The 484,981-nt window shown below is 38.3% G+C and overlaps 14 protein-coding genes and 1 long non-coding RNA gene across 28 annotated transcripts; 7 read left to right on the forward strand and 8 right to left on the reverse strand.

The window, feature by feature from the left end:
• Positions 1-282: 282 nt before the first annotated feature.
• On the forward strand, positions 283-22,739 carry Etl1 (SWI/SNF-related, matrix-associated actin-dependent regulator of chromatin, subfamily a, containing DEAD/H box 1). The gene is made up of 15 exons (XM_028174327.2): positions 283-583; positions 2,741-2,955; positions 4,160-4,461; positions 4,712-4,880; positions 5,192-5,376; positions 5,705-5,898; positions 6,575-6,710; positions 7,112-7,247; positions 7,858-7,995; positions 13,050-13,286; positions 13,777-14,001; positions 15,528-15,736; positions 17,021-17,176; positions 18,600-18,730; positions 19,632-22,739. Exons 1-15 carry the CDS (start codon positions 460-462, stop codon positions 19,706-19,708), a joined length of 2,634 nt encoding a protein of 877 aa, XP_028030128.2. The 5' UTR covers positions 283-459; the 3' UTR covers positions 19,709-22,739.
• A 2,685-nt stretch (positions 22,740-25,424) lies between these two features.
• Positions 25,425-76,591, forward strand: LOC114247257 (uncharacterized). 4 transcript variants are annotated; one of them, XM_089729253.1, is made up of 10 exons: positions 25,425-25,565; positions 40,212-40,285; positions 45,411-46,136; positions 53,272-53,353; positions 56,801-56,948; positions 72,005-72,155; positions 72,886-73,144; positions 73,798-73,988; positions 74,384-74,581; positions 74,943-76,591. In XM_089729253.1, the coding sequence occupies exons 3-10, from the start codon at positions 46,002-46,004 to the stop codon at positions 75,162-75,164; spliced, it is 1,386 nt and encodes a 461-aa protein (XP_089585379.1). In that variant the 5' UTR covers positions 25,425-25,565; positions 40,212-40,285; positions 45,411-46,001; the 3' UTR covers positions 75,165-76,591. The 4 variants fall into 4 exon arrangements, with proteins under 4 accessions (XP_089585379.1, XP_089585380.1, XP_089585381.1 ...); XM_089729254.1 differs by having other exon boundaries at positions 56,813-56,948; XM_089729255.1 differs by lacking the exons at positions 25,425-25,565; positions 40,212-40,285; positions 45,411-46,136; positions 53,272-53,353 and adding an exon at positions 54,158-54,317.
• A 1,590-nt stretch (positions 76,592-78,181) lies between these two features.
• LOC114247283 (uncharacterized) lies at positions 78,182-81,795 on the reverse strand. 3 transcript variants are annotated; one of them, XM_089729258.1, is made up of 8 exons: positions 81,679-81,795; positions 81,062-81,166; positions 80,102-80,206; positions 79,951-80,028; positions 79,676-79,732; positions 79,573-79,608; positions 79,411-79,478; positions 78,182-79,074 (listed from the first exon to the last, which is right to left on the reverse strand). In XM_089729258.1, the coding sequence occupies exons 1-8, from the start codon at positions 81,744-81,746 to the stop codon at positions 78,992-78,994; spliced, it is 600 nt and encodes a 199-aa protein (XP_089585384.1). In that variant the 5' UTR covers positions 81,747-81,795; the 3' UTR covers positions 78,182-78,991. The 3 variants fall into 3 exon arrangements, with proteins under 3 accessions (XP_089585384.1, XP_089585383.1, XP_089585385.1); XM_089729257.1 differs by having other exon boundaries at positions 79,573-79,611; XM_089729259.1 differs by lacking the exon at positions 79,676-79,732 and having other exon boundaries at positions 79,573-79,611.
• A 2,615-nt stretch (positions 81,796-84,410) lies between these two features.
• Frl (formin-like protein) lies at positions 84,411-189,980 on the forward strand. The gene is given in 18 exon segments (XM_028180126.2): positions 84,411-84,762; positions 165,897-166,067; positions 172,380-172,459; positions 173,632-173,771; positions 174,352-174,575; positions 176,093-176,341; positions 177,095-177,238; positions 178,143-178,259; positions 178,692-178,820; positions 179,828-179,939; positions 180,441-180,567; positions 180,569-180,776; positions 181,265-181,469; positions 182,608-183,180; positions 183,473-183,633; positions 184,413-184,514; positions 184,944-185,045; positions 189,768-189,980. Coding segments are annotated over 18 exon segments (3,210 nt in total). The 5' UTR covers positions 84,411-84,609.
• A 6,079-nt stretch (positions 189,981-196,059) lies between these two features.
• Positions 196,060-197,787, reverse strand: Ppcdc (phosphopantothenoylcysteine decarboxylase). Its single transcript, XM_028180167.2, has 3 exons — positions 197,450-197,787; positions 197,004-197,207; positions 196,060-196,535 (listed from the first exon to the last, which is right to left on the reverse strand). Exons 1-3 carry the CDS (start codon positions 197,570-197,572, stop codon positions 196,263-196,265), a joined length of 600 nt encoding a protein of 199 aa, XP_028035968.2. The 5' UTR covers positions 197,573-197,787; the 3' UTR covers positions 196,060-196,262.
• Positions 197,788-198,944: 1,157 nt separating this feature from the next.
• On the forward strand, positions 198,945-274,867 carry LOC114247288 (GATOR complex protein NPRL2). 2 transcript variants are annotated; one of them, XM_089729267.1, is made up of 8 exons: positions 198,945-199,363; positions 201,723-201,879; positions 203,437-203,563; positions 211,967-212,103; positions 255,435-255,663; positions 258,339-258,508; positions 258,732-258,907; positions 274,804-274,867. In XM_089729267.1, the coding sequence occupies exons 1-8, from the start codon at positions 199,164-199,166 to the stop codon at positions 274,865-274,867; spliced, it is 1,260 nt and encodes a 419-aa protein (XP_089585393.1). In that variant the 5' UTR covers positions 198,945-199,163. The 2 variants fall into 2 exon arrangements, with proteins under 2 accessions (XP_089585393.1, XP_028036012.1); XM_028180211.2 differs by lacking the exon at positions 274,804-274,867 and having other exon boundaries at positions 258,732-258,924.
• On the reverse strand, positions 271,319-289,043 carry LOC114247287 (uncharacterized). 3 transcript variants are annotated; one of them, XM_089729265.1, is made up of 9 exons: positions 288,311-289,043; positions 286,829-287,004; positions 285,188-285,346; positions 282,506-283,342; positions 280,272-280,619; positions 278,103-278,204; positions 276,334-276,423; positions 275,428-275,634; positions 271,319-274,935 (listed from the first exon to the last, which is right to left on the reverse strand). In XM_089729265.1, the coding sequence occupies exons 1-9, from the start codon at positions 288,588-288,590 to the stop codon at positions 274,894-274,896; spliced, it is 2,241 nt and encodes a 746-aa protein (XP_089585391.1). In that variant the 5' UTR covers positions 288,591-289,043; the 3' UTR covers positions 271,319-274,893. The 3 variants fall into 3 exon arrangements, with proteins under 3 accessions (XP_089585391.1, XP_089585390.1, XP_089585392.1); XM_089729264.1 differs by having other exon boundaries at positions 278,103-278,207; XM_089729266.1 differs by lacking the exon at positions 278,103-278,204.
• Positions 289,044-290,738: 1,695 nt separating this feature from the next.
• Positions 290,739-306,604, forward strand: Cdk12 (Cyclin-dependent kinase 12). Of its 2 annotated transcripts, XM_089729263.1 has the most exons (18): positions 290,747-291,018; positions 291,482-291,618; positions 291,883-292,279; positions 294,077-294,231; positions 294,854-294,968; positions 295,521-295,643; positions 296,721-296,841; positions 297,259-297,387; positions 297,784-297,948; positions 298,943-299,074; positions 299,664-299,781; positions 300,391-300,509; positions 300,596-300,715; positions 301,422-301,649; positions 301,878-302,074; positions 302,762-302,966; positions 303,616-303,884; positions 304,386-306,604. In XM_089729263.1, the coding sequence occupies exons 2-18, from the start codon at positions 291,531-291,533 to the stop codon at positions 304,585-304,587; spliced, it is 2,883 nt and encodes a 960-aa protein (XP_089585389.1). In that variant the 5' UTR covers positions 290,747-291,018; positions 291,482-291,530; the 3' UTR covers positions 304,588-306,604. The 2 variants fall into 2 exon arrangements, with proteins under 2 accessions (XP_089585388.1, XP_089585389.1); XM_089729262.1 differs by having other exon boundaries at positions 290,739-291,018; positions 291,482-292,279.
• Positions 306,605-306,760: 156 nt separating this feature from the next.
• Myo61F (unconventional myosin 61F) lies at positions 306,761-379,507 on the reverse strand. 3 transcript variants are annotated; one of them, XM_089729260.1, is made up of 21 exons: positions 379,377-379,507; positions 378,792-378,926; positions 333,999-334,155; positions 332,807-332,922; positions 330,793-330,863; positions 329,880-330,271; positions 328,935-329,147; positions 324,984-325,246; positions 323,936-324,105; positions 322,513-322,667; positions 321,775-321,915; positions 320,523-320,664; positions 319,538-319,655; positions 318,647-318,760; positions 317,315-317,556; positions 315,940-316,209; positions 315,095-315,222; positions 312,835-313,053; positions 310,392-310,492; positions 309,299-309,401; positions 306,761-308,117 (listed from the first exon to the last, which is right to left on the reverse strand). In XM_089729260.1, the coding sequence occupies exons 2-21, from the start codon at positions 378,902-378,904 to the stop codon at positions 308,103-308,105; spliced, it is 3,243 nt and encodes a 1,080-aa protein (XP_089585386.1). In that variant the 5' UTR covers positions 378,905-378,926; positions 379,377-379,507; the 3' UTR covers positions 306,761-308,102. The 3 variants fall into 3 exon arrangements, with proteins under 3 accessions (XP_089585386.1, XP_089585387.1, XP_028035929.2); XM_089729261.1 differs by lacking the exon at positions 379,377-379,507 and having other exon boundaries at positions 378,792-378,934; XM_028180128.2 differs by lacking the exons at positions 378,792-378,926; positions 379,377-379,507 and adding an exon at positions 372,606-373,008.
• Positions 379,508-380,597: 1,090 nt separating this feature from the next.
• On the reverse strand, positions 380,598-390,221 carry LOC114247259 (uncharacterized). Its single transcript, XM_028180168.2, has 5 exons — positions 389,982-390,221; positions 385,080-385,735; positions 383,821-383,949; positions 381,368-381,541; positions 380,598-381,011 (listed from the first exon to the last, which is right to left on the reverse strand). The coding sequence occupies exons 1-5, from the start codon at positions 390,000-390,002 to the stop codon at positions 380,660-380,662; spliced, it is 1,332 nt and encodes a 443-aa protein (XP_028035969.2). The 5' UTR covers positions 390,003-390,221; the 3' UTR covers positions 380,598-380,659.
• A 7,695-nt stretch (positions 390,222-397,916) lies between these two features.
• LOC114247267 (kinesin-like protein KIF12) lies at positions 397,917-438,532 on the forward strand. Of its 2 annotated transcripts, XM_089729269.1 has the most exons (14): positions 397,917-398,512; positions 399,299-399,446; positions 409,280-409,372; positions 413,669-413,822; positions 417,374-417,505; positions 425,266-425,406; positions 426,198-426,339; positions 427,520-427,756; positions 429,385-429,500; positions 430,460-430,564; positions 431,504-431,615; positions 432,530-432,749; positions 434,362-434,403; positions 435,576-438,532. In XM_089729269.1, exons 1-13 carry the CDS (start codon positions 398,365-398,367, stop codon positions 434,381-434,383), a joined length of 1,770 nt encoding a protein of 589 aa, XP_089585395.1. In that variant the 5' UTR covers positions 397,917-398,364; the 3' UTR covers positions 434,384-434,403; positions 435,576-438,532. The 2 variants fall into 2 exon arrangements, with proteins under 2 accessions (XP_089585395.1, XP_028035979.2); XM_028180178.2 differs by lacking the exon at positions 434,362-434,403.
• On the reverse strand, positions 405,941-406,760 carry LOC149502581 (uncharacterized). The gene is made up of 2 exons (XR_016323439.1): positions 406,547-406,760; positions 405,941-406,348 (listed from the first exon to the last, which is right to left on the reverse strand). It is a non-coding gene; the product is annotated as an uncharacterized LOC149502581 (long non-coding RNA).
• Positions 436,901-439,426, reverse strand: Phf5a (PHD finger protein 5A). The gene is made up of 3 exons (XM_028180186.2): positions 439,223-439,426; positions 438,958-439,148; positions 436,901-438,532 (listed from the first exon to the last, which is right to left on the reverse strand). Exons 1-3 carry the CDS (start codon positions 439,272-439,274, stop codon positions 438,443-438,445), a joined length of 333 nt encoding a protein of 110 aa, XP_028035987.1. The 5' UTR covers positions 439,275-439,426; the 3' UTR covers positions 436,901-438,442.
• Positions 439,427-439,984: 558 nt separating this feature from the next.
• On the forward strand, positions 439,985-446,148 carry pths (probable ATP-dependent RNA helicase DDX47). The gene is made up of 8 exons (XM_028180184.2): positions 439,985-440,248; positions 440,417-440,675; positions 441,403-441,569; positions 442,094-442,330; positions 443,913-444,136; positions 444,856-444,988; positions 445,569-445,697; positions 445,986-446,148. The coding sequence occupies exons 1-8, from the start codon at positions 440,132-440,134 to the stop codon at positions 446,127-446,129; spliced, it is 1,410 nt and encodes a 469-aa protein (XP_028035985.2). The 5' UTR covers positions 439,985-440,131; the 3' UTR covers positions 446,130-446,148.
• A 531-nt stretch (positions 446,149-446,679) lies between these two features.
• Not3 (CCR4-associated factor Not3) lies at positions 446,680-469,096 on the reverse strand. 2 transcript variants are annotated; one of them, XM_028180129.2, is made up of 15 exons: positions 468,698-469,096; positions 467,543-467,775; positions 465,226-465,381; positions 463,171-463,350; positions 462,701-462,971; positions 462,009-462,106; positions 460,743-460,846; positions 458,822-458,895; positions 455,043-455,134; positions 453,968-454,083; positions 453,245-453,389; positions 452,464-452,550; positions 451,434-451,559; positions 450,622-450,831; positions 446,680-449,769 (listed from the first exon to the last, which is right to left on the reverse strand). In XM_028180129.2, the coding sequence occupies exons 1-15, from the start codon at positions 468,720-468,722 to the stop codon at positions 449,671-449,673; spliced, it is 2,016 nt and encodes a 671-aa protein (XP_028035930.2). In that variant the 5' UTR covers positions 468,723-469,096; the 3' UTR covers positions 446,680-449,670. The 2 variants fall into 2 exon arrangements, with proteins under 2 accessions (XP_028035930.2, XP_028035931.2); XM_028180130.2 differs by having other exon boundaries at positions 462,701-462,887; positions 468,698-469,093.
• Between the last annotated feature and the right edge of the window lie 15,885 nt (positions 469,097-484,981).

Below are 484,981 nucleotides of genomic sequence, written 5' to 3' on the forward strand. Positions count from 1 at the left end.
TACACCTATTTTTGCTTTTTTTGCTTAAACTGGAATGCTAGTTGCATAGTTTTAAATTGGATAACGAAGATGCCCCAAGACTCAATCATTTTGATCCTGATATAGCATTATATACATCAACAATTACCTTAAAATTGGTCATAAAGTTGGAATTTGTCCCTAATCGCCCCATTTTACCGGTACTGTACGGTAGATCATTAAAGCTGCTGTCAATAGTAAAAAAAAATTCTTAAAAATCATTGGTTGAAATTGATTTTGTCAAAATTGACATTGAAAAGTATTGGACTAAACTTTCTAGAGTGCAGACTCGCGGACAAAAATGGCTGAAAGAAATGTTGTTTCGTTACTGTGCTGTGGTAGTGCGATAGAATAGTGTAAAACATTTCGCTACTTTTAATAAAATAACTCTTGTGTTAAATTAAACGACAGTGTCGTATATATACCATTTATAATATAAAAATGTCTGAAAGTAACAGCCCTAGTGTGTTAAGTTATCTAAGACAATACAGGTTTCAGAGAAAACCAAATGAATCCTCAGGTTCCGGTAACCAAGTTACAATTAAGGCTTCTACATCGAGTTCTCGTAAGTATAGTTATTTAGAATCATGTCTTCATGTTTGTACCTTATAGAGCCACGTGCTGGTACCGTAAACCACGAGGAGTTGGATATATTGGTACTCGTATTCAAGGTCAGATTTCTACCGGTCTTCTGTTTTTTTCGCCATTAAAAACGACATTTATAAGAGTTAGTGAAGGTTCAAGTCAATTTTGAAATAAAAATGTCTGAAATGTCTTAAGCAGCTGTTTTTAGTTTACATGTTATGGATTCTGTTTCAACACGAGTGACAGTTTGTTCGTTAGAAGTTTAACGCTTCGATCGTTATAATAATCTTTCATATTACGACGTTCTTAATTAATTTCCACGCTCTTATCTTTTTTTAAATTTAGTTATCAGTGTTTTTTGAGAATTAATAATAGAAAAACACTGTGAAAATAAAATGCAGTCATTCTAAATAAAAGACTGGGCATGTTATTAACTTTCTCGTTTTTAACAGCAAACGTTTAACGCAAATTAAACAGAAATGGAAATTGGGCAAAGACTAAATAGGGTAGTGAAGTATTATAATATTATATGCATACATAAAATGAAGTTATTGAGACTGAGAAACTTAATATATACTTTAGTTCCATCTCTCGAGAGATTGAACTCTTCAAAATTGGCTTGTAATCATTGACATCTGAAAATGTTGACTTTCTTTATGTATGATATCTTCTCTTTTGTAGTCTTATTGACATTGAAGGAAAATATCATTACATCAACACAAATCATACAACACTTACTGGTACCTATTTCTACCATAGCAAGTAGATAACAGTATATAACAAGTATTACTCAAAATAAACAAAACAAAAAAAATGTATATTAACTGTAGATTAATTGGTAAGGAAAAGTGATGAAGTTAAATGTGCAGAAGCAGTAAGATGATATGTGCATTTTTAATGCAAAAGTTCAAAATGGATCATTGACCCGTTGTGGTATATTTAGTGTTAATTTTTTTTTCCTAAAGTCGCAACATCTGTATTATACAGTTCTTTATATTTCTTACATACTAGAGGTCCCGCAGTAGTTGAAATTCGACTATAATTAATTGGAATTGTAAGTTTGTACACTATTATGATTGTATTTTATACATCTATAATCACAAATTTCACCAAGACTACCATAAAAAATATTAACAAAGTCAAACAATATTTAATCTATTCTCAATTTGACAAAAGACGTCAAGAAAAAAGTTTGACAATAAATAGTATGCATGCGTGTGTGCATCAAATACATGGTATGTGTGTGTAATGTTTTCTTTATTGATTTAATGTATCTTTTATGCATTATTTTAAAAAAATATTAGCATTGTGCACTTCTCTATATTCTCTATAAATGTGGAAAATTTCATACTCCTCCTTCCGCGCAATTTTCGTAAAAAGGGATACAAAGTTTTTGCTTCACATATTAATATATAGATAAACACACATATATCTATGTAAATATAAATTAATTCTTATATAAATATTACTATAAAATAGATTGATACCCTGGAATCTGTATTAATTCAATGAAGGCCTGTTATTCACATACTCATAAGATTTACTGTGACATTCTTTTACATTCCTACATTGAACTTGTTTAGTATGAGTTGACCATAACTTCACTAATACCATGTGTAATATTTTTATATTCCTCACTACAATAACTAGGGATTATGTTATTCTCTTCCAATTTTTCTCCTCGTGTCTAAAGGTTGTGACCACTTCCATCTGTGACTTTCATCCTCACAATACTATGCCATCTCATCCTGTCCTATTCTCACGGAGAGCATAAATCTGATCAGACCAAACTCAGATTAAGCTGTGCCCCCACAATATTTTTTCTATAACTTTTTTAGTAATTAGCAGGTTGCCAAGATTGTCTGTCTCTTTATTGTCATTCATTCCAGAGTATTATAGGAATCGCAGATAGCAATCGCAGACAGATGCTAGAAACCACAACAAAAAATATTGGAATCGTGACTGTAACAAAAAAATACATAAATTTATATTTATATTTTATGCTAGGTCATGGTTACTAATACAATTTTTGTTTATCGTCTATAAACTTCATGGATCTGCTTGCATAAATTGTCAAGACGTAACTAAGAGTTTCAGGTCCATAGGTTAATTATAGACTTTCATGATATCAAAACAGAACCACAAATAATAAGGATGCCAGCTCCAAACCACACTGGCCAACGTCAAAACAATCCAGTTGTGGTCTACAAGAGGATCAGGTTACCAGATTCCGATTCTGATGATCCAGCATCGCCAGCAAAGAAAGCAGCCCTCCAAGTTGAACTTACTCCAGCTATCAAAGAGAGACGCTTTAGGAACATGCTAGAAATGTTTCCAGACATTTCACCATTGGTAAGGATCATCTTTGATAATTCCCTAAACCTTTCTGCCTATACTGGTACAAAACTATATTAAAAGTATATCTGTGCGTTGAAAATAAGAATACTTAAGCTCTTTAAAGATCTGTCCCAGTCGTAAAATAAAATTTTCTCTTTGTTGTCTGGTTGTTGTTTTTGAGATTGTTTACTAGCTTGCTTAACTTATAGACATCTTTAATTCTTCTTCCTTACAAAATTAATAATATGAATACAATGTGGAAAAATATTTGCATACTCTTTATAGGTATAATATATTTACTGCCACCAATAATACATTCTTAAGATTGTTCTAGGATTGTATTAGAGGGCATTAGAAAAATACAAAGCAAAAACAAAAATGGTCTACGTTAAAACCAACTACATGAACCAATTATGAATATATTTAATACTAGCGGCCCGCTCCGTCTCCGCTCGGATCTTTAACAAACATTTCAACGATATTTGACGTTGTTTTATTTTTTTAAATAAAAAAACACTTATTGCGGCATAACTATAATAGTCAGACGTATGCTGTCGCGACACTTTTTGTAAATTATAATGTGTTCTACAAAGTCGTAGTACATTCTTTTATTCTATCATGAATTGTTTTCGCAGGACACGCGATGTAAAGAATATTTTAGGTATTTTTTTTACACCTTGGGTTACATTATTGGAGTTTTAGGGAGGATCCCTATTTTTTTTCAAAAAAGGTTATAGCCTATGGCACTCGGGAATAGTGTAGCTTCCAAAGAGTGAAAGAATTTTTCAAATCGGTTAAGTAGTTTCGGAGCTTATTCAATACAAACAAACAAACAAATCTTTCCTCTTTATAATATTAGTATAGATAGTCGCCGACTCAACTAATCATTGGAATACGGTGCTGTAGTTTAGCACCCGTATCTTTAGACGTTCACACGAGCTTAACTCGACTCGACTCAACCTCCAACGCGCGTTTTGGTATGATTAGTCGTAAAAATAAACTCCACTCAAACGTCCTTGGAAAATTTTCCTAACCGGAGTGAAGTAAGCGAACTGTCAAGTCAAGGTACGTCGCGACGTATTAATCATACCAAAACGCGCGTTGGAGGTTGAGTCGAGTCGAGTTAGGCTCGTGTAAACGACTAAAGATACGGGTGTAAGTAGCAAACCAACGAAGTGATTAAACATTTTAGAGATACCTTCTCTTTTTGAATTTTCAGCTTGTCAAAAACAAATTGGTCAAACATGGCTGGAATGAAGAGCGTTCAAGAGATGAACTCCTGAAATACGACCCTGAGAGTAATGACAAAGGATCCTCATCCACCTTCTTCAGTGCACCATCTCATTCAAAAACTAATGGTAACATGACTATGGTGAGAGTGACTAGTGGTCCGAATAGATTTAATGTTGTTGTGAGGAAGCCAATAGTGTCAAAAGGCGGCAGAGCCAGAAGAGGCAGCAGTGGTAGCGAAGATGATGACTATGGTGTTAGAAAAGGGAAAGATGATTTAGTTTATGACAGGTGGGTGAATTTTCCATGTTCTTTTACATCAGAGCAGAATGAGATACAAGTTTACATTGTAATCTCGAAGCATCAACACCAAGAGAGCTGTCAATGTCAATGTTAATAATGTATTATGAATGAAATAAGAGGAAGAAATGTAATTAAAAAAGTTTCTGTAAAGTTAACAAAAAACAAACAGAATAAATAAAGAAAAATTCAGAGCCTCCCTCTTTTTGTTTGAGGTAAAAATGAATTGTTTTATTTTCAGTGATGACTCTGACAATGAAGTGACAGACGATTTAATAGGTGACAAAAAGAAGGTATTCGAGTTCCTAAACACAAGTAATATGAATGAACTATCATTGTTGAGTGGATGCTCACAAAAGAAAGCAGAGGCTATAATGGCACTGAGACCATTCAAAGGATGGTTGGATATGGTATGTCTAAAAAACTTATTTTTTAATATTCAACACTAAATGTATATTGGTCTACATGGTGTAAAGCAGTCACTGTGGAAATGTTCACCATGGTAGTACCTACTCGTGCGTGCAAATAATATTAATAAAATAATTGTGTTACAAATTACCAATTGTGACGGGTATCTTAACTGGATTTTTGTGTACTACATAAGCATCAACCCTGACAATTTCTGCTCATTATCGGTGTGGTTACCCTCATTACTTTTACTATAAAGCTTTGCTTGCTTTCATTGAAAATAAATTAATACACAAAATCATATTTGAAACAGGTAGAAAAATTTAATAGTAACAAAATGCTGAGCACGGATCTCTTAAATTCCACTCAAGAGCTACTAACAACCAGGAATAACATTCAACGGCTTATGAAGAAGTGTGTTGGTCTGGCGCAGCAGCTCGAGGCGGCTGTAGCTGCTGGCGCTGGACGTCTCAAACAACCCTCGATTTTAGATCCTAGGTAAGTAATCAAATAAAAAAATCAAACCTTGGCCCTCCTCGTCCCCCTCTTCCTCTCAGGAGGCGCCGGAGTCCGACCTAACCCGGTTCGTTGCCCACCCGGACCGGGTATCCGTAAATGGATTCCCCAGGGTTAAAAAAAATAATTGGATTTTCATGAAAGTTAAAAAGCTAAAAATAGCTTTATTCTTGATACTACTAAAGTTTCTCAATTTCAAATAAAAAAAAATTATAATATGTTGAGAAATATAACAAAATGGTAGATAAGTGTTTTGTCTTGGCTTATAATATATATAGACAATTGTATTGTATACATATTTCTGTTGCAGTTTAAAGCTAGCCCCATACCAGTTGGTGGGACTAAACTGGCTAGCAGTACTCCATAAGCAGGGCGTATCCGGGATCCTGGCAGATGAGATGGGACTGGGCAAGACAGTTCAAGTGATAGCCTTTCTTGCGCATTTGAAAGAGACAGGCCAAGCCAAGGGAACTCATTTGATTGTTGTTCCGGCTTCTACTTTGGGTGAGTTGGATTAGAGTATTAATAGTTAATTAATTGAAAAGTAGTTCAAAAACCCAGTTCGTTTTCCATATAATACATGAAGGCAATCACAGACCCAAGTTGACAAACTGCTTTCTATGTTACATTTAGTACTATTTACATCAATGTGCCTATTTATATTAACTGTGTGGTATGGGTCAATGCCCCATACATTTTACTGAGTGTACATAATACATATTTTATACATGATTTGTTTTAATTGTTTTACTTTTATTATTAACCAGCTGTACCCGTCCGCTTCGCTGGGCATTTAAAATTAACATTATTATTTCTCACCCCAACAAAGATTTCCATCATTAACGCCCCCGCAACTGGTGTAGGAAGTCCAACACTCATATAAATATTAGCCTATCCATTAAGTACATGTACTTTCTACATGGATACCAAGTTTCAAGTCAATCGGATGTATGGTTCAGTAGTTATAACGGAACATCCGTAAAAACCACTGTAGATTTATATTATATTAGTATAGATAGTATATTTTCTTCAGTTTTGGCACGTTACATCTACGTAATGAAAACTGCTTTTACGGTACAATTCCTTTATTATTGTCATACTCTTTCCGACGTTACGAATACTTCTGTACCGTTAAAATAGTTATCATTATTATTTAATTGATTTGTAAAATGTTGCTCAGACAATTGGAGCAGCGAGCTGTCCCGCTGGTGCCCGTCGCTGCGCGTGAGCAAGTACTACGGGCACCCGGACGAGCGGCGGCAGCTGCGGATCGAGTACGCGCGCGGGCTGCAGGACGTCGACGTCGTGCTCACCACGTAAATTGATACACACTGCTTATATTATACGGACGGACTTCCCACCGCGCCGCGCCCGTCACGCCACGCCCCGTCAGGTCACGCCCGACCGTCACGTCAGGCCCCGCCTCATCACGTCACGCCCCGCTCCGCCCCGCACTCAGGGCGGAGTAGACATCGGAGCACAACGTCTTAAATACAATAGATTGGGGGAAATCGGGACGCTTTCCAATTCCAACGCAAATTTGTAATATGTGTATTGACAAATAGAAAATGATCATGAAATAATAATAAAATACGTAGAGACTGTCGATTTGCTTACTTCTTAGTATCGAGTGTATTATTATTAGTACATTCGTAACTCAGTCAGTCAGTGTGATAAAAAAATATGAATGCTGATTAAATGAATTGTTGTATTTCAGTTACACCATGGTGAACAGCTGCCCTGAAGAGCGGAAGATGTTCAGGATAACTCCGATGCACTACGTCATCTACGACGAAGCGCACATGCTCAAGAACATGTCCACGCAGCGATACGATAATCTCCTTAAAATTAAGGTAAACATATTTACATAAAATATACAACGTTTTTGTTAGTAAAATACTAATAATAAGTAGGATTTTTATCAAGGTTTTTTTTTACCTAATCTGATAGCCTTGATAGACGCTGTATATATCTATGGACTCCGGTAACCACTTAACACCAGGTGGTCTGTGAGCTCGTCGAACCACTTAAGCAATTAATTATTATTTTTAAAAACAATGAAGATATCAGCCACTCTGCAACACATTCATTTTGTTATATTTGTGTATTAAACCTTCTCACCGGTCACCGTCTTCGTTGAACCCGTCGCTTGCGACGAAGGGCTCGACGAGCGAATTAACCCATAGGCACAGCCCGCTGAGTTTCTCGCCGGATCTTCTCAGTGGGCCGCGATTCCGATCCGGTGGTAGATTCTACGAAGCACTGCTCTTGCTAGGTTTCGTGTAAGCAACTTCGTCAGGTTTGAGCCCCGTGAGCTCACCTACTTATTAAGGTTATGCTGAAAGAATTTGGTAAACGTTTCTGATGTAAAGGGTTGACGCACGTTTCGCTTTAAAAAATGCAAAAACTTTTATGACGAAGTTGCTATTTTCGAAGCAATAAGGTTGAATTTTGAATCCACAGTCCAAACACCGCCTTCTGCTGACCGGGACTCCGCTGCAGAACAACCTGATCGAGCTGATGTCGCTGCTGTGCTTCGTGATGCCGCACATGTTCTCGGGGAAGACCGACGACCTGAAGAGCTTGTTCCAGAAGAATACCGTAAGTTCAACAATATCTTTCGAAGTCGTCATGGCCTAAACTGGCCTAAAGGATAAGACGTCCGGTGCATTCGTGTTGAGCGATGCACCGGTGTTCGAATCTCAGGCGGGTACCAATTTTTCTAATGACATACGTACTCAACAAATGCTCACGATTGACTTCCACGGTGAAGGAATAACATCGTGTAATAAAAATCAAACCCGCAAACTTATAATTTGCGTAATTACTGGTGGTAGGACCTCTTGTGAATCCGCGCGGGTAGGTACCACCACCCGGCCTGTTTCTACCGTGAAGCAGTAATGCATTTTGGTTTGAAGGATAGGGCAGCCATTGTAACTATACTGACACCATAGTAGAACTTATAGCTCAAGGTGGGTGGCGCATTTACGTTGTAGATGTCTATGGGCTTGGGTAACCATTTAACACCAGGTGGGCTGTGAGCTCGTCCACCCATCTAAGCAATAAAAAAAAGGTACTCAAAACAGTAAATCAAAACAGGTACTTTGCCTTTATCTGGGCGCCACCTAATGTACTTGGCGGTAGGCTAACGGAAGTGTACCTTTAAGAGATGACGAAAAAAGGACAGATCTTCCATGAAGCGAATGAAATTTGCTCGGTGAACCGACGTTTCTATTTGTTAGTGCTTGGAACTTGTTATATGCAATGCTATTGAGATTCAGGCATGTGTCAAATACCTTGTGTTCTATGATGGTTACCTCCACATATCCAAGAACAATACAGTTATCAGTTATCACCTACGATGGCACTTAAAGGAGATTGATCTTTGAATAAATAGATTAATTACCAACAGTTTGTAAACTTTGATCGCTTGTGAATACATGTTTAAGCATTTGAGCACCAGAACTCCAAACTGATATCTGAAGTTCCGATGCTATTTACAGCATCATATTTCAATTTGGTAGTTTTTCGAGGTCTTTTTTAACCGTGATATAGGGAAGAGAAAATATTTAAATTCCAGTACACTGAAATAATTTGAACGGGTTAGTGATTTCTGAGAAATACACGTTTAAAATTAATTGGAAGGGCTTGAGAAGAAAGTAAAACAAAAATGCATTTGAACAATGACATCATTATCTACTGTATATTCCTCTCATTTTTCTTTCTTTCTTTTTCTTTTCTTATTCTCTTACCTTTAAAACAGAGTTTAGTTTATCTGCCGGAATATACACCACAATATCAATAATAATATTATAATTAATAATTTATCCTCGATACTGCGCGCATTGTGAAGGAGGTTTCTCACTCTGGAGTCCTAACCACTGGTGGTTTATGTCGTAGACACCGCCATGAGCGGCAATCTATTTTTATATAGTGTATTTTAAAAATTGTATTTTTAGTATCTTTTTAAAAAAATATTGTGTAATTAATAAGATTTTATATCTATCTATATATGTGGGATGGTATGGCGAAATCTAGTGGATATTTACTTTAACAACAAAATCTTTTATTCTTTCAAAAAAATACTAGATATAGTAACCGGCAAACTTCGTGAGCAAATGACCTTGACTGCGCAGAACCGAATTTTAGATCACTTTGGTGGTGAGGGTGAGGCGCGAGGGCAGGGGAAATCGTATCGAGCGCGTTATTGGTAGATCAGTCGAAACTTGCGCCCCGCACCGCGCCTTCGTTCCGCTTGCTCCCAAAAGTACGCTTGCGTACAGTAAAAAGTCTATCGTTATTAATCGTTAAGTTATTTGTTATAATTGCTTGTTGACTTTGTTGCCATTGCTATATGTTGAGTGTTTGTTGATTTTTTATAAAAAATACACTATGGCGTAGTATTCAAAAGAAAGGGTAGAAAAATTGTGTACGACGTATATTGCTTCATTATAAAACAGGAGAAGAATGATATGGAAAAAGTAAAACAGACTTCGGAAGCAAGAAAAACATCAGTGAGTACTGCTAGGTGCATTATTAACGAAGCTAAAGACTCTGGCTTGCTCGCCGTGTTTTGGACTCCGGGTAAGAAAAGATCAGGGAAGAAGAAAGTTACCGGAATGGATAGTTTCGTTCAATCTGTAATAAAAAGATGTAATCATAATAACAAGCAGCGAAACTCCGTATCGTAGAGAAAGGCTTCGAAAAATTTAAAGAAGATATAAATTTTAATGGCTCGGAATGAAGAATGATGGAAAAAAAAACAGAAAGTAATCGGAAGCTGGTAATTGAAAAAAGTAACATTCGATTACTACGAATCGAATATCTTCAAAAAATAATTAATTATAGACAAAAAAGAAGACCGAACCGACCGAGTTGTAAACTACACCGATGAGCCCTATGTCGACTCATCACGATGATAGCGACTCGGGTGATGAAAACAGTGATGACGATGATGGTCATGATTATGATAACGAAAAAAAAATTACAAATACATACCAGCTTCGCTTCAATTGAACCAAGACCTGGCAACAGCTCTAGTTTTGACTAAATAGAAGGAATATCTATTTTACCCCAAGATTAAATTATTACAATTATTAACCTATATTAAATACATAATATGTTGATTTTAATAATTTAATAGCATTATGACGCAGAGTAAATATTGTTTTTGCACGTGAGTGTACCATGCGCGAACTTACCCCCACTACGTCGACAAATGCTCAAGAAGTTTGCCAGCTATTATACATATCCGTAACATCGTTATGTCAAAACTTCTATCTGTCATTAATATTTTCTTCTTTTAAAAATAAAACTTGTGTGCCAGTGTGAATTAACCAAAAAGTACCGATATCCCACTCGGCCATTCCTACCTATTCGTCTGCCTCAGACGAATCAATCCATAGTTTGATAAAATTAGCAAGACTAGTCGTATGTATCGGACCTCCTCCATTCACAATCTTCAACTTTTAGTCGTCCTCTCCGATAACTCTCTCTTCTAATTTATTTATCCATCTCCTTTGGTACAGCGATAAGTCCACTTCCATTCTTCTCTTTGTATAGTATTTTATTTTGTGTCAAATGATTCTGGTAAGGTACTTTAACCAACTTCTTGCAGTCTTCTTTCTCTAACTTCTTGTAATCTTCTTTCTCTAACTTCTTGTAATCTTCTTTTCTTAATTTCTTGTAGTCTTCTTTGACCTCGTCCTTCTCAACAACAATAGCACAAAGTGGTATCTTCTCCATTATAATTCAATTTCTTGTAAACTTAACTTCGAATTCACGCAGTATGGAGTTGCCAATGATCAGCTTTACAGGTATTATATCATCTTCCACAATGTAAAATTTGATATCCGTAACAGCATCATCAATCTGTAGCTGAGTAGTAAAAACACCTTTGATAAGTACTTCTTTGTTAGCAATGCCTGTAAGACGAACTTCTGAATTCTTGTCATAATGTTGGACATTATTCTCAATTTTTTCAAATTCTGATTGTATAATAAGATTCGCGTCACTACCTGTATCGATAAAAGCCACCATCTCTGTTCCATTCAATAACACTTTCTTGTAAGGGATTTTTTCTTCTTCGTTTTTCTTCTGAATAATTAAAGACTTTTTATCATCATTCTTACATTCGTTTCCCTTGTGACCGAATTCATTACACTTAAAGCATTTAATGCCCTTTGTACAGCCGGGGGATTGATGGTCTAAATCACCACAGTTATAGCATCTTTTAAAATGCGGTTTTCTTAATGACGTTGTCCCTGCATCTGTATTTACTTGCGGAACTACCTGGTGATATGATAGTGTACTCATTTTCTTTTGAAGATCACTGTAAACGTCCAGCTTCTTTCGAAAATCACTGTACATGTCTAGCTTCTTTCGAAAATCTTTCAAGTCTGTAGCTCCATATAAAATTGCTTTGTTAGATTCAGGATCATTGATACCATCTATGACGTATTCCATTAAAGCAGCATCATCTACTCTTCCATGCAGTGCTATTTCTTTCATAACTAAAAAATATTGTTGTAACGTTTCATCATTTTTTATCTTTCGTGAAATAAGGTTCTTGTGAATCTTAGCACTATTAAACTTAGGGCCAAATTCTTCAATAAGGGCTTCCTTCAAAGTAGGATAGTCTTTAACTCTACCAATAGATCTTAAAAATAGCTTTGCTGTTCCACCCAAAAGTTTCTTTGCATAGATCAATCTTTCCACTTTAGTCCACTTCATCAAATCAGCAACATCTTCAAATTCATCAAAAAACTCCGAAATCGGGTAAGTATCATCTCTGGTGAAAGGTTTGGACTGCTCCAAATCACGAAATGAGATATGCACCTCAACCTCTTCTCTTTCGTCATTATCATTATTCTTCTTAGGAGGCATTTTTTACTTTAGAAATAGATTTTTATAAAATAATAATAATAACAATCGTCTCGTTGAACTTGTAAATGGTCGTAGTAGTCGTTAATTATAATTTTCGGAATAAGTCTTCTTCTTCAGTAATCTTCTATAAATAATATTATGTAATCTTCATATAATAAGTCTGCATAAAATAACGTTACACAAAACTTCATCAATAATACTTCATCATAAAATCGTTATTTTTACACATCTCGAAGTCTTCGATGCACAACGAAAATGCGCTGGTAGCGGTCAACTTATCTTTGTAGAAATTCCTCAATCCACTGTGGTTTATCACCGAACGACATCCTGAACGGTATCCCGGACGAGCCCCCAAAAAGATGTGGGATGGTATGGCGAAATCTGGCGAAAGTGGATATTTACTTTAACAACAAAATCTTTTATTCTTTCAAAAAAATACTAGATACATATCCGTAACATCGTTATGTCAAAACTTCTATCTGTCATTAATATTTTCTTCTTTTAAAAATAAAACTTGTGTGCCAGTGTGAATTAACCAAAAAGTACCGATATCCCACTTATATATATATATATCCATCTATATATATATATATATATAAAAGAATTGCTGTTCGTAAGTCTCGCTAAAAATCGGGAACGGCTGGACCTATTTGGCTTGTTTCGTAGACACCGCCATCAGCGGCAATCTATTGTATTTTTAATAATTAAAAAAAAAAAGTGTTTTATACCACCATTAATATCACCATATAATATTTTCGATTCGGCTTTAGAAATCGAAGACAAAGAAGACGGACGGCGCGAAAGAGGACGACGAGCCGGCCTTCGAGCAGAGCCAGATAACGCAGGCGAAGCGGATAATGAAGCCGTTCGTGCTGCGGCGGCTGAAGCGGGACGTGCTGCAGGACCTGCCCGACAAGACCAACCACACGCAGCTGTGCGCCATGTCCGCCGCGCAGGGCCGCCTCTACAAGGAGCTCATCAGCGGGTTCGCCGACAAGGACGGAGCGGTTAGATACTGTTTTAGTTCTTAGGTGGATGGACTAGAGTTCACCCGGTGTTAAGTAGTTAAGAGCCCATAGGCATCTACAACGTAAATGCCGCTACCTACATTGAGATATGAGTTCTAAGGTCTCAGTTGGTACAGTACAATGGCTGCCCCACCCTTCAAACCGAAACGCATTACTGTTTCATGGCACAAATAGGCGGGGTGGTGGTACATACCCGTGCGTACTCACAAGAGGTCCTACCACCAGTAAAACCTGCCTTAGAGTTTTAAGATCTCAGTTCTTACAGTATAACGGCTGCCTCAGCCTTTAAACCGAAACTCATTACTGATTCATGGCTGAAATAGGCAGGGCGGTAGTACCTACCCGCGCGGATTCACAAGACCTCCAACCAGTAAAAAATAACAACAGTGCTATAACTTCGATTGCTGCACATATTCGTGGTCGCGTTTGAACGTGGCAATACTTGACCGTCAGTGTATAACGTATTCAGATACACGCGACGACAGAGCAGAGCGGCATGGCCATGATGATGGACATGAGGAAGCTGTCGAACCATCCCCTCCTGCTGCGCTACCACTACCAGGAGGCGCAGTTGAAGAAGATAGCGGCGCGTCTGGTCAAGGAGCCGAGCTATAAAGAGAAGAACGAACACTACGCCTTCCAAGATCTCCTGTGTCTGTCCGATTTCCAGATACACCAATTGGCTTTGCAGTATGTAAGTGAATGTTTGTTGTCTTGTTTTTTTTTTTTCTTAGGTGGGTGGACGATCTCACAGCCCACCTGGTGTTATGTGGTTACTGGAGCCCATCCATTCCCGATCCTGCGGAAAGAATGGAAAGCAGTCGACGTCGCCCTAAACACGTCATTTCGGATCCTCCCGATCCACTAACGGTGCTTTTAGGTACCTCAAGCAGCGGTCATCGTTATTGTCGAACCCGTCGCTTGCGACGAAGGGCTCGGCGAGTAAATTAACCCTCAGACACAACCCACTGAGTTTATCGCCAGATCTTCTCAGTGGGTCGCGTTTCCGATCCGGTAGTAGATTCTGCGAAGCACGGCTCTTGCTAGAGTTCGTGTTAGCAACGTCGTCAGGTTTGAGCCCCGTGAGCTCACCTACTAGTTAAGGCGACGCTGATATAGCCTCTCAAGGCTATCAGCTTAACTAGGATAAAAAAAAGGAGCCCATAGACATATACAACGTAAATGCCGCCACCCACTTTCAGATATAAGTTCTAAGGTCTCAAATATAGTTACAACGGCTGCCCCACCCTTCAAACCGAAACGCATTACTGCTTCACGGCAGAAATAAGCAGGGCGGTGGTACCCACCCGCGCGGACTCACAAGAAGTCCTACCACCAGTAATAAAGACCAGTGGTCTGCATGTGCTAGGTAGCGTCGTTGGTCTCAATGGGGTCCAAGTCTCAATTGCATGGTATAACAGATGACTCTCCCTTAAAATAGGCAGGATATCGCCGCCCGACACATGCCGCTCAGCTCTGGTGGAAGGGCCACGTGTCTATATATTAGTAGACCGTTAACATGTTAATAGCTACCGTTGAAGTGAATCTACCCGCATATATTGACCTATCTTTAAGTTCTTCCGCGCGTCAATACGTGTACGTATATTGAGTGCTCACCAATTAATGTGTATTTAAAAAAAAAACGCTTATACGAAAACAGAGTAAAAATTTTGTTAAACAATTATTCAAAAGTAATAAATATATTGTGTTTCCGCCGACTTTTGGTGCGTGAACAAATATTCTAATTAACGGACGTCTTGCGGTGAAATTTACTTTGAAAATTTCCATCACATATACATACATTTATGTAGATACTGGACGAGCTGACAACAGCATATCTATACATATAAACAAAATTGGAGTGTCTGTTTGTAATATTGAAATAACCGCTTTTTACTACATACATATGAACGTATATACGGTACATACACCACAATATATTTTTTTACAATTTTTGTCTGTCTGTTTGTCCCGGCTAATCTCTGGAACGGCTGGACCGATTTTGACGGGACTTTCACTGATAGGTATCTGATCATATAATCAACTTAGCTACCTTTTTTTAGACTAGCTTCGCCCCGCGGCGTCAATCGCGGTAAATAAATAAATCCCGTCAACGTTGACATAGTGCTACCGACGTTTAAGAAAAGAGCGAACTCCGCATGTCGCCACTGTCACTGTCACTGTCACTAGTCCGATACTAACTGCCGCCGCGTCTCCCAGTGCAAACAGCACACGATACCGGAGTCGCTGATCCTGGATTCTGGAAAGTTCCAAAAGCTGGACGAGATGCTGCCGAAGCTGAAGGCGGGCGGCCACCGCGTGCTCATCTTCAGTCAGTTCACGATGATGCTGGACATCCTCGAGCCCTACCTCACCATCAGGAGGTATCAGTATCTGCGCTTGGACGGTAGCACCGCCGTTACGGAGAGGTGCGTGTTAATACTTTTAGTCCAATAAAATATATTTTTTAATTTATTTATTTATATTTCTACACCAATAAAGATGATGGTTGTAGGACCTCTTGTGAGTGCGCGCGGGTAGGTACCACCGCCCTGCCTATTTCTGCAGTGAAGCAGCAATGCATTTCGGTTTGAAGGATGGGGCAGCCGTTGTAACTATACTTGAGACCTTAGAACTTATATCTCGAGGTGGGTGGCGCATTTACGTCGTAGATGTCTATGGGCTTCAGTAACCGCTTAACACCAGGTGGGCTGTGAGCTCGTGCACCGATCAAGCAATAAAAATTAAAAAATAAAATTAATGACAAACATAACAAACGAAATAATTAAATTAGTGTGATGTGGAGAGCTGGTACTTGAAATGGTATTAAACCTTTTTTAGGGATCACCAACAATTCAAACATTTAAAAAAATAAAAAAAATAAAAGATACTGGTAAAGTTGCAGTTTGAGTAATTACTCGTAATAGGTAGTCTTTTATGGACTTGTTTATCACTGGATTTTTTTAAAATTTCGATTGAGTCACGAGCTCACCTCGCACCTTTAGAATTATAGAGATACAATTCGAAATCTTTGGATTTCGTCTTTAATTCAAAAATGGACCTAGAATGACCCTTTTCAGCGACTCTTAGTAATCCAATGACTAGAAGTATCCTATAAAGGGACAAAGCTATCCATCGGTCTCTTTCACTCCGTCCCCTACCTCTACGTTTTTTCAATTTAAGAACTTTAATTGATGATTTCCAAAAAACACATTTTTTTGAGTTGGGTCTTTATAATTCTAAAGGTGCGACCTGATGTTCAGTGCTTACCGGATTCTATAGATATCAACAACGAAAATTAGTTAGACTAACAGTTTTTTTTTCTCATCCACACACAAACTCCATACATATTTGAGTGAATTTTTACGCGATCGAGAAATTAACAATCTCGCACTAAACACAGGTTGGGCCGTATGATCGTCTGCCTATACGGGGAATAAAAAAACAAAAAAACTGACACACCGCGCTCATAAAACTTTGGTTTTTATGCCTTATGACCGAAAATAATAAGATATGATAACAATAAGACAAGACATGGCTTCGGCCTTACGATCAAGAACAATGAAGACGTGGCTTCGGCCTTTAAAACTACCAAAAAAAAATCCAATTATTACCAAAAACAAGACCTGGCTGTATGGGCTAAAGTCCTTTGCCTTTCCCATTAGGAATAAATTAATATCATCATCATCATAAACCTCATTGTTTATTTTCAGACAAGACCTAATAGACCAGTACAATAACGAGAATATATTCGTGTTCCTGCTGTCGACGAAGGCGGGCGGGCTCGGCATCAACCTCACCGCGGCCGACACCGTCATCATCCACGACATCGACTTCAACCCATACAACGACAAGCAGGCGGAAGACAGGTGTGACTTTTTTTTTATTGCTTAGGTGGGTGGACTAGCTCACAGCCCACCTGGTGTTAAGTGGTTACTGGAGCCCATAGACATCTACGACGTAAATGCGCCACCCACCTTGAGATATAAGTTCTAAGGTCTCAAGTATAGTTATAACGGCTGCCCCACCCTTCAAACCCAAACGCATTACTGCTTCACGGCAGAAATAGGCGGGGTGGTGGTATCTACCCGCGCGGACTCACAAGAGGCCCTACCACCAGTAATTAACAGCAGGTGGGCTGTGAGCTCGTCCGCCCATCTAAGCAATAAAAAAAAATTTAGAACAGCCGTTGTACTGCCAAGTCTTCAGTGTGTGCTCAGTGCTTATTGCGAGTTTTTTAACGTTCTCGATCGCGTAAAAGTTAACTCTAATTTGTATGTACTTGGAATAAGTTCACTACGTTTGCCGCTGGGGGCGCTGTTCCAACTAGAGGCTGACGGTATTCGTGTTGTGATGTCTAAGAGCTCTACACCATGCGTGCCGTTTAGGTCATTCGCGGATTTAAACAAAAAAACAACCCCGAGATTAGCCACGTATGACGTCATTGTGTTAAATAATTTGAGCATAATAAATAATTGCATTACAAAAATAGTGACTACGTTTAGATTGTTTTGTGTGTTGTCTGTCGTACAGTGTGCTTAGTGCAAGTTTTTAACGTTCTCGATAGCGTAAAAGTTAACTCAAATTTTTGTATGGAGTTGGAACAGCGCCTCTAGCGGCAAACGAAGGGAAGCTATTTCAACTCCATACAATCAAAAAACTCGCATTAGGCGCACATGGTGGTACAGACTAACGACCAATGTTTTTTAATCGCGTACCCTAGTTTGAGAACCACTGTAACTCGATGAAGTATTGAGGGAGACCTCACGTTTTTGGAATGCAGGGACCGCTGGACGCGCCTGTTAATATCAATTGAGAGAATTGTTTACGATTGTACAGTACCCGATGATAGATATTTCGCATCGACCTTCGGAAACAGAGAAACAATTGACTCGTATAGCGTTGTCTCTGTCGCACGACTGACGATCGTCACGTAATGTGCGACAGAGACTACTAATGTGGATACTTCGTTTTTTTTACTTCGTTAAATTTTTAATTTTTTTTTAATTTTTTTTTTTTTTAATTATACAATTTGGAGGCTCGCTCGCTATGTACATTGTTACGGGTTTGCCGATATATCATTTAGACTTAGACTATCATTTAGATTTTGCAATCCAGACCAGACTTACGTACTATTTGTACGATTTAGTTAATAATATGTAATGTACCGTAATGATTGAGACTTTTTTGTGCATCAATAAATTTCAAAAAAAAAGAAAAAAAGAGACAACGCTATATGAAGTCGATATTAGCGTCGCAGTCTCGATTAACGAATTCCGGTTGCTTTGCCAGGTGTCATAGACTGGGCCAGACCCGCCCGGTGACAATATACCGGCTGATCAGCGCCGGAACCATCGAGGAGGGAATATATCAGGTCGCGCAGGAGAAACTTAATCTAGAGAAACACGTCACCGGAGAAGATGGTGAGTAGATTATTTATTTATAACTTATATGAGTGGACGAGCTCACAGCCCACCTGGTGTTAAGTGGAGCCCATAGACATCTACAACGTAAATTCGTAAATTAGTATACATTTCAAACAGATTCGAGTATAGTAATTACAATTAGAGAAGTAATTAAAAGTCTCTGTAATTAAAAGGTACGTTTTATTTAGTATTACAACGATTCGATGCTCTCAATTGAACCTTCATTAAGTTTACTCCATTCAAAAGAAGTTTTTTTATTATGTTTTTTTTTACATAATTTAAACTTTAAATGACTGTCCTGTAAACTCGCAAAAATGTCGCTTAAACCAAAATAACCTTTCACCCCTCGATATGTATAATATAGATATACATATTAATACTAATATTACAAATATGAAGGTGTGTTTATTTCATTGACATGTTTTTTTTTTCAAGTAATAGTTTTAGGTCAGGAGAGTGAGCATAATGTATCTTATATATAAAAAAAAATATTTTTTTTAAATCAGAAAATACACTGCGGTTATTTCATTTCCTAAAGACATCGTTTTTAGTGATACGACCGCCCATTGTACTTTTTTTGTAATTATAATTTTTAACTTTGATTATTATGGCTTACAATAATGCATACACTCTCTCTCTTCCCCCTCGCGTTGCCCTTACTCTCCCCTCTCGCCCCTCCCCCTCCCCCCATCCCCTCCCCTCCGCTCCCCTCTCTCCACTCTCTCTCATCCCCACGCGAATTACGCCGGCATTGTCTCTAGAGCACGCAGCGTAAAAGCCAATATACCTATGTATGTATACTGGCTTTTATGCTGTTGTATACAAAGCAGTTCCATTACCGTTTTTTTATGATCGACTATGTCGGGCGATTTAAAATAATCTTAATACGTTTTCACAGAGAACGAACCGACGGAGCAGAAGAACGTCGTCCGGCTGCTGTCCGCCGCGCTGGGCCTCACCTCGCCCAACAAATGAACAGACAACCTCACCGAATAAATGTGATCGTACATAGTTTACAGACGTAGTGACGAACGTAACGAGAGAAGATACGATATGAATGTCGCGTGTATTATCTATACTTAATATTATAAATCTGATGAGTGTTTGAACGCGCTAATCTCAGGAACTACTGGTCCGATTTGAAAAATTCAGTGTTAGATTCTTCAGTGTTAGATAGCCCATTTATCGAGGAAGGCTATAGGCTATATAACATCACGCTAAGACCAATACGAGCGAAGCACTAATAACCTCCCCTTTTAAAGTCGGTTAAAAAGCGTCATTTCGATACCTTAAATAGCTCCTTAACATTCTATTATTCAAAAATATTTGCACCTTCTACGTAAGTGAAGTCGCGGGTAAAATTTAGCGTTATGCTAAAGTAATTATTTCACGCGGACGAAGTCGCGAATAAAAGCTAGTATAATAATATAATATTCAAATTAAAAACATCTTAAGATCGACGTATCCGTGGTTCATTTAACATGTACACGTGTGTTGTGATGTTAATTTTCAACAGTCTTGTACAAATTATTCATATTGTTAAATGTGGTATTATTCATGGTGGCTAATACAAATCGCTAAATAAAATTTAATAATCACAATACTATTTCACGTCTAGAGTTTAATACGCTATTCGTAATGTATGATATCATATTGAGGGGCAAAAAGACATTTATCTTTGTAATTAAAGGTGCGTTTTATTTGGTATCAGCATCAACAACAGTTCGATGTTTTTAATTGAACTTCGATTAAGCTTACTCCATTCAAATAGCTGACGTTTTTTTTTGTTTCCTAAATTTAAACTTTAAATGGCTCCGCTGTGAAGTTGCAAAAATGTCGCTTAAACTACATAACCATTCACTTCTCGATATGTGGTTGATCGTTGTGTAACAGCCCGTATATTTTGACCACAAATGACGTCACGTATGATGAAGTTTCCCCGATAATTATGAATTCCTAATACATTGACGCTTTGCTTTCGTAACTTTGAGTACGCAATGTAACGCGTCATAGTTACCGGCGTGTTTGTGTGTAAGCTACTATTGATCATACCCACAAATACGCAGCTGACATTCAGCAAGACACGGTCTCTGCCTTATTATGAAGCTTTGTGATAATGAAATCGTTTTTTGGTCAAGTTTGATCAACTGGTTGGTAATGTTGGCCACAATGCCTTGTCGTCAAGAGTTTCCCATACGCTCCAAGATAAACTATTTGAATATTTCTTTACTAAATTCTCGATTTTTAAAATGAATGCCATCATTCATATTATGTTTATGGGTTCATTTAACTTCCGGCAACAACAGAAAAAAAAGGTAAGACCCAAAACCAAAACACCTTTTATCCCACCGTTGGGGACGGAATTACTGAATCTCATCGAGTCCCAACTGACTCTATGACATGAAGCCTGCATCAGCGCTGCAATCAAATTGCATCACCTCATAGGGCTGACGGACTTAACCAAAAATTTGCACCTACCCGCGCGGAATTACAGCCTGAAATTATCAGTGATTATCTAAAACTAGTTTCTCTATCTAGAGCTAGATCAACTATTAAGGATAAGTTCTTCTCTCGTTACGTTTCTATATGAAAGTTGAAGAAAAAAAGTTGAAGAAATTCTACAAGACGCGTTTAAATCCAATATTTGACCAAATGTTTGTATGTGTTGTATTTAAGTTTTTTTTTTTTTTTTTTTAAGTAGGTGATTGTTCCCAAACTTTCGTATTTCATTTCGTTACGGTTTGAGAAGCACTGCGATATTTTTATTTAAATAGCGATTACGTATTTATCTTATGAACATATATCGTCTTCTCGCATTAAAACTGTATAATCTCATAAGGTACTAATTTTACAGGAGAGTGTCTTAAAGGTTTAACATGTGATATTTTTAATATTAATCATCTTTGCAACGTTTATTTTTTATTTTTTTAACAGTTACATTATCTGTCTTTTAAAGTAAGATAAAATTATGTATTAATATTGTTAATAGTAGTCAAAACATAGATAAACAAAAAATAAAAAAAAATAAAACTAAACTACGCTCTTTTGACAGTATTTATTAGAAAAATACTGGTGATAGGTACCACAAATATGTTTCCGCATGTTAACTCAATTTCGAATATTTTTGGAAATTGTACACTTTTAATGCGAAAAGACTATATATGTTATTATTATATATCGGACGTCATTGAATGTTTTAAGGAAACGTCAATACGTACACGTATCGTCAGCATACGGCACTGTAATTTTGCTATTACATTTTTATTATGTAGCTGAGAATATATATTTTTTTATTCATAGAAAGAATTTTAATATTTTATTGCAAATATTCTTTTGTTTAGAAATATATATTACGTGCACGTACGTGAATGTAAACATTTAATTACGTCCTTTATTAAAAAGAAAAACAATGAGATGACGCGATTGTTCTTATATGTGTGTTCTAATTGCTCGTTTAACTGGTCTAATTAAGATTCCGGATTAGTTTTCGTAAGATTATAGGATTATAGTGAGTGGTACTGTCATCATGAATGTTACAAAATAATAAACGATTGACGCATATAAAGAAAAGTATCGAATAATAAATTGTAACATAATTATTTATAAAATGAATTTTAGTGTCGTACTTTGCGTTTTTTATAATGGCAACATTAAAGTATGTTACGAACGTAAAAGTTGCCAGACGAGATTAACTATTCCTCAATTAGTAGAATTTATTTGGATTTGTGCGTTCGTAATTATAGTATTAAAACTCGACATCGCAGTGCAGGTTCGATAATGGACAAGTATCGCTTACTTTCCAATCTCTAAATACGTTTGTAGCCTGTTAGAATGTTATAACACTGTTAATGTCATAGAAGACGATATAGAGAAAGTTAATTCTACCCCGAAAAAAATTAATGTATAATATTTCTTATAAAGTATACGTCAGCGAAGAATTAGTATGATAATAAAAATCAATTACCGAATTTGTAACAGATAAATATAAAAGTTGCCTCAATCTAAATGTTTTTGAATGTCGCATTGATGGGTCATGTGTACGGACTGGAGGTCGCCTTGGCTAGGAACCGAAGAATCCAGGCCATTCAAGGTAAGTGTCTATTTATTAAAAAGCACAGTAACTCCATAAATAACTTGCATCTAAACATCGAAAGATCTAAAAATGTTGTATCTTGTCTAATTATGTAAAATTAATATACATAAAGGTTACAGTCGGTCCGTGTGTTTGAGTAAACTCATCCATTGGAATCTTTAACTATATTTTCTTACTAATTGGTTAAAGTGGTCCCTGGAAATTTGTACATTTTAGACGCCTCAATGGTTTTAAGGGAGAAACGCAAAGGAGTCTAAAAACTACCACAAAAATTATAAATGGAATCTTAAAAACTACCATAAAAAATTATAAACCCGTGAGGATCAATGTTTAATGATAAAAAACGTTTATTAAATGTAACCAATTTTTGTTAATTATTTATATTTTTTCTTTTATAAGTAGGCCATTTTTAGTTCTTTTTTTTAGTTTAGTAACATTCCTCATTTGAATAGATTATATTGTATTTTATACGAAAAAACTTGTGTAGTAGTTTCGTGACCGCAATAAACTATTATTTTCTATTTTGTTTTTTTTTTAAATGTCATTCCGTAATTAATTATCCATTTTTTTTCATTTAATTATTAGCGTAATTATGGACAAGGCTAGCACACGGGGTTGACGTTGAGACAGTCTACTAAGGTATTTTGCGAAGCATACAAGAATTCCGGTATTACTGCTCACCTTTCGAAGTCTACGTGGCCTAACGGATAAGACGTCTGTTGCATTCGTGTTGAGCGATGCACCGGTGTTTGAATCTCAGGCGGGTACCAATTTTTCTAATGAAATACGTACTCAACAAATGTTCACGATTGATTTCCACGGTGAAGGAATAACATCGGGGTGGCGCATTTACATTGTGGATGTCTATGGGCTCCAGTAACCACTTAACACCAGGTGGGCTGTGAGCTCGTCCACCTATTTAAGCAATAAAAAAAAACCTGTTCTAAATAGTTACCAGAGTAGATCACAGAACCCGTCACCTTGAAATATGCAGTTGAAGTCCTCATATATAAAGACAATCCCATCATCCAACCAAGAAAACATGGCGGCTATCGCGTGCCGTCGCATCGTACAATAAATAGGCAAGAATTAAGAACATAGGTAGCTGTAACCACAATCATGTGTGTAAATTATAAAGAAAATTCCGTTTGAAAAGACGAAAAACATGGCCCCATTATCAGATCCGTCATCAAATGCCAAAAAATGTGCGGAACTCGTTAAACCAAACAAAAGGATCTCGCAGTTAAAGAATTCTATGCATCTGTGTGCTTAGTGCGAGTTTTTTGACGTTCTCGATAGCGTAAAAGTTAGCTCATATTTGTATGGAATGGGATCGTTTGCCTACGTTTGCCGCTAGGGGCGCTGTTCCAACTGCATACAAAATTGGGTTAACTTTTACGCTATCGAGAACGCTCAAAAACTCGCACTAAGCACACAGATGTCAGGAGTGCAATGGTGTGAGATCGGTATCCGAACCCGACGGAGACATAATTATACTTGTGACTTGTTAGGCACTAGAAGTATACAAGGAAGACTCCACCTTTTTGTGGTCGTATGAGGCTTTAGTAATAAAATTGAACTGCTATAAAATTGTGACGCTTGTAACTTAACCTAAATGGCCGATTTTGGAAGGATAAGCGTGACAAAGAGTAAAAGGATAAGACAATGCAGTAACTATTGTGTAAATATTCGTTCGAACGTGATCTTTAGTAATATCCAAAACTATTGATGGATGATCCTTCGAACTACTTATCTGGCAACAGAAACATGCAGGATAGTATGATTAACACGAGATCTATATTGAATTAACCTTCACGAACAAATATTGTATAAAATTATAGGTTTCCTTTCACTAACGTGACTGCCTTCGTCTACGATGTGGGTGGATGTTGGATTAACACGTCCTTAACACTTGTCAGGAATTTGAGGCTGTTCAAACTAGTGTTGCCAATGCGAATTACGTCATGTAGGTATTGCTATTCTATTGAGTGGGCAATGCAACTTCGGCACGGTTAAAACATTGATGAATGCTATTTATTCCCTCACTGTCTTATGTTATTGCAATTCTGGTTTAGTTCTATCTAAAACACGTAGAAAATTTCGAGCGCGCAGTCTTGTTTAAAGCAATAATATTTCAGCAAAGCTCAAACGCCAAAAATATACACTGCACTCGAATTTTAAAGGCAAATAAATGTGAACGTGAAAGTACGTTAGCTTTACAAGTTTTACAAAAAAGAAAAACTACTACTTATGACATTGGTGTTAGTCTGCTACTCTTCGAACAATGGTTACCAAAGCGGCACTATGTAGAGCGAACAAACATTGATTCAATGCTTGAGTAGTTCAGCGACTGCGTTCGCGACGTTTTCCAACTACGCTCTGTGTGTTACAATCGTTATCCAACCACAGCACAGTCTCGACACTGAGATACTTTGCAATCTTAAAATGATCGACACGTGTTAATGTTGTCGTAAGAAATACAGTTTTAAATGAACTACACGATTGATGGCTTAAACTAAGGTTTACAGTTTAAAGAAGGACACTGTGATAATGAGAGTTTTAACTCGGAGACGGTTAATGTGAGCGCGCGTCGCTTCGTCAGTCGGCAAACCGCCCGGGCGGGCGCCACACGACCGGAATCTGCGCGAGCGACGAGCGGTGCCAACGAATATAAATTTCAGTGAAATAAAACACGCATCCGCGTACCGCTGTAACGTAAAATGCGAGCGCAAGATTCTGGTGAGTATTACCCATCAGCTAATTTGTCTTAATCACCGTAAATGCGACGCACTGAAAATTATATATCCGAAACACCTAAATATAGTTACTGTATTTTCGGATGCTGCAACGTCTCTAATTCACGCCGCGCTTGCTTGTTTCACGTGAAAATGTCTATGTTTTGACACGCGATGACTCAAATACACGAACGCGGATGAAAGCCGAAATGTTCTAAGCTGTGAAATGAAAGTGCACGTTGCACATTATGCTGCCGTTTAAGGCACGAAACGAAATTTTCTAACAGATAATTAGTTGGCGCGATAAAAAATAGATTTCTTGTACTGCATACCGGAGCTCCCAACGGGCCAGTGGCGGCGGTGTCCTACATACCATGATTCCGCACCAAAGATCAATGCCTGGCTACAGTGGGTAATAATCATAATCGTAACGTACTATTTGAATATCGGCAAGTAAAAAGAATCTACATCTATTCGAGAGATTTCATTATTTTAACCGCTAAAGTACTATACAAAATTTTAACTCAACAAAAATTTCATTGAAAGATTGAAAGACCGCACCCACGCTATATTTAGTGTACAACTACAAACTTATAAAAACAAAAATCGTAAATTGTATTTTTAACATCTTCCGCCCGCGGACGCTAACAAACATCCTTCAGTTATTTACTCGTGTTAAATATTGAACTGCTGTTGATTGTAACCTAGTAAAATGACATTATAATTGGAATAATTTTATCCAATAGAATGTCGACATTGAAATTACTTTACATTTTAGTTGTTGTGCTGTACATACATATTATTTCCTCCATTTTATTTGAAAGTATATTAAATTGGTTCATTTGCACTCTTAATCATTTTTGCTTCTATTATTCATCGCAAACTTTGAATCCGAAATGACTCAAATACGTTATTGTATCGCGATTGGTCTAATCTGATTAAATAAAACTCAAAACAAATCTCAAGATATGTAGCAACATTTTAGGACGCTTAATTTTAGTTAACGACGGGGCAACCAAAAAGGTGTATCTTAATAAATATAATTCTTCTGTGAGTTAAAGGGCTGGACCGATTTTGATTTAAAAAAAGTTGGTGTGTTCAAGTCGAGAATAGTTGAGATTCACATTTCGCTCCACTGGAAAATGTTTTATCAATTATTATTTTTATAAAAACTTGATATTTTCCATACTGCTGTGCATTTCTGGAATATACAACAGTTACAAATAAATGAAATCCATAGGCTTTTTGGTGTTATCATATTCTACATGGACTATACTAAGGAATATGCGGGAAATCGTAATCGTATACCTAAGAAATGTTTTTTTATTTATTTTTTATTTTGAGTCCCCAATAGCTCAACTATGAGGGGTTTCAGGATTATCCATTCTTTCTGGGACACCCTGTGTATGTAATAGCTAAATGAGGATCTTCAACTGAGTGGACAATTTTGTTCGGATTTTTTTTTTTTTTTATTGCCTTTGTAGGCAGACGAGCATACGGCCCACCTGATGGTGAGTGGTTACCGTCGCCCATGGACTTCAGCAATGCCAGGGGCAGAGCCAAGCCGCTGCCTACCGCGAAGACTAATTGTCCCTATACTTATAGTTCGACATTCTTGATTGCATGATTTTCTTTTAAACTATTGTTGTGTAATTGCGATTCAAATTTTTTCCTATTCACGGCACAGTATAATGTTAAAATAACGTTTTTTATTTATTTATTTTTAATGTAAACGAAACTATTTCTTATGAAGGCTATAATAGACGAACGAACCCAAGACTAGCAAGGGCTTAGGTAATTAAGAGCATTTTAGCAATTATACTCATATCAGCCGATGGCGCTATCCACTTTGAGTATCAAGTACATTAGAACAACGGTCATCTTAAACCCGACGTCACGCCTGCAGCCGGTCATTTTATACCCCCCAAACCCGACGTCACGCCTGCAGCAGATATAGGCAAGACTTGCTCGTGGAATTAGAGGGTACTGTTGAGGATTATGGTAGAAAAATAACATGACCATACCACTATATCATGAGGTCTCACTGAAGCTGGGGTGTATATTGAGCCTTTCCTATTAACAACTTCCTGCCTATTCATTGATTTTCTCAATAAAAACTTCATCTACTTTTGTAACTATCGTCGACGTCTCCAAAAACGGACCTCCCGGTCCATTAACGGTGCTTTTAGGTACCACAAGCACTGGTCACTGTCCTCGTCGAACCCGTCGCTTGCGACGAAGGGCTCGACGAGCGAATTAACCCATAGACACAGCCCACTGAGTTTCTCGCCGGATCTTCTCAGTGGGTCGCGTTTCCGATCCGGTGGTAGATTCTGCTAAGCACTGCTCTTGCTAGGGCCAGTGCTAACAACACTTCCGGACACCTACACGTTAAGGCGAAGTTGAAATAGCCTCTCAAGGCTATTAGCCTAGGTAGGAAAAAAAGTAATTATTTTAAACAGCATTTAATAATCATATAAAAATTATAAATAAAAATAGAACAGTTTTCACAACTATGTATAATAAATAACTCTGTGAATAAAACTAAACATAAATTGTCTATTATTACTATATAGTTTGCGAGTGCGCGTTATCCATTGACGTCAGATATTAATGGTAGTCTTATATCGTTTAGAGAAATAACCGCAATTGTCATAATATATGAACACATAAACGGGCCCCGTGGTAGAATTTGTAATTCAGAAACAATGAAACACAGGATAAAGTGCTTATTATTAACGGATGGACTTTGAATCAGTGCAAGAATGGTCATTGCGTCGAAACATGGGGATTTATGTCGAGCAGTGGACGTCTGTGGGCTTATGGATGGGGATTTATGTCCAGCAGTGGACTTCTGTGGGCTAATAGTAGTATTGCTGGGCGCCTTAAGAGCCTGCATGAGTAGGTATCGCCCGCTTATATCTAAAGTGAAGCAGTAATGCGTTCCGATTCTCAGTGGTTCTACAATGAAAAGCGGTGACTTAAAATTCATGTCTCAAAGTAGGTGACGGCATTTACATTATTGATGTTCATGGGCTGTTCGTCTACCACACAATAAATATAATAACAATCAATAATATACAAGTTCACGTGGTTATCCTTATCACTCAAATATGTTAATGTCTTTTCAATGTTTTTTTTTTTTAATCAAAGTGTATCGTGAGGTGTTTAAATTTGTTTCAAATAAATTTATTCTTTACTTGTTAGTTACAATGGTATTCTAAATTACCATAGGAATTAAATACGCGCCAATATCTTATCTTTTTAATACGCACTATGATGTAGGTGTAACATTTAGAAGTATTATGGCGATCCAAATTTATTTATTTGATTGAGAATAACCATTTCCCAATAGGCATTTAATTAGGGATAGGTTTGTGTTTATTTATCTACGTGTTCAGAAAGAAATATATCGAAAAAAAAATACTATGTAAATTAAAGAATTGTCTTGAAATGAAAAGAAGAAAGAAAATGTATGTCTTAAAAGAAAATGAAGAAATTTCTTCCAACGTAGAAGAGTATCAGAGTAATACTGAAAAATGATAAGTGTACTTTATATAGATTTAATTTTAATGTATTTTTTATACCGACTTTTTTTTTATTGCCCTTGTAGGCAGACGTGCATACGGCCCACCTGATGGTGAGTGGTTACCGTCGCCCATGGACTTCAGCAATGCCAGGGGCAGAGCCAAGCCGTTGCCTACCGCTTAATACTCTCCACAAGCCTCGTTTGAACAAGGACATGTCATAGCGCTCGGGAAAACCGTGGAGGGGAACTCATTCCAAAGCCGAATGGTGCGTGACAAAAAAGATCTCTGGAAACGCACTGTGGATGACCGCAGTGGCTCCAGGTAGTATGGACGAACTCTACTCCGGTGGCGGGCGGTGCGATGGTAAAAACGAGATGTCGGTATCATCTCGAACAATTCCTCAGAGCACTCCTTTAACATTTTTGGTTTAAATTTAGACGATGTTAGTGACGACAACCTTTGATAAAATAATTAAAGATGCGTGATCTATATATGGGTACACATTCCCGATTGAACGCATTCCCAAAACAGAGACTGGGCGGATGTGCGTGATTCTAGTGACGGTATGTAGCTCTAATAATCACGTTATTACGAAAACTGTAAATTACGTCGAAAAGTCGGTAACAACAAAACGGAAATAGTAAGTAAGTAAGTAAGTTTTACTGGCGGTAGGACCTCTTGTGAGTCCGCGCGGTCAGGTACCACCACCCTGCCTATTTCTGCCGTGAAACAGTAATGCGTTTCGGTTTGAAGGCTGGGGCAGCCGTTGTAACTATACTTGAGACTTTAGAACTTATATCTCAAGGTGGGTGGCACATTTACGTTGTAGATGTCTATGGGCTCCAGTAAACACTGAACACCAGGTGGGCTGTGAGCTCGTCCACCCATCTAAGCAATAAAAAAAAAACTCGATACTAAACCGTAGTTTTAGTTGACTCATCGGAATATTTGTTGGATTCTACCTGGAGCCACTGCGTTCATCCACAGTGCGTTTCCAAAGATCTTTTTTTGCCACGCACCATTCGGCTTTGGAATGAGTTCCCCTCCACGGTTTTCCCGAGCGCTGTGACATGTCCTTCTTCAAACGAGGCTTGTGGAGAATACGTAATGGTAGGCAGCGGCTTTAGCTCTAGCCCTGGCATTACTGAAGTCCATGAGCGACGGTAATCACTCACCACCAGGTGGGCCGTATGCTAGTCTGCGTACAAGGGCAATAAAAAATTACAAAGATTTTTTTTTTTAATGCTTAGATGGATGGACGAGCTCACAGCCCACCTGATGTTAAGTGGTTACTGGAGCCCATAGACATCTACAACGTAAATGCGCCACCCACCTTGAGACATAAGTTCTAAGGTCTCAATATACAACTGCTTAAAACGGCTGCCCCGCCCTTCAAACCGAAACGCATTCACCGTGGAAGTCAATCGTGACCATTTGTCGAGTACGTATTTCATTAGAAAAATTGGTACCCGCCTGAGATTCGAACACTGCTGCATCGCTCAACACGAATGCACCGGACGTCTTATCCATTAGGCCACGACGACTTAAAGATGATACAAACCTGATATATTTTCATTGGGAACTTTTTTGTTCTTTACACGAGCAGACGATTTTGCGGTCCAGTTCGTGCTCATTGATTATCAGAGTCCAGAGAATTATGGATAAAGCCGCCTGTTCTCTGGATATATGTAGTCTCACTTTTTGTGCCACCAAGGCTTTTTATTGCTTCCATATTAGGGCTCACCCATTCGAAGCGAAACGCATTTTTTTGTATGTTACTTGAACTTGGGAATTTCGAATTATTTGGCAGCTTCCGTGGTTATAATATAATATATTTATTCATCAATACATGAGTATACCTAAAAGCAAGTTTATTAAAATGTAATTCGTATTATTACATTTTCTGAAAATTTATAATAACTAAAATATATGGAGTTCATCTTCATATTCTACATATTTATATTCATAGTATATTCTAATAGCTTCATTATACATATATTCTAACAGCTTATAACTATTAAGGAATGGAACTCGCAATGAAGAGTAAAATTATTCCGCACAGTTACTGATCTCGTGTTGATCTACATCTTTTGTGTTTCCACTGGTGCCTACAAAGATCTTAGATCCATTCTACGGCTCTATTTCGTCAGCGAGCTAAACAGAATAATAATAAAAAACAAAATCCGACTCCATACCTGGGTACCACGACACGGGCCATTGATTCAGGTCATTTACCCCTGAAATCGCTCGCAGACTGTACAGTAATCGTTCGTAATGTCTTGCACTCACACCGAGACTAATGAAATTCGCACGGCATACTTCGAAATCATTGGACGTAGAAGAGCATTATTAATTTTTTTGTTAAGATCGTTAGAGTACGGCTCGTGTGATAGACTTAGATTCATTCGCGAAGCAATTGCTCTTGAGTTGTTAGGTCTCCTCCGGAGGCGCTCGGGCAGTTGTTAGCAAATCCCACCCCTCCTGGCTGAGCATTTGCTCGCCACCTGTCCTGGTGAAACTGGAAAGGCCTTCGGCCCACCAGTAATCTTTCAATCATAAAATAAAGCGTGATAGACAGCAATAGAGATAACGTTATATGAATTTCAATAATATCATGACTGTCTTTGAATAACGGCCCCAGAAATTGAGCGTAACATCCCTAAGGATTTTCAAGACTCAAGATTGATGGGTATTGGTTTGTTAGATTTTAAGGACCAATAAAATTACCAATGCTCGATAATGAGTTACATCATAAGCAAGGAAACATTTATTTTCAATTAATTTGACAGTTAACCGTTTGGGTATGATTGAAAAATGTAATTACAGATTCTGCTCCTTTTTAGTCGGACACTCGTGTCAGAGTGATCGTGGTTGCGCTGACAGAAGTACAGTCAAACCTGGGTAAGTGATAACTGGATAAGTAAGAAAACTCTATAAGTGAGAGTAATAGCAAGGACCCGTCATTTTAAGCTCCCAAAACCTCTATTAGCGAGAAACAGAAACCTCTGTAAGAGAGAGTCGTTTTTTCCTCATGGACCTCCGTAAGTGAGACTGCTACCTATCTATACCTCTATAAGCGACAGCCGAGCTTTATTTATTTATTTATATTATTTAGGAGGAACAAATGACAAAACAAATTACAAATTTAACATCTGCTATTTTATGACTCATTTTTAACTTTCGTGGAACTTCCTATCATTGTTTTTGAATTGTTTTCTCGTCAATATTTAACCTATTCTATTTCGTGAAACTAAATAACGTTGTTATTTTATCGTATTCTTTTATCGCATTATTTTCGAATGGACACGTGTTCCTGTGTATCGTCCTGTTTGTCGGACTTACTCAGTTTATCGTTAATCAATTGCGAAGGAAAGTTCTGTTCTGCATCATGTAAAAACGGAAAATTAAAGTACTGTCATTAAAGTCATAAACTTAAAATAGTGAATGCGTTTGAATGGGGAAAATCGCGAATCGAAATTTAGAGGGAGCATTAGCGAGAATGCTCCCTCTATAGCGATAGATATAGATAAGCGAGAATGATATTGTGCTCCCTTGAAGTCGCGCTTATCCAGGTTTGACTGTATTTGTTAGGTAGGTCGCCCAATTTCGGGTTACAGATAAGGTTTTTTTTCTGGGCCGGAATATAGGACTAGACGGTCCGAAGATGTTGGGAGTGGACCGAGCACCCAAGAATAGAATTTAGGGCTCTACCTACTAAACGACTCTCCTGTACTTTCGCCCATGCGTCCGATCCCCCCTGAGATCAGAACCCGGGCGGTGTAAGGGGTAAAGTGGTCAAAACTAATAGATAAGATATCTAACCAACTAAAATATGTATGGAGTTGGAACGTTTACCTACGTTTGCCGCTAGGGGCGCTGTTCTAACTGCATACAAATTTGAGTTAACTTTTACGCCATCGAGAACGTAAAAGAACTCGCACTGAGCACATAGATCTCAATTCAAAACCCAATAAGATTCAGCATCAAAAATGAGGCGAATCAATAACTATTTTTATCAATAACGTAATGAAAAGTTATTCAGCCTTACTATTCAGACTTGAACGTGCTAAAATCTGCCGACACGGAAACCGTTTGTGCAATTTGTTAGTCTAGGCGCACTTGTAACTTGCATCTAGGTTAGGGTTGCCGAATATTTAATAGCAACTGAACAATGGGCAGAATGTATTTTTTAGTATTGATTTTTCCTGTTTCCTATTGCAAAATGAAACTCTTATTATAGGCAATCAAATCACAACTAAGATAAAAAATATTATTACTGTTGATACTGTAATAGCGTGACGAATTTACTACTCATCTGGAGGAAAGTGGTTAAGATAGGCCTTAGATATCATATTGTGAATGCCGTCACTAACCTTAACACGAGGTCGAAGTCTTCTTTGTATTGTATGAGTCAGCCATTCAATCTCCAAGTCGGACCGTATGACTGCTTCACGGTAGAAATAGGAGCCCACTGAGTTTGTCGCCGGATGTACTCAGTGGGTCGCGTTTCTGATCTGGTGGTAGATTCTGCGAAGCGCTGCTCTTGCTAGGGCCAGTGTTAACAACACTTCCGGTTTGAGCCCCGTGAGCTCACTTACACGTTAAGGCGAAGCTGAAATAGCCTCTCAAGGCTATCAGCATAGGTAGAAAAAAAACTTTTTTTTTTGCTTAGATAGGTGGACGAGCTCACACCCCACCTGGTCTTAAGTGGTTACTGGAGCCCATAGACATCTACAACGTAAATGCGCCACCCACCTTGAGATATAAGTTCTAAGGGTCTCAGTATAGTTACTAGAAGTAGGCAAGATGGTATATAGGTAATAGGTAACTAAATGCGGGAATACAATACGTCAACTAACCAACACCAACAAATGATGTTAATAAGCATACATACCTACAGTTCAACGAGGTTTTAATTTATACTGTGGCATTATATAAAAAAAATATCTAGCAACCCTATTTTAACGTAAATTAGCACCGCGTCACTGTGCTAATTTACAACATGCGTCACTGTATTGTGTCTGGCTTGTTTTCTTTATATTGACCTGAAAATCTGCAGCTTCTTTAAGAATTTTGGCATTTATTAAAATGGTTTTCTAGATGCTTCTTAACGTGTAGAACAATTAAATCTTTCTCACAACCTATTTAGTTTATTTATAGAAATAATATTAGGATGGAGTAATATGTTACAAAACTATAGTAATCTATACATCTATACATATAAATAAAATTAGAGTGTCTGTTTGTAGTATTGAAATAACCGCTTTTTACTACATGCATATGAATATATATACGGTACATACACCAAAATAACATTTTTTACAATTTTTGTCTGTCTGTCTGTTTGTTCCGGTTAATCTCTGGAACGGCTTTTGTTTGTTTTAAGTTTATTTTATACAAAAGTTTAGGTATTTTGTTTGTCGATTGAGGCACTACGAAATCTGCCGGGTCGGCTAGTACAATATAGAAACAAAATGTCGTACAGTATTTTCTTCGGTTCTTGTGAGTCCTAGACATAATTAAAATTATTTTTACGGTTTACATTCGCTTTTATATTATATTTCGCTTGCTTTTAGTTTTCGTCGTCCGTAAAAGTGGTTTTAATTAAAACTCTTACATTGGATTTAACACTTAATAAAATATATATAAGAGTATTGTGATCCAAGAATTAAAACTACTAGAAAAGCTCCGCGGTTTCAGAAGCGCTGAACTATTGATCTGAAAATATAATAATATTCAATTAAATGCTTTCGAGATATATTAAAAAATAACCGTCATTGTAACTCTTTTTTCATAATGAAATACTGTCCTGTGTCCATCCATCGCAGCTTTTCAGCTCTTTTTATTTATTGATGCTCAAAACAATTTACAACCTTAACCATACAAAGTATAAGTTTAAATATGTAAATGTTTAAATATTATGACACGTAATATCTGCCAATATCCATTTACCGCCATATTGAATCTAGCTCTTTTGATATCTTTAAGATTAGAACCTATTTATATGAAAACTTTTCCGTTAGCATATCTCCAGCAAACGAGAACAGTGGATGTGTACTCTCAACTTTAAAACCTAAATTCGGTTCACAGGCTTAGATCGTATATCTATACTAATATTATAAAGCTGAAGAGATTGTTTGTTTGAACGCGCTAATCTCAGGAACTACTGGTCCGATTTGAAAAATTGTTTCTTCAGTGTTAGATAGCCCATTTATTGAGGAAGGTATATATAACATCACGGTAAGACTAATACAAGTGGAGCACCAATAAAGAATGTTTCAAAATAGGAGTTTAAATGGCTCCTTAACATTCTATAATTCAAAAATGTTTTCACTTTCTACGTAAATGAAGTGGGGGGGGGGTAAAATTTAGCGTTATGCCAAAGTAACTATTCGACGCGGACGGAGTCGCGGGCAAACGCTAGTCATTTTATAATCTCATTACTAAATAAAATAGTCATAATGTCAATATATTTTAATATCCTACAGACCGCTAGCGACGACACGTAGCCCGCTGACCGAGTTGCCGGTCCATCCTTGTTTATCAACCTACGCACGTAATGCGCGGGCTGCATTGTGTGGGCTGCAAGAATGGCGTGACAGCAATGGAGCAGCCGTTTCATTATCCTAGTCTCTCTTAGGAAACAGATTTCTTAACATGTATATTTGGCTCTACGATAGTTATCTGTGCTTGTATTTATGCCGCAATATGCCGTCACGTCTTCCGGTCTAATACAGTGAGGCCCTCAAAGTTTTCTGCACATCATTAGGTACGATAAACAAAATTCATTTGGTACTGCCCGTGATCGAGTTCATAACAGAAATGCTTCTGATCAAAAAGTTTCGTGATCGACTCCTTCCATCGATCGATCCTTTTCTTCGCCTGTAAGATTTTGTTTCCCTGCTTATTCATTGGTAGCCTAAGGAGCTATTCCAGCTACGCTTGGACGGGTAGGTGAACTAACGGGCTCAACCTCAGAGAATTTGCTAACACAATTTCGCGACACACGGAGAAAATCAAGATTTTGTATATCTTCCACTAATAGACACTAGTGTACTTATAGTGACAGTAAGTATACTTATAAATATCTTAATAATGTTTTCCATGAGCGAGATCGTAGTATTTGTAATGACGTTTTGAAACTAAAGCTATCATTATCGACTGTTTCGTAAACAAGTCGTCAGTCGCATAAAATGTTTTACGAATGTAAATTTTTTAATATAATCATTCGTTTTGTTTTACATATTCGAACTGTATTATAATGGGTATTGCATTACTCATAAGTTGTTCATACCAAGTTGCAATACATGCTGTGCATTAATCAAGGTTATGGCATAGGATTACTGGTGGTTCGAAGTGTCGTGGGCCTCACTGGGTAGGTAGGTTGGTCCTCTTGTGTGTCCGCACGGCTAGGTATAGCTAGGCTAGAATTTAATCATCAGACCGTTATTTCAAAATATCATGCAATATGACGAGTTAAGTGAGAATTAAGACCTTTACTATGTACCTACTAGGACCCTAGGCGTTGTTTGTCTTGTCTACTGGTGGTAGGACCTCTTGTGAGTCCGCACGGGCAGGTTCCACCACCCCGCCTATTTCTGCCGTGAAGCAGTAATGCGTTTCGGTTTGAAGGGTGGGGCAGCCGTTGTAATTATATTGAGATCTTAGAACTTATATCTCAAGGTGGGTGGCGCATTTACGTTGTAGATGTCTATGGGCTCCAGTAACCACTTAACACCAGGTGGGCTGTGAGCTCGTCCACTCATCTAAGCAATAAAAAGAAGGCACCATTATCTTGCCACTTATGTTGTTGTTGTTGATCTAGGGTACCCCGCTGGTAAATAGGACCCTCACAAGTTGTCTCCATTTGACCCTGTCTTGAGTTTGCTTCTTGACCTCACTCCAGGTCGTGTCGGTAGTCCTCATCTCGCTCTCCACGGTGCGTCGCCAAGTATGTACAGGGCGACCAGGCCTTCTCTTGCCACGCGGTTACCATTCAAACGCGATTGATGCTGCGTTGACTCCGCTGCGCCGTAGAGTGTGCCCTATCCAACGCCATTTCTGATGAGCAATGCCTTACGCGATAGCGGTTTTGGTAACATTTGAAATTACTGCTACGAAATCCTTTCCGTTTGAAAGGCACTTAATCTAATGGAAACTTCGACGTCATGTCTCAAGGCCGTTATCATTGTGATGGTCACCGCTTAACACCAGTAGGCAGAAAGGTAGTTTGGTGCTAAAAAAAATCATTACACGAGTCTAGTATTTATTCTAGTATTAGTAGTATCTGTGGAAAGTTGTTCATTCAGGTTTCATAACAAATCTGTATATCTATCTCATAGATCATAGATAGGTATATCTGTACCAATAGCGTGGTATGGCCATGTGATGCGTAGAGAGAAGACGCATGTGACTAGGAGATGTGTGGAAATGGTAGTGCAAGGTAGACGGGGAAGAGGTTGACAGAAGAAGACATGGATGGAGTGTGTGAATGACGATATGAGAGAGAGAGGAGTGAGTGTTGAGATGACGGCTGATAGAAGAGAATGGAAGAGATAAATTAGCTGTGCCGACCCCACCTAGTGGAATAAGGTGGGGAAAAGAGAGTTTCATAACAAACATTTTTTTTTCTATTTGAAAAAATTAAATTAATTACGCGAATAAAGATTTTACACACACAAATCGTATTTTATCATTCTATAGATTACTTTTAACTGAAAACTGGCTTAGTGAGCTAATGGATTTAGTCAAATCACAATTCAGTTCAACAGTCCGTAAGCAAGCGGTCTCTACAAGAAAAATTAACTAAAAACAGCATTTGTCGTTTTTTGCTCGAACACAAGATACCGATTGGTTTTTGTTTGAGGTAATGACTCATCCGATGCCTTCGAATGTGCTGTAGTACTTCACTACTGTACTGCGTAGAAACTATTTTGTTATACGATATAATAATATCGATAAAACCATAGACTACTAACCGTAAATATCATCGTTCAATTTCGGAAGGTTATTCTGGTTAGGGGAAACAAGCATTTCTAAAATAAGGGATTTTGATTTCAAAATTAAATGACCTAGTACCATGGTAAGATCGACCTTTTATAGCATAAATACATACCTTAAATAAAAACTCAAAATATTATTTTGATAATTGTCGCAACTTGCGCTGTGACTGTCCATCTTAGGGAGGAAATGTTCGAAGCTTTTAAATAGACTCGATAATTTTCAATTCACCTATGAAACAAAACGAAGTCGGTAATTTTTGTTTCACAGCATCAGTGAAGATTCTTGGAAGGAGAAGCAAAAGATTAACAAGCTGGTGATACAAATACCGGAAAGATTCTTTGTTAATTGACATAGACTGTGCCTCTAAATAGCGAAAGCTCGAATCTATGTTCTGCTACGAATTTAGCGTTTATTACGCTGGTTCCTCTCATAAACCTTGGCACTATTTCCTTTGATATATAATAAACATAATCGGCGCACAAGCATATCCAACTAAACGAACCCATAATGGAAACAAAGTAATAATTCATTTATTACACATTAAACAAACGAATGGGAATTCTAAACTTCACCAGAACCAGAAAATGTAATTTAAGGAGACCTCTATTTTTTAATGAAAATTGAACTGTAAACTTAAAAAAAGCTACTGCATCGACTCCCGCATCCTATTATGATCGAGCTTTTAACGGACACGGTGCTCTAAGGAATTGTTTGAGATGATACCATCATCTCGTTTCTACCATCGCATCACCCACCACCGGAGTAGAGTTCATCCATACTACCTGGAGCCATGCGTCCATGCACAGTGCGTTTCCAGAGATCTTTTTTGCCACGTACCATCCGGCTTTGGAATGAGCTCCCCTCCATGGTGTGTCCCGAGCGCTATGACATATCTTTCTTCAAACGAGGCTTGTGGAGAGTACTTAACGGTAGGCAGCGGCTTGGCTCTGCCCCTGGCATAGCTGAAGTCCATGGGCGACGGTAACCACTCACTATCAGGTAGGCCGTGTGCTCGTCTGCCTACAAGAGCAATAAAAAAAAACACCAAAAGTCCAACACAAATCCAATGGTTTCATTGTCAAGTATTCATTCAATTCATTGTCAAGTAATGTCAAGTTTGACATGTGAAAAACGATCTACGTCAAAATAATCTGTTATGTCAACATCCTTCAGTAATCTGTGATGTTCATTGTATTCGATATCGATTAATTTCGATCAATCCACAAAGACAAGCCGGCTCGTGCCCAATGACCTAGAACTTATGTTGACTCTGTAATCATTGTACAGATGATTTAAATCCTTTTATTTTATTCCAACATCGTTTATGCCTCCAAGCAAATAAGCGCAACGTCTAAGGAAATAAAGGCTAATTTCCACTGACATTGAACTCGGATATGTTGCCTTGATTTACATAAAGTGTGTGTCAGAGACGAGTTAGCACTATGATGTCATAATAATCTACCTACACAAGAATCATCGATTCGGACTTTTTAAAATATACGTGAAATTTATTATTATTAGATTTTCCGTATCTTTTTCTTTCTTTTCTGTTACGAAGTTCTTTAGAACACCGTGACTGACTAGGCGTTCATTACTAGTTTATTAACAAGCATTTGGTCCAGTTGATGTTGACTGCAACTGATACTTGAGTTTGTTACATCTATACGCAGGTTAAAGGCATAATTTTTGGCAGCGGCTTGGCTCTGTCCCTGGCATTGCTTAAGTCCATGGGCGACGGTAACAACTCACTATTAGGTGGGCTTTATGGTCGTTTAGCTACAATTGCAATAAAAATAATAATAATAATAATATAATTTTGTGAAATCGTTTTAAAAGGAGATGTAATTTCATGGACCTGTAGTAGACCGAGGGAGTATTTCTATGCCTTGTCGCTCTATAGCAGAAAACAGCGATACTCGCGAGCACGCACTAATAGACGGTCATGATGATTTATCATTATTTTATCTATTGTGTGTCATAAACACACCACAAATCACTGAAGAATACATATATAAATAAATCCAATCGAGATTATTTTTTTAAAACAGCAACTCAACTTCGGAGAAAGCAATGTGAAATTGTAGTTACAAATACGTTAATTATAATTTTTGTTTCAGTGAATCAAATACGAGAAAAGTGAACGAGCCTCGAGTGCAGAGTACGACGCCACACGTCGCACTACGAGAGAGCGGTACGACTTTAATATATTACAACTACTGTGGGTGGGCATAGTACGAAAAAAATGTACTTGCTTCGGCAATACATATACTAGAATTGGAACGATACAGATTAGCATGGCTTCTGAGAACCCTCTCATCGTAGCCGCTGGAAACTACATACCTGACCCAATAGACCGAATGGTAAACCGTCGACGTCGCCCAAAGCACGTCATTACGGATCCTCCTGATCCATTAACGGTGCTTTTAGGCACCACAAGCACCGGTCACCGTCCTCGTCGAACTCGTCGCTTGCGACGAAGGGCTCGACGAGCGAATTAACCCACAGACACAGCCCACTGAGTTTCTCGCCAGATCTAGCGATAGATAGATAGATTCTGCGAAGCACTGCTCTTGCTAAGGCCAGTGTTAGCAACACTCCGGTTTGAGCCTCGTGGGCTGACCTACACGTAAGGGTGAAGCTGAAATAGCCTCTCAATGCTATCAGCATAGGTGGGAAAAAAACAATGTACGAGCTTTTTAACGTTCTCGATAGCGTAAACGTTAACTCGAATTTGTATGGAGTTGGAGCGTTTGCCTACATTTGCCGCTAGGGGCCCTGTTCCAATTCCATACAAATTTGAGTTAACTTTTACGCTATCGAGAACGTTAGAAACTCGCTCTAAGCATACCGCTATCAACATTCTTCGTTCTAAATTACATTTGACGTTAAAATATATGTATGTAGTTACAAACAAAAAAAGCACAAAAAATGTGAAATTAGAAATGTCTTTGTTATTCTGTTTTGGTCGCACAAATAAATAAATTGACACATTAGAATTTAATGATCAGACCGTTATTTCAAAATATCATGCAATATGACGAGTTAAGTGGGAATTGAGACCTTTACTATGTACTAGGACCCTAGGCGTTGTTTGTCTTGTTTACTGGTGGTAGGACCTCTTGTGAGTCCGCACGGGTAGGTTCCACCACCCCGCCTGTTTCTGCCGTGAAGCAGTAATGTGTTTCGGTATGAAGGGTGAGGTAGCCGTTGTAACTATGAACCTTAGAACTTATATCTCAAGGTGGGTGGCGGCCTTTACATTGTGCATGTCTATGGGCTCCGGTAACCACTTAACACCAGGTGGGCCGTGAGCGCGTCCTCCCATCTAAGCCATAAAAAAGGTACATTCTAAATGTATAAAAGTCGGCGTTAGACTGTCGGTAAGTGAAACAGCGAACACTTCGATAAAGCGGCACGACACGAGAACATCGTGGCCGCCGGTAACTACATTCCCGATCCTGCGGGAAGAATGGAAAGCAGTCGACGTGGCCCCAAACACGTCATTTCGGATCCTCCCGATCCACTAACGGTGCTTTTAGGTACCTCAAGCACCGGTCACCGTTCTCGTCAAACCCGTCGCTTGCGACGAAGGGCTCGACGAGTAAATTAACCCTCAAAGTTTCTCGCCGGATCTTCTCAGTGGGTCGCGTTTGCGACCCGGTGGTAGATTCTGCGAAGCACGGCTCTTGCTAGGGTTCGTGTTAGCAACGTCATCAGCTTTGAGCCCCGTGAGCTCACCTACTAGTTAAGGTTACGCTGGAATAGCCTCTCAAGGCTACCAGCTTAGGTAGGAATAAAAAAAAAAAGAAACAGCGAATTAATTACTTTTGGTCATCTGCCCTAGATTATTACATAATCAAAGCGAACATACCAACAAATTATTACTGTTAACATAATAATAGATTGTTATTGTTGTCAATAAAACTCTAAGAATACCCGCTACGACCAAAAACGGCTGTTATTTCCGAGCAGGCCAGCAAATCCCTCCCTTTCACACAAATTGTCCAGCCAATAAGCTTAAGTCCATTTTAATATGTACAATAAAATGCGTTTGTAATGTGTTTACGTCTAGGTTCTAGGCATTTAACCTAGTCCTGAAACATGTTTTTACAATATTTTTCTATTTAAATGTTTTTTTTTATTGTTTAGATGGGTGGACGAGCTCACGGCCCACCAGGTGTTAAGTGGAGCCGGAGCCCATAGACATCTACAACGTAAATGCCACCACCCTCCTTGAGATAAGAGCTCTAAGTACTCTAAGGTCTCAGTATAGTTACAACGGCTGCCCCACCCTTCAAACCGAAGCGCATTACTGCTTCACGACAGAAATAGGCAGGGTGGTGGTGCCTACCCGTGCGGACTCACAAGAGGTCCTACCACCAGTAACCAGTTTGTCTTTATTTTGTTCGAACACTAGTTACACAGAAACAGAAAATGTCTATGATAAAACATTTTGGTTAAAAATCTACTGTTACTAAAAAAAACAGTCTCCATTTTGTTATCTCGATACGACGCCTGATATTATAGGTATTTCCCTGAAAATAAAACCATTTGAAACCGATCATTTGCGAGATCTGGATCTATGGAGGGAGTTTACATCTCCATTTGTTTGATATCGTATGATCCATGGGGAGTTCTGAAGGTTTTTTGGAGATAACTCCGTCATCTCCAATTTGTAGGAGTGAAATCCATATTCTTTGGAACAAGTGAGTTCATCCACGGTGCGTGTTGACATTTTTTGGCCACGCAATATCTGACTTAAGGGATGAAATTAGTTCCTTGATGTTTCCTGTGCGTTGACTCTCACAGTCTTCTTGTAACGTGATTTGTGAATACTTGTAAGCGATAGACTGCGACTCGGCGGTGCCTTTAGCGTCACCATTGTCCATCACTATCTGTAACCATTAACCAACAACATTACAAAGGTCTAATATATTTTGACTTCTGTATCTATAGCTAATTATTTAAATACTAGCTTTTGCTCCGTTCGCGTGAAGTAGTTACTTTGGCATAACGTTAAATTTTACCCCCACTTCATTTACGTAGAAAGTGAAAATATTTTTGAATTAATAAATAAATAATAATAAATATTTACTAACAATCACGCCACGTTAACTGGTCCCGTGATAAGTTCGTAAAGAACTTGTGTTACAGGTACAAGATAACGGATATAAATGTAAATTTTTTATTATACACATACATATATTTAATATACATCCATAACCCTGGAAAAGACATTTATATTTATCATACAAATATCTTCCCTTGGCGGGATTCGAACCCGCGACCCCCTTGTGTAGTGACCACATGGTCTACACTTACCACTACACTTACCACTACACCAGACGGCCGTTGAATTATAGAATATTAAGGAGCTATTTAAACCCCTATTTTGAAACATTATTTATTGGTGCTCCACTTGTATTGGCCTTACCGTAATGTTATATAGCCTATAGCCTTCCTCAATAAATGGGCTATCAAACAAACAATTTTTCAAATCGAACCAGTAGTTCCTGAGATTAGCGCGTTCAAACAAACAAACTCTTCAGCTTTATAATATTAGTATAGATTTAACAACATATTTATCGCGAGATCCGTCATTGGACACACCGACCACGCTAGGGCATCGTAATGAGTATTCGACGTAATCGCCTATTTCCTCTTTTCCCTCTGTACATTGCAAAGCGTTGTTTTGTAAAACCGGTCCGAGGTCGACTGTAGAATCGATGATGCAACGGATATTATTATGTTTGGAATAAAAACACTTACCTGTTTAAATAGACAATGTTTGGAATTACGAGTTTAAAGAAGAAAGAGAGATAAACTCAAATTGTTGTTTTTAAACCGACATCGTGCATAGTTCATTAACAATGGACTTCAGAAATGTTAGGGTCATATCTACCTATAGCTTCGAGCTTGAATATTTGTGGTTTTAAAGATGAAATTTTGTGCAATAAATCTAACAAATAAATCTATACTGTAATCTATTCTGTAAACAACCGATCATGATGATGGTTAGCTTTGTCATGAATACATAGATTGTCTTTCAACCAGAAAAATGAGTACTGTTCCCAAAAGTCTTAATGGTAGTAGGGCATTTTGTGATCCCGCGGGGGCTGGTACAACCACCCTGCCGTTGTACTATAAAACTAAGACTAAGAAAACTAACTCATGTCGCAAGGTGAGTGACGGCATATGTGTTGTTGATGCCTATGGGCTCCTGTAACCACCAAACAACAGGAGGGCCATAAGCTCGTCTTCCCATATAAGCATTAAAAAAAGGCATGTAAAAGTATAATAGTATATAATATTAGCAATAAATTCAGTCAAACTATTTGCGATCCTTCTGGCGTTTAATTTATTTCCTTCCTCTTCTGATAGCCCTTAAAGGATGTTTCAGCTTCTCCTCGACGTGTAGGTGAGCTCACGGGGCTCAAAATGGGAGTGTTGCTAACACTGACCCTAGTTAGAGCAATGCTTCGCAGAATGTACCACTGGATCGGAAACAAGACCCACTGAGAAGATCCGGCGAGAAACTCAGTGGATTGTGTCTATGGGTTAATTTTCTCGTCGAGCCCTTCGTCACAAGCGACGGGTTCGGCGAGGACGGTGACCGGTGTTTGTGGTACCTAAAAGCACCGCTAATGGATCGGGAGGATCCGTAATGACGTGTATATGGCAACGTTTAGTCCTATTCACATACATACATTGATGTATCTGACATCAATGCCATTTCAACATTTCAACATCATTATTTTTCATTATTATTTTTAATTTTTTTTATTGTATTTTTTGACTTGTTTTTTCGGTTATATGTAAATATTTTTATTTATTTAGAAACAAAAAATATTTGAGAAAAAACAAAATAAAAAAGCCCGCTGAGTTTGTTTTACCGGTTCTTCTCAGGACTGTGGCTTTTTTTGGGAACCGGTGGTAGAGTTAACATTGTTATTTATATTTTGACATTCAACAAGTGTGTTATACTGACATCTAAGTTGAAATAAATGATTTTAAATTTGATCTTGAATTTGATCTTGGTGGTAGGACCTCTTGTGAGTCCGCACGGGTAGGTACCACCGCCCCGCCTATTTCTGCCGTGAAGCAGTAATGCGTTTCGGTTTGAAGGGTGGGGCAGCCGTTGTAACTATACTGAGACCTTAGAACTTATATCTCAGGGTGTGTGGCGCATTTACGTTGTAGATATCTATGGGTTCCAGTAACCACTTAACACCAGGTGGGCTGTGAGCTCGTCCACACACATAGGCAATAAAAAAAAAAAAACAATATAAATTAACGTATTCTCTGCTTTGTTCCAGATTAGGGTTTATATAACTCCAACGACGAAAACGATTCGAGCTTCGTGCTGCAGAAACTCTCAGCCCCTCGAAATATTGTATAGAATCGCTCGGTGACTGCCAGGCATTGACACATCACTGCACTGCTCTTGTATGATAAACGTCTTAGAAATAAAAGATTTAAAAAAAAAAACGAAAAAAATAATATAATACGAACTAACGCCCTCTCGGTGGCCACGAAGAGGGATATTTATTATACTTTATTATTATTATTATTATATATGCATATATAAATCGGAGAAAAGTGATCTCTAAAGTGACGTCACAATATTAATCTAATTGTGATCTTGTTAATTAGTTAGCCGTGTCGCATTTCGTATTGCCCGTATTTATTGTAGTTAATATTCTTTTATTACGTTGTAAATATCAACAATATTTATATGTTACATGTGACATCGCGTTATACTATAATACTAGTCATCGATCTAGTGTGTGTTTATTGTAAAATCATAATTTAATTGTTACTAAAAAATATATTTACGAAACATCAGTCGAGTGCACTGAAGGCAAGAAGGGAATTCGTGTTTGAGAGCAAGTTACGTAACTGTCAAGATGCAGACTCAATTAGGATCAGGCAATGATCTGCAGAGGAGCTACAGGATCCAGGACTTCGCCACGCCTGGCGTCATCATGAGGGAGCGGAGCTTCGTACGCCCCCAGTCGCATCACAACATGCATCATCACCAGGTAAACAGACTTAATAGAACTCAGCTTAAAAAGTATTTTCTTTGGTTTTCAGCAATCGTAGATATAATTAAAGCTGTTAAGGAACGCCAAATTAAATCGTAAAAATAAGCATAATTGTGTAGTTTAATTGTTTTATTTTGTTCTGAATTTTAGTGGTGGTAGGACCTCTTGTGAGTCTGCGCGGGGAGGTACTACCACCCTGCCTATTTCTGCCGTGAAGCAGTAATGCGTTTCGGTTTGAAGAGTGGGGCAGCCGTTGTAACTATACTTGAGACCTTAGAACTTATATCTCAAGGTGGGTGGCGCAATTACGTTGTAGATGTCTATGGGATCCTGTAACCACTTAACACCAGGTGGGCTGTGTGAGGTCGTCCACCCATCTAAGCAATAAAAAATAAAATAAAAAAAAGATATAAGCTCTAAGGTCTAAGTATAGTTACAACGGCTCAACTAGGTTCGAGAGAAAAGCTAACAAAACCTTCAACACATTAATTACTACAACTAATGTTGATACGATTATATACTGTAATAAAACTGCATGTTTTGCCAGGAAAACCTATTGCAATGCCTAATGCTTATAATAGAATAGAGTTATTATTTTTTTTACTTTGTTCTGTGTTCAAACTGGATTTCACCGGTTTCAATCGCGCCCTTGTGCATTTGACTATCGGCAAATATTCTGCTACAACATTCAATGTTTAAAATACAAGTGAGCGGCAATTGAATGCACCATTTATTTGTGCACCAATTATCTTTATGATTAATAAGTTTGATGAGCTGTTTTTCTTCAAATTTAGACTCTTCTCTCCCTGTTCAGAATAATTTTCAATGGCAAAGTCAAGAATTGTATAACAATTTCAATTTCATTAAACCTTAGTTCAATAATATGTGCTCATTAAAAATGGACATTATTTTTTAATTATTACCTTTTAAATTTTAATAAGATATAATTAGATTTATGCTTTCGTTCAATAGTGCGCGAACAAACAAAACAGAAGAGACAGAAAATAATCCAAAAATCGGTCATTAGTTTTTGGTCTATCACTGTTCTTTAATTAGCCCCTTTGTATTATTTACCATTCTTCATTGTATTTAGCCTAGCATTGTATCTAGCCGTAGTCTTTACCCCACGACACCTGCTTATAGTGTAAGTACTGTCTGTCATACCCAATCCTGTAGACCGAATGGTAAACAGTCGACGTCGCCCTAGATACGTCATTACGGATCCTCCCGATCCATTAACGGTGCTAGCTAACCCGTCGCTTGCAACGAAGGGCTCGACGAATGATTGAACCCATAGACACAGCCCACTGAGATTCTTGCCGGATCTTCTCAGTGGGTCGCGTTTCCGATCCGGTGGTAGATTCTGCGAAGCATTGCTCTTGCTAGGGCCAGTGTTAGCAACACTCCCACTTTGAGCCCCGTGCACTCATCTACACGCCAAGGAGAAGCTGAAATAGCCTCTCAAGGCTATCAGCATAGATAGGTAAAAAAAAGTACAGATAACATAAAGCTTTCATTGTGATCCTCATTGAACAACTTAGATCAGCAAAAGTGCTATTGCTGATCGAAGTTGTACAAACACACCCGTTTTTACTGGTTTTTTATATGTATTGATAAAAACATGAATGTTTTACATTGCGCGCTCTTGTTCTCCGAAATCTTCATTTTCACGAACGATTCTTTCGTAACCGTTAGACCGTAGCTGAAGTTGAGTAATTAATTCGTTCGAAAATGTTTTTGCTGCATATCCAAGCGATGCAAAATATGAATACTCAAAACCTATATTGACTTTTCAACATACTCTTTGTTGACAAATATCAAATATATATTTGCGTTGGATATGTGGGCGACTACCGCACCCAAAACCGAAACACGTAATCTAAGACCTTTTGAATGATTTGCGAAACGGTAAATTTTCAGGTATGGCTCAATTTTGTAATTTAATCTTTGGAAGTTTTTGTTATTTTAATATTTAATTTTGTACGTTCGAATCAACATCGGTTGTATCAAAATGTTTTGTGGTTTAATCTCGCTCGTTTATCATTTTTAATTTTATTATTTCCAACGTTGGGTATACCTTAGAATTTTCTTGGTGTCAGACTATTGGAAGTACATTTTGTCGTGTCATCAAAGACTTAGTGAGAATCGCTGGGTCACGCCGGATGCGGGTGGCAACGAACCAGCCACACTGGACATCAATTGGAAAGGCCTATATTCAACAGTGGACAGTGAACAGGCTGAGATGATGATGATAACGCGAAGACTGAAGAACATACGATACAGATCGCGTAGATTAATCATACTATAGTATCATCAGGGAAATGCGCATCGGCACTTATATGGTCGTGAGTTCGTCCGAAAGAGCTATGTCCCGTTGTGCGTTAGATATAACTTTTAGTTTTTGTGTATGGCAATCGGATTTTGACTGGATTTTCAACTGTATTTATTAGTGACATTTCCTAATCTAAGGAGGTCTGGAATAGTCTATATATATTATGGTAAATTTTCATCTTTCGCCTCTTCTGTTTGTTTTAACTCTAGGTTTATCATCGTCGAGTTTGACATTGTTTTCGTAAATTATTCTTATTCGTAAATTATAGGAACATATTGAGTGCTTAGTGCGAGTTTAAATTTGAGTTAACTTTTACGCGATCGAGAAGTTAAAAAACTCGCACTAAACACACTGATAGAAGTATTTTAAGTCTATTTATGTTTAACGATTCTCTTATATCTTCTTAATTTTATTTTATTAGTTGTGTTTGTTCATCAAACCTGACACCAGCCTGATGATGTTATTGTTAGTATATATTTGCGTTGTGGTTACTGCTGCCTGTGATGTGGTACTTACGAATCGAAAGGTGTTGCTACCTTCGTAGTCTGTGTGCTTAGTGGGAGTTTCTTAACGTTCTCGATAGCGTAAAAGTTAAGCCAATTTTGTATGCAGTTGGAATAGCGCCCCTAGCGGCAAACGTACGCAATTTTTTTTTTTTTTCCTACCTAAGCTGATAGCCCTAGCGGCTATGTCAGCGTAACCCTAACTTTAGTAGGTGAGCTCACGGGGCTCAAACCTGACGATGTTGCTAACACGAACCCTAGCAAGAGCCGTGCTTCGCAGAATCTACCACCGGATCGGAAACGCGACCCACTGAGAAGATCCGGCGAGAAACTCAGTGGGCTGTGTCTGAGAGTTAATTTACTCGTCGAGCCCTTCGTCGCAAGCGACGGGTTCGACGAGAACGGTGACCGGTGCTTGAAGTACCTAAAAGCACCGTTAGTGGATCGGGAGGATCCGAGATGACGTGTTTTGGGCGACGTCGACTGCTTTCCATTCTGTCCGCAGGATCGGGAATGTAGTTACCGGCGGCCACGATGAGAGGGTTCTCGTGTCGTGCCGCTTTATCGAAGTGGCGCATGGACGCCGACTGTATATACTTACTGATGGACTCTAAGTCCAGGTCGTCATGGAGGTCGACGTTCCTGACGAACCACGGGGCTCCGACGGCTATCCTGCAAAAACGGGATTGAATAATTTGAAATGATTTTAGGTGTATGCGGGCCGCGTGAGCGAACACTACACTTGCATAGGTCATGACGGGGCGTATGCAAGTTTTGTAGAGTGTCACCTTATTTCTAAGAGACATTTTACTTCGCCTACATATCATCGGGTAGAGACGTCCTAGAATGAAGGCGGCACGGTCGCGTACCGTCTTGATGTGGGGGCGGAATGTCATCCTACTGTCGAGGGTGACGCCTAAATATTTGACCTTCGGGGCCCACGGTATGGGCTGGTCGAACATCGTGATTGGGCGAACGGCGGGGGCGGAGGTATTGACGCGCCTAGTCGGGAGGGGGATGCTCAGCGTGGTGTTCGGAGGGCGACCCCTTTTGAAGAGCACCGCTGTGCTTTTCGTGGGGTTGATGTCGATGCGCCACTTCCGGAACCACTGTCCCATAGTGGTAGCTGCGGTCTGAAGTCGTCGATGAAGCAACGCTTTCTTCCTACACGAGTAGTAGATGGCGGTGTCATCGGCGAAGAGCGCCAGATGGGTCTCCGGAGACCGGGGTATATCATTGATATACAAACTAAATAGTAACGGGGAGAGGGCGGAGCCTTGCGGGACTCCGGCTGTGACGTGACGGGGCCGGGAACGCGTTCCCTCGACTCGATATCGGAACGAACGGTTCGACAAGTAGTCTCGTATGATGAGCACGAGTCTGTCTGGCACCCCCATGTTATACAGTTTGTATATCAAACCGTTGTGCCAGACTTTGTCGAACGCCTTCGCTATATCGAAGAAGAGGGCTCCTGTCGGAATGGGTTTCCGCCTGTTCAGCCTTAGTAAGATGTGCTCCGTGAGGCGGTGCACTTGATGGACGCACGAGTGTCTGGCGCGGAATCCAAACTGCTCGTCTATCAGAATTTTGTTCGCGGATACGAAATCCCAGAGGCGTTTACGAAGGAGCCGTTCGTATAGTTTGCCTATCGCCGGGAGGAGACTGATGGGGCGGTAACTCGCGGTTTCGTTCTTCGGTTTGCCCGGCTTGTGTATGCCGATAACGTCCGCTTCTTTCCACGCCGCGGGAAAGATGCAGTTCGTCATAGCAGCATTTAATATGGTGGCCAACATCGTTATCAGTTGGGCTGGTAACAGTTTAAGCGCGCGGTTGCGGATGCCGTCGGAGCCGGGCAAACGTACGCAAACGATCCCATTCCATACAAATATGAGCTAACTTTTACGCTATCAAGAACGTTAAAAAACTCGCACTAAGCACACAGACCAAAACAGATCGCTGTGTAATGTATCTTCTATCTATATATATCTATCTATCTATCTATATATATAAAAATGAATTGCTGTTCATTAGTCTCGCTAAAACTAGAGAACGGCCCGATTTGGCTAATTTTGGTCTTGAATTATTTGTGGAAGTCCAGGGAAGGTTTAAAAGGTACATAAAGATGAAAATGCTCGTAATTAAATAAAATAATAATTTTTGATGTGTCCCCCCCCCCCCGTCGGGCGGATTCCTTTTGTTTGTTTTAAGTTTATTTTATACACATGTTTAGGTCTTTTATTTATCGATTGAGGCACTACGAAGTCTGCCGGGTCAGCTAGTTCAGAATAAAGTTTCAAATACATTTTAGATGAATGTTGGAAGTTTTTAAAGTATGTATTTGAGTAGATACCGGTGAGTCATGAGATGGGTCATACAAATTTTATGCTACAAAGTCAAGAAGATTCCTCACAGATTCACACGATACATATTACTCACTTTTTGTCGATGAAATATTTGATTGCGCTACTGAGCTTAAAATAAACGATGACAGCTCATTAAGTCACCTTATTTGTTGGAAGCATTTTTACTAAATATATGCGTTTTTCTTTGTGTATGTACATCTTTTTACAAAGTAATTCGAAATACCAACTTAATGAATCGCTGTAGTAATGTGGAATGTTTATGTAAATATGTGCGCTTGTGACAGCTGACATTTCAATTGTTGTCAGACAGTAGATCAAATTTTTATTTCTAATTTTGCCGTTTCTAAAACCTATAGTCCATAGCCTATATAGCCCTACATACTTATTTTATAGAATATATAGTATACTTGTACATAAATTTACTAATTATTCGGTAGTTTAGTTTTGTAAATGTACTGACCGTCCAACAAAGTCCATCTAGAAATTTTGACTTTTATACACTAAAGCACATCATTACTAGACTGCACTGGTTCCACCAGCCTGATGATCTTCTGCCACGAAGTTCTCCAGCCTTCTTTCTTAGTACTTATTGCTTCCTACTTACGGCCTGGCCACGGGGATCGGCGGTGCGAACAGCGAAGCGGTGGACGAGGCGACCATTCGCGCAGCACCGTTTGCAGGCCACGGGTACTCACGTTCGCCGCCGCGACTAGTAAGGAAGTCCGACAGCGAAATGTCTATATCGAAATTATCTCGATATTGCTTACAAATTAATAGTTTTTTGGTTCAGGACCTATTATTTGGAAAAGATTGTGAAGTACATGATTTGAATAAGAATCGGAGTGTACCTATAGATGGAGAATTCCACAAGAAGTACGAGAAATACTTTGGGTGGCTAGACTTCCAAATAGCTGGTCTAGCTAGTATTTCAGCTATATTTTTTTTTATTGCTTAGATGGGTGGACGAGCTCACAGCCCACCTTGTGTTAAGTGGTTACTGGCCCATAGACATCCACAACGTAAATGCGCCACCCACCTTGAGATATAAGTTCTAAGGTCTCAAGTATAGTTATAATGGCTGCCTCACCCTTCAAACCGAAACGCATTACTACTTCACGGCAGAAATAGGCAGGGTGGTAGTACCCACCCGTGTGGACTCACAAGAGGTCCTACCACCAGTAATTACGCAAATTATAATTTTGAGGATTTCATTTTTATTACACGATGTTATTCCTTTACCGTGGAAATCAATCGTGAACATTTGTTGAGTACGTATTTCATTACAAAAATTGGTACCCGCCTGATATTCGAACACCGGTGCATCGCTCAACACGATTGCACCGGACGTCCGTTAGGCCACGACGACTTTAAAAATATAAAATAAAAAATAAATAAAAAATATAAAAATTTCGGTTTTAATTTTTCGCGGCGAAAACAACTAAACTCATTTAATCACTGTACTATTCGCCGCGACTACCGCTCGACTCCGTGGCTCGCGCCGTCCGTATTCATGCATTTGTTTTGCTCGCCCGCCGCATCGCGCGATTCGCTCGGTACATTTCGCCGGTCGCTTCGCCGGTCGCCCGTGCGCGTGGCTTGTTAGGTACATTTCTATGCTCTTATTTTAGTCGCTAGACGCTTCGCCGTTCGCACCGCGCGAATATTCGTATCGGCGAATGTCCCGTGGCCAGGCTGTTAGTGATTGAATAGTCGTCATCATAATATCTGTAACTCAGACCTCATCCTAAAGACTGCTGATATTTACTTTGTGCATTATTTAGGATCCAGTAACAACCCAATCAAGTAGCATGGATTTACTTTTCATCAGCCCAGATTAAAAGAGCATAAATTATAATAAGAGCACCAGATAAAAGGCAGTTCATCTTACATATTGTCTATATTTATAGATTAAATAAGTCCGTTTCTTTTGACAGTTTTCAAATAATGGGAAACGACGGAGTATGATCCTCACCAACGCAAAGGGAAAACCGACTCTAGAAATCTACAGGCCACCAGGTAATTGACCAAAAAGACTGAGTTAATTTTAAAATCAAAAACTACAGAGTAATGATACCTACTGGTAATTATAAAACTATAAACAAGTAAATTGTTCTCATAAATCTCATTGTTTTGTTTCCCAACAAGTAATATTACGATAACAATTATATTTCCCAAAAGTTTACCTACTTTTCAAGGTAAAATACGTAAAGTTTTAATCGTGTCAATTTGAATTTAAATACCTAATTTGTTTTTTTTAACTATTTTTTGTGTATTTTCTGAACCCCGCATCCTATTTGCTTAAAACATGATCCTTTTTTCATTTTCATTATATCTTGCACATTAATCCATTATATACTAGTTAATTTAAGTACCACATTATATTTTCTGTCGCGAAGCAGTCATGTGTTCCGGTGTGAAGGGTGAGACAGTCATCAATTAAGACTTCAACAGAATATCTGAACACCACGTCCACGGTCGCTCGTTCATAAAATTCGTAATTAAATACACTAAGTACCCAATTATAAGGTTCATTACATTTAATTTTACAAGCAGAATTGTATTATGTTATTATGTAAAATAATGAAATAAAAAGGCAGTACATAAATATCTAATCTTTTAAATAGATACAGGATCTTTTTGTATAAATTACGATCTCCTTTTACTGAAGCCGAATTGGCCGGCAAACGTCATAACGTAAATTTGGCGCCAAAATTAAAAATAAACATAATCTCGTATTTGGAACGGCACGCACGACAGTCTGATGTTTGTGACGTTTCTTGAAAGTCGGATTTTCTGAATTTTCTGTGGATAATAGAAAATTACTTTATTGTCGTAATGTCTCGTTGTATTGTGAAGCAGTCGTTAGCTCAGCCCGTGGTCGCGCCCGGGGGTCAGGTTACGCCGGTGTCGGTTACACAAGTGTCCGTGAGTTCGGTGTCTGTGACGTTACCTTCGGTTCCACCAGTTTGCGATGCTTCAGGTTTGAGACATTTGCTCTTATTAAAACGAATACTCTAAATTTAAAGTATCATTAGAATAACAAGCATAGATTTCAAGTAGGTTACTATATAAACGGATGGCATAATATTATATAGCCTGCCTCTAATTTAACTAAGAGCTCTGTAAAATGTACGTATTATATTTCACTGAAATCATTAGTGTATTACTGCGTTCACATTCCGTGAAACCACAGTCGTTAGTGAAGGTAACTTTTAGCTGCATCAGCTCGCAAAGTTCTCCTCCCATCCCGTAATAATAATTGTCCGTCTTTCAACTGTAAGCACTAGAAAACAGGTTTATTACGAAAAACAGGACATTCAACAACAACAAACAATTTCATAGGAACGTATTGATCAATTTGGGTCAGATATTCATCGAAGTGGGGAGTTTATTGATTTTCCTCACTAATTTCAATCCATTTATTATAATTATTTTTATTTTTGTATTAAATAAATCTCTCCGCATTTTTGTTTATAACATTTGAAAGGGATGCAACGGAGCGCTTACAATAAATTACAGAAATACAATAAGTTATTCATGAAAGTTTTTCTCCTTAACACAGCGAGACCATTTTTATACAAGCCCAAGCGTTTTAATATAAATAACGCCATTTGTATTGCTTCTTCATGGCCTTATTGTACTGTGTGAGGTCGACGCAGCATATCTGATATGGTCTCTTAAGACAATCAGCTAAGGTAGAAAAGAAAAAAACAAGCCCTATTTTCTATTCAAGGCCTACCATACGTCATCACTGCACTCACTCCCTTCTCCCGCATATGCTCTTTAGCACAGTCAGTCCCAAGTCTTTAGAAAACCTCAGTATTGCTATCGATTATAACGGGCAACATAAAAACTAGCTAGGTTGAAGTGAGATAATAGAATGGGTCTTTGGAGGAACAGTTTAGCCGTGTCCGGCTCGACAGTCTATTGATATGCACGGATCGTCACAAAGTCTCCCGATTATGTTTACTCAAAGGTAAACCTTGAAAACATTTTTAAAATATTAAAATCAAGTGCCTCATATTGCCCAGGCCTAGGCGTTAGAAGCACAAGCGGGTTTTTCCCAAGAAAATGCAATGTTTTATTTGTCAAATAATATAAATAAAACACTCTTCATATTAAAAAAAATATCATAACACATCACTGAAACGGTCAGTCATAAATAAAAATGTACACTATTTTGCGATCTATATATTTTGTTTGCATCATGTAATCAAAGTTAATAGTTTTTAAACTAGAATATTGTTCGTTTAAGAAGGAAATGCGTTTTTAATCACGTAATGAAAATGTGTTTATTATTACGCAAAACTATGTATACAAGTCGATTAGCTATTTCCTTACAATATTGCAAAAATGATTGTGATTAATTTACAACTGACGCAACTGCTGCTTATAGTAATTTTTATTGGACATTTTTTCCAATTTTCCAATTCACTTTGAGTTTTATCGGAGTCACTTCAGATATATTGGGTCATGATCCCGTTCAACCACGAAACTTTTTTTTTATTGCCTTTGTAGGCAGGCGAGCATACGGCCCACTTGATGGTGAGTGATCACCGTCACTCATAGACGTTATCAATGGCAGGGGCAGAGCCAAGCCGCTGTCTACCATTAAGTACTCTCCGCTTCGATCAATATTGATCGAAGACTCTCCGCAAGCATCGTTTGAAGAAGGACATGTCATAGCGCTCGGAAAACACCGTGGAGGGGAGTTCATTCCATAGCCGGAAGTCTAATGAAGAGGCTAGTTCTTAATGAGTAAAATGTTGTCAGCCTCAGAGACATTTTTGGTTGGTGTTGCTACGTGCTTGTTGTCAAACTTCTGAAAATAAAACACGTTTGAAACTCCAGCGTTGTTGTGTGCAACACGATTTCCAGCTGAATAAATCTGTATTTTGAGATATGTCGTGATCGTATCTGGCAATGTTCCATCATTATTCATTCATTTGAACCTCGTGCTCGTAGCTGTCGCTTCCGGTGATGGTGACGCGCAATCATGTACCGAAAGCCTTTTTATGACTACGTTTGCGATAGATGAATTTAGAAATTATTGAAATTTATCAAGGATGAATAATTAAAATTATATTTTACTGGTGGTAGGACCTCTTGTGAGTCCGTGCGGGTAGGTACCAGCACCCTGCCTATTTTGTGGCGCATTTACATTGTAGATGTCTATGGGCTCTAGTAACCACTTAACACTAGGTGGGCTGTGAGCTCGTCCACCCATCTAAGCAATAAAATAATAATAATAATAATTTCCAGACATTGTCATTCTTGCTTTTGCTTTTCAAATATCTATTTCCTAATATATCCTCTTATTCATTACAATCATACCCATATTCCAACTTCATCATTATATTTATTTGAATCATGAATACTTTAGCAGACGCACATCACTAGTAGTATCATTCTATCGATCTTTCCTATCACCCTCTTCTCTTGACGAGCCGCGTTGACCGCCAGGTGTCCGCACAGACGGCGTGGTGTCAACGAACGCTGGTGCCGCCTGTACGACCACCACGGCTGCCGGCAGTGGTGCTGCGGCCACCAACAAGCTGAATGTGCACGCAAAGGAGTTCACAATGGCGAAACCGATTGACCTACACAATAGGTAAGTTAGATTATTACCATAGCTGGCGTTACACTTATGATTTAATAAATAGTAGTTTAAAAAAACTAACAAAATACGCTTTTATAGAAAATCCAACTAAAAAAGTAGAAAATAAATTTGAATTATAATAAAAATAATGTAAGAAAAAATGATTTTATTGTAAAAAAGCGTGGTCTGCTTTTCAGGATATTATCAAAATAACTCTTCTACTCATATCTGTTCATAAAATATTTATAACTACTGATACCATGCACCCCATGCTTTTTTACAATAAAAGATTTTTTTTTATTGCCTGTGTAGGCAGACGAGCATACGGCCCACCTGATGGTGAGTGGTTACCGTCGCCCATGGACTTCGGCAATTCCAGGGGCAGAGCCAAGCCGCTGTCTACCTACACTATTTTTAATTCAAATTTATTTTCTATTTCTTAGTTGGATTTTCTATAAAAGTGTATTTTGTTAGTTTTTTTAAACTATTATTTATTTTTCATTTTTAGTTGAATTTCAAATTTTTCAATATTTTTTTTTCATTTTTTTTTAAATATTGAATTATCATCGCTCTGAGGACCGAAGTATACCAAATTTCGAGTTAATCCGACGTTTTGAAGGGGGTCAAAATCATGTTCAAAGATTCCGTTACATACTAACATACGAACGTCTGAAGCTAATAAAAGCGTATTAAAAAGTATTTGTGTCGTAGTTTTGAATTTGACAGTTTTGTAGTTTGTGTCGTTGTCGTGGCCTAAAGGATAAGACGTCCGCTGCATTCCTATGTAGCGATGCACCGGTGTTCGAATCTCACCGGCAGGTACCAGTTTTTCCAATGAATTTGAAGGGTGGGGCAGCCGTTGTAACTATACTGAGACTTTAGAACTCATATCTCAAGGTAGGTGGCGTCATTTACGTTTTAGATGTCTATTGGCTCCAGTAACCACTTAACACCAGGTGAGCTGTGAGCTCGTCCACAGATCTATGCAATAAAAAAAATATTAAAATTAAACTTTACTACTGCGGGTCATTTGACTCATAGAAGACATTTAAACTGTATACTTAGCTATTAAGCCCAGCCTAATAAGAATTAATAGGTATACCATGTATGTATATGGCATGGCTTGGAGTTCGGTCGTTTGGTCGGTGTGCAACGTTTATAGCGCCCACTCCATTTGTGATGTAATGCTCTCGGCGGTCAGTTCGTGCTTCGTCATCCATTGGCTTATTTCCCTTTTAGTGGACGGGACACTGTGAAACCTTGACTTTGAGTACTTGACCAATGAACTCGTTTATTTAGGCAAGTTGGATACATCGTGCAAACACATTCGACATAATTACATAGTTTTGTTTCTATTCATCAGATTAGATTAATCAAGATTGAACGTCTTAAATGAATGAGTAATAAATTTTTGATGTTTTTCATCTCGCGATGTTTCTGACCTTGCCCGGATAGTTGTTTCTCATCTGCTTTAGTAACAACGTAACGAGCTGTGATGGTTGCCGTTGGCCGAGATCCAATTGAGGCATAACAAAAATCGCATGGACGATGTGCGAAGCTGTGATGTCTGCTCAGCGTAGGTAGGTGCGTCGCGTCGTCGCGAACTTAGTATCAATTGTATAGTTTTTGTTATCACTTTGTTGTCGAGAGTGGCGCGGCTCTGACGCGATTACGCCCGCGCAATCGAAGCGGGCCGCAGAACGCCAGTCCGCGCACACGCCGGGAGACGCGCGGAGTTCTCGCGACCGCGACCAAACCAACACGAACAAACAATCGAACGCCTTCGAACGAACCTCAAAACTACCTCTCGCATCGCTGCCTGCGAATCTCTAGGCAAGAGCATTGACCACCGACCGACGCCTGATCACAAGCTATATCTGCCCTCTGGGAATCCTCAATCGAGGCTGCTTGCCGGATATACGGGCTATTTATAAAATTCCGCCGTCGAGAGAGAAATGAGACGTAATTTGTTGGTGGTTTTGCCAAGTTTGCACTGAGATTTGCAGTTTGAAGATAGTGATAAACGCTGTAGCTAAAGTGTATATAAGGATTTATTTTAGAAGTGAAAGAGAGGTGCTATTTAGCGATCTAGTGAATTCTAGAAGATAAACTAATTTATTAAAAATGGTGCGAGGACGTTATTCTACTTCTGATGTGTGAGTATACGAGAGATAATTATTAATTTTACATAAAAATTAAACAACAATATAAATAGATTAATTTAATAACATAAGTGTATAAATTTTATCCATGAGTCAGGCTGAAAATTTACCAACACATCTGTTCTTATACACGCAAATGCAATAATAAATAATATGATTGATAAAACACAAAACAATTAAAAGATTTGAAATTGTTAACTAGGTACAATATAAATTTTACAACTAATTTCAGATCTATCGACAATTTTAGACATAAACATTGCATTTAAGATAAATCTAAGAAGCACTGACCATTGATACAATATAGCATATCTTTAAACTATAATACACTGGGCGACAAAAATCATACAGATTCCATTGTGACATTATTTGCAGCGCATGAAACAATTTGAGGCGTTCGTGTATTAAGTTGATCTGTTGTCATGTTAGTCATTTCCTCATTATCTTCACTGAGGATGTCGACCTCTTAAAATTATACTTCATGCAGAAGCTTTGTTGATTCTAATAATGGAAGATTCCATACTTGAAACAAGCGGAAGGTTTAATAATTATAGCACTTCTCACGTATGAATAGAGCAGCAATCTTAAACCAATAAAGCATAAAATTTCGAATTCCATAGATAAGTCAAACGATTTCAGTCACGTGTTTGAGTACTATAGATTGTATACTCAAACAGCAATAATTCGTTGTTAGTTATATTTAAGACAACTAGAGGTCCCGAGTAGTCGAAATTCGACTATAATAATTGGAATTGTAAGTTTGTACACTATTATGATTGTATTTTATACTTCTATAATCACAAATTTCACCAAGGCTACTCTATAAAAAAATATTAACAAAGACAAACCATATTCTATTCTCAATTTGACAACAGACGTCAAGAACAAAAGTTTGACAATAAATATGCATGCGTGTGTGCGTCAAATACATAGTATGTAGTGTGTGTAATGTTTTCTTTATTTATTTAATGTATCTTTTATGCATTATTTTAAAAAAATATTAGCATTGTGCACTTCTACTCTATATCTATACTAATAATATTATAAAGAGGAAAGATTTGTTTGTTTGTTTGTTTCGAATAGGCTCCGAAACTACTGGACCGATTTGAAAAATTATTTTTCCATTAGAAGCCGACATTGTCCCTGATGAACATAGGCTACTTTTTTTTTTTTTTTTTTGGTTTCATGTGTGTTTTAATGTTTCCGAAGCGAAGCGAGGGCGGGTCGCTAGTTCTCTATAAGTGTGGAAAATTTCATACTCCTCCGTTCGCGCAACTTTCTTAAAAAGGGATACAAAGTTTTTGCTTCACGTATTAATATGTAGATTATGAAAAAATATATAAAAATTTGTGTGTTTATGTCTACATACGTATTGTGTTTAATGTTAATGTGTTCGACTTCTGAATGTGTTTGCACGTCGTGCATCCGAATCGGTTGAAAATTTGTACAAGTGTTGGTAATTGCGTGAAAGTTTCTGATATGGTACCGTCATTGTGCATTACTTATTGCTGGAGTCAGTTCAATAATAATCATCATCATCATAGTCGGTTATTCTTGGCAGAGCAGTTGTGTTCATGTGGATTTCTTGTTTATTATAGCCTTGACAGATATTCTCCATAATTTGCGAACCGAGGCTTGGCGCACGCACTCGTTAAGCGGGGTTTTGGTAAGGTCTTTGACCTGATCAGTCCAGCGCATGCGGCTTCGTCGAGATCTTTTACCATTGACCCTACCTTGAACAACAAGTATAAATAAAGTAATAAAGCTTCTTAAAGCTTAAAGCGTCGGATAATTAGAATGCTATACTCTTTTTTTTCCTACCTACTCTAGTAACCTCGAGGGGTTATTCTAGATTCGCCGAGCTTGTAGGTGAGCTCACGGGACTCAAACCTGACGACGTTGCTAACACGAACCCTAGCCAGAGCCGTGCTTCGCAGAATCTACCACCGGATCGGAAACGCGACCCACTGAGAAGATCCGTCGAGAAACTCAGTGGACTGTGTCTGAGGGTTAATTTACTCGTTGAGTCCTTCGCCGCAAGTGACAGGTTCGACGAGAACAATGACCGGTGCTTGAGGTACCTAAAAGCACCGTTAGTAGATCGGGAGGATCCGAAATGACATGAATGCAATGCTCTTTAAGCTATTCAGAGCTATAAAACGTAGGGCCATGATGACCCGATCATTCACCTTAATTCTCCTTAACTTCCCGAACAACTGGTGTAAATAGAAAAGACATGATAAAGCTAATAAACAAGAAGCTAATGTTGCAAGAACCTACATATTATATTAAGTAGATTGAATAAAGTCGTAACTAGCCAGAGCGCTACATCGGTTACCGGTTATTAATAATTTGCGGTAAATCATTGTAGCACGTCTAGTAGTGGAAGCCAACGAAGCGTGTACAGTGAAACTGCTGAAATAACAGTCGACGTCACGAATCCAATGCGCTCCACGATAGCCCGGTGCGCTCAACGGTCACTGTCTTTCAAAATCTAGAAATTCTTTTTCAGCTTTCTAGTGAAAGTTGGCGTTGTTTGACTTGATTTTAAATTTTGGGGATGGTCTTCTTTTGTAGATTGTTGAAATTGTTTATAGAATTGATCTTATAGTTTGGTTTATTTTAGATATTTACTTAATTGTACGTTGTGATCCTACTTGCCAATAAAATATAGATGGTGGGAATATACAATATATTATCTGAGATATAAATATAGATATTATAGTATAGTATTTATAATTTAAAACAATGGCCGCGTATGTATGCCTGTGTTTCGTTCTCAGTTCATTAACCTAGTTTGTAGAAAACTGCTGTCTCGTTTCAATGTGGCGTCTTTTTGTATTTCCATCGGCTTTCCGGAGTTCATTAGATCCATTTTGTCTTGCCTTAACAGACTAAACAAAATCCTTTCAATTGTCGACGCGTGCGTCACACTCGTCTAAGTTTAGCGATGTGCGCTGTCGTACCGTCCAAGTTGGCAAGGTCACTTTGAATTTTGTTTTCCGTCTGGTAAATGAAAAATAAAGGTCTCATACCTAAAATGTAAATACTGAAGGTAAACAAAACGATAATTTATTCGCAACGAGGGCCCGTCCTTTTGGGATGTTTGAAATGGTCAAAAAACTCTTTTTTTTTTAAGTTTTGTGGCCTGGTAACGAGTCCTTTAAGACAAGTCTTATTTTTTCTTATATTATGTTTTATGAAAAATGATGATACGAATAGAAATGAGATGAACTTGATTAATTTGAGACTTTAATCAATCAGGATAAAATCAAATATAACGAGATGAGATTACATAAATACATTACATAAAGTTTCAGGAAACCAGTGATTTTCAGTGGGCTTTTTAGAAAAACTCAAATAGTCTATCGGCTTGGTTCCCGCCAAAAATTCAACAATAAAAAATCTTGGGACTACAACAAAGTTTGTCAGAATAACTTGGGGGCTCTGTTAGAATAGTTTCAATAGAATATTGTAAGATCGAGGGAAGGAATATATTTTTATATATCTATACCCAATGTTTCCGAAATCAAATGTTATTATAGCTATGTAACAACTTTGAAGACGCCACAAGTGGCTTTACATTTTCAAACCGCTTGTAGTGATAGTGATATATAAGTAAGCGTAATAAAAAAGGTTGATTGGTATTTACGGGGGCCAACATAATCATGTTTTAATAGTATGAGGATACCTTATACAGGCGAAAATCTTTCAGTACATACTTAAAGTTTTCAGGACCTACTAAAAAAGATGATTTTTTTTTCAAGCAACTTGTATTAGATTACATGCATTTCACACACAGCGAATTTGAGATTTCACATTAACTCCACTAATATATATTTATTTCTATTTTTAATATAAATACTACATTTTAAAAGTCCCATGAATGTGCGAAACACAATGACAATTCGTAGTTCATAAATTTTAATTTACATTTTTTTTACAATTTTATTTAACCATTCTTGAGACCTTAGAACTTATATCTATCTCAAGGTGGGTGGCGCATTTACATCGTAGATTTCTATTGGTTCCAGTAACCACTTAACAACAGAGTGGGCTGTGAACTCTTCCACCCATTTGTTTCGAAAGCATTAAAAAATTTGAATGTCGATAAGTTGGAGGGCCCTTGAGACTTGTAGATTATAACACTATTTTTATTTTACTTCTTAAAAGTAGACTGCTCGAATGAGATTTTTGTATGACGTCAAAACTTATTGTAAGAATAGATTTTTTAACATAATAAACATTAAACTTGCTTATGTTAATACCGCAAAGTAGGTCACACGTTAACTGTCAACGTAAAGTTTGCACTAATGAAAAAAAGTGACAAGATAATTATAATGTACATTGGTAACAGTAATCATTTGTTATTGTTCTAGTAATAAGACTCCTTATCTGTGCTCTCGTTTAAAATTTTCATGTCTTCGGGTAAAGAATAAGGCAAACATGTTATTACCTAACATGCTAGATTTATTTCGATTCGTAATGTATGTTGTTACTGTACATTTGTTCTTCAATTCTTTTTTTTTCTGGTAATGGGCAGACGAATAGAGGAAGTCTGAAAGTGGCACCTGTGACAGAGAAGCTGAGAAGTGCGCGTTTGGGATGGTATGGATATGTGATGAGACGAAATGAAAATGAGGTGGGTAAGAGAATATTAACTATGAATGTGGAAGGATATAGAGGAAGAGGTAGACAGACCTAAGAAGAAATGGATGGATTACGTGAAAGACGATATGGGTAAGAAGGGAGTGAATGGAGAAATGGTATATGAAGAGTATGGAAGGAGAAAACATGTTGCGCCGACTCCAGGTGACTGGGAGAAGGGCAGGATAATGATGATGATGGGCAGACGGACGACTATAGATTCAATTTGATATTTGACGTAGCCCATAATTTTTGGGTTGGACTGAAATCTGCGGACTTTTGGGGAGCGGAGCTTCTCAATGCTGAACACATAAAGCCTCGCCCACCAAGTTTCCCCCGGATCTTCTTAGTGGGTCACGATCCAGTAGTAGATTTTGCCAAGCACTCCACTTACTAGGGCTAGTGTTAGCAAATTCTCTCAGGTCGAGCCCGTGAGCTCACTTACCCGTTCGAGCGTAACTAGAATAGCCCTCTAGTCTACCAGCAAATAAAACAAAAAGCCCCGTATCATTTAACAATACGCTTTCAAGCCTCAAATGTAACAGAACTCAACTGAAGTGGGCAGAAGGCAAGATGACATGTTAATTGCGGAGCGCATCTCTCTGCTATCTAGCGTGACGCCGAACGGAATTATTACGTAGCTAAAAATCCCTATCCTGGCTTTCAGTTCGAGTTAGTTGGTGCGGTGAGAGAAGAACGTTCTCTCGGACCTCCCGCCGCCCGTTTCGCCAGGATGGTGGTGTGGCGGTAGCCATCATACAACGCAAGATATTTGACAGATGTCTGACTCTCGCTTACGACATTATCAAGACAAGCCTGCATATATACAAGTTCCGAACAACAACATTTGGATCGTCGGTCTACCGAGCAAATACCACCCGCTCCGTGGAAGATCTTCCCTTTGTCGTTTAAGCTTTCCCACAGTGTTTTGTAGAAGTTAACATCGCCCGCCACGAGCCGTCGCTATCAAGCATCACACTGGGGTTCTTCAACTACGTATCACCTCGACATTTTGCGCGCTGGCCGATAGTTCGCTCAACCACCTCCAATACGGACCTCTGAGGTTGGACTTTCCGCGCTCGAATTACACTGGACGTTACCCACGCTTTGAGCACGGAGATCAGGCCACCACTAATTAGCAGTGAATATCTTCGCCACTAGGATCCAGGGACGCGTCCGCGTCAACACGCATAGCTTTTAAAAAGAAAATAGTACGGTAGTGGAACATATAGGAAAATAGCGGTACTTTTTATAATCGTTAGACAGCTGCTTGGCTGTGTCCCTGCCATTGCTAATATTCATAGGCCACGGTAATCACTAACAATCAAATGGACCGTATACTCGTGTGCCTAAAAGAACAACAAAACCAACTAGCCCAAAGTCACATACTCGTCTTTTCTCAAATATCGACACCGGCTATTAGCTAGCTAGCTATTATAATAGCTTTATATTTCGTTATTAAAGTGTGGGCCGCAAGTGACAAGATGAACAGACGACTTTACACAAGCCACAACATCACAATCAGGACACGAACACACTAGTAGGCCGCTTTTAGAACTATTTGGAAAACGGCCCTCGGTTTATACTAAAATAATCATTGATTACATTTATATTTGAAAGTCCCAGAATAACTTGACTCTTGATTTAGATCACGATCCCATGTATGTTGCACTTAATTCAAATACGGCCCAGGCCAGTTTGGAGTTTTAAAAAGCTGGTCGGAATAAATATCGCCAATCTAGGACTAGAATAATTCGTTGCTACCGAATCGATAATTGGATAATAGTCTGGTTATTTCAAACTTGGTCTATATTTAAATCTAGACAAAAAGGGCAGAAATTTTTCAATTGGAATTCGAGCAGAACTGTAAAAAAATATTTAGTACATTTAGGTTTTAATTGGTCACTTTAAGCGAATAACGCGTAGTTGAAGCGTTGTCAGTTTCACTGAGTTTCATTTGAGTATGACTCACGGAATTTGCTGCCACACGATACGTTTGTACCAATTTATATGTATTTTTATATGTTTTGTTTAGTGATTGTTAGTTGATTTAGCGCAATGCATTCTGCAATCTATTATACCATGATGAGGTAGAGTAGAATTTCCTCCTCAGTAGGCAACTAGTATGCGGCCATATTAAATGGTTATCGGCGATCGGCTACGTCAGCATCGCCAGACTCATAACTCACACAATATAGTTCTGTCCATATTACGGTATCTTCTCTGATAAGCATCAATACCTTTTCTTCAAACAGGCGGGTAGATTCAAACAGAAGTAGTCCTGGCCTTAAGATAAGCGCCCAGTGTATTCGTAAGGAGCGATACGACTGTGCCGGTGTTAGAATCGCGCAGGCAAGTACCAATTTTTCTAATTAAATATGTACTTAGCCAATGCTTACGAATGGCTTCCATGATGAAAGAATACCATCAAGTAATAGTAAAAATGAAACACCAAAAAATTCTGCGTTGAAGCAGTAAAGCGTTTCGGTTTAAAGGATGGGGCAGCCTCTGTACTTTAAAACCAACTCATGTCTTAGGGTGGGAGACGGTAATTACGTTGTTGAAATCTATGGGCTCCGGTAACCATTTAGCACTAACACTAGGTGTGCCCTGAGCTCATCCACCCATATAAACATTAAAGAAAAAGTATCATTATGATGGTCTTCTTACATATACGAAATCTGGACTATATTGAAGATATTACAGTAATTTAAACTAGCCGGATAGTCCCTCGTGGCTACCGGCGATTAAGTATAAAAAAGCTGGTAATACATCAATGTCTTATACCCTCTCCACCTATATACCACGTATACGATACGCCACTATGAAACTAGTACAAGTAACCAATGTTGTTTTGGATCCCATTTCGGTGTGGTTAGAAATCGATTTCCGTTATGTCTAGAAAATTCATTCATATTACTTGGGCTTTTTATTAACTCCACCAGCATTGAATAGGTCGGAAATGTGCTCGCGTGAACTTCGTTTATATTATAACATCTCACTTTTATAACAAACGTTGTACAAATTCAAAATATAAATGCTATGATTCGGTAATTATGAACATGTTTTGAGTTCTTTAATTTATTCAAAACTGAAAACATTAAGTCTTGAAAACATGCTTTTTTTTTTTTTTTTATTGCCCTTGTAGGCAGACGAGCATACGGCCCACCTGATGGTGAGTGGTTACCGTCGCCCATGGACTTCAGCAATGCCAGGGGCAGAGCCAAGCCGCTGCCTACCGCAAATGTTCCGCAAAACATTGCGATCTGATTTGAAATAGTAAAAATCGAAAGTTAAAATGTACACTTTTATCATTACACACTTATTTACTGCCACTGACATTGTGCAACTGACCTATCGTGTGTCATAGTAACCTTCCTTGATCTTTTTGCCACGAATTTTAACACATTGTGTGATAATACAATAATGTGATATTGAAATTCTGACACTTCGTTGTCTCTACTGCCTGTTGTTTGAAATACACCCAGCCAAACTGATTCATTATTTATTATTTTTCAATTACGTGTAAAGTACTGTTCTCTGAGCCATTCGCAGTATATAAATCGAAGAACGAGCGGTTATTACGTGCGCTAATCAACTACATACTTTGTAATGTTAGTGAATTTTACGTAAATTAAACATAATAGTTATTTGTGTTAAATAAATGAATTCAGTTTTTTCTTCGGTTTTTGCGAGGAGTATACAATTGTTTTTTTTTTGTATTCTTCTATCTATTTTAAGATTCGAATACTTTAGATTTTAGTGGTCACGAACGACTATCATTTTATCATATGAACGAATGATCGACATTTGTAAAAATAGCGTAAACGATTTTGAATAATCTATACATATAAATAAAATTGGAGTGTCTGTTTGTAATATTGAAATAGCCTCTTATTACTACATGCATATGAATATATATACGGTACACACACCAAAATAACATTTTTTACAATTTTTGTCTGTCTGTCTGATTGTTCCGGCTAATCTCTGGAACGGCTGGACCGATTTTGACGGAACTTTCACTGATAGGTAGCTGATGATATAAGGAGTAAATTAGGCTACTTTTTTAAGACTAGCTTCGCCCCGCTGCTTCCCCCGCGGTACGACAATAACCGCGGGTAGCATCGTCGATAATAAAATGTAATGTTTCCGAAGCGAAGCGAGGGCGGGTCGCTAGTTATAAATAAATTCACTAAAGAAGATGCCGAAACTTGAGCTTCACGAATTCAGCGAAGTCGTTACCAAAGATGTAAGTCACAACGTGAATGGCAATGGAAGGAAAAGTTAGTGGTTCACCCTCGTTGGGCCTACAACTCATCCTATAACCACTAAAGAAACACATTTTTTTTTGTATAATAAATATGTTTTTGTTGTTTACCTGTTATGGAATATTCGAAACTAAAGGAGAGGATCAAATTATTTACCAGTAATGGAATCAAAACTAAAGGAGAGGATCCAAGCGTTATCTTTTAAAATACTTAACTCGTGATAACCTTTAAAGGCAAACATAGATACTCGTGTAAGACTATAAGTGAAGGTCGTCAATAGACAAAGCCGTTTCACAATTAGCAGCAGAATCTAAGCAAATACAGCTGCGGTGGAATGCGTTACCTTGAGGAAATAGTGTGTTGTTTACATTAAGATAATTTATTGTGCCCAACTACTCGCGTTTTCTTTGGCGATATGACTTGACGACTGTGTAGGTACGTGAAATAATAAATACCCTGTAAGATTACTCATTTATCAGGAGGCTGAAATAATTCGTTTATTTGGTTGTTTCGTGGCACATCAAATAACATTTTCTTTGACATTGAAAACACACGAAGTCGCGAGTGCTCTGACAAATTAAAAATTAAGTAGATACACACAAAGGATAGAAATTAAGAATATGTAGTTTCATATTTCGAAATTGAATAAAGGAGAAGTTCTCGTATGAATCGGTTTTATTTGACTGCCTCTTCTAAGCGGTCAATCTTTTGTTTGTTTTTTATGACATTTGGTCGTAAATAACATGTTGATAATATGAATCGTATTACTCTACAGTTGTATTCATTCTCCCGGAATTGTGCATCGCGAGAAATTAAGTGTATTTAAAATTCATTCTTATTAGCAGTTAGAAAGTGATTATAATAATATGTATGTACATATGTGTATATGAGTAATTTGATAATTATCATACCAGAATTATTTTGTTGCATGTACATATTTTCAGTAGATTATTGCAGCAAGAAAGTAGGTAGCTCTCCTATTTTATGTAACTATTTATTTAATTGGCGGCCCCGGCAGACGTTGTCCTGTGCATACACAAAAAATTATTCAAGTCGATCCAGCCGTTTGATTGCAGTATAGATAAAGAACCTAGATACGGACTGCAGCGCCATCTGCCGGGCTGATTTGTGAATCTAAACCATTCAGAGCGCCACTCAAACGCATACAAAAAGAATGATTCAAATCGGTCCAGCCGCTTAGGAGGAGTTCATTGTCAAACACACGAACAGAAGAAATATATATATATAAAGTCTAGCTGACCCGGCAGACTTCGTAGTGCCTCAATCGATAAATAAAAGACCTAAACTTTTGTATAAAATCAAAAGGAATCGTCCGACGGGGAACACATCAAAGGAAAAACAAAATTGTTACTTTTATTTAATTCCGAGCATTTTCATATTTATCTACCTTTTAAACCTTCTCTGGACTTCCACAAATAATTCAAGACCAACATTAGCCAAATCGATCCAGCCGTTCTCGAGTTTTAGCGAGACTAACGGACAGCAATTCATTTTTATATATATAGATAAAGATTAGCTATATGATTATAAATAGTTGTTTAATTCTATTTACTATAATTGGTTGCATCCTTGGTTGAGCTGCACGGCGCGGTCAGCGGTCTCGTGAACTGTAAACCGTACAAGTGACAAGTGCGCTGCACGCCCGCGCCGGGAGGACGCGCCACTTGCCCTCGATCCCATTGAGCTCAGCATGACAGACACAGTTTAAAATAAGAGGGCTTTAACGTGTACTCTATTTGACCGACTTCCGAAAAAAAGGAGAAAGGTTCTCAATTCGACAATTTTTTTACGTGTTACCCCTGTTTTTCTAGGTGAACCGAAAGAAAGAAGGAAAGAAAGAAATCATTTATTCGCCAAGCATAGTGTAAATGAGTTATTACATGAGTTAAAAGCAGCGTGTATGCTTTGTGATTATTTAGCATGCGAATTTTAGTGCAGTGAAGAATTTTTTTTTTTTTTTTATAGCAATCACGCCACGTTAACTGGTCCCGTGCTAAGTTCGTAAAGAACTTGTGTTACAAGTACCAGATAACGGAAATAAATATAATATTTTTATTATACACATACATATATTTAATATACACCCATAACCCTGGAAAGACATTTATATTTATCATATATATCTTCCCTTGGCGGGATTCGAACCCGCGACCCCCTTGTGTAGTGACCATGTCACTTACCACTACACCAGACGGACGTTTATATTTTAATATTATATAAATTACCATTCATTCATCAATAATTTAGCTAATAATTAAAAAGTCCATTTATTTTCAATGTCGTCCCTAAGAAAATCATTTAAGTGATAATAATTTTCACTAATAAGATTATCTTTTAGTTTTTTCTTAAAATGAAAATCGTTTAGGTCTCTTAATTACTTTGGTAATTTATTAAATATCCTAACGCTCATACCTAGTACCATACCGACTTTGATGATTTTATGCAATTTGTGACATTAATGTCTCATTTGTTTCAAATTTGTACATACATTCTACTGGTGGTAGGACCTCCTGTGAGTCCGCACGGGTAGGTACCCCACCACCCTGCCTATTTCTGCCGTGAAGCAGTAATGCGTTTCGGTTTGAAGGGTGGGGCAGCCATTGTAACTACAATTGAGACCTTAGAACTTATATCTCAAGACGGGTGGCGCATTTACGTTGTAGATGTCTATGGGCTCCAGTAACCACTTAACACCAGGTGGGCTGTGAGCTCGTCCACTCATCTAAGCAATAAAAAAAAAAAAAATACAAAAACTCTTCAAAATCGTTTCGTTGCAGAAGCGGTTCGGGGCTCGAAAACTAATCGTAATTTATTTACTAGTGTTTAACACCACACCCACTAGTGAGATCATCAATCATTAATATTGATATATCTATTCATGTAGTTACGTTTCCGATCATTATTCGTGTTCATTTGCCTTCGCCACTCGGAGTTAGTGTTCCCTTTTTGGAACTACGTAACGGGTGCGCATTGTGCGACATGCATGTTAATTATTTGTTACACAAAATATATGTTAGTCTTTAAAGATTGTTTTAGTTTTAAAATTTAACACTTTTATAATGGTGACTATAGTTTTGTTTTTGAATAAAACAAATATGCTTGTTTCTAAACTGCAACGTCCATTAGGCAATCTAATGAAATTAATTCCCGTCAAATTTCAGTGAATTTGGCATTTGGCAAAGTAGCTCGGCTTTGTGTTTTTACCTATTTTAGTATAGGTAGGTAGGCTATTTCAGCTTCGCCTTAACGTGTAGGTGAGCTCATGGGGCTCAAATCGGAAGTGTTGCTAACACTGGCCCTAGCAAGAGCAGTGCTTCACAGTATCTACCACCGAATCGGAAACGCGACCCACTGAGAAGATCCCGCGAGAAACTCAGTGGGCTGTGTCTGTGGGTTAATATACTCGGCGAGCCCTTTGTCGTAAGCGTCGGGTTCTTGAGGTACCTAAAAGCACCGTTAATGGATCGGAAGGATCCGTAATGACGTGATTAGGGCGACGGGTAAACTACTTCTTGTTTGCATCTAATATAAGAAGTGGAGTCTCGGGCTTTAATAATCCCGGTCATCGTTCTCGTCGAACCCATCGCTTGCGACGAAGGTCTCGACGAGTAAATTAACCGTCATACACAGCACACTGAGTTTTTCGCCGGATCTTTTCAGTGGGTCGCGTTTCCGATCCGGTGGTAGATTCTGCGAAGCACGGCTCTCGCTAGGGTTCGTGTTAACAACGTCGTCAGGTTTGAGCCCCGTGACCTCACCTACTTACTAGTTAAGGTTACGCTGAAATAGCCTCTCAAGGCTCACAGCCTAGGTAGGAAAAAAAGTATATTCAGGATCGTCACAGTGAAGTGTATATTAGAGAATATATAGAGGGAGAAAAAAAATTAATAATCTTATAAGCGCTGTTATTTTGATGTTTTCTAAAGTAATATATCGTTACTCATTCGCTCGTTTTTTCATTCTACAGAGGGGCATTGGGCGTGGGGTACGCTAGTGTGGGACTTCAGCACTCCAGGTCGGCGGTGCTGCACGCGCAGGTGCCGCCCCACTACCGACCCGTGATGCCGCCTCACGCGCTCCTCAATAGCGCCTCCAGCGGGAACGTGCCACATGCACAGGTATGGACGAAAATTTCAGCATTACCATTTCGAAAATTGACCTATCTATAGTACTAGGTATTCTACTATGTACCTACTATACACCTATCTACTATGTATTTATCACGGGACATACTGTTCCATACATGAGCACAGTATAAGAGAGCAAATATATCTACACAATATTTTTCACGCAAGCAGTTCGTACAAAAGACAAGTATGTAAATCGTCTTCAGGTCAAAGTCCTTATCGCGGAATTGTTCGAGATCATTCCGTCAATACAACTGCATTACACTATTAAGTTTATTTAATATTATTGGGGTACTATTGTACGATTAGATACTGTCGAGTAAAATAAATCCACCTCCCGTGTGCATACTCAGGGCAAAGTCTTCATCCTAGAGAGGCTTAAAGTGTATTCTTACCGATAAAAATAGATCAGAAGGTTCTGTTATAGCCTTGGATCATAGACGCATAAACCCTAAAGACGACTAACTTAGTAGGCTCTTATTATATCGTTGTCCATAGAAAATGGTAAAGCATATAACTATTTCAAAAAAAATGTTGTCTATCTCAATAATACTGTGAGAAAAAGTTACGATATAAAAAAGTTACGATATAGACCTCAACAATATTGTATCACTGTCATTAAACATTTTATTACTGAAAGTACCTTGTATTACTTCTCTCTTTTTATTTATTTATTTGGTACCTTAATAAAGTAAAGGTCATCATTTTCAATAAATTACAGGGGCCACGCGTGCACTTCAAGCTGCAACCACAGACTATCATTCCTGAGAAGAAGAAATCTCCTCCGTCGTCGCTGACGAATGGTAATGGGAAGAGCATCCGTCCACAATCATTTACACCAGGATTGAAAAGGTCAAAGTCCTTAACGTCAGCGGATGCACTCGCAAGTGGCATGGCGGCCCTGGGTCTGGCAGCCGACGCCGGCGACCTTGGTACATTCCCGCCGGAGATTCAAGAGTGTATTGATAAAGCCCTGGAAGGTGAGACTTGCTGAGCTTTGATAAATTCTACAGAAACAGAAAATATCGATCTGGATCAATTTTATTTATTTCTTGTTGGTAAAATACTAGTAGCTTAAGGTCGTAGACTTAGAAAGTGTATATGTATTGATTCCTGGATAAGTAAAAAGCTTTTGCATGATGAAGTTGAAGACTTGTCGTTTTGTAAATGTCATCTTTTTAGTTACACCCTTCTCATTCCTCCCCCTGGCATATCCTCTTTCAAACAGTTCATCCAAATATTTTTGGACTCTACTTCACATTACCATCTACTTTCACATCCAGGATATTTTTGACCACATGCTCATCTTGTCTTTGCATAATATGCCCATACCACGATAAGTTTCCGACTTGACACAAAAAATCGAATTTTAGTAAGATTAAAAAAAACTAAAATCAAATTGCTATTTTTGCGAAATAATGATTATTTCATATTTCACACTTTGGAGTCGAGCCAAACACTAATAATGTGACCTAAAACAAAAATTACACTGTCTTGTATTGTGTGCTCTATGATCATTCGTCGTCATTAACGCCCTTTATTTTGGCCCCAAATGTAAAGTTTACACGGGTTAAGAGCTGTTTGGTACCGCATTGAGAGACTTTTAATTTTGATAGCAACGTCTAATTTTCAGATCCGAATGCCGTGTGCGCCCGTACTCTGATGGATGCTGTGGGGCACCTGGTCTCGCGCGCAGTGGAGTCGCCGCGGTACGCGCTGCCGGCCGCCCGCCGCTGCATCGCCGTGGTTGAGCGCGAGCAGACGGAAACCTTCCTCGAGTCGCTGCTTAACACGTGCCAGCAATGGTACCACGATAGGGACAAGGTACGGCCACATTCCATGTCTGGATATATCATTTCCAGAAGTTTCGATACACGAGCTCTCTTCCTTTCCATATCAAAGTTTTAATCACACAGAATGACAACGGGTCCTGCTCTTCAAACCGGAACAGATGACTGTGGAGACGAAGTTGAAATTGGCAAAACTCTGATGCCTATACGTGCGAAGTCTCAATATGGCGCATATATTATCTCCGCTAGCAAAAGAAGTCAATCGTCAATTTTTCTTATATGCCAAAATCTTCATTTTATTTAAAAGCAATGCACGTCAATGCAGTATCATCAAATACAAAGCTAACAATAAGCAGAACAATAAATAGCTTGGTATTAAAGTTTTATAGAAGTAAAAAAAAAACAAGGTAATTGTTAACTTTTTTCCAGCTGTTGGGCGCGATGATCGGCGGTGGACGACCTCGGTTGATGGCGTTCCTGTCGTTCTTGCTGGAGATGTACTGCCAGCTGCGGCGCCGGGCCATCCAGCGACGGGGAGCCAGCGCCCAGCCCGGGCACGTGCTGCTCGCGCTCATCTGCAAGTGCTGCGAGGACTGCATCAGGCAGCCGGTGCCTTCTGCTAGTGATGTATGTATCACTTTACCAATATCACCAGACATCAGTAGTTCTATGGAAATAATAATGAACTTATAACATGCTCTCGAACGACTTCCATGACGGAATAACATGGTGTAATAAAAACCAAACCTGTAAATTTTATAAATTGCATTTACAGCTGGTGTTACACCTGGCTTACATTGTAAATTTAAAAGGATAGGGACAACTATACTGCTTATTTCTACTACGAAAGCCATGCTTTGTATCTTCAAGGGCGCAACACATTTCATATTTTTCTTGTTCATCTACAAAAAGGTCTGAAATTCAACGAACGATTTTTGTTACGTCACATAATCTGACTGCCCTAATTTTTTTTTGTAAATCTTTGCAGACTGAGAATCTGTTCTTCGTACTGACGTACATAGGCCGAGACTTGGAAACTCAGCTACCTGGAGATTTGGAGCGATTACTTACAGCCGTCCGTGACGCTTTCCTCAATACTGCCGCGGCTCCTTCCATCAGGCGTACTTTACTGCAGCTCATAGAGCTTCACGCATCTCGGTGGCAGCTACCAGGATGCGCAGTTCTTTATTACTATCCTTCGTCCAAATAGCACGTTGTGCAAGGTGGTAGGTTGCAATGATATTGTCATCCATATAAACCTAGAATCGGATGTTCGTTAATATCTCACATTATGGATATTATTGCAGGGCATATCATTTTAAATCATCTTTGATGATTGGCCTTATTTTAGAGCTAAATAAATTAATATATTTAGACGGCTGAGGGTTTTATCGTGAGTATCTTGATGTGATGGAAGTCGCGAACTGAATTTAATCTTGTGGGATTTATAAATTCTTTATTATTCTCACTAAGAAAGGATCGTGTTTCAAAAAGCAAAGGTTACGAGCATTTCTTAATCGAGTGTTCGCTCGTGTTTCTTAGTACTGTTGCGTTAGTTAATGTACAGGAGGTATGGAATTGTCCTCTGTCGTAGGCATAAAGCTGCCATAAGCTCATATTAATGTGCCTTTAAAATAATTTAATGGATATATAACACTTTATCGTCACTTTCATGCAACAAATAAATTTAATAAAAATATTGAAAGTGTGGTAAAGTGTAGTATTTATAAGATTTTGTTAATTTAGCTTAAGGTGGATTCGAAAAAAAATCTTTATGCCTGGAAAGTATTAAAAAGGTACATTGTAGATTAATTTGTTTGGACAAATTGACAGTGTACACTACTGTACGATTCTCGCATAGTACTTTGTGCATTGTATCCTTGTCGTATTCTAATTTAGGTATACATTGCCATCTATTAATAGCACTAAATATCTTGCTTGTTGTATCGTTTGCATAGGATTCAATTATGTTTAGTAATTAAGTTACAATGCACTTATTCCCAACATGATTTAGTACTTCATTGCACTCAGGTATTTAATTTAATTTATGTTTCAAAAATGTTTTAGGATTGGTATCAAAATTAAAAAAATAAACGTTTGACTGAATTGTTTGTGGAAGTGAAACTATCTCTGTTTTATGCTTGTGATATTATAAATTTAAGGTTTCTGGTATATTTTCTGTCCTAACCAAAGACTGTAATGAATGGGATATTTCGTTTTTATTTTTTATTAACAAAAAAGAAAACTTGTTGAAGCTGGACCAAATTTCTTGTTTCGAGCTCATTATCTGAGGTTGTGTACGAGTGAGCGAGGAGACGTTCATCAACTTAACCTTAGATTGCTCTTATCAATATATAATTATCAAAGTAATTTAAATGAATAATATGGGAAATATATTATTTAAAAAGACCTTTGACTTTTCATAATAATGCATTCTTAGCGATTTAAGTTAAAAATACGTTTGTAGAAAAAAGTTGAAATTAAAAAAATGGTGCTAACAAAAGAGATATTGGTGTATTGTATCTTTATTCATTAATCTTATTACGGGCAATAACGTTGTTTTTTGTTACCGCTGTAGTTTTTGTATGAATAAAGCACTTAAAGGATTATAACAATAAAATATTAGAAAATAAAAAATCTGGTTTTATTTTAGGTTTACCACACACTAAAACGTTTTTTTGCACTAGGACGACTTGTACAAATAAACTACCTCAACTCAGTACTAATAATGTATGCAGGTGTCCTGATCGGAAAATAATGTGCAGGTGTCCTGATCGGAAATAAAACCTAAGTTACCTTTAGAGCAGCGTTCTTTCATTTAAATTTGGATACATGTATTTAACGGATACACCCAAAAGTTTCTGTTGTATACATATTCTATAGATGAGAAATATTTATTACCTATTGCACAACATTTTTTGTGCAATTTGCTACATATGGGCTGAATACTACGAATTTGACTCGTTGCTGTAATAGTTAGCACTCCTGAATATTGCGCCGGCGGTCGTCGGACAAACATGCGATGAATAGATTAATTTGCCTTTAACTATAAATGGCTCTCCTGTTAAGTTACAAGAATGTCACTTAAACCAAGTGGCCTTTCATCCCTCGATATCATCATCAGCCTGCGGCAGTCCACTGCTGGACATAGGCCTCCCCCAAAGCTCGCCACTGAACCCGATCTTCGGTTCTACGCATTCAGTTACTGCCAGCTGTCTTGCGCAGGTCGTCGCTCCATCTAGCAGGAGGGCGTCCTACACTACGTTTGCCGGTTCGCGGTCTCCACTCCAGAACACGTCTGCTCCAACGGTTATCGGTTCTGCCACATATGTGACCAGCCCACTGCCACTTCAGCTTACTAACTCTGCGAGCTATATCGATCACTTTGGTCTTTGCCTGAATGACCTCATTGCGTATTCGGTCTCGCAATGACAAACCAAGCACAGCTCGCTCCATAGCTCGCTGAGTAACTTTTAGTTGGTGGACTAGTCGCAGTCAGTGTCCACGTTTCGGCTCCGTAGGTAAGCACGGGTAGAACGCACTGATTATAGACCTTTGTCTTCAGACATTGTGGTATGGGCGACGAAAAGACCTGAGGAAGCTTCCCGAACGCTGCCCAGCCCAACTGAATCCTTCTGGTCACTTCCTTCTCAAAGTTGTTTCTACCTAGTTGTAGGGTCTGTCCCAGGTAGATATACTCTTGAACAACTTCGAGAGGTGTACCATCAACATCGATTGGTCTCGGAATGACGTTTCCGTTATTACAATTCCCTCGATATAATAATATATAATACATACTTTTACTGGTGGTAGGACTTCTTGTGAGTCCACGCAGGTAGGTACCACCGCCCTGCCTATTTCTGCCGTGAAGCAGTAATGCATTTCGGTTTGAAGGGTGGAGCAGCCGTTGTAACTATACTGAGATCTTGGAACTTATATCTCAAGGTGGGCGGCGCATTTACGTTGTAGATGTCTATGGGCTCCAGTAACCACTTAACACCAGGTGGGCTGATAGCTCGTCCACCCAACTAAGCAAAAAAAACCTTAAATACGTTAAAGTATAGATATAGTGAGAAAATATAGTTTTCATTCGTCATTTATCGGAAAAGTTCGTATTTATCTTGCTCTCTGAAATAGTTTCAGTACCCATTTTAGAGTCATGGGGGTAAATCGCATCAGCAGACCAATATAGGCATAGGTATATAGAGTAGTAAAACGCAATTCAAATATCCGCTATAATTTTAATCATATTTTCAAATTACTTACAAAAAGGTTGTATAGCCATGCCGAAACCTCGAAAACGGTTAAAAAATCAAGTCCAAGGAATTATATTTAATATTTACTTGTACTTCATATAGAAAAATAACAAATTCAAAAATAGCAACAAATCATGAGTATTTTGGCAAAGTTCAACAGCGAATTTCGGACGCAACGGGCATATCTAGACCAACAATAAGAAAATTTTTGAACCAGGAAGAAGAATATAGGAATAATATAATACGGAAACGGTCATACGACATTTGGGCGGAGAAGCCTAGTGTATAAAATATGTCTTGTGCCGTGCGCCAATACTCGGTCAGGCAGCTTTTGATGACCACCCCCATAGGCAGAATGATGGCAAAATACGTGTAAAGTTCGTATCTTGCCATCGAGTAATCCGGCTATGAGGGCGGATCGTCCCAGTCTCCAGCATGACCGTTGCCAGCTGCTGTGCGTAAATGTTGGTTTCCTCGACTATCGATTCCATTATTTCACGATTCCATATGGCAATGAATGCATCATACGGAGACGCGAAAGAAACCTTTGGACCACTAATTTGGGAGAACGGTTCTCGCCTTAAATCAGGTTCGATTGGAGGCAATGGCGCCGTTCTCCATTCAAAACTAAATTTATTAGTTAGCCCTACCGCCACAGAGGGCGAAAGAGCCGTCGGTGAGGTGGATGTGGATAGACGAAGAGGTTGAGGAGGTTGCTCTATATTAATGTTATCTCTCTCCCTGGTCTCTTCACCTCTTTCAATTTCCTCATCCTCTTCGTCTAACCACATCCTGGTCGAGTGCGGCACCGGCGGCGGCTGCATAATTTCTTCGTCCTCCCTTCCTCTGACTCTTCTTCGCTGCCTGAAAGGAAAAAGTTATAAGTTGTGGTTTCGATTGTAATAGGTATTTTACTTTCGCGATTATTGATAAAAAGGTTACTGGTGGTAGGATCTCTTGTGAGTCTGCGCGAGTGGGTACCACCACCCCGCCTATTTCTGCCGTGAAGCAGTAATGCGTTTCGGTTTGAAGGGTGGGGCAGCCGTTGTAACTATACTTGAGACCTTAGAACTTATATCTCAAGGTGGGTGGCGCATTTACGTTGTGGATGTCTATGGGTTCCAGTAACCACTTAATACCAGGTGGGCTGTGAGCTCGTCCACCTATCTATGCAATAAAAAAAAGGTTGATATCACTTACCGTAATTGAGCAATTCCAAAATCTCTTCGTCGCGAAGAGGTCGAGAGGACGAAGAGGACGGAGGGATTCTACAAAATAGAAAGAATATTTAAATCAATGCTAGTAATTATTTTTTATGGTTATTTTATATTCTATATTGGTAGTATACAGAGAGGAACTTACAATTCACGCCGAGCTTTCTTTGAGACGTGACCCAGACTTCTGAAAAATAAAACAAATATTTAATAACATATATCAAAAAATATTTATATGTATTTATATTTACGCAGGCCGCTCGGTGGTCGGCGTGCTTGCCCCGCTACTAGGCCCACATTCTACGTATCTACAAAAATTTTGATTTAAGAAATGGGTACAAAATACAATAAAAAAATCAAGTAAGGCACCTATCTCAAAATTCAAGTTTTTCTTTGATTTCGAACTAAGCAATAAATATTGAATAAAAATTTAATATAAATTTAATGGCTCAAAAATTTTGTTTCTCAAATATTTTTTTATTTATTTGTTTATAAAATGGGTTACATTATTGAATAATATAGTTACAGGGCAGGTGATGGCACCGGAGGCGTCTCCTGGTCCCTCCTGGCCGGGGACGGAGCGTTGGATCCCCACATTTCTGATCTGAAAACAAAACTAGAGATACTGTTTTGCTGTTAAAAAACCTAAATAAATTGAAAAGTACCAGAATACACACCTTGGGTTTTCCACTACCGGAGCGAGCACCCTTACCCTCTTCGGGTGCATCGGCGTCTCCATTGCTCGACCCGACGGCAACGCCTCGATTGGCATAGTGACGAGTCTGAAATGCGTATTGGCATTAAAAAAATATATCAAATGAGCTTGTGTAAAAAGCTGTAGATGTATCTGGGCTCCAGTAACCACTTAACATCAGGTGGGCCGTGAGCTCGTTCACCCATCAATGCAATAAAACAAACAAACAAAGTTGTAAATGTATCTGGGCTCCAGTAATCACTTAACATCAGGTGGGCCGTGAGCTCGTTCACCAATCAATGCAATAAAACAAACAAACAAAAAAAGTTGTAAATGTATCTGGGCTCCAGTAACCACTTAACATCAGGTGGGCCGTGAGCTCGTTCTCCAATCAATGCAATAAAACAAACAAATAAAAAAAGTTGTAAATGTATCTGGGCTCCAGTAACCACTTAACATCAGGTGGGCCGTGAGCTCGTTCTCCAATCAATGCAATAAAACAAACAAATAAAAAAAGTTGTAAATGTATCTGGGCTCCAGTAACCACTTAACATCAGGTGAGCCGTGAGCTCGTTCAACCATTAATACAATAAAACAAACAAACAAAAAAAGTTGTAAATGTGTCTGGGCTCCAATAACCACTTAACATCAGGTGGGCCGTGAGCTCGTTCACCCATTAATGCAATAAAACAAACAAATAAAAAAAGTTGTAAATGTATCTGGGCTCCAGTAACCACTTAACATCAGGTGGGCCGTGAGCTCGTTCACCCATTAATGCAATAAAACAAACAAACAAAAAAAGTTGTAAATGTATCTGGGCTCCAGTAACCACTTAACATCAGGTGGGCCGTGAGCTCGTTCACCAATCAATGCAATAAAACAAACAAAACAAAGTAAATAAAAATATATCTTAATTTAGGTTTTAGTTTTAAGAGGTAATTACAATTCAGAGGCCGAAGGTCGGGCTTGGTGACTACCACCGCGTGTGCGAACACGTTGACCGCCACCACCACCACCTCTGCCTCGACCCCGGGCTGCAGCACGTTGACTGGAAATAAAAAAGTATGAAAATGCAAAGAATCCAATCTGAACGGTCGAAGAGAACGGTCAATTCGTTCTTTTTCGTCTTTTTCGAAGTCAAAAAATGTACTGCCGTGCCGCTGGTCACGTACGCCCTCGTGCCATTTCTTTTCGAATTATTTTCAAATAACTTTATTGCCGTATCTTTATTAATTGAGCATCTGTCATTTTTTACATAAAACCCTGCGTGTATGAGTACGTAGTATGGACGCTTAGTGTGTTCACATCTTTGAAGTCGAAATTTTTACATTTGCGACTAAAATACACGTCCTTTGTAATACTTTTAATTAAGTTCATTAAAATATTGACCTCATTACAAAATCGTTTGGATTTTATTAATTTTTCTATTTAAAACGACCAACTAAAGATGACCGTTAGGTTCAAAAAATGACGAGGCCGTTACTTCAAAGACGTTTTTTTGTCATAAAATGCAAATAACATTCACTTCATGTAAGTAAAATATAATGAATAAATACTCACGATTCCATTATTAACAATAAAAAAAAATCACCACACTTTGATTTTCGTAAATGTTTAAGTACATGCATCCACACTAAAGTCGTATTTCACACTGATCCATAGATTATACACTTAATATATTCGACACTGATCCATATATTAAGTACCGTAAAATGGGGCGATTAGGGACAAATTCCAACTTTATGAGCAATTTTAAGGTAGTTGTTGATGTATATAATGCTATATCAGGATCAAAATGATTGAGTCTTGGGGGGATCTTTGTTGTCTAATTTAAAATTATGCAACTAGCATTCCAGTTTAAGCAAAAAATGCAAAAATAGGTGTAATCCCTATTTACCCGAAAATTGCGGTTAATTGGGATGAAATGAGAAATTTCCTAGGGTTGGCACTACTTTTATTTTTATATATAGTTTTAATTAATTTATTTATTTAGTTGCAACAACAAAGTGATCATCAATAAAAAAAATTGAAAAACTGACAAAAGTACATGGCAGACATCACCTCAATTATAGGTGCAATCGACAGTACTGATATTTCTATCTGGGTTAAGAGATTAGGTGTGTCGGTTATTCCATGGATTAATCAGATGAACTCTGAACAAATATTAAATATTTTATTATGTATTACTTAGACATTTTTGTCCACCTTGAGATTTCATTGATCTTGTTACATGTCTCTGCAAAATCGACTTACTTATATTAAATTGCTTATCTATTTCAAATAAAGACTTATTCCCAATTTCGCTTCGAATAAACCAGATTTTTACCAACAAATTTAAAAAATATTGTTATAACTACATAGACAACCCTACAAACCTGTACCTATTTATACTTAGGTCGTTTCCATTTCACGTATTCTCATCCCAATTGACCCCTTTTTCGTTGTTATTTGTACCTAAGACGTCCCCAATATCCCCAAAAACAACAGATTTTTACATGTATTTTTATTTAATCAAATACATTAAAACCAATAACAACTGAGACTTACCTTTAATATATATGCTGGTTCAAACACTAAATAACGTTTATAAATCATAGTCGTCTTCTATTATTATCAAATAAATAAAAGAGAGCAAAGTTTCTAGCACTAAATTAATGACCACCACAGGAAGTTAATTTGAAACGCGATTTTTTATAAGTTAGCAGCTATTATCATGCATATTCAGAGTTGTTTTGTGAACCTTGAACATTCTACTATTAAACTACAAAAAATGGAAGATTTTGCAACGAATATAAAACTTATATTGAGCGTCGAAAGATTTTCCCGGTTTTTTCCCGATTCGCCTGTCAATCCCTAATCGCCCCATTTTACCGGTATATAATCTATGCACTGATCATGTATAATCTATGACAGACTTTTTGGCGGGAACGCGAGGAGTGAAGTTGTGTAATTTGTTTTATTTTGTCTATTTAGTGTTTCTTCGGGTTTAAATGTGTAATAACGGTGGTTTATTAACTGTTTAATATCTGTGAAAGTGCACAAATGTGGGAAAATGAAACAAAGCCGCTGGACGCAACTTCTCGGGATCCTCCAAAAAGTCCACTGAAAAAATTTTAGTAAATGACCACCATTTTACTAAGATTATATTTCATTCCATATCATCTCATTTCATTTAATTTCATCCCAGTTGTGTAACGTTTCAAATTAATCAAAACATTTCATTTCACTCCATATTATCATTTTTCATAAAAATAAGAATATAAATTAAAATAAGACATGACTTAAAGGTCTTAGTTACCAGGTCATAAAATCACTTAAAAAAAAATCTATGACACTGATTCACAGTCACACAGTCCCCTTCAGCTATTTTTTCGTAAATATTGTGTGAGAGAGAAGGTAAATTCATTGGGTACAGTTTAAATGTATTAGAAAGAGTAAACTACAATGTTATAATGTATCGATTACAAATTCCAATTATTTATTATAAAAAAAAGAACACAATATTCCTAACCTAAAAGTACATGTTATTATCCGCAACTTGCTTCGTCAGATTACAGAAATAAAGTTATCAACAACATGCTTCGTCAAAAAGTACAATACTTACTTTCAGCTGCAAGCGTCGTCATAAGTAACATAAAGGTCCACGCTAATAGCAATGCGTGCGTAGGTATCGGCTAGTCAAACAAGCCACTCTGGATGGCACCCGGCCCGAAAGTACCCATTACGCTAGCAGCATTGCCACGCTGTATGGCAATGGATAATCTCTGAACCAGGTACGACCCAGACCTAGGATCGAGGGAGGATGTTATAATTATCTGTTAAGAGTCCGAAATCCGGACTACGCGCCGTCCAAGATTTGGACGGTCAATATGCAGGCAAAAATAACGCGCGAGAGGCTGGTTGTTACATCTCTAAATAAACAATGATATTATTCATTTTGACATTTGACACTAAACAATAAGTTCCATAATAATGAATAAAAAAATGCCACTGAAGTATGAAACCTAAGCAAGATTTTTTGCTTTAAATTTTTTAGAGTATGGTACCGCCAATGTTTCCATAAAATTATGTAATTTGATTGAGAAATTGAATAAAACGTCATGGATTTGCCCAAAAATTACATTTCATTAACCAACAATTATTACCGAAAGCGCTTAAAAATTAAAATACTAATGGCCGTAAAATATAGACGAAACAAATGGCTTGTCAACATTTGACAATGACATTTGCGATTTGTTCGTATGAAACGTCAGTTTTGTAGCCTACCTGTCACTTACGAGTTTTTCTTTTCCGGCACTTCATTCATAGAAGTTCGTTTGATGATTCAAAGTCGCTTTGTTGTTGCGTTTATTTGCTGGTTAACTCGATTACTTACGAAGAACGTATGTAATGTGACCTATTGATTAAAAACGCGCGTGTTTATCTGTGATAAATTAAATACGTCGCGATGTTTCCGAAAAGTGTGATTAGTGAAGTTTGAGTGTACAGAAAATGGGTTTGATAACTTCGAGGGAGCAGACGATGTTGGACGGTACGGGTGCGCCTGGAAAGAGTAACCATGTCCGGCAGGCTTCCACGAGGAGCCGCACGAAGCCACCGATGCCGGACAGAGATGAGCTGGAGAACCGTTTCGTCAAAGTCTTGGTGAGTGCAATTGAATATTCGCCGGTGATATGTTTACAAACATGGTGTCTTGTTTATGCTACAAACGGTTGTTGAAAATGTATAGAGCGCATACTATATTTGAAACATATTAATCGTATGATGCATCACCTTATTGTAACATAATCTGGAATTTATCGAAACATCTAGTTTCATTCATGATTTTATCTAAATTAAAACTCAAAAAAATTATCGCGAGATGGGCATTGTTAATAAATAGTCTTTCCAATCGTTTTGACATAACTGATACCAATACCAGCTACAACAGTATTTCCACTGTGTGTTTCTCATAATAAAAAGTCAAATAAGATATTTACAGTGTAAAAAAATCTCGCGTTCTAAATTTAGACCTGTTTAGTCCTTTAGAATTCCAGTAAAATTCCCTCAACATGTCATAAACTACAATAAAAATATATTTAAACAATTCAAGTAAGATAAAAACAAGTAACATTCTTGAGTCAGTAAGTTCTTCAGTAAGAAACATTTGTTGTGACTGTTTGTCAAATATTCAAATTAAATTAATTACACTGAGTCTATAGTATTCTGTTCCAGAACTTCTAAAACAATATAACTAATAATAACCCTTGTAATTGATTTACACTATTTACAAAAACCAATTAGTATTATTGAATAGCACTTGTGAACTAAAATGATAATGATACCAAAATTTAAAACATGAAATATTATTCTGTTAAGACCACTCTAAATATATTACTTTCTCCAATATTTGAATTTTCAAGAATTTTGTTGTTTTCCTTACTTTATATTCCTATTCATTAACTTATTTCTCATTATATGTATAGATTTAGACTAAGGACCATGAAACATTTTAAATGTGCATCATATTGAATAAATTTCAACATAACATTCTCTTATCCTGTTTGATAACGCATTAAATGCACTCAAAAAGTTTTCAAACTCGGAAACTATCTATCACAGGAAGTTGCAGATAAGGGATAGCACAGGAACACCATATCTGTTTCCTATTTCATCAGATGTGCTCCTTTATGAAACCATCCTTATTTAGCTTTAGATAAAAATAATTTGTTAATGTTAATTATCATGTTTTTGTCTGGCATAATTTTTCAAACAGCTATACTTGGAAAATAAAATATATTTTCAATTTACTTAAAACAAAGATTTAGTAGGATTAGTTATTATTACGTATCATATTACATATAGTGAATTCAGAAAACTTACTTTTTTCTTACTTCTTAATGATGTGATCTTATTCACAAATCCATACAATAAAAAAACATGAGTAATAAACATGAAAGTAATCATGTACTGTGCAAAGTTTCACAGAAAATAATACAATTTCATTGTTTTTTTATCATGAATTTATTTATTGATACAAATTGCCAATTCAGTATTAATATAATGTATGTATGTACATATGTGATAAGGACAATCAGATCAGCTAATTTAAAACTAATTGACATATAAAAATAACATATTAAGATTGATAAACCAATCGTTTGAATATACCTTAGTATAAATATTATTGATTGATTGAATTGATTGCCCTAATGCGAGTACATGTAATGGCCCATCTGATGACACAGCCATGCTACCCATGAGATGTGACATCGAAATCTCAATTGTATTGCAAAATGAATAATCCTTCAGGAACATTCGCTTTTCTACGTCAAAAATAAGCAGTATGGTGATGCCTTCCAGTAAGGACTCACACTAGTCACACTACACCTTACCAAATAAAACCGTAAAAGTACATTAATTTCCATAATAATAATAATAATACACCTTAAATAGCTTAATTATAATTGAAAGAATTTAACGTGGTACTGAAACCCATATCATGATAGTCCATTCATCACAATTTTATTTAGGGGGCGCGTGGTGTATTTGGGACTGGATGGTTTGCAGATGTTGGCAGCGGACCGCGGGCTTAAGGAGGGTATTTAGGGTATAACGGTATTTACCCACTAAACGGTATCGGCTACGGTAACGGTAACAGTATGCTGATTGCCTTGAGAGGCTATTTCAGCTTCTCCCTGATGTGTAGGTGAGCTCACGGGGCTCAAATCGGGAGTGTTGCTAAGACTAACCCTAGCAAAAGCCGTGCTTCGCAGAATCTACCACCGGATCGGAAACGCGACCCACTGAGAAGATCCGGCGAGAAACTCAGTGGGCTGTGTCTGTGGGTTAATTTACTCGTCGAGCCCTTCGTCGCAAGCAACGAGTTCGACGAGGACGGCGACGGGTGCTTGAGGTACCTAAAAGCACCGTTAATGGATCGGGAGGATCCGTAATGACGTGTATCATCTGGACAAGCTATTTGTTCTATTGATTGTTTTCAAAACGTCTTTATTATAATATTATTGTAAATGGAATATTATTATTTATTGTAATATACTTTTCGCAAAGTAATGTATTAAATTGTGGTTTGAAATTGTTACGTAATAACGGCAATAGATAACGGAACACTAAAAATAAACATTGGAAAAATAATTTTAAAAGATCTTACTTAAATTAAAACAATCGTCCAATGACTATTTTTGTATATGATTTACATTTTACATAACATTTTAAATCTAAAGCCTAATTAATATTCTAATAAGTATGTATTTTCAACAGTAATCACAATGCATGATGTCATTATGTGGTTTATTGTTATGCTTTAGTGTACACAGTCTGGCCATAAATATCGTTACAAAAAAATTACATTCGAATTTGGAACATGTCGTTCTCATAATCTGACATTCAACATGTTTTATAATTTTCGCGCCAATCATTTTATAAATATTCGATATTGAAATGGATTGGCAAGATAAATATGGATTGAGTCGAATGTTTGTGTGCCGGAGTATTGATGGGCTTAATCAAAGGTTCTCTGTTCGTGACAGAAAAATCTGGCCAGTGGCCGCCCGCTGTAGATCTAATCGTACGCACAAAATTCAATTATAGAACTGAAGGAAAGAACTTAAAGGATATCTCAAAGAAAAATACTTGAGAAAAAATAAAATGGCTCAAGGACTATGTTGCGTATTTTAAAAGATTGCATAGTACTTGCAGCTTTTAGATATGTACTTATTATTTACTTAAACGATAATTTATAGGCCAAATCAAAACTTCTTAGGCAATGGGTAAAGAAAGGGAAGTCACAAAAAAAAATAGTGGCGAAATTTTTTCAAATATCGACCTATATTATATTATATTGATGTGCATAATTGCCGAGTGCGTTCTAAAAGTTCTAGAGAAGTGTCTAAATTAGTCTAAAATACGGTACGACATGGGCGTTACCAGGTCTCAGTAATGGTACGGTTTCATGTGGACTGTTAACAGTTATTTATTAACACGCCAGACTAGAAATCATGTTTAGCTTAGTGAGCCGTGGCGGACACCTTGTGATCCCCAATAAGTCGGATCCAGGAGGCCGCGACGAGCATCGCGTTTTTTTTTCTTTTTCTTTGATGGGTGCACGAGCTCACAGCCCTCTTGGTGTTAAGTAGTTACAGGAGCCCATAGATACCTACAACGTAAATGTGCCACCCACCTTGAGATATAAGTTCTAAGGTCTCAGTATGGTTACAACGGCTGCCCCACCCTTCAAACCGAAACGCATTACTGCTTCACGGCAGAAATAGGCAGGGTGGTGGTACCTGCCCGTGCGGACTCAGAAGAGGTCCATTAATAATGTCTGTCATTTGACATCTCTCTGATAATAATGCATAATCACAGTTTCTGTAAGTCGCCATTATTTTTGAGTTATTTAATGAGAACATTTGCGAAAAAACATCTCAAAGATATTTGGATTATTCTTGATATATTGGTGCGGCGGAAAAGTTCGCAAGCCATTGTCCCAAGTGTATGATGATACGAGTCTGGAGATAGGGGCTAACTCTTAACAACATGTATCATAACCAAGAATGGTCCTTCGAGCACCGAGTCGTAAAGCTTGGTGGATCCTCACAAACGTGGCTAGACATGAAACCGCTCTGGCTTAATCTTTAAGACTGGTCGTCGTCTAGTGCAGATTTTAATCAGATTATGCTTAGTGGTCTCCCTAGAGAGTACGGGATGTTCAAAACATCACAGTAGTTTGAAGACAATTCAGAAGATTGGCGGTTGCGAGTTTCCTTAAGTCGAAAGTGCATGTTCGAAGGAATGTTTGAAAAACAAATATTTTATCTAACTAGTACTTACTTGCGCCCAAATTATTTTCCTTGCGTAACAACTTAGTGCAGTTGTCCATTATTGACCTGACATGTTTAAGTGATAATGCAAGACGAGACAACCGCGTAAACAGGAAACTGTCATTCACGCGAAGGTCGTTTGGTTACTTTTTAATGAGCGAACAACACAAAAATGACCCGATGACTCATTCGCCAGTTGCTTCCTTACGAATTAAACTTAGAAGAGTGCTAATTTAAACCGGTCCTTTTAAAGTTTGAATTGAGAATCTATACATATAAATAAAATTGGAGTGTCTGTTTGTAATATTGAAATAACCGCTTTTTACTAGATGCATATATGCATATTTATACGGTACATACACCAAAATAACATTTTTTGTTTATCTGTCTGTGTGTCTGTTTATTCCAGCTAATTTCTGGAACGGCTGGACCGATTTTGACGAGACTTTCACTGATAGTTAGCTGATGATATAATGAGTAACTTAGGCTACTTAGGCTTTTTTTAGACTAGTTTCGTCCCGCGGCGTCACTCGCGGTGCGACAATAACCACGGGTAACATCGCGAGACTCGGCTATTAATAATAAAATTTAATGTTTCCGAGCGAAGCGAGGGCGGGTCGCTAGTTGAGAATAAATCTATAACAAGATCGTTACGTTTAAAGTTGTGAAAGAAAAAAAAAAGTACTTTTAGTAGAAAAACAAGTTTTCAGAGAACTACTTACTAAGTCACTTAAGATCTGACTTAATGTAGCTAAACATTATGCGGAAGTAAGATTGTAAAGACTTTTCTAGATTCGCGGTGGCTTTTGAAGCTGAGAATTTTATGAAATACTAGCTGTACCCGTCCGCTTCGCTGGGCATTTAAAATTAAAATTATTATTTCTCACCCCCACAAAGATTCTCATCATTAACGCCCCCGCAACTGGTGTAGGGAGTCCAACACTCATATAAATATTAGCCTATCCATTAAGCACATGTATTTTCTACATGGATACCAAGTTTCAAGTCAATCGGATGCATGGTTCAGTAGTTATAACGGAACATCCGTAAAAACCACTGTAGATTTATATATTAGTATTGAGGGCGCAGCCCAATACGTTGGTCCGACCAGATCCGCTCCGCTCTTGATTCCACGTTTCACAACGCCCACCACACCGCCAGGGACAAGAATGGATGGAGAAAGATCGTGCGTGCGAAGGTAATACAAAAGGGTGGTCACGACCCTCAGCAATGAGGAATACGACGCAAGGAGGAGGATTGATTAATAATAATAATTTGGTTTAAATCAGGCCCCGTTAGAGCCAGGTAGAACGTACCGTGTAACTCTGCTCTTCCATGCGGCAGTGCGATGCGGAATACTCGACACGTACGGATTATACCAATTCCCGTTAGCTGAGGATAGTGGAGGGAGTACCTTATGGATTTCGTATGATATCCCGACGCATATCCACATTTACCTTATGGAAATATACCCAAAGGTCTTACTTAATACCTCTCGGTATCGGCCCGATTTCGCAGTGGGTCCCGATTCCGATCCGGTGGTAGATTCTGCAAAGCACTGCTCTTGCTAGGATTCGTGTTAGCAACAACGTCAGGCTTGAGCCCCGTGAGCTCATCTACTCGTCCGTTGACTCTGATTAGGTCTCACAAGACCATCAGCTTAGATAGGAAAAAAAAAGATATTTCACATACCGCGACCCCAACCTTTCCATATTGCAAATAATAATAACCGTATAAGTTATAGGTTGCAAGTGGGTAAAAATATAAAGGCACACGCGATTTGCGACTTAGTTGAATGCTGTTTAGATAAAAAATTTAATACAGGAAAATTAAAGAGTCACGTAACGTTATAATGTCCTATACAACATTTATAATAATCTAGATTACGTCGTAACGTTTTAACTTGATGATTTAACTCTAGAACGTTGAAATTACTATACGTCTGGAGACTTTGGAACGTAATACCAACAATTAAGTAATCAGGGTAGCAATCAGTGATACCGCCACTTGGCTATGAGACAATGAAATTGCGGAAAGCACACATCAGTCTAATAACGTCACCCACCAGACAGACTCACGGGCAACCTGTAAAAATCTAGATTTTTTTATTGCATATATGGGTGGACGAGCTCACAGCCCACCTGGTGTTAAGTGGTTATCGGAGCCCATAGACATCTACAACGTAAATGCCGCCACCCACCTTGAGATATGAGTTCTAAAGTCTCGGTATAGTTACATCGGCTGCCCCAACCTTCCCCCAGAAATAGGCAGGGTGGTGGTACCTACCCGTGCGAACTCACAAGAGGTCTTAGCACCAGTAAGCATATTTTGTTGTGTTTTGTGAACATATTCTGTTAAGTACGTATTTCATTAAAAAAAATGTTACACACCGGCGGGATTCGAACACCGTTGCATCGTTAGATACGAATGCATTGGAAGACTTCACCTTTCGGCCACGACGACAATAGACTGTTATCGGACCTTGCAGACACCACCTGACCAGATGATTTCTCCCCTCTTATCTCATATCTTGTCTCTCAAACTTATGTATTGGATTTATTTTGTAACATCTGTAAGTGGCACATTCCCTGCTCATATATTTTCGGTATTCAACACCCTGAATGTCATATAAGATCACAAATATCTTCGTGGGGTCAGTAAATGATCGTCATCGGCACACACAGACTCTGACATACGTTGACCACGTCTAACGCTCGCACTGGTCCCCCCATAAATCATTTTGCTGCGGTGAAGCGGAACTGGTCCCGACTGCATTCCAGACGTGAGCGCCCTGTCGTCGCACGCGTTATCTTAACTGTACTCATTCTAATTGAGAGTTTTACATTACCATTTAGGGAACCGGCTCAGATTGCCGTATTACTTAGCGAGATTATAGATGGGAGTTAACGAAGGCCAGTGGAAATGAAATAGACGGAGATGGAGTTGAATAGCAGTGGAACACAAAAGGCATAAAGGTTAACGTTAAGAATTTAGAAAAATGAATTGTTAATTGTTAAGACGTCGTCGTGGCCTAAAGGATAAGACGCCCGGTTCATTCGTATTGATGCGACTGTGCTAGTGTTTAAATCCCGCAGGCAGGTACTAATTTTTCTGATGAAATACGGTCCGCGTTCAAAGAATAACATCGTGTAATAAAAATAAACCCCATATAAATTATAATTTGCGTAACTACTGATGGTAAAGTGTCTTGTGAGACCGCACTGAAAAAAATACACTGATTTTTAGTCATATAGAAGAGATGTAAGTGCAAATGGCTTGCATATTGAATAAAATCCAAGATAACACAACGCGCATTTTTCATTTAAAATGTTTAATAGTACATCGATGGCGTGAGGCCAACTGTGCCAATGGTTAAGGGACACGAGAATCACGTCATCATGATTACGTGATTCTGAATTAATACAAACTTGAAAGTCTGTACTTACGGACAATAACTGCCCATTTTGATACAGTGAGTTCTTCTATCAATTTTGAAGATAAATTTTTTTTAGGGCGAGTGGCGCGCTCGCTACGGTTTTCCTGTGCCTAGGGAGAGGGATATGTAAGACTCCATGGCCAAAGATAGTAAAGCTAGAGCCGAAGAGGAAATTTTAGGATCCTAACCGCTTTGAACTCTGAATGCCCTGCTGAAGGTGAACTTCGGAATATGACCGGTCTCGGATCGGCATGGTCGTGATGACCTCAAACGCATAGCATACATTTTATTATCTTTCTCTAAGCGTTTGAAGGGTCTATCTAAATTCGGAACTTGTCCAGTAAAGAAAACAGGTACAATATGCATCAGGGCTTGTAATATAATCGTTCGAACACCATCGGGATTGGTATAAGTCAAACATACACCCTATACCTATCACCTATATTATACCATCTTATGTATGTAGTAGCAGATTTGTACTGTTCCGGGGTAGAAGGCAATCTCACGGGGGTTTCAGAATGTGATGTTCCATCGTGAGTGCCTGGATGGTATTCAGCCTCTCCTACTGATTCCGTTATCAGAGATAATCGGAATAATTATGGAGAAAGTCTATGTATTACCGATTTGTCTGCGAACTGCGTATACAAATCACCTAAACATTCGCTTATAGATAATTACTATAATTTTCATTACATACACCAAACTGAAGTATCATAATTAAGTGTCGTTTAGTAAAACCCATCTATGTTATAGGTAAATTGTAAAATCAATGTTATTTGTAATAAATATACTATTTTTTTCAATTATATCCCCCTTCAGCTGTCGACGTACATACGTACAAAGCGTTGTTATTGCTAGCTATACTTTTTCCTTGTATGCTTATTTATTTGTTTGTTTGTTCATACAACCTCCTCAACTCGACCTTTAGTATCGCATTTTGTGAAAGCCCAATATTTGAAAATCCATCTCAGGGAACTAATAATATGGTGATAAAGTGAAGTATAATTAATGCAAGCAGCCTGTATAAAGATGGAATCAATAAAAATAGTTTTAAACTTTAATAAAGTCCCTAATGTACGTCCATGACATCTGCCACAGTTTTCCAACTCTTTTTAACGCGAGCATTAGAGAAGAATGAACGATCGATAGTACATGAAAATATAAAATGGATATATGCAGTGTTTTCGGCCAGTATCTTACTAGACTGGTGCTCAAAATCTACGGACGAAATCCATTTTGTGCTTTTTTTTTTATTGCTTAGATGGTTGGACGAGCACACAGCCCACCTGGTGTTAAGTGGTTACTGGAGCCCATAGACATCTACAACGAAAATGCGCCACCCACCTTGAGATATCAGTTCTAAAGTCTCAGTATAGTTACAACGGCTACCCCACCCTTCAAACCGAAACGCATTACTGCTTCACGGCAGAAATAGGCAGAGTGGTGGTACCTACCCGTGCGGACTCACAAGAGGTCCTACCACCAGTAAAAAACTCTCTTTAACGCGAGCATTAGACAAGAATGCAGTGTTTTTACTCGATATCTTATGGACTGGCAACCAAAATCTACGGACGAAATCCGTTTTGTGCTTATTTAATATCAAAAATTATGTTACAATATCTCCTCTCTTCCCCGTCAAACTCGTGGTCTATTCTTGCCACAAATGGCATCTATTCCTGAGATCATAACCAAAATCATCAGAGGGATTTATTAATTTGTCATTCGTTCAATTAGTGTCGCAATGCGAATGGTTATAATCATGACGCAATGTTTGCATTGCGGTCTGCTGATCTCGTTTGAGAGCAAAAAGTGCAGTTTATTAATGAGTGCCTTATAGTGTCGAGGTTGATGCAAGGTCGACCCCAACGGGTTTATTAAGGCAAGATACAGTTGGCACATTCGGTGAAGGAACGCAATTAGTATTCTAGATTCGACTCACCGTCAGCATATTCATTTGCTATGCTATTACTTGTGGTCAAAAGATATATAAAGGCAACCAAACTCCGAATGTCAAATATCTTTAACAAAGATTCTCTAACTGGAAATCGACCGGCGGAGCAGTACGGCTTCCGGGAGGGCCGTTCGACCGTGGATGCAATTCTTCGCGTGCGGTCCCTCTCGGACGAGGCCGTTTCTCGGGGTGGGGTGGCGCTGGCGGTGTCTCTTGACATCGCCAACGCATTTAACACTCTGCCCTGGACCGTGATAGGGGGGGCACTGGAGAGGCATGGAGTGCCCCTCTACCTCCGCCGGCTGGTTGGGTCCTATTTGTGGGCCAGGTCGGTCGTATGTACCGGGTACGGTGGGACCCTTCATCGTTTTCCGGTCGTGCGTGGTGTTCCGCAGGGGTCGGTTCTCGGCCCCCTCTTGTGGAATATCGGGTACGACTGGGTGCTGAGGGGCGCCCTCCTCCCGGGCCTCCGCGTTATTTGTTACGCGGACGACACGTTGGTCGTGGCCCGGGGGGATGATTTTAGGGAGTCTGCCCGTCTCGCCACAGCGGGAGTGGCCCTCGTCGTCGGAAGGATAAGGAGGCTGGGTCTCGACGTGGCGCTCAGTAAATCCGAGGCTCTGTGGTTTTACGGGCCGCGGAGGGCGCCACCAGTTGACACCCACATCGTGGTTGGAGGCGTCCGGATAGGGGTCGGGGTGCAGTTGAAGTACCTCGGCCTCGAGTTGGACAGCCGGTGGGCTTTTCGTGCTCACTTTGCGGAGCTGGTCCCCCGATTGATGGGGACGGCCGGTTCTTTGAGCCGGCTGCTCCCGAATATTGGGGGACCGGATCAGGTTGTGCGCCGCCTCTACGCGGGGGTGGTGCGATCGATGGCCCTGTACGGTGCACCTGTGTGGGCTGAGCCGCGCAACCGGGCCACTATGGCTCGGTTCCTGCGCCGGCCGCAGCGCACCGTTGCCATCAGGGTCATTCGCGGATATCGCTCCGTCTCCTTCGAGGCGGCGTGTGTTTTGGCGGGGACGCCGCCATGGGAGCTGGAGGCGGAGTCGCTCGCTGCCGACTATCGGTGGCGCAGCGAGCTTCGTGCTCGGGGCGTGGCGCGTCTCCCCGAAAGTGAGCTGCGGGCGCGGAAGGCCCATTCTCGGCGGTCCGTGCTCGAGTCGTGGTCGAGGCGACTGGCCAACCCCACGTGGGGGCTACGGACCGTCGAGGCGGTTTACCCGGTCTTTGATGACTGGGTGAATCGTGGCGAAGGACGTCTCACCTTTCGTCTGGTGCAGGTGCTGACCGGGCACGGATGCTTCGGGAAGTACCTGCGCCGGATAGGGGCTGAGCCGACGACGAGGTGTCACCATTGTGGACACGACCTGGACACGGCGGAGCATACGCTCGCTGTCTGCCCCGCTTGGGAGGTGCAGCGCCGTGTCCTGGTCGCAAAGATAGGACCTGACTTGTCGTTGCCTGGCGTCGTGGCGTCGATGCTTGGCAGCGATGAGTCATGGAAGGCTATGCTCGACTTCTGCGAGTGCACCATCTCGCAGAAGGAGGCGGCGGGGCGAGTGAGGGAAAGCTCTCCTCACTACGCAGAAACCCGCCGCCGCCGAGCAGGGGGTCGGGACCGGGGTCGTATCCGTGACCTGGCCCCCTAAGAGCTAGGGGTCCCACCCGTTTTGTGCGGGGAGGGACCCAAACGTGGGGTGGCGTGCTCTGCACGCTCATCCGCAATAGGAAGCCGGGTGATGGTAGACCGCGTTCCCCCGACCGCTCTGGGGGAAGGTGTAACGCGGCGCCATCAAAGCGGGCTCTCGGCCCGCTGAACGAGGGAACCGGTGGTCGTGTCGCTGGCGGCCACCGGTCCGGCGTCCGTGGGACGGTGGGATGGATGTAATGTGCTCTGCGTCAACCCTGTCCCGCAGTTTCAATAGCCCCGACTGGGCTCCGGCCCGGTCCGAGGTAGGGCGCCGGTTGTGAGCGGCAGGAGTTTTTAGTGAGGTTCAACTCCCACATACCCCACCTGCCGCGCGGGTGGGGATCCGGCGATTTTCTCCTGTGGAAAAAAAAAAAAAAAAAAAAAAAAACTGGAAATCGACGGAAATGCAAGACGTTGATGAAATTGTTTAGAATGTGATAATTATGCTAGTTATGGTCATGAAATTTATGGCCTTTGATACACTTTCGAGTATAGTGGGGTACAAAGGAAAGGGCGCAAAAAGCTTGGAGCCAAGGCCAAAGCTCCTTAGAGTGGGGAATTTAGAATTGAAACTCTGAAATGTTCGAAAATTAAATACATTTACCCAAAACTTGCAGTAGTTGTTGTGTGCGTCTGCTAAATCCGAGACTTTAGAAGCGCAATAGACCTGGTTGCGACTTTTAGGCAGTGGATTGGTGTGCCATTGGTATTGTTGGTGTCATTGACAGTGACTACTTACCTACACTAGAGTGGTCCATATGTTCTTGTTTGTCTACAAAAATATTTTCAACTGAACAGTATCGTGTATTTCTAAATAATTCTAAATGAGCGATATCCACATTGCCATAATCGTTCTCCTGCCCTACTCGCAGTCACCTGGGGTTGGCGCAACATGTGTCCACTTTCCATACTCCTCAATCATCTGCCATTTCTTCGCTCACTCCTTTCTTCACATATTATTATCGTCTTTTCGCAAGCTCTCACACTCGCATTCTCTGTCACAGGTGCCACTTTCAGACTTCCTATAACATATTCATTCCTTATTCTATCCACACTCGGTTCCACGTTGCCATCTGAAAAAAATAAAGTCTGATGCCCCCATTTTAAAACTCAAATTTAATAGATAATTAGAAAATACCTAGTAACGAAATCGGCCCAGAATTGCAAAATCTTTTCTCACTACACGTGTTTATTACGAAGAACTGAATCCAGACGACCCGTATTATACTACATACATAATTTAAATTATGAACGAGTAATGACTTGTAATTTGATAGGCGACCCTTCTGCATACCGACCGAACATCCTTTGGCCCTATCAATAACCGCTGACTAAGATGTCGAAGCCACGCGTCGTACATAACTGTACGTAATTGCTACACGAGGATTCAATTACACACCATGTGCCATATTTGAAAAGGTTAAATGTCAATATTTTATCAATTTTGGATTTGCAACTTTTTTGTTTTCGGTTTGTTTCGCATTTATTGGTAGAGTAGGGCGAGGGTAGTAGGGCACGCCCGAGTAGTACGTAATTTCTGTTCATCCCTGCCACGAAGTCCGACATGCGTGCAACTGGACAAACAAACAAAAAAAAACGTTCACAACAAATCTAAAAATAATTAAAACTAAGATGATTTGTAAATAAATAAACATTTCTAGGTAAATAGTTGTGTGGCCTTCGGCACGTCTAGGCCGTCACGGATCGCGAACTCTCGACGAGTTTAAGAACTATTACGAGCGTGTTATTGTACAGATCTGGTTAATCGGTGTGGGAACGTGACGGGATTATCGCATTAACAAAATAATTAAATTTTATTAGACGAAGTATTTATCGTGCCATTTTTGTGACATTGACGTATGGGATGCTTGTTATTTTTTTTTTTTTTTTTTTTTTTTTTTTTCTGGACCTATCTATAGCAAATAATTATAAATTAATGTACAAAAAGTACTCTCTCTCTAAGAAGTTAGGGAGAAATGTTGTAAATAGTTTTATAGTTAAACTGAAATGTCAAAAACGATATCCGCCATTGTCACTACAAGGTTCGGTCCTGTGGTCATACCACGGATGTTTGAATACAGTTAAAAGTCTTCAGCCTGATATCTCAATGTGGGCATTCCTTTTTCGAAATCATCTGCAGAGTCCAGCTGTCCCTTGCGCTGGTCAGTCTTATTAAACAATTTGAACAGGAATATTGATGATATGGCATCTTGTGAACCAGCATATGTAGGCATAGCATAGCAATAATGCGTATCGGTTTGTCCCACCATGCAGTCTTTGTATTATAAAACTGGACTTAGAACTCATGTCTTAACACGTTAGCGTCGTTCAAGCTGTTGAGGTCTATGGGCTACTCAACATCAAGTGGGCCGTGAGCTCATTCATCTGTTTAAGCAATTAAAAAAATGTGTAACTAAATTATGTTTCTTAGCTAATTATTGGATAGGTTATTGTTTTTAATTATGTACCATTTGTTTAAATAATTCGAGACGTGTAATATCCGTTGGTCCCCATAAACCAATCGATAGTAAATTACCATAACGCTTTATTCATATTGAGCAATGTACGGATCGGTTTATTACGCAAAGAGCCCCAGCGTATGTTGTGCAAACTTCTTAGTTCATTCACCATTTTTTTCTTAGATTATAGCAAAGGTATCAGCAAATTATATTATTAAGGCCGATATAATGTTCTGCTCATTTAAGTATATGTTCAGTGGATGTTGCGATTTTCTGCTCTTCCTACTTACGGATGAATGAAACGCGTGTGGTGGCTCGAAGTTTTGCTCAAACACAATAGGTGCTCAAACACCTATTTCAATGAAGTTGAAACTTCAATCTTGTACCCGTAAACTAACATCTACTAGTTATATTAGCTATTTATTTAAAAAGTGGGTATGCACATCATTTTCGCTCAAATGTTTTTGCGTCTGCCATGATCCGGGAAAGATTTGGCGGCGCGCCGGAAGCATGATGCATTTTGTTTCAGAACCCTGAAGCTTACGATAGCACGTTTGGCCATTCTGGCTGTCGTATTAGACAGAGAAGCATTTTGTAGTGCCTAACAAATAATATGCCCTAAATCGGTTTGTTTGTTCACAAGCGAAATCTAATTGGAAACTGGGAATATCATTATCAAGAGAACATTCTACTTCACAACCGACAAACACTCTTAATTGGAATTTACTGGGCACCGTAAACTAATCGCACACTGGCCTGTGCTCTGCCCACGCTTGTTACACGTGGAAGTCTTATGAAATGTATTTGAGCGATTTCTTGAGCAAATGTACACAGAGAGAGTACCGCAAGTAAGAGCGTAATAAAGCAAGTCCAATTTGAAGTTGCTCATTTTACTTCAAAATAACTAGAGCTAAGATTGTAGTAAACTGGCATTTCCGTACATGTTTTAGGAAATTTGAATAACGAGCGAAATAAAATTTAGTTTGTAGGTATGCATCACATGCTCGAAGTGTAATGCCCTACCCAGGACGAGAATGTATATCCGAACCAATATATCCATGTCTATTCGTGCCAGCGATATTTGGACATGAAGATTCGAAAGATGGGGAAACAAAAAAATACCTTTTTTTGATTGACGGATTCCTGGTGGCCCGGAGGTCTTTTTAGTTTCACCACGACAGGTGGGCGAGCAAGGGCTCAGCCTCAGGGATAGGATTAGCCAACAGCTGCCCGAGCACCTCCGAAGGACACCTATCAACTCAAGAGCAGCTACTTCGCGAATGAATCTACTACCGGATCGCGATCGCGACCCGCTGAGAAGATCCGACGAGAAACCCAGCAGGCTGATGTATGGGTTAAGTTGCACGTCGAACTCTTCTGAGTTCAACGAGGATGGTTACTAGGTCTCTAAGTCTGCTCCTAGTGTTAAAGCTAAAGCCGTCTAATCCAGGAGTTATTGGATCTGATCAATCCGTTAGGACGTGTCTAGGGCGTCGACTGACTTCATGTGTTTTTGAATCGATTCGAGGGCCAGGTCGTCATGTAGTTCAATGTTCCTTACGAACCACGAAGCTCTGAAGGCTAACCTGTAAAAAAAGGATTGTAGGGATTGGAGGGTGTCTATGTGTGTGCGGGCCGCGTGAGCGAACACCACACTCGCGTAAGTCATGACGGGCCTGATACAAATTTTGTATAGCGTCGGCTTGTTCCGAAGGGACATTTTACTCTGCTTACAGATCGTGGGGTAGAAAAATCCCAAGAATGTGCAGGCTGTTCTGGCCCCTGGTGGATTATATAACTTTGAGTTTTATAAGCCCCATACCCGAATCTATAAGGCTCGCCCACACCCAATCCTTAAGATTCTTGTGGTACTTGATGTTAGAAACTCTATATTTGTTTGTGTTCGTTAATTAAAAAAATATAAATAATAGTTGAGATTGTGCCAAGTAAGGACGCAGTTAGCGGTAGCTTGTTTTCCTATCAAGAAGAGCTGATGATGTATTGCGATGGAATGATGATAGTATTTGCAAAATTGCGTAAGTACGTATACAAAAGCAACGTAAATGTTGTTTAGAACGCACACGACAAGTGGCCGAGTGATTCACTGTCAAGTTGATCGTCAAAACGATTACTTCATCGATAGATGATTCAAAATGAAAAATACGTCAAATAACATCGACGCATCTGTAGAATTGTTGTGGGATAACGTCATGTTGTGAAATTTTTATATCCTCGTCGAGCTCACAGTCCACCTGGTGTTAAGTGGTTACTGGAGCCCATAGACATCTATAACGTAAATGCGCCACACATCTTGAGATATAGTTCTAAGGTCTCACTATTGTCACAACGGCTGCCCCACCCTTCAAACCGAAACAACGACGAACGAGGCACGAAGAACACGAAACGATTATAATTTTAATTAATAGTATTGTAATAAAACGTGAAAGTAACCGCATCAAAATAATGTCTTTATATAACTTATGTCGTTTTCCACGACATATTTTTTACTAAATCGTTGGTAGCCTACGGGGCTATTCCAACTTGTTAGGCAACGGCTTGGCTCTGCCCCTGGCATTGCTGAAGTCCATGGGCGACGGTAACCACTCACCAACAGGTGGGTCGTATGCTCTCGTCTGCCTACAAAGGCAATAAAAAAAAGGAATGTGAGCTCACGGGTTGAAACAGAGAGGATTTGCTAACACTAGCCCTAACATGAGCAGTTCTTCGCTAAATCCACTACCGGATCGGAACCGCGACCCTACTGAGAAGATCCGGCGAGAAACTCGTTGGGCCGTCTATGGGATTGATTTTAGTTATGATCGTAATCTCAGAGTAACATTGATGTGTAGCGTTATTTATAATTTATTTATGAACAACAATGACTCGTCTATATGCAACGAATTCCATGAATAATGTTTTGAAGAAAATAAATAAAGAAATATATAATTTTTGGTGAAAATATTTTTTTACCTTCCTATGCTGATAGACTTGAGAGGCTATTTCAGCTTCACCCTAACGTGTAGGTGAGCTCACGGGGTTCAAATCGGAGTATTGCTAACACTCGCCCTAGCTAGAGCAGTGCTTCGCTGACAACCGAATCGGAAACGCGACCCACTGAGAAGATCCGGCGAGAAACTCAATTGATAGGTTCTTAGTTCATTGTATGAATAGGTTATGGTATTATATATTACTCGTTGCCTAAAATATATTTTTTTCCAAGTTGTGAACTTTATACTGAAACTTGCACATTAATATTGCTACACAAAGCTCCCGAAAGGCCTAAGTGCCTTGTAAGCTGTGTTATATCTCGACAAACAATAATATACGTGCCATGTAAATTTTAGAACAATTAATGACTCACTAGAGGTCCCGCAGTAGTCGAAATTCGACTATAAATAATTGGAATTGTAAGTTTGTACACTATTATGATTGTATTTTATACTTCGATAATCACAAATTTCGCCAAGGCTACACTATAAAAAATATTAACAAAGACAAACAATATTTAATCTATTCTCAATTTGACAACAGACGTCAAGAACAAAAGTTTGACAATAAATAGTATGCATGCGTGTGTGCGTCAAATACATGGTATGTAGTGTGTGTAATGTTTTCTTTATTGATTTATTGTATCTTTTATGCATTATTTAAAAAAAATATTAGCATTGTGCACTTCTTCTCTATATTCTCTATAAGTGTGGAAAATTTCATACTCCTCCGTCCGTGCAATTTTCGTAAAAAGGGATACAAAATTTTTGCTTCACGTATTAATATATGACTCATATCACTTATCAACGAGAAACGAAAGGAATATAATTAAATTTAATTTAATATTAATATAACTACTAATGACCTTGAAAAATGTGTTATTGCAGTGATCGTAAATGTAATAATTATTCAACAGCACTGTGGTTTCGTATCAACACGATGACTCAACGTTAGGCATTCAATTATTTTTAATTATATACACCATGGCCGCGATAGTGTTGGTAAATACGTAAAAACAATAATATAGAAACATATTTTTTGTACTGATTCCAAACGCAACGCGATACATGCAACGGTGTACGAATCCCGCAGGCGGGTACCAATTGTTCTACTAAAATACGTACTTGACAAATGTTCACGATTGACTTCCACGGTGAAGGAATAATATCGTGTAATAAAAATCAAACCCGCAACATTATAATTTGCGTAATTACCGGTGGTAAGACCTCCTGTGAGTCCGCGCCTATTTCTGCCGTGAAGCAGTAATGCGTTTCGTTTTGAAGGGTGGGGCAGCCGTTGTAACTATACTGAGACCTTAGAACTCATATATCTTAAATGTCTATGGGCTCCAGTAACCACTTAACACCAGGTGCGCTGTGAGCTCGTCTACCCATCGAAGCAATAAAAAAAAAGTAAGAAAATCGTCGATTATACCGAAGAGTCCGACGACTGAACTAACCCATAGACACAGCCCGTTAAGTTTCTCGCCGGATCTTCTCAGTGAGTCGCGATTCCGATCCGGTGGTAGATTCAGTGAAGCACTGCTCTTGGTAGCACTAGTGTTAGCAAATTCTCTCAGGTTGAGCCCGTGATCTCTCCTATACGTTTGCGCGAAGTTAGAATAACCCCTTAGGCTACCAACGATTATGTGGGGAAAAAAAAGAAATCCCAATACATACAAATAAGTGTATATTGAAAACGTTTAAGTTTCTTGTGTCTAAGTGTCAGAACATAGACCCAATTAAATAGTAATTCAAAAAATACATCTCTCCCTTTACTAATAAATCGACTCCCAAAGATTGACGTCACTCGTGCATCTTAGGATAACATCCCAGATAATGCCCGTAACATTCTCGTTGCAAAGGTCAATGCACCCATTAAACCAACAAAAAATGCGTGTGCACGTAATCGAGAGATGCACGGATTTATTTGTGGTTCCGCTAAAGTTAGTGATTTTATTGATTGAGTAACACATCTAGTGAGTTGTATGTATGAGTTAATAATTAATAAAAAGACAGTTGTTCAAAATGTCTCCTATATTTTCCAGCATTAGAAATCATCAAAGAACTGTAATAATAATGTTTTCATATTATAAGTTTAAAGGTATAAACAGATGGCCTTTGAATTTCTCACTGAATCTTCTCAGTGGGTCCCGATTTCGATCCGGTGGTAGATTCTGCTAAGCCCTGCTCTTGTTAGGGCTAGTGTTAGCAAAATCTCCAGGCTGAGCCCCCGTGAGTTCTCCTACACGTTCGGTGAATCTAGCATAGACCCCCGGATTTTTAGAAGTCGTCGTGGCCTAACGGATAAGACGTCCGGTGCATTCGTATCGAGCGATGCAACGGTGTTCGAATCCCGCAGGCGGGTACCAATTTTTCTAATGAAATATGTACTTAACAAATGTTCACGATTGTATTCCACGGTGAAGGAATAACATCGTGTAATAAAAATGAAAACCGCAAAATTATGATTTGCGTAATTACTGGTGGTAGGACCTCTTGTGAGTCCGCGCGGGTGGGTACCACCACCCTGCCTATTTCTGCCGTGAAGCAGTAATGCGTTTCGGTTTGAAGGGTGGGGCAGCCGTTGTAACTATACTTGAGACCTTAGAACTTATATCTCAAGGTGGGTGGCGCATTTACGTTGTGGATGTCTATGGGCTCCAGTAACCACTTCACACCAGGTGGGCTGTGAGCTCGTCCACCCATCTAAGCAATAAAAAAAAAAAAATACTAGCAATATCTATGCATAAATAAAGTACAAATTATTTTGTTTTCTTCATTTTAATCGTATTTTCTCGTCTGTTACGCGATGGTACTGATTAAATAAAATTTGCGGAATTTCAAGACGCATTACTGGAAAAATAGCAAACAAGTTAGAATTCGAACTTCGAACCAGTGATACGAATGAGATTTGGTGTAGTTTTTAATGTATAATTCCTAATAAAACAGTGCTTACGAATATATATCGTCGCTTGAAAGGCAAACGTGTCTAAGCGACAATAACTGCTTTGTACATAAATGATAGGCAATAACCATATTCGATGCGCAAAAAAAATATATTTCTAGGTCTATTAAAATCATTTCAATCCTACAGCTACTAGCTAGATTCTGCTACAGCTAGATTCGTTAAAATAAATTTTGTTTTCAGGTATTTCAACTTTAAATTAGTCTACTGTAAAGTTCACGCATTGTCGCTTAGTCACGTTTGCTATTCAAGCGTCGATAGTTATATGACCACGTGCCTGTTGTCATGATAACAAATTTACTTTACTTATAATAATGGTAACATTTAGGTTATGAGAATAAAATAAAATAACTCTCTTTTGGCCCCAAATTTGAAAACGGCCCAAGTATGCAATAATTACGTGGTATACTATAGCTGTAAGCTGAAAATGCCGTAAAATGTATTTGTCAACCTTTAAATATCGCTTGGCGGCTTCCCTCAGGGCGGCGGAAAAAAAGTCTATAAGTGGGTTAATGTTCCTGACATTTTGAACTATGTACTACACCTTATATATTCGCGACCGCATTTTATGTGTATTGTTTTTATTTGTTTGCTCTAATATTTCACTCGGAAGAATGTAGAGAACGTGATATTAATGATATGGAAGGGTATTAAAGTCTGGACCTATTGTGGAGAGTATTAAACGGTAGGCAGCGGCTTGGCTCTGCCCCTGGCATTTGCTGACGTCCATGAGCGACGGTAACCACTGAGCATCGGGTGGGTCGTATCCTCGTCTGCTTACAAGGGTAAGAAAGAAATACGCATTGTAATATGGAATAGATAGCGACGTATCACCATTTAAACTCTCAACCGTTATCAATCCGAAAAAAACCCGAACTCTAGCTCCGGAATTAGCTCCGGAATACGTCAGCGTAATCAAACCAATAAAAATACATTTGACTTTAATCTACTGCTTATCGGATAGTTTATGGAAACCTCCTTCAATTCCGAAGGGTATCATGCCTGTACGTGTACACCATTCTTCATCATTATCCTGCCCTTCTCCCAGTGACTTGGGGTCGGCGCAACATGTTTTCTCCTTCCATACTCTTCTATCATATACCATTTCTTCGCTCACTCTCCTCTTACCCATATCGTCTTTCACGCAATCCATCCATTTCTTCTTAGGTCTACCTCTTCCTCTATATTCTTCCACATTCATAGTTAACATTCTCTTACCAACCTCATTTTCATTTTGTCTCATCACAATGACATGTCCATACCATCCTAAACGCGCACTTCTCAGCTTCTCTGTCACATGTGCCACTTTCAGACTTCCTCTAACATATTCATTCCGTATTCTATCCATTCTCGTTACTCCACACGTCCATCGCAACATTCGCATCTCTGCTGCATGCAATCGCCTTTCATCTGTGTACACGATTCTTCATCAATCAAATAACCATTTTTACAATTGCCCAGTTGATAGAACTGTATAGAGCATCAAAGATAACCGCGCATCAAACACAGTCGTGTCTATTTAACGTTATCTCTGTGGCATCGGAGCCAGCTGACTGCCGACCGTCTTATGACGTCACTCCACATGTGTTCGCGTTGAAGTTTTCGTTTTGTACCCCCGATGCAGTTGTCTGGACTTTGTTGTTTCTATATCAGTGGGAAATGTTGTATTATTATTTTTTTGTCTCTGAAGTTGATCGTATAATTGTGTTGCGTGTTGAATGTGTCTTCTTTTGTTTCGTGTCTTATTATTGTTAAATTGGTTTCGTTTTGTGATTACACTGAAGAATTTCATTATTCAAATCGGGCTTTTTTTCCTACCTATTCGCTGGGAGCCTAAGAGGCTATTCTAGGTACGCCCTAAGTACGGACGGGTGAGCTCACGGGCTCAATCTCAGTGAATTTGTTAACACTAGCCCTAGCATGAGCAGTGACTCGTAGAATCTACCACCTGATCGGAATGGCGACCCACTGAGAATATCCGGCGAGAAACTCAGTGGGCTTCAAATCGTGTAATGCTTTAAGATCAAACTCTTGCATTTAACCAAGGAGTAAGGATTTTGATTTCATTTAATTTTATTACGTTTTTTGATAACCATAGAACCAAACTAAATAAGTATATTTTTAACTAAATATATTTTTTAATCTGTAATCTCTATCTATATATACATTGTTGTGTTTCGACTCATCGATAACTTCATCTCATTCAGTGATTGGTGTGTCTGTTGCAGATGTAGTACCTAGTATGGATGTTTTTTCAACAACAACATTGCGTATCACATTCCCGCTATGGCTATCAACGTTTGTCGTCATGAAGTTAAACAATTTTACGATTTAATCTCCGCTTCTAACTGCATACGTCTAAAGTAACAACTTTATATATCTGAAATAAATAGTATGAACAATTGCAGATGAGAGTATCTTAATATTGTTGAATCTTCTCCTGATTTTAGTATAGAGCAGCCTTTCCCAAAGTTGTGGGGCGGTAAGCGACCCAGAAATAAAATGGGGGCGTTGTGTAGAGGCTTGGGAAGCGATTTGTAATTTCATCTAGGAGGACTCTTAGACACCGATTGAGCTCTCGATATAGTGGTTTTTAAGTAGGTGTAAAAATGGGGGCGCTAAAAAATAATCTATTCTCGGAGTGGGCAGTAGACAAAATAAGTTTGGGAACCCCTGGTATAGAGTAATATAAATCACAAGAAGGCAGAGTTGTCAGTCAACCCGCAGGGTACGTACCGTATTTGTGCTCATTTTAATAGCTACGTAGTCAAATGGTCTTGTTTTAAAGAGTGAGATAACTGGTACCAAATCTAATTTAGCTTGACCTCACGCGTCAAAGTGGACGATGAGGATCATGACCACATGGCTCTGGTTGCGAAACATTTTGATGAATCACACTGTATTTCACTTTCCCCGTGGGCCCATGCTCCGTAAACAATGAACCTAGCGTGACTGATAAGCATGATCATTTTTAAATTATACATATATATGTATTGTATACATGTATGGATAGACTTGATTTTTTTTTTATTTTTTTTTTTTCAATGGACATTATTCCGCAACAGCGTCAGCGCAACGATGCATTTTGTCACGGTACGTTAAATTCTTTTCGTTATAATTTCCATAGCGATTGCGTGTTTCACAATAAACATTCGTGCTTCTGTGTGGACTATGAAAATGTTGCCTCAACAGGGGGCCATGCGGTTCATTCGATGCCTAAGTAGTAACTTTGTTTCTTCTTCCTATGCTGGTAACCTCGAGAGGCTATACCGACTTAACGGAACGAGTAGGTAAACTCATGGGGCTCTAACCCAGAGACGTTGCTTACACTGGCCCTAGCAAGAGTAGTGTTTCGCAGAATCTACCGCCGGATCGGAAATGCGACCCACTGAGAAGATCCGGCGAGAAACATAGGTCTGTTGGTTCACATAACAAACAAACCATTTTTTTTTATATTGTATTTGTGTGGATTAGCAATTGACCTCTCGCTTACTGATGGTAACTTCATGTTATTTCAAATAATTTCACGCGTTCAAACTTGTAACCTTTAATGAGCGAAGTTAATGTAGATTTCTGCCTCTGCCTACGTTCGGTGCCATGGTAATTACTAGGAAGCCCTGCTAATTGAAGTCGCTCTCGTAATGTCTGAAACAATTAAATTGTTAGCGTAATAAAATTTTATAAGTGGAAATAATTGAATCGTTTCTAGTATATGGTGACAATATGTATTTTGTAATGTTTCTCTGCTCTAACAATTTGCCATGAGCTGGGAGAGAAAGAGAGAGAGAGAGAGAGAGAGAGAGACTTAGCGTTCCCTATAACGTTTTCTTATTGGAACGAAATTCCTTAATGTGTGGTTTGCGGTAGGGGTTTATATCATTAAAAAAACCGTCACGTAACGAAATAATGAACAAACCTTTTGCTTGCTTTTATAAAAAGCATATAACAATAAGCGTGCAAAGGTTTGAACTCTGTGTACTGCTTACTGTAAAATACATACTTACAAATCTCGACCTTATAACAGGAAAGTTAAACACCATATTTAAAAATGAAATGCTATTCAGTAGTTTGAAAATTCACAATTAAATTTTTGATTAAAAAAATCGATAGTAGTAGGCAAATATGTGAATTTAAATATAGCTATTAAAAGAGCAGCGAAAGCAAAATTCCGATACGTCATAATTCTTGAAAGAATTTTGGTAGCAGTGATGCATTTCGGTTTGAAGGGTGGGGCAGCCGTTGTCTATACTTGAGACCTTAGAACTTATATCTCAAGGTGGGTGGCGCATTTACGTTGTGGATGTCTATGGGCTCCAGTAACCACTTAACACCAGGTGGGCTGTGAGCTCGTCCACCCATCTAAGCAATAAAAAAAAATGGTAAGACGAAACGAACATGCCATGAGATACCTACAGAAAATAAGAAACTACATTCCTGTCGGGGGTTCCCCGGTACTGTACTTTTTTTGTTTAATTATAAAGGCGTCCATTATGAGCATCGGTCGAATAGTCTCACCGGTGTGCTTGGCTCCACTACGATTGCCGCTAGGGGCGCTGTTCCAACTCCATACAAATTTGAGTTAACTTTTACGCGATCGAGAAGTTAAAAAACTCGCACTACGCACACAGAAGTGTGTACAGTACAGTAGCCGATAAACATCACGTTGTTTCGTGCAGTCGAAGTTTTTTTATTTATTGCTTTGCTGGATGGACTAGCTCACAGCCTACCTGTTGTTAAGTGGTTACTGGAGCCCATAGACATCTACAACGTAAATGCGCCACCCGCCTTGAGATATAAGTTCTAAGATCTCAGTATAGTTCCAACGGCTGCCCCACCCTTCAAGCCGAAACGCATTACTGCTTCTCGGCAGAAATAGACAGGGCGGTGGTACCTACCCGTGCGGACTACTGCGGACTCACACGAGGTCCTACCACCAGTAAATTTAGCCGATAAACATAACGTTGTTTCGTACAGTCGAAGTTTCTATCGCATTAACATGCCATTCTAATCTTCAAGCCTGACTTTGCGGAAGATATAGGCAGGAATGGTCCAATCTGCGGGTGCTCACAAGACAACCAGCCATTCCTACGTAACGTTGTAACGAAAAATGCTATCACACGAGTTCTAATATTCAATCGTGTTTGTAATCCGGCGCTTGCTTTTCAGTCAATAGAATGTATCAATTTTTTCACTGGTGGTTGGACCTCTTGTGAGTCCACTCGGGTAGGTACCACCACCCCGTCTATTTCTGCCATGAAGCGGTAATGCGTTTCGGTTTGAAAGATGGGGCAGTAGTTTTAACTATACTTGAGACCTTTAGAACTTACCTATATCTCAGGGTGGGTGGCGCATTTTCCTTCTTTTTAAATTTTTTTTTTATTGCTTAGATGGGTGGACGAGCTCACAGCCCACCTGGTATCAAGTGGTTACTGGAGCCCATAGACATCTACAACGTAAATGCGCCACCCACCTTGAGATATTAGTTCTAAGGTCTCAGAATAGTTACAACGGTTACCCCACCCTTCAAACCGAAACGCATTACTGCTTCACGGCAGAAATAGGCAGGGCGGTGGTACCTACCCGTGCGGACTCACAAGGGGTCTTACCACCAGTGATTACGCAAATTATAATTTTGCGGGTTTGATTTTTTTTGCACGATGTTATTCCTTCACCGTGGAAGTCAATCGTGAACATTTGTTAAGTACGTATTTCATTAGAAAAATTGGTACCCACCTGCGGGATTCGAACACCGATGCGTCGCAACAACGAATGCACCGGACGTCTTATCCTTTAGGCCACGATGACTTTACGTTGTGGATATCTATGGACTCCAATAACCACTTAACACCAGGTGGGCTGTGAGCTCGTCCTCGCATCTAAGCAATAAAAAAAAACCTAGCTCGCTTTGTCCTTTCCTTCTCTCTACGGTCGAGTGGTTCACGAGACGTTCAGTCTATTTTCTCACTCTCGCTCTTCCTAAATTGTATCTTTTCTCTCTATCCGTAACAAGTCTGTCGCGAGTTAAATTTTACCCTCAACGCGAAAGAAGCTTAACTTCAAAAATACATATATATTGACAGACCGTAAACGAATTAAAAACTATCAATTTTTTTTATGTATATTGAAGTCTACGTCATCAGAAAATTGGTTTAGATTCAATTACAAAAATCCTATCCGAACAAACATAATAATATGCGAATTAATAAAAACAACATTTTTAATCTAACCGTTCTAGAGCACAACAAACGAACTTATGCATTTGGAAATAATGTTCATTTTTCAATATCGTCGCGCATAAAATTTAATATTTCCTCATTTGCCATTCCGATTCTAAGCAGGACGTTGTTACAACTGATTGTTCCTGGTCACAGTTACATATGTACATAACGTTTTAATGGTACGGTGATTTAAGACGATTTACTGGTGGTACGACCTCTTGTGAGTCCGCACGGGTAGGTACCACCGCCCTGCCTATTTCTGCCGTGAAGCAGTAATGCGTTTCGGTTTGAAGGGTGGGGCAGCCGTTGTAACTATACTGAGACCTTAGAACTCATATTTCAAGGTGGGTGGCTACATTTACGTTATAGATGTCTACGGGCTCCGGTATCCTCTTTACACCAGTTGGACCGTGAGCAAAATAAGGCTTTTTTAGTATTATGATCCCGCCCGGGTCATTTCGACCGTCTTTCGTATTTCATCCGCCAAGTAACCACAGGCTCTGATTCCAATGCATCCTAGACTCGGACCTCTTATCTCCAGCGGGCATTTATTTTCAGACATGTATGACGTTCCGGTGACCTCTTTGAGTGTTAAATGCAATCCGTGAGGTCGTTTGCCCGATTCCTCCTCCTTCAGTCATGCTCATCACGCTTGAGGATCGTGACCAATTCCATCCATGAATTTCGTCTTCGCGTAGTTGTGCAATCCCGCCATATCTTCGACTACTCGGAGAGCATCTATTGCCCGAATAAAAAATATTTAGTTTGCATAATATTCCTGCGTCTCTATATGTAAATTTATTTTTATTGCTTAGATGGGTGGACGAGCTCACAGCCCACCTGGTGTTAAGTGGTTACTGGAGCCCATAGACATCTACAACGTGAATGCGCCACTCACCTTGAGATATCAGTTCTAAGATCTCAGTATAGTTACAACGGCTGCCCCACCCTTCAAACCGAAACGCATTACTACTTCACGGTAGAAATAGGCAGGGCGGTGGTACCTACCCGTGCGGACTCACAAGAGGTAACGTAACACTTGTTAAAATAGCTTAGCATTAATTTGTTACAATATGGACATTGTTCACGTTCTAATTGCCACGCCCGGACTTAACCAGATGCTATCGATGACGCGAATTCCCGAGAAAACCTCAAAACCACATTAACGTAAAATACGTACTGGTCATGACGTCATAATGAACAATTGAGTGATCGATCACTTTATGCGAATAAGCGGGACTGCTCTATTTATTAATTACGGCTCCGTTTGGATATGTGTCGTTCACGATTGATCGAATCAAGGCTATAGGATCGTAAGAGTAGAGTTGCGCAAACGATCACTACAGTGATGTGTTCATTGGATTTTGAATCCTTGAGTTTTCAAAACAATCTGGCAAGCTGCGGGCTAGTTAGTCGTCTTAAAGCGTAATTGACTTTTTTTATTGCTTAGTTGGGTGGACGAGCTCACAGCCCACCCGGTGTTGAGTGGTTACTGGAGCCCATAGACATCTATAACGTAAATGCGCTACCCACCTTGAGATATAAGTTCTAAGATCTCAGCATAGTTACAACGGCTGCCTCACCTTTCGAACCGAAACGCATCACTCCTTCACGTCAGAAATAGGTGGTGGTACCTATCCGTGCAGACTCTTTTTTTTTTTTTTTGCCCTTGTAGGCAGACGAGCATACGGCCCACCTGATGGTGAGTGGTTACCGTCGCCCATGGACTTCAGCAATGCCAGGGCCAGAGCCAAGCCGCTGCCTACCGCTTAATACTCTCCACAAGCCTCGTTTGAAGAAGGACATGTCATAGCGCTCGGGAAACACCGTGGAGGACCTCACAAGAGGTCCTACCACGAATAAAAAAAGTGACTGACTACCCACTGAATAATTTAGCTCGATGCTATGTGCTTTGTTCGTAAGCCTCAGTGAACCAAGTGCATGATCTTCGATCGCCACAGTATTGATCGACAGAACTGAATTTTCTCTACCAGATAGTTCATATAGACGAAGACATAGACAGTAGTAGACATGTCTAGTTTCGTCGAAGCTCAACATTACTATGTTGATTTGTTAATACTCCCCAGCATAGAGCTAGGGTCTCTATCATAGGATAGAGTTAGGGCTTCCGTTGTAAGGAATTGTGGGTATATTCTGATCATAGTTTATCTATCTGCAGACTTTTCACCCAGTCTGATAACGGAGTGAAAATTATTACTATTGCGAACACAGAAACCTATGATTATGCGACGATTAAATGCCTTTCCACAGCAACCAAAAGACTGGCGAAACTAAACATGTCGCTTTTTTTTCCTACCTATTGTAGTAATCTCGAAGGGTTATTCTAGATTCACCGAACTAGTAGGTGAGCTCGCGGGGCTCAAACCTGATGTTGTTGCTAACGCGAACCCTAGCAAGAGTAGTGCTTCACAGAATCTACCACCAGATCGGCAACGCGACCCACTGAGAAGATCCGGCGAGAAATTCAGTGGGCTGTAAGTATCGCTAATAAATCTCCAAAGACATATAAAAGTGTTGTGCCATATTATCGTTGTTTATATCTATTACAGATAAGCCAACTAGTGTCTCAGTATGTCCAAATCTAGCCTTACGTAGCGGGAAGATTCTAAGATCTTTACTTTTGCTCTTGAATTTTGGTAATTCTAGGTGACCAGTCTAGTACCTTCTAATTATTCAAATTTGAATCCTAAAGTTTTATTTACCGCGTATCCTGTATGATCTGTATGCGATCTGTATGAAATCTCCTCCTCGCGTCGTTTCCCCACTGCTGAGGGCCGTGACAATCATATTTTGACAGGATTTACTTCTTGCAATGTCTCTCCAGCGCCTCCGATCATTGGGCGCATAGGCTTCGTGGAATAGGACTCTTAGTGTGGTGCGGTAATGATCGAACCGCCTTGTCGGACTGCGCCCGCGCGGTCTCTTCCCCTCGATCTTCCGATCTCGATCATAGAAATATCAGTTGCAAGTGTTGAGTCTCTATATCGGGCAAGGATTAATAAGACACGTGTTCAGTTAAGTGACTAACGTATATTGGGATTACAACCCAACGTGCTATCGACAGCCCGACAATCCCGAGACTGACGTGACGTAGCATCATTGCAATATCAATACCGCTAACACAAACATATGTCGAGCTTAAGGGTAGATATTATCTTGTTGAACACCAAGTAAAACGAAGTCACCTTTGGTTTCTGATTTAATCAACAATATGTTAACTTGACAATTCACTTTAACACTTGTCCAACTTTAACCAGTACGTACAACAGTCACTGAATCACACAACGTAACAACGATATAGTAAGTGCACCGGGCAAACGCAGTCGAACGAATGTTCATTTCAAGGCACGTTCCGCCTTTTTATACTAGCCGGCGCAGCTGGCTTATGAGTCACTTCTGTTGCAGCTGTTGTTTACGAGTGGAACGACACGGCCGGCGCGCCTGGCTTGTGTGAGTCACTCCTATTGCACGTGCTGTATAACATAAATATCGTTAACGCCGTCACGGCCATACTGACGTGCGCTCGTCCTCGTGCGCGCATTCTTATGGTATGTCTGTGAACAACAAACGTGTTCGTTCATCCTGACATTAACGGATGCAACTTAAAACGTGGTCTATGATATTAACAATCTAGTACGGTTCGGTTCGCATAATTCTTCAGAAAATCCTATACTGGCTATAAATAACCTTCAGACTGCTTACATACCTGGGCTAGTTCATTTAAAACTCTTCAGGTATGTAAGTATGTCCCTTTTAACTTAGACCGGAATTGTTATCCCTTCAGTTTTTCGAACTGGACCGGATAATGCTAGACCGAATCGCAATCCCTGTAGCTAATTGTTGTGGCTAATCTGGATGAAAATCCCTATAGCCAAGCCATTGGACCGGACAGACCCTTCAATGACTTCACACTTTTTTTTTTTTTTTTTTTTTCTCTTTTTTTTTTTTGCTAGTCCGGATTAACATCTCTCTAGCCACATACAATTCTCTTTTTTTTTTTTTTTTAATCTGCGTGTACGGTAGCGTTTGTTAAAACATTTCTTAAACCAGAACATTTATACGGAATTTCTTCAGAAATAGTGCGAGACCGACCATCGTTTTCTACATTTCCAACACCTGCACCTGAGGTGCCTGAGCTTACAGACATTGTATCACTACCCACAGACTATGTTTGCTGTATCGCTATTTGCGGACAAAAATGTCGCTTCTATTGTCAGTGATAGAGTCGTCATCATTAAGATCAGTTTCACGAACAAGATTAATTAACCCATCTGTGTACGCCGTCACGTCATCGTCACTATAATTTTCAGAAATTTCTAGTAGGCCTGACGGGCCTCGAGGTACTTCGCGTAAGTTTTCATGGGGAACTTTGTACACTAGAACCATTTACATATCTCAACTTATACCTATCGTTTTCCAAAACTGCAGATGATTGAAAGATTACTGGTGGCCCGGAGGCCTTTCCTGCTTCACCAGGACGGGTGGGCGAGCAAAGGCTCAGCCAAGAGGGGTGGGATTTGCTAACAACTGCCCGAGCGCCTCCGCAGGAGACCTAACAACTCAAGAGCAATTGCTTCGCGAATGAATCTACTACCGGATCGGAATCGCGACCCACTGAGAAGATCCGGCGAGAAACTCAGTGGGCTGATGCATGGGTTAGGTTGCACGTCGACCTCTTTGTCGAGTTCGACGAGTACGATTACTGGGGTTCCTCAGCCTGCTCCTAGTGTTAGAGCTGAAGGTATCTAATGCAAGAGTTATTGGATCTGATGGATCCGTAAGGACGTGTCTAGGGTGACTACGGTGATTTGTTCATGAAACCGCTTACCATTGAATAAATTACTATGGCTTTGTTTTATAAGACTACAGTCTGACCCTGAATGGAACATAAAGGGGGAGCCAAAACCACTTATCTGTAACACACTGAAGCTCTGGAACACACGTTGACGTCTCTGGTTGGACCTGCCACAGCACCTGGAGCAGTGTCGTTTTTCTTCTTGTAGCGCATGGAACACCCAGAAGCTACATGGCTCGCATCACCGCACACGTAACAGCCGACTTGCAGGCGAGAGCCGGGCGCCCACGGATGAGGAGGTTGTTCAGGTTTTGCAGGCTGTATTTTTGTGAGGCAAGTAGCAGCTCGAGCCTTAAGCGAATGTGTGAGAGTCAAAATTAAATCGACACCATCCAATACTTCAACTACTTTAAACGGCCCTTTAAACTTCGTATCTAATTTAGTTTGATTATGCTCTTCGTATTAATGTGTGGACGAGCTCACAGCCCACCTTGTGTTAAGTGGTTACTGGAACCCATAGACATCCACAGCGTAAACGCACCACACACCTTGAGATAGAAGTTCTAAGGTCTCAGTATAGTTACAACCGCTGCCCCACCCTTCAAACCGAAAAACACCACTGCTTCACGGCAGAAATAGGCAGGGTGATGGTACCCGTGCGGTCGATGGCACTATACGGAGCACCCGTCTGGTGCCACGTCCTTACCCACGAGAACGTCGCCGCGCTGCGACGCCGGCAGCGCGCGATCGCAGTTATTCAATGATACCTCACAGTCTCCTACGAGGCGGCGCGCCCTAGCGCAAGTGCAGCCGTAGCGCGGGGGCTCCAATATCGGCAGTCCGTGCTGGAGGCGTGGTCTCGTCGTTTGGCGGACCCGTCAGCCGGCCTCCGTACCGTCGAGGCGATCTGCCCGGTTCTCGCGGACTGGGTGGGCCGCGACCGCGGAAGTCTCACCTCCGGCTACCTGTGCAGACTCACAAGACATTTTACCACCATGCAAACTTCTTACCGCAACAAATCTTACCAGCCACCACGCAAACTATAATTTTACGGGTTCCACCTCTCTTACACGATGTTACTCCCACACTGAGGAAGCCAACCGCGAACACATGTCAAGCACGCACAAGCACGCACTTCACCGGAAAAACCTGCATCCGCCAGCGGAACCCGAACACCGCCGCATCGCCAGACACGAACGCACCGGACGTCTTATCTTACAGGTCACGACGACTTCAGATGTGTCAATTTTTCTTCCCCACGGAAACTTGCTTGCTTTCTTGTTTGCTTGCTTGCTGGAGCCCGAAGTCATCGAACGTGTAGTGTTATTGGTATTGAATCGAGTAGATTCTAAAATTTCAGCGACAATTCACAGTCTCATGTCCTGGTTTACTGTACTAGTGCCATGTAACTCTAGCAGTAGTCATTGGCTTAAAAACGATTCGTGTCGGAACTACCCACTCGTCATGACAGATCCATTATTGCGATCGAAGTTTCACTTGAGATTTGCACTTGCCTTAATTTCTTGCAATAGCTTGTTACGTGTTGTATTTCCGTTAGTAAATGCCATGTGATGAAGTCGACAGTCAAACTGGGCAACATGAGCCAGAACGTAAGATGTGACGATTTCTTCGTGGCTCAGATCTTCCATCGAGGTAACAGAGACGTTATTACACGACTTACGTATGCTGCATTCACGCTCTTGTGGCGTACCACTACTAGTATTCTGATCTGCATCATGTTTTTTTTGCTGTACTTCGAACATGTTCAAACACGTCACGCCAGTGAGAGTAGAGTCCTGATCCCACTTCTGATGTCGAGCTTAAGGGTAGATATTATCTTGTTGAACACCAAGTAAAACGAAGTCACCTTTGGTTTCTGATTTAATCAACAATATGTTAACTTGACAATTCACTTTAACACTTGTCCAACTTTAACCAGTACGTACAACAGTCACTGAATCACACAACGTAACAACGATATAGTAAGTGCACCGGGCAAACGCAGTCGAACGAATGTTCATTTCAAGGCACGTTCCGCCTTTTTATACTAGCCGGCGCAGCTGGCTTATGAGTCACTTCTGTTGCAGCTGTTGTTTACGAGTGGAACGACACGGCCGGCGCGCCTGGCTTGTGTGAGTCACTCCTATTGCACGTGCTGTATAACATAAATATCGTTAACGCCGTCACATATAATTATTAGTTGCTATGGGGACATTTGTGGTCCCTACACAAGTACCGGAAAAATCATGTAATTTTTATTTAGAACTCTATCTACTACACCATACGTCTAATCCTCAGATGAACAAAAATTTATAAAGATTGACCACCTTTTTACGTAAAACCCTGTGGATATTAATAAATTGTACAGCTTACAAACGACAGTCCCGACTTCCCTTTGTGTCTCGCAAGTAGCTGTGACTCAATACAGCTGCAACGTGCTGGCTGATGTCTTTGCCCGAGTATCGATTATTCAGGCTCCTTTGTTTGTTATCGATAACGGTGTATTTGCGTATCGATCGCGTTATGAAAACACACCGATAATTATGTTGTTTATAATCTAAACATATTATTATAAATAAAGTTGGAGTGTCTGTTTGTAATATTGAAATAACCGCTTTTTACTACATGCATATGAACATATATACGGTACATACACCAAACTAAAAAAAAATTACAATTTTAGTCTGTCTGTTCCGGCTAATCTCTGGAACGGTTGGACCAATTTTGACGAGACTCACCGAGAGGTAGCTGATGATATAAGGAGTAACTTAGGCTACTTTTTTTTAGACTAGCTTCGCCCCGCGGCGTCACCTGCGGTACTACAATAACCGCGTATAGTAGCATCGCGGGACTCAGCTATCAATAATAAAATTTAATGTTTCCGAAGCGAAGCGAGGGCCGGTCGCTAGTATAATATATGTACGTTTGAAAAGACTGTCAAAAGTGGTTCAAATTTTATGATCAAATCGCAACATGGTATCCGAAATGTCATGAATGAAATTATCTAGGACATTATCACGTAATGATAATTCGTCCAACATTAACTATATCAATAGCGGTGGCAAGTAAACGCCCACTAAACCCAAAATGGCTTTTATTGGTACGAAAAAAAAATACGACCTCAATTTTTATGCGGACAACTAGTTCGTACTTTTTCCCTAGTAGTTGATTTCTAATAAGTACTTACACGTAACAAAACTGTGGCACCAAAGGGCCGTATTCCCAGAAGACGGGAAGGAAACGTCACACGCCATGTGAATGCATAATGCAACGGTGGCACCATCACAACGAAGCGAGAGCGTGTATAATGCAGAACTCAACAGTAGCACTCCAAGCACTAAAGTAATATTTCTGAAGTGGTAACAATCCAAAGCACTAAAATTTTATGTTTGGAATAAAAACTTACTTATAGCGCCGTTGTGGTTTCAAAGTCGAGCTCGTCAACGCCGACGAAGGGTCCGACGTGCGAACTCGTCCATAGACACAACCCACTGAGTTTCTCGCCGGATCTTCTCAGTGGGTCGCGACTCCGATCCTGTAGTAGATTCAGTGAAGCACTGCTCTTGATAGGACTAGTGTTAGCAATTCTCTCAGGTTGAACCCGTGAGCTCACCTACCCCTTAGGCTACCAACGATTAGGTAGATAGAAGTCGTTGTGGCCTAACGGATAAGATGTCCGGTGCATTCGTGTTGAAGCGATGCACCGGTGTTCGAATCCCGCAGGCGGGTACCAATTTTTCTAATGAAATACGTACTCGACAAATGTTCACGATTGACTTCCACGGTGAAGGAATAACATCGTGAAACCCGCAAAATTATAATTTGCGTAATTACTGGTGGTAGGACCTCTTGTGAGTCCGCACGGGTAGGTACCACCGCCCCGCCTATTTCTGCCGTGAAGCAGTAATGCGTTTCGGTTTGAAGGGTGGGGCAGCCGTTGTGACTATACTGAGACCTTAGAACTATATCTCAAGGTGTGTGGCGCATTTACGTTGTAGATGTCTATGGGCTCCAGTAACCACTTAACATCAGGTGGGCTGTGAGCTCGTCCACACAGCTAAGAAATAAAAAAATAAAAAAAAAGGTAGGGAAAAAAGTCGATGAAACGAAAAAGCGACATTAATAAGAGACAAACATATACGTCTATACGATTTGGCCCGCAAAAGAATGAGATAGACTATTTCTGAAGGTAGATTATGCCTTCCTAATCCGTCCTAACAGGCAAATTCCGAAAAGAAATTCATTGATAAATAACAACCAATTTGATTTAAAGAGTACCTGAATTTTTTATAAAGATAATATTATGTCGAAACCTTTTCCTGGTTATCGAAAAAGATCCAAAAGTGATGGTTCAACATACGCCTCGAGTCACAGCCAACCTGTCAGCTTCCTTTTCCTTCTAGGTAGTTCTAATTAGTACCCAATATTATTATACTTTTAGGTATTGGCAATATTTCACACGGCCGATCACCAAACCCGCTGACGTAATAGAGAATGCAACTGAGTCCACCACAATCCAATGTACTTGAAACGCTTCAAGCCGCCAGATCTGGAAGCGCATCGCCAGGAAGGCAACCTTCGTGACCTAACAAATAGTACTGCATGTAAACCCTCAGACACAGCCCACTGAGTTTCTCGCCGGATCTTCTCAGTGGGTCGCTTTTCCGATCCGGTGGTAGATTCTGCGAAGCACGGCTCTTGCTAGGGTTCGTGTTAGCAACGTCGTCAGGTTTGAGCCCCGTGAGCTCACCTACTAGTTAAGGTTTCGCTAATATAGCCTATCAAGGCTTAGGTAGGAAAAAAACCCTCCCAACAAAAAAAAACTGCATGTACATCACCAGCGTAACCACGACCACTCTGACAAGAGTGCCGGACTAATAAGATTGACTATATTTATAAAAATCAATAACACAAACTAGGTATATGCTCTAATCGCGTTTAAATTGATTATACATTCATTGAATGAAAGCATAATTCAAAAAACGTTTCTAAATCGCTCCGCTTATCACAATAAACATTGTCAAGTGCAGCAAGCAAATAGCGGTGATCCTTTTTTAAAATGTTCCGTATGTGCATTTGTAACTCTATAAAGGATGTTTGTTTTATTGTTTTCTTACGGTCGTTGACTTCTGTTTGTAGAGCACATTGCCGTCTAATTAGAAATGGGTTTTGTATTTGAATAATGAAACGTAGAAAATAATGGGACAGAAATGGAAAAACTCTACATTTTAACCATTAAAATAACATATATAAAAGTTTGTTGGTACAAATACAGATTGGTCTTTCATATTGAAGCTAGAGTAGACAAGCCTTGAAATTTTTGCTGATGTCCATGGGCCACCGTGACCACTGACCGTCAAGTTGGAGGCTCTTTCGCCTGTCTACAATAATAACAATAAACTAACAAAGGAAAGCAATAAAAATAAGAATTGTGAACATTTACGGGTAGTTTGTTTACTTTCATGGGCGTAGTAGAAAAATCCATTTGATAACGTAAAATCAACGTTGTTCGAGAGAACGAGCAAGTAATGCTAAACTGTTAAAACTTATCGCGCTAGCTCAAACTGGTCGATATTTAAAAAAAGTTTCGATTTTACGATTCAATACAGATAGTGGTTAATTTTTATTTTGTAAAAGAGAAAAAATAATTAGTACTAAAGAGGGAATAATGTATTGTTACGCCCTGGGTGGGGTTCGGGATAAATAAAATTCTACCGAAATACAAATTAATACTGTATTCAACACATAAAACATTTAAAATACTCAACAAACACTTTAAAACTCTCAATTCGCTTATTTCGCTTCGCTTCAGGTGATCCGTTACTGACTGCGTGCCATCCCTGCAACGCTACATCCCTAGAATTATCGAGAATATTCCACACATCTAGTATTGTGTTTCCGCTATCTGACAATAGATGGCGTTGTACTGCTCGAGCGTTCTAGGTGATACTAGATCCTTCGATATTCGTTCGACTATTCGGAAATAGATGGCGTTACTCTTACCGGCGTAACAGTATTATACGCATATTTTAATAACTGTCTTCTAGTTTGATAACGGTATAAAAAAGCCTTTGAATGTGTAAATTTTACGTAAGTTTTAATACGGTCAATTTAACCTGCACTCGTAGGCTTAGTGTGAAAGATATTCGAGGTGTTTAGTTTACAAAAAAAAATCACCATTCTAAATAATTGTGAAGGTAACGGTGTATTCTGATTAGCGTGGTTCAGAAGGTGTGCTAACGGTGCAGCCGATGAGAACGATTACCATGGACATTAACACGGACAAAATTGTTGCAATGAAACGCGTAAAATTATATCGTGCCTTAACAAAATTATTCTAGGTGTGTTTTTGTTTTATTAGGTATGTGAACGAGCTCATGGCCCATCTGGTGTTAAGTGGTTACTGGAGTCCGTAGACATTTACAACGTAAATGCCGCCACCCACCAGATATGATCTCTAAATATAGTTACAACGACTGCCCCACCCTTCAAACCGAAACGCATTACTGCTTCACGGCAGAAATAGGCAGGGTGGTGGTACTTATCCGTGCCGATTCACAAGAGGTCCTACCACCAGTAATAATAGCCCTACCACCAGTAGTAATAATTAGAACATATATTTACAATTAATAATCTGACCAGTATCGACAGAATTAAAAATTATTTGTTAGTTCGGCTAATCATTTAAGTATGTTTTTTTGATATATTTTTTTCTATATATATATTAGTAAGTAATCATTAGTGATGTCGCTGACTTGTAATTTATTTTTGAATTGCTTAGTCTAAACCCTACCTTATATAAAATAATCCAAACTATTTCAGGTTGTCCAAATCTCGTGTTTCTATTTTTCATCGTTCCATCTCTGAAGTACCATTATCTTGTACTATGGTACAACATGCCACTGAAATAGCAAATATCCGAAGATATCCAAGCTGCGTCTGACAGCAAACTGAGAGCCGTTTTATTATGAGACAACAAAAAATATTGGTTACATTGTCCGACATGATAGAGCTTATATCAGAATTTGAGAGACACATTTTAACTGGTTTCCCCAAATTGCAATTAAAATGAAACTATGATCGCATAGGTTCCTAAACCATCGTTTTGGGGACCGAAAAAGGGGCTTAGAAATAAATAAATAATTTGGTAATGGTAAAACAGTTGCCTTGGTACGGAAATGTTGCTCTCCGGTATCGCTTCGTAGCTGAGCAATACGGCCCTATCGCAAAGGTCGAAATGGGCATGTGCTAAGCATAGTCTGTAGCGTAGAATGCCGGTGGGGTAAGCTATTGAAATTTGCGTTAACGAGCGCTCATCACTCTTCCCACTTCTCTTCTGTCTTTGCCCGAATCGCACACTTGGATGATTTAACGACGGCGGGAACTGGTTAGAGACTTTCAATATCTTCCACATAACGCTACGCAGCCCCAACATGTGCCGTGATCATTGAATGACTAAAGCAGTTGCCAAAAGAATTTATGAGGATATCTCTGTCCTGTCTACTTATTGGAACGAAGTTTTGGAACGAAGTTCCTTATCGCGCGTTGTGAAAGGGGGCTAGACGGAAAAAATTCTTACGAAAAGTTGTCACGACACTTTTTAGATCCGTCATTCTGACCAATCAACGTGTAGGCGCTTATCGCGTGACATTGCTCGTATCCGATTGGTCCGCGTAATGAGTACAGTTTCTCGAGATAGCGTTTCAACAATAGTAATTTAGTTCATAGTATTGTTTTTTTCTTCTTCATAATTCTTTTCTTCTTAATTTATTATTATAACTTAAAAAAAAAATTACAATTCCTTCACTAATTAATCGAAAGGAACTTCGTTCCATCCGGGTGTCCCTTGACACCTCTGAAGTTTTTTTTCTATACGTGGATCTTGATTGCTAATTCCGTATAAAATCATGTCCACTCTTGGGGCTTTGCTTCAGGAAACTTTGCCCTGTACCTTCACGGCGTCGTTTGTATTCAGTCAAGGTTTCTTGAAAGATAACTTGAGCACGTTTCACCACTTGATTATGTTCTTGAGATGAAAGACTAAACCTGTTCGAGGATCTAAAGAGGTTGTCATTGTGCGACAATTTTTTTTAGGTACATGTATTTTTTAATGTTATTTTTCCTTCCCATTTCTGTTGATTGGATTTTTTCTTAATTAGGGAAATCCCTTAAAGTTCCGTAATAGCGTTTTCGTAATTTTGTTTTAAGGGCTTGCTAACCAATGCTGTTTTAAGGTCCCGGTAATGATAAGTGGTTATTGTAGCCTACAGAAATAATACATGAATGTCGCCCTGACACAGACCCTGGGACATGAAGCTGGAGTCTCTGTACTCTCCCTTACATTGATATATATTGAATAGAGCAGTGCCATCTTTCAAACAGGAACGCATGACTGCTTCGCGGCAAAAATGGGGAGAATTATGTCTCGTGCCCGTGGGGCCCTCATAGTAATTACGCTAATTTTATTTTTCAGACTCCACTGAATAAATGTGCTTTCACATTAAAGGATTACGAGCCACTACAGAAGTGAGTTCGTTTAATTAGCGTATCGTAAATTTAACAGCCGATAATTAAATAACACGTTGTAATGGATTGCATAACTCTTTAACAGTTATCGCTGAGTCTATGTCTGTGCATTTGTATCTAGGTCAGACGTAATTATTCAGTGCCCTTCGAGTTTGTGGTATCGCCATTAGCTTCAATGCGTATGTTTTTTTCTTTTTTTTTAATTGCGTTGATGATTCTTTGAAAGATGAGTAAGTAGACTTGGATAAGTACCGCCATTTTGCCTAGTTCTGCCACAAAGCAACCGTCAAGAGTTGCACAACCGTTACTGAATGCTACTCAATAATATTTAAACATCGAACTCTTGTCTCAATGTGGATTATGGAAATTGTTTTGCGATCGAATGCACTAAAAAAGAATACCGGGAATTAAAAAAAAAAATTGAAAAAAAATTTTTTTTTACACTATTTTCAATTTAAATTTATTAATTATTAATTTTATATAAAGCGTATTTTTTTAGTTTTTTTAAACTATTATTTAGTTTTAATTTTTTAGTTGAATTTCAATTCTTTCAATTAATTTTTTTATTTTTTTTTACTATTGAATTGTTATCGGTCCTCGGTAAATCTACAAAGTTTGAATGAAATCTGGCCGTTTAAAGTGGGTCAAAATCGCGTCTAAAGGAGTCAGTTACAAACATACATACAAGTGAAGCTAATATAAAGCGTGTAAAAAGAAGAAACAAAGCGAATGCAGCCACGGGTGGGTGCGTCCCAACCCTCAGCGTACAGCCCTGTTTATCCCAAAAGTTATGGACTACGTAATGGAACCCTGACGTGACTTCAGCAGCCAAGCCCACTTCATGGGGCGATGAACTCCAAAGGGTACGCCGCGATTAATACTTCAGAACGAGACCGCGCGACTTTTCGTTTCGTTTCAAGTTTAACCCTTTGAGTGCGAATCGTCGATAGATCGACTGTGTATTAATGTCTATGTGCGGAGCGTCAGAATACGGACTATTGCGCAGTTTGATTATAGACGTGAGGTATCGACCTGCATGGACGTGTCTTAGCGCAAGCATGTATAAATAAATAACCATTTAAAATTATTTTTCTGTCAATTTATCATTGATTTTTGTTATTTTTAGTTCCTTTAACAATTTCCGTAAAATATGCGAAAATAAGCCCAGCACTAAAAGGTTTAAGCTTCGTAAGAGATGTCGTTATTATTGTATGGCCTTAATTCAAAGATCATATTTGCTAAATAAAAATATCGATAAACACGTACTAATAACTTACTTCAAGATAGTAAGTGCCATATTTGTTTTATAAACTTGGAGAAACATTAACCTAGAGTCGATCAACATCAACAACTTAGTAAGAACAAGCTTGAGATTTTGAGTTCGAAATCTGCGGTATATTAGGACCCCATAGATACAGCCCACTGAGTTTCTCGCCGGACCTTCTCAGTGGTTCGCGATTCCGATCCGGTGGTAGATTCTGCGAAGCACTGCTCTTGTTAGGGCCAGTGTTAGTAACACTCCGGTTTGAGCCCCGTGAACTCACGTTAGAGCGAAGCTGAAATAGCATCTCAGAGTTCTCAGCATAGGTAGGAAAAAAAATTGGGATGATGTATTTTTGTTTCTAGTAAAATATTATTGAATACCTAAATAAAGACAAAAAGTTCTCAACAAAGTTTAAAAAAAAAACAGTCCTATTCCCATTTAAGCAATCGAAAATTTTCCTAAATATTTAGACCTTTTTTTTTCAACGAATGTATCGTCATTCTTGTTTTGAATTCGTATATTTTAAATCGTGTTTCCACATGTTGCTGGTTCAAACTTGAACAGGTGCACGTCGTCCGATCGTATCGTGCACTAAAACAAATTAAAATCTAATTAATTCGATCGTTTCTTTCGACCTTCGACGGTTCTGGAAGCGGAAAGAATTGCTATGAATTTTGAATTAACTTTTTTTTGGTCACGGATCACTTTATTTTGTTATTATCGATTTAAATACGAGTAGATATCTCAATATGATTGTTTTAAGATTTCGCGTTTGTTGAAATTAGAAGTTTATTGTAAGAAGCTTACTTGGGTACTTTGCTATTTCAGTTCCCTATAGGACTAACTATACTTGAAAGCTTAGAACTTATATCTCAAGGTGGGTGACGCATTTACGTCGCAGATGTCTAAACACCAGGTGGGCTGTGAGCTCGTCCACCCAACAAAGAAAAGAAAAAAAAGTTGATTACTTTTGGTCACATTGCAAAGAAGGATGGAAACAACCTCGAGATCCTCGTTGTGCCTGGTGAAGTGAATGGGAGAAGTTCTTAGATTTGCGGCCCGATACTTTGGTCTGACCAAATCCGCACCGCGCTTAATTCTACAATTAACAACGCCCTCCACACGGCCATAGGCAGAAACGGATTGAGGAAGATCGTACAAGAGAAAGTGATACAGAAATGTGATCACGAACCTCAGCATTGAGAAATACGACGCAAAAAGTAGGAAGGGGGCTGAAGACTGCTGGTGGGGGATCCCGGAACAATAACTTCATGAATCGTTCCGATCACTTGCTTTACAACGAACAACCGAATTTCCAGAACACTTTAAAAACGCATAGCTTTTCACTGAACCTAAGACTTAAGTTCCAGCACCCTGATCATCACCCCCGTTAATTTTTTTATTCTATGTTCTTACAATACTGTTACGCGCTGGGGCTCTGTATATGAGTCGTCTATTATCAAAGGTGGCAATCTGTGCATTTGGACAAAAAAAAAATTCTTGATATGTCAATACAGATTTATTTGAATTTAATCGTCTCCTTCAAAGAATACGGTTCAAAACCTGCATTAAATAAAGGTTAATAGTTAACCTGTTATTTATCTAAGATGTCGTTCCGAAGAGTTTTGTGACTGCCAATGGAATACAAAGTCAATAATTCGTTTTTCTGATTTACCAATCATTGTCCAAAAGTCAGATTGCCGCCTTTGATAATAGTCGACTCATATATAAAAAAATCTACCGAAGTACAAATTAACACTGTACTACTTACTTACTACGTAGCACTTAGAACACTTTACAAATACTTTAAAATTTTCAATTTGCTTCTTCCACTTCGCTTCAGTTGATCCGTTCGCTTTTTCGCTTCGAGTAATTCCGATTACTGACTGACTGCGCGCCATCTCTGCAACGTTTTTATAGCCGATACCACATCCCCAGAATTATCGAGAATGTTCCACAAAAGTCGAGTATTGTGCGTTTCCGCCATCTGACAATAGATGGCGTTGTACTTCTCGAGCGTTCTAGGTGCTACTAGATCATTAGATACTTGTTCGGCCATTCGGCGATAGATGGCGTTGCTATCACCGGCGTAGCAATACGTTCTTTAATCGGTTTAGGTATTTAGAAGCGAATTCAGTAAAGAATACGGTACTCGTGAAACTCGAATCAACCACCGATATTAATCGGGTATTCGTTAAATGCTACTAATATCAATATCGTGTGAAAATATGTAAAAACTGTATAGTACTTTTTACGTCACTCTTACGTGATTATTGTTAATAATATAATCTGTTTTATAATAAGTTTTTTTTTGTTTTTACAGGTAAGCATTATAAAGAAGAATCGATAAGTATGCATTAGAGAATGTAAGTTTGTTTTTAATTATTGGAGCAGTTGTTTATGGCATTCGAAATAATAATTTTTCAAAATCGATTTAATTTTAAGCGAATTCATTTCGAATAATCCTATTAGAATCGTCAATTAGTTAATTATATATTAATGTACCAATAGCTAGCTACATTCAGCCATTGTTCTTTTTGAATATATTAGGTGACGACAGCCTATTAAAACTCTTTTCCATAGCGATCGATTTGGTTAGTTATTTATACGTTTTTTATGAGAAACACGATGACCGTTTGAAAGGAATAGCGGGAATTCATCCAATTTACGCTAGTTTTATGGTTGAAGGTACTTTATCGTCAACGGGTTGTTAGTACGCGGGTGAATCATAAAATTGTGTGAAGCGTATATTATTTAAAATAACTACCTATGCGGATTATTTTTTTTTTTTTTTTTTCGGACGTTTCTAGTACTTTGCAGTTATCGTGGTCACGGACGGCTAAGGTGTCTACACGTCTTCCGGCTTTAGCTTCAGTTATTATCAGTTCAGTTTTAATTGTGTCCACGACTCGCGTAACCCGAAGACTATTTACTAAAGCGTAATATGTATCTATATACTGTGCGTGGCACATTTACGTTGTAGATGTCTATGGGCTCCAGTAACCACTTAACACCAGGTGGGCTGTGAGCTCGTCCACTCACCTAAGCAATAAGAAAAAATCTTCTTCTCCTATCTTCTATCTTCTTCTTCTATATATATAAAAATGAATTGCTGTTCGTTGGTCTCGCTAAAACTCGAGAACGGCTGGATCGATTTGGCTAATTTTGGTCTTGAATTATTTGTGGAAGTGTAGAGAAGGTTTAAAAGGTAGATAAATATGCAAATGCTCGGAATTAAATAAAAATAACAATTTTGTTTTTCCTTTGATGTGTCCCCCGTCGAACGGATTCCTTTTGTTTGTTTTAAGTTTATTTTACACAAAAGTTTAACTCTTTTATTTATCGATTGAGGCACTTCGAAGTCTGCCGGGTCAGCTAGTTTTTATTATAAAAATCTGTTATAAAAAAGTCAGTTTAAGGCGCGTAAGATCGTCTTGCATAATAATATTATTATATTATTTTCCACATTTATATTCTGTTTGGAAGGAAACGTGCGTTCAAATGTATTAATATGGTGTTTGACCCAAAATCATTTTGCTGGTGGTGGTGGTGGTGGTCGGGAGATGTCTCGTGAGCGCGCACGGTTAGGGACCACCACTATTTCTGCAGCGAAGCGGTAATTCGTTTCGGCTTGAAGCCGTTCTACTTCGTATAAAACTGAAACTTAGAATGGCGGAATTTACTTTACCGATACCTTACCCATACCAATGTCTATGAGCTCCGGTAATCTAATACTAATAGGCCGTGAGCTTGTTCTCACGTTTAAGCAATAAAAAATTACTAGAAATGTGTTGAAATGAAATTTCGTAATAAAACAATTTTATTATAACTAATAAATTTTACGAGAAAATCGTAAACCCCTCGTATATTCGATAGATTTATTTGTATTTTTTTTTTATTGCTTAGGTGGGTGGACGAGCTCACAGCCCACCTGATTAAGTGGTTACTGGAGCCCATAGACATCCACACCGTAAATGCGCCACCCACCTTGAGATATAAGTTCTAAGGTCTCAAGGAAGTTACAACGGCTGCCCCAACCTTCAAACCGAAACGCATTACTGCTTCACGGCAGAAATAGGCAAGGTGGTGGTACCCACCCGCGCGGACTCACAAGAGGTCCTACCACCAGTAATTACGCAAATTATAATTTTGCGGGTTTCATTTTTATTACACGATGTTATTCCTTCACCGTGGGAGTCAATCGTGAACATTTGTTAAATACGTATTTCATTGGAAAAATTGGTATTGGAATACGAATGCATCGGACGTCTTATCATTTAGGCCATAACAACATGCTTTTATAGTGTGGAAATAACGTAGAAGGGAAGATCCTTCATCGAGCGGACGTTATCGCTCGATAGACCGACGGTCCGAATGTTGTTGTTCGGAACTCGTATATATGCAAGCTTATCTTGAAAATTTCTTAAGCAAGATTCAGGCATCTGTCAAATATCTTGTATTGTATGATAGCTACTCATCAAAATAAGTAAAAATTTATTTTTCTCTTGACTCGTAAGCAAACTCCGCGTTTGGATGAGTAACACGCCTTTTGTCGCGTCTCCAAATCAGACGATGCCCACTCGGTCTAGTAGGCGGGTAACGGTGCGCGAGAATCGAATCATTATCGTTCCAGCCGGCACCGGGCGTCGAACCCGCACCCACTCGAATGATATTCATATTCTTATTTCATTGCGAGCATACGCCCGGTAGAGTGCAAGCGCACCGTGGGCAGAACACTAGATGGTCAGATCTAGTAAGGGAATCACTTAATGGAAGTCTGTACCATGCGGTCCATGCCACCCATGATCGAACACTGTGGAGTCACTGTTATATATGCTCCTCAATAATAACGCAATATAAATAACTAGCTTTTGCCTGCGACTTCACAAATAATGCTTTATTTTAGATCAAATTTGGTTAGCATATAAAACGTTATAGTGAGCCAACTTTAACATATTGATAAATGCTGACGCGGACTCTTTTTTACATCTTTTAAAGGGGAACAATTCTGTCATACATTATTTTAACGAATCTTTAACGCGATCCTCAGCAGTGAGGGAGCGATATAGAAGAAGATACGCCTGGTCATTGTTCTCGTCGAATCCGTCACTTGCTAAGAAGGGCTTTGCAAGTAAATTAACCCACAGACACAGCCCACTGAGTTTCTCGCCGGATCTTCTCAGTGGGTCGCGTTTCTGATCCGTGGATAGATTCTGCGAAGCACTGCTTTTGCTTAGTTAGTAGGGTTAATGTTAGCAAAGGTGTCAGGTTTGAGCCTCGTGAGCTCACCTACTAATTCGGTGAATCTAGAATAACCCCTCGAGGTTACTAGAATAGGTAGGAAAAAGAGCATACGAACATACAATCGCGCCTTCAAGTTGTAATGTGAACGCGGTCGCTAGCCATCATGATACATGAGACCGAAATGTCATTAGTGTCACAATTAAACTATCTGTTAAATAGGAACGCTGCTTCGCGGTGGTCGTGGTGGTCCGTGGTAATGGTGGTGGTGGTACAATACGCCCTCTTCCCACCAGTAGACGCGGAAAGACTGCCCTGTCATTTAGTGAAATCCGTAAACTCATCAACTCTCATTTACTCATCAGTAATGTTACTTTTACAAAATTCCCTCAGATAAATATAACATCGTAAACCCGAAAGGAACGGTAATGAACTTTAAAGCTCGTTTCGATTGTAAACAACTTGATAAGCACGCACGGCAGGTGAACTTTTTGAGGTAGCCCGTTTTTGAACCTGTTTTTTCTGTGTTTTCCCGTCTCCATACAGGTCTGCCCCTTATTTAGCTTAAATATTCGGCAAATTGCAAATAAAAACAATGTTATCATCACTTTTGTAACGTAAGCTGAGATTATATTGTAAAAGTCTTTTGCTGTAAATTTTCAGACGAGTTCATGGACCATCTGATATTAAGTAATTACACTGGAATCCAAAGACTGTACAAGAAGAAGACCTCTCGCGAGTAGGTCTACAGTTGGACGTCTGTCAGAAATGTATACTATTATATTGCATTACTCGTCTTTTTCTTTTTCTCCACCTTATCCCACTAGATGGGGTGGGCACAGTAATTTTTCTCACTCCTCTCTCTCTCATATCGTCATTCACAGACTCCATCCATGTCTTCTTCGGTCGACCTCTTCCCCCTCTACCTTGCACTACCATTTCCATATATCTCCTAGTCACATGCATCTTCTCTGTACGCATCACATGTCCATACCACGCTAACCGTCCGATCTTTAATTTGTAAATTACCGGGGCTACTTTCACACTTCCTCTGATATACTCATTCTTTATCTTGTCCATACTTGTCACTCCACACATCCATCTCAACATTCGCATCTCTGCCGCATGCACCCCTCTTTCAGGCCTTACTTTCGTCGCTCAACATTTAGATCCACACAGAACGACAGGTCTAATGATCGTTTTGTAAATTTTCCCCTTGTAATACAGTTAAAAAAAACAGTTGAAAAATAATTCTAAAACGTATATTATTTATTGTCCCTCTGCATTTATAGAAGGATGTTTTTACTTAAAATCAATTTCGATACATCCCCAACACACATCAAGAAAACGAGTCAATGAAAACGTGACAAAACAAACAGTTTATTTGACATGAGCGTCGCTCGATTCTCTAGCGTGTGCCGAACATGATCGCGTCCCCGACGCAAACAATAGTGTCCAGTCATCCATCCATTCATCTGTCTGCTGTGTGAGCTAGAACAATTGAAACATTAAGGTTTTTGTGAGAATGCATCGATCGATCGGTCATCGAACTTGATGTTTAGTTACCGTCTCCTCTGTCACGTTACGAACGTGCAATTTTGTACTAAACTTATTAGTACGATCTAGTGGTGTATCCGACGTTGACCAAGCTCGTATTGGTGTTGTTCAAAACCCACTCCTTTTTGACGTGATAACGTCTTATTGATGAACACCGGCTGCACGCACGAAAAAGTGTCACATTCCCCCTGAGCCTGAGCGTGCAAGCGAGAAGCGATAGAAAGGCATGATCGGCCCAAGCGTTAGCTTGTGACGCATTTATCTCTCTTCTCATGTGACGTCTAAGCGAGCAGTTCAAACAGTTCAAATAGTTCAGCTACTGACGTTATCACGCAAAACTATAGTCCGTAAATCGACATTACAGACAACCAATTTTTATTATTATTTTTTCCTTAAAGGGGTCGATGAGGTCACACGCATGGGCTACCTCGTAGCTTCGTAGCTACACGTAATTTTTCGTCTAAAATAGTTATCATTTGTTTAAGAACGTGACAAATTTGTGATAATCTTTTTCATTCAAACTGACCTGATGCATAACTCCATTCTTTTTTTTTTATTCCTCGCTACTGGAAAATTTGGAATCCGCGATGTAAAATGAAAACACGGGTGATGTTATTGATAAAATGGTGGACATATAGAATAAGTTTTGCAATCTCCTTGAAGCTCACGTAATGTACCTTAAATTGACGCATTATAAGGTAATCTTTACTCGAAATATAATATAGTTCTGACCTACTACGCCTAGTAGTAGTAACTTTGATCCACAACATACATGCAACATAGACATAAAATATAGTGATGGTTTCAACCTGGCTTCACGAGGCCACGGCTTATAACATTAGGTGACGCCTAATTGTCCCTCCATATATTACAAGCAATTCGTTAATCGCCATCTCTCATAATGCTATGTATTTTTTTTGGAGTTTACTCCTTTAGAATCGATTTACATATATAGGCCCGGGGTATGAAAATTATGGGGACCAAAATCGTACTAGCATGTCACACGAAATGCGTTATGCGCCTAGCATGTCACACGAAATGCGTTATGCGCCTGATTGGCTCCTGATTGCGTGATGCGTGCGCGCGCCAATCAGGAGCCAACGCGCGGCCGCGTTATCGCAGGTGACGCCGGGCTGCTGCGCCGGCAGTCCGCCACAAAGCCTCGTACTGATCGCGCGTTTCTCTCATTATTGTATTTTCATATATTTGTTAGTCGTTTGTTTTGTGTCTCGTTAATTTGTTAATAATCTGTTGTGTATCGTGTTGTCGTAATATAGAACTATTTCTCGTATTGTTTCGTTTAATTTTTTATATCCAGTAAACTCCAGTCGTGCGTCGGAGCGGACACACACACTTTTTTTTTTTATTGCCTTTGTAGGCAGCCGAGCGTACGGCCCACCTGATGGTAAGTGGTTACCGTCGTCCATGGACTTTAGCAATGCCAGGAGCAAAGCCAAGCCGCTGCCTACTGCAAGTATGTACGATATTTGAAATGTCTCCTATAAGACCTCGCTTAAGCAGCTCGAAAAAACCTGACTGGAATGGAACTGACATCGCACATGCCATACCTTGGTTCTCTTTCTCCCTGATTTGAGATCATAAAACGATTTTTTTTATTTCACTTTCATACAGCCATGCCAGAGAAGTATTTATGAAGTCACTGGTTGTTCGACTTTCCGAGGGATGATTATTAAAATAAACTTGGATTAGAAAAACTTGTATATTAAAGTAAAAAATCAATAATCTACGGATCCAGTGTCACTTATGACAAGGGTATCATGACAACGGATTTGCGTATTACAGCGCTCTCTAGTGACGGTTTTAGGAGTTGGAAGAAACAGGGTGAACATTCCGCCCACCATGAACTACAAAAGTTCATAGCCAACAATGAGGCCATCAAATTTTACATGTACAATTAACATCTCCATGAAACCGTAACATCTTAACCTAATAGTAATCAATAAAGAACTGCTCAACATGAACTAAATATAAACTTACTCATTAAAGAAACCATAATAACGACAAAGTTCAGTCAAGGGTTGCTTTTAAACAGTTCGTACTTACTTACAACTAAACAATAACAAAATACTTAATAGCTGATGCATCCAAAGATACATTTAAGTTACATACATTGCATGAAATATTTACAGTTATTCAGGTAAGTAATGTTAAAAAGCGATAGGCAAAATGCAAAGTTTGGAGACTGGTCTTACAATTTTAGATTTCTTACATTTGATAGTACCCTTGTGACATTATCTGGATCAGTGTGCTTCTCTTCTATCAAACCGAATAACCATTTTGAATGAGGGAGGCCATCTTCCTTAACAAGAACAACGTCACCTAAATGGGGTTCTGGTGTAGTTTTAGTCCACTTATATCTCTGATTTAGAGTCGTGAGGTACTCGGCAGACCACTTACGCCAGAACTGCTGAGTCATTTTTTGTATTATTTATTTGCTCAATATCTTTAGAAAACGCCTGAGTCTGACAAACCTTAATTCCTATCTTTAATGCATGATCTCATTCGGAAGCCATCAAGTAAGAAGGATATCGCTTTGACCTTAATTTATTAATAAATGGAATGCAAAACGCGACCACTCTAACCATTTTTTATAAAAATAAATACTTCGTCCATGTCTGGAGATCTGACCTAGCCACTTCGGAAATAGTTAGGTGATGAGACTTCAACGGCTTGGCTTCTAAATCAGTCGATATGTTTACCGTTGGCGATACATACGTGGATTCTCTTAAAAACGTAGGGCCATGGAACCAGAGTTCACAGTGGATAAATTCTTGTGGAGCCAGCCCCCGGGATGCACAATCGGCTGGATTCTGGCATGACTCCACAAGCGACCATTGGTCGTTGTTTAAAAAACTGTCAAGATTTCAGTCACTCGATTTGCGACGAAGGTCTTCCATCGATTTGGCTGTCCCTTCAGCCAAACCAGAGCGATGGTGGGTTCAGTCCTTTGCCACTTGTTGCAAACTCTTAACTGCTAGATATGGGGCCGACGAAACACCAAAGGTAACTCTTAACAGCCTGCAGTCCTTGACTTCTTCACTAGGATTCTCTCTCCACAGTACTCGCTGGAAGTCAGTATGCTCTGGTACGCCCTTGACCATTCGATACATCTTAGCTATGTCCGCTGCGAAACATATAGGATAAGTACGCCATTTCATAATTATGTGTCGTAACTCTGGTTGAAGCCTTGGACCTACCAATAAATCATTGTTCAATGACTTGCCGCTGGTACCCTTACACGAAGCGTCGAAAACAACGCCGACCTTCGTTGTACTTTTGTCCTCGCGAACAACCAACTGCATGATGAGGTAGATAAACGCATCCTGGCTTAGCAGCTTCTTGTTTGTCATTAATTACTTCTATATGATTCATAGCCAGGTGGCTACATTTATTACCTTGGATTATTCTTGCTTCAAGAATGGATTATTTTCAAGTTTCTTCTTGAGCAAGTGGATTGTTGTCGCGAAAAGGAAGACCTACAACATAAGGACCCAAACTGTCCCTAGTTGTAGTGGATTCAAAGTATCTTTCACAGGATTCTTCTTCCTTGGATAAAAGTGGATGATGCTAGTCAGTTTCAATCTCCTTGAACTGACGCAGCAAATCATTGATCGATTTGTCATGGGTATGTGCGCTAATAATGCAAGGAGTATCCCCACTAACCTAAACTCGTCCCGACAGAATCCATCCCAGCTGTGTATTTTGAGCTGTCAAGGTTCCAGGTGGATTTCTCAATATGCCTTCTGACAAAACCTGACCATACACATCAGCGCCTAGTAGAAGATCTATATTGCTTGGTGTACCATATCCTGGATCAGCCATCTGCAATTGCAAAAATACCGGCCAATCCTGAAATTGAATTTGCTGTGAAGGAAGAGTTGATGTTAGGCAGTTTAAAACATAGGCTTGAACGGGATAGCTAAAAGAGTTATATGTGGACTGTACTTTAAATTGAACCATATGTTTTACTGAAATACTAGATTTTTCTCCTCCTAAACCAGATATGGTACTTAGAACTGGCAACCTTCAAAGCTGCAAAAGTTGAACTGCGTGTTCACTAATAAACGAGGCTTGAGAGCCCTGATCCAACAATGCCCTAAGTGTGTGATACATACCCTTGTTGGATACATAAACTAATGCGCTAGCTAACATTACTTGACTACTTGATCTCATTTCACTGTTAGAAAAATGGCTGACAACACGCTCCACGTGATCCGCTGCCTGCGGTTCTTGTGCTGGCTCCCGCTGTTGATTAGTGGGCTGACTAGGACCCGCCAGGGTCGGATTGTGAGTGCCGCCTTCCTGGTGCAGCAGCGAGTGATGACGTTGGCCACAGCACCGACAAGCCGTGCGTCGTTTGCACTGTGTTACCGAATGGTTAGCTCCGAAGCAATTGAAACACAGTTTTCTCTTCTGGATGAAGTCCCGGCGATTCCCGATGGCTTCTTGTACAAATTTCTTGCATTGATAAAGCAAGTGATGTCCCGAACAGAATGGGCAGGATACAGACGTCGTCACGCTGAACACCTTCGGTTTATCCGCTGCATCTTTGCCTCTAAACTCTCTTCTTTGGTTTGGTTCTAAAAACTCGAGTGCTCGATATCTTGATTCCAGGAATGATTGGAACTCGCTTAGTGTAGGCAATCGATCAGCCTGTTCGCTTAGTTTTTGTTCCCATTGTTTCTGGGATTCATTATCCAATTTTATTGTGATGAGATATATAATCAGGATGTCCCATGTCGATACAGGTATACCAAGGTTAGATAAAGCGTGCAAGCAATCATTTGTCGTATCGAGTATTTGTTTAACACCGTTGGATGACTCTGAAGATAAAGCCCTTTGGCCCACCAGCCTGGCCAGAATGCTGTTCGCGATGTAACGTTTGTTATTGTACCTTTTGTTTAATAGCTATATTCGTTATTTTCGCATCCCAATATAACATTCTGGTGATTTTCTTCAAACTAACCAGTGTTGTTCCAATAATTGCAATCTCGTTTCGATATATTCCCTTGTTATTCTAGACGCAGGTGACTTTTTGAAATTAATCTTTGCCTTAAATATCTTATTTTGAATATCGGTTTTTTAATATAACTGTCCGGGCCCATTCTTCACATTCACTAGTACTTAGCAACGAAATAGTTTTGTGTTAATTACGGTTTGTAACATTCTTTGCACTTAAAATTGTTGTTTATCATTAGTTGTTTTCTTATCCGGCTCGAAGGACCATGTTCGACTTTCCGAGGGATGATTATTAAAATAAACTTGGATTAGAAAAACTTGTATATTAAAGTAAAAAATCAATAATCTACGGATCCAGTGTCACTTATGACAAGGGTATCATGACAACGGATTTGCGTATTACAGCGCTCTCTAGTGACGGTTTTAGGAGTTGGAAGAAACAGGGTGAACACTGGTGGTAGGACCTGTTGTGAGTCCGCGCGGGTAGGTACCACCACCCGGCCTATTTCTGCCGTGAAGCAGTAATGCGTTTCGGTTTGAAGAGCGGGGTAGCTTTTGTAACTATACTTGAGACCTTAGAACTTATATCTCAAGGTGGGTTGCACATTTACGTCGTAGATGTCTATGGGCTCCAGTAAACACTTAACACCAGCTTGTCCACCCATCTAACAATAAAAAAATAAAAAGTGTATTTCAAAATACCTTTCATTTTACGGTTCCGCTCTGTTATTTTCTATTGACCTTTTTAAACCTCAAGGCTGTTTAATCGAGTGGACCCCACAAATTCAAATAACCACAATTCCGGTCCTTGCTCGCCCAGTCGTGACAAACTTTAAATTCTCTATGCTTTACGTAATTTCGTGGCAATTATAATGCGTATTTATTGTGGGTCAAATGACGGTATTAGACACCTTTTTTATGAGTAAACTAGCGGCCCGCTCCGGCTCCGCTCGGGTCTTTCACAAAAATTTCAACGATATTTGACGTTGTTTTATTTTTAAAAATAAAAGGACACTTATTGCGGCATAACTATATTACTCAGACATATGCTGTCGCGACACTTTTTGTAAATAATAATGTGTTCTACAAAGCAATAGTTTTCGCAGGGCACGCGATGTAAAGAATATTTTAGATAAAAATGTTTACACCTTGGGTTACATTATTGGAGTTTTAGTAAGGATCCCTACTTTTTTCAAAAAAGGTTATAGCCTGTGTCACTCGGGAATAGTGTAGCTTCCAAACAGTGAAAGAATTTTTTAAATCGGTTCAGTAGTTTCGGAGCCTATTCAATACAAACAAACAAACAAATCTTTCCTCTTTGTAATATAAGTATAGAATACGTCATGCTATAGGTGGAATATTATAAGGTATTGTTCGCTTACTATCGAATTCATTTTGGGCTCCCTCGCAGAGCGATAAGCCCGTACTCCCTAAAGATTCCTTGCAGATATATCTACTGGTAGAGTCTTCAAGAACCAAAGATAACCTAAACTTCGCTTTATAGTTTAGTTGGGTAGACGCTCTCACGGTCCATCTGGTGTTAAGTGTTTATATCTTCAGAACGCGCGAATGTTTCGCGGCAAAAATAAGTGTTCACCATTGCCACAAAGCATCGCTACATAGTATAAAACAAAGTCGCTTTCTCTGTCCCTATATCTGCCTATCCCTATGTATGCTTAAATATTTAAAACTACGCAACGGATTTTGATGCGGTTTTTTTTAATAGATAGAGTGATTGAAGATGAAGGCTTATATGTATAATAACATCCATTAAATAGTGGAGAAATCAATGATAAATTACAGTTTCCGAAGCGAAGCGAGGGCGGGTTGCTAGTTTAATGATAAAAAAACGACAGTTGGTGCATGCGAGTGACGGGTCTTATCTAAATTCAATCCTCACAGTATCACTATGTATGAATTCCTGTTTTTGACTAAATGTAAATCGACATAATAAGCGCCTCGTCATATTAAGAGTCAACCAGTAACAAAACCCATAGACGAACGACGATTTCTGAATTGTAGCGAATTGATCACGAGTGAATATCGCGTTGAATATTTGAGAATCATTTCAAATGTTAGACCAACGAACTCATCACCACTCACACACTCGTAGTATAATAAAACAGAGTCGCTTTCTCTGTCCCTATATCCCTATGTATGCTCAAATCTTTAAAACTACGCAACGGATTTTGATGCGGTTTTTTTAATATGTAGATAGAGTGATTGAAGAGGATGGTTTATATTATATAACCCATTAAATAGTGGAGAAATCAATAATAAATTACAGTTTCCGAAGCGAAACGAGGGCGGGTCGCTAGTAAAAGATTAAGTTAAACAAAAATATCAATCAATTCATTAAAAAAAAACTTAAAAAATTTTTGTTTCGTTTTTGCTCTCTGGGTTTTCGTGAAGATTAGACGAGAAGTACCTACGCTTGTCCGTGACCTTGAAACATTTTAGAACAGTCGAGGCGGAGGAAAGTAAATAAAAAAAACAACCTTAATATAATGAAATAAGTTCGCGATTAAATCATTCAAGAACAGAAATATTTTTGATGCTTCAAAAACATATCAATAAATAACCACCCACATACAACAGTCGCGCTACTATAAATAGAAATGACATGTAGCCTGGATGGATATAATCGAAGTGGACATGCGTTTCCTGTACACGTTAACCCGAAATGCGCAGGATGACGTCATCGTGTCCTTCGCACATCTTATTGTTGTCTGACCTTGATACGTGGTGTCACCGTCCTCGTCGAACCCGTCGCTTGCGACGAAGGGCTCGACGAGCGAACTAACCCATAGACACAGCCCACTGAGTTTCTCGCCGGATCTTCTCAGTGGGTCGCGTTTCCGATCCGGTGGTAGATTCTGCGAAGTACTGCTCTTGCTAGGGTCAGTGTTAGCAACTCTCCGGTTGAGCCCCGCGAGCTCACCTACAAACGTTATTGCGAAGCTGAAATAGCCTCTCAAGGCTATCAGCGTAGGTAGGGAAAAAAAAAAAATAAGATACGCGGTCACAACCATTGACTTATGTAGGGCTTTAATTGAACCAACATTCGCTTATAACTGCTGCTGACCGTATAAGTTCTAAGGTCTCAGTATAGTTACAACGGCTGCCCTACCCTTCAAAGCATAACTGCTTCACGGCAGAAATAGGCGGGGTGATGGTACCTACCCGTGCAGACTCACAAGAGGTCCTACCAACGTGTCGTTCATTGGCTGTATAGTTACCCAGTTTTTCAGATAGTAATAAAAATAAACCACACATGCGTGAAATAAGCCTTAGATTATTAGATTTATAGTTAATAAAGAAAAAATCTCTCATGTTACTCTAGAAAAATATAGCGGATCATTTAATAAATTCATTTTCTTGCTAATTTTTATGTCAATTTAAACTAGATCTTCAAGACCTCAAAATGAATATTATTTGGCAGTAGAGGTCTGGATACAAAAAAAAGGATACTGAGTAAAATTTAACAATTATCACATAAAGAATATACACATCCAGAAATGAACATCCCCAATTTACCTTCATTTTTGACCCCGCTTAATGGTGCAATCTTCAATTTAGAATTTAAACTTTTACGCCTCTAAAGCCTTGCTCGGACTAGGCGAGTATTTTAGTCGAGTATTGAGTAATTTAGTAGCTAAATGTGTCTGAACACCAAAAATTTTGTAGAGTAAGTTAGTAAATAATTTAGTCAAGTCAATCCATTTTGTTCTATTTTATCGGGCGAGTAGCGCTACCCACCACGCGTCCTTGCTCACTGGCTCACTGACTAAACAAGTTCGAACCTGTTGATTAGTCGAGTTCATTAGTGGCATTTCTAAAATGGGTATCTTTGCGCTGAATTTGAGAGTGTATTTTCGTTAACAGAAAATTCACACAACTTTCGGACATTCTCAAACTATCGAAGTATTCTTTGGGACCTCTTCCAATGCTAATTCCTTCAGAAGACATTTAGTAGCTCCTAGCTTATCTCTTCTATCGATCCATATTCGTACCCATAACTTATTTTTCTTAATCACAGAAATTTCCTCATCCACATCTTCTAAAATAGCCATTACGATTAGCTTAAACAGATTATTCACTCTATCGCGTTGCAGCCTGTTCATCTTGCAAAACACCACTCACTTGTGTACTCTACTGGACCGGAATGCGAATGATTTCTGTGCAGTAGCGAGTAGTTTAGCTACTAAATTACTCGTTACTCGACTAAAATACTCGCCTAGTCCGAACAAGGCTTAAGAGCAAAGGAGACCACTTGACTTTTACAATTTGAACATCCTTTGATCGGATCGCTCAAAATAATCTAATAACAAACGGTCGATATGGGTGGTCAGTTGCGTTTAAAATACAATACAAATTAATAATTAAAAACGTGTGCCCGTCATTTATTTCACGTAAACAAAAGAAGCTATGTATCGTTATTGGTGTAAAAAAATAATAATAATAGAACCGTATTGTCCAAATATTTCCGATTCCCCTAATTGTAGCGATTTTTTTCCCTACCTAACCTGAGAGCCTTGATAGGCTATTTCAGCGTAACCTTAACTATTAGGTGAGCTCACGGGGCTCAAACCTGACGACGTTGCTAACACGAACCCTAGCAAGAGCTGTGCTTCGCAGAAACTACCACCAGATCGGAAACGCGACCCACCGATAAGATCCGGCGAGAAACTCAGTGGGATCTTGTAGCGAGATAATTGAGTTTAGGTCCAAACAAGCTTTTAAACTGATATTCAAATATTCAATAGAGTCGGCTAAATGGTTTTTTGATTCATGCTCAAACCAATAAAGTATGAAGATCTGTTAAATTATTTCCAATTATATGACATTGTATGAGTTTTTGGAATATCTTCAATCCATTCCAATTCAATATTTGTAATACGCTTCTGTCCGTAAACACAATTTTGTTAGATTGATATTTTTTGTATAAATAAAAGATTCATTGCCCTTGTAGGCAGGTGAGCATACGGCTCACCTGATGGTAAGTGTTTACCGTCGCCTATGGACTTCAGCAATGCCAGGGGCCGAGCCAAGCCGCTGCCAACCGTTGTTATAGTCATACAGCCTGTTCAAAACTTACTTCCGTGCTCTAAATGTTTCCTATAAAATTTGTGAGAGTAGAATTAGTCGGATGGATTGTAAGGTATCCACGCTTTTCTACTTTCCTTTACGTAGGATCTTGTGAACGCGTCGAGTGAAAAATTTTGCGTATAAGAAACGATTTATTATAGATTATTATGAACGATTAGAACGATTTATGGTAGGCAGCGGCTTGGCTCTGCCCCTGGCATTGCTGACGTCCATAAGCGACGGTGACCACTTAACATCAGGTGGGCCGTATGCTCGTCTGCCTACAAAGGCAATAAAAAAAAAAAAGATTTGGACACGCCATACGTCTAATAACAATAAGTAGCGATAATTAAAACTACGTTCACTCTTTACGGTTCGGTGTGAAACGAAACGTAAAATTCTAGAAATATTTTTAACTAGCGACCCGCCCTCGCTTCGCTTCGGAAACAATAAATTTTATTATTGATAGCTGAATCCCGCGATGTTATCCGCGGTTATTGCTGTACCGCGGGTAACGCGGCGGGACGAAGCTAGTCTAAAAAAAGTAGCCTTATATCATCAGCTACCTATCGAAAGCCTCGTCAAAATCGGTCCAGCCGTTCCAGAGATAAGCCGAAACAAACAGACAGACAAACAAAAATTGCAAAAAATGTTATTTTGGTGTATGTACCGTATATTGTTTTTTTTTTATTGCTTAGTATATATATTCATATGCATATAATAAAAATATGTTATTTCAATATTACAAACAGACATTCAAATTTTATTTATATCTATAAATGAAAAATGTACGGTCATCCTCCTCCTTCTTGGATCGTGTTCCGCAGTGCTGAGGGTCGTGACCTTTACGGAGCACTTTTGTTTGGACTATGTTCCTTCAGTCCTTCTCGTCCGCTATCCACTGCGCAGAGGAAAAATTGTAGATACCACAATATTCGAACATTACTGGAGGTACGTCTTGTGAGTCCGCACGGGTAGGTACCGCCACCCTGCCTATTTCTATCGTGAAGCAGTAATGCGTTTCAGCTTGAAGGGCGGGGCAGCCGTTGTACTGTAAGAACTGAGATCTTAGAATTCGTGGCTCAAGGTAGGTGGCGACATGTACGTCGTAGGTATCTATGGGCTTTGGTAACCACTTAACACTACGTGGGCCGTGAGCTCGTTCACCCACCCAAACAATAAAAATTAAAACATTAGTCGGTCATGATCATAAAAGTTTTTAAAATTGTAGATACTATATAATGATAATAAAAAGGGTTAAATAAAACAGTAGACTAATTTTACTTTTTAATTATGTCTATGATTCGCGAAAGTCGAAGATAATATAATAAATAAGAAACGTGCATGCGTTCGTTCATTTTACCCAGATTTTCTAATGAAATACTTACTTAACAAATGTTCCCGATTGACTTCCACGGTGAAGGAATAACATCGTGTAATAAAAATCAAACCCGCAAAATTTTAAGTTGTGTTTTTACCAGTTACATTATTTGTCTTTTAAACTAAGATAAAATTATGTATTAATTTTGTTAATAGCAGTCAAAACATAGGTAAACTAAAACTAAACTATGATTTTTTGACAGTATTTATGAAAAAAAAAACTGGTGATACCAAATGATTCCGCATATTAACTCAATTTCGAATATTTTCGGACAGTGTACACTTTTAATGCGAAAAGACGAAATACCCACAGATTGATTTCGAGCATTGAATGATAGCGATTGTTACTACCAGCAACAGAATCGAGCATTTAGAACTTGCTGTTGACGCTAATAATTGAGCTGCGTCGTGTCATGCGATCCCATTGTGCAACTCACGTCAGGCCACTGTTCACTGTTGTATCATAATATTAACTATGATATGATAAACTAAAGTCCGCAGTACTCAAATGTCAGTATTGTTCTAAGGAATGCGTGTTTTTAACTACAGATCATAGGCACTATTGTAATGTGAGATTTTTACGTAATAGAACTCATCGATGATCGTTTTTTAGAGGACTAATAAAAAAAATCCCTCTGTTATGAGGGTTAAGAGATTGACATACATACTTAAATACTTTTAAATGTATACGTGTATAGATAACTAGCGACCCGCCCTCGCTTCGCTTCGGAAACTGTAATTTATCATTGATTTCTCCACTATTTAATGGATGTTATTATACATATAAACCTTCCTCTTCAATCACTCTATCTATTAATAAAAACCGCATCAAAATCCGTTGCGTAGTTTTAAAGATTTAAGCATACATAGGGATATAGGGACAGTGAAAGCGACTTTGTTTTATACTATGTAGTGATAAACACCCAGACGAAGATCAAACAAGATGCGGGAATCGAACCCACGACCATCGCCGCAATATTCAGGATCGCTAACTATTGCACCACCGAGTCAATTGACTCACCGACTAAGTTGTAAAGATGATTCGTATGTAATCGTTAGTTTGTTTGATGTCAAAGTCATTATGAGTAGGCAGACAGTATCGGTTTTGTGATAGGATATAACTCTACCGCTTGGAGGTTTTTATTATTGCTTAGTTGGGTAGACGAGCTCACGGCCCACATGATGTTAAGTGGTCACCAGAGCCCATAGACATCTACAACGTAAATGTCGCCACCCACTTTGGGACATGAGTTCTAAGGTCTCACTTTTAACTACGGCTGCCCCGCCCTTCAAACTGAAACGCATTACTGCTTCACGGCAGAAATAGGCAGGGCGGTGGTACCTACCCGTGCAGGCGCGCAAGATGTCCTACGACCAGTAATTACGCAACTTATAATATTGCGGTTTGATTTTTATTACACGATGTTATTCCTTCGCCGTGGAAGTCAGTTTTGAACATTTGTTAAGTACGTATTTCACTGGAAAAATTGGTACCTACCAACGGGATTCGAACACCGGTGCATCGCTATATACGAATGCACCGGACGTCTTATCCTTTAGACTACGTCGGGTATTGTTATAATACTCATTAAACCGTTCATAGAAAGACAGCGTAACGTTCCGGAAATAACGCAAAGGGGAGTCGGTTTCAATAACTTATGTAGGAGAATGTATTTCCGAAAACGCACTTCAAAAGTATTTAGTGACGAAAACTTAATCTGGTAGACTTGGCGATTGATTAGATAGAATTGCGTTTGAAACACAACAATCGCGGGAAGGAAGTGGAAATATCTCGAATTAATCATATCGCCGAAAACCAAATGAATACGGCCGTCACCGTTAATATCAAGTGACGTGTCTCTTCGAACGAGGGTTATAGAGTATATTCAAGTCCCAAACTAGAAAGCGACACGGCTATGCCCCGCTCCTAGTATTGGTACTTGCTGTTAGCATAATGGTGAAAAGTACATAGCTTGACTATCGCCTACATTATTTGATCATAGTTTATTTAAGTTCGAATATGCTTAAATTTTGCTATACTATAATGGTACAGAATAGCAGTCCGTCACGGTTTTTTTTCTATTTCGGGCCGGAGGCGAACCTCCTACGAGGTACCCGCGCCTAGGGGATTGGTCCGCGACTGCGAGACCGCGGGTCCAAGGATGTTTTCAGGACTCTACCCACTAAACGACTCCCCTACACTCTTCGCCCAAGCGTCCGATCCCCTCCGAGATCAGAACCCGGATGAGGTAAAGGGGCTACCGCGGTCAACACTGCAACCAGACGGCGCAGCTCACCCCAAGGGTGCCTTGCTTGCCGAAATTGAGTTTTTTTTTTTTTTTTTTATAGACAGGCGAGCGTACGGCCCACCCGATGGTGAGTGGTTACCGTCGCCTATGCATTTCAGCTATGCCAGGGTCTGAGCCAAGCGCTGCCTACCAGAGTGTCAATAAATTGCTTACCGTCTAAGTCAGGAGTACCGGTCACCGTTCTCGTCGAACCCGTCGCTTGTGACGAAGGACTCGGCGAGTAAACTAACCCATAGACAACATTGAATGTGCCCATTGAATTTCTCGCCGCATCTTCTCAGTGGGTCGCGTTTCCGATCCGGTGGTAGATTCTGCGAAGCACGGCTCTTGCTAGGGCTAGGCGTTACAACAGTCTTAGGTTAGAGCTCCGTCACCTACTCGCTCGGTGAATCTAGTATGACCCAAAGGTCACTAGAATAGGTAGCAAAGAAAGGCAGGAGTTAAACAGTAATAGCTGTTACGAGATAAATACTTCCGATCACAATTAACTAGCCGAGGGCCAGGTCCGAGAATGTTAGTTACATGGTTCTATTTTAAGAACTCGTATATGACTCACGGAACTTTTGTACACTGGCGCCGTCACGACGCTCCATATTTAGTTCAACTTAATATAGCTTGAAACAGATTTATTTTAATATCGTTCTGTAGATATCGAACGGTGTATGTGTGTATTTTCTTTTGACTTTATTCCACTTTTTTTATTTCTTACATGGGTCGACGAGCTTACAGCCCACTGCCACTGTTCGAATCCTGCAGGCGGGTACCAATTTTTCTAATGAAATACGTACTCAAGAAATGATCACGATTGACTTCCACGGTGAAGGAATAACATCGTGTAATAAAAATCAAACCCGCAAAATTATAATTTGCGTAATTACTGGTGGTAGGACCTCTTGTGAGTCCGCGCGAGGTACCACCACCCTGCCTATTTCTGCCGTGAAGCAGTAATGCGTTTCGGTTTAAATGGCGGGGCAGCCGTTGTAACTATACTGAGCCGAGACCTTAGAACTCATCTCTCAAGGTGGGTGGCGCATTTACGTCGTAGATGTCTATGGGCTCCAGTAACCGCTTAAAACCGGGTTGGCCGATAACTCGTCTGTCTGCCCATCTAGGCAATAAAAAAAAAATCGCATCCACTTAAATAGAATCCAACTTTTTTTTATATTGAAACCATACAATGTTAGTTTTCTCCCAATTAAAGAAGCCGGTCTTTATAGGTATAAATGTTAAATAAAAAACGTTTAATTACGAACAACTTTGCTCGTAAACGTAACATTAAATTTGCTGATTATTGAATCACGCATCGTGTGTAAGAAAGCTAATACTCTGAATAAGCAGGAAAAAAAGCGGGCGCCGTGTCGTTGCCAATTACTTTAGCCTCTCCGGTGATCTTTATTGAGTCACGCGACGAACATGAAGCCCTGGATTGTTAATACTTTTATGATTATTTAAAACACTTTACGTTGTCTGGATTCGTTTAGTCAGTTGACGCTCAGGACATTCTTGATCAGTCAACTAAAGGGGATGAAGAGAAGAACTTCTTTTTAATTTTTTTTATTGCCCTTGTAGGCAGACTAGCATACGGCCCATCTGATGGTGAGTAGTTACCGTAACCCATGGACTTCAGCAATGCCAGGGGCAGAGCCAAGCCGCTGTCTACCGAGATCGCAGTAGCCAAGAGTAGAGTAGAGAGTATTTTTTTCTGAATGAAACATCTCAACTACGCCGCTATGTATTCTTTTACCTATTATAAATAAAAAATATACAATAAAATTTCGATTATTCCCATACATTATGTGTTCATTGTATAGAATATAATTTTCTAAATAATTTTAAGCAAAAATCTCGTTATGATGTTGTAGAAGTACCGTGTTATAAGAGGTTTGCCTGTAAATGCTAAAATAACAAGATCTAACAATAGGTACTTACTATACATCGATACCAAAAATAATGCCGGTAATTTTTCTAAGTCCATTAAATTATTGTTTTTAACTGATATCAATTTTGAAATGGCATTTTATTCTGTGCCTATTTTATTGATGTTTTTGTGCGCAGTAGGAAAAAACAACATGACTAACATTTAACTAATATATTTCGTAAATGACAAGTAAATATTATAACATTGACGTCTACATCTAAGCTGTGCACGCAACAGTAAATCAAACGCGACAATATTAATTCACAATAATTGTGATTAAAATTGCAAACTTTATCGTACATTAGTAGTACTTGGCAACACTACATTTTCTAAAATACATTCAAGAGTATCGTTAATCTTCTCTCAAAGTCATCATAAGATCAATTGAATGGTAACACATCATTTGCATCAGAAGTTCATAGCGATCAATCCCGATTTTTTATTATTTTGTGAAAACTGCGTCAGGCATCCCCTTAGACCTTAGACCCCTTCGCTTGTCTGTCTTCTAACATTATGTATGACGGCGCCAGGAATGGCTGAGCGGGAGTCCCGTCATCATAGGTATTTGGTGAAACTGAATTTATTGCAATAAGATCAGTAGAGCTTTTTGAATAATAATTATGACGGCCGCCTGGTGTAGTGGTAAGTGACATGGTCACTACACAAGGGGTCGCGGGTTAAATATAATATAAAAAATATATTTTCCTGGGTTATGGATGTATGTTAAATATATGTATGTGTATAATAAAAATCTTACATTTATTTCCGTTATCTGGTACCTGTAACACAAGTTCTTTACGAAATTATTATAGCACGGGACCAGTTAACGTGGTGTGATTGTTATAATAAAAAAGAAAAGAAAAAAAATGGAAACTTTCAACAGATAATTTTCACAATGACAGGGTAAACCGATAGTTTCGTTCTGACTGATCCGACTCTGTCCACGTACCGCCATTTTTATACTCTGGCGTTACGGCGTCTACCCTACATTTTTTGATATTTATCAAAATATAATTTTTAACATAACAATCATCAAAATAATGTCTTAACATTACTTAAGTCGTTTTCCACGACATATATAAGAAATCACAATAGAAGCGTACTCCGTAATCCACTGAATTTCCTGTCCCTATAGTATTCACTCTAATCTTGTTCCCGTGTTGTCGTGGAAGACTACGCTCGCTAACAAAAAGCAATGAGGTCAAGAGAGCATCTCGGAATCCGACGGGAAGAATAGTTTTCTGCAAAGAAATACCGTATTCTTGAAACACGCAACTTGTACCGGCGCGTTATTTTCTATAACTTTCAATGTGCGTTTTTTTTTAATTTATTGCTTAGATGGGTGGACGAGCTCACAGCCCACCTGGTGTTAAGTGGTTACTGGAGCCCATAGACATTTACAACGTAAATGTGCCACCCACCTTGAGATAAGTTCTAAGGTCTCTCAGTATAGTTACAACCGCTTCCCTTACCCTTCAAACCGAAACGCGTTACTGCTTCACGGCAGAAATAGGAGGGGCGGTGGTACCTACCCGTGCGGACTCACAAGAGGTCCAACCACCAATAAAAGTGCGTAATGTTAATCTTTTTTTTTTATTGCTTAGATGGATGGACGAGCTCACAGCCCACCTGATGTTAAGTGGTTACTGGAGCCCATAGACATCTACAACGTAAATGTGCCACCCACCTTGAGATATAAGTTCTAAGGTCTCTCAGTATAGTTACAACCGCTTCCCTTACCCTTCAAACCGAAACGCGTTACTGCTTCACGGCAGAAATAGGAGGGGCGGTGGTACCTACCCGTGCGGACTCACAAGAGGTCCAACCACCAATAAAAGTGCGTAATGTTAATCTTTTTTTTTTTATTGCTTAGATGGATGGACGAGCTCACAGCCCACCTGATGTTAAGTGGTTACTGGAGCCCATAGACATCTACAACGTAAATGTGCCACCCACCTTGAGATATAAGTTCTAAGGTCTCTCAGTATAGTTACAACCGCTTCCCTTACCCTTCAAACCGAAACGCGTTACTGCTTCACGGCAGAAATAGGAGGGGCGGTGGTACCTACCCGTGCGGACTCACAAGAGGTCCAACCACCAATAAAAGTGCGTAATGTTAATCTTTTTTTTTTATTGCTTAGATGGATGGACGAGCTCACAGCCCACCTGATGTTAAGTGGTTACTGGAGCCCATAGACATCTACAATGTAAACGCGCCACCCACCTTGAGATATAAATTCTGAGGACTCAGTATAGTTATAACGGCTACCCCACCCTTCGAACCGAAACGTATTATCTAAAAGAAATTACCCGTAAACTACGTTGGTTTGAAGAAATGTGTGCATTTCATAAGACCAGCGATAATCACAGTGAAGCGTGGTCGGGTTTCACTTTTGTAATAAAAAAGTGAATGTTTGTCGCTATGTTTATTAAATTTGTTGGTATTCCAGTAATTCGTGTGTGTTTTGTTTCGATTGAGTTGAAACTTTGCACACGATTGTTGGTACCTAAGAAAAAAACTTCTGTTAATTTAGATAAGTGGTACTATAACATTTCTGCTGCGAATCAGTCATGGATTCCAGGTGATCGCCAGCCTTGGTGATGACAGCCTTTATATAAGAAAATGGGAACTTGAGCCTTGTTTGTAAGCTTCGGTAACCATTTTAAACTAAGCCCATTTCGTTCGGTTACCCAAATGAATAAATACACGCAAAACTATGGTTAAAGTATGTAATTTATTTTAATGTTTATCAAGAGCAGGCCACTTAAATTACTGGTGGCAGGACCTCTTGTGAGACCGCGCGGGTAGGTACCACCACCCTGCCTATTTCTACCGTGAAGCAGTAATGGGTTTCGGTTTGAAGGTTGGGGGCAGCCGTTGTAACTATACTTGAGACTTTAGAACTTACATCTCACGGTGGATGGCGCATTTACGTCGTAGATGTCTATGGGCTTTTTTTTTTTTTTTTTGCCGGGGGCCGAACCTCCTACGAGGTCCCCGCGCCTAGGGGGCGCGCGGGGTATGTGAGACTCAACGATCTGCAGGTGTTGAGAGCAGATCGCGGGCCCAAGGATTTTAGGGCCCACCCACTAAACGACTCCCCTGCACTCTTACACCCGATGTCCGATCTCCGTCCGGGGTCAGAACCCGTTCAGAGTAGGGGGGTTCCCGCGGTCAACACTACAACGAGACACGCGGCGCCACCCCGAGGACGCCCGACCGACGGGTCGTCGAGGCGATAGTCGACGACCAACGACGTCAGTCTCCGCGGTACGGCGGCCCTACCAGGCCGCCCGGGCGGTGCCGCTGGTGTTCCGGGATACCCCGCTGGGCCAGAACCAGCCTGCCGGGTCGGAACGCGATACACCGCCGACCGGGTTGCTCTTCAACAGTATGTTCGGCGACGTGTCTATGGGCTCCAGTAACCTCTTAACACCAGGTGGGCTGTGAGCTCGTCCACCCATCTAAGCAATAAAAAAAAAAAGACTACTGGATATACAAGGTTTCAAGATTTCCAATAAGCATATTGAATATCACGATAGCCCCAAAAGCCATACCCGACAACGTTAGACCACTATGATATGTCCCGTAGAAGGCAATAAGTATTTTGTTGTCAACGATACGGCCGAGGCGCACGCGACGCAAGGGAGAGCCAAGAACACGAGGTCGCGAAGGTGCTTAACATGCTCAGAACGGAACCGGTTTGTCTCGCTAAGTAACTATGTCTTGATGCCGAAGTGTGTCTTAAAAATAGACGAGATATACATATATCGTCTTCTCGCATTAAAACTGTAGGTACTAGTGGCCCCGCAGTAGTCGAAATTCGACTATAATCAATTGGAATTGTAAGTTTTTACACTATTATGATTGTATTTTATACTTCTATAATCACAAATTTCGCCAAGACTACACTATAAAAAATATTAACAAAGACAAACAATATTTAATCTATTCTCAATTATATTTTATGCATTATTTAAAAAAAAAATTAGCATTGTGCACTTCTTCTCTATATTCTCTATAGGTTAGTGTGGAAAATTTCATACTCCTCCGTTCGCGCAGATTTCGTAAAAAGGGATACAAAGTTTTTGCTTCACATATTATTATATTATTAGAGGCGACTCCCTCTTAAGTCAAAGTCGATGGGCGGAGCCATTGACGACGAGCACTCACGTGGACTCGTGACGTCATCTGGAGGGGCAACCGACCGACCAGCGGGGACATCACGCCACCTCGGATGACTTTTGCTAGAAGCGCGCGCAGCGTTCACTTGTCTTAGATTTAATATTCTGTGTCGATCGTTCCTACCCACTTTTGTATTTTTTTTATTTATTTAAATTATTAAGCCGTTGCTAAAATCAGAAGTGGGATAGGGCTTGTGCCCTATCCGCTTTTGGGTTATCCTGGCGTACAGTTTATTTTTAAAATTTGCATTAAATTAACAAAGTAATGACCGATATACGTGTAACTGGAAGCAGGGTAGGAGGACGCTCGCATTCGCCGAATGTTCGAGACCAATATTGGAGAATAATATTGGCGCGTTTAATTGCTTAAAACTCAAATGTGAACGTTGCGCGTGAGTCGAGCCCGCTAGGGTCGCAGATAGAAGACGCACGTCCCTCGACCGCGGACGGTGGTGGCGCCGGACGCGTGGTGGCGTTGGGAATCACATCACCGCCGCCGTCAGAGTCCCGCGCGTACGACGCTATAGACAGGATCATCGGAGCATTAAGTGCACTGTCCAAAGTAAGGTCGAACCATTTTTATATTTCTAATTTTGACCCCAGCGTTAATGATATCGATCCTTGGTGCGAAGTAGATTTTTTTTGTCGGATACCCTCTTATGAAATGTAATAAATCACCAAGTAACTAGCTCAACGACTTTATCACAACCGACCTTACGGTCTATTTTTATTGACGCGATAGAACATGCTCGAGACTGAATGCTCAGTTTCGGTGGGTGGAAATAGCATTCGAAGGGTTCAAAATGTTACTAGTCGGCAAACTCCATCAATACGTCAATTAGACAACAGTCCGACTGTCCAGGTCGGTGATCATGCAAACGGGACGCCGTGTTGTTCCATCGCAGTGTCGATTGTACCCGCGTTTGAGAATAGATGTAAAATAGTTCCACCACGCGTTGTGACAATAAAAAGGCAACTACCACATCAGCACGGAAGTTAACCGAATCCATTAGATTCGTAAATTCAGATCGAGCTCATGGTTACCTTATTTCTAAGTTTTACCCTGCCGTGCAATAGATAGACACAATGTGTAAGGAAGTAGAATGGGCTAGATCCTTAACTGGGAAGGCACTGAGTATTTGTCACGAGTTTTGGGCTGTCTTAAGAGTGATGAGCGTACTTGGTTACACGTGTGATTGTCTAGTGACCGGACGTGGGGTAACTTCGTAAAAGACTTTAAGCCGTTGTGTCCGCGAAAGTTAGAGTATGCCAATATTCTTTATAATGCTATGCAATTAGCATCAGATTGCTTTGCCTCATACGTCGAGTGCGCCAGGAGATCGTTGCTCTGTCTTAAGATGGTCAGAGTTCTGACTGACAAACTCGGAACTTTAATAATGATACGGGGCATAATGGGCCCTCTGGTTGACTCGCGAACGCTAGTCTACAGATTCACGATTTGATTTAATTTTTGGTGGAGGTCAGGTTAGGCCGAGTCCTCGTAGGGTTCAGGCACTAGTTGAGTCACCAGTGACGCGTAATGTCAAACATTCTTGGGGTTGACTGCATGCTTCCAGAGATTTACGTGGTAACATAGTTCACGTAGATGTTGTAACGTGGTAACATAGTTCACGCAGAGATTTACGTGGTAACATAGTTCACGTAGATGTTGTAACGTGGTAACATAGTTCACGCAGAGATTTACGTGGTAACATAGTTCACGTAGATGTTGTAACGTGGTAACATAGTTCACGCAGAGATTTACGTGGTAACATAGTTCACGTAGATGTTGTACCGTGGTAACATAGTTCACGTATATGTTGTGACGTGGTAACAAAGTTCACGTAAAGGTGTGACGTGGTAACGCAGTTCACGTTACGAGTGTATTAGCTTGACATGTTAACTTGGCCATGTCAACCAGACTTTACTCTCACAGTATATTATACACCCGATATGGTAACAGTGCCGTGTCGTCAGTACATCTAACGTAACTCAACAAGAGCCTACTATACATGAACACACTGAAATGTGATGTAAAATGCTCACAAAAACTACTAACTTTTACTAATGGTTCATGGTACCAAAATCATGATTGTAATGCAAACAATCTATTTCTATGACGATATCATAGAACACCCCGATAGCAACGCTGTGCACAGAGTGAGTCCTGCATCGTCAGAGATTGAAGACGGTCATGACATCTAGGTGAACGTGGACGTCCACCAGTCAGGAGAGGCCGTATTAGAGGCGACTCCCTCTTAAGTCAAAGTCGATGGGCGGAGCCATTGACGACGAGCACTCACGTGGACTCGTGACGTCATCTGGAGGGGCAACCGACCGACCAGCGGGGACATCACGCCACCTCGGATGACTTTTGCTAGAAGCGCGCGCAGCGTTCACTTGTCTTAGATTTAATATTCTGTGTCGATCGTTCCTACCCACTTTTGTATTTTTTTTATTTATTTAAATTATTAAGCCGTTGCTAAAAATATAGATAATCTCAAAACTTACAAAATTTTACAGGAGAGTGTTTTAAAGGTTTAACATATTATATTTTTAATATTACAACATTTATTTTCTAGTTTTTATCAGTTACATTATCTGTCTTTTAAAGTAAGATAAAATGATGTATTAATTTTGTTAATAGTAGTCAAAATATAGGTAAACTAAAAAAAAAACTAAATCTAAGCTACGCTCTTTTGACAGTATTTATGAGAAAAATACTGGTGATACCAAATAATTCCGCATATTAACTCAATTTCGAATATTTTTGGAAATTGTGCACTTTTCATGCGAAAAGACCATATACTTTCCATATCCGAACGGCCCCAATCGCTTGGCTCCTGGGCAATGAGTATTTGAAAATATGCACATACCGGACATCGGTGCTAGGGATATTGTGAGCGTAGACCCCATGTAGGCACCACCATTCTGCGTATTTTGGCCATGAAGCGAGCATTGGGAAATTAGTCGGGAAAGTAGTTGCACCTTTGTGATGAATGTTGGCCATCAGATGAGCCGATGGGAAATAAAAACCAAATATTTTCCATAGTGACCGGTAATCGAACTCAGAATACGAATAGAAATCAAGACTTACAAATCATGATTTTAGCTGGGTTTTTTTAGAGATGTAAAGGCCTGGGATCGAGATCTTTAAGCCAAGTCTTATTTTTTCTTCTCATATAAGAAGAATATTCTTTTATATGAGAAATAATATGAACTTTGAAATGTTTTAGCTAGGTTATATCGTTATCCACCTTGACATTAAAACTATTAATCTTATAGTCTTTTGGAAGTGTTATTACTATACTTCAAACTGAAATAGACGATTTCGTGAGGGCCATAAATATAAATTCCTATTGTATGTAATCGCGCTACGTAATTTTATATATTTGTGACTAGCGACCCGCCCTCGCTTCGCTTCGGAAACATTAAAATTTTTTATTGATAGCTGAGTCCTGCGTCGTTACCTGCGGTTATTATCGTACCGCGAGTGACGCCGCGGGGCCAAGCTAGTCTAAAAAAAGTAGCCTAAGTTACTCCTTATATCGTCAGCTACCTATCAGTAAAAGTCTCGTCAAAATCGGTCCAGCCGTTCCAGAGATTAGCCGGAACAAACAGAGACAGCCAGAAGACAAAAATTGTAAAAATGTTATTTAGGTGTATGTACCGTATATAATATATTCATATGCATGTAGTAAAAAGCGGTTATTTCAACATTACAAACAGACACTCCAATTTTATTTATATGTATAGATACAGAGCTTGAAAGAATAAAAATTGGCAAGACGAATCAAACAACTTACTGTGTAGAAATACTAGCGGTGTTGCGCGTTATGCTCTAATCTAATTGAGGCTTCGCTTTATTGTTACAAGGTGAGCGAACGGCATCAAAATGGTCGCTTTGAGGTCCTCTACCCGTGTACAAAAATAAATTTACTAAAATTTATGAATGCATTAAACATTTCATAATCTTTGTTTTTTTAAGCCTTATTATTATGATAGGTAATTAAGTCAAGCAAGAGAGTTGTTCAGTATAGCAATCGGTCCTTGATACGTGCAACAATTTTGATGTTGTTTGGATGTCTTGATGTTTGTGAAATTTACATTACAGATTCCGTTGAATAGATAGGTCATGGCTTTGAAAGTCAGATCTAACTTTAATATTCTTCGTGTGTCGTAGGACCCTATTGACATTGTGGCGGTAGCCATCATAGACCACAAGATATTTGATAGATGTCAGAATCTCGCTAACGACATTTTCAAGATGAGCTTGCAAACGGTCCATCTACCCAGCAATTTCGCACGCTCAGTGGAAGATCTTTCCTTTATCGTTATTGTACAATAATATCGACTATTGCCCTAGACAAAAAACGCGAAAACAAAGTAATTTTAAGAATTTGCGAAAATTGTATTATCAGCCATTTTCGCAAATCTTATTCCTCTGTAGAAGCAATTACGGCAGTCACCGTTGATGGTTATGGGCATGACCATCCGCATGACCAGACGCATGAATAACAATGATGGAAGATGGAAGATCTCCAACACAAAACCTAGTATCTTTACTTGGGACAGCGGCAAGATTCTGTTACATTGTCGTCAGCGCGATTCATGGTCTTGTTCCGATTTGTTTTTCTATTCAGACGTTACGAATACTTAACTCAGTTTAATTTGAGTCAACAAAACAAACTACACGGATTCAATTCGTCAGGCCTCCATCAATAAATTCTCGATCGCATTAACAGGTCTGTGAATGGTCATTACTCGCGATCCTCGCATCGCACGCATACAACCGGCGTATCCACTAGCTGGAACTTGTCGTCATCAGGCCTCATTATCATTCACATTGTACGCTGTTTCCTCATTGTTATTTGGACGTGAATCACACCCAATACACAGGCTCTCAAACTTTTGTTATCAAACGTAAAATTGAGCAATTTTGAAACGGTATTAAAGAACACTTGTCGAAATTCTTTTCGTTTTGAAATTACTGTTTTTTTTTCTACCCACACTATTTTTTTTTACTTATTTAATTTCGTTGGATAGATCTAGATAATCTAAAATACGTTTAATATTTTTCAACTTTTATTTAGAAAACGCCTTAAACTTTGTTAAAAATCTAATCGTACTAGTATTGGCCTTATGACCAAGTTTGCATAATAGAAATCAAGTGGTTTTATTTTTGAATTTAACCTGCCTTATTGGCATAATTTTTTTAGATCATATTTGATGCGAATAATTTCGATTGTTTTAAACGAATATTAAACCTATACTTATTTTCAGTCATACCCAATATCGTATTTCTTCACTTAGTCTGTTGGTTTTTTTATAAAAAGAATAAATAAATCGGGAATAAATCACACACAATCATTAGGTTCCCAACTAGGGCTCCTTTTTAAAAATACACATTTAAAAAAATCACAAACTTTGAGAATCACTGATCTAAAGCTATTGTCGAACATCGGTAAACATTTCGTATCGAAGTTATGTGTTTTTAATTTGTGTCCCGACGACTCATTATTAAAGTAGAAAATAAAATGCCGCTTGATTTTGTATTTAATTATGATAAATAATGGTACTATAGTGTAGTTTTTAACTCTATGAATGGGTAGACGAGCCCACCTAATATTAAGGTTACCGAAGCACGCAACGTTAACCAAACAAAATCATTACTGCCACTCATCAGGTTTGAGCCCCGTGAGCTCGTCTACTAATTCGACGAATCTAGAATAACCCCACGAGGTTACTAGAATACGTAGGGGAAAAAAACTGCCACCTTCCTTTGAGGCATGACGTAACAGTTTGAAGGTAATGCATATTAGCTGTTATCCTTCGCTTAAAACTGGAATGCATGGCGATTTCGTTTCAAAAATAGACAAGGCTATTGTTTGATCTTAGCCTGACTTTCTGACCGGACTGTAGGAATATCTCGTTTTCCTTTCAGAATTAATACAACCTTAAATGTCACCTTCAGAACTAGTTATCTTTATGGCAGGCAACGACTTGGTTCTACCACTGGCATTGCTGACGTCCATGAGCGACGGTAACCACTTACCGTTAGGTGGGCTGGTGTATGCTCGTCTGCCTACAAAGACAATTAAAAAAAAGAAGCTTGATGATGATAATGAACATGATGAGTCTACGATTAGCGTCACTCGAAGGCTCCACCTAAATTCTCTCTTGTCCCGAACTACCGGCGTCCTGCAGTTTTTTTTATTACTTAGCTGGGTGGACGAGCTCACAGCCCACCTGGTGTTAAGTGGTTACCGGAGCCCATAGACATCTACAACGTAAATGCGCCACCCACCTTGAGATATAAGTTCTAAGGTCTCAGTATAGTTACAACGGCTGCCCCACCCTTCAAACCGAAACGCATTACTGCTTCACGGCGGAAATAGGCAGGGTACCTACCCGTGCGGACTTACAAGATGTCCTGCCACCAGTAAACCGGCATATATCTGCGTTCGCATGAACATCTGCCTTGATTAATGAGGACGCAGAAGACAAAATTAATACGGAAGCTCCACATTTGCGAATATTCACAACATCCTCAGAACGTGCCCAACCTATGTGGACATTTAACAATTATTACTACTACATAGCTTAAGCTCGCTAAATATAATTCTTGTTTACATAACAAATCCATTCACATATAAACTAGTTGGAACATAATAAAAAGAACATTCCATGAATCGGAACGAAATAGCTGATATTATTTTTATAAACATCGACCGACCTTCCTTGAACTCTGTGACATTCTTGGAATTGTTTGGGCTTGTGTTAAATGTGTTATGTGTTAAATTGATTTCGATTGTTTAAAATACACAATCGATTTTGTTTAAGCCCGTTTGTTACATTGTAGAATTTCCGCATAAAGAATTAAGGTAACATGCTCTTTGTTTCGTGGTGGTTTATAGTCTCTGTATCGTCGTCCCATTTCATGTGGTCGTTGGGGAGGAATTTGAGCGGTGCCACTGATAGAGTTCACCCGAGTGGCTCATTCCCGCTGAGTAAGACTTCAGCAAAGGCATAGGGAACCAAGTGCAATTCTTTCTGAGCATTTCGCATCGCTGTTGTGCGCGATAGGATCGTGTCGACCCTCAGTCCGTAACTATGCTAGATTTCTATTCGTACTGGTGGTAGGACGTGTTTTGAGACCGCACGGGTAGGTACTATGACCCTACCTATTTCAGCCGTGAAGCAGTAATGCGTACCGGTTTGAAGGGTGGAGCGGCCATTATACGGAAAAGACTTGAGACCTTAGAACTCGTGTCTCAAAGTGAGTTGTGTATATAAATATATGTCTATGACCCCCGGTAACCACTTAAATACAGGTGGGCCCTAAGCTCGTCCACCCTATCTAATCAATAAAAAAAAACAAAGTGAATCATACGTACATTTTAAAAAAGCTTACTTTTTTGCGTATTGTGAGCTCCCGCGGGTAGACCCTACCACGGTCTAGCTTACTGCCGGTTTAAAGGGTAAGAAGGCCGTTGTACAATGCAATTGATACTTATATCTCGTGACTCAAAGTGAGTAGCCTACTCTTCGAACTCGGCAAAGAGCTCGACGTGCAACCTAACCCATGCATCAGCCCGCTGTGTTTCTCGCCGGATCTTCTCAGTGATTCCGTTCCGGCAATAGATTCATTCGCGAGGCAGCTACTTTTGAGTTGTCACGTTTCCTTTGGAGGCGCTCGGGCAGCTGTTAGCAAATCCCATCCCTCCTGGCTGAGCCTTTTCTCGCTCACCTGTCCTGGTGAAACTGGAAAGGCGTTCGAGCCACCAGTCTCCATTCATAAAATAAATAAAGAGTGAGTAGCCTTCATAATATGATCACTATAGGCTCACTCATCAGTCTATGTCATAATAGTAAACAATACATTAATACTAATTCGAGAACTAATTTACAATTTTAGTTGCGTTATAAAAGATTGGTACATCGTAAAACCTGTAATATCCTCGTAAAATGTATTTACGAATATCTCAGTTGCTATCCCTTATTTTTCCTCGAAATAACATCGAATAATATTTCATTAGAATTGTAGATTTTTGTTATGTACGAACCTAAATGTGATAGAGCGCTGAAATGTTAATCCGCTGTGTTATTTAGACGTTCCATGCGTCCAGGTTTTTACGCGTTTAGTTTAAAATTTGTAAGTGGCTAGTGATGTCAGTTTCTTAGGAATCGCCCCGTAAATCTAGAAATCGAATCTAGAATTTTAACCCTGGTATTTTTTTTTATTGCTAAATGGGTGGACGAGCTCACAGCTCACCTGGTTTTAAGTGGTTACTGAAGGGCATAGACATCTACAACGTAAATGCGCCTTGAGATATAAGTTCTAAGATCTCAGTATAGTTACAATAGGCTGCCCCACCCCTCAAACCGAAACACATTACTGCTTCACGACAGAAATAGGCAAGGTAGTGGTACCTACCCGTGCGGACTCACAAGAGGTCCTATCATTAACGCCCCCGCAACTGGTGTAGGGAGTCCAACACTCATATAAATATTAGCCTATCCATTAAGTACATGTATTTTCTACATGGATACCAAGTTTCAAGTCAATCGGATGCATGGTTCAGTAGTTATAACGGAACATCTGTAAAACCACTCTATATCTATATATTATAGTATAGATTTGAATTCTGTTGGTTGCAACAATAATTCTGTCAAAATACCCAACGTTTTTGATTAATTAGAGCATGCACGCCGAATGACGCTAATGAAGACGTCGTAAAAATAGGAAAGTGAATGGAGTAATTGAAGGAAATACCAGCGGCACGAGCAAGTGCAACCGCAAATTACAGTCATAGTGCGCAATGACGTGTTATCCCGCTTCTATCTAGGTAGATTGATAAATAACTAATTAGAAAGTTAACGGATAATTGTCGATTACGGAGGTCTCGTGTGGGTCGAAGGAAAGCGCGAAAGCTGAATTCAAATCCAAGCCTTTGATTGGCGGCATGAAGACCTGCCCACTAGAGCCTTAATTTAGATTCAGAAAATGATCTATTGATCTTACAACGAGTATAGATTGCTCTCTGTTGTGAATTAGTTTTGGTCGATTTTTGTAATTTTGAAATTGACAAATAGTAGATTATTTACTGGTGTTAGAACCTCTTGTGAGTCCGCGCGGGTAGGTACCACCACCCTACTTTTTTGTGCCGTGAAGCAGTAATGCGTTTCGGTTTGAAGGGTGGGGCAGCCGTTGTAACTGTACTTGAGACCTTAGAACTTATATCTCAAGGTGGGTGACGCATTTACGTTGTAGATGCCTATGGGCTGGTAGGATGTGAGCTCGTCCAACCATCTAAGCAATAATTTTTTTTTTAAATAATTCAATTAGATTGTCATGTAAACGTGAAATATCAATGATAGCTTAGGACTCGCATGTTCATGTATGTGTTACGATAATACGACAATTACTGCTTCAAGGAAATAATGGAATATATACTTCACTAATACCTGGAACCACTTAAGTCTGAGTGGGCTTTCATCGATCCGTCACTCCACGTAAGTTAAACAGTTAAAGACCCCTCCCGCACAATATTTTTAGGGCGCGATGGATTTTTTTTTATAATGTCTCAATATTGTCGATTTTATACTTTTTCTCATTATAAGTAGACGATAATTAATAGGTATAAGCATGAGGGTGAATAGGCACGGATGCGGTTTAGCCCACTGAGTTTCTCGCCGGATCTTATCAGTGGGCGCGTTTCCGATCCGATGGTAAACTCTGCGAAGTACTGCTCTTGCTAGGGCCAGTGTTAACAACACTTCCGGTTTGAACCCCGTGAGCTCACCTACATGTTAGGGCGAAGCTGCAATAGCCTATCAAGGCTATCAGCATAGGTAGGAAAAAAAAAAAGATACGGAGCTCGATGCGAACCTCCGTTAAAGAAATACACGTTTTCCACAAGATAGTGCTAGTAATGATATGATAATGTTAGCAGATAGTGTCAAGATAGGCGTCTAACACCATATGGGAGTTAACGAAAAAGGGAAGATCTTCCACCGAGCGGGTGATATTACTCGGCAGACCGACGGTTCGAATGTTGTTGTTCGGAACTTGTACATATACAAGCTTATCTTGAAAATGTCGTAAGCGATATTCAGGCATGCGTCGAATATCTTGTGTTGTATGATAGCTACCTCCAAAACCAGTTGGGCTTAGAGCTCACATGCACAACTAAATAAAAGTAAACGGTTGGAAAACTTCGTACTGCAAAGGAAGCATTGCTACTGAGCTGCTTCTTTTTTTTTTATAACTCAGATGGTCCGACGACCTCACAGCTCACCTGGTGTTAAGTGGTTACTGGAAACCCTGGACATCTACAACGTAAATGCGCCACCCATCTTCGGATATAAGTTCTAAGGTCTCAGTATAGTTACAACGGATGCCCAACCCTTCAAACCGAAACGCATTACTGCTTCACGGCAGGGCATATATAGGCAGGGTGGTGGTACCTACCCGTACGGACTCACAAGAGTTCCTACCACCAGTAGAAAAGTTCCAGTTCTTGTTCGTAAACTGCCCGCCTTGATTCAAATACTCTTCTTAACAATTTAATGTACCCAAAACACGTACGATAGATGCCAGCTGTTATTGACATTATCAAGTACCGTTGCTCTCGTGTCTACCGCTAAAAGTACCGATCAATAAACAAAAAAAAAATTCGTACACTCAATTCATGTTTTGAAAGTAGTTATGAACCGTTCGAATGTGCCAACTATTTGACGAAAACCGGAGCGAATTCTGTCTATCTTCTATATCGTTCCTAGTGAGGATCGCGACCACATGCGACGTACTTCCAATGTGCTCGATCATGGGTGGCATGGACTGTATGGTACAGACTACCACCAAGCGCTTGTCTTGCTAGATCTAACCATCTGGCTGGTGTTCTGCCCACGGCGCCCTGGCCCTCTATGCGACCCGTAATTATGAGCTTCTCTAATTCATGTCCGGGAGACCGCATGATGTGTCCGAAGAAGCTCATAACACGTTCCCGGCAGATGGAAGAGAGCTTTTTTCGGATGTCTAGCTGCCTAGCCAGAAAAAAAAAGTACATTAAGGTTGTCACTAATATAGTCGCTCAAGTTGATTAAGTGGATTTTATAGAGAACGGGATGGGCCGAAATTAATGACAGTGAGCCCTCATGTTAACTGTGCTGCGTATTATGGGGTTGGTACTTATGCCATGTTAAAATTTTAGTATCGTCATCGTGAACATCCGTAATGGCGCTTTTGATGAATAGTTTTATGATTATTTATTTATTATGTATATTAATTTTACGGTTTAGTCTGGTGTTTGGAGGTAATGGACGACAAAAAACTTAATGTACCTACCGTCACAAAGTGCGCTTCGAAATGGTAATTCGAATGGCTGGCGGTAGGACCTCTTGTGAGTCCGCGCGGGTAGGTACCACCACCCTGCCTATTTCTGCTGTGAAGCAGTAATTCGTTTCGGTTTGAAGGGTGGGGCAGCCGTTGTAACTATACTTGAGACCTTAGAACTTATATCTCAAGGTGGGTAGCGCATTTACGTTGTGGATGTCTATGGGCTCCAGTAACCACTTACCACCAGGTGGGCTGTGAGCTCGTCCACCCATTTAAGCAATAAATAAATATAAAATGTCGGAAATTGGAAAATGTAAAATGAAAATAGCAAACGCGGAAACTTAAGAAGAAAGGAAATCTTTTTTAATTGTTTATTGAAAATTTATGATCGCATTTCTTTAATATCATTCATTTTCTATATTATTAATCATATTAATTCATTATCAAAATCTATTACGATCATTGAAAATATATCAAGTGTACAATAGGCCTTACCTATACTTCGTACATTACGATTCAATATTACACACTTATGACTCGGCTGCAAAAAATATGGATTAACCCCTAAAACCCATCATAACGATATAATTGATCTCAACAACCTAGCTAGTAGCTGCATAACGAATAGCTAAACGAGAAAATAAACTTTCTGCTGTCGCAATAAGGATTATGGTTTCCGCTGTTCGCTTCGCCAATATATTTGCAAACTGTGCTCTTATTATGAATCACATAATGATGTGGCTGGTTTCTCGGAGATAATAAACGTCGTATCTGAATCGCTGAATAGAAACAGTTTTTGAGAAATAGTATTCTTTAAATCATTTCTGGATGAGGGTAGATTGAATGTAGGTGAATTTTTGCGTATGATTTTCTCGTACACATTTTTTGCTCTATTTTTTTATTGCCCTTGTAGGCATACGAGCATACGGCGCACCTGATGCTGAGTGGCTACCGTCGCCCATGGACTTCAGCAATGCCAGGATCAGGGCCAAGCCGCTGCCTACCGTTTAATGTCCATAACGAAAATCGTGCGAGTGTTTACTTACTTTATTATATCAATCACTTCATTACTTCATTTCAAGTGGTAATTGGGTGTAGAAAAATCTAGAGCACCAGGTGTCTGTTTGGATACCTGAATTAACAAAACACGTAACCTTTTCTCGAGATAAAAAGACCTGTATGTATGCTAGTCTCGAGCTCACTAAGTACATTTAAAAAAAAAAACTATACATGTCGATTTGTTAAAAGAGAGGCAGACATGTTTACACAATTCGAATAATGTTGTAATCAATTAGACAGAAAAGTCTTGCTTTAAATAAAATAGAATGAATAAATAAGCGAGAGCTAAGATACATTTTGACCGAAATAGAAATATCTATTACTGTCCGATTGTCTATTTTCGAATTATATGTCTCTAACTATTGTTTACCGTTAGAAATATGGTCAAAATGGCCAATCACTAGAAAACTGGTTCAGGGCTAGTACGATTCTAGTTTAATTCTGAATTCAAAATGACCATACGTTGAATAAACGATGTGAAGCATTCATTTAGACCTTTTGATATAGACTAGACTAGAATAGAATATTATTCGCCATCTTGGCTTTCGACAACAAGAATAAAAATGGATGAAAAGCTTCAGCTCCCAGCGACGTATATACACCTCTATTTGCCAATGTCCAAGAATAACGGTAACCACCACTAGGTGTGCCATAAGCTCATCTAACGTTGTTGGCATAAAAATAATTGACCTACAAGCTATTTAACACTCGGCCTTGGCCAGAAAAAACAAGCTATTTAAAGCTAAACGTTGTATTGACAACAGGACGCTATACTAATCGCCTTAAACGAAAGGACATTATACCATAAATGTATATGGCCTACTGAGGAGGATTTGCCCTCACTAGAGGACACAATCGAAATGACACATTAGCGCATCGTGCTGATTTCAGATAACACAATAAAAAAAAAACATGAATAGCTAAAACAATTTAAGATGAGCTCGGATTTCATATTTAAGTTATTTATTCAGAGCAGAAGTTGATATGCGAAATACATAAATACTTTCCATAAAACCTAACAACCACCAAGAAACAGATACAGTTAAGAATCTATCCCGTTTATCGGTGCTCCGGTGAACATAATGGCATCGCAGGCTTTCGAAATCGGTTTCCGACTTATTCATGAGCACGATTCTATCACTCACGTGCGGAATGACGAAACACTGATGAAGGCTGCTATCGTACATTTTAGAGGACCCGGTCGCGTACTATTACGAAATCGTGCCAATTTTTCTTTAAACACTAAATTCTCGACACAATCTTCTAGTGATTTAACGTTGCCTTCTGTTTGATTTTTCTAGTCGCATACAGCTTTTCGTAACTAAATAAGTCAATAGATTAGTTAAAGATCGTTGAGTACTCATGAACACATTATGCGCAGACATATTCATACAATGTGTAGAAGTAAATTTTAGGTCAATGACAAAAATTTAGACTGTATGAGTTAGGATTAAGTGGTTTTAATTGGATAGTCTGTGAGGTATAATTCGTTGGATTAATGGGAGAATGTCCAAATGTGAAACGTATGGGGAACGAATGGCAGCTTAAAATCTTCAAAACTAATGGTTTGCGCACATTTTCAGGCCTCGATGGATCTGCCTCCCGACAAAGCTAAACTCCTCCGGAATTACGACCTGGAGAAGAAGTGGGAGATCATCTGTGACCAAGATATGGTGCAGGCGAAGGATTCACCGACTCACTACCTCAACAAGCTTCGCACATACCTCGACCCTAAAGCTTCGAGGAGTCATCGAGTAAGTTGATTGTCTGCTACTTTAGGGGAAACGCGTTAATTTTTTTCACTTGGCGTTTAATTAATAGATTCATTCCTTCAAAGATGATATAAATCTTCACTTCGGATCTTAGTCTTCTAATTTGACATCTGAAAAAAACTATTTTTATTCTTATCTTAATTGCATTTTAAAGACAAACCTACCCTATAAGTGGAATGTATGTTTGCTTTTTCAGTAAAAGCCAGGATTTAATTTATCTATACGTACAATACGCTCTGCTATCAGTGTATATGCAGTACAAAAGGAGGCCTGCTCTAAATTAGAATTATATTACCAGTATATTGACATTAAGTTCGAACAGCCTTGCGGTGGCGTGTGCCAAAAATAATAATCGCTGCCTTTATTTCCTAGATGCATTAGGTTCTTAATTCCAGAACTACATGTTTTGTCGAACAAAACCACACTTTCAACTATCCATTCCAATGATAGACAAACCACTATGAACATAATGTTCCGTTGTTCCATGCCCATATACTCCGTTAGTTTTAAACAATGCCTTGTATAACCATTTGTGGGCGCTGCGATTGTGATCATTCGTGGTGCACATGCGGTTTTATTGGATTAAAGGTCTTTCGTTAAACGCATAAGTTTTGCCAGACGACGTTATTTCCCAGCAGCTATCGGAATGTATCAGACAGACGCCACAACTCGATAATACTGAAATATAATCGAACTGCAAATCGGATGGATCAAGCCTTTTAGATCGCTAATTGGACGGCAAAGCTGACCGTGTATGGCAGCTTTTAGTTGATAAAAAATCGCACTTACAGAACGGTCAATAGATGAAGCGAGAAAAAAAAAGACACCGTAATTAAACATTGTAAAATATATTACCGCAAGTAACGGTCAGTGTTCAAATGGAGATAGTAGATTAATGAGCATTTTTGTGCGCACCGAATTTGGTCACTCCATTATTTTTTTGCTGTATTTGTGACGCACCATTTGTTGTATTTTATAGTGGCTTTCTCAATTTGTGGTAATGATCGGTATGTCGTTTATTCTGAAAATTTTAAATGTAACATTTTGACCTCCTCTTTTTATTACCCTTCTTGCTATCCCTTCATCGTGGAAAACTTTCGTGAATACAATGTAATAGCCTGTCGGTTGTTGATCAGAAGACTCAACCATTCATCGACAGTTTCCGCGAGCACCTACCCAATCGTCCATCAGTACCATTCGTTTCTTCATGCCAATTTCCTACAATCTCCCTCAAATTGAGGAGGTATTGGTTCTTCAAGTTCTTTAGAATTGATGGATATCCGATTTCTTTAATATCGAGATATTCTATAACAATATCAGAATCGAATATCAGCTGGCGCATAATTCCTACAACGTATAACAAAACATATTATCCTACTGAAAAACTAAAAAACGATCAACTTGTTAAATACACGGCAGTCTGTGAGTTTAGTTCTCCGTCGATATTGCGACAGTCAACAATCGAATAAACCGAACAAATCAAAGGGAACCCGTTTAACTTCTACTTTACCACTCATATTTGTCAAGACGCCACTTCAATATCCGAGCCGGTTGGTTATTAGTACATATTTAAGAGTGGACGACTTGGTCACAACCCGAGAGAGACCGTGGGAAATGTTATTTCGTAACGCATAGTTTACATGCATGTGGTTTTCATGTAATATAAGCAGTTGTCTCGTGTTGGTGTGTGGTCAGTATACGTAAGAGCTTCACTCTTTCTGGATTTTTGAAAACCGCGGAGATTGACATCTTTTATTTTAACAAAATATCAAGGAACAGAATTCGTTACAGATGCGTGGCTAAAATAATTTCATAAAAGGTATTTCTCCCAGAAAAATTAGCGTTCCCATTTATTCATAGGTGATTCGTGCAAAATTGGGTGTCTATTTTCGCATTTTGATGGGTAATAACACATATTTGGGTATTCACTTTACGCCAGATAGCATGAGCCATGAGCATTTCGCCAATCCTATTATTGACTGACAAAATTGTTGACTTATAAATTAGCACCGTCGAGCGCGCTTAGGTATTTTTATTTTATTTGTATTGCTCTGCCCCTGCCAAAGTAAAGTTTCTGTTGAGGAAGTTTTGTGCACGAAGCCGAGATGGATAAGACATGTGCTCAGCTTCGAATACTAGGTATAGGGATTAAGAATAACTGAGGAACCGCACCTTATAATGCCTCAATTGGTTTCCGGACGCGTGTCCAATCAGGGCACTATTTAAGTTTCCAATTATATTTTTAATGTATCAACGGCGTTGACTTTGTAATTCCGTTTTATTCAAAAAGGCAATAGTCATTTATTACACCGTTTATATTTAATGGTTGTTCCTATTACATTTTATGAAAGATACACACGGTCAAAGGTCTGGGAGAGATTAGAAACGATTCCATTTGACCTTACCGATTAATAATGTTGATAAATCATAAACAACTCGTTATGTTTAGTGTGTGTGGGTTTTTTTTTTGAATAATGAAATATCGGTGTTTTTAATAGCGTGTTCTCTAACTGCGGGTTATCTGTTACGGAAGTCGACGTATACTCAAATGTCTGCCCAAATGAATACTTTAGATGACTATACTTGAGACCTTAGAACTTATATCTCAAGGTGGGTGGCGCATTTACGTCGTAAATGTTTATGGGCTCCAGTAACCACTTAACACTAGGTGGGCTGTGAGCTCGTCCACTTATACAGCAATAAAAAAAAAAAAAAGATGATATGAAGATTTTAATAGCTAAAGTTTGATTTTTTTTTTTAGTTGTTCTTACCTGATATATACGTGCTCACAAAAGAATCGATATACAATATCATTATAATAAAAATCGATTCAACTAAATTCATAAATCTCCGTATATATTTGTGGTTTGTGGGAAAATTTACTAGAGAGGATAAGTGCCACAGTCCAGTCTATTACTACTGTGTGGCTGTCGTGCTTTCCGAAGACTTAAGAAATATGTGCAGCCGATATACAATAAAATTGGGACTTTGAATTGGGTAGCGGATTTCATGTTCTCATCTATATGAGCTCAGCTAGTCTCTTAACAACAAATGGGCCGAAAATTCTTTAATCATGTATGCGCTGTACCGAAGTAACAATCTCGAAATGGTTTTTATTATAAAAACAACTCTGAGCTGCGTTCGTCTGTCGGTAGAGATTATAGTTATCATTCTCAAGCCATTTAATCTGTCAGTTAATGAGATCAGTCAGTTCGTGACGCTATTTATTGATCTACTGAAGACAGGAAACGCGAATCTCCATTATAACTATCACAGACACAACACTGTTCGTGTCTGGGTAAGCTAAGGTATATAACGGTAGGCAGGCGACTTGGATCTGCTCCTGGCATTGTTGACGTCCATGACCAACAGTAACCACTCACCATCAGGCCGTATGCTCGTCTGCCTGCTACAAGGACACATTAAGTATATCATCTATCTAAACATCTCTGTAACGTGTTTAAAAAATATTAATAGAACAAAACGTATCTTCAAACATGAATAACGTTACAATTGCCATTGTGCTGTGCGCTGATGTCGTGGGTGGAACTTGAAGTGACTAATGTTACATTTCGTCCGTCAAAGGTCGTGCAGTATTTAATTTTATTCGGTCGCATACCCCAAAAGGTCAGGTCACGCTCTCAATGTGGTCCAATATTAATAATTCCGGACTGTTTCTCTTTTGCCATCGCTCGTTTCGTTTCTGCTTGAGCTACTGCGTTGATGGAGATTTCTAGAATATTTCATAGAACAATGATTAGACAAACATTGCTTTAAATAAATAAAAAAATAGCATGAGAATGAAAAATATGAGACTTAGTGGTGCCGCTCAGATCTGCACCGCTCTTGATTCCACATTTCACAATGCCCTCCACACCACCAGACGCGGAAAGAGATAGAGAAAAATCGTACAAGAGAAAGTAATACAGAATATTGGTCACGAATGCCCACACAGGAACCAGCTACCGACGACGCCCTAGACACGTAGCTTACGGATCCATCCAATAACTCTTGCATTAGATGCCTTCAGCTCTAACACTGGGAGCAGGGGCTTAGGGACCTCGGAAACCGTTCTCGTCAAACTCGGCAAAGAGCTCGACGTGCAAGTTAACCCGTGGATCAGCCCGCTGAGTCTCTCATCGGACCTTCTCAGCGGGTCGCGATTCCGTTCCGGTAGTAGATTCACTCGCGAAGCAGCTGCTCTTGAGTTGTTAGGTCTCCTTTGGAGGCGCTCGGGCAGCTGTTAGCAAATCCCACACTTCCTGACTAACTGAGCCTTTGCTCGCCCACCTGTCGTGGTGAAACTGGAAAGGTCACCAGTAATCCTTCAATCATAAAAAAACAAGCAGGGATGATGTTTCAATTTAATTTTCTCAAAGACCTTAATTCCATCACCAGTACTTTCAATCAGTAAATGAAAAATTACAAATTGAGAGGTAGTGTCAAATGACAAAGTATGTGTCACACAACGTAGGGAATAGTTCTACCGTCTTTATTTTTCTTTGTGCATTCACTACGCGATCACAAGATCATTGGGGCTCAAGGTCTATAAATCGGCAGCACCCGGACTCGAGCCTTTTTCCATCAAAATGTCCTACGGTAATCACGCTGTTTTCAATTAGCTTCAGTGACTACCTTCCTTTCGTTTTGGTCTTTAAAGTGTTTGCTCATGTTCGTGTCAATTCAATATTTTTTATTTGGTTTAATCAAATCAATAATTACGTTTGTACCACACGCCGCTGTGTAATGCTTGGAATGTTTGTTTTACATATAAGGAGATCGAGTAATCTCGTTCATCTAAGTCAGCGACTCTCAAAGTGGGAGCCTGGGAAAACGATGTCGGCTCTAAAAAGGAATCGAATCGATAACAATATTGGGGCTCTGGATAATAAAATTGGGAACCTTCAATCGGAAAATATGTACTATTTGTGTACTTATTAAATTTTTTTGGTGTAAGAATACAAAAAACGAAAAGACACACCGGAAAAGGGTCGAAGAGTTACAGTACAGAATTGAGAACCAACGTTTTGAGTTTAACAATGATCTCTGCTTTCACTTGGCTTTCATTATTGAGCGGTCGTGTTCACCCCCGAGCTATGGACAGGTGTGCTGCGAACGACATGTACCGCGTTCGTTGAGAATCGATCTCGTTCAAGTTGCGATGTGCCAGATTATTAATGACATTAATTTGAATAACTCTTTAGCTAATGGATAGACGGAACAGAAAACGTGTTTTTTTTAAAATTAGCAACAGAAGCATATCGACGCTTGAAAGGCAAACGTGACTAAGCGACAATGCGTGAACTTTACAGTAGACTAATTTAATGTTGAAATACCTGAAAACAAAATTTATTTTAACGAATCTAGCTGTAGTAGAATCTAGCTAGTAGCTGTAGGATTGAAATTATTTTAATAGATTTATTGCCTATCATTAATGTACAAAGCAGTTATTGTTGCTTAGTCATGTTTGCCTTTCAAGCGTCGATATATTTCCAACCATCACAATCATTATAGGGTACAGTAAATATTTCTGTACCCGGTCCTATGGTAATCGTCATTTAGCCGCGGCGAAGGAATCATGCATATCAGCTTGAAGGGCGGGACATCCGTTATTCTATTGTAGATCTAATCTATTGTAGATTTGAGAGGGCCATATTGTTTTGAGGTGAACATCGTATTTGCGTAATTAAATCCAATAATATAAGGTCAATCGTAAATTTGTACCTATAAATAGTAAATAATTTTATGACCCAAACAGCGGACCCGTATCCAGCCAATACATAAACTACCTAATTTCTTTTTTTTATTTTTTTTTTATTGCTTTACTGTGTGGACGAGCTCACAGCCCACCTGATGTTAAGTGGTTACTGGAGCCCATAGACATCTACAACGTAAATGCGCCACACACCTTGAGATATAGTTCTAAGGTCTCATATAGTCACAACGGCTGCCCCACCCTTCAAACCGAAACGCATTACTGCTTCACGGCAGAAATAGGCGGGGCGGTGGTACCTACCCGTGCGGACTCACAAGAGGTCCTACCACCAGTAATTACGCAAATTATAATTTTGCGGGTTTAATTTTTATTACACGATGTTATTCCTTCACCGTGGAAGTCAATCGTGAACATTTGTTGAGTACGTATTTCATTAGAAAAATTGGTACCCGCCTGCGGGATTCGAACACCGGTGCATCGCTTCAACACGAATGCACCGGACATCTTATCCGTTAGGCCACGACGACCACCGTTCCTTCTTCCCCCTTTTGATTCATATTCTTTTGCTTTATTCACAGAAAAGGAAAATGGTCGGCGATTCAACATCAACACAGGTACTCAGAGATCTGGAGATTTCACTACGAACGAATCACATAGAGTGAGTAATTTAACTTTTTTTTTCATATAGAATTTCGTAACCAATAAGTGTTTGGTGATAGTCTCGCATTTATCAAACATCGCTTTTCTTCAATCGCTTTAACCGCTATCGGAGTAATAAAGTTTATGTTATATATATATATATATATATATATTTTTTTTTTTTTTCATACTACCCTACTAACTAACCAAGGGGGTTGCCAGGCTCTTTGAATAAGCAGGGTGTTTTTATTTCCCTGTAGGTGGCGGCCTCCCCCCGGTGAAGGTCAAGGGGCGACCTGAGGGGGTGAGGCCGCGCGGCGCGCTACCAGCACTCTAGCGCGCTGCCGTGGAGTGATTAGAGCGACCGGTCGACGGTGTATCGCGTCCCGACCCGGCAGGCTGGTTCTGGTCCAGCGGGGTATTCCGGGACACCAGCGGCACCGTCTGGGCGGCCCGACGGGCTGCCGTACCGAGACGGCCGACGTTTCAGAGCCTTCGATTCGCCTCGAAGGCTCCGTCGGCTGGGCGTCCTTGGGGTGAGCCGCGCCGTCTGGTTGTAGTGTTGACCGCGGTAGCCCCCCTACCTCATCCGGGTTCTGACCTCGGAGGGGATCGGACGTCGGGTGTAAGAGTGCAGGGGAGTCGTTTAGTGGGTGGGTCCTAAAATCCTTGGGCCCGCGGTCTGCTCACAACACCATGCAGATCGTTGAGTCTCACATACCCCGCGCGCCCCTTTTGCGCGGGGACCTCGCAGGAGGTTCGGCCCTCTACCCGAAAAAAAAAAAAAAAGAAAGGGTGTTTTTATTTCCACGATTTTTCTTGGAGGTGTAATGTGTCCTTCTCGGCTTAGCTATGTCATCGGCGTTGCAAACATCCATAAAGACGGTAATAATTACTTCCTGATGAAAATACCCACAATTTCACCCTTATCTTGAATCGTTCCTGACCAATCTACTAGTGCTCATATGTCCCCATTGACAAGGTTCTTTTTCGTCAGACAGGCGATCGTTTCTAGGCTGTCAATATTTGACGAGTTCTTCCTGTGTCAGCAAAAAATGATATGGTTGAGAAATGCTAGAGTACCTACAACTATAACCAAACAACTATAATCAATATATTTAAGACAGAAATCGACCGCAAAAACTTCAAAAGCTAATTAAAGAACTCTAAAACGCGATGATACTTTTTCAGATGGGTGCGAGAGTTCCTCAACGAACAGAACCAAGGATTGGATGTGCTGATAGACTACCTTAGCTTCAGGCTAAGCATGATGAGGCACGAGCAGAGGATAGCTCTCGCCAGGAGCCAGTCCAGCGATGGAATCAATCAAAGTAAGTAGTGAACAGGAATCCATACAGGTTCATACTGCACACTGCCTATTCCTGCTGGTCGTGTATATGGTGCGAGGCGGTATACACGTCGGGATGTCTACGGGTTCTGAAAACTACTAAACAGCGGGTCGTGAATTCGTTTGTAATAAATGAATTAAAATAGATGTTTTTTTTTCCCCCACCAATCTACTGGTAGTCTTAGGGGCTATTCGACAGGTAGGTGAGCTCACGGGCTCGACCTGAGAGAATTTGCTAACACCAGCCTCAGCAAGGGTAGTGTTTCGCAGAATCTGCTACTGAGAAAATTCGGCCAGAAACTCGATGGCCCCTCACTTGATTATCTTTATTGCCATCTTCTCCGATATAACGAATATACGTATCTTTAAATTTGATAATGGCAGACGATGCGGAGAAAGACTTATTAAATTGTAGTGCTTAGTGCGTTTTAAAAACGCGTAAATTACTTTAACTAATGTTAATAGACATTTATATATTTAAGCTGCCATTTAAGACCAAGTGAGCCGCATAAGCCCCGTATAAAAGCAACAAACATCTTTAAGATTATATCGTTTCTCGACAGTAAACACAACAACATCGGAATGCAGCGGACCCACAGAGGCGGGTTCCACTTTGAACTCCACTTGGAGGAGGAGAGCCCGAAGCGCCGACTCGGAAATCGAGGGCGCGGCCAGCCCCGCCGTCGCCAGGCGGAGGACGAGGCACGCGGCCAGACTCAATATGGGGGCTTCCACGGACGACATACACGTCTGCATCATGTGCATGAGGGCCATTATGAATAATAAGGTGATTTAGATTGTAATGAAGGCAAAAGATCACGATTTGTACCGTTTTCGAAACGTCAACGACACAAGAAGCATGCGCATGCGAAAGAAAAACGAGCACGCCGATTGTTGATAGTGATTATGAAGTCGCTTTAAAACGAATTTAGAACGTGTTTTGCGAGGTGCTCTAACAGCGCCGCTATTTTCGATACTAAACTCAAAATCTCTTAATTGTATTCGATTATCGCACTACACTACAAACATACACTATAGCCGATCATATTAACCAAGCTGCATTGATTTTTAACCGACTTCAAAAAAGGAGGAGGTTCTCAATTCGACTGTTATGTTTTTTACCTCATCATTTTTGACTGGGTAAATCGATTTTGATGATTCTCTTTTTATTAGAAAGCTGACGCTTCCCGTGTGGTCCCATTACAATTTAGTCCAGTTCTGATAATGGTAATATTCATGAGAAAACCATAAAATTCTTAAATTTGCATTAAGTACGTGCGCGACAAATAGATGAATAACTCAATAACTCAATATTACGCCAACCGATTTCGATAATTATTGTTTTTAGTGTATATTAATTTGTTTTGGAATGTCTTTTTTTTCTATTTGAAGTCGGTTTTTGTTAAAGCATGTCTATTTACAATAATATTTATGTAAATAACCCTATAAGCTTAATGTCCTCTTACGTGAATGCTTCCACCCACCTTGACACATAAGGTCGGAATCTCAATTGGTTTAACGAATAACTGGCCCCTTGAAACCGGAACGAATGACCGACTCGCGTCCAAAATATTGAGGACCGGTGCCGATTTACAAAATGGCTCAACCAACAATAAATTATAACGAACGGGTTTCTTTGCTCTGAGTGCTTAGTATATGTGGACCGATGGCATAGTCAGGTCGTACCACGGCAGACGTGGATAAGAATGACCGGCGATCGAACATTGTGGCATAAAAAGGGCAGGCCTGTACCCAGTAGTGGGCAGCAAAGCTATTGTAAACCTATGCAAGTATATTAGTCTCCAGTTTCCATGCTACAGAAAAACTTGGTTTTGACCAAATAGTAATAATAAAATCTGGGACCGAATCTGTTCATCATACGATTGCCTGATGTGGGAATCGAATCCACGATCCTCCGCCCCGCAGTCAGAGACACTACTACTGCCACCACCAGTCGGTCAGGTGTGGTTTGTCCACAATATATGTATCTACATATAAAAAATGAATTGCTGTTCGTTAGTCTCGCTAAAACTCGAGAACGGCTGGACCGATTTGGCTAATTTTGGTCTTGAATTATTTGTCGAAGTCCAGAGAATGTTTAAAAGGTAGATAAATATGAAAATGCTCGGAATTAAATGAAAATAACAATTTTGTTTTTCCTTTGACGTGTCCCCCGTCGGACAGATTCCTTTTGTTTGTTTTAAGTTTATTTCATACAAAAGCTTAGATCTTTTATTTATCCATTGAGGCACTACGAAGTCTGCCGGGTCAGCTAGTACTTTATTGTTTTTTTTTATTTTCCAGTATGGCTTCAATATGGTGATCCAACACAGAGAAGCGATAAACAGCATCGCCCTCTCCCTGGTCCATCACTCGCTGCGGACCAAAGCCTTGGTGCTGGAACTGCTGGCGGCCATCTGCCTAGTGAAGGGCGGTCACCAGATCATACTGTCCGCTTTCGATAACTTTAAGGAAGTTATGGGGGAGCCCAGGAGGTTTCACACGCTCATGGAGTACTTCATGAATTACGATGCGTTTCACATTGAATTTATGGTGAGGGTCAAACGAAATTGAACTTAAAATTAAAGTTATTATGGTCCGTTATCCTAGGATATTGGTATGCTGATGGTTATGCCGTGTGGGTGCGCAAAAAATACCGTACCACCAGGAATTACCCAAATTTTATGTTACTATAATTTTAGAATTTTAATACATGGTATTAGTCTTTCACCGTCGAAGTCGTTCGTGTCCAATTTCGATTAGAAAAAATCGGTATCTGCCTGCGGGAATTGTGGGATTTGAACATGGGCACAATCGCATTGCTCGATACGAGAACTTATTGTCCGAAGACATTTACCCACGCGTGGGCTTGACGTTCGCGACTGCCGTGCTATGTAAATGCGATTGTCCCGTTTGCGAGATGATAACACGGGTCAACACCAAATTTCACGTATTTACACTTTCGTGACATTTTGAGTTTTTCTGGGCTCATACAAAACACCTGATCGTTGTTTATGAATCGAGTGCCATCTAGTGGCACTGTGTAAACGTAAACACATCACTCTCACAGCGCGGTTTTTTTGAAAGAATTAAAATTTATTATAATTTATATAATAAAAAAATAGTATTATTACTATAACTATCACGAAAGCAAACTTTATACCAAAAAAAGGTATTTTATTTTCGTTTTTGTGAATAATTAACCGGAAAAACCTAGTATAAACGTTAGGACAAAGAACGATTTTTTTTTTCAGATGTAATCGTTTTAAATCGAACCGCCTAATCACCGTCGTTCAACGTCCGCAGGTCGCGTGCATGCAGTTCGTGAACATTATCGTGCACTCAGTCGAGGATATGAATTTCAGAGTGCATCTACAGTATGAGTTTACCGCGCTCAAGCTCGACGACTATCTGGAGAGGCTGAGGCTGTGCGAGAGCGACGACCTACAGGTTTGTGGGGGTAGGGGGGCGGGGGGGACTGGGGCGTGTAGGTTGGGGGGGGGGTGTCATCGAATGAACCATGAAGCTGTTTAATCTAATTTTAAGATTGTAGTGATACGAGTTGGTACCCGCGGCTTCGCTTGCGTGTTCAAGGAAATTTGTGAGTGCAGCTTCCTATGGGTATCAGATGTAGCCTGTAGTCACTGTGCTGAACTTAATAGTGTCACTTTTAAAATTCATTGTATTGCTTCGTTTCATTATTTATAATGCATATTAAGGACGGAAATATTTGATTTTGTAAATAGTAATTACACGCTGTAGAGACGGTTCTAGAAGCCGAAATTATAGTAAATAACTACTAGGCTTGAAATGAATGGAAAACAATATTAGGTTATTTAACTCCACGAAACATATGTTTATGTTGTTATCGCAAGTTCGTATTTCGTGAACCCGCAATGTAATGCAAAGCCACGCTCTATTAAGGACGTTGACCCCGTGTTACAATTACTTTTTTATTTGTCTTACACTGCGGACAACTGACGAACATTAGTTAAATGCGAATTTTACATTACGTATTTGTTATCACTTTCAGTTTTACAATCACTAGCTCTGTCCGTCTGTCTTTGTTTTCGGAATTCGTTATCAAAACACGCCATTTTATATTAAAAAACAAAAAAAAATATGCATGTGACTAGAAGATGTATGGAAATGATAGTGCAAGGTAGAGGGGGAAGAGGTCGACCGAAGAAGACATGGATGGAGTCTGTGAATGATGATATGAAGGAGAGAGGAGTGAGTGTTGAGATGACGGTTGATAGAACAGAATGGAAGAGAAAAATTCGCTGTGCCGATCCCACCTAGTAGGGTTAAGCAGGAGAAATAGAAAAAAAAAAAAAAGTAATTCGTTTCGTAGGTTCAAATCTCGGCGTATCTAGATAACGTGTTTGATGTCGCCGCCCTCATGGAGGACAGCGAGACCAAAACTGCCGCCCTCGAGAAGGTCAACGAACTGGAGGATGAATTAGGACACGTAAGGATTTATTTATTTAATTATTCACTGGTGGTAGGACCTCTTGTGAGTCCGCACGGGTAGGTACCACCGCCCTGCCTATTTCTGTGTGAATCAGTAATGCGTTTCGGTTTTAAGGGTGGGGCAGCCGTTATAACTATACTGAGACCTTAGAACTTAGAACTGTCTTATTTTTATTTATATTCTTATTTTTATGAAATGAAATGAAAGATTAATTTAAGATATTAATCAACTGGGATGAAATCAAATGAAATGAGATGATATGATATGGGACGAAATATAATCTCAGTAAAATAGTACCTTAGAACTCTTTTTTTTTTTGAGCTTGTGGCCTACTATCTGGACCTTTAGGTCAAACCTACCTACTGATGTCTCAAGGAGGGTGACGGCATTTACGTAAGTAGGTAATGTTAGCTTTGGTGGTTGGAACAGGCTCACGAGCGGATGGCGGCGCTGGAGCGGGAGGCCATTGCTAAGCTGGCGACACTGGAGGCCGAGCTGGCGCAGGTGAAGCACGAACGAGACCAGCTCGCCGAAGCCAGGAGGCAGGTTGTCGAAGAGGTGATAAATAACTCCTTTTTTTTAACTTTAGTCCGCGCACCGGTATTGATTAATTAGATCTAACTGGATTAATTAAATTAGAGCAAAATATTTTTCTAGTCCTCATAAATTACATTGCTTTTATTGGAACGAAGTTCCTTATGGGACGATGCGGAGGGGTACCCTAACCGGGAAAAAACGTCCGTAACGTAAGATATTTTCTATTTAGTTTGTTATCAACAGATGTCGCTGCACGTAAATTGACAGTTGATAGACGTTCTTGTATTTCTCTTGCTAAATCATACTTACCTGGCGTAGGGGATACCGTGATCATGCGGGCGGTTCCCCCAGGGCGAGGCTGTTCCATTGCACTGCGGAGTGGTTGACCCTTGGGATTATTTTTGTTTTTATCAATAAAAAAATCATGATAAAAATGTATACCCGAATAATTATTTTCTTTATACCTCAAATAGAACTTGAAATTAATATTTTTATAATAAGGAACTTCGTTCTTATCCGGTGTCCCACGACACCACACATCTTTTTAAAATATATATCGAGAGGTGAAGCGCTATTTGGTTTAAGCGGCATTTCGTATAATACACGACATTTAATTTTGTTAAATAAAGGTTCGTTTTATTTGGTATTAGCAGCATCAACAGTTCGATGTTTTTAATTGAACTTCAATTGTGTTCATTGAAAAAAGCAGAAGAAGTTTTGTTGATATATATATTTTTTTTTCCAAATTTTAAACTTTGAATAGCTCTCCTCCAAACTTTAAATGGCTCCTGTGAAGTTGCAAAAATATCGCTTTAACTAAATAGCATTTCATTTAACCCTCGACATGGTTTTGATTGAATACCTTCGTCCGTTGTATTTATGACTTCAAAAATATGTTTTTGTGATAAAAATATTCTAATCGTTATTGGCTGGAAAGAGATTCGCATTATAGAGCTGATGACTCCCATACATGTCTCCGCCGGCTAACAGCCTGATTATGATTAACGTCCTCTGACCGCGCCCTCCAGGTGTCCACGTTGAGGAGAGCCCAGCAGGACTCTCGGAACAGACAGTCGATGCTGGAGTCCAAGGTGCAGGAACTCGAGTCGCTCACCAAGTCGCTACCTCGAGGAGCCTCCAGTGAGTCTACTTAACTTGAAGCGCGTTGCGAACCCACACAGGAAGGGAGGCCAGCCGTTATATACGACAACTTCGACCTCATGTTACCTTGACCTTACTGGTGGTAGGACCTCTCGTGAGTCCGCGCGGGTAGGTACCACCACCCTGCCTATTTCTGCCGTGAAGTAGTAATGCGTTTCGGTTTGAAGGGTGGGGCAGCCGTTGTAACTATACTTGAGACCTTAGAACTTATATCTCAAGGTGGGTGGCGCATTTACGTTCTAGATATCTATGGGCTCCAGTAACCGCTTATCACCAGGTGGGCTGTGAGCTCGTCCACCCATCTAAGCAATAAAAATAAAAAAAACATAACCCTGGATGGCCCCTTAGCTTGTCTACTCATCCAATAACAATGAAAAAATGAATTGTTCTTTATTTTGATTGTATTTCTTTTAAATATGATGATCATTTAACTTTTAACTCGCTCAATAATTTAGATTAACCTAAATAACCGTTCGACAGTGGGTGCTATATCGTCACACGCGATGTGCAACGGCATTAGTAACGGCCACGTGTCCCCACCTCCCCCCCCGCCGGCGCCCTCCCTGCCCAACGGCGACCACAAACCCAGTCCCCCACCGCCGCCCCCCACCCGCGCCCGCGCCCCCGCCCGCGGCCCCGTGCCCGCCCCCGCCGCCGCCCCCTCCCCTGATAAGTTCCGTTCCGCCACCCCCCGCGCCCCCGGCCCCTGGACTCATGGCCCCTCCGCACCACACCGACGCGATGACCATCAAGAGGAAGGTGGACACTAAATATAAATTGCCTACATTGAACTGGGTCGCACTGAAACCTAATCAGGTGAGTTGTACTAATCGAAGTGCAGTAAGTACGGGACTTTTTGGCGGGAACGCGAGAAGTGTTGTTGTGTGATTTGTGTTATTGTCTATTTAGTGTTTCTTCATGTTTAAATGCGTAATAGCGGTGGTTTATTAATTGTTTAGTATCTGTGAAAGTGCACAAATGTGGGAATATTAAACAAAACCACGAGACGTAACTTCTCGGGATCCTCCAAAAAGTCTACTGAAAAAGTCTCAGTAAATGACCACCATTTTACTGAGATTATATTTCATCCCATATCATCTCATTTCATTTTCATATCATGTTTCTTATTAATCAACTTCATTTCGTTCCATAATATCATTTTTCTTATAAAAAAAGTTTTCATTAAAATTAAAATAAGACTTGACCTAAAGGTCTTAGTTACCGGGTCATAAAATAGCTTTAAAAAAAAAAGTACATACGTGCAATTGCGGCTTTCGTGTGACGCGTGTTGTCCCGGCGTATAGGTCCGCGGCACGATCTTCAACGAGCTGGACGAGGAGCGTCCGCGGCGCCGCATCAACTTCGCCGAGTTCGAGGAGAGGTTCCGGCTAGGGGGCGCCGGGCCCGCGCTGCTCGCCGACACGGACTCGCTCGCCTCCTTCCCCAGCAAGCGCTTCCGCAGGCCGGACACGCTCTCGCTGCTCGAACACACCAGGCTCCGGAATATTGGTACGTCCCACCCACCCCCCACTCTTTTAGAGAGAGAGAGCCACTGCGGTCATCCACAGTGCGTTTCCAGAGGTCTTTTTTGCCACGTACCATCCGGCTATGCAATGAGCTCCCCTCCACGGTGTTTCCCGAGCGCTATGACATGTCCTTCTTCAAACGAGGCTTGTGGAGAGTATTAAGCGGTAGGCAGCGGCTTGGCTCTGCCCCTGGCATTGCTGAAGTCCATGGGCGACGGTAACCACTCACCGTCAGTAGAGCCGTATGCTCGTCTGCCTACAAGGGCAATAATAAAAAAAAATAAAAAAAATGAGTACACTTCATTGCACACCAAAACACAATTTACATTCAAAAAACAATCATGATACATTTATACAATAGGCGGTCTTATCGCTAAAAACGATCTCGTCCAGACAACCGTTTAATTTACAGAAATTCTGGAAAATGTAAAAATATAGCAGGTATATTGCGGTGTACTATAGATAATACATTATTATAGAAAATATATACATACAGTAAATAAAATATATACATACAGTAAATAAAATATATACTGTTTACTACAATATACATACTCACATACAATACATACTAATATACTTACATACACATAATACATCAACAGTATGGATAGGTGGTAAGGTTTTAGGTACCTCAAACACCGGTCACCGTCCGTAAATTAACCCACAGACACAGCCCACAGAGTTTCTCGCCCGATTTACTGGTGGTAGGACCTCTTGTGAGTCCGCACGGGTAGGTACCACCCACCCTGTCTATTTCCACCGTGAAGCAGTAATGCGTTTCGGTTTGAAGGGCAGGGCAGCCGTTGTAACTATACTGAGACCTTAGAACTTATATCTCAAGGTGGGTGGCGCATTTACGTTGTAGTTGTCTATGGGCTCGAGTAACCACTTAACACCAGATGGGCTGTGAGCTCGTCCACCCATTTAAGCAATAAAAAAAACTTCTCAGTGGGTCGCGATTCCGATCCGGTGGTAGATTTTGCGAAGCACGACTCTTACTAGGGCCAGTGTTAGCAACACTCCCGGTTTGAGCCCTGTGAGCTCACCTACATGTCAAGGAGAAGCTGAAATAGCCTCTCAAATTGTTGAGATATGCGAATTCGAATCCTCTGTTACAGCGATTTCCAGAAGGAAACTCGACATCCCAGTCGAGAGAGTAATATCGGCTGTCAACAACCTCGACTTGAAACAGCTCCCGCTGGAGAGCGTCGAGATATTGCAGCGCATGGTCCCCACCGAGGCCGAACAGAAGGCGTACAAGGAATACGTAGCCGAGAAGAAGAACATCAACTTGCTGACCGAGGAAGACAAGTTCTTGATGCAGCTGGCTAAGGTCGAGCGCATATCCGCGAAGCTCTCGATAATGAGCTACATGGGTAACTTCTTCGACAACATCCACCTGATCACGCCCCAGATCCACGCGATCATATCCGGCTCGTCGTCGGTCAAGTCCTCACAGAAGCTGAGGAACGTCCTAGAAATCATCTTGGCGTTCGGCAACTATTTGAACAGCAGCAAACGCGGCCCCGCCTACGGCTTCAAGCTGCAGTCCCTGGACACTTTGATGGATACGAAATCCACGGACAAGAGGATATCGTTGCTGCACTACATCGTGGCGACCGTGAGACAGAACTTCCCGGAACTGATGAACTTCGACACTGAGTTGCTGTACATCGATAAAGCGGCCCAAGGTTAGTACCATGCAAGGTCTCAGTATAGTTACAACGGCTGCCCCACCCTTCAAACCGAAACGCATTACTGCTTCACGGCAGAAACAGGGAGGGTGGTGGTGCCTACCCGTGCGGACTCACAAGAGGTCCTACCACCAGTAAAGTGGTCACCGTCGCTCGTGGACGTCAGGCAATGCCAGGGGCAGAGCCAAACCGCTGCCTACCATTAGACTGTGTGTGTGTGTGTGGTCTGTGAGCTTGTTTACTCGCAAGTTTGGTACGCACGTACAAAAACGGGCACTCCACGTTCCAGTGTCGCTGGAGAACGTGGTGGGGGACGTGTGCGAGCTGGAGCGCGGCATGGAGGCGGTGCGGCGCGAGTGCGAGCGCGCGCACGGGCACGTGCTGCGGGACTTCCTCAACAACGCCGCCGACAAGCTGCGGAGGCTGCGCGCCGAGACCAAGCACGCGCAGGCACGTGCCGATCCGTTACAACACCACTATCATATTATTATACCTTTTTCGAAGTGAAACCTCTTTAGAATCGTTATGATTTCAAGTTTGAGTTCGATGAAACGAAAAAATAAGTCCATAGAGACACAAACACATAAATGTATAGGATTCAGCCGGCGAGATACGATACAGGCGATAGACGTGACATTAAAAAAAAACATTGACAATGAGAATGTTAAAATGATACTCAATATTAATCCTTTACCTATTTGTATTTACTAGTGGTCCCCCAGTAGTTGAAATTGGACCTTAACTATTTAAATTACAAGTTTAAACGTTATTATGATTCTATTGTCAAAGACTTACTTCTATAATCACAGATTGCGCCAAGACTGTACTATAGACAAATAATATTAATCTATTCTCAATTTGACCACAGACTATAACAATAAATAAAAGAGTATATGTGCTTGTGTGTGTCAAATATATGGTAGTCTGTTTATTTTTTTATTTATTGATTTTATGTATTTTTATTGTATAATTTAAAAAATATATATTAGCTTATTCTGCACTCCTCTGTATTCTTTAAAAGTGTGAGAAATTTCATAGTCCTTCGTCCGCGCAATTTTCGTAAAAAGTACAAAGTTTTTTCTTTACGTATTAATGTGTAGATAATCTGTACGTGTCAAGCACGAACACGTCGAGTACCAGTAAAATTTATTTAAAAAAAAACTCGTTGAGTTGTTACGTGTACTTACGTACGGACTGACTAAGGTGTTTCTCTGTTGTTGGTCGCTCAGGACTCGTTCGCGTCGTGCGTGGAGTACTTCGGCGAGGCGCCCCGGGGCTGCGACGCGAACGCTTTCTTTTCGCTGCTCGTTCGTTTCACGAGGGCGTTCAAGGTAATTCTTATTTTGACTTCTTTTTTTAATATGGCAATTGGCTTCTTGCGACACCGGTGTTGCCAGTGTCGAATTTATAAAAATCTTGTTTTAACATTTAATTTTTTTTATTGCTTAGATGGTTGGACGAACTCACAGCCCACCTGGTGTTAAGTGATTGCTAATGCCCATAGAGATCTACAAAGTAAATGCCGCCACCCGCCTTGAGATATGAGTTCTAAAGTCTCACTATAGTTACATTATTAAATATATGTACACGAAAAATGATATGAAGTGATAATTGTTTAATTTGAAGCTGAAGGGTCGGCTGAAGGGTCGAGTTACCGATGGCCGTAAACTAATTGACAAAAATTTAAAGCTACCAAATACATTTGTATGTTACAACAGTCAGTGTTGGATACGATGCATCATTTTATTATGATATTTCAGCAAGCCGACGCGGAGAACGAGCAACGCCGACGGCTAGAACAAGCCGCCCAGGCCGACAACGCCGATCCAAACAAATCGAAGCAAGCCCAGAAAAAGCAACAGGTACCTACACAAACACTGAGCGCGCCCGATGTGCGCGTGCCTGCGAGCTGGACTACGCGGCCGTTCCATATTTGAATTCATATTCCTCAATGCAAAAGTTGCCAGGAAATTTCAATCGGTGTTGCCAATGTCCAGTTCACAAAAACTACGCATATCTCGTTTTTTTTTTAGCGACTACGACAAAGTCGGTCGTGTTCAATATCGAAATAGAACTCACATGCTGTAGTGCGTTAATAATTGCATAACAGATTTTTAATGTGCGTCAAATATAGATCTTTACTTGGAATATCAGAGGTAAATGTTTTTAAAATCGCATTGCCAAACTTGTAGTTATTGTATTTGAATATATAAAAATGTTTGGGTTCATATTGAATGTTTATAGCGTATTCATTTATTCCGAAAACAAAATTTTATTTTGACAACACCACCGGTTAAAAGGAAGTCGTTCTGATGGTGTATTAAATTGTTTTTAAAGATTGACATATTTAAGTTTCAGTGATATTGGGAGCGGCGTCAATAAGAAATAAGAATGCTTTAATTAAATTAAATTACTTATTTTTTTTTAATGATTTTAAATATTCATCTTTTACAAAAACATTTATTAGTAATTTGTCAATTGTAATCTAAGAAAAAATATCTTGATTTTTTTTTGCATACAATTTCCAAGTAAAGATGTGGAACGGTGTAAATAAAGCTTACCCGCGCGAAAATTAACGCTTCCAAGCCGAATGTTACCAGGTTTTAGTTGCATTTATTTTATTTTAGGCATCGCTCGTTACTGTTCTGCAGGCTGTACTTACATTTTTTCACTAATGTTTTCTTCTTTTTTTATTTATTTTCTAATTAATTCTTTTTTGGAATTTTATATTTCACTTCGTCACGTTTCCAGAAAATCGGTTCATGTTTTTCAGTTCTCAGTTATTTAAAGCATTTAACATTGCATTAAGATTTCGGATTCGTCCGTCATCATTTCAGTGAAATATAACTTTGGTGTGAGAGTTTCATCTTCGCTTCATTGCGGTGACGGTTTGTAAACATCATCTAAATACATTGATATGACATGGTTGTGGTATAAATAAACAAAAAAAATGTGGCAACACTTTAGTTACAAAAGGTAATTTTTCTTTTTTTTTAACACAGACAATACTATACCGGTTTCAAATCAAACACAAGACTTATTGCACAAGAAATCACGTTGGGTAATTACAGAACATAAAACAGTGTGGCCATGTTTTAAATAGATGATACAAATAGTAGAAATCAAGTAGCAGGTGATGGTAACACCGTGACCATTTCTCACAGAGGTTTAACTACGCGACGGTGAACGCGGGCCTATTGCAGCAACACTTGTCTCAATTGAGACAAAATATTGAGCCGGTATAAGAACGGCCCGGCCTAGCAAGACTAGGAGTAAGTCGTTATAAGTTCTTACGAAAACGGGGCCTATTCACCTGAGTTTGCGTGTGTTTTATGTACTAACACTTAATCATATAGGTTCAAAGTGGGGAACATTTTGGTCTAGATGGCGCTCCTATCGATTTTAAAAATAGTCTTTATTGGTAGAAGTAGGTGATCGGTGTTGTCAATAACTAAATAATTATTTAATTGTGGTAGTGATTTAGTACATATAAAGTAGAATTCAAATGACCTAATTTTAAATTAATTGAAGGATTGTTGAAATGTTACTAGAGCTGTGATAATAGAAGTAGATTACTATAACAAAGAAGAATTTCATACACATTGGGGGCTATTAAAAAGCGCTGTCTACACTAAGTTCATTAAAATATCAATTTCCACAAGTGACTAATGATCGAAGCACAAGCTAGGAGCATGATCCGGGGAGACGCGGTACGTCTATCAAAATTATGAAGCCTGGTAACCCCACACGCAGTCCAAAGCATGTTTCACGGATACACAAACACCTTTACTAATAAAACCATAGTGTTCATTCCCGTTTCGGTTGATAGTTAATTTGATTATTCAGAAATCATAAATTATATCTGTATTAAAGTAGATAATGATAAGCAATTGATAGAATAGTTACTTTTGTGTATATTAAGTACGGCAATAATTGTTTCATTTATATACTTTTTTAGAAACGTGTCGTCATAAAATTACTATGCGTATAAGTACCTATATTTCTTCGAAGATTTCATATTGATTATATACAATATATGTATATGTATATTATAGATTATACATGATTATAATAGTGTGACAGAAACATCGCTGAAGCACTCATAATACTACGAACATAAGTTAACTCATCATAAACTAATGAAAGTAAACACACAGAGTGAAGTGAGACCTCACGCGAGGTCATTGACCGCGCACGACAGCTGATTTAAACATTGTACCTTGCAGGTTACTTTTGCGAGACTAACCGTAAAAATAGTTTTAATAATGATTTTGAATTACATTGCGTGTATGGAAAAGAGTACGATATAATATTTTTATTGTGCCTTTGGTCAATTTTTGAAAACTTTAAATGTTTTTTAATAGTTTGATTATTTAAATAATATTTCGAAAATAATACCATAAAATGTCTTTTAACGAATGATGGATCATATTATTCATTATTTCTTCTTCTTTGATTGTAATATGTATGTTTATCTAAAGTCATCTCATCTGCGTTCTTCGATATTAGATTTTTTTTCGATCTCATCTCAGTCAGCGTTCTATTAACTCCTTTAAGGAAAAAGGCGCTTTTGTTACTGATCTCTCTAGTTCTGTGTTAGGTATGTTATTTTTAAGAACTATTACCATACATACTTCAGATAAAAGATAGAAAATATATACATATATGCAGACAAATCGGTAAATAGTTAATTTTGTATAATGTATTTGTAAAATTAAACATATTTTTTATTTGTATTTTGAAGAGAGTATTTTTAATGCTGCAACCGCATGGATTCTTAACAGGGAATGTCGTGGTCTTTCATAACATTATCGGTACCTCAGTTCCGATAGGCTTCGACGAGCTAAATGATCCAGTAGTTTAAGGTCGTTTGAAATTATTCTGTAATACCATATAGTTATGAACGTTTTTCGCATGACACACATTTTTTGAGACTTTAATTCTTATAACATGCTTATGCTTTAATCTTAATTGAAATGTAATTATTTCTTACTGGCGAGAAATAACGTTTGAGTGCAGTAATTAAATGGTATTGAGGGTAATTTTCCTTAAAATAAACATATAAAATAAATCTTCCGTGGATACGTGTATGTTTTCGTCCAAAAAATCCTCGACTTCCTTTTACTGGTGGTAGGACCTCTTGTGAGTCCTCACGAGTAGGTACCACCGCCCCGCCTATTTCTGCCGTGAAACAGTAATGCGTTTCGGCTTGAAGGGTGGGGCAGCCGTTGTAACTATACTGAGACCTTAGAACTTATATCTCAAGGTGGCGCATTTACTTTGTAGATGTCTATGGGCTCCAGTAACCACTTAACAGCAGGTGGGCTGTGAGCTCGTCCACCCATCTAAGCAATACAAAAAAAATTATAAATACATTAAAACGAATCAATCGTCTCGAAACATTAATTCATTGATACACGAACCATATTTGCGATTTTATATCTCCAACCTGAATAAATAATGTCTCTTATTTAGAAATAAACTTCACTGTCCCTGAGGAATGTCTTTTTGGAACTGGGGTATTGAAACGCGTGTACTATTATATTCACTTAATACATTTCAATAATGCACAATTCTGTAAATTTGTACTTTTGCATGGCTTTTTTTTAATATAGGAAATTCGTTTCTTTGTGGCTTAAATTTTCGTGTAGTTTATATATCGACGCTTGAAAGGCAAACGTGACTAAGCGACAATCACTGCTTTATACATAAATGATGGGCAATAACCATATTCGATGCGCAAAAAAAAAAATATTTCTAGGTCTATTAAAATCATTTCAATCCTACAGCTACTAGCTAGATTCTACTACAGCTAGATTCGTTAAAATAGATTTTTTTTCAGATATTTCAACTTTAAATTAGTCTACTGTAAAGTTCACGCATTGTCGCTTAGTCACGTTTGCCTTTCAAGCGTCGATATGTATTGTATGTATATCTATAGTTATAATTGGAGTTGATGTGATTTTATTTTGCTAACGCGTTTGTTGCCTGACCTTCTCATGAGGCTCATGAGGTCTCTAGTGAGGTTCGACAATGGTGCCACTACGTTTTTCATATTACTCTCTAATAAGTCAACCAGCAATGCATTCTAAATTATTTTTGGCATACATTGCTGGTCTATCAGAGCAAATTAAAACATCTTGCTATGCAAATCTAAAATCTAAAATGCAAGTTAATTAATTTTTTTTTATATTTTTTCAATGTCAGCTTGGTAATCTTATTTCAGTTGAATATTTTTAATGTGCTATTGTCGATTTTCTTACCTTGACATAAGAGTAGATGAATATGTAAGATGCTGAATCTAAAACTTTCTATTTAATTGTAATGATAATTATAATTTTGGTAAATCAAGCTAGCCAAAGTACTTATCCAGCAAATACACAAATAAAATTGTATCCTATATCAATGTATATATGTATGTCATTGAATTGGCTTTACTTTATTCTTAACAGTAATTGCGTGAAGATATTTAGGAACTAGTATTATTTTCCGAATTAAGATATAATTTAATCTGGTGTCACATAGTGATCATATTTTTAACAATTTTTTTAAACATATTTATATTAGTATTTACCGCCCTGCAGGATGCTGTGATCAACGAATTAAAAACGAAATCACAAGCCGTCGGCGAAAAGAAGCTGCTTCACCAGGACGAAGTGTACAACGGAGCTTTAGAGGACATATTGCACGGACTTCGGAGCGAACCGTACAGACGGGCTGACGCCGTTCGGCGCTCGCATCGCCGCCGCATCAACTCGCACCGACTCTCTAAAGGACTCGACGAACTGGACGTATGATACGAGCCCCCCTCCAGCCAACCGCTGGACTCGCACGTACTAAATGCCGTCAGGTTGATCAACGCGCGCAGCAATGACAGCACGCAATGTAAAAAACGCAAAGATCTCGAAATGGTGCACAAAAAACATTCGATCGCGATTTACAATATCGAGGACGACGTCGGTGATTTTTCTACTAATATGGTAGATTCTGTCCACGCTGGCAACACGGCGCGGCGGTCGCGGTCCTCGTACCGAGTGGCGCCCAGCGATTGCGAGGTAGAGGAGCGCTGCGAACTCATCAAATCCACTTACGAAGTTATCTCGAAGTACACCCGAGCTATGTTCGACAAACAACACGAAACCGTAGTTTGAGCGATGCGCCCACAATTTTTTATTCCTATTTTAAAACTGCCTCAAAAGTCTGAGCACGTAAATCGTATTCGATTGAACGGAGAGTGTAACCAGACCAAAAAGAGAATAGTGCAAAATACGTACGTAACCTTTTGAGATTTGATACGCCCATTTCCATTCCAAACCACGCGTTAGACAGCGATCAGTATTTTGCTACAAAAAACTTTACACACGTTTTTTAAATTAATTTACGAAGCTTAGCTTAGCTTAGTATTTAAAGGACCGGAATTTTGTTCATCAGACATGGCGTGGATGAGCAGAATCCAGATAAAAATCTAATTAGTAAAAAAAATACAAGAATAGTTCGTAGTGGAAAATGGAAAATCGATATGGCTTTAGTCTGTCGGCTCTAAACACTTAATTTATTAGGCAATATAACTGTTATCAACATATTACGCACATACATAGCTATAATGTCACCTATGCGATTCTTATTAAAACTGAACAGAGTTTGAGAAAATCCATTTTTTAATAGCAATTATTGATATGTTTAGTTCAGTATAGCCTACCCTTCAAACCGAAACACATTACTGCTTCACGGCAGAAATAAGCAGTGTGGTGGTACCTACCCGCGCGGACTCACAAGAGGTCCTTAGAACTTATATCTCAAGGTGGGTGGCGCATTTACAATGTATATGTCTATGGGCTCCAATGACCACTTAACACCAGGTAGGCTGTGAGCTCGTCCACCCATCAATAAAAAAAGTTAGCTTTTTGTAATAACGTTCAAAGTTGTAGTTTAAATATTATCATTTTATTTCTTTAGTCGAGAAGAACTATGTAATTGTATTAATATGTCGAATTTTCCAAACGCTTCTCATGAAAAATTACATAATTTGCATAAGTGAGGTTATAGCACTGTATGTGCGATAAGTGATAACAGTTGTTGGTATCATCAAACGAAAACCACCCACTGTATCGCCATGATGTCTTATGTATCCACAAAATGTGGTCTACCCCAAGAGATTCCACTTTGAATAGTATATAAAAAGACAATATAAGCTCTGAATATCTGAACTGCCAATGCTCCATGTTTCGATGGCAAAATGACGGTATGTTAGTCCCGCTAGAATAATGGCCTTCATAGACGCACAGTTTCTACCACAAATTATAGAAGTTTTTCGGGAAAACGTGTTTTTTATATTATATTATAGAATAATATTTAACGGTGTCTCTAAATATATTGCAATACGTTTTTTACATTTATATTATAGTACAATAATAAATAATATTAACTTTTAAATTAGATGCGTCGTTGGTTTCATGGGCGGAAACCGGTTGAGTCCAAAGAGAAAGATTAAGCGATTATTAACATCTTACTTCATTGCAGCATAAGGTCGACAATTTTGATTCAATTATATCGGAATTAAATTACCGTAAATTTCCGCCTATGAACTTAATCGCCTTATATAAAATATATTATATACATTTATCGAATTTTCGTAATAAAATTTATTTGTGATAGATGAGTTTTATATATGTATGTTAGTGCATATTGAGAATTGGGAAACATAATCTATATGCGTGATGATATCGCTTCTTCTGTTGAGTTAATGCAATTAAATGAATGAATAAAATTCAATTAGGAGGTTCCCATTAATTATGTGAGCGGTGTTTCTATAAATTTAGGCTGCCTCTCCCTACCCCTACCCTAGTTTTTGAGCTCGCGTAGATAATGAATTATTCCTGAGTACATGACACCATCCTAGTTGCGAGCAGGGTTAAACTATACAATATATGGCACTCTAATGTTTAAATGTAATAATATATCGAATTAATTATATTATTTCCACTGTAAATTAAATATCTAATGGCTGGAAATCTTTTGCTACCCCATTTTCGGCACTTTATGAACAAACCACAAAAAACCGTTTGTTATGAAAATTTAAAAAATGCACGATGTTGCCAAGAAATTAAAATATTTTGCCAAAATTTTTATTACTAAATTGGTCGCAGTTCTACACTGAAGTTTTAATTACATTATTAATCGCTGGAAGAGTGCCTATAATAGTATTGTTTACCCGATGTACGGTTTTATACTTTTTACCGGTCCATACGCAAAAAGCCGTGCAAAATGTTGAGCTAAACAAATTATGAAGTGCATTTTTTATACATACAAATTTTTTACGAATTATTTATTGTATTATTATTTCATTGTGTGTACTGGTTATATAAAAATAATATTTTTCATTTAGTTTCCAATACGAATTGTTTATATGAGTTATTTAAGTATTTACCTAGAAAAAATTTTAGTAATTATTTGCGGAAGATTTTCCGGTTCTAGACATAAGTTTGCACAAATATCTAAGCATTTATTTTTATTATTTAGCATTTAATCTCTGTTCATATTATGTCAACATTGTAGATTTGTTTGTAATGATCTGAAACCTCGGATAATTTTGTGTAAATAATATATGTTTTTTTTTAATGAATATCTGAAAGCCGTGTCAAATTTAAAATTAATCCACCCAATTGTAAATACAGTAATTTCTCTCAACAGGTAACAACACCTTAGATTTTTTCGAGCTAGTAACACAAAATATCGCCTGCCTTTAAATAAAGTAATTTTAAATTTGACACCTTTTTCTTAAACGTTATTACATTTTCAATGCGTAAATTGTGTGTAATTATTGTTTTTTTTAAAATATAACATCAATTAATGAACAGTTAATAGGTATTTTAGATAAGAGGGCTCTAATTGACTGGGTTTATTTAAATTCATATACCTGAAAAAGTTATTCATTTAATTAAGTTTCATTAATAAACTAAGGAAATTAATATATCTAAAAATTTAAGGAAGGGATTCGTTGGTGTCACCATAATACATTCAGACGCGCCTAACTGAAAAAATAAAGTTATTTCGAGATTCGTTTCACAAAAATGTATTGGTGCTTTTTTTTCCAATGATCTTTTGTATAACCTTTTTTGCAATCTCATGCTAATCGATTATTTTTAATATCGATTCACGTCAAATTTATTTTCGGCCAACACTAATCGTATCTGTAATTATCGAAAAAAATACGTTTAGAAATACTTAATTTTATACAGAATATAAGGTAATGGATCTGTAATGTTTATTATTTAACCGCAGTACCGGTCCTGTATCGATAATTTAGAAAACGAACACACAAAAGTAAAGGTTATCATTTTGTATAGTTATTTGTATGTGCTGCGTGTATCTGAGATTTACTCGATGGAGCGCTGATTTTTCAATAGGCATTAAGTAAATTGTAATCCGACCGATTATAATTCATACAATTATTATCATTTTATTCATGTAAATTTATTTCTTTTATTTGTTCGCATTGTATCCTTTTCTAGAATGTTTTATCTCTCTATAATTATGTCCATTGAAAAATCAGTCTTCGAACAATTAAGGGTTTCACTCGCATGTACGCTAGCTTTAGTAGATACAGTATTCAGTGATGAAATAAACGATCATACGATAAATAATATAAAAGGTTATTTTATTTCAAATATATCACAATAAAATTTAAAATAAACTTAATAAAGTAATATAAACACTGTAGTAACTTTACATTTGAAATTTTATCTAAATAATAATGTTAATTTTTCTACTAATGTTTCCTGAAACGGATCTCTCGTCACGCAAGAAACCCCGAAGCTTTATTATTGTGCGTATGGGCAGACGAGCTGACGCCCCATATAGTTTATCAGAACCTGTAGAAACCACATTTGACATGAAGTCAAAATGTGAGTCGTACACCAGCTCAAACCAGAACGCACGAGGGTAACTATAGGTACTTGAGACCTTAGAACTTATATCTCAAGGTGGGTGGCGCATTTACGCTGTAGATGTCTATGGGGTCCAGTAACCACTTAACACCAGGTGGGCTGCAAGCGCGTCAAACCATGTAAGCAATAAAAAAATGAAAAATAAAAAAAAATCTGTACGTTAAGCACGAAAATCTATCGAATTCGTAATGAAAATTTATAGAGTCCTCGATAAGAAAATGCGTCATTACATTACATAGTAGTAGGTACTCGATAGCCAGCCAGCCTTCGAGATTTACGTTACCGTATGTCAAAACACTTTTCGTGCTCTCGATTATAAGTTTTCAGATTCGAGAACGTGACAACTCAATTGCGAAACGAAAGCAAATTCATTCGTGCCGCTGAAATTAATTCTTTTTACGGCCGGTAGGGGCGCTGTTTTAATCCTATATAATATATTTTATCTCGATAGCGATACGAATACTTTTTCGATAGTCATTCGTGCTCACTCTTTTTTAGTACCTCTAAGATGACTAGAAGCGTTAGCGCAAACCTTACTTCAATAACCATCTCAATAATTCATTAATACGATATTAAATATATGCCATATATGCAGTCATATTGACTTTTTTATTTTATTGATTAATTGGGTTGACGAGCTGACAGCCCACCTGGTGTTAAGTGGTTACTGGAGCCCATAGACATCCACAACGTAAATGCGCCACCCACCTTGAGATATAAGTTCTAAGGTCTCAAGTATAGTTACAACGGCTGCCTCATACTTCAAACCGGAACGCATCACTGCTTCACGGCAGAAATAGGCAGGGTGGTGGTACCTACCCGCGCGCACTCTCAAGAGGTCCTACCTCCAGTAAACTGCAACTGACTACATACATTTGACTTAAAAAAAATATGTCAATTTTAAGACATTTGTTTAACAATGCAAATAACAAGAAGAACATCAAATAAAATTGTATATAACAACTAAATATTAGAAAGTATTTTATTAAAGACATAACCAATGGAATTGCAATATGCCCGAGACTAGTACTGGTTGTGTCAATAAGTGAAAATAGTTAAACAAAGTTAAACATAATGCACCCACAGACATTTTGCGGTTCTTGCATCAAAACAAAATGTAACATTACATCACGACTAGCGTTATAGACATTAGTCTATAACGCTAGTCGTGATGTAATGTCCACATTAGTGGAGATGATAATAAAAAAACATCAAATTAAAACCACTCAAGACCTGAGAAGCAACAGAGTCGACGGGCATTGTGTGTCATTCACATTTAAATAAATATGTTATGCTTTTCTGCATATCAGATAATTATTTCCCTAAACACTTTACTCAATTTTATCTCAGACATTCTATATAAAAATTCCAAATCAGTCCAGTTGTTACACAGAGAGCAATCACCAACACTTTTAAATCTTCATTGATGTACAAGTATACAAAAATTTTTAAACACACTTATCTTGGAGCATCACTGGTGGTAGGAACTGTTGTGAGTCCGCGCGGGTAGGTACCACCGCCCTGCCTATTTCTGCCGTGAAGCAGTAATGCGTTTCGGTTTGAAGGGTGGGACAGCCGTTGTAACTATACTGAGACCTTACAACTTATATCTCAAGGTGGGTGGCGCATTTACGTTGTAGATGTCTATGGGCTCCAGTAACCACTTAACATCAGGTGGGCTGTGAGGTCGTCCACCCATCTAAGCAATAAATAAAAAAAATAAAAAAAATCATTAATACTTTTAAATTTGTATGTTATAGAAACTACTTACTTTTTCTGGATATTAAAACAACAATTGAAGTCATCTTTGCCCATATTTAGATATTTTTAGATGTAGATCATAGATTCAGGTCTTAATATCCGTATGTATAAGTGTGTAATAAACTAAACGGTTTTCAAATTATCTGCATCACAGTATTAGCACTCTGGTGATGTTAACGATCATTTATTTAATTGTACTGTCAATGCCAAATTCTTACATCAGTATCATAGGCTGTTGGTCAAAGTGAGGGCAAAAGTATGCTGTGTGTTTAACAGTGCATTTACAAACTTTTCCAAATTGACTTCACAACGACATTTGTATTAAAAATATATAAATTAAGATCAGTTACAAAAGTAGATTCCAATATTTACTTATTGTGTTCTATTCATTTTCATATCAGCTATTAATTTGATTTTTTCAACAATTGCCTCTACTTCTGCCATGGCACCTACACCGGTGTCACCGCACATCAAAGTTTTAGTTATGGGTGGTATTTGAATAAAACCCCATGCTCGTAGTGTAGAAATGTGAGTGGCTGTGATCGGATGGTCCCACATTCTAGTATTCATTGCTGGACAAAATAGCAGAGGTTTGGAGAAGTTCCATGCTCTTACTGTACATGTGACTAAATTATCACACATGCCCTGAAACATATTATTATGTAGAGTTTTATTAACTGTTCTGGCAATACTCGATAATAAATCATCTAAAGGAAATATCAAACAACTGAGATTTTGACCTCAGGTCCCAGAGTGGGTGGTGACGTTCACACTATGAGGGCTACGGGTTAACATAACCACTCAATTCTAGGCGGCTGTACCATGATATCCAGAGATAGAGAAATAGCCAAAACCATTACTTTTTTACATGCTTTATTGCACTATCTTGGCATATGCCAGAAATATTCATTGGAGGATTTGAGAAATGAAATGGTAACTATACTAAAATACTTGAATGATTTCAGCCTTCAGATGAAATTTTTTTGTTCAACACTATTTTTTTTTATACATTAGTACCTACATTATTTGTGATTTTGAAAACTTATTGTATTGTTTGAAAAGTATGCTTTTAATTATCATGAAATTAAAGTCATGAAAACACTATGTACACACCAATGCTATTTTTGCTAATGTATTAGCATCCATTGGTGCTATAACCATTATGTCGGCCCATTTTCCAAGTTCTATATGTAATACTGGATCTCCTCTTCCTTTCCATGTTACCCATTCTGAAGAGTCATCATATCTTAGTACATCCAAGGGCATTTCAGTCCACTCAAAGAAGTGCTTTGCATGTTCTGTTACTATTAGTCGTACCTGTAATTATTACTTAATACTTTTGTAAGATCCAAACTGTTGAGAGAACTCTGGTGGGGTGGGGGTCATGTGACAAGGTGGGTACCATAATTCTACCCATTTCTGCTATGAAAACTGTGAAGCATAGTGCATTCTGGCCTAAAGATTGGGCTAGCCGCAGTGTGATGCCGGTGTTCAAACCTCACAGACAGGTACCAATGTTTCTAAAGTTAATTTTGTTTTTTGTTTTACCTTCACTTTACCTTAAAATTATATCGAGTCTCGCTGCGTAACTCCAACACGGATTTTATTAAAATCGGTATCTTTATAGCTGCAACACTTCCAGTAACCCCTACTAAAACATTAAAGGTAGTATTTTCATCCATTTTAACACCGTAATAAATATTGTTGGTTGCCGAAACTCCGATACTCTTTTTTATAACAATTTGAATAAAACAAAACCAGGAATTAAATTAGGAGCATAAAATTTCATGCTTGCTTGTACAAACTGTCATAGATTAAACACTTAATAGGTAGGTATTTGAGAAACTTAATAATTGCACTTAATATAAAAATTTGCAAACTGTATTTTTATTAAATCAGATTTTAGTGTTTACATTGGTAAAAAGTGTTCTCTAATAATTCTACCATTTACTACCAAGTAAAAAACCTTACCAATTTAAAGATTAAATGTACATAATAATATTATGTTCTTGTGAGTTAAGTTTTTAAATTGAGTCGGCGTGGCCTAAAGAAGAGGGCGCCCGGTGCATTCGTATGTAGCGATGCATCGGTGTTCGAATCCCGCTGACAAGTACTAATTTTTCTAATGAAATACGTACCTACTTAACAAATGTTCACTATTGACTTCCGCGGTGAAGGAATAAAATCGTATAGTTAAAATGAAACCCGCAAAATTTTAATTTGCGTAATTACTGGTGATAGGACGTGTTGTGAGTCTACTTTGCAGATGTCTATGGGCTCCGGTGACCACTTAATACCAGGTGGGCCGTGAGCTCGTACACCCACCTAAGTAATAAAAAAAATATGCAAAGCTCATATAGGGAGAAATAATAGTCGTATTTTTTTTGCGCATTGTGAACGATCTCATGATCATTTTGATGTTAAGTGAAATTTTATAAGTGACAGATTGAATACCATTACTTCACCGACTGTCTTTCTCCTCACGTCGTTTCTTCACTGCTGAGGGTCCTGACCATCATGTTAGGCAAGGATTTTATTTTATGTTATGTGTTTCCAGCGTTTCCGATTATTGGTCTCGTGAAGGGCTTCGTGGAATGAAATTTCTAGTGGTGCGGATTTGATCGAACGAACCACCTTGTCGCAGTCTCTTTCCCTCGATCTTCCCCGTCGCAAAAAGTCTCTTTAAGCTATCAGGTATTTTCCGAGCAATATGACCGAAGTACTCAAGTGCACGGCGAACGCAAGTATGTACACTCTTGTCTTGATCTTGAGTTATTCTATTGGTTCTTTTCGTTGTCCAAGATATTCGGAGCATTCTCTTCCAGCACATTTCAAAAGCATCTACGCATTTGCGATCAGCTGCATTAAGGGTCCAGGACTCCGCTCCGTATAAAAAAATGAAAAATGATCGAACGTAAAACCTGAGAAAAATAAAATTCCGAAATACTATCGCAGGCTTCTTTTGAAGATTTTGGTAGCATATTTTTTTTAGGCAACATATAATTTGACATTTATAACGTCAATGAAGTAATCTGAAATAACCCCAACTAATTCATAGATTATGTAGGTAGTAGGTATACATACATATATAACGTAAAATCCAACCAATAAGAAAATAGTCTGATTCGATTCGCGGTGAGGAGTAGATTGTGTTTACTCTTCTTTATTTACGTTTCTAAAATCGTGTTAGTGTGTCAAATTAATTAGTGAATCTTTTCGTTAGAACCTGGCTTGTAAGAAATTATGTCTTAATCAAGTGTTAGTGTGTGCAAAATGGATGGGAATATGAAATATTACGAAGGATGTGGCCAAGAAGGGCCCATTCGTTGTATATTCCTGTGTGAATTTCACCCCACCGCTGGACCCAAAATAACTTGCCAAGTGCCAGAAAATTACATTTCGAAAGATATCTTCGATACTGTCAGCCACTACATCATACCAAAGGTTCAACTTCAGCGATGCACTCTAACAGTGTAAGTTTTAAATATAAAAAACCCGCGAAAAACAAACGCCTTTCAAATGGCTTTAAACTTGTGTATTTCTGTAAATAGATATAACTACATTAATAAATGATTAACTAATATAAAATAATATTATGTATACATAATATAATTATTCAAATATATTTAATATTTAATATTTTTATATTAATTCTAATTTATATTTTCATTCAAAATAATTAGTGAATCTTTTCGTATATTTAACATATTAAACATCTTAGAAGCGAGTTTTTTGAAATGATTCCAATAAGAAAATGAATAAAATAGTCATCTAAAATATTCACGACGTTTTATGATAGAGACTTAAATAGGTAATTCTAAAAAACATACAATAAAAAATATATAAACAGGTAATAACTACCTAATGCAAATGCGAACCTAAAACAGAATACTAATAAGTTGGTAGAATGATTTTGATGCTAATTAATTTACAAATATTATAATAAAGATTTTTATTTATTAAATAATTAGTTGTTTTGTATAAATAGGTTTATTGCTCTATTTGTAAATTAAAACATGCTATCAATTTTAAAATTTGTAAACAATATTAAAACCAGTATAATAAATGTGAAAGCAGGTTCATTGCTCTGTCTTTGTTAATGCATCCGATAGCTTTTTGTAAAGAAATATTTATAAGGCCAAGAGTGGCATAGGCTTTCATTCTCAAAAAACAAGTTCATTTATCATTTAAAAAAATAAAAGTTCAATAAACACCAGATACCTTGGCAATGGGAGAGATTTAATATAATAATATGATAGTATACAGCATTTTGGCTCCGACCAATCAATTTAAGACACATCACACCGCTTAGATGGCATAAAATGGATTATTATAATCAAGGCGTGCTTTTTGAAGCCTAATTTTATACTATGACTTTAAATATTTACATTAATTTTAATATTGTGAAGTCGTCGTGGCCTAAAGGATAAGACGTCCGGTGCATTAAAAAATTCGCATTAGGTATACCTCTAATGTACGTAGTTTTAAGACCGTGTAGCTTAAAAATAAATTTAATTTAATTCTTTCACAGGTTTTTGATGTTTGTGAAGGTTATTTGATTAACAGATGTTTTTATATGATGATAAATTATTTTGTTAATTTCCGCTCGGCTCTTATCTGCACAGCATGTGAATTATTCAAAAAATTAAAATATATATAATTTTTTTTTATTGCAGAGATGTGTGGACGAGCTCACCAGCCCACCTGGTGTTAAGTGGTTACTGGAACCCATAGACATCTACAGCGTAAATGCGCCACACACCTTGAGATAGAAGTTCTAAAGTCTCAATATAGTTACAAGGGCTACCCCACCCTTCAAACCGAAACGCATTACTGCTACACGGCAGAAATAGGCGCGGTGCTGGTACCTACCCGTGCGGAACCACAAGAGGTCCTACCACCAGTGATTCCGCAAATTATAATTTTGCGGGTTTGATTTTTATTACACGATGTTATTCCTTCACCCTGGAAGTCAATCGTGAACATTTTTGTGTACGTATTTAATTAGAAAAATTGGTACCCGTCTGCGGGGTTCAAACATCGTTGCATACGATTGCACTTCGAATTTGGTGCGACCATCTCGTGGAACTACGTCCTCTGGGACGTTTGCCCTCTATGTTGCCCGTCACCATTAGCTGCTCAAGGTTATGACCCTCCTTTAGAGCAGTTTGTCCAAAACTGCTCAGTACCAACTTATAAGAACGCGATTACTTCAATGGAGAAATTGATCCTAGTTGACTCACACCGAATAGACTATACGAGTAACGTTTATGGGGCCAAAGGTACTTCTGTTGTGTTAACCGGATAAGCTATTATCATCAGTCATCATCAACATTACAGATGCTTCCGTCGGTATAACGAGTTTTTTTACCTACTGCCTAGTGCGCCCGTTGATCCGGCTGCGTCCGTCCTATTTGAACAAATTTTTCTAAACAAATGCTCACAAGTTCCACTGGGAAGGGATAATCGTGAAATGAAATAGTATCGGCTGAATTAAAGAGTATTACTACTTTATATTATAAAGTCTATAATGCTGACTACTTATCCCAATTGATTAATGTCTCAAATTAATCATCTTCATTTCACTTCACTCCATATTATCATTTTTCATAAAAATAAGAATATAAATTAAAATAAGACATGACTTAGAGGTCTTAGTTACCAGGTCATAAAATCCCTAATAAAATAACCAATCATAGTCCTAGCATATACTAATGCAATTGAGGGTGAAACTGTGAAGTCCACTTCATCAATATGCCCTCTGCATCGTAAGTCAACATTAGTTAGGCAGTTCTAATATTCATAAAGACTGATAAATTAACCTTCTTTCAGGACCCTTCTCGGTTCGAAGATCCTGGGTTTCCCAGTGAGGATCGACAATAAGAAGTACGCCCGCAACGCGTATTATTTTAATCTTTGCTTCGTGTGCGACGCGTGGGCCAGGACGGTTCATCTTGAGCCCTTAGTCAAAAAACTCACAGAGTACCTCGTAAGTATGGTATTGTTTCTTTGTCGCAATTAGATCACGTCATCTCGGATCCTCCCGATCTATTAACGGTGCTTTTAGGTACATCAAGCACCAGTCATCGTTCTCGTCGAACCCGTGGCTTGTGACGAAGGGCTCGGCGAGTAAATTAACCTACAGACACAGCCCACTGAGTTTCTCGCCGGATCTTCTCAGTGGGTCACGTTTCTGATCCGGTGGTAGATTCTGCTGTTGTTAGGGCTAGTGTTAGCAACCTCGTCAGGTTAGAGCCCCGTGCACTCACCTACTAGTTCGGTAAATCTAGTATAAGCTCTCGAAATTACTAGAATAGGTAGAAAAAAAAGAATTGAGATTCGCTAAGATCGCAAACAGCGGAAATTTTCAAAATCAAGGACTTCAAGTCTTAAATGTTGGCGACGAGTTTAATGCCAATTCAAATAAGACACGACTATTGGGACGTAAAAAGAGAACGTACGTAGAGACGTCAGATTATATTGATCTCATAAAAGATAAAATCGAAATTCGGCTAAAATTATAGAGTTTACGTATTACCAGTTTTCAGGGATTCGAAATGTTACGATCATAAATTTTGTTATTGCTTTCACAGGTGAACGAGCACTGCCCATCTGGTGTTAAGTGGTTACCGGTGCCCATAGACATCAACAACGTAGTGCCGCCATCTACCTTAAGACATGAGTTCTATGGTTTTACAGTACAATGGCTGCCCCGTTCTTAAACCCGAAACGCATTATTGCTTCACGGCAGAAATAGGTAGGGCGGCGGTACCAACACTGTAGGCTTGCCAGTAATAATCCTTTATTGATACATAGCTATGTTAAAAATTAACGTTCCTACTAAAAAATTTAGAGTAGTACCCAAGTAACAAGATATGTCTTATTATTTTTTTCATAATCAGAAGCAAAACGAACTAGCAACGGACAAAGAGTCGCTTGTATTAATACTGTGTATAACATTGACCCGATTTGAGTGGCTCATCTCAGATTCAAAAATAGGTACCGAGACCGTTTATAAAATTTTAACGTATTATTGAATATTTTTCATCTTAAGCGAGAGAAGTACGCAAAATTGGCCAAGCCCACTTTTATGTGCTTATTCTAATGCTTTCGAGTCGGCAGCTTAATGTTTAAAGCGTGATAACAGCACTTATGTGGGGAGTGCTCTGAGGAATTGTTTGAAATGATCCCCTCATCTCCTTTTTATCATCGCAACTCCCGCCATCGGAGCAGAGTTCATCCATATAATCTGGAACCGCTGCGTTCATCGACAGTGCGTTTCCAGAGGTCTTTTTTTGCCACGTACCATCCGGCTTTGGAATGAGCTCCCCTCCACGGTGTTTCCCGAGCGCTATGACATGTCCTTCTTCAAAGGAGGCTTGTGGAGAGTATTAAGCGTTAGGCAGCGGCTTGGCTCTGCCGCTGGCATTGCTGAAGTCCATGGGCGACGGTAACCACTCACCATCACTCAACATTCGCATCTCTGCCGCATGCACCGTTGCACGTACAACACAATCGATATCTTTAATGTTATGTTGGTCCGTAGCTATCGATGGAGTTGGAGTCAGAGTGGTTGTCGAAGCAGTCGACGTCAGGTGACGCGAAGGACCTCGGCTGTCTGATGCGGCAGGTCATGCAGGACATCAACTGCAGGAGAATGTGCACGCTGACCGGTGAGTCCTTAATGTGCTCATCGCAAATCGCTTCTCTAGGTTCGCTTCAGGTGATCAATTCGCTGTCTTGCTTCGAATAGAACAGATTACTAACTGCCTTACGCAACGGAATCTTTGAACATGATTTTGACCCCCTTCAAAACGTCGGATTAACTCGGAATTTGGATTATTAAAGACCGATGACAATTCAATATTTAAAAAAAATATTGAAAAAATTTAAATTCAACTAAAAAATATAAAGTAAATAATAGTTTAAAAAAACTAACAAAATACGCTTTTATAGAAAATCCAACTAAAAAATAGAAAATAAATTTTAATAAATTTGAATTAAAAATAGTGGGCACGGTTTGAGCCCCGTGAGCTCACCTACACACGTTAGGGTGAAGCTGAAATAGCCTCTCAAGGCTATCAGCATAGGTAGGAAAAAAAAAAATACATTGTTTGAATAACAATATTATTGTATACTTCAAAGATATTCCTAACAAAGCTCGTTTCAAAAGCTTCCGCAACAATAGCTTATTTTTATAGCTTTTCAATGAATCCTAGTAACTTCTCAATGGGTCTCGTTAAATTGAAATTTGCAAAATTGCTAAATTTCTGTTAGGTACTAATGCTAGGCCAAACGGATATTTTCAAAACCGCGAGTCAACGAGTGATTATATACATATATATATATATATTTTTTTTTTATTGCTTAGATGGGTGGACGAGCTCACAGCCCACCTGGTGTTAAGTGGTTACTGGAGCCCATAGACATCTACAACGTAAATGCGCCACCCACCTTGAGATATAAGTTCTAAGGTCTCAAGTATTGTTACAACGGTTGCCCCGCCCTTCAAACCGAAACGCATTACTGCTTCACGTCAGAAATAGTCAGGGTGGTGGTCCTACCCGTGCGGACTCACAATAAGTCCTACCACCAGCAATTACGCAAATTATAATTTTGCGGGTTTGATTTTTATTACACGATGTTATTTCTTCACCGTGGAAGTCAATCGTGAACATTTGTTAAGTACGTACATCATTATGCCGCGTCTAAAGTCTAGAGCTACCGATTTTAATATAATACATGCAAATCAGTTTATTAACATCCCACGCACGTACGAATAGTGCACAACTGCCCACACCACCGAACCGGTATTAATAAACATAACGATTTAATATATTGAAGATAATGTCCTATATAATCTAGGCAAAGACGATAATGTCGTTTTGTTGCTATGGCACACTGTTGCGAACGGCTTCACTCGACTAATACGAAATGCGTGGAGCTGTGTAGTCGAACGTGCGATTAATAGATATAGTCAGACATTCTGATTATTTTAAGTGCGTGCCAATAAATCTATACTTCTATACTAATATTATCTATGTATAAATACGTGAAGCAAAAACTTTGTATCCCTTTTTACGAAAATTGCGCGGACGGAGGAGTATGAAATTTTCCACACTTATAGAGAATATAAAGAAGTGCAATTTATTTTTTAAATAATGCATAAAAATACATTAAATCAATAAAGAAAACATTACACACACTACATACCATGTATTTGAAGCACACACGCATGCATACTATTTATTGTCAAACTTTTGTTCTTGACGTCTGTGGTCAAATTGAGAATAGATTAAATATTGTTTGTCTTTATTAATATTTTTTATAGTGTAGCCCGAAATTTGTGATTATAGAAGTATAAAATACAATCATAATAGTTTACAAACTTATTATACAATTCCAATTAATTATAGTCGAATTTCGACTTCTATTAACAGTGAATAATAATGTTAATTTTAAATGCCCAGCGAAGTGGACGAGTATGGCTAGTCCCATATAAATGTGATATTTGCGATTAGATCAAATTTTAATATAAGCCCGAGACCGCGCGATATCGCTGGATCAGTGGCTCTCAACCTTTTTGTCTCACACACCAGAACCTATGCTTTTACAGTTTGACATCAGCTTGTATCGCGCCGGTGACATTTTCAAGGTATCTATGCATATAATTAGTTTGATGATACGCAGAATCTAACCTACCCAAGAAAAAGCTTACGCCACAGTAAGATTTGTAACTTGACTGTGTTACCGCTTAGTAACTTTGTTCAACGTTAGCACTATAATTAAACTCGCTAAAATTGACACCACCAAGACGTAACGCACACAATAATAATTAGCGACCCGTATCTAATATATCGGGCCTTGGCAAAGTTTAAACTCACTACACCGATCTAAGCTATTAACCGGCGCTTAGTACGCATTTTTTTTATTGCTTAGGTGGGTGGACGAGCTCACAGCCCTCCTGGTGTTAAGTGGTTACTGGAGCCCATGGACATCTACAACGTAAATGCGCCACCAACCCTGAGATATAGGTTCTAAGGTCTCAGTATAGTTACCCTTCAAACTGAAACGCATTACTGCTTCACGCAGAAATAGGCAGGGCGGTGGTACCGACCCGTGCGGATTCACAAGAGGTCCTGCCACCAGTTGTTTTAAATATCTAGATTACGAATTTTAGTATTATTCAGTGGAATATTTTCGCGCGTCGCTATGCCTTTTTCCACAGGAGAAAATCGCCGGATCCCCACCCGCGCGGCAGGTGGGGTATGTGGGAGTTGAACCTCACTAAAAACTCCTGCCGCTCACAACCGGCGCCCTACCTCGGACCGGGCCGGAGCCCAGTCGGGGCTATTGAAACGGCGGGACAGGGTTGACGCAGAGCAGTCGCTATGCCTTAGTGGTACTATGTGGAACGTTCACGCAAGTGCTCCCACAGACACAGCCCACTGAGTTTCTCGCCGGATCTTCTGAGTGGGTCGGGTTTCCGATCCGGTGGTAGAATCTGCGAAGCACGGCTCTTGCTAGGGTCAGTGTTAGCAACACTCCGGTTTGAGCCCCGTGAGCTCACCTACACGTTAGGGCGAAACTGAAATAGCCTCTCAAGGCTATCAACATAGGTAAAAAAAAACATGTGTGCAATTCACACGTGGTAGAAGTGAAACCTTCGAAAATTAAAATACAATTATCCTAAATGTCTAAAGTATATGAAAATTTTGTCATTAGTAAATAATTGTAAATCATATTTTATAGAATAAGATAGCGCCCTCTGTGAATTGATATTTTAACTTTACGTCTAATGTGTTCTATCTCATTCTCTCGCCGGCTGAATTCTATACAGTTATGTGTTTGTGTCTCCATGGACTTATTTTTTCGTTTCATCGAGTTTGAAATCACAACGATTCTAAAGAAGTTACACTTCAAAAAAAAAGGCAAATGCCAAAATCATGTTGTCGTGGCGTGCAAACTCTTTGACAGGACATAAGAATTATAATGACTAGACATAGACTGACTAAGACAGATATTTGAAAATAATTCGAAAATAAATGGAACGGGGGCGTACGTGGCCAGCGGCACGGCAGTACATTTTTTGACTTCTGAAAAGACAGACATACAAAAAGACGAAAAAGAACGAATTGACCGTTCTCATATAAGACAACAATAGTACAAACGACCGTTCAAGTGACCTTCGACCGTTCACATGTCTTAGTGGGTTCAATTCGATGGGCATAAATGACGTGCGAACACCGAGAACACGAAAGCACATTGTGTAGCGTGTAATAAATTTTTATTTTTGTCCACGTAATCCGGCAAAATTCCGCGTTATTTTAATTCCTGTATCGCCGTAAGAATGAGCTAAATTTAAAGCAGTCCCAAAGCAATGTCGATTCCAACATCCACATTCCGAATTATTGTTCTAATGTCGTCTAGGGTCCTTTCGCGTTTGAAGAGCGGGATAGCTGTTTTTTTTTTTTTTTTATTGCTTAGATGTGTGGACGAGCTCACAGCCCTCCTGGTGTTAAGTGGTTACTGGAGCCCATAGACATCTACAACGTAAATGCGCCACACACCTTGAGATATAGTTCTAAGGTCTCAGTATAGTCACAACGGCTGCCCCACCCTTCAAACCGAAACGCATTACTGCTTCACGGTTTGTTCAGTACAAACAGCTTTTGTTCAGTACAATTGATAGTTAACTTGTCCCTAGATATATGTTGTGACGTACATATATAATCCCAATAGATACTGAGTTTTACTGATGGCAGGATCTTGTGAGTCCGCACGGGTAGGTACCACCGCCCCGCCAATTTCTGCCGTGAAGCAGTAATGCGTTTCGGTTTGAAGGGTGGGGTAGGCGTTGTAACTATACTTAGAACTTAGAACTTATATCTCAAGGTGGGTGGCGAGTTTACGTTGTAGATGTCTATGGGTTCCAGTAACCACTAAACACCAGGTGGGCTGTGAGCTCGTCCAACCATCTAAGCAATAAAAATAAAAGCTCGTCTGTCTAATCAATATTAATCATACTAATAAATATTAAACGCGCGTTTTAACCGATTCGTGTGAATGAGCCCTTAGCAAGAACGAAACTTCGTTATATTTATGCTTCGTAACACATCAGTTGGCTGATAATGTTCGAGTCGAATCTTCTCTATTATCTCGCATGTTCGCGTCTTGTAAAATGTTTGCCAGTTATTACGCATTGTTGTGTACGCTATATTATAATTACTATGCATATTTACATGCAAGAATGAGGAAATAATGTCAGTTTTTATTTATTTATTTGAAAATAGTCGAACATTAGTTTCCATCTTGGCTTTTTGGTTTGGTTAATTGCCTTTCGTGATCTTCTCAGTGGGTCGCGTTTCCGATCCGGTGATAGATTCTGCGAAGCACGGCTCTTGCTAGGGTTCGTGTTAGCAACAACATCAGGTTTGAGCCCCGTGAGCTCACCTACTCGCCCGGCTACGCTGATATGGTCTCTCAAGATCATCAGCTTAGGTAGAAAAAAAAAACCTTTCGTTTAGTACTCAAATAGTTGGCAAAATTATGGGGCGGACAGAAGTCTGCCCCCATCTTCTCACCCCCACTTTCCTGTTCAGCTCATTACGGATCATTTCCGTGTTTTGTAGAACTATTTTAAAACATAATTTACGATTTATCTTCTGTGGTATAAAGACAAGATGTTTACTGGCTTTCGTGTCGATGAACTTTCATAAACAAATTAAGCCACAGATTATCCCTGTCCGTTTCAAATCGCTCATTTCATGTTAAAACATTATTATGGCGTCTCCTCAGGGTGGCCAATGTACTGATATATGCGAATGCTGGCTTAGGCTATATCGCATAGAGTGGGGGTCTTTGCCCTAATAATCTACCTTGGTAGATGTAGCTAACATTATGATGTTGGCAAATGCGATGGCGAATTGGCAAATGTGTTGGCGAATTGCACGTGCAAATTCCATGCACGTCTGCGTGTTAGATTGACTTCGACTTAAGGTTTCAAGTTACTCAGGCAGTTTTAGCCGGTTGGACTTCAACAAGCCAGAGTCTTCCAATTATCAATTACTATGATTTAAAAAAAGTAGAGCAGATTGAGTAATTTTTTTTTTCGTTTTACCATACCTCAATATAATATGATAAGCTTGTAATTAATTTCGTCTTTATACAAATTGTCTTAAGATACAAATTCGTTTCGTTTTCAATGCCTTTCAAATTCGTGTATTAAGATGAATCATATTTGTTTTAATAATACTCGTTCACGTATATTTCACTGGTGGTAGGACCTCTTGTGAGTCCGCACGGGTAGGTACCACCACCCCGCCTATTTCCGCCGTGAAGCAGTAATGCGTTTCGGTTCGAAGGGTGGGGTAAACGTTGTAACTATACTGAGATCTTAGAAATTATATCTCGAGGTGGGTGGCGCATTTACGTTGTAGACGTCTATGGGCTCCAGTAACCACTTAACACCAGGTGGGCTGTGGGCTCGTCCATCCATAAAAAAAATTAACAAAAAAACATTTGAATGTCATTGTCGTCCGCTACCACGAAAACGGTAAAGCATTTGTAACAACACAAATATTAATTATTAATGACAATAAAACACGCGAGATTAAACCTTAAAACTGTTAAGTATTATTATAGCAATTTTGTCTAGGCTACAATTTACCAAAATCTACAAAAATACAAGAGAGAAAATATGATATATTATTTTAATTTTCCTCATAATTTGTTTTATCATAATACAAATGTTTAACATTGTTTGTGCGGTAAACAAAAGCAGATCTTCAAGCAAACGCTTACATAAAAAAAATTATTGCTTAGATTGGTGAACAAGCTCACCGTCCTCCTGGTGTTAAGTGGTTACCGGAGCCCTTAGACATCTACAACAAGAATGCCGCCACCCGCCTATGGGTCCGCCATACCTAGATATGAGTTCTAAGGTCTCAGTATAGTCACAACGGCTGCCCCACCCTTCAAACCGAAACGCATTACTGCTTCACGGCAGAAATAGACGGGGTGGTGGTACCTACTCCGTGTTACCTACTACCGTGTTATGTAATGTTTTTCGTGATACATATGCAACAAAGTTATTATTACATTATCATAGTTATGTTACTGCGTTATCTAATCAACGATAACAAGTTTATCGACTGAGATTACAATGTTATGTTGTGTATATTAAGGTTTATAATAGATTCGTTTATCTATTTTCTACAGATTCTATGTAATGAGCTGATTTTCGATAGAGATTAATTACAACAGATGAAACAAACTTCAGATGTTATTTTATTTTTTTATACACTTAATGTAATGAATGAAATGAAATGCGTTTATTTCAGGCAACTTAAGCCCATAAAATGTCACATACAATTACATAACATCTAAATCAAAATACAATAAAATTAAAATTAAAATTTATCAGAATGACTAAAAACAAAAAACAAACAAAAATGAAACCAAATCAAATGAACCTGAATCAAAATAATAGTTAGTAAAGTAATAATTTACATTGGCGGACTTAATGCCTCAAGGTAGTGCAGAGTTAATTATGCATTCAATTGTTAATTAATTGCCGCCGTCAAAAACGAACAGCACTGCGTCTAATGAAAATACGAAAAAACAGAAGCCAAATAATGAGCAAGATGCTTTTAATGGTGATGAATAAACACGTACCTAATTAACCCGCTGAGTTTCTCGCCAGATCTTCTCAGTGGGTCGCGATTCCGATTCGGTAGTAGATTCATCTTTTTTTTTGCCTAAGCTGATGATAGCCTTGAGATGTTATTTCAGCGTAACCTTAACTAGTAGGTGAGTTTACGGGGCTCAAACCGGAGTGATGCTAACACTGACCCTAGCAAGAGCAGTGCTTCGCAGTATCTACCACCGCATCGGAAACGCGACCCACTGAGAAGATCCGGCGAGAAACTCAGTGGGTTGTGTCTATGGGCTAATTCACTTGCCGGGCCCTTCGTCGCAAGCGACGGGTTCGACGAGGACGGTGACCGGTGCTTGAGGTACCTAAAAGCACCGTTAATGGATCGGGAGGATCCGTAATGACGTGTTTTGGACGGCGTCGACTGTTTGCCATTCGGTCTACAGGATCGGGTATGAGAGATTCAGCGAAGCACTGCTCTTGCTAGGGCTAGTGTTAGCAATTCTTTCAAGTTGAGCCCACGAGCTCACCTGCCGGCAGGTGCGAAGTTAGAATAGTCCCTTAGGCTACTGACGATTAGGTAGGGAATAAAAGTACCTAATATAAACGACATCCACAATGAACGAATAACATCGTGTAACATAATACAAGATTTTGAAGTCGAAAACAATTGCATTCTTAAGAATAACTATACTAAACTTATTACTGGTGGTAGGACCTCTTGTGAGTCCGCACGGGTAGGTACCACCACCCTGCCTATTTCTGCCGTGAAGTAATAATGCGTTTCGGTTTGAAGGATGGGGCAGCCGTTGTAACTATACTGAGACCTTAGAACGTATATCTCAAGGTGGGTGGCGCATTTACGTTGTAGATGTCTATGGGCTCCAGTAACCACTTAACACCAGGTGGGCTGTGAGCTCGTCCACCCATCTAAGCAATAAATAAAATAAAAAAAGAATAACTAAAAAACTACCTGTCCAATCTCGATAAAAAAATAACTGGGACAACATGAGAAACATCAGTTTAAAAAAATACCATCAAAATTGATTCACTTATAAAAAAGTTCTAAAGTAATAATGCCTATAAAAAATATCTTTTGTCTTATTACATACATATATATATTTACTAACAATCATACCACGTTAACTGGTCCCGTGCTAAGTTCGTAAAGAACTTTTGTTACAAGTACCAGATAACGGAAATAAATGTAAGATTTTTATTATACACATACATATATATAATATACATCCATAAACCTGGAAAAGATATTTTATATTTATATCACACAAATATCTTCCCTTGGCGGGATTCGAACCCGCGACCCCCTTGTGTAGTGACCATGTCACTTACCACTACACCAGACGGCCGTTACAATCATAAAATGTATGTCTCTTATTTCTCTCTTATTTCTGTTGAACAGTTGGTACGACAACGACCCACCTGACCGTGGTCCGGGTGAACAGCGATCCGGCTCCCGTTAAAGATCACCAGGTCCCGGTCTTCTTGTACAGCAGACGGTCTTTTGTGACGGACCAATGGGACCTCACCACTAATCAGGTACGCCTTCTAGTTCGTACATGAATACCGCCTTTTTCCTTCCTAAGCTGTTAGCCTTGCAGCAGCGTAACCTTAACTAGTAGGTGAGCTCACGGGGCTCAAACCGGAGTGATGCTAACACTGAACCTAGCAAGAGCAGTGCTTCGCAGAATCTACCACCGGATCGGAAACCCGACCCACTGAGAAGATCCAGCGAGAAACTCAGTGGGCAGAAACACAGTCTCATCTCAAACAATCTTTCACGAATATTTACGTGGCTTGTTCCTCTGCTTATCTACATATCACGTTTGTTTAGATCAGTGGCTCCCAAACTTATTTTGTCTACTGCCCACTTTGAGAATATATAATTTTTTAGCGCCCCCATTTTTTCTACCTACTTAAAAAACCACTATAGCGAGAGCTCAGTTGGTATCTAAGAGTCCTCCTAGATGAAATTACAAATCGCCTCCCAAGGCTCTACACTACGCCCCCATTTTTATCTGGGTCTATTACCGCCCCCCATTAAGCCTGCAGCACCCACAAGGGGGCGTTATCGTCCATTTTGGGAAAGGCTGGTTTAGATATTTTTATATCAGCAGCTAACACGTTCCATCCGTTAGCAGGCCTCTCAAGGAATATTGATTTTGATTTACCCCGTGTATATGTCTGGAAATAACAAAGATTTTTCATGTTTGTTACCCGACAAACGTTCTCGGCAATTTTTTACGTGAGTTCATTCGGTACTAAACACATCGGTATTTGAGTGCGTTATTTTTACAGCTGCGTCCCGTTTTCATGGCTTACGTCTATGAAAAAAATATAAATTTTTCTAACAATATATTTTGCATCTATATAGCTTCGTATCGCAACACGCACTTGTTCCAATAATACTCTCAGGTTCGTTGAACTTTTGATTGTTTTTTTTTTCGTATCGCGCGTTGTGTAAATCTAATTATTATTTTGTTTCTTTATTTTAATCAGGAATTTCACTTAGGTAATTATTCAGGATATAAGAAAATCGTTTCTCAAACATAAACTAAATATACATACTATATATAAATATAAATATATATATAAATATAAATATATATATAAATATAAATATATATATAAATATAATGTTTACTTCCATGACGATTTTCTTGGGAAAGTAGTTGCAGTGGTTTCCTCTTGCCTTCTGCACCAGACTTTTTGAGGTTATTTGAACCCCAAGGCCTCTGAAGCCTCCTCTGACCACTGGCCAGGATTATGGTTATACCGCCACTACTCGGTCGCCATTAAATATACCCCAATACAAACGGAAAACAATATTTGTGTAATTCAGCTAAGCGTTTCGCCTTTTGAACGTTCATATTTTGTCTTTTCGCATTAAAAGTGTACAATTTCCAAAAATATTCGAAATTGAGTTAATATGCGGAAACATTTGTGGTACCTATCACCAGTATTTTTCGCATAAAAACTGTCAAAAGAGCGTAGTTTAGTTTTAGTTTTTTTTTCTTAGTTTACCTAAATTTTGACTACTATTAACAAAATTATCGCATCGCTTAACACGAATGCACCGGACGTCTTATTTGTTAGGCCACGACGACTTCAAGAAGTGCGCGAAGAAGCGCATGTGCGCTAGTGAAGCATAATGAAAGAGGATTTTCTTTTTCTGTAAATGTGGCCGCTTTTCCGCAACTTCTACCTTTAGTTGATCAAGTAATGATGCATAGTATGCTTCTGATAATGATTATTCCTATTTGAATCCCTTTATTCCTTCCCTTTACTCTTCCTTGGAGAGTATCAAGCTGTAGGCAGCGGCTTGGCTCTGCCCCTGGCATTGTTGAACTCTATGGCGACGGTAACCACTCACCATCAGGTGGGTCGTATGCTCGTCTGCCTACAAGGGCAATAAAAAAATTTTTTGAAGATAATTGTTTAAGAGATAACTCTCTCTATGACTATCCCATAAAAACAGTGGCCATCAATTTTCTAGTCAGAAAAACAGTTTTTGCTTTTTCTGAAACCGGTTTGCCCTTTACAGGCCACTGTTTTAACTGTATTTTTGTTTCGATGTATGTAATGGTGTCTCCAACTTTCATCTATAATACAGTTATTAATTGGCGCCAAAACTCGGATTTATTTCACCTAAACTACGCAAATAGAGCGTTTAGAAATTTTCGTTCGAACACATTTTTGGTCTGACGTGAACAAGTGCGGCATCCGACGCGCGTACAGCTTTCTCGTGCCTAACACTTGATTTTATATGCGACAGTTTTTTTTTATTGCTTAGATGGGTGGACGAGCTCACAGCCCCCCTGGTGTTAAGTGGTTACTAGAGCCTATAGACATATACGACGTAAATACGCCAGCCACCTTGAGGTATAAGTTCTAAGGTCTCAAGTATAGTTACAGCGGCGGTTACCCTTCAAACCGAAACGCATTACTGCTTCACGGCAGAAATAGGTAGGGCGGTGGTACCTACCCGCGCGGACTCACAATGGGTCCTACTACCAGTAAGACAAACACCTTCTTTGGAAATTTTTCTCGTTCGTCTGATACGGCTTAGTGATCTTTAGCGATGCAGTCATCAGTAGTTATCATCAATGGCAGGTACCACCATCCTGCCTATTTCAGCCGTGTAATGCGTTGGTTCACTTATATTCAATACTCTTGGATCATGGTAATGTCAGCGGCTACACTCTCACAACTGCCTAAAACCAAAGGACTGACTACTGTCTACACCCAAAAAAAGTTGCCATATTTTATACAAGGAAGCAGCGGTTGCTTTTACAAATAATTGAAGAAAAAAAAAAGATTTAAAAAGAACTTGTCAGAGGTAATCTTATCAAGACATTATCAAGAATAATAAATACGTCTAGACGAAAACATCTTGTTGAATAATACAGTTGATTACACAAATTAACGATGGCGGGAAAACTCATGAATTTACAAGATGGCGCCGCTGCTGCGCGTTGTCAAGCATAATTTTCATAATTAAATTTAATATGTTTTGGTTTATCTAACCATACATTATGCATCTTAAGAAATATGTAAACGTATTCGAGAATAATTTAATAATGCATACATTAATCATACTTTTTATGAAATAAGCCAAGAAATGAAAGAATGCGTATTGTTATAAACGTATGATTTTTTTCATTAAAGAAATGAAAACAAAAAATAAAACGTTTGTTTTGGCCGTAATAAGATACTACACTGTTTGTTTCTAAAACAAGAGATCTAACATTGCAATAGTCCTTCTGACTATGAGCTATTAATCAACAAATTTCTGTTTTTTTACGTATTTTGTCCAAGCCAACACGTATTGTGAAGAGGAACGAATTCTAATTTGCATTTAAATAACGGCTGTCTGCATTTCGAACTTTCTTTAAGCACAACCGAAAAAATACTTGGCAACTAAAATAGATATAACTTAATACAATTTGGTAATAATTAATGATATGGCAGTAATAAGTTTATATCATGTCTTATCTATCAAGTCACGGTAGATGCGTGATGTACCATCATATAATACTATTTTTTTAGTATTTTGAAAATATTACGTAAAGCTGTGTTTTTTTTATAGCTTAGATGGAAGTAGTTACTGGAGCCCATAGACATCTACAACGTAAATGCGCCACTAACCTTGAGATATAAGTTCTAAGGTCTCAGTATAGTTACAACGGCTGCCCCACCCTTCAAACCGAAACATATTACTGCTTCACGGCAGAAATAGGCAGGGCGGTGGTACCTACCCGTGCAGACTCACAAGAAGTCCTACCACCAGTAATTGCGCAAACTATAATTTTGCGGATTTGATTTTTATTACACGATGTTATTCCTTCACCGTGGAAGTCAATCGTGAAGATTTGTTAGGTACATATTTCATTAGAAAAATTGGTACCTGCCTGCGGGATTCGAACACCGGTGCATCGCTAGATACGAATGCACCGGACGTCTTATCCTTTAGGCCACGGCGAGTGTGTTCATCACGGAGCAATATTTGTTGATAGCACTAGATATGGTTACTTTTAGATCAGTTAAAAAAGTATATGCTTTAGTGAAAACATAATATAGTACAATAATATATCCTTCGGTTTTCGCGAGACGGAAACATAATTAAAAGTACATTTACGATTTAATCTTGCTTTTTTATTATTATTTTATAATACAATAATATATTACTGTATTATTGTATTAATAATATGCTTATAATAATATATTGTATTGTAATGTAATGTTAGAATAAATAACGCGAGTTTAAATCGTAAAACTAATCTAAATTAAAACACAGAATATGTCAATTTGCCTTTATTCGATTATAAAAAAATTCTAGAAACTCAGCACATAAAAACATATGCATCGTGTTAATAAATAATGTTATAATTACGTACATACACAGGCGGAAAGCGTGCCGATAAAGAGGGCATTGAACCGGCTCTGATATATGTATACATTGTATACATATTGTGTTTTTATATCATCCGTTAGGGAATGAAAGTAAATCTCATTTGCGAAATAAAATATTATAATGATAATTTAAATAAATGTAGGCAAGCAACTGGTGTATCTATATATTATATAAGTGAAGCAAAATCTTTGTACCACTTTTTACGAAAATTGCACGGACGAAGGAGTATGAAATTTCCCACACTTCCAGATAATATAGAGGAGAGCAGAATGCTAATATCTTTTTAAAATTAAGCATAAAAATACATTAAGTCAATAAAAAAAACATTACACACACTACCATGTGTTTGACACACACACACATAATATTTATATACTCTTCTGTTTATTATTAAAGTCTGTGGTCAAATTGAGAATAGATTAATATTCTTTGTCTTTAATATTATTTGTCTATAGTGTAGTCTTGGCGAAATCTGTGATTATAGGAGTATAATAGTCTTTGACAATAGAACCCTGATAATGTTCAAACATATAATATCAATTAATTAAAGTCGAATTTCGACTAGTAGGGGACCACTGGTAAGTATGTAAATTGGCCAAATTGATGGCACTTGGTCGAGGCCAACACGGCAACTTGGCTGTATACAGAAGGTCATTGAATTAATTGAACAATCCGATAATAGGAACAATGATTAATTGTTACACATTAAGAATGTTAAGTAACGTTTAAAATTTCCTGGTTTTTTTTGTAACTCCTTTATTCCTTGGCCTTTCAGTGTTGCTGTTTCGCGAATGTTCTGTCTGGAAGGCCGACATAGGAAGGCCATAATTTTCTCTATTGGTTTATACAGTATCTATACTTGTATACTAATATTATAAAGAGGAAAGATTTGTTTGTTTGTTTGTATTGTATTGAATAGGCTCCGAAACAGTAGTTTCAGTAGAACTGATTTGAAAAATTCTTTCACTGTTTGAAAGCTACACTATTTCCGAGTGACATAGGCTATAATCTTTTTTGAAAAAAATCAAGGATTCTTACTAAAACTCGAATAATGTAACCCTAGGTGCAAAACAAATACCTAAAATATTCTTTACACCTCGTACCCTGCGAAAACTATTGATGATAGAATAAAATAATCTACCACGACTTTGTCGAACACATTATTATTTACAAAAAGTTTCGCGACACCATATTATGTCTAACTATTATAGTTATACGGCAATAAGTATTCTTTTATTTTAAAATATAAAACCACGTCGTGGAAATTTTTGTTAACGACCCGAGCGGAGCCGAAGCGGGCCGCTAGTTAATAATAATCGTGAATATTGCTGGCTATTTTAAGATTTTAATTTGTTCGAAGTCACAAACGCGATTGCGATCCCGTGGTAGATTCTGCGTAGCACTGCTCTTGCTAGGGCTAGTGTTAGCAAATTCTCTCAAGTTGAGTCCGTGAGCTCACTTACCCGTCCAAGCGTAGCTAGAATAACCCCTTAGGATACCAGCGAATAATAATACAAAACAAAAACGGTTCACCGTAAAATTAAAACCTCGATAATGCGTTATTTTTAACACGCTTTTAATAGCTTGATATGTATCTTATACATTTAAACGAGCAATTCTTGTATATTAATATCGACGCTTGAAAGGCAAACGTAACTAAGCGACAATAACTGCTTTGTACATAAATAATAGGTAATAACCATACTCGATGCGCAAAAAAAAATATATTTCTAGGTCTATTAAAATCATATCAATCCTACAGCTAGATTCGTTAAAATAGAATTTTTTTCAGGTATTTCAACTTTAAATTAGTCCACTGTAAAATTCACGCATTGTCGCTTAGTCACGTTTGCCTTTCAAGCGTCGATATATATGTATATAATCTGAATCTCGGAAACGGCTCCAACGATTTTCATAAAATTTAGTATACAGGGGATTTCGGGGGCGATAAATCGATCTAGCTACGATTTATTTTCAGAAAATGTTGTTTTATTCGTGTTTTCAATAATCAACTCTTCCCGACATCTATTGGCGAATAATAATACTATTTCTCTTAATTGAGAGCAACTGACCGCTTTAAAGACACAACAAGATGGCGTTATCAAAAAAAAAAACGAGCAAAGCTCGGTCATTATCTAGTATTTGTTTGTACGGCCACGTAATCTTTGAGCGCCATTTTCACAGACTTCAAGACGTCTGATTAACAAGAAATCTTGCATACGCATCAAGGACTGCGACGATACACTAATTTTAACTTCTTTGAAATTTTAATATCGCTTTAACCGGTATGAACAGGATAAGAAAAAGATGAAAATAATTGTTGTTTCGATTTTATGCTTGAGCGTGATATTTTTTTAAGTTTTTAAACTACATATTATTATATTGTAATATATTCTTACGGCAGACTAGAGCGACAGGTTTACGACCGGTCTTCGTAATAAAAATGTATTTAGTATGACAGCGACGTCTCAATACACAAATCAGTTTCAATTGTATCATCGTCTCGTTCATATACTGATCAGTTGCCATGTCCATTGTTACCCGCAATCCGTGTGCTTAGTGTGAGTTTTTAACGTTCTCGATAGCGTAAAAGTTAACTCAAATTTGTATGGAGTTTTTTTTTTTTTTTTTTATTGCTTATATGGGTGGACGAGCTCACAGCCCACCTGGTGTTAAGTGGTTACTGGAGCCCATAGACATCCACAACGTAAATGCGCCACCCACCTTGAGATATAAGCTCTATGGTCTCAAGTATAGTTACAACGGCTGCCCCATCCTTCAAACCGAAACGCATTACTGCTTCATGGCAGAAATAGGCAGGATGGTGGTACCTACCCGTGCGGAACTCGCAAGAGGTCCTCCCACTAGTAAAGTTGGAACGTTGGAACGAGTTGGAACGTTTGCCTTCGTTTGCCGCTAGGGGCGCTGTTCCAATTGCATACGTATTAAAGTTAGCTTTTACGCTATCGAGAGCGTTAAAAACTCACACTAAGCACACCGGATTCGATTCGTAGAAATCAATGGAAGTTGTTATGTAATTATATATTTTTTTTAAATCGCAAACCACATTCCAATCGTTTTAAAGATTATTATTGGTAGTGCGTTTTGTGAGCCCGCAGGGCTAGATACCAGCATCTAGTCTATTTCTGCCGCGAAACAGTAATGCGTTTAGGTTTGAATGGTAGAGCGGCAGTTGTGCTAATTAAATTTTTTGATTTCTATGGGTTCCTGTAATCATTTAACCCAAGGTGGGCCGTGAACTCGTCCACCCAACCAGGTAATAAAAAAAAACTCGAAGCGGTACACTTTTCTGTAATTGCTTTTAAAGTTAAAGATGAAAAACAATATTTATTCACTATTATTATTCACGGTAGGCAGCGGCTTGGCTCTGCCCCTGGCATTGCTGAAGTCCATGGGCGACGGTAACCACTCAACATCAGGTGGGCCGTATGCTCGTCTGCCTACAAGGGCAATAAAAAAAATAAAAAAATTTACGTCGCATTAACAAAACAGTGTAAACCTTAGGAAATCCACGCTCCTAAGTACGGATAACAAATGAATAATAACAAGGCGATCGCAGTTGTAATAACAAATAAATCATCGCTTTTATGTCAGTTTTATGACTTCTGCGTTTAAATTATACTACATGACGGTTTTTTTTTTTTGATAACGCCATCTTGTTTTGCGTCTTTAAAGCGGCTAGTTGCCCTCAATTAAGAAAAATAGTATTATTATTCGCCAATAGATGTCGCGAAGAGCTGATTGTTGAATACACGAATAAAACAACATTTTCTGAAAATGAATCGTAGCTAGATCGATTTATCGCCCCCGAAATCCCCTGTATACTAAATTTTATGAAAATAGTTGTAGCCGTTTCCGAGGTTCAGATTATATTATATATTGATATACAAGAATTGCTCGTTTAAAGGTATAATATTTCTAAAATACACCTTCAATAAGAAGTGGCCTAATCGGTCGCACGCACGTGTAACCCGCATTTTGATTTTTAAATATTACGACCAGTAATTAATTATTTTAATGTAGTGCGAAATATGATTCATATTCGACTTTAGATTCGCATGAAACAGCCTAATCTTTGGGTTCACGATAACAAAGTATGTACATCACCAACCCTTCTCTGTAAATTGCACGAGGAATTTCAAATGATGTTCTAACTACTCCATTGCTGGGTCATTCGCATACAATGGAAACAATAAATAATAGTTTAAAAAAACTAACAAAATATGCTTTTATAGAAAATCCAAATAAAAAATAGAAAATAAATTTTAATAAATATATTTAATATTTTAATAATATAATAAAATATTTATAACTACTGATACCATGCACCCCACGCTTTTTTACAATAAAATCATTTTTTCTTACACTATTTTTAATTCAAATTTATTAAAATTTATTTTCTATTTTTTAGTTGAATTTTCTATAAAAGCGTATTTTGCTAGTTTTTTTAAATTATTATTTATTAATTTTTTTAGTTGAATTTCAATTTTTTCTAAAAAAAAAATCTTTTTTTTTTTAATATTGAATTGTCATCGGTCCTTAATAAGTATAACAAATTTCGAGTTAATCCGACGTTTTGAAGGGGATCAAAATCATGTTCAAAGATTCCGTTACAAACATAGATACGTCTGAAGCTAATAAAAGCGTATTATAAAAATACCCTTATTACTGATTAAATAATTTCATAGACACTTATTGATTTGTTTTCAACGTCAAGCAATGTTTTATAAAAAAAAAAAAAAACCCGCCTGCCACATCTGATTCCAATTCGAATGCTCGTTCGACTAATCTAGACGAGGTGAATATAAAAACTGTATTAATGTGATCTGATGACACACATATATGTATGTACTAGCGACCCGCCCTCGCTTCGCTCCAGAAACTGTAATTTATTATTGATTTCTCCACTGTTTAATGGATGTTATTATACATATAAACCTTCCTCCTCAATCACTCTACCTATTAAAAAAAACCGCATCAAAATCCGTTGCGTAGTTTTAAAGATTTAAGCATACATAGGGACAGACAGATATAGGCACAGAGAAAGCAACTTTGTTTTATACTATGTAGCGATTAGGGTGCTCAGCGGACTGTGTTATTTTTTAATTTTTGTAAATACTTTAGCATAACGGTCTTTAAATTTTCCGAAATTGAGTTGAACGCAAATTCGTTACGTCTGACGTCATTGGGAGCCCAAAAACGATGAAATATCATACACGAAAACAATGATTAGTCAAATTCAACATCATGCATTGTTATCAGTGTTAAATTTGATATAGATTATTTAAAATTTCCAATAATTATTATTTACTAGAGGTCCCGCAGTAGTCGAAATTCGACTATAATTAATTGGAATTGGTAAGTTTGTACACTATTATGATTGTATTTTATACTTCTATAATCACAAATTTCGCCAAGACTACACTATAAAAAAATATTATCAAATACAAACAATATATAATCTATTCTCAATTTGACAACAGACGTCAAGAACAAAAGTTTGACAATAAATAGTACGCTTGCGTGTGTGCGTCAAATACATTGTATGTAGTGTGTGTAATGTTTTCTTTATTGATTTAATGTATCTTTTATGCATTATTATTAAAAAATATTAGCATTGTGCACTTCTTCTCTATATTCTCTATAAGTGTGGGAAATGTCATACTCCTCCGTCCGCGCAATTTTCGTAAAAAGGGGTACAAAGTTTTTGCTTCACGTATTAATATATAGATTTGAAAAAAATTGGTTGATTGGGTTGTAAATTGCGTTGTCATTTGTATGCGCTTGTCTTTGAATTTTTCTTTTTATTTTTTTTATTGCTCTGATGGATGGACGAGCTCACAGCCCATCTGGTGTTAAGTGGTTACTGGAGCCCATAGACATCTACAATGTAAATGCGCCACCCACCTTGAGATATAATTTCTAAGGTCTCAAGTATAGTTACAACGGCTGCCCTACCCTTCAAACCGAAACGCATTACTGCTTCTCGGCAGAAATAGGCAGGGTGGTGGTACCGACCCGCGCGGACTGAAGACTTCGGAAGACAGACTAACCTAAGATCCTATCTAAGATATAAGGCCTAAAATGATAATTGGTTAACATCGCATCAGCAATGCCAGGGAAACGGCCAAACCGCTACCTACCACTGGGACTCATTTTAATCCTCAGTTTGAAGAAGCACGTGTCATAGCAATCGGGGAACATCTTGCTCATTCCAACAACTGATAATGATGATACATGGCAAAAATGATGTTTAAGTTGCACTGTTGTTACCCGTGTATAAAGGATCAACTCTGCTGCAAACAATTCTTAAGAGCACTTATTGAGCGGTAGGCAGCGGCTTGGCTCTGCCCCTGGCATTGCTGAAGTCCATGGGCGACGGTAACCACTCACCATCAGGTGGGCCGTATGCTCGTCTGCCTACAAGGGCAATAAAAAAAAACAAAATGTGTGCAATTCACACGTGGTAGAAGTGAAACCTTCCAAAATTAAAATACAATTATCCTAAACGTCTTAAGTATATGTAAAATTTTGTCATTAGTAAATAATTGTAAGTTAGCGCCCTCTGTGAATTAATATTTTAATTTCACGTATAATCCTAAATTAAAATTTTTTTTTTTTTTTTTTTTTTTTTTTTTTTTATTGCCCTTGTAGGCAGACGAGCATACGGCCCACCTGATGGTGAGTGGTTACCGTCGCCCATGGAATTCAGCAATGCCAGGGGCAGAGCCAAGCCGCTGCCTACCGCTTAATACTCTCCACAAGCCTCGTTTGAAGAAGGACATGTCATAGCGCTCGGGAAACACCGTGGAGGGGAGCTCATTCCATAGCCGGATGGTACGTGGCAAAAAAGACCTCTGGAAACGCACTGTGGATGACCGCAGTGGCTCCAGGTAGTATGGATGAACTCTACTCCGGTGGCGGGAGGTGCGATGGTAAAAACGAGATGCCGGTATCATCTCGAACAATTCCTCAGAGCACTCCCCATGGAACATACGGTACAAAATACAGAGGGAACCGAAGTCCCTCCGCAGACCCAGAGGTTCCAAACGATCCGCTAAATTCACTACAAGAGCTTTCATACACACGTTAGTATTAAAAAATCTCACAGATGGCGCTGTATTAAATAGTATATTTCTGTCTCATTCTTTGCTGGCTTCATCCTACACATTTTTGTATTTGTGTCTCTTACCTGTCGTTTTTTTCGTTGCATCCGGTTTGAAATCACAACGATTCTAAAGAAGTTTTCACTTAAAAAAAAAAAAACTTTATTATAATGTGCAATTAAAAATATAGAGTTTACCAAAGTCTCTCCATCTAGAGGTTTCCTTAGATTTATTCTTGTTTTTACAATAATATCAAGTTTTTTTTGTCATGCCGCTTTTATAGTTTTGTTTACACCCGAACGATATCGTTGCTATTTTTTGACCTTGGTTTTGCTTGATGTTTATATGGATATTATTAATTGAAAGCAATAAAATTTATCGAGAAATATATATTATACGTTTTAACAGTTAATTAACATATACCTACTTAGTCTGGCCATAAATACTGTTACAAAGGAAAACAAAAAAATCACTGGCAAATAACATATGTTACTTTTACAGTGTGTTAGTTTAATACATAAATATAAAAAAATTTAAAGTATAAAAAGTTTATTCGAAGTGGTCTCCATTGGCTGCAACACAGTCCTTTAAACGTTGAGGCCAGTTATCAATAGAAGCACGCACTCTTTCCATGGGAAAAATGTTCACTGCCAATCGTACGGATTGTTTTAGGGACTCCAAATTATCATGGCGTTTAGAGCAAGCCGTACTCTCTAAAACTGACCATAAATCATAATCCATCGGATTAAGATTGGGACTAGACGACGGCCAGTCTTCAGCTCTGATGAAGTCCGAAATGTTCGTTTCCAACCAAGACCGCGTAGACCGAGCTTTATGACCTGGCACCGAGTCTTGCTGGAAGGACCATTCTTGATTATTGAACATGGTGTTGTTAAGGGGCTTCACTACCTTCTCAAGAATGGTATCTTGGTAAACTTGAGCCGATGTTTTGATACCTTTTTCAAAAAGTATGGCTCAGTCACTCCTTCATAGCTAATACCCTACCAAACCATCACTGAAGTCGGATAGTGCCCACGTTGTACTCTGTCAACTAATTGGGAAGCTTCCTTAGAGCTTTGAGCATAAATACGGTCATTTTGTTTGTTAAAATGTTGCTCAATTAAAAAATTTTTTTTTCATCCGTAAACAAAAATTTTCTATGACCTCCCTTTGCGTACCGCTTCAGTAGTTGTTTCGATTTTACCACCCTATTCTCTTTTAAATTATCAGTTAAGAAATGACCAGTACGTCTCTTATAGGCTGCAAGTCCTAAGTCATCTTTTAAAATACGCGACATGGTTCCAGGTGCCATCTTCATCTCCCGAGATAAAATCTTTTGCTTTCGGACAGGATTTCTTCGAATTCTTTCCCTTACTAAAGCAGTCTACCTTTTTCGTACGAACACTACGTGGACGGCCAGATATTTTTCTGTCACAAACAGAGGAGGTCTCATTGCACCTATTAATACACCCGGTACACAAACATTTTACTAATAGCAAGCGTATGGAGAGTTTAAAAAATTGCATTTGTCTCCATACCTACTTTGTGTACTGCAATCACAGCGATTTGGTTCTCTTTATCACCCCACTCCATTTTAATATCGCAAAATATTGTACAATGTATTGGCGCCAAAATGAGAAAGCTCAATGAGCAATCATATAAAAATGACAGATTCCAAATTCAAATGTAATATTTTGTTTATTTTTAATTGTAACAGTATTTATAAATGCTTTCCTGTTATTCCTTCACCGTGGAAGTCAATCGTGAACATTTGTTGAGTACATATTTCATTAGAAAAATTGGTACCCGCCTGCGGGATTCGAACACCGGTGCATCGCTTCAACACGAATGCACCGGACGTCTTATCCTTTAGGCCACGGCGACTGTGAAATAAAAAAATAACATAAATGCGAGAATTATAGATTTAATTTAATTTTACTGGTGGTAGGACCTCTTGTGAGTCCGCACGGGTAGGTACCACCGCCCCGCCTATTTCTGCTGTGAAGCAGTAATGCATTTCGGTTTGAAGGGTGGAGCAGCCGTTGTAACTATACTGAGACCTTAGAACTTATATCTCAGGGTTAGTGGCGCATTTACGTTGTAGATGTCTATGGGCTCCAGTAACCACTTAACACCAGGTGGGCTGTGAGCTCGTCCACACACCTAGGCAATAATTTTTTTTAATAATAATCGATTCAGAACCAGTAACTATTAGTCAGTCGATTATGCATAACGAACGAACTATTATCGTGGCAACAGACCTTGGAATCTGTTTTTGTTTAGCGCCACGGCGCCATATTTTTGTTATTACAGGCCGCTACACTGTCTACTTGAAACTGTGTGTTTTAAAAAATATTTAATAAATTTTTAATCGTGGTTTGATCGGAAAGAAAGAGGTCACGAAAATTTAGACTTTCACCTCACTATCCAGGTCTGATTTTAGAAGACTCGTATACTTAGGTAAAGCTTTTAAGGCGCTTAAATTTATCGTAATTGTCATTTTTTTTAAAACCGATTGCTTAATCTTATTATTTATTAATCTAATAATCTCTATTAGTAATGTCTATTAAATAATAAATGAATTTAATTTAATCTACATTTTACGCTATGACTATATAATAATACTAATAATGATATTATTAGGGCTTATCATCAATAGGAATATTCAAAGATGGCGGCGATGCTTATAAAATGAAACTGAAGGTAGGTATAATTTTTCCCAAAAATTGATTTAGGAGTAGCTATTTCCTGAACATATACGCTAATTTACATGTTTCGGAAATTTTTTTGAAGAAAGTTAATTAATTAATTCATTCATTGGCGAGCCAATACCTATAGTGTAGTAATCATGTAATCTTGGGGTTGTGTCCACTTCGTTTGCCGCTAGGGGATCTGTTGAAACTCCATACGAATTTGAGTTAACTTTTACGCGGTCGAGAAGTTAAAAACTCGCATTAAACACACTGATGAATTTCGACGCATTGAATAGAATCTGAATTAAAAAAAACGATGTGTGAATACATGTTTGTTGTCTGCGTTCCTAAACCTTATTAAATTTTTTTTTATTGCCTTTGTAGGCAGACGAGCATACGGCCCACCTGATGGTAAGTGGTCACCGTCGCTCATGGACGTCAGCAATGCCAGGGGCAAAGCCAAGCCGCTGCCTACAAATATATTGTAATGATAATTCATACAGTTGCTGCTGGTGATACCTACAGATTTCTGTATTAGTACCATTAAAGTACGATAGGTGGCGTGCGAATTATTTTAACAAATCGATACTTTAGATACGATTAGCAATAGTTTCAACGAAGCTTGCCGGATTTTCACTTGTTTAGGTTAGATAATAAATGTTAGTAATGCTCGTATTTTTTTTTATTGCTTAGATGGGTGGACGACCTCACAGCCCACCTGGTTTAAAGTGGTTACTGGATCCCATAGACATCTACAACGTAAATGCGCCACACACCTTTAGATATAAGTTCTAAGGTCTCAAGTATAGTTACAACGGCTGCCCCACCCTTAAAACCGAAACACATTACTGCTTCACGGCAGAAATAGGCGAGGCGGTGGTACCTACCCGTGCGGACTCACAAGAGGTTCTACCACTAGTAAAAAACCACCAGTAATAAATACCTATTGTTGCTATTCGAATACATACACACATGGTTGTTAACCAATTATTTGAATCTAATTAGTAACCTGTAAGGCACTGTAATGACCAGTCGAAGTCTTCGCGAGGGACCCGTTGCCTCGTTTGCCTAACAGCAAACAGAACAATAATCAAATGCGAACACAACATTTAAATATCAGAATACATTTCGCCATTCGAATGTCCAAACATCCAAGACCCTTCATATCGTATCACGCGGCCTTGTAAAGGGATTGGGCCCCATGGAACGAATGTCAGCTATTGCCTCGGGCGATATTCATTCAAGTTCATTTGAATATTTAAGAACATTCGAGAGTTCTACGGAAAAGCGGTAACACCGAGATAGAGAAAGCGTTAAACTATTTACTGGGTTCACGTTGAAGATGCTCTGAACAATCTCTGTTTCGTACCATGTAGAATGGGCTCGACGAGTGAACTAACCCATAGACACAGCCCACTGAGTTTCTCGCCGGATTTTCTCAGTGGGTCGCATTTCCGATCCGGTGGTAGATTCTGCGAAGCACTGCTCTTGCTAGGGTCAGTGTTAGCAACTCTCCGGTTGAGCCCCGTGAGCTCACCTACAAACGTTAGGGCGAAGCTGAAATAACCTCTTAAGGCTATCAGCATTGGTAGGGGGGAAAAAAAAAACCAAGTAGATTAGTTTATTTTTGTCGCCAAGCGATCGTGCATGTCGGTTTCAACTGTTAAGGTACTTGTTAATTCAATTATAGCGGAACCATAGTGGTAAGTGAGTGTTGGCGTCTACTTGAAGTTGTTTACCACTATGCTATGGCACCTAAAAGCAAGGTCGTATTATTTGTGTGCACGGGTAGAGCCCAATGTCATTCATATTTCTGCCACGAAGTCGTGTTTGTCTGAAAGATAGGCCCGCCGTTTTACCAGAAAAAGGGCGATGTGTAAACATGACTTGTAGTGCATGGTGTTAGAACATTTGGGCTATATCTGTCCAAATACAGTGTAAGAAAATGTAAGTAAATTAACCCACAGACACAGCCACTGAGTTTCTCGCCGGATCTTCTCAGTGGATCGCGTTTCCGATCCGAAGATGATTCTGCGAAGCGCGGCTCTTGTTAGGGTTCGTGTTAGCAACGTCGTCAGGTTTGAGCCCTGTAAGCTCACCAACTAGTTAAGGTTACGCTGAAATAGCCTCTCAAGGCTGTCAGCTTAGGTAGAAAAAAAAGGATGGAATTAGAATGGATGGAATTCCCGAAAGAAACACAATACCTAAAGGCAGTAGACAAATGTTATGCAACAATTGTCTCCACGTGCAGAGCGGTAGAGTACGTATACATTAGTATGAATCAGACGGATGCACAGTATTATTATTAGAACAAATCGCTCGTAGGGTGACCAATATAATTTCTATTAACATTGCTTAGTTCACGTCTCAACTGTAAAATACTGAGGTTGCGAACGTATCGTGAGCACTCGTGAACGCGAATTTAAATTGTTCATTAGTCGTCGATGATGATGAAACTAAATAACATGAGATAATGTCCTGGTAAAATAGTGCGAATTTACAGAGACTTTAGTGGACTTTTTTGGTGGAATCCGATATGCCACTTCCAGCGATTTTGTTAAATTTTCATACACATGTGAGTTTTTGGAAGTTGCTAAACGATTGATAAACCACAATTATCATGCATTTACCTAAATCTGAAGAATAACTGAATTCAAAAAGTCTGGCGTACTATGTGCTCGTAAAGGTATATATAAACATGTAATACTTTAAATAATCAATAATACCTCAACGTTTAAATTAATTTAAGATTTTTTTATGTTGAAAGATAAACAAAAAAGGAAATCGTTTTACAAAAGACGAAAAAGGTACCGATCTATATTTTCGGAGAACCTATCAACCCTGCGTCTGCCCGACGTGATCGAACAGTATGAATGCAAAACACGAACCGCTGTTTCACAAAATAATAACTTCGTAAACGACATGAAAAGTTTATAAATTATAAAGTTTAACTAATAAAAAATTGGTAACTGAATTAAAGTATTAAAAATTGTTTTAAATGGAAATACTTGGATTGTTAATAGTTTCATTAATGCACGTGAGCGGCGAGGGTGTCAAGTGAAAGCCGACACACACTCTGAGACTTAGAGTAGATTTTCGATTTTTTTTTTGTACTAGGGCTGTCACACTCTTTAAAACGAAACGAATTATTGCTTCATGGTACTTGGTAGGATGGACAACAGGACGTGATACCTACCACTGCCATCTTAGAATTCGTTTTTTTCGCTACTTAATCGATGGTATGAGGCTATTCCAGTTACACACGGACTGGTAGATGAACTCGTGGGCTCAAGCTGAGAGAGCTTGCTAGCACTGGCCCTAGCAAGAGTAGTGCTTCGCGGAATCTACCACCGGATCGGAATCGCGACCCACTGAGAAGATCCGGCGAGGCACTCAGTGGCTTGTGTATATGGGCTTGTTATCCGTGGATTGGAACGTTGGGATATGGCAATTTTGGAAAGGGTACATAACGCTACAATAGAGTTTAAGAAATTTGGAGGAAAGTGTATGTGAGGAGTCGCGTCCCCGTAATAAAACGTTGGATTTTATAGAAGTGTCTTTTTTAATACGCTTTTATTAGCTTCAGACGTATGTATGTTAGTATGTATGTATGTAACGGAATCTTTGAACATGATTTTGACCACCTTCAAAACGTCGGATTAACTCGAAATTTAGTATACTTGTTAAGGACCGATAACAAATAAATATTTAAAAAAAATTGAAATTCCACAAAAAAATGAAAAATAAATAATAGTTTAAAAAAACTACCAAAATACGCTTTTATTATGGTAGCAGAAGTTATAAATATTTTATGAACAAATATGAGTAGAAGTTTTATTTTGATAATATCCTGAAAAGCACCCCACGCTTTTTTACAATAAAATCATTTTTTCTTACACTATTTTTAATTCTAATTTATTAAAATTTATTTTCTAAGTTGGATTTTCTATAAAAGCGTATTTTGTTAGTTTTTTTTTAAACTCTTATTTATTTAATTCCATATTTGGGCAGATGAGATCACGGTCTGACTGGTTGGGTCATTACCAAAGCGCACGGACATCGAGCGTCAATGACTCCGCCCAACTTAAGGAATGTTAAAGATCCAATTGAGTGATGACCAATATCGTATTCAAACTAAGGGACCTTTGTCGTTGACTGAATTTCGTTGACAAAAACACCGGTGCTCTCTCGTCAATTTCCATTCGTTTTAATGGTAAACGCGTCCAGCCTTACAAATATATATACAATATATACTTGAGACCTTAGAACTTATATCTCAGCTCGGCTCCAGTAACCGCTTAACACCAGGTGGACTGTGAGCTCGTTCACGCACCTAAGCAATAAAAAAAACAAATATCAAGGCAGTTTTGATCACGTCACTGTGAGTATTTATTGTTCGTGAATAATAATAATAATAATGGATTAACATAAATACATATTTTACATGATTTATTGATACTTTGGCGTGTGCTGTATTAACATATTAATAACATAGAGTCCATAGGGACTCGTATGAATATGAATTGGAATAAATCGACAGTATATGATATCGGCCTAGCAAGGCAGGCGAGCTTATAGCTTAGCTGCATGAAGCTAGGGGGTCTGTACACATCTTATCATAGAAGAAGTTCAGTTTGGTTCAGAGGCAAATGTCACGTGACAAATAACAAAAGACTGTATGAATTAACGCAGTTTCGATGGTGGCTATTCTCTTACTGCTCAACTCTTTCGACTCTTTAACTTTATCTAATCAACTCTTTAACTTTAAGTCGTCGTGGCCTAAAGGATAAGACGTCCGGTGCATTCGTATCGAGCGATGCAACGGTGTTCGAATCCCGCAGGCGGGTACCAATTTTTCTAATGAAATACGTACTTAACAAATGTTCACGATTGACCTCCACGGTGAAGGAATAACATCGTGTAATAAAAATAATTATAATTTGCGTAATTACTGGTACCAGCACCTTGCCTATTATGCCGTGAAGCAGTAATGCGTTTCGGTTTGAAGGGTGGGGCAGCCGTTGTAACTATACTTGAGACCTTAGAACTTATATCTCAAGGTGGGTGGCGCATTTACGTTGTATATGTCTATGGGCCCCAGTAACAACTTAACACCAGTTAGGCTGTGAGCTCGTCCACTTATCTAAGCAATAAATAAATAAAACTGTTATTCATTAGGCCTACATCCACTAGTGTCCATACCGCGGCTACCACAGCAATAAACTATACAAATGTCAATGACCTCCGACGTGCTCGCAAAAGTTTGTTTGTTCTGTCTCGTACTTATATAGATAGACGGCAACTCGACAGAAGCATTATCCGTTTGATAAGATAATTTGGGAACTCTTGATGTCTTGAACGTTTGTATGATATTAACAGCTTTATTTGATGTATATCGCCAATGTAGATTGAGTGGATATCGAACGCCATGCCGTCTGTGCTTCAGGAATTTCTACATGCATGATAAGGAGAGTTTTTTTTTAAAAACCATTGTCGTAACCTTTCTTATGAAATGCTTATGCTGTTACTTCAATTGTATTAAATAAAGGCTGTCAAATATATTATCAAATATATATATATATATATTTAAAAGTTTGTTTGTTCTGTCTCGTACTTATATAGATAGACGGCAACTCGACAGAAGCATTATCCGTTTGATAAGATAATTTGGGAACTCTTGATGTCTTGAACGTTTGTATGATATTAACAGCTTTATTTGATGTATATCGCCAATGTAGATTGAGTGGATATCGAACGCCATGCCGTCTGTGCTTCAGGAATTTCTACATGCATGATAAGGAGAGTTTTTTTTTTAAAACCATTGTCGTAACCTTTCTTATGAAATGCTTATGCTGTTACTTCAATTGTATTAAATAAAGGCTGTCAAATATATTATCAAATATATATATATATATATATATTTCTTCTATGCGTGTGTTTGTTCTTCTAAACGGCTGGACCGATTTGAATGAATTTTTGCAGGACAACGTGTGTCAGGTCCGCTAGTTACTATATAAAGGCATTAATGCTTCGCGGAAAATATAGGCACGATATTGGTAAATAATTCGGCAGCTCATAATGCACACATAACCCGCCAATGAGATCTATAGCAAAAATGTATTTTGCTTATTTAATAGTTCGTAGTAGGTATCTCTAAAAATAGAATTTAAAATTTTTGTTTTCGATTCTAACATTCGTTCGAAAATAAATTTGTTACAACAGAAGCAAGACATCGTAAAATCAAATTTTATTTGTCGTAAAGCACAGTGTATTTCACAAGAAAATTATCGTGTTCAAAATATTTATTAGTGTTATCTCCTTGAATCGTTCTGTAAAGAACATTTATCTTAATTAGTTGAATGGCTCTTGATTTAATTTGTATTTTATTAAAACGGTGTAAGAATTTAGGCCGGTTCGTTTAAGACATGTCATGGTACAGAAGACTGTTTACCTATTTTACCAATATTTAATTTAGAGTTGGCGCTTTGACGCTCATACAAATCTATCGATATAGTCTATTGAATTTCTCCGCCGGATCTTCTCAGTGGATCGCGGTTCCGATCCGATGGTGGATTCAGCGAAGTATCGCCCTTGCTAGGGCTAGTATTAGTTAATTCTGTCAGGCTGAGCACCCTGAGCGTGTCTGTCAAACCGGCGAAACTGGAATATCACCTAAAGGTACACTCATCTGCATAACGCTTTATGGTCGATAACCGGTATTCCAATCCAACAGAGACTTGGACCCGACATTTAAAGGTGGACATTAATATTGTAGTTCTTATAGGCCCTAATAACGGCTTAAAATCACGTCACCCTTAACTGGTATCCCCATAAACTCTACAAATAATTAAAGCAAGTAAAATACGCATAAACGTTTCTGGCAATAAGACACGTTGACTCTGCTCAGTTAGGTACGGGCTAATACTCCCGTAAAATGATATTGGATTCCGTGTTCCTGAAGCTTTTACTTAAAAGTCTAGGTATTGGGCATGCGGGCGAGATTTGACACCGCTAGTAAAAGCCCTAAAGGTGAAAATACCAATACCTACTGTGTGAAATTTCGCGTTCTACAATATCGTAACTATTAAGTAGTATAGATTAAAAGGCTGTCAAACTAGTTTGGCATTTAGATATAAATAATGGTTTAATGTATATTTCCACTCAACATTATTTAAGTTAACAACGATTTTACTCATTTTGGGCAGAGCGATTGTCGTCTGACCTCAAAAATCGGTTAAGGAAACCAGATTTCGCAAATGCCTCTTTCGCCATATTTTGGTATTATGTTTTAAAGTGTTCATCCATTTTAGTAACAAAGACGTAACTGGTACCACACCGATATTGGACTATGCTATGACTATTGTACTAATTCGGTTCTCTCTGTGTTTTATACCGTATGGTCCATGGGGAATGCTCTGAGGAATTATTCGAAATGATCCCCTCATCTTCTTTTTATCATCGCACTTCCCGCCATCGTAACAGAGTTCATCCATATTATCTGGAACCGCTGCGTTCATCGACAGTGCGTTTCCAAAGATCTCTTTTGCCCCGTAGCATCCGGCTTTGGAATGAACTCCCCTCCACGGCGTTTTCCGAGCGCTATGACATGTCCTTCTTCAAACGAGGCTAGCGGAGAGTACTTAAGGGTAGGCAGCGGCTTGGCTCTGCCCCTGGCATTGCTGACATCCATGAGCGACGGTGACCACTTGCCATCAGGTGGGCCGTATGCTCGTCTGCCTACAAAGGCAATAAAAAAATAAAAAAAAAAAATAATGCAAGTTATGCCTATTTTGCAATTCCACCAGTAAGGTCTTCAGCCATTCGAAGTGAAGTGATTCCAAGAAAAACGAGGACGATTTTACTTTTGTTGGCCTTTTTTTTTCCGGGCCGGGAGCCGAACCTCATACGAGGTCCCCGCGCATAAGGGGCGCGCGGGTTATGTGAGACTCAACGATCTGCAGGTGTTGAGAGCAGATCGCGGGCCCAAGGATTTTAGGGCCCACCCACTAAACGACTCCCCTGCACTCTTACACCCGACGTCCGATCTCTGTCCGGGGTCAGAACCCGGTCAGAGTAGGGGGGTTCCCGCGGTCAACACTACATCCAGACACGCGGCGCCACCCCGAGGACGCCCGATCGACGAGGCGATAGTCGACGACCAACAACGGTCGGTCTCCGCGGTACGGCAGCCCTACCAGGCAGCACGGGCGATGCCGCTGGTGTTCCGGAATACCCCGCTGGACCATAACCAGCCTGCCGGGTCGAAACGCGATACACCGCCGACCGGGTTACTTTTGTTGGCCCTACGTTAACACTAAAAACTTGTTGAGTAAGTCGTCTGTTATATTATTATGTTTTTCTTTCATACCGGCAACATAATAATATGCTTATTTGCTTTGTGCACACGGTCTTTCGAATTTAAACACATATTTTTATAAGTGAGTAATTCGTTCTGCACTGTTTAATTTTTGTTATTGCTACTTTATTTTATGTATAACAAAAAATAGTATTGTACATCTAAAAGAATATAGAACCCAAAATATTTTGACTAACTCGATGGTGCCGTAGTTACTGACTGATATGACTATTGCGATGAGGTTCGTGGATTCGATTCCCATATCGAGCAAACATTCGATCACACGAACAGGATTATTTTGGTCTTTGTTTAGGTGTATAAGTATCTATGTCAGTCTCTCTGGTAGCCATAACACAAGGAACCCTAAATTGGGTCCGGATAACCGTGCGTGATTTGTTCCCGGTTAATTGTTATTATTAAAATATGTAATAAGAAAAGTTTGCTTAAGACCTAGAGCTATGGTGTTTTTACTTACAACAAACACAGGCAGCGGCTTGGCTCTGCCCCTGGCATTGCTGAAGTCCACGGGCGACGGTAACCACTCATCGTCAGGTGGGCCGTACGCTCGTCTGCCTATAAGGGCAATAAAAAAAAAAAAACTCTATGTTACGATGACATTTTAAATGAAATCCAAACGAATTTGAATATTAATTTCTTTTTGAAAAGATTTCAATATACACGTCTTAAAACAGTACACGTGCGAAGTCAAAATTAAATTTCCAAAAATGAAACCAAATTATATTTAGAATCTATATTTTATTTACTTGCATAAATATAATGGAAATCAATAAACGTTACCAAAATTAAATGCTTAAAGGTCATCACGGTTTTTTTTTGGTGTGTTGTGTGTGTGTGTGTTTTTTTTTAAGTCATCAAAATATAACCGACCTTATTAAGCATTATGTTAAAATGTGCAATAAAAATTGTTATTTATTGATTACTAGCTGACCCGGCAGACTTCGTAGTGCCTCAATCGAGAAATGAAAGACCTAAACTTCTGTATAAAATAAAGTTAAAACAAAAAAAAAAGAATCCGTCCGACGGGGGACACATCAAAGGAAAAACCAAAATTGTTATTTTTATTTAATACCGAGCATTTTCATATTTATTTACCTTTTAAATCTTCTCTGGATTTCCAAAAATAATTCAAGACCAAAATTAGCCAAATCGGTCCAGCCGTTCTCGAGTTTTAGCGAGACTAACGAACAGCAATTCATTTATATATATAGACAGATTTTAGTTTCACGTTTGAGATTCGTGTACATTTGATCGTGTTTAAACCGTTTAAGCGTGATTTGCCATATTATGTTGATTGCCAATGACAGCTTACGTTTAAAAGGCGGTATCAGCTTGCGCTCAGCTGCAGAGTTGCAACTTATTCATTCGCGAAGCAGTTGCTCTTGAGTTGTTAGGTCTCCTTCGGAGGCGCTCGGGCAGCACATTCCACCCCTCCTGGCTGAGCCTTTGCTCGCCCACCTGTCTTGGTGAAACTAGAAAGGCCTCCGGGCCTCCAGTAATCCTTCAATCATAAAAAAAAGAAAAAAGAAAATTGCAACCGTAATGCAATGTAACTTGTAATAACAAAGTTATATTATTCAATAAATAAGGTAATTGTTAGTTAGTTATAACTTAGTTGGGTTGAACGAGTTAAATGATTAGCAGAGCTCATAGACATCAACAGGATATAATCCGTCGCCTACCTTGGGACATGAGTTCTAAGTCTCAGTTTTATAGTGCAACTATTTCCCCACCCCTACCCCTCAAACCAAACCATTACTGCTTCACAGCAGAAATCGGCAGGGTGGTAGCGCGGTTTCTAGTAATAATAAATTAGTCATGTTTAATTGACAATATATTGCGTTAATTATAGGTTCAAGTTCTTTTTTACTGTACTATCCATGCACTTTTGCAGCTCACTATACATGGTGATTAGAAACTGCGCTGTCTATAAGATATTGTCAATAAATATTATTTAAAGAACTATAGGACATTAAATACTTAGGAGTACGTCAACGCACGAAATTAGTCAATGTGAACCCCCCACCTTGAGGCATGAGGTCCCCGTATGACACGTACCTCAACGTTCAAAACGGAACGCATGATCGCTTCACACCAAACCTCTAACCTTACTGTCTTATAAATAGTTTATTGACACATTTATTTCTATCCGATCGGGTCCGCGCCACAATGAAGAATACATTATAATGCGCCACGATATATAAAAATAGATGAACGAAGTGAATGTCGCAATCGACCTGAATACAGTTCAACGTTCGGTTTTCTTGAGTTTTTTTTTTTTTTTTCTTCTGTACAAGCTGACACGGGCAGACGAACCAGCCTATAGCAAGTTTCACAATAACAGCCAATCGATAACAATATTCCTCATTATCAAGAGAAAATGAGAGTGAACTAAACCCTATGCGTAGTTTTTTTAAGCAAATCACAAGGTAACCGAATATGTTTTTTTTTTTTTGCCTACCTGTCAGGACCTACCTGTTCATTACTGATGGTAGGACCTCTTGTGAGTCCGCACGGGTAGGTACCACCGCCCCGCCTATTTCTGCCGTGAAGCAGTAATGCGTTTCGGTTTGAAGGGTGGGGCAGCCGTTGTGACTATACTGAGACCTTAGAACTATATCTCAAGGTGTGTGGCGTATTTACGTTGTAGATGTCTATGAGCTCCAGTAACCACTTAACACCAGGTGGGCTGTGAGCTCGTCCACACATCTCAGCAATAAAAAAAAAACGATAACCACTCAACATAAGTTGGGCTATATGCTGGTCTGCCTACAAGGACATTAAAAAGATACTGATGCTACATGATACTGATACTACATTGGGCTTTTCGGAAGAACCCGAGAAGTCACGTCCAGCAACTTTGTTTTATATTACACTAGCGATCCGCCCTCGCTTCGCTTCGGAAACTGTAATTTATTATTGATTTCTCCACTATTTAATGGATGTAATTATACATATAAACCGTCCTCTTCGATCACTCTATCTATTAAAAAAAACCGCATCAAAATCCGTTGCGTAGTTTTAAAGATTTAAGCATACATAGGGACATATATAGGGACAGAGAAAGCAAATTTGTTTTATATTATGTAGTGATGTTTAAACCTGAAGATACATTAAATTAACAAAACTAAACAATCACACAACTTCACTCCTCGGATTCTCGCCAAAAAGCCCAATGCTGAAGCTGTAAAATAGAACATGTCTTAATCACGTAACTAATATGCACAAACACAGGTTTCATATTCTGTCTCTCTCTCTCTTTCTCTCTGTCTCTCTTTCGCGTGTCAAAATAATATAACAACTAAACAAATTCACACAGCTTTTCTTCCAACTATGCTCAATTTAATACCACAAGAATAACATCGAGTATGACATAATCGTGCAGACATTTTTCCTTTTTCAAAAACACTCAATGCATAGCAACGCCTTAGTTAAACACGCGAACGTATGGACAGTTTTGTGCTTGATTAAATAAGGAAGAAAACATCAAAAGAGACCAAGGTCGTAACTGTAGTGTGCTGCAGGAACGCACTCAGTGATTTAGAACAAATACCCCCCACTTTGTGGGATTGACCACGATATCGCAATAGGGAGATCTTATCTTGTCGAATTGTTTCATAATGATTCGACTTCACAACGTCACGGGTTACAATATCTAGATCGCCGTGAAGATTCTTCACGTACCTACTATACTCTGTTTATTTAGTGCGTGATGGTGTTTAACCATTAAAATCAAATTTAATTCACGATCAGTCTGATAATGCTGACAGCATTACAATGAACCGAATCCATACCGCGCAGTTCTGAATGATATAAATCGGTCCTTACCGTAATTGAAATAGGAACCTTGTACATTATAAAGATCATACGTTTTCATAAAACTAAATCAAATCTTAATAGATTATATTTGTTCGACAACCACCACATTACAATATTAGAATTCGAAGAGTCAGTTGATGCTATCTGCAATGTGGTATTGTGGGGGAACCAAGAATGTGATTGCTATTTCCGTCATGTTGGATGTAAACTGAAGGAGATTAAAATAAAATCGACTCACGATCTATTCCGCAATGGCCCCCCTCAAAAGTCCCCTGAAGCCGTGTCGGCTTTAATAGCCTTGGCAACACTACGATTGGGGGACCGGCGTTATTGTAAACATCATTAAATTGTATAACGGACCTCTTTTTGAATAATAGTATGATCATCTCGATCAACGGTTTTTAAATTAAGTATTCAATGTACTTACTGTGTTATCTTAATTGTTAAACAAGTGATACAGTTCAGAAAAAAAAATTGTATTGTATTATTGTGCGTATTATGTTGCTTTTTTTCCCACTTTCTACTTATGTTTTTTTTTTATTGTGGCCCGAAGGCCTTTCCATTTTCACAAGGACAGGTGGGCGAGCAAGGGCTCAGCAAGGAGGGGTAGGATTTGCTAACAGCTGCCCGAGCTGCTTCGCGAATGAATCTACTACCGGATCGGAATCGCGACCCGCTGAGAAGATCCGACGAGAAACTCAGCGGGCTGATGCTTAGGTTGGTTTGCACGTCGAACTCTTTGCCGAGTTCGACGAGTACGGTTACCGGGGTCCCTACTCCTAGCGTTAGAGCTGAAGCTGTTTCTGGATTGATGCCTGGATTCGAGCCCCGACGACTAACCTGCAAAAGCGGGCTTGTAGGGATTGGAGGGTGTCTGTGTGTGTGCGGGCCGCGTGAGTGAACACATGGGGTGCTCTACTTATATGTGATTTTGACGGTGGAAACTTGTTTAGTTTTTATTTTATACTAGCGGACCCGGCGAACTTTGTTCCGCCACACGGTTTGTTTCAAACACATCAACCAGTCAACTTCAAAATTCTACTATAATTAACACAATTAACCATAGAATATATTACGTTTAGCTGTCAGTTGCGTTTTGTTATAGTTACCACGTTTTATGTCAAATCCCACGGGAATGTGATAAAAAGTATCCTATGTCCTTCTCCTGGTTCTAAGCTACCTCCTCACCAATTCTCAGCCAAATCAGTTCAGTCGTTCTTGAGTTATAAATAGTGTAACTAACACGACTTTCTTTTATATATATATAGGTAGATATTGTTTAATATATTATATGATTGTTTTTTTGTATTGTTGTTTGTGTTTTTCCCAAAAAAATAAATAAAAGTTCCATTGCTCATAATTTTAATCGTTGAGCTATTGTAACTGTAGATTGTACTCGGAATGGCTGGCTTATTCTTATCGTGCGTTCGATGTTTTATTGTAATTGGAGCTTCGAGAGTGGATACTATGAATTTCAGCATATTCCATCGACTGAGTATTTTTTTTTAAATTATCTCGTCATTTATTTTGTACTATCGCACTATTTCGGTTATCGGAGCAGAATTGTTCGCAAGAACATCTGGGGTGTGTAACCACGACGCATTTAACATCACTAGTGGTCCCGCAGTAGTCGAAATTCGACTATAATTAATTGAAATTGTAAGTTTGTACACTATTATAATTGTATTTTCAAAGAATATTATACTTCTATGATCACAAATTTCGCCAAAACTACACTATGGAAAAGTATTAATAAAGACAAACAATATTTAATCTATTCTCAATTTGACGACAAACGTCAAGAACAAAAGTTTGACAATAAATAAATATGTAGTATGGATTCGTGTGTGCGTCCAATACATGGTATTGTGTGTAATTTTTATTGATTTAATGTATATTTTATGCATTATTTAAAAAAAATATTAGCATTGTGCACTCCTCTATATTCCCTATAAGCGTGGGAAATTTCATACTACTCCGTCCGCGTAATTTTCGTAAAAAGGGGTACAAAGTTTTTGCTTCACGTATTAATATATAGATTCTTACGATTGGACTTCCAGCTCTCGAATTAACTCCCTTCCCCCGGAACGTCGTCGTGGCCTAAAGGATAAGACGTCCGGTGCGTTCGTACCTAGCGATGCAACGATGTTCGAATCCCGCAGGCGGGTACCAATTTTTCTAATGAAATACGTACTTAACAAATGTTCACGATTGACTTCTATGTTGAAGGAATAACATCGTGTAATAAAAATCAAACCCGTAAAATTATGATTTACGTAATTACTGGTGGTAGGACCTCTTGTGAGTCCGCACGGTTAGGTACCGCTGCCCTGCCCATTTATGCCGTGAAGCAGTAATGCGTTTCGGTTTGAAGGATGAGGCAGCCGTTCTAACTATACTGAGACCTTGGAACTCATATTTCAAGGTGGGTGGCGGCATTTTCGTTGTAGATGTCTATGAGCTCCGGTAACCACTTAACGCCAGGTGGGCTGTGTGCTCGTCCACCCATCTACTTCGAAAAGAGTCATTGAGCACGGCCTTCCCTCTGCCCCTGACTTCGCTCACCCCGATAAACAGCGGTAATCACACATCGAACCGTATGCCATAGATGACATAGCGTAATAAACATCTCACGATCAATTATTATCGAAAACATTTTTCCTATTTATAGAGAGAGAAACATCCGAGTAAACTTTAAACACTTATCGACCGAATATTTGTATTGAAATAAAAATGTTACGGCAACTGTATAAATAAACTTCAAAAACACATATGACTCAGTTGTTTGCATTGATACCGTAGGTAACGAGCTCTAACACAGAATTAAAGATATTAATTACATCAGAGTGCTTAGTGCGAGTTAACGTTCTCGATAGCGTAAAAGTTAACTCGAATGAAGTTGCAGCGTTTGCCTACGTTCGCCGCTAGGGGCGCTGTTCCAACTGCATACAAATTTCAGGTAACTTTTACGTTATCGAGAGCGTTAAAAACTCGCACTAAGCCCACAGGACTGCGTTAAGTGAAGATTCGAATGTTTTATTTGTAAATAAAAATAATAGCCATGGTATTTTGAGGGGGGAAATAACTAATGTGTGATGTACGAAATTCCATGTTGGGTAGCCGCATACTTCACACAATAATGCTCAGTAAATATCACTATTTTGAAATATAATACAATATTTAAAATAATCTAATTAAATAAGAAATTTGTTATGATTTGCGTTAGTTAGAAACGTTAGAAAAATAGTTTTAAACTAAAATGTCCCTTCGATTAATACTACTTAAGTGTACATACATATTCGTAATTTTTCTCAATTTCCGAATTATACAAATATACACGATTTAGAATTCTTTGATACAGCTAACTTATAATTCAAGTGTTCTAAATTTGGCTTTTTTTTCTATTATTCGAAATACTCAAATAAGTCATCGTTAAAAACATAGTGACATTATTAAACGAATATTCCTAGTTGGATGAAACGTAGTTCAAAATGTTTACACATATAAACGATATCGTCAATACTCGGCGCACACTTACGTAAAGGTGCAATAATATTGTTCGGTTCCGACACGTGTTGTGGGCGCGGCCTAAAACATAAGCGACGGCGTTTTTTTAAATAAATATCCACATTTTTTTAATTGGTTTCTTACATATTGTTTGAAACGGTAGTCCTTGACATTGACAGCGAGCTACCATGAGCTTACCTGACACTCCACCTCTATAGTATGCTATCCCACCGCATTCATTAAGAACTAACTATTTTATTTTAACCAGTAATGTTTATGCTGTTAAAATTTTTCTCCGTCTTTTCCCAACATACTTATGTCGTTACCTATAATCGTTCGTTATAATTAACAAGAATTGTTAACGTGTGGCCAGTTTTATCGGGCTTTTAAATTGTTAGACTCTACATGAATAATATAAGGCCAAGTTAAGCTAGGTATAGGCTGTATTGCGCTGCACGGTACCGGCACTCTAGCGCGCTGGCATCAGCAAGATGGGATGACACGTCGGCGGCTGCGGCCTGTGATGCGGTCCGCGTTGTCGGCGTCACTGTCGTCGCCAAACATTTTGTGGAAGAGCAACCCGGTCGGCGATGTATCGCGTTCCGACCCGACAGGCTGGTTCTGGCCCAGCGGATATCCCGGAACACCAGCGGCATCGCCCGGGCGGGCTGGTAGGGCCGCCGTACTGCGGAGACCGACGTCGTTGGTCGTCGACTATGGCCTCGACGACCCGTCGGTCGGGCGTCCTCGGGGTGGCGCCGCGTGTCTTGTTGTAGTATTGACCGCGGGCATCCTTCTACTTTGACCGGGTGCGGTAGGGCCCTAAATTCCTTGGGTCCGTGGTCTGCTCCCAACACTTGCAGATCGTCAAGTCCCACATACCCCGCGCGCCCCCTAGGTGCGGGGACCTCGTAGGAGGTTCAGCCACTGGCCCGAAAAAAGTATAGGCTGTATCCAATAGATGAAATGGGTTGAATTAGCTCACCGTTCACCGGGCGCTTCAGTACTGTGATTTCACAGCTCTTAGATATCACAGCAAAGCGCCATTCCTTATATTATGTAATGGCCGCTTCACCATACAGACTAGAAAGCTTTATTGTTTTGCATCAGAAACGGACAGGATTTTGGTCCCATGCGAGCACTTTTTTTTTGTAATAAATAAAAAATTGCCCTTGTAGGCAGACGGGCCCACCTGATGGATGGTGGCGCACCGTGTATATATGTTTATATTTTTATTATATAGGATATAATTGGGCCACGAATTAATTGATTATTCTAAGTAAAATTATTATATTAATTACAATTAAGTCTCTAACTATGCTGAGGTACGAGATAGCCCAAAGAGAACAAACTGCCTATATCTTTGTATAATCCAACGAATACACAAAATGATTTTTATCAAGTAAATTGTATCAGATTCGACATGACAACGTTTGTTATATATTACGTTGCTAGGCAACATACTGACCTAAAACGATAAGATAAAACTAAATTTGAACATCAGGCAGTAATCAAATCGAGAATGCTTCGGATCGTTCGTGATTTATTAAGAAAACGTAGACAAGTTGAAAAAATATTAGGGATCTATTTCGCAAAAGTTTTTTGTCGACTAAAATCAATCACATATATATATTTTTTTTATTGCCCGTGTAGGTAGTGGAGCATACGACCCACCTGATGGTGTGTCACCGTCGCTCATATATATCAGCAATGCCATGGGCAGAGCCAAGCCGCTGCCTACCGTTTAATACTCTTCACAAATCGCGTTTGAAAAAGGACGTGGTTTCATATCAAAAATCTCACAATTACTGCCTCCATCTGTTTATTTCTCAAACTACTGTTTTCAGTTTAATAGAGCTTATTCCAATACTATTCGAGCCTCTACCTAATGCGTCATTGCAATGCCGATATCTGCAAACTAAAACGGCAGTAAAACAGTCTAGATTAGAGAGTTAATAAAGCTTTTATATTTCTAGTATCATAACATAATTTACCTTTTTAAATTATTACCTGATATTTAATAGAACGTTATTAAGATGTGGAAACTTGCGTTTAAATATATCGAATAGTTTATAGGCTTCGTTTCTGCCCAGTCGACGGCACTATATTATTTGTATTTTCACGACCAATACGCTCAATGTGCTATTACAAATAGGTACATACTGATCGATTGCAAAGCTCGCTCAATAATCACTTCACACTATTTTGCACATGTTTTTAAGAGAAGTCGAGACCTTGTCTGTTATATATCTGCACATGACATATAATAATACTTTCGTTATCAGCTTACTGCACCGGTTGATAAGGCGATAAGATTACATTTTAGACATTGGCAACTTAATTTATTTCTACGGAATCTAAAGTTTTAATGATTTTCTGAATAATTTGTTTAAATATAAGTGGTGATTTGAATAACAAAATCCAGAAAACTTCACTTTTGTGCGTTCTAGTATGCGAGTTACTATTCGTTGATAGCACAGCTTCGTCCTATAATAGACCTCTAAAAGAGAAAAAACGTCTTAAGGTTTTTTTCATTAATTTTTTCATTTTAGTACGGTATTTAGTGGTCCACTTTGAGGCTGCTCAAATATGGGGTCAAAGACAATCCTTCCAACTAGAACGCATGATTGTTTAATATCATCACAGCAGTCTACTGTTGGACATAGGCCTCTTCAATTGCACGCCACTAAGCTCGGCTTGTCTCATCCTCCTCGGCTTCTTTCATCCTCTCATCTCATCTCATAGGGACAGAATAGTTGTACCCGTGTACGAGTTGGCCGCTACTCATTGTCTTTTGTATCCTTGAGTCGCTTATTACGATATCCACGTGAAAAGAGGGGGCGGTGTTATTCTAAGCCGACAGTACACCTGTGTGCAGTAAGCTGAAGTGTTTTTGCCAGCATTTGATACTACAAAGGTATTTGCAACTGTTTACATGAACATTGAACACAACAATTTTAAAACGAAAATAACACGATAACATCGCTGCCGCCTATGATTTGTGACTTAAGACCTTCGGAAATCCATCGCCACTGCCAACGATTCAAGAGACGTAAATATAAAAAAAAAACTAGAATAATATTTGATTTAACAATTAAATCATGCTTGGTTTAATGGATAGTACTTCTAGTATTGACAGATGCGGCTATATCTGTGTTCATATCTTTTTCGGACACGAATACTCGTATTTTTAGTAAGTAACACATCGAACGCATATTCACGATTGAATCCCATGATGCAGTAATGAAATCGTCACGCAAAAATTATACCCGTGAAATTTATTCATGCTTATGAAGGCGATGATCCCGCCTGAATAAGCACCGCCTTTCTGCTATTAATAACCGCGAAGCAGCCACCCGTTTCAGTTTGAATCACAGAACTGTATACAAGAAAACTGGGATCTCATGTCTTAAAGTCTATTAGGTGAGCACCGTCCTCCGCACCGTCAGCTGATAATTCACAGTTTTTTTTTTTTGGTGTGATGGAAATCGCCAGACTTCCACCCTTCACTGGTGATGGCGGGCGGGGTATGTCGGAGTCGAACGAACTAAAACCTTCTGTCGCTCAACAACCCACGTCCGAGCCTCGCATGAAACAGAACTCATGAAAAGGCAAAGGGAGGAGAGTGAAGCGTTTAGTGCGCTGATAATTCACAGTAGCGACAAGAACTTATTAAACCGCTCCCGCTTGTGTTTATAAGGCAGGGTCTTGGGTCAACAGTCCCTCCCAGCAATTCAGTAAGAGTATTAAAGCCAAACCCTTGCCCCGTTCCAATCGAAGATGGGTATTTGCACGATAAACTACATTTCGTTTGTACGGGTACTTCTTGTAAAAGACATTGGGAATTTATTTCTTTTAAGGCGTGTTCGAAAAGATTTGTTGAAGAAGACAAAAAAAACAGTTTGATTGAACAAAGAAAACTTATTCATCAAAAAGCCTCTTTTTTTCTTTTTTTTTAACGCCCTTATAGGCAGACAAGCATACGGTCCACCTGATGGTGAGTGGTTACCGTCGCTAATGGACATCAACAATGCCAGGACAGAGCTAAGCCGCTGCGTACCGTTGAGTACTCTACGCAAGCCTAGTTTGAAGAAGGACGTGTCATAACGCTCGGGAAACGCCGTGGAGGGGAGTACATTTCAAAGTCGGACATGCACATGCATGCATTTACATGCATATGCGCATAATGTCCAACTCTAAACTATGCAATTTACTAATTACACATTGAAGCCAATTCTACAGTCACTTCAACATAGGCTGTTACTAGTCGACACTGGTGGTCGGGAGCCATCTACCACCATCCTTCCGCGAAGGAGTCATGCGTTCCACTACGAAAGGTGGGAAGGTCGGTATACATCTGAGACTACGATCTCACCTCTCAATCTGGGTGGCGGTATTCACGTTGGTACGTCTATTGGTTCTGCTAACCACGAGGATCGTTCACGTGTCTAGGCAAAAACAAAATAAGCATTTTAAATAAAGTATTTGAAATGAACTGGAAGTACCATAAACAAATAATACCGTAAGGAGTATGCTTTACTGTACGCAAATGCGAAACATTAAATAGAAAAGTACAATGGGCGGTCTTATCGCTAAAAACGATCTGTTCCATGAAAACCATCAGGTGAAAAAGAATCATTTCAGGGAAGAAACTAATCGAGGTGTACTTATTTACTGAAAAAAATAACCAATAATATAATGATAAATTGACTACTCTATGCCAAAAAAAATCAATTTACACATAAATGCAACGTTTTGAAACATAGTATTAAGATATTTTAACCCTAAAATAGAATTAAAGAGATTGACAACTAATCGTATAAATAATGCTCCTTAATCAGTCATTTGAAGGGATTATAGTTTTCTTGTCATGTACTCATTTGTTCAATACCAATGACGATTCAATCGGTGTCATACTTCGACGCCACTACCGGTAAGATGAAACTCTTATAAATATATAAAAAAAATTATAAATTACATTTATAATAACCGGCAAACTTCTTGAGCATTTGTTGACGTAGTGGGGGTAAGTTTGCGCATGGTACACTCACGTGCAAAAACATTACTTACTCTGCGTCATAATGCTATTAAATTATTAAAATCAACATATGTATTTATTTATATATTTATTAGAACATCAACAAAACATATAGGTTAATAATTGTAATAATTTAATCTTGGGGTAAAATAGATATTCCTTCTATTAAGTCAAAACTAGAGCTGTTACCAGGTCTTGGTTCAGTTGAAGCGAAGCTGGTATTTGTAATTGTTTTTTCGTTAACATAATCTTGACCATCATCATCATCACTGTTTTCATCACCCGAGTCGCTATCATCGTGATGAGTCGACATAGGGCTCATCGGCGTAGTTTACAACTCGGTCGATTCGGTCTTCTTTTTTGTCTATAATTAATTATTTTTTGAAGATATTCGATTCGTAGTAATCGAATGTTACTTTTTTCATTTACCAGCTTCCGATTATTTTCTGTTCTTTTTTTCCATCTGAAGCCTAGCTCTTTCATAATTCGTCGTAAGCTTCATTCCGAGCCATTAAAATTTATTTCTTCTTTAAAATTTTCGAAGCCTTTCTACGATACGGAGTTTCGCTGCTTGTTACGTAGTTATTATGATTACATCTTTTTATTACAGATTGAACGAAACTATCCATTCCGGTAACTTTCTTCTTCCCGGATCTTTTCTTACCCGGAGTCCGAAACACGGCGAGCAAGCCAGAGCCTTTAGCTTCGTTAATAATGCACCTAACAGTACTCACTGATGTTTTTGTTGCTTCCGAAGTCTGTTTTAATTTTTCCATATCATTCTTCCCCTGTTTTATAATGAAGCAATATACGTCGTACACAAATTTTCTACCCTTTCTTTTAAGTACTACACCAGTTTGTCACGGCATAGTGTATGTTTTATAAAAAATCAACAAACACTCAACAAATAGCAATGGCAACAAAGTCCACAAGCAATTATAACAAATAACTTAACGATTAATAACGATAGACTTTCCACTATACGCAAGTGTACTTTTGGGAGCAAGCGGAATGAGGGCGCGGTGCGGGACGCAAGGTTCGACTGATCTACCAATAACGCGCTCGATACGATTTCCCCTGCCGTCGCGCCTCACCCTCACCACCAAAGTGATCTAAAATTTGGTTCTGCGCAGTCAAGGTCATTTGCTCAAGAAGTTTGCCGATTACTATACATATACGTAAAATAGCAAGCTTACAGTGAAAATTAAGTAGGATTAAAAAGCCTACAAATATTTATAACGAAGACATAAAACACATAACACATAGTCTGTAGTCGTTGTGGCCTAAAGGATAAGACGTCCAGTGCATTCGTGTGTAGCGATGCACCGGTGTTCGAATCCCGCAGGCGGGTACCTATTTTATCTAATGAAATATTTACTCAACAAATGTTCACAATTGACTTCCACGGTGAAGGAATAACATCGTGTAATAAAAATCAAATCCGCAAAATTATAATTTGCGTAATCACTGGTGGTAGGACCTCTTGGGAGTCCGCACGGGTAGGTACCACTACCCCGCCTATTTCCGCCGTGAAGCAGTAATGCGTTTCGGTTTGAAGGGTGGAGCAGCCGTTGTAACTATACTTGAGACCTTAGAACTTATATCTCGAGGTGGGTGGCGCATTTACGTTGTAGATGTCTATGGGCTCCAGTAACCACTTAACGTCAGGTGGGCTGTGAGCTCGTCCACCCATCTAAGCAATAAAAAAAAACATAGACAATAAAACCAAACGAATATAATAATATATGAAATAAAGGAAAATACCACAATAAATATTTAAAATAAGTTCACGACACCTAGTTGGTTCGTTGACATATTAATTATGCGCAAATGCTGTGTTATTGCATTATGCATATCACTGAAATGTTCATCAACATACAACTAATGACATCTGCTGTAAATTACACCAGCGACCGACCGTAACGAATTAAGGTCAGCTATCTGTGTGCTCAGTGCGAGTTTTTTAACGTTCTCGATAGCGTAAAAGTTAACTCGAATGAAGTTGCAGCGTTTGCCTACGTTTGCCGCTAGGGGCGCTGTTCCAACTGCATACAAATTTGATTTAGATTTTACGCTATCGTGAACGTTAAAAAACTCGCACTAACTGGTGGTACTGGTGGTACTGGTGGTAGGACCTCTTGTGAGTCAGCACGGGTAGGTACCACCGCCCTTGCCTATTTCTGCCGTGAAGCAGTAATGCATTTCGGTTTGAAGGGTGGGGCAGCCGTTGTAACTATGCTGAGATCTTAGAACTTATATCTCAAGGTGGGTGGCGCATTTACGTTGTAGATGTCCATGGGCTCCAGTAACCACTTAACACCAGGTGGGCTGTGAGCTCGTCCAACCACCTAAGCAATAAAAAAAAAAAAGAAAAAAAACTAAGTACACTGTAGGCTGGACACACGTCTCTCTTCCGACGTGACTTATGCCGTATTTATTGTTGCATTTGAGAAAACCAGCTCACGGCCCCATGTGTTTTTTACTTCCGAAGTCAGTGGAAAACAAAAATTGACGTCACGTTACATGCTTCTTGAATGTTATAGTGAAATCTCACACGGGTTCCATAACTAGGCTAGGGTCCTAAAAAAACCCAAAGATACCAACTCTTGGCGGTCTCTTTTTAACAGACCTGTAATGGCTTGACCTGTATCTGTCTATATAACGGCATCTTACGGCATCACCCATTATCGCATCTTAGGTACCACCATCATGACTATTCTACCGCTTGGTAGTCATGCATTCCAGTTTGAAGTATGGGATAGCCTTTTATAGTATCATAGAATTGAAGCTTAGACCCCATGCCTTAAGATTAGTAGCGATATTAATGCAGTTAATGTTTATTGGCTTCGGTAATCACTTTACACCAGGCGGGCCGTGAAGTTGTTCATCCATCTTAGCAAAAAAAAAAAACAAAACTTAATTCCTCCGTATCGACAATTATGGCCACCACAGTTATCGGAGTCTAGCGATAAAGGGGCATTAGTTGAGTGAACTCAAATGCGCGATTCTGTGTTCATTTATTATCTATACCCGCATTTGTTCAATGCAGAATAATATTAACTACAATACAATTGTATACTGTTTGTTTAAAGTTTGATATAAAAACTTGCAGCGGAAAGAGGTACAAAATTATTTAAGAACCCGGCAGACTTCGTAGTGCCTCAATCGATAAATAAAAGACCTAAACTTTTGTATAAAATAAAGTTAAAACAAACAAAAGGAATCCGTTCGACGGGGGACACATCAAAGGAAAAACAATATTGTTATTTTCATTTAATTCCTAGCATTTTCATATTATCTACCTTTTAAACCTTCTCTGCACTTCCACAAATAATTCAAGACCAATATTAGCCAAATCGGTCCAGCCGTTCTCGAGTTTTAGCGAGACTAACGAACAGCCATTCATTTTTATATATGTATAGTAGTATAGATTAGGGCATAACGGCATTCTACTTATTGACTTAAAATTTTGATATTTGATTCTTAGAGAATTGGGCTGGTGGTACTTAGCGTTGCTTATGCACGTACTGGTGGTACAACCAAACTTGACTAAGGATATATGCCGACAGCATACGTCATGTGTCGGTGGCACTTGGTCTACACATAAAGTCTGTAAATAGACGGCTTTCAAAACTAATGTTCTAGTATGAACGAGAAAAAAGAACCAGGCCGTTGACCCCGCGCGGCTCTTTAGTGTTACATTGCGTGCTATACAAAAACAGTAGACTAAATTATAATATGGCTAGCCGTACTCGCTCGCTTCGCTGGGCATTTAAAATTAACATTATTATTTATTGTCATTATTATTGGGAAGTCCAACACTCATATAAATATTAGCCTATACATTAAGTACATGTATTTTTCTACACGGATACCAAGTTTCAAGTCAATCGGATGCATGGTTGTAACGGAACATCCGTAAAAATCACTGTAGATTTATATATTAGTATAGATTGTGTTAGTTCTATCGTGTTCAAAATTAGCATCTTCGTTTCCTAGAACGGTTTCTCTTATGCCCGCAATATATTAAAAGCTGCTCATAGTTGTTTAATTTTTTTATATATTTTATAGTTATATCAACAAATCCACCAAATCAGAACACGAAAAGAATTCATTAGGCAGCCATCACAGCTTGATTGCATGAAAGTGTGTTCGATTTGATGCTCTACACACACATTCTGTTCCACATCCCCGATCAGGAGTCATGTGTGTGTGTGTCCAGTTTTGTAATTAAAACAGCGTCTAATCGCCATTTTAAATGAGTTTTGCTTCACCGGTCTTAACGTAGAATAAAAAAATGACATATCATAATTATGTGATTTTTATTCCCAAGCTATTTTATTTCGCTGGTAGCCTAATTGGCTATTTCAGCTACGCCCGGACGGGTAGGTCAGTTCACGGGCTAAACCTGAGAGAATTTGCTCACACTACTCGTACTAAGAGCCGTGCTTCGCAAAATCTACCACCAGATCGAAATCGCGACCCACTGAGAAGATCCAGCGACAAAATCAGTGGGTTATATCTATGGGCTAGTTATCAATAATGATACTTCAGGATTTAGATTAATTAACTTCATTTTTTATTTTACTGTTGACATTTTAAAAAGCTAACTACTAACTCGACAAAGCTCGTTAATAGCTACTAAATAAAAGAAGAGTTGAAACAGTCCTTGCAAATGTATGTTGTAAATTCATATCATGAATAAGGAGTCCAACATTACAAGAAATTAGATTAATAAAACACATCTGCACAAATATAGTCTTATTTGTGCAAACCACATGTGAAAATTTTTCCAACGAAAATAGTCCACTGTAGATGACCCATTTCCAATAGAGAATTATAACGTACCAAAGTAATTTTCGACCCTGCTGGAGATGAGGACTGGAAATATTATTTAAATTGAAAATAAATGATGAAAATTATGTCTCTCAACGTTTTAGGACGATATTGTTCTATTCTTCAAAAGTCATCAATCGTTTGAGCATATGCTTAAACATCTTGACGATGAAAGTGCTAAAACTGAACTGCCAATAAATACAGAAACACAAAAACAATGTCTGATTGCCAACTAATGAAGCTATTAATAAAATCAGTACAACTAATATTTAATGATGATTGAACGCAAAAAGAAACTGATATATAAATTACTAACACAGGGACAAAAATCTGCTCTATCAGCGAAGTCATGAAGAACAGAGAAATGCCTATGGAAAAAAAGAGAAACTTTAAAGTATATGTATCTTGCCATGTTTGATATATGATGCCCAGACGTGGCTTTAACAGACCAACCACATCACAAAATCAAAATTGGCCAAAATGGTGTAGGTAGAATGAAGAGTGGTTGGACCAAAAAGGAAAGATAAAATAAGATCATAAGACTAAGAAGAATAAAAAAAGTAAACCAAAAATATTAACAAAATATTAAAATTAATAAATAAAATGGAAATTGAAATGGACGGTATTTATATTATTATATTGGTTTATTACGACTTAAGTAATCGAGAAAGAATAACGAGATTTTGTAAATTATTTTCCATGAATGAAGCCATATTACTCTTAAGCAGGTTTTAATAGTTAGGCTCTTTATGACGTTTTATTTAAATAAATGACTGAATTGAGCACATATTGGGAGTTTATTTAGTTTTACACGGATATGTCGAGAAACTTCTGCATTCAGTGTAACTACAAGTTATATTGCGGATAGACTGGTTCCATGGTGTTTTTAAAACGATGACGTCAGCATCGCTCTTTCATCGTCATTCTTTTCAACATTGCGTTCCATAGTGAGAGTTATTAAAAGTCACTTTTCCAATGAATTCCATTTATTACATTTCAAGTGTACAACGATAACAGCAGAGAGCTCCGTTCCGATACTTTAAGACAAATATTTTTTTGTATGGAAACTAGCGACATCTTGTAGCGGATGCCCCTAAACTTATATGTTGTTAAAATTAAGGCATTTAATTATTGTACAACTAAACACAGATAAAAATAAAAAAAATAATAAATCATTCAAATATTTATTTGTTATAGACAAATTCATTAAATTTGATCAATTTGTGGTTTCAGAAAATTAACAAACTCCTTCATTAAAAATGAAATATAGGATAGGTAATATGTTACTGCCATCTACAGGAACAATGAGAAACTAATCGAAGCGAAGCCATCTAGTGGCCGACGCCCGTAAACATTTTCGTTGAGTGCTTGAGTTGCTTAACTATAACTAATTTATGTGTATTATCTATGTGCTTGAGTTTGAATGTTTTGCGCGACAATAGTCACTCATATTTATAGTAAAAAGTGGGGGTAGCTTAGTCATGAATTCACTTAAATACCTACCGTCAAACAGTTGTTACGTAACATAAAATAAACAAAACAAAACAAAACAAAAATACATGTATATAAACAAAAATATAAAGTAAACAGTTAACCTTAACTATTTTTAGTTAACCAAATAGTAACGTTATTAAAGCAAATAATAATATATTTTAATTCAAATAGTAGTTCGAATTTTAGCACAATCAATAACAATAAGCAAATAGATACTTTGAGAAATAGAACGTAATAAATTGTTATTTGAAGTGTTGCAACGATAAAGGCTTATTATTATATTAAACATTAAAACAGTCATATGTGTTTTGTCGTTTACTTCAAAACACGATGATAACGTGTTATTTATGTAACCTCTTGCCCTTCCGATAAGCAATTAGGTTACACAAGAAGTTTTATAAAGACAAGTTGCGCTCGAAGTGTACCCGCAACATTGTATCATCCAAGCATCATACTAATTTCACTATAAATTGTACCAGTGTTTGCCCAATGATATAAAGGGGATAGAGGAAATGATATAGAGTCGTCGTGGCTTAAAGGATAAGACGTCCGGTGCATTCGTATCGAGCGATGCACCGGTGTTCGAATCTCGCTGGCGGGTACCAATTTTTCTAATGAAATACGTACTCAACAAATGTTCACGATTGACTTCCACGGTGAAGGAATAACATCGTGCAATAAAAATCAAACCCGCAAAATTATAATTTGCGTAATTACTGGTGATAGGACCTCTTGTGAGTCCGCACGGGTAGGTACCACCGCCCCGCCTATTTCTGCCGTGAAGCAGTAATGCGTTTCGGTTTGAAGGGTGGGGCAGCCGTTGTGACTATACTGAGACCTTAGAACTATATCTCGAGGTGGGTGGCGCATTTACGTTGTAGATGTCTATGGGCTCCAGTAACCACTTAACACCAGGTGGGCTGTGAGCTCGTCCACACATCTAAGCAATAAAAAATAAAAATAAAGGGGGAACGCCAGGTTACCATAGTATTTTTTTTATTGCCTTTGTAGGCAGACGAGCATACGGCCCACCTGATGGTTAGTGGTTACCGTCGCCCATGGACTTCAGCTATGCCAAGGGCAGAGCCAAGCCGCTGCCTACCGCTTAATACTCTCCACAAGCCTCGTTTGAAGAAGGACATGTCATAGCGCTCGGGAAACACCGTGGAGGGGAGCTCATTCCGTATCCGGATGGTACGTGGCAAAAAAGTCTTCTGGAAACGCACTGTGGATGACCGCAGTGGCTCCAGGTAGTATGCATGAACTCTACTCCGGTAGCGGGCGGTGCGATGGTAAAAACGAGATGCCGGTATCATCTCGAACAACACACAGTCCTTTTTTTTCCTACCTAAGCTGATAGCCTTGAGAGGCTATTTCAGCGTAACCTTAACTACTTAGTAGGTGAGCTCACGGGTCTCAAACCTGACGACGTTGCTAACACGAGCCCTAGCAAGAGCCGTGCTTTGCAGAATCTACCATCGGATCGGAAACGCTGCCCACTGAGAAGATCCGGCGAGAAACTCATTGGGCCCACAGTGCACATTTATACAAACTCATGATAATAATAGCAGACAATGACAATAATTAATTAGTAAAAGAAGTGATTTAGAAAAAAGTTGGCATTTTAAAGTTATTCAATAATTTTGTCTCTCGTTTCTGGTGTATCATAAAAAAATACTCTTTTTCTCTCTCTCTCTACTGGTGGTAAGACGTCTAGTGTAGGTACCACCACTCTGCCTATTTCTGCCGTGAAGCGTTTACGTTGTAGATGTCTATGGGCTCCAGTAACCACTTAACATTAGGTGGCCCGTGAGCTTGTCCACCCACATAAGCAAAAAAAAACAATTTGTACATACATATGTTACCTTGATTTAACAAAAATGTACGCAAAACCCACTTTTTTGCTTACCCTTGTTCAATGTTTGCCAAGGTTTCACCTTGACTGGCGTGTGAGAATGGCGACCCACTGAAAAGATCCGACGAGAAACTCCCTGTCTTTATTATAAACCCATACCTAAATGATATTCACAATGAAGGAGCACTCAAATAAAATTCTAATTCTTTTCAGATACTCCCCTACATTGACGGCTTCAATCACGTTTCCAAGATCGCAGCCCTGACGGACGTGGAGATCAGTCTGGTACGAGCCTGCGTCCAGAACCTCGTGTACTACGGCGTGGTGACCCTTGTGCCCATCTTCCAGTACTGCGCGGTCTACAGCGCGACGCCGAAGCTAAGACAGCTGACGAGATGCGCAGGCCTTCAGAGACAGTGCGTCGAATTCTGTGCCAGATCTCGTAAGTTGATTGTTATTCTTCGAAGCACACTGCCCTTGAGCCAACTGAGTTTCTCGCCGGATCTTCTCAGTGGGTCGCGTTTTTTTTTATTGCTTAGATGGCTGGACGAGCTCACAGCCCACCTGGTGTTAAGTGGTTACCCCCATAGACATCTGCAACGTAAATGGGCCACCCACTTTGAGATATAAGCTCTAAGGTCTCAGTATAGTTACAACGGCTACCCCGCCCTTCGAACCGAAACGCGTTTCCGATCCGGTGGTAGATTCTGCGAAGCACTGCTCTTGCTAGGGTCAGTGTTAGCAACTTCGCCAGGTTTGAGCCCCGAGAGCTGACATACTCGTCCGGTAACGCTGATATAGCCTCTCAAGGGTATCAGCATAGGTAGGAAAAAAAAACTTCTCTTGCTAGGTCTAGTGTTAGCAAATTCTCTCAAGTTGAGTCCGTTAGCTCACCAACCCGTCCAAGCGTAGCTGGAATAACCTGTAAACAGGTAACGAAAAAGAAAGAAGACACACTTGTGTATGTTCAAAATAATTGCAATTAATTTCAGAAACATTTAAAGACAATTGTATTCGTAACAAGGAAGCATACCAAACAATGAACATTTAAGCTAGAATTTATTGGTGCCTTACAGATGTTGGAAAAATGCATATCAAACATAAACCTTTAGGCACGGTGTATAATACCCTAACTACTAGTACATCAGCGAATCTCCGTTCATCGTTCTCGTCGAACCTCGGGCTCTGCGAATAAATTAGCCCACAGACACAGCCCACTGAGTTTCTCGCCGAATCTCCTCAGTGGATCGCGTTTCCGATCCGGTGGTAGATTCTGCGAAGCACGGGGCTCTTGCTAGGGTTCGTGTTAGCAACGTCGTCAGGTTTGAGCCCCGTGCGCTCACCTACTAGCTCGGTGAATCTAGAATAACCCCTCGAGGTTACTAGAATATGTAGGGAAATCAACGATTCGATCGATCTAAAACAATTAGTAAATATTATTTAGGAAGAATTTACACTAAAATAGCAAGTTCAAATCGATGCCTCCAATGAACACTAGTCTAACTCAAAATTTTGAAATTTTCGTTTTTCACACAAATCGCTTCACTATTTTAAAAGTATTACAAATTCATTATTAATGGGGTTCGAAGCAAGAGTAAATCAGCTAGTTACACAAGAAAAAACCATAAAATCTTTATTATTGCACTTTTATCAACTTTTTCCGTTTAAACTCTCCTCCTGTAAACCTACGAATTTGGAGTTAGAGTAGTAGTGTTCATTGGAAGCATCGAATTGTAATTCAAGCAATTGTTTATAAATTCTGATATTGCGCCAGAGTAATAAAATTATTTTATTGTCATCGGCCCTTGGTACGTGAGCAAAATTTTTAAGTAAATCGGACGTCATATAGTTAATAAAAATTACATTAAAAATTCCGTTACATAGATACATATCAAGCTAATAAATTATAGTTGTAACTATACCGAGACCTAAGAACTCATATCTATAGGCGGGTGGCGGCATTTACGTAGTAGATGTCTATGGACTCCAGTAACCACTTAACACCAGGTGGCACCAACCTAAACAATAAAAAAAAGTTTAAATCCTTAAAAAAACACCTTTACAATTACAAGTCGAACTAAAAATTAGGAAAATAAGCGAATTAGTTCGATTAACAAAAATCTTGGGGTTGTTTTTGTAAAACTAAACAAAACATGGATATGAATAATATGTGAAGCTTATAGAAATTTCTAGAAGTATATTACACACAGACAGACAATAAAAATGTTTAGTTACAAACTTGTTTCAAGCATGAAAATACAATAGACAGTTTTCTAATGTATTCATATTCCAAAGATCTTCGCCGATTGCATACATAATCAATTGACGTATTCCAAAGGTTTCAACACGAATTCAGCTGACAACAGCAACGTATATTATTAGCGGAATCCTCATTGAAATTTGATGTTGTTAACTTAACACTTTTTAACGTTTTTTTTATTAGATTGCTATTTTAAGTAACGGGATCTTTAAGCGTCTTTTAATACGCTTTTATTAGCTTCAGACATATGTATATTGATATGTTATAATAGTATGTAACGGCATCTTTGAACATGATTTTGACCCCCTTCAAAACGTCGGATTGACTCGAAATTTGGTATACTTATTAAGGACCGATGACAATTCAATTAAAAAAAAAAATTGAAAAACATTTGAAATTTAACTAAAAAATGGAATATAATAATAATCGTTTAAAAAAACTAACAAAACACGCTTTTATAGAAAATTCAACTAAAAAATAGAAAATAAATTTGTATTAAAAATAGTGAACGGAAAAATGTTTTTAATGTAAAAAAAAGCGTGGGGTGCTTTTCAGGATATTATCAAAATAACTCTTCTACTCATATCTGTTCATAAAATATTTATAAACTACTGATACCATGAACCCCCACGCTTTATTTTCACAATAAAATCATTTTTTCTTACATTATTTTTAATTCAAATTTATTAAAATTTATTTTATATTTCTTAAGTTAGATTTTCTATAGAAGCGTATTTTGTTAGTTTTTTTAAACTATTTTTTGTTTTTTTCATAGACTTCAAGACAAGTCTAAGTAATAAATATTATTATTACTACAAAAACGTTAAAGTTCACATTTGTAACTGTTTCCATTCTAGCACGGCACTTGCCCAAAGTCAGCGATATATTCCGTATGTACGCCGGAATGTCGTATGGGAGTACCATCAAGGACCTCTGCAGGAGGATGAAGCCACAGGAACTAGCTATAAACGAGAGGAAGTTGGTGCTATTCGGAGTGCTCGAAGGTCTTATACGAAGGGTTTATAAGGTAACCAAGAACTTCGTCTTTTTTAATTTATTGTTTAGATGGGTGGACGAGCTCACAGTCCATCTTGTGTTAAGTGGTTACTGGAGCCCATAGACATCTACAACGTAAATGCCGCCACCCACCTTGAGATATAAGTTCTAAGATCTCAGTATAGTTGCAACGGCTCTACTACATGTGACTTACACACAATATGTTTTTTTTTTTTGTTTTTGTTGTTTTCCAGTATCCAATAACTTTGAACGACGAGACGGCGTCGCTTCGAAGCGACCACAGCCAGTCGGTAGCGAGGACGTACAACGGGCTTGTGTGCCTGGACGAGCTGTGCTGCCAGGCGGGTCTGTCCGCGTCGCAGCTCGACGACCAACTGGAGCGGGACACGAACGTCGCCTTCATCGTCAAGTGAGGGTAGTTCGAAAATGGAACCTAAAATAAAAAAAAAAAAAAAAAAAACACGTGTGGCACTCGGGAACTGCCGCGGCAAAGCTATTGCATAGCATTTTTTATCAACTCATGCAATTATAATTAGACAATGATAATTTAATATTAAAACAATAATAAAACAAGACCACGCTATATTAAACATTAATAAAAACAAAACATTAACTGTCCCCTTCACACTCATAAGCTGGACCGCGCGAGAGAGAGATGGGCAGAATTTTCATGATGCGCATGCAGTGTGACGTCACGCCACGCGCTTATTCACAAACACTACACAAGCGCAACGTGTGAATGTGTTGAACGCGAGCTACATGGTAGGCGGAGTGAGGGGTGTTAGGTTTTTTTCGTTACGGAATTTCATGATTCGGTCGCCGCACTCAAGGCCCGCGATAAAAGCTATGCAATAGCTTAAAAACTTTTTTTTACGTATTGAGGGTAGAGTCTTCGCATATACAGCCCCATCGGAAGTTATTTGGAAATTACTAGGTACCAAATGAATTTTTGTATTATCGCTCATCCTTAATAGCAGTTTAACGTATGAAATGATTAGGTACTTGCAATCCGGAAGTCTCGTTTCAGTTCCCGTAATACAATGGAAAGTATCTCCTGACAATTTATTATGTACAATTTACATAAAATTAGTCTCTTTGACTTTGTCTTTTGGCTTAGGGATGAAAAATGTTATTATGCAATATTGATAAGGCGCTTGTTAATTTGAATTATTATTGGGAAAGTTTGTTAAAAACAAATCAATCAATTAAAAAGAAAAAAAAACGAATTTATTAAATATCAAAAATCTTAGTAAATATAGCCAGTGTTGCCACTAAAAAAAATTTAAGTTTGCTCGTTTTCCAAGTTACCAATCTATAGAATACAATTTACGCAGATTGGCTTTAGCGCGAAGATTTGTGAAGATTTATTCATTTATTTTACTTGGGATTGAATCATGGAATTCTATTGACCGCGTGATTTATACAAAATTAAGTTTTAGAGCGTTATTGTTATATAGGTTTGGTGCCGTAATATTTACACGAAAAGCATCGCTGTGACATTTAGAAATTGTTTGTAAATAAACAGTTATATTTTTGTTTGTTGTTAAAAAATAAATGACCCCAGATTTTATATAGATCATTTACGCAGATCTAAAAGTTTTAAAGTTTTAGATATTTCTAGATAGATTCTAAAAGTTTAACGTAATGTAACATAAAAATAGATCGTAAAAAAATTACATACATATATGTATTTTTTAAATATATTATTAATTAATTATATTATTCTATTCTCGATATTTATCTCGACACGTAGTCGAAGGCACAAAGGCACAAATCGATTTCATTCTAAACAGAAATTAATGCGATATTTAAAATATACAGGCTGACTGGTTGAACACTTTACATATTTATATAGAGTGCTCAGTAATTGATTCTCGTTCTAATTAAGCAAAAAATTGTAATAATAATAAGGCCATTAAATTTCCAAAAAAAAAGAAAAACACCTTATCAAATAAAAATTACAAATATAAACTTATGTTATTGGAACTCCACTTCGGGTATAGGCCTCCTCCAGCTTACTCCACTCTTTCCTATTCTTGGCTTTGTTTCTCCATTCTTCTCCAGTTGTTGCTATTATTTCGTCGATCCATCTGCTCCTTGGCCGGCGTCTTCTTCTTTGGCCCACTGGTCCTTCCCATGTTGTGGTTTCTAATGTCCATCTTTTGTCCTTCTTCTCTGTCCGCATATCTCGCAATATGTCCTGCCCAACGCCACTTTTGTGTTAGAGCGTACCTGAAAGCATATATCAACTTTGTTTTTTTCCTAACCTTCGCTTCTTATCTTTTGTATTTTTCCTATTTTCAAATTTACCAAAAAAAATATTTGCCTAATTTATCTTTAATTATCTATCCAAAAAAATAAAGCGTGGTCACTCGCGCCGTGCGCACTTGTAGTAACAGAATTTGAGTCGTCTATTATCAAAGGTGGCAATCTGTGAATTTGGACAAGAAAATGTTATTGATATGTCAATACAGATTGATTTGACTATAATCGTCTCCTTCAAAGAATACGGTTCAAAAACTGCATTAAATAAAGGTTAATACTTAACCTGTTATTTATCTAAGATGTCGTTCAGAAGAGTTTTGTGACTGCCAATGGAATACAAAGTCAATAATTCGTTTTTCTGATTTACCAATAATTGTCCAAAAGTCACATTGCCGGCTTTGATAATAGTCGACTCATTTGTTTGTTTACACCGGTCGACGATCGCGGCATCGTTTGAACGCGGCGCGCTGATTGGATGCAACCTGCTTTCACTCACCCAGCGGCGCCTTAGCACTGCGGTATCCACAAATGTCGAGTTTAAGCAGATTAATTTAGTCAAGGTTTTCCCGGTATTTCCTTTGTTTTTTTTTATTTTAAACGTCTCATGTGACCATGAATTATCATGTCCTTGAGTATGTAAAGTGTTCATCAACCAGTCAGTCTGTATATGTATATTATTAAGCTTTTCGTTTTCTTATAGCTTGTTAGGTCTTTAGGAAAAGCATCGCTCAGTGAATTATAGGCTGTGCTATATATGTTATATAGTTTTGATCGTTTACAGAAGTATGAGTAGGTATAATTTTTTTTTAATGAAATTTGCAATGCGCGAAATACGTCCAACTTCAGGCGCGATCTTTATACAAACGTAGAGACATACAATAATACAAACTTTATACATATGTCCCCGATACTCTCGGCAGTTCGGACACGCAGGCTGGTAACCCCGTGGTTATAACACACTATATAAAAACGTTCCTACAGAATGCCGTGTTGTGCGGAACCGTGTTATAAAGACTAGATGCCAGTACAAAACGAAGAGTATTTTTTCTAAATTAAACATTTCAACTATGCATGTATGTATGTTTCTACCTTTACACAAAAAATAAGCAGAAAATTTTCAAGTATATATTGTGTGTTCAAAGGACATAATGTAATTTTCTGAGTAATTTTATTAAAAAAATCTCGTTATCGTGTTGTAGAAATACCGTGTTATAAGAGAGATTTTCTCTTTTCGTGTTAGAGTGGGACCGTGTTATAGCAGTGTTACCTGTATACTTGACTAGCGACCCGCCCTCGCTTCGCTTCGGAAACATTAAAACACACATGAAACCAAAAAAAAAAAAAAAAAGTAGCCTATGTTCATCAGGGACAATGTCGGCTTCTAATGGAAAAAGAATTTTTCAAATCGGTCCAGTAGTTTCGGAGCCTATTCGAAACAAACAAACAAACAAACAAATCTTTCCTCTTTATAATATTAGTATAGATTCATGTCAAAGATCATTCATGACGGATTTGCGATAGTGATAAAGTTGAATGAGGTTGCCATCTTCGCCGAATGCTGTCATTTGGGGAAGTAAATTTGTCGTCAGTAGGCTAATATGCCTTAGGCGAATTATGCCGCTCCTAGCGACCTCTACAATTCGTTGCCCTTATGCACAAAATCTTTGCTAGTATTGAAACATAGCACATGTTGAATTGGTTTTGTGAATATGTGTCATTAAAAAGACCATTCAGACTACGAAGTCGAAGTGGGTGATGGCGTTTCCATTGGACCCATGAGACCTGGGAACCATCTAACGTGCCGTAAAAAATAAGCTCTACAAAATATATTTTGGCAAGCATAGCTAATATTAACTGTTAAATAATTAAACGATTGAAAGTCTTTTGCAATGATAATATATTAAATAAGTATAATTATTAAAATTAATCATAATATCTATAGTTTACAACTAAAGTTCAAATACTGCTCAATTTTATATTAGTCTACATAGGTATTTTAGTCAACCAACAATGTGGTGCTAGAATTTTGTGACCATACTACCTAACTTTAATATTTCAAATATAAAATGTTTAAATTACTTTATAATTTATACACTAGGCAGGCATTTGTGGTGCTAAGCCTTTTTATAAAAATGTTATTCCAGGTATACTATTTTAGTGAATTTATACACGTTGTAAACAGTGGACATGTCAGTAAAAAAAAATAGATGTCCAATGCGTGTGGATCCTGGAACTCAAAGGGTTGATAAGCTTAGGGCATCGTTTGCGAACCCTCCTGCAATGAAGCGTTAATTTAAATTTAATCATAATAGAATGCTCATTATTTTTAATAATTTGTTCATTAGAATTATATTATTTCTTAGAACGTTTAGTTCGAAAATCAATTAACTAAGTTTTAGGTCTTATTACAGTAAGGAGTTGAGTTTCTTTTCTAGCCATACTGACGTAATATCCGCATGAGTCAAACATGTGACGAGTTAAAAACGATCTTTAAATACAAACGACCTCAGTAATAATTTGCAAACCCACCGTAATTGGCAAAGGAGAAATGTGTTTGATGATAAAAAATGGTAGGGCTCTTAAATAAATTCAAAGCATAATCTAGTGTATCTCTAGTCTCATAAGTACGTTCTTATTTCGTTCTCGTCTCGCTAATGTCACCTAGTCAGACATTTTGAAAATTTTTAAGTAGTTTAGACCAAAATGATATATGTTTTATTGCTAAGTTTGAAAACTGAAATATGGTTTAGGATCAACAATAATATTGTTAAAATGTAAGTGTATATTTTTCGATATGCAAAGTTAGTAAATTGATTAGTGGCTATTATCGAAAATTATCTATTGAAATATCCATAAAGACTCGAGTCTACTTTGACGTATTCTATCCAAAAATTATACCAATATTTTGACATAGTACTGATGAAATACAGGAGCTTCGAAGGCAGTTAGAAAAAATGTTATACTTCATAAATGATTTTTAAATATTTTATAAATTTTATTGAATAAACTTGGTCGATCATCTAAACATTTCGTTAGTGTTTTCACGTATTGTTTTTGCTATAAATAATAATGTAGTTTGTTATTATTATATTTAACTAAAAAGTTTTATTACATACGAAATTCGTCTATGTAGAATTGCAATATGTATAATGAATTTAACGCGTAGATCTCAATAACCGTTTTCTTCATTGTGAGTGGTTGAAATTAATAAATTGGATTTAAGTCTGTATGAAAATTGATGGAATACAAATTGATTTGCAAAGGCACCCGTTTAAAAATTCAATGTAAAATTATTTCCTAAATACCCCTTAAATGTGCACTTTTAATAGGCTGGTATCACCTACATAATAATAATCGATTTGCATTGCATACTCCACGAACGCTACACGTTATGAACATATCTGGATGTTTTAACTATTATTAAATCTGTAAAGTGGAAAATAAAGAGAAAACGAAATTATAATTATTAATTTTCTATACATATAATATTTTCTACACGGATTAGAATGTGGAATTCATATTTGTTAAAAAAAAAGTTGTTATGTAAAATAAACATTTTTAAAACATTGCTTTGTACTTGCGTGAAAAATGTGGAGGAATTTTCATCGGGGGGAAATGGAGTATAAAAAAATTTGAAATTTTTTAACATTACTTAATAATAGGCGCCTTCTGCAATGTTCTTTAGAGAATATTTTGTAAATAAGAATATAACACTTGATTTTAAATAGAATTATTGAAACTGGGTTAAGATCAATCAACATAATACTTTCGATGTAAAAATATTAATGCTTTCATACAAGACCAAGTATGCTTCACTAAATATTCGACTTAATTTAGATTTTAATTGTTATTTTTAAGAGATCATCACCAATGTTGTCTTTGAACAGTAAATAAATGTTGTATATTTTCCATTTATATATAATACATATATTGTTAGTAATATAAGTAATCAAACGTATGATGTATAAATATGACGAGATAGTACATATTTTATTAATATACATTATTACTTGTAAACATGTAATGTTGATGTTATTTCGTGTATAAGTGTACTCATTAAAATATAAATCATATTTTTATATACATTTTATTTTATTTTCCCCTCCACATAGCGTAATCAATATATAAATTTAATAAAAACTATAAATAGTAATAATATAAACGTTGTGTGGTACAGAACTAAGAGTGTGCTTAGTGTGAGTTTTTTAACGTTCTCGATAGCGTAAAAGTTAACTCAAATTTGTATGGAGTTCGAACGTTTTTTTTTTTTTTTTTATTGCCCTTGTAGGCAGACGAGCATACGGCCCACCTGATGGTGAGTGGTTACCGTCGCCCATGGACTTCAGCAATGCCAGGGGCAGAGCCAAGCCGCTGCCTACGTTTGCCGCTAGGGGCGCTGTTCCAACTGCATACAAATTTAAGTTAACTTTTACGCTATCGAGAACGTTAAAGAACTTGCGCTGAGCACACAGGTATAGGTTAAAGTCGTAATTAGTTCACAATGTTTTTTTTTCTATGAAAATTACCGTAATTTTGCCGAAGAGCTTTCGATTCACCGCACAATGTAACCATGCAACGCTCTAGTGCAACATTTTCGCCGACAATTTTCTCTATAGATTTCGAAGCCATTTGGAATTTTTCTTATACGTAAAATTATTAAGATAATTAGCTTCACCAAATGGATTCAATACAATTAATTTTCGCAATTGAAGGCAACGCACTACATATTTCGTTTTCATCATCGCGTATGGTCGTCTCGTGGTGAATATACTACTCTGTCAAGAAAGTACCAGCAAAAGATTAATACACAAAATGTTAATTATTCATTCAAATTTAGTTTACTATCGTTAAAAACGACACAGCTAATCTAATGCAATTCAGTTTATGGAGAAAATTCAGGTCTCAACCTGAGACAAATTGCTTACACCAACCCTAGCAAGACCATCGCTTCGCAGAATCTTTTTTTTTTATTGCCCTTGTAGGCAGACGAGGATACGACCCACCTGATGGTGAGTGGTTACCGTCGCTCATGGACTTCAGCAATGCCAGGGGCAGAGCCAAGCCGCTGCCTGCCGCTTAATACTCTCCACAAGCCTCGTTTGAAGAAGGACATGTTATAGCACTCGGGAAACACCGTGGAGGGGAGCTCATTCCATAGCCGGATAGTACGTGGCAAAAAAGTCCTCTGGAAACGCACTGTGGATGACCGCAGTGGCTCCAGGTAGTATGGATGAAAAATGGTAGGTAGTATGATGAATCTACCACAGGATCGAAAACGGGTCCCGCTGAGAAGATCCGCCAAAGAAACTCGGTGGGTTGTGTCTATGGGTTATTTTTTTTTATGGGTAAGTTCGCTCGTCGACGAGGACGATGACCGGTGCTTGAAGAGCCTAAAAGCACCGAGAGTATATCCCGGGAATTGGATAAAACCATGTTTCGGGCGACGGTAGCTTTGCGTTGTTCCATCGCCTCTGTCGTATGTATAATTAGCAGCGGCCCCTGACCAATCTGAATTGGATGACCTTGAAGAGTTGCCGTGTGAGTAAACACTACACTTGATACCACCGCCCTGACTATTTCTGCCGTGAAGCAGTAATGCGTTTCGGTTTGAAGGGTGCGGCAGCCGTTCTACTGTAAAACTGTGACTTAGAACTCATGTCTCAAGATGAGAGACGCCATTTACCTTGATATCTATTGGCTCCAGTACCACTTAAAACCGTAACTTCACTAACATCTGTCGATCCGTTCAATAAGACCACTTCGATAAAGCGGCACGACACGAGAACCCTCTCATCGTGGCCGCCGGTAACTACATTCCCGATCCTGCAGACAGAATGGAAAGCAGTCGACGTCGCCCCAAACACGTCATTTCGGATCCTTCCGATCCACTAACGGTGCTTTTAAGTACCTCAAGCACCGGTCATCGTTCTCGTCGAACCCGTCGCTTGCGACGAAGGGCTCGACGAGTAAATTAACCCTCAGACACAGCCCACTGAGTTTCTCGCCGGATCTTCTCAGTGGGTCGCGTTTCCGATCCGGTAGTAGATTCTTCGAAGCACTGCTCTTGCAAGGTTTCGTGTTAGCAACGTCGTCAGGTTTGAGCCCCGTGAGCTCACCTACTAGTTAAGGTTCCGATGTTATAGCCTGAAAAAAATCAATAAGAAAGTCGCACAATTACAAATAAAAATCAATCAAAGTCTGTACTGATTTATTACATTTCTTATAATAAACATTATTATAAGTTACAAATACATAAAACAGGTAGTAAATATAGGTAACAAAACACGTGACTAGCGTTAACGGATACAATATATAACACGGAACGTTCTAGAACATTTCAGATTTCCATCAGAGCATAATAATTATAATAGTTTTTTTTTTTCTGTAGACAAAACTTTACAAAATTTTCCAATAAATCGAGGCACTTGTCAAGACATAAAGCATTTCTTTTCGACTGGAAAAGGTGGAAACGTCTACCACCAGGAACGCCATTGACGAAATGAGCATAATAATAATATATTATTAGATTCAGTTCAGAGTACTGGCGACTTAAGAATCTTAACCTCGGTGTTAGCTGGTTCAAACGAATTGCGAACTCACATTTCTCGAACAGAGTAAACCTTTGGCTGTACTACAATGACCCTGAAGAGATTCAGTGTGCTTAGTGCGAGTGAGTTAACGTTCTCGATAGCGTAAACGTTAACTCAAATTTGTATGGAGTTGGAACGTTTGCCGCGATTAGAATGTGATTTGAGATTTAAAAGGTATAACTCTATAACAACTTCCATTGATTTGTACGAATGGAATCCGGTTTAATTAGTGCGAGTTTCTTAACGCTCTCGATAGCGTAAAAGTTAACTGTAATTTGTATGCAATTGGAACAGCGCCCCTAGCGGCAAACCAAGGCAAACGTTCCAACTGCATACAAATTTGAGTTAACGTTTACGCTATCGAGAACGTTAACTCGCACTAAGCATACAGTTGAAACTGCATAAGCGCAAGGCGACAGTGAGTAGGGTACAGCAAATAGACTCCACAGGATACAAAACTACTACAACTAGATTATCGTCGGTTATACGAAAACAGTTTAATTAAAACATAAAAACCGATTAATTAAACGTAAAGTTCAAAGTAATCTTATTAATTATATGAGCGGGTCGCGAAAACCGAAGAAAATTGTTTTAATGGACTTTTTTGGTTTATTTTAAAATTAAGTTGTTCCCATTTCAGTAATCTGTAAAATAAAAAAAAATTGCAAATTTTACATCAAAATATTAAAACCTTATCAAAGGAGACAGTAAAAAAAACGTACTTAAAGGACAATGCCCAAAAGTGGGCCAACTTTATGTCTAACCTATTTGTACTTGAAAAACTATGCCTTATTTTTTTACGTTGTTTAGTTTATGTATCAACATTTCTTTCGCCCAGGTATTGTTTTACAAAAAAATAAATTACTTATTTGATAACATCCCAAAACTTAGTGCCACAGTTTTTAAATTCGTCAATAGGCAAAGGGCTTGTTAGTCCATACAGCCTTATAGTAAACCTATATGCTGCCAAACGAAAGAGTTGTCTGTGACTTGAACAACAAATAAAAAGCTAATGGTTATAATTCACAGACTTTTTAGTTTATTTTTGTTCAATTCAATATTTATATATTGTAATGATAATTATTACTTAAAACCATGAGTTATTTTATTTAATATTTTTAGATATTAATGATTCCATTAGTAAAAATCTCAATGGCCTACCATTACTCCATTCTTATTATATATAATATGATCAGAGAGTTTTGGCAGCAACCCGAGTGAAGCGTCACTTGAAGTTTTATTTTAATGTTTTTTTAATAATTTATTGTGTAATTTGTATTATTTGTATTTGTAATATTGTGTATAAAAGGTCTGCGTAAACTCATGCTCAGTCAATGTGGTATTCGTCGAGTTGACGTCAAAACTCCCAAAAAGCAATAAAAATAGATACACCGGCTTTTTATTGACATAAAAAATATATAACTTCGACAGACTAGGCTGTATAGGCTACGCTCTTTGCCTGCTTATTGGTGAATTTAAAAACAACAACAACAATATCGTTGCCGGCTTCCGGATTTTCATTTCATTTTATTATTAATATGAGGATATAATAATAATAATAAAATGTACGTAAGGGCTTATTTCTAGCAACATTAACCACAATTCACTTATTTAATACTGTAAATAAATATGAGAGCGATTATTGATTTCGAAGAAAACAATTAACAACTTAATTTTAGCTGCAGAAAAAAACAGATTTCTCTTAAACCTGGGTGAGAATATAAAAATCGTTTTCTGAATATGAAACGATATTTCTTTGTCTATCAAATTAAGTTAAAACCATCATGACAGGACAACTTTTTTTAGGGGCCCAAACGCCCATACAAAATGGGCATTGTCCTTTGAATTACTTAGGTAATTTTACGATTTGAAAATATTGAATTTGGATTATAGTTTCAATTCAATAATCATTTGTTTTACAACAATCATTGATCTAAATATTACAGTAGAGGTCAAGGCACCCCAAGCGAAACGCAACCCAACTACACGGTACAATAAAATTGATTTTTGAAACAACAAAAAAATTGAGCACTTTCACATTACCTTACACATACAAAATGTACGTACGTAAATCTAAGCAATAAAAAATAAAAAAACCAATACCTACAGGTAATTTCTTTTTTTTATTGCCCTTGTATGCAGACGAGCATACGGCCCATTTGATGCTGATTGGTTACCGTCGCCCATGGACTTCAGCAATGCCAGATGCAGAGCGAAGCCGCTGCCTACCGCTTAATAATCTACACTTTGTCAGCGCAGGCAAATGCCAACACAGATTCTTGTTCAATTGGAAGATTCGCTTCCCAATGTCGAAGTTAAAACAAAATCTCACCGAAATCATTCCGTTATCGCGCCTTACTGGGGTAGGTACAATGAGACGATAACGACCCGCCATTCGTATTTTACAAAAAACTAATCTTTACTGTATCTTTTATAACCTTTTATAACCGTACAACAATTAAAGAAAACAATTGTTCTAGAATCTTGAAATAGTGATGGCATATTTTTTCTTTTTATTGCTTAAATGGGTGGACGAGCTCACGGCGCAAGCGATGTTAAGTGGTTGCCGGAGCCCATGGTCATCACTGTGTGAATACCGCCGCTCAGCTTAGAACGTCAGGTCGAGGTCTAGTTTGTATGGTATAAGAGCTGCCCTACTCTTCATCTCGGAAGAAGACTCCCACCCGCGCTAGCAGCACCCGATCACCACTAAATCAGTAAATAGATGGAAAAAAAAATTAAGATACTTTTGGACATTTGAGCTCATTTGGTTCGCTACCTTCAAAAATCAAAAGAAAAAGTACATTTTCTGAAATAAATTTTAACCGAAGCATTCAATGTACTCTGATTGTTTTTTTTTTAATGAATAAAAACAGTCCTTATTCACTTTAAACATACGCAGTTTATCAGTACGCATTCGAGTTCAGTTGTGTGTAATCATTATTTATATAAACATATACATAATTATATATAAATATCGTGATGTGAAAAAATATATGTATGTGTGTAGAATTTTTTTAGTATCATTGGTCATTTACATTCGCTGGTCGTTTTAATAAAACCCGCGTTTCAATCAATGCATACAACACGTCCACGGAACCAGCCTGACGAAATTCAAAATTCGAATTGTCCGAGATTCGAAATTTAAAAAAAGAACGTTTGCACTACAAAAATAGAATGTATTTAATTATTATTATTTTTTGTATATTCCTTTTCTTTCCGGCTCTGACTTCCGAACCGACCGAGCTCGACCCTCGACTGTAGCGAACACTTCAACACACAGGGTTTTATTAAAACGACTTTAATAATATTATAGTCTATTGATACGCGTTCTACAAGACCGTTTACTATTTTGGCACTGTACAGTTTTGTTTGTAAAAAAAAAAGTAATATATACTTATATATACTATATATTTTTCGACACTTTTATCTGTACACATAACACTTATTACGAGTTTTTTAAATTGATACAAAAAAAGGGACAATCAAAACTTGAAGCTTTGAAGTAAAGAACATTTGTTTGGTGAGCTTTTCGAAGACATATTTAAAAGGACAAAGAATTTTCGCAAATTTTATCTGAAGACAAAACAGAAAAACAATATGTATGTGGAAAAGTTTTCTTAAAAACACATTAACATTTTATATTACTTTTCTTTATATTTATCTTAAAGTTATATTTCCAATTCCGATGTCTATAAACGTTCTTCACAATTCCGTCTCGCTCTCACTTGGTGCATATAAAGGATCACATGAGCGAGACAAGTGATCGATTCAGATTATTAAATTTAATTTTACTTAACACAGAGTCCATTATTATAATAGTACAACCATATTTTATTTTTAGGAACAAACAAATATCTATTTTCCTTTGATTTTATATGCGAATCTATACTATTGTTATATCTAAATACTAATATATTATAGAAGTCACGCGTTTGTGATGCAAATTAAATCAAATAATACTATTTTTATAAGGTTGCCAAAGTACTAAAATCAATTTATTTAGTATAATATATAATTTCTACTAAACAAATTATAATTCTACCAACGTCCGTTGGCTTCGTGTCGACGTCACATCCGTTAGCGTCATTAGAATACAATTATTATGCGATACAAAAATAAATAATAGTAATAAATACTGAGGAAAAAACCAATCAGACTAATTTTATGACACATCTCACTTAAATATAGGACGATCTTAACACAATTGATTATATAATATTTAGGCGTTTATTTCTTTCTTTTTAAACTGAAAGACACTCGCTTAAAGAGACCGAACTTGAATACAATAACTTTTTGTTAACTTTTATAATATTTTAGAATGGTCACACCGGTGGGTGAATGTTGAGTTTTTTTCAGATTTTTTATTTTATTTTATGGCCTGTTCCATTTATCAAGCTAGACCTTTAGGCCATTTCACAGAAGGTTAAGCCCTACAGTGTGGCCAAGTTAACGACTCAACTCAATATTATCGTAGTGATAAAAATTCTTTAAAAATCAACCTTAACGTAGGCGACCTAAAGTCGAACAGTCTTCGCTAGTTAGAGCTCTCCGCGGCTCGAGTTTGACATTTACATGTTTCAAAGCGGAAAAAAACATGGAAATTGATAAAGTGTTTACTTCGCAAATCCAATATAAAATAATAATAAAAATTCCTGAGTACTTCTCGTTATTTAGGACAGATCACAAAAGTAAAATTATCTTTGAAATCAACAATTTTATCTAATAACAGTTAAGTGTGCCAACGTGAGATAGACATGAATGTCTCAGACCAAACTCTGAATAAAACTTTTGTATTTTTTGGAATAAGGATAGCCTCGCGACCTCACTGTGATTGCCCATTTTGAGGTCAGAATCTCTATAACATCGAGGGATGAAAGGCTATTATGGTTTTATGGTTTAAGCGACATTTTTACAACTTTACAGGAGAGCAATTTAAAGTTAGCAAATTAGAAAAAACTAGCGACCCGCCCTCGCTTCGCTTCGGAAACATTAAAACACACATGAAACCAAAAAAAAAATTAAAAAATAAATAAAAAAAGTAGCCTATGTTCATCAGGGACAATGTCGGCTTCTAATGGAAAAATAATTTTTCAAATCGGTCCAGTAGTTTCCGAGCCTATTCGAAACAAACAAACAAACAAATCTTTCCTCTTTATAATATTAGTATAGATAACATACTAAAAAACCTTCTTCAGCTTATTGAATGGAGTAAACTTAATTAAAGTTCAATTTAAAACATCGAATTGTTGATGCTAATCTATACGCCGCAGGGCGAAGCTAGTCTAAATAAAGTTAAGCCTAAGTTACTCCTTATATCATCAGCTACCTATCAGTGAAAGTCTCGTCAAAATCGGTCCAGCCGTTCCAGAGATTAGCCGGAATAAACAAACAGACAGACAAAAATGGTAAAAAATGTTATTTTGGTGTATGTACCATATGCATGTAGTAAAGAGCGGTTATTTCAATATTAGAAACAGACACTCCAATTTTATTTATATGTAAAGATTAAGCGTAACGTGTGAAGAGGTACATTCTAAGAAGTGTCAAAGGGGACTTCGTAATTGGAAGAGTATCTGGTCCTCGGACCAAAAGACTTCAGATGGTAACTACTAAAGTATCAAGATCATCGGCGCTCTATAAAGCGAGTGTCTCCAGCGGGAAATATCTCACATTTCAAAACATTACACATTAACATTCGTCGTGAGGTAATTTTTTTTAAAAGTTTTCTAAATTTCACAAGCGCTGATAAGACCTATAGAGATTCACTTACGATTACGACATAATTTATATTATTTATAAGGCAATTAACGACACTACATATCATATAGTATTATTACAATTACTTTGAGACGAAACATTTGCACGGAAAAAGTACTTGTATTAAAAGAAAAAAAAATCATATTGTAACTTTGATAGTTTTGTATATTTTATTCGGTATGCACGTTGTCCGGCGGCCGATAAGTGAAACGTCTGCATCCAGAGTCGGATTTATTTAAATCAAAACTACCCATCAGACAATAGACGCGCGCTTATTACTTTCATTCTATCACTTATATCCATTGGTTTACAAATGTAGTGTTACATGCAGGAAGTTTATATATAGATTATATATTGTTACGCCGGTAAGAGCAACGCCATCTGTCGTGGAATGACGGAAGCGAATATCAAAGGAACTAGTAAACTCGAGAACGCTCGAGAAGTACAACGCCATCTATTGTCAGATAGCGGAAGCGCATGTCCTCGACCCGTCAAGGATGTTCTCGATAATTGTTGAGATGTCCTATAGACTATAAAACCGTTGCAGAGATACTCGAAGCGAAACAGCGAACGGATCGCCTGAAGCGAAGCGGAAGAAGCGAATTACGAATTGTAAAGTGCTCTGTAAGTGTTAAATAGAGTTCTAATTTGTACTTCGGTAGAAGTTTTATTTATCCCGAACCCCAGCGCGTAACAATATATAGACCTAACAGTCAACACTACAACAGTCGTTGGTCGGTGAGTCACTGAGGGGTTGCCAGAGAACATGAGTGCATTACTACAATCTCATCAGAAGTCAACTTGTGTTGCCAGCCTCGTTTTCGAATGTAACCCCGCCGCTCTCATATCGTGTATTTTTTATTTCTCTATCTCTACTCCTTCCTGCAGCGAAGCATTCCCGCGTCCTAGTTTCTGGGGAGGGGCTGTCGTGCTATAAACATAGCAACGTCAATATCGCCCTCTTAAGACATGAGGTCAAAGCTTAAGTATTCGTTTAATGAGCCAGGACCGCATGATTACTTAGCTGTAGAATAGGCAAGTTGGTGATACCTGCCGCACCGCTAGCAAGTATATAACCTAGTATTGCCTCGAACGATATTTCAGAGCATCAATCGCATTGGTAACGTAACACATACCTATATATAAATATAGATTTATTCATACCAAACATCTTCAGTCGACGGTACAATCACAGACACAAATGCGATGCAGCACATACCGAATAAAATTACATACAAAAGTTTTTTTTTTGTCACAACAACTTTGCTTACATAAATAAAACTGGTTTCATACTTAGCACGCTAACATTTAACACTTCGATTACGAATAAAAGCACTTTCTCCGTACAAATCACAGTGTTGCCATGAGCACGCGCGGCGACGTCCGCTGTCGATGAGGCCAGGGACGCATCTCCGCAGAAAGGAAGTCCGTACGTCGCAGCCAATCATTTTCATATCGACTATTCTTTGATAATAACATGCTTCTATTGTTTTACTTCACGATGGACGTCACTATCGATTGATTATAGTGAGGGAAAACACTACTATGTTTAGTCGATAAAAATCGACAGGTGCCCGCTCTTTACTATCGACTATACGATGTTATTTGCAAGCGCGCGACCTGGACGTTTCCCTTCTGCCACGCCACGCCCGCACAGTGTTGAATGTCATCTTTTGACGAAGACCTTCAGTTTCAGGGCGGGGTACGATGCGGCCAACATTAGCTCGGTGTCGGCGCGCGGCGTGAGCCTGTGAGCGCTCACACACAACACAATCGCATCCTATCCGGAACACATTTCTGAGTGATCATCCCAAGCTGCAACCTGAAATTATAAAGTGGCAATAAATTTCTGGTCGACATTTGTTTTTTCTTTATTGCTTAGATAGGTGAACGATCTCACAGCCCACCTTGAGATACGAGTTCTAAGGTCTCAGTATAGTTACAACGGCTGTCCCACCCTTCAAACTGAAACGCATTACTGCTTCACGGCAGAAATAGGCAGGGTGGTGGTACCTACTCGTGCGGATTCACAAGAGGTCCTACCACCAGTTTGTCATAAGAGCATTATGCCATCTCTTCCCGCGTCTCGTATAGCGACTAAGGGGTTCAACAGACAGCATAACAATAAAATCATTTTTTCTTACACTATTTTAAATTCAAATTTATTAAAATTTATTTTCTATTTTTTAATTGGATTTTCTATAAAAGCGTCTTATTTTAGTTTTTTTAAACTATTATTTATTTTACTCTGTTACTCTTTCGTTGAGTGAACGAGTGAGTGAGCGAGTGTGTGAGTGAGTGAATGAGTGGTTACCTGGCAGTCCCTGCTGCAGTACCACTGGTTGGCGCAGCCGGCGCACACGAACTGCGCGTCCCGGCGCCGGCAGCCCTGGCACAGCGGCGCGTCCTCCGCCCCCGCGCCACCCCCCGCACCGCCGCCCCCCTCGTCGATCACGAGCCGCCCGGACCCGCCCGGCGACCCGCACGGCTCGCCCTCCGATGCTGGGCTCTCTTCATCGTCCTTATCGAAATTAATATTCATATATTTACATGTCGGAGACGGTCATTGGTTTAGTAGCTAAACGAAACGCAGCACGATTCCCGAGAGATGGCAGCACGATTGCGGTATCGTCGGAACTTGGCTAACTTCGTGCTACGACTGAGCCTAGCCGATGGAGTCGCGTAGACGCCATCACACTTACAAACCAGCGCTGGATAACCTCTCAAGGCTATTTTAACTTCACCCTAATGTATAGGTGAGCTCACGGTGCAAACCGGCAAACCGGGGGTGTGGCTAACACTGGCCCTAGCAAGCGCTGTGCTTCGCAGAATCTACCACCGGATCGGAAACGCGACCCACTGAGAAGATCCGGCGAGAAACTCAGTGGGCTGTGTCTATGGGTTAATTTACTCGTCGAGCCCTTCGTCCCAAGCGACGAACTCGGCGAGAACGGTGACCGGTGCTTGTGGTATCTAAAACCGTCAATGGATCGGGAGGATCTGTAATGACATGTTACGGCGACGTCGACTGTTTACCATTCGGTCCACAGGATCGGGTATGTAATTTCAACATCAATGTTACCATTACATTACAGCGATGTTTCTAACGTCCTTTCTGACAGTATAGCTCGGATTAATTCAGTCACCACTCTACTGTCACGTGATTGCCCTCCTCGTTGGTCGAGTGGTGAGTGCTGCTAATATTGAAGTAGACTCTCACCAGCTGTACAACTTCTTCAGTCTTGACAAGCGGAGCCTCGGTGGGCGGCGGCGTCGGTTGTACAGGCGTTATCGTTATTTCCCCGCAATTCTATAAATCCATTCCGTTATAAGATAAAAATCGATTGATTAATAGATTAAAACATTTCGTATTCGATACTGCGTTCACGATGTTCTGGTAATTTTCAAGATTAAAATATGAGACGGACTTCAAAATGATATGAAATGTAAGTATGTACAGTACCAGGCAATAAATATTGCACATCGATATTTTGGAAAGAAACAGTCTTCTAATTTTTTTTTTGTTGTAGGGCGTTACCTGTGTGCGACCAAACACTAACGATCCGGTATCTGTGGAGACTAAACGCCAATTAAGTAATATGCGACAGATATAACGCTCTACGAAGCAAAAATTAACAGTCTCTTTCTCATGGTCGATGTGCAATATTTATCGCCGGGTACTGTACTACTTTTATCATTGTATTTATTTAAACATGTATCATTTTGAGGTCCGTTTTGGATATAACCGGTCAAGTCACAAAAACTTGGCAACATTAACGCGTAGTGTTGCCACAGTTACAAAATGTACCATCTACATTTAGCTATTGCAATTGGATGTACAATGCATTATGTAGTGATTATATTTGCGAATAATAAATTAAGGATTTTACACACACGTGTATAAACGAAATATGTGCTTAAGTGCAAATTGTTGTATTTTTGTGTCATGAACGGTCAAATGGATGGATTGGCATATAATTAAAATGAGTATTGCCATTTTTTAAATAGTAATTTTTTAGTACATTTCCCGAAAATGAATTTCTCCGACACAGTTGAAGAATGTAATCTAGTGGATTGTTTTATCGTTCTCGGAAAAAATATTCGACATAAGTGTTGTTTTTTTTTAATAGATTTTAGCTTATATACAGGGTGTATTAGAACGTCTCACGAATCGAAGGAAGATAGAAAAAGTAGTGGCCATTTCCAAATGGGCAACACAAAAAATCCCATTATAAAATTATTATATTTACGGTTTCAAGGGAACACTTACGTTAAGCTACATTCAGGGGCCACAAAATACGAAGTAAACAAAACGTATACAAGTATATATTATTATGTAGATTAGTATAAGAAAAATCCTTTTTGCCCTTCCTTCTTCACGAACGGTCTCATTACTACCTGTATAGTTTCAGTTCTGTATATGAATACACACACATGAGGCAACACATTTTTTATACATCTTCAACTGTCTGGAAGTTAGCTTAAAAAACTAAAATTTTGAATATATTTTTTTTTTTTGAGATCAAGGCCAATCAGCACACCAATAAATAATATGATAGACTTATGTAACTCCAGATACAATTATAAAATTATAGCAAATTACTGCCTTTTAAAAGTTTATTTTTCATTGTACCGCCGGATTCGTAATATAAAAAAACATTGGACAGTTGCAAATAAATTTTCCAATGAAAGTACCAAAGCTATAAGCCTAAGCGCTTAAAGTACTCACGCCTCTAAAACTCAATACGCAAATTGTTCAGAACTTTGGAATACTGTTAAATCAGTATCTGAAATTATTTCATTCTCGCTAAGCTTATCTTTCTGAGCTTTTATATCATTATGTACTTATCGTAATAATGCAACTTAGTTTCTCGATCAACCGTTAGAGGCGCTGTAGTCGCCACGAAGCGTATCAAAATGGCGGTAATAACAAATTTAGAAAACAAGTCGGAGTTACAAAGCCTAAATAGTGTGACGCAGAGGTTGTACCTTGGCCTGACCGAATGTGGGTAACGTTGACGCCTGTTTCCTTTCCGGCGATGTGAGCAGTTTAGCCAACGTCGGCGAGTAACACTGAGACGCGGGTGCCGACTGCTGTAACGTTGGCAACACTCATTCAAGCGTCATTATGCATCAAGCGTAAACAGGCAGGCGAGGTTCATGTTAAACTGCGGAATTGATTTACGATATTTTCGTTCCGATTTCTCTAAAACACAGCTTTTCCTGCTACACTTTTTTTTTATTAGTCCTTTTGTAGATGAAGTAGTTTAAATACTTTTGAATAAAAACTTTTCGTATTGCCTAACCGACATGTTCAGTGTGTATGCAAATTGCAAATGATGTAAATTTTGAATTAATTTTTTTTTTTTCAATATAAACTCTATCATATTTATACTTAGGACATAATTAACAATAAAATTAAGAAATGCTACTGAGAATTTTGTTTCAAACTCAATTGTTTTTAGTTTAGAAAAAGACTTAAAGATATGAGAAATCGTGATCGTTACTACGTAAAAATTAATAAAATACAAAAAAAAATGTAGCGAAAATAAATTTAAAAAGTTTAGAACAAAAGTATCGAAACCACATCCCTGTGATGTTTAAATATGAATTAAAAACATGAAAATACGTGATTTTTTTAAAATAAATAAATATTAAATTGAAAACCGTAAAAACCAGTAAACAACATAATAATAATAGGTATTAGACATATTTATAACAGGGTAGTTGTAAAATAACGTGTGCTAATGCACCCAAGTCATCCCTTTCGAACAATAATTATGTGAAAGTACTTTTAATTTACTTTAATTGTCGCAATTGCAATAATTTATAATACTATTATTAAATCAAGTTTAATAATTATTATTATAATTTTACAAATTTAAATCAATATTTTTCTATTTAATTTTCTCTCTTTTTTCTATTCTATCTCTATATTTAACATTATATAAACACATAATATAAAATTTAAAATAAAAACGTATAAAATCATGAATGAGTAAAATTTCCTAATTTAATAATATTATAAAAATATTTTTGACGTCGAAAAAGTGCGGTCCGCGATTTTTTTTACCTATTCCACTATTCATTCAAATATTACTTTATATGTTGCTTTGTGTTTAATGCTCTTTTACGTAAGATTTTTTTTCTCCCTTTTTTATATAAGCTTATCATTAATACGCAAAATGTATCAAAGAAACGTCCTCCTCACTGGAGCTAAATCAAAATTAATATTTAAATTGATTCGCTAAGTACACAACGTACTTTATCGCTATAAGAATAAGAATAATATCGCTTTAATAATTACTTTTTTTTCTATGATCTTTAAGTCTGAGTAAGTATTGGAGGGCAAAGATTTAAGAAACGCGAAATAGAGATATTTATTTCATTCTCTTAAATGACAGTTCGTTTACATAGATATGACAGCATTAGTGAATTTGAAATTTTCATTTCTAAAAAAATATAATTATTACAATTAGTAAAGTAATTGTGTTGTAATCAAATATTAATTTCCGAAAATTTCGTTACAAATTTAAGAATCAACTTTCTTAATTCACATTAACATTAGGGATGAACTTTTTTTATTAATTAATTCCAACATTTGTCGGGTTTGTTTCCAGATTTTCATTTAATCAAATTACTTATTAGAATAATAAGATGAGTATGTTTACAACTACCCCATTCGTTCGTAGCAAAGACACATTTGGTGGGTCGGTTGGATAAAATTTTTCAAATATTTAAAACATAAAAAAAGTTTGTCGAAACTTGTATACCAAAATTATATTACACTAAGTATATTTACACTAAGTATAAGTATATTTACACTAAGTTTTATCAATTTATCTTAAAGTGACCTTCTATTAAAGTGTGTATATTTACATTACGTACATAATATAAAGTTTATTTTTTATGTCTAAGTTATCTAACAAAGAAATAAGTAAAAATGGTTAACAAAAAAAAAATTGTTTAGCGATTACATAAAATAGTTATAATATTCAAACTTTGCTCTTTCCTATTAGTTTATTAGCGAGCAATAAATCCTTATTTTGATTTAAAAATGAAGGATATAATGTGGTGTCAAATAAAACCAACCAAACCAAATGTCTCGAATGAAACAAATTAATAAATTATGAAAAAAAAAAAAACTTGAAAAGTTACCTTAGTCAAGATCCCGTGGAGAAGTGAATTCTGCTGGGACGAGGTGTCCTGTGCCGTAGTGACGGGCAGCAGGGAGATCTCAGGGTAGGGCGGAGGCGGCGGCAGTCTCGGACTGGAGGCGGCCATCCTCTCCGCTTGCTTCATGTGTTCCTCGTGCCTCTCCTGTCTCCTTCTCATGTCGGGTCTGATGTGCTCCGGCCTCGTCATGGTCTCCGCCGGTCTGGTCGGCAGGATGTTGGGGTTCTGCTGCATGTTCGCGAATTGCACGAGCACGTCCTTGAAGGAGAGACCGTTTGGAATGCCGCCCGCTTGCATCTGCTGGAGACGCTCTAACATCGCTTTTTGGTTCTGTAAAAATTAAAGTAAAACTATATTATTATTATTTTTTTATTACTTTGATGGGAGGACGAGCTCACAGCCCACATGGTGTTAAGTGGTCACTGGAGCCCATAGACATCTACAACGTAAATGCGCCACCCACCTTGAGACATAAGTTCTAAGGTCTCAAGTATAGTTACAACGGCTAACCCACCCTTCAAACCGAAACGCACTACTGCTTCACGGCAAAAATAAGCAGGGCGGTGGTACCTACCCGTGCGGCCTCACAAGAGGTCCTACCACCAGTAAATGAGATGCATGTGTTAATAGGTCGCCAAATTGTGTTACGTTCAGGCACAAGGATATTACCAATAAGTATTTATGTTAAGCATTTTTTTTAACTTGATTACAAATATAATGAAGCTATTTCATGTATACATTATCACAATCAGCCTGTGCTTGTCGCTTCTGGATACAGGTAACCGTCAACTTACACCACTAAGCTACTGTTTATTATTGTTTTACTTAATCTAAATATACTAAAAAAAAAATTCATTGAGATTCGATTTTTTTATAGCAAGTAGGGTATTATATAAAGTAAGAGTTAACTTTAGAACCATTGTACATTTCAGTGTTTTATTTTCATAGTTCACTTTTCATATTATAATTTGTTTTGAGTTTTATGTTATTGCAAAAGTTTTTTTTTTTTAAATGGGAACAACCGAAAACACATACAAACAAACAAACGAAATATTTCAGGTAATTTCCATCGAAATAATGATTTCATTATACGAACATTAAATCCCAACGGAAAAAACATATAATTAAACTAGCTGTTCCCGTCTGCTACGATGAGCATTTAAAATTAACATTATTATTTCTCACCCCCCACAAAGATTCTCATCATTAACGCCCCCGCAACTGGTGTAGGGAGTCCAACACTTATATATATATATATTAGCCTATCCATTAAGTACATGTATTTTCTACATGGATACCAAGTTTCAAGTCAATCGGATGCATGGTTCAGTTGTTTTAACGGAACATCCGTAAAAACTATTGTTGATTTATATATTAGTATAGATATAGATAAGGCTTTTAAATAACAAGCTAAACGGTCATTCTCTAGAACATTCTGTTGTTCTAGAAGAATTTTTCAAAATCTTCTTCGATAGCTAGAAGTAGTTCGCGGCAGGAATTGGGAGTCGGCGCTCGGCGACCGGCGCGGAACGAGGTCAAGGATCGCAATTATAAATTAGATTATTGAGTGGCTCCAACTAACATCTCGCATGCGGTGCAACGGGACATTACGTTCGCGGACGTGCACTTGATTTTAGACCTTATGGACTACACGTTTTTCACTAGCCGGAATTGAAGTGTTTTCGTTTATATTATATTGAATTTTTTATTTATCAATATCCACATTAGATGTATGATGTAAATTTGAATTTCGAATGTTTGATGAATGATTTTATATCGTATTCAATATCGCCATTTATAAAAAAAAAAAAATACAATTATTGGGCACTAAATCGTTAAAACTGTCTTAGTTATACAAATAATTATCGTATATAACTATTGAATTGAAGATTGTTAAACATGTTAGTGACATGACGCGAACATTTCCTAGGACTTTTGAACGAGTGCAACGAGACATCTTGCAGTTTTATTCCATTGTCACACACTTCCTCGAATACAAAACATCTAATAGTAATTCGCTATAATAACGCGTCGCATTCCCCTAAATTCCTATTAAAATTTATTTTTATTAAGTTGTCTCTAATGAACAACTTATTACGAATTAAAAAAGACACTGTAACAATGTGAATTCGACAATGCAACAATATAATTTATATTATTTTACTTTTAATATAGATAACAATTTGCAATAATGTTGAATGTTGAATGCAACTCACCATATCCAAGTTGTTAAACAGCATATTGAGGTTGTTCAAGTTGCTCATGTTGTCGATCTTCGGCGCGATGGGTCTCGGCGCGTTCATCATGTTGGGGTTCAGGATGGACTTCATCCGGCGTCCTCTCCGCGGCGTGATCTCCGGGTTCCGCTGCCGGTAGTCCGCGATTATCGACTTCACATCCTTGGTGGGACCCTGGCGGCCCATGGGCAGCCCGAAGCCGGGCAGTTGTCCGTTCATGTCCCTCGGGAAGCCCGGTAACGGCCCGGGCATCATCATCTGCGGGAATACTGGCTTCGGCATCGATTGCAGGTGGGCCTTGTCGTACGGCGGGGGCAGGCCGGTGAGGGGGTTGAAGTGTGACGTCACCGGCATCACGGGGCCCTGCATCATAGGATTAACTCCTCCGGGCGGTTTTATGGCTAGGCCGGATATTTCGTCGCTTTTGTCGATCGCCAAGTTCTTGGGATGGTTCAGGTAGTCGAAGGGGTCCGGCCTGTCTGAGCCGTTCACCTCGGGCGCTTTCTCGAAGGACAACACCTGTTTTCGCCTCAGCAGCCTCAGGAGGATCTCTTCCTTGACCTTCTTCAGGTGTAAGATGTTATTCCACTCGTGTTCCTTCTTCTGTGCTAGTTCTCGTAGCGTCTGTATCTCCGAGAGAAGTTGCTCCGTGTGCCTCTGTATTTCGTCGACGCTGTTCTTTGTCGCAGTCTGTATGTAGTCGTTAATCATAGTGTCATGTTGCGGGAAGGTCTTCTCTACTTCTTGACAGAGCTTCTTAAGGGGGGACTCGCTTTCGGCTTCTTCGCTTGAACGACGTTTAACGCCTTGCTCTTCCTGTAACAATGGATTAGTTATTATAGTTTTAATTCATATTCCATTACTTTATTGCGTATATTGCTTTATTGCGAAGCAAATTCTTCATATTTTGATTATTAAGATATTGAAATAAAATCCATTTCATAAATAAAGTTTGGAAACAATAATAGAACGGTACATCTTGTTTTTGATGAAAAAAAGCAATTTTTATAATTTTAATTAATTCCCATTATGTAGTACGCCTTTACCAGACACTTGTTGAATCATTGGAAAATAACGCTAGGTTAATTTTTTAAATATACAACGCTTGTATCTATTCCACGGTTTATGATAAATATAAAATGTCTTTTTCGGGGTTATGGATGTATATTAAATATATGTATGAATATTATAATCATTTTACATTTATTTCCGTTATCTGGTACCTGTAACACAAGTTCTTTACGAACTTACCACGGGACTAGTTAAGGTGGCGTGATGGTTTTAAAAAAAAAAAAAAATTGGCTGAGGGCGCAGGTATCATCTTGATTCGAGCAGCGCAAATGGTAAACCTTCAGCAGTGCGGGTCTACGTCCCACATTGAAAGTGCGATATATTTGACTGGCGATACGCGAGGAAGAACTAGACCAAAATGAACTTAGGGCTCGAGCTTCCGACTGTTCAGTCGCGATGAAACAAACAAACAGACATATAGACAAAATAGATAACATTCTTTATAAAAAAAAATATATTTTATTTTAATACAGATTTTACTTGAATAGACTATTTGAGGCTGGCGCAGGTCCAGGAGGCAGTAAAAACGCAGTGAAGATTATCGACGGAAAGAAGATTGAGTGTTGCTTTTTTTTATGATTGAAAGATTACTGGTGGCCCGAAGGCCTTTCCAGTTTCACCAGGACAGGTGGGCGAGCAAATGCTCAGCCAGGAGGGGTGGGATTTGCTAACAACTGCCCGAGCACCTCCGAAGGAGACCTAACAACTCAAGAGCAATTGCTTCGCGAATGAATCTACTACCGGATCGGCATCACGACCCGCTAAGATCCGGCGAGAAACTCAGCGGGCTGATGAATGGGTTAGGTTGCACGTCGACCTCTTTGTCGAGTTCGATGAGTACGGTTACCGGAGTCCCTAAGCCTGCTCCTAGTGTTAGAGCTGAAAAAGTCTTATGCAAAGATTATTGGAGCTGATGGATCCGTAAGGACGTGTCTAGGGCGTCGACGGTGACTGGCTCCTGCATGATCAGGATTAGGGGAGTAGTCAGCGGCGGCAACGATAAGGCGATTATCATGACGCAATTGAGTGTTGCTGTTTTAAGTTAGCTTTTATGGGCTTATGTACAACCGCCCGCAAAAAGTTGAAGTGGGTTCAAGTTCATGTTAACCCACCAGTATACTCGATGTTGTTTTGAAAGTTACCGTCTTAACTATCTCTGTTATACAACCAGAGGTAGGAAACGTGAAAACAATTTTGAAACTGAATGTGGATATTTGTTTTGAATGAATGAATGATTTATTTTATTTCTGACAACAATAAGTCCACATGTGTACATAGTATCATTGAAACATACTTAAAATTAACAAAAGCAATCAAATTTTGTTTTGTTATATTTGTATGTGTTTTGTTGCTATAATATTTTGTTTTGTAATATAGTCATACGTAACTAATTTAGTCAACAAAACATGTTTTTAAAGATATCATCAAAACTACATATAAATTGGGTTAAATACAAAGATCAGCATTTTTTTTTAAAGATTTTTTTTCCAAATTAAATTTAGTATATGACTTTTTTCTGTTTGGGTTAAGTTACAAGAACATTCTTCCTGTTACAAATTTCAAGATTATACCTCACATCTAGTTTCTTACCTTAATATCACCGTTGAGGGGTTGAATTTTTGGCTTGTAATCAAATTTGTGTTCAGTTTTCTCCTCTATCGGTGCAGTCTCTGTCATATCTACATCAGGCTCCGGTTCTTGAGACTTCGGCTCCTCTATAATCGGTTCCTCTTTTATTTCAACCGGAACCTATTTGAAGAAATGTTACTGGCTTTAAAATTACTATTGGAGTGGGTAATGCAAATGAGAAAGGTAACCGACCATCATTGTGGATGGACCAAATTGACCTACCTTGTTTCTGATGAACTTACATGGAAAGTTGACCATGGAATAGAGATTACAATCTAATGTATGCAAGTGGCTTACTGGTGGTAGGACCTCTAGTGAGGCCGCACGAGTAGGTTCTACCGTGAAGCGTTTCGGTTTGAAGGGTGGGGCAGCTGTTGTAACTATACTTGAGACCTTAGAACTTATATCTCAAGGTGGGTGGCGCATTTACGTTGTAGGTGTCTATGGGCTCCAGTAACCACTTAACACCAGGTGGGCTGCGAGTATGTCCACCCAAGTAAGCAATAAAAAAAAAAGGTGGCTCATTCACCTGATACCTGTGGACTCCAGTAATCACATAATCTCGGGTGGGTCTTGAACTCCTATGTTATATATCTACAGTAATTTTTATTCATAGATACATACATCATCAGCCTATAGCAGCCCACTGCTGGACATAGGCGTCTCCAATTGCTCGCCATTGAGCACGATCCTCGACTTCTCTCATCCAACTCCTGCCAGTCACCAGGAATGATGATCTGTGCAGGGTGGCTGGCAGGAGCTTAATTTATATTCGAAAGTTCGCAACTTTAAAGATGCATACATTGGTTAACTGTCTGTTAGTTTGTGCATGGAATCAATCCTAGTTTGAAGAAAAATATATTTGCTGTATGTACTAATTGGCTTTGATGTCTAAGGTATTACAGTTAAATGCTTAACATTTCTGAGTTCATTGACCCACGTAAAAGTAAGCATTTCATGTATTTACTTGTTCATAATCTATGCATTCACAAATGGTTTTTTTTCGTTTGACTTGAAACTTGGTATAGTAATTTTTGTTATTTCAAGAAAGGTATTTGTCATGGCACTGTACAAGAGGTAGTATAGTAGGACTTTCAATGAATATGTGAATTTCATACATTTCGCAATAATCACAACGAGATAGGAAGCAATAGTCTATACCAGTGGTTCCTAAACATATTTTGTCTACTGCCCACTTTGAGAATATTATTTTTTAGCGCCCCCATTTTTTCACCTACTTAAAAACCACTATAGCGAGAGCTCAGTCGCTGTCTAAGAGTCCTAGATGAAATTACAAATCGCCTCCCAAGCCTCTACACAACGCCCCCATTTTTTTCTGGGTCTCTTACCGCCCCCCATTGGGCCTGCAGCGCCCACAAGGGGGCGTTATCGCCCACCTTAGGAAAGGGTGGCCTATATGGACAAGTTTCACTACAATTTCACCGTTTCAATTTACATTAGATCTACTTGTGCTGCAGGCAGATGAAGAGAGTAGACACAAGCTATATAGTATTTGCAATGAAAACACTATTACACAACAATTTTTAATTTATAATTAAAATTTTCACTGTGTGAAATTCCGGTTGTATCATAAGGACTCACAGTAACAGTAGGAGCTACAGGCTCTGGTTCAACGACAACAGGTTTCTCTTGCTCTTCAGTCACTGCAGGCTTGACTGTAGAAACATCCTCAGCTATTGGCTCAGGGTTTTTTGTTGTAGTCTCTACAGGATCTTCTACTGGTAAAGATGACAGGCTTGTTTCTTCGTTTATTTGTTCTGTTAAATTATGATAATATTCATCATTACAAGTTCACTGTATTTTTATTTACATTTACTGAACTCTTGTCTCAGTGTTATGGGGTTACAGAAGCCCAGATAGAATACCATCTGGGTTTTTTTAAAAACCATAACCAGTATGGCCAGCCTTAAAAAAACGGAACTTGAGTCCAGAATTTTATAACTAGTAGTCACATCACTTGATATGAATCAACCAGGCCTGTTCTATCAAAACATCTTAAAAATTTTAATCTCAATTCTGCACTATTTTTCATAACATTTTTTTTATTGCAAACTCAGCTTAATAAATTACGTCATATAACAAAGTTTACAGATATAATTTAGATTTATATAAATTATATAGAATTTAGTTTACAGATATAAACTACTACTCTTTCTGTAAGCTTGTGTCGTCAGAATGTTTTTTTTTTTTTTTTAAATAAAGTCAACTTTAATAATGTTTTTTTTTCAACAGTAGGTAACTCTTCTTTTTATTTCAATATGGCAAATGGCTTATTCAATCCCATTATTCCCAGTGTTGAGCTCAGTTTTTACAGCTGTACTTAGATCTCTAGAAAGTGACTAGGACATAGTTACTAAGTACCACAATTACACAGAGGAATTACAAGAATTAATTAAATTTTATATAAATTTTGACAAAATGATTAAAGTAAATAAGATATCTATAACCTAATACGATGTAATATGATGTAACAAATAATAAGATGTATGGTTTGTTATTACAAGAGAGAACATTACAAAGATCACAAGGAAAAGGAGCCTTTAATGTAGTAAGAAAATACAATGGAGAAGAATCAAACACAAGACAACCAAAAAGGATATGGTCTATGTCACCAATATGTGCACCTTAACATGTAACCCCATAATCACTGAATAAACAACTTTCTTGTTTTCCATCAAAGCTCAAGCAACAATTTTTAATGCTAAATTTTTTATACTATACTTGGCTATTTAAGATTAGGTTACCATTAGAAATCACTATCTGAATGAGGAAAAAATATAATCTTGGGAGTCAAATATTAATGTTTTTAATAATATACATTCCGAAAATGTTATCACTTCATTAAATTACATCTTTCTAACTTTATTTTCCAAAAAACTAACCTAACTTCCGATAGCCTTTTGTAGTTGACTTTCGAGACATGCTTTAAATTTGCAAAACTATTCTGAAGACATTTTTCTAACCATTTCTTTTACCAAAAATAAATAAATATGAACGCCAAAGCCTGTTCTTTTTATAGATTTCCGAGATGTTGTAGTTAATTTATTAAATAATAGAACAAACCATCAGGTTCCTCATTCTGCAATACAACTGCTTTATCACACTCTTCAATCTCCAATGGGTTTACAATCTTTTCTTTGGCATTTTCATCACAGATTCCCGCCTTTTCTTCAGAATGAGGCGCTTCGACTCCTTCCTGTTCTTTCAATGATTCTGTATTCGTCAAAACTTCGTTAATTACTAAGGGATCCACATCGTTTTCTCCGCTGGTCACAGTTGGCGGCGTTTCCACGACACCGGCTTGATCCTTCGGAGGTACTGTTTTCAAACTTATATCGTTCATGTTTATTTACATATTTCCGAATCACTACTCACAGCACAGTCACCACGCCACCCGCAGGTTCAATGACTAAATTTACCATGGTGAAAAAAAACATTTACTTTCAACGATCTACACTGTGAACGAGTCCGTAAGTTTTAATTAAATATCTAACGTTCTAATCTACGACAATGTTTTTAATTTGTTTCCCATATTGGGCAGTATCACGATGCGCTCGTAATTGCAGCCGTGAACTCAAGGGTCATTGTGACTCTTTCGACCAAAAAACCGACATCGCATTAACTTAACACAACAACACGACACTGTTCATTATGTTGTTTTTATTTTATTTTGAAATTATTAAAGTAAATTGTTCATTTTTCATTTACACCAATATATCAAAATAACGCCAATGCGCTGGAAAAGAATGCAAATCGCACGCGAACATTTTTTGGAAGGGCTGCCATGTTTAAATTTAAAAATTCTACGTTTTGGGGGGCCATTGGCGTTTAGTTTGCATTATGTGGTATAATTTCTACTACTAGCTTTCTACTTTCGTTTTAATATCTAACTGTTTTACCCAATTTGCTAAATAAAAATATTTTTAATTTAGTTAATCACAGTTTTAACTTTATGTTTATTTAACACAAAGGATTATGATTGCTTTTACCATTCTATTCCAGAATTTCCAAATCTGCTGCCAAATAGTTTAAACAACTACCTACCTATCTATCAAACTTCTAAACCTCTCCCAAAAACATATGTTTACACAATATATCCTGCCTGCTTACATGCTTGCCTGCTACAGTTGGTCTTTAATACCTACCGTTTACTAACGCTGCCCGATAGGCAGACCTTGGTGAATGCTTGAAAACTTTTATTCTGTGGAGTTTTTTTAATGCGCTAAGTAAGAATTATTTGTGGCAAATCTTTTTCAAATATTCCACTTGATATTTAAGAAGAAAATAATCTTCAAGCAATAACTTGGGTTTGTTAATTAATGAAAACAAAAGCTTAGTAGCTGACATATTTCTCTATTTATTTATTTGCATTGCTGCTTTGTGACCACTTCGATAAAGCGGCACGACACGAGAACCCTCTCATCGTGGCCGCCGCCGCGCCGGTAACTACATTCCCGATCCTGCGGAAAGAATGGAAAGCAGTCAATGTCGCCCAAAACACGTAATTTCGGATCTTCCCGATCCACTGACGGTGCTTCTAGGTACTTCAAGCACCGGTCACCGTTCTCGTCGAACCCGTCGCTTGCGACGAAGGCTCGACGAGTAAATTAATTCTCAGACACAGCCCACTGAGTTTCTCGCCGGATCTTCTCAGTGGGTCGCGTTTCCGATCCGATGGTAGATTCTGCGAAGCACGGCTCTTGCTAGGGTTCGTGTTAGCAACGTCGTCAGGTTTGAGCCCCGTGAGCTCACCTACTAGTTAAGGTTACGCTGGAATAGCCTCTCAAGGCTACAAGCTTAGGTAGAAAAAAAAAAGCTGCTTTGTGATAGAAATAAACAGGGTGGTGCTATTTACTCATTTGGTAGACAATACGCCCAGCACTAGTAAATGGCGGTTGGCCATCACAGTGTGCTAACAAAATAGAGAAACTACTCCAATGAAGCCATCCATATGTCGTCTTTTGTGGGTCTCTTCTTCACACTGTGAAAAAGTAAGCAGGTAGGTATTAAAAGTTTGTAAAGGTGACAAAAAAAAATGTATTGAGTTATGTCAAACGTGAAAATTTAAATTTAACTAGCAAATTTTTTTAATACATAGTCACCAGTACCAGTCACTTATTAAAATTAATGTTGAACAACAGTGGTGATAAAATATAAATTACTATGTGTGACGTTTATATTTATACTCTGAAGACTTTTCTTACTTAGTATATTAATTCATTACGTATTTGTTTACAAAAATTTTGGAACTCACAACGGATAGTTATATTTAATAAATTTATTTTTATTGATATTTTTGCTATTAACATAATATTATACCAAGAAATGATTCTTTTATTATAATTTAATCCTTTAATTGAACATTTAGCAAACATCGATATGAGCCACAAAATACGATAATATATTGTATTAGTGATGTACATTGAACGATAAAATATCGATCAGATGACATTTACTGAGTTGCCATGAGATAACGTCACTACGCGATGATGAAAGAAAAGCGAATGAAAAAGCAAATGGCCGACTAAAAACGTCGTCCTTAGTCCAGAAAATTAATCCGATGTAATTTTATGAATAATGCGCTCTTCATTTTTATGATTAGCGGAATAGAACTAAATAAAACATAAACATCTAAGATTAATATATATTTGAGCCAACTTTTAGCCTATACTGTACATAATTCAGATAAGAAATTAGTAACCTACTCAGATCAAAGAATTGAGAAATAAATTTTCCTGCCTACTACCGCCGCACGTCCATTTATTTGTAAGGTAAGATTTATTTACTTATGTTTGTTAATTGCCTGTTGAAGTGTATGCTTGTGGATTACTTTTTTTTATTGCTAAATTACTAAAATTGCGATTACCTAAATTTAGAATACAACCATTTTAATTTGCAAAATTTGCAGATTCATTAAGTTTCCCTATGCTAATGCAATTTAATAAATATATGGTAAAGACAACAAGTTACGAATGTCATTTTTAAAATATTGCCCAAATTTAATTGTCTGATATAGGTGGTCCCATAGTACGTAGCTAAACATAGAAACTCACGGTGAACTTACCAAAATGTTGCAAACCTAATTCAGTACTGTCACTAGAACATCGACACTCCTGTTTTGGTTGGCTGTAATATAGTCTTTATGATCTTTCTATGCTCTGAATATAAAAATGCAAAAGTCGACGAAAATCGAGAAGTATTGATTAAAAATACAGGAACAACATATTTTCACAGATGGTGTAATGTAACAGAGCGACGCCGGGCGGGAATCCGCCCTCAAAAAATGGAGCGCAGCTACGATAAGAAACATTCTAAACATCACAAGGACAAGCACAAGAAACGAGGTCACAAGAAACACAGGAGCTCAAGCGGTACCAATGAACAGTCATATGCCACAGTCAATTCAGTTAAACCTCTGGTAGAATATTCTGACGTGAGTTCCGAGGATCTGTCGGCCCCGGAAGCCGGCGAGATCGATAGCGAAACCAGCTCTATTAGCCGGCACATCGCAGATGATCTTGATCGAACGAGAAAGTCCCGTCCCATACGCACTTTTCTCGACAACAAGACGATATCTGTAACGTCTGAACGAGGAATCAATGACTACATTCTTAAACGAGATTCTTCGTCTACAGCATCGAGGAAACGTCACGCACACGAGTATGAACCTGAGAATTACGACGACCTCTCAAGGTTCAAAAAGAAAAAGGATAAACGTAAGAAGGAGAAAAAGAAAAGGAAGAAGAAGTCCAAACATCGGTCAAGGTCTGCAAGCTTAGAAAGCGTATCGCCGGATGATAACGTGCCAGAGGTGATTCCAGCGAGGCCAGCAACTCCACAGCGGTATACGCGCGTGCCTATAAGCGAATGGGAAAAGCCCTCTTCTCCTTTAAGAAATGGCTCCTGTTCTCCTGTGTCGCCTACGACGCCACCGCTTCTGCGCCACGAACCGTCGCCAAGGCATCGCATAACGCATTCTCTTCATCATAATATAATTTCCTACTCACCTCGAGAAAACAGATCTCCTGTTAGGTGAGTTACTTTAATTATTAGAATTGTTTCACTTTATTTATCGTCTGCTTGGAATCATACTTGAATTAATGGTGAGGTAAGAAAATAAGTATATAAATAAATGTAAATAAGTACATAAAATTAATCTTGAATAAAATACTTACTGGGGTAGGACCTCTAATGTATTCGCGTCGGCAGGTACTACCACCCTGCCTATTTCTTCCGTGAAGCAGTAATACGTTTCGGCTTGAAGGGTGGGGCAGCTGTGGTAACTATACTTGAGACCTTAGAACTTATATCTCAAGGTGGGTGGTGCATTTACGTCGTAGATGACTGTGGGCTCTAGTAACCACTTGACACCAGGTGGGCTGTGAGAACGTCCACCCATATGAGCAATAAAAAATAAATGGCTAAATATATTTTCTGCATATATAGACAATTTTGTCCCTGGAAATGCTCCTTAGACCTATGCAAATTTATACCCTAGAAATTTGGTTTTATCATTCAATCATATAATTAATAGCCCCCTCAATATTTATAGTCCCATTTATTCATCCATGATTTAAGAAGTGTTGTGGTACTGAACTATTCTATTGAAAAGTAAAAAGATTATTTTTATTAAATCTAGTATTACGGAAAAATACTGTGCATGAGCTCCCAGAAGCTGTTGATGAAATATATACTAAATTAAATCATAGCTTTGTGATCTTTTTAAAGTTGATATTTTGTGTGTATTGTATATATACCTTAAACATATTTTAATAGAGAAAAATTATAAAAACCAATCTTATTTTTAATCTAAAAGAATGTGCTTTTACTGCAAATTGAACTAAATATTTTAACCTGTTGGTACAACTTTGTATATTAGGCCAAAGTAATAGAAGTTCTTATTGTTATTCATTCTTGATATGTGTTCTTGAAATTTTATTATCTTACATATTGACGGTGATGAAAATTATGTCAAAAGATTCCATTACTTCTCACTACTTAGATACATAAAAGTCATGTTCTTACAAAAAAAATCGTAAAGGTACAGCCTGCTGTACGTATTACTCAGTGTATTACTACGTCAAACTTCTATACAGATTCATTGTTATTAAGTACTAAAAACTATTAAATGGAATGTTCTTCCAAAAGTTGTTAGTTTAGTCACTATGTTTTTATCTTATCATAAGTATAATGCTCTTCGTTTAATTTTGTTTTTGTCTCAGAACAAACTGAATTTTAGACTTCAACTTGATAGCACCATTTTAACAGCATCTCTCATCTTACATATTAAACACTAAAAGTTTGTGAATACAGTAGTCTGTCTTTTAAGAAAGTCTCTTCTAATTTCCTTGTTGAGATAATAATTAATACAAACTGATTAGCATGAACAAGCTCCTGATGGAGCACTGAGAGTGCTCTTGACCTTGATACAGTTAATGTCTTGAATCTGTTATGAGTTGTTTCGTATTTGCGATGAGTTTGTAATTTCAAAGGTTTATTTGTGAACAAACAGATTTCAAATAAAAGTCAACACATGTTCAAGTGCAGTAATAAGAATTGTCATCTCGGAACTGTTCAAATTATTTACTCACAAATGATGATGCTCAGAGTTGGTAGACCCTGTACCCCCATTGTAGTCATTGTCTAATCCTTAATCATAGTTGATGTTGAATTACATTATATATCAAGCAGAAAATATACATGCATAAATATAATTGCTAATAGATTTGGGCCCAAAAATATTAAATATACCTAGTGTTTGTAGTGATATGCTGTTGGGGTTTGTTTTAGCTTCATATAAAGTTTATAATTATGATAAATTTCCAATAGGCGACGTCAGAAATCCACGACGCCACACACACCGGTGGCACCGCCTTATCAAGAGCCAGTGACCATAGACTCTGACACCGAGCAGGACTATGACCGGGGACGTCGAGAATATTGGCACGAGCAGCGAATACCACAGTCGCCCATTATGGTCTCTGGTTAGTGAATTTTTGATTAACCGAACTATCTCGAACCGAAGACCTACTAATGTCTGATTATCGTAAATGTGACACCAATATGTCACAGAATTATTTATGTGACAATAATCTATACAAATAAATAAAATTGGAGTGTCTGTTTGTAATAATAAAATAACCACTTTTTATTAAATGCGTAAGTATGTATACCACAGTACATATACCAACTTTTTTTTTGTCTGTCTTTCTGTTTGTTCCGGCTAATCTCTGTAGCGGCTGGAGCGATTTGACGAGACTCACTGATAGGTAGCTGATGATATAAGGGTAATTTAGGTTACTTTTTTTAGACCATCTTTACCCCGCGGCGTCACCCGCGGTACGACTATAACCGCGGGTAACATCGCGGGACTCAGCTAGTAATATATATAATGATATCCTCAATATTTACAAAAATGAAAAAAATATATAAAGTTTCGCTTGATGCAAACAATTTCTGATTGCTTATGGGATTGGAACATTAGCAATTTTATCTCGCAGCAGTGATGTAAAAGATAAAATATGATCATATTTGACAATCTAGTAGTACATTGAATGTAAGTCTTTTTGTGTGAATACAGTGGGATAAATTTTTATTTTTCGTCAGACTCTCCGGTGCGCGAGTGTCGGTCCCGCGAGTACAGTCCGCGCCGCCACCGCCGCCGCACGCCGCGCCGCCGCCACCGCAGCCGCGAGCGACACCACGTCCGGACCTTACACAGGTTGTTACTTTTTTTTTGTACTGGTGGCCCGGAGGCCTTTCCAGTTTCACCAGGACAGGTGGGCGAGCAAAGGCTCAGCCAAGAGGGGTGGGATTTACTTTATATACTTATAACATACTAGCTTTTGCCCGCGACTTTGACGAGTTACTTTGGCATAACGTAAAATTTTACACAGAAAGTGATAATATTTTTGAATAATAGAATGTTAAGTTATAGTGTGTCAACCTTAAAATATAGACATATTTTATGCTGTCAAAGACTTTTAGAAATTTTATAGGGGAACAATTCTGTCATACATAATTTTAGTGAGACTTTAATCGTTATAATATTGCCTATAGTCTTCCTCAATAAATGGGCTATCTAACACTGAAGAATTTTTCAAACCGGACCAGTAGTTTCTGAGATTTGCGCGTTCAACCAAACAAACAAACTTTTACAGCTTTATTTCAGTATATAGATTAATATCACTTGTACAATGAATGAAATTAAATCTATTTAGATTTGCTGTCCTTGAGAATATAGACCTTTAGAATAAATAGGAAATAATTACAGATCACACAGTCGCAGTTCGTTGAAGCGGCGCCGCTCAGTGTCTCGCGGGCGCCGGCGGGACGACACCGCCTCCCCGCCGCGACACCGCGCCCGACACCGGGACCCCTCGCGGGACAGACACCGGTACACACACTACCATATATATATATATATTAATACGTGAAGCAATAACTTTCCTCCCGATCCACTAACGGTGCTTCTAGGTACTTCAAGCACCGGTCACCGTTCTCGTCGAACCCGTCGCTTGCGACGAAGGGCTCGACGAGTAAATTAACTCCCAGACACAGCCCACTGAGTTTCTCGCCGGATCTTCTCAGTGGGTCGCGTTTCCGATCCGGTGGTAGATTCTGCGAAGCACGGCTCTTGCTAGGGTTCGTGTTAGCAACGTCACCAGGTTTGAGCCCCGTGAGCTCACCTACTAGTTAGGGTTACGCTGGAATATCCTCTCAAGGTTACCAGCTTAGGTAGGGAAAAAAAATAAGCAATAATTTTGTACCCCTTTTTACGAAAATTGCGCGGACGAAGGAGTATGATATTTCCCACACTTATAGAGAATATAGAGGAGTGCACAATGCTAATATTTTTTTTAAATAATGCATAAAAATACACTAAATCAATAAAGAAAACATTACACACACTAACATGTATTTGACACACATAATAATATGTTATACTCATTTGTTTATTGTTAGCCTGTGGTGAAGTTGCGGATAGATTAATATTGATTTATTTAATATTATTTGTCTATAGTGTAGCCTTAGCGAAATCTATGATTATAGAAGTAAATTACACAAGTAAAATCTTTGACAAGAGAACCATAATAATGTTTCTAACTTATAATAATTTAAATTAAATTAATTATAGTCGAATTTCGACTACAGGGCGACCACTAGTACGTATTTATTGTATAAGAGCCCCGACAATCCTACTATACGATTTCGTCGGCTTTCGCGAGGTGTAGACATAAATAAAACTAATTTTATGTAACCATGCCAACCAGCTTAAGACTCACGTTTATTATTTTCATTTCATTTTCTTTAGAAAGATTGTCTTTTACACTGCAGTTGAGCCTTAGCAAAATTCTTATTATCTTGTATTTATGTTTAAGTAACTTTTTAGTAAGAGATTATCGGGGTTCTACTATTGAAAGGCTGTTACCAATCACGCAAATTATTCATTAAATGTCTTATAACTTTGCAGTACCAGGCACGACTCGCCCAGTCCGCCTGCGACTTTACAGAGGAGAATAGACTTTAAGGAAAAGATCAGCGATACCAGTTTATTCGCTGAATTAGTTAAGGACAAGCACAAGAGAGCAAAGGTGAATATATTATAAGTCTTAAGCTGAAGTAGTAACAGTAAAAGTTCGAGCATCTGTAGATCAATCATCAATGACTCTGGTTCAGTGTGACTTTGACGTTACATATAAACTTTATTTAACACTTAATTAGTATTTAGACTGATCCTTTGGAAACAAGTCATTGAACATAATCTTGAACGTTGAATATCGTATTTTCATAAAATTGAATAAAAATATTTATATTTATATCTTTGTACAATCTTATATATTTTTCTATAAGAAATCTGATTTTCCTCCACTGATAAAAGTCTGATTAAATATTCAGACATTCAAAATAAATATAAATATATAAAACGTACAAACTACACAATCATATGATTCAATTTTAAACACAGAATATTGTGTAACTTAAACTAAGTAATCGATGAAAATTTTCAGAAGTTACAAGAAATATTGAACCAAAAGGAGGAAGAGTCTCAAGGTGCAGCGTCAACGGTCACGTCAAATAACCAGGACGTGGTTACTATCGACGAGCTATCCAACAATACCTCTGACAGTCTGTTAAAAGTGAGTCAAAAATGGGAACGGTAGATTGCCGAGTTGCTAATGGTAAACATAATAAACTCTGATAAAAATACAAAATTAAACAAATTATCAAACAAAACGGAGATTGAATGTAATATTTTTTTAATTCTGAAAGGTTTTTATCAGTTTTTATTTGAAGTCACTGTGGTCTAAAAGATTAGCTCCGTGTATTCGTATCAAGTGATGCGATTGTGGCGTTGTTAGAGCAAGTAGGTACTAATTTTTCTAATGAAATATGTACCTTACAACTGTTACTGGCTGCAACAATGAAGGAATAACAGTGTGAAATAAGAATAAAACTTAGTTTCGTAGCAATAAATAAGAAGCAGATTTTTTTTCGAATTTGAAATTTGAAAAAATACAATATGGAATTCGCAGTCGTCGTTGAAAGAAAATGGTGAGGTACCAAAAGAAGTTACGGAAGTGGTCGTCAGTGACGCCCCCGGGATGCTTCAAGGCATCCCCCCGCCGCCCGACGCGTCGCCCCCCGCACTCCCTTCGCCGCCACCCGCCGCCAACGGAGAACAAACGCTCGTTGATCAGGTAATCACAACTAGACAAAGATGAAATTATAATTCGCGTAATCACTGGTGGTAGGAATTCTTGTGAGTCCGCACCACCCTGCATATTTCTGCCGTGAAGCAGTAATGCGTTTCAGTTTGAAGGGTGGGGCAGCCGTTGTAACTATACTGAGACCTTAGAAGTTGTATCTCAAGGTGGGTTGCGCATTTATGTTGTAGTTGTCTATGGGCTCCAGTAAACACTTAACACCAAGTGGGCTGTGAGTTCGTCCACCCATCTAAGCAATAAAAAAAAAACTACATAATGCTTAATTTGACAGCGCACCTTCCAGTTACGGAAACGTCGATTTTAGAATGAAAATCTTTCATTTGAGTTAACATGGCTCTCATCTTTGAACTTAATATTTAACAACTTCAAATCCTTTGGTTGCTATCTGTGTGTTTGCGGACAGAATTACTAAAAGTATTTTCATATGGTTTCAAACGGATTCATTTCGTACACTATGTTAAGGATTTGTGGCATTAAAATCAGATGTTTCTTAAAAGTTATTGTCATTTAAATTTTTTGGAAATTTAATTCCATTATGCTATTAGCTGATATATCGCAACTAACATTATTTAAATGAATATATCTCTTATCTGTCTCTTGCCTTTTAAGCCCAAACCACTGAAGTGAATTTGAGGAAAATTAATTAAAAAGAAATTGCTTGAACCTTGGATTAAACTTCCACTGCACTGTCACATATTTATCATCACATCATAAATAAATCTTAAAATGTAAAACTTTGATGACGATTGACAAGCTTCATAAGTTTATTACTAAAACAATTAATAATTAGTCCTTTTTTTCTACAAATACAAAATATAGTACATAAAATGTAAAATTTGATGTGTCAATACTAATTAAATCTGTTTTCTACCACTGGGTGAACGCAAGGCTAAGTAGTTTATCCGTTCACTCTATTACCATGTAAAATTACAGACCCCCTGCGAATTTTATTCATTTGCATTTTCAGAAGATACCTCTTCCTGCGCCGGTGCCGCCGCCGAAGACGAGCAGCGTGGTGGAGGGAGTGTTCCTAAACAATCAACAACCGGCGCCTAAACATAAGAGCCTCACCAAGCTGCCCATGCCGCCAAACACACAGGTGACTAAAAATCGAACAAAAAAATAAATGAATTAAATTTGCATATCTACTGGTCGACGTGCATCTTTTAACCCTGTACAAATTGGGCAATTGCGCAATTGCGCAATTCTCCCTCGTAGTTACTCTGAAGAATTATCTGCCCTTAGAATAAAACTCCTCCAATAAAATATCTCAATGACTCAAGATAGCGGTATTCAGTGCAAGTAGGATGTGAATATGTCTACCTATCATCAATGCAATAATGGAAGGAAATATTAGTTATGCTTGTTATTTTATATTTATTATGGGTAGGTACCACCATCCTACCTATTTCTGCCGCGAAGCAGTAATGCATTTCGGCTTGAAGGGTGGGGCAGCCGCTGTAACTATACTGAGACCTTAGAACTCATATCTCAAGGTGGTTGACGGCATTTACGTTGTAGATGTCTATGGGCTCCAATAACCACTTAATACCAGGTGGGCTGTGAGCTCGTCCACCGAACCAAGCAATAAAAAATATGCATTGACGTTTTAACTGTTCTTTAAATAATTGTTTTACTGAACTTGCAATTATTTTTTTCTGTTAATGTTCAATACTGCCCATTTACAGGTTGAAGACTTGAAAACGTTGGTGAACGAAAGTCCATTAAGTACGCCTTCACCTAGCCCTGTGAAAAAGCCAGAAAAACCCAAGAGAAGTGGCATTATGAATTTGCCTATGCCACCTGGTAATTAAAATATGTCTAAAATCTAGTTGAACCTTGCAAAGCATTGCACGCTGTCGCGTATTATATTATGTCTATAGTTCTATGTATAAAATTATCAAGCAAAATAATATTCTAATAATTTTATTTTGTTATATTATTCTCAATGTAGAATTTCAATCATATATCACTGTGGAATTGGCCTCTTTTGCTAAACTATGGGGCTTACTAAACTAAGGGATGTTTTATTCGGGAGTTTTTAATTTGTATTATTGTATTATTATACTTATTTTTTTATTTTAAGATGTAGTCATCTGTTACACTGTCATTTGTACTTATAAATTGAGGTGACATGAGTAACATACATTTTTGTGAATTTGTCGATGTTATGAATTGGTGATCACTTTGTTAGTACAATTAATGAAATAAGTAAATACAAAGAACACAATGAAGAGAAATGATAACTAAATGTTACATTACATACAAGTTGTTGGTAAGGTTTATGAGGTGATAACATTACTAAGACTTTGTCACAAAGCAAGTGCTCTGTAAGTGTAGTTATGTTAGCTAGCTACAGTGTGTTCTCTTCATAAGACGATAAAATATAATCAAATATGTTGCGTATTTTTGCAGTGATAACTAGTGCTACAGATGAACTGAGTGGAGACGAGCTGGACGGGTCCACACCGCCGCCTGCCTCACGACACGAACAATACTCGCATGTCTTTAGTTCAAAGAAAAGCAATAAAGATGTGAGTAATGTTCTTGTACCTTCGACTTTAGGGGTATTTTTCTTTCGAGCAATACCGGGCATAATGTAATTCACAATGCTTCACAGTCGAGTTCGAAACTCAAGAGGCCAAAAATATTAAAGCGAAGAGGTTCCAAGATTGTTCCTGTAGCGACGCCCACGCACCACGCCAAAGACTGGGGGGAAAAATGCGTTGATGGCTTCCAGGTAACATTATATATTTTAATATTTTTAGAACAATATCATCGTAAACTATGTCTGTTTAATCTTCATAATATATTGTATTAAACTGTTAACACAATACTCTAGAATAAATCTGGAATAAAAACTTACTATATTCGACCCTACATGCTCAAATCACAGATATTTTTAAACATTTAAGTCTCTAAATCTATTGGTTATTGTTTTTTTTTAAATAATGAATGTCACAGTATTTCACAGCTTTGTTTCTTTTTCATTGCACCATTTTATAAATGTCGACCGTGCACGCAGCAATCACTACATAGTATAAAACAAAGTCGCTTTCTCTGTCCCTATATCCCTATGTATGCTTAAATCTTCACAACTACGCAACGGATTTTGATGCGGTTTTTTTAATAGAGAGATAGAGTGATTGAAGAGGAAGTTTTATATGTATAATAACATCCATTACATAGTGGAGACAACCTGTTTTTTTTGAGGTTTCAATGTGCTTCGCCCCGCAATGTCACCCGCGATACGACAATAACCGCGGGTAACATCGCGGGACTCTGCTATCAATAATAAAATTTAATGTTTCCGAAGCGAAGCGAGGTCGGGTCGCTAGTGTATTCTAAATGACGGGAATTTATATAAAAACAGAATAAATCAACCATAGTAGTAGAGTTCACCATTGAAATCGCTTAATTACAGTAAATTGTCGTGCTTCTTCCAGGTGCTGACACAAATTGGAGAAGGAACATATGGACAAGTTTACAAAGCCAAAGATAAGAACACAGGTCAGTTGGTAGCTTTGAAGAAAGTTCGCCTCGAAAACGAAAAGGAGGGCTTCCCGATCACGGCTGTGAGAGAAATCAAGATTTTAAGGCAATTGAATCACAAGAACATTGTCAATTTACGAGAAATTGTGACTGACAAACAGGATGCTATGGACTTCAGAAAGGTATGTGAATGAAAGGAACTCTACAGCCACTGCCAGGGGCAAATGTGACTGGCGATCTTAAAAACTACATGAATTAAATGCCTATTTTATTTATTGGAATGTAAAGTTTTGTAAATTATTAAAACAATTGATATAGATTCAAAACAGTAGTATTTTTATGACACTTACTAGCTAATGGTATAAGGATGAGCAATAGAAGATGTTATTTTTATCTAATAATTCTTTCAGGATAAAGGCTCATTCTATTTAGTCTTTGAATACATGGACCACGATCTTATGGGTCTTCTGGAGTCAAAAATGGTGGATTTCACAGAGTCTCACAATGCATCTATAATGAGGCAATTGCTGGATGGATTAGCGTACTGTCATCGGAAGAATTTCTTACATCGAGATATTAAATGCAGTAATATACTCATGAATAACAGGTAATTGAATTGTTTAGTATTCCCTTGTGAATATAGGAAAATAATTTATTGCTGTAATTTTTTGAAATAGGTACAATTAATTTAATTTACTTCAATGAAAACACAATGATTTAGCAGAAAGCTTACTTGTTGCACGGTCAAAATTATGATTGATTAATAACAGGATTTGTTATCGCTGATAATTATCATAACAATAACATTGTTGTTGGAGGTATTGATGATAAAGCTACCAAGACAGATAGTACCTTCAGTGATGGAGATATATTTTCATCAATTTTTAGTTAACAAAAAAGGATTTTCATAAACTTTAGCTTTTTGATATGATTGTTTTGTTTTGTTCATGACACTTTAATGTATGATGTAAGTGACTCTGATCATCATAATCAATCTTGGGGTGTGGCTAATGATACCAAATTATTTAATTGTTGTGTGTAAAGTTGTCTTCATTTGATTTAACTCTAAAAAGATCTAAAACGGTATCTGTGTGCTTAGTGCGAATTTTTTAACGTACTCGATAGCGTAAAAGTTTGTATGGAATGGGAGCGTTTGCCTACGTTTGCCGCTAGGGGCGCTGTTCCAACTGCATACAATATTGGGCTAACTTTTACGCTATAGAGAACGTTAAGAAACTCGCACTAAGCACACTGAGCGCTTGAATTAAATATGGCACTTCCGTTTGTACATCAGAGGCGAAGTGAAGCTGGGCGACTTTGGTTTGGCTCGACTGTGGCAGGCGGAGGACAGAGAGAGACCCTACACTAACAAGGTGATAACTTTGTGGTACCGACCACCTGAACTGCTGCTCGGGGAGGAGCGGTATGGACCTGCAGTAGACGTCTGGTCTATGGGCTGTATCCTTGGAGAACTGTTCCTCAAACATCCGCTCTTCCAGGTAAATAAAATATCTAATAATATCTTCATTTTCTCCACCTTATCCCACTAGGTGGGGTCGCCATAGGTAATTTTTTTATTCCATTCTCTTCTATCAGCCGTCATATCAACACTCACTCCTCTCTCTCTCTCATATCGTCATTCACACACTCCACCCATGTCTTCTTTGGTCGACCTCTTCCCCCTCTACCTTGCACTACCATTTCCATACATCTCCTAATCACATGCATCTTCTCTCTACGCATCACATGTTCATACCACGCTATGTATAATGTATATATATGTATATGTATAATGTGTAATAATATAAATCGGAATATTTATGATCACCACCTCATTGTAAAATGTTGATATTTTTTTATTGCTCTATATTAAAAGACAACTCGTGCAACATGGTGCTTATTGGTTACTGGAGCCTAAAGATCACCTTTAGACATGTTGTATTTGTTCGATTCTATTGTATTACATCTGTTACACATTATAATGTCAAATCAGAAAGAGGCAGAACATATTTAATTTATCATGATGTATATAAAGATTTTCGATTTTTGACTTTATATGTATATAAAAAAAAAACTTCAATCTGCAGTAATTGCTCACTCCAATCACTACGATTTATATTACCTAATAATTGATTTTGTTTTTAACAGGCGAGTGTAGAGATGATGCAGTTGGAAATGATTTCCCGGACGTGCGGTACTCCTGTACCGGGAGTGTGGCCTAACGTGGTTAATCTCCCACTGTGGCACACTCTTAGACCCAAACGGTTCCACAAGCGATGTGTTCGGGAACAATTCGCTTTCATGCCCACTCCAGCACTCAACCTGCTCGACAGGATGCTGGAATTGGATCCGGAAAAAAGGATCACCGCAGAAGAGTCGTTGAAGAGTCCTTGGCTTAAGAATATTGTGCCAGATCAGTGAGTTTGTGTTTTTTATTTAATCCTGTTTAGTGTGTACTATATACCACGAAGTTCGGCAGACTCGTAATGTTGCTGGTGCCTACAAATAACTTAACTAAACACTACTGTTGAGTTTAGAGTACCAATGTAGAAATATATATTTAGAACAGATATAGAATATAGTCACATTTGCTAAACAATGATGACAATCATGGTCGTCTAGTGTATTGCAAATAGCATAAGTGGCAAATGTTAAGTTTATATATAATCCTAGTGTAAATATTAAAAAATTGACTAAATGCTTTTTTTTTTCATGTAATTTGATAGGAATGTAATTTAATAATTAAAATTATTTTGTAATTTATTTAGTACACATAAAGTTACTAACCTTTTTTTTTCTACTTAAGCTGATGATCTTAAGAGACCATATCAGCGTCAGGCGATAGTAACCTAGTGTAGCGTTATTACTGAGGGATAATAAAACATTACCCAGTTACTAAAATTATAAATAATTCACAGAATGCCTCCGCCGGAGCTACCCACGTGGCAGGACTGTCATGAGCTGTGGTCGAAACAGCGGCGCAGGCAACAGAGAGAAGAACAACAAGGAAAGAAGCCTTACTTCTCGGAAGACAGCAAGTCCAATGATCAGACAGATTTCAAAACAGACGGGTTCAAACCGTCTGAGCCTCCGCCCGATGTTGTTGGACAAGTGAAATAGTACTCGGACACAGTGATCGGAAGTTATTTCGTTCACGGATTCTTCTGCGACATTGCTAGTGAAGTGAAGTTTGGTGCTTTAAGTGAAATGCGGACGTGTTTAACGACTGTTCAGTAGTTGAGCTTCGGACGAGAGGTGAGGAGCAATGGCTGTGGCCGCGCACTCGAGTGGCATTCAAGGAATAATAGGGTTACTTGACGCGCATTCGTAGTCTTAACACGAGATCTCCGACTTTTCTTTATAGTGTTTTAAATAATGTTAACCACTTTCAATGACTGTCTGTGTTTATGGATATTACCTGAATATTTATTTGAGTTTAAAATGTTATGAATCCATGCATTCCAATATTGCGTTTGTTAATGTGACTTCATATATAATATTCATCACAATTGTGTTGTTATTTGATGATAAAATGTTAGGGGCCATTCTATGCTCGAGGAAGATTTAAATTGAGCAATATCACCATTATGTTTTCTTAAGCGATTATTAGCGGCGTGATCGTCGTTCTAAATGTAAATACCACGATGTTATCAGCCTGAGTGAACTGCGTGCCTTTTTAATGTTAGTAATGAAAGCGTTTGTTTCCTAACCCTATTGTTCTAAATAATTTTAGTGATGAATATTTAGATAATTAATCAATTGGCCTCAAATGTGTACGCGTGTATGTTTTTAATAATTTATGAAAGCGTACCAAATTAATATAATTTTTTTAATTTAATATAATAAAAACCAAAGTATTGCATTATGCATTTTATCTCGGGAGCCGTTTCTGAGAACTTTTGACACATCACTAATAAGAACATTTTGATTACTTTTTATTTAACTGATCATGAAATCAAAATTCTCTACATCTCAGCCCAGGTCAGTCTCAAATTTTAGTCTGTAATTTTTAACAAAGAGAAGGAATTCGATCCGGGCATATTTTTTAATGATTATGTGTGTGATTAAATGAAGTAAAGATCATTTTGAAATGTAAGGGACAAAGGGAAAGCATTAAAAACTTTAAAAAACAATATTTGTTAAAAATACTATTAAATTATACGAATGAGAATCATTTGGATTCGGATTTTGTGAATTTATAAAAAAATACATTTAATATCACAATTTAACTATCTCGAAATATTAAAATTTGGCTTATTTCTAAATAACTTTAATGTTTTTAATGTGTAAAGTGCAATATTTTTTGTCTACGGTTATGACATTCCGTTTCCGTACAAGAAGGCCAAAGAGATTTATTTGCACTTGATTTAGTTCTGTATGTTTCTTAGCTCAATTAGTATTATTTTAATCTCAGCCTTGCATTTTAAATTCTCAGTGAAAACTATTCAAGCATCGTTTTTTTCGTGCGATCACTAGATGATATCTTTGTATCCTATTAGTTATAGTTAATGAAATTTATGATATACTTGATGTCCATTAGTTTTATTTATATATTTAACATAGATAATGTATGTGTGTCGTTCGTAAGATTGTCAGGGTAAAAGACATTTTGGCGTTAGCCAATTAGAGAAATGTTAGGTTTTTCATAATAGAAATTCTATTCTTATGGGGAAGATTATGTACTGTGCTGTAATTTTAGTTTGTTAATCGAATTTTGTTAGGTCGTGAATACAACAGGTTGTGTTCAAAAAGCGGTAAAGGTTAATTTAACTCTGTGCCAAAATTATGCTGAAGTTCTACTTACAGCTTCTGTCAAAAGTTCTAGTGGCGGCGCCCGCGCTCGTCGAGCGAAATGAACTGTAAAACTCATGTGCATAAATATTTTGTAGTTAATTGTAAATATTATAATAAAGAATAACGTATGTATGTAATCTAGTTTAATTTCTCTGAATAAGAACAATGTTTATTTTTCATTTGCTGAACATTTTTGTTTAATGTAAATTTCTTGTACAGTATGCAAAGTCAAATATAATAGTTAAATGGTTAATAACTTGTAAATAATAGGAGACCTGATGTTAGTGCTGTAAGTTTTTTACTCTATATCAGTATGGTAAATAAATCGTTTATTGATAATGTCCCAGTTGCTTTCATTTTCTTAGACAAGGTAAGTTAAATCACGCAGGTGGAACCACCATGATCCTGTGCCTACCACAATTCTGTCCTGTAATGAAATGTAGCTATCGACTTCTCTCTTCTTAAACTCAGTAACTAGATAAAGTAATAAAACAAAAAATTATTTCAAAAATAAATTTAATTATAAAAATGACTACAAAGGAACTGGCTTACAATACAATAAGGCACGTACGCGCCTATCTTTCGTTTATTTCATATGGCCTCTGGAGTTACATGGCTGGTAATATGTGTACGCATTGAGATGGTAGTAATGGTATTTTGGTCGATATTTGCAGCATTGAATGTAAAAAAATAATCTTAATAACAAAATTTAAACTACCGTCTGAATTTTCTGGAAACTTAAGGAAAAATTTGTACACAGCATCGTACAAGACATATTGAGTAAAAAGTTTTTGTACCACAAATATACCTCACAAAAAAAATCACGTTTAGTTGTATGTCTGTAGTCCGAATTTATAACACAAACACGATTTTCACAATTGTTTATAATAAAGAAATTTGCATAATCTGTTTACAACAGATGTGTACAAATCTTTGATAAAAATGATAGAAACGTTTGACAATTGACATTGTTTACAGAATCTCAGCATTGTCAAATTTATCTATTCGCGCGGGAAAAGACATGTCACGCTGTCGAAATTTTGAAAAATTAAATAAAAAAAAACGCTCAAGTTAAATGTTATTTAGTGATCGCACTAACTTGCACAGTTTGATAGCTCGAAATACCTAGCTGCTAGATATCGGATGAAACAAGATAATAACCAAAGCGACGACCGGATAGTAAATTCTCAAATGATTAATTAGTCTAATTGTTTGACATGTAATTTTACTAACAGACATATCAATTAGTTAAGGTCTCGTGAAACCGTTTCCCGCCAAAACACTGCTTTGGCCATTTTCCTCCAGAATTAACATAAAATATTTAGAAGTATCGATTATCCTCGATTCTAACATTTTCTTCATTAACTTTTAGGCACCATCGATTCAGCGTACTTTACAATACGTACAATACAAACTTTACTATTTTAAACTAGATTAAACAAACAAAATCACAATATTTATTTTGAAATGTTCTAAACAAGAGACCTAAGTACTTTGTACGATTCATTAAATAAAAATATAAAGGTTGTGTGTTTGAAATCACAATGTAAACAATTCAATGAACTTAAAATTAAATAATGAAATAATAATTTAATACAATTCAATCCAAATTATATGATTGTTCATAATTATTATTTTATAAGCTTATAATTATATAACTTTAATACAAACAAAAAAGGTTGACTCTGCATTAAAATTCAATAGATAGTTTTACATAAATAATTGAATCGCAATATTTAAATTAATAATTAAAGGATAATATTATTTTCACGTTTTATAAAATTGTATTTATTTTCGTTGTTTTGATCATATCGAAGAGTTGTTGATTGCTATGCTGTCTTCTAAGGAGTCGCCACCTGCAGTATCATCAAGAGATATTAGAGAGTGACCACATATGGTTTGATGGGGTGGAGCACCCGTTTTAGAGAGAGAGAGAGAGAGAGAATATACTTTATTGCACACCAACACAATTTACATTTAAAAAAAACAGTCAAAAAGCACGTATGTACAATAGGCGGTCTTATCGCTAAAAGCGATCTCTTCCAGATAACCGTTGAATTTACAGAAATTCTGTGAAATATAAAAATATAGCAGGTATGTTGCGGTGTACCATAGACAATAAATTATTATAGAAAATATATACATATAATAAACAGATATATACCGAGTAAGTTATATTGAAAGAATAAGACTTAAAACTCATGCCTCAAGTACACAAAGTGAACAGTGAGCTAGTCCACCAATCATAGCAATAAAAAAATCGATCTCTTGTGATGGCGCAATGCTTGGATGTCAATCAGAACGAATTGAACCACTTAGTATTGGAGTGTGACATTTTCAGTAGAAGGCGATGATTAACCAATCCAACTGGGCAGGAAGATGGACGCCGGAGACAGGGTAAATATGAAAATTGAGGAGCTTTTGTTACAGCCGAATATAATCGGCATGGGCTTTTCTAAAAAGCGGAAATATTAGACATTTTTTTCTGTTAATCTGTTTCATCAGATGAATGTGACCAGTCAGGGTAGCTTTGATTCGATGTCATCGGGCTCACGGCTCACGGCTGAGCATTAATCTCGCGGCTAAGCTCTGTTCCGGGTCTGTGAGCCAGTAGTCGCATACAGTGAGGAGTGTAATGCGTAACCGGTACCGTGGCAGATCCTGTAGACCGAATGGTAAACAGTCGACGTCGCCCTAAATACGTCATTACGGATCCTCCCGATCCACTAACGGTGCTTTTAGGTACCACAAGCACCGGTCACCGTTCTCGTCGAACCTGTTGCTGGCGACGAAGGGCTCGACTAGTGAATTAACCCATAGACACAGCCCACTGAGTTTCTCGCCGGATCTTCTCAGTGGGTCGCGTTTCCGATCCGGTGGTAGATTCTGCGAAGCACTGCTCTTGCTAGGGTCAGTGTAAGTACCACTCCGGTTTGAGCCCCGTGAGCCCACCTACTAGTTAAGATTACGCTGAAATAGCCCCTCAAGGCCGGGTCGTGAGCTCGTCGCGTCATCTCAAGTCAGCAGCGGGACTTACCACGAGCAGGTTCCCGCTCTTGGCGCGCTGTATGGCGGGCTGGGTGCCCTTCGTCACCTCGATGGTCCCGCCCTGCTTGCCGTTGACCAGGGAGTGCGCGATGCTGGAACACATTAATTCGCTTACGTACAACCCTAAATAAATCGTCAGGCTTGAGCCCCGTGAGCTCACCTACTTGTCAGGGTTATGTTGAAATGACAATGGAATTAAGAATTACTGTAGGGTGTAGGTTAGTGGTAAGGTGCTGGACTGATTAAGTGAAAATCTTTACTAAAACCCCATTTAATGCTTAAAGCTGTCAAGGTAAACAAGGATGCCATATGACCACAACTGCTCTGCTAAGAGTATGATGATGCATTAAGAGCTGCCAAGGGCAGGTACTATGCTTGCCACGAATCAGTTCAGCTATTATAATTTAATTGAAACTTCATGTCTCAAAGTGGATGGTGATGTCCATGGACCTCAGCGGTAGGCAGCGGCTTGGCTCTGCCCCTGGCATTGCTGAAGTCCATGGGCGACGGTAACCACTCACCATCAGGTGGGCCGTATGCCCGTCTGCCTACATAGGCGATAAAAAAAAAAACTCAGTTTCTATTTAGCAGCGAGAGCTTGTTTACACGTCTAGCGTGTTAAGAAAACTTGGAAAAACGGTTATAAGCTTGAAAAAATTTATGAAGTAATTGAAATAGAGTTGTTAGAGCTGGTATGACTGTTGACCACACTGTACAAAAGTGCGCTGTCAGTGGCAAAGACAAAACTGTATTTTTTTGTTTACTAACAATGCTCTTAATCAGTGAATGGCTCAAATCTCATTAATATAAAAAAAAAAAATGTGTGTATGTAAATGGGTCACTTCAATATGTCACGTGCAGGAGAAAAAAAATGCAATGAATCTTAATCTTTAAACATCATTAGTTAAGGTCGAATTTTCTTAATGTTTGATAGATTCTTATTTAGAGCGTGGGATATTATTTATTTAATAAACCATTTTAATTTGTTTTCTTTTTATGATGTTCTCAAAAACTCATAGTCCGTTATAGTCCGATATTGGCACATATAAGAAAAATAAAAGTATTTTAGGCGGCCCACTCACGTCCTGGTGTCGACTATCTCAATGAGCTCCGGCTTCTTGGTGTAGTCCGTCACGATGGTCAGGGCCTCGATGAGATGCGTCACGGATATGATCAGATCTCCCTGGTGGAATGTTCAAGTGAATAATACTTTTAAATACCACGTCTCGACAAAAAGGTCAAGTTCAAAAGTAAGTCAATATTTTGAAGTGAAAACTTATTTAGCATTGTTGTGATTTGAAAGTCGATGAAACGAAAAAGCGACAGTAGAAAGAGACGGACACATACATTTTTAAGCTTTAACGTGGAAGAAAATGAGATAGGAAGAATTATAGTGTTTTTTTAATACAGCGCCATCTATGAGATGGTTTATTAATAATGTTTATGAAATCTATTGTTATTATTTTTAATTTAGGATAATACTTGAAGTTAAGATTTTAATTCACAGAGGGCGTTAGCTCATACTATAAAAGTTGATGATTTGCAATTATGTACCTACTAAGGACAAAATTTTACATACATAATATACATAAGATAATTGTATTTTAATTTTTGAAGGTTTCACTTCTATCACGTGTGAATTGCACACATGTTTTTGTTTTAGTAATATTGATTCCTTTGGATTTAAATATTATCGTATTGACATCGGCATCTGATGGTTGGACTAATTTTGAAGTTAATCAGACGTTTTGAAGTTTGGGGAAATTACGTTGAAAGACGCACGCATCAAGGACCAAGGATACAACAATAATAATACAATAATATTAACTTCGCTCTAATATTCTGACCGATATCAAACAAGAATCAAAAAGATGAAACCGATTAGCTTATTAGCTTAGTGTTCTTTTTTATTTTTTAAACTACCTACATTATTGAAACATAACGAGGGGTGAAAGGTTATTTGGCTTAAGCGATGTTTCGGTTATTATAACGCGATATTTATCTGCGTAATTAAAGGGCTGTTTTATTTGTTACTAGCCGACCCGGCAGACTTCGTAGCGCCTCAATCGATAAATAAAAGACACATCAAGGGGACACATCAAAGGAAAAACAAAATTGTTTGTTTTTATATAATTCCGAGCTTTTTTATATTTTTTCAACTTTCAAACCTCCCCTGGACTTCCACGAATAATTCAAGACCAAAATTAGCCAAATCGGTCCAGCCGTTGTCGAGTTTTAGCGAGACTAACGAACAGCAATTCATTTTTATATATAGAGATTAGCATTAACGATTCGATGTTTTTAATTAAACTGTAGTCGTCGTGGCCTAACGGATAAGACGTCCGGTGCATTCGTGTTGAAGCGATGCACCGGTGTTCGAATCCCGCAGGCGGGTACCAATTTTTCTAATGAAATACGTACTCCACAAATGTTCACGATTGACTTCCACGGTGAAGGAATAACATCGTGTAATAAAAATGAAACCCGCAAAATTATAATTTGCGTAATTAGTGGTGGTAGGACCTCTTGTGAGTCCGCACGGGTAGGTACCACCAGCCTGCCTATTTCTGCCGTGAAGCAGTAATGCGTTTCGGTTTGAAGGGTCGGGCAGCCGTTGTAACTATACTTGAGACCTTAGAACTTATATCTCAAGGTGGGTGGCGCATTTACGTTGTGGATGTCACACAGCTCACAGCCCACCTGGTGTTAACACCAGGTGGGCTGTGAGCTCGTCCACTCATCTAAGCAATAAAAAAAAAACTTCAATTAAGTTTACTCCATTCAAATAGCTGATGATGTCTTTGTTATATTTTTTCCAAATATTAAACTCTAAATGGGTCAAATGTAATGTTGCAAAAATGTCGTTTAAACCAAACAGGCTTGCATCCGTCGATGTATTATTATTAGTGGTCGGAGTAGGTAGATTGATTTAAGGTCGTTGACGTCAAACGTAGAGGACAATATGGATATGCCTCCAAAATACTGGAACTTCTTCATATTTATTGTGATATTTGTTCCGGAATTTTGAAATTAGCATGAATCTGTGTTATCTGTATTAATCTACGCTATCAGTGCTAGCTAAAGGTGAAATAAATCAGTATTTTATTTTATACAAAAACATCTTGGAATAGTTACACCGTATTTTGTCCCTTTCTGTTGAATTAGAAGTGACGCTTGTCAGTATGAGACAAAACTTAGACAGGGCTTTTTGTTACTTTATCTCATAAATATAGAAATTTTATCCGATGAGGATTAAACTTTTTTTTCAATTAAATAAATAATCATAATGGATAAAATGGCATGTCCATATAATAATATAGACGTGGAGCGCGACCTCAAAAATATCGGCGTCAAGAACTGGAAGGAGAAAGCCCTGAACAGAGCAGTCTGGAGAGACATACTGGACCAGGCTAAGGCCCACCCTGGGCTGTAAGGCCTAAAATGATGATGATGATGATATTATAATATCTTGACGCAAGTATATAAAATCAATCTACCTACTCCGACCACTGGTTATTAAGGTACCTTGTCCTTCTTGAGGTCGCGCGGCACCTTGACCAGCAGCAGCGAGTCAGACTCGTTGGTGACGACGACGGTGAGGCGGTCCAGCGGCAGCCGGTGCTTGAGCCGGAACGTGCGGCGCCCGCCCGCGTCCAGCACGTACAGCGCCGCGCGGGACGCCAGCAGGCCGCGCGCGCGCGCCTTGTAGCCGCGCCGGTCGTACTTCACCGCCTCGCACGAGTACTGCGGGCACAGAGTAGTCACGCGCCGCCCCCCGGACCGAGCGCACTAGTGCACGAGCACTGCGGGCACAGAGTAGTCACGCGCCGCCCCCCCGGACCGAGCGCACTAGTGCACGAGCACTGCGGGCACAGAAGAGTAGTCACGCGCCGCCCCCCCGGACCGAGCGCACTAGTGCACGAGCACTGCGGGCACAGAGTAGTCACGCGCCGCCCCCCCGGACCGAGCGCACTAGTGCACGAGCACTGCGGGCACAGAGTAGTCACGCGCCGCCCCCCCGGACCGAGCGCACTAGTGCACGAGCACTGCGGGCACAGAGTAGTCACGCGCCGCCCCCCCGGACCGAGCGCACTAGTGCACGAGCACTGCGGGCACAGAAGAGTAGTCACGCGCCGCCCCCCCGGACCGAGCGCACTAGTGCACGAGCACTGCGGGCACAGAGTAGTCACGCGCCGCCCCCCCGGACCGAGCGCACTAGTGCACGAGCACTGCGGGCACAGAGTAGTCACGCGCCGCCCCCCCGGACCGAGCGCACTAGTGCACGAGCACTGCGGGCACAGAGTAGTCACGCGCCGCCCCCCCGGACCGAGCGCACTAGTGCACGAGCACTGCGGGCACAGAGTAGTCACGCGCCGCCCCCCCGGACCGAGCGCACTAGTGCACGAGCACTGCGGGCACAGAAGAGTAGTCACGCGCCGCCCCCCCGGACCGAGCGCACTAGTGCACGAGCACTGCGGGCACAGAGTAGTCACGCGCCGCCCCCCCGGACCGAGCGCACTAGTGCACGAGCACTGCGGGCACAGAGTAGTCACGCGCCGCCCCCCCGGACCGAGCGCACTAGTGCACGAGCACTGCGGGCACAGAGTAGTCACGCGCCGCCCCCCCGGACCGAGCGCACTAGTGCACGAGCACTGCGGGCACAGAGTAGTCACGCGCCGCCCCCCCGGACCGAGCGCACTAGTGCACGAGCACTGCGGGCACAGAGTAGTCACGCGCCGCCCCCCCGGACCGAGCGCACTAGTGCACGAGCACTGCGGGCACAGAGTAGTCACGCGCCGCCCCCCCGGACCGAGCGCACTAGTGCACGAGCACTGCGGGCACAGAGTAGTCACGCGCCGCCCCCCCGGACCGAGCGCACTAGTGCACGAGCACTGCGGGCACAGAGTAGTCACGCGCCGCCCCCCCGGACCGAGCGCACTAGTGCACGAGCACTGCGGGCACAGAGTAGTCACGCGCCGCCCCCCGGACCGAGCGCACTAGTGCACGAGCACTGCGGGCACAGAGTAGTCACGCGCCGCCCCCCCGGACCGAGCGCACTAGTGCACGAGCACTGCGGGCACAGAGTAGTCACGCGCCGCCCCCCCGGACCGAGCGCACTAGTGCACGAGCACTGCGGGCACAGAGTAGTCACGCGCCGCCCCCCCGGACCGAGCGCACTAGTGCACGAGCACTGCGGGCACAGAGTAGTCACGCGCCGCCCCCCCGGACCGAGCGCACTAGTGCACGAGCACTGCGGGCACAGAGTAGTCACGCGCCGCCCCCCCGGACCGAGCGCACTAGTGCACGAGCACTGCGGGCACAGAGTAGTCACGCGCCGCCCCCCCGGACCGAGCGCACTAGTGCACGAGCACTGCGGGCACAGAGTAGTCACGCGCCGCCCCCCCGGACCGAGCGCACTAGTGCACGAGCACTGCGGGCACAGAGTAGTCACGCGCCGCCCCCCCGGACCGAGCGCACTAGTGCACGAGCACTGCGGGCACAGAGTAGTCACGCGCCGCCCCCCCGGACCGAGCGCACTAGTGCACGAGCACTGCGGGCACAGAGTAGTCACGCGCCGCCCCCCCGGACCGAGCGCACTAGCGCACGAGCACTGCGGGCACAGAGTAGTCACGCGCCGCACATCGGTGGGGGGCGTAGTGTGCCTGTATCGGCAGTGATGCGGTCCGGTTTGAAGGGTGAGACAGCCGTCATGCAATTGATACTTCGATGCACAAGTCTATGGTGGCATCCCTACGTCGACAGATGCAGGCGTGTCGTCACTTACGATGAGTTCCTCGCCGCTCGGCCAGGCCGGCGACGCCATGAAGGTGTCCCTCAAGGTCCTGTGTTCGGGACTCATGCGGTCGTTCACGAACCTCTCCCCGACGCTGCTGAGGTAGCTGTTCTTTTTACCTAAAACATACTCAGTTGATACATATGATGAACTCGCATGTAACGCGTCTTCAATTGCGTTACATCTTCCCAGAAGAAAAGTTGGTTTTGTAACTCTCTGGTCCCTACTAGCCGGTATTTAGATCTGTTTGTACGCAAATAAGTGAGTAACCACATTGTTGCATTAATTGAAGAAGATATTCCCAGCGTTGCCTTGGTTATTACATTTAAAAGAATGCATCAGAGTATGTCTTAATCGAGGCTATAGGCTATCATTGTCACATTCCTGATTGATCTTAGCGGTGTTTTATCAATGTGACTATCATTTTGCCTATTTCTGTCGCGAAACAGTAGCTGTTTGAGCCGATATATTATGATGGGCCTTACGTCACGATGCCCATGGACTCCAGTGCTCGTTCAAAGAAGCCTTCGAACTATTCGCCTATATAAAAATATGTGAAAAAATATGAGTGAAGATTGTGATTGGCATTGGTAACTCGTCTTTTTATCTAATCTTAATTAATCTGATAATATTTAGTGATGACCGTATTCACTACATTTTTACAATTCCTAGAATTTTAAAATAGATAATCCGCCATTATTACTAGTTTCGATTTGAAGGAACACCGAATTGATAAAATGATAAATCGCTATTCCCACCAAACATACATAAAGAAAACTAAATTGTTGCCATAAGAAAAAAAAAGTCAAAAAAATTAAACTTCGTATCGAACTTACCCTTAAATATTTTTTCGGCCAAGACCTTCAGCTCAAACTGCTTCTTATCGTCAGGAGACAGGGCCAGCCTGTACTTCCTGGCGAGGTGGGCGCGGTGCAGGCGACGGAGCTCCTCGGAGGCCTCTCGGCAGGTGGAGGGGCACGGCGGCCACGACAGGTCCAGCAGCTTGGTTGGGAGCTGCGCCGAGAGACGCTTCAGCCAGTGCACCTTGGCGACGCCGAGGAAGCGCCGGTTTTCTGGCGTCTCCGGACCGTTGCGAGTGATGAAGCCTAGCGGGTTGTGTTCCGTTACAAGCTCTGATAGAACTAACAGTTACAATAGCAGGGGGCGAGGTCGCGCTCTCTCGTGGCCGCCTACCACCGGGTGGACAGTGAACCAGTTCCCTCCTTATTCTATTTATCAGCCCACAGACGTCCACTGCTGGACATAGGTCTCCCCCAAGCCTCACCACAAAGATCGATTCTGCGCTGCTTGCATCCAGCGGATCCTTGTGAACCTCAATAGGTCTTTGGTTCATTTTGTGAGAGGCATACCCACGCTACGTCTTCTGGTTCATCTAAGACTTCAGAATTTGTTTCTGCGCGATGCACCGGGTGTCTAACAGAAGATGTCTAACGATATTAAGTTTGGTAGGCAATGACATGGTTGTGCCCATGTCACTACTGACGTCCTAGACTGACGGAAGCCACTCACCATCAAATGGGCCGCACGATCCTCTGGCTTCAAAGGCAGTAAAAATATTCAGAAAAAAGTTGGCAATTTGTATGTTGTTATGTGCAGGAATAATAGATGTTATTGCTTTATCCGGCAGGTGATCGCACCGGATCCCTTCTAGATGCCGCTCTCTGCTGCTTCTGGTTCCTGTCGTCTATCTACTGCTGGTATAATGCTATACATTAAGCAATAAAAAAAAATCTGCATGGGCGGGTATTAGGGCCTTATCATACTAGCGCTTTGCGAGCGGCTGCGATTAAAAAATAAAATTCAAAACATTTTCGCTCCTACCTGCGAATGTCAAGACCTACATTTTTTGAGTTGGAGTATCTGATACAAATTGACTTAAGACATGAAGACACACGGACTGTAGTGGGGCGGGGTAGAGGTGTTGGCGTTTGTACGAGACAGTACAAAATGGCGTCTACGCTGCTATTCACTAATTCGCTAATGCGGTTTTTTTTTGAGTTTACGTCCTGGTATCTAGACCATTAGGCAAAGTCTTGAGTTTCCTCTAATGTGATAAAGCCCTTAGTGTGGCCATATTACAAAACAATTAAGACTCCCAGCTCATACCTGAAGATAAGTGGACACATTCACATTATATCTGGTGGGGTACGGTAAACGCGAGCTCGCCTGCTGACCTTCAAATAAAGGTACCTTTAATAAAAGCTCTGATGACGTCAGCGGCTTTCCTCCTCCTCTCCCTGAGTCTTTGGGCCAGGAACCTCCTCACCCACTTCTGGATGACGATGGCCGCGTTCCGCATCCGGAGGTACCTCTGCCTGAGGTAGTACCCTCGCCACCTGCTCTGGATGATGGTGGCTATGTCGTTCTTCTTTATCTGGAAGGCGTCTTCCGTTGCGAAGAGCGTCTTCGGGAATCGAACGAAGATTTTCGTACTGGAATATTCATTGATAGGGATGTTTCATGATTTCTTTTTACTGAATTCAACGGGACTCTAAATATATGGACATTGATTGTTCACCTCTCGTAATTACTTCCATGTAATGCAGCCTTTCCCAAAGTGGGTGATAACGCCCCCTCGTGGGTGCTGCAGGCCTAAAGGGGAGCGGTAAGTCTCGGAAAAAAGAGGGGCGTTGTGTAGAGGCTTGGGAGGCGATTTGTAATTTCATCTAGGAGGACTTTTAGCAACTAACTGAGATCTCGCTATAGTGGTTTTTAAGTAGGTGAAAAAATGGGGGCGCCAAAACAATAATTTATTCGAAAAGTGGGCAGTAGACATAATAAGTTTGGAAGCCACTAATGTAATGTATTAGAAGAGCAATCAAATTGAAGTTGGTTAATGGTGACGTCATAAATCCTAAAACACGAGACCGAAGTCTGGGTAGTATCGTGTAACGCTGGGCCAATCACTGGCACGCCACCTGGCGAGTGAGGCCTATCTTTGCACAATCACACAATCCATGCCGTTGTGATGACGTGTGGTGAACGAAACAGAAATATACTGGTTCTGACTGGCGAAGGAATGAGACAGAACACTTCGGAAGGCGATTTTTTATTTATCGCTTAATTGGGTGAACGAGCTATATCAACTACGTAAATACTGCCACCCACTTTGAGACAGAGTTCTAAGGTCTCAGTATATTTACAACGGCTGCCCCACCCTTCAAACTGAAACTTATTACTGCTTCACGGCTCAAATAGGCGGGGCGGTGGTAACTACTCGTGCGGACTCACAAGAAATTATCATCAGTGAGAATTTCGGTTGCGTCTCAAAATGTTTATGGCAGACATTTTGTAATAATGAATGCGACCGAAGAAGACATGGAGCGTGCGTGCGTGCCTGCGTACATACGTGCGTGCATGCATGTGCGTGCGTGCGTGCGCGTGTGTGTTTGAGAGAAAAATTAGCTGTGCCGACCCCACCTAGTGGGACAAGGTGGAGAAAAAGAAGATTTTGTAACAATTAATGTCACATAATAATACAAATTGAATAGGAGATCTTAGACTATTGAGTGTGTAGCTTACTTCCCCATCCTGTATTCCTCTTTCTCGTACTGGAGGGCCTCCACCAGCCGCTGCACGCCGTCCCGCGCGGCGCCGCGGTAGTTGGGCCACGTCTCCGCGCTCAGGCACTTGTACCTGGAAGACAACGAGATGGAATGGGAGCGCCATCTACCGGCTACTAGCTGAACACATCGAGAGACTCGCAGCTTCATTGAACCTCGTCGAACCGTTTAGGAGTGTAGTGATAAACAAACATAAAGAAAAATTTAATGTATGTATATTACCATAATATTGAAAAAACAATACAGTAATATATTTATAACGCAGTAGATTAGGTCCACGTTATTGGAAAACGCGTTTAACTTGTAGTTTTTTTTTTAATAAACTTTATAAAAATAAAATTTAACCTACACCTTTTAATAGACAATTTTAATAAAATAATTTAATTTTGTAATAACACAATTGACACAATGTCCAAACGTACGCGAAGCTAATAATGAACTGTACAAATCATTATAAATTTCACAGTACAGAAATATGTATGTGGGAAATCCGTATAACACGGTACGGGGGATTGAAATCGCGTAATAAGGGTACCGCATTATAGGCGGAATTACTGTATTGATTATTTAAATATGTAATATGTAAAACTCTTCTGAAAAAAGAACAAAAATTTTTTTGGCTGTACAGAGAAGTCTTTGCCTAATTATACATAGATAAATAAATATAAATAAAATAGCTGAAGGTTCCGATCTAGCAACACACTTGATGTACTGTTGCTGCCGGAAGGGCAGCTTCTGGTGTGAATGGTGCTTATTTAGCAACAGAATTCAGATTTCGATCTCATGTTTCAGAGTGCATAACATCATCCCCGTCGTGATGGTCTCACTGTTGCTAAATACTCCACTATACCTTTCCAGGAACGCTTCGTAAGTCCTCCTGTAAGCGAAGCCGGCGCGCCGCACCCTGAGGTTCTCCATCAGACCGAGATACTTCACCTGGTGCGAGACCAGCTTGTCGTCGAATTGCACTAGAATTTAATGTCGCAGTCTCAATTTATTGTTAATCAGTGTGCTTAGTGCGAGTTTTTTAACGTTCTCGATAGCGTAAAAGTTAACTCATATTTGTATGGAATGGAATCCTCACAGTCCGTCAGATGTTGAAGATTATCACAACTCCACAAAAAAAAATCGTTTTTGTCCTAACCTTTATACTCGGTTTTTCTGGTTAATTATTAACAAAAACGAAAATAAAATACCTTTTTTTGGTATAAAGTTTGCTTTCGTGATAGTTAGTAATAATAATAATAATCATTTTTCAATTTTTTTATAAATTTTAATACTTTCAAAAAAACCGCGCTACGAGAGTGATGTGTTTACGTTCACACAGTGCCACTAGATGGCACTCTAGTCATAAACAACGATCAGGTGTTTTGTACGAGCCCGGAAAAACTTAAAATGTCACGAAAGTGCGAAACACGACGCTGATGCATTTTGTTTCATATGTGGTCAATTTATTAAAAATTCAAAAGAAAACTGTTTCATGCCATGTATATTTTTTTTTCGTCTAATTACGATCTAAAATATCGAAATTTTTTGCTTTGCAATCAATGTCAAATTTGGTGTTGACCCGTGATTATTCGAGATCTGGATACAATGGTTCCAAGCCCCCCGCTCACTTTGAGGTTTTTTTTTTTATTGCTTAGATGGGTGGACGAGCTCACAGCCCACCTGGTGTTAAGTGGTTACTGGAGCCCATAGACATCTACAATGTAAATGCGCCACCCACCTTGAGATATAAGTTCTAAGGTCTCAGTATAGTTACAGAGGTTTGAGATTGAAACTCCTTACAGAGCTGCAGCGGTGGTAGATATTTGAGGGTAAGTAAGAGTACGTACTCGGCGCCTTGAAGTCGTTGGGCTTGATGCAGCGGATGTACGAGGGCTCCTTGCTGCTGAGGATCTTGATGAGGTCGTTCAGAGAGTTCTTGAACTGAGTGATGGCGGTCTCCGGACGTTTCTTGCTCCTCAAGTTGTAGTCCTGGGTTGTGTCAGCAAAAAATATATCGATCGAAAGGCAAACTTGATTAAGCGACAATAACTGCTTTGTACATAAAAGACAGGCAATAAACATATTCGATGCGGAAAAAAAATTTTTTTCTAGGTCTTTTTTTATTTTTATTTTTATTGCTTAGATGGATGGACAACCTGGTGTTAAGTGGTTACTGGAGCCCATAGACGTCTACAACGTAAATGCGCCACCCACCTCGAGATACAAGTTCTAAGGTCTCAAGTATAGTTACAACTGCCCCAACCTTCAAACCGAAACACATTACTGCTTCACGGCAGAAATAGGCAGGGTGGTGGTACCTACCCGTGCGGACTTACAAGAGGTCCTACCACCAGTGATTATGCAAATTATAATTTTGCGGGTTTGATTTTTATTGCACGATGTTATTCCTTCACCGTGGAAGTCAATCGTGAACATTTGTCTATTAAAATCATTTCAATCCTACAGCTAGATTCGTTAAAATATAATTTTTTTTCTGGTATTTCAACTTTAAATTAGTGTACTGTAAAGTTCACGCATTGTCGCTTAGTTACGTTTGCTATTCAAGCGTCGATATGAAAGGTTCGATAAGGATTTTCGTGAAGCAAGTTTTCAGTCGATATTTTGAAAGCGAAAGTACATGATCTCTTTTTCAAAATACAGATAGCTTGATCGTTTTGTAGTATGTTGTGGTTTATATAATTTATTTTATTTGATAATGTATTTCTTATCCTATTTATCTTTGTATGTATGTGTATCTGTGTATTTGTTTTGGCAATGTAATTTTTATAAACCAGTGTTCATTTTACTCATGTCTACTGTAATTCTTTAAATTATCGCCATGTATTAACTTCATCACAGCTACGCAATTCTTCAATCTTTCACTTCATCAACGAGGGTTAACTGGGAGAGAATGCCTGGATGGCGTTAAGTTCGCCTTTGTACAATATTTTGTGCAATAAAGAATTTTCATTCGTTCATTCGTTCATTCATTCGTTCATTCATTCATTCAAGGATTTCGCAATATGCTTTTTTTTACTAGGGCTCTCGTTGTTGCGTGACATATCCCCTCTCCCCATCCACGCGGTTGCTGAAGGTTACCTTGAAGCAGCGGCCGACGATGGTGTTGTCGCTGGACGCCATCAGGCTCTGGATGTCGCGGAAGAGGAGATCGTTGTTCTTCTCCAAGAAGGTGTTCACGTTGTAAGTCACTTCGCCGGCGTAGTGGACCAGGCAGAACTCCTGAGGATATGAGATGGGGGTCAGCTGGTGCGTGTCTTAGGACGTGGGACCGATTCTCCGATGGCAAGACGGCGGTGCTGATCTGATCAGTACTGATAGCAATTAGGGGGACAGTAAGATAAACCTTATCTAATAACCGAACTAACAGGGTATTAGAGCAAAGCTATAAGATTATTATTGCATATTAGCATCGGTACTTCATGCGTGTGAAAATTTTCAAATTAATCGGGGGTTTTGAAGTCTGTCAAAATGACGTTCAAAGATTCCGTTACAAACAAACATTGGTAATAATATCCCCCCTAATTGCTGACTGTGAGGAGACGACAAAAATCGAGAGATGAACTGATTATAATTGGAGTTAGTGGTGGTAGGACCTCTTATGAGCCCGCACGGGTAGGTACCACCACCCCGTCTAATTCTGCCGTGAAGCAGTAATGCGTTTCGGTTTGAAGGGTGGGGCAACTGATACCTTAGAACTTATATCAAGGTGGGTGGCAGCATTTACGTTGTAGATGTCTATGGGCTAACCATTAAACACCAAGTGGGCTAGGAGCTCGTCCACCCATCTAAGCAATAAAAAAATTAATAAAAATTTACATCACGGCCCATCAGCTTCTGGGTCTTGGTGTCGGATTTGCGGTGGGACTTGTAGTGCTGGTGGCCGTCCAGATGTTGGTTCAGCTTGTCCAGGAAACTCGCGTCTGTCGCGTCCCCGGGACGAAGGCACTCGTCGTCCAATATTGATATTATACCTGGAGTACATTGATACATTTAGCAATCGTAACATTTCCGTCTCTGTGTTGTTTATTCGCGTATTGCGTATTAGCTGCGCCCGTGGATTCGTTCACAACAAAATGCAATTTTGCAACACATACTACATACAACACATACATACATTAAGGTAGGCAGCGGCTTGGCTCTGCCCGTGGCATTGCTGACGTCCATGATCAACGGTGACCACTTACCATCAGGTGGGCCGCATGTTCGTCTGCCTACAAAGGCAATAAAAAAACACACACACAGATATGTACCTACATTCTTTGTATAAACTGGTTGTTAGGAAAAGTTTTCCGAAAACGAACATTTTGTACCTAAAAAGTTGTAAATTTTGGGGAGCGCGGTATCAGTGCCGCGCCCGCGGGTTCGTTGATCCGAGCATCAGCTGTTCTTGATTTTGTGTTTCATTGCTGGTTTTTTTTTTAAAAGTAAAGTAATGTATTTTTTATGAAACTATCGTTTCATTTAGCTGCACTAACATGATGGAGCGTAAATAATGTTAATAAAACGTTTTAAAAATGTTTTTTTTTTAAATCAGGATCGATTTTTTTCCTTCCCAACATTCCATCCTATCAATATACATAGATAATTAATTATCTAATAATAATAATAATAATAATAATACTGGTGACTTGTGTCGTAGACACCGCCATCAGTGGCAATCTTTTTTATGTAGTACATATTTTTAAAAAAAATTGTGTAATTAATAAAACTAGTGGTCCCGCAGTAGTCGAAATTCGACTTTAATCAATTGAAACTTTATGTTTAAACATTATTATGGTTCTATTGTCAATGGTTCTATTGTCAATGGTTCTATTGGTATTACTTATATAATATAATCACAGATTTCGCCAAAACTACACTATAAATAAGTAATAATAAAGACAAACAATAGTCATCTATTCTCAATTTGACCACAGACTTTAAACACTAACAAAAGTTTGACAATTGAAATAAACAAAAGTATATTTATATATATTATATGTGTGTTGTGTCAAATACATGGTAGTGTGCGTAATGTTTTCTTTATTGATTTAATGTACCTTCTATGCACTATATAAAAAAAAAATTAGCATTGTGCACTTCTTCTCTATATTCTGTATAAGTGTGGAAAATTTCATACTCCTCCGTCCGCGCAATTTTCGTAAAAAGTGATGAATACAGTTTTTGCTTCACGTATTAATATAATAATAATAACTAATGGCCTTCGTGATTTTATTAAATACGGAAGTTTCATTCTCACCCTTATGTCTAGCTTCGATAAGGTCGCAAATGATGATGTTGTTGAAGTACTCGACCGGCTCCCACTCGATGCCTTCCCGCAGGTACTCCTCCTGCTCCTGCCGCAGCGTGAGCTGGATGAACAGCTGCTGCAGCTTCTCGTTACAGAAGTTTATGCAGAACTGCTCGAAGCTGAAATTTCATGGGTTATTTCTGTTTTTTTTTTTAAATTGCTTTAATGGGTGAACGACCTCACAGCCCACCTGATTTTAAGTGGTTACTGGAGCCCATAGACATCTAAAACGTAAATGCCGCCACCCACCTTGAGATATGAGTTCTAAGATCTCAGTATAGTTACAACGGCTGCCCCACCCTTCAAATCGAAACGCATTATTGCTTCACGGCAGAAATAGGCGGGGTAATACCTTCCCGTGCGGACTCACAATAGGTCCTACCACCAGGGTTTCAGACAATGGACATTGTGTAAATATTTTATTGCTTAGTACATTTTCTGTTTTGAAAACCGACGTACTAGCGGTAGATTCAGATAAACTATGGCAGGGGAACAGCCAAGCGACCGCCTTTTAATTAACCGCCATTGCCTTTAAACAAAAGAAAGTGAACCTATCATTAAATTTTTTATAATGTTTTTATCCTACCTATGATGATAGCCTTGAGAAGCTACTTCAGTTTCTCCTTGACGTGTAGGTGAGCTCACGGGGCTCAAATCGGAAGTGTTGCTAACACTGGCCCTGGCAAGAGCAGTGCTTCGCGGATTCTACCACCGGATCGGAAAGGCGGCCCAATGAGAAGATCCGGCGAGAAACTTAGTGGACTGTGTCTGTGGGTTAATTTACTCGTCGAGCCCTTCGTCGCAAGTGTTAGTAACACTCCGGTTTGAGCCCCGTGAGTTCACCTACAGGTCAAAGAGAAGCTGAAATAGTCTTTCAAGGCTATCAGCATAGGTAGGAAAAAATCAAATCAAACTGAAAATACGACCTTCATAAAAGAACGGATGTCTCAGATCTCATTGCACACTTAAGCTGTTAATACTGATCAAAAATCCTTACCTGTTCTTAGGGAATATCTCGAAGCCGTATATATCCAAGATGCCTATAACAGAAGATTTAGCGTCCTTCTCGATGGGCGCAAGCGACGAGTTTAGCCTGGAGACCAGCCAGCTGAAGTGCTTGTCGTATATAGCTTTAGCCAGAGCGTCTCTAGCGTATTGAGCCTGTTCCACGTCCAGGGGTGTGCTGACGACGTCGCCGCGAGCCTCTATCGTTCTATTGGTCAGGGCCTCGCGTAATGCCATCGCGTTCACTTTTAGGAGCTAAAAGAGAACAGAGATTCGATAGAGTCGAATATATTTCAAAATTTCTTGTTGTATCTATGAATATGGAAGAACGTGATCTCATTCAACCTGGTGCGAAGTGTTATCGTAGGCTAAATGCATGATAACCACCTTAAGATATAAAGGAGAAGATAGAAAAAAGAAGATGAAACAAAAATATATAAAGTACATCTAAATTTTATTAAATGTCATTTTTTTTCCCCTAACTAAGCTGATAGCCTTGAGAGGCTATATCAGCGTCGCCTTAACTAGTAGGTGAGCTGACGGGGCTCAAACCTGATGACGTTGCTAACACGAACCCTAGCAAGAGCAAATGTCTTATTGGACGTTGCGTTCTTAGAACATTTCACCGATTCGCAGTAGAAATAGACGTTGTGGCAAAATCAGTACGGGCACACAAATGTCATACAGCATAATATAAATAAATAATTTAATTTATTATCAACTATATAATTAATATTATCAAATATATAATTTTGTGTGTATAAGAAACTCGGCGACTTAAAATCCGCAAACAAAATAATAGTGGTCCCGCAGTAGTCAAAATTCGACTATAATTAATTGAAATTATAAATTTGAACATTACTATGGTTCTATTGTCAAAGACTAAAAGATTAAACTGTCAAAGATTAAACTTCTATAATTACAGATTTCGCCAAGACTACACTATAGACAAATAATATTAAAGATAAACAATATTAACCTCTTCTCAATTTCACCACAGACTTTAGGCAATAAATAAAAGATTCTATATGCATCTGTGTAACAAATACATGGTAGTGTGTGTAATGTATTTTTTTATTTATTTAATGTATTATTAATCTATAATTTAAAAAAAATATTAGTATTCTGCACTCCTTCTCTATATTTTCTATAACTGTGAGAAATTTCATACTCCTCCATCCGCGCAATTTTCGTAAAAAGGTGTACAACGTTTTTACTTCCCGTATTAATATATAGATGAAAAAGGATTATTGAAAGACCATTGGTATAACATATATATCTATTGGATTATAGAAAAATTTGCATTGCGATAAAATCGCAATGAGTGGTGTTACAAAGATCGCACTATGCAAATAAAAGTAAAATGAGTAATATGTTACTATACTGAGAACTTAGAACTTACATCTCAAGGTGGGTGGCGCATTCATGTTGTAGATGTCTATGGGCTCCAGTACCCACTTAGCACCAGGTGGGCTGTGAGCTCGTCCACCAAACTAAGCAATAAAAAAATGTAGATTTCGATAAATGTGTGAAACAAAACGTATCTGGAGTATGCACATAGTTTTTTCGACGTTAGATAGCAATGTTACAAAACATAGGAATTCCGGAACTGATAACACGATTATAAACTTTAAATAAATGCGGGAGGGAACTGGACCTTTTTTAATATTCGTGCAATCTTTATTTAAATAATTAGCCGGGTGAATTTAAAAAAAGGTGACCGAACGCAACGCCCTTATGACGTCATTTGGGGCCAAAATGAGCAATAGATTTAACCACAGATTATATTATAACAATAGACAACGATTAGCTACATTTAAATTTATTTATGTACGTTTTAAAAATAGTACAATTTTTATGACATAGATTTGATGAAGTTTAAATAAGAATAACTTTACAAATATTGTAATTAAATAATGTTTTTAGTTAATTTAATTGACGTTCCTTAAAATTACTTTTTATACTAATTTGCTTGTTTCTGGATTGCGTATTATTGTCCTTTGAAGTTTTTTTCCGTTTACTGCGTAATAGTGTTTCAATATTTATTTCTATTCAATTACTTGTATTAGAATCTACAATACGGTTGCACCGAAATATACCTTCAGACCATTGTTCTATAATGTTTATGTAAATATTAATAGATGCGGTGCCATTGTGTACAGTCTAACATAATGCATTGACGTAATATCATTTTGGTATAACAATCATAACTTTTTCGATTGAATGATGAAGAATAAAAAAAGAAAAACCGTTCGTTATTTTAAAAATTGTACGTTCTGGATTTAAAAGATCCAATTCAGTTTCCTTTATGACGTCACGAGGTCCCAAATACAAAGATAATACATATAATACATACAAAAGGAGGCACTGGTCATAATTTTGACAATTATAAAAATGAAGAAAAAAAAACTATTAATTAATCGACGCAATATATATTTTTATTGCTTAGTTGGGTGGACGAGCTCAAGCCCACCAGTTATTAAGTGGTTACTGGAGCCCATAGACATCCACAACGTAAATGCGCCACCCACCTTGAGATATAAGTTCTAAGGTCTCAGTATAGTTACAACGGCTGCCCCACCCTTCAAACCGAAACGCATTACTGCTTCACGGCAGAAATAAGCAGGGCGGTGGTATCTACCCGCGCGGACTCACAAGAGGTCCTACCACCAGTAGAAAGAATTATCCACCAGATTTAAAACTATTTGGTGATTCTCCGTGGCCATACGTGTTTGTACCATGAAGACTTTATGCATTTCGGAGGCTTCCATCCAATTCGTGTAAGGCTATACACAAAGAAGGTACTTAGCTGATAATTTAATATGATTTGCACAGATATAGTTATCAGAGTCGGACACAATGAACGTGTTTAATTACGTTCATTTATTTGCACAGATGCGTTGTGTTCTATCAGACGATTTTACAAAAGAAAAATTATCTTACATTCACGAAAAGAGTACTAACCAATGACGTTTGTAAATAAGCCTCAATATGAAGGCCAATATGTTTTATTCCTAAAAATTACGGCCAGACAAGTCAAGAAACATATTTTTATTTTTTTTATTTATGATTGAAGGATTACTGGTGGAACGGAGACCTTTCCAGTTTCACCAGGAGAGGTGGGCGAGCAAAGGCTCAACCAGGAGGGGTGGGATTTGCTAACAGCTGCCCGAGCGCCTCTGAAGGAGACCTAACAACTCAAGAGCAACTGCTTCGTGAATGAATCTAAGTCAAGAAATATTGACATATTTCGTAGGCGCTTGAACAGGATTGCCATTTTTCATCAGTATTATGGGTTAAATCTACATGTCCAAAAGAAAAGAAGGAATTTAGAGTCATAGTCGAAATTCTCATGGTTAAGTCGCTGTTGCAGCACTATGATCACGGGCAGACTGATAACTGCGGGTAGAATGTTAAGAGTAGAAAAATCTAACTATCCTCTTCCTAGTCTATATTTAGATCGTACTATTGGAACTAGATGCCTCATTCCGACTCTGTACAGGAAACGACAGTTTTTCCAGGACACTGCGAATCATGTTGAGAGCTCGTTAAATAATAGAGTTTCAATGGTATGGTTAGTCCTTCTTGTAGACCACCAGTACCCTAATTCCAATTAGACCAAAATTCCTAGTATATTTATTTATTGCATAGATGTGTGGACGAGCTCACAGCTCACCTGGTGTTAAGTTGTTACTGGAGCCCATAGACATCTACAACGTAAATGCGCCACCCATCTTGAGATATAAGTCCTAAGGTCTCAAGTATACTTACAACGGCTGCCCTACCCTTCAAACCGAAACGCATTACTGCTTCACGGCAGAAATAGGCAGGGCGGTGGTACCTACCCGTGCGGACTCACAAGAGGTCCTACCACCAGTTTCACTAGCCAGCGCAATCTAATAAAGAGAAACATTAACATGCTATAAGTTAGCAGGACACTTACATCAGCAGCATTCCCACTGTTGGCGTCGTGGGACAGGATCTCGGCATAGCCCTTGTCATTCTGGACGAACTTCACGTTGCCGAGGTGCAGGACGCTGGCCACGATCTCAAAGATCTCCCGCTGTTCACTCTCGCCGATTTCTATGACCTTCATGGCCTCTTGTACGACACGGAACTGTTCCTGGTCGTTGGCTCTCTGACTCATGTGGGAGGTCTGCGGAGTGAGATTGGGAAGATTCAAATTAACGTCAGGCGCATTGGATAAATGGGGATTTGGATGGTTAAGTGTTTTTACAGGTTTAAATGTGTAATAACGGTGACTTATTAACTGTTTCATATCTGTGAAAGTGCACAAATCTGGGAAAATGAAACAAAGCCGCTCGACGTAGCTTCTCGGGATCCTCCAAACATCCCACTGAAAAAATTCACAAGTAAATAACCACCACTTTACTGTGATTATATTTCATCCCATATCATCTCATCTCATTTCATTTAATTTCGTCTCAGTTGATTAATGTCTTAAATTAATCATCTTCATTTAATTTCACTCTATATTATCATTTTTCATAAAAATAAGAATATACATTAAAACAAGACTTGACCTAAAGGTCTTAGTTACCAGATCATAAAATCCCTTAAAAATAATTATAATTTTGTGTGATGATTATCTATACTAATATATAAAATTACAGTGGTTTTTACGGATGTTCCGTTATAACTACTGAACCGTGCATCCGATTGACTTGAAACTTAGTATCCATGTAGAAGATACATGTACTTAATGGATAGGCTATTATTTATATGAGTGTTGGACTCCCTATACCAGTTGCGGGGGCGTTAATGATGAGAATCTTTGTGAGGGTGAGAAATAATAATGTTAATTTTAAATGCCCAGCGAAGCGGACGGGTACAGCTAGTCTTTTCTAATAATGAACAGATTACTTACCGAATCGGAAGTGTACTTATAAGCTTCAGGTCTTCCTTGAAGCTTCAAATGAGTCATCAGTGACTGATCGCTGCTAGCTAGTAGCTGATAGAATATGTGGAAGTTCCTCTCTCCATGCATCTGACTGACGACCCTGGACTTTTCTAGTAGATAGTTCAGGATGTGACCACCTTCGGGGCCGCCTTCATAGTTGAACTGGATGTCCATGTATTTGCCGAAGCGACTGGAATTGTCGTTGCGGTGCGTCTTCGCGTTACCGAACGCTTCGAGCAGGGGGTTGCTTTGTAACAGCTTATCCTTCACGTTTTCCACGTTCCGGAGGTGGTTCGTTCTGGCGGCTATGTATTCCAGAACTTTCTTCGACGCTTCCGTTTTGCCCGAGCCGGATTCGCCTGTACGGGTCAGACGGAAAATTTTGTTGACAATTTTTTTTTTGTGGTTCACGCACTAATCACGTCACGTTCCTTTGCAACGGAAGTAAGATAAGCCTTGATATTATTATCATTAGTTACAGTGAATGCTGAATTGTTTTATGTTCAAACTGATTTTAGGTATTTGTTTCTTTTTTATTTATTTATTGATGCACAAAACAAATTACCATCATTACAGTACATATTAGCAAAATCGTACAAGTAGTATCTATAATCTAGATTGTAATCTAAATAGTATGTGCACTCAGCAAAACCATACTAATATGCATGACTTTTTGATGGGCGTACCTTTTTTTCATTGGAAACTATCGCTATGAAAGAGTCATGAAGATTTTTACGGGCGCTTTCACTCGGTAAAGATGCACCAACTATTGTATTGTTGGACTTTGACAGGGCCAGAGGTGTCGTCAAGCCACCTTCCCTCCACTTAATAACTATGTATTCCGTCAAAAATGGCGTTCTTAAAGAAATGAATAAATTACCTGAGATCAAAATACATTGCTCTCTGTGCTCGTAAACCAAAGACCGGTAAGCGTTGTCGGCGATCGCGAAACTGAAAACAGATTTTTTTTATTATGAATCTGCACCATAAGCCGATATTTTATTTTTATTATTGTCGGTATAATCTAATAAATGTACACACATAAACACACACACACACACGCATGCTCGCTCGCACGCACGTGCACACTCACCCTCATACATACATGCACCCAAGCACGCAAGCACGCACTCACACAAGCGCGCGCGCGCACGCACCCTCACACGCACGCAAACACGCACGCATGCACAAACACGCACGCGCGCACGCACACACGCACGCACACACTCACGTTGTTGATATCCTTTTCTTTTTTATTTTAGATTTAAGTTTCGGTTTCTAGTTATGCTGTTGAGGAGTTGTTCTGATGATTGACGTGAAGGAAGGATAGCGTTGCCTCTAAATAATATCGACCAGTTCAAGTTTAATCATCATCATCTGTATACTAACGAGAACCTACCGTCAAATCTATTTTTATTGTTTACGATGACTTTCGAAGGATTTTACTTCAAAATTAATATAAATAAATTTATCAGTTACGATCCTATTGTTATTTAATTTCGTATTTGGGTTAGATAATATTGAACTATGTAGGGTATCGTACAATACTGTGTTCTTATCACAACGATACGAGGAATACATTAATGGCTTTTGTTGATTACGTGTTCATAAAAGTCTTCGTTTAGAATTTAAAGTTTTATAAAATTCTAACGTGATAACGTCTTATGAATCAATGAACACCGGATGCACGCACGAAAAAGTGTCACGTTCCGCCTGAGCCTGAGCGCGCAAGCGAGAGTGCGGAACAAGCGATAGAGAGGCCCGATCGGCTCAAGCCTACCACGCTGCCTATTTCTGCCGTGAAGCAGTAATGCGTTTTGGTTTGAAGGTCGGGGCAGCCGTTGTAACTATACTGAGACCTTAGAACTTATATCTCAAGGTGGGTGGCGCATTTACGTTGTAAATGTCTATGCGCTCCAGTAACCACATAACACCACGGTTGTGAGCTCGTGAGCACGTCCACCCATCTAAGCTTTAAAACAAGGCATTGCCTTGTGACACATTTATCTCTCTTCTCCCGTAGCGTCAGACCTAGCACTTCGAATAGTTCTGCTACTGACATTATCACGTATAACTATTGTCCGTAAATCGACTTTACAGACAACCAATTTTTTTTCCTTCTTTTCAATCTAAACCTCTATCATAGCATATAAGATTAATCGTTATGCATTAGTTTGGCTTGTAATAATGTTACTTCATGTTATTTCAGCCACAAATGACGTCACGCACAATGAAGTAGCATACAACAAATTAAGAGTACTCATGTATTGTGTTGTTTAGTCTTATGATGAGATGAAATTAATTGGTGACAACCGCACTTACCAGTTGTGTACGTTAGTTTATAAAACAAATGTGCATCTTCAGAAAAAAGCTATTAATAGCAATAATTTACGGTCAAATCTACTCTATTCTTTAAGCATAAATCAGGCAGGATGCTTCACGGGAGTAAATAAGATTTTATCTATCCATATAATCTCATAGTTAAATCTATCTTCTATATATTTAAAAATGAATTGCTGTTCGTTAGTCGCGCTAAAACTCGAGAACGGCTGGACCGATTTGGCTAACTTTGGTCTTGAATTATTTGTGAAAGTCCAGAGAAGGTTTAAAAGGTAGATAAATATGAAAATGCTCGGAATGAAATAAAAATAACAATTTTGTTTTTCCTTTGATGTATTCACCGTTGGACGCATTCCTTTTGTTTGTTTTAAGTTTATTTTATACAAAAGTTTAGGTATTTTATTTATCGATTGAGGCACTACGAAGTCTGCCGGGTCAGCTAGTAATGAATATAATTATCTTTCGGAATCACAAGTTTTTTATTTAGATATATTTTTAAGGCTGAGTCCTGTTTGTATGCGTGTGTGTACGTATGTAAATGAAGTAATACTCACACGTGCGGCGGTGCCTCAAAGAATGCTTTCTTGAAGTAAAGTTTGGTTTTCTCTTCAGTGTAAATCGGTAGATTCTTGTACGGATTCACCGAGATCAGTACATTACCGATGTAAGTCTGCGGGATAAATAATAATTTTTATTTTTATTTATTTATTGCCAAGATGGGTGGACGTTTTACAGTACATCGGCTGCCCCACCCTTCACACCGAAACGCATTATTGCTTCACGGCAGAAATAGGCCGGTGGTACCTGCGCGTGCGGACTCACAAGACTCCTTACTACTAGTAAAATGCTTTTTTATAACATCCTTTTAAGATATTAGAAATACGTAGCTGTGTATTACTTGTAATGGGCAAATGTGCTCACGGACCAGTTGAGCTCACCAGACGTCATACACATCTCAATGTGAATGGTAGCTTAAGGTATAACGTTAGAGTCTCAATTGCATTTTTAAATTTTTTATGGTGATATCCCACTGAGTGGATCGACCCGAGTTTTTTCGCTGGAGACTTCAGTAGAGATTTTTTCGATTTATTCTATTACGTGATAATAGCCGTTACAAATTAGAATGTCTACATCACATTTCAAACCGTCTTTCGTTCCGATTTGAGGGTAGGAAGCAACAAAATTGTATAAATTTGTTAAGTCTTTTGCCTCGGCTCTCAAGGAGTCTCATATTGCGATGTCTAAGAGCTAGAATAGATGTAGTGAGAAATTATTTTCCTTCGAGAAAACTCGGATCTTTATCGAAATACGATGACACTCGAACTGTCAATGAATGACCATTTAAAATGAGTGACATTTTCATATCCATTAATATGGAACTTTATTGTTTAGCGTCAAATGTCAAAATGAATAATGTCATTGTATAATATAGAGATGTTACAACCATAACAATTATTACTTAAAACGGGATATTTACCAGTGTATTATACGAAATGAGTTCCCGATACTTTAAAGTAATAATTGTTATGTTCGTGACCATAAAATAACTTTGCCAAAATACCTCTGAGTTGTTGCTATTTTTTAATTTGCTATTTTGATGGGTACTGAAGCTATTTAAGAGAGCACGATAAATACGAACTTTTCCGAAAAATTACGAAAGAAAATCTTTTCTCACTATATCTATAGATATGTTGTTCTTAAAAATTCCCTACCCTTCAATTAACTGTTAATAAATACAATACTTACATAAATAATATTTTCATGGAAACGTTTCTTCAAATTATCAATGAAGGCCGCTTCGGATCGGTAGTCCTCCAGCAAAACGAAGTCTTGGACTCCGACCCGCTCGCGATGCTGCAGGGAGTGCTCCATCACGCCTTGTACGGAAACTGGCCTAATGAGCCTGCCAACAAACGAAATTGAACTTTATTGCTGAAGGGTATCCACTCATTATCGAGCTGCTGTACGACCTAAGCTACTGAGTTTCTCGCCTAAAACACGTCATTACGGATCCTCCCGATCCATTAACGGTGTTTCAAGCACCGGTCACCGTCCTCGTCGAGCCCCTCGCTTACGACAAAGGGCTCGACGAGTGAATTAACCCATAGACACAGCCCACTGAGTTTCTCGCCGGATCTTCTCAGTGGGTCGGGTTTCCAATCCGGTGGTAGATTCTGCGAAGCACTGCTCTTGCTAGGGCTAGTGTTAGCAAATTCTCTCAGGTTGAGCCCTGTGAGATCGTTCACTAGTCAACCCAGTAGCTTCGAGGGGTTTTTGAGTTACAATTAGCCCCCGTCGGCTGTTTTTTTACACATAAGGGCGCATCACAATATACAGATGTAACATAAATCAACGCTCACCGTAACTTTGTTATCCTTTCAAGGAGCAATTCGTAGTATATGAAATGCATGAAGCCCATTGTACGAACTATCCACACGGATGGCTATCCGTAATGTGACGCTCGAAACTATTTAATGAGACCTAAGTTATTTGTAAGGCAATTTGATGGGAAAAATAAACATTGGAATAGCTATTTATGGTTTAGTTTAAATAATGTTAATGTTTTGTTTGTTTAATTAGCTAAGACGCTAGCAGAGCTGTCTTAATTATAGCCCTGTCTTTCTGTTTGTATGTGTGTAGCATCGTTACTTCCGAATGTGTATCCGGGGTAGGTACTTACTGGTGGAAGGACCTCTTATGAGTCCGCGCGGGTAGGTACCACCGCTCTACCTATTTCTGCCGTGAAGCAGTAATGCGTTTCGGTTTGAAGGGTGGGGCAGCCGTTGTAATTAAACTTGAGACTTGTGTGGCGCATCTACGTTGTAGATGTCTATGGGCTCCAGTAACCCCATTAACACCAGGTGAGCTTGTCCATCGACTACGACTTTGTAGAACACATTATTAATTACAACTATTGTAGTTATGCCGCATACGTGTTCTTTTATTTAAAAAAAATTAAACAACGTCAAATATCGTTGAAATTTTTGTTAAAGACCCGAGCGGAGCCGGAGCGGGCCGCTAGTTGTATATATATGCATTTGTAATCGTGTATAAGAAAATTTAATGCTGTCTTTTTTTTTTGTTATTTGAGTCGTCTATTATCAAAGGTGGCAATCTGTGCATTTGGACAAAAAAATGTTATTGATATTTCAATACAGATTGATTTGAATATAATCGTCTCCTTCAAAGAATACGGTTCAAAACCTGCATTAAATAAAGGTTAATGTTAACCTGTTATTTATATAAGATGTCGTTCCGAAGAGTTTTGTGACTGCCAATGGAATACAAAGTCAATAATGCGTTTTTCTGATTTACCAATAATTGTCCAAAAGTCAGATTGCCGGCTTTGATAATAGTCGACTCATTTATTAGTATCGAGCGAGCCCGGACCCTTTTCGCGACATTTCACCGAAATGTCACTGTCGATGATTTTCGCTATCTTTTTTGTTACCACCGAATGTCGAATTAGGTAAAAACGGATTGGTGGTATTCTGCTGTGTTACCCGACATTTGCGGTAACATGCGACACTCTTTATTATCATCCGGTTAATGTCCGTGGCATTATAATAAGGTTGGCGATATTTAATGGAGATTTATTATGTAAAAATTTTGTTCAGTTATAATCGTATAAGAAAACTAGCCGTACTCGCCCGCTTCGCTGGGCATTTAAAATTAACATTATCATTTATTGTGTCATTATTATTAGCGAGTCCAACACTCATATAAATATTAGCCTATCCATTAAGTACATGTATTTACTACATGGATACCAAGTTTCAAGTCGATCGGATGCATGGTTCAGTTGTTATAACGGAACATCCGTAAAAACCACTGTAGAATGATAAATATTAGTATAGATTACAATAGAACATTATAACATTACAACGGAAAAACAAAATAATTTTTCTATTTATTTTTATGGTTACAATTACTTATGTTTGTTATTATAGGAATAACGAACCTTCAATGTAAAGTGTGTAAAACTTAAAGATCAATGACCGCATTGATAAACGCCGCGCTCCTTCAGGGTCATCAATAGAATTTGTCTTCATTTTTGAGAACGGATGTCTTTTTTTTTTTTTTTATTGCCCTTGTAGGCAGACGAGCATACGGCCCACCTGATGGTGAGTGGTTACCGTCGCCCATGGACTTCAGCAATGCCAGGGGCAGAACCAAGCCGCTCGATGCTCTGTGCAAATACACACTGTTATGCTCGGTAGGTTAAAGCTTACGAAAACAAATAAGTCAGCATCGTCGACGTCGCCAAAAACACGTCATTACAGATCCTCCCGATCCATTAACGATGCTTTTAGGCAAGCACCGGTCACCGTCCTCGTCGAACCCGTCGTTTGCGACGAAGAGCTCGACGCGCGAATTAACCCACAGACACAGCCCACTGAGTTTCTCGCCGGATCTTCTCAGTGGGTCGCGTTTCCGGACCGGTGGTAGATTCTGCACTGCTCTTGCTTCGATCAACAGTTGCTATTGTTGATCGAAGTGCTCTTGCTAGGATGTGTTAGCATCACTCCGGTTTGAGCCCCGTGAGCTCACCTACTAGTTAAGGTTACGCTGAAATAGCCTCTCAAGGCTCAGCTTAGGTAGGAAAAAATAATAAAAAGAAAATAACTCAGCAACCCCTATTCGACTATTGCACGATCTAGCCAAAAGGTCGGTCAATTTTGTTTACGTTTCGCAATTCACGACCGCATTGTTTTGGTTCGGTTCTGTTTTGAAAAGGTTTTTATGAACTCGCACAGATCGGTATCATCGTCTTATCTATTCTGCCAAAAAATCAAAACGAAAGTCATTGTAACCGTCTCGACTATGACAGTAAATAATTCTTCATTCTTTTCTATATTATTATTATTTATTTATTTATTATTTATTGTCTATACTAATATAACTATACTTGAGACCTTAGAACTTGTATCTCAAGGTGGGTGGCGCATTTACGTTGTGGATGTCTATGGGCTCCAGTAACCACTTAACACCAGGTGGGCTGTGAGCTCGTCCACCCATCTAAGCAATAAATAAAAAAATATATATATAATATTATAAAGAGGAAAGATTTGTTTGTTTGTTTGTTTCGAATAGGCTCCGAAACTACTGGACCGATTTGAAAAATTCTTTTTCCATTAGAAGCCGACATTGTCTCTGATGAACATAGGCTACTTTTTAAAAAAAATATATATATTTTTTTTTTTTTGTTTCATGTGTGTTTTAATGTTTCCGAAGCGAAGCGAGGGCGGGTCGCTAGTAATATTATAAAGAGGAAAGATTTGTTTGTTTGTTTGTATTGAATAGGCTCCGAAACTACTGAACCAATATGAAAAATTATTTTACTGTTTGGAAGCTATACTATTCCCGAGTGACATAGGCTATATAATATATATTTTTTTTAATTAGGGATCCTTACTAAAACTCCAATAATGTAACCCTAAGTGTTAAATAATTACCTAAAATATTCTTTACATCGCGTGCCCTGCAAAAACTATTGATGATAGAATAAAATAATTTAATGCGACTTTGTAGAACACATAATTATTTACAAAAAGTGTCGCGACCGCATATGTCTTACTATTATAGTTATGCCGCAATAAGTGTTTTTTTTTTATTTTAAAAAATAAAACAACGTCAAATATCGTTGAAATTTTTGTTAAAGACCCGAGCGGAGTCAGAGCGAGCCGCTAGTTGGGAATAAAACTTTAAGCGATTTTCACTCGGGTTCAATTCATATTCTCAACAATTATACGTTTTCTTGTTAACTTCAGACGAGCAGCGAGTTTGAATGCGGCTGTGCGTGATAGATGATACGGTATAAAACTATTTGTTCTAAGTCATTATGTAATACCAAAAAAGGTTAAAACAAGGTTTGTTTGTAGACAAATCGCAACCCGCATTTCAATAATGAACATTGCTAAGTGATCTTGACTAATGGCCAACACTGTTTATGTTTCGTTCATGGTTATTGATTTGTTTATTAATTGTAATACCTGATGTTGGAGGCCGGTCATGAGAGTCGACATTAGAACGACGTTTCGGTTGTATTGGTACAGCGGCTATGCTACTCTTCATTACGGCAGTAATGGGCAGAATGGTGATTCCCGTTAATGTTGATTTCTAACAAAATCTTATGGGCCCCAGCCGGCAGCAAACAATTTTTTAAATGAAATATATTTCGAGGGTATATCTCATCAAATATTTATAATAAAAAGGTATGTAGTAAGTTAAGTTGTTGAATACTTCGGTCGCATAGCAAGGGAATATTGAAACAACCACGAGAGGCTCATCGTGACCGGAGAAGTGAATGGATAAGGACCCCGGGGTCGCGGCATAATATGGTCAGACCAGTGTCCTTAGAGCGAGTTTTTTAAAGTTCTCGATAGCTAGATAAAAGTTAACTCAAATTTGTATGGAGTTGGAATGTACGTTAGCCGCACCGCTCTTGAATCTACAGTTCACAACGCTCACCACACCGCCAGAGATAAATGGAGAAAGATCGACCCAGAGGAAGTCATACAGAAGGATGGTCACGACCCTCAGCATTCTATAATACGACGCAAGGAGGAGGAGGAGAGCAGTAAGTTTTTTTTTATGTTTTTGAGGTAACGGTTTTCCATAATTACCAAGGACCCAAATTGGAATTGTGTAAAACATTTAAAATTTTAGTTTTAGTTCAATTAGTCTCCATCTGTCTGACTGTACGGCTAGTTGATAAGTCAGTACACTCGTCCATTATTCGGCACTCCACGTTCATTTTCACAATTCGCAAGAAAAGCACTTCCAAACATTACGGCCCGTGAAGGCTTTAGCTACGCCACAGATCGGACAATATGGAGACATCGGCCCGGCATCGAGTGGGGATCATATAATCAGATTAATTTTGATTAACTCCGTAGTAGCACCCCTAACTGCTTGTCCGAGGTACGCGAGTTCCATTCCCGCATCGGACGAACATTCGTTTATTACACGATGTTATATTCCTTCACAATGAAAGTCGTTGGTGAAAGATTGTTGTAACTTTGAAAAAAAGCGCCAGCTTCAAACAGCTAATTTTCATAATTTAATAACGAAATTTATGTTATTCCGTTTTATTTGTACGTTTCCTGCGGAGATTAATGTCTGATGTCATTAACATTAAGTCAATACTTAGTAACGTGCCTACATCCTTATTGAGATAGCGTTGTTAGCAATGACCTAAGTGTGTTGCATTTGCTATTTGCTATATTATCCGACCAAGGTAAAGTATAAGTAGTATGCGGAGTTCGGAGAATCAGGAAACTTCTGTTATCCACTTTTACTGAAGGTTATGGACGGCGTTAAGCATGAATGATTAGGTGATTCGTAACATCAGTTCCCTTCGTGGGTAAAAAGGAACATGACATGGACATGTTATGGTGGTTTCCTCGACGACTCCCCTGATCGGGTATCCTTGGGTCGAATTGCGAGTCTGGTCGTACTGTTGACCGCGGTAACTCCCCTTGCCCGGGTTCTGTCGAGTGCAGAGGAGTGATTTAGTGAGTGGCCACTACTATTTTCGGATCAACCTTTAATACCTTCGGCCACCGAGTCCCACATATCCCGTGCACCCTTTTAAGCACGAGAACCTTACAGGAGGACCGATCTTAGACCCGGAAAAAAACTGTGATGATCCCTCATAGATACTGTTACGCCGGTAAAAATAACGCCATTTGTTGTCGAACAGCAGAAACGAATATCAAAAGAACTAGTAATATCGAGAGCACTCGAAAAGTGTAACGCCATCTATTATCAAATAGCGGAAACAGATATCGAAACGACTGGACTTGCCCGGAATGTTCTCGATAATTCTAGGGATGTCGTACCGACTATAAAAGCGTAAAAGACACGAAGGCAGTTAGTAATCGGATCTACTCGAACCTGAAGTGAAGTGGAAGAAGTGAATTACGAAGTGTAAAGTGTTCTGTGAGTGTTCTAAGTGTTTAATATAGTTTTAATTTGTACTTCGGTGGAATTTTTATTTATCCCGAGCCCCAGTGCGTAACATTATAACTATTCGCATTAGCTGATTGGAAGACCGTCTAAACCACAAAAAATAACTAATCCAATCTGTTATCTAAGAATTCGAAAATTGCGTGTTAGAATTGAATAACGGGGGTTGATTAAAGCCGCAGTCTGTCCGACACGACATGCGACACGGCCGTTTATTGTTCATGGTAACAACGTCCACTAATGGAGGAATGGGGGATTGAAAAAAGCAGTATTTCTACAACACACATTAATGCATTAACATTTTTGGTATTATTTATTGTCTTTCATTTTGTATTATAACTGGCTTAAGCTGTGCGTACTGCGCATAATATACTTAAACAACATCTTTTTTTTAAATTCCTCACACGGTTAACCACACGTGTTGATCACGCAAAGATAAATCGAAATCTTATTTCAAGGACGATAAAGCCCTTTATTCTATGAACAGGATATAAGCGTAAACACAGAATGCTAAATGTGACTACTTTAGTGAAGCCGTGTAACCAAAATTGGCTCAAGTCAATCACCTTAAATCTATATTAGGAAGGCGAGGAATGGGAATCGTTCGTTTGAACATTTGAAAATTGTGTTCGCATTTTTTTTTCCTATCAATGCTGATAGCCTTGAGAGGCTATTTCAGCTTCTCCTTGACGTGTAGGTGAGCTCACGGGGCTCAAACCGGGAGTGTTACTAACACTGGCCCTAGCAAGAGCAGTGCTTCGCAGAACACACCACCGGATCGGAAACGCGACCCACTGAAAAGATCTGGCGAGAAACTCAGTGGGCTAAATATGGCAGATCGCAAACCGGCGTTGTGGGCAAGCCGGTGGGCTGTGTCTATGGGCTAATTCCCTTGTCGAACCCTTCGACGCAAGCAACGCGACGAGTTCGACGAGGACGGTGACCGGGGTTTTTGTCCCTTAATCTCACAAAACACAATGCTTAGTGCTCTGCTGCTGGTTCCGAGCCGCTCATATAGTCGATATTTCCATGGTATTGTAACTTCGAGATCTCCTGAGACGTTGTCCCCTGATAAGGGCAACTCGTTGACAACAGGCATGCTTATCCAGTCTACGCTAAAAAACAGCCAAAATAATAGTGGACGAAACTTGGACGCTAAACTAGGCGTTGGGTTTGCAACTTTGAAGATTTAATGTGTAAGATTAGCATCTGGACACAAGACGTTATATATCCCGTTTTAGAGGGGAAAAAAACGTGCTATTTAAGGTCTCGCGAGCGGTGACCGACCAAAACAAGTCTGCAGTGGGTGGTCTCATAAATGAGTGCAGTATAGAACAATCAACGCCGAATGAATATTTCTTCTATTTCTTAAAAAAAATCCCAGCAAAGCGTTTTCCAAAAAAACAAGTTATTTAGCGACTCTAAGCTTTCGTACATTTCAAAACGTGATGATTCAGAGACTGGATGAGTTTTGAGAAACGCTTCGTTCGGTTCAAACGTTATCTGTTGAGGTCATCGCATCACGACACAATACTTGAACAATATTATGATGCTTTAGAGTTAAGTTATACTAGATTTTTCTGCCAGACACATTTTTTTTAAACAACGATGCATGGTTTTGGTATCACGGTTTTTTGCTTGTAGATTTTATGGCCTGGTAACGAGACTTTTAAGCCAAGTCATATATTTCCTTCTTACAATAACTATTATATTAAGAAGCGAATTGAGATGAAGAGAGAAACGAAACAAAATAGGATAGATTGAAATATAGTCTCAGTAAAATGGTGTTTATTTACGGAGACTTACTTAGGGGACTTTTTGGAAGAGCCCGAGAAGCAGCAATAGTTTAAAAAAGCTCTGAGTTTCTTGCCGATTCTTCTCAGTGGCGATATGGAATTTAAAAAAAATATCACGATTAAAATCACAAATCTACACGCCTTTGCGAGGTTACTTAAATAAAAATATTTAATAGAGTGGTGTGGAAGAGAATAGTTCGAGTATTATTTGTGCCTCTGTTTATTTTTACGTTACATTTAAGATTTATTAATCTGTGGTGTTCCACCAAAGAATTATTTCGAATACTCCGTTATCATGAACTTCATTTTTTAATATATTATGTTTTTATTTCAGAATATAGAAATTACATAAAGTTATTAGTAGTAAGTTTATATTTAAAGTGTTAGTAAATCAACCTAACTTATGGTTGGGATTGTTCAAATGAATTGCAGACATAAATATCCACTCATGAGCATCCGATTTTTTTTAAAAGCAATAAATTCACGAGCATTTTGACACCATTAGTTTGCCATTTAATGGAAAGGAAATAGAAGCCCGTCCGGTTATGGTTCATAAACCTTTTGTCGTGAATCTCCGTTAGTCATGGCCAATAAGGAACTCATTTGAATACCGATCGGTGGATTATGAGCTGAATGTAAATGTGATTTATTGAGATAATGTACAATCCCAATAATTATTTACAGTGCTTGTTTAAAGATTTCAAGCACTCATTCAGCGTTTTTCATTTCTTGTTCAAACTTTGGGACTTAAAAGAGACATTAGCGTTAATAAAGTTGACTAGTTCTAAGTTCGACTGTATGATTCTAATGGTCTAGTTATCTGAGTCTATTTTGTTATATTTTTATCTTATATTTTGGCTAAATTGTTTTTTTTTATTATCCGCAACACGCTTCGTCATATTATAGAAACAGAGTTATCAGCAACATGCTTCGTCAACAAGTACAATACTTACTTTCAGCTACAAGCGTCGTCATAAGTAACCTATAAGTCCACGCTAACAGCAATGCGCGCATAGGCATCGGCTAGTCAAAAAACCCACTCTGGATCGCACCCGGCCCGAAAGTACCCATTACGCTAGTCGCATTACCACGCTGTATGGCATATGATTCTAGTTCTAATTCTGTATGATTCTAATTGTGTGATGTTTATGAGCTGCCCTAGCCACTGAAAACAGGTGAACAGGGTTCATTTACCCACGCAATGAAAAAATATTAAGCATTATTACCCATTGTACCCACTTTAATTGATGGATTTCTAGTTAATACCCAAAAAATATGTCCCTTTTCGTCTATGCCATTTCACAGAATGATGTAGTACGCTAAATTATTATGGATGTATCACTCTCTCACGTTTTTAATTAGGTCAAGAGTGTTGTTTGGGACAGAAAAGTATTTACGCAGTTAAAAATAACGGGTCCGAAGTCTGCTGTCACCGTATAAACGGAAATAGATCAGAGATTTACAAGTGGGTCAGATTGGCCGAATTATTTTTTAACATCACAATCTTGCAGCGGTAAACGTTTTGCTCTTTTCCGTCAATGAGCATATATTTCCATTTATTTATTGTTTTTCATTTTCTAATATTATGTACTACGGTTTTTAAAGAAGAAACCGTGTACTTAATGTTAAAGTTCCTTTCGAAGGAAGGAGGGCTCGGCGGGTAAATTAGCCCGCAGACACAGCCCACTAAGTTTCTCGCCCGATCTTCTCAGTGGGTCGCGCTTCCGATTCGGTGGTAGATTCTGCGAAGCACTGCTCTTACCAGGGCCAGTGCTAGCAACACCGCCGGTTTGAGTCCCGACAGCTCACCTACACGCTAGGGTAACGCTGATATGGCCTCTCAAGGCTATCAGCATAGGTAGGAAAAAAAAGTTGAACGTCGAGTTATCTTAATCTAATTAATATTAGCACGTTTATGGCCTTGCTTAATCACTGAGGCAGTCTTCAGTTTTACCGCCCAATGGAAAGAAATCCCAATTTGTCTATATATTTGGCGATCTTTATTTGTATCCTTATTGTAATAAAAAAATAGATAAATGTATAGAATTATTAATAAACATCTTGTATAATTTAAAATATAATGTAAATATTAAGAAATTATTATTACAATAAATTAATACATCAATCTTTATTATAATAGAAAAAAAAAGGTTTTCCCAAAATACTCAAATAACTGCAACCCTACTCAATTAATATACATAATATATTATGTACATGTATACAAAATTAGGTAAGTATGAAGATTATATTTAGCAGTTTCCCTAAGCACTAAACTATCAAAGTCTACATTAAAATAGATATTTTAGCGGTATCAGTATATCATCGGTATATTTTCCGGAATATTACATTTCCATTGTATGCGAAGGAAAGTGAAAGCCAAACATATGTTAAGCTGCTGTATGTATGTTTGAAATGCCAACGCTCCATAATGAGATTCTTAGAAATACTAGATTTCAGAAACACTAGTGTGGCGAGTGGGCAAGTCAACTGTCGATTCATTGTGGTTCTAAGAAACTACAAGTTGAATCGTACAGATTCTGATTCCGTTGTCCGGACAATATTTAGTTTTTTTTTTTAAAACTTCTTAAAAATTGAAATACCTTTCATAGATACACTAATTTTTTTTATTGCCCTTATGCAGACGGGCATACGGCCCACCTGATGTTGAGTGGTTACCGTCGCCCATGGACTTCAGCAATGCCAGAGGCAGAGCCAAGCCGCTGCCTACCGAGCGAAATTAAATTGAAATACTAAACGTTTTAAGTTTTTAACCCCTCGGTATTGTGTATATAATAAGAATATCCTCAAATAAGAACAGGGAATGTTAAAACGAATTTTAATCAAGCACTGCCTCTTTTTGGCGGTGACAAACCAGTTATTAACTGTTATCATATAATTAGATAAGTAAGTATATTTTCAATCTACTCAAGTTCTATTGTAAACACATTTATAGATGCCGCCACATTAACTATATTACGATTTCTAAGAATTCTCTTGTTGAGTAATTATTATCGCTTGGATCGAAAAAATACTCAGAATTGGATGACAATTAAGAAAATGCGTAGAAAGGTTGTCTTTTCTATGTTATTTAAGTACTTGTTTGATTTGTCCTTTTTCGAATGTGGTTTGAGGAGTATTCTCTACAGCATTCCGTGTCGATGGCCGAAAATACGGTTTTATTGATACCGTACGAATGTTGTCAGTCCGCCTTCATATTTTTTTAGGACTTAGATATTAACACTGGCTTGGAGGCCTTTCCAGTTTCATCAGGACAGGTGGGCGAGCAAAGGCTCAGCCAGAAGGGACCACTTTCAACGCGGCAGCCAATGCATACTGGTTGTGGGGCCTTTTTTGAGCCTGCCAGATAGGTACGAGCACATCACCCTGCATATTTCTGTCGTGTTAGCAGTAGCTAGTTTGAAAGGTGGGGCAGCCGTTGTAGGTACTATAAACTGCGACTTAGAACTCAAGTCGCAAGTTTATATTTACGTTGTTAAAGCAATTGAAAAAAACGCAGTTAGGTTATATAAAGGTCACCGTTCTGAACTAACCCATAGACACAGCTCATTGTGTTTCTCACCGGATCTTCTCAGTGGGTCGCGTTTCCGATCGTGTGGTAGTTTCTGCGAAGCACTGCTCTTGCTAGGGCTAATGTTAGCAAAGTTTCTCCGGTAGAGCCCGTGAGCTCACCTACCCGTCCGGGCGTAGCTGGAATAGCCTCGTAGGCTACCAGCTAATAGGTAGGGAAAAAATATGTATAATTGCATTTATTAAAGACTTTTACGACAAAGGTATGCTGTTCTTTTCGCTAAGAATCATGCGTTCTGATTTGAAGATTAGGATAGGTTATATGAAATTGATTTGGAGCCCATATCGCATGTTCATATTTTGATGTCTTATAGGCTCAGGTAACCCCCATCATGCCAGGTGGGCCGTCAGCTCATCTACCCAGCTAGTGTCATCATCATTCTTCTGTCCTCCCCCCAGTCACCATGGATCGTGCTGGGCAGCATGTCTTCTGCTTCAATACTCCTTCCTACAATCATATACCATTTCTTCACTCATTCCCCTCTTACACATATCGTCTTTCACGCAATCCATCCATTTTTTTAGGTCTACCTCTTCCTCTAAAGCCTTCCACATTCATAGTTAATATACCAAGCTAGTGTAACAAAACAATAATTACCGAATCGAAAACCAATAATCAAATTGGTTTAGCTATTGTAAAGATTAGCGTTCACAAACACGAAGACAATCAGATGTCCGTTCCGATAACATTTATTATAATAATCAGATAATACTTATTATATCTGTTTACGAATAGATTAAATGTCTACATTGTAAATGCTAACACAGAAAAATTGTTTCGAAATTAGGCTAATAAAATTCTAATCTTGTTTTATCTGTGGCAATATTAGTTTCAACATAAATCTACAGATTCGAAGACGTTTTGAATTGCCTAACCCGAAATCATCGTGAAGATTGACTAACTAATTAACTCGTTAACAGAAAACCTGATTGCTAGTGATGTGCCGGACATTCGAAATGTTTTGCTCGGTCGAATCTTTTGATATTATTCATTTAGTAACCACGCAAAGCGCTCAAAAAGATCGTGTTTAGTAAAAACGCAATTCGAATATTATTTTGCGCATTATTTTCATTCTTTTTGTTTCTTTCGGCCGTGAATCGATTATGCGTTTCGGTTCGATAGCTAGCAAATACAAGTTAGCATAATATGGAGTAGTATGGAGTATATATCAAATCGATAGCGCTAATGTGATCATCTCTACAGGTGGGAACAAACCCTTGTCTCGTATATGTCTTGTCTCGACTTTTGAAGTCGTCGTGGCCTAAAGGATAAGACGTCCGGTGCATTCGTATCGAGCGATGCACTGGTGTTCGAATCTCGCTGGCGGGTACCAATTTTTCTAATGAAATACGTACTCAACAAATGTTCACGATTGACTTCCACGGTGAAGGAATAACATCGTGCAATAAAAATCAAACCCGCAAAATTATAATTTGCGTAATTACTGGTGGTAGGACCTCTTGTGAGTCCGCACGGGTAGGTACCACCGCCCCGCCTATTTCTGCCGTGAAGCAGTAATGCGTTTCGGTTTGAAGGGTGGGGCAGCCGTTGTGACTATACTGAGACCTTAGAACTATATCTCAAGGTGTGTGGCGCATTTACGTTGTAGATGTCTATGGGCTCCAGTAACCACTTAACACCAGGTGGGCTGTGAGCTCGTCCACACATCTAAGCAATAAAAAAAAATACATATATATATAAAATGTAAATAAAAATGACGTATTTAAAAAAGAAAGTTATAATAAAAGAACTTAGATCGTCGGTAACCACGAAAACTGTCAAGTATTCGTATCGATACGTCCGAAGTTATAAAATGAAAATAAGAAACGTGCGATTAGTAAAAAAGAAAAATACCAAAATAACGTAGAAATTTCAAAATTTAGTGCTGATTTTCTACAAAGGCGTAAATCGAAGAGCTCTCAGTAAATTTGATGTTAAGCGGTCGCCGTAGCGTGCAGTGGCAACGTCGTTGAATTACTTCAATAACGGAAAGTCATCAAACACCTGAATGTTTAGAACAGAAGGTCAACGATCCCAGTAGTAAACTCACCACCTCTAAAATAAGTTGATATTATTTTCGATATTTTTTCGCATTCGGCCGACTTTTATATCACGCGTCACTATTACCTATAGCTAAGCACCATCTGAAAAGTCATCAAACACCGTAATGTTTACAACAGAAGGTCAACGATCAATAGAAAACTCACCACCTCTAAAATAAGTTGATATTATTTTCGATATTTTTTCGCATTCGGCCGACTTTTATATCACGTGTCACTATTATAGCTAAGCACCATCTGAATATGCATATTATGAAATCGTAAAAGATGATGCATTCAAGGTCGATGCAATAGAATCGGTTCACGATTTCGTCGTAAAAAAAATCTTACAATTATGAATCGGGAACGGTTTAAAAAGGTTTATTGTGTTCCCCCGATTCTTTAGTGTAAAGTTGATTTGTCGAAGGGGACGTTTGACCTTTTTGTTCTGTATTTATCTGTTAAGTAAACTAGGTCATTGCTTAATGCATTAAAATATTTTGTAGAATATTTATTTTTATTAACATTACAAACAGAAATTAATGATGTAGTTAGTATAATTATATCGATAAACGTTATGGATTACATAAGATAAAGACGCACGAACCGAATAAGGAAAAAAGGAAGCTATTTTTGTAACTAGTGAATTAAGGTTGTATGGCATCGTATGTGTTGAAAGTACTTTTTTCCCCTACCTATGCTGATAGCCTTGAGAGGCTATCAGCGTTGCCCTAGCGCGTAGGTGAGCTCTCGGGGCTCAAACCGGAGGTGTTCCTAGCACTGTCGTCGTGGCCTAAAGGATAAGACATCCGTTGCATTCGTACGTTGTAACTATATAGAGACCTTAGAACTAATATCTCAAGGTGGGTGGTGCATTTACGTTGTAGATGTTTATGGGCTCCAGTAACCACATAACACCAGGGGGGCTGTGAGCGCGTCCACCAAACTAAGCAATAAAATATATGTATATGAGGTCAAATTCTTAATTGTGTTGATACCGATCCCATCCTTCAAATAGGCATGACATCTACCCGAATTAAAATAGACCAGTAAAACTATAATCGTAACAGTGTATTTGTTACCATGCCAATCAGCCGATTAATAAGGCACGCGGGAAGCAGCCATTTTAAAAAGAAACATTTAACCTTGCTACAAGTCTTACATGATTGCGAAATACGAAACTAATCCAAGATACGTAACACGTAAACCAATTACAGCCATATAGGCGGTCCATTGTTCAAATCCTCTTTATTAAGCAGTTTTAATATAGACGACCAATGTATAATTTGTATTTGTTTAAATATTCTGTCTCACATCTCTTTGAATGCATTTTACAATCACCAAGATATTAATAGTAGTGATGTTGATCTAATAAAATTTACATAAACACACGCGTTTCACTTTTCAAAAATCTACTCTTCATAGAGTACGAACGACTAAAATAATATTTATTGTAATTAAAAACTAAAAAAAAAAACACGCTTGAATAGCAATACGAACTAGCAATTAGATTTATGTTTTTTGGATAGTGTTTGATACTACTTAGATTAGAGGTAATATATAAAATTATTGTTTTATCATCGGTCCCTGATGCGTGTCCAAATATTTCAATTTAAGTTAATCGGACGTCGGTGAATATGACGTGCAAAGATTCCGTTACATAAAGAAGCGCGAAGCTGGATTAGACCCCTAGACTATAGCGAATAGGTAGAAAAAAATACAAACATACACACATACCAAACTAATAAACGCGTATTAAGAAGTTAGTCTCGAACATGGATGCCAGGGATCAGAATTAACTTGTTTTTTGGATACCGTTGGTTAGTGAAAACGATATGAATCTTATATTCTCCTAAAAAAAACATTTCAGTCCAGTAGAAATAGGGTCTTCTTCATATTTTTCTGGTATTCACTTCATCTTTAGGCACGATAATCTTGAGCGTTTGGAAATCTCGCGTAAAATACCGATATGAATACATTTTCCAATATTCTGTACATAGAAGCAGTTTCCTTACTTTATAACCCAATCTAACTGTCCTCTGAACTCGTATCTTGATGAAGACTTTTGTGAGCTTACTTAAGCCAAATTGTCTCGAAGCAATTATGCGTTCTGGTTTCTAAAAGTACTATATCCGTTATTTCACTACAATCGAAGCGTAGACTCCAAAAACCGACGTAGATTGCATCTTTTGCGTTATGGTCTCTGCGTCTAACCTATCTAAAATTATAATAGATATTACTGAAATGTCTATATCTATAGATCTAGATATCTATCTAAAATTAGACAGATTATCTAATTTTTATCTAAAATTATCTAAGTTCTCTAATTTTTATTTAAAATTAGATAGGCTACGAGTATCTCTATGTATCTACTCTAAAATATCAAAAGCGTCCTCAAAACTCCACGGCAACATTGGTACTCTAACCAAGTTAAATTCTATCAACGAACACAAGCTAGCCGTTTCTTCAATCACACGAGAGTTCTGTATGTCTTTCTAATACGGAGCATCCATTGGGTAGGAGACTGGTTTGACTCTCATGCCCAGTATTGATTAGACCGTGAGCTTTACTAATCAACGTAGCTAAAATTTCATTTCATTTTTAGCATCGGACATTTATTGATTTACATGTTTATACAAAGTCTTATCACCTTGATATCGAATGAAGGCCATCATATTCTATATGTACAGCACGAGTGACTATTACCATAGATAAGCCGGAGAATAATCTAATGATTAGAAGGATTATAGTTTAGACACTAAATAGAAATACACAGGATTTAATTATTTTTGCCCTTACTCCGCCAAATCGGGTAGAGATAAAATGTATCCGTGATATAGTTTGATTTGATAATGTCACTTGCCTGACCTTAATAACCTTAGAAATCTTGGGATTGATTAGTCAAATTGGGAATATTTTGGGGACAAAATGGGAGTTGGATTATGGCAGAAAATAAAATAATTACTTAAGCATATTTTAAATTGGGTAGTAAAACTGGTATTATAATAGGGAATATCACCTGTATGACGCACATGACGATTTAAGTCATTTTTAAATGCAGTTCTTTATTCCGTTTTTTTTAACGGTTTTTATTTTGATTTTCATTCATTGGTTGTGGTAATAGATGGTTTTTCGTGAAGTAGCTATCAGCAGATGTGAGCGGTGAATTAAAGAATATGCTATTTATTTCACTTACTGAATATTTTTTTTAAAGTAGTTTTATTTATTTATTTATTTCTTAGATGGGTGGACGAGCGGTGTGAGCTCACCCGGTTTTTAGTGGTTACTGGAGTACATAGAAATCTACAACGTAAATCCCGCCACCCACATTGAGATATGAGTTCTAAGGTCTCAGTATAGCTACAGCGGCTACCTCACCCTTCAAACCGAAACGCATTACTGCTTCCCGGCAGAAACAGGCAGGGTGGTGGCACCTACCCGCGCGGACTCACAAGAGATCCTACCACCACTATATAGGCGGATGACCAATGTCGTAAAAATGTTTAAAAATAACAAACAAAGTCATTCAGTAGCTTTACACGTTAGAAACTGAGCAAAGCACAATTCGTATACCGATGAGTCACGTTATGACATTGAATCGTGAGTTTTTGACTGAGCCAAGCCAATAACCTATACAGAATACGTTAGACTTTAGGATTCTAGAGTAAAAATCTCTCGGCAACCACGATGAAGTTTAACTGTGGGTAACCACATAAATAGCCTCTAATAACACAATGAAAGCGTGATTTCAAACTGGGTCTTTATTTCATTTAGGTATTCGTTAAATTTTAGCAACATATGCGGTTCAAGCTCAACCATATCGAGGTCATAGGATGATACTCGACAACTCTGAAGATCTGATGATGCTAATCAGGCAGCTGTTCATCAGGAAATACGAATAGGTAGCCCCAACCGTCTTAAAAGAAGGCAGACCAAAAGTTGTACCAAACTTTACTTAAAAAAAATATCGTCTGTCATTTAGTATACGACTCATTAGTGACGGAAATCATTCGTGAGAATATGTAAGACTTGTAATGTACCGAAATCTCCGCTTCAGAAGATAAGACCGGATATCAATGATTTTTACTGTTCAAATTGAATATTTTAATTGGTGTCATGTATGTAATCTTTATTGCACACGATTTTTCAGCAACAACAATTATTAAAAAAATACACTAACCTTTACTATGTCAAATATATATGTATATAAATGAATTGCTGTTGTTAGTCCGGTTCGAATCCCGCCAAGGGAAGATATTTGTATGATAAATATAAATGTCTTTTCCAGGGTTATGGATGTATATTAAATATATGTATGTGTATAATAAAAATATTACATTTATATCCGTTATCTGGTACCTGTAACACAAGTTCTTTACGAACTTATCACGGGACCAGTTAACGTGGCGTGATTGTTAGTAAATATTTATTTATTTATTTATTATAACATATTAAGCATTAGCTAAATAGTCTAGCTAAAACTCTAGAACGGCTGGACCGATTTGACTAATTTTGGTCTTGAATTATTTGTGAAGTCCAGAGAAGGTTTAAAAGGTAGATAAATATGAAAATGCTCGGAATTAAATAAAAATAACAATTTTGTTTTCCCTTTGATGTGTCTCTTGTTGGACGGATTCCTTTTGTTTGTGTTAAGTTTATTTTATACAAAAGTTTGAGGTCTTTTATTTATCAATTGAGGCACTACGAAGTCTGCCGGGTCAACTGGTTTAAAATAAAATATACCATCAATAAGTAAAAATAGATAAAGCACATTAAATATGTATTTATTTAAAATAATAATGCAAATAGAAAGTGATGATTGACTCGCCTTGTCGTATAAAAATTATTTGTGTGACCGTTTTAACGATACGATTTCTATTCTATAATCGTCTTTTAATATTATACTCTAAAAGTTGAAGACTTAAATACAGTCAAAATAAATACAGACAAGAATCAGTTTTGATACGCAGAAACTTAATTTCACTATTTTCTATAATACTCTCCTAAAGATCGCATAGCTATGCATCTTACTGGTGGTAGGACCTGTTGTGAGTCCGCGCGGGTGGGTACCACCACCCTGCCTATTTCTGCCGTGAAGCAGTAATGCGTTTCGGTTTGAAGAGTGGGGCAGCCGTTGTAACTATACTTGAGACCTTAAAACTTGTATCTCAAGGTGGGTGGCGCATTTACGTTGTGGATGTCTATGGGCCCCAGTAACCACTTAACACCAGGTGGGCTGTGAACTCGTCCACCCATCTAAGCAATAAAAAAAAAACTCATAATTCCACTTATCTAAGACGTGTCTTACCAGACAACCTTGAAAGATTGACTGTGGTGGGCAAGGTAGAAGGGAAAAGACCCGCCGGCCGGCCACCAAACCGTTGGTCGGATCAGATAGCTGTGCTCACTGGACTCTGTTGCGAACGCCCTGAGAGAAGCCGAAAACCGAAGCAAATGGAAGCTGATGGTACAAAGACACGTCATCTCGGATCCTCCCGATCCACTAACGGTGCTTTTAGGTACTTCAAGCACCGGTCACCGTTCTCGTCGAACCCGTCGCTTGCGACGAAGGGCTCGACAAGCAAATTAACTCTCAGACACAGCCCACTGAGTTTCCGTTTCCGAGTCGCGTCTCCGATCCGGTGGTAGATTCTGCGAAGCACGGCTCTTGCTAGGGTTCGTGTTAGCATCGTAGTCAGGTTTGAGCCCCGTGAGCTCACCTATAAACGTTAGGGCGAAGCTGAAATAGCCTCTCAAGGCTATCAGCGTAGGTAGGTAAAAAAAAAAGGTACAAAGAGCCACGAAGGACTTTCAGAGACACGACCTTCAGCAATGAAGTATTCGACTAAAAAGAAGAAGACGTGTCTTGGATACAGTACAGAACACATGAGGTCTTTCGAGTTCCTCTTGACCTAATAAACTTAATTAAATGTGTCTATTTAACTCACGTGTAGCGTTTTCCTCATAATTTGAAGTAATCTCTGTGATTTGTCACGTATTCATATGACAAAACATGACATCAGCGGTGACTCAGGATTTGGTTGCAGGATATAGTGAATCCTTTTGACTTTGTAAATACTTAATACATATTTTAATGAATTTAGTTAAATTATTCGGGTTATTATATAGTTATATCTATACTAATATATAAATCTACATTGGTTTTTAGGGATGTTCCGTTATAACTACTGAACCATGCATCCGACTGACTTGAAACTTGGTATTCAGGTAGAAAATACATGTACTTAATGGATAGGCTTAATGATATTTATATGAGTGTTGGACTCCCTACTAATAATGACAATAAATAATAATGTTAATTTTAAATGCCCAGCGAAGCGGGCGAGTACGGCTGGCTAGTAATATTTATAAGAGTTCGGTTTTCAGTTTTTCGTATAGGAAGTAAGATTGCCGAAGGTTTTTTTCTACGTCTATTACTTATTGATTATATTAGTTTCGATGAGTAAACCAGCTCATGGCCCACCAGTTGTTATGTGATCAGTGGGGCCAAAAAAAAGCGTGACAATACGAATACCGTCACACAATTTGAGACACAAGACTTATATGTGTATTGGTACAATGTTTGAGCTATCCTTTACATTCTTTTCATGCACTTATACTCTTTGTAAATTAGATTACTATTTGAAGAGCATATAAAATATGTATTTTTTTTTAATATTTTCATGCGTCTTTAACACGAAACTATGATGGGACGGTAACAGAGTAAAACTCCCAAAAATCAACGTGTACAGTAGCCCAAGAGCCTGTGGGCTCTACCTGTATGTATTTGACCAGACCTGAATTTTCGTACATTGAGACCCCTATACCTAGCATGCATGAGGTGAGGACTCACTAAGCTCAAAGTGGTCGACGCGCCGAGCGCTCAGGTAGGACAGGTACCGATTTTGACGGATTTTAAATCCATTTGACCACGTCTGCCGTTTTGAAATTTTGAAAATATATGATTATTATTATCGGAAAATAAGAATGGCAGACCATTATCGCGCATTTTACTTTGTGGCAGACCACTTTGAAAATGCTAAAAAAATAAAATTTTGAAAGTAATTGACCAGATCTGCCATTGATATAATAATATGTTGTTTATTATAGTCTTAAAAACTTATATTGATCACGGCAGACCTCTACATTGCGTACACACATCAACATATAATAAAATCTTAGCTACTATCCGGCCAGATGTATATTATGTTTTCCGTTCACTGTTTTAGAGGAATATAATTTACTTGCGATTTACTTTAGCAATGAATTTACCGAAATTAATATTTTTTTATATTCTATATACTAAACTTCATTAGTTAGACAATAAAGAAGTGAATTTTTTATGGAATAATTATAAATAATACGGTATAATGCTGATCAAAAAATAATTCAATTCCTCATTTTTATTATTCAACATTAAACTTGCCAGCTATACAATGCCAAAAAATCTAGTGATGTGATGATGGAAGGTTCCAGCTATTCGTTAGCAACTATAAAGATTCAGACATCAATGAAAATTATAGAAAAAAAATTCAAAATGTTGAGGCAAGCTCAATACCACCGCGTAAGAGTGAGCTTTATCAACAACTTTTGAGGGCCCACTATATTTCTTCTATTTGGAGAAATGCTTACAAAAAGCAACCCACAACTTTAGACCCATTGGAGTATGGTTGGATTGAGCAGGACAGCATATATGCTTTCAAAGGGTTAGAAGGTGACCAACTTCCATATTTTGTGAGTGACTTAATCACCAATGTTCCTGGTAAGTTGATAACAATTCTTTCTCGAACATGTTCAGATGAATTTACGTTCATTTTACAATTTATGTTTTATTTTTGCAGTATTCGATTCAATGGATGATGAAGACGAGTCACCTAATGATAAAGATGACTCCGATGATGATGATGATGAATGAAGATTGATATATATATATATATGTAATGCATGCATGATATATTTTTTTAACTGATTTAACACTTTTAAATTTTGTCTTGACGAAATAAAAATGAGGAATTGAATTATTTTTTGATCAGCATTATACCGTATTATTTATAATTCTTCCATAAAAAATTCACTTCTTTATTGTCTAGCTAATGAAGTTTAGTATATAGAATATAAAAAAATATTAATTTCGGTAAATTCATTGCTAAAGTAAAATCGCAAGTAAATTATATTCCTCTAAAACAGTGAACGGAAAACATAATATACATCTGGCCGGATAGTAGCTAAGATTTTATTATATGTTGATGTGTGTACGCAATGTAGAGGTCTGCCGTGATCAATATAAGTTTTTAAGACTATAATAAACAACATATTATTATATCAATGGCAGATCTGGTCAATTACTTTCAAAATTTTATTTTTTAGCATTTTCAAAGTGGTCTGCCACAAAGTAAAATGCGCGATAATGGTCTGCCATTCTTATTTTCCGATAATAATAATCATATATTTTCAAAATTTCAAAACGGCAGACGTGGTCAAATGGATTTAAAATCCGTCAAAATCGGTACCTGTCCTACCTGAGCGCTCGGCGCGTCGACCACTTTGAGCTTAGTGAGTCCCCACCTCATGCATGCTAGGTATAGGGGTCTCAATGTACGAAAATTCAGGTCTGGTCAAATACATACAGGTAGAGCCCACGGGCTCTTGGGCTACAGGTTCCAGCTTAAAATCAAACGGTTCATGAGTTCGTCTGCACTATAAATAACTCTAAGGCAGTGATTCTCAACCACTGTTCCGCGGCACTTTTGTGTGCCGCCAAATTTCAAAAATGTGCCGCCAAATTTTGCGAAGATATAATAATGTTAATATTATTAAATTATATCATTAAGAAAAATATTTTAAACATGAATATATATTTAATTCCACAAAAAAATGTATAGTATATTTTAGTTTATTTCGTATATTAAAAATTTTTGATAAACTATTTATGCAGTGTGTTGTAGTAAGTAGATAATTTTTATCTTTTTTTTTGTGTGCCGCCAAATTTTGAAATCGTTAAATATGTGCCGCAACAAAAAAAAGGTCGAGAATCACTGCTCTAAGGTATAGCCTGCACATTATGGACAATCTAAAACTAAGTAACGTAACTAATTCGAATTTTTTTTTTATTAGATCCCCTTCACATATTTCGAATATGCATAACGTGCTTGGTACATACAATAATGTACCGTTCGCACACGGCCTAGTTTATGACAATGCCAACTGGCATTCATAATGAGACATATTACTCCATAAACATACTTTCCTTACGTCATTTGTAACAAAACTAGTAGGCGTGACTGCTGTGACATACGTGTAATATTTGACATTTTTTATTTATTTTTTTATTTATTGCGTAGATGGGTGGACGAGCTCACAGCCCACCTGATGTTAAGTGGTTACTGGAGCCCATAGACATCTACAACGTAGACGCGCCACCCTCCTTGAGATACAAGTTCTAAAATCTCAGTATAGTTACAACGGCTACCCCACCCTTCAAACCGAAACGCATTACTGCTTCACGGCAGAAATAAGCAGGGCGGTGGTACCTATCCGCGCGGACTCACAAGAGGTCCTACCACCAGTAATTACGCAAATTATAATTTTGCGGGTTTGATTTTTATTACACGATGTTATTCCTTCACCGTGGAAGTCAATCGTGAACATTTGTTGAGTACATATTTCATTAGAAAAATTGGTACCCGCCTGCGGGATTCGAACACCGGTGCATCGCTTCAACACGAATGCACCGGACGTCTTATCCTTTAGGCCACGACGACATTTCTTGAAATGTTTTTTTTAATGTAGTGGTCCCTCTGTAGTCGATTATAACTAATTGAAATTATAAGTTTGAACATTATTATGGTTCTATTATCAAAGACTATAACTTCTACATATAATCACAGATTTGCCAAAGATACACTATAGACAAATAATGTAAAATTTTTGCTTTTCTTTTTTTTTGTATTTCATTTTATGATGTGAAAGGCAATAAATGATCTTTATTATTATTATTATTATATTATTAAAAGACTATATTAATCTATTCTCAATTTGACCACAGACTTTAACAATAAATATATTATTATATGCGTGGGTGTGTCAAATACATGGTAGTGTGTGTATGTTTTCTTTATTGATTTAATGATTCTTTTATGCATTATTAAAAAAATATTAACATTTTGCACTCCTTCTCTATCTTCTTTATAAGTGTGACAAATTTCATAATCAATTTTCGTAATAAGTGGTACAAAGTTTTTGCTTCACTTATTAATACATAGATTAGATGAAATGGCTTGTGAATTAAATCAAGTCGCATCGCTAAGTTTCTTCATGGCACACTTGTGTAGTTTTTTATAGAGCGGTCGGTAATCTGAGAACATATGCATATAAACACATATCCTATTTGAGTAATGTTATTTGAAACTGCAATAAAAGTTTCAATATAGTCAAATGCAAAACCGTAATGTAAACGAGTTTAATCACTACATAGTATAAAACAAAGTCGCTTTTTCTGTCCCTATATCCCTATGTATGCTTAAATCTTTACAACTACGCAACGGATTTTGATGCGGTTTTTTTTAATAGATAGAGTGATTGAAGAGGAAGGTTTATATGTATAATAACATCCATTAAATAGTGGAGAAATCAATAATAAATTACAGTTTCCGAAGCGAAGCGAGGGCGGATCGCTAGTTTTATATATTTTGTTACAATGGTAGGAGAAATCCAAGTTCCATTGAATCGGGTGTCATGAATGCTCCATGGTCCATTAGTAGGTGGTATCAGAACTGTGTCTTGTCATTCATCAATCAACTTAGCCTTTATTAAAAATAATTCGAATTCCAGTTTTATTCACTTGAATTTGTTTATTCTTTAATGTATTGATTATTAGTTAATGCAGTATCGATTTCATCACATCATTCTGGACCTAATCTTTCGATGTGAACTACTGGTGAAATACTGGTGGTAGGACCTCTTGTGAGTCCGCACGGGTAAGTACCACGTTCCTGCCTATTTCTGCCGTGAAGCAGTAACGTGTTTCGATTTGAAGGGTGGGGCAGCCGTTGTAACTATACTGAGATCTTAGAACTCATATCTCAAGGCGGCATTCACGTTGCAAATGTCTATGGGCTCTAATAACCACTTAACACCAGGTGGGCTGTGACCTCGTCCACCGATCTAAGTAATAAAAAAAATAAAAAATACTTGTTTGCTTGTGTCATCATCATCATCAGCCTGCGGCAGTCCACTGCTGGACATAGGCCTCCCCCAAAGCTCGCCACTGAACTCGATCTTCGGTTCTACGTATCCAGTTACTGCCAGCTGCCTTGCGCAGGTCGTCGCTCCATCTAGCAGGAGGGCGTCCTACACTACGTTTGCCGGTTCGCGGTCTCCGCTCCAGAACACGTCTACCCCAACGGTTATCGGTTCTGCGACATATGTGACCAGCCCACTGCCACTTCAGCTTACTAACTCTGCGAGCTATATCGATCACTTTGGTTTTTGCCCGAATGACCTCATTGCGTATTCGGTCTCGCAATGACAAACCAAGCATAGCTCGCTCCATAGCTCGCTGAGTAACTTTTAGTTGGTGGACTTTGCTTGTGTAGAGTAAAAATAAACGAAGTTCGTGGCTTGCATTGAAAACCAGTTTATAACGTATTTATGAGTAATTAATATTCAAAAGATATTCGTGGCAATGGCATCGGTCGTCAGCTGGCCCGCAGGACCGCGCCCCGGGGAAAGGTGCGGCTCGACCCAAATCCAGCCGCTATGCCGTATTTATTTAGAAAATTACAAGTACTAGTGGTCCCCCGGTAGTCTAAATTCGACTATAATTCATTGAAATTATAAGTTTGTACACTATCAAGATTCTATTGTCAAAGAATATTTAAAGAAAGAAAGAAAGAAAGAAATCATTTATTCGCCAAGCATAGTGAAAATGAGTTATTACATAAATTAAAAGCAGCGTGTATGCTTTGTCATTATTTGACATGCGAATTTTAGTGCAGTGCATAGTTATAATATTATATAATTTACCATTCATTCATCCATAATTCAACTAATAATTAAAAATCCATTTATTTTCAATGTCATCCCTAAGAAAATCATTTATGTGATAATAATTTTCACTAATAAGATTACCTTTTAGGTTTTTTTTAAAATTAAAATCATCTAAGTCTCTTAATTTCTTCGGTAGTTTATTAAATATCCTAACGCTCATACCTAGTATACTATTATTCTTTAATGTAGTTTTGGTTTTTGGAAAACATAGCTTATCGTCGCGTCGATTTCTGTTTGCCACATTAGACATCTTAGTGAATCTATTGGGACAAGTTTTAACAAAAGATGCAACTTCGTATATATATAGACAAGGAAGGGTAAAAAGTTTATGCTTTGCAAAATATGGCTTGCAGCTGTCGGCTATTGCCAATCCAAACATAGACCTTAAACACCTTTTTTGTGCCTTAAAACTTGATCTTTTTGCGTTGAGTTTCCCCAGAAAATTATTCCATATCTAAGACAGGATTCAACTACACCACGATATGCAGTTAGTAAGGCGTCTGTGTTTAAAATGGAGGATAATTTAAAGAGTGCATAGGCCGAGGAGTTGACACGTTTACACAGTCCGTCTGTGTGAGATTTCCAATCTAATTTGTTGTCAATTTTTACACCGAGGAAATCTACATTTTCTGTTTCATATATAGGATTGTTATTATTATAAATGGTCAAATTTATATATTTATTTCTTTGATAAAATTGCATAAATTTTGTTTTTTCTAAATTAATAATTAAATTATTTTTATCAAGCCAAGATATTATTGAATGAAGAGTACTATTAATATCGTGTTCATATAAAATGTCATTTCTACACCTAATAGTTATGGTGGTTATACTTCTATAATCACATATTTCGCCAAGACTACACTTTAGACAAATATTAATAGAGACAAACAATATTTAATCTATTCTCAATTTGTCCACAGACTATAAGCAATAAGAAAAGTTTGACATTAAACAAATATTATACGTGCGTTTGTGTGTGTCACATGCATGGTAGTGTGTGTAATGTTTTTTTTATTGATTTAAGGTATTGTTTACGCGTAATATAAAAAAATATTAACATTCTGCACTCCTTCTCTATATTCTCTATAAGTGTGGGAAATTTCATAATCTTCCGTCCGCGCAATTTTCGTAAAAAGGGATACAAAGTTATTGCTTCACGTATTAATATATCTATGTTTCTCTATTGTTAATAATTAGAAAACTTGTTTAAATGTTTTAATTATTCTGTGACATGTATGTGTGGTTAGGAAACACCGGGTATTTTAGCTCCAAAGAAACCCGGCTGCGGAGAGAATTTGTATACTTTAGGAGTGTTCGATCTTTTTAATTTCTCACACAACAATAGTGGGAAAGAAGATATAAAAAGAAGTAATTTCTCATGGTTTTACTATGTTATAAGGAAGACGTGACGTACACAAAACCGTTATTCGCATGCGCATACAGCAAGGAAGTCATTGTGATTGAATGCTATTGTAAATTAATTAGCGAGATTCCGTAATGTTTACGTACTTGTCTGCAATGGCCTGATCTAAGACTTTGCTGTCTTCTTCTATTTTATTTTCAGTAAAGCAATGGGCTTCGTGGGATGACTCATTGTTGCTAGTGTCGAGTTTATAAAAATCTTCAATCAAGAGATATTATGTTTTTTCGAAAAATATACGGAGCGGAATGAGATGAAAATGGATAAAATTGAACCAAATAGAATGATACCATATGAGATTAAATGAAATAACTACCCAGTTGAATGTTTTCAATTTACTGTGATTTCAATGGACTGTTTAGAGGAACCCGAAAAGCTACGTCCAGCTACTTGTTTCTTTTTTCCATATTTGTGCACATTCTCAGAAGCTAAGCGGTTAAGAAGCCACCAATAGGACAAATTTAAATACTACATTAGAAAGAATAAAAACTAAATTAACAAAAGAAAACAAGTCACACAACTGCACTCCTCAAGTTCCCGCCATAACAAACTGTCGGTCGGCCATATTTCTGCTTGGCACGGGAGACCTGCCATTCAGCCTGCTTCAGCTGGGGAACAGCCACACGTTCTAAGGAGGTCTCGATTTACGAGAAGATTTTAATTGAAACTCGGTGATACTATTGTTGTTTAGGCGGTTAGACGGTAAAATCACTACTGCGTCTTTACATCTTTGTCCCAAATACGGCATGGATTTAACCGCTTTCCTTGGACAGATTTGAGGAGTTTCTTCCTTGCGGCATGATTCTGTGTCCCGGCCTTGCTAGATTTTTAGTACACACAGTTCATTCGAAGTACTAATGCATATAATCGATAAACTCTATCAGTTTGATATGTTTCATGAAGATTAATTTTATAGAAGGTATAAAAAAAGCGATAGGTTGAACTTGTATGTTGATAAGGAAGGTACATTACTGATGATATTTTGTGTAAGCCTTGAATGTTTTTTTTCTATTCTCATTAAAAACGCAATTTCAATACTTGGACTTCGAAATGGTCGAAGTCATTGTTTAGAGAGCTCTAGGTTGGTAGATAGTTTATTTTGTGTTATATGGTTATTGGTGCCCCCAGAATCACAGTGTCAAAAGATTTAGGTCCATTTTTACCATATTTTTTTTCAAAGCGAGAGTAGTTATGAAATACAGTTGAAACTTCGATTTCATATCTCAAAGCAAAAGTTGTTGTCTATGGACTCCAGTAACCACTTTACACTAGTTAGGCCGTGAGTTCGTCAGCCCCATTTTTCATATCAGAACGCATTGGAGTAGAAATAGGATTGAGAATCGGTCCTTCTTGATACTTGATACGGCGTGTATGGCAGAGAGGACCATGAATGCGCTATGTCCATGTCGAGATCTATCTGGTGGCCATCTATTTCACGTATTATTTGAAAAAAAAAAACAAATTAAAAAGAAAAAAAAACGGAAGTATTACGATTTTAAGGAACATATTTTACAAGTTACATTACTAATTAATTAGAAAAATCAATCTGTTTTTTAACTATTTATTCTAACTCTTCGCCAAGTCTAAATTTAATTTGTAAAAACTGGGTATTTGGATTTTTCGGTCAAAGACAGTTAATATTATTGAAATTTGATTATTACAATTACTTAGTCGTAAGATAATACGTAGCGATAATTATTGTCCCCTTTCGTGAAATATAATAAATTTTAAAGAATTAATCATTGTGTGAGTCACGCGGCCCCAACAGCTATGCAAATATAATGTTATTTATGTGATTACGTATTTCAATGAGATTCGTTTTTTTTTTGGTGAAATTATTTTCCTTTCGTCGACCATGGTCATCACGTGATAAAGTAAACTTTTCTGCTGAGCAAACATATATACTATTTATGTTTGAAGGGCAGGGTCGCTGTGCCAATATCATTATGACCTCAACCACACATCTGAAGGTGTGGCTTCTAGGTGTCTACCGTTTCTGAGAACCGATTACCTCCATATATAAAATTAAGTAATGGAGCATCATTTCTGCCATGCATTATTTCTACCATGAAGCAGTAATGCGTTTCAGTTTGAAGGGTGGGGCAGCCGTCGTAACTATACTGAGACCTTAGAACTTATATCTCAAGGTGGGTGGCGCATTTACGTCGTAGATGTCTATGGGCTCCAGTAACCACTTAACACCAGGTGGGCTGTGAGCTCGTCCATCCACCTAAGCAATAAATAAAAAAAAACACCTGAAAGCGAGAACAGTTAAAATCCGCGTCTTTTTTTCTTCTTAGATTAGTGATCTTCAGAGTTAAGTGGTACCGGGTTCCAGTGGTTTTATAATCGTAATATTTTGTAAGAATGACGTCATTTGTTTATCCGTACTAGGACTGCAACTATATATAAGCATCGAAGTTATTTATAAAACGTTCTAAATGCGAGGTAGTTCTAAATATTGCTTTGCAAAGCACTTGTACAAACATGGCCGCCATATGATAAATTCAATATTCATTCTTTATCGAACAGTCTGGCTGTTCGGATCTGTGTTAGTTAAAATAATAAGTTACTTAGTTAATCTGTGTGTATACATAATAACTGGGAGAAGTGGCGATTGCTTGTGAGACGCATAACACCTGCCCACACCATTGATACTGAATGTCGACCACAGCCGCTCTGATAAGAGTGATACGACAAAAAAATACATAACTATATTAATTAATATTACGCGCTGGGGCTCGGGATAAATAAAAAAAAACTACCGAATTCGGTAGAATTTTACATTATAAGTTAAGTAATTACAAGTTAACATTGTAACAAACAAACACTTTAAAACTCTCAATTCGCTTCTTCCACTTCGCTTCAGGTGATCCGTACGCTGTTTCGCTTCGAGTAGTTCCGGTTACTGACTGACTGCGTGCCATCTTTGCAACGTTTTTATAGCCGATACCACATCCCTAGAATTATCGAGAATATTCCACAGATTTCGAGTATTGTGTGCTACCTGTCAATAGATGGCGTTGTACTTCCCGGGCGTTCTAGATGCTACTATATCCTTCGATACTGGTTCGACTATTCGGCGGTTAATGGCGTTACTCTTAGCGGCGTAACATTAAGTTAACTATGAGTATCTTCAAATGATGGTACATCTATGTAACTCGGTCCATATCTATATTTAAGTTTTCGTAAAATTCGTCTACCAGAATGCATTGAAGAACTTAATGGAAGACTTGCCATTCGTATTAACCTTTTATCGGCGATTGACCTGTTTATTGATTGTTTATGTAACATTAATTAATTTGTATACGCTATGTATTTAAGGCGGGACGCCATCTGTTTTGAGTAGTTTTATATCATTGACGTCATTCTTTAGCGGGGTTTACTATGTACACTAAAACGTACAATTGCGTATGAAAATGATGCTTAAAAGTGACGTACAGACTGAATAATGACCCGACTACTAGGTAGGTAGGTGGTAGGACCTCTTGTGAGTATTTCTGTCGTGAAGCAGTAATGCGTTTCGGTTTGAAGGGTGGGGCAGCCGTTGTAACTATACTGAGATCTTTAGAACTTATATCTCAAGGTGGGTGGCGCATTTACGTTGTAGATGTCCATGGGCTCCAGTAACCACTTAACACCAGGTGGGCTGTGAGCTCGTCCACCAATCTAAGCAATAAAAATAATAATAAAAAAAACATATTGAGCAACAATTTCGTCAGGTGCTAAAATATCTATATTATTATTATTATTATAAGTAACAACGATTATGTAAGTACATTAGAATTACATTTTCAAAATGTTCTGCACGTTTTAATACATTTTATGTGTAGGACCGTTAGTTGGAACGTGTCTTATCATGTAACAAACGCAATTGGCATACAAAAGTGGAGTAAAGGAGGGTTGCATCATAAAAGGTAGTCTGCAGTAGGGCAGAACCAGTCTTGATAAGACTGCGACATGAGAACCCTCTTGTCGTGGCCGCTGGAAACTACATACCCGATCCTGTAGACCGAATGGTAAACCGTCGACGTCGCCCAAAGCACGTCATCACGGATCCTCCTGATCCATTAACGGTGCTTTTAGGCACTACAAGCACCGGCCACCGTCCTGGTCGAACCCGTCGCTTGCGACGAAGGGCTCGACGAGCGAATAAACCCACAGACACAGCCCATTGAGTTTCTCGCCGGATCTTCTCAGTGGGTCGCGTTTCCGATCCGGTGGTAGATTCTGCGAAGCACTGCTCTTGCTAGGGTCAGTGTTAGCAACTCTCCGGTTTGAGCCCCGTGAGCTCATCTGCACACGCTAGGGTAAATAAATAAATAAATGCATTATTACTAATCATTATCATTATCATTCTAGATTTTAAATCCCTTTTGTCGATTCTCTGAGATTTGTAGCACTATGTTTTCTGGAACTTCATTATTATTCCCTGGATAAAAATATATTATTTTAAGATCGGATGTTTATTTTGCATCCAAACTCGTGCAGCATGCATCTCTCTTTCTTTCTTGACCGTCCTTAAGAAGATTTCAAACAAATCGCGTCCAATTTTCCGATATTAGTAAAAAATGATTGCACGGTATGTCCTCCGGCATCTTTCGGAAATTTCTGAACCGACATTCAAATATGGCTGAGTTAAAATGCGCATCAGTTCGGGGGCTAATACTAGTTTCATACTTATATAAAAGCGTTAATTTAAACTAACAAGACCTCATCAGTTCGACATTATGTTGTTTGTGTAAATTTATGTTAATAGAGATTCATTGTATCGACGCAATATTGTTCTTCTGATTACAATTTATGAGTCACTAAATGTAATATTGTACAAGAGACGTTGCGTGTACGAAAGATCTTAATGGTATCGTAATTTATCCAATCGATTTCGAAGAAGGACATGTCACAACACTGCAGCCTTTGGGAATCATTCCAGAGCTGGACACAACATGGCAAGTTTGTTCTGAAAAGTCACTGGGCTAAGGCTGCTTAAGGCTGTATAATTTTTTGTGAAAGCCTATTCGGTTTATGCGACATTTCTGCAACTTTACAGGAGAGCCATTTAAAGTTAAAGTAAAGTTTTGAAGTCATCGTGGCCTAAAGGATAAGACGTCCGGTGCATTAGTGTTGAGCGATATACCGATGTTCGAATTCCAGGCGGGTACCAATTTTTCTAATGAAATACACGTACTCAACAAATGTTCACGATTCGCTTCCACGGTAAAGGAATAACATCGTGTAATAATATCAAATTAAAAATATCATAACAAAAAAAACTTCAACAGTTATTTAAATGGAGTGACGTTAATTGAAGTTCAATTAAAAACATCGTAGGTACTATTGATGCTAATACCAAATAAGACGTACCTTTGTTTACAAAGATAAATGTCGCGTATTAACGAGGTGTCGCTTAGAGTAAAATATAACCTGTCACCCCTCGATATTACCTCCGATGTTTAGAATACTTTACGGTTTTCGTGCTCACGGAAGACTATAAGATATTACTCGCCCACAGACACAGCCCACTGAGTTTCTCGCCGGATTTTCTCAGTGGGTCGCGTTTCCGATCCGTTATAGGTGGTAGATTCTGCGAAGCACTGCTTTTGCTAGGGCCAGTGTTAGCAACGTCGTCAGGTTTGAGTCCCGTGAGCTCACCTATTAAATCGGCGAATCTACAATACCCCCTCAAGGTAACTAGAAAAGATGGAGATAAAAAAAATGTTATTCGTCTATACCTATATCTATCTATCTTGCGATATTGTCTAGTATCTATTGTGTAATACTGATAGTCTACGACTCTCTACGAGTATCACCGAAGGAAATCATTTAAGCGGTATTTACGAATTTGTGGCAATCGTATTCTTTTGTTTCATTGTTTAATAATTTTATTTAACAACTATCACAACACCTCGAGATATAAGTTCTAAGGTCTCAGTATAGTTACAACGGCTACCCCACCCTTCGTACCGAAACGCATTACTGCTTCACGGCGGAAATAGGCGGGGTGGTGGTACCTACCCGTGCGGACTCCTACCTACCAACAGTTAATGATGAGAATCTTTGTGGAGGTGAGAAATAATAATGTTAACTTTAAATGCCCAGCAAAGTGGACGAGTACGGCTAGTCTATATTATACATAATAAAAAAAAATGTGTTGGATGACACGATGTTATTTTCAATTTAAAAAAAACATTATCGATTGATCGACACAGTTGTTCTCCAGTCATTACAAGTATTATATTAAATCATCTTGAAATAGTTATCAGTCGCTAGGTTATCGGGCTTTATAGTATTTTTAACATTACATTCCAGACACAGTTTCATAAAAACAAAATTAAGTTAAGATCCATGTTTGGAATTAATTGAAAAGAGAAGAAAGGTTCTCCCGACTGTACCTTTTTGCAGTTTTTTCTCGGTTTTGTGGACTAGTGATAATCGATTCGCCACACAAGACTAAACTTGACCTAGTTTTCGCGTTAATGTGCGGTCGGTAGCGATTTCGGCTTTTCACACCGTAAGCTTCGGCTAGACTCCCACTTTTTAGGCAATGAAAATAAGGTCATACTTCAGTGTCATCTACTCTCTCTCTCTTCGATCGGTTCCTCACTGCTGAGGATCGTGACTCCGTCCGATTTCGTCAACCAACTGTCTCCATCGATCCCGCCCTGCAGCCCGGTGGAGTGCGTCGCTGATAGGTATCCCCAGTTCCTCCGCTATTTGGTCCGACCATCGTTTGGGACCTCTACCCCTAGGCCTTTTTCCCTCTATTTTACCGGTCACCACAATTTTATCATCTACTAATGGATTTAAATGTCTTGATGTAGGCCCGTACTTCTTGAAATTATGAGTTATGTCCCTTTTTTAATACGCTTTTATTAGCTTCAGACGTATGTATGTTAGTAACGGAATCTTTAAACATGATTTTGACCCCATTCAAAACGTCGGATGAACTCGAAATTTGGTATACTTAGGACCCATGACAATTAAATATTAAAAAAAAAATTGAAACAAAAAAAAATTAAAAATTAAAATTCAACTAAAAAATGAACAATAAATAATATAATAATACAATCTTTTATAGAAAATCCAATTAAAAAAAAGAAAATAATTTTATATAAATTTAAATTAAAAATAGTGTAAGAAAAAATGATTTTATTGTAAAAAAAAGCGTGGGGTGCTTTTTCTTTTTCTATAAAAGCATATTTTTTTTTTTTTTTAATCTTTTATTTATTTTTTAATTGTTTACCTTTACTTCCGCATAGTTCATCATATTACTATACCGAAGGAGTTTAAAAAAAATCGCAAACTTTTCATATGAAATGCTATTAATTACTTATTTGACCGCGACGGGGCCACGTAACGCCGGCGTCGTCGCCCGAAACATGTCTTGTCGGATCCCCCTGATTCACTCTCGGTGCTTTTAGACTTGTCAAGCAAAGATGGCTGGCAAATATAAGTCTCAACCGTTTTTTTTTTAATTTTCCTACCTAAGCTGATAGCCTTGAGAGGCTATTTCAGCGTAACTGTGGCTAGTAGGTGAGCTCACGGGGCTCAAACCTGATGACGTTGCTAACATGAACTCTAGCAAGAGCCGTGCTTCGCAGAATCTACCACCGGATCGGAAACGCGACCCACTGAGAAGATCCGGCGAGAAACTCAGTGGGCTGTGTCTGAGAGTTAATTTAAGAACGGTGACCGGTGCTTGAAGTACCTAGAAGCACCGTTAGTGGATCGGGAGGATCCGAGATGACGTATTTTGGGCGACGTCGACTGCTTTCCATTCTGTCCGCAGGATCGGGAATGTGGTTACCGGCGGCCACGATGAGAGGGTTCTCGTGTCGTGCCGCTTTATCGAAGTGGCGCATCGACGCCGACTGCATATACTTATTGGTGGACGCTAAGTTCAGGTCGTCATTGAGGTCGACGTTCCTGACGAACCACGGGGCTCCGACGGCTATCCTGCAAAAACGGGATTGGATAATTTGAAATGTTTTTAGGTGAGTGCGGGCCGCGTGAGCGAACACTACACTTGCATATGTCATGACGGGGCGTATGCAAGTTTTGTAGAGTGTCACCTTATTTCTAAGGTCTCAACCGTAACAGAAGTTTTAGTTGTGTCTACCAGTCCCGGAACCCGCAGATAAATACAAAGTAAAATTAAATTAAATGCCGTCTACACATGCAACAGGAAATTGTTGAATTTATTTAATTTTGTTGTGTCAGGTATGAGGAAGAAATCCAATAATACTAATACTGTTTTTAATATTGTTTATTCGCTTCTAATGTATATTTGTATGTATGTAATGGAATCTTTATATGTCATTTTCACCGATTTAAACTTAAAGGCGTTCGTTTAACTTGAAAATTTTTCATAAGCATCAAGGACTGATGACAATACAATCATTTTATAACTTCGCTCCAATCGCCCGCCGACAGTCAGATAACTTGGACAAAGTGATTGTGACGGGCAAAGTAGAAGGAAAGAGACCCCGCAGCCGATTACCTAGCCGTTGGTGTGATCAAATAACCGCCCTAACTGGGTTGCCAGTCGCAACCGCCATTCGAGAAGCTGAGGACCGGACGAGATGGAAACAGCTCACAAGACAGGCCACGGTCAAGTTTCAAGGACACGACCTTCAGCAATGAAGAAAGCGACGAAGAAGAAGATCAATAAGATAAAAAAAAATTAAATGAATTGTTACTTCTGTGTGCTAACTGTGTAGTTTTGTGTTCTGTTTAACTACATCCATTTATTTTGTTTTAAATTACGTCCAATTTATGTATGATACATGCCATCTGTACATAGTTGTTTGAAAGTTCGTTCTTTAAGGGCATGATCTGTTTTGATTTTTCCTTACAATTTAATAATTATATATATGAACGAGATATCGTCACAGTTGAAGATTCCATCCGTTGTATCCAGCGAACAAATTATATGATCGAAAAACAAAGTCAAGGTCAAACAAAGGTTCAATCAAAGTCGAAAATGTATTTTTTGTACAAGTACAAGTTCAGAACGGTCCAGTTTTGGAACTGGAAAGAGATGGATACAATTGATTTGAGAGACCAAATTTATTGCCCGTGTAGGCAGACGAGCATATGGCCCACCTGATGGTGAATGGTTACCGTCGCCCATGGACTTCAGCAATGCCAAGGGCAGTGTCACGCCGCTGTCTACCGTTAAACCGCCACATAGAGCAATATAGTATTTAAAAACACATACTACTGTTGCTACTCTAATTAAAATAACCGGAAAACGTTTCGAATACAGATAAGTTCATAGTTCACGACGAATAAAGATGACTTAGACTTTACCGTGGTTCCGACCGGTTTTTGTGATATCCGGTTAAACCAGAAATCCGGGACTGGTCTTCTCCAATGTCAATTATAGTTGTGTAACGTGTAGTTCTACAGAGACGATATTTTAAGTTAAGCAAGTAAGGTTTTTACTGCTCCGTTTTATGTAACACTAGCGACCCGCCCTCGCTTCGCTTCGGAAACATTAAAACACACATGAAACCAAAAAAAAAAAATAAAAAAAAATTAAAAATGTAGCCTATGTTCATCAGGGACAATGTCGGCTTCTAATGGAAAAAGAGTTTTTCAAATCGGTCCAGTAGTTTCGGAGCCTATTCGAAACAAACAAACAAACAAATCTTTCCTCTTTATAATATTAAGTATAAGTATATAAGTATAAGTATAAGTATAGATACCGCATCTGCTGTTAAAAGGTTAACTCAGTCAAAGAGATGGTACCACAGCACCGCCCTGGTACCACAGCACCGCCCTGGTACCACAGCACCGCCCTGCCAATCTATCTTCTATCTATATATATAAAAATGAATTGCTGTTCGTTAGTCTCGCTAAAACTCGAGAACGGCTGGACCGATTTGACTAATTTTGGTCTTGAATTATTTGTGGAAATCCAGAGAAGGTTTAAAAGGTAGATAAATATGAAAATGCTCGGAATTAAATAAAAATAACAATTTTGTTTTCCCTTTGATATGTCCCCCGTCGCCGCGTCGGACGGATTCCTTTTATTTGTTTTAAGTTTATTTTATATAAAAGTTTAGGTTTTTTATTTATCGATTGAGGCACTACGAAGTCTGCCGGGTCAGCTAGTCTTTATGTATATATTACTTCTGTGCGTGTGTTTGACACTGAACTCCTCCTAAACGGCTGAACCGATTTTAATGAAATTTTCTGTGCACCTTCAGGGAATGGTTTAGATTTACAAATCAGCCCGGCAGATGGCGCTGCTGTCGGTATCTAGGTTATTTATCTTTCCTAGAAAAAAATTATATGGCAAAACAACGTTTGCCGGGCCAGCTAGTATAAACTATAGTTCACACTGTCTGTTCATATTCCCGGCAAATATTTGACACGTGCCAGAGCTCATTCTATGCAGAACTTTTGGATTAATTTACGATATAAACTAGAATTTGCAACTGTCTGTAACATCACTGATCATACAACTCTTTCTCACTTTTCCTGTCCAGCCAGGAATTCAGAAGCAAATGTATTCAATATAAAAACTATGTCAATTGAAATCCTAGCGTAAAATTAACAATTGTGTTCTTGTTATTAGTCGTCGTACCCTAAAGGATAAGGCGACCTGTGCATTCGTATCTAGCGATGCAAAGGTGTTCCAATCCCGCCGGCAGGTACCTACCAATTTTTCTAATGAAATGTAATACGTTCTTAACAGATTTTCACGATTGACAAGATGTTCGAATCCCGCCGGCATGCGCGGCAGATACCAATTTTTCTAATGAAATACGTACTTAACAGATATTCACGATTCACTTCCATGGTGAAGGAATAACATCGTTTAATAAAATCAAGCCCGCAAAATTATAATTTGCGTAATTACTGGTGGTGAAACGTATTGTGAGCCCGCACGGGTAGTTACCGCCACCCTGCCAATTTCTGCCGTGAAGCAGTAATGCGTTTCGGTTTGAAGGGTGGGACAGCTGTTGCACTGTGAAAACTGAGACCTTAGAACTATGTTCTCAAGGTAGGTGGCGGCATTTACGTTGTAGATGTCTATGGGCTGCGGTAACCAGTTAACACCAGGTGGTGCGTGAGCTAATCCCCTCACAAAAGCAATAAAAAAAAATTAAGAACAATTATTAAGCGTTACAAACGTTATCAAGATTCCTTACTATTCAGTAACGCCAAATTTTCTGTTTCATTTGAGTCTCTTTATAATTTTGAAACGAAATACTTTTATACTTAAGTTATTTTTCTCCTATTAATTTTATCTTTTCAAAATTAATCTTTAATCTTGTACGGTGGTTTTCGTGGCAAATGTGATAAAAATAGCGCGAGATTCGAATCGTAAATGCGTTTTTAATATCTGTATACTCTGCAATTAATTCATAAATAGGTTTCGCATAGATTACAATGAGGTTTCCTACTTCAGTGATTACAATTGCCAATATAATAATAAAAAAATATGAACAAAAACATAAAGGTTAACGAACTCACCTCAGACGAACACACGATTATATCTTCGAAAATAAAACAAAAAATCCGAGATGCATCACTGCACGAAAGCAATATAACCTGTGTATTCACTTTAGCCTGCCGAAAAACATGTGCTTATCGATATTTTTATCACATTAATCAATCATTGATCGAAATAAAAAGCTCAAATTTATGTACTACACTTTATAGAAATGCAAATAAATATATTAAAAACACAGTACTGTTCTCGATATGTTTAAAATTCGGGTTTAAATTAGTTTAATTAAAAAAGTTTGAATCGTATTACGGCCGGTGTTTTGGCGCGCGACACGAAACTCACGCGAGCGTCGGAGGTAAACTGACATTTAAGCCGACAGAGTCGATAGACAGCGACCGGTCAAGTAAGAGCGCGTTTTGTGTTTGGTGACATCGTATCTGCAATGCTCTGTGTTTTCCAACTAAACTCTCAGGATGGATTTTCTGAACGTTGAACTCGTGTGTAATCTTTATTGTAAAATGCTCATTACGCGCTTAAGTGTAAAGGCATGTTCATAAGGTCGCAAATACAAAAACCGACTACAACAAAATCAAAATATTACCAAAATAGCAGAAGTCAATGAAATATTCATTTATTAAGGATAACTCAAAATCAACGGTCAGATCTTGATTAAAGTTAAACGAGACCACATTAGAAGCAACAGATTAAAAAAATGGTTAATCTAGAAAAGTTCTGATCGAACACTAATTAATTTGAAACTCCTTCAAGTCATTCAATACCGTTTTTGCAGGATAGCCGTCGGAGCAACATGGTTCTTAAGGAATGTGGAATTCCATGATGACCTGGAGCTTGACTCAATCAGTAAGTATCATCGGCATCAGTGCGCAACTTTGAGAAGGCGGCACGACACGAAAACCTTCTTGTCGTGGCCGCCGGAAATTACATACCCGATCCTGTGGACCGAATGGTAAACAGTCGACGTCGCCCTAAACACGTCATTACGAATCCTCCCAATCCATTAACGGTGCTTTTAGGTACCTACCTTAAGCACCGGTCACCGTCCTCGCTGAACCCGTCGATTGCGACGAAGGGTTCGACGAGTAAATTAGCCCACAGACACAAACAGGAGTTCTTAGTTTTATGGGATATGTTCTACATACGTCCTGCCTCACGAGACGCCTTTATCACCAACAACTAGGCAAAATATAATTTCTGCGGGTCTGATTAACATTCCACGATGTTATTCCTTCACCGCGGAAACCATTCGTGAACATTTGTTAAGTACGGTTCAAGGGCAGCCGTTGCACCCGCTATAAACAATGTTAATAGACTACTAAAAGGCGCAAACTAGGTGCACTTATGAGTAAACATCAACTCACGTATATTAATGAAACAAATCTAATACTGACACGCACATTATAACCTACTTCCAAAAAGAAACCGATTCTATGTCAATTCGGCTATAGTTAGTTTTTTTTTCCTACCTATGCTGATAGCCATGAGAGGCTACATAAGCGTTGCCCCAGATTGTAGGTGAGCTCTCGAGGCTCAAACGGGAGTGTGGTTATTACTGGCCCTAGCAAGAGCAGTGCTTCGCAGAATCTACCACCGGATCGGAAACGCGACCCACTGAGAAGACCCGGCAAGAAACTCAGTAGGCTGTGTCTATGGGTTAATTTACCTTAAAGCACCGTTAATGGATCGGAAGGATCCGTAAGGGCGTGTGTAGGGCAAAGAACGATGCTAAAGAAGGTTTGACGTCAAATAGACACTTTTAAATTGTTACATCGCGCAATCTACTATATATTTTGTGCATCTTACAGTGGTCTAGAATAAGCAGCTATTATAAGACCGCCAATAACATCTTAGTGTTAGAAAACTTTTATAAATTAGTTTATTTATGACTGACTCGGTGGTGCAGTAGCTAGCGTCCCAGACTGTGGTGGCGAGGGTCGTGGGTTCGATTCTAACATTGAGCAAATATTTGTGTGATGAACAGGTTTGTTTGCTCTTTGTCTGGGTGCTCATTATCTACTTAGTCTGGCCATAAATACTGACACAATTAAAAAAAAACAAAATATTACATTTGAATTTGGAATCTGTCATTTTTATATGATTGCTTATTGAGGTTTCTCATTTTGGCGCCAATATATTGTACAATATTTTGCGATATTATTTAACAGTAAGTAACAGTATTTATGGCCAGACTAAGTATATATGTTTATATAATAAACTTACATATATAAGTATGTATGTCAGTCTCTGATAACCATAACACAGGGAATCCTAATGTGTAGCCGGATGAACGTGCGTGTTTCTTCTCAATTATTTATTTGTATATTACTATTTATATATTTATTTATTTATAATAACAATAAAGCATATTTTCCCTCAAATCGAAATTAAAACACTATGGAAAACAGCATGCACCTATTTAAGAAACATAACTCTATTGAGCAAGTTTATTGACAGATAAGTCTGTGTTGTGAGTCATCTGTCGATTCTTGAGATTACGCGATTCGAACATTGACTTTTTTTTTTTTTTTTTTTTTTTTTTTTTTTTTTTCCTACCTAAGCTGAGAGCCTTGAGAGGCTATGTCAGCGTAACCCTAACTTTAGTAGGTGAGCTCACGGGGCTCAAACCTGACGATGTTGCTAACACGAACCCTAGCAAGAGTCGTGCTTCGCAGAATCTACCACCGGATCGGAAACGCGACCCACTGAGAAGATCCGGCGAGAAACTCAGTGGGCTGTGTCTGAGAGTTAATTTACTCGTCGAGCCCTTCGTCGCAAGCGACGGGTTCGACGAGAACGGTGACCGGTGCTTGAAGTACCTAAAAGCACCGTTAGTGGATCGGGAGGATCCGAGATAACGTGTTTTGGGCGACGTCGACTGCTTTCCATTCTGTCCGCAGGATCGGGAATGTAGTTACCGGCGGCCACGATGAGAGGGTTCTCGTGTCGTGCCGCTTTATCGAAGTGGCGCATGGACGCCGACTGAAGATACTTACTGATGGACTCTAAGTCCAGGTCGTCATGGAGGTCGACGTTCCTGACGAACCACGGGGCTCCGACGGCTATCCTGCAAAAACGGGATTGAATAATTTGAAATGTTTTTAGGTGTATGCGGGCCGCGTGAGCGAACACTACACTTGCATAGGTCATGACGGGGCGTATGCAAGTTTTGTAGAGTGTCACCTTATTTCTAAGGGACATTTTACTTCGCCTACATATCATCGGGTAGAGACGTCCTAGAATGAAGGCGGCACGGTCGCGTACCGTCTTAATGTGGGGGCGGAATGTCATCCTACTGTCGAGGGTGACGCCTAAGTACTTGACCTTCGGGGCCCACGGTATGGGCTGGTCGAACATCGTGATCGGGCGAACGGCGGGGGCGGGGGTATTGACGCGCCTAGTCGGGAGGGGAACATTGACACAGTTCACAGCGAGACATCAATTCGAACAACTTTGAATTACGTCACTATTCTTTCAATGGCGAATAAGAAAATGGTTCATATTGCAAACGGAATAAGGACTATATTAATTTTATGAAATTATAATTTATGATAAATGACGTTGTTTATAGAGAAAAAATGACCTTACGTTTTATGGATAAAGTCTTATTTTATTGGTTTGAATAAGTTAATTCGAATCGTTGTGTTACAGCGAATAGTTGTGGCAACTTATTTAGACTACAGAAAAATTGCCTTTATGTTATTGAGTTTAAAACTATATTACTTTGACACATTTTGTAAGTTACGATAATATACGATTAAGTAAATTCTATGTTATAAACAAAACACATAACAGACCCTATTCCGATTACACATAAGAGCTTAATTTGTAGGGAAATAAAGTACAGCTAATACATGTTTACTAACACTGCCCTTTTATTAAGATTGTCTTTCTAGATTAATCTAGATGCTGGATGGAAAATAGAGGTTATACTGATGCAACAAAAGTAAAATTTTTATTTAAATTAGCGATAAGATATTACTTTTCATTGTAAAGACAGCAAATGAGTGTTTATTTTCATTGGAATTGTCATTAAACTTTGTGAAATTTGTAATAATATACAGCGGTAGAGTAATGGTACACTATGCAAGGACGTCACCGGCACCGCTCCAACCCAGCCATTAGCTTGTCATTTCAATTTGACCCTTAAATCATATGTCGTATAATATGTTTCATAACGTCAGCATAAAAAGCCAGCGCTGCTACCTAACAATAGTTGGTAGTTTTTTTTCCCTACCTGTGCTGATAGCCTTGAGAGGCTATTTCAGCTTCGCCCTAACATGTAGGTGAGCTCACGGGCTCAACCTGATAGAATTGCTAACACTAGTCCTGGCAAGAGCAGCGCTTCGCAAAATCTACCACCGGATCGGAATCGCGACCCACTGAGAAGATCCAGCAGTTTTCGGTTTGAAGGACGGCGGTAGCAGTGCGTTATAAAATTGAGATTTAGAACTGATGTCTCAAGGTGAGTGGCTGTATTTACGTTGCTGATGTCTGTGGTCTCCTCTAACCACTGAGAGGGCCGTGAGCTCAAGCCAACCAATAGCCAATCAAAAAGGCAAATCTAATTTCTATTTCTAATTATTTAATTGTAAAAAAAAAGTCAATAAAAGTAAAAAAAAATGTCTGAAAACCTTATTTTCTATGGTCGGGATTTTATTTGAAAAAAAAAACTAAAAACATTTTATAACGTCAAAGTAGGTATTGTTAATTATTAATTTTTTTAAACGGTCCTGATACATATTCGTAGCTGATAAAAAGATGGAGATGAAGTGTGAGAAAGAGAATATGCGAGAGAAGGGGCTTGAGTGCAGATATGACGTATGATAGGCCTGAATGGAAAAAGAGTCATGCAAAATGCCTTGCGGACCCGACACAGGCATAGAGACAAGAAAGAAAAGAAAAAAAAAAAAAAAAAAAAAACAATGGTAAGTGCAAAAAAAATCATTGGTAAGTCCAAAATCGTTCGCCGAATCCACTTTTACACATAACTGAATCATAAAATATTTTCAGTAGATAGCCGTATCAATTTCATATGAACGTTGCATAGATATTAAACATTTTATCTGCTACTTACGTAAAGTAAGGATAATAAATGTGTTTCTAGATAAACGATGTAGGTAGGTAATATTTAATTTTGGTGCACGAAACGAATTTCAAGGTTCCTAATTAATTTAGATTTTAGGTGATTTAAAGTGGGAGTTTACAAATACATAACTACGATATTTAGGCGAATGTATTTTTTTTTGTTTGTTTCGGATGAGGCATACAGGTCTATGGTGACAGTTCACCATAGACAAACGGACATCAGTCATGTGAGCAGAATAGCTAAGCGACGACTTACCGCCGCTAATTAGTGTCTCATCGGATCTTCTCAGGAAGTCGCGATGTGGGTTAAGCGCAGTACGTACTCTTTTTCCATTTAGACCTATGGATACGTCATCGTTGCGCTCACACCCTTATCACGTATATCCTCTTTCACACAGTCCATCAGAAGTATTTTTAATACAATGCTCTATTTGGTAGTAAAAACGTTACGACCGTACTACGATTGCACACATCATTTCGGATCCTCCCGATCCACTATCATCGATACCTAACAGCACCGGCTTTCAAATGGCAGATTCAGATTCCGGCGGTAAATTCTGCGAAGCACTGCTCTTGCTAGTGTTAGCAAATTCTCTCAGATTAAGCCCGTGAGCTCACTTACCCGTCCGGGCGTGGCTGGTATAGCTTTTAAGCTACCAGCGATAAGTACAGAAAAAAGGGGAAAAATCGTATTCCATCGCTGCAAGAATACGTAAAAAAGTTATAGCGTTTGGTTAGTAAATTAGTATTACGCACGACTGTAAGTAGAAGTTTGTGACGGGACGTAAAATCCATGATGTTCACAATTCCAAGATTTATTCAATGATTAATCTGATTCGACGGTAAACTAGACGTATTGACTAATTCCAGAGTGCTTAGTGCGAGTTTTTTAACGTTCTCGATAACGTAAAAGTTAGCCCAATTTTGTATGCAGTTGGAACAGCGCCCCTAACGGTAAACGTAGGCAAACGATCCCATTCGATACAAACATGAGCTAACTTTTACGCTATCGAGAGAATGTTAAAAAACTCGCACTAAGCACACAGGTAAACAAAAACTTGAATATGATTTTTGTATGAAATTTCAGGATTTTCTTTTCCACTTACATTTTCTGCGGTGACTCCAACAGCCCTGGTTCCTCAGCATTTTCCACGACTTGAACACCGTCCACCTGCTGCGTGGAATTCTCGGCCACGGTCACAGAATCTTGCTGTGTCATCTCACTTAATTCCTCTCACAACCTAAACACAATCGTGAAATAGTCTTTAACCAAAAATAAATTTTAATATAATCACCCGAAAAGAACTCTAAGACTTATTAAATCCTTATTGATTAAAAACCTAACAAATTTTCATCGATAAAGTATTATTTAAAATTCGAATATTATGTTATCTGTACACAAATTTATATGAAAACGCGGTAAATCTATATACATACTTAAAGTATTATTTTTTTTGTTACAAAAATATACGAACGATAATCGTGACAATTCCTGCGACAGATCCTACTAAACTGCACGTACCATACGATATCTGATATAATTCAATTTGGTAATCCTTAATCATATCAACAGTAAATTGTTTGATTGGTAATTATATAGTTAGATGCGATTATTTTGCGATAGTCAAATACGTCTGAAGATAACTAACTTTTCGATCAACTTGTAAAATTAAAATTCTATTGATAATTACCGATTTTCATTGGCCGCCCGTTGGTATAATTACGATTTTTTTTATTAATCTCACGTTCAATTTCATTTTATAATTTACGATCTTCGAAACAGGTTTTCGTCAATGTAATGAATATTAGTCGAACTACCCTCAAACTATAACTATTTAGGTAAAGAGAAATAGCTTTTATGTTTCTTTGCACGCAGAACAGTGCGACTTAGGGTTTGGCATTTTGTTTGACTAGGGTTTTTGTTAGCGACAAGAGGATCGAGGCTGCTAAAATATTTGTAATGGCGTCATTTAGCTAGTAAATTATAGAATTTAACAAAAAAGGGTTAGCTGTTTTTGTACTGCCACGTTGTTTATCGTTTAGATAATATATTAAAACACTATGGTGTTGTTTGGTAAGTGATATACTCTGTCAGATGTTTATTAAAGTCATGCTTGAATGAAGCTTCTAATGTACTATACAAATCAGTCGTCGATTTGTGCAATTGCCACGGACGACTTGTAATTTTCTCTTCGACGATCTTCACCTAATAAGTCTCAACCATAGGGTTAGTTTATTAACTCCATGGTCTCAACTCTCAAGTTCATCAAGTCTCAAGGTAGGTTGCGATGTTTACTCTGTGGGTTTATGGAATACGTGCGGCTTTAGATCCACATGGCCATGGATTGTCTTTTCTTTATATATAATTATGTAAATTAATGTAAATGTTTGTATAATTGGTCTTTATGCGTTTCTCATCCGATTGCGATGAATCTTTGCGAAAGAGTAAGTATTATATACAACCATCACAGTACCACAGTGGTAGGCGCGTGTCAAGTTTCAATACCTATTTATTTTCATACAATTAATAATACTCACAATGGATTCACTCAAGAAATTCCCCCAAAAAGTCAGTAGATAATTAAGATGAAATATATTCATGGTCTTCTACATATATCCTTATTTAATTAACATTTCTTACGCAGAGGCTACGTTCACGCTTCAGTAACTTAGAATAATAAACTTAGAAAAATATTTAAATATCTTATGTTATAGCGCCATCTAGCGGATAAATTAGGCACTAAAAGTGATTACCTTTTGGTCACCATGTGACACTAGCGCCGCTTTAGTAAATTGGTGAATTGTCATAGTAAATCTGTTGTTTGACAGATGGCACTGCCAAGACTTTTAATTTCTGTTACAAACATAGACCTTTAATAAATGCAGTGGTTACAAATAATATACTTCAAAAATGGTTTTAATAAATTTAATACAAAATAAAACACATAAGAAAAGACTAAAAAAATACTGTTTTTCAGTTATTTACTACTGAAGTATCACGTTTGGAGGTCTCATTAACGTTTGTTGGCAAATTATCTTCGCGTTGGAACAAGTAGCTTGTTTCTTGTGTAGTGGAGCTACTTTGTACGTAGTCGCGTCCGTACGGGTTTATTTGGGCAGAATTGCTTTGGCCGTATACACCTAGCTGGCCATAGACTCTATTTTGCCCGTACGATCCAGTTTGACCATACACCCCGGCTTGACCATACGCGCTGCTTTGAGAATAAACTTCAGTTGGTCCAAACGTTGGCGGATACGTACTGGATTGGCTGTAAGTTGCTTGGCGATTGTCTTGATAGCTTTTGGCGCCCAGATTTTTAACTCCACTGTAAAAATAAACAATGAATTCGTTACATTGGTTTTTATTTTTGACTAGCTGACCCGGCAGACTTCGTAGTGCCTCAATCGATAAATAAAACACCTAAACTTTTGTATAAAACAAACTTAAAACAAATAAAAGGAATCCATCCGACGGGGGAAAAATCAATGGAAAAACAAAATTGTTATTTTTATTTAATTCCGAGCATTTTCATATTTATCTACCTTTTAAACCTTCTCTGGACTTCCACAAATAATTCAAGACCAAAATCAGCCAAATCGGTCCAGCCGTTCTCGAGTTTTAGCGAGACTAACGAACAGCAATTAATTTTTATATGTATAAATATATTTATTGTAGCCTCACCTTTCGTCTCTATAAGGTCGACCAACGCTGCGCCATCCGCTGCTGCTCTGCCCGTAGCTGAGATCCTGGCGGTACCCACCACGGCCATACCCCACGGAGCCCACTGACCCGCGGTACTCCAGGGGGTCGCGGTATCCAGAGTACCCTGTACTCTGCCAGTTGTCCGCTTGCGGTCTGGGAAATTTCGTGTTTGTCTCTTTCTAACATTTCTCAACGTAATGTTTTTATTTTGTTCAGCCCATTCAGAAATCTATTGAGGACGTAACTTGAATATCGTTGCCACCTTGAGTTACGAGATTGAAATGTGAACAGTTTAAATAACGGCCCTAATACAGAAATAGCGGTATAGATTCGTAAGGGCCTCTGTCCGTCATGGACACCGTCTTCAAGATCCAAGATTCAAATTGCTTCTCTGCAGACCCGCATAGGACCGATCCTTCGATTACCAAAAATTAGTTATCGGTTAATTGATTCACCAAAAATCATAATGGTGGGCTATAAAAGCGTCATTTCCTTCCCGGTTCACAATAAATTTGAGATTTCGATTTCATATCCCACCACAATTGTGTCTACGTGCTACGGACTTAACTTAATCTTAGATAGGCCCTGAGCTATTCAGCCCACTCAAAAAACAGGGGAATATACGAGGGCTGCACTAAATGTATCGGGAATGGAATATTTCCACTGTTCCTGTCATATTAAAATCTTTTTAAATGAAAACTCCTTGGTTTTAAAAATCGAATACCATTTAATTATTTAAAAAAAGATTCTCGGTCTTGTCACGAGGTTTTGTCAAACTTGTTTAGTCGTTGAGAAAATGGAATTGACTCGAGAAAATTCAAGAGCGATGATTTATTATGACTTTCGAAGTGGTTTAACACAAAAACAGTGTGTTGACCGGATGATTTCTGCATTTGGTGATGAAGCCCCATCCAAAACCACAATTTATCGCTAGTTTGCTGAGTTTCAACGTGGACGTGTCAAGCTCAGTGATGATCCCCGTCAAGGTCGTCCAAAAACTGCAGTTACCCAAGAAAACGTTGATGCTGTGCGTAAGCTGATTGAGGAAGATCGACATGTGACATACCGCGAAATTCAGGCAACTTTAGACATTGGCATGAGTGAAATACAAATAATCTTGCATGAACAATAAGGTGTAAAAAAGTTGTTTTCCCGATGGACACCGCATTCGCTCTGTGAAGAGCATAAAGGGGCTCGCGTTACTTGGTGCATCAGAACTCTCGAAAGATTCCACGCAGGATCCTCAAATGCTGTATACAACATTGTATCAGGAGACGAATCCTGGATATACGCGTACGAACCCGAAACAAAAAACCAGTTACGAGTTTGGGTGTTCGAAAATGAGTTAAAGCCAACAAAAATTGTTCGTTCACGGAGTGTTGCAAAAAAAATGGTGGCCACGTTTGTCTCCAAAACCGGCCATGTTACGACTATTCCTCTTGAGGGACAAAGAACGGTTAATGCAGAATGGCATGCTAGCATTTGTTTGCCACAGGTCGTTTCTGGACTCCGTAAAGAGAACTGCAACCGCCGCATCATCCTCCATCACGACAATGCGAGTTCTCACACCGTGCACAGAACAAAAGAGTTTTTAGAGCAAGAAAACATAGAATTATTAGACTATCCGCCGTACAGCCCCGACCTAAGCCCTAATGATTTCTATACTTTCCCTAAAATAAAGAATAAATTGCGTGGACAGAGATTTTCATCACCTGAAGAAGCTGTGGACGCCTACAAAACGGCCATTTTGGAGACGCCAACTTCCGAATGGAATGGTTGCTTCAATGATTGGTTCCATCGTATGGAAAAATGTGTCAAATTTCGCGGAGAATACTTCGAAAAGCAATAAATACATTTTTAAATAGTAATGTTGTGTCACTTCGTTAATTCCCGAAATTTTCAGTGCCGCCTATGTATCTCATTGTGAGGACTTGAGTGAAGTCTTCTTTGCCTTCTCTTAATTCGAGAGATCACACAATATATACAAAAAATAAAAGATTGAATATTTATTGATATTTCATTTGCTTATTGTGCTTATATGAAAAAATCAAATACCTAACTTGTTCAAAGCAAGAAACACAAAGATTAGTTCCAAGCACTAAAATAGTGTTTTATTTTAGGGCGACACCGTCAACCTCAGTGTAATTGATTAAATTACGTATTTTCACAACACAAACAGTAATAAAACTAGATACATAAATACGGTAAGAAAACTCACATATTGTGTGGGTTTTAAATCCCACCATCATCTGTGTGCTTAGTGCGAGTTTTTTAACGTTCTCGACAGCGTAAAAGTTAACTCAAATTTGTATGCAGTTGGAATAGCGCCCCTAGCGCCAAGCGTTCCAACTCCATACAAATTTGAGTTAACTTTTACGCTATCGAGAACGTTAAAAAACTCGCACTAAGCACACTGAGGTTGTAGTACTCACCTGGTATACTCGGGTCGACCCCATGCCTGGGCCGACGTGGCGTCGGGTCTTCCTGAAGCGAAATAGTAGCCCCTACCACCCGCGTCCCATCCCGATTGACCACGATACGTTTCATCCCAAGGTCTGAAACTGTAAGCAATATTTTTTTAAACAAAAATCAATCTTCCCAAATCCTTAACCACGTCTTTTTCCAGATATTATTCGTTAGGGTATTGTAAGCTGTGTGTTTGTGGTCGCATTTTTTTGTTTCTCACACGAAGCATTCGTTCAGCCTGGATCGAAACGATAGCCAACATCACAGCCCCAATGGAATATCTTCATCGCTTTAACCGTATAATAATGAAATATGAAAATGCTAATGAATCAGTCTATCATTGCTTTTAGAAGCGACGTTTCTTACGCGTCATTACGGATCCTCCCGATCCATTAACGGTGCTTTTAGGTACCACAAGCACCGGTCACCGTCCTCGTCGAACTCGTCGCTTGCGACGAAGTGCTCGACGAGCGAATTAACCCATAGACACAGCCCACTGAGTTTTTCGCCGGATCTTCTCAGGGGGTCGCGTTTCCGATCCGGTGGTAGATTCTGCGAACCACTGCTCTTGCTAGGGCCAGTGTTAGCATCACTCCGGTTTGGGCCCCGTGAGTTCACCTACTAGTTAAGGTTACGCTGAAATAGCTTCTCAAGAGTATCAGCTTAGGTAGCAAAAAAAATCTAGTCCACATGCAATTTGTTACCGTTACGGATTTAATTCAATTCTTTCAACTATTGTTGAGTATGTACATGTTCAATTGGAATTTCGGTGAGAGCGTAGAGTTTGGGCAATGTGCAGTGATTCGAAAAGAGCCAGTTAAATGTTTATATTGCCTCAATAAGCAAACATAGTGTTGTATAGTGCTTCCTCGCTTGTTTCAAGAATAAATCGCATTTGCCCTAACCAATGATCAATTAATCTGTCAACAACACAATATTATGGAGCCAATTAATCGCGAACTTTAAGTTGAAAAGTTAGAACATTTTTTATAGCATCCATTTTGATTTTTAATCTAGAACAAAATGCCCTCGGTTCGCAGAGTTGGACAGCGGTTTTATATCACCATTGACATATCAATCTCATGTCTCTCATGGCGACATTCAAATTTTAATCTTTAATCCGCTCCGGACATCTCGTCTTTTAATATTCAACAGTAAATAAGCAATACAATTCATAGATAATAGGTAAATAAATATAAATATGTAGAATAAAAGTTTGCCATACCTGCCGTGGGGACCGCCGCCATCACTTGGTCCATATCCGCCATAACCATCGTCATATCTATCATACGGTCTTCTATATCTTCCGTAGCCATTGTATGTCCCTTGGTATTCATTATACCTATCCGGATACGGTCTTCTACCTCTATAATAATCGTCATAATACGGTCTATCGTAATCTCTATCTCTGTACGGATCCCTCAAGAATCTGTCATAATAATCCGGCCTGTATCTATCTCTGTCATCGTTTCTATGTCTGTCTTTATTTCTCCTTCTTCCGCTGTGTCTGTCGCTTTTTCTGTCGCCATTTTCTTCTTCAGTTCCATTCTTATTTGAGTTTCTGTCGTCTGTGCGTCTGTCGTCTGTTCTTCTGTCGTCCGTTCGTCTATCGTCTTCCTCGCTGTCGTAAGGACTTCTCGTTTTGCTTCGTGGTCTATGGCGTACTTCTTCGCTGTCGTCATCGTCGTCGTCGTCATAGCAACGACCGCAGCGTGGTCTCTCGTAAACTCTTCGGTCATAATCTGGTCTTCCGTAGCGGTAGTCATAATAGCTCCGACTTTGTCGGTACAGAGCGTCTTGCAACGTCGGCGGCGAGACAGATGAGTGGACCGTCTCTTCTGCTCGCGTTGTCGGTTCGATTAATAGTAGTATTGTTGTTATCTGGAACGAGAATTTTTTTTTTATTGCTTAGATGTGTGGACGAGCTCACAGCCCACGTGGTGTTAAGTGGTTACTGGAGCCCATGGACATCTACAACGTAAATGCGCCACCCACCGTGAGAAAAGTTCTAAGATCTCAAGTATAGTTACAACGGCTGCCCTACCCTTCAAACCGAAACGCATTACTGCTTCGCGGCTGAAATGGGCGGGGTGGTGGTACCCACCCGCGCGGACTCACAAGAGGTCCTACCACCAGTAATTACGCAAATTAAAATTTGCGGGTTTCATTTTTATTACACGATGTTATTCCTTCACCGTGGAAGTCAATCGAGAACATTTGTTGAGTACGTATTTTATTAAAAAAATTGGTATCCGCCTGGGATTCGAACACCGAATCTAGTCCCAACCTATCCTACCTTATCCCACCCCTCCTGGCTGAGCCTTTGCCCGCCCACTTGTCCTGGTGAAACTGGAAAGGCCTTCGGGCCACCAGTACTAATTATTTAATAAATAAAAAATCACATAACATTAGTCATAACACGAATATAAGCGTATCCGGCAGATTAATGACGAGACAATAGGGAATTATGCGATGGCCTCAATTTTCGACCACACTTTTTGTGCCTACGGTTAAAATTACGGCCATTGTTTTAAGGTCACTTGATGGTGTGTGATTTATTAAAGCCATCGTTGCGTTTCGAAGGTCATTTCTATTGTTTTTTATTCGTTTTTTTTTTGTTTTTCCAAACAAGGATGTTGACCTACTTACTGTTACTGGATGATACGTTTGTAGATAATATGTAGATGTTTGGGTGAAACGGCATATGGAAGATATTTCATCGAGTTGATACTTCACTCGGTAGATTGACGGTTCAAATAGTGTTGTTCAGAACTTAGATATATGTTTCATTCTGTATATATCTATAATATATTTATATGCAGCTTTCATTTAGGTCAGCCTTTCCCAAAGTGTGCGCCTCCTTGTGGGTGCTACAGGCCTAAAGTGGGGCGGTAAGAGTCACAGAAAAAAAGGGGGGCGTTGTATAGAGGCTTGGGAGGCGATTTGTAATTTCATCTAGGAGGACTCTTAGCAACCGACTGAGCTCTCGCTATAGTATTTTTTAAGTAGTTGAAAAAATGGGGGCGCTAAAAAATAAATTTACTCTCAAAGTGGGTAGTAAACAAAATAAGTTTGGGAGCCTCTGATTTAGGTGGATGAAGAGACAGAGAATAGGCTCCACATTAGAATTGTCTTTTCGCTATACAGAACTAAGCCATTATGACGAAGCAACATCAACGTGACGTATTGAAGGAACCCGTAGATGGGAAATGCCGTTTCTCCACTGCTAAAGACCGAGCCGCATAGCACTTATTATATGGATGCGAAAACTGGCTGGGACCTTACTACGCCAAACGCTGTAATGACTTGGTCAAGTATATTTACTGGTGTTTGACGAGGAAACATACAATGGAAATGGAGAAAATTTGGTGCAAATAAATTTTGTACTAAACAACCGCATTTTAAGGAAACGACTAGGCAAAAATTCTTTAGGAAATTCCTGTTCAAACCGACATTACAGTAACTTAAAATAGACCAGATTTAATATACACAGGCAAAACAACCAACAAAACAGAATTTAATCAATATCACTGTCCCATCTGACTACAATATGGGAGCTAAAGGAATAGAGATATTAAGCAAATGCCACATTTTTTATTTTATTTTATTGCTTAGGTGGGTGGACGAGCTTACGGCTCACCTGATATTAAGTGGCTACCGGAGCCCATAGGGATCTACCACGTAAATGCCGCCACCTATCTTGAAATATGAGATTTAAGTTCTCAGTTTTTACAGTACAACGGCTCCTCCATCTTTCAAACCGAAACGCATTACTACTTCACGGCAGGAATAAGCAGGGTAGTGGTACCTGCCCGTGCGGACTCACAAGACGCCTTACCACCTGTTAAGAACGGAAATCACCCGACTATGGAACACATATTATATACGTCTGTAATACCTATTGTAGTGGAAGCTACAGGTATGGTCGACAACAGCATAGTCGGATATGTAGAAAAATCAGACGCTACAATAGACATCACCATTCTCCAAAAACAAGTTGCCAAGTTAATTATTTAATAAAGATAACTCCTCACAACAAGCTTATAAAGAGAAATGATCATTATCGTATAACACTCGTTGTTTGGTAAACCCGCGCCATTGTTTATGCCCATGGTCGCGCATAGACAATTAAAAAGATATTATACGAATTACATAGAAGTTCGCATAATGCCTGCGCCAATGCGTAATTTGCATGATGCATTGAGCGCCCAATAAGTTGTGTATTAATGCGATATTTTAACTAAATATTTTTTTTTGTTGCTTAGATGGGTGGACGAGCTCACAGCCCACCTGGTGTTAAGTGGTTACTGGAGCCTATAGACATCTACAACGTAAATGCGCCACCCACCTTGAGATATAAGTTCTAAGATCTCAGTATAATTACAACGGCTGTCCTACCCTTCAGACCGAAACGCATTACTGCTTCACGGCAGAAATAGGCAGGGCGGTGGTACCTACCCGTGCGGACTCACAAAAGGTCCTACCACCAGTAAAATTAATAAATAACTGGGAACAAATAACGCACTGTAATCCGGTCCCAATTTAGGATTCCCGGTGCCTCGGGTACCAGAGAGACACTGATTTATAAACGTTTTTAAAATAAATATTAAGCACTCAGACAAAGAGCAAACAAACATTTTCATCACACGAATGTTTGCCCGATGCGAGAATCGAACCCAGGATCCTTGGCGCAACAATCAACATTTATAGTTATTGTTATTAATGGTTAATTAAGCATCGGTGGAATTCCAGCATTTAAAATTAACATTATTATTTATTGTCATTATTATTAGGGAGTCCAACACTTATATAAATATTAGCCTATCCATTAAGTACATGTATTTTCTACATGGATACAAAGTTTGAAGTCAATCGGATGCATGGTTCAGTAGTTATAACGGAACATCCATAAAAACCACTGTATATTTATATTATATTACTAGTGGTCCCGCAGTAGTCGAAATTCGACTATAATTAATTGAAATTATAAGTTTGAACATTATTATGGTTCTATTGCCAAAGACTGTTATACTTCTATAATATAATCACAGATTTCGCTAAGACTACACTATAGACAAATAATATTAAACATAAACAATATTAACCTATTCTAAATTTGACTACAGATTTTAAGCAATAACAAAAGTTTGACAATAAACAGAGTATATGTGTGTTTGTCAAATACATGGTAGTGTGTGTAATGTTTTCTTTATTGGTTGAATGTGTTTTTAATGCATAATTTAAAAAAAAATATTAGCTTTCTGCACTTCTTCTCTGTATTCTCTATAAGTGTGGAAATTTCATACTAATCCGTCTGCGCAATTTTCGTAAAAAGATGTACAAAGTTTTTGCATTACGTATTAATATATAGATACCATACCTCCATTTATATATGAGGCGGTCAGCGCAAAAGTGGCCTAGCCCACAATTTTTCATATTCGGGTTTATATATTGCAATTTATTCAAAACATAACAAGTTATGATGCAAAACTGGCCTATCCTAGTTTCATCCATAGATAACAGATGCCTTTGTAAACATTAGTTTCGCGCGTATTGTTTTTGCCGACGAAGCAGTGTAAAATTAAAATGAAATCTCATGATCTCTATATTAACTATGGTAAGCGTAGGCCACCTTTGCGCTCATATATAAAATGACCTAAAAAAAACCCTGAAAATCGACTTCTAAAACGATAATTATGATTCTATTATAGTTTATATCATAGAATCCATTTTTTTTCTCACAATTATCCTTCAACATTTATGTAAAATAGAATTATCGTTAACAACTTGCAACAATCAACTGGAAATGTTACAAAATAATTGCTTAAATTAATTTAATATAAAATTTAAAATAGCATAATTTTGTTATTGACGTTAAATATTAAATAGGTAACAGTTTGTTATCTATATCTATATCTATACTAATATTATAAAGAGGAAAGATTTGTTTGTTTGTTTGTTTCGAATAGGCTCCGAAACTACTGGACCGATTTGAAAAATTCTTTTTCCATTAGAAGCCGACATTGTCCCTGATGAACATAGGCTACTTTTTTTTTATTTTATTTTTTTGTTTCATGTGTGTTTTAATGTTTCCGAAGCGAAGATACATAAATAAAAGTAAACTCACCAAAATTAGTACTCGTTCCATTGTTGTTCTCTTAAAAATAAATTACATTATTTAAACAAAAACAAAGACAAAAACACAATGTTTTTAAATTTGTCTAAATGAAAAATTGCTTATTAATTCGTAGCACACATTCTATAAAGTTTGTGGTAATGATTTTTCTTTATATCAGCAATATGTATATTTAAAAAAAAAACGAAGCCTTCCTTAAAGCCTGAAGGCGCGGAATAGACTGGGCGGCCAAAACGTGTGTACTTTGTTAATAATGATTGAAAATTGTAGGCTTTTTTGTTTGTCCATCCGTTGGCGATGACCCATCGACCGTTATGCCAGCAAATGCTACTGTGCGCTGCCGCTGCGTAATTACTTTAATATTTTTAATGTGAAATGGAAAATATAATAACGTACAGTTTTCTTTTTGTATTCTTAAAGGTCTTTTAACTCGTTTAATGGCGCTAATATAGAAAATAACAAGTAAAAAGAATTAAAAACATTAAACCATTGATCATTAAATCCTCTTGATCAAGGAAGCGATCAACTGTCTTTAGTTAGTACCTATATAATCAATAAATTCAGACCAGACTTACATTATCATCTAACCCGGAACATCAGGAAACTGTTGTCCCAGATATTTTGAGACTACGTGATTTCTACTACCTCTTTAAAGACATGAAATTGAAGTCTCTAATTAATTTTATAACGACAGTACTATCTTTTGAACGGAAGCGACATAAATAAATTCACGGTATAAATATACTACTTCAACGGATATACAGAATGCTTTTTCAAGTAGGAATTAGGCAAATTATGAAAGTTTTTTTTTTTTAATACACGATATGAACTTAATATAAATAATATACATAATATTATTATATAACATAAACATAATTATTTTATAGAATAAGTTGTTCGTCGATGCGCGTTGGATACTTATATCTATTTATTAATACGTAAATCAAAAACTTTTTCCCCGTTTTTACGAAAATTGCGCGAACGGAGGACTATGAAATTTCTCACATTTATAGAAAACATAGAGAAGGAGTGCAGAATGCCAATTTTTTTTAAAATGTTTAAAAATACATTAAATCAATATAAAAAACATTACACACACTACCATGTATTTGACACACACACGCATGCATACTATTTGTTTATTGTCATACTTTTCTTAATGCTTATCTGCGAATAAATAGACTTATTATTTATTCGTAGATGCTTATAGTCTGTGTTCAAATTGAGAATAGATTAAATATTGTTTATCTTTATTAATATTTGTCTAAAGTGTAGTCTTGGCGAAATCTGTGATTATAGAAGTATAATAGTCTTTGACAATAGAATCATAATAGTGTAAAAACTTATAATTTCAATTAATTATAGTCGAATTTCGATTACCGGAGCGACCCTACTTCTTTTAAAAACATAGCTACTGTCGCAATTTTTGTATCCAACATATTCGTGTCGCTCGATACAAATGTACCAGCTCTCAGCAATCTTATCTTTTAAGGCGAATAATTCGAGTTACGCGACTACGAAATAAAAAAAAAAAAAAAAAAAAAACTAAACGTAAAATTAGCGTTATAAATAAAACCATACGAGAACTTAATGAAGGAAGAGGAAGCGCTATTGTTGTACGTCAGTGAGATTGTTTCCGAAATACAACGTTGGACCGAAAAATAGAAATATATTAAACGAGTATTTGAAAACTTGCATTGTTTTGTTTTATAATGAAATAAAACATAGCTATATAGGATGTGTGTTGTTGGAGACGCATGCTAAGAATTCCGTGGACAGCCTTCCGGACTAACGTGTCGATATTGAAGCAACTGGGCATCAAAATCAGACTGTCTACTGTATGTCTGAAGCGGATCCTCGAATATTTTGGTCACATTGCGAGGAAAGCCGGCGATAACCTGGAAAAACTTATGATCACAGGGAAAGTTGAAGGCAACAGATCTAGAGGCCGCAGCCAGACTCGTTGGTCCGATCAGATCCGCACCGCTTTGGACAGTACAGTGTACAGCGCGCTGCATGACGCCGTGGACAGGGGAAAGTGGAAAAAGATCTTAAGATTGAAGCTCATGGGTGATGGTGGTCACGACCCTCAGACATGAGGAACACGACTCGAGGATATAGGATTGGCAAGAACGAAATGTAATAAAATAGTGTGGAACGAAACGTTAAGATGTGAGTGAGAGAAAACGTTAAGAAAGGGAAAAGAGAATGACAGAGAAAAGGAAGATGGCGAAGTCGATTGATAGTACAAGGCACAAAAAAGGTGTCAGATAATAATTAATTCAGAAGATTTGAGAAAAGAACAAAAAAGTGCAAAAAAGTAACAGTCTTATTTCATGTGCCACGATCACAATTCTACAGCTATTTGTTGAATCCTTGTTGAATCCAATAACAATCAAGATCTTTGTTTACTTAGCGATAAAACAAAATAAAGCTAGACAAAAACATCAGAGCCCACAGCCTGGATCTTAGTGATCAATTTTATATACCGCAGTATATTTTTGGTAATTTAGGCAAGCAAACACATAATCTACCACCATCACACAAAATTGGGTACATACGTGGTGTCACCAGAGGTTCAATAACAGACGTCACGAACGCTCGTCAGAATACGGCCTAATATTTAAGTTTCTAATAATGCTATTTTCAGAGGAAGATCTTAAACAAAATAACGCTGCATTTTTTTTATTACTTACATGAGTGGACGAGCTCACAGGCCACCTGGTTTTAAGTGGTTACTGGAGGCCATATACATCTACAACGTAAATGCGCCATCCACCTTGAGATATAAGTTCTAAGGTCTCAAGTACAGTTTCAACGGCTGCTCCACCGTTCGTACCGAAACGCATTACTGCTTCACGGCAGAAATAGGCAGGGTGGTGGTACCTACCCGCGCGGACTCACAAGAGGTCCTACCACCAGTATTAAACCGAATATGGCGTGGACGTTTTTTTGACGGGAGTAAGTTACAATGGAAACGTTCCACGTTAAGTACTGCTAGAACAAAAATCACTGGGCCAATCGAACCGAGACCGACTGGACCGACGCGTCATTGTGCTTTGCTAACCAACGGACCGTATGCATGCCCCGCCATTGTATTTACACATTATTAAATAATTGAACACATCCATTATTACTTTTTTTTGGAATTTCACATCCCAACGGATAAAAATATGTTACATTTCAATTACCGTTTACTTTTTGAATGCTTTAAACATTCTCGTCATTCGTCGGCAACTAATCCATCCGCGTTCATATTGTTTACACTCATTAATATAGTTGGAATTAAGATGACTACCATATAGGACACCGAGGTCTTACGTGGCGAACTGAAGTAATTATGTCGATTTCTCTCGTCGAACTTCTTACAAAGGCGCCGGAATATCTAGTAGACTCTGGTAAAGACAAATCCGACGATACTGAGAATGAATCTACTTATGTAAAAGAGACCTAAAAGACTAAAACATATATTAAAAACAAAAGAAGGTAAAGTTAGGCAATCCAGACGCTTAGGAATAGAAAACGACATAATGAATGAAATACACAATTGTTCGCATATTATTTCCATGAATGAATTTAAGTAATGTGCGAACAATTGTGTATTTTATTAGAAAAATTGGTACCTACCTGCCTGCGGGATTCGAACACTGGTACACTCGCATCGCTGGATACAGATGCACGGGACGTCTTATCCTTTACGCCACGGCGACAACTTAAAATAATAAGCGTTAAGTAGGTATTCCAAACATTTAAAAAAACCAAAGAAACAAAGCAAGAAACGGTAAAATTAAATTTAATTATGTCTACTACTCGCAAAATAAAAGACACATCAAGGGGACACATCAAAGGAAAAACAAAATTGTTTGTTTTTAGTTAATTCCGAGCTTTTTATATTTTCTCACCTTTTAAACCTTCCCTGGACTTCCACGAATAATTCAAGACCAAAATTAGCCAAATCGGTCCAGCCGTTCTCGAGTTTTAGCGAGACTAACGAACAGCAATTCATTTTTATATAATAGTATAGAGATTATGCTTTCGCCTGACTACCGTAGGGGTTTTTTTTTTATTGCCTTTGTAGGCAGACGAGCATACGGCCCACCTGATGGTAAGTGGTCACCGTCGCTCATGGACGTCAGCAATGCCAGGGGCAGAGCCAAGCCGCTGCCTACCATAAAGTACACTCCGCAAGCCTCGTTTGAAGAAGGACATGTCATAGCGCTCGGAAAACACCGTGGAGGGGAGTTCATTCCAAAGCCGGATGGTACGTGGCAAAAAAGATCTTTGGAAACGCACTGTCGATGAACGCAGCGTTTCCAGATAATATGGATGAACTCTGCTCCGATGGCGGGAGGTGCGATGATAAAAAGGAGATGAAGGAATCATCTCGAATAATTCCTCAGAGCATTCCCCATGGACCATACGGTATAAAACACAGAGAGAACCGAAGTCCCTCCGTAGACCCAGAGGTTCCAAGCGATCCGCGAGAGCAGGACTATCGACCATCCGAACAGCCCGTTTCTGTATGGAGTCAAATGGAATTTGAACTATTACGATTAACAAACAATCCAACTAGTATCTTGTGTTCAATTGCAATATTATTGCCAAAGTAGTTAGTTTATTTTTCGTTTTTCAGTTAGTATTTATAATGCAGTCGAGTTTTTTTGTTCTACTCAATATTTTTTTTTTTTTACACTTCGTGTAAAATTTACATTGGCGGACTTAATGCCTAAGGCATTCTCTACCAGTCAACCAAAGGTAGTGCAGAGTAAATAGTGGTAGGTGCCAATACCGTCTTTACCATAAGAGCACACGGGGCCCGTGCCCAGGGCCCCGATTCTCAGGGGCACCCGAAGAACCGACAATTTGGTTACCAATTTTAGTCGAGAGCGGTCATTTTCGCAGCTTAAGAGAATAAAAAATTAATTGCGAACAACAATGTTACCAGAACGGCTGAGTAATTTGTCAATTATGGGCATAGAAAGTGATATCCTTAAAAAAATTGACTTTAAAGATATAATGGAATATTTTGCTCAACAGAAATTTCGAAAGGAACCTTCAACGTAATCGTAACCAAAAAACCAGCAGCATTCTAATATAATTAACATTATTATATCATACTGTATTTGATTACCTATAATAAATAGTCATACTCAGTAAAAAAATGTTATTATAATTCCCTATTTTTATTTTCCAAAAGGGCCTCAAATTCTTGTGTGCCCAAGGGCCCCAGCCTAGTTTAAGACGTCCCTGGTAGGTGCAATGAAATTTATATTAAGTTACGAATAGATACAAAAAAGTATATATATACATATGTACAAAATCACATATACATATACATACATATATACACACATACATACATATAATAAATTATACAGTATTAAGAGGAATATATTAATAAATTTACTTAACAAATAACTTTATCTTAATAAGTTCATGACGAATTTAGTAATAATAAATCAAATATATTTCACTAAACAGTTGTGTAATGACTGTTTATTTGACACGTCGACTGGCATATAGGTCACCGGTGACCTACGCTGCGCACTGAAGTAATTATGTCGTTTTCTATTCCTAAGCGTTTGGATTGCCTTTTTTTTTGTTTCGGGCCGGGGGCCGAACCTCCTACGAGGAAAGCTTTGGCTCACGGCTCACCTTGTTTAAAAAAATAACCAAAGCCCACAGACATCAGTGAATGCCGCCATTGACATTTGAGCTTGAGTTGATTACGCAAATCATAATTTTGACGGGTTTGATTTTTATTACGCTATGTAGTTTATGAAAGTTTACATACTCTGCGAAAGACAAATCCGAACACACTGAGAATTAATCGACCTAAAAGAAACCTAAAAGACTAAAACATACATTAAAAACAAAAGAAGGTAAAGTTAGGACGTTTCAGAGCGCCCCTTATGCGCGGGGTATGTGAGACTCAACGGTCTGCAGGTGTTGAGAGCAGACCGCGGGCCCAAGGAATTTTAGGGCCCACCCACTAAACGACTCCCCTGCAACCTTACACCCGACGTTCGATCCCCTCCGAGGTCAGAACCCGGATGAGGTAGGGGGGCTACCGCGGTCAACACTACAACCAGACAGCGCGGCTCACCCCAAGGACGCCCAGCCGACGGAGCCTTCGAGGCGAATCGAAGGCTCTGAAACGTCCTAACTTTACCTTCTTTTGTTTTTAATATATGTTTTAGTATTTTAGGTCGATTCATTCTCAGTGTCTTCGGATTTGTCTTTCCCAGAGTATGTAAGCTTTCATAAACATCATCGCGTAATAAAAATCAAACCCGTCAAAATTACGATTTGCGTAATCAACTCAAGCGCCAATGTCAATGGCGGCATTCACTGATGTCTATGGGCTCTGGTCATTTCTTAAAGCCAGGTGAGTCGTGAGCATTAGACAAAGCTTTCGTGGTCACGAACCATGAAAATAATAAACGAGAGATTAAACCGTATATGTAATTAGTATTAATTATTCTAACACCTTTTTTTGCAATAACCACAGCTGATGATTTGCCATGACGTCACACGTAATGATATTGCGTGCATAAATCTTTTACATAATTTGCGCTGCAATTTAGAAGAATAAAAGCTGGTTCACCATTACATCTCTTAGGTAGAAGAGCTCAACTGTATCTGGCGAGGTGGGCGAGCTAGGAATAGGTACAAATCTAACAAGTTCATTGAAAGCGCCCGCTAACACCGCCGCCAGCCCACATCCAACACCATGGTAAACCCGCCTCTGCATTGTATAATAATTGCTAAAAGTCATCGCCTTCAAAACCCGAACGCATAACTGTTTCGCGGTAGAAACAATCAGGATTGTGGTACCTACCCGTGCGGACTCACAATACCGTCTCTAATAACCAATGGAAGTATTTTACGAAGTCCTAATTTATCGTGTGTATTTGTCGGCGTACTGGACATAGGACGTAGGGGTCAGTAACCCCGCTCCCCATTCACACCCTCACGTTGTTATCCTCATCAATAACTAATGAAAAAGCGGCGACTATCGTATTATTATTTTTGTTTTATTCGTTTACAATATCGTATGATTCACAAAGCACGGCTCTCATTAGGGCTAGTGTTAGCAACGTCACCAAGTTAGTGAGCTCACCTACTCATTCGGTGAATCTAGTGTGACCCCACGAGATCACTAGAAGGGGTAGAAAAAAAATTCGTTTAAAACAATTAAAATGAAACGCATTAACAAAAACTTCAACTATAAAGCTGACAATCTCTTATTCAATCGATTTTGGTTGCATCTATGTTATTGAAGGTTAGCAGTTTTCCGCTAAAATTTCCAAGTGAATCCGGTAAAGGGTGTTGGTTCGTGGGAGGAGAATTTCTTGATTGCGAATGGCAAATGTGATACTTGGATTGTTGGCTTAAATCAAAAACATATCAGGAGGCAATGTACATAGATTCAATATTTAAATTATAATGATAATGCTTCACGGCAGATTATCATTATAATCTAAATATTGAATCTATGTGCATATTTTATAAATGTAGGTACTTAAACAATTCCAAGCGTACAACGCAAAAAAATATGGAATCTGTTAACACATAATTCGTAATTGGTTCAGCAATGCTTTTTTTATGATTGAAGGATTACTGATGGCTCGGAGGCCTTTCCAGTTTCACCAGAACAGGTGGGCGAGCAAAGGCGTATAGAGACGTGCAGCGTTAAACTCAAAATAAAATTTATATTAAACGGGAAAATCGATTTAAAATGAGAAAGGAGTTTTTGATGAAGCTCGAAAAAAATGAAATATCGATTAATATACAGTGACATCAGGATAATGATTGCATATTGTAGATTATGTAATATATACCTTGTCCCCACGTCAACAATTACGGCAAGTGACCGTGGAGGACACCCCATCAACGTTCACTTCACAACCCCCCTGAAATTATTTCAGTCTGCAAAACTAGCGCGGTCGTAGCATACGCGTCGCCATATTTAAAAAAAGTCGCTTGGCGCCAAACAAATTTCGTTCTGAATTGAAATCATCCAATAGATTGTTTTTTTTTAAATTAAACACACGTGCGTGTTCTCACTGAATGAATCGATTTATTAATTTAAAAATAATAACACAGCTTACATACACATACTACGTTTCTCTTATTTTTACATGTAATTAAATTTCAATATTGTTAGTGAATTTTGAAGGTCGGTTTTAAAAATATATTTTTTATCTCTATTTAAAATACAGACACGAGCCCGCATTTGTGATGTATGTATATTAAAACTTTTTAATGTCACGTTATCGAGTCTTGTCTGCTAACTACGTTCAAAAATCGATACGATATTTGTAATGAAAAACTTTTACGTGTTCAATGAGAATGTGTTTTTGTACAAAAAATGGCGCTGAAAAATTTGCAATTGTTACGTCCTGCCAATTCGAGTATGGTTCATCATCAGCGGCAGACGAAGCCGATGCGAGCCACACCATCTGCTCTATCGAAGAGCATCTCGAAATCAGCTGAAGCTCTGGCCGGAGCGAAAATTGGTACGGATTTTGAAAATCATAAATTTTGTTCTACTATTGTGTTTTTTTTTTAAAGTAGTTTTGGCATTGAAATTAAATATAACTTTTTTTAAATCATAAATAAGAATTAAAAAAATGTAATTCCTTAGAAATCAGATAACCGAATTATTTGTTGCTTTGATTCGATATTAAGAAACATTTGATTGAAAAATAACTTTTTTATTATTTGTGATATCTTCATCGGTTTTCACGAGTCGTCCGTGAAGTAAATTTTGCCATTGAAATTAAATACTTTTTTTTAATAATCAATAAATATTTCAAAAATACATCCCACAGAAATTGGATATTCGAATTTGTTGCTCCTTTGAATCGATATTAAGAAATATTTAATTAAAAAATCTCTTGACAGTCCATGACCACTAAAACTTTAGTCTTAAAACTTTAAATCAATAAAAGGCGGAATTTAAGCGTAGCAGTTGTTTTTTTTTGCTTTTTTTGCTTAGATGGGTGGACGAGCTCACAGCCCACCTGGTTTTAAGCGGTTACTGGAGCCCATAGACATCTACAACGTAAATGCGCCACCCACCTTGAGATATAAGTTCTAAGGTCTCAGTATAGTTACAACGGCTGCCCCACCCTTCAAACCGAAACGCATTACTGCTTCACGGCAGAAATAGGCAGGGCGGTGGTACCTACCCGTGCGGACTCACAAGAGGTCCTACCACCAGTAATGTGTTCGATTTGTTGTTTTAATTTATTTTTATCAGTTCAAATGCTTAAGCCTCAGATACATCTCGATTATCCTAGGTAAAGAGCTAAGTTCCCGTAAGACTAGGAGCACGGAGCAACCGAATCAAGGGCCAGTGAGAGGCAGTAGTGTGGTGAACCTGCCCTCACTCGGCACGTGGCGTGGGAAGGACGACGACAGCTACCGTAGCAGATCCAGAAATGGCAGGTATTTCAGAGGAATACATGTAAATAAAATTATAATTTGCGTAATTACTGGTGGTAGGACCTCTTGTGAGTCCGCGCGGCTGGGTACTACCACGCCGCCTATTTCTGCCGTGAAGCAGTAATGCGTTTCGGTTTGAAGGGTGGGGCAGCCGTTGTAACTATACTTGAGACCTTAGAACTTGTATCTCAAGGTGGGTGGCGCATTTACATTGTGGATGTCTATAGACTCTGGTAACCACTTAACACTAGGTGGGCTGTGAGCTCGTCCACCCATCTGAGCAATAAATAAAAAAATACCTCTATAATTGTAAAAAGATTTTTGTCTTAGACAAGTTCACTCTTACTTAATATAATAATATTGTTTAAAATATTAATTTAAATAGAGATATTGAGGACTTTAGGTGTTGTTTTCGTATTTATAGTACCGGTGAGTGATTAAGTGATTATTTTTTTAGATAAATTTATTAAAGTTTTATTTTTATATTGTCAATAAATTCGTATTTTTATATTTACTAGAGGTCCCGCAGTAGTCGAAATTCGACTATATTAATTGGAATTGTAAGTTTGTACACTATAATGATTGTATTTTATACTTCTATAATCACAAATTTCGCCAAGACTATACTATAAAAAATATTAACAAAGACAAATCTATGTCTATTTAATCTATTCTCAATTTGACAACAGATGTCAAGAACAAAAGTTTGACAATAAATAGTTTGCATGCGTGTGTGCGTCAAATACATGATATGTAGTGTGTGTAATGTTTTCTTTATTGATTTAATGTACATTTTATGTATTAATTTAAAAAAATATTAGCATTGTGCATTTCTGCTCTATATTTTCTATAAGTGTGGAAAATTTCATACTCCTCCGCGCAATTTTCGTAAAAAGGGATACAAAGTCTTTGCTTCACGTATTAATATATAGATTACAGGAAAAGTAGAATAAGTCTTTCATTGTATGGAGTATTCTATATTTGATTTCATTTTAAATCTTGTTTTGTCTTTGCCTATTTTTACTAAACTAGATACTGTACGGGGTTGGTCGTATTCTGAATCCACTCCTGGTGACCTCAGTTCGAGTTTTTTAACGTTCTCGATAGCGTAAAAGTTAACTCAAATTTGTATGGAGTCGGAACTTTTGCCTGCGTTTGCTACTAATGGGCTTAGATGAATTTCATTTAATACAGGGAAAGAAAGTAAACTAATAATTTTTTCATTGCCTTTCGACAACAGCCATGGCTACCAATTGAACACTTTCTTTATACGGTTTTCTTTAAGCGGTAGGCAACGGCTTGGCTCTGCCCTTGGCGTTGCTGAAGTCCACGTGCGACGGTAACCACTCACCATCAGGTTGGCCGTATGTTCATTTGCCTACAAGGGCTATAAAAAAAAAAAAAAACTCCTTTAACTGTTCGAACGAAAACTCTATCGTGTAAACTGGCCGCTAAAACAACAAACCATTAAAATTAAAACATATCGAACGCGTCACGGAAAAGCGAACGCTTCGATACACACGCCACCTGGATGCCATTATATAAAACCTGTCACAAATATAATAATGATCCAACCTTCATTGCGTGATTTATCGTTTTCTTTTATGTCAACTAAAGCTAATAAAAGCTAACTACTAACTAGACCTGTCTATCACTTGCCTAAGAAAGATTTTCGGGTTTTTTCAGTCACGTTACGAGGAAAACGGGTGACAATCTCGAAAGAATACTCATTACCGGCAATGTGGAAGGAATGAGGCCTTTTTTTTTTTTGGGCCCGCGGTCTGTTCGCAACACCATGCAGATCGTTGAGTCTCACATACCCCGCGCGCCCCTTTTGCGCGGGGACTTCGTAGGAGGTTCGGCCCTCTACCCAAAAAAAAACAAAAAAAAAAGGAATGAGGCCTAGGGAGCGTAATCCCATGCCTTTTTTTAATTATTTTTTTAATGCTTAGGTGGGTGGACGAGCTCACAGCCCACCTGGTGTTAAGTGGTTACTGGAGTCCATAGACATCTACAACGTAAACGCCGCCACCCACCTTGAGATATGAGTTCTAAGGTCTCAGTATAGTTACAACGGTTGCCCTACCCTTAAAACCGAAACGCATTACTGCTTCACGGCAGAAATAGGCAGGATGTTGGTACCTACCCGCGCGGACTCACAAGAGGTCCTACCACCAGTAAAAATGCGCTGGTCTGATCAAATTAAGACGACATTGTACTCCAGCATCAATGTCGCTATCCACTGCACAGAAGACAGAAAGGAACGGAGAAACATAGTCCTAACAATAGTGCTCGACCCTCAGTACTAAGGAACACGAGGCAAGGAGAATACTGACTGAAGAGCTTACCGTGATGTTCACAGCGAGCTTTATAGCTGTGATGACTTGTAAGCCTGCAGGGTTGATACCACCCTTGTTTTCAATTTCGAATAATTATGAATTCTAATCCAATGGACGGTACAGCCCTTGTGCAATACAATTTAAACTTTGACCATTGTTAACTAAGAAATTTAATAGTTAACGATAGGTTTATTTTTGTTTATTGCTTAGACGGTGGACGAGCTCACAGCCCGCCTTGTATTGAGTGGTTACCGGAAACCATAGACAACAAACACCTGACAACATAGTTCTAAGTGTCAGTTTTACAGTACATCAGCTACCTCAGCCTTCAAACCGAAACGAATACGACATACTCATAAAAAAACAATTTAGCTTTTTATTTTTTAAATAAACTACTACTAATTGAATAAGAACTGTCTGATGAACTCATCTTTGTTTAATACTTCATTAAATTTTATTGCCTTTTGTTTATTTCACTTTTACACTTAACAAAATATTGCAAATTACCCGAGCACAACAATGGCGGAGAATTTTAGGTGTGTGAGAGCAGACGTAGACACTAACGCGCATGCGCACTTGTCAGTACCCGGGGAGGAAAAGTTAGACTTTCTTCCCTGTACAGCGGGAGAAAAAGTTACACTTTGTTCCCCAGCGGGACGAAAACCGAACATTCGACGTCGGTAGGAGAAAAAATACGTTTATTTTTCCTAAATTTCCATTACAAATATTATGTAAATATTATGCAAATATATTATGTAAATTAGAAAATGAATCGAAATCTTGAAATGTCACTGATGTGATATGATAAAAATACAATCGTTGTACTATAGTAAAACTGTATTAGTCACTCACTCGACATACAAATAACTTCGCGGAAAACTAACTTGCATTATATCTTATACCTTTAAACGAGCAATTCTTGTATATATATAATCTGAATCTCGGAAACGGCTCCAACGATTTTCATAAAATTTAGTATACAGGGGATTTCGGGGGCGATAAATCGATCTAGCTACGATTTATTTTCAGAAAATTTTGTTTTATTCGTGTTTTCAATAATCAACTCTTCCCGACATCTATTGGCGAATAATAATACCATTTTTCTTAATTGAGGGCAACTAACCGCTTTAAAGACACAAAAAGATGGCGTTATCAAAAAAAAAAAAAACGAGCAAAGCTCGGTCATCCTCTAGTATACAACAAAATTAACTAACACCTAATATGAATTAACATCGGTCTACGGTTTTACACGATTGTAATAATGGCGTAGTGAATCATGGTTGATTCATGCTATGGCGTAGTTGGCTTTCGCTGACCTTTGAATGACACTTTGATATTTTCTTCGGTTTTCGCGAATCGGTATAATTAAAAGTGCTTTTACGATTTTATCTCACGCTTTTTGTTGTCATAGTACTATTTTCTACGTTTCCAATGACTCTCACTGATAAATAATAATAAATAAATATTTACTAACAATCACGCCACGTTAACTGGTCCCGTGGTAAGTTCGTAAAGAACTTGTGTTACAGGTACCGGATAACGGAAATAAATGTAAAATTTTTATTATACACATACATATATTTAATATACATCCATAACCCTGGAAAATACATTTTATATTTATCATACAAATATCTTTACTTGGCGGGATTCGAACCCGCGACCCCCTTGTGTAGTGACCATGTCACTTACCACTACACCCGACGGCCGTTAAAATGGCTTAATATCAAACTTTTAAAGCGGATAATCACCAACTAAGCAAACTTTTAGTATAAAATTTCATAGTCTAGCGCACGGAATAGATAAATAATCCTATTTATTTTCTATTATCCTATCTATCTATCCTATTTATTTCTATTATTATATTATTATTTATCTATTCCGTGGTCTAGCGTATGTGGATCTTGAGGTATATCCAGCGGTGGGCTTAGACTAAGGGCAGTCAGGACGAGTTCCCATGGCGGCAATTTTTTTAGGGCGACAAAATTTTGAAAGTGAAAAATTTTTTTTTAGTCTTGTCAAGATTGCTCAATATGATAAATTTATTCTATTGATTAATAATTTTCTTTTTAATTGATAATTAAAAAAATTACATTCATCCATTATTAGTGAATTATAATTTTGGCACTTTCGGTAAAATTTAATAATCAAAATGATTTAATCAATTTCATTCCTTGGAGATTTAAAATGATAATGGATTTTTCTATTTTATGGGATTAAATAAATTTCGTTTTTTTTTTCAAAAGTTTAATCTATCCATGAATTTAAAATAAAAATGTTATAATATATGAAAAATAAAATATGTAAACTATAAGTTTAAGTAAAATTCGAGTATTAGTGTCCAGGAGCGGCAATAAGTTTTAATCCTGCTCTGGGTATATCACAGAATCTCTGAACTTCATATTCACTGACTCAAGAGGTCCGTTTATATTGAACACGCATCAAGGACCGCCGACAATGCAATAATTTTATGACTTTGTAGTCGTCGTGGCCAAAAGGATAAGACGTCCGGTGCATTCGTATCGAGCGATGCAACGGTGTTCGAATTTCGCAGGCGGGTACCAATTTTTCTAATGAAATACGTACTTAACAAATGTTCACGATTGACGTCTATGGTGAAGGAATAACATTGTGTAACATCATGTAAAATTAAAAACCTGCAAAATTATAATTTGCGTAATTACTGGTGGTGGGACGTCTTGTGAGTCCGCACGGGTAGGTACCATCACCGCGCCTATTTCTGCGTGAAGCAGTAATGCATTTTGGTTTAAAGGGTGGGGCAGCCGTTGTAACTATACTGAGACCTTGGAACTTATATCTCAAGGTGGTTGGCGCATTTACGTTGTAGATGTCTATGGGCTCCAGTAACCACTTAACACCAGGTGGGCTGTGAGATCATCCATACATCTAACCAAAAAAAAAACTTAGCTCAAACATCCAGCGACCAGTATCATCGACAGGAAAACGAAACATAAAATTAACATATTATATAGAAAATAAGCTACCCGACATAGAGTTAACAAACCTGTTCGTTACACGAATGTTTGCTCGATCTGGGAATTGAACCCCCGACCTTCGGCGCAACAATCAGGGACGATAACCACTTCACCACTGAGTCAATCAGTTGCTCATTCAATTCGTTTATACTTGAATATTAATATTCTTAGTGGCTCTTAGTATTTGCTATAGAGTCTAGAGTGAAAATTGCATGTTTAAGATTGAGTATATATATATATGAAAAAAATAAACACAAACGGTACGTATGCAATGAAAAGTGTAATTACAGATTATACAGATTAATTTATTTTCTATATCAAATTTAAGCTGTCAATAGTAGCACCGTTTGGCATTCTCTTCGTGTCACTAACGTCAAGTTTTCACAATAGACATGTTAAATTCGGCACAGGGAATCTTGTCTATTCTTTAAACAAGAACATCATTCCTACTATCCAATTTCAGTCAATAGATCAAGCTTTAATAGATGTTTTCGACGGGGAACCTTGCTCCAAATCGATGGGGCGTTAATATTGAACTTTCATTCAAACTTAATACAATTTACTCGCTATTATGGTACCTTCGATCAATAATAGTACTAGATTAAGGATCAGGAACAAAAATAAGACGCTCCAGGGGCCACGTTTGCAGACACGAAAACATCTTCATTTCTTAGAAAAAAGTTTAATAATGTTAACGACTTCAGTTTATTATAAACCTTAAAACTTAAACATAAAGTTTAATTACCATTGCAAAATATATGTATTTAGGTCCTTTCGTCAGAAAAAGAATATTATGGAATAAATTTAAAATGTCACTTGAACATAAAAAGTCATCAGTACAAAAATATTTATTCTAAAATGATACTTAAAGCCTAATTTATAAGGTTAAAAATATTTGTTTAAAATTTCGTGCTTATTGTATTGTGGAACTAGATGTAGTTCTTGGTATTACATTTCAATGCTCAGAACACAGTAAGTATTGAAAGACATAGAGTTGCAGAATATACATATTTGTTTTAGGTTTGTTTTGTATGGTCGCAACTATTTTTGACCGATTGAAAAAAGTAGTAGATAATATTTTACATTGCCGCTATTACAACAAATAGGTGATAAAAAATAAAATTGAATAAAGTAGAAAAAATATGAAAGGAAACACGAAACATGTTTTCCACGTATTTTTTATACAGAAGTAATTAAAACAATAATGTAGGTTTAATTACCTTTAAACAGATTCAGTTTGTTATAAAGCTGTCTTTTAGAAGTCATTTTTATATGAGCGGTTTCTTTTTTACAAATATAATGTAATCTTATATCAATGAATTTTTCTATAATCAGTTTAATTTAGGCTTATTTTATGGCTGTGTTCGTTTCCCCCAGAAAACAAATCCTTTTCAGCATATACGCTTAAAATATTTACACATACATATAAAGTTTTTTTAATACTTTTTTGCATTGATTTGCCACCACCATTGAACAATTCTAGAATTTTTATAAGGGTTCTATATTTCTTCTCTTTCTTTCGCGACAATATATATCCATTGTGCACAGCGACAAGGGGCTACTAGGAAATCTACAAACAAAAATAACATTATAAAATAACCAAACTACTCTATGCATTCCCTGTCCAAGAATAGGTGATGTTTGTTACAATAGTTGGTGCCTTGTTGCAAACATTGGCCAAACAATTACAATATTCGTAAATTCTGTTTTATTTACAATATAATTGTGTTTATTATTTTATGAAAAACACTTAATAATATAAATTTACCAAAAAAAGATATTCCTTCCAAAACCTTGGTGTTACGGTGGTTTTTTACTCAGTTTTTGAACGCGCATTGCAGCGTTTTGACGTCTTAGTGTTGGCTATGATTGGACCATACTAATTTGAAATAAGACCACAAATTTATTTGTGGTCTTATTTTTCGGGCCGTTTTTGAAGCGCTAATCGCGAATCTAGTAGTATTATTGATCGAAGTATGGTACGATAATTTTCATTTTCATGAATTATTTTTTCTTTGTAATGTAATTTCTTCTGTGGTGAAAAAAAGCACAAGTACCTACATGATTTTTTTAATGATTAATGGGGTTTTATTTTTATGTTATCAACGATCCTTTTGTAAAGCTGGCAGGGGTCGCGTATTAATGGTATTTACAAAAAATATGAATATTTTTACTAAACCTCGATTTTGCATTTCTTTTTGTTTTCGATAATCTATTTTTCATTCATATTAAACGTGGCGTAGATCCCACTTTAAAATATTTTTCAAACGTATATCAACTTTAAACATTAACGGTAGGCAGCGGCTTGGCTCTGCCCCTGGCATTGCTGAACTCCATGGGCGACGGTAACCACTCACCTTCAGGTGGGCCATATGCTCGTTTGCATACAAAGGCAAAAAGGCAAAAAAAAACACTACCAAGTCATTAATAAGCTTGTAAATAGACTCTCCTTATTTTTCTTCACTTTATCCGACTAGGTGGGGTCGGCACAGCTCATTTTTCTCTTCCATTCTCTTCTATCAGTCGTCACCTCAACATTTACTCCTCTCTCTCTCATAGCGTCATTCACACACTCCATACATGTCTTCTTCGGTCAACCTCTTCACCCTCTACCTTGCACTACCATTTCCATGCATCTCCTAGTCACATCGCATCTAAATAGACTACCTACAGAAACTAAACACTAACATAATTTATCAAATGCGAATAAATATTGACTAAAATTATGATTATTGTAACATTTTAGAGATTAATGTAAAATTATAGAAAAGTGACGAGAGACGTAAACTATTAACTTAGTAAAATAGTATGTAATGCTAATCCTCAGGTCTAATCCTTAGGATATAAAAGCGAATTGGTAAAGAAATATTACGCAGTTCTCATTCTCTGGTAATAAAACATGAAACGGAAATGACTAAATACAAAACTCTGTAGTTACTGATTACTGGCCAGTGAAAACCTAGCCCTTGACATTTGTCGGCCATGTTAGGAAACCCGCTTAGCGACCTGTCAATCTACGTTGAATGGCGGGAAACTATTTAAATAATTAACGAAAATTGTATAAAACTTCGGACAAGGAACACAGAGTAACAATTGTTTTTGTTTTGTTTTCTTCGACATCATTATTTATTAATGTTTTTCTGTTGTTTTCTTAATTGTATTTTCTGAAACAATAGCAACTACACACGGATACTCCTTATATGAAAACAATAATAAATTAATCCTGTAATTTATGAATTTACTTAATTACCGTAATGTATTACTGAATTGAGCTTGAAAGATTTGATAGACAGATAACTAAATAGCTTTATTTTTGCCGGGAGCACTCGTTCCAGTTTTAAGTTTAGACCTCAGACCTCATGTCTCAAAGTTAGCACGACACGGACAGTATATACACGTCTATGGACTCTGGTAACCAGTTGAGCTCGTTCACATACACAGGGCACTAAAATAAATAAAAAACCATAAATCAGATACGCAATACATCGATAAACTTCAAACAGGTGTTATCGATTGCACCCTTGAATTTGCATAGACCATGAAAACTAATCGGCAAATTATGTTATTTGCGATTTTCTTATTAACAGGCTAGCGGGGACCAATCTCGAAAAAAATTTCAAAGATTGTATTTTATGATGGAGGGAGTGCTTGTGTACATGGGACTTTCCAGCTTTACTAAGGGAGAAGAAAATAGGGGGGTCTCTAAACGCTGACTGAATGTATTCAAAAAATCTTAAAGCTCCAAGGGAGCTGCATATCTGCCAGTGGGAAGACTGGGAGAGAGCTTCACCATAAGGATAAGGACGCGTCTAGGACGTCGACGGTGGTCGGCTGCTGCTTTAGCCCTGTCAGGGTTGCCACAACAAGAGTTTCACCAATTTTAACGCACGATGACCATATAATGTGACTAATCTTTAAAAATTGGTGTTTGATTAGGTGGTCGAGTTTCTTAGTTCCATATTATATTGAGTTCAGTCGATATTTAAAAAGTTTTCGCGGCAATTAAAGAGATGAGAGATAATCGATTAATTAATATTCTAAATTAGAGAATAATAATATAAATATTATAAAGCTGAAGAATTTGTTTGTTTGAACGCGCTAATCTCAGGAACTTCTGGTCCGATTTGAAAAATTCTTTCAGTGTTAGATAGCCCATTTATTGAGGAAGGCTATATAAAATTACGCTAAGACTAATACAAGCGGAGCACCAATAAAGAATGTTTCATAATCGGGTTTTTTTCCCTTTCGAGAACTTTAACTGCGTGCGCTGCAGAAACGGTTAAAGTTTCGCTAAAATAATGTATGACAGAATTGTTTCCTTTTAAAAGATCTAAAAAATAGTCCGCGACAGAAAATTTCTATATGTTAAGGTCGGCTCACTATAACGTTTTTTATGCTAAGCAAATTTGTTCTGATATAAACCATTATTTGTGAACTATTCCACGCGAACGAAGTCGCGGGCAAAAGCTAGTTAGAGAATAAAAGTTTTCAATTTTTATAGTGGTAGCAGTCGAGCCGGCAGCCTTGATAGAAGTACAAGAGGATCCAGTTCAACTGTCAACTCCGATGAAGATAATATCAATGTCGTTGTCAGGTGAGTTTTTGTATTATGTATTAGTAGTGACTGTAGTTAGGCTTCGAGAACGTATCGCTACATCGGCTATCGATTTTGAACCATACACATAAATATACTTTGCGTTGTTAAAAAAAAATGGACAACCATTACTTTTCGTAAGTGACGTCATTTGAGGTTAAAATTCAAGTTAAACGCATTAGCAAGATTTTAGATGAACACACAACGATTAGATACATTTGCGTTTGTGTTCAGCTAGATTTATTATTTGCTGATTCTAAACATTATATTAAATTTGACGGTAGCTGTCATAGAGCTGCCATGAGAACTAACGGGTCCATTCTAAGGGAGCTAAACATCCGAAAAAGGCTCTCTCCCATCTGCCGGGAACGTGCTATGAGCTTCTTCGGACACATCATGCGGTCTCCCAGACATGAATTAGAGAAGCTCATAATTGCGGGTCGCATAGAGGGCAAGCGCGCCGTGGGCATAACACCACCCAGATGGTGGTAGGTAGTAAGAGAAGCGCTTGGTGGTAGTCTGTACCATGCGGTCCATGCCACCCATGATCGAACACTGTGGAGAAACGTCACATATGGTCGCGATCCTCAGCAGTGAGGGAACGATATAGAAGACACTAGTTAGTTGATAGATACCTGAATCGCGCTAACGACCTTTTCAAGATACGCTTGCATATATGTGTGATGTAATAAGTTTCCTGCTGGTTCTACTCAGTGGGTCGCCAAGGGTCTACAAGTGGGTTCCAATCCGGTGGTAGATTCTGCGAACGACTGCTCTTGCTAGAGCTGGTATTATCAACTCGTCAGGTTAGAGCCCCGTGAGCTTACGTACTAGCTCGGTGAATCTAGTACAACCCCTTGAGATCACTAGAATAGGTAGGAAAAAAAACAATATCCCCACTCGTTGGAAGATCTTCCCTAATGAATACGTTAGAAGTCTGAAAGTGACACCTGTGACAGAAGTTGAGAAATGCGCGTTTGGGATGGTATGGACATGTTATGAGACGAAATGACAATGAAGGTTTTTTATTTATTTATTTATTTATTATTATTACTATTATTTGTTATTGTGTACAGTATCAATAAGTAAATTGATTAGATTGTACTTTTCTACCCACCTATGTAAAGCTCACCTTCTTTAAGAACGGTTAGCTGGTAGATAACTCAATTGTTGAGTTAAGCTCGCCATTTTTATAACTTTTCGTGATTATTATATTGTTTTAACTGTGTGTGTACAATAAAGAATAAATAAGTTGGTAAGAGAGTTTTAAGAATGTGGAAGGCTTTAGAGGAAGAGGAGGACCTAAAAAAAATGGATGGATTGCGTGAAAGACGATATGTGTAAGAGGGGAGTGGTAAGGTGGAGGGGGGGGGGGGTGGCGAAGAAATGGTATTTGATAGAATATATGTCAGGAGAGTGATGATGGTGGAAGGTTTATTGATGTTTCTCCTTCAAATTTTGAAGTCGACGTGGCCTAAAGATAAAACGTCTGGTGCATTCGTACATATGTAGCGCTGCACCGGTGTTCGAATCCTAGGCGGGTATCAATTTTTGTAATGAAATACGTACTTAACAAATGTTCACGATTGACTTCCACGGTGAAGGAATAACATCGTGTAATAAAAATAAAAAAAACCCGCAACATTATAATTTGTGTAGTTACTGGTGGTAGGACCTCTTGTGAGTCCGCACGGGTAGGTACCACCGCCCTGCCTATTTCTGCCGTGAAGCAGTAATGCGTTTCGGTTTGAAGGGTGGGGCAGCCGTTGTAACTATACTGAGATCTTAGAACTTATATATCAAGGTGGCTGACGCACTTACGTTGTAGTTTTCCATGGGCTCCAGTAATCACTTAATACCAGGTGGGCTGTGAGCTCGTCCATCCATCGAAGCAATAAAAAAATTTGATTATCGACTCATCGATAGATTAAACTTATCGTTTGAATTTAATTACCTCCTATAACTTGTAATGTCTCGTGAAATGCTTACGGTTGTTTATTTAAGGGACGTGTGATTTTTTAATGTTTGCAACAACGTGTGATATGATTTTATTTATACTAGAGATCCCGCAGTAGTCGAAATTCGACTATAATTAATTGGAATTGTAAGTTTGTACACTATTATGATTGTAGTTTATACTTCTATAATCACAAATTTCGCCAAGACTACACTATAAAAAATATTAACAAAGACAAACCATATTCTATTCTCAATTTGACAACAGACGTCAAGAACAAAAGTTTGACAATAAATGGTATGCATGCGTGTGTGCGTCAAATACATGGTATGTAGTGTGTGTAATGTTTTCTTTATTGATTTAATGTATCTTTTATGCATTATTTTAAAAAAATATTAGCATTGTGCACTTCTTCTCTATAAGTGTGGAAAATTTCATACTCCTCCGTCTGCGCAATTTTCGTAAAAAGGGATACAAAGTTTTTGCTTCACGTATTAATATATAGATACACAGAAGCATCGTATTTTGTTCAGACCAGCGCCTTCAATTATTTTATAGCAATGTCAAAGATGCTAGCCTTCTAAGGCGCTAAGCATCACACTATATTGTATTTCGCTATCATTCAATCATTCATAGCCCGCTCTACATGCACGCTGTGCATCTCTCAATTTAAATAATATAAAAATAATATTAAGTGCTGGAGTTTTATTAGCACAAGAAACTCCCTTCTGTATCTCAAGCCGGTACATATTTCATTAAGTTAAGCTTTTGAACTTGTACGTTTGTAATAAAAGCTTGTTGACACAGCTTATTGACAAGGAACAAATCGATTTCCATTTTATGTAACAATGCGAAATGAAACTTTCATACGTACTTATACGTCGGCGGTTTTGTTCAAAGACTAAATAACTCGGAGCGGACAGGTTGAAACTGGGTCGGAAGTTCGAAGCGGGAATTTTTGATTGAATGGGAAAACCAAATCTATATATTAATACGTGAAGCAAAAACTTTGTGCCCTTTTTACGCAAAATTGCGCGGACGGAGGAGTATGAAGTTTTCAACACTTATAGAGAATATAGAGAAGAAGTGCACAATGCTTATATTTTTTTAAATAATGCGTAAAAATACATTAAATCAATAAAGAAAACATTACACACACTACATACCATGTATTTGACGCACACACGCATGCATACTACTCATTGTCAAACTTTTGTTCTTGGCGTCTGTTGTCAAATTGAGAATAGATTAAATATTATTTGCCTTTGTTAATATTTTTTATAGTGTAGTCTTGGTGAAATTTGTGATTGTAGAAGTATAAAATACAATCATAATAGTGTACCAACTTACAATTCCAATTAATTATAGTCGAATTTCGACTACTGCGGGACCTCTAGTACTATTTATTATTATTTAGTTGTCTGCGGAGGGACTTCGGTTCCCTCTGTATTCTGTACCGTATGTTCCATGGGGAGTGCTCTAAGGAATTGTTCGAGATGATACCGGCATCTCGTTTTTACCATCGCACCGCCCGCCACCGGAGTAGAGTTCATCCATACTACCTGGAGCCACTGCGGTCATCCACAGTGCGTTCCACTCACCATCAGGTGGGCCGTATGCTCGTCTGCCTACAAGGGCAATAGCAATATCGGTCGGTTGAGCGGTAGGAACTTGCTTGGCTATATTCCGCTGCTCTATGAAAAATGATGATTAAGATCAGTGTGCTTAGTCCGAGTTTTTTAACGTTCTCGATAGCGTAAAAGTTAACTCATATTTGTATGGAACGGGATCGTTTGCATACTTTTAGGGGCTAGGGGCGCTGTTCCAACTGCATATAATATTAGGCTAACTTTTACGCTATCGAGAACGTTAAAAAACTCGCACTTAGCATACTGGTGAACCAAATGCTTTTTTAGTATTTAATATCGAAGGAAAAAAAAACACCCGTGTTAAGTTGTGACTAGAATTCATGGACTTCCCAAAGTAAATGCCACTACCTGAGTCAGTTACCGAATAGGGCCGAAGTCGCTTATATTGAGTTCAATGGCAGCACCACATTTACAACTACAACACATTATTGTTTCGCAGCAGAAATAGGCAGGGTGTTGGTAACTCGAGCGGACTCACAAGACGTTGCACTATTATCAATTGAGTTTATTATAAGTTTTAACCTGCGTCAAAAAATCAGAAGGATCCCGATTGGAATGTATTTTATTACAAAAACTGGCACCTGCCTGCGGCATTCGAACACCGACACTTTCACATACGAATGCACCGGGCGTCTTATCCTCTAGGCCACGATGACTTCAAGTGCTTATGCTCTGGTATTACTTGAACAGAGTACGTCCGGTCAATGAGGCGGAACGGTCTCGCGGCGAGCCCGTGATGCTGGAGTTTCCCGGCAAGGGGCAGATCATATGCAACGGCACCACACCGAACAAACAGCCTAAGGTTTTCTCGTACAACGTTGTGTTTGAGCCGGCTGCTACCCAAGTAAGTATCATACTACAGACATATTTGGTTAATTGGATCAACGCTGTGACACAGTGTAAACAACTAACAGAATCCTCACTATTAATATCATAGTTTTAGCAACGGCTTAATAATTTAAATAAATAAAAAAAATACAAAAGTGGGCAGGAACGATCGACACAGAATATTAAATCTAAGACAAGTGAACGCTGCGCGCGCTTCCAGCAAAAGTGATCCGAGGTGGCGTGATGTCCCCGCTGGTCGGTCGGTTGCCCCTCCAGATGACGAGTTGCCCCTCCAGATGACGTCACGAGTCCACGTCAGTGCTCGTCGTCAATGGCTCCGCCCATCGACTTTGACTTAAGAGGGAGTCGCCTCTAATACGGCCTCTCCTGACTGGTGGACGTCCACGTTCACCTCGATGTCATGACCGTCTTCAATCTCTGACGATGCAGGACTCACTGTGTGCACAGCGTTGCTATCGGGGTGTTCTATGATATCGTCATAGAAATAGATTGTTTGCATTACAATCATGATTTTGGTACCATGAACCATTAGTAAAAGTTAGTAGTTTTTGTGAGCATTTTACATCACATTTCAGTGCGTTCATGTATGGCTCTTGTTGAGTTACGTTAGATGTACTGACGACACGGCACTGTTACCATATCGGGTGTATAATATACTGTGAGAGTAAAGTCTGGTTGACATGGCCAAGTTAACATGTCAAGCTAATACACTCGTAACGTGAACTGCGTTACCACGTCACACCTTTACGTGAACTTTGTTACCACGTCATAACATATACGTGAACTATGTTACCACGGTACAACATCTACGTGAGCTATGTTACCACGTAAATCTCTGCGTGAACTATGTTACCACGTTACAACATCTACGTGAACTATGTTACCACGTAAATCTCTGCGTGAACTATGTTACCACGTAAATCTCTGCGTGAACTATGTTACCACGTTACAACATCTACGTGAACTATGTTACCACGTAAATCTCTGCGTGAACTATGTTACCACGTTACAACATCTACGTGAACTATGTTACCACGTAAATCTCTGCGTGAACTATGTTACCACGTTACAACATCTACGTGAACTATGTTACCACGTAAATCTCTGGAAGCATGCAGTCAACCCCAAGAATGTTTGACATTACGCGTCACTGGTGACTCAACTAGTGCCTGAACCCTACGAGGACTCGGCCTAACCTGACCTCCACCAAAAATTAAATCAACTCGTGAATCTGTAGACTAGCGTTCGCGAGTCAACCAGAGGGCCCATTATGCCCCGTATCATTATTAAAGTTCCGAGTTTGTCAGTCAGACCTCTGACCATCTTAATACAGAGCAACGATCTCCTGGCGCACTCGACGTATGAGGCAAAGCAATCTGATGCTAATTGCATAGCATTATAAAGAATATTGGCATACTCTAACTTTCGCGGACACAACGGCTTAAAGTCTTTTACGAAGTTACCCCACGTCCGGTCACTAGACAATCACACGTGTAACCAAGTACGCTCATCACTCTTAAGACAGCCCAAAACTCGTGACAAATACTCAGTGCCTTCCCAGTTAAGGATCTAGTCCATTCTACTTCCTTACACAATGTGTCTATGTATTGCACGGCAGGGTAAAACTTAGAAATAAAGTAACCATGAGCTAGATCTGAATTTACGAATCTAATGGATTCGGTTAACTTCCGTGCTGATGTGGTAGTTGCCTTTTTATTGTCACAACGCGTGGTGGAACTATTTTACATCTATTCTCAAACGCGGGTACAATCGACACGGCGATGGAGCAACACGGCGTCCCGTTTGCATGATCACCGACCTGGACAGTCGGACTGTTGTCTAATTGACGTATTGATGGAGTGTGCCGACTAGTAACATTTTGAACCCTTCGAATGTTATTTCCACCCATCGAAACTGAGCATTCAGTCTCGAGCATGTTCTATCGCGTCAATAAAAATAGACCGTAAGGTCGGTTGTGATAAAGTCGTTGAGCTAGTTACTTGGTGATTTATTACATTTCATAAGAGGGTATCCGACAAAAAAAATCTACTTCGCACCAAGAATCGATATCATTAACGGGGGTCAAAATTAGAAATATAAAAATGGTTCGACCTTACTTTGGACAGTGCACTTAATGCTCCGATGATCCTGTCTGTAGCGTCGTACGCGCGGGACTCTGACGGCGGCGGTGATGTGATTCCCAACGCCACCACGGGTCCGGCGCCACCACCGTCCGCGGTCGAGGGACGTGCGTCTTCTATCTGCGACCCTAGCGGGCTCGACTCACGCGCAACGTTCACATTTGAGTTTTAAGCAATTAAACGCACCAATATTATTCTCCAATATTGGTCTCGAACATTCGGCGAATGCGAGCGTCCTCCTACCCTGCTTCCAGTTACACGTATATCGGTCATTACGTTGTTAATTTAATGCAAATTTTAAAAATAAACTGTACGCCAGGATAACCCAAAAGCGGATAGGGCACAAGCCCTATCCCACTTCTGATTTTAGCAACGGCTTAATAATTTAAATAAATAAAAAAAATACAAAAGTGGGCAGGAACGATCGACACAGAATATTAAATCTAAGACAAGTGAACGCTGCGCGCGCTTCCAGCAAAAGTGATCCGAGGTGGCGTGATGTCCCCGCTGGTCGGTCGGTTGCCCCTCCAGATGACGAGTTGCCCCTCCAGATGACGTCACGAGTCCACGTCAGTGCTCGTCGTCAATGGCTCCGCCCATCGACTTTGACTTAAGAGGGAGTCGCCTCTAATAATAGACTTAATACTGAGCTTTCTTCAAAGAAGACTTGCTTAATAGAAAGCTTCGATTTTTTTCCCCTACCTATGCTGATAGCCTTGAGAGGCTATTTCAGCTTCGCCCTAACACTTAGGTGAGCTCACGAGGCTCAAACCAGAGTGTTGCTAACACTGTCCCTAGCAAGAGCAGTGCTTCGCAGAATCAACCATCGGATCGGAAACGCGACCCACTGAGAAGATCCGGCGAGAAAATCAGTGGGCAAAGCTTCGATGCGGCTATATCCCTGGTATGGAAAATGACAACACGTGACCAAACTCAAAATTGTATTTACTCCTACTCCAAAACTACTTTACTCACGACATTTACGATTCCTTACAGTTTTCGTGGTCAACCAACCTCTATAGGCCGTCAAAACGTCAATATATTTCCAGGGGGCTCAGAGTACTATACGGAACGATGAACTGTGATTAGACCGTGAAAATAGTTTCGAACATGTCCGCAACCTGCAAGTGTAACTCATACTGGAATACTACCACCTCTCTCGGTGTCATGAGGCGAATAGATCCACCGGAGAATCAGTAATAGCGTCCTCTCAGTATTATACCGGCATATCTACTGCTATCACCAAGCGGCATTTAGTGGTGGTTACGATCATGTTTATTTCTGCCGCGATCCCTTCAAAAATTAACGTCCCTTCAAACGTTTTGGTTTGAATGTTGAGACCTCCTTTCCGGGGTGGGAAGTGTCAACCGCTTTACACTTGTTATATTGGTGGGCGTTCTTCTAGGAAGACGTTCTAGAATATTCCGGAGTGAAAAGACTATTGGAGATGGCGGTTGAAGGGTTTTCGTGCACGGCCTTCTGTTACGGCCAGACGGGAAGCGGCAAGACTCACACCCTCACTGGACGTCCGGGCCTTGTAAGTTTCTCTACGATTCCAAGCACATTAAAATTCTAGAAAATTCAATGAGTAATTTTTTCTAAAAATTTTTTCTATTGCTAAGATGGGTGGACGAGCTCACAGCCCACCAGGTGTTAAATGGTTACTGGATCCCACAGACATCTACGACGTAAATGCGCCACCCACCTTGAGATATAAGTTCTAAGGTCTTAAGTATACGCCTCGTGGCCACCTAAGAATACGCACGCTTGTCTCGCTTCGTCTCTTAATCAGTTTCTCAAACTTTTATAAATATTTTAACTTTTTGTTATTATCAATATCATTTCTTAAAATGCATACCTGTGCGAATTGTGGTACTCAACACACCGACGGAACAATATGCAGCATTTGCAAGAATCATTATGATTTTCCATGTTCTGGAGTGACGGAATCCGGCTATCGCAGATTAGGTGAACGGAAAAATACCTGGCGGTGCCTGAAGTGTAAAGGGCCCCAGGACGCAATACAGGAACAACTTAGTCAAATCCTATCTCGACTGGCTCCGTTAGCAACAGTGGTGGAAGACATCAAGAGCATCAAGGCTGAAATAGGCGATCTCAAGAATTCCCTCGAGCTGGCATATCAACTCACTGGTGATCTCTCGAACACGGTGAAGGACTTGGGCACTAGGATATGTACAGTTGAAAAGATCAGCAGTGAGGTTCCTGCTCTTCGTGACGAAATTACCAGGTTGAACAATGAGCTGCAGGACCGGGACCAGTGGGCCCGTGCGAATAACGTGGAGATCCGTGGTATACCGGAAAAGAAGGGTGAAAATCTATATGATGTCGTCAGCTGTATCGGCCAACTTTATAATATTTCCATTACAAAAGAGGAGATTAATTACATTGCACGTATCCCAACTCGTGTGCTGAAGGCTGAAAAATCTATTATTGTTGCGTTCAACAATAGGTATCGCAAGGAGGAACTTATCGCCTTAGCTCGTAAAATTAAGAAGAACAGTCTCTCGGACTTGGGTATACGAGGAGAGGGAAAATTTTATCTGAACGACCATTTGACGCAGCGTAACAAAACATTATTAAACAAAGCAAAGTCGCTCGCGAAGGATAATAATTTCCAATATATTTGGGTAAAACATTGTAAAATAATGGCCCGCAAATCAGATACATCCCCGATATTTTTTATAAAAGAGGAAAGGGATTTGAAGAAGATAACCTGAATAATAATCAATATTTCTTTTTATTTAGTATTTTTTATCACACAAAATTTATTTTCTTTTCATTATTCTTTAAAGTTTGCTCTAATAAGAAGTCAACTGTTAAAAGTTTGAGAGCCGCATGCAACCTCGCGCATTATTATTACCTATATTTTTATTATTACGAAGTGTGCATCCAGTTCAGGTACGTAAGTTCAGCTATATTCATACGTTTATCGTTATGCATTACGTCGCTTAGCCATGTCATAGTGCACATTATCGCTTGCGTTTTGCTACTTCGGTTCCGCTCATTATCGCTTGATAAGTATGAACCGATCGTGCTCGAGCGATCGTGTGCGATGCCATTTAAGTTTTTTGTACTACCCTATTCTCACAATATTAAAATTAAATTTTATTTGTTAAATGTATTACTTTTAGGATTTGAGTATTTACTATTTCTACAATATCGTTTTGTTTTGCTGAATTACTTTGTTCGTGAAAATGATTGTCTTGGTACGTTTATTAAAATCAATTTATATTATTCTTTATTATTGTTTATAATATTACATTTAAAATTGCTTATTTCGATTTATTTCAGCTATTGTATCAAAATTCTTATCAAATGGCTAATGTAAAGCTTAGTATTTATTATCAAAACACTAGAGGGTTACGTACCAAAACAATTGATTTTAAAAGAAATGTCCTACTTAATAACTATGATGTTATCTTAATCACGGAAACTTGGTTAATGGATAGTATTGGTGACTGTGAGCTGTTCGATGATAGGTACATTGTGTTTAGACGGGATAGAAATTATATAGCTACAAATGAATTGTATGGTGGAGGCGTACTGATAGCGATACGACGCGATCTTACGGCGTCGCGCCGCCCGGAATGGTCGTCTTCTGCCGAGGATATATGGGTTACGGTGACATTCAATACTAAAAGTCGTGGTGTTGTAAATATACACTTTTGTTCCCTCTATTTATGTGATGAAAACCTTGGCTACAACTTCAATTCTCAGCTAACCAACTTTACAGACAAACTCTCTCTAGCAATGGACTCATGCCCTAATGATACATTTATAGTTACCGGTGATTTTAATATGAGAGATATCAAATGGTCTTTTGACACTGACGAAGATCTTACACAGCCACAGGGCATTAGTGGGAATGCGCAAATCTACTTTTTTGATGTCTTGGCAGAATGCAATTTCTATCAATTTAATTACTTTTATAATATTAATAATAGGGTACTTGATTGGGTTTTATCGAACTCAAAGCTTGAAATCAGTGCTTGTGACGACCCTTTAGTGAAGGAGGATGTTCATCATAAATCGTTGAATATATTTCTGTCTTTAACTGATATAAAACAGTTAATAGTTCAACCTAGGTTAAAGTATTGCTTCCACTCTGGAAATTTTGAGTCTATTAACTCGTCACTTGCGGATATAGACTGGGACAGCTTTTTACTAAATTTTTCCATTGACGAGGCCCTCGATAATTTTTATAAGATATTATATGACGTAATCGATAAGCACGTTCCTCGTAAGTATTATGCTCCTAATTTGTTCCCACCCTGGTACACATCCCCGTTAAAAAAAGTTTTGAAGGAAAAATACAAGTTTTTGAAAAAATACCAGAAATACAGCAATACTGACGATTATGAAACCTTTTCTCTCCTCCGTAAAAGAGCTAAAATATTGGAAGATGATTGTTATAGAGCTTATATCGCGTCGGTCGAAAGTTCTATCTTAAAGGATCCTAAGTTCTTCTGGAGATTTGTTAAAACTAACAAAGGTACCGCAAATAACCTTCCTTCTACTCTCACATACGAAGGACAAACAACTGACTCTGGGGACGCTATCTGTAATCTTTTTTGTGAATACTTCCAATCAAATTTCCTTAATACTGCTACGGCTGATCACAGTACTGCTGACCTGCTCCTGGGTGTTAATACAAACATTGCACACTCTGACTGCATATCCAGTATTGAAATTGATCCGGCTGATATTTTGAAACTGCTAAAGGCTTTAGATCTGTCAAAAGCAGCAGGTCCTGATAGAATTCCACCCCTATTCATAGTTAGGTGTTCTGAGAACTTGCTTGCTCCTTTGGTCATACTTTACCGTAGGTCAATTCATGAAGGAATCGTACCTGTGATCTGGAAATCTGCGTTCATAACACCTGTTCACAAAAAAGGCAATAAAGAAAATATAAAAAATTATAGGCCTATATCAAAATTGTGCTTATTAGCTAAACTGTTTGAACGAGTTGTGTATTCACAGTTGTACGCTTTTTTAAAACCTACCTTCATAGCGCAACAACATGGTTTCTTGAAGAATAGATCGACTACCACTAACTTAGTTACCTTCACGGAATATCTCACACGTAATATGGATTCTGGTGGTCAAGTTGATGCTGTCTTTACTGATTTCAGTAAGGCATTCGACCGCATCGATCACACGATTCTGCTACAAAAGCTCTTTAATGCTGGAATTCATGGTAGTCTCTTCAGGTGGTTTTCTTCTTATGTTGAAAATAGATCACAAAAGGTTGTGGTCAACGGACATGCTTCTTCCTGGGGAGGGATCCCTTCTGGTGTTCCTCAAGGGTCTCTGCTCGGCCCGTTGATGTTTAATATCTTTATAAATGATATAGGTACATGTTTTCGGTCTTCGGACTTCCTCTTGTATGCGGATGACATGAAAGTTTATAGAAAAGTTAACTCTTCCAATGATTGTCAGATGATACAGGAGGATCTTTTAAGGCTCGAGGAATATTGTCATCTTAATAAATTAGACCTCAACGTTTCGAAGTGTTTTGCCATGACCTTCACACATAAGACTACACCTGTTAAGTTCACATATCAGCTTATAGGAACCAATCTGGCAAATGTAGATGAATTTTGCGATTTGGGGGTAACACATGATAGGAAACTGTCTTATGAGAAGCATATAGACAATATAGTGAAAAGAGCCTATATATCATTAGGTTTTATCAAGCGGCTTGGTGCGCAATTTGCTAGTGCTAAAATTTTCAAGGTGCTGTACTGTGCATATGTGCGCAGTATCCTAGAGTATTGTTCGCAGGTATGGAATCCGCGATATAAAATTTATATAAATAGATTGGAGACCATACAGACCAAATTCATGAAGTTTCTTCAATTTAAAACTAAAGTGTATGATCCCGACTACGAGACGAGATGTAGAAGGCATCACATACTTCCACTGGAGGAAAGACGTAGGATAGCTGATATTGTTCTGTATAGCAAAATAGCTCAGTCTGAGGTGGACTCGTCTTATCTTCTATCGTTGTTATGTTTAAGGGTGCCCCCGAGATCCATAATGCGCGAGAGCCGTCAATCATCTCGTCTCGGAGTACCTCGTGGTGGTACAAATTACAGACGTAATGCATTCTTTATAAGAGCTGCTAACAGTTTCAATGCTCTAGCTGACTTCCCTGAACTGGACATTTTCAACACTTCTACTAAGAGTATTAGGAGAACATTACTCAGTCGATGGTTGAATGCAAATATTTAATTAATTATTTTCTATTTACTACGTTTTTCTGTTTTTTTTATTTTCTCAAACTGTTTTATTTTTGTTTTTGTTTTACGTTTTACTTTAATTATTTAATTCTAGGCGATGCGACGCCCCAATCGTTTGTAGTTATTTAAATGCGGAGACATTTAAATGGTGTTTAGTTGTAAGGTTAGAGTTTATATAGTTTAAGTTCACTGTTTGTCTTCCTAATAAAATAAAATAAAATAAAATAGTTATAACAGCTACTCCACCCTTCAAACCGAAACGCACCACTGCTTCACGGCAGAAATAGGCAGAGCGGTGGTACCTACCCGTACGGACTCACAAGAGGTCCTACCACCAGTATTAATTACGCAATAAATTATTAACGCATCGGTACGTGTAATTAGGTATCATTGTCCGATATTCGATCTTTTAATAGCCCTTAAATCTCGCAGGCAGGTACCGATTGAACTATAGAAATGTTGAGTTAACAATCAACTTCGACGTTAGAAGTATTACGAGCGAGCTATTCTGCTGATTTTGGCCGTGAAGCAATTATGAGTTCCAGTTTGAAGGGTGGGGCGGCCAATGCATTATACATTTTGATGCACGCGTGCACGTTCAGTGTGCTTAGTGAGAGTTTTTTAACGTTCTCGATAGCGTAAAAGTTAACTCAAATTTGTATGCAGTTGGATCAGCGTTCAACGTAACGGCAAACATAGACAAACGTTCCAACTTCATGCAAATTTGATTCAACTTTTACGCTATGCGTGAGAGCGTTAAAAAACTCACACTCAGTACACCGCTTTCGATGGATTCCGATCGCCACTTAACAAGTGGGCCGTGAACTCATCCACTCATCCAGCGCCATAATAATAATTATATACATATTTTCTTTTCGCCAGTCGTGTTTAACTTCATATAATCTGCGACAACCAAAACTGTGGAATATTAGAAACGTCGAAGACATTAATAACGACAATAATAAACGCGAAACTAAACCGTAAAAGCGCTTTTAATTATGATTATAATAAATAGGAAAACTGTGTCTAGATTATCGTACTTAAGGCACATCGGACCTAGATAATGATATTGACTTCATTGAGGATTTATAATTGTTTTGTCAGAATGTATCACTTTTCAAAATAAATAAATCAAATCTAAGGACAAAACATGTAGAAAAAAATAATATTTTATAAAAAAAAAAGAATAATCAAAATAAGCAACTTACAATAACTGTTTTAACAGCTCATAATAGATACCGGACTGTTAGTATTTCGTGCGAAAGGGACAATGCTCTACAAAGCCGAAATTAGCCGAATGTCTCTTTCTAGAAGTCGATGTGCCCAGTACTTTAATTTACAGTAAATGCGAGTGCAACATCAACAGCAAAAATCGATTAAATTGATACCCCGATTTTAATAATCTGCATTTCATTGTATGTCATCATTAATATTTAGAACTGTAATTACAGCTTGTGCGTTCAAACTTAACAATTCTACATTCCTAAATGGAGGGGGCGGCCATTTTGTTTCTGTATGCTGTTTAACTTGTGTCGAAAGTTTTTTTTTTTTTAAATCTATATTTCTCTATTTTACAAGCAAAAGGATTGCATATTAGAATGCCATTTAACCTTGTTAAATTGTAGTCGGTTCTAATACTTATATGAAAAACGTGCAAATTGTAAATCTGGCCTTACTTAAATTCAGATACGACCTTTACTCCCTTAGCTCCCGCGCTATGCTCGCCTGCCTTTTAAGGCAACAACAAAAATAATTAAGGTACTATAGTATCATTATTTTAACTTGAGGGTGTGACGAACAGTGGTGTATATTCATTCCAAGTATTTTCTAGACGCTCAATATCTGTTATTAAGTTCGACAAATGATTTTTCGACTGTCCAAATATACCTCGAACACAGTTTATCTCTTTGATTGATTACATACGAATGGCATAAATCAAGAAACGGACAACTGATGGCTACTTTGTTATTTAGGAGGCCCACCACAAAAAGGTCTCATGCCTTATGTATCATGCGAACATCAATCATTTTTTTGAGTATTTATTATTGGGTTATAAACTCGTGGGCATATTTACCCTAAAGCCAAATGGGCCAGAATTTGAATTTTGATTCGTTACCATAATTCCCAGCATACAACAAACCACTGCAGGATTTTATTTTGTATTTATTTTTATTAGTTTACAGGATGGTAAATCTTATAGGTCTAGGGCGCTGAATCTTAAAATACGCCACTGGTTATATATTTAAGAGAATGTTCCCCTTCGCCCCTTGAAGTGTCATTTTAATGAGTCGCGATTCCGACCATGAGCTACGATGACAATTGATCCACATCAGGTGGGCTACATGCTCATCTGCGTGCAAGGGGGAAAAAACGATCGTTTTTCTATAAATACCGATATTCTATACCAGCCACCAGCCGAGACTAAATCTTCCTATATGGCCGAATGAAAGACCGACACTTTACGGAACTTCCTCCTCCTCCTTGCGTCGATAATCCTCAATGCTGAGGGTCGTGGCTTCATGAGGCTTTCTTGGGAAAATACACACGGTGGGTTCACGCGTCCTTCCACGGCAGTGCTTTTGGAAGAGATTTAGTTCTTCGTAGCCGCTGAAGCCTTTTGGGTCCGGCTAATTGACCGCCGCCAGACGTTCGGCGTTGACTGTTTTACGGAAAGGTCTAACTCCTCTTTTCTCATCCGGGCTTGGGACCAGCATTTGTAGAGTTAGGAAACTTAATGCGCGATATTTAGATTACTATAGTTCTCTGTATGCTCATGTTTTTTTTTATTGCTTAGTTGGGTGGACGATCTCACAGCCCACCTGGTTTTAAGTGGTTACTGCAGCCCAAACATCTACAACGTAAATGCGCCACCCATCTTGAGATATAAGTTCTAAGGTCTCAAGCATAGTTACAACAGCTGCCCCACCCTTCAAACCGAAACGCATTACTGCTTCACGGCAGATAAAGGCAGGGTGGTGGTACCCACCCGCGCGGACTCACAAGAGGTCCTACCACCAGATTATATGCCCTACAGATGGAGAAGGGAGCCGGGCCGTACTGCGAAGGTCACGGCTTAGTCGTCCGCTCGTTCGTCTATCTGTTCCGATTGCTACGTAACCGACCGGAATGCCACTTCGTATTAAAAGCATCTTTCCTGGAAATCTATAATGAAAAGGTAAATGAAACGAGAAAATTATCTATATACTAATATTATAAAGCTGAAGAGTTTGTTTGTTTGAACGCGCTAATCTCAGGAACTACTACTGGTCCGATTTGAAAAATTCTTTCAGCGTTAGATAACGCATTTATCGAGGAAGGCTATAGGCTATATAACATCACGCTAAGATCAATGCAAGCGGAGCGGGAATATCTTCTACGGTACGTTTGAAGTTGCTCGGTGGAACGACGATCCGATTTGTTATTTTTCGGAATTTATCTTGAAAATATCGTTAGGGAAATTCAGGCATCTGGTAAAAGCCTTGCCTCTATTGATAGCTATTCGCTACAAGCGAATCATTTAAAAACAATTTCAAACCACATTATAATTCTGATTTTACCAGGCTGGAACATTTCGGAGCACCAAAATCACTAATCATAAATATATATTTTATACCTTTAAACGATCAATTCTTGTATATATATAATCAGAATCTCGGAAACGGCTCCAACGAATTTCATAAAATTTTGTATACAGGGGATTTCGGGGGTGATAAATCGATCTAGCTACGATTTATTTTCAGAAAATGTTGTTTTATTCGTGTATTCAATAATCAACTCTTCCCGACATCTATTGGCGAATTGAGGAAAATTGAGGGCAACTAACCGCTTTAAATAAAAAAAAAAATCGAGCAAAGCTCCGTCATCATCTAGTGGACATTTAAAACATTCGCAATTATGCATTTACGTCCCATTGTTTCTAGGGCCCTTAGCAGTATCACTAAGCCATAAACTTTGGTAAAATTCCAGGTCATCGACCTGCTAAACCCAGGCACTGCTAGGAAACCATTACAAGTGCGATGGTCGAAGGAAAGCAGGAGCTTCTACGTCGAAAACCAGTTCACTGTTGATTGCGAGGAGCTTGACGACTTGTTCGCTGTTCTAGAGGAAGGTAATACTAAATAGAGTAAGCTTTATTGCACACCGATAACCGAGTAGTCGAAGATGAGAGGCACAGCACCGTAAAGACGACGGTCGTGGATGGAGGTGGTCACGATCCACAGACACGAGGAGCACAACTCGAGGAAGAGGGTAATGAAAAATGAAAAAAGCAAAACAATAAAGGCAACAAGTAGATTTTTAATCTTTTTTTATTTATTGCTTAGACGGGTGGACGAGCTCACAGCCCACCTGGTGTTAAGTGGTTACTGGAGCCCATAGACATCTATAACGTAAATGCGCCACCCACCTTGAGATATAAGTTCTAAGGTCTCAGTATAGTTACAACGGCTGCCCCACCTTTCAAACCGAAACGCATTACTGCTTCATGGCAGAAATAGGCAGGGTATCTCTATCTAATCGCTGGTAGCCTACGCACGCTTGGTCGGTGAGCTCGCAGGGGTCAAATTGAGGGAATTTGCTAACACCGAAAAAGAATCGTTATATAAACATAAAATTAATAAATGTCACAAGAAGTGTAATGTGGATTAATGAGAACGAGACTACGGTGAAACACATAACAGTGTAATAGAGGCTTATAGCATAAGACGCTCTGAGCGCAGACAGATCATCTGCTGCAGTAGGCAATCGTTCAAATTTGAAATTATTAGAACAGTCGTTATATAGTACCTTGTGGCGGGTAGCCATCATACAACGCAAGATAATTGACAGATGCCTGAATCTCGCTTACGACATTTTCAAGATAAAGCGCATATATACAAGTTCCGAACAACAACATCTGGACCGTCGGTCTACCGAGCAAACATCACCCGCTCGGTGGAAGATCTTCCTTTTGTCGTATATCTCTCCAAAACCTCATATCTCGAATGAAGTGGCGGCATTCACTAAGCGAAATCTATGGGGCTCCAACCCATTGCACCTCGGGTATAACGTCAGCTCGTCTAATGCAAATAGACGTAGTTGTTTTAGCATATAAATTGTAGGATTGCGATTCCGATCCGATTGTAGATTCTGCGAAGCACTGCTCTTGCTACGTTCATTATAAGCATAAACTCTCAGGTTGAGCCCCGTGAATTTACCTACTAGACATAGCGTAACTGGAATAGCCCCTAGGCTACTAGCGAATAGGTAGGAAAAAAATCTGGCTCACCGAATTGAACACGTGTCAATAGGTATGAGGAACCGCGCCGTCGGCTCGCACGCAATGAACGCTAACTCATCGCGGTCGCACACGCTGTTGTGCGTGCGCGTTCGAAGGGATCTCAGAACAGACGGTGACGTCACCTGCTCCACACACGGCAAGATCAACTTCGTCGATCTGGCCGGCAGCGAAATGACGAAACGCACTCACAGTACCGGAAAGACTTTGGAAGAGGCCAATAATATTAATAGGAGTCTCATGGTGTTAGGTGAGTAGCTTTAACATACATTGTTAGTACTGTGGTGGTATAGCTGGTAATATGCCCTCGACGCGGAGCGCTACCTTTGCCCGTTGAGTTTCCGATCTTCTCAGTGGGTCGCGTTTCCGACCCGGTGGTAGATTCTGCGAAGCACTGCTCTTGCTAGGGCAATTATTAGCAACATCATTAGGTTAGAGCCCCATGAGCTTTACCACTAGCCCGATTACGCTGGAAAAACTCCCTAGGTTACCAGCATGGGTAGTGAAAAAAAAGGAACGCTACTTTCGCTGTACCTAAGTCATGAGACTCTGATCGTGCTCGTTGCACTTTTTATATAGAGCTCTTCTTGTGCTTTTTTTGCCTATCTACTGCTACTAACCTCGAGGGGTTGTGCTAGCTTCACCTTTACTAATGGAGAACAAACCTCAGACTGTTATCGGAGCCGTCATAAGAAATAGATAGCTATGTATATATTATATACCTACTATTAATTACGCACATTTTAAAATATTTAACACCCAGACAAAGAGAAAACAAACCTGTTCGTCACGACAATGTTTTGTAAAATGAACTCACGGCCCTATGTCCAGTAGTTGAGGGCGCTAACTACTGAATCAATCGGTTCGGTTACCATAACTAATTTTGGTACAAACAATACGTTATTACTGGTGGTCGGTATTGTGACCACTTCGATAAAGCGGCACGACATGAGAACCCTCTCATCGTGGCCGCCGGTAACTACATTCCCGATCCTGCGGACAGAATGGAAAGCAGTCGACGTCGCCCAAAACACGTCATCTCGGATCCTCCCGATCCACTAACGGTGCTTTTAGGTACTTCAAGCACCGGTCACCGTTCTCGTCGAACCCGTCGCTTGCGACGAAGGGCTCGACGAGTAAATTAACTCTCAGACACAGCCCACTGAGTTTCTCGCCGGATCTTCTCAGTGGGTCGCGTTTCCGATCCGGTGGTAGATTCTGCGAAGCACGACTCTTGCTAGGGTTCGTGTTAGCAACATCGTCAGGTTTGAGCCCCGTGAGCTCACCTACTAAAGTTAGGGTTACGCTGACATAGCCTCTCAAGGCTATCAGCTTAGGTAGGAAAAAAAAAAAAAAAAAAAGAAAAAAAAAGGTATTGTGATTCCGGTGGGTAGCACCGCCTTACCTATTTCTCACGTGAGGCAATAACACGTGTCACTTTGAAAAGTAATAGCAATGCCCTGGCATCTGACCTTTTGTTCATAATATTGCGCGACGCCACCAACCAACCAAAGAACCCACTCGAAACCTCAAAGACAGCTTGAGATACGAGATACCTCAAAGCCTCGACTTGATCTTCAGATCCAGTATGCCAGTGATACAGTGCAAGTAACAACTTTGCAAGAGAAGTAGATGGAACTGTGATCGCTGATGCTTATGACATGATAGTCAATACTTGTCAAGGAACTCACAATCGAAACGTATAAAATGTGGTTCTTCTTTTTCTTTGTCTCCACCTTATCCCACTAGGTTGGGTAGGCACAGTGATTTTTTCTATTTCATTCTCTTCAATCAGCCGTCAAGTCAACACTTACTCCTCTGGTACATTAACGAGAAATCGGGCTTGGGTTTTCAACTAAATAAACAAGTTTGTTTTAGGTTATTGCATAGCGCAACTGAGTGATGGCAAAAAAAGAGGTCATATACCATACAGGGATAGTAAGCTGACCAAGCTGTTGGCTGACAGCTTAGCCGGCAATGGGGTTACGTTAATGGTGAGCAAAATGATTTGTTTATTATTATTTCAAATAAATGTTTGTACATTTGTTATGAAACTGTCATATCTTTGTATCACTTATACCTAAGTTGGTTTGCATTGGGTTGGTTCTCTTGGCATTGCTGATGGCCATGAGCGACGATAGGCGCTCACAATGAGTTGGGCCATATGCTTGACTACCTAGACATGGCAATAAAATAAAATTAATAATAAGTTATCATCTCTCGCGGATATTTTCAATGCCCAGGACACAAGTCATCCTATTTCTAACAAGTATATGTTTCAAATTTGAAAAACATGACATTGACATTTCTTGACATGCTAATTAAAAGAAAAGTCCCACCACCACTGAAGTATGAAACCTAAAGGTCTATGCATGCCAACCACACGCAGCCGCACTAAAACAACGAGTCGTTGTTAACGACTTACAAACGTCACGTCGGTAGCGTGCGACAGAGATAACGCTCTACGAAGCCGACAGCCGATTGTCTCTTACTAAAGTTCGATGTGCGTCATTTATCGCCGGGTACTGTACATATCGGACCTTTAGAATTGAAGTGGGTTAATTATGAATTTAAAGAAAATGTGTTTCATACTTTGAAGGACTTATAAAAACATGTATTCTATTTGTTATTAAAATATTATTTTTAAAATCAAACATGAAATTTAGATTTTAGTTTAAAAAGGACCAAATACATTTTCCGTCTTTTTTAAATCCTTGCCTTACCTTAATCTTTAAGGTATTAAGGCATTAAGGCTTAATGTATTAAAAACTACAATTCTTAAATTACATTTTTGGTGTTTACAAAAAAAAACAAGAATTTTTGGAATAAGCCACTTCTATATATGTCTCCGGTTTTATATATGGCGATACGTCTCTCCGGTGTATTCTTTAGGGACGTCTATGTGGTTGTAACGGTTATAGTCTAATGAATGTTTCGAAATGGCATATGACAGATAGCGTGCATTGCACCGACGCGGTCAAACTTGAACGAGACGATTAACACGCTGCGTTACGCCGCCCGAGCCAAGAAGATCAAATCTAAGCCCATCGTCAAAATGGTAAGTAAGTAGGGATAACGACTTTTACCTTTAGGTAGGACCTTTTGTGAGACCGCGCGGGTAGGTACCACCACCCTGCCTATTTCTGCCGTGAAGCAGCAATGCGTTTCGGTTTGAAGGGTGGGACAACCGTTGTAACTTTACTTGAGACCTTAGAACTTATTTTTCAAGGTGGGTGGCGCATTTACGTTGTAGATGTCTATGGGCTCCAGTGACCACTTAAGACCAGGTGGGCTGTGATCTCGTCCACACATCTAAGCAATAAACAAATAAAAATAATATACAGCAACTAGTGCTGTGTGCTTAGTGGGAGTTTTTCAACTTCTCGATTACAAATATCTCGATACTTCTGTATCGTTGCCTTCAAACCGAAACGCATAACTGGTACTGGTAGAAATACGAAGGATCGTAGTGCCTACCTGTGCGGTTCCTCAATACTATGCACCACCAGTATAATTATGATGATCTCAAGTAATGATTATGAAGTTACTTTAATCATATGACGTTCTCCTTACGTGGATAATCCTCAATTCGTGGCCTCATGAGGCTTTAATTAATTATATAACAGACTGGCCATTTAAAATTAACATTATTATTTCTCACCCCCACAAAGATCCTCATCATTAACGCCCCCGCAACTGGTGTAGGAGTCCAACACTCATATAAATATTAGCCTCTCCATTAAGTACATGTATTTTCTACAGATACCAAGTTTCAAGTCAATCGGATGCATGGTTCAGTAGTTATAACGGAACATCCATAAAAACCACTGTAGATTTTAGGTATATTAGTATAGATACACCCATTTGAACAGCAGGCTTTTCTGTGTAGTCCCTAGTACTATCCACGAGTGATTATGCCCATTCACCATTAGGCAGGCCGTATGCTTGTCTTCTTACAACGGCAATAAAATAAACAAACCTATCCCGTGATGTGCAGGATGCTCGTGACGCATTAATATTGAGTTTGAAACGAGAAGTGGAGGCGCTGCAAGCTGAGAATGCGCATCTGAAGACAGCGCTACACGTACAGACCGACAGCTATACTTACAGTGAGCTATACGTATTATCGACACGTTCTTACGGACCCACCCGACCCGCTAACACAAGTACTAGACGCCTGCAACTCTAACACTAGGGGAAGGTTTTCGTACTCGTCGAAGTCGTCGAAGAGTTTGACGTGCAACTTAACCTATATATCAGCCCGCTGACTTTCTCGCCGGATCTTCTCAGCGGATCACGATTCCGTCCCAGTAGTAGATGCATTCAGAAAGCAGCTTATTGGTGACCTTTGGATGCGCTCAAGCAACTATTAGGAAATCCCTCTTTTTTTTATTGCTCAGGTTGGTGGACGAGCTCACAGCCCACCTAGCGTTAAGTGGTTACTGGAGCCCATAGACATCTAAGACGTAAATGCGCCACCCACCTTGAGATACAAGTTCTAAGATCTCAAGTATAGTTACAACGGCTACCCCACCCTTCAAACCGAAACGCATTACTGCTTCACCGCAGAAATAGGCAGGGCGGTGGTACCAACCCGCGCGGACTCACAAGAGGTCCTACCATCAGTAATTACGCAAATTATAATTTTGCGGGTTTGATTTTTATTACACGATTCTATTCCTTCACCGTGGAAGTCAATCGTGAACATTTCACGGATGAGCCCATGCTTGCCTACCTGTCCTGTTGAAACTGGAAAGGCATTTTGAATCTCTTTATTCTGGTGTGATCCACATAGACCTGACCTCGCGAAGGTCGTCCTCAAAATGAAACCTTCAAATTTCAGTAGTTCGTTTACTGCCTTTAAAACAGACGACCCGCTTGATGGTAAGCCTTTGTACTATCTGATACTTAGACCTAAAGTCCAAGGTAGGTGGCGACATTCACAGTGATTTCCGTAGATTCGTATTACCATTGCAATACCAGGCGAGCTGTGAGCTCGTCCACCCATCCGACCCATTTCCAGGTCACAGAAACAGAACACCAAGCGATATAGAGCCGAATAAACTGTACAAGCTGCCTCAAGCCGAGCTGGTAGATCTGGTGCAGCTTCATATGGAGGAGAACACTGCGTTGAGGACGGAGAATTCCGAGCTGTTCGGCGTCAGAGACCAGCTGCTCAGGGACCAGGAGATCCTGAGCAGGGAGAACGAGAGGCTGCTGAAGAAGCTGGAGGACGTCAACACGTGAGTGCCGTTGACAAGGACTTTCATCGCTTTCGTAATGAGTGTCCAGTTCAGTGTGCCTATTGCGAGTTTCTTAACGTTCTCGATAGCGTAAAAGTTAACCCAATTTTGTATGCAGTTGGAACAGCGCCCCTAGCGGCAAACGTACGCAAACGATCCCATTCCATATACAAATATGAGCTAACTTTCACGCTATCGAGAACGTTAAAAAACTCGCACTAAGCACACAGCTCAGTGTTTCATCCATGAAGAATCTATTCTTAGTGTCGAAATACATTAGACAAGCGGACACCGATATCAAAATAGAGTAGTTTTGAGAAAAAATAATGAATTCAATATGAAATCGATTGATTGTAACCGTATAACTCTAACATCAATCATATCGGCTGACGTCACATGTGGGTATTCGTTTTGTTTTAGTATGCATTCTATGGTTAGCTTATCACCTAATTCGCCACTGTGTAAGCACAAGTTTTTGTTCGCATTATGAAATAACAAAGAACACATAGCGACGTATGATTTAAATATGAAAGAGTGGGGACATGTTGCTATCTCCCTTGCACTTGGGTGCACGACAGCGGGGTGACGTGATGACGTCACGAATTATTATGTCCATCCTTTGTTTTGTTAACGGACAAGTACGTAAAAATATTCTTGGTGATTTCAATTTTGGATTGGTTTATGATTTTTATATAAATTAACAGCGCGCTTCGAATTCCTTAGGTACATATCTACATAAATTTACTCAATCAGCTGTAGCGGTAGTTATAGATCAGAACATATTTGAGAGATGCCTGAATCGCACTGATGACATTTTCAAGAACTATTTACACTAGTTCGGAGCAACATCGATTTAAAATGCAATTTCACTCGCTCCATTGAAGATCTAATGCAATTTCACTCGCTCCATTGAAGATCTAACTTCGTTGATACTTCCAACCATTTTACTGTAATTGTACGTTCGTTCGTATTGAAATCGAAACTTCAACCGCTAAATCCAGACTCCAGACTTTTCCTATTAATCCATTAACACCATTATCGAATAAAAATACTAGGAGATAGGAAAAGACGGCACGCATATAATTATATTATTGTATCCCTTGCATAATTGACTGGGGAACGCCTTCAACGCGGAGTATGGCCATTATAAAAATAGGTTAAAGAAGAGTTCAGTTTACTTAGTGGGAGTTTTTTAACGTTCTCGATAGCGTAAAAGCTAACTAAAATTTGTATGGAGCTGGGACGTTTGCCTACGTTTGCCGCTAGGGGCGCTGTTCCAACTCCAAACAAGTTTGAGTTACCTTTTACGCTATCGAAAACGTTAAAAAAACTCGCACTAAGCACACAGACCCATAATACTGGCAGGCCAGCACCGTCCCTATCTACTGCTGCAGACTTACCGCGACCAATCCTGGGTTTGGGCTTTAAAGATTGTACAGCTCATATACAAGAGAGTTGGGGCTTGGAACCTCACGTCTCAAGGTGCATGGCAACATTCACGTTATATCTATTCGCTCAACACCAAGTGAAACGCTAGGACAAGCCCTTGAATAAGTAATTAAACGAAACAATGATATAAAAATGACGTTAATAATGTCTACGGTTTCCTTAGGACTATATTCGGAACAAGCTGATATCCGGGTGAAAGGGAGAGGTCAGTTATTAGCTTTAAAATGCATGCACACATCACGACATAAACGATCGCTAATAAATAGATTGTGAATAAAATGAAATATAAATGGCAGCATGAAAATTAACAAACAAATTTACGGCTATTATGTTAAACTAGCTTTAAATATTTAATTAACAAAGAGCACTAAAACTCACGTGTGTGTTTTTGATCGAATTATCTAAGAAATACTTTTTTTTTGTCGAAGAGCGCAAGTGAGGTTGGTTTTAAGTTGATGTTCTTAAACGCAAAGGCTACCTCGTGTCTTAAAGTGATCTGTGTTCACGTTTTGACACTTAATACGTCAATAAGTCCCGTCATGACTTACGCGAGTGTGGTGTTCGGTCACGCGGCCCGCACACACATAGACACCCTCCAATCTCTACAATCCCACTTTTGCAGGTTAGCCGTCGGAGCTAAGTGGTTCGTGAGGAACGTTGACCTACACGACGACCTGGGCCTCGAATCAATCCAGAAATACATGAAGTCAGCGTCGGAACGGTACTTTGATAAGGCTATGCATCATGATAGTCGCCTTATCGTTGCTGCCGCTGACTACTCCCCGAATCCTGATCACGCAGGAGCCAGTCACCGTCGACGCCCTAGACACGTCCTTACGGATCCATCAAATCTAATAACCTTTGCATTAGACGCCTTCACTAGGAGCAGGCTTAGGGACCCCGGTAGCCGTACTCGTCGAACTCGATAAAGAGTTCGACGTGCAATCTAACCCATGAATCAGCTCGCTGAGTTTCTCGCCGGACCTTCTCAGCGGGTCGCGATTCCTATCCGGTAGTAGATTCATTCGCGTAGCAGCTGCTTTTGAGCTGTTAGGTCTCCTTCGGAGGCGCTCGGGCAGCTGTTAGCAAATCCCGCCCCTTCTGGCTGAGGCTGTGCTCGCCCACCTGTCCTGGTGAAACTGGAAAGGCCTCCGGGCCACTAGTAATCCTTCAATCCTAAAAAAAAACGTCAATAAGTCCAGTCACTTCAACCATGAAACCGTTTGCCTGTGCATGCTAATATTTACGTAGGTAATTAAAAAATATTTATCGCAAAATGTACGGGGTAAGGGCGACTGGCAGCTCTTAACTCTCCGTTATGTCTGTCTTTCATTTGAAATATGTACCTAAAAAAATAAATATTTACTTTATTTTCAGAGTGTGCGTTCGTTCTCCGATTATACCAGCAAGAACGACGTACTCCAGTTCTGAGACAAACATCTGGACGAACCCGGCGACTTCCTCAGCCAACAGTGTTGCCAGCAGAGGCAGCTAAGTGCTCCCAGACGCGCACGGTGTTGCGTTGGAAAAAATGTTTTCAAATACGAAGAAGTATTTTACTCTTTTTGGGTAATCTATCTGTCTTACACATCCGAAATCTCCGTGCGGGGACCATGATAGTTTTGGAATTAATCAAAACCCTTACATTTAGATAATGAACGTATTAAATAAATTCAATGTTGTTAAATACATATTAATTTGTCAAACCTACAATCCCTGTTTTTCAAATATCTGTCGGTTGGTGAAAAATCTGTTTCACATAAAGTGATTGCCATTAGAAGTATGTACTTATGTTATATAAGCTTGTTTTGCTGAACTGTTGTAATTGAACAATCAAACATCTATAAAATAATAATCTAAAAATGAACTTAATTTCATTAAAACCATTATTCATACACTACCTGTGCAAAATATTCAAGATTAACCTATCCTGCTATTATACGCAAAACTACAAAAGGCATTTGAATAGAATTTCGTAGACAGTGCGTTTCGAGTGTGTTTAGTGCTAGTTTTTTTTAACGTTCTCGACAGCGTAAAAGTTAACTCAAATTTGTATGGAGTTGGAACGTTTGCCTACGTTTGCCGCTTACTTGCCGTTAACTTTTACGCTGTCGAAAACGTTAAAAAACTTGCACTAAGCTCACAGGGATCTTCTCTTTTAATTTGGCTCCAAATAACACAGACGAGGTTGTGTTTGTTCTGTTTAGGGCTATTTTGATTAATCTGACCAGTAGCACTTTCTCTATTGATGTTTCTAATATGAGATGGCATTGAAATTAGAAGAGATGAATTATTACTTTTCATCTTTATTGTATACTAGCGACCCGCCCTCGCTTCGCTTCGGAAACATTAAAACACACATGAAACCAAAAAAAAAAAATAATAAAAAATGAAAAAAAAGTAGCTTATGTTCATCAGCGACAATGTCGGCTTCAAATTCAAAAATATTTTTTCAAATCGGTCCAGTAGTTTCGGAGCCTATTCGAAACAAACAAACAAACAAATCTTTCCTCTTTATAATATTAGTATAGATTAATATCTATGTAATATGGTGTCTGTAAAACAATGTTTATATTTTTAAAACAGTACGCCATATCTGTTTTGGTTCGTTTCAAATAAAGCTTTGAATTTAACAAAAAATGTCTAAGTTTTATTTTTGTATTTGGTGGCTTAGATTTACGTTTGAGTGAAATAAAAACCAGTTTAGATTTCAAAGTCTTTTTTATTTGAAAAAGCTTTTATATTTATAACCCAGTCTTTTCAGACATTTTTTTTTTGCTTCGATGGGTGGACGAGCTCACGGCGCACCTGGTGTTGAGTGGTTACCAGAGCCCACAGACATTTACAACGCAAGTGCCACCACCCACCTTGAGGTATGAGTTCTAAGTCTCAGTTTTTACAGTATATAGAGAGAGGGGTGAAAATGAAAACTATTTGGTTTAACCGACATTAATTTTCGTAATTAAAGGTTCATTTAATTTAGTATTAGTACCAACAATTCGATGTTTATAATTTAAATTCAATTAAGTTTACCCCATTCAAATAGTTGAAGAAGTTTTTTGTTATTATATTTTTTCCAAATGTTACTTTAGTTTAAATGGCTCTCCTGTAGTTGCAAAAATGTCGCTTAAACCAAATAGTTAAACCAAACCCCTTCACCCCTCGATATAATAGTTTTCTCATTCAATACCATAACTTTAAAATATTTGCTTGACCACCTAATTCATTGTGTAATTATATAGTGTTACTGACTAATACTATATAAAACTACTAGCTGGCAAATGTTTTGCCATATAAATTATTTCTAGGAAAAATAAATAACCTAGATACCGACTGCAGCGCCCTCTGCTGGGTTGATTTGTGAATCTAAACCATCCAGGGTGCCACCCAAATGCATACAAAAACAATCATTCAAATCAGCCCAGCCGTTTAAGAGTTCGGTGACACACACACGCACAGAAGCAATATATATAAAGATACAATATGGTCCAGGTATATGTAATTCCAGGATAGTCAAAAGATCTTTGATTAAAAATTACTTGGTTATGTTTGGTTGTTTCCAAAACCCATGACGAAGGAGACAATGTTAGCGTAGGGCCATTAAATGTGTAATACCAATGCATTTATTTATAATTGCATAATGTCTTAATGTAAGTACACAATTCAAACATAGTTTTCAGAATATGACGGACAACATTCACACAGTACAATCACTCTCATTACGTACATGAATATTGCTAACATATTGTCTGTAGTTTTACAGAACACATGGTACTCAAAAATATATTTATCGACAATTTAGACCAAAACTCAAAAAAAATTGAATGCATCTTAATAATTTAAAATGCAAAAACTAAATGAATTTCTCAAGTATTTTCTTTTTAGTTGGAAAATGAAAACTAATCTGCATTGAATAAACAAAGGATAAAAAAAATTGTAAAAATACAAAGATATCATCGATAACAAAAATCCAATTGTATAAATGAATGAATTTAAATTTTCAAAAAAAATATATGTGAATTTCTCTTGGACCCGAGCTGCAACTCTTAAGACATTGAAAACCATACTTGATCATAATAGCCGTTGGCTTTAAAAAGTCAACAACAAAGTAGTTGATAAAAACAAACTTGTATTTCAATCAAACTTTAGTTGAGAAAAAGCTAAGGTAAAAGAGACTTTTTATTATTTTAAATAACAGAAACTTTGCAGAAATTAATATTTAAAAACTAAAAAGAAACCTAATGCTAGTGTCTCCTAAACCCATATTTCTTTCTCTCGTAGAACAGATCTGTTTTAGAGCTTCCCAAATTGACAATCTTTGGACAGCCATCTCTCTGTGAAAAATAACAATTTTATTAGCATATGTACTATTATTATTATTATAGTTATCAGCGCACAGACGTCCATTGCTGGACATAGGCCTCCCCCAAGCCTCGCCACAAAGACCGGTCCTGCGCTGCCTGCATACAGCAGATCCCGGCGAACCTCAATAGGTCATCGGTCTATCTTGTGGGACGGCCATCTGTTTTACGAGCAATGTGTCCTGCCCAATGCCACAATCCTTAGGGCTATGCATTTTATTAGGCTTGGCTTAATGTACATGACATTGAGGACGCAAACAATCGTTATCAGGTCATACACTTGACTTGTTTCTTGTGAGTTTTAAAACTATCAAAATATAAAGATGTTTTTTGATTTGAGGAAAAAATTAACGATTTCAATGCAATTAATTGATTAAAATTACAAAATTAAAACTTACATCCTTCTCCTGTATCGTGCACTCTTTACAATAATAAGCATCAGATACTCCAGGCCCGCCGCAAATCACACATCGCCCCTGATACGAGCCATAGTTGCACTCGTCACAAATACGAACTAACGTGCACGGACGCACATAAGAATCGCAAATCACACATTTTCCGTCACATTTCTCACATAAACGTCCAATAGCTGGAAAAATACGAAATAGCATTAAAACAAGCGACACTAAACTTGGTTGTCTTCCATTTTTTAATACTACTAACCGACTCCGGGCTGTTTCCTGCAGAAAATTAAATCTGGATGATGTTTTGCCATGTTTTTAGTTAGGTCTGGTCTGCTGGCGAATGTTCTTTGATTGTTATTATCAAACTTGTCGTTTACTTTTTTTTTAACGAATAACCTACAAACTACTACAAAGATTTTGACCCGGTAATTTTGACAAGTGGCACTATAGATGTAGTAGTAGTTGTTTTATTTTTCCAAATAGAAAGGCAAAGGTATCATAGCATACAGCCTAACCTTTTATATATATTTTTTTATTTTATAAAATATGATACTATGAAATGAAATGAAGTTTATTAATACATGAAACATGGCATAAAATGAAATGAGATGAGATGATATAATATGGGATATTTTTATGGAAAACGATAATATGAAATGAAATGAAGATGATTAATTTGAGACAACAATCAACTGGGATGAAATTAAATGAAATGAGATGAGATGATATGCGATGAAATATAATCTCAGTAAAATGGTGGTCATTTACTGAGACTTTTTCAGTGGACTTTTTGGAGGATCCCGAGAAGTTACGTCGAGTGGCTTTGTTTCATTTTCCCACATCTGTGCACTGTCACAGATATTAAACAGTTAATAAACCACCGTTATTACACATTTAAACCTGAAGAAACACTAAATAGACAAAATAAAATAAATAACACAACTTCACTCCTCGCGATCCCGCCAAAAAGTCTAATTACCGGTTTGCGATCTGCCGTAATTGTCAAGTATATTTTTGACAGTTTTACTTTTTTGGTGACACTTACGTCACTTAGTAAATAGATTCAGAAATCAGGAATCAGTCAAATCAGCATACCCTTAATTCAAACACATGCTTTCAATATTCGCGACTTTTTTGTATTCCACAAAACAATGATAATTTAGAGAAAATGACTGCAGATAAGGAAAGCTATGGAGACGAAACCAACCAGGATGAGGTGGAACAAACTCCAACCGAAAATGTCACCGAAGATACTGAAGATGATAAAATAACATTTAAGGATTTGGTGAGCTTTTACATTAAACTGTGTTTGTAATACTAAGTAAATACTGTAATATAATTTTATTGATTTTAATATCAAGTGATGCCTTAGAATTACTGAATTGCCTCAACTTAGAATAAAAATAACTCTTTGAGGTTATAAACATAAGATTATGTTTGCATTTAACCACAGGGAGTTGTAGACGTACTCTGCGAGGCTTGTGAAGAATTGAAATGGAAGAAACCCTCTAAAATTCAAAAAGAAGCTATTCCCGTCGCATTACTAGGCAAAGATATCATTGGTCTTGCAGAGACAGGTTCTGGTAAGACAGGCGCCTTTGCCCTGCCCATACTTCAAGCACTACTGGAGAACCCGCAGAGATATTTTGCACTTATACTCACACCAACAAGGGAACTGGCATTTCAGATATCGGAACAATTTGAAGCACTTGGTAAGATAATAAAGTCAAATTACAATTTGTTCATTTATCAAGAGCAAACAGCAATAACAGAATATGTATGTAAATATGAGGGAATTGATTGTGTTTATTATTGTCATAGTTGAGTAACTCATTAATTGGTTGCTCAAAAGTGTGTTATACACTTAGTGATTCATTATAGAGATTCTTTAGCACAGCAGCTGCTCTTGAGATCCCTAATCTAGTCCCTACCTATCCCACCTAATCCCACCCCTCCTGGCTGAGCCTTTGCTCGACAACCTGTCTTGGTGAAACTGGAAAGGCCCTCAGGGTCACCAGTAACCCTTCAATCATATAAAAAAAAACTTAGTGATAAGTGATTACTAGAGCGCATAAAGATGGGAAAATGGAGGCTGCTGACTTAGTTGAGATTTCAATTGTAATATGCAAAGGTTGTATTATCAAAATAGAAAGTGCATAACTATTGACAATTAGCACAGTAGGAACTCTTGCTCACTAAATGCTCTAGTGTCACTAAATTTTTTCAATTTGAATTATGTTTTGGTAGCCAGTTATCATTATAAAATCAGAAGAAGGATAATAGGAAGTATAATAAAAAGTCTATAAGTGATAGTACATAGGTGTTCTTTACAATGGACATTTCATTCTGATTGAGTAAATAAAAATCTGCATAACATCTGCAGTTTAATGTTTCTAAGTATCATTGACAGTTATGAATGATTTATAAAATCTCTTATAGGTGCAAGCATAGGTGTAAAATGTGCAGTAATCGTTGGTGGTATGGACATGGTGGCACAAGCTCTAATGCTATCCAAGAAACCTCACATAATCATCGCCACTCCCGGAAGATTGGTTGACCACCTGGAGAATACCAAGGGGTTTAATTTAAGGCCTCTAAAATATTTAGTAAGCTATTAACATATTTTTATCAGTTTCCATTAAGTTAAAACAATAGAGATTAATTTAAACTGAAATTATATACAAAACAGTAGAAATAAACAATTTTTTTTTTATAGCTTAGATGGGTGGACGAGCTCACAGCCCACCTGGTGTTAAGTGGTTACTGGAGCCCATAGACATCTACAACGTAAATGCGCCACCCACCTTGAGATATAAGTTCTAAGATCTCAGTATAGTTACAACGGCTGCCCTACCCTTCAAACCGAAACGCATTACTGCTTCACTTCAAAATAGGCAGGGCGGTGCTACCTACCCGTGTGGACCCAAGAGGTCCTACTACCAGTACAAATGAAGTCAACATAAGCAGAATTGCTTACAAGCTGTAAAATAAATTATCATAAATAAAACAGTAATGGAATGTGCAATTCAATACTATTATGACTGAGATTTTATAGAAGAAGGGGATACATAGATATATATTTTTTCATTGAGCAAAATTGCTCTAATATTGATGAGATCCATTTAAACAGGTAATGGATGAAGCGGATAGAATTCTCAACATGGATTTCGAAGTGGAAGTGGACAAGATTCTCCGTGTGATACCAAGAGAACGCCACACTTATCTCTTCTCTGCAACAATGACGAAGAAAGTGCAGAAGCTCCAACGGGCATCATTACAAGATCCTGTGAAAGTGGAGGTGTCTACAAAGTACCAGACTGTTGATAAGCTTATGCAATCCTACATCTTCATACCTGTTAAGTTTAAGGTAAGAATAATACTTATAATTCGACTTCTTTTGTTTTAGAAATTGTGGTATTGTCACGGTTCTGCCATTCCTTTGATGTTTTGCAGCTCCGTTTACCCAAACTTGGTTTCCGCTTTAAGATATAATTTCTATGAGTATGACTCAGTTGAACTATTAATATTTAATTCTACAACTTGACAAATTATCCAAGGTTTGTGCAGCTTGATGTATACTAGCATTCCAGATCATTCCCGATCCTGCGGACAGAATGGAAAGCAGTCGACGTCGCCCAAAACACGTCATCTCAGATCCTCCCGATCTACTAACGGTGCTTTTAGGTACTTCAAGCACCGGTCACCGTTCTCGTCGAACCCGTCGCTTGCGACGAAGGGCTCGACGAGTAAATTAACTCTCAGACACAGCCCACTGAGTTTCTCGCCGGATCTCAGTGGGTCGCGTTTTCGATCCGGTGGTAGATTCAGCGAAGCACGACTCTTGCTAGGGTTCGTGTTAGCATCGTCGTCAGGCTTGAGCCCCGTGAGCTCACCTACTAGTTACGGTTACGCTGGAATAGCCTCTCTAGGCTACCAGCTTAGGTAGGAAAAAAAAAAGTAAACTAGTTCTAAGCAAAACATTCTATGAGGATAGTTGCAATGATTGCATATATTAGCATAATAAGTTTCAGATATTAGTATTTTACGCTTTATATGGATACTTTTACTATCAAGTTTATTAAACACTCTCTCTTATACACTCTGTACTATAAACTATTTTCTCTTGTTGAATTTTGCAAGTCTTACACATAATTAAAAGTACTTTACAAGTTTTATCACGCGTTTTTTATCGCCGTAACATTTTATTTGATGTTTCGAATTCATTACAATTTTTATAGTCAAGGACAACTGATCACTGACTGGAAAAAATATTGTGATTATCCAAAAGGCGATGTTAAACTGTAAAAGCAATTTTAATTATACCATAAATCCTCAACACAGGCTATTAACTTTTATTTAACGGCCGTCTGGTGTAGTGGTAAGTGACATGGGTCACTACATACGGGGGTCGCGGGTTCGATTCCCGCCAAGGGAAGATATTGTATGATAAATATAAATGTATTTTCCAGGGTTATGGATGTATATTACATATATGTATGTGTATAATAAAAATCTTACATTTATTTCCGTTATCTGGTACCTGTAACACAAGTTCTTTACGAACTTATCACGGGACCAGTTAACGTAGCGTGATTGTTAGTAAATATTTATTTATTTATTTATTATTATTATTTATAATTGTTACTTCTCTTGTAATTTGTTTACAAAATAAGTATTACTAGGTACTTTGTTTTTTTATGATTATCTATTAAACTTCTGTCATAAATATTTTTAATTGAAAACATAAAATCCTTTCTATAATATATTTGAGCAACTATTTTTTTTTATTGCTTAGATGGGTGGACGAGCTCACAGCCCACCTGGTGTTAAGTGGTTACTGGGGTCCATAGACATCCACAACGTAAATGCGCCACCCACCTTGAGATAAAAGTTCTAAGGTCTCAAGTATAGTTAGTACTACAAGTAATCATTGATCTAAATTTTTACAGGATGTATATCTAGTTCACATTCTCAACGAGATGGCTGGAAACTCGTTTATCGTCTTCGTCTCGACGTGCGCCGGTGCACTGCGCTGTGCATTACTGCTCAGAAACTTGGGTCTGGCAGCGGTACCGCTACATGGTCAGATGTCTCAGAATAAACGTCTCGCAGCCCTTAATAAATTCAAGAGCAAATCCAGATCGGTGTTGATCTGTACTGACGTAGCATCCAGGTGTGTGTGTAGCTTGAAATATATCTTCTTTGAAATCTGCATGTCGAGTGGTGAAAGGTGTTCGGTTTAAGCAACATTTTTGAAATTTTACAGGGGAGATATTTAAAGTTTAAGATTTTGGAAAACATATCATAACAAAAAAACTTCTTTAGCTATTTGAATGGATTATACTTCATTGAAGTTTAATTAAACACATCAAGTTGTTGATACTATTATAATACCAGATAAAACGCACCAAGCGGTTTGGTAGGCAGCGGCTTGGCTCTGCTCCTGGCATTGCTGACGTCCATGAGCGACGGTGACCACTTACTCATCAGGTGGGCCGTATGCTTGTCTGCCTACAAAGGCAATAAAAAAAAAACAAGTTGTTGATACTAATACCAAATAAAACGCGCCTTTAATTTCAAAGATAAAAGTCGCGTATTAAGCGAGATGTCGCTTAAACCAAATAGCTTTCCGCCCCTCGATATGATTCCGCCATGTAATCACTAAATCGTTTAAATTCTTTTTTTTTTGCTTGGATGGGTGGACGAGCTCACTGCCCACCTGGCGTTAAGTGGTTGCTGGAGCCCATAGACTTCTACGATATAACTGCGCCATTCACCTTGAGATCTCAGTTCTAAGGTCTCAGTGTAGTTACAACGGCTGCCCCGCCCTTGAAACCGTATTTCTGTGCGTATAGACTTGTTTATTGACAATACATGTTTACTACGTTCTAGAGGTCTGGACATTCCTCATGTGGACGTCGTGATAAACCTGGACATCCCGCTGCACAGCAAGGACTACATCCACCGCGTGGGCCGCACCGCCCGCGCCGGTCGGGCCGGTAAAGCTATCACTTTTGTCACGCAGGTACAGCGATTTTTTATTTTTTATTGCGTGTAGGGATGAACGAACGCACAGCATATCGTGTCAAGTGATTACCGGGAGCTCAAACATGAATATGTGGATGTCGTCACTAACTTGACTCGACACAAGGTCAAAAACCGGTCATCGTTCTCGTCGAACCAGTCACTTGCGACGAAGGGCTCGACGAGCGATTTAACCCACAGACACAGCCCACTGAGTTTCTCGCCGGATCTTCTCAGTGGGTCGCGGTTCGGATCCGGTGATAGATTCTGCGAAGCACTGCTCTTGCTAGGGTTCGTGTTAGCAACGTCGTCAGGTTTGAGCCCCGTGAGCTCACCTATTAGTTCAGGCTACGCTGAAATAGCCTCTCAAGGCTCACAACTAGGTAGGATAAAAAAAAAGGTCAAAATTTCAATTGTATAGCAAAATGGTTGTCTTAACCTTCAAACGCATAACTGCTTCATACTGTTATTGCCAACTGCTGGGCTGAACGTACCTACTTCGTGCAGGCTAACTTAAGCCTTACCCAGTGAAAAAATCTTGCAAAATAGAAAAAAAAAAAAGTTTGACATTAATTTTTCAGTACGATGTGGAGTTATACCAGCGAATTGAACAGTTGATCGGGAAACAGCTGCCTTTATACAAGACGGAGGAGAGCGAGGTCATGGTGCTGCAGGAGAGGGTCGCTGAGGCCCAACGTCTCACTAGAATTGTATGTTCATCTAATAATTACTATTTTGTTATATTTAAATCGAATGGACGACTCACTCGTAATATTTGAGCAGCATTGAGAGTTAGCATTAGAACAGAACATAATTTTAACTGGTGTATGGAAGGGAGGGCATTTGAAAAATCCACTAGTGGTAGTCATTTCTGTCAAAGTTTTCACGCATCATGTAGGATAGGCTAGTTCCTACATTTTCATTTCAAAGAAGAAATTAGAAGTATTTATTCAAACCCAGAACATAATCTATAGATTCATTTTTGGATATTTCACTAGGAAATGAAAGAACTAGAAGACAAGAAGAGTACGAAGGGTAAGAAGCGAGGTGCCGAATCTGACGACGACACCGAGGATGCGGTCGGAGTCCGCAGACGGATCAAGGGGAAACCTAAACATGCTGGCAAGAAACGGAAACGATGAAATACAATTTTATAATAAATCATAATCTTTTATTTCCCTTTAGTAGAACGATTTCAAACCTTATCGAATCTCATTGTCAGCTATCTATACATGTGAGCTAAAGCACATTTTAGTCTTCACTGGACCGTTTGGATTGTCGGTACTTTACGATCGTCTAAAAATTGTGGATACGGAGACCACATGTCATGTCCACTTCTGCCGCGAACCAATCTTTCGAACCGGTTTGAAAATTTCTTACAACATTACGGGTCAAGAATCTCAGCTCTCCGTGTTAGTACCAATATAAACTTTGAAACTATAATTTTTTTTACACATGACATGATCGTCGCCGCATTGCTCCTAAAATAAACAAAATTTATAAATGCTTCTTATTTGTTTATTCTACAAAGTAAACAGTCATTCCTTTCAATAGAAAAATAAATAAAAAAAATGAAATGCTTAAAACGTCCGACGCCATTAAACACGGCGCGGGCACAACTCTATATATATATATTTATAAATATCGACTCAAACGACTTAAAACTAAACCTTCAAGAAGAAAATCACAACATGTTTTAATTATTTTTAATCGTTATTTATTATTTCTATACAAATAGAACTGTACAGATATTCTTTAAATTATTATTTACCACATTTCATCTGCTCTCACGATAGACTTTTTACAAAAGTGAAAACTATCAACATCACGCACGGAATAAACGAGATCGCGCACTGTAACCGCTCAACTAGTGTCCCGCGACGTCCTACATCCCTATGTACACACGCGTCTCCGCACAAACACTTAGCTGCACGTCTCTACTCATATACAAGGACGCTTTCAACAACGATCTGTGCCCGGCGCTTGCTTCACCACTTCACAGACAGTAAAAGTCAAATTCGAACATTTGATACGACATTTTTTGGCTTTCAATTATAAATACCACATTCGTTTCGGCCAAAAAGTATTGCGTCAAACTTGACGTGGTTTCAAACGAGACCGCCAAGCAAAGCGAAGGGCACACATGTTTTTTTTTTTTTGAAAATGCAAACATTATACTATGGTTTCACTGTATGGAAACGATGTTTCGGTGTTGACATCGATCATTTTACGACGAACGCTTCTAATCTGGCAGTATGCACTGTGGAGGTCTTTGCTAACGCTAACGTCATACGCTTTTACATCTAGAACATAACTAGCAATATCACATATTACAACATCATACAAAGTAATCATTAGTATGTTCAACCATTATGTTTACAATAAATTAGTTTTTTTTCATTATTTTTTTTTAACTTCTTTAAATTATACAATTGTACATAGAACATTTGAGCTGATTATATCGATCCTTAACTAATTAAAACGTACGTATCGTATTTTTCGATGTTATTTTCATACAATAATAAAACAAATCATTGACGATGTACTTTGCGATTACACTATTACAATTATAATACTATTATTTATAACACCTTGTTATCGAGCATTCGAGATGGAAAAGCGTACACACATCCGCAGCAAACAGGATCACACTGTTTTTACTTAACACTTTATAAACTATACAGAGACATAACGTGTGCATCACAAAGAATTTAATTATCAAATCAGTTTTCTATCAGAAATCAATAACAGTTAACAAAATCTAAAACAAGGGCTGATTACACAAGTACAGTTTTTTTAATACAAGCGAGAATAGCACTCGATAATATTTTGATAAGTGTAAACAAACATTAAGATGTCGTTTGAAAAGAGTGTAGTAAAACTCCTTGTCTATGACGAGTCAGAAGCTATACATATGTCAAAGTTCGACCTTGTTTTATCGTAGTAAACATGTTCACGACCAGCCTGGTATTAGAATGGTATCCAGAACACGCAGACATCATAACATGAAAGCCTGCACTGTGAGGCATGAGGAAAAGTCTTCAATTACATTGAATTACATTGTCCCGGCTTTGTAGCAGAAATTGGCAGAGTGGTGGAAACCTCTCCACGGCGGATCACAAAACGCCCCGCCACCGATCATAACTTAATCTCATCTTGTATTCGAGAAACTCATCTGGTATAAAACGCGCCTAATTTTGAAATTTTCCAATATTTACAAAACATTTGTCTGCCGTTTTTTCGAATATAAAAATCGCCTATATTTATATATATATATATATTGGATTACCTAATCGCACGTAGACAAACACAATTACAGATTATGCTTTATCATTCATTATGAAATTTTAGATTCGTAACAAGTCTAAGTGAAGCACACGTCGCAGCGCTTAAAACCAAAATTTAACGTCTAAAGCAGAAGTTATAAAAACGTCTCGGAACAAACTCGGAGCGTGTAATTCACTAAACACGAGATCACACATGGAATACTAAAAATACAGATCTATAGTATTGTGGTGGTTGTGTTCAATTATTAATTTGTATTATAAAACTAATGAAAACATCGTGTCAACAACTTAAGTATCGATAGTGTATGTGAGAAATCGATATTCGTTAATCATCCGCGATTATCGATTATTTATAGTTCTTTGAGTGACAGACAGTGCGAGGGTGTTTGTCACTCAAAGACCTCATTGTATATTAGGAAAAAAGTATATTATATTCATCAACGCTTTCGCAAACTGTACAATTCTATAAATTGATTCGAAAGAAACTATCGGTTAAGTTCGTATATCGGAATTCAGACTAGGCAATTAGAAAATTCTAATCTATTAAATTGTCAACATCGAACCTCTTATAGCTACGCACGCAACGCCTTTCACACATTCACAATTTATCTAACAGTAGTCCAAGAATGTTCCGAGCTTATAACAATATCACATTAGTTCTTAACGACCGCGCACGGCTGACTAAATATACTGCATCACATGATATCTTTCGCTTTTTTGTTCAATTATTACAAAAAAAAAAAAAACAACACTACATTACTGACTGCCAGAAAGCTATTTATACAAAAGATTTCTTCATGATTAACAAAAAAAATCTCGTGTCCGAACATTTAAATCGATAATAGAATCGAGCCGTTAAAGTATTACATCGATATAAAACTATCGATAGCATCACTAGTCCCGGTCGACGCTATTATCGTGGATCATAATGTAGTAGTAACTTCACGTTTCTTCGCGTTGACATCGCGATCCGTTTCCATCGTCTCGATGCGACGTCCATTAAAACATCTTTCCCGTAAAACCATCGTCATAACATTGTCTCTATATAAATACCAGTCCATGAAATTTATTTCAGGTACATGTTTTTTTATTATTAGCTTACGTTGGCAAACGGCGGAGCCGCGGCCTGACAAACGTGAGCGCTCGTGAACACGTCACGTACACACGAGTTCCAACCTGTGAGCATTCCGGTGCGTGCTCAATTTCGAATGACACGGCTGGCTTCCCGTATGCACATACAGAAAAAACGGTGCGAGTTGTTTTATCATAAGTTTTTTTTGGTAATTACAACTAAAAATTTCCTAAATATAGGAATGTCGTGTATAGTTATCGAGTGGTCTGCGCGCAGGTGGTGTGTAGTAGACGCGAGTGCGGACGGCGGTTCGGTGACGCAGGTTCAATTCAAGTCTCGGTCCTCTAAGTACTTGTACTCGAATGTGAAGCCCTCCTTTTTGCGCTGGCCCCACTTCTCGTAGTCGAAATAGATGTATGTGCCCTAAAACATTACAAATAAATGGATGACATATTTTTTTGTGCTTTTTTTTATTGCTTAGATAGGTGGACGAACTCACAGCCCGCCTGGTGTTAAGTGGTTATCGGAGCCCATAGACATCTACAACATAAATGCCGCCACCCACCTTGAGATATGAGTTCTAAAGTCTTAGTATATTTACAACGGCTGCCCCACTCTTCAAACCGAAACGCATTACTGCTTCATGGCAGAAATAGGCAGAATGGGGGTACCTACCCGTGCGGACTCACGAGGTGTCCTACCTACAGTTATTACGCAAATTTTAATTTTGCGGGTTTGTTTATTTGATGTTCGTGTCTGAAATAAAGGAATATTTTTTTTCCTGTAAAGCTGATGAAGTATCTTTTACAAACAAAGTCCTACGAGCTATCCACTTTTCAAGATATTGCAGCTGGGGATTCCAGACATAACATCTGATTTTTTTTTCTAACGCCTATAACCTAATGTTTGATTTTTTAAGCATTGACAAAAATCCGTGTACTTGCGTAATGCCAGAACATGAACCTTAAAGTTTGGTAAGCTCCATATTACTTAGCATACGGTAGCTAGTACACAACTTAGTTAGCAAACTTAAACTTAGCATAAATACTTGTGTAGTGGGTAAATTGTACTTACAAACTGTACATGTGATTTGTAAGTATCCAATTTAGAAGAAAATGCTTAAAACATATTATTATTACAATTTATGTGTGTTCGCAGACAGATTAGAAAAGAACATGCACAACAGATCGACCAATAAATCCCAGCAAAGTTTAAACATTTCTAACTAATTTGTGTAACAAATTTTACTGCTAATACATGGTGATTAAACTGAACCTGTTCATATTCCTCGTTGATGACTTTTGGTTCCTCGTGCCTCTGGAACCACATCATGTATTTAGTATGGAAGCGCCAGCTTTGTTTTTTGAGCGCTTTCGCTGCGAGGTACTGCGCTTTCGTTCCCTCCATGTAGTAGAACACGAAGAACAACGTCTCCGTCGACAACCGCTGGAAGAACTCTACCGTGTCCGAATGGGGTAATAACACCTGGAAATATTAAACTATCATTGTTGTTGAAATTAAATAAGCATTGGATCAAAAGTATCAGAAACTATTATGGAAATTAATAAATAAACATGCATCAAATGGCTCCAAAGTAGGACTTACTAAATATATTATATCGACCTTCAGTTTGTTTCAAAATGTATAGAACACTGTAGTCATCAAGGCTATTAACAACATTACCAAACATGACAACAGTTTGGTAATCAATAAGAATATACGACACCAGCTATTGCTATTTTTTTTATTTATTGCTCAGGTGGGTGGACGAGCTCACGACCCACCTGGTGTTAAGTGGTTACCGGAGCCCATAGACATCTACTGCCGTAAATGACGCCATCCACCTTGAGATATAAGTTCTAAGGTCTCAGTATAGTTACAACAGCTGCCCCACCCTTCAAACCGAAATGCATTACTGCTTCACGGCTGAAATAGGCAGGGTGGTACCTACCCGTGCGGAATAACAAGAGGTCCTACCACCAGTAATCTTCTTGCATCTATCATTTATCCTTAACTGAAACCAGTCATATACAGCATCGAAACTTACGATCTCTAAGGTATGTATTTTACTATAAGCATTAGTTTACCTGATTGTAATATTCAGGAGTCCGACAAATGTTCCTAGGCAAGTAGACCCTTGTACGTTCCGAGTCTGAAGGGTGGGGCATGTGATAGAACGCTGACTCCATCATCTGGAACTGTACTTGATGGCCCTGGAAAATATTAACACCAATGAATATAACATTTTATTTTCCTACTGTTGTTACATTTCACTTGAAATGGGTGCACAAGTTTTGAACTGAAACTTTTTTAGGCGAGTTGAGAGTGAGAAAATAGACAAAGCGTCTCGTGAACCTTGGAGAGCGAAAACGAGCTAGGTTGTTTCTTTTATACACATTCTGTTTACGGGCGTCGGCCACTAGATGGCTTGTTATTAGTTTCTCATTGCTCCTTCCTCTAGATGGCAGTAACTTATTCACTATCTTATATTTTATTTTTAAAGACGGAATTAAAAAAACGTTTCATTTCTTTCACATGCACCAAGTTGCAGGCGCATCATTTTTTAAACATAAAAATATATAAGAATAACAAAGTACTAAATACATGAGCAATTCGCAGACAAAGAAAGCAATCCCAGGCCCGTAAGATCATAATCTGAGCGATACCAATAGATCAAATAAGCTAGCTAACAAGTTATCAACTATAAGTGAACATGAACAAAATGTATAGTAACTAGTTACTTTGTTTGTCGCTGCCTGCTTTATGTTTATGATATTACGACAAACTTTCGTTGCATGTCCCAAGTTTCAATACTATCAACGAAATGACGCATGAGCACATAAATCAATAAAAAACATTCATTTTCTTATTTTCTTTGTTATTAGTTACATTCTGTACATTTAGAAAAATTTAAATCAGAGTTACGTTTGGTAAGAGATGATGTGTGATAACAAGAGTTGCAAAGGTCTCATTGTGCCGTCTCTGACAGTGGTGACTACCAAAAAAAAGTGTATACTTAATTCTGTTTTTTTCAAATATTTATACCACACAGCCTGTATTCATACATTCATTTTCTAAAAGCCCTAAATGATATGTGGATCGTAACGTTGTACTCACCGAGTCAAGTGGCTGCGGTCCTAAGGGCGCGACTCCTAATAGTGGCGGAATGTGCGCTTGCGCTATCGCCGTACTCCGTCTCGTATTCTGCAGAAGACAACATTAAAACATTACTATAATAAACTAATACTTTAGTGCGAAAAGCTTTGTTACTGTAAGAGTGGGAGCAACCAATTAGCGATGAGCGAGCGATACTTGCAAAATTGAATACCGGGGCTTCGAAGTACGAGTACGGATAAATACCAGAGTCAGAGTCAATAGTATTTTTTGCTCGTCTTTTTTTTCTTTTTTTCTTTTTTTCCTACCTAAGCTGAGAGCCTCGAGAGGCTATATCAGCGGAGCCTTACCTAGTAGGTGAGCTTACGGGGCTCAAACCTGATGACGTTGCTAACACGAACCCTAGCAAGAGCCGTGCTACGCAGAATCTACCACCGGATCGGAAACGCGACCCACTGAGAAGATCCAGCGAAAAACTCAGTGGTCTGTGTCTGAGGGTTAATAATTTACTCGTCGAGCTCTTCGTCGCAAGCGACGGGTTCGACGAGAACGAAGACCGGTGCTCGTATCAGGGCGTCTATTTCGAAGTGAATGGTAGGCAGCGGCTTGGCTCTGCCCCTGGCATTGCTGACGTCCATGGGCGACGGTGACCACTTACCATCAGGTGGGCCGTATGCTCGTCTGCCTACAAAGGCAATAAAAAAATATATGTGAAAACCCGGTAGCGTAAATACGCCTCATCTTTACAACCAATTGCTATATAATGGGCGGGGTGCGTGCGGACCTGGTGGTGCAGGTCCAGACCGGCGCGGTGCACGGCCTCTTGCGCCATGCTCTTGAGCGAGGCGGTGTTGTGCGCCGCACTGCTCGCGCTCGTGGCACTCGACGCGCTCACCGCCGACATGCTCGACGTCTCGCTCACTCGTCCACTGGAATACACACACATCATAGTCAGACACTTCGTTTCCAAGTGCGTTCTTTAGTTCCATCTGTATTTAATTTTAAAAGTATGATTTTATAAAGGTACTTATATGGACTACTTTATATTGGTTGTGAAAAATTACAGCCCACTGAGTTTCTCGCCGGATCTTCTCAGTGGGTCACGTTTCCGATCCGGTGGTAGATTTTGCGAAGCACTTCTCTTGCTAGGGCCAGTGTTAGCAACAATCCGGTTTGAGCCCCGTGAGCTCACCTACACTTTAGGGCGAAGCTGATATAGCCTCTCAGGGCTATCAGCATAGGTAAGACAAAAAATAAAGTGTTTTCATAGCAATCTGAATTCTTTTCTCCATTATATCGGAATAACAACTGACAAAAACTGTTGGGCTGATGTTGACAAATTCTAATACTTTAACATAATAAAACTTTCAAGAGTTCCAGTTTATAGAATAAGATTTCACGTCTCAAGATGGGTAGAAAAGCATTGATGTCTATGGGCTCCAATTACCTCTATAATACCAATAGGGTTGGTGAACAAGTTTTAGTAGTTGTAGTAAAAATGTTGTACTTGTTGAGCGCGTGGTGCGGCGTGTGATGCGCGGAGGGAGGGGGGCCGTTGACGGTGAGGGGGGACGTCGTCACGCTCGCGCTGGCGCCGCCACTCGACGATGTACTCCGCGACGTCTGTAACACAACACAACAACTATACAATAAACTGAGCGCCTTAACACACCGGTGCAGCTGTAATATGGTTTAAAATTTGCTGAATGAATGTAGGCAGTGTGGAGTTTGGTCTTGACTCAGGATAGATTTATTAGCAATGTACCGAGATTGGGTGGCACGAGTCACGTAATCATTGGAGTCATGTTTCTTTTATTATTGTATGTTCTAATGGCCGGTGACATGGTGAGCCGTTTAGAAACATTTTGTGGGGAAGTCGCTGTACACCGCCGATAACTGCAATACGTTAGAAACTCGAAGCCTTCGCATCAGTTGCAACAATAATCAACTCATAATTTTTTTTTTTTTTTCACTGCTACCTGTGATATCCCAATATATTTTTTTTAGTTTTTTATTGCCTTTGTAGGCAAACGAACACACGGCCCACCTGTTGGTAAGTGGTTACCTTTGCCTATGGACTTCAGCAATGCCAGGGGCAGAGCCAAACCGCTGCCTACTGCAAAATTCACTTCTGTTTTCAGCTCTGGTCCAGTTGCAACGTTTACCATGTTAGTTTACGTTCCCTATAGACCGGTAGCAGCTCGCCAAATAATGCGATGACGATTAATTCCGTTATGATATCACATGCATATCGTGCACGGGGACAAAATTCCATTATTATGATCAAAATAATTTATATAAATATTCTTGAAAAAAATCAAATCATGAAAACAGCTGAGAGTCGTAGGGTCAATGACCCTAAATGGCGGTGATTGACCTCGGGCGCCACGTGCACATATGTCTACCTACTTTAATCTAGTCTATGTTTCTTTTTTTTTTTTTTGTATGTTGTTTTCGATTATTTTCGGTATATGAATATTGTTGTTGGACTACAGTTCATGTTACATGCGGTAGGTGCGAGTTTTCTTGATAACATTATTCAAGTTTCCAATGATCGCGGACAGGAGCAGCTACATACTTACTGGGGGCGGTTGCTGCGTGGGGGGAGGCGGTAGATGCGTCGTCGTCGTGTTGACCGCTGCTGTGATTGATACTGGACCATTCTCGACTACTTCTGTAACAACATTTTGACGGTTCTATTAATTCGTAGTAGGCAGTGGCTTTGCTGTGCCCCTGAATAAAAGAATTTATTAATGAATTCTATGCATAACATAATGACAGTAAGAAATCGTGATAAAAACCACTAAAAATAGTCATATATTTGTAAAGAAATAACAATTGCAGGGTTGTTTTCACTCGATTTGGAAAATTCGGATAGAGTCAGGGTATCGCATATGTTATATTAAGTCTGATATCGGTTTCTTTAAACATTTCACATACACTTATTATTACACAAATTAGTTCCGATGCATCTTATAGACGTGCAACAAATTTTTTAGTCCATTTTTCTGTCAATAAACCATTGATAAAATTTTTATATTCTAGCAAACAAGAAGACGAACAAACATGTTAAAGTTTAATTCTCTCTCTCCCTCTCTTTTTCTTTGTATTACTACCCTCTACAAGTGATCTATTTTTGGCGCGAGGCAAACTTGAGCGCTGATTTAAGTGGAAGCATAGCCATGTTCTGATGTAATTGAAGCTTCAAACATTATCTTTTAAGAGTATTCAGTAATGGTGTTAATAGGCTGCAAGCGAATCATCTACAAATCGGTAGTATAGAGGGCGTAACCCGTACAATATTTTACAATACAATGGAGAATAATACTTTATGCCTCAAGATGGGTGGCGGCATACACATTGTCTATGGGTTACCACTTATTAGCAGGTGGGCCGTAAGCTGGATCACCAATCTTTTTTTTTATTGCTTAGATGAGTGAACGAGCTCACAGCCCACCTGGTGTTATGTGATTACCGGTGCCCATTGACATCTATAACATAAATTCCGCCACCCATTCTAAATTCTAAGGTCTCCGTTTTTGCATTACAACGGCTGCCCCTTCAAACCGAAACGCATTACTGCTTCACGGCAGAAATAGACATGGCGGCGGTACCGGTGCGGACTCACAAGACATCCACATACACACCAGTGGTCTATGCAATGAGACGGATTAACAATATGAATACTGTCATTATCATTAAAATGAGAAATGTAATGAGTAATGTCAATATTTTATCAGTCACGTCTTTTGATGTATTTTCTTAAATATGTAAAAATCTCTTAATTATTATTATTTGTACAATAAATACACTATTTACTAAATCTAACAATGTTTTCAATTACTATTTTAATTCCAAACATTTAATTAAATGATAGATGGAAAAATTGTTTAAAGATTTATTACGGGATTATTATTTTAAAATGGCAAGCAATTTAGTTCTTTCTTTTTTAATTCTATTATAAACTATTTCTACAATAAATATAGCAAGGCTGCAGTTAGAAAAAAAGCATATAAATTCGAATTAAGATAATCCTCTCTAGCAGCTCTGTACGCAGTACGATAGCGCTTCAATGAATATAGTACTGAAAATTGCGGCGAAGCGCTTTCGCGCTTTGACTCCGCTTAAATTCACGCTCTTGAGTGCACGCGTACATATTTTGACTTGGTCGTATTCTTGCAATTAAACTTGGTCTTTAAACATACAAAATATATTTTATTCAGAATTTTAGATACAACTTTAGGAATATAAAAAAAAGAAATCCTGCACTCAAGCGATTAAGCGCGCCAATCCTACTCATTTCGTATCCCATTTCAATATTATGTGAGAAACAAGCGAAACATTTCAAAATATTATTGAACAAACAGAAAAAACAGCAATAAGTACAGCCGTTGTAATTATACTTAGGACCTTAGAACTTATATCTCAAAGTGGGTGGTGCATTTACGCTGTAGATGTCTATGGGCTCCAGTAACCACTTAACACGAGGTGGACTGTGAGCTCGTTCACCCAACTAAGCAACAAAAAAAAATAAAAAAAAACCTACTAAAGCCGTTGTAACTATACTGAGATCTTAGAACTCATATCTCAAGGTGGCTGGCGGCACTTACGTTGTACATGTCTATGGGCTCTAGTAACCACTTAACACCAGGTGGGCTCTGAGCTCGTTCACCCATCTGAGCAATAAATAAAAAATAAAAAATTTAAAAAATTCACTAGCACATAATGTTGTTTGAAATAATTAAATTTATTCTTAGGCATCAATGTAACTGTTTAATGTTTATAGTTACAACAAATAGCTTCGCCATATAACACAAAGTGGTACACAACGTTCTTACGATACATCTTTTCGGCACTAGGTGAAAACGACGAAGATTTAAAAAAAAAAAAAAACGCTTGTCATTCCAAAACATTGATTACATAACAAAACAGCGTGAACTTGAAAAGAAACATAAACATTGGTACACAACTACGCGGCGAGAGAACTCGACCTACCCGGAGATCAGTTCAGATTTCACAGATCCAAGCACACATGCACAAAACACGTTTTTAAAAATTCCTACGTTTTAATTTTTTACCATCGTCCATATTCAGTAGTCGTTTACGCGGGAAATCATTTTGCAATTGGTTTTATTTTTCGTTTCGTTCCAAGGCAAGCGCCTCGTTCCACGCAGCCTGACGACTGGCGTGTCATAAGGCTGGCCGAAAGCCAATTCCTGTGCCCCGTGTTCGAAATTTGGAACGATTCCAATACGAATTAATCGGGTGCCCGTACTAATGAGAATGTCAGCGTTCTCGTTCCATTCACGGGCGGCGCGCGATAATGTTATTTGTTTTGTAAACAATACGCCGTACGCTATCGTACGGGAGATAACAGCGTTAATAATAACCGCAACGTTTCCGTTAATAAAGCGATGCATTTCGATTTTAAAAAAAAAAAACTCGTTACAGTTCGTTTTATGTCGTATTTCGTCGGTAATTACATTTAGTAAAAAAAAAAAATGAATTGATCAACAAGAGATAAAAAAAAAATTAATATTCATAATATTATGTATATAGAGTATTTTTTTTATGTTATTTACTGAACATAAAATTTACAACGCGATAGCATAGCTAAAGCAAATTTGTGAGTACGAGGAAAACTGTAGCACATTGTTATTTGACAATGGTAGTATATATATTTGGCCTAAATGTCTAGATACCAGGCCATAAACACAAAATAAAGTATATTATGGGTTTTCAAACGATTAATACTAATAACCTGAATATAGTATAAATAGATCGCATAGTTTGCTTTAAAAATTAACATTACTATTGAACATCCTCTGTCATAGAAACGAAAGCATTCTGATACTAGTCGGATGAAAGGGGCGCAATCGCATAGACAATAAAAAAAAACAAGCAACAATTTTTTTTGGCTTGGCGTCAAACTTAATGCGGAACAGTCATGGCAATAATTCGTGCGAGGTCACTTTGGCAGAATCAAGGTTCTGTGTTGACCGTCTACAAAATACAGATTAGCATGGCTCAAATGACAGGAAAACTACAATCTACTCTGAATCCGACTACCAAATGATTGCTTTTTGGGTACACGGGTTTAATATATGAGTTCTACGATGAGAAACAGCTTTTTGCACATTTACGTCATTATTTCTCGTAACACAATTCGAGAGGCAGTCGTGCGTCCCTGTCTCGGATATCTCACCGTCGTTACACAATCGAGACTTCGACTTCCGATGTACTCCGTTGCCATATCGAATTTAAAAAAAAGTATTTATTCGTTTACTGAGACTTCGACTTCCAGTTGACTCCTTTGCCTATATCGAATAATTAACAAAGAGGTGTATATTCGTTTATTTACCTGTGCTGTTAGCGGGTCGCGGCGGTGGACTGGGTGCGGGCTTGCTCGGCGTGGACGCGCCAGACACGCCCGTACTGCGCGTGCACACACACATACACGTTATTAAACTTCATCTCTACACGATTCACTTACAACTACATCTCTCTGTCGTATCTATCGTTTATCAGACGCATGTTGTTAAGGTACTGCCAATTTAAATTATTCAATTAATTAAATTTAAATCAAAATTGTGTTTTAGCGTTTCAAATTCCATTTTAAATTATTTATTTATTTATCTCTCTTTCATTATATATTTTTGTTGAATTAACGTCGTTATATTTTTAAATTTTAAATTTTCATTTATGTATTTTGTTTTTGTTTTAATCTATTAGAAGTTTTGTTTTATTTTAACGTTTCAATTTCCCATAGCAACACACTTCAGACAGTCGATGGATAAAATACATAAATACGGTATTATTAAAGCATCGACCCTGAAACCATTGGATAAGGTGCATTTTTGTAAAATTATTGTTTTCAAGGACGATTTTATTTTAATATTTAAAAATGCCCGTCATACAAATGAGTCGACTATTATCAAAGGCGGCAATCTGACTTTTGGACAATGATTGGTAAATCAGAAAAACGAATTATTGACTTTGTATTCCTTTGGCAGTCACAAAACTCTTCGGAACGACATCTTAGATAAATAACAGGTTAACTATTAACCTTTATTTAATGCAGGTTTTGAACCGTATTCTTTGAAGGAGACGATTATATTCAAATAAATCTGTATTGACATATCAATAAAAATTTTTTGTCCAAATGTACAGATTGCCGCCTTTGATAATAGACGACTCAAATATACTACTTTTTATTAATAACCATTGCTAAACAACTGACTATGCAGCCGATGCTTCGATCGAACCAAATTCATTTATTTCCATAGATTATATCAGACCAGTGTTGTCACATTAAAATAAACGTCATGAATTTGATTTGATAACGAAAATTACTTTCGAAATTTTTCCTAACATATTTGTTGGTTCTTTTTAAATTTTGTATTTATTATTTAAGCGTCCCGTAATCCACGCCCTAGGAATTCCTTGTGTATAAATTCTGGAAATGGAACACTAGCAGATTTAAGTCTTTTACCAATAAACTTTAACAGCGATCCGAGTCCGACTGGGACTAGAAGTCTGATCTAAATCAATAAACCGATCAACGACATCGTGTAATAGTGTGGATTTCGAAAATAATTTTCATGTACTGAAAAAAATGCATGCAGTGAAATGAATACGTTTACGTATTTATTTTCTCATAGTTTTCTTTTGAAAATTCGCTTTCCCGAAGTCGAGGACGATTTCAGTGCACGTACGATATATTGACATGGATTGACATTGGCAGGAAAAAATCGTGGAGAAACTAATAATTATCATGAGTCAAAATATTTACCATCTCGACATCCAGGCCTCACGGGCGACTTCCTCATAACCATTGACTGACGTCTACAAACAACGGACCAGTAACTTCTCGGGTCATCTCAGGGACTCCACGACCCAAAAAAATTTGACGATATATGTTTTCGGAATTAGGAGCAAGGGAATTTGGTGGGATGACGCGAAGGTAACTGGTATAATTTTCAGAGGCGCTAGGCCGATTTTGTAAGAAGAGAAAATAAAACAAAAAAATCTAAAACAGCGCAACAAAAACAAAACTTCAAACGGTAGTAGCTCAAAAACAATATTAAAAAAGCCTACACTACAAGGATTAAGTCATTGCACCAGAACTAAAAAAAAAAAAAAAAAACTCAAAATCTTGTATTAAAAAAAACAAAAAAAAAAAACAACCACGCAACTGGAATCGTCCTCGACCTTCATCGTGTGGGGGTAAAAAAAAAAAACAAAGATGTAAAATCAAAATAGATGCGTCAGAGTGGACTGACCTATTGCTTGCGGCTGCGGAGTTATTGAGCAAGGAACTAACGTTACACGTGCTATTACCGACCACGCTGGCGTTCACCGCACGGAGCGGCAGTGGTTTTACCGGCTGCAATCAACAAGCGACACTTTACTTTGCTGGGCTCTCGGGGGGATTGGTTTTGGGTTCGTGTCGCAACCTATTCGTTTCAATAGCCTATTTTTATTTATTTATTGCTCAGATGAGTGGACGAGCTCACAGCCCACCTGGTGTTAAGTGGGTACTGGAGCCCATAGACATCTACGACGTGAATGCGCCACCCACCTTGAGATATAAGTTCTAAGATCTCAAGTATAGTTACAACAGCTGCCCCACCCTTCAAACCGAAACGCGTTACTGTTTCACGGCAGAAATAGGCAGGCTGGTGGTACCTACCCGCGCGGACTCACAAGATGTCCTACCACCAGTAAAATAGTTTGTAAAAAAGCTAGCCTTATGCTATTATCATTTAATACATGTTTTGGAATTCGGTAAAGCTTTTAATTTACGTTTTTCTCTTTACATTATCATCTTTTGTACACAACATAATATGTCAAATATATCATGTATTTGATTCGTTTTAGAATCAACGTATTTAACCAACAACGGTTCAGAAAACGCATATACGAAACGCGTCCCTTCAATGCCATTGGTCGCTCAATTTAAGAAATCATCAGGGCCTAGGTGAAGACAAAATTTCATGAATATGTCTTAAGAAAGTATAATGCCTTTTAATACATTTAATTTACTAAATTAAAATTTACTAAAACTTAAAAACGGACACACCGTGTAGTTTTATTCACTAAAGTCAATTCTATCTCAATATTTAACCAGTACACTGTCAAATGCAATCCAATTAAATTGAATGTGTTATGATTTAAACAGGTTATAAATTAGTCAGAACATAAATATAGTTAATTATAAACTTGTAACGACCTGATATTGTCATGTTGAATTAATAATAAACTCTAAACCCAATGTTATATGAATTATGAGAACGTAATTACTCACAACACGATAAACAGACAAAAAGGACATTTTCAAATAATCATCAAACATTAAATATAGGAGAAAAACACAGAACCCAAAACTAATCATTTGAAAATAAATAAATTACAGTAAGAAATTATATTATCATACGGAAAAATCTCAAACTCCACATTAAAAATAGTTAATAATGAAACAGCTGATGTGTATGAGTTAACGTTTGTATTATAATTAATAGATACATAAGTAATTGAGTTCTACTTACTTTAGGTATAATCTCTTCTTTCTTTTTCTTTTCTATGTCTATTGAATCTGTCGAATGATTGTGGTTTTCTGACGTCGGTGTTCTTACAGGACTTGTGCCTGGAAAAGGCAAAATTTAACATTTAAATAATAAAATTTAATAGTTGTGCTTTTGTTTGGGTGAATTGTCCAAAAATTTCAGAAATCAAAGCCAATGGAATAATATTTCCTGTAAATCACGTTCAAGAAATAGTATATATTAATAATGTATTCTACAATTTTCTCTCATAAAAAGTCTTATACTCTATATATTAAGGCATGGGACAATAAGTATTAGTATAGTAACTATACAAAAGTAAAGTAAGAGTAAAGGTAACTAGACATTCGTTTATCCATTATTCATTATCTAAAAAAAAAAAAGAAATGATCAAGTTAACTTGACTTTTTATTGAAATCAAAGTTTAAATCTACTTGCAGCATAAATTCCCATCATTCATTTTTCATTTCATTTTTAGTATCAGTTTAAATTTTTAATAATACATTTTACAATTATAATACTGATTTGATTTATTTATAATTGTTATAATTTATTTATAAAATATATCAATAATTTAAAAAACAAACAGAGCCAATGGTAGCAAAGTTCCCCATTGAAACTTCTTATATTTGCTTTGCTTTACTTTGCATCTTTTAAACTGAAGTGACGAAACTCACCAGAGAGTATACTGTTGGGAGTTTCAGCGGAGCCATTGCTGTTGTTGGAATCGGTGGACGGTCCTACACCGCTGAGCTCGATCTCGTCCAGCCCTTGGATATCGTCGTATATGTAGTCGTTCTCCTCGAACCCCGGCTCTAGAGATGAGTCTATGTAATATTCCACGTCTTCCTTTATACCTTTTATCTGCAATTTTACATAGTATTTTCTAAGGTTGCCGCGAGTCTCTAAGCTTTCATCACTTGCTGGACGAGGGTAACTGAAATTCGTCTGAAACGTCCGGCATTGTGAAAAATCTTTGAATAACTCGCGTGTACAACCATTTTTCACAATTTCGTTATTCTCATCAGGGTATAAATATTTTTAAATTCACAGTAATCAAAACCCCTCACTCAATACTTTCACATTGAAACTTAAGTATTTTTGAATTGAAATATGTTAGGTACATTATATTTAAACATAAATATACCTGTTCAACTTCAACAGACATGTTATCAAGCATCCTTAGTAGCGTTTCAAGTTTTTTTATGTGAAACCTGTGTTTTTCCAGTTTCAGTTTGAGCTCCTCCATTCTGTCCTGTTTCTCTTTGTCTAGTCTTTTCTTCTTACCCACTAATAGTGATTCTACTTCAGACTCAAATTGATCAACCTGAAATTTGAAATTCATTTGACAATTAATAATTGCGATATAGACATGTTTACAGTCAAACCGATATCAATTGGTGACTAGAACCCATTCACATCATAAATAAGAATACCACCAACCATCTTGAGGTATGGGGTTTTATTCATAACCTTTAGCGCACGTTTTTGTAATACTGCCTACTAACAACTCTGGCACATATTGACAAGGGGATGAATGTGAAGGCGTCTTATTTAAAGCGAGAAGAAATACACGTGCTCGAGAGTGGTTTTGATTTTATCTATTTTACACATATTATTATACAGTTTCTTCTTGTAAATGAAGATAAATTTAGAAGATAAAACTTTGTAACTGACCATGTTATTGATATCTTTAGAGACAATCTCCCATGTGCATTCTGGATTTACTTCGTTAGCGAAAAATAATATTTGTAGAAACATGGGGTACAATGAATGTCCTTTGGTGATACACTTAAAATTCAAATCTATTCTATCCGAAATATCTAATTCTTCCGTGACTTCGCACCATTTACCTAAGTCTTTCAGCAAATCTTCGCTTTCACTTTCAATAACCCCCATACGTCTTCTTTGTAGTAGTACAATTTCAAAACCACTACTTGATGTGTTAGAATTATAATCAACATTGTCTTTCGCAATATCTTTTAACACTTGAAAATCAAATACGACTTCACTATCACTCAACTCTAAATTATCATATCTATATATATAAAAATGAATTGCTGTTCGTTAGTCTCGCTAAAACTCGAGAACGGCTGGACCGATTTGGCTGATTTTGGTCTTGAATTATTCGTGAAAGTCCAGATAAGGTTTAAAAGGTGGATAAATATGAAAATGCCCCGAATTAAATAAAAATATCAATTTTGTTTTCCCTTTAATGTGTCCCTCATCGGACGGCTTCCTTTTGTTTGTTTTAAGTTTATTTTATACAAAAGTTTAGGTCTTTTATTTATTGATTTAGGCACTACGAAGTCTGCCGGGTCAGCTAGTCTATATATATAAAAATGAATTGCTGTTCGTTAGTCTCGCTAAAACTCGAGAACGGCTGGACCGATTTGGCTAATTTTGGTCTTGAATTATTCGTGGAAGTCCAGAGAAGGTTTAAAAGGTGAAAAAATATGAAAATGCTCGGAATTATATAAAAACAAGCAATTTTGTTTTTCCTTTGATGTGTCGCCCGTCGGACGGATTCCTTTTGTTTGTTTTAAGTTTATTTTATACAAAAGCTTAGGTCTTTTATTTGTCGATTGCGGCACTACAAAGTCTGCCGGATTAGCTAGTACGGTATAAAACACATAGAAAACTGATGTTCCTCCTTTGGATTCCGTGAATCCTTTAGTCGTTAATAATAATTTAATAGCTAGCTAATATTAGTTATCCAGCTAGTTAATAATAATTATGTTTCTCAGTGTTGATAACCATAAAAAGGTAACGGTACAGAGACTGAGCTAGTTTAAACTAAAGATAACGTTTGCCAATAACGACGATTCCGTAGCATGTTAAGCATGAGCATGCCAAAAACATTCGGTTCCACAGCAGATCCTAAGGAGTTCCAGAAGAACTGACACTTTTTTTAAAAAAATGCATAGATGGGTGGAAGAGTTCACACCTCACCTGATTTTAAGTGGTTACTGGAGCCCATAGACATCTACAACGTAAATGCCGACACTCACCTTGAGACCACCATGTTCTAATGTCTCAGTATAGCTACAACGGCTGCCCCACCCTTCAAACCGAAACGCATTACTGCTTCACGGCAGAAATAGGCAGGGTGGTGGTACCTACGAATGCGGACTCACGAGAGGTCCAACCACTGCACTTATAAAACACATTCAAGCAAATTTAGTTTTGTCTTGTTTTGTACCTGTAAATTTAGAGCGTCTATGGACGAGATGAGCCATGATGACATTTCTTCTCTTTCCTTCTGAGCAGGATCGAGTTTCTGTGCCGCCCCAAGCCCTTCTTTTGAGTATGCCTTCGTTTTCGTTTCCCTTTCCACAACTTTAAACCTCTCCATTTGCTGAAAAAGAATTAGGGATCAAAATTTAGTATCGATTGAAACGTTTTTGTTCTTTCTTTTAGTAGTTTTAATATTTTGGATATATTTTTAAACAGTAATTTGCAAAAAGGTTATAATATCGGAGTATAATTAAAACAAAATATTTACTGATGATAAGCACACTGTCAATGTCATGTCTGAGAGCATTAGTGATTGGATTAAGGCATGGTACGAGATACCATTAACACATCTATGTTAGTATTGCAAACCCTAGTTATATGGGTTTTAGATACAAGTAACTAGTGGCTCTGGAATATAGTTCTCAATAAAAACAAAGTTTATCTTAATTTATGACAAGTCCATTTTTGAAACTGTACAAACAAATGCTAAAAAAACAGAAATCTTCAAAGATAAAGTAAATGTAAATAATGTATTTTATACAGTTCTGACCTAGCCCATGTTTATTGGATTGTTGACACTACAAAAACATTTTTGACCTGTTTTTTTCAGCATATTGTACAAAACAAAAAGCTGAATTTAGTTTTTTTTTATACATTACGCATATTTCAAGAAATTGTTAACAAAAACTTTTATGCAATATTTAATTACTCAATTTTGAAAGATTACTGTTTCAAAATTGGTAATATACTGCAGACAATTTATTAATAATGCCAAAGACATGAGCGACGGTCCCTTCTAGGCTACAAGTATCACTTATAAAATTCAAGCAATTTCAGAGTAATAACTAATTTTAGTTTTTAGTAATAGCCAGTTTTACTAACTTCTTTTTTTATACAAAGAGTGTTGATAAAATTTGATAATTGACAGCCTATTCACAGAATCAATTATGGTGTTTAAGTTAGTTGGATGCTTTGTCTGGTGAGTATCAAGATAAAGACATAATGAAATATAAGCAGTGTCTTTACTGACTGTTTGTCATGTTAAAATTTTAATGTTGTTAATGTATGTATTTTTTAAGTTATTTGTGAATGGGTTACAATGCTCACAACAGTAAAGTATATTGTTAAAGACAAGTGTACATATTTCAACAATAGTTTTGTATTTAAACTTAAATAAATATGAACAATACTATTTTTGGTTCACTTTCTCACACTAACGGAGGACAACTATTCATAACTGCATTTACAAAGGATTCTCAATGTCACATATTCTTCTCATAAAACATATAATCATTATATTCTCATAGCTTTCTACATTGAGCATGAAAATATGTCACAGTCCCAAAGATCGCACAGTTATATTGCTATTTCTAGATGGTGGTTGGAAAAAGTCAATGGTTTTATTTAGACATTATTTTGTAGAAATAAACAATGAAAGGATATTTTTTTCTAAACTTGTAAGCTTGTTTTATGTAAGAAATATATTTTAGCTTTATATGTTAGTATTGAAAGAGATAAAAATGAAATTGGTAGTAGGATTCCATTTTCCTGTAGAACACAATACAAGGAAATCGCTAAATAATAATCTTATTCACACATTTCCGTAAATGTGTTTTATTATTCAATAATTTTTTAATTTTTCTACATTTATCACATTATTTAAAATTGTTTTCTTTTTGATATTTAAATTAAGCTTTGTCTTCATATTGTATTGTTATTATAAAATCTAAAGATACACTTTGCAGAAGAGTATAAGCTATAAAACTGCATAATGTTCTGTTCTTTTTCTCACTGTATAATGAGATTTAAATTGTTTATTTGGGTCTAATATAAGATAACATACTCTTGGGTAAGTTAAGTATTGGCCTAAATTAAATTTAAATATCACTAACAGCTACCAAATTACACTATGAACTCTGTGAGAAGATTCAATTACAAATAGCATAAAGAACAATTCCTTAAGTATTAATTATCACTTCTTAATAAATTCATATGTTGAGTCTCTATATCGGGCAAGGATAAATAAGACACGTGTTCAGTTAAGTGACTAAAGTATATTGGGATTACAACCTAATATGCTATCGGGAGCCCGACAATCCCGAGACTGACGTAGCATCACTGCAATATAATTATGGCGAACAATAACATATTATTATTAGTTGCTATGGGGTCATTTGTGGTCCCTAGATATACTATTAAATTCACGCAGTGATTTGATCCTAACTAAATTATTATCTACCTCACACGTACAGAATAATTAATAAAAAAATAAAAACACTTACTGTTTCAATAAGTTTCCTAAATTCTAATAGTGTACTCTTATCTTTAATCTCCCCAGAGGCAATCCACGACTTGATCTGATCGCGTAGCCTCTGCAGTTTCTTGATCTCCTTCTTAAGGTCCGCCTCGTATTTTTCCTTTTGATTACTGTTTGTCGCATTGTGAACTTTCTGCCAGATGTCCTCAAAAGTTTCAACTCCTTCTGTTACTTTTTTTAAACAACGTTCTATTTCGCCTGAAAATTGAGTATTAATTGTAGAAATTGTGTTTATATATAGTTAGTACTTGAAATTTGAGAGCGAATGGAATAATACCCTCTTTAATTTTATGTTAATGAAAATTATTTTTTTTATATTTAATAAATAAACATAATAACACTGATTTATTTCTTAAATTTGTATTCTAAAAATGTTTTTTCGCTTTTCTTTGTTATTTTTCTAGATATTCGACAGTAACTTGTTAAGTTGATTGAAAATTCTAACAGCTCAACTCACAATACATTCTTGCAGCTCTTAGGTTATGTTGGCAATTACTAAAAAAATTCATAATTACTGAGTTAAAATATGCAAATTAACGCATTAAATGTTAAGAATAAACACAAATTCATTCAATACTGTGCAAATAAATGTATTTTTCTGTGATAAATACCAAAAAAATAGTTCGAAAAATATTCTCGCTAAGGTTATTCAAGTGTCAGATATGTGTTTTTTCGTAATTCTAGCAACATCCCGCGACAGGTTCTTGACCTCTAAGGACAACAGATGGTCCCCGTGCCCGAGCCTATCACCCCACATTTAATATTCCGTTATTTATGCACTGAAACCCGTTTTCAATAACTTGCACACACCAAGCTGTACTCAACGAAAATCTAATATAATATATTGACAGTAAATACTGTTCAATTCCGATTTCACACTAAATTCACCTAACTACGATTCATATTATTGACTTTCGTACAATTCTGGCGTCCAGAAGGCATTGTCAGCAGTCGGCTTTTGAATAACAGGTGTGTTATTAGAATGCTCAATAGTAGACACTGGATGTTCTCATGACACAAAACACTACAGAGTGGTCGCCAACCGACGATTATGCCCTGGACAACGTCCCTACATCGGTTAGGGTCAATCAATCTATAACCTGATAACATAACAAATTACCTTGTAATTTCCTTGTCGCAGCCATAGCTATTTACACATATGGACGAACGTTCCGTACATATCCTAAACATACAAACTATTTACAATAAAATGCACAAAAATTATTGATAAACAGACAAACTACACATCTGAAGCTTTGTTCGATTCCAAGATGGCTACCGTACACCGCTCGAACTATAGAGTCCGATTGCATTCAGGCAAACCACACCTGAAAAATCCAGCCTTACGCCTGGAAAGGTAATTATCACGAAGCTTTCATAAACAATTATGAATTATAAGTTGTCACAAATAACAACAAACTTCAAATTTTCCACAAAATGATTTTATGTTATGTCGCGTAGACCATCAAAAGCGCAGGCGCAAAATAATAGAGCAAGGCATAGACAAAGCCGCAAAGACAACAAAAAGTCATCTCGGTTTCGAACACTATAATTAATTATATTAATTATGATAATTAGGTCTAACTATTTTGTTCAATGAAATGGCGTGTCAACTATTTATTTATTTATCAACGATTTTTTTCAGGTTTTAGTGATGATTATCATCTAAAACAATTGACAGTTGTTCTGCTTAAATAATTCATTAGATTACTACTAGATGGCAGTTTTTTCCTGCAAAATAATATGTAGTATGTACCTAGATTTTTTCTAACAGATGCAATTTTAAATTAAGTGTACCTATTTATCTATGATTCTATCTATGATGAATTACCTTAGCTAACTTAAGAAATAAAAATTAACTTTGATTTTTTATCCTTTATCTCTTTGATTTATATTTTTATCATTCCATTCTAAATGTCATCTTAGAAGACACTTTGTGTCTATCATGCATAAAGCGAAGTCGCCATCTATCGTAATAATGTTTTAATAATTTAGGTATTGACCAATATATTTTTCTGTTTGTATTCAAACGGAGACTTTGCGATTTTGCCATATTCGTTTGAGCTTGGTCATCGCTGTTTTGGCCATCTGCGTCCTCCTCCTTATCTCTCCCTCACTGCCTCCGCGGTCGGTCAGTAAGGACCCGAGGTATATGAACTCGCTGACGAATTCTAGATCTGATAGCTCTCCAGTTCTAGAGAGTTGACTGGTTCTGTCCACTATCATGACCTTTGTTTTGGACTTATTAACGGAGAGCCCCACTAAACTACTCTCATACTCCACTCTACGGAATAGGTCAGCAAGCTCCTTCTCAGATGACGCGAAAAGCGTGGTATCGTCCGCATATCTCAGATTGCTAATTTTTATGCCACCGACTGAGATGCCCCCCTCCCACTCCTCTAAGGCTTTCCTCATTACATATTCTCTATACACATTGAAAAGAATAGGAGAAAGTATGCACCCCTGTCGCACACCTTTTTCTGGCTTAAACCGCCATTCGAGCAGCTGAGGACGGGACGAGATGGAAACAGCTCACGAGACAGGCAACGGTCGAGTTTCAGGGACACGACCTTCAGCAATGAAGAAAGCGACGAAGAAGAAGAAGAATTCAAACGGAGGAAGCTCCTTACACTGATCATCAGATTTTATCTTGAAGCATAGTTCAGAAAAGACAATCAAAACTTGTGCCTGAAGTGGAGAACTCTCTGGAGCGGTTCACGGAAAGATAGGTACAGGTTTGCGTGTTCACTACGTAGAAGGACCCCTTTGTCATGGAGCCGCAATTGCAAGGAGTATCCCCACAGCGATAATGTCGAATGGTCGAAATTTCGAGCGGTGCTTAGTATCGAAGTAATTTGGAATGTAAAGCCAAGTTAGCTTCTAAAATGTTGGGAGTCCTCAACAGAGCGATGCGGTGCTCCATATTTGGACAAGGACCTTTTTTTTTATTGCTTAGATGGGTGGACGAGCTCACAGCCCACCTGGTGTTAAGTGGTTACTGGAGCCCATAGACATCTACAATGTAAATGCGCCACCCACTTTGAGATATAATGTTCTAAGGTCTCAGTATAGTTACAGCGGCTGCCCCACCCTTTAAACCGAAACGCATTACTGCTCCACGGCCGAAAATAGGCAGGGTGGTGGTACCTACCCGCGCGGACTCACAAGAGGCCCTACCACCAGTAAAAAATTAGTAAATTCGACCTTATGCTAGTTGCTTTTAGGTTGCTCTACAAAGGGAAGATCTTCTGCTGAGCGAGTGAAATTGCTCGTTAATATTGGTTGTGTATATGCACGAATGCACGAATAAAACAAAACAAAAAACATTTTTTTCGACTATCGACGAAGATCATTTATCAGCATGGCCATGCCCCTGGAATTGCTGACGTCTATGAGGGACGTCACTGCGTACCACCACCACCAGGTGGGCCGTATGCACGTCTGTCTATAAGGACAAATAAAGATTAAGATAGAAATGTGTTTACTTGGTCATTAATCTTACTGGATTGACTGGTTATTAATGTTAATAGATTGGTTCAGAGAGACAGTAAAAACACAACTTGATGGGCACTTTAACTTAATTGTGGTGTAGGTATATAGTAGGGTTAGTTGTTTAGTGAACAAAATTAAATTTGCTCCCATTTACTCTCACTGACAGTTTCACTAATTGTAACTTGTTGTTGTACAGGTACATTCACACGCAAGCTAACTATTAGTGGAAATTAAAAATACTAGGTATTAACTACTATAGACTTACAAAGTCTACATACGGGCAGGTCGCTTCAATAAATGTGATCCACGCAAAATTCTAAGAATGAATGATGCAGTGTATTTACTAATTGACTGAGGCTAGGACTACCAGACTATCAGTAGTCGATCTGACCGATATAAATCAAAAGAGACGGCCCCTGCTATCCGATCATAGTAGCAATGTTTCCTTTTTCCAAATTTTTTTTTTAACTCAAATCAGAAGTCGACAACCTTGTCAACAAAAAAAGCCAAATATAGATAACACATATATGTATTTGCATTTTTTTTTATAAATTTTTTTTTTAGCCTTGTGTTTGAAAAATGTTTTACTCCTCTTTTACAAGGCAAGATAAGAAAGTAATATTCCGTGCCTGAACTAAGCATTTCGCGGAAGAGCCGTAGCTGAGGAGTCAAGTCCCTGGCTTAGATCCTTTAACGAGCCTAAGGTCCACTTGTGGTTTTGAGTGGTTACCGGAATCCATGGACATCACAGAGTGAATGTCATCACCGACCACGAGACGCGAGGTTGTTGTCTCTGGCGAATTATAAAGGAGCTGTCCCACACCGGAACCGGAAAACATGACCCGGAACTCGTTACAAAACTTAATCATCGTATCTAATATGCTTAAGCAAGGTGAGAATTTCTTCAGTGGAAAAATAGTAGGTAGATTAAGCATTTATAACGTTATTGTGTCACTACCATCAATAAGATTTGGTACGGCTATGATCATTCACGATCAGGTGCGCCCGTAGTTCGTTTACCTATTGTGAAACCTGCGTTTGAAGCCTTTGCGAAATGCCCGTGTGCGGTGTGACAATAAAAAAAAACAACCACAAGCGCTACCACAAGTAGGTATGCTCCTTCGGGCAAAAAATCCTAAAGTCGCTGATCAATCAATTTTAAAGCTCCTAAAGCTATATTTAAAGGAAATCTATACTTCTATACTTAATATTATAAAGAGGAAAGATTTGTTTGTTTGTTTGTTTCGAATAGGCTCCGAAATTACTGGACCGATTAGAAAAAATCTTTTTCCATTAGAAGCCGACATTGTCCCTGATGAACATTGGCTACTTTTTTTAATTGTTTTTTTTTTTATATTTTTGGTTTCATGTGTGTTTTAATGTTTCCGAAGCGAAGCGAGGGCGGGTCGCTAGTATAGCATATACTTAGAAACAATGCTTTTAGAAATTAAAATGTATTTTATTTATATGTATTTTTTTTAATAAAATAAAAATAATAAAATCCCAGACTAAACCGTTAAAGTAGTTTAAATTTTATCAATAGCTTGCCAAAATCATAGCAAACGCTACTCAATCAAACATCCATCCATCAATTCTATTAACGTAACATCAACTAAAATATGTAATGAGTAGGTATCTAATTATAATATAGGAACAAAATCCGGTGAGTATAACGTAATAAAATGATTGTTATTTTGAAGCAATTTTCATGCTTTATGTCTTTATTATAATTCCGTTACTGGTTTATTGCGGACGGCCCTTTTACTACAGGAGTAGGAGTAATAAAATCATACTTTTAAACGCTATTCTGCCCTTTGACCTGTCAAAAAACTCCATTAATGGATTTTATGGGATCAGATTTATTTGCTTTTGATACGAATTGCTTTTATACTTTAGCATTCATTTAGCGTTCGCAAATGACAATATTTAAGGTTTACTGTATATGTTTTAATGCGATATAAATTTTACATTACAAACACCTACAACAAATTACTCAATAAGCTTCGGTAATATGCGCGGACGGGCAGGTGAGCTCACGAGCTCAACCTGAGAGAATTTGCTGACACTAGCTCTTGCAAGAGCGGTGATTCGCAGAAACTACCACCGGATCGGAATCGCAACCCACTGAGAAGATCCAGCGAAAAATTCAGTGTGTCTCTATGGGCTAGCTTGCAGTAAGTTTTCACGTCGAAAGACAATGATGACCGGTGTTCGGAATATTTAAAAACACTGAGACTGGATGCAGAGGATCCGACAAGGCACATTTTATTTGGGCGACGGCGGCTTTGCTTTGCCCCGTCACCCGGGTCGGATAAGTAGTTAGAGGCGGCCACGATAAGAATTTTATCGTGATGCGCCGCTTTTTCAACAAAGTGTTTTGACGCAGTCTTCAGATACTTACGTACCTATCGGCTCTAATTGGAGGTCATCGTGAAGATCTATGTAGGTACATTACTCACATACCGAGGTGCTCCGACGGCTAACCTGCAGAAACGGAAATCGATGGAGAGAGTTTATGTGTGTGCCAGCCGCATCTGCAAGTTTTGTAAGTGTCACCTTGTTACGAAGGGACAATTTGGTTCGCTTGCAGATCACGTGGTATAAATTCTCTTTAGAATTAATTAAACATCTGTAAATTTCGCTTCAAAATTTGCATTTTTTGAAATATCATTGGAATGCCCATATTAAATTGTTATAACTATGATAGTGACCTATACATAAAATTTGAAGCAAGTTCGATATCTGTGAGTTCGATAACCTTTTGACAATTGATTATCCAGCATTTATTTGTTATTTGTAGTTTTTGTGGCCTGGTAACGATGTCCCCAATTCAGATTATAGAAAAGAACACAGGAAGCAAAAAAAGAATTGGGCGTATTGGATTTTAAGAAATTTTAAAAGATAAATTGACTTATGAAAATTAAGTCAGGGCCGCGTACGTAATAGCCTCGATACCAAAATAAAAGCTATTATTCAAGGGTCGATGACGGCGTATTCTGGTATATTTTTCACTAGTCATCAATAAACAAATTGATTTATTTATTTTCGAACGTCTGCCATTATTGAGCGCCTAGCATACAAGCAATACTCGCTAATGGATTTCAATCACGCATCCTTATTCTGAAAAGGCCTATATACCTACTCGTAGTAGTAAGCATGAGAATGTCGGTCTCACATCTAGTGACATAAAATTCGTTATTTGACTGGATATGATTGATTTTAAAATTGCTTCATTCCACTATTAGTATCGTCTGATTACATTGCAACAGGAATTGGCCAGTTCTTCCCTCAAAGAGACATGACGTCAAAGTACCAGTCAAGGATCCATCACATCTAATCCTGGGTTATAGGTACGAGAAATATACTGAAGACCAAAACAAGTATAGGTACATCCAGACACAAAAAATCGTATATCTTCAACAAAAACCCTCACTCCGATCTAGAAACGAACTATTATGGTGGCTTTAACCACTTTAACGGATAAAAAGACACATGTATTGACGCAACTTTTTTATTTATTGCTTAGATGGTTTTTTAATTTTTTTTTAATTGCTTGGATGGGTAGACGAGCTCACAGCCCACCTGGTGTTAAGTGGTTACTTGAGCCCATAGACATTGCGCCACCCACCTTGAGATATAAGTTCTAAGGCCTCAGTATAGTTACAACGGCTACCCCACCCTTCAAACCGAAACGCATTACAGCTTCAAGGTAGAAATAGGCAGGGTGGTGGTACCTACCCGCGCGGACTCACAAGAGGTCCTACCACCAGTAATAGTTAGCCAATAATACCAACTTAGCCAATAATATATAGTTTGAACGTGTCCATAACAATGTATGGTGCGCGATATTGTTGTACTATGATCTATATTTATATGCTATTATCTTATAGCGTAGTCTGAAAGCAGCTTTATCCGTGTGTGTTATAGAGTTATTCATATAACTCAAACGATAATAAAACAATTTGTAATCGTGAATCGCACTAGATCACAAGTACCCGCGGTGATACGACAATATAGGCGTCTGCCGAAGGTCCCCTTGGCCAAACACGTTGATTAGCGTCCCGAACGAAACGTGACGAGCCTGTTAGCCCGTTAGCCGGCCACGTAGTAACGTTTACACGAACAAATTAATTGCGTTTCTGAATTTAGATGACGCTTTTTAAGCTATTGCATAGATTTAATTAGATTTTACCGCGGGCCTTGAGCGCGGCTTGAGAGCGGAATCGTGAAATTCCGTAACGAAAAAAACCTTCCACCCCTCACTACGCCTACTATGTAGCTCGCGTTCAACATATTTACACGTTGCGCTTGTGTAGTGTTTAAAGTAAGAAGTCTAAACACCGATTTATGTTTTTTTTTCCACCTAAGCTGATAGCCTTGAGAGGCTATTTCAGTGTAACCTTAACCAGTAGGTGAGCTCAAGGGGCTCAAACCTGACGACGTTGCTAACACGAACCCTAGCCAGAGCCGTGCTCCGCAGAATCTACCGCCGGATCGGAAACGCGACCGACTGAGAAGATCCGGCGAGAAACTCAGTGGGCTGTGTCTGGGAGTTAATTTACTCGTCGAGCCCTTCGTCGCAAGCGACGGGTTCGACGAGAACGGTGACCGGTGCTTGAAGTACCTAGAAGCACCGTTAGTGGATCGGGAGGATCCGAGATGACGTGTTTTGGGCGAAGTCGACTGCTTTCCATTCTGTTGAAAATGCATTCTTTTGTTAACCGATAAAAAAAATTGGAATTTCCATGTTCGGCTCTTTAGATGTTTTTACTCTGAAGTTTTCAACATTTTATTAAATTATTATTGGGAATAAGATAAATATAATATAATATAGATATACACACAACAAAAAGTAGATATTATACATGTTTTTTTATAAATTTTATGCCATCAATGAATTTCGGCCGTCACGGTTAGGTATGTTTCGTTATCGGGAGCCGCATTCACGCTGTTATATGTCTATATGGTCCGGTGACCACTTAATATTAGGTGGGGCGTGAGTTAGTTGGCCCCTTGCAAAATGAGGGTAACAAACGACTTAGGCCGCATAATTGGTAGGCAGCGGCTTGGCTCTGCCCCTGGCATTGCTGAAGTCCATGGGCGACGGTAATCACTCACCATCAGGTGGGCCCGTATGCCCGTCGGCCTACAAAGGCAATAAAAAAATAAAAAATAAAAAAAAAACGCTGTCTGTGCTCCCGTTCCCAATGCGAACGTAAAAATTCGTAATTCTCATTGCGAACATTAAAATAAATAATCGTTTAAAAAAATTAACAAAATACGCTTTTATAGAAAATCCAAATAAAAAATTAAAAATAAATTTGAATTAAAAATAGTGTAAGAAAAAATGATTTTATTGCAAAAAAAACGTGGGTTGCTTTTCAGGATATTATCAAAATAACCCTTCTACTCATATCTGTTCATAAAACATTTATAGCTATTGATACCATGCACCACCATTTTTTTGTTGGATTTTCTATAAAAGCGTATTTTATTAGTTTTTTTAAACTATTATTTATTTTTCATTTTTTTGTTGAATTTCAATTTTTTCAATATATTTTTTTAATATTGAATTGTCATCGGTCCTTAATAAGTATACCAAATTTCGAGTTAATCCGACGTTTTGAAGGGGGTCTAAATCATTTTCAAAGATTCCGTTACAAACATACACACGTCTGAAGCTAATAAAAGCGTATTAATATTATGTTCCAGAACAAATAAGTGCGTATTATCCCTCAACTCGAATACGTTAGGCGCGTCTGTTTGTCCAACGTTGGCGTCAGTTGAAGGCAATTAATCTGCGCGGCACCTCGCCGGCATCAACATTGATTCTCGATTACCGAGTTTGATAAACATTGGCGGCAAACACTTAACGAGCCCATTTCACTCGACAAGTAACGTCTTGGATTTCCACAGACTATTATTATTACACGCTTTATATTAGCTTCACTTGTATGTATGTTTGTATGTTTGTAACTGACTCCTTTAGACGCGATTTTGACCCTTTTAAACGGCCAGATTTCATTCAAGCTTTGTAGATTTATCGAGGACCGATGACAAGGCAATATTTAAAAAAAAATTTTAAAAAATTGATAAAATTGAAATTCAACTAAAAAATGAAAAATAAATAATAGTTTAAAAAAACTAAAAAAACACGCTTTATATAAAACAACTAAAAATAGAAAATAAATTTTAAGAAATTTAAATTAAAAATAGTGTAAAAAAAAATATTTTATTGTAAAAAAAGCGTGGGGTGCTTTTTAAGATATTAATGAAATAATAATTCTTCTACTCATATCTGTCAGAAAAATATTCATAACTAATAACACCATGCACCCCACGATTTTTTTAACAATAAAATTTAATATGTTTTTTACACTATTTTCAATTTAAATTTATTAATTTTTTTTATGTCCATTGTAATGTCAAAATGGTTTATTAAAGCTATTGAACAGTGAAACAAAACATGATTTTAATTTGGAAATTATTTTAGTTTTTCTGGATTCTTTCTAGAAGGAAAATGCTTCATAACCTACTTCTTCTTATTTCTAAATAACTAGAGTTAAAAACAAAATTTGGCACTTAAACTGCTATGAAGAATTGTTTGAGATTACCCAAATACTTCTATGCTAAGATGCTTTTTAGGTTTGTAAAATTTCTAATGAAGATAGTTTGAATTTAGACGACTATGAATCCTATGACGTAGTGTGCCGTTGTTGTTAGGTTTTGACCAATGGTGATGTGTTTCGCAAATTTGAATTTCGCGCGCTGTTTTTTTTTATATATATTATATATTTTTATGCAATTACATACATATTGATTAAGTTAATTACGTTTTCCATTTAATTGTAGGTGGACAAAGATTCAAGATAAGGATATTTGAACCGTGAACTGATTGTGAAGCGATATGTAGGTATGCAGAAGCGCGTGTGTTAAACTTCAGTGATGTATAATTAATTTATATTTTCGATCAAAGACAAGGTAGCGGTCTCAAAACAAAAAAAAAACAAAAAAAATAATAGAATTATAAAGATAATGGAATAATCAATTAAATATAATTGCAGCACCAAAAGAATATGATTCACTATCATTTAGAAAACATGATTGCTTATTTGAAAAAAATATGTAAAAACATTAAATAATTTTATGAGATGATAATAAATTATCTAATTTTTTTTCGTGATAACGAATCAATAAATTATCTCAATGTGTATTACGGAGTCTTGTTTATGTATAGTATTTATTTTAGCAAGGTGTAGGACGTGAAGGCGTATGTAGGAAGTTGTGCTGTAAATATATAAAAGCGAATTTATATATAAATCGTATTCGTAATTTAAAAGACACCCAATGTACTCGTCTCTTTTTTTCTTTATTTATTTGAGGGACTGTTCCGACTACGCGCGGACGGGTAGGTGAAGGTGAGCTCACGGGCTCAACCTGAGAGAATTCTCATTCAGAAACTCAGTGGGCTGTGTCTGTGGCTTAATTTACTCGCCGAGCCCTTCGTCACAAGCGACGGGTTCGACGAGAACGATGACCGGTGTGAGAATTCGCTAACACAGTGCTTCGCTGAATATACCAGTATTATATTAAAATTTATTAATTATTATATTTGAATATTGTTATGTATTCAAAATAACTGTGATTCTAAGAATTGAAATGCCATGGTCACGTTGAAGACTATAAAAGCTTATTTTGATTTCGGAATGTATTTATACCTCTTTTCCTATAATAAAAACTAAATAGTGATTTAGATTAAATTCGATATGCTATGTCCAATAATTAATGTGATGCTTTAACTTTGAATTCTAAGGAACATACTTGTGAATTCACAGGATCCCTGTATAAATCTTTTATTCAATTATTTGTTTTGATTTGGGAATGAATAGCAGCACGCCATCTCACTTTTTTTGGGGGCCGTAAACAGCGTACGACAGCATAAAAACTTGTCCTTTGTTCGTTGTCGGATACTAAATAGCTAATAAGCCACAATTATTATAAGCTTAAGCAGATAATTACACTAAATTAACAAAATGAAAAATTCACACAACTTCGCTCATCGCATTCCCGCCAAAAAGCCGTCCGATCTTCATTGGCACAAAGCCAAAGGGCGAGAATATCCATTGCTTAAATAGGTACTGCCGAAAAAAAAAAGAAATCTAGACGGAATGTAGACTAAACTTTAAAGAAGATTGTTTGTTAGAAAAAAAAAATGGGTGCGTGTACTTATGTATGCGCGTAAGAAGTTATACTTTATTTTTATTAAATTTATTTCTTTTTTTTTATGTAAAATTTTAATCAATTTGAAAAAAAATCGATTAAACAACATCCTCAAACACGCATATTGGACATCCCTTTTCTTGACATCGTATAAATTCGGTAATTCTCGGTACGGTTCGGGAAGTTCACCTGCGGCTATATTCAGACTCTCCAAGTTACGTCGGTCGTATTTTAATGAGCGATTTAGTGGGCAACTTCATTCTGTTAATTTCGTGTCACGGTGCGTGCGCATCGTAAAATTTCACTCTCATCAATTTTACATAACGCGCCTAAAGAAGTATAACTTCAAAACTTTATGACGCCTCCTAACCCGTCAAATGTCAGTTCGACCATAAAATGTAAATTTTGGAATTCTAATGTATTAGTCTAATTCATGTTTAATCTAATAAACTACATTTTTATTAAAATAATTTCCTCATTGCAGTTAGCGTGGATTAACATGTTTATTTTACACAAATTTCCACCTATGTTTGTGTAAACCGACATTATTCAAATATGTACTAACTATAAGATTAATTATAAATGAACATGCTTGCCTCGCGGTTTCGCCTTCGTTGCATTCATAATTCTTTGCTTTTTTGTTTTCCGACTTATATCCGGAGCTATACGGGTTTACGATTGAAAGTACATTTTTTTTTTTTATTGCTTAGATGGATGGACGAGCTCACAGCCCACCTGGAGTTAAGTGGTTACTGGAGCCCATAGACATCTACAACGTAAATGCGCCACCCACCTCGAGATATAAGTTCTAAGATCTCAGTATAGTTACAACGGCTACCCCACCCTTCGAACCGAAACGCATTACTGCTTCACGGCGGAAATAGGCAGGGTGGTGGTACCTACCCGTGCGGACTCCCAAGAGGTCCTACCACCAGTGATTACGCAAGTTATGTGATTTTGCGGGTTTGATTTTTATTACACGATGTTATTCCTTCACCGTGGAAGTCAATCGTGAACATTTGTTCAGTACGTATTTCATTAGAAAAATTGGTACCCGAATGCGGGATTCGAACACCGGTGCATCGCTACATACGAATGCACCGGACGTCTTATCCTTTAGGCCACAACGACTTCGTAATACTTTCTTTTGTAATCTGTGTATGTTTTCGAAGCCACGTACAAACTATGTACCTACTAAATTTTCAGCAAATTTTAATAACCTATAAAGTGAAGTTGAAACAAAGTGGGGGCCATCATGAGAGAAAAAAATGTGTGCGCGGCTGAAACTGTCACAAAAAGCTTGCTCTAAAACAATTTGTAAAAATTTATTATTTCGGATTTGTCGTAACAGGTGCAGTTCAAAAATGAAATGCGACTACAATAATCTTTGACAGCTCTTCCGTCATATACACATAGAGTCGAGTCTAATTTGTATAATTTTTTCCAGTGACAAAAATTATCTACACATATAAATAAAATTGGAGTGTCTGTTTGTAATATTGAAATAACCGCTTTTTACTACATGCATATGAATATATATACGGTACATACACCAAAATAGCATTTTTTACAATTTTTGTCTGTCTGTCTGTCTGTTTGTTCCGGCTAATCTCTGGAACGGCTAGACCGATTTTGACGGGACTTTCACTTAGGTAGCTGATGATATAAGGAGTAACTTAGGGTTTAGTTTTTTTAGACTAGCTTCGCCCCGCGGCGTCACCCGCGGTACAATGGGACATAACATCGCGGGACTCAGCTATCAATAATAAAATTTAATGTTTCCGAAGCGATGCGAGGGCCGGTCGCTAGTTAAGAATATTTTTAAGGACTTTATCAGGCAATCAATGGAATTTTACGATTTATGAACTTAAAATATTTATCAATATACATAGGTAGTAACAATAGATTTCTGACGAACAAGAAAAATTGTCTAAATTTGAATCTGGAATAGGCCGCTAGCCACATATTAGGTGCGAAATTAATTAATCAACAAAGAGTCTCTATTAATTTAGTACTAAAATCGATGCCTCCAATGAACACTATACTCTAACTCCAAATTCGTAGGTTTACAGGAGGAGAGTTTAAAAGAAAAAAGTTGATAAATATATCTGCAATAATAAAGATTTTATGGCTTTTTCTTGTGTAACTAGCTGATTTACTCTTGCTTCGAACCCGATTAATAATGAATTTGTAATACATACTTTTAAAATAGTGAAGCGATTTGCGTGAAAAACGAAAATTTCAAAATTTTGAGTTAGATTAGTGTTCATTGGAGGCATCGAAATAATCTAGCTAGTATCTTGATGGTACTATGACAGAAATAATCTATATATCTATAAATGAATTGTTGTTCGTTAGTCTCGCTAAAACTCAAGAACGGCTGGACCGATTTGGCTAATTTTGGATCTTAAATTACTTGTGGAAGGCCAGAGAAGGTTTAAAAGGTAGATAAATATGAAATGCTCAGAATTAAATAAAAATAACAATTTGTATTCCCTTTGATGTGTCCCCCGTCGGACAGATTTCTTTTGTTTGTTTTAAATTTATTTTATATAAAAGTTTAGGTCTTTTGTTTATCGATTGAGGCACTACGAAGTCTGCCGGGTCAGCTAGTAAATAAATAAATAAAAATCATCGACGGAGTGCTAATAAACACTGTAACAAATATCGCCACAATCAGCTTAGGAAAGCAATGAGGACAAACATACACGCCACAATTGATAGTTATTAATTTAGATAGATAAGATAGCCTACATGATTTCCTTTGCGCAAACAAAACACTCACGCACGTCCAGGCAAAACCAGAAACGAAGACAAGACAACAACAATGCGTTCTTGTGATTGACCTTATTACGAAAATACATAAAAACGTATAAAATGCGATATTGTTTTTTTTTGCTAAATATAAAACAAAAAACGGATGAAATAAAATAGAAACTTATTGAACAAACAGAGAAGTCCCTCCCTATGGCACGTTGCAATATTAGTTGCAAGATATATGGAGATATAATCCAAGGAGGTTAGATGTCAGTCAGGCAGGCGACTGGTCGTAAAACTCATGCCAAATCTCTACACAGCAAATCCTTACGTACCTAATATTTCATAAGGACGGGAAGAAAAAAAAAGAAGATCACACTGGAAAACATTCTTATTCAAATCAGTCGCTCATTTCTAAGATACATAGGCGGCACTGAAAATTTCGGGAATTAACGAAGTGACACAACATTACTATTTAAAAATGTATTTATTGCTTTTCGAAGTATTCTCCGCGAAATTTGACACATTTTTCCATACGATGGAACCAATCATTGAAGCAACCATTCCATTCGGAAGTTGGCGTCTCCAAAATGGCCGTTTTGTAGGCGTCCACAGCTTCTTCAGGTGATGAAAATCTCTGTCCACGCAATTTATTCTTTATTTTAGGGAAAGTATAGAAATCATTAGGGCTTAGGTCGGGGCTGTACGGCGGATGGTCTAATAATTCTATGTTTTCTTGCTCTAAAAACTCTTTTGTTCTGTGCACGGTGTGAGAACTCGCATTGTCGTGATGGAGGATGATGCGGCGGTTGCAGTTCTCTTTACGGAGTCCAGAAACGACCTGTGGCAAACAAATGCTAGCATGCCATTCTGCATTAACCGTTCTTTGTCCCTCAAGAGGAATAGTCGTAACATGGCCGGTTTTGGAGACAAACGTGGCCACCATTTTTTTTGCAACACTCCGTGAACGAACAATTTTGTTGGCTTTAACTAATTTTCGAACACCCAAACTCGTGACTGGTTTTTTGTTTCGGGTTCGTACGCGTATATCCAGGATTCGTCACCTGATACAATGTTGTATTCAGCATTTGAGGATCCTGCGTGGAATCTTTCGAGAGTTCTGACGCACCAAGTAACGCGAGCCGCTTTTTGCTCTTCACAGAGCGAATGCGGTATCCATCGGGAAAACAACTTTTTTACACCTAATTGTTCATGCAAGATTATTTGTATTTGACTCATGCCAATGTCTAAAGTTGCCTGAATTTCGCGGTATGTCACATGTCGATCTTCCTCAATCAGCTTACGCACAGCATCAACGTTTTCTTGGGTGACTGCAGTTTTTGGACGACCTTGACGGGGATCATCACTGAGCTTGACACGTCCACGTTGAAACTCAGCAAACCAGCGATAAATTGTGGTTTTGGATGGGGCTTCATCACCAAATGCAGAAATCATCCGGTCAACACACTGTTTTTGTGTTAAACCACTTCGAAAGTCATAATAAATCATCGCTCTTGAATTTTCTCGAGTCAATTCCATTTTCTCAACGACTAAACAAGTTTGACAAAACCTCGTGACAAGACCGAGAATATTTTTTTAAATAAATAAATGGTATTCGATTTTTAAAACCAAGGAGTTTTCAATTAAAAAGATTTTAATATGACAGGAACAGTGGAAATATTCCATTCCCGATACTTTTAGTGCAGCCCTCGTACGTGACGGACCCGATTAAATATTGCCTAAGTAATTTGATTGGTTATTACCATATTTTTCAACTCACTGAGATATCTCGCTGGATCTTCTCAGTGAGTCGTGATTCTGACCCGGTGGTAGATTCAGCGAAGCACTGCTCTTGCTAGGGCTCTCTCTCCCGCGTTAGTCGGTCATTCATTGCTGAAGGTTGTGTTTAGGTTGAAGCGCCGATCGCATGATGCACCATACCTCCCACGTCTTTTGTCTTCGGTGATTTTTATAGCCTCGGTTATTGGCAGGTCCAGCAGGCGTCTTTACCACATCTGACCAGTGGGTAGGTGGGCGTCTTTCTTCGTCGTAAAATTTGGTAGGGCTAGTGTTAGCATATCTCTCAGGTTGAGCCCGTGAGCTCACTTACCCGTCCGGGCGTAGCTGGAATAGCCATTAACTAGTGATTAGGTAGGAAAATAAATACCTACCAATTTAAGGATCGGTAACACAGTGTAGCATCAGTAATTTTCACTTTAAATTCCTAAGACATTTGATCGATCCACGTCTGGGATTCAGATCCGTGCGGATTTTTTTCGACAAACAACAATTAACATTCTCGTCTTTTTGAGCACATTCCGACTCATATTGTTTATTTGGTACATTTCGCTGATTTGAAGTCGTCGTGGCCTAGATGATTAGACGCCCGTTGCACTCGTATTGACCGATGCGACTGTACCGGTGTTCGAATCCCGCAACCCGATAGTATTTTTTTGCTAATGAAATGCGCATTTAACTGATTTTCGCGAATGACTTCTACAAATGAAGGAATGACATAATAAAGTCAATAAAAAGAAATTCGATACAATTGAGACGTAAACTTCAAGTCTTAAGGTAGGGTGCGGCATTTACTGTGTTATGTCTGTACGGATGATCCGTGAAATCGTTCACCCTTGTAAGCAATAAAAACCTGAATTATTTTAATCATATTTTCACTGTCACTTTTGATTGCTTTTTGAATCATACTTCGTGAAATCCGTCCTGCCTTCTCTTCCGCAAAAGAAACCCTCTAGTTTGAAGCAAAAATATTAAATATTATAATTTAAATTCAGCGTAACTCATATTTGAAACTCAGCGAAGGGATTAGCGCCGATTTTTCGAACGAATTACCACGAAGAGTCCTAGATTTAGCAGGCTTAGGGACCCCGGTAACCGTACTCGTCGAACTCTATACTAACTCTCGACAATAAAAGTA

The sequence above is a fragment of the Bombyx mandarina genome, chromosome 08 (genome assembly GCF_030267445.1).
Source record: "Bombyx mandarina strain Sakado chromosome 08, ASM3026744v2".
Taxonomy (NCBI): Eukaryota; Metazoa; Arthropoda; class Insecta; order Lepidoptera; family Bombycidae; genus Bombyx; species Bombyx mandarina.

Coding starts and splice junctions, on each gene's coding strand:
- Ppcdc (XM_028180167.2), bottom strand. CDS start 197,572: ATGGATGAAAATACTACCTTTAATGTTTTAGTAGGGGTTACTGGAAGT. Junction 197,208..197,449: donor AGACTCGATATAATTTTAAG/GTAAAGTGAAGG, acceptor TAATAATTACAG/GTACGACTAATAGTAACAGA. Junction 196,536..197,003: donor CATTAGCAAAAATAGCATTG/GTGTGTACATAG, acceptor AATATGTTTCAG/GGCATGTGTGATAATTTAGT.
- Myo61F (XM_089729260.1), bottom strand. CDS start 378,904: ATGACACAGCAAGATTCTGTGACCGTGGCCGAGAATTCCACGCAGCAG. Junction 334,156..378,791: donor TTGGAGTCACCGCAGAAAAT/GTAAGTGGAAAA, acceptor GTTTGTTGGCAG/GCTCATTAGGCCAGTTTCCG. Junction 330,272..330,792: donor GCAATGTATTTTGATCTCAG/GTAATTTATTCA, acceptor TGACCCGTACAG/GCGAATCCGGCTCGGGCAAA.
- Phf5a (XM_028180186.2), bottom strand. CDS start 439,274: ATGGCAAAACATCATCCAGATTTAATTTTCTGCAGGAAACAGCCCGGA. Junction 439,149..439,222: donor CAGGAAACAGCCCGGAGTCG/GTTAGTAGTATT, acceptor GTATTTTTCCAG/CTATTGGACGTTTATGTGAG. Junction 438,533..438,957: donor GCACGATACAGGAGAAGGAT/GTAAGTTTTAAT, acceptor TATTTTTCACAG/AGAGATGGCTGTCCAAAGAT.
- LOC114247259 (XM_028180168.2), bottom strand. CDS start 390,002: ATGGAACGAGTACTAATTTTG. Junction 385,736..389,981: donor TGGAACGAGTACTAATTTTG/GTGAGTTTACTT, acceptor TTCTCGTTCCAG/ATAACAACAATACTACTATT. Junction 383,950..385,079: donor GGCGGCGGTCCCCACGGCAG/GTATGGCAAACT, acceptor TATTGCTTACAG/TTTCAGACCTTGGGATGAAA.
- Etl1 (XM_028174327.2), top strand. CDS start 460: ATGTCTGAAAGTAACAGCCCTAGTGTGTTAAGTTATCTAAGACAATAC. Junction 4,462..4,711: donor GATGATTTAGTTTATGACAG/GTGGGTGAATTT, acceptor TTTTATTTTCAG/TGATGACTCTGACAATGAAG. Junction 18,731..19,631: donor ACACGTCACCGGAGAAGATG/GTGAGTAGATTA, acceptor ACGTTTTCACAG/AGAACGAACCGACGGAGCAG.
- LOC114247267 (XM_028180178.2), top strand. CDS start 398,365: ATGGCGCTGAAAAATTTGCAATTGTTACGTCCTGCCAATTCGAGTATG. Junction 399,447..409,279: donor AGCAGATCCAGAAATGGCAG/GTATTTCAGAGG, acceptor CAATTTTTATAG/TGGTAGCAGTCGAGCCGGCA. Junction 413,823..417,373: donor TTGAGCCGGCTGCTACCCAA/GTAAGTATCATA, acceptor GCGTTCTTCTAG/GAAGACGTTCTAGAATATTC.
- pths (XM_028180184.2), top strand. CDS start 440,132: ATGACTGCAGATAAGGAAAGCTATGGAGACGAAACCAACCAGGATGAG. Junction 441,570..442,093: donor TAAGGCCTCTAAAATATTTA/GTAAGCTATTAA, acceptor CCATTTAAACAG/GTAATGGATGAAGCGGATAG. Junction 444,137..444,855: donor TGTACTGACGTAGCATCCAG/GTGTGTGTGTAG, acceptor ACTACGTTCTAG/AGGTCTGGACATTCCTCATG.
- LOC114247257 (XM_089729253.1), top strand. CDS start 46,002: ATGCAGACTCAATTAGGATCAGGCAATGATCTGCAGAGGAGCTACAGG. Junction 53,354..56,800: donor AGAAATCTACAGGCCACCAG/GTAATTGACCAA, acceptor GTTGACCGCCAG/GTGTCCGCACAGACGGCGTG. Junction 73,989..74,383: donor GGTACCACGATAGGGACAAG/GTACGGCCACAT, acceptor ACTTTTTTCCAG/CTGTTGGGCGCGATGATCGG.
- LOC114247288 (XM_089729267.1), top strand. CDS start 199,164: ATGGATGGGAATATGAAATATTACGAAGGATGTGGCCAAGAAGGGCCC. Junction 199,364..201,722: donor CAGCGATGCACTCTAACAGT/GTAAGTTTTAAA, acceptor ACCTTCTTTCAG/GACCCTTCTCGGTTCGAAGA. Junction 212,104..255,434: donor GGGACCTCACCACTAATCAG/GTACGCCTTCTA, acceptor AATTCTTTTCAG/ATACTCCCCTACATTGACGG.
- LOC114247287 (XM_089729264.1), bottom strand. CDS start 288,590: ATGAACGATATAAGTTTGAAAACAGTACCTCCGAAGGATCAAGCCGGT. Junction 285,347..286,828: donor CTGTAGCTCCTACTGTTACT/GTGAGTCCTTAT, acceptor TTCTTCAAATAG/GTTCCGGTTGAAATAAAAGA. Junction 276,424..278,102: donor CCACATTCGGTCAGGCCAAG/GTACAACCTCTG, acceptor ATGGATTTATAG/AATTGCGGGGAAATAACGAT.
- Not3 (XM_028180129.2), bottom strand. CDS start 468,722: ATGGCTGCGACAAGGAAATTACAAG. Junction 462,972..463,170: donor TGTCTGTTGAAGTTGAACAG/GTATATTTATGT, acceptor CGGACGTTTCAG/ACGAATTTCAGTTACCCTCG. Junction 450,832..451,433: donor CTCCTGAATATTACAATCAG/GTAAACTAATGC, acceptor TAATATTTCCAG/GTGTTATTACCCCATTCGGA.
- Cdk12 (XM_089729262.1), top strand. CDS start 291,531: ATGGAGCGCAGCTACGATAAGAAACATTCTAAACATCACAAGGACAAG. Junction 299,782..300,390: donor GAATTTGCCTATGCCACCTG/GTAATTAAAATA, acceptor GTATTTTTGCAG/TGATAACTAGTGCTACAGAT. Junction 302,075..302,761: donor AATATACTCATGAATAACAG/GTAATTGAATTG, acceptor TTTGTACATCAG/AGGCGAAGTGAAGCTGGGCG.
- LOC114247283 (XM_089729257.1), bottom strand. CDS start 81,746: ATGCATGTACTTAAACATTTACGAAAATCAAAGTGTGGTGATTTTTTT. Junction 80,207..81,061: donor CGACCTTCGGCCTCTGAATT/GTAATTACCTCT, acceptor TACGCATTTCAG/ACTCGTCACTATGCCAATCG. Junction 79,733..79,950: donor CCGGTGCCATCACCTGCCCT/GTAACTATATTA, acceptor AAATTTTTGTAG/ATACGTAGAATGTGGGCCTA.